Source organism: Pleurodeles waltl, chromosome 1_1 (assembly GCF_031143425.1).
Source record: "Pleurodeles waltl isolate 20211129_DDA chromosome 1_1, aPleWal1.hap1.20221129, whole genome shotgun sequence".
Classification (NCBI taxonomy): domain Eukaryota; kingdom Metazoa; phylum Chordata; class Amphibia; order Caudata; family Salamandridae; genus Pleurodeles; species Pleurodeles waltl.
In genome coordinates this window covers 348,734,129-349,310,844 of record NC_090436.1, presented here as the reverse complement: position 1 = coordinate 349,310,844, position 576,716 = coordinate 348,734,129, and positions in this window count along the sequence as shown.

The following is a 576,716-nucleotide window of genomic DNA, read 5'->3' as shown; positions in this document are numbered from 1 at the left end:
AATCTTCTACGATCAGCTGGACACTCAATACAACTCTCTGCAAAAGGAGCCTCTCTCCACCAATCTTTGACTACCTTGTTATCTCTAACGTGATCCAACAACTCTTGGAAGTGGATATAGTCTGTCCCAATGATACACTCCTCGATTAATTGGGGCATTATTCCTACGGGTAGGAAATCCTGATAGGGTCCCCACACGATTGGGAGCACCTTTATAGGATACTGGACCTTGTCTCCGTGTATACAACATATGGTTACCCATTCTTTCTCTTCTGCGTCGTCCTGCGTCAAGTCTTTTCTAATCACCGATTGGCTACAACCAGAATCAACCAGGGCATACACCCTTTTCCCGTTAACGGTTATCATTAGTTTAAATTTGAGAGCACCCTTTCCTGTACATAGTACCCTCCTCCTTGTCATTCCTATCTCCATTGGTTCCCCGGTATCCTGTTTTTGCGGACACATACGTGCGATGTGTCCCCATTCGCCACAATTATAACATTGGGGTCCCATTGTAGGTGGGCCTTCCGGAAATCTTCGTGGTACTAGGTGGTCGGGTGGACTTTTTACCAAGGTCTTTGGGTTCGGAAGGATCGGTTTAAGGATGTTTCGTGTCGGGGGGTTCCTAACATCGGTAGACCGGTGAAAAGCACAGGCGAGATCAATGGCCGTCTCAGTGTCCACTTTTGGGTGTTGCCTGATCCAGTGTTTTGTAGACGGTGGCAGACCGTCTAGGTATTGTTCTAGTATGATGGTCTTGAGAACCTCCTCCCAACTATTTCCTACATGGCCTAACCACTTCAATGCCAAATCTTTTACTCGAAAATAAAAGGTTCTAGGATCTTCATTGACTCCCCATTTGATTTTACGAAATTTAACTCGGTAATATTCTGCATCATGGCCCACCCTTTCCAGTATACTAGTTTTTATGTCTTGATAAGGGCTGTCACCACCCGGGTTGGCGGCTTGATACGCTGATTGTAGGATACCTGTGAGCAAGGGAGCAACGTACTGTCCCCACTTATCTTCCGGCCACAGGGCGGAGGAAGCCACTCTTTCAAAATTGGTAAAAAAGGACTCTGGATCCTCTCCCTCCTGATATTTCTGTAGTACCGAACTAGGTACGTTCGGATGTACCTTACTAGCGGCAATAGTCTCAGTTAGTTTTTTCATCGCACTTTCATGGACTAGCTGATTATTAGCCAGTATGGTCGCCTGACTCTTCAGAGCAGATTGTAGGGCCTCCCGATCCTCTTTAGCTTCCTGCTGTTGGGCTTCCCAGACCAGCTGTAAATGTCTTTGCCCCTCCGCTAGCTGCTTGACCATGGTCTCTAAGGACGGACTTTCGCTCATTGTGTATACTGTTTGGACTGCCAGGAAGAGAGGTTTAATCCCACTTCTGACACCACTGTAGCAGTCCCAACAGTGCAGACACTCAGTAGAGGCAGCTTGGGTTATTCAGGTAAGTATTTATTTGTTATTTCGAATAAATGATGTATAGGATTCTGTATAGTGGGTTAAAGATTATTTCTTCATTGGGTGAACTTCGTTTTCCTAACGTGTTTCTCTCCCTCTTCTCCTTTTAGGTGGCGCTTGAAATCTTCCTCATGGGATCCCGGGTTGCATACAGGGGAGAAAAGGATAAATACCGATGGTGAGTGGAATGAAGGCCGTTACATACGTCCTTTACTTAGCTGCAATACTGGGGAATGGGTTCGGGAAGGGGGTGTGCCAGTGAGGACGGTGGGCTGTGTCTCTGTTTCCTTATTTCCTAAACGTGCTTACTTTTGGTCGTGCTTGTTACGTGCCCCTTTTGGTGCCCTCTGACTCCCTCCCTGTCCTCCCCTCACCCTGCCTCCCTCCCTTCCCCAGCTCGTTTCCCTTTAAGGTGCCCCTCTGTTTGTCCACAAGGACCGTACCTTCCAGAGCCACGACCCTCCGGGGCCGTGGCTGGCTCTATGGTGGTCCCCTCGTTGGTCTCTGGTCCCGTTGTCGTCTGGTCTGGTCCCCTCGGGCTCCGGTACCACTCCGGTTCCCCTGGCGTCGTCTCCACAAGTTCCCGGACAGCGGGGCCGCCCTCCGTCCTCGGGGTTGTCTTCCGGATTGTGTGGCTGTCCTCTCCGACCGTTGCCGCCGCCTTTCTCCTCGCTCGTCGCTCCTCCGTCCTCCTTCGCCGCTCCTCCGTTCTCGATCGCCGCTCCTCCGTCCTCCTTCGCCGCTTCCCCCTCCTCCTGGGGAATCCCTGGTCTTTGACCTCCCGCTGGCCAATCCGCTGTGCCCTCGTCATCGGAGGTTGTCGAGGCAACCTCCGAATGCCGGCCTCGCCGTGAAAGCGTTCCCATGGCAACATGGGAACGCACCAACAACTCTTGTCCTGCTGGTGCCTTGCCTACGATCGGGCTGACCCGGTCACACTGTGGCTGATGGAAGAGGTCAAGTTTGGGAAAGAGATATTGATGGGCACACTAGAAGACCTAACAAGATGTTGTTCAAGGCACCAATTCTTCATTTCATGAACTGATGAGTCCATAGCTGACATTGCGGGTGCCAGGAGGGAGAAAAGCAAACACAGCCTTCTCCCTCATTCTCTAGGAATGTTGACAATCAGCAAAAGCTCATCTATTTCTCCTTCTAATCTTTCCAACATACAATGGAGTCCAAGATGGACTCCTTCATTGCAATCATGTGCACCTTCAACAGCAAAGTTGTTGCTGTATTAAACATTCAGCAGTTCCTTCCCAGGAATTATCATGCAACCTTCGGGCACTCACTAATCTTTTAGGTACCTTGCAACCTACCTCTTTCTCTTCTGATCACTCTGCATTGGACAGAAGTACTCCTACGTTTGGGCTTTATTCACATGAGCAGCATGCAGAATCATCAGAGGTTGAAGATGAAGTACTCAGTAGTTGGCAATACTAAATAAACATTGGTGAATTGCTCTTTACTAGTTCTATCTTTGGTCATGTTATTGTCATCATGATATCTTTGATCAATTCTTCTGCAGTTTATGTTGGTACTTTGGTGTTTATTTTGTCCATATACTGATGCCAGAAAGCATCTTTGTTATAGAATAGTAATTTGAAAACATTGTTTTCTTTTGTTTTGATACAATATATCTGTTAGCATTTCAACATATTTATTTCTGTATTGGTGTTCCTCTTCTGTAAAGCTAACTTGTCCTTTTGAGTCAACAAGTGACATTAATCCCTGAAATGTCATCAACCAAAATTGTTGTTTACACACACTTATTGTTTCTAAGTCCTTGTACCAAATTATATAACATGCTTAACACATTGCCAGGAGTGTTCATGGGGTAGTCCTTAACATACTTTTAAACCTACTTGATTTTTAGTAGTAACATTCATAATCATGAAGCACATTATTACTACTAAAAGCTAGTAGGCCAATGTGTTAGTTCATCTACCAAAAGTACAAAACTCATCTGATTAAGACATGTCAATGTTCAGTAACAGCATGAACATAACAACAACACTATTTTTCTTAACATACATACCTATATGTTCAAGGTTGTTCTATAACATGTTCATATGAAAATTAACAATGATTCTGAAAAAGTATGAAGCACATAACAATGCTTGTGCTACACCTTTAATAATTTGCCCATTAATAAACACAGGACTGGTATTTGTGAATAATCTATTCATCAAGCATATATTTATAATTTGTTTGGCTAGGCTTGTAAGTTAACTTATTATATTGTTCTGTGTTAGCCTTTGTGCAAGTCACTGCTGTTGCACCAAAAACATGTATCCTAGCCTAACATAGCATGTCGCTTTGCATGATTTCTTAACACATTTGTACCTGTCTGATTGAACACTTGAGACAGTTACAACTCCAAAACTTAAAAAACATGTATTCAAACATAAGTAGACATTTGTGTCCTTAAAGCAGGCTTTAGCATCTCAAGGCCTTGTTACGAGTTTGGTGGTCTTTAAAACTCCAGACTCGCGGTGACGGTTGGGCCGCCCCACTCCTGGGGATCAGACAGACAAATTATGATCCTGGCAGTGTGACCGCCAGGGGACCACAGCCACTGCCAGAACATGGTTCCTGACGGGTAGGCGGCTGGTGAAGTCATGCTCAGCCACGGCAGTGCTTGAAGCAGCACTGTTGTGCTGATCACAACTTCAATTTCTGCCAGTCTATTCATGGCGGGGACCCAGCCATGAAAAGGCTGGCGGAAAGCCAGTGCTGGGGGCACAGAGGGGCATGTTATGGGTAGTGTAGGCCCCCCCACCCAGCACCTACAGCAGACAGTGTGTATTCTGAGGGTGCTGGGAGCACCCTCTGTGCGACAGCATTAGCCTCAGCTCAATGAGGAGCAAAGGCCAATGTCACCATGTACAATGATCACAGGGCAGGTAAAAAGTTTTAGGTGTTTTGAGGTATTGTTGTTCCTTTGAGAGGATGGCATTTGACAAAACATGGTTGCTAGACATCATTGGAAGTATTTTCTCACAACTGGGACTATAAGATTGTATGTCCTCTCCTCAGGCTATGTCCAATGACCGTGTGAGTGGGAAGTGACCCTACCCTTGAGTAAATTGTCCACAGAGGAGAGTGTTACAATTTACATGTCCCACAATTAATGTGTATGTCAGTTCTTAAAAGTAAATAAATTATCAGACATTATTGGTTGTGTTTGCGAGAGCCTCTGTGTTATTTTTTGTAGCAACTCATACAGGAACTGCAGAGTTGGTGTGTATGTTGACACGGTAGAACTCTTATCACATTGATTAAGGAGTGTCCATGGTGGGAACACACACAATGGCTATTTGAGACAAAATTATGTTACTCACATTACACAAAACAACAGCTAAGTGCCTTTGTAAATGTGAGAAAACTAGTTTGCAAGCTGTATGGAACCTAGAAGAGACAAGAAGAATTAGCTTTGGTATCTTTGTCCCTTTGCTTATTAGAGTAAATGCAAGGCTCGTTGTTTTTACCTTCCTTTCTAGCTACTGTGCTTACCATAATTACAGTAACCATAACTATTCATATAATTATTACCTGTTATTATTAGAATTTACTTTGACTCTGGTGCTGTACTCTGCTTAATTGTAAGTTTAGGCACAGATGGGGTTCACAAGACCAATGCCCATTGATTGCCCTTAAATATAATAATCATAACACCTGCATAATGTTTTTATTAAAATAATGTGAGCTTTGACAATGGATGAAGGACTGCTGTGGCTCTTTCTCTGAGTTTTAGCACCTCCATTTTTTTTTATGTCAATAGTTAGTCAGACAATGCTACCTTCCCTCATGCTTCACTGTTTGGCTACATTCTGCTATCATTCACTGTAGAAGCTCTGTAATTAGAAGAACATAGAATTACTGTGAGTGTCTTATTTATACATAGGGCCTCATTACGAGTTTGGCGGTTGGACCCCTAGACTGTCATAGTGGCAGCTGTCAAAAGACCTCCATGTTGGCAGTCACACAGACAGCCATATTACGAGTTACACAGCCAGGACTGCCAAAACCCAGCTAAAGAACTGACCCTGCCAGGACTCTGGAGGGCGGGAAGTAGGCGGTCCGATCACCAGCACCCTCAGCCCGTAAACTAACCACCAAACCTATTACAAGTCAAAAATCACAATTGCAGTCCTGGTATGGCAGTCCTCCAGTTGCGGACCGAACCATGGCGGTCACCACAGAAATACAATACTCCACCTTGGATGCACTTAAAAACAATACAGCTGACACACATTCACAACCCAACACTCCTGCAAACTACACTGTAAAATACACCCCTTCACACACCACAACCCTTTGCATTTCCCACAGCAAGACCCAACAAGACAGCACAAAAAATAAACATTCCGAACCATAGATTAGACACCTCTCCAACTCTCACAACTACATATCCCACATCCTCAACACACACCCATCACATCCAGTTGCACCTCCCCACTCTGATTACTTCCCGTCACCTGTTTATTACCCAACGCTTAGGGCCTGATTCAGACCTTGGCGGACGGCGGAGGCCGTCCGCCAAGGTCCCGCCGACAAATGACCGCACCGCGGTCAAAAGACCGCGGCGGCCATTCAAACATTTCCGCTGGGCCGGCGGGCGCTCTCCACAAGAGCGCCTGCCGGCCCAGCGGAAATGCCCCTGCAATGAGGACGCCGGCTCAGAATTGAGCCGGCGTAGTTGCAGGGGTGCGACGGGAGCAGTTGCACCCGTCGCGTATTTCAGTGTCTGCAAAGCAGACACTGAAATACTTTGTGGGGCCCTCTTACGGGGGCCCCTGCAGTGCCCATGCCATTGGCATGTGCACTGCAGGGGCCCCCAGGGGCCCCGCGGCACCCCCTACCGCCATCCTGTTCATGGCGGGTTTCCCACCATGAACAGGATGGCGGTAGGGGGTGTCTGAATCCCCATGGCGGCGGAGCGCACTCCGCCGCCATGGAGGATTCAATGGGGCAGCGGTAAACCGGCGGGACACCGCCGGTTTACCCTTTCTGACCGCGGCTGAACCGCCGCGGTCAGAATGCCCTTGGGAGCACCGCCAGCCTGTTGGCGGTGCTCCCGTGGTCGGTGACCCTGGCGGTCACCGGCCGCCAGGGTCAGAATGACCCCCTTACTCTTTTTTTTTATCAACACCGTGTCACCCTCAAAAATCCCCATTTCACAGATAGCAAGTTAGGAGTCATGCTGGATGAAATCGCTAGAGTAGAGCCTCAATTATTTGAAGCCCAAGTCCAGCAAGCTACTATCACTAGAAAAGATGAAATGTGGCAAGAGATCAACAATAAAGTGAATACCATAGGCAGCTCTCAGCGCACAAGGGCCGACATCAGGAAGGGGTGGAACGACCTCACGAGCAAGGTCTGTTCCATGGTGTTGAGGCACCCACTCGCGGTCCTAAAGACTGGCGGCAGTCCCCCACGTACTCCCCTACAGCTCACATCATGGGGGGAGAAGGTCTTGGCCATCCTGCATCCTGAGGGCTTGACAGGAATACCTGGGAGAGTAAAGTCAGGTAAGTCACAACAATTAAAATGGCACAAAAATGCTATGTTGTGAATGCTCACTAATCACCTTTGCCCACCTTCACTATCAACCCTCTCAAAAGCCCATTCATCACCTGTCCAAAGACCACTGTCTGCCATCTCACATGGGAACTAGACTCACCTGGGGGAACCACATCTCTGTATACTGTATGTAGCCTAGGCACCACAATTCCCAGCAGGCACTGTTCTACCATTACCAAAACCAGAACATTGTACCACACTCACAGTTACCTTGTACTGCAATTCCCTCGTGAACGGGTCACACCTGAAAGGGGAACAACTGTACACTGTGTGGGAGTAGGTCAGGCACTGACAGGAATGCCAAGGCCAGGGGCCAATAGTAGTGTCACCTTCCCTGCCAACACAGTTTACCCTGATTCAAACACCCTTCTGCCTTTACTCACCTATTGAACTGTACACACCTTGCAGGAGGACAACTCTACAGTATGTGTGATACAGGGGAGAACTGTCTTGAACTCATAAGATGATCCCTTACTCTCACTCCAAGCAATAGTCAACTCTACACCTGTCAAAATTAATTTTCCTGGGAATACACACATGAGGTGCACACACCTGGGTGAGTCACATTGAACAATTACATATAGCACAGGGAGTCACAAAACCGCTAAGGGCAGGAGGCTATGTCTGCCCAATCTAATGACCCAGTCTACTCTGCATATGTTCAAATCACCTTGTTGGTATACTTGCTATGTAAGTTTACTCACCTCAGAGGACAGACAATGTGAACTGTGAGTTGTGATGTGAGTAATATCACTATAACTGCCAGCAGGGCGAGGCCATGCAACCCCAAACACTAGGCCAGTGGACATATGACATTGTGCAACTGTCATCAACCCACTAATGAACTTGACACACCTGGGAGGGATAAGGATACAGGTTATGGTACACCCTTTGACGTGGCAACACACCCAGATCCATCTTGAGATGCTATGCCAAGATAGCAATAGAGTAGACAGGAAGGACAGCTCAAACTGTTTGGAAAGAACATCTAAGACAAATATAAGGCCCAAGATGGTCATCTGTATGGCATTGGCAGTAGTTACATCCACGATGCACTGACCAGAGGATGACAACTATCACTTTTTATCCAAGGTTCTGCCAATGCCTGCATGACAGACAACTAGGTCACAAGATAACTCAAACAACATCATGCCTAGCTACTGTTCTTCCTGCACTGCTGGCAAGATGTGAGTCATTATCATCCCTCCAACAGCTAATAATTCCAAACAGTCTGAGGCTACGTCACTGAACTGGAATTGGTATGTGACTCCTATGTCAGGCCATTACAAATGAGAAGATGTGTAACTGTCACATAAGAGAAATCAGCAGATCCATTTTGAACATGGCCCTAGCCCAATTTCACTCTCAACTATTGGAGGTAGATGTCACAATACAACCGCTAACATTGTTTCATCAGCAGGTCGAGCTGCCACTGCAACTACTGACACCCCTGAGGAAATGGCCACTACCCTCAAAGACGAAGCCCTCAGTGAGGACACCAGTCCTGGACTGTTGGACATTGAGGACGGTCCTGGCAGATCTGGGCAAGCTGGTCAGATGACACCGGTCAGCCTCATCCTGACCACATCGACTCCTTCCAGCCTTATGGCCTCTACAATGCAGACAGCCAGTCACCCCCAAACCTGTGTCCCTAGGACAATCACCAACATCTTGCACCCCCCAGTCCAGGTTCCTGAGTCACAACCAGCCAACTCCTACAATGAAGGACCTGGACCCAGTGGAAGGGGGCAGGCTGTACCAAGGGTGCAGGCACATGGGGCAGGGAACATGGGAGGGATGGTGTGGCACAGCAGCAAGAGGCTGCTGGTGATGCCCCTGGCCAGGATCCCATCAGCCAAGTCTTGGGAGCCTACCAAGACTCCTAGGGCGTGATGTGCCAGGTACTAACCGAACTCAGGGAAATCAAGGAGCTACACAGGGATTTTCACTGGGAAATGCCTGAAAAGTGGGAGGCTCGCAATACCAATGTGGCCTTCCTAAAAGGGGTGCTGAGGGACATCAACATTACTCTGAGCAGGGATCAACAACAACATTCCACCTCTTCCTTTGGTGCATCTACACCAGGCCCTTCATCGGTGCCAGCCACTGGAAGGTAGGCTCTGACAGGGGAAGCACCTGCCTCAGACACTCCTGCCTCTATAGTTACTGAACCCCCACAAGCGGTGACATCCAGCCAAGCAACCAGGAGGTGCAGATGGCAAGATACCGACCACTGCCAGCAAGTGACCACTTCCTGATGTCACTCCTTCGTGTGACACAGATTCACTCTATTGACTGTTCCTTAACCACTTTCCATTTTCCATACTAGAAGGACACTGGACTTTGGACTTGAAATGTTGTGGCCTCTACTTTATTGATTACATCCACTATGATTCATCCCTTCACCTTGCCTCTTTTTGTTTTACTACAGTAACACTAGTGATTTCTGTAGTAATGTAAATAAACAAACCCATCACTAAACACTGCCTACCACCTCTCTTTTTTAACTGTCTGGAATGTTGAATGCTAATCACATGTGAAGCACTTAAATAATACATAACAAAGTAATGGATGGAGGGAGATGTCTCAGGTAGTGTCATGCTGAGGATGACTAGCAACACAATGTCACAAGTGTATGGTCACACCAAACGTTTTATTGTACTGTTTTGCACATAGCCTGTTAAAAGATTTCTGGATAGTCACAGGCAAGAACGTCTTAGCCATTTTGAGTCAGGCCACATTTCCCAAAAGTATCATCCCCAGACCACAAACAAAAGGTCTTTGTCAGACCTAGTCCCGTAGATTAGGCTAACAGAGTGTGGAATTGTGTCATCAGTTTAACCTTTATCACATACCAAAACCAGGTCTGCCAACTTAACATACACCATGGAACCGACAGAGGGCAGTATAACATGCCCTGAGCCCAGGTCCTTCCCATTACAATGAACAATCATCTGGTGGAATGTCACAAACCTGTATCAGTGGTGTGGCACAGGTACACTGGCCTGCAATGAGATAACACATTGTCAGCCACTAACAGATCATGCAGGATCAATGTCAAAACAATGTGATGGTAGAAGGCATGGATTACACAGGATGACATGTTACAAGACCACATGATCACACATGAGACCATTGGACCAACACTCCACAGATAACAAGTTTATTGTGTATCTCAGATTCCCGCCCACCCACTGCTCAGGCAGCTTGGGCATAGGACTCATACACCCAAAATCTGTGACCAACATTACCTAGATCAAGCCATGTCCACTTCACATGTCAGACCAGCAACAGCATCCTGCCAATGACACAACTCTGAAATGCCCACATAAGGATGGCATGGTGAAGGCAGCTTGAGGAAAGAGTGATATACAATGGGTTTAAGCAGGTAAAGGCATACATAATAGCCAAACTTAATTTTCAAGTCTGACTTAGCCAGCAAACCTTTGCTGCATAATGCATAGCATGAGATGCACTGTCTCTTGAAAACGGAAATGCCTTTCTCAACATATCCTGACCCCTACATTTCCCCATAAAGTAACGGTAATCACATAACATCACATACTTACACTCAAGTGAAGTAGTGATTGATGAGATCTGCCTGCAGTTCTCCCCCTTCATTGTCATCACTGTCATCCTCACTTGGCATTTCAGGAGGCCCACATGGTGGCACTGCTAGCTCTGCCTCATCTGGAATATATGGGATATTTTGCCTCAGGACAATGTTATGGAGAATGCAGCAGGCCACAATGATCTTACACACTTTTTGGGGTGAGTAGAGGAGGGGTCCATCTGTCTTGTCAATGCTACAAAATCTGGATTTCAGGAGCCATAAAGCCCACTCCACAACTTGCTGGGTCCTTCCATGAGCCTCGCTGAAGCGGACTTCTCCTGGTATAGTTGGGTTCCTCACTGGTGGCAACAACCATGGAGTGTTTAAGTATGCAGAGTCCTCTGAAAGAAATGCAAAAAAATTGCAATCTTTAAGTCCCAAACATCATCTCACTAGCAGCAGACATAGCATATAAACACACATGATATATGTGACTTACCAACCAGCCAGGCCCACTCTTGTTGCAGTCGTGTCATTAGCTGTGAAATAGCTCTGTTACACATGATAAAGGCATCATGGACTGAACCCGGATAATGGGCACAGATCTTGGAAATGTAGAGGTCCGCCAAACAAACAACTTGGACATTGATGGAATGGTAGTTGTTCATTGCCATGCGGTGGAACCAAGGCTACATGTGTACCATCAATGCTCCCACCACATGTAGGGTGTGTGCCAAACTATAGAAGTCAGATTTCACATGGGTAAAATCCTCTCATTGAGGAAACCGGATGTATCGGTCAAGGTGTTTCAACACTGCTGAGCATACATCCTTCAAGACCAGACTGAACATGGACTGGGACATCCCAGCAGATAGGGCCACTATATCTTTGAAGGACCTTGTGGCCAGGAAGTGCAACACTACCATGACTTGAGTGATGGGTGGTATGCTATTTGGATGACTGATGACTGGCATCGGATCTGGCTCCATCTGATGACAAAGATCCATGATTGTCTGCATATCCAGGTGATAGATCTGGATGATATGTCTGCCGTCCATAGCCTGAAGATCTGCCAGTAAAAGGTACACAGGTGGCTGTCTGATTCTTCTCCTTCCAGGGTAACTATGTGGGACAAAAGTAGAGTATAGCCATCATTCAATGTGTTCCTTGCAAGACACATAATACATGTCATTTACGAACAGTGAATTGGCATGTGAGTAGCAGAGCACAAGATACACAATATACCTCACTACTCACAATTACACATAAGTGACACATTTCCCCCTTGCTTTTCCACATATATGTACACATCATCTATCTGGACAGCAACAATGTGTGCATTTAACTTGCCATTCGGACTGTAATTCAATGCCCCAAATCCTAAGTTGCCCGTCGGGGAGGGGATAGGGGCCATGCCTCTCATTATGTTGTCATACGTGCTTGATGTTATCCCAATATGATTTCAAAATCGAATGACCTATGACAGGACAAGGCCAGCACTCATGAATCACCTGAACAACATATCTGGAATTGTGACTCATCAAAAATATCTTTTAATGGCATTGTATGCCTCTAAAATGGTGTGTGCCTGACCAACTCCACTGAACATTAGGAACCACCAGCGGAAGTCGTGGTGGTGGTAGGCAGATGCTACTGTGGCAGACACAGCCATAGCTGTGTCCGCCTGTGGTGACAGTGGTGTACATGGTGGACATGACCGCCATCTTCTGCTGAATCCCTCACTTGACTCCTGACATTGCTGCGAGCAAGACCTCCGCTACCTGAGCTGCTGTGGATCACCTCTGGGAGCAATCATGCCATGTTCACCAGGTGATAGGGCCCCTGTCTTCTCACCAGAGGACTTGCAGAAGGTCGTGGGGGAGATCCTACCCCTGTATGAATGGCCCTATGGTGCACCAGAGGAGCAGGTAAATGCCCCATGCGCACACCTTTCTCAGTACTTCAACATATCTTACCTTTAAATTGCCTAGAATTGGCCCAGTTTGTCAGATTGTGTAGTCAAAGTTCTGTAGGATCTGTTAGTGTACATCAATGGGAGAGTCAATGGGCATGTTTCTGTGTCAAGTGACAGGTAGTGTGTCCTGCCACAATGTGGTGAGTGCGTATTGAGTGTTTCCTGACCCAACTTGTGTTGGATGCACATGACTAGGAGAGGTGTCATAACAGTCATCCCCAGGCAACTCTTGATAGAAGATGTTATGAATGAATGGTCACATGTGATTGCGTGACAGCTGGAGGGGTGAATGCCTGGAGGGGTGAATGCATACATCCACCACATCCAGCAAACTTGCAGTCACCACCCCAACAGACATGGCATTCCCCCAGCACTACCACCCCCCTCATCCCAAGACACATATATTCCCTCACTCACCTACCCAACAGACACCCACCACACACAAGCATACCTTCCACAAGCACACACCCAAGACATCCATTACTATCCATCAGAAAACCACTCCCTCATCCTCCAAATCCCAACCCCCTTCTGATTCCCGTCCCCATGTGTCAAAGAAACTTTTCCTGCATGTTCCTCTCCAAGGCCATCCTTTCTACCTCCAAGGCCTTACCTGCCCCCTGCAAGCACCCATGTCCCTCCCCCTACCAAGAAGAAGCCCACCCCTTCCAGGAAGGTTTCCCCCTTACAAGCCCAAACCCCCAACTCCACCTCCCCCACAGATAAACCCTGAGGTGTCTGCCTGTCCCCTTGGTGCCCCTTCCTGTGGAGGTTACATGACAGTCAGGAATCAAGTAGGGGCTCAACATTGCGCTATTTGGTCCCTCATAATGGGCTGGCCTATGGCCTTGGACTTATGGACTGGTCATTTAATAACCCAACCAGTTGTTGGTTTGTTGGGTACACCTGTGTCCTGCAATTCATTTCCTATCTTTCTGTTGTTCCTGAGTGACTTTGGTTGTGTGCCTGCAGTTGTTTGTGTTTGTGCCTGCTTACTGCTCCATGTGTTGTTCTTTGCATTATGTGAGTTTGTGTGAACTTCTGTTGTCCCACAAGAGAAGGACTTCTGTTGTGTGATGGGTATGTGTGTGTAGAAGCAATGTTGGTGTCATGACATTGTGTTGTGTTTGTCATGGTAGGTATTTCCTTTTGTGTTGTGCCATATGGTGTTGGACATGTCCTCCTAAAATGGCTATTGTATACATGTGATGTGTATCATCTTGAGTTTCGTTATTGCAGACATGAAGTGAGTTCAGTTGTGCTGGGTTACTTTGCATTTGAGTGTGCATGTGTCCATTTTAGGGTTGTGTCCTTTTCTGCTGGCTTGTGTAGTAGTATGTCCCATGGAGTGGGAGTTATGTGTGCTTTGTTGACTTGCCCTTCCCCATTGTGTAGCTGGGCATGACAAATGCTTTTGGTATTGCTTGTCTCAGAGATACATGTGTGACCATTTCCTCTGTGCAGGTGGTTTCAGGGACCTTTTCAATGTGACATGTGTCCCATTGCACCCTTTTTCCATGCATGGTCCTCATGCTCCCATCCCAGCTTTCCAGGTTTGTTGGTGCTCTTTGTCTATTTTGTCCATTTGCCTCTCTATGTATTGTGAATGCCATTGTCCTTCAATTGTGGTGTGTGATGTGTGTGTCCACTGCAGGGTTGTTTCATGGTGATGTTGTTTGTGTTCCATGACACATCGATGGATATGTGTGTTATATGTGTGGACAGTCCCAGTGTGTTGTTCTTTGCATTATGTGAGTGTGTATGTTGTTTGTATATGTGCAGTAGTTGAGTTGCTGCTGTGTGCGAGAATGTTGTGTGGCCTCCAGTGTCACTGTGCCTGAGCTGTGTGTAATTGTGTAGTGTTCTCGTGCAGTGTGTGTGTGCTGGCCAAAGTGTACATATTGTGTTTGTGTCAGTGTCTGTGTTGATGTATGTCAGTGAGTGTGTTAGTGTAGCTGCTGTCCGTGACGTACCCTCCTATGATGTTCGTCCGTGACGTACCCTCCTATGATGTTCTTGCAGGCATAGTGTGCTGCTTTTAAAGGGTTAACATTGCAGGTAGGTGTGTGCACTTACGGCTTCTGTCATCCATGGTGGAGTAGATTTCATTGTCTTTCGGCGAGCAGGAGCAGTGGCATGACGTTTTCGAAAGGCTCCATGGTGGCTCCGGTCGTGTGTAGCTTTCTGCAGGTGAGTATGTCCCTTTATTTTGTCCTTTCCCACCTACGTGGTGGTTGGACTGCCACGGTCACATTCGTAGTGTGCAACCTTGTAATGGGTCTGGCGGGTACATGGGCTCCACCGGCCTGTTTGTGCTTTTGGGTGACCGTGGCGGTCTGTGCTGCCTGGCGGTGGACCGCTGGCGGTCTTCTGTTTATGTGTCCCCCAAACTCATAATACGGCGGTCCGCTCAATCAGGCCATAGGCAATCGGATTGCAAACATGCCGGTCCTCATACCATGAAACTCATAATCAGTCCCTTAATGTCAATCTCACATTTTGCAAATGAATCTTAAAGTACTCATAAACACAGACTATTGTTTTGTCATAAAGTTAATATGAAATTATACAATTTCACCTATCTATAACATGTTACCTTTCATAATGCTGTTAATATTTTACTTTTAATTTTATAATACAATCTGAAATTATGATTTAATTTTCACACACACATTTGAATACTGAAAACCTACAAATTACAAAATGTTGTTTACTTAGCATTACATCATCTTTTTTAATTTTAACTTTACAAAGCATATTAGAAAACGTTATATAGTTTCAATGTCAATATATTTGATAAGATAATAACAATTATTGTGCTTTAATTAGGAATTAATGCATTTCATTTTACACGTACATAACATTTTAAAGCAAAAATACATATATACTGTGTTTAATTCATTTTTGGAATGTAGTTTTTAATATTTGCATAATGTTTTGACTTATTTGCTTAAAGATGCATGACTTTTCCAAGTGCATTGTCATCTGTATACTTATTGCATGCCATTGTGCAGAAAAAAATCACACAGTACTACATAAATCATCATTATGCACCCTAGAAATTATGCAAAGGGAGTGAAGACTATGAAACACATTATTGCATTTTACTTTCATTTGTGTGCCAGTGAGTAGGTGAGTTGGTGGCGTTTGTTGTGAATTGTGTGGATTGGCATTGTTGTTTGCAATTCGTGAGATGTGTTTGTTTATGAAATTGTGTTGTAGGTGCATTTCTTCATTTTTTTTATTTTTTGTAAGATGGGTCTAACATGATTTAAGGTTTGATATGTATCTGTTAGTCTGTGAATGTATTGTCTTGTTAGTGTATTATTTGAGCTTTAAGTGTGTTTTTTGGGTAGTATGGGGTTTGTGTAGGGTTTAGGGATATAGTATTTGCAGGTATGTCTGGAAAGTATGAGGAAGGAAAATACTGTAGAGAGGGGGTACGAGCCCTTGTTTTGCTTGTCATATACTACTTACCTAACATGCTAGCATTTGGAGGCCGGAGTGTACATGGCCACCCTTATGCACTGGATCCACAGAATGGAGTGTACAGTATAGCAGATGCGGCATCACTGGTCTGATGCTGTCTCCAAAAAGGAAGCCCAGCTGCACCATTAATAGTTTTTATTGTTTGATTTAAAAAATTTAGAGAATAAAATAAGTTAGACTTTCCATCAAGGGTGTCCATTTTTACCCAACTCAAACCCTTAATGGACATGTTCACACCAAGCAAATCAGTATTTGGGTAGAATTGTCTCAAAAAAGAAAAACCTTGCAGCACAGAGACTGCCCTTGCATCACCTTGCCATAGGTAGCAATTACATGGGATGTGCATGCTTGTACCATGCATCCAACCATGTAATTTGACTGAAAAACATATGTAAAATGTAGAGGGCTGGCCTGGTTTGTAGTGGGTACCTAAGGTACTTACACCTTAAGCCAGGTCCAGGTATCCCTTATTAGTAAAATTTAGCCAGTGTTTTAGCAGCTTAGGCTGAACTAGGAGACATGCAAAGCTCCTGCAGTACCACTATAATTACACAGTACTTATACACAATAAAAGACAATACCCAGTGTTACCAAAAATAAAATTACTTTATTTTAGTGACACAAGGCCAAAAATATCTTAGAGGCAATACTCCTTCTGGAGGTAAGTATTATACACAATAAATACACTAGTAACCAAAATCAGGTACGTAAACAGTCATAGAATAGTGCAAACAGTAGAAAATGCAATGGGCCTAGGGGCAACACAAACCATATACTAAGAAAGTGGAATGTGAATTACAAATTCACCCCTAGGCAAGCATAGTGTGTAGAGGGGCACTGGGATTGTAAGAAACCACCAAAGGTAAGTAATGTACCCCACCCCACAGCCCAGGAAAGTAGGAGTAAAGTACTGCAAGTTTCCTCAGGACACACAACAAGTCATGATAAGAGATTTTGCAAGAACCAAGTGTTCTGCTTTCCTTCTTATCTCGTATCAGAGCTTACAGAACATATCAAGAATGCACTTCTGAGTTCAAAGAAGACCTTTATTGTTGTTAATTCTTCCCCACCCACAAGTTTGTGAGAGACGAATTAATAGATTTCAAGCACACGTCGCAGCAATGAAAACAAAATATATCACAGTACTTCTCAGTTGCAATGTACACAGCAGGTTATATTTATAAGATATTGATAAGATGTTGAATGCAAAGCAAAACAAATACTTCACCGTGTGAGAAACTATTTACAGCTTCATCTTTCTGGGGTCTGCAAGTTGATGATTCCGGTCAACTGCGAGAAAGAGATTATCTACCCACACGAGAGACTGGCAACTGGCGCCAAGTTCCAGTCCGAAGTCCAGCAGATTTGAATCTAATTCTCTGTAGCCCGAGTCATCCCTACAAAAGCGTGCCCCCTCCTCTCAGACTCGGGAAAACTACGCAAGCCTTTGGAGACTGGCCAGATCTCCTAGACTTCTCCTCTTCCCAAGCCTGAGCAGAAAGGAAAACACCAAATGTACTCTCTCTTATCAGGTCTAGTCTACTGTGCAAAGAAAACAGCTTGGTTCATCTTGTGGAAAAACACAGCTTGGAAAAATACAGCTTGGATTCTCAACTGCAATTTCTAACTCCACGTTAAAGGCAATAGGCAGCTAACCTAGATATCAAATATAGGGCCTGATTCTAACTTTGGAGGACGGTGTTAAACCGTCCCAAAAGTGGCGGATATACCACCTACCGTATTACGAGTTCCATAGGATATAATGGACTCCTAATACGGTAGGTGGTATATCCGCCACTTTTGGGACGGTTTAACACCGTCCTCCAAAGTTAGAATCAGGCCCATAATGTCTAATGTCATGTCAAAGCCAATGGGCAGCTGAGCTGAATACAAAATGTAATGTCTAATATCATGTCAAAGCCAATAGGCAGCTGAACTGAATACAAAATGCAATGTCTAATATCATGTCAAAGCCAATAGGCAGCTGAGCTGAATACAAAATGTAATATATAATATCATGTCAAAGCCAATAGGCACCTAAGCTGGACACAGAATGTAATATCTAATAGCATGTCAAAGCCAATAGGCAGCTAAACTGAATACATCATGTCAAAGCCAATAGGCAGAATACAGAATGTAATGGCTAATGCAATGTCAAAGCCAGTAGGCGGCTAGGCTGAACAAAACATATAGGGGGTGATTCTGACCTCGGCGGTAAAATGCCCTTACCGCCGGTCAGAAGACCGCCATAACACCGCCGCGGCCGCGGTCAACCGCCACGGTCATTCTGACCCATAACGGCCAAACCTCCAAAAATCCGTCCTCCACTGCAGCCCGCCACATCGGCGGGCAGCGATAAACTGGAGATGACCAAACCTCCACCGTCACGCCAACAGAAATACGCCCATGCCATTACGACCCACGAATCCACACGGCGGTCATTCAAACGCGGTATTCCATTGGCGGTACACACCGCCGCGGTCAGAATACACACACATCACCAAAACACAGCCACATTGGACAATTTGAAAAACACACACCTGATACACATACACACACCACTCCCACACAATCAACCAACTATAAAACACACACCCACATCACCCACAAACCCCTGCGACCCCAAATACTGAGAGAAGGAGAGAGAGACACAGCAGACAATCCAAGGCAAGACACACTGAGGCACACTACACCATCACACACACCACATAGTAGCACAAAGCACCACTCACCAACACACTCCTCATCACATACACCACCCCACACCTCACCCACACCACCCCATGGCACCCCAAAGGCATCCACGCTTTTCGGACCAAGAACTCCGGGTCATGGTGGAGGAAATCCTAAGAGTGGAACCCCAGCTCTTCGGCTCGCAGGTGCAGCACACCAGTATAGCCAGGAAGGCGGAGCTATGGCAGCGGATCGTGGACAGGGTCAACGCGGTGGGACAGCATCCCAGGAATAGGGAGGACATCCGCAAAAGATGGAACGACCTACGGGGGAAGGTCCGGTCGATGGTCTCGAGGCACAACATCGCGGTCCAGAAGACTGGCGGCGGACCCCCACCCACCCCTCCCGAATTTACATCGTGGGAACAAGAGGTCTTGACCATCCTGCATCCTCAGGGCCTCGCAGGAGTAGCCGGAGGAATGGACTCTGGTAAGTCCCATCTCAACTACTATATCCCCCACACCCCACCAGCATGCCAACCCACACCCCCACCCTCACCCCCAACCCCCCAGCACACATCCTTCCTGACAATGTCTCACCAGCACAACCCACCCATCCCAACACCAACTCCTGCATGCCAACACAAACCATGGGCACCCATCACCTAAGCATGACCACTGCACTAACCCCTCCCCCCCACTAAATACCCTCACAACACCTCCCTCCAGGGAATGCCTGCACTGGGGGACAAGGGCACCCACAACACGCATGCTATTGCACACACAGAAACAATAACCAAACTCTCTTACCCCATGCAGGACCCGAACGACAACACACCAGCCAGGAGGGTCCAGAAGTGTCCATCCCACCACCGGAACAGGCCCACACTGAGGATAGCAGCTCTGTCGACAGTGAACCTGATGACCAGCCCGGACCATCGGGGACCTCTGGGCAGTCGGTTCCCCTCACCCAGACACAGGCCACACCAGACCCGACCCCCTCTGCCGACACCAGCACAGCTCCCACCCAGCGGGCCCATGCCTCTGTCTCTAGGACAGCTCAATCAGCGGTGTGTCTGCCACTACAGGGCACCCAGGCTAACCCGACACCCCAACAACAACAGGGACCTGGGGGCAGTGGGAGCGGGCACACCGGCCAGGGGACAGAGGCCGGGGGAAACCGGGCAGCTCGGAGGGCTGCTGTGCGACAGGGGGGGGAGGAGAGGCCCAGGGAACCCACTCTCCAAGAGGCCCTCACCACCCTCATGGGGGCCTACCACCACTCCCAAGAAACGATGGCGACGGTACTGGCCAGGTTCACTGAGATCCAGGCACAGCAGGAGGAACGCTACATGGGCTTCAGGGAGGAGCTGAGAATCATCGGGACCGCAATGGGGACCATCGTCCTGGCCCTCCACAGGATAGAGGACGCGTTGCGGGACCATGGTGCACCACACAGGGCCCCTGTCACTAGGCCGGACCAGGAACAGCCTACCACCTCCGCCGGCGCTAGTGGACAGGAGGTCCCAACACCTCGACAGCCCCCCAGAACCCCACCTCCTGCTGAAGAACAACCACCCCGTAAGAGGAGCCTGAGACCAAAGAAAAAGACAGAGTAGGATGTCAAGACCCCCGCCAGCAGGACATACCCCCTCAAGTCTTCCCACTGTCCCACATTGCCACCCTGTCCAACCATGAACTGCCTATGCTCCATCCTTCCACAGGCAAAATAACAATGCACCTGTGAGACTGAGAACTGGACTCTGCCATGGATATTCCTCCACCCCCACCCATCACCCTTAGAATCACATGTACCGGTATCTAGCACTGTAAATAAATCACATTTTGCACACAAACCTGTTTTGAGTCATGCTGTATTATTAACAAAGGGATAACATATTACTGTTCAATTTCTGTTCTGTCAATTAGTCATGACAACATACCAATGTCAATACGCTGTATTTCATGGGCGAACCAAGCAGAAGTCAGGTACTGAGTCAGACAGCACTGAGAAGGGAAGGGAAAGGCATAAATTAATAAAAAACACCTGTGGGGAACTACAGAAAGTATAGATGCAGGAGGCTAGAAGCAATTGTGAAATGGCGTGGGTGATTCTTACCTGGGTGTTACTGGAAATACTGTTGTATCACTCTGTCCCTATTGTCTGTGTCGTCCTCAGAGTCTTCCTCCTCTTCACTCTCCACAGGCTCCACGGCTTCTACAACACCACCATCTGGACCATCCTCCTGCAGGAAAGGCACCTGGCGTCGCAAAGCCAGGTTGTGAAGCATACAGCACGCCACGATGATATGGCACACCTTCTTTGGTGAGTACATTAGGGATCCACCAGTCATATGCAGGCACCTAAACCTGGCCTTCAGGAGGCCAAAGGTTCGCTCAATCACCCTCCTTGTACGCCCATGGGCCTCATTGTAGCGTTCCTCTGCCCTTTTCCGGGGATTCCTTACTGGGGTCAGTAGCCACGGCAGGTTGGGGTAACCAGAGTCACCTATTAGCCACACATGTTGTCTCTGTAGCTGCTCCATCACATAGGGGATGCTGCTATTTCGCATCACATACGCGTCATGCACTGACCCTGGGAACTTGGCATTTACATGGGAGATGTACTGGTCAGCCAAACAGACCACCTGGACATTCATCGAATGATAATTCTTTCTGTTTCGGTACACCTGCTCATCGTCTTTTGGGGGTACCAAAACCACATGGGTCCCATCAATGGCACCAATGATGTTGGGGATATGTCCAAGGGCATAGAAATCACCCTTCACTGTGGGCAAGTCACCCTCCTCGGGGAAAATGATGTAGCTCCGCATGAGTTTCATCAGGGCAGACAACACTCTGCTCAAAATCTTAGAAAACATAGGCTGAGACATTCCAGATGACATGGCCACTGTGGTCTGGAATGACCCACTGGCCAAAAAATGGAGGACTGACAAAACCTGCACCAGAGGGGGAATCCCTGTGGGTTGGCGGATGGGGGACATCAGGGCTGGCTCCAGCTGGGCACACAGTTCATGGATAGTGGCACGGTCAAGTCGGTATCGAAGGATTATATGGCGTTCTTCCATTGTCGACAGGTCCACCAGCGGTCGGTACACGCGAGGATTCCTCCTTCTCATCCCAAGTCCCAGCGGACGGTGCCTAGTAAGGACAACATGGAGCACAGAGTCAGCCAAACCACAGGTACGTACAGACAGCTTGCACAGTTAAAGACTGGCAATGGGTTGAAAGGCGTGTATGTGTGGCAATGCAAGGCCTAGGCATGTGTGTCGCAGTCAAAATTAAGCCATGTGGGCCCTTGAAATGGCGGCTGCCTGACCTGTGAAGTGGGACAATGGGATGTGAGGTCACTGCGCTGGCGGGGCACACCGTGGCGGTAGGCGGTCGAAGACCGCGGCGCAAAGCCGCATTGGTTAACATTGAAGCCTATGGGTTTCAGGAGCCAATAACGAAGTGCGCCGGCGGTCGCGGTACGCACCGCCACGGTACGCACCGCCGCGGACGTGACCGCCATTTTCTATCTGCTTAATCACTCGAGACCTGATCATCCACAGGAGAGGACCTATACTGCAAGTGCTGCTGTGACCTCGGTCTGGAAGATACAATGGCTGCTGTGACTGGGGAAAGGGCCCCTGCCTTCACGTCTGAAGAATTGGACAAGCTCGTGGATGGGGTCCTCCCCCAGTATGCGCTACTCTACGGTCCTCCAGACCAACAAGTGAGTACCCCGGGTGCTAATGGAATGGGCTATGCCTGTGTGGATTGGGGTGGATGTAAGTTGGTGGGGTGGGGTGGAGGGCGAATGAGGAGTGCAACGCCCGACAGATGAGAGCATGTGCCATATGGCAAAGTGGGGGGGGGGGGCAATTACATCTAACATGCAGGCCATTGATGATTTCCTCCTTTCCACCCTGTACATGTCTAATAGGTCAGCGCCCATCAGAAGATCGAGATTTGGCGTGCCATCGCCAAGGAAGTCCGGACCTTGGGGGTCCACAACAGACGGGGCACCCACTGCCGCAAGAGGTGGGAGGACATCCGCCGCGGAACAAGGAAGACCGCAGAAACACTGCTGGGGATGGCCTCCCAACCTAGGAGGGGTGCCAGTCGCACCATGACCCCCCTGATGTCCCGGATCCTGGCGGTGGCCTACCCTGAATTGGATGGGCGCTTTAAGACATCACAGCAGACACAAGGGGGTGAGTATCAGCACATTCTCCTATCTTTCTGCGCAGTGGAGGCGTCTGGGTGGGGGAGGAGGGCTGTGGGTGACATTAGGCCAGGGCGCTTTCTGTAGTGTAGTCCTCTCCCTTAGGCATGGCCCTGTGCCCCCGGCCCCCACCTCTGTAGGGTGACAAGTACAGCCATTGAAGGTCCAGCATCTCCCATGTGCGCGTTTGACGTCTCTTGGCCTGTTGTCTTAGTCAGTAGTACTGAGTAGTGTACCCCGAATGCGCGGCTTAGTGCATTAGGCACCTGTGTCTGTCCTCTCCGCCAACGGTGTTGACATTGCATGCACTCAACCTGGTCTTCTTTTTTCTCCCCCCACCCTTTCTCTTCATCTTCTTGTGCATGTGTGCATTAGCATCATCAGGCGGAGGAGATATGGCATCGGAGCACGAGGGAGCTGCAGGACACAAGGCCCCGGTGGGCCCAGGAACAGACACCGAGGGCACCAGTGATCCGGAGGGCGAGGGGAGCACCATGACGGGGACCGCTGGTGAGAGCAGCGAAAGCGACACGTCCTCGGATGGGAGCTCCCTAGGGGTGGCGGCAACATCCGTGCCCCCCGCCTCTACAGGTACAGCCGCCACCCAGCGCACCAGCCCCGCCCTCCCAGCAGCCCCTCAGTCTTCGCTCCGTGCCGCTTCGCCCAGGAAGGCGCGCGTCTCCTTCGCCCCAGGCACCTCAGCCCCTGCCCCTGTTGCCCCTGCTGCCCTCAGTGCGGAGCTCATTGACCTGGTAAGGACGCTCATTGTTGGGCAGACGACCCTTCTGAATGCCATCCAGGGTGTGCAAAGGGAGGTGCAACAGAGCAATGCGTACCTGGAGGGCATTCATTCGGGTCAGGCTGCCCATCAACGAGCGTTCACTGCTCTGGCCTCAGCACTGACGGCAGCCATTGTCCCTGTTTCCAGCCTCCCTCTTCTGACTGCCTCCAGCCTGTCTCTGTCTCCTGTTCCTCAGCCTATCCCATCCACACCATCAGACCAGCCTGCACACACCTCAACACCCAAGAGCAGCTCATCCAAACACAAGCACCACAGATCCCGCAAACACTCACCCGAGCAACACCCAGATGCAGACATGCCAACAGCCACTGCCACCCCTGTGTCCCCCTCCTCCTCGTCTCCCTCCTCCCTCCCTGTGACGTCTACACTCACACCTACATGCACCCCAACATCAGCCAGTGCTTCCATCACCACCTCACCCTCCAGTACAGTCCACACTCGTGCAGTCACCACCCCCACTGCCATGTACACGTCCCCTGTGTCCTCTCCCACTGTGTCTGTCACCCCCTCTTCCAAGACACACAAACGCAGGCAGCCACCCACCCAACAGCCATCCACCTCACGACAGCCTACAGCACCAGCACCTTCACCCAATGACAGCACACCTGACTCTCCTACAACCACCTCCTCTACCTCCACTTCCATCTCCACTACTCCTACCCTTTACCTTGGCCCTAAAAAACTTTTCCTGGCTAACCTTAACCTCTTTCCCCCCGATGACCTCCCCCATCCATCTTCAAAGAGTCCCAAGAGCACCGCAGCCACCACCAGCCCAGCTTCGGGTGTCACTGTTGTGCCTGGGTTCTGGAGCCCACCCTTTGCCAGCAGTGACACATCGAGCTGCAGCAAGGACACGTCCAGCCCCCCCCCCGGCAAGAGGACCCGCAAAACCAAGGACCGCCGTGGGAGGACCGACAGGGCTGCCCCCAAGGAGCAATGTGCGGCCACTTCACCACCCACACCATCTGGGGGAGGCAAGGGCCCGAGAGCCCCATCAAAGGAGCGGAAGGGCAGCAGGAGCGCGGAGAAGGTGGACCCCACATGCCACATCCCAGCTGGGAAGGAGGACACTAAGGAGGCCAGGAGTCCGTCCCCGAACGGTCCAGATACGTCACGGTCCGAGGGCGACTGAACAGGGAGTCCAGGCCAGGTCTGGCTCCCTTGACCTGCTGGATGGGCACCGCTGAACAGGGCCCGCGGTGCAGACGAGCACCGCTGAACAGGGCCCCGCCGTGGAGATAGGCACCGCTGAACAGGGCCCGCGGTGCAGAAGAGCACCGCTGAACAGGGCCCCGCCGTGGAGATAGGCACCGCTGAACAGGGCCCGCGGTGCAGAAGAGCACCGCTGAACAGGGCCCCGCCGTGGAGATAGGCACCGCTGAACAGGGCCCGCGGTGCAGAAGAGCACCGCTGAACAGGGCCCCGCCGTGGAGATAGGCACCGCTGAACAGGGCCCCGCCGTCTCAAGCACTGCTCCGCTGGGCCCTGCCGTCTCAAGCACCGTTCCGCTGGGCCCTTCCTGTCAAGCACCGCTCCGCTGGGCCCTTCCTCTCAAGCACCGCTCCGCTGGGCCCCGCCGTCTCAAGCACCGCTGAACAGGGCCCCGCCGTCTCAAGCACCGCTCCGCTGGGCCCCGCCGTCTCAAGCACCGCTCCGCTGGGCCCTTCCTCTCAAGCACTGCTCCGCTGGGCCCTTCCTCTCAAGCACCGCTCCGCTGGGCCCCGCCGTCTCAAGCACCGCTGAACAGGGCCCCGCCGTCTCAAGCACCGCTCCGCTGGGCCCCGCCGTCTCAAGCACCGCTCCGCTGGGCCCTTCCTCTCAAGCACCGCTCCGCTGGGCCCTTCCTCTCAAGCACCGCTCCGCTGAGCCCTTCCTCTCAAGCACCGCTCCGCTGGGCCCCGCCGTCTCAAGCACCGCTGAACAGGGCCCCGCCGTCTCAAGCACCGCTCCGCTGGGCCCCGCCGTCTCAAGCACCGCTCCGCTGGGCCCTTCCTCTCAAGCACCGCTCCGCTGGGCCCTTCCTCTCAAGCACCGCTCCGCTGGGCCCTTCCTGTCAAGCACCGCTCCGCTGGGCCCCGCCGTCTCAAGCACCGCTGAACAGGGCCCCGCCGTCTCAAGCACCGCTCCGCTGGGCCCGCCGTCTCAAGCACCGCTCCGCTGGGCCCCGCCGTCTCAAGCACCGCTCTGCTGGGCCCTTCCTCTCAAGCACCGCTCCGCTGGGCCCCGCCGTCTCAAGCACCGCTCCGCTGGGCCCTTCCTCTCAAGCACCGCTCCGCTGGGCCCTTCCTCTCAAGCACCGCTCCGCTGGGCCCCGCCGTCTCAAGCACCGCTCCGCTGGGCCCCGCCGTCTCAAGCACCGCTGAACAGGGCCCCCCGTCTCAAGCACCGCTCCGCTGGGCCCTTCCTCTCAAGCACCGCTCCGCTGGGCCCTTCCTCTCAAGCACCGCTCCGCTGGGCCCCGCCGTCTCAAGCACCGCTGAACAGGGCCCCGCCGTCTCAAGCACCGCTCCGCTGGGCCCCGCCGTCTCAAGCACCGCTGAACAGGGCACCGCCGTCTCAAGCACCGTTGATGGTTCATTGTGCCCACCATGCCTCCTCCTTGACCAGTGGAGACTGTCATCCACATGATGGACTGTGGCTTTGCACTCCCCAGGATGGTCCAGTGGGCAATCCACCCACTGCAGAGACATTGAGAGACTGTGGCTTTGCACTCCCCAGGTTGGTCCAGTGGGCAATCCACCCACTGCAGAGACATTGAGAGACTGTGGCTTTGCACTCCCCAGGTTGGTCCAGTGGGCAGCCCACCCACTGTAGAGACATTGAGAGACTGTGGCTTTGCACTCCCCAGGATTGAACAGTGGGCAGCCCACCCACTGTAGAGACATTGAGAGACTGTGGCTTTGCACTCCCCAGGTTGGTCCAGTGGGCAGCCCACCCACTGTAGAGACATTGAGAGACTGTGGCTTTGCACTCCCCAGGATTGAACAGTGGGCATGGTGGCTCCTCGTGGATCTGGCGTCGTGGACTCATGTGGCTGTGGTGCCCCCCCCTTCCCTTCCCCCTGAGGTGCCTGTAGTTTTTACATCTGATGCCCCTGCAGTGTTCTCTCCAAAGGACTCAGGTCTCCTGTGTGGGCTTTGCCCTTGTTTCTCAAGACTTTGGCCCACGGACATGCTGAATTCGTAGGATGTGCAGGACTTGGTACTTCAGTTATACTCTGATGTGTATGTCATTTGTTTTGTTGTGAATATCTTTCATGGTTGTACGCTAATTTTCTGGAGCTTTTTGGTACATAAATATTTATTCCAAATATGATTATGTCCTAGCATTTTTCAGGGGTGTTTGGGTGGTGTCACTGTGACTTGGTGCTCTGCATTGGTGAGTACATGATTGGGGGGGGGGGGCGCATATGTGTGTGCCCGTAACCTTTCGTCCTCCCCCTCCCGTGTGTCGTAGGTGCAGTACTCACCGTTGTCGTCTGCGCCGGACTTCGTACTCGTGGTAGATGAGAAGGTAGACGAGAGCAGGTATGATGTTCAATTCGGGTTCCATGCTGTCCTCCGTCCTCGTGGAGTGCGTAGAGGTGAGCGTTTTCCCGTTCGTAGTCTGTTTCCGCCGTGTTTTTATCGGCGGTGCTCCCGCCCCGGAAAAGGTGGCGGATTGGTGAGTTATGATAGTGTGGGCGGTACATTGTCTGCCGCCTGCCTGTTGGCGGTGACCGCCGCGCTGTTTGTCTGTACCGCCGCGGCGGTCGGAGTGTTAAGTTGGCGGGCTGTGTTGGCGGTTCCCGCCAGGGTCAGAATTCCATTTTTTGGACCGCCAGACTGTTGGCGGGTTGGCCGCCACTTTAACACCGACCGCCAGGGTTAGAATCACCCCCATAATGTGCTACTGGTGAACATTGAGCAACTAATATGCGCAGTGGTGAAACACAAAGTCATTGGTCAAACATAATCAATAGCATCACATTCCACCCTATGACCAATGAATTTTTGTTTCACATATCTCTTGTTTCAAACAAAAAAAAAAACATCAGCACAAAAAAAAACATTATCAGCAAGTCAGATTTGAATGATAAAAGCAATCACTGTAAAGCAATGGAAGTGGATTATCATATTGATCTCATAACTTTTCACATCAGATACATCTACACAGAAAAGACTGAAACTTTTATACTCTGAATGAGATTATAGTGTCTCTAAAATTGCAATTTGATGTAGCATGAGTACTACTCATGTAAAGGTGCACGGTCCACCTGAAAGGTTTGCTGGAAGGTAAGTGAAAGTCAGAGTTCCATACGAAAAAAAAACACAGACAGTTAACTGTTAAGGTTGCTTAGTTCCAGTGGAAGAATGTAATCAAACAAGTTGAACTTGAACTGAAGGCGCCATTTGCGCAAAATGGATCCATGGTGCTTGTACTTTACTCAGTCAGGTTCAGGTTGGGGGTTCGGTCCCTTCCCCGACCCCACACGCACACACCCGAAGGGGGACCACACAGCACACTCAGGGACAGTGGCGAAACGTGGTAGGATCTGCAAAAGAAAAAAGTATGACTTTTCTTGCAAATAACATTTGTCATTTGAAGTGTACCCTTCCTCTTCCTTTCCCTGTTTTATAATCAGCAGGATGTTTTTAGGGCCCTTTGTTATGATTTCTGCAGGTTCTGGAGGGTCATCTGGGTCTTCAACCCGAACCTTAGCACTGAGGTTTTTATCTGCTGCGCCACAGCTTCCCTTTTCTTGCACTGTCAGAAGGGCTGGGGCAGACTCATTCTTTACCAAACCTCCATTCACTGCATTTTTGACAATTTGGGCCATTCTGTCTCCAATTTGTATGAATAAATCAGATTCTTTACTAGTTATCAGCATAATTTGGATTTCTTCTTGGTAATCTGCAGCAATCATTCCCCCTAAAACCTGATCAATTTGCCATATCTGTTGTGGTAACTTTCCTCTCTCTGTGACTGCTTGTGGCACAGATTGCTCTTGTGCGTGCTGCACAGTTTTTATCAAATTTAGGGGAATGTGCATCCCTCTCATCTCTGCCCACCTGTAAGTGGCTTTTTCTCCCAGCTGTTCACATTTCTGGTGCACCCACTTAGCCATCCCCACTAAGTCAGAATTCTGGGTGAACACTTCTCTCTCTGAATTTTTCTCATTAACATCTGCAAGGGAATTGAACCAGTTAGGTGCAAGCCATGTGGAAAACCAAACGGTTAAACCATTGGCAATGAACCAAGAATCAGCATAAAAATGACACATCTCACGCAGCTCTTGCTTTAAAATCTGACACACATTGTACAACGCTGTTCCTTCTCCTGTGCAAGAAAACAACATTTCAGTCAATGAATCATTAGTCAAACAAACATGCTTTTTATCCTCAGTGGACACGAATTCAAATGGTGCACTCAATTTCACTGGTGACTCTTTTACCTGTGGTACTCTAGCCCTGTCTTGCAGGTACCAGATCCAGTGTATGATCCTAGGTAGGGGCACTCTTTTCTTCCCCTGTTCCTGATTTACATGTACATCAGTGTTTCCCTCTTGCACTGCGCAGAAACCTAAAGTCTGAATTATTTCATTTGCCAAATCACAAGCGTGCAGCTGTATATAATTTTTCCTTGTGACCATATACCAAAGTGTTAGGATTTCACTCAGATGAGGGCTATTCTGTTTCCAAAAATCAAACAAGCTAATGAAACTCGGTATCTCTTGCTTAGTGCAAACAGTAAGAACTCTAAAATCTTTCGTTTCTTCATTTTGCAACTTTGCAACGGTAACTCGTAAATCACATTCTGAGCTCTGTCGTCCGTCCTTCTCCGTGTTATCAGTTAAGGAATGCACTTTGACTGCCAAAAAACCTGGCTCACACGGAGGCTCAGAGTAGTCTTAACCCCCTCATTACTGGAATGGGAAAAGACAGAGGTGGTCATTCTGACCCCGGCGGTAAAATGCACTTACCGCCGGTCAGAAGACCGCCATAACACCGCCGCGGCCGCGGAAACCCGCCACGGTCATTCTGACCCGCAGAAGGCAAACCTCCGAAAATCCGACAGCCACAACCGACCGCCAGACCAGCGGTCGGCGGAAAGGTGGAGGTGACAAAACCTCCACCGCCACGCCAACAGAAATACGCCCATGCCATTACGACCCACGAATCCACGCGGCGGTCATTCAAACGCGGTATTCCATTGGCGGGACACACCGCCGCGGTCAGAATACACACAAACGAACAAAACTCAGCCACATTGGACGATTTGAATCCCACACACCTGATACACATACACACACCACTCCCACACACACAATACAATATAAAACACCCACCCACATCACCCACAAACCCCTACGCAAAAAAATTCTGAAAGAAGGCCAGAGCGAGACACCAGCATCCACAAACTAACAGCCACCGCCACTCAACACCATCACCCACACACTATCCACACACAAAACAACACACACCACCACACTCAACACACTTAACTACACATACTCCACCCCACACATCATACACACCACCCCATGGCACCCCAAAGACAACCCCGCTTCACAGACGAAGAACTCAGGGTCATGGTGGAGGAAATCGTTCGGGTAGAGCCCCAGCTGTTCGGCACACAGATACAATACACCAGCATTGCCCGGAGGACGGAGCTATGGCAGAGGATTGTCGACAGGGTCAACGCTGTGGGACAGCACCCCAGAAATCGGGAAGACATCAGGAAGCGATGGAACGACCTACGGGGGAAGGTGCGTTCCATGGTATCCAGGCACAACATCGCCGTGCAGAAGACTGGCGGAGGACCCCCACCTCAACCCCCACAATTCACATCATGGGAGGAGGAAGTCTTGAACATCCTGCATCCTGACGGCCTCGCAGGAGTCGGCGGAGGAATGGATACTGGTAAGTTGAAGCTTCAATACTGCTTCCCCCCCACCTGCATGCCAAATCATACCCCAACCCTCACCCCCATCCTCGAACCCCACCCTCACCCCCACCCCCACCACCATCCTCACCCCCACCACCATCCTCACCCCCACCCCCAGCACACCTATTCCCCGCCAATGTCTCACCATCACAACCCACACATCCCAAAACCTAGGCCTGCATGCGTCCACTAAGCATGGACACCCATCACCAAAGCATGCCCAATGCATATACACATCCCCCCCACAAGCCACCCTCACCAAAGCCCCCACACACGAATGCCAGCACTTGGGGACACGAGAACCCATAGATACACCCATATGCCACACATTGAAACTATAACCATACCTCTATACCCCTGCAGGACCCGACCGTCAACACACCGCAGCGGAGGGGCCAGAATTCTCCACACCCCCCACCCAAGAGGCCGTCAGCGATGACAGCAGCTCTGTCGACCTGGACACCGATGACCAGCCCGGACCATCGGGGACCTCTGGACAGTCGGTTCCCCTCACACAGGCCCAGGCCACTACAGACCCAAACCCCTCTGGGAACACCAGCACAGCTCCCACCCAGCGGGCCCATGCCTCTGTCTCCAGGGCGCGTCAATCTGCGGTGTGTCTACCACTACAGGGCACCCAGGATAACCCACCACCCCAACAACAACAGGGACCTGGGGGCAGTGGTAGTGGGCACACCGGCCAGGGGGCAGAGGCCCAGGGAAACAGGGCAACTCGGAGGGCAGCTGTGCGACAGGGGGGGGACGGGCCCAGGGAACCCACTCTCCACGAGGTCCTCACCACCATCATGGGAGCATACAACCGCTCCCAGGAGACGATGGCGATGGTACTGGCCCGGTTCCAGGAGATCCAGGTACTGCAGGAGGAACACTATCGGGGGTACAGGGAGGACATCAGAGCCATCAACACCACCCTGGTTACCATGGTAGGGCTGCTGCAGGACCTCGTCAACACCAGGGCGGACACTCAACAACACCCAAGGGCCCCTGCCACTAGCCTGGACCAAGAACAGCCAACCACCTCCGCCGGCGCTAGTGGACAGGAGGCCCCCGCACAGCAGCAGCCCACCAGACCCCCACCTCCTGCAGGAGAAGAACCACCCCGCAAGAGGGCCCTGAGATCTCGCAAGAAGACAGAGTAGGATGTCAAGACCCCCGCCAGCAATGGATACCACCTGATGTCATCCCACTGTCCCACATTGTCACCCTGTCCATCCTTGAACTGCCCATGCTCCATCTCTCCACAGGCCTCTGGACAATGCACCTGTGTGACTGTTACTCTGGACTCTGCCATGGACATTCCTTCACCATAGCCCCCACCCACTTGAAACCACCCATCCCATTTTGAGCACTTAAATAAACACCGATTTTGCACAAAACTATCTGGAGTCTGGCTGTGATTTCAATATATTGTAATTGACATGACAGTGCAAATATGTCCTTGTACATGGTGAAGTCAACAAACAGCTGCCACAAAGCTGTAGTCCATGGGGAAACGAAGCACAGGACTCGTAGTGGGGATCCCAGATCTGAAATAGGGAGGGAAAAGCCAAAACTCAGTCATCATACACTGGGGCAAATAGACAGGCAGCAGAGATGCAGGAGAGTAGTTCACATTTACTAAATTATCTTTGAAATGTTACCTGTGTCCTATTGGAAGTACTGTTCAATGATTCTGTCCCTGTTGTCTGTTTCAGCCCCGTCGTCTTCCTCCTCGTCACTCTCCTCAGGTTCCACCGCTGCCACAACACCACCGTCTCGACCATCCTCCTGCAGGAAAGGCACCTGGCGGCGCAAAGCCAGGTTGTGAAGCATGCAGCAGGCCACGATGATGTGACACACCTTCTTAGGTGAGTACATTAGGGATCCACCTGTCATATGCAGGCACCTAAACCTGGCCTTTAGGAGGCCAAAGGTGCGTTCGATCACCCTCCCAGTACGCCCATGGGCCTCATTGTACCGTTCCTCTGCCCTGGTCCGGGGATTCCTTACTGGGGTCAGTAGCCACGACAGGTTGGGGTACCCAGAGTCCCCCACTAGCCATACACGGTGTCTCTGTAGCTGTTCCATCACGTAAGGGATGCTGCTATTCCTTAGGATGTAGGCGTCATGCACTGACCCTGGGAATTTGGCATTTACATGCGAGATGTACTGGTCAGCCAAACACACCACCTGGATGTTCATTGAATGGTAATTTTTTCTGTTCCTGTACACCTGCTCCCTGTCTCTTGGGGGAACCAAAGCCACATGGGTCCCATCAATGGCACCAATGACGTTGGGAATATGTCCAAGGGCGTAGAAATCACCCTTCACTGTAGCCAATTCGCCCACCTCAGGGAAAATGATGTAGCTCCTCACGGATTTCATCAGGGCAGACAACACTCTGGATAACACCTTCGAAAACATGGGCTGAGACATCCCAGAAGCAATTCCCACTGTTGTCTGAAATGACCCACTTGCCAAGAAATGGAGTACTGACATGACCTGCACCAGAGGGGGAATCCCTGTGGGTTGGCGGATGGGGGACATCAGGTCGGGCTCCAGCTGGGCACACAGTTCATGGATAGTGGCACGGTTAAGACGGTAGGTCAGGATAATGTGGCGTTCTTCCATTGTCGACAGGTCCACCAGCGGTCGGTACACGGGAGGATTCATCCGTCTCCTCGCCCAACCCAGCGGACGGTCCCTAGGAAGGACAACATGGAGCACACAGTCAAGCAACCCACAGGTACGTACTCACAGCTAGCACAGTAAACGATTCTCTATGCAGTGAATGGCGTGTCTGAGTGGCTATGCAAGGCCTAGGCCTGTGTGACGCAGTTGAAATTGAGCCATGTGGGCCCTGGAAATGGCTGCTGCCTGACCTGTGAAGTGTGACAATGGGATGTGAGGTCAATGCGCTGGCGTGGCACACTGCGGCGGGCGGCGGGCGAAGACCGCGGCGCGAAGCCGCATTGGTTAACATTGAAGCCTATGGGTTTCAGGAGCCAATGGCGAAGGGCGCCGGCGGTGGCGGGACGCACCGCCGCGGTACGCACTGCCGCGGACGTGACCGCCATTTTCTATCTACTTATCCACTTGCGACTTGAACTTTCACAGGAGAGGACCTATACTGCAAGTGTTGCTGTGACCTCGGTCTGGAAGGGACAATGGCTGCTGCGCCTGGGGAAAGGGCCCCTGCCTTCACTGGAGAGGAGTTGGAGAAACTTGTGGATGGGGTCCTCCCCCAGTATGCGCTACTCTACGGTCCTCCAGACCAACAAGTGAGTTTAATTCAATCTGGATTTGGGGCCACTGGCTGGCTTGGGGGCCTGGCGGGGGGCCTGGCGGGGATGGGGGGCATGTTGGGCCTGGCGGGGGGCATGGCGGGGGGCCTGGCGGGGATGGGGGGCATGTTGGGCCTGGCGGGGGGCATGGCGGGGGGCCTGGCGGGGATGGGGGGCATGTTGGGCCTGGCGGGGGGCATGGCGGGGGGCCTGGCGGGGATGGGGGGCATGTTGGGCCTGGCGGGGGGCCTGGCGGGGATGGGGGGCATGTTGGGCATGGCGGGGGGCCTGGCGGGGATGGGGGGCATGTTGGGCCTGGCGGGGGGCATGGCGGGGGGCCTGGCGGGGATGGGGGGCATGTTGGGCCTGGCGGGGGGGATGGCGGGGGGCATGGCGGGGATGGGGGGCATGTTGGGCCTGGCGGGGGGCATGGCGGGGGGCCTGGCGGGGATGGGGGGCATGTTGGGCCTGGCGGGGGGCATGGCGGGGGGCATGGCGGGGATGGGGGGCATGTTGGGCCTGGCGGGGGGCATGGCGGGGGGCCTGGCGGGGATGGGGGGCGTTGGGCCACTGGCAAGGAAAATGCTGACAAACTTGAACGTGGTATTTCTCCCTCCCTGTACGTGTCACATAGGTCCGCGCCCATGAGAAGATCGGGATTTGGCGTGCCATCGCCAAGGAAGTCCGGACCCTGGGGGTCCACCATCGACGGGGCACCCACTGCCGCAAGAGGTGGGAGGACATCCGCCGCGGGACCAAGAAGACCGCTGAGTCTCTGCTGGGGATGGCCTCCCAACGTAGGCGGGGTGCCTGCCGTCAACTGAGCCCCCTGATGTTCCGGATCCTGGCGGTGGCCTACCCTGATTTGGATGGGCGCGTGAGGGCAGCACAGCAGACACAAGGGGGTGAGTACAAGCATTATCTACTCTGTTGTCGCGCAGTGGAGGTGTCTGGGTGGGGGAGGAGGGCTGGGGGTCCCCCTAGGCCAGGGCGATATCTGTAGGCTGGGCACCCCCGTAAGCCCCTGTGTCCCCAGCCACCACCCTCAGTAGTTTGTCAGTACAGCCATCCCTGGGCCGTGTCATCCATGGGTGCAGTTGTCAACTCTAGGCGTGTAGGGCATGTTCCACGGAATGCGTAGCGGACCCCAAGTGCGCAACTTAGTGCAGGGGGCATCTGTGTCTGTCATGTCCGCTAACTGTACCGGAGATCCATGTACTCAATATCCCTTTATTTCTCTCTCCCCCCCCCTTTTTGTTTGTCTTTCTGTGCTTGTGTGCATCAGCATCATCAGGCGGAGGAGAAGTGGCATCGGGGCAGGAGGGAGCTGCATCTCACATGGCCCAGGAGGGCCATGCCACAGAGTCAGACTGGATCAGTGAGACGGAGGGCGAGGGGAGCTCCACGATGGGGACGACTGGACCCTGCAGCGACACGGACACGTCCTCGGAAGGGGGCTCCCTTGCGGGGGTGGCACCATCCGTGCCCCCCGCCATTACAGGTACAGCCGCCACCCAGCGCACCATCTCCGCCCTCCCAGCAGCCCCTCAGCGTTCGCCCCGTGCCCGCTCTGCCAGGAAGCCGGGCATCTCCTTCGCCCCAGGCACCTCAGGCCCTGCCCCTGTTACCCCCGCTGCCCTCAGTGAGGAGGTCATTGACCTCCTCCGAACGCTCATTGTTGGGCAGACTACCCTTTTGAATGCCATCCAGGGGGTGGAGAGGGAGGTTCATCGCAGCAATGCGTACCTGGAGGGCATTCATTCGGGTCAGGCTGCCCATCAGCGATCGTTCCAGGCTCTGGCCTCAGCACTGACGGCAGCCATTGTCCCTGTCTCCTGCCTCCCTCTACTAACTCCCTCCTCCCAGTCTCCTGTTCCTCTGCCTGTCCCACCCACACCATCAGACCAGCCTGCACACACCTCAACACCCAAGAGAAGCTCATCCAAACATAAGCACCACAGATCACGCAGACATTCACACACGCAACATTCCGATGCAGACATGCCAACAGTCACTACCACCTCTGTGACCCCCACCTCCTCGTCTCCCTCCTCCCTCCCTGTGACGTCTACACTCACACCTCCATTCACCTCACCATCAGCCAGTGTTTCCATCACCAGCACACCCTCCACTCCAGTCCGCACACGTGCAGTCACCACCCCCACTGCCATTTACACGTCCCCTGTGTCCTCTCCCACTGTGTCTGTCACCCCCTCTTCCACACCACACAAACGCAGCCACCCACCCACCCAACAGCCATCCACCTCACGACAGCCTATCCCTCCTGCACCTGCACCCAAAGACAGCAAACGTGACTCACCTACAACCACATCCTCTCCCTCCACTCCCATTCCCACTGTACCTACCACTCTCCATTGTCCCAAGAAACTCTTCCTCGCCACTACTAACTTCTTTCCTGACCCTGAGCCCCCCCCTCCTTCTCGTCGGGGTAAGAAGAGCACCTCAGCCACCACCAGCCCTGCAGCCCCCTTGACAAGGGTGCAGGGGTATTGGAGCCCGCCAGCCCGCATGTCTGGATCTTCGCCCAGCAGCAAGGGGACAGCCAGCCCACCCCCTGGGAAGAGGAGCAGAAGGCGGAAGGGGCGCCGCAGGAGCCCGCCTTCTACATCCCCCCCGGACACCACCCAGAGACAGTCACCAGCCACAGCTCCAAAGGGAGGAAAGGGCCACAGGCCCACGACTAAGGAGGGCAAGGGCAGCAAGTCGGAGAGGTCAGGCAGCAGGCCTGCTGCCCAGGAGGAGCCCACAACCCCCATAGCCGCTGCCCCGGGAGGAACCGGCACAGCTGCCCCGGGAGAGCCCACCACCCCCATAGCCGCTGCCCAGGGAGGACCCAGCCCAGCTGGCCAGGAGGGCCCCACCACCCACAGCCCAGGTGGGCATTGAAGGAGCACCATCCCCGCTGCCCAGGAGGGCACCACCAGGCAATGAGCAGTTGGCCATAGACCGGCCGCCGTCTCCAGAACCGCTGAACTGGGCCCGCCGTCTCAAGCACCGCTCCGCTGGGCCCCGCCGTCTCAAGAACCGCTGAACTGGGCCCTTCAAGGCAAGGAGCGCTGAACTGGGCCCCGCCGTCTCAAGAACCGCTGAACTGGGCCCCGCCGTCTCAAGCACCGCTCCGCTGGGCCCCGCCGTCTCAAGAACCGCTGAACTGGGCCCTTCAAGGCAAGGAGCGCTGAACTGGGCCCCGCCGTCTCCAGAACCGCTGAACTGGGCCCCGCCGTCTCAAGCACCGCTCCGCTGGGCCCCGCCGTCTCATGAACCGCTGAACTGGGCCCTTCAAGGCAAGGAGCGCTGAACTGGGCCCCGCCGTCTCAAGAACCGCTGAACTGGGCCCCGCCGTCTCAAGCACCGCTCCGCTGGGCCCCGCCGTCTCAAGAACCGCTGAACTGGGCCCTTCAAGGCAAGGAGCGCTGAACTGGGCCCGCCGTCTCCAGAACCGCTGAACTGGGCCCCGCCGTCTCAAGCACCGCTCCGCTGGGCCCCGCCGTCTCAAGAACCGCTGAACTGGGCCCTTCAAGGCAAGGAGCGCTGAACTGGGCCCCGCCGTCTCAAGAACCGCTGAACTGGGCCCTTCAAGGCAAGGAGCGCTGAACTGGGCCCCGCCGTCTCAAGAACCGCTGAACTGGGCCCCGCCGTCTCAAGCTCCGCTCCGCTGGGCCCCGCCGTCTCAAGAACCGCTGAACTGGGCCCTTCAAGGCAAGAACCGCTGGCCCTTTGGCAGACGTGGCAGGGCAGGATCTATCTCGGGCAGGGCTGCAGGATGTCCTCTGGCCAACTTGCCTCCTCCAGTGGCAGTGGGGTCTGTTATGGACTGTATGGACCGTGGCTTTGCACTCCCCAGGATGGCCCAGTGGGCAGGCCACCCACTGTATGGACTGTATGGACTGTGGCTTTGCTCTCCCCAGGATGGCCCAGTGGGCAGGCCACCCACTGTATGGACTGTTTGGACTGTGGCTTTGCTCTCCCCAGGATGGCCCAGTGGGCAGGCCACCCACTGTATGGACTGTATGGACAGTGGCTTTGCACTCCCCAGGATGGCCCAGTGGGCAGGCCACCCACTGTATGGACTGTATGGACTGTGGCTTTGCTCTCCCCAGGATGGCCCAGTGGGCAGGCCACCCACTGTATGGACTGTTTGGACTGTGGCTTTGCTCTCCCCAGGATGGCCCAGTGGGCAGGCCACCCACTGTATGGACTGTATGGACAGTGGCTTTGCACTCCCCAGGATGGCCCAGTGGGCAGGCCACCCACTGTATGGACTGTATGGACTGTGGCTTTGCACTCCCCAGAATGGCCCAGTGGGCAGGCCACCCACTGTATGGACTGTTTGGACTGTGGCTTTGCTCTCCCCAGGATGGCCCAGTGGGCAGGCCACCCACTGTATGGACTGTATGGACTGTGGCTTAGCACTCCCCAGGATGGCCCAGTGGTCATGGAGTCCCCTCGTGGATCTGGCGTCGTGTACTCAAGTGGCTGAGGTGCCCCCCCTTCCCTTCCCCCTGAGGTGCCTGTCCTATTTTCTTTCTGATGCCCCTGCAGTGTTCTCTCCGTGGAGTTCTTGTCGTGGGACTGGGCCTTGCCCCTTTGCACAGGACCCCTGTGATCCACGGACAGTGGTTGGACTACATTTAGTAGCTGTGTATATTTTGTACATAGTTTATTTATTTATTGGGATTACTGGTGTACATATTTCAATATATCTGCCTGTTTATGATCTCTTATTTTGGTCTTTGCATTATTTCGGAGGGGGGTGGTTTGTGGGTTGTGACAGTGATCTGTGGGAATGCATTGATGTGTGTGTTGTAGTGGGTGTGTGTGTGCCGGTAATCTTTTCCCTCCCCTGTGTCGTAGGTGCAGTACTCACCGATGTCTTCCGCGCCGCCGGGCGTGCTCCTGGTATATGAGCAGGTATAGGAGTGCGGGGATGACCTGCAACTCTGGTTCCATACTGCCGGAATCTCGCGTGGAGTGCGTAGAGGTGAGCGTTTTCCCGTTCGTAGTCTGTTTCCGCCGTGTTCTTATCGGCGGTGCTCCCGCCCCGGAAAAGGTGGCGGATTGGTGGGTCGTGATAGGGTGGGCGGTACATTGTCTGCCGCCTGGCTGTTGGCGGGGACCGCCGCGCTGTTTGTTTGTACCGCCGTGGCGGGCGGAGTGTTAATACGGCGGGCTGTGTTGGCGGTTCCCGCCAGGGTCAGAATTGCATATTTTAGACCGCCGGCCTGTTGGCGGCTTGGCCGCCGCTTTATCACCGACCGCCAGGGTCAGAATGAGGGCCAGATTCTTCTAAAACAACAGTTTTATAACTTTCAGCATTATCTTGCAATAATGTATTCTGGCTAATTTGCTCACGTAAATTCTTATTTTCATGTTCTAACTGCCTACATCTCTCCTGCATTTTTCTGTAAGCAGATAAAAGTATCCAAACCCTTCTGTCAAAAACAAAAGGAACATCACTGCTCTCAAAAGGCACATTTTCTAAATATGCTTTATCACAACAAGAAAACATATTTCTCACAGCACCATCAGGCAGTTTAACTACACATGCCTTTTCAAACATTGTCTGCCGTGCTTCTGTAATTCTCCAAACAACAAAAAACAATTACACTTTTAAATTGTGCACGTAGAAATCTATAATTCGACCCTACCCCACTTCTGGTACCAAAATGTTCTGCTTTCCTTCTTATCTCGTATCAGAGCTTACAGAACATATCAAGAATGCACTTCTGAGTTCAAAGGTGACCTTTATTGTTGTTAATTCTTTCCCACCCACAAGTTCGTGAGAGATGAATTAATAGATTTCAAGCACACGTCGCAGCAATGAAAACAAAATATATCACAGTACTTCTCAGTTGCAATGTACACAGCAGGTTATATTTATAAGATATTGATAAGATGTTGAATGCAAAGCAAAACAAATACTTCACCGTGTGAGAAACTATTTACAGCTTCATCTTTCTGGGGTCTGCAAGTTGATGACTCCGGTCAACTGCGAGAAAGAGATTATCTACCCACACGAGAGACTGGCAACTGGCGCCAAGTTCCAGTCCGAAGTCCAGCAGATTTGAATCTAATTCTCTGTAGCCCGAGTCATCCCTACAAAAGCGTGCCCCCTCCTTTCAGACTCGGGAAAACTACGCAAGCCTTTGGAGACTGGCCAGATCTCCTAGACTTCTCCTCTTCCCAAGCCTGAGCAGAAAGGAAAACACCAAATGTACTCTCTCTTATCAGGTCTAGTCTACTGTGCGAAGAAAACAGCTTGGTTCATCTTGTGGAAAAACACAGTTTGGAAAAATACAGCTTGGATTCTCAACTGCAATTTCTAACTCCACGTTAAAGGCAATAGGCAGCTAACCTAGATATCAAATATAGGGGGTCATTCTGACCCCGGCCGGCGGCGGTAGCCGGCGGCCTGGCTGGGACCGCCAGAAGACCGTACCGCGGTCAGAAGACCGCGGCGGTCATTCTGGGTTTCCCACTGGGCTGGCGGGCGACCGCCAAAAGGCCGCCCGCCAGCCCAGTGGGAAACACCCTTCCACGATGAAGCCGGCTCCGAATGGAGCCGGCGGAGTGGAAGGTGTGCGACGGGTGCAGTAGCACCTGTCGCGAATTTCAGTGTCTGCTGAGCAGACACTGAAATTCAAAGTGGGGCCCTCTTAAGGGGGCCCCTGCAGTGCCCATGCCATTGGCATGGGCACTGCAGGGGCCCCCAGGGGCCCCACGACACCCCTCACCGCCATCCTGTTCCTGGCGGTCGAAACCGCCAGGAACAGGATGGCGGTGAGGGGGTCGGAATCCCCATGGCGGCGCATGGAGGATTCCCATGGGCAGCGGAAAGTCGGCGGTATACCGCCGACTTTCCGTTTCTGGCCGCGGCTGTACTGCTGCGGTCAGAATGCCCAAAGGAGCACCGCCAGCCTGTTGGTGGTGCTCCCGCGGACCCCGGCCCTGGCGGTTTTTACCGCCAGGGTCGGAATGACCCCCATAATGTCTAATGTCATGTCAAAGCCAATGGGCAGCTGAGCTGAATACAAAATGCAATGTCTAATATCATGTCAAAGCCAATAGGCAGCTGAGCTGAATACAAAATGTAATATATAATATCATGTCAAAGCCAATAGGCACCTAAGCTGGACACAGAATGTAATACCTAATAGCATGTCAAAGCCAATAGGCAGCTAAACTGAATACATCATGTCAAAGCCAATAGGCAGAATACAGAATGTAATGGCTAATGCAATGTCAAAGCCAGTAGGCGGCTAGGCTGAACAAAACATATAGGGGGTCATTCCGACCCTGGCGGTAAAAACCGCCAGGGCCGGGGTCCGCGGGAGCACCGCCAACAGGCTGGCGGTGCTCCTTTGGGCATTCTGTATACCGCCGACTTTCCGCTGCCCATGGGAATCCAAGCTGCGCCGCCATGGGGATTCCGACCCCCTCACCGCCATCCTGTTCCTGGCGGTTTCGACCGCCAGGAACAGGATGGCGGTGAGGGGTGTCGTGGGGCCCCTGGGGGCCCCTGCAGTGCCCATGCCAATGGCATGGGCACTGCAGGGGCCCCTGTAAGAGGGCCCCACTTTGAATTTCAGTGTCTGCTCAGCAGACACTGAAATTCGCGACGGGTGCTACTGCACCCGTCGCACACCTTCCACTCCGCCGGCTCCATTCGGAGCCGGCTTCATCGTGGAAGGGTGTTTCCCACTGGGCTGGCGGGCGGCCTTTTGGCGGTCGCCCGCCAGCCCAGTGGGAAACCCAGAATGACCGCCGCGGTCTTCTGACCGTGGTACGGTCTTCTGACCGCGGTACGGTCTTCTGGCTGTCCCAGCCAGGCCGGCGGCTACCGCCGCCGGCCGGGATCAGAATGACCCCCATAATGTGCTACTGGTGAACATTGAGCAACTAATATGCGCAGTGGTGAAACACAAAGTCATTGGTCAAACATAATCAATAGCATCACACCAAGCAAAACTGCAATCAACAAACAGTGGATTCCTGGACCTGAAGACCTGTGAAGAGAGGAGACCAAGTCCAGGAGTCACAGGAAATTCCAGGAAGGACAGGAGCACCTGCCAACCTAGAAGATGGTGCAAAAGTGGATTCTCTGGTAAGAAGAAGAGCACCAAAGACGATGGCTGTTGGTTCCTGCATGGTTCAGTAGATGTCCCATGTCGAGTTGTTGGATGCAGGCTGTTTGCTTTGCTGGATTCAGCCAACAAGCCTTGGTTCACGCAATACACGGATTGCATCAATATGGAGCTGCCTGGACCCAGGAGGGACCTAGGGTCTCAACTCAGGCTGAGGAGACAGATGGGGCTCTCAGCACTGTGGAGAGTGCACAGAAGACCAGGCAGCACCCACGGGAGTCCCAGGACATGGGGACAAAGAAAATTCAAAGTGCGGTCATCACAGCACAACAACTCAGTGAGTTGTGCGTCACAGGATGGAGTGCTGGGGACCTGGGCTACACTGTGCATGAAGGATTCTTGGAAGAAGTGCACAGAAGCCCAAGTAGCTGGAGATGACACAGTGCACAGGGGTACTGTTGCAGCACGTGGAGGCAAGCTCTTATCTTCACCAAATTTGAACAGCTGGACCTTAGGACAGTCTGGGTCACGTCGGTCCACCACCTGTGTTCCACGGAGCACACTCGTCATCAGGACAGGAGTCTCAGAGTACCGGTCATCGTCGCAGAAGGGTGCTGGAGCAGGGAAGTGACTCCGTCACTCCACAGGAGATTCCTTCGGTTCTTCCGGTGCAGGATGAAGACAGGCAGTCCCCAGAGCATGTATACCTGGGAAACTATTGCAAATGCTAGCTGGATACTTTGTTGCAGTTACAGTGATTCCTGGAGCAGTCTGCATTTAATCCGATGGTCAGAAGCTGAAGCAGAGGATGCAAAGGATTCCTGGAGGAGTCTTGCAAGCTGAATTTGCGAAAACACCCAGAGGAGAGACCCTAAATAGCCCTGAGAGGGGGATTGGCTACCTAACTAGGTATGCACCTATCAGGAGGGGTCTCTGACGTCACCTGCTGGCACTGGCCACTCAGAGGTCTCCAGAGTGTCCCAACACCTTGGAATCCAAGATGGCTAATGCCAGGGACACACTGGAGGAGCTCTGAGCACCACCCCTGGGGTGGTGATGGACAGGGGAGTGGGCACTTCCCTTTCCTTTGTCCTGTTTCGTGCCAGATATGGGACTGGGGGGGTCCCTGAACCGGTGTAGACTGGCGTATGCATGGAGGGCACCATCTGTGCCATTCAAAGCATTTCCAGAGGCTCTGGGAGGCTACCCCTCCCAAACCTGTAACACCTATTTCCAAAGGGAGAGGGTGTAACACCCTCCTCCCAAAGGAAATGCATTGTTCTGCCTTCCTGGGATTGAGCTGCTCAGTCCCCAGGAGGGCAGAAACCTGTCTGTGAGGTGGCAGCAGCTGGGGCTGCAGTGAAAACCTCTGAGACCTGGTTTGGCAGTACTGGAGGTCCACGGTGGAGCCCATAGGATGCATGAGAGTAGACCCCCAATACCAGATTTGGAATGGGGGACAATTCCATGATCATAGACACCTCACATGGCCATATTCGAAGTTACCATAGTGAAGCTACATATATGTATTGACATATAGGTAGTGCACATGTGTAATCAATCAATCAATCAATCAATCAATTTATAAAGCGCGCTACTCACCCGTCTGGGTCTCAAGGCACTGGTGGGGGGCTATTAGTCGAATAGCCATGTCTTGAGGCGTTTTCTGAAGGTCAGGAGGTCTTGGGTCTGGCGTAGTTGGAGCGGTAGGGAATTCCAGGTCTTGGCGGCGAGGTAAGAGAGAAGGATCTTCCTCCGGTGGTGGTGCTGTGAATGCGAGGGATGGAGGCAAGGGCAAGGCTGGCGGAGCGGAGCTGGCAGACGGGGGTGTGCAAGGTGAGTCTGTCGTTAAGGTAGGCCGGACCTGTGTTGTGAAGGGCTTTGTGTGCATGGGTGAGTAGTTTGAAGGTAATCCTCTTTGATACGGGTAGCCAGTGTAGTTCTCTGAGGTGGGCAGAGATGTGGTTGCAGCGTGGAACGTCAAGGATGAGTCGGGCGGAGGCGTTTTGGATACGTTGCATTTTCTTTTGGAGTTTGGCCATGGTTCCTGCATAGAGTGCGTTGCTGAAGTCCAGTCGGCTGCTGACGAGGGCGTGGGTGACTGTTTTTCTGGTTTCGACGGGAATCTACTTGAATGTCTTGCAGAGCATGCAGAGGGTGTTGTAACAGGAAGAGGAGACTGTGTTGACCTGCTGAGTCATGCTGAGTGCTGAGTCAAGGATGATGCCCAGGTTTCGTACTTGGTTGGTAGGGGTGGGGGCGGCTCCGAGGGAGGTAGGCCACCAGGAGTCGTTCCAGGCGGAGGGATTGTTGCTGAGGATGAGGACCTCTGTTTTTTCTGTGTTTAGCTTGAGGCGGCTTGATTCCATCCAGTTGGCGATGGCGTGAAGTCCCTTGTGGAGGTTGTTTCTTCCTGTTGTGGGGTCTTTCGTGAGGGAGATGATCAGCTGGGTGTCGTCAGCGTAGGATACTATGTTGATGTGGTGGGATCGTGCGATGTTGGCGAGGGGAGCCATGTAAATGTTGAAAAGTGTTGGGCTGAGGGAGGATCCCTGTGGGACGCCACAGATGGTTTTGGAGGATTCAGACAGGTAGGGCGGAAGGCGGACTCTCTGGGTTCTGCCGGAGAGGAAAGAGGAGATCCAGTTGAGGGCCTTGCCGTGGATCCCGGTGTTGTGGAGGCGTGTTCGAAGGGCGTGGTGACAGACGGTGTCGAAAGCTGCGGAAAGGTCCAGGAGGATGAGCGCTGCGGTTTCGCCTTTGTCGAGCATGGTCCTGATGTCATCTGTGGCAGCAATGAGTGCGGTCTCCGTGCTGTGGTTCTTGCGAAATCGGGATTGGGCGGTATCGAGTGCTCTTCTGTCTTCCAGGTACAGGGATAGTTGGCTGTTCACGATTTTTTCAAAGACCTTCGCTGGGAAGCGAAGGAGGGAGATGGGCCGGTAGTTTTTAGGGTCATCTGGATCTTCTTTGGGTTTCTTTAACAAGGTGTTGACGTCGGCGTATTTCCATCTCTCCAGGAAGGTGGCTGTTTCGAAGGAGCTGTTGATGATGGCACAGAGGTGGGATTCGATGATGTTGTTGGCTTTGTTGAAGATCTGGTGCGGGCAGGGGTCTGAAGGGGAGCCGGAGTGGATGGAGGCCATGTTGTTGATGGTGTCCTCATTGTTGACGTGGGTCCAGGAGCACAGGGGGTTGGTGTTGTTTGATGCATTGGGTTCGTGGTTGTCTGTGGTTGGCTGATGGCTCTGGGGTTCGAAGCTGTTGTGAATGTCTTTGATCTTTCGACGGAAGTGAGTGGCGAGGGAGTTGAAGAGTTCCTGTGATGGCGAGGGTTTGTGGGAGCATGGTATCCCCGCACTCACGAAGTCCGGGGAATTGGCACTGGACAGGGTGGGGGCACCTTTGCTCTTGCAAGGGTGCCATCAAACTTAGTAACTTTGCACCTAGCCTTCAGTAAATGAAGGTTAGACATTTAAGTGACTTATACTTTACTTAAGTGCAGTTAAAATGGCTATGAAATAGTGTGTGCACTACTTCACACTGAGTGCCATCGCAGTCCTGAAGAAAGGGTTGTCTGAGCTCCTTATGGGTGGCAAAAGAAATGCTGCAGCCCATAAGGATCTCCTGGAACCACAATGCCCTGGGAACCTGGGTACCATATACTAGGGACTTATAAGGGGGGGTCCAGTGTGCCAATTGGAATTGGAGTCACTAAATTATAGTGAAAAATTTGGTAATTACAGAGAGCATAAGCAATGGAGTTCTGGTTAGCAGAACTTCAGTAACACAGTTAAGCATACTGACAACACACACATAGGCCACACACTATGAGCACTGGGGTCCTGGCTTGCAGAATCCCAGTGAGACAGGCAAAAGATACCGACAAATAGGGTTTTAACTATGAGCATCGAGGTCCTGGCTAGCAGGATCCCAGTGAGACAGTAAAAACACACTGACAAACACTCACTAACAGGCCAAAAGTGGGGGTAACCATGCTAGAAAGAGGCTACTTTCTCACATACAAATGCTATGAAATGTTGATTGATGCAAAATTGATGGACCTGCCCAAGTGTCCCATAATTGTTATATGTTTGGACTCCTTGTCACTTCATCTTTCCCTGTATGAAAGATTATGCTGCACACACACAAAGTGGAGAAAGCATAACTGTCCTACATTTTCTACATTATTTCACTGGTTTCTCTCACAAATTCATACAACCTATCAGCTTACCTCAGCAGTGCCCGCACTCTGACCGCAGTCTGCCTAATCCTTAGATCTCCTTCACTCCCTGCTTGCGCCGTAGAGAAGGTCTGGCTGGAGAAATGGGCTGCAGCCATCTTAAAACATTCTACTGAGCACTCAGGGCTAACTACCTTCATTTTACACTATCGCATTTATTTAACACTATCGCATTAGCATTTTAAAGTACAGTATTAGTATTGAAAACCTGGCTCGCATCCCCATTCTGGGAAGGATGCTTACAAGCACGACCCTCAATGCATATGCTTCCAAGGCGCACCTGCATTTTTTCATTTGGATTTTTAAGGTTTAAATATTAATGCTGTTTTTTTCCGATTTTAGACTGCCCCATGTTCACAGTACCGTATCCGGTCCTTGGGAAGGGTTCTTGCAAGCTCAGTTTTCGTTATTAAAGATTCTCTAACAGTATTTGTAAATTAAACCTCACACTTTAAACTATTATATTTGCACCAGAAATTCTTAAAGCCCGCCTAATGTGTATTTGTAGATCAAACCGTGCACTTTAAGCCACTATATTTTCACTTGAAATTCTTAGGGTCTGCTTTCAAGTATGTGAAGATTGCCCCTGCACTCCAAATTATCAGATCAGCATTTTACATTTTTAGAGTCCACCTGTCTGCATCTGCAGACCGTCACTTGCACCTTAAACTATCATCGTAGGGCTTAAAATTGTTAGAGCCTGCCTGAGGTCCAATATTGCTATAGGGTGACAGATAGATATGGCTGTGGATAGCATTGTTTGAGAATCTCTCAATATATTCTAATAATGATTATTTGGTATGAGATTTGCCGATTTATGTGTTTTTATGTGCTATATTACAAGATTTTGTATTATTCATGCAATAAAGAATATTTTAATTTTAATTCATTCAACAAAGAACAGCATTTTTCTTATTGTCTGAAATGTTTCAAAACATGTCCCTTTAAGTTTACATAATCATTTGTTAAGTAAAGGTCCCTAAACATGACAGATAAGGAAACTTGTGCAAAGCTTTTATGGAATGTGCCTGACCTGATCATGCCTAAATTAATTGTTTGGCAATCTTAGCTCTGGTTATGTGCTGCTGCACTAATGGGCGATGTGTGCTAATGTTTGCACACTTCCAACATAAGGCAAATTGATGTATGTTAAGGGCAAGACTATTTTGGTATGATTTGTTTTCTTGCGACACATTAGGCCTTTCTTCCTTTATCTTTTGTATTTAAATAATCTTCTATGCTGCACAGTTGCTAGCAAAAATGAAGGAATAGATAGACAGTCAGGTATGTTTGTTAGACTTGCCTCAGTCTTCCCTATCTGCTCTAAAACAGGGCTCATACGATTTGAAATTAGGTTTCCTAAAAATGACTCTTTTGCAGTACACACAACCAGCTGCACACAAAAAAACAATTTGTCTCAAAACACAGCAGAATAATGTAAGGACAACAGGAATGGACGAAAGTGATTGTAATAAAATCAACATCTAAAAAAGTAATAGATTTGTCAATGAAACAGATATGTGCACATGTACACAAAGGGACACTGCCCAGTCCAATGTTCAAAGGGCCCACACGGCCACAGGGCAGTCTAAGGCCAAACTCAAATCCTGACCTCATCCGGATAGTACTCTACAGGGGCATCAGTTTGCAAATGGGCAAGCACCTCTGGGGAAAGGGGGGCACCTCAGCCGGATGCAGGAACAAGCCCACTGGTTCTGGATGGGGCTCCATGCCCATTGCTCTCTCCTGGGGACTGCAAGGCCACAGTCTCTCGGGTGGGTGACTTTCCCACTGGTTCTGAAGGGGGCTCCTTGCCCATTGCTCTGTCCTGGGGAGTGCAAGGCTACAGTCTCTGTACTGAGTGACTGTCCTGGGGAGTGCAAGGCCACAGTCTCTAGAGTGGGTGACTTTCCCACTGGTTCTGGAGGGGGCTCCACGCCCATTGCTCTGTCCTGGGGAGTGCAAGGCCACAGTCTCTGGAGTGGGTGACTTTCCCACTGGTTCTGGAGGGGGCTCCATGCCCATTGCTCTGTCTTGGGGAGTGCAAGGCCACAGTCTGTGGGGTGGGTGACTTTCCTACTCATTCTGGAGGGGGCAACTCATACAGCAGCACCTGGAGGGTGTCCTACATGGTGTCCGCTGGCGGTGATGGCTGCTATATTGTGGTGGATGGAGGTGCCTTCTGGGCAGCCTCTGCAGTTGCTGATAGGTGCAGTGTTGTGGTGGATGGAATGGAGGAGCCTCCTGGGCAGCCTCTGCAGTTGCTGATGGCTGCAATTCATCAGCTGGAGGGGGGGCCCTGTGACAGCTGGTGGTGGTGGAGGTGTCACCCTGACAGCCTCCGCTGGAGTAGTGGGCTTTGTCTCCTCCATTACATGGGCTGTGGATCCCTTACCCTTCCTGGCAGGGGTGGATGGCCTCTTCCCTTTCATGGATCGAGGTGCAGGCTCCTTCCTCTTCTTGCCTGGTGGTGCAGGCTCCTTCCGCTTCTTGCCTGTAGGTGCAGCTTCCTTCTAGGATGGAGGTGTAGTATCCTTACCACCATGAGTAGGTGGTGCTACCACTGTCCCCGTGGACTGTTTGGCTGAGGTGCTGGGCTGGGTTTTTGGTACCCTGCTCATACGGGCAGGACGGGGGGAGAGGGAGGGAAGAGGTCAACTTGGGAAAGGAAAAGCTTTTCAGGGAGGGTGGGGCTGGAGGAGGGAGGAGTGATGGGAGTGGAGGTTGAGGGAGTGGTTGTAGGAGGTGAATGTCTGCTGGATTTGGGTGCAGGTGCATGGGCTGTATACTGATGGGAGGTGGATGGCTGTTGGGTGTGTGAGTGTTTCTGTTTTTTGTCCTTTAGGAGGGGGGACAGACAGGCTGTGAGAGGACAAAGGGGACGCATGCATGGCTGTTGTGGAGGTGTCTGCCGGAGCGGTGTGTTTTGCTTGGTGTGGTGATTCTGGTGGTGAATGTTGATGTAGTTCAGGTGTGAGTGTGGATGTGACTAGGAAGGAGGTGGAGGAGGAGGGGGAGTGTGGGAAAGTAGCCTCTTTCTAGCATGGTTACCCCCACTTTTGGCCTGTTTGTGAGCGTGTGTCAGGGTGTTTTTACTGTGCCACTGGGATCCTGCTAGCCAGGACCCCAGTGCTCATAAATAAAAACCTATAAGTCAGTTTTTTTGCCTGTCTCACTGGGATCCTGCTAGCCAGGACCCCAGTGCTCCTAGTTTGTGGCCTAATGTATGAGTTGTCAGTAGTGCTTGACTGTGTCACTGAAGCTCTGCTAACCAGAACTTCACTGCTTATGCTCTCTCTGTTTTTAAATTTGTCATTGTAAGCTAGTGACTTCATTTACCAATTTCAATTGGCACACTGGACCACCTTTATAAGTCCCTAGTATATGGTACCTAGGTACCCAGGTGTTAGAAATGGGGTCTCTGGTTGACAGTCAGGTTACCCCCTGTTCAAGCAAGGACCCTCACTCTAGTTAGGATAAAAGAGAATCACCCTCAGCTAACCCCTGCTTACCCCCTTGGTAGCTTGGCAGAGCAGTAGGCTTAACCTCAGAGTGCTGGGCGCAAAGTATTTGTACCAACACACACAGTAACTTAATGAAAACACTACAAAATGACACAACACCAGTTTAGAAAAATAGGAAATATTTATCTAGACAAAACAAGACCAAAACGACAAAAATCCAACATACACAAGTCAAGTTATGATTTTTTAAAGGTTTAAAATAAAAAGAGTCTTTAGGTAGTTGTAACACCACACTAGCGCTGCTAGCGTGAAAATGTACCTGGTTTGCGTCAAAAATAACCCCGCACGGGCGGTGGGCATCGAAAGTAACCCTGCACGGCTGTGTGCGTCGAAAACAACTCGGCACGGCGGTGCGCGTTGAAAAAGCCAGCCACACGACGATCCGAAAGTCCCGCGGCGCAGGGTGCGATCTCTCAGCCTCCGTCAGCGATGCTGCGCGTCGTTTCTCCTGCTCCGGGCGTCGGTTTTTCGGTCGCGTTTCCTGCGGCGTCGTTTCTCAACTGCGGAACCGGCGTCGCGTCGTTTTCTCAGCCGCGATCGGATTCGCGTCGATCTTTTCTCCGCACGGCGCTCGGTGCGTGTATTTTTGTCCTTAGGCTGCCAGCCTCTCCTTTCAGGGTCCCAGGAACTGGAAGGGCACCACAGGGCAGAGTAGGGGTCTCTCCAGAGACTCCAGGTGCTGGCAGGAAGAAGTCTTTGCTATCCCTGAGACTTCAACAACAGGAGGCAAGCTCTACATCAAGCCCTTGGAGATTTCTTCTTCAAGATGGAAGGCACACAAAGTCCAGTCTTTGCCCTCTTACTCTGGCAGAAGCAGCACTGCAGGAAAGCTCCACAAAGCACAGTCACAGGCAGGGCAGCACGTTTTCCTCAGCTATCAGCTCTTCTCCAGGCAGAGGTTCCTCTTGGTTCCAGAAGTGTTTCTAAAGTTTGTAAGTTTGGGTGCCCTTCTTATACCCATTTTAGTCTTTGAAGTCACCTTTCTTCAAAGGGGACTCACACCTTCTTGTGAAATCCTGCCTTGCCCAGGCAAGGCCTCAGACACACACCAGGGGGCTGGAGACAGCATTGTCAGAGGCAGGCACAGTCCTTTCAGATGAGAGTGACCACTCCACCCCTCCCTCCTAGCAGAGATGGCTAATCAGGAAATGCAGATCACACCCCAGCTCCCTTTGTGTCACTGTCTGGTGTGAGGTGAAAAACAACCCAACTGTCAAACTGACCCAGACAGGGAATCCACAAACCAGGCAGAGTCACAGAATGGTTTAAGCAAGAAAATGCTCACTTTCTAAAAGTGGCATTTCCAAACGCACAATCTCAAAATCAACTTTACTAAAAGATGTATTTTTAAATTGTGAGTTCAGGGATCCCAAACTCCACATGTCCATCTACTCTCTAGGGGAATCTACACTTTAATCATATTTAAAGGTAGCCCCCATATTATCCTATGAGAGAGAGACAGACCTTGCAACAGTGAAAACGAAATTGGCAGTATTTCACTGTCAGGACATATAAACCACATTACTATATGTCCTACCTTATCCATACACTGCACCCTGCCCTTGGGGCTACCTAGGGCCTACCTTAGGGGTGCCTTACATGTAAGGAAAGGGAAGGTTTAGGCCTGGCAAGTGGGTACACTTGCCAAGTCGAATTTACAGTGTAAGAATACACACACAGACACTGCAGTGGCAGGTCTGAGACATGATTACAGAGCTACTTATGTGGGTGGCACAACCAGTGCTGCAGGCCCACTAGTAGCATTTGATTTACAGGCCCTGGCACCTCTAGTGCACCTTACTAGGGACTTACTAGTAAATCAAATATGCCAATCATGGATAAACCACTTACATACAATTTAGACAGGAGAGCATATGCACTTTAGCACTGGTTAGCAGTGGTAAAGTGCTCAGAGTTGAAAAGCCAACAGCAACATGTCAGAAAAAAATAGGAGGCAGGAGGCGAAAAAGACTGGGGATGACCCTGCATAAGCAAAAGTCCAACACGACCCCCTACCAGCCTAAAGCCAGGGGAGAACAATCAATACCTTGATGTACTTCCCTGATTGGGGCGATAGAACAGGGACCCAGGCCCACAACAGCAGGGGCATGTTCCAGTTCTACGCCTTCCTGACTCCAGTTGGATCCCTCTGTCCATACTCTCAGGGCCCACTAAGCTAACCCATGGGGAACCCTTCTCCACATCTACAGACACCATCTGTGCAACACCTAACTTTACTTTGCTCACAGATGTATTGCAATGGGCAGATAGTACCACCAGGGCCAACACAGTGGTGTTGCCCACTCCACCCCCGGGGTGTGACTCTCGTCCTCCCCCCCCCAGGGGCAACTCTGTCCACCAGGACAGCAAGCCACAGTGGCCCCAGACAACTGTCAGGGATGAGAGCCCGACCTCAGGCCTCTCTAACCACTGTGACTGTGGAGAGTGGGGGGTGGTAGCCCCAGGTGCCTGGCACCCTTTGACCACTCTCTCTTCCACCAGGTCAGGGATGACAACCTGACCCTGGTCCTCCCCTCTGGGGCTCTGTAACCTCCCGGCAGACGCGGCACCCCCAGAGTCCAAAACTGTCAGGGTGCTTGTAGAAGCAGTCCTGCACAATTCTTCCACCAGTGCAGGGATGTTAACCTGCAACTGATCCTCCAACCTGGGGTCTGTACCTTCAGGTTGGACCAGGGCCAGGGGTGAGGCTCCCCTCCCCCTGCCCTCTCCTCTGGGGTCCTGAACCACCCAACTAGGAGTGGCCCCCCCAGAAGACAACATGGTAGGGGCACTGTTAGCAGTAGCCCCTTCCTCCAGGTCAGGGGGGACACCCTTAACCTGGCCTCCCAATCCAGGGTCTGTACCCACAGACTGGATCACTGCCTGGCAAACCAGGACTTCCTGGGGCGCATACCTACCCCCTACCAGGTCAGAGTTTACCCTCTGAACCTGGTCATCCAACCCAGGGTCACCACCCTGCGGTTGAACCACGGCCTGGCACACCAGGACTTCCTTGGGAGCACACTTACCCCCCATCAGGTCAGAGTTTACCCCCTGAACCTGATCATTCAACCCAGAGTCACCACCCTGCGGTTGAACCATTGCCTGGCACACCAGGACTTCCAGGGGGGCACATTTACCCCCCTCAAGGGACACACTGTCCCGAAGGGCCACACAAGAGTCTGGCTGGCGCAGGTCTCCTGACCTCTGCCCATCTGACAGAGTCTGGATTCCCCCCAACCCAGAAATGGTCTTACCAAGGTCATTCATGGGGGGCTCTGCTCTCAGAGCTGACCCCTGACCCTCCAGGTTCTCCACTGGGGTCCGCAACACCCTCTCAACCCTCTGTCTGGACTTCTGCACCCCCTCACTAGGAGTGGTACTGCCAGACACCAGAACTGGTGGGACGCTGGCTACAGCCGCCCCCCCAAGTTCTCCTGACACTGTGGGGTCTCCCTCAACAGATGGCCCTATGGTACAGGCTAGGCTCCCCTCCTGGTGTTCCCGCAGGGAACCCTCCAGGACCTGGGACCGGATCTCGGGCACCTTGGGCCTCAACCCATCCCCATTCCCTCTCCTCTGAGACTGGACATGGGGTCCCTCACCCATCCCACTACACTGGGACCTACCTGAGACACTACAATCCTTCCCTACCTCACCTGGTTGGGAACTACCTAGACCACTCCTCTCAGGAGCACCCCCAAATGCCTCTTCAGACTCTCTGGTACTCACCCAGAAGTCTGCCTCCATTGTAAGCTCCCTGGGGTCAGAGAACTCACACTCCACCTGGTGTTGGCATAGCTCTGGAAAATAAGGACTAGACATATGCTCTCCAGCAATTACATCACTCAGCCCCTCACATGAATTAACCAAAGTACCCTTCACCCAACCATCCAGTGACTCTGCTTTGAAAAAGCACCCCACATCACCCTCCTGAGACTGGTGAGACAGTACCTGACTGTCCCTGACACTCAACCCACACTCTTCTGGGATGTCTTCACACTCCATAACCAGGACTTCTACCTGGGGGGAACCCCTCTCCCTGTCACTCTCACCTAGAGTCAGTAGAGTGTCCCTCCCACCAGTAGGAATATGACTCCCCATGCCAGTTCCCCAATCCACCTCAGGGACCCTGTGCATCACTGGAGCTACCTCATACCCCTGAACCTCCTGGCGTGTGTTAACTCCCTCCTTCAAGTAGGGCACCACCTCTCTGGGCATGTGCACTTCTGCAGCATCACTGGATATACAATTGTTGCTGCCACCATTCCAGCTGGACTCAGCCCTCATGACTTCCAGCTCTTTCAATTTAAGCTCGTAAGCATAAATCATTTTTTTAATCTCTAAGTTCCTCCTCCTTTCTTCCAACTCCCAATCGAGCTTTTTCAGCTCCCATTGGTACTCCCTCTCTGCCTGTCTGTCCTGTAACTCTTCAGGAGTCAGACCCTTGGGTGACACCCTGCCACCCCTCCTGGGGACCCTCCCCCCAGGCGTAACAGGTTCCTCCACTACACCACTGTGTATCCTCTGCACTTCCCCACCCATATTCTCCTCCTCTGTGTGCCCTCCAGCCTTCTTGATTGTCACCCAAGCCCTCTGTGCCTGTTGCAGCTCCCCCTCCCTGGTGGAGCTCTCAGTGGGACAGTCAAGATCTTTAAGGAACTGTTTCAATTGAGCAACTGAGTACTCCTTCAGTTTCTCCATTTCAAACACAGCTCCAGCTGTTGCATCTCCAGATTGAGACATGATGGTCACAAGTGCAAAGTTCCAAAAGGCAGAAAAAAATAATTTCCCAATGAAGTAAAAAGAATCAGTCAAGGGATCAGCAAAATCATGGAAGTAGAATAAAAAGAGTCCTTAAGAGAAAAATCAAAAGATCACCAAACAAGTAGTATGTGATCACGTAGTGGTCTGAGATCAAAACAGTAGTGTACACTTAATTACTGTATGTCAAGTACAAATACAAGTCCAATCCCGACCGCTGGTCACCAATGTTAGAAATGGGGTCTCTGGTTGACAGTCAGGTTACCCCCTGTTCAAGCAAGGACCCTCACTCTAGTTAGGATAAAAGAGAATCACCCTCAGCTAACCCCTGCTTACCCCCTTGGTAGCTTGGCAGAGCAGTAGGCTTAACCTCAGAGTGCTGGGCGCAAAGTATTTGTACCAACACACACAGTAACTTAATGAAAACACTACAAAATGACACAACACCAGTTTAGAAAAATAGGAAATATTTATCTAGACAAAACAAGACCAAAACGACAAAAATCCAACATACACAAGTCAAGTTATGATTTTTTAAAGGTTTAAAATAAAAAGAGTCTTTAGGTAGTTGTAACACCACACTAGCGCTGCTAGCGTGAAAATGTACCTGGTTTGCGTCAAAAATAACCCCGCACGGGCGGTGGGCATCGAAAGTAACCCTGCACGGCTGTGTGCGTCGAAAACAACTCGGCACGGCGGTGCGCGTTGAAAAAGCCAGCCACACGACGATCCGAAAGTCCCGCGGCGCAGGGTGCGATCTCTCAGCCTCCGTCAGCGATGCTGCGCGTCGTTTCTCCTGCTCCGGGCGTCGGTTTTTCGGTCGCGTTTCCTGCGGCGTCGTTTCTCAACTGCGGAACCGGCGTCGCGTCGTTTTCTCAGCCGCGATCGGATTCGCGTCGATCTTTTCTCCGCACGGCGCTCGGTGCGTGTATTTTTGTCCTTAGGCTGCCAGCCTCTCCTTTCAGGGTCCCAGGAACTGGAAGGGCACCACAGGGCAGAGTAGGGGTCTCTCCAGAGACTCCAGGTGCTGGCAGGAAGAAGTCTTTGCTATCCCTGAGACTTCAACAACAGGAGGCAAGCTCTACATCAAGCCCTTGGAGATTTCTTCTTCAAGATGGAAGGCACACAAAGTCCAGTCTTTGCCCTCTTACTCTGGCAGAAGCAGCACTGCAGGAAAGCTCCACAAAGCACAGTCACAGGCAGGGCAGCACGTTTTCCTCAGCTATCAGCTCTTCTCCAGGCAGAGGTTCCTCTTGGTTCCAGAAGTGTTTCTAAAGTTTGTAAGTTTGGGTGCCCTTCTTATACCCATTTTAGTCTTTGAAGTCACCTTTCTTCAAAGGGGACTCACACCTTCTTGTGAAATCCTGCCTTGCCCAGGCAAGGCCTCAGACACACACCAGGGGGCTGGAGACAGCATTGTCAGAGGCAGGCACAGTCCTTTCAGATGAGAGTGACCACTCCACCCCTCCCTCCTAGCAGAGATGGCTAATCAGGAAATGCAGATCACACCCCAGCTCCCTTTGTGTCACTGTCTGGTGTGAGGTGAAAAACAACCCAACTGTCAAACTGACCCAGACAGGGAATCCACAAACCAGGCAGAGTCACAGAATGGTTTAAGCAAGAAAATGCTCACTTTCTAAAAGTGGCATTTCCAAACGCACAATCTCAAAATCAACTTTACTAAAAGATGTATTTTTAAATTGTGAGTTCAGGGATCCCAAACTCCACATGTCCATCTACTCTCTAGGGGAATCTACACTTTAATCATATTTAAAGGTAGCCCCCATATTATCCTATGAGAGAGAGACAGACCTTGCAACAGTGAAAACGAAATTGGCAGTATTTCACTGTCAGGACATATAAACCACATTACTATATGTCCTACCTTATCCATACACTGCACCCTGCCCTTGGGGCTACCTAGGGCCTACCTTAGGGGTGCCTTACATGTAAGGAAAGGGAAGGTTTAGGCCTGGCAAGTGGGTACACTTGCCAAGTCGAATTTACAGTGTAAGAATACACACACAGACACTGCAGTGGCAGGTCTGAGACATGATTACAGAGCTACTTATGTGGGTGGCACAACCAGTGCTGCAGGCCCACTAGTAGCATTTGATTTACAGGCCCTGGCACCTCTAGTGCACCTTACTAGGGACTTACTAGTAAATCAAATATGCCAATCATGGATAAACCACTTACATACAATTTAGACAGGAGAGCATATGCACTTTAGCACTGGTTAGCAGTGGTAAAGTGCTCAGAGTTGAAAAGCCAACAGCAACATGTCAGAAAAAAATAGGAGGCAGGAGGCGAAAAAGACTGGGGATGACCCTGCATAAGCAAAAGTCCAACACCAGGGCATTGGAGTTCCAGGAGATCCATGTTGGCTGCAGCATTTCTTTTGCCACCCATAGGGTACTCAGACAAATCCTGGCACAGGCCTGCCATTGCAGCCTGCGTGAAATAACGCACATGTTATTTCACAGCCATTTTCACTGCACTTAACTTATAAGTCACCTATATGTCTAACCTTCACTTGCAGAAGGTTAGGTGCAAGTGTGAGGGCACCCTTGCACTAGCAAAGGTGCCAGCACATACTTCAGGGCCATTTTCCCGGATGTTGTGAGTACAGGGACGCCATTACTAGCATGCACTACATATAGGTCAATACCTATATGTAGCTTCACAATGGTAACTCTGAATATGGCCAAGTAACATGTCTAAGATCATGGAATTGTCCCCCCATTCCACATCTGGTATTGGGGAGATATTCCATGCATCCTGGGGGCTCCACCATGGACCCCCAGTACTGCCAAACCAGCTCTCTGAGGCTTGCGCTGCAGCTACAGCTGCTGCCACCTCACAGACAGGTTTCTGCATCCTACAGGGAGACAGTGGAAGCAGTGGATGTTGTTGTGTCTGCAACTGTATGGTGTTTGCGTGAGTGCTTGTGGTAAGAAGTGTGGTGCTTGTGTTTACCTGTGACACTCTTGGGTGTTGTCTTGTGTACATGTTCGTCTGTATGTGTGCCTGGGATGGGTTGGGGTTGAGGAGATTGGAACTGGGAAGTGGAAGTTGGAGGGGGGATGGTAGAAACAGGGACAATGGCTGTCATCAGAGAGGAGGCCAGAGCCTGAATCGATCTCTGTTGGGCCGCCAATCCACTGTGAATGCCCTCCAGGAATGCACTACATTGCTGCTACTGGGGTGCCAGCCCGTGGATTCACAATGGTTGATTGCCCTACAGAGATGGATCTCAGGAGGTCAACAGCCTCCTCAATCAGGGTAGCATGGTTTATTGGGGCAGGGCCTGAGGTACCTGGGGCGAAGGAGATGCCCACCCTCCTGGGTGAGCTGGCACGGGCAACTCGCTGAGGGGCTACTGGGAGGGCAGTGCTGGTACTGGGGGTGACGGCTGTACCTGCAGCTGGGGTGGTCACAGAGGTGTCCGCCAGCACCAGGGAGCTCCCATTGGAGGAGGTATCTGAGTCTGTGTTGTCTCCTCCAGTCTCCGCCGTTGTGCTCTCCTCGCCATCCCTCCCACTGGTTGACTCGGCATCAGTGGACTCTGCCTCCTGGGTCCTGTGGAATGCAGCTCTCTCTGTCACAGGTGCCCCTGCTCCTCCGCCAGATGATGCTAATGGACACAAGGACAGAATGACAAAACAAGAAAGGGGGGGAGATAGACAAAGGATACACTGGGTCTAGGATTGCACCCACACCACTATTGGCATACACAACACCATCACACACAGGGAACAGGCTTAAGCACTATGTATTGCACTACCAGTGATATGTCTAGTCACTAAGGCAAGATGTGGATCACACACCGCCAACTGCAGCACTCCTGGGACCTATGATGGCCTGGCTGAAATGGGCTGCTAACAAGCTAGGTTACCTGTATTTGTCATACACCAATTACCCTTCAGATGACCCACGCTGCAATGTCTGGCCTGGCCTTAGGGGCACACACTAACACATATCCACCACCCGGATACCACTGCACCAGCCAAAATATGTATTGATACGCACTGTACTCACCCCCTTGTGGCTTCTGTGATGCCCTCAAGTGCCCATTCAGCTCAGGGTAGGCCACCGCCAGTATGCGGGCCATTAGAGGTTCAGGGTCCGGCGGGCACCCCTTCCTTGTTGGAGGCCATCCCCAGCTGGACCTCCTCGGTCTTCCGTGCCCAGTGTCTCAGGTCCTCCCACTGTTTCCGACAGCGGGTGCTACGCCTGCCATAGTCCTCCAGGGTCTGCACATCCTGGGTGATGGCATGCCATATTCCTTTCTTTTAATGGGCACTGATCTGCAGGGGCAATAAAGACAGGAGAACAGTATTAAACAAACAGTCCAGCCTGTCACACAAATGGCCCACCATACCTGTTTCCATCCCCATTGGCACACACATAGCCCAGCGCACACCATGTACACGGTCACAAGAAATTTACCCCACCCCTCCCTGCCCCCCTTACACAATGCTTGCACACACATCTCCATTCATCCTTCCCACATGCATCGTGCCCAAAGTGTTCTCACCTGTTAGTCTGGAGGCCCATACATCTGTTCATACTGGGGTAGGACCCCATCCACCAGTTGATGCAACTCCTCTAAAGTCAAGGCTGGGGCCATTTCCCCAGTCACACGGGCCATGGTAGGTTGTAGACACAGATTACAGCAGCACACGCAGTATAGATGTTCTCCTGTTGAAGGTCAGGAAACAAGTGAGGAATAAGATAGAAAATGGCGGTCACGTCCGCGGAGGTGTACACCATCACCTCCAGCATAGATCCCCATTGGCCACTGTATTCCATAGAGCCCCCATATTATCCAATGAGGAATTCCACGGTGGTGCAAGACCGCCTTCCGCCACGACGGCCAAAGACGGCGGAATTACCTCACTTCCACCTGTCCCTACATACAGAACAGGTCGTCACAATTTAAGGAGGGGGAAACAGGCATATTGACAATTACTGCATCACAGACTAGATTGGCACATACTTCGCCATTAACACTGTCCCAATAGATAAGTGCACATTGCGGACTGCAGCTGTGGTTTTGTTGTTCCACTTGTGACAGCCTACTCACTCTTGTGTCCCTTAGATACCTACCTCCGAGGATGAATAGGAGGTGGAGACACACCCCTGTGTATAGACCCCTGGTGGACTTAGCTACACTGGAGGACAGGCACATTATACACACCTATAGACTGGAGAGGGCCACAATCACAGAGCTGTGTGCCCAGTTGGAGTCTGACCTGCTCTCATCTATCCCTCATCCGACTTGGATCCCCCTCTTGTGCAAGTGCTCTCAGAGCTCCATTTCCTGGCAACAGGTTCTTTCCAAGTGACAGTGGGTTTGGCAGCACGAATGTCACAGCCAATTTTCTCAATCGTGCTGGCAAGAGTGTTGTCTGCCCTGATAAAACACATGGGCAGCTACATTGCTTTCCCCAGGTGGAAGATTTGGCCACAGTGAAGGCTGGATTCTATGCAATGGGACATATCACCAATAATATTGGGTGACGGGGCACATATTGCATTTGTCCCCCCCTCCAGAATGAGCAGTTGTACAGGAATCATAAGAGTTTCCACTCACTGAATGTGCAGATGGTGTGCCTAGCGGACTAGTACATCTCCCACGTCAATGCTATGTATCCTGGGTCGGTGCATGATGCCTTTGTCCTGAGGAATAGCAGCATCCCAAATGTGATGGCCCAACTACAGAGGCACAGGGTGTGGCTAATAGGTGAGCCTTGGTCCCCACCCACTGTATGTTAGTGTATGCGGTGTTGACCCCATAGGATTGTGTGTGGCTAAATGTTGTCCCTCAGTACCTGCAAGTGACTCTGGATACCCAAACCTATTGTGGCTGCTTACCACTGTGAGGAATGCCAGGACAAGGGCTAAAGATCGGTATAATGAGGCACATGGGTGAACCAGAAGGATCATCAAGAGGACCTTCGGCCTCCTGAAGGCCAGGTTCAGGTGCCTCCATCTGACAGGTGGATCGCTATGCTACTCACCCGAGAAGGTCTGCCAGATAGTGGCATGCTGCATGTTGCCCAAACTGTCCCTCAGACGCCATGTACCCTTTCTGCAGGAGGAGGAGACAGGAGATGCCCCTGTGGCAGCAGACCCTGATGACAATGAGGATGAAGAAGCTGAGGATGAGGACAACAGAACATCAGTTATCTGTCAGTACTTCCAATGACACACAGGTGAGACAGTGCAACTGCACATTTCTATGACTATTGGTGTATTGTGTGTGGCTGTGGCATGATGGCATTAACTTCCTTTTCCCTCTTCTTACTGTCACCTATGGTTTGTCATTTTACAAATGTTGGTGCTATAACAACTGTGTACTGATGTGCTAACTACAACCAGCTACAAATCATTATTTCAATGCTCTCACAATGTACAGTTCATTTGCAGTGGATGTAACTGTTTCCATAAATACACATTGTCAACACATGACATACAAGTAGTCAAGTTGGGTTAAAGGGTGTTTATTGTAGTGCTAAGAAATTTAGGGGAAGGTGCAATGGAATGGGGTGATGATGGAGGAAAGTCCAGGGTATTGTTCCAGTCTGTTTGTAGCACAGGTCCATTCTCCAAGGGACCATAGAAAGGGGAGCAACAGCAGTTCAAGGTGGGCAAGGTGACTGAGTGGGACACAAGGGGGACAATCAGGAGACTCTCATTTCCTGGTGGTTGTCTTGGCAAGTGTCTCTGGCTTCTGTCTGAGTCGCAGGGAATGTTTACGGGATGGTTCACCTTCTGCACGGGGAGGGGTGCTGGTGGCCTGTGGGTCCTATGGTGGGGCCTCCTGCCCACTAGCGGCAGGGGAAGTGGAGGGCTGGTCAATGGACTGGCTAGTGGTAGGGGCACGCTGGTGTGCTGTTGCCTCCCTCATGATGTTGGCCATGTCTGCCAGCACCCCTGCTATGGAGATCAAGGTGGTGTTAACGGCCTGCAAGTCCTCTCTGGTCCCCTGATACTGTTCCTCCTGTAGCCACCTGTTCTCCTGTACGTTGTCAAGGATCTGGCCCATCTTTTCCTGGGAATGTTGGTAGACTCCCAGGATCTCAGAGAGTGCCTGCTGGAGAATCGGTTCCCAGGTTTTGTCCTCCCCCTGGCGCACAGCAGTCCACCAAGTGTACCTTATGGCCTGTGCCTCTGTCCCCTGAACGGTGTGCCCACTGTCACTGACCCCAGTTCCCTGATTGTCTTGGGGCGAGGTGTGGACCGGGGTCCCTGTACAGGTTGGCACACTGCTGATTGATGTGTCCTGGGGACACAGAGGTGTGGGTAAGCTGGCTGGGTGCTGTGGTGTTCGATCCTGATGCGGGAGGCTCTGTGGTGGTCTGTGAGTGGGCTGGGGTGACCGACTGTCCAGTGGTCCCTGATGGGCCAGGTTGTTGGTCCAGATCTGAAGTCCAGAGTTACTCTCATCACTGGGGGCATCTTCTGTTGGGGAACTGGATAGTCGTGGCACCTCCTTTCCACTGAGATTGGCTGAAGCACCTGTGGGTATGTAAGAGATGTATTATGGTTCATGCCTGTGACATATTGTACATCCATATCCTCCCCTCTATAGTTGCTTTTACCCTGCCACCTTTGATTGTGTAAGATGATGTATTGTGGGATTGTTAGTTCCCCTATGCTGTGCATGCTTTGGTGATGGGTGTCCAGGCAGAGCTGGGAGGGCTGGACAGCATTGGTATGGCATGCAGGGCTTGGTATTAGGCTTAGTCTTCTGTGTTGGTGCAGTGTGTGGGATAGAGTGATGTGATGGGAGTGAGTGTGAGGGTCTGAGATGGCATGCAGGTATGGGGGATGATAAGTGGTAATTATTGACTTACCAGTATCCAGTCGACCGGCTACTCCAGCGAGTTCCTTAGGATGCAGTATTGCCAAGACTTGCTCCTCCCATGCTGTGAGCTGTGGGAAGGAGGTGGGGGTCCACCGCCAGTCCTCTGTATGGCGAGCTGGTGCCTTGCTGCTATGGAACGTACCTTCCCCCATAGGTCGTTCAACCTCTTCCTGATGTCGTCCCTTGTTCTTGGGTGTTGTCCCACGGCGTCCACCCTGTCCACGATTTTCCCCCATAGCTCCATCTTCCTTACAATGGACATTTGCTGTACCTGTGCTCCAAACAGTTGTTACACTACCCTGACAATTTCCTCCACCATGACCCTTGACTCCTCCTCAGTGAAACGGGGGTGCCTTTGTGGGGACACGGGTGTTGTGTGGTGTGTGTTGGTGAGAGTGTGTTGAGCAATGTGGTGTGGTGTGTAATGTGGGGTGCATGAGGGATGTATGGGTGTAAGTGGCGTGTGTCTAGTTGTCTAAGTGGTCTTGGTGTCAGTCTGGTGGCAATGATTTGTAATCGTAAAGGGTTGTGGCTAATGTGGGTGTGTGTTTTATAGTTGTGTGGGTGTGGTGTGTGTATGAGTGTCAGGTGTGTGTTTTTCAAATTGGCTAATGTAGTGTTGTTTTGTATGTTGATGTCCATTCTGAGGGTGGTGGTATGTACCACCAACGGTTTACCGCCGTTGAATGTCCGCCGTGGTGATTCACGGGTCATAATGTGGTGGGCGTTGTTCTGTTGGCGTAACGGTATGGGTGTTGGGACCACCACTTCTGCACTGACCATTGGGCTGGCGGATTTGTGTATGTGGCTGTATTCTGTCGGATTGGTGTGTGTGTGTCATAATATGGCGAATGGCTATTCGTCACCGCAGCGCTATGTTGGCGGTCGTCAGTGTGGCTGTAAGCGGCATTTACCGCCAATGTCATAATGAGGGCCTCAGTGTTATAAAAATAAAGGTATTTTATTTCAGTGACACAAATGCCAAAAATACCTTAGAGATTATACTCTCTTAGGAGGTAAGTAATATACACAGTATATATACTAGATTGCAGAAATAGCTGTAAAAAAGTGCAAATATTGAAAATCACATTACTTAGAAATGGGTCTGGGGGAGGACAAACCATATACTAAAATGGTGGAATGTAAAAGTCGGATTCCCACCTAGGCAAGTGTAGTGTGTAGAGGGGTGTGGGGAGTGTTAAATATCACTAAAGATAAGTAGTAGCACCCACCCCAGAGCCCAGGAAAGCAGGAGTAAATCACAGAAGAACACATGATAGAAGATTATGCAAGAACCAGAAGAGACTGCAAGACACCAATGATGTATTCCTGGACCTGAAGACCTGTGGAAGAAGGGGTCAAAGTCCAAGAAGTACAGAAGAGTCCAGGGAGAACAGGAGCCCCTGCTAACCAGGATGAAGGTTAAAACGAAGAACCACCGGTGAATAACAACAGTCAGTACTGCACCCAAGAAGATGGATGTGGGTTCCTGGTTGGCACAGATTATGTCCCACGCCAGAGGAATGATTACAGTCTGGTTTGCGTTGCTGGATTCCTCCAACAAGCCTTGGCACACGCAAAGCTCACGGTTAGGGGAAAAGGGCGCTGCCCCGGACCACGAGGGACCTGTTGGTCTCTACCCAGGAGGGAGAGACAGAGGGTGCTCTCAGCAACTCAGAGACCCCTCAGAAATCTAGGCATCACGTACAGGAGTCCCACAGCATGGGGACAAAGAAGGTGCAAAAGGAGGCCTCACAAAGGGATCCCACGCCGCCAGAGAACCACTCAGGAAGCTCTGCCTCGCAGGAGGGAGTGCTGGGGGCCGGAGCTGCACGGTGCATGAAAAACTTTGTGGAAGGATGCAAACAAGCCTTGGCAACTGCAAAACATGTGGTGCATGGGAGACTGTCTTGTGTGGGGAGGCAAGCACTTACCTCCACCAAAGTTGGACAGTAGGACGTCAGGACCATGGGAAACATTTCAGTCCACCAACCGTGATGCTGAATCCATGCACTTCATTAGGAGAGGGGACCCAAGCCACAGGTTGTCGCTGCAGAGGGGTGCCTGCTGAAGCAGGGAAGTGACTCTTTCACTTCAAGGGAGATCCCTTCATTCTTCTGGTGCAGGCTGAAGACAGGCTGTCCTTGGAGGATGCACGACCTGGAAACAGTTGCAGTTGCTGGCAGGAGCTGAAGATACAATGTTGCAAAAGTCATTTTTGCTTCTTTGTTGCAGATTGTAGGAGGGTCCACATGCAGTTCCATTTGTAAGAAGGTGAAATAAAGGATGCAGAGGATTCCTGATGGAGTCTTGCAATCCGAATCTGAAGAACCACCCAAGGGAGAGACCCTAAATAGACCTGAAAGGGGGATTAGTCAGCTACACAGGTAAGCACCTATCAGGGGAGGGTTCTGACATCACCTGCTGACATTGGCCACTCAGATGCTCCCAAGGTGCCTTACCACCGTTGATTCCAAGATGGCAAAACCCAGGGACACTCTGGAAGAGCTCTAGGCAGCACCAAGGGGTGGTGATGGACAGGGGAGTAGTCACTCCCCCCTCCCTTGTCCAGTTTCACACCAGAGTAGGGACTCGGGGCCCATGAACTTGTGTAGACTGGATTATGCAAGGAGGTCAACCATCTGTGCCCTTCAAAGCATTTCCCGAGGCTCTGGGAGGCTACCCCTCCAATAACTCTAACACCTATTTCCAAAGGGAGAAGGGAAGGTGTAACATCCCTCTCCCAAAGAAAATACTTTGTTCTGCCTTCCTGGGCTTGAGCTGCTCAAGCAACAGACAGTCAATACTTATATGTAGCGTCACAATGGTAACTCCGAACATGGCCATGTAACATGTCTAGGATCATGGAAGTGTTACCCCAAAACCATTCTGGTATTGGGGAGACAATTCCATGCATCCCCGAGTCTCCAGCATAGAGCCCAGGTACTGCCAAACTAACTTTCTGGGGTCTCCACTGCAGCTACTGCTGCTACCAACCCCTCAGAAAGGTTTCTGCCCCCCTGGGGCCTGGGCAGCCTGGTCCCAGGAAGGCAGAACAAAGGATTTCCTCTGAGAGAGGGTGTTACACCCTCTCCCTTTGGAAATAGGTGTGAAGGGCCTGGGAGGAGTAGCCTCTCCTGGCCTCTGGAAATGCTTTGAAGGGCACAGATAGTGCCCTCTCTGCATAAGCCAGTCTACACCGGTTCAGGGATCCCCCCAGCCCTGCTCTGGCGCGAAACTGGACAAAGTAAAAGGGAGTGACCACTCCCCTGACCAGCACCTCCCAGGGGAGGTGCCCAGAGCTCCTCCAGTGTGTCGCAGACCTCTGCCATCTTGGATGCAGAGGTGTGAGGGCACAATGGACAGCTCTGAGTTGCCAGTGCCAGCAGGTGACGTCAGAGACCCCTCCTGATAGGTGCTTACCTTTCTCTGTAGCCAATCCTCCTCTGTGGGCTCTTTAGGGTGTCTCATGTGGGTATCTCACCAGATAACGAATGCAAGAGCTCACCAGAGTTCCTCTGCACTTCCCGCTTTAACTTCTGCCAAGGATCGACCTCTGACTGCTCCAGGACACCTGCATAACCGCAGAAAGGTAGCAAGAAGACTACCAGCAACATTGTGGCATCTCATCCTGCCGGCTTTCTCAACTGTTTCCTGGTGGTGCATGCTCTGAGGGCTATCTGCCTTCACCCTGCACTGGAAGCCAAGAATAATTCTCCCGTGGGTCGACGGAATCTTCCCCCTGCCAACGCAGACACCAAACATCTGCATCACCGGTCCTCTGGGTCCCCTCTCATCCTGATGAGCGTGGTTCATGGAACACAGGAGCTGGGTCCATGTGTCTTTAACAGTCCAGTGGCCCTTCTGTCCAAATTTAGTGGAGGTAAGTCCTTGCCTCCCCACGCCAGACAGTAATCCTGTTTACTGCGTGAACTGCAGCTGCTCGGGCTTCTGTGCTCTTTTACAAGACTTCCTTCGTGCACAGCCTAGCCCAGGTCCCCAGCACTCCGTCCTGCATTGCTCAACTCGCTGAGTTGGACTCCAACATCATGGGACCCTCTTTTGTGACTCTGAGTCGACCGCTGTCCTCAGATCTTCTAAGTGCCTGTTCAGGTACTTCTGCGGGTGCTGCCTGCTTTTGCATGGCTCTGTGTGTTGCTGAGCGCCTCCTCTGTCTCCTCCTCCAAGGAGCAACCTCCTGGTCCTTTCTGGGCCCTAGCAGCACCCAAAACCCTCAACCGTGACTCTTGCAGCTAGCAAGGCTTGTTTGCAGTCTTTCTGCCTTGAAATAACTCTGCATCCTCGAACACGCCATGGGACATCTTCTGACCAAATGAGAAGTTCCGGGTACCTTCCGTTGTGGCAGAGGCTTCAGCTTCTTCCACCCAGAGGCAGCCCTTTTGCACCTTCATCCGGGGTTCAGTGGGCTCCCCCCCCCCCGGACACTTGCGTGACTCTTGGACTTGGTCCCCTTCCTTTACAGGTCCTCAGGTCCAGGAATCCATCTTCAGTGTTTTGCAGTCAGTTGTTGTCCTTGCAGAATCCCCTATCTCGACTTTACTGTCTTTCTGAGTAGTAGGGTAACTTTACTCCTACTTTTCAGGGTCTTGGGGTGGGGTATCTTGGGCACCCTTAGTGTTTTCTTACACTCCCAGCGACCCTCTACACACTACACTAGGCCTGGGGTCCATTCGTGGTTCGCATTCCACTTTTGGAGTATATGGTTTGTGTTGCCCCTAGGCCTATTTTTCCCTATTGCATTCTATTGTGTTCTACATTGTTTGCACTACTTTTCTAACTGTTACTTACCTGATTTTGGTTTGTGTGCATATATTTTGTGCATATTACTTACCTCCTAAGGGAGTATATCCTCTGAGATATTTTTGGCACATTGTCACTAAAATAAAGTACCTTTATTTTTAGTAACTATGAGTATTGTCTTTCTTCTGATATAGTACCTCTATGATATAAGTGGTATTGCATGAGCTTTGCATGACTCCTAGTTCAGCCTTGGCTGCTCTGCTATAACTACCTCTACCAGTGTAAGCTGCTAGAACACTACTACACTCTACTGATAAGGGATAACTGGACCTGGCATAAGGTGTAAGTGCCATTGGTACCCACTACAAGCCAGGCCAGCCTCCTACACTAGCCACAGGCAAACAGAGAAGAGGTCAGGGGAGGAAGTGATGTAATCACAAATCCTGAGGTGCAGAAGCTGGCTGCTCTGGACCCTGCAGAGAATGAAGACAAAATAATTTTAATATATCTACTGTCATAACCTCCTCTGGAAAGTTGAGAATGTTGTGCACCCTGTGTAGGAATCCAAGGTGTTACAAAATGTGACAAAGGCCCTCAATACAACCCTGGCAGTTGGTGTTAAAGCGGCGGTAAGACCGCCAATAGGCCAGCGGTAACAAAAATGGAATTATAACCGCGGCGGAAACCGCCAACATAGACAGCCACTTTAACACTCGGACCGCCACAGCGGTACAAACAAACAGCATGGCGGTCACCGCCAACAGACAGGTGGAAGACAATGTACCGCCCACACCATTATGTGAGGCCAATCCGCCACCTTTTCCGGGGTGGATTCAACGTGAACAAAAACACGGCGGAAACTGGTCTTGGAAGGGAAACTCTCACCTTTACACACCCCACGAGGAACCAGGACGCCATGGAGCCGGAACTCCAAATTCTACCTGCGATTGTCTTCCTGCTCCTCTACCAGGAGCACGACCGACGGCGGCGACGACCAAGGTGAGTACTGCACCTACGACACAGGGGAGGGGAGGGAAAAGAGAGTGACACACACATGCAACACGCAACACCCCCACCCTCACACACAACAACACACACACCAATACATGCTGAAACATTACACTTACACCCCCCAAACTCTCCTGGAAGAACGCAAGGACAAAAGGAAATGAGGTGAACGATTGTAATCAGGAAAAAGCCATTAGTCAAAAATATATATACACTATTAACGAATATGCATACCAAGAATTCAAGTCCATGTACTGAGGCCCACACTCAATACCCGTTCCAAACGGAGAGAACACTGCAGAGGCATCAGACTGAAATAAAACAGGCACCTCAGGGGGAAGGGAAGAGGGGGCACCTCAGCCAGATGAGTGCACAACGCCAGCTCCACGAGGGGGCTCAATGCCCACTGCTTTATCCTGGTGAGTGCAAAGCCACAGTCTCTCAAGTTTCTCCAGTGGGTGGTTTACACACTGCTTTATCCTGGGGAGTGCAAAGCCACAGACTCTCAAGTCTCTCCAGTGGGTGGTTTGCCCACTGCTTTATCCTGGGGAGTGCAACGCCACAGTCTCTCAAGTCTCTCAAGTGGGTGGTTTGCCCACTGCTGTATCCTGGGGAGTGCAAAGCCACAGTCTCTCAAGTGGATAACACTGGTTCTGGAGGGGGCTTTGTGCCCAGAGTGCTTCATCCTGCCAAGGACAGAGGTAGTGGATGTCATTCTCCACTGGTTCTGGAGGGGGCTTTCTGCCCAGAATGCTTCACCCTGCCAAGAACAGAGGTTGTGGATGTCATTCTCCACTGGTTCTGGAGGGGGCTTTGTGCCCAGAGTGCTTCATTCTGCCAAGGACAGAGGTTGTGGATGTCATTCTCCACTGGTTCTGGAGGGGGCTTTGTGCCCAGAGTGCTTCATCCTGCCAAGGACAGAGGTAGTGGATGCCTTTCTCAACTGGTTCTGGAGGGGGCATTGTGCCCAGAGTGCTTCATCCTGCCAATGACAGAGGTAGTGGATGCCTTTCTCCACTGGTTCTGGAGGGGGCTTTGTGCCCAGAGTGCTTCATCCTGCCAAGGACAGAGGTAGTGGATGTCATTCTTCACTGGTTCTGGAGAGGGCTTTGTGCCCAGAGTACTTCATCCTGCCAAGGACTGAGGTAGAGGATCTGACACTCCACTGACGGTGGGGCAACATGGAAGCTGTCCAGGACCTTGTAACTGACCACCAGCGTCATATGACTGACCACTGGCGATGGCAGCCATGTCTGCGGTGGTGCCACTGGCACAGGATGTGGTGTGGCCGCTGGCCGTGGCCTCAGTGGCGGCAGTGCTTGCAGCGCTCATTGGGCAGCGGTGCTGGTGGGGGGCTCACTGAGTGGGCTGCTGGCGGCAGTGTCCTGGGTGGCGGTGCTTGTGGGGGGCTTACTGATTATGCTGCTGGCATGGTGGGGGGCTCACTGAGCATGCTGCTGGCGGCGGTGTCCTGAGTGGCAGTGCCTGTGGCGGCGGTGCACGTGGCGGTGCCCGTGGCGGTCTTGTCTGCCGTGCAGGTTGGCAGCGACTTCCCTTTCTTTCTCTGGCCCTTCCCCACCTTGGATGGTGGCGCAGCTGTCTTGCCACTCCCAACTGTTGTCCTGGCTGAGCCCTTGGTGGCAGGTGTTTTGGCCTTCTTCCTCCGGGCTGTGGGCAACTTCTTTTGTTTTGAAGGTGGGGGAATGTCCTTGGCCTGGCTCCTTGGGACACTGGCTGCCCTGCTGCTTGGTGCACTTCAGAAGCTGGTTACTGCTGGCACCACTGTTACCAGTGATGTGTTGGCTGAGGTGCTGGGTTGGGACCTGGAAAGGTGGGCCCTAGGGGAGGGAAGGGGTGAGGGAGGAGAAGGGAAGAGGTCAAGGTTTGACAGGAAAGGTTTTTTAGACACACTGGGACGGGTAGATGGAGGGGGTTTGGGAGTGGAGGAAGAGGTAGTCGTTGTAGGAGGTGTTCGTTTGCTGACTTTGGGTGAAGGTGCATGGGCTGGAGGCTGTCGTGAGGTGGATGGCTGTTGGGTGGGTGTGTGACTGCGTTTGTGTAGTTTGGGAGGAGGGCTCACAGACACACTGGGAGAGGACACAGGGGATGTGTGAATGGTAGTGGGGGTGGTGAGTGCATGTGAGCGGTGTGTGGTGATGGGCGTGCTAGTGATGGACGTAGTGGCTGAAGATGTAGTACATGCAGGTGTGAGTGGAGATGTGACAGGGAGGGAGGAGGGAGACATGGAGGAGGGGGACACAGTGGAGGCAGTGGCTATTGCTATGTCTGCATGGGCATGATGCTTGTGTGAGTGCCTATGGTATGTGTGGTGCTTATGTTTGCCTGAGCTACCCTTGTGTATTGAGGTGTGTGCATGCTGGTCTGATGGTGTGCTTGGGATAGGCTGAGGTACTGGGGAGTGTGGCTGGGTGGAGGAAGCTGGAGGGGGAGGCTGGACACAGGGACAATGGTTGCCGTCAGTGCTGAGGCCAGAGTCTGAAAAGCTCGCTGTTGGGCTGCCTGACCAGAATGAATGCCCTCCAGGTATGCATTTGTCTGTTGCAACTGCCTTTCTACACCCTGGATGGCATTCACAATGGTAGACTGCCCAACAGTGAGGGATCTGAGGAGGTCAATGGCCTCCTCACTGAGGGCAGCATGGCTGACTGGGGCAGGGGCTGAGGTGCCTGGGGTGAAGGAGATGCCTACCCTCCTGGGTGAGCGGCCACAGGGCACACGCTGAGGGGCTGCTGGGAGGACGGTGCTGGTAGGGGGGGGTGCAGCTGAACCTTAAGATGCGGTGGGCACAGAGGGGCCCGCTACAGCAAGGGAGCTTCCATCAGAGGAGGAGTCGGTGTCGCTGGTCTCAGCTCCTGTCCCCGCCGTGGAGCTCCCCTCGCCCTCCTTCCCACTGGGGAATTCTGAGTCCGTAGTCTCGCCCTACAGGGCCATGTGGGATGCAGCTCCCTCCTGCTCCGGTGGCACTGCTCCTCCGTCTGATGATGCTAATGCACACAAGAACTGGGAGACCACAAAAAGGGGGGGAAAGAAAGTAGAAAGACATGTTCAGTGCATGCAATACCTCTACAGTTGGCGGACACTACAGACCCAGCAGCCCTCTGCACTACGCCATGCACTTAGAGTTCCCTAATTTATCAGAGGGACATGGGGTACAAGGCCTATGCCCGATTGCTGCACACATGGAAGTCACAGGAGCCTGACTAGGGATAGATGGCTCTTAACACTGGTGGGGTGGGGTGCCACATAGCCTGCCTCACGAAGGGACCTTGCCTACAAAACTCGCCCTGGCCTAGCCCACAGCCCACCTCCCCCACCCAGACACCTCCAATGCGCGCTGAATCAGATGGATGTGACTTTACTCACCCCCTTGTGGCTGCTGTGATGCCCTCAAGCGCCCATCCAACTCCGGATATGCCTCTGCCAGGATCAGGAACATCAGGGGGGTCATGGTGCGATGGGCACACCTCCCACGTTGGAAGGCCATCCCCAGCTGGGCCTCCGCCATCTTCTTGCTCCAGCGGCGAATGTCCTCCCATCTTTTACGGCAGTGGGTGCTCTGTCTGTGGTGGACCCCCAGGGCCTGGACATCCTTGGCGATGGCATGCCAAATATCCTTCTTCTGGTGGGTGCTGACCTACAAGAATAGTACAGGGGAAAAGGAAAAACTATAACCCTCTGGACCGTCACAGTCATTGGCCCATGTTCCCACCCTTGCCCTGACACACATCCACTCACCGTTGTTTCATGCACGCCTCATTCCCCTCCCTATCTCCCATCCACACCACTCCAAACAGGCATTGCCCATACAGCATGCTCACAGTGTACTCACCTGTTTGTCTGGAGGACCGTAGAGTAGCGTGTGCTGGGGGAGGACCCCATCCACTAGTTTGTCCAACTCCTCTGATATGAAGGCAGGGGCCCTTTCCCCAGACACTTGAGCCATTATCTCCTCCAGACTGAGGTCACAGCAGCACTTCAGTGTAGGTCCTCTAATGTCGAAGATCAGGTATCAAGTGAGTGAACAGAGGGAAAATGGCAGTCCCGTCCGCGGCGGTGCGTAGCTTCACCGCCGGCGTACATCATCATTGGCTCCTGGGACCCATAGGGTCCAATGTTAACCAATGCAGGATTGCACCGCGGTCTTCGACCACCTACCGCAACGGTGTACAATGCCAGTGCAGTTACCTTATAATCCTTTGTCCCACATTACAGGTCAGGCAGCTGTCATTTCAGGGGGCCACATGGCATGAATTTTAAATGCGTCACACATATCTAGGCCTTGCATACACACTAAGACAGGCACATAGCAGATTGACAAATGTGTGCAATAAAGTTGTTTATTTCGTTCTTCAGTGTTGGCTGACCCTCTGGCCGCTGTACTCATCCATACAGCACATCCGCTGGGGCAGGTGAGGAGATGGCGGCATCCTCCAGTGCACAGACCGCTGATTGACCTGTTGACAATGGAAGAGCGACATGTAATAGTCACCTACAGACTTGATCGTGCCACAATCCAGGAACTGTGTGCCCAGTTGGAGAAAGACCTGATGTCAGCTATCCGCCATCCCACAGGGATACCCCCTCTAGTGCAGGTCCTGTCAGTACTCCATTTCCTGGCAAGTGGGTCCTTTCAAACAACAGTGGCCATTGCATCAGGCATGTCCCAGCCAATGTTCTCTAACGTGCTGTCCAGAGTGTTGTCTGCCCTGCTGAAACACATGCGCAGCTACATTGTGTTCCCTCAGGTGGAGGATTTGCCTACAGTGAAAGGTCACTTCTATGCCCTGGGACATATCCCTAACATCATAGGTGCCATTGATGGGACACATGTGGCCTTGGTACTCCCCGGAGGAGTGAACAGGTGTACAGAAACCGGAAGAGTTACCATTCAATGAATGTGCAGATGGTGTGTTTGGCAGACCAGTACATCTCCCATGTGAACGCCAAGTTTCCTGCCTCAGTGCATTAAGCTTACATTCTAACGAATAGCATTATCCCTTATGTGATGGGGCAACTCCAGAGGCACCGTGTGTGGCTATTAGGTGAGGACATGGACCCTATACAGTGTGAATAGGTGTCTGGGGTTGTCCCTAAGGGTTAGTGTGTGTCTAACAGTTGTCCCTTGACATTTGCAGGTGACTATGGCTTCCCCAACCTGTCATGGCTACTGACCCCAGTGAGGAATCCCAGGACAAGGGCAGAGGAACGCTACAATAAGGCACATGGGCGAACTAGGAGGGTTATAGAGAGGTACTTCGGCCTCCTGAAGGCCAGGTTCAGGTGCCTCCATATGACAGGTGGTTCCCTATACTACTCACCAAAGAAGGTGTGCCAGATCATTGTGGCCTGCTGTATGCTGCACAACTTGGCTTTGCGACGACAGGTGCCTTTTCTGCAGTAGGATGGTCCTGAAGGAGGTGTTGTGGCAGCTGCAGAGCCTGTGGACAGAGGAGGCAGAAGAAGAGGACATAGACAACAAAAACACTGTGATCCATCAATACTTCCAGTGAGACACAGGTAAGAAGACCTCACTGCCTCCTACATCTGATAAAAAATTTCGACCTCTCATCTGTCTGTCACTTTCACCCAGTGTATGGACCCTGATTTGTCACTTTCCCTTTCGATTTCACAGATGTGGGTCCCACTGTGTGACCTCTGCTATGTTACCTCATGGACTAGAGCTGTGTGACATAGATATGTTGAAAATACAATGGACATTGCTATTTTCGTTAGTTATAGCAAATACACATTTGTGAAAGCACAGACTGACTCCAGATTTTTTTTTTCTTCAAGGGTGTTTATTTAAGTGCAAATTAGTGGAGGGGGTTGTAAAATGGTCAGGGGTGATGGTGGAGGAATGTCCATGGCAGAGTCCAGTCTATTTGTCTCACAGGTGCATTGTCCAAAGGGGCATAGGAAGTGGAGCTAGGGCAGTTTAAGGATGGCCAGGGTGACAAAGTGGGACAGAAGGATGACAATCAGGGTGGTCTCATTTCTTGGCAGGGGTCTTGGCATTGTTCTCTGTCTTTGTCCTGAATCTCAGGGACCGCTTGCGGGGTGGTTCTCCATCTGCAGGGGGTGGGGTGCTGGTGACGTGGTCCTGTGGCGGTGTCTCCTGTCCACTAGCGCTGGCGGAGGTGGTGGGCAGTTCATCGTCCAGGCTAGTGTCAGGGGCCCCTTGTTGTGCCACAGTGTCCCTCCTGGTGTTCACGACGTCCTTCAGAACCCCTACAATGGTGCCCAGGGTGGTATTGATGGATTTGAGTTCCTCCCTGAACCCCAAATACTGTTCCTCCTGCAGCCGCTGGGTCTCCTGAAACTTGGCCAGTACCGTTGCCATTGTCTCCTGGGAATGATGGTAGGCTCCCATGATGTTGGAGAGGGCCTCGTGGAGAGTGGGTTCCCTGATCCTGTCCTCCCTCTGTCACCCAGCAGCCCTCCCAGTTCCCCGGTTTTCCTGGGCCTCTGTCTCCTGAACCGTGTGCCCACTACCACTGCCCCCAGGTCCCTGCTGTTCTTGGGGTGGTGGGTTAGCCTGGGTTCCCTGTAGTGGTGGACACACTGCTGCTTGACGTGTCCTAGGGACAGAGAGATGGGCCCGCTGGGTGGGTGCTGTGCTGGTGTTTCCTGAGGGGGGAGGCTCTGCGGTGGCCTGTGACTGTGTCAGGGGAACTGACTGTCCCGAGGTCCCAGATGGGCCGGGCGGGTCATTGTTGCAAAGTCATCTTTTTGCCCTGTTCATCCCCATTTTTTTTGTTGCTGACTGGTGCTGATGATAACTGACTCTGACTGTGCCCTGGACTCTGTTAGCCAGACCCAGGCCAGTGCTATGTTAAAACACACACTTGTAGTAGAGTACACTAGGTATTAGTGTACCCTTTCGTTTGTCCTGACAGACCCTGTAAGTCCCTAGTATATAATGGGCAAGGGTGTACAATCTGCCTATAAGCCCCTATATACTAGGGAATGGAGATTAGAGGCCCAGCAGAAATTTCTGCACTTGCATGTGGGCACTGCTGAAGGTTTTCTGTCATTTTAAAATGCAGCCTGACTCTGCAGACTGCATTTACATGGAAATGGTGTCCCAATTCGACTTTGGTGCTTTGGGCACTTTAGATGTGATGATCTACCTTATTTTCACATATTAGGTACCCCCAGGATCTCCTCTAGGTATCCCAGGGGCGGGGATCATGTAACCATAAGCAAGGGGCTTATAAAATACGTTTTGTAAACCCAGGTAAGGGAAAACTGACCATTTCATTTTCCCCCACTATAGATACTTGCCTTCATAAGCTATCATTGCTCTATGGTATTTTCATGGTAAAAATAGTAAGGAAAAGCGCAGAAAAGTAGTTCAAGGACTTAAAAGATTTGTTTTGATAAATCCAGCAATTGGACATTGGTGAATTTATCACAACTTGTACAGAAAATAAGTTATAAGGCTTTTCTTTCTGTAAGCCAGAATCCAGCCTTCTGACTGTCCCTTTGCAGAGCTGCTTAATTAAGTGATAAGTGGCTGTCCAGGGGAGAGCATATCTGGTGAAGGGCGGCTCAGGGGCTACACAGGAATGCATGAGCAGGGGGAGGGGTAATAAAACATACAAACTCAAAGGAGAGCAAGACAGGAGAGAATGCCAGATCACCTAACCCCCACCTTCTGGACCCCTCAGTCAGATACTAGGCTTAAGGAAGGAATTTGCAGATGTTAGAAGGAGGAGAGCTATGGAAATGAGCCACACTAGAGGATGGTTTAGTCAGCTCTTAGTTTCAGACATCATGGATTTTGGCTTTCTGGGGCAGGAATATGCCACACTTTGCAGGAAGTGGTCATGCATCTGGGCGTCAGGCTGCATTCTATTGGTTGGGCGCCCCCCTTCCTGCTGCCCAGGAGCTGGGAATAAATATCTGAGAGGTGCATAGCCTCTCAGATCTGCTGCCTGAAACTACAAGAGAAAGAAAGACTGCCCTGCTGGAATCTGGATCTGCACCCTTGGCCTGCAGTGAACTGCGCCTGCTGCACAATCTGGTTCTACAGCCCTGGGGACAGTGCCTTGCTTCAAGAAGGACTCAGGAGTGGACTCCCTGCAGCTACAGGTTAACAGAGTTTCACCTGCATCATCCCCAGCAAAAGTCCCCAGCCTGGAGTGCATCCAGTGGACTTTTAAGGATTTGGCTAGGTGCATTGCGGGAATTGTGGTCCACCTTTCCAAGGACCATCTAGGAGATTCCGGATCCTTGGATTTGTGTTTTGGACCCTCTGTACCTGCAAGGAGGACTTCAGGAAACGCCTCCTGAAGATTGGAGAAGTTTGGAGAATTTTAGTAAAATTGGCGCTTTGTGTTTCTAAGCACTAGGAAGTGTTTATTCTTTTAAAAAATCATATCACTGGTTCCAAGGACCCACCCGGAGATTCCAGACTCTTGGGTGTGTGTTTTGGACCCTTTGTACCAGCAAGGAAGACTTCAGGAAACACCTCCTGAAGTTTGGAGAATTTTGGTAAAGTTGGCACTTTGTGTTTCTAAGCACTAGAAAGTGTTTATTCTTTTAAAATTCATATCTCTGGTTCCCTACATTGGATTTTTGTAGTTTTGATGTCTATTTACTCATAAAAATATAACCTATTTTTATGAATTGGTGTGGGATTTTTATTGTGTGTTGTGTCTCACTTATTTACTCTATTGGTGTTTTTGAATGCTTTACACTCTTGTCTCCTAAGTTAGGCCTGCCTGCTCGGTTATAGCTACCAAGGGTTGAGCAAGGGGCTAATTTACTGGGACCTTTACTGAACCTGTATTTGGTTAGTGGCCTTAGTGCCAGTGGTAGGTTCATAGTTACCACTGCCAGTAACCCACTTTCCAACATTTTGGTGTTCAGCGGTGTGGATGAGGACTTGTGTTCAATTTACACCATACAGTGTTTAAGTTGAGATCAGTAAAAATCTGCTAAATTGCCTTAGAACAAAACTTTTGATTTTTGAATTTTTGAAATTTGGACTAAGCTGATTTTTAATCCATTGTTTTGATTTTTCTAAATTTGTTCTAAGTCTGACTGATAGTTGTTGTGACCCAAAACTAGGGATACCATGGAGCTGGACCTGGCTAAACTGAATGTGGCTGAGCTTAGAGTTTTGTGTAAGGCGAGGGGGCTACCTGCTACTACCAAGATTAGGAAGGCAGCATTGGTTAGTTCCCTGAAGGCCTGGGCCAGGTCAGCCCCAGAGAGGGAAAGGGAGGGGGAGGTGGCTCCCTTCAACCGCATCACAGAGGAGGATGAGGAGGATAGAGCTTCCATTGCTTCCAATTCTAGGTCTGTCACTTCAGATGGTGGGAGGAGGGCAGGGGCCCCTACTCAGGAACCACCACTGTCACTTGCAGAGAGACAGCTTGAGGCCCAATTAGCTTTAATAGCTTTGGAGCAGAAGAAACTAGAGTTAGCTAAGGAGCAGTGGGAGGAGAAAAAAGCAAAGAGAAATGGTGGCAGCGACAATGAAAAAGATGTTGAGGTGCCCAGGGGTGGGGGGTTTGATTCCAAGCTTCCCAAGGGAATAGTACCCAGATACATAGAGGGGGACGACATTGACAAATGGCTAACTGCATTTGAAAGGGCCCTTGAGAGGTGGGGGGCCCACCCCAAGCAGTGGGGTTCACTCTTGTGGGAACTGATTACAGTAGCTGGGAGGGATAGGCTCTTGCCCTGCAGGGAGAGGAGGCTAAATCCTACACCCACATGAGGAGATGCTTAGTTGAGAAATTTGGTTTGACCCCAGAACAGTACAGGGTGAAGTTCAGAGACACCCAGAGAGTGAGTACACAGTCTTGGGTGGATTTTTTGGACACCTCAGAGAGGGCACTAGAGGGCTGGATTGTTGGTAATCAAGTGAGCACATATGACGGATTGTATAGTTTGTTTTTGAAGGAACACATTTTGACTCATTGTGTACAGGAGAGGTTACGCCAGTATCTAGTAGACTCTAAGCTGTCTAGTCCTAGGGAACTAGTCAAGGCAGCTGATGAGTGGGCCAGAACCAGGGTTTCCAATCAGCACCAGGGGGGCGACCAGAAGAAAGGAGGACAGGTCACTTCCCAGGGGAAAGCCCAGGGGAAAGAAGCTCAAAAACAGAAGGAGTCCTCCACAGACCCACAAAAACCTGAGAAAGGAGTGGGGGCCCCGAGCCAATCCAACTTCAAGGGAAGGGGGTATCAGGGAATGAAGGGTAGGTTCTTTGATCCCTCAAAGGTGGGAAAGTGCTATGACTGTGGTCAGCCAGGGCACAAGAGAGGAGATGCTGTCTGCACAAAGAAGCCCTCCACTGTTGGGCAGTCCCCAGGGATTGCTAGTATAAGTGTGGGGGTAGAGAGTGCCCCAGAGAGGGGTAGGGAAGCGGCAGAAGCAACTTTAGTATCCTTTGGTGGGGTGGATCTTGCAACCCTAGCCACATTACCTCCAAGCATGGACAAGTACAGGCAGAGGCTTAACATCAATGGGACGGAGGTTGAGGCTCTGAGAGACACAGGAGCCAGTGTGACTATGGTGAGAGATACACTGGTGTCTCAAGAGCAAATGCTACCTGGTGAGTTTCACCAGGTGACCTATGCAGACAGCAGGACCAAACTCCATCCAATGGCTAAGGTGGATTTAGAGTGGGGAGGTGTGACAGGCCCTAAGAAAGTAGCTGTGTCACCTGCCCTGCCAGTACAGTGTTTACTGGGAAATGATCTCGAAGCATCTGAGTGGTCAGAAGTGGAGAGAGGGCTCCATATGAGATTATTGGAGCTCCCTGAGTGGGTGTGTGCTGTGACCCGGTCACAGACTGCTCAGAAGGAAAATGCTGGACACTTGGACCCTGGAACAAAGGGCCAAGCCTCCATGGACAAGGGTGCTGGGTCTGGGGAGTCAGCCCAGGGAACTCCAGAAGTACAGGAGGAATCTGACCCTGATGGGAAGGATCTAACCTCTGACAATGGGACTCCATCCCTACCAGATCTGTCAGACTTGGCAGAACTGACAGGAGCCGGTGGACCCTCCAGAGAGGAGTTTTGCCAGGGGCAGAGAGACTGTACCACCCTTGAGGGCTTGAGGCAGATTGCCTCAAAGCAAGAGAAAGGGGATGACAGTGGATTTCACAGGATCTATTGGGAAGATGGTCTGCTCTATACTGAGGCCAGAAACCTCAGGGAGGGGGCCACCAGGAGGTTGGTGGTGCCTCAGAAATACAGAGAGTTCATCCTGACTTTGAGTCATGATATCCCCTTGGCAGGACATTTGGGGCAGAGTAAGACTTGGAACCGGTTGGTGAACCATTTCTATTGGCCTCATATGTCTCAGAAGGTAAAGGAGTTTTGTAGCTCCTGTGTCACCTGTCAGGCCAGTGGCAAGACAGGGGGCAAGCCCAAGGCTCCCTTGATACCACTGCCAGTGGTCGGGACCCCGTTTGAAAGGGTGGGGGTGGACATTGTCGGTCCCCTAGAACCACCTACTGCATCAGGGAATAAATATATTTTGTTGGTAGTGGATCATGCCACAAGATATCCTGAGGCGATACCTCTCAGAACAATAGCTGCCTCTGTGGTGGCTAGGGCCCTGCTTGGTGTGTTCACCAGAGTAGGTTTCCCAAAAGAGGTTGTTTCAGATAGGGGCACAAACTTCCTGTCCAGCTATCTGAAGGTGATGTGGGATGAATGTGGTGTTACCTACAAGTTCACCACCCCATATCATCCCCAGACCAATGGTCTGGTAGAGAGGTTTAATAAGACCCTGAAAGGCATGATCAATGGGTTGTCTCACAAACTTAGGAGGAGATGGGATGTTCTCCTTCCATGCCTACTGTTTGCCTACAGGGAGTTCCCACAAAAGGGGGTTGGTTTCAGTCCCTTTGAGTTGTTATTTGGGCATCCTGTGAGGAGGCCATTGTGCCTGCTGAGAGAGTCTTTGGAGAAGCCTCTCAAGGAAGCAAAGGACAATGTGCTTGACTATGTGCTAGGCCTGCGCTCACGCATGGCAGAGTACATGTATAAGGCAAGCAGGAAACTGGAGGCTAGCCAGGAGCTCATGAAGCACTGGTATGATCAGAAGGCTGCAATGCCTGAGTATACTCCAGGACAATTGGTATGGGTGTTGGAGCCTGTAGCTCCAAGGGCCCTTCATGACAAGTGGACTGGGCCCTATCCAATCATTGAAAGGAAGGGTGAGGTTACCTATCTGGTAGACCTTAACACCCCCAGAAACCCTCATAGGGTCCTGCATGTCAATAGATTGAAACCCTACCATGACAGGGCAGACATGACCATGTTATTGGTCACAGATGAGGGAGAAGAGGAGGAAACCGAGCCAGTGCCGGACCTCCTCTCCAGTGCTATGCAAGATGGGTCAGTGGAGGGAGTGGTACTCTCTCCCAAACTGACAGACCAACAGCACAGAGACTGCAAGCAGGTGCTGGGGCAGTTTGCTGGTCTGTTCTCTTTGACACCAGGTATCACTGATTGGTGTGTGCACCACATTGACACTGGTGACAGCCCACCTGTCAAAAATAAACTGTACAGGTTGTCTGACCATGTCAGAGACAGCATTAAGGCTGAGGTAGCAAAGATGCTGGATTTGGGTGTAATTGAGCCCTCTGACAGTCCATGGGCCAGTCCAGTGGTGCTGGTGCCCAAACCTAATCCCCAGGGGGGAAAGAAGGATTTAAGGTTCTGCGTGGACTACAGAGGACTGAATGCAGTCACAAAGACTGATGCTCACCCTATACCTAGAGCTGATGAGCTCATTGATAGGTTAGGGGCTGCTAGGTATCTGAGTACATTTGATTTGACCTCAGGATACTGGCAGATTGCCCTCACTGAAGGAGCAAAGGAGAGGTCAGCATTCTCCACACCCGAGGGCCATTACCAGTTCAAAGTAATGCCTTTTGGCTCAAAGAATGCCCCTGCCACCTTCCAAAGATTGGTGAACAGGGTCCTGTCTGGGTTGGAGCAGTTCAGTGCAGCATATCTGGATGATATAGCTGTGTATAGTTCCACTTGGGAGGATCACGTAAGCCACTTGAGGGAAGTGCTTCAGGCCATGCAGCAAGCAGGTCTGACTATTAAGGCCAGCAAGTGCCAGATAGGGCAGAGTTCTGTGGTGTACATGGGTCACCTTGTAGGTGGAGGCCATGTACAACCTCTCCAGGCCAAGATCCAAACCATTTTGGATTGGACAGCTCCTACAACCCAGACACAGGTCAGGGCCTTCCTTGGTCTGACTGGGTACTATAGAAGATTTGTTCAGAACTATGGGACCATTGTGGCTCCTCTGACTGAACTTACCTCTAAGAAGAGGCCAAAGAAAGTGATTTGGACTCCAGAGTGTCAGAAGACTTTTGACACTCTGAAGGCTGCCATGTGTTCAGCGCCAGTGTTGCTGGCCCCTGACTACACAAAGGAGTTTGTGGTGCAGACTGATGCTTCAGAGCGAGGAATTGGGGCAGTGTTGGCACAGGTAAATGATGAGGACCTTGATCAGCCAGTTGCCTTCATAAGCAGGCGACTTCTCCCCAGAGAACAAAAATGGAGTGCCATTGAGAGGGAGGCATTTGCTGTGGTCTGGTCCCTGAAAAAGCTGAGACCATATCTGTTTGGTACTCACTTTCGTGTTCAGACTGACCACAGACCTCTCAGGTGGCTCATGTAGATGAGAGGGGAGAATCCCAAGCTTTTGAGATGGTCCATTTCCCTACAGGGGATGGACTTCACAGTGGAACACAGACCTGGGGTTGCACATGCCAATGCAGATGAACTTTCCAGATTTTTCCACTTAGCTGATGAGGACTACCTGGGTGCAGGTTAGTGACCCATCACCTTTCGTTTGGCAGGGGGCCATGTTGCAAAGTCATCTTTTTGCCCTGTTCATCCCCATTTTTTTTGTTGCTGACTGGTGCTGGTGATAACTGACTCTGACTGTGCCCTGGACTCTGTTAGCCAGACCCAGGCCAGTGCTATGTTAAAACACACACTTGTAGTAGAGTACACTAGGTATTAGTGTACCCTTTCGTTTGTCCTGACAGACCCTGTAAGTCCCTAGTATATAATGGGCAAGGGTGTACAATCTGCCTATAAGCCCCTATATACTAGGGCATGGAGATTAGAGGCCCAGCAGAATTTCTGCACTTGCATGTGGGCACTGCTGAAGGTTTTCTGTCATTTTAAAATGCAGCCTGACTCTGCAGATTGCATTTACATGGAAATTGTGTCCCAATTCGACTTTGGTGCTTTGGGCACTTTAGATGTGATGATCTACCTTATTTTCACATATTAGGTACCCCCAGGATCTCCCCTAGGTATCCCATGGGTGGGGATCATGTAACCATAAGCAAGGGTCTTATAAAAGAAGTTTTATAAACTCAGGTAAGGGAAAACTGACCATTTCATTTTCCCCCACTATAGATACTTGCCTTCATAAGCTATCATTGCTCTATGGTATTTTCATGGTAAAAATAGTAAGGAAAAGCGCAGAAAAGTAGTTCAAGGACTTAAAAGATTTGTTTTGATAAATCCAGCAATTGGACATTGGTGAATTTATCACCATTTGTACAGTAAATAAGTTATAAGGCTTTTCTTTCTGTAAGCCAGAATCCAGCCTTCTGACTGTCCCTTTGATTGGTCAGTGCTAACAGGATCAGCAGAGCTGCTTGATTAAGTGATAAGTGACTGTCCAGGGGAGAGCATATCTGGTGAAGGGCGGCTCAGGGGCTACACAGGAATGCATGAGCAGGGGGAGGGGTAATAAAACATACAAACTCAAAGGAGAGCAAGACAGGAGAGAATGCCAGATCACCTAACCCCCACCTTCTGGACCCCTCAGTCAGATACTAGGCTTAAGGAAGGAATTTGCAGATGTTAGAAGGAGGAGAGCTATGGAAATGAGCCACACTAGAGGATGGTTTAGTCAGCTCTTAGTTTCAGACATCATGGATTTTGGAAAAATGGTGCTTTCTGGGGCAGGAATATGCCACACTTTGCAGGAAGTGGTCATGCATCTGGGCATCAGGCTGCATTCTATTGGTTGAGCGCCCCCCTTCCTGCTGCCCAGGAGCTGGGAATAAATATCTGAGGGGTGCATAGCCTCTCAGATCTGCTGCCTGAAACTACAAGAGAAAGAAAGACTGCCCTGCTGGAATCTGGATCTGCACCCTTGGCCTGCAGTGAACTGCGCCTGCTGCACAATCTGGTACTACAGCCCTGGGGACAGTGCCTTGCTTCAAGAAGGACTCAGGAGTGGACTCCCTGCAGCTACAGGTTAACAGAGATTCACCTGCATCATCCCCAGAATTTTAGTAAAATTGGCGCTTTGTGTTTCTAAGCACTAGGAAGTGTTTATTCTTTTAAAAATTCATATCACTGGTTCCAAGGACCTACCCGGAGTTTCCAGACTCTTGGGTGTGTGTTTTGGACCTTTTGTACCTGCAAGGAAGACTTCAGGAAACACCTCCTGAAGTGTGGAGAATTTTGGTAAAGTTGGCACTTTGTGTTTCTAAGCGCTAGAAAGTGTTTATTCTTTTAAAATTCATATCTCTGGTTCCCTACATTGGAGTTTTGTCGTTTTGATGTCTATTTACTCATAAAAATATAACCTATTTTTATAAATTGGTGTGGGATTTTTATTGTGTGTTGTGTCTCACTTATTTACTGTATTGGTGTTTTTGAATGCTTTACACTCTTGTCTCCTAAGTTAGACCTGCCTGCTCGGTTATAGCTACCAAGGGTTGAGCAAGGGGCTCATTTACTGGGACCTTTACTGAACCTGTATTTGGTTAGTGGCCTTAGTGCCAGTGGTAGGTTCATAGTTACCACTGCCAGTAACCCACTTTCCAACAGTCATGTAGATCCAGTTGGACAGAGCTGCTGTCATCACTGTGGGCCTCTTCTGTGGGTGGAGTGGACATGTCTAGAACCTCCTGTCCGGTGACGTTGGGTGGGGGTCCTGCAGGGGTGTAAAGGCATGATTATTGCATCTGTGTGTGCCATTGTGTGCAATGGGTGGGTGACCCTGTACCCCAGTGCTTACATTCTTGTATAGGACCTTGTGTGATCATTGTTTAGGGGTCTGTGTGGGTATGTGTAGTGGACATGCATTGGTGATGGGTGCCCATGCTTTGTTGTTGCATGCATGGCTTGGTGTTGGGATGTATGGTTTGTGATAGTGAGAAATATGTGAGGAGTTGGAGTGATGGGGGTGAGGGCGAGGTTGGGGGTATGTGATAGCATGCAGGTAGGGTGCGGGATGAAGTAGTTAAAGATTTAACTTACCAGAGTCCATTCCTCCAGCTACTCATGCGAGGCCCTCAGGATGCAGTATAGCCAAGACCTGCTCCTCCCATGTTGTTAGTTGTGGGGGAGGAGGTGGGGGTCCGCCGCTAGTCCGCTGAACTGCAGTGTGGTGTCTTGAGACCACGGAACACACCTTCCCCAGTAGGTCGTTCCACCTCTTACTGATGTCATCCCGTGTTCTTGGGTGCTGTCCCACTGCATTGACCCTGTCCACGATTCTGCGCCATCGCTCCATCTTCCTAGCTATGGTGGTGTGCTGCACCTGTGATCCGAATAGCTGTGGCTCTACCCGGATGATTTCCTTCACTATGACCCTGAGCTACTCCTCAGAAAACCTGGGGTGTCTTTGCGGTGCCATGGGGTGGTGTGGGTGATGTGTGAGGTGGTTGTGTTGTGATGTGTGGGGTGATGTTTAGGGGTGTGTGGTGTTTTGTGTGTGGATGTGTATGTGTGATGGTGTTGTGTGCCTCTGTATGCTGGCGTTTTCTTTGCTTTGCTGTCTCTCTGGCCTGCTTTCAGATTTCTGGGTATTAAGGGATTGTGGGTAATGTGGGTGTGTGTTTTTTATTGTATTGGGTGTGTGGGAGTGGTGTTGGGATGTATGGTTTGTGATAGTGAGACATATGTGAGGAGTTGGAGTGATGGGGGTGAGGGCGAGGTTGGGGGTATGTGATAGCATGCAGGTAGGGTGCGGGATGAAGTAGTTAAAGATTTAACTTACCAGAGTCCATTCTTCCAGCTACTCCTGCGAGGCCCTCAGGATGCAGTATAGCCAAGACCTGCTCCTCCCATGTTGTTAGTTGAGGGGGAGGAGGTGGGGGTCCGCCGCTAGTCCGCTGAACTGCAATGTGGTGTCTTGAGACCACGGAACAGACCTTCCCCAGTAGGTCGTTCCACCTCTTCCTGATGTCATCCCGTGTTCTTGGGTGCTGTCCCACTGCGTTGACCCTGTCCACGATTCTGCGCCAGAGCTCCATCTTCTTAGCTATGGTGGTGTGCTGCACCTGTGATCCGAATAGATGTGGCTCTACCCGGATGATTTCCTCCACCATGACCCTGAGCTACTCCTCAGAAAACCTGGGGTGTCTTTGCGGTGCCATGGGGTGGTGAGGGTGATGTGTGAGGTGGTGTGTGTTGTGATGTGTGGGGTGATGTTTAGGGGTGTGTGGTGTTTTGTGTGTGGATGTGGATGTGTGATGGTGTTGTGTGCCTCTGTATGCTGGTGTTTTCTTTGCTTTGCTGTCTCTCTGGCCTGCTTTCAAATTTCTGGGTATTAAGGGATTGTGGGTAATGTGGGTGTGTGTTTTTTATTGTATTGGGTGTGTGGGAGTGGTGTGTGTATGTGTATCAGGTGTATGTATTTTGATTTGTCCAATGTGGTAGTGTTTTGTAAATGTGTGTGTATTTTGAGTGTAGATGGCGGAGGCCCAGCTGGGGATGGCCTTCCAACGTGGGTCGTGATAGTGTGGGCGTATTCCTGGATGGCCTTCCAACGTGGGTCGTGATAGTGTGGGCGCATTCCTGTTGGCGTGACGGTGGAGGTTTTGGTATCGCCAGTTTATCACTGACCTTTGGTGTGGCGGACTTGTGTGGGTGTCTAGATTTTGGCGTTTCTGAGCTGTGGGTCGTAATAGCTGTGGCGGAATTACGCAGCGGTGTGTTGGTGGTCTTCTGCACAGCAGTAAGCGGCATTTAGCGCCAATGTTGTAATGAGGGCCACAGTGTCATTATTATGAGGTTGAATGAAGTTTTGGCCTTGATCACTTAGAGGTTTTTCTCTGGTGCTAGTTCCTGAAGCCTGTGGGTAGTGGGGTGGTGGTGGGTCCAATTTTCATAAATGTAATATCTGGTGTTTGTGAATTTTAGAGTGCCATGGGAGACATTTGTTAATCATTTTCTGTGAAACAGGAGTTCAGAGGCACTGGGGTCCAGGTCGGAGGAATGTTGATGTTTAATAATGATCAGGTGTCATTAGTAGAATGGACTGCATCTGCATGTTATAATTAGTTGTCACACTGCATTTTGGTCAGGAAAGCCGAGGCCCACTGACTAAAGGAAAAAGCCAAGATATTTGGATCCAACACAGAAGGGTCTCCATGTTAACATTTTTATGAGAAGGTATCCAGCAGTTACATCAGCTTTGAGTGGAGGTTGTGAGGCTCAAGGTTCAAGACGGCCCGGACCTACTAAATAAAGGAGGAAGTCTAGACATTTGAAGTTTTCGTGGGAAGGTATTGAGCAGTGGTGTCAGCTCAGGTGGAGTGGAGGCCCTCAGAGGACCTCTTGACAAAAAAACTTGACAGCGCAAAATTGGATTTCCCCAGAATGCAGTGCAGAAGGATTGGGAAAGGGATGGAATAATTTGATGTGACTTCCAAAGATTGGCCAGAGGACCTGACATCTAGAACTTTCCACCCAGACTCATAAACCCCTGCAGAAAGGAGAGACAGAGAAGAAGATCCTGGACCTGGGCCAGAATCATTGACAGCAGGAAGGAGAAGCTATCCAATGCTCCTGATGGATTAAGCATTGTGACTGCACCTTTACCCCAGGATTAGATAGGTCTCTCCAGGGCCATTGGCTCTGGCCCCTTATGATTCATAAGGTCCAATTGGGGATATACCATTGCGACATGTTTTCGCCTGTCTCACTGGGATCCTGCTGGTAAGGACCCCAGTGCTCATAAGCTTATGGCCTACTGTGTATGACTGTGCAGTGCCTAACTGTGTCACTGAGGCTCTGCTAATCAGAACCTCAGTGCTTATGCTCGCTCTGCTTCAAATTTGTCATTGTAGGCCAGGGACTTCATTGACCAATTTCAATTGGCACACTGGACCCCACCTTATAAGTCCCGAGTATATGGTACCTAGGTACCTTGGTTCAGGGACCCCTTCTCCCCTGCTCTGGCGCGAAACTGGACAAAGGAAAGGGGAGTGACCACTCCCCTGTCCATCATCACCACAGGGGTGGTGTCCAGAGCTCCTCCAGTGTGTCCCAGACTTCAGCCATCTTGCTTTGCAAGGTGTGGGGGCACTCTGGAGGCCTCTGAGTGGCCAGTGTCAGCAGGTGACGTTAGAGACCCCTCCTGATAGGTCGATACCTGATAATGTAGCCAATCCCTCTCTCAGGGCTATTTAGGGTCTCTCCTGTGGGTTCTCTTCAGATTCTGCTTGCAAGTTTCCTTCAGGAATCCTCTGCAACAACTTCGGACTCTTCTGACCTCGGATCAACCAAAGCCTGCTCCACGAAACGCCGTAACTGCAACAAAGTGTCTACAAGAGATACTTTTCTTCAGCAACCTCAGCTCCAAACCAGCAACTGCAACAGTTTCCACAGTGTGCACGCTCTGGGGACTCCCTCTCTTCATCCTGCACCAGAAGGACCGAAGAAATCTCTTGTGGAATGATGGAGTCACTCCCCTGCTCCAAGCAGGCACCTTCCAAGACGACAACCGGTACCCTGGGAATCCTCTCACAGCAAAAAAGCATGCTCCTAAGGACACAGAGGGTGGACATCATCAACTTAGACTGCCCTGAGGCCCTGCTGATGCAATTTGGAGGAGGTAAGACCTTGCCTTCCCCGAGAGCGACGGTACCCCTGTGTACTGCGTCTTCTTCGCCTCCTGAGGCTTCTGTGCACGCTTTGCAAAATTCCTTTGTGCACAGCCTGGCCAGGTCCCCAGCACTCCATCCTGCCACACTCAACTCTCTGAGTTGTTCTCCGGCGGTGTGTGACCTTCTTTTGTTATGCTGTATCAACCACTTTTTGCACCTCCTCTGAACCCAGATCCTGCACCTCCTGGGGGTGCTGGCTGGCATCCTGAGGGCTTTCTGACGTGCTGAGAGCCCCCCTTCCGCCTCATACAGAGTTGAGGCCCCCAGATCCCTCTTGGGTCCACCCAGCGCCATTTTGACTCAAATGGCACTTTTGTCGTAGCCAAGGCTTGTTGGCGACTTCCAACACGACATCTCATCAGCAACAATCTTCACACTGTGGGACATCTCTGCATCATACAGGAACCCACTGACATCTTCCTAGGGTGCATTCCTGCAGTCTTCGACTAACTGGGACTCTTCTTTTGCACCCTCTTCTAGGTTGGCAGGGGCTCCTGTCCTTCTTGGAACTTCTTTCGACTTTTGGACTTGGTCCCCTTTCTTTGCAGGTCTTCGGGTCCGGGAATCCATCAGTTGTTCTTTGCAGACTTGGTTGGTTGCTGCACAATCTCAATCACGAGGTGTAGTGTGTCCTAAGGAAACTTGCAGTACTTTACTCCTGCTTTTCTGGGCTCTGGGGTGGGGTAATTTACTTACCTCTACTGTATTCTTACTCCCCTAGCGATTCTGCACGCACTACACTTGTCTAGGGGGGAATTCATGATTCGCATTCCACTTTCTTAGTATATGGTTTGTGTGGCCCCTAGACCTATTTTCTTCCTTTGCATTCTATAGCAATTCCTATTGTTTGCATTGTTCTATGACTATTTACTTGTCTAATTTTGGTATCTAGTGTATATATTGTGTGTAATACTTACCTCCAGTAGGAGTATTGTTTCTAAGATGTTTTTGGTACTGTGTCACCCAATACCTAATACCTTTATTTTTGTCAACACTGAGGCCCTCCTTACAACCCTGGCGGTCGGTGATAAAACGGCGGTAATAATGCCAACAGGCCGGCGGTAAGAAAAATTATGACCACAGCGGAAACCGCCAACACATACAGCCACTTTAACACTCTGATTGCCACGGTGGTAGCAACAAACACTGCGGCTGTAACCGCCATCAGCCAGGTGGAAGACAATGTACCGCCCACTGTATTGTGACACACCAATCCGCCACCTTTTCAGGGGCGGTACCAACACCATCAAAAGCATGGTGGAAACAGTACACAGAAGGGAAACGACTCACCTCTTGACACTCAAGGAAGAACCACAACACCATGGAGCCCGAACTGTACATATTTCCAATGCTGGTCTACCTCCTCCTACACCAGGAACATGAACGGTGGCGAAGACGACCACGGTGAGTACCACACCTAGCACACAAGGGAGGTGGGAGGAAAAAGAGAGTGACTCATAAACGCAACATCCCCTACCCCCAACACCATACACACCAACATCACATATACACCCCGTAACCCTCAGGAATAATGCAAGGACAAAAGAAATTGATTAAAGTGAGTGTAATATTACACATTTAGATAAATACATCCTTAAAACACTAAAGAAGTATGTACAATATATACAAATGGAGAGACAATGTCCACTCCAAAATGTCCGTGGCCCTCAGGGCCATAACACATAGGCCAAGGCCACACTTGACTCCTGCCTCAATACGGAGAGAACACTGCAGGGGCATCAGGTCAAAAACACACAGGCACCTCAGGGGGACAGGGAATGGGGGGGCACCTCAGCCGGAAGATGGTACAATGCCACTGCTCCTGGAGGGGGCTACATGCCCTCTGCTTGGTCCTGGGGAGTGCAAAGCCACAGTCTCTCAAGTGGGTGGTTTGCCCACTGCTTGGTCCTGGGGAGTGCAAAGCTACATTGTCTCTAGTGAGTGGTGTACCCACTGCTTGGTCCTGAGGAGTGCAAAGCCAGTCTCTCAAGTGGGTGGTTTGCCCACTGCTTGGTCCTGGGGAGTGCAAAGCCACAGTCTCTCATGTGGATGGCTTCTCTACTGGTTCTGGAGGGGGCCTTGTGTCCAATGTGCTTCATCCTGGCAAGGAGGGGGTAAGTGGATGCATTCTTCCATTGGTTCTGGAGGTGGCCTTGTGCCCAGTGTGCTTCATACTGGCAAGGAGGGAGTGAGTGGATGCCTTCTTCCACTGGTTCTGGGGGGGGCCTTGTGCCCAGTGTGCTTCATCCTGGCAAGGAGGGAGCCAGTGGATGCCTTCTTCCACTGGTTCTGGAGGGGGCCTTGTGCCCTGTGATGCTGATCCTGGATGGTGCAAGGTCACAGTCTCTCACCTGGGTGTCACACCTACAGGTGTTGCAGGGGCCAGGATGCACTACAGCTCATGTAGTCACGACTACACACTGCTCACCGGCAGAGACGGCTGCTCAGTGGGTGGCAGTTGCGGGGCTGGCTGCAGTGTTGTCAGTGGTGGGGGGAGGCTCCAGCCCTTCCCCTGAAACCTCGGACATCTGCCCACTGGGGCTGCTGCTGCTGCCAGTGGTGCTGCTGGCGGTGCAGGTGGTGGTGCTGATAGCGGTGCAGGTGGCGGTGCTGTCAGTGGTGGGGGAGGCTCCAGCCCTTCCCCTGCAGCACCGGATGGCTGCCCACTGGGGCTGGTGCTGCTGGCAGTGGTGCTGCTGGCGGTGCAGGTGGCTGTGCTGGTGGCGGTGCAGGTGGTTGTGCTGTGAGTGGGGGGGGAGGCTCTAGCCCTTCCCCTCGCCCTCCGTCCCACTGGTGCCCTCACCGTCGGTGGATTCGGCCTCCAGGCCCATGTGGGATGCAGCTCCCTCCATCGCCGGTGCCTCTGCTCCTCCGCCAGATGATGCTAATGCACACAAGGACAGGGTGACAAAACAAAAAGGGGGGAGAGGCAGAGGATACACTTGGTCAATGTCAGCAACAACACTACCGTTGGAGTACACAACTCACAGGAACAGCCCTATGCACTGGGCCATGCACTACCAGTTACAATGCTAGTAACCAGGCCATGGGGTACAATGCCTAACGCCATTGGCTGCACACCTGAAACCCTGCCCAGCAGTAGATGCCCACTAGCATTATTGGGGTTGGAGTGCATCTGAGCTTACCCATCATGGAACCTACCCTGCCATGTTTGCCCTGGCCTAGGGGTACCCACAGACCCACATCCCCCACCCAGGTAACACCTTAACGGGCGCAAATTCATGATTCTAAATCTGTACTCACCCCCTCGTAGCTGCTGTGATGTCTTCAAGCGCCCATCCAACTCTGGATAGGCCACCGCCAGGATGCGGAACATCAGGGGGGTCAGGGTACGACAGGCACCCCTTCCTCGTTGGGAGGCCAGCCCCAGCTGATCCTCCCACCGCTTGCGACAGTGGGTGCTCAGGGTCCGCACCTCCTTGGTGACGCCAAATACCCCTTTTCTGATGGGCGTTGACCTTCAGAAAAATATACATCATAAAAGGTATTATTCATACCATCCGGACTGTTATACTCATGGCCCACCATATCCCTCCCATCCCCTTACACACAGATATTGCCAACCGAACATGCAACACTCTGCCCAGGACCCCTCAGCCCTCCCCACACGAGGCTTACACACACAGCACTCCATACATTCATGCCCCACGCATCGTGCTCACAGTGTACTCCCCTGTTTGTCCGGAGGACCATAAAGTAAAGGGTACTGGGGTAGGACCCCATCCACTAGTCTCTCCAACTCATCGGAAGTGAAGGCAGGGGCCCTTCCCCCAGACAATCGAGCCATGGTCGCTTCCAGACACAGGTCACAGCAGCACTTGCAGTGTAGGTCCTCTTCTGTTGAAGGTCAGGTAGCAATTGAGTGAACAGATAGAAAATGGCGGTCACGTGCGTACCGTCACCGCCGGCGTACATCACCATTGGCTCCTCGAACCCTTAGGCCCCAATGATAACCAATAATGTGTTGCACGGCAGTCGTAATCTGAGTATATGTTTGAATATGACCATCTGCTCACCGTTTTTCCCCCTAAAGTTCAAGCGCTGAAGATGAATAAGAGATGGAGTCATACCGCCGTGTACAGACCCCTGGTGGACCTGTGAACAATGGAGGATAGACATATTATCCTAACCTACAGACTTGATAGGGCCACAATCCAAGAACTGTGTGCCCAATTGAAGCCAGATCTGATTTTAGCTATTCGCTTCCCCACAGATATCCCCCCTCTACTGCAGGTCCTGTCAGTGCTCCATTTCTTGGCAAGTGCTTCCTTCAAGCGACAGTGGCCATGGCATCAGGGATGTCACAGCCTATCTTCTCAAACGTGCTGACCAGAGTGTTTTCTGCCCTGATGAAACACATGCACAGCTCCATCGTATTCCCCCAGGTGGAGGATTTGGCCACAGTGAAGGCTGACTTCTATGCAATGGGACATATCCCCAACATCATTGGTGCTATTGATGGTACATATATTGCCTTTGTCCCACCCAGGAGAAATGAACAGGTGTTCAGAAATCAAAAGAGCTTTTGCTCTTTGAATGTGCAGATAGTGTGCCTGGCAGACCAGTACATCTCCCATGTCAATGGAAAGTATCCTGGCCTGTGCATGATGGCTTTATCTTGATGAATAGCAATATCCCATATGTGATGTCTCAGCTCCAGAGGCACAGGGTGTGGCTAATAGGTGAGCCCATGGTCCCCACACAGTGTCGGTTGGTACATGGGTGTGGGGTTGGCCCTAAGGGTTAGTGTCTGGCTAACAGGTATCCCTCGATATTTACAGGTGACTCTGGTTACCCCAACCTCTCATGGCTACTGACCCCAGTGAGGAATGCCATGAAAAGGGCAGAGGAACATTACAATGAGGCACATGGGCAAACAAGGAGGATCATTGAGTGCACCTTTAGCCTCCTGAAGGCCAGATTCCGGTGCCTCTATCTGACAGGTGGATCCCTGTGCTACTCACACAAGAAGGTGTGCCAGATCATCGTTGCATGTTACATGTTGCATGTTGCACAACCTGGCCTTGAGACGCCAGGGCCCATATTTATAATTTTTGACGCAAAACTGCGCCATCGCAGTTTTGCGTCAAAAAAATTTGCGCCGTCTAACGCCATTTGGATGCGCCATTCGGGCGTCAAATTTATACTTTGACGTACGGCGGCGCAACCAACAGGTGGGAGTCATTATTTCGTGACGCAAACAGCGTCGGTCTGTCGTAAGGCAAACCCACGTAAAAGTGACGCAAATCACTGTGGGTCGATTTACGACAGCGCTATCGTGAATACGCCGTTTTTTTTCACGCTATTGCGTGACATTTTTGCGCGAAAACTGCACTTACAGGAGAGGAGACCCAAAATGGATCCCAGATGCCCCAACAGACCCCAGGAGGATGAGAGCAGACCAGGACCCAGCCAGGAGGAAGCACACAGGAACCAGGACATGTTAAAGAAAAAAAGAAAGTGTCGCTTCAGTGCAGAGGAGCAGGAAATCCTGGTGAAAGAGGTGACGGAACACCAGCACCAACTTTTCATATCCTCAAAATTGCCACTCAGTAGGAGAGAGGCCATCTGGAAAGAAATTGTGGACAAGATAAACAGTGTGGCTGAAGAACGCCGGACAGTCACCGAGTGTAAGAAACGCTGGCATGACTGTAAACGTAGGACCAAAGAGAAAATGGCCAGGAACAGGAAGGCAGCAATGCAGACTGGAGGGGGGAGTCCAGCACAACAGGAGGCTCTGGACCACATGGAGGAGATGGTCGCAGCCGTCATCCCAGAGGAGATCGTCACAGGGATACAAGGACTGGACAGCGCAGACTACCACGACACTACGCACATGCAGGGTAAGTCGCATGGGGAATTACAATGCAATAATGGGGACTGTAAGCAGGGGGGGGATACCTACTACACAATGCATGTAACTTAGCACATATATGAAGTGGCATGGGGAAAGAGGCACGGCAGGGGGGAATGCCCAGTACTGACCATAGCCGGGGCACGACAAAATACTGCCACCACTACAGTCCCATGGGGACATCCTGTAATTACAACAAGAGAGCCAAGGGAAACCAGTGACAGGTGGGAAGGACACTACCCTGAATCCACATCCAGGCACTTGTTTTGCACAAACTATTCCCCATCAACTAGGTCCCTACCTGTAATGCAGTAGCAAATACAACAACTGCAACTTAACTGCCACCACAGTTGACAATAACACCTCTCATCTCTGGGCAGCTATAGTACCAAATGGCAGGAACCCCACCCTGGAACATACATTCCTAAATTAGGGGGTGAGGATGACATCTGCAACTACTCCTAGAAATAAGACAAAGCTACCAGTACACTTAAATGCCGAATGTCCATAACTGACACATACCTAAGCCTAAGTAAACAGCAATAGGAGCCACACAGCACTAACGACACACACATGCTGCATACGTCAGGGTCCCTCACGTGCCTGCCTAACAATGCTACATCACAAATGTCATACTGCTCAGACAACAACATTGACGAGGGGACACAGGCAACTGGTCAATGAAACACATCTGCACAGTCTAACCAAAAAATAGGACATTCATACGATAAACAGGCCAATCCAGTAAGACACACATGAGACCCCATCAGATACAAACATCAACAATGTTTACATCCATACCACATCCTAACATTGACATACATAGGTCATGCCACCTAACATGTACAGATCATGCAATGTGAAGAAAAAGTGTATGGTGCAGGGCCTGTGAGGCAAGTGTGCTGGCAGGGCAGTCACAACACCCACAGTCAGTCAAAGTGTAGCGTGGCAAGTGAAACGTATACTTTGCGCAATAGCCTCAGGCTGGAGGCCTTTGTGCATCTTACCCTGAATGTACTTATACTCATTTGCTCACATCTAAGTGCCTCAGAGCACTTTGCACTAAATGAATCTCATTGCCCTTCCTATCAGTTAATGTAGCAAATAGTCAGTCATAAGGTGTTGGCAATTAGTCAAATCACCCTGTTTTGCCTACTTCTGCACTGGAGTTTGCCAGAACATATTCACTCTGTGGCCCAGTCAAGGATACCGTCTGGTTCGTTGATGATAGATGTGGTAGGGGTTAAGGTTTGCCATTCCTGCGTAGGGAAACTTTGTCATCACAATGACATATGTCTTTTAAATTCACTTCCTCGTCCCAAGACACGCATGGGGGAGTTTACAAACAGAAAATCACATCTAGATGCTGCCTGCCTTGCTGCTGATGCACAACCAGATCCCAGCCCATTCCTCTGATATGAGGGATGATGTCTCCCCTGTGATTCAGACAGCCAAGCTCCAAACTTAACATGCAGTGCTATATATAGAACAAGCAGAGGAAGAGTAGAAACTGTTAGGCACCATGATAGCTGTGTACCAATGTATTACTCTCCTGCGGACTATTTCAGTTCTAACTGTGTGTATTGTTTTGGTTATTGGGGCTCACACCGAAATTCCTACAAGTCAGTTGTACAATGAAACTTCATATCCAACAAATACTGTCTGTGTCATTTGTGTATGGGAACATACCGGAAAAGATAGAAATGTGTAGGACCTGAGTGACCACCACTTCCCTGAGAAGTCCCAAAGATGTCATGGGCTTGGACTTCTAAACATTCCTCTGTTGTGGGAGACCAGAGGCACTGCTAGTCTGTCTGAGCTAAATACAATATCTGGGTGACAGAGTTATTTACAAGTGGGTCAAACTTAGTCCCCCACACCATTAGCTATCCTGCTGCCTAGAAAGCCAAGAATCACATGTAGGATAATGAGAGCCCACCCAAACAAATGTCCCTCCATAACAATAGTGAAACACCGAGGGAGGAGTAGGACAAAAAAATGCATATTCCAAAATAATTACAAATCAACACCTAGAGATGTCCTGGCAGGCATGTCTGATAGCTCCATATCATATATGTGACACACAGGTGGGCCATAGGCCTACAACAATGCCCTATGACAGACAGCAGATACCAAGACAAAATCAGAGTACAAAGTAAAGGCATCCAAAGGCTTGTATCTTAGTGCTAAATGATCTCAACACAGACACACTAATTGTACCCTGTTTCTTTGCAGAGGAACACGGATCTCCTGTCGATATGCCTGTCCATGAGTTCCCTGATGACATGGATGACGAGAACATCAACCTCACACAAGAGACCATTGACATGGTCCTCGAAAGCCTCCAAACCCCCCCTTCAGTAACAAAGAGGAGCCAAGATGAAGCAGCCACCACAGTAGAACCACCCGCCACCCCAATTGTAAGACCTGCCAGCTCCAACACAGCTGAGGACTCTGACGACACTGGCACCAGCTTCGAAAGAACAGTCGTTGGGCTCCAGCGGGAGCTGGCCAAGGAGGTGCGGGTGGGGATGCAAACTATGGCAGCCAGCCTTGAGGGGGTGCGTTCGTGCATGCTGTCAACTGCTGATCAGGCAGCTGCAATGCAAGCCAGAACATCGCTGTTGGAGGAACTTTTAGTAACACAGAAGGCAATCTGCACAGCTGTCATCCAGTTGACCAAACAACTCCAACAGCAAGCCAGTCAGCGTGTGCACGAATGCAACATCGAACCCCTCAGGGCAGACCTGGCTGCCTACCATCGGGATGTGGCTGCCATTCTGAAAAACCAGCACGCTCTCCTTGCTGCAGTACTGCCCTTCATAACTGGACAGGGATCAGCCCCCGGGATGTCTGCCTCCATGTCTTCTGACACTGAGGTGTGTGTTGCCCCTTCAAAACCAACAACAACAAGGACACACCAGGCAACACACACATCAGAAGAAGAAGACATGGAACAGATAACATTCACACGCAAGAGTACCCGGAAGCCCTAGTCCCTGCACCATGCCCCACTCTGACCAAGGTCCTACGTTTTGACACATGCCAGCCTCACTCCAACTACCCTCAATGACTGTTCGGCAATCTACTGTTTAACTTGTCCACATTGGCTGTAAATGTTTCTCTCCTACCATTTGGCAATTCCTGTTCCTCTGCACCGTCTGTGACATCACCCCAGCATGTCAGGAGCATCATCCACAGCCTGTAAATAGGATCACCATTTAAGAATGCACCAGAACGGACTCACCTAACATTGCTAATGGACTTTTTGCACTACTCCACCTAAAAATAAATATCACTTGCACACCAATTGTGTCTCTGTGTCATTTCACACTTCAACTGTGCAGTACATAACTCCAAAGTGGCTGTGTGGCAACCATGTTGATTCTCTAGACTACTGTCCTGATTTCATGTCTACTGAAACATCTGTGCAGTGGCCAGGATTGCATCATAGCTTTACTAGACTGAGGAAAATAACTGATGTAGGGACTAAGCACACACAATCATGCTGTGTTGGACAGAATGAGGCCCCATCCATAGCTATTCTAGACAACTAATGGTGGATGAGAAATGTAGGCACCTTGCAATACTAACACAATACATTATGCTGTAAAATGAAAGGAATGATAACCAAATTACACTGCATCAATCACCCTTACAGCGTATACTACCATGAAGGAAAGTCATGCTCAAGCAGTACACACATGATGTAGGTCAGCAATGACAGAAACAAGACAAGAGTGTGAACAAATACTCATCTACAAAGCTCTCCATGAACTTCACAATGCTGTCCGACCTATCTATTTACCTACAAAATCAACTCTGGAAGCACTCTTTGTGAAGTAGGATACATACCAACCCCAAATCTTGATGATCTATGCACACTACCAATGGTGGCTCTCCCACACGGTGGATACTTACCAAGTTAGCACACGGGTAGCTGGCATATTAAACCTCAATAGCCTGGGGATAGCGAGCATAGGACACAAATGTCATACTAAAACTTTCTGCTACACTGATGTCAAGGCCATGAAAAGGTAGCACCTAACGCATCTGGTAAAGGGTTAACAAATTTTTTATTTCCAATAAGTAAGAAAAGAGGCAACTAAGGGAAAGATAAACCTACACTAATCTAACCTGACTACTACTAACCCACAACTGTCCCTAACTAACCTAAGCTAAACCTACTCTACACATGTAACAAAACGATCTAAACATCAACCCCCCACCCACCATTATGAGACAAGACACATGCAGGACAACACTTACTAACCTACACACATACTATACTATCCTAAACAAACATATATTTTGTTGTATTTTTTTTTTTTTTTTTTTTAATCAAACAGGAATCCCAACATTGCCCCCCACCCACCCACCCACACAAAAATATTAGATAGAAAGTATAAGGACCCCCCACCCTCTTACCTAACACTAACTAAGCTAATTACCTATACTTATCCTACAACTAACCCCCCAAACCCAACTAACAGTATGAAAAGAGGAAAGAGGGGAGAGGGGAGGGGTAAAAGTTCAGGAGGGCAAAATAACTAAGGATTTGCCATCTGAAGTGTGCGCCGGATGGAGCGCACCTTCTTTTTAACCTCCGCCATGTCCTCCGTCAGGTTGTCAACCTTTTGAATTAACCTGTCCAGTTTCCTAGACAATGCCTGGAAGGCTGCAGGGTCAATTGGAGGGTCACTGCTGGTCTGCGTGCCGGTGGAGGTGGAGATTGTTGCTGGAGTGGAGTGGCCACGGGACAGCCCTGCTCCCAACACACGGCTGGGTCCAGGTCTTGAGGAAGATGGCTGGTCCGTCGCTGGGTCCCCTTGGGCAGACCTGGTGGTTGTAGGCGGCAGCGTTGGTGGAGCCTGTGGTGTGGCATACCACGCCCCGGAGGCCCGTTCCGAATTGTATCTGCGGGCCATCCTCCGATACCCACACTGCACCTGCAGGATGTGCCTGTACCTCATTGCACGGCGCTCAAACTGGTTGCGAGCTGCGGCACTCAGGTTTGCAGCTGTGAAGGGAAAAGGCAAATATTGAGCATAGAATTTACAGTGGGTTGAATACCACAATGGGTAATTTGACCATTACTAGCAATGTATTGGTTGCAGCAATTGTTACAACATATGTCACGGGAAGGCTCAGAGGAAGTACATGTGAATCATGCATACTGAAGGGCATATCACATATAGCATATCCATGTCTCTACATGATGGATGACATCACCCTAAACTACTCCTACAATTCATACCTAAGCCATTATACATTATGGCACCAGCTCGTCCGCATACTGACTTCACTACATATGTCATTCTATGTGATAAGAATCACACTCCTCACTCAATGGCATTTCGAAATAGTTGTGTGCTAAGATTGAACCCCTGGCCATGAATCATATGTCGACACTATGGGCCAGATGTAGGAATTGATGGGAAATCAACTAGCAAATTGCAAAGCTGAACGGTGTCTCTGACACCGTCTGCGAGTCACTATGGGGTCCCGAAATCCCACCTCATGAACATCAATGATGTGGGTTCCAACTTGCACCACCTTAGCAACTATGGGCACTCACGGGGATGGAGGCCTGCTGGGAACAGCAGAACTCCATAGACGTGACTGCTTTTAAATGAAGCAAGTTATTTTTCACCAAGTGTAGGCCCTTTATCTGAAAGGAAAATGAGCTGCGATTTGTTTAAATTCACAACAATTGATTGTTCGTAATTTACACAATAATTATTGCTCCCCTAGACCACTGGCTGTTTTGTGCAGGAGTATTTTGGTCCACTCACAAAGGTGAAGGTTCACAATGACCCCTTCCAGTCAGCAAGTTGGTTGGCAGCCACTTCAAGTGGATGATAACAGCTACTCACTTTGCAACCACGTACTCGTTAGCAAATGGGATTGCCTAACACTGTGATTTGCAAGTAGGGCTGGTAAACTCCTTTATTTTTTTACTTTAGAAAAGCATTTTGCAAATATGTACATGACCACCAAAAACATTTCGGATTAGGAAACAGACGTTTGCAACTCACTAACATCAAATTATGCTATTTGCAATGTGGAGACATTTTGCTACATCTGGACCTAGGTACAAACTCAAGTCACAAAAGGTGTTAAGTACGTGTAACATACTGGTTGCTACAGTCCTAGGTACCCTGTTTCACAGTAACATCCCAGTCTCTGTGGGTGGTGTGGGAAGAACAAACAACAATCCCATGATCAATGCACAACCAGGAGTGTACAGAAAGTGCAACAAGCATGTGCCTTCACACACAACACCTATGAAGGGCTAGCAACACGTTGGAGTCAGCCCAACCTTGTCACATCCCAGGTCCACACATGTCAAAATGATATGACTTAGCCAAACATAACATACTATTAGTGAGGCATGTTTTACAACACACACAGAGGAGGTAGAACACCCATTCACATGATTCAACAGAACACCTAGGCCATTGCACTCAAGTCACACACACTTCGAGGTCACCTTGTGGAAGTACATGCCCCCGGAAGATCCGACCTACAGTGTACACAGTCCATCCTCAACTAGGAAGAAGCACTTGTCATCGAAGCCATGTGCCTAAGCTATCTGGGAGACTGTCAGTCTGATATGCTGATTCAGTTAATGGCAAGTTCCTGACCAAGTCTAACATTGACCAGTGTGTTCAAAATGAGTCATGCTATTCCCAATAGTCGCACTAATTGAATGACCTACTGCCCCTCAATCTGAGAGATGACTAGGGATTGCTTTACCGAAACATTATTCCAATTTGATATCACACCAAAACAACAAAGCCAATGAACGGCCAGCACATCATATCATGAATTGTCCTGAACACACAGTAATCCATCATGCTTCATTTCCAAACAATGTAAATAGCACTTAGGCAACACTCACTGTAGGTATCGGGGTCGTCAAAATGGGCTACCTCACCAACGGTGTACGGGGCTGGTCCACCTGTAAAGCATGAAAGGAAGATTATACTCAGACTGGGTGAACAGACAAATAATTTCTGTTACAATGACAGTGTGTGAATATTACATGGTAATGATACACTTTCACACATGCTCATCCTGCCTGGCTGACTTTGTATTCTAGATTATCATTGGATGAGTCTCCTGCTCCAGTGACACACCCTACTACACTCATGCAGTGGCCAGGACAGTCATGTGTCGTCCAAGTTACTCCTCCATTAGTAGGCCCGAACAATCATGTGATCCATACATCTCAGCATGTGCATCCCAGAGAGAAACATTTCACAACTGGTTCCATGAGGACTGCATGACCACTCACAATCAAACAGGCTATGGGGACAGGTTCAACACACAGCAACCAGACACACATGTGACATATGTGTGGACAACATGACTAACTTCATGTGACGTGAAGGCAACACACAGGTGTTGCATCATCATGTGTTTGCAATTTTCGGTCTACCTATGGCGTCTACATATGTAGGTATGTTGTTTCTACATGACGTACTCACTGGCCATTATGACCAGTAGAGTACAAATTGAGCAGTTCACGTGTTGCTTTTCAGACACAAATGCAACACTACATTCCATGCAGCTACAGCCATCTGGTATGTGTTGCAAAGATAAGGCATTGGCCTGGTAGCATAGGTCTTCATACACACCCGGCAACAAATACACATTTGGACACATATGTATACCTTTGTAGCGCAGCATTTGCATCATTTTGTGACGCAGAGAGGGGGCTACTTAGCAAAATACAAATAGATGTTGCATTTTACTGCTGTTATTGGGTGTACATGTGTAGCAAAAATGGGGATTTATGTGTATGCCCATGGGCCTAGGTTTCCCTAGTATAACACGCAGTCAGGTACTTATTTTGCAGCTTGGCTACCAATCATCACATGTTCACGCACACATTCCTATTATTCCCATGTAATTGATTATTACTCACCAACATAGCCACCAATCCGGAGTCCCAGGTGGTCCAGCAGGTCCTGTTCCCTGCTGATCAGATCTGCCCAGCGGTGCTTGAGTTGATGGACATTCCTCATACTCCCGTAGACCCGGACCAGGTGATGGCGCACCTTCTCCCAACGTATTTTCCTCGCCTCCGTGTGATACCCCTGTATCACACGGCCCCCAGCCTCCAGCATCAGTGGGAGGAAATGGCTTACGAGCCATATGAAGCCCCCCAATTCGTCCTCACCCATCCTGGACAGGCGAGGCCTACCTGACATGATGCGAGGTGTAAAAAAGTACCAAAGAAAAATGAAAGAAAAAGTGGGAAATGGGGAAAAGTAGAGGTGTGAAAGAAAAAGAAGAAGGAGAAAAATAGCCCAACTAACACCCCAAACTATGCTACCCACAACAGACTCCCACAGACAATACAAACTATCACAGGTATAGACAAAACAACACTAAACAGACTGAGACAATGTTTGACAACAATAAAAGATTGACACAAAGACAAAATACAAGGCACACAGGACACTAAAGCAGTAAAACACAGGACCACACCTTTCACACAACCACACAGTCTAGATAACTCTGAGACTGCAAAGTGAAAGTGAAAGTCAACTCCCAGTACAGATTTGGTAAACAGGATATCCTATTACATCACTTCCTGCATAAAATGGCCGCCGTTTTTATTTTCGCGTAATGCGTCATATTTTCACGCATACACAGATGTGCGTCATATTTTTTTGACGCATTACAGTGCACATGATGCGGAGTGTAAAAATATGCTATGAATATTAATATTTCAAATTGTACATGAGATGACCAACATATTGTGCATGTAGCGTCAATTACACCACGCATACATCATGGGCGTCGTTTTTTTTACACGTACAGTGGTGCACATGATGCGGAGTCAAAAAATATGATATGAATATTAATAATTGATAATGTACATGAGATGACCAACATATTGTGCATATAGCGTCATTTTGACCACGCATACATCATGTGCGTGGTTTTTATTACACGTACAGTGGTGCACATGATGCGGAGTAAAAAAAAATGCTATTAATATTAATAATTAATACTGTACATGAAATGAGCAATATATTGTGCATATAGCGTCATTTGGACCACGCATACATCATGTGCGTGGTTTTTATTACACGTACAGTGGTGCACATGATGCGGAGTCAAAAAATATGATATGAATATTAATAATTGATAATGTACATGAGATGACCAACATATTGTGCATATAGCGTCATTTTGACCACGCATACATCATGTGCGTGGTTTTTATTACACGTACAGTGGTGCACATGATGCGGAGTCAAAAAAAATGCTATTAATATTAATAATTAATACTGTACATGAAATGAGCAATATATTGTGCATATAGCGTCATTTTGACCACGCATACATCATGTGCGTGGTTTTTATTACACGTACAGTGGTGCACATGATGCCGAGTCAAAAAAAATGCTATTAATATTAATAATTAATACTGTACATGAAATGAGCAATATATTGTGCATATAGCGTCATTTTGACCATGCATACATCATGTGCGTGGTTTTTATTACACGTACAGTAGTGCACATGATGCAGAGTCAAAAATATTGTGGATGTAAATAATAATTTGAAGGTGAAATATCAAGACACTTTTGGATACATTTGTATCTGACTCTGCATTGTGTGCACTCATGTACATGAACAAATTATGACGGCCATGCTGTATGCGTAGAATATGGAGCAAATTGATCCAAATGTCTTCATGTGTTTAGCTTTGGAAAGGTGATTTGTCATGGTAAAACGGTGCGATGTGAGACACATTTGTGTTTGTATCTGACAAATGTCCGTACTTTTATGTATAGACGGCCTTCACACTGTGATGTTTGGGATACGTTAACTAATGTATTGACCATATTTGACAACATATTTGGTGTAATTGCTGATGGCTATTTTGAAATGAGGTTTTTGATACCATTATGTATCCGTCTCCAAAATGTCCCCACATTTATGATGGGGATGCTTTTATCTGTAGTCCTAACAGGGAGTGGGAGAGTCACTTTCAGTTTTTAGGGGGCTGACCATGTCCCATTATGATTTTGTGTTTCATATTTGGGTAGGACTTGTGACATTGAGGCCACATATGTGCCTTATGCATGTGTTTAGTTCACAAGTACATGATTCCTGTATGTTTTGGGGGTGGTAGAGGTGGAGTTAGTCCCCCAGCACCCTAGGATTTGACCATCCAGAATAGCTACTGTATCCATGGAGTATTTTTATCATATCCTGGCAAACCTGCAGCAGCGGGCAAATGTAAGGCCATATGGTATGAATGACTGTTGACCATTCATTCATCTCATTAGCCCATTTGACGTTTGCAGTATTGATGATTTGGAGCTAAGTTGCATACCATTTTCATATGACTAAGGGGGTCATTCTGACCGCGGCGGGCGGCGGTTGCCGCCCGCCAAGCGGTTCCCGCCGAAAAACCGCGGCGGTCATTCTGGCTTTCCCACTGGGCTGGCGGGCAACCGCCAAAAGTCCGCCCGCCAGCCCAGCGGGAAACACCCTTCCCACGAGGACGCCGGCTCAGAATGGAGCCGGCGGAGTGGGAAGGTGCGACGGGTGCAGTTGCACCCGTGGCGAATTTCTATGTCTGCAAAGCAGACACTGAAATTCTTTGTGGGTCCCTCTTACGGGGGCCCCTGCAGTGCCCATGCCATTGCCATGGGCACTGCAGGGGCCCCCAGGGGCCCCGCGGCACCCCCTACCGCCATCCTGTTCCTGGCGGAAGACCCGCCAGGAACAGGATGGCGGTAGGGGGTGTCAGAATCCCCATGGCGGCGGAGCGCGCTCCGCCGCCATGGCGGATTCTCAAGGGCAGCGGGAAGTCCGTTTCTGCCCGCGGCTGAACCGCCGCGGTCAGAATGCCCATCGGTGCACCGCCAGCCTGTTGGCGGTGCTACCGCCGACCTCCGCCAGGGCGGTAATTACCGCCAGGGTCCGAATGACCCCTTAAGTTTGCAAGACTCTCAGCGTTCACGATGTGATAATGCGAAGATTATTTTGCTTGTCTGTGTCCCTTTCTGCATAAACTGGTTTAGTGTCATGTTACAATCTTCCTGCTAGGTTCAAACTGGGACACAACTGTGATGGTCTACTTTCAAATATTAGGTTGGTTGTATGACATATGTGTACATGTGTGTGGGAATGTGGATCCAGTATGACCTGTCTGTGTGTATGTTGTCACTGTAACTTCAAGGTCTCCTCCTGAGTTAGTGGCAGCTGATGTTGTTGCAATTGTGTATTGCTCACATCATACACTTGAGAGAAGCCATTGATGACATGTTCACGTACACATGGATGGTCCCACCCTGTCTCTGAACCCGTGTGATGTGACTTTCAAATGATCTCTAATTTTGGGCTGGATGAGAGACTGATCCGGCATGTCTAATTGTCACATTTGTACTCTTGTTGGGCTCTGTGTATGGTAATGTAACATGTCACATCCTACCCTCTGTGCATACAGTTGTGATGTTTATTTTTGGTGTGATGATTTTTAATGGCATTCTTGATCAATGAGACGACATTCATCTTCAGCTATTTCAAACTAAAGGTGGTCAGAAATGAATAGGCCAAAGCATGATGTGGTGTTTGTGATCTGTGTTTTTTTACAAGTGTGGAATACAAGTGATTATAATGACTTAAGTAAAAAAATTGTTCACAAGCTGTTGGCGCCTACGCACTCCTGCTGCGATGTTAGGTTGTTCCCCCTCCTGTTGCAGGCCAGCATCCTCCTCATCATCATCCTCAGGCATGTCTGGGTCCGGTTCAAGGAGGGGAATGTTCCTTTGTACACAAATATTGTGTAATATGGCACAAGTGAGTATAATTTTGCATACCATCTCTGGGGAGTATAGTAGGCTTCCGCCAGTGATGTCAAGGCAGCGGAACCTTGACTTTAGGATCCCAAAGGTCCTCTCCACAATGCTGCGTGTCCTCTTGTGGGCGTCATTGTATGCCCGCTCAGCAGCAGTATTTGGGTTCCCATATGGTGTCATTATCCAAGGCTGGATGCCATACCCCTGATCAGCTGAAAGAGAAACACAGAATGGTATCAATTAGATGTAGGAGGCACTGTTGTACGTATCTTTGATGGCAGTAGTTGTGTTGTGTTGTCTGTGACTATTTTGTGTACTAATGTGACAACCTATGGTTGTTGGTGGAAAATTTGGCATTGTTTTTTTTCCTTGGCTGAGCAAGTGTTTGTTGTCTAACTGTTTGTCAGCAGGATGTATTGGTTTCTCAAGTACAGTGTGCCCTCCCTTGCATTGTGACTTGTGACACAGGTGTCCGTGTGTCCTCACTGGGGGTGTGATGATAGTTCCATGCAGAGTTGAAACATGAAAGGGTATTAGAAACGTCCATATGAACATAGCCAGGCCATCCCATCCCTTAAAAGTTATGCATTGTATTAGTGTACAGGTTATTGTGAGACTTCCAATTTGCAAGGTGACATTTAGGCAACCACAGTCATGAATGTCTTCACACTAAGCTGTGGAGTAAATTCAAATGTGTGAGAGGTTCAATGGTGACTTGTGACACATGGCTAGTGATGTGAGTACCTCAGTGTGTTCCTGTCTAGGTGTTGCTATTGTGGTGTATGTGTTGTTTATCCTAGAGGGTTTCTGTGCAGTGAGTATATAAGTAGATTTTTGTCCTTACCAACAAGTAGTCCATTGCCATACCGTACATCCTGGAAGTGTTGGTTGATGGTGCAGTGACGGAAGATGAATGCATCATGTACACTCCCAGGATATTTAGCCACGATGTTGCTGATCAGTCCTTGGTGATCGACTATGGCCTGCACGTTGATGGAATGTGTGTGCTTCCTGTTGCGGTAGAGGTGTTCACTCGCAGCAGGTGGCACAAGGCGTACGTGTGTGCAGTCGATTGCACCAAGGACGTGCGGAAAGCCACTGATGGCGTAGAACCCCTGTTTTGTTTCCTGCTGCTTCTGCAGTGTGTTAGGGAAGCAGATGTGGTGGGGTGTCAGTCCAATGATGGCATCCAGTACTTTAGGCAGGAATGCGGAGAAAGATGGTTGTGAGATTCCACCAACCAGGGCACCAGTTGTCTGAAAGGAGCCACTTGCCAGCATGTGAAGTACGGCAAGCAGCTTTGTTTCTGTTGGGATAGTGCGTGGAGTCACTAAAGTGGGGGCCAATTGCTGTTCAATATTTGTCAGCAGCTGCTGAATGGCCTGCCAGTTCAACCGGTACCTCTGGATGATGTCTCGTTCCCTGAGGCCATGCAGGGTTGTTCTTGGGCGGAATATCCTCTCCTGCCTTCTGCGCTGTCTTTGGGGTCCCTGCTGTTGTTGTTGTGGCTGCTGTTGTTGCTGCAGGGCTCTGCGTCTACGTGCACGTTGAAGAAAAAGCACCTCCATGTCTCCCTGTTGCTGCTCTGCTGCTCTGTTGTTTGTTCTGTGTGTTCTGATTAAGTACAGGTGTGCTTGCCCCATTTTAACGCCTGCCCTGACCCAGGCGTTAAAATGTCACGCTATTCATGCTTTGCGCCATTTTTTTGCGCCGCCTGCCGCGCGGGAGTGATTTTTGCCCTGGAGCATAAATACCACGCACCGCTATGTGCGTCTGTTTTTAGACGGGAACGCCTTCCTTGCATCTCATTAACGCAAGGAAGGCGTTCACGCAAAAAAATGACGCTATTTGGCAATACTTTGGCGCTAGACGCGTCTAACGCCAAAGTATAAATATGGCGTTAGTTTTGCGCCGAATTTGCGTCGAAAAAAACGACGCAAATTCGGCGCAAACGGAGTATAAATACGGGCCCAGGTGCCTTTTCTGCAGGAGGATGAGGCTGGAGATGGTCATGTGGCAGCAGTGGAGCCTGTGGACCATGACAAAGAAGGGGCAGAGGACGAGGATGTGGACAACAGAACTACTATAATTCCACAGTACTTCCAGTGACACAAAGGTAAGACACTGTAACTTCACCTTCCCTTGCAGTTTTGTGTTGGACATCGTACATGGCAGCCTGATTTTCCAAAATCTATGGCCACTTACTGTACCCTTTGACATCTCTATTTTCAGATATCTGTGCCCCACTCTGGCTCCTGGTGTGTTTACTGCTGCCCACTACAGGTCATACCTATGTATATATAACTGTACATTTGAATTGCAATATTTACAGCTTGTTAAACTAATACATGTTCAATCAAGTGGCAGTCTCCATATTTGTATTAGTTCCAAGGGTGTTTATTTCTGTGATAATAAGTGTAGGGGTATTGCAATCGGCCGGGTTGATGATGGAGGAATGCCCAGGATAGAGTCCAGTCTATTTGTATCACAGATGCAGTGTCCAAGGAGGCATAGGGAGTGGGGCAATGGCAGTTGAAGGTGGACAGGGTGACATAGTGGGACACAAGGGTGACATTCAGGGGAGTCTTGTTTCCTGGTGGGGTCTTGGCAATCTTCTCTGGCTTCTGCCGGGATCGCAGGTACCTTTTGCGTGGTGGTTCTCCTTGTGCAGGGGGAAGGGTGCTGGTGGCCTGTTGTTCCTGTTGGTGGGTCCTCCTGCCCACTAGCATCGGCGGAGGTGGAGGACTGTTCATCAGTGTGGATAGTATCAGGGGCCCGGTGGTGTGCCACTGCGTCCCTCATGGTATTGGCCATGTCTGCCAGCACCCCTGCAATGGTGACCAGGGTAGTGTGGATGTCCTCAGGTCCTCCCTGATCCCCAGGTGCTGTCCGTCCTGAAGCCTCTGTGTCTCCTGCAACTTGGCCAGTATCTGGCCCATGATCTCCTGGGAATGGCGGTATGCTCCCAGGATGTTGATGAGTACCTCGTGGAGAGTCGGTTCCCTTGGCCTGTTCTCCCCCTGTAGCACAGCAGTCCTCCCAGCTTCCCTGTTGTCCTGTTCCTCTGTCCCATGTACCGTGTGCTTACTGCCACTGACCTCAGGTCCCTGATCATCCTGTGTTTGTGGGGTTGCCTGGGGTCCCTGTAGTGGTGGACACACCGCTGATTGACTTGTCCTGGGGACAAAGGTATGGGCCCACTGGGTGGGTGCTGTGGTGGTGTTTCCTGAGGGGGGAGGCTCTGTGGTGGTTTGGAACTGTGGCTGGGTCACCGACTGTCCAGCGGTCCCTGATGGGCCAGGTTGGTCATACTGATACAGGTGTGTAGAGCTGCTGTCATCACTGTGGGCCTCTTCTGGTGGGGGGGAACTGGATGTTGCTGGCACCTCCTCTCCTATGACATTGTGTGGGAGTCCTGTGGGGATGTAAATGCAGTGTTATTGTTTCTGCGTGTGACATCTTGTGCATGGGTATGTTTCCCTCTATGGTTGTTTTTACCAATGCAGCTTTGGCTTGTGTGAGTTGTGATTTGGTTGGCTAAGTGATTGTCACTAGTGTGCATGCTGTGGTAATGGGGGTCCATGCAGGTCTGTGATGGGGGTCCATGCATTGGTGTTGCATGCAGGGGTTGGTATTGGGATGGGTGGGTTGTGATGGTGGGGTATATGTGAGGTGGTGGAGTGATGGGGGTGAGGGTAGGGGTAGGAGTTTGTGATGGCATGCAAGTAGGGGGAGAAAGCAGTAAAGATTTGACTTTCCAGAGACCAGTCCTCCTGCTACTCCTGCCAGGCCCTCAAGATGCATGATCGCCAAGACTTGCTCCTCCCATGTTGTTAGTTGTGGGGGAGGAGGTGGTGGTCCACCGCAAGTCCTCTGTACAGCTATCTGGTGTCTTGCAACCACGGAACGCACCTTCCCCTGTAGGTCGTTCCACCTCTTCCTGATGTCATCCCTTGTTCTGGGGTGCTGTCCCACGGTGTTGACCCTGTCCACAACTCTCCGCCATAGCTCCATCTTCCTAGCAATGAACGTCTGATGCACTTGTGATCCAAGTAGCTGTGGCTCTACCCGGATGATTTCCTCCACCATGAACCTTAGCTCCTCCTCTCAGAACCTGGGGTGTCTTTGTGTTGCTATGGGTGTATTGTGTGTGGTGTTTGTGAGGGTGTGTGGGGTGATGTGTTGGGGTGTGTACTGTGAGGTGCGTGGATGGTGTATGGGTGATGGTGTTCTGTGGCTCTGATTCAGTGAGTGCTCCTGGTGTGTCTCTCTCTCAGTTGTCAATTTTATTTAGTTGTAAAGGGTTGTGGATAGTGTGGGTGTGTGTTTTATAGTGTTGTGGGTATGTGGGTGTGGTGTGTGTATGTGTGTCAGGTGTGTGTAGTTTGAATTATCCAATGTGGTATTGTTTTGTATGTGTGTGTGTGTGTATTTTGAGTGAGCACGGAGGTATGTACCGCCAATGTTTTACCGAGGTTGAATGTCCGCCGCAGTGTTTCGTGGGTCATAAGGCTGTGGGCGTATGTCTGTTGGCATAACGGTGTGGGTTTTGCTACCGCCATTTTATCACTGACCTTTGGGCTGGCAGATTTGTATGTGTGTCTGTATAGTGGCGGATTTCTATGTGTGAGTCTTAATACGCGTAGTGGTATACCGCCACTGTTGCGGTATGTTGGCGGCAGTCAGCATGGCGGTAAGCGGCACTTACAGCCAATGTCATAATGAGGGCCTAAGTATTGTCTTTACTTGTGTATAAGTATTGTTTAACTGTAAGTGGTACTGTATGCGCTTTGCATGTCTCCTAGTTCAGCCTAAGCTGCTCTGCTGTAGCTACCTCTATCAGCCTAAGCTGCTAGAACACTACTACATTAACTATCAAGAAATAACTGGACCTGGTGTAAGGTGTAAGTACCCAAGGTACCTACTACAAACCAAGCCAGCCTCCTACACCTGCACGGCGCTCTGTGCATGGATTTCTCACTCTTGGGCTGCCAGATTCTCTTCTCAGGGTCTCAGGAACTGGATGGGCACCACAGGGCAGAGTAGGAGTCTCTCCAGAGACTCCAGGTGCTTGCAAAGAGAAGTCTTTGCTGTCCCTGAGACTTCAAACAACAGGAGACAAGCTCTAAATCAAGCTATTGGAGATCTTCACAAGAAGGAAGGCAACACAAAGCCCAGTCTTTGACCTCTAGCACTGGCAGAGAAACAACTGCAGAATAGCTCCACAAAGAACAGTCACAGGAAGGGCAGCTCTGCTTTCTCAGCTCTTCAGCTCTTCTCCAGGCAGAGGCTCCTCTTGGTTTCCAGAAGTGTTCTGAAGTCTGAGATTTTGGGTGCACATCTTATACCCAATTTCTCCTTTGAAGTAAGCCTACTTCAAAATAAAGTATCTTTTGAATGTGAAACCCTGCCTTGCCCAGGCCAGGCCCTAGACACTCACCAGGGGGTTGGAGACTGCATTGTGTGAGGGCAGGCACAGCCCTTTCAGGTGTGAGTGACCACTCCTCCCTTCCCTCCTAGCACAGGTGGCTCATCGGGATGTGCAGGGTACACCCCAGCTCCCTTTGTTTCACTGTCTAGTGTGAGGTGCAACTAGCCGAACTGTCAAACTGACCCAGACAGGGACTCCACAAACAGGCAGAGTCACATAAATGGTATAAGCAAGAAAATGCTCATTTTCTAAAAGTGGCATTTTCAAACACACAATCTTAAAATCAACTTTACTAAAAGATGTATTTTTAAATTGTGAGCTCACAGACCCCAAACTCCACATGTCCGTCCGCTCCCAAAGGGAATCTACACTTTAATCAGATTTAAAGGTAGCCCCATGTTAACCTATGAGAGGGGCAGGCCTTGCAACAGTGAAAAACTAATTTAGGAATATTTCACTGTCAGGACATATAAAACACATTGCTATATGTCCTACCTTAACCATACACTGCACCCTGCCCTTGGGGCTAACTGGGGCCTACCTTAGGGGTCACCTTACATGTAAGAAAATGGAAGGTTTAGGCCTGGCAAGTGGGTACACTGGCCAAGTTGAATTCACAGTTAAAACTGCACACAGAGACACTGCAATGGCAGGTCTGAGACATGATCACAGAGCTACTTATGTGGGTGGTACAACCAGTGCTGCAGGCCCACTAGTAGCATTAGATTTACAGGCCCTGGCACCTCTAGTGCACTTTACTAGGGACTTACTAGTAAATCAAATATGCCAATCATGGATAAGCCAATTACATACACATTTTGTGAAGGAGAGCTTGCACTTTAGCACTGGTTAGCAGTAGTAAAGTGCCCAGAGTAACAAAAACAGTAAAATCAGAGTCCAGCGCACATCAACAACCTGGGAAACAGAGGCAAAAAGTTAAGGGAGACCACGCCAAGGATGAAAAGTCTAACAGTTGGCTGCAGCTACCTTGACAATGTTGGTTGAACTCCTAACAAGCAGGTAGGGTTATACCACCACAGAGATAATGAAGTAAGGAGCTTAGCCCACATTACTAACACCGAAGAGGAAATGCAAACTACTAATGCAGAAATTAGGGCATCAAAGTCAGCTGGAGAAACTGAGGAGGACTCAAGAGTGGGCAGTATTTGTGTTGGTGAGCCACGGTGGAGAAGAGCAAGGAATTGACACATAGGGGGTCATTCCGACCCTGGCGGTCACCGCGGAAGCACCGCCAACAGGCTGGGGGTGCTTCCTGGGCCATTCTGACCGCGGCGGTAAAGCCGCGGTCAGAAAAGGGCAACCGGCGGTTTCCCGCCGGTTTACCCCTGGCCCAGGGAATCCGCCATTGGGATTCCGACCCCCTTCCCGCCATCCTGTTCCTGGCGGTTTTACCGCCAGGAACAGGATGGCGGGAACGGGTGTCGTGGGGTCCCTGGGGGCCCCTGCACTGCCCATGCCACTGGCATGGGCAGTGCAGGGGCCCCCTAACAGGGCCCCATAATGATTTTCAGTGTCTGCTTTGCAGACACTGAAAATCGCGACAGGTGCCACTGCACCCGTCGCACCCCTACAACTCCGCCTGCTCCATTCGGAGCCGGCTTCATTGTTGAGGGGGGTTTCCCGCTGGGCCGGCGGGCAGCCTTCTGGCGGTCGCCCTCCGGCCCAGCGGGAAAGCCAGAATGGCCGACGCGGTCTTTTGACCGCGGTGCGGTCATTCGGCGGTTCCCTCCAGGCGGGCGGCTCCCGCCTCCCGCCGGGGTCAGAATGACCCCCATAGTGTTTCACAGAAATACCAACTAATCAATGCTAAAGGCACAAATAGAAAAGCAGAGAATTAGACTGTTTTCATTAAATTAAAGCAAAAACATGTTTTTAATTTAAATATTTTCCAAAATGTGTGAATAAACAGAAAAATGTTTACTAATCCCTGCAAATATGTTTGTGGTGAATACCTTAAAAGTGGTTATTAGTGACATTTTCTTTGCACCCATGTCCCTCTCCAGCTCTTACATCATCAGGCCCTGTAGATGGTATTCGAGGGGCGAGTCTCTATGTTATCTTCATCAGAAACCTCACTTGCAGGGTCCTTTGGAAGTCTCTCATGGAAGACTATACTACGCAACATAGCACCGATGGCTATAATTATGTCTCTCATTGCAAAATCATACTCTAGATCACCCCTTCTTTTGTGCCATATTGGAATCTGCCTGTTAGTAAACCAAATGCCCTCTCAATAATGCTCCTTGTTTGTTTATGGGCAGCATTTTACCTTATTTGTCCAGATGTTCAGGGCTGGAGTGTGGATTATTGCTGACATTTGTTGAATGAATAGAAATACTTCTAAAGCACAGCAACTACAAGAGTGTCCCGGAGATAAGGCAAGAAGCCACATTGCATAAAAGAATTCCTAAAAACTTCCATAAGGCACTTTGAGATATCCCCCTGCAACTGCAACATAGCATTTGCGGTACCAGATGCTAAAAGGCTTAAGCTACGCAAAACTGAATGTGGTAAGGAATAGCACCACTGCTTGGTGTAGGCCTGCATAGAACAGACCTACAGAATGCAAAGAATTACCTTTTTCTAAACTTGTACCTAGTATAAACCACCTCAGCTGTTGTGTGTAATAAAGCTGTGGCTGAAAATTCTCTCTCTCCTCCTCATCCTCTGTTGAGCTCCAGGAAACCACATCCTTCTCAGTACAGCATAAGGTGCAGACACTGTAAAAGAGTGCCATGCATTTTTGGCCTCCTTTTATAATTTGCACCTGGTTACCACCTACACCTTATTGATGGTATTTTGCATGTGTAAAGTGCAGTGTTTCCTATATGGGAATGCTTCGTACCTCAAAATAGCATTTTCCTATTTTGTAACAGCAATGACCTATTCTGTATTTTATATCACAAAAATAAAAAATTGCAAACTATTCGGTGCAGTGTGCAGTTTAAAATAAATATACCATTAGCATTGATTGTAGATCAACAACACCTTTTTTTCTTTGACATAAGGCCCTTGAATCCATTTGCATGGACAGCAGGACCAAATCTTCTACTCTTTAGAAGTGGGCTTCTATCTGGATATGAGAAGTGAATCACTAGTGTTTGCTATTCTGGATGATATTAGAATGGCGGTGAATGGTGGCATATTCCGTGAACAACCCCTCCTTGTTTACACAGTTATATATTCATGGCTCCAGATTCCATATTCATGAGTCTGAAGATGATGCCTTTCTAAATAACTTTGTATGAGCCAATTCCCAATAATCATCTGTGGCTCGTGGCGCCAAGATGGTGTTCACACTTTACAAATGCTCCTGATGCTTCCATCATTCGCCTCACTGAAATTCGCCAGATCACTGTAGCTTCGGAATCCGGAGTTCACCAAGGCTCCCGGGACTTTCGTGGCACCGGTGGGACTGCTAGGCGGAGGCCGGTGTGGGAGAAAGACGGAGCCGCTGTAGCTGCAGCACTCTTGCAAGATGGCGGCCTTGACCTGAGCTCCACTGCTGGGCAGAGCTTGCCGCAAGAGATTGGAACGAGGGCGGGACCAGAGACCAAAGGACCCCATCTGCTGGGGAAGATCGAGAGAAACCCGGTGAGTCTCTCTCCCTTCCCCGTTCCTGGTAGTCTCAATGTGAGTGCTCTCACCATTGCAACAGAGGGTGGGAGAGGTGGGCAGAGGTAGCTTTGGGCCCGGCACTGAGTAGCAGATACCGGCCAGACCTGGAGCAGACAACCATGGGGCAGATGGGGCCGGAGTGAGAGAGGAGCCTCCTGTCTGCTGCCCAGGACTGACCGGGAGCCCAATGGAGTGAGACAGTCCACCCTGGGGCCCCTTCTTCTTTTTTGGGGCTACCCTCAGTGGGAGATCCCGGCCCAGTGGAGTGGTATGGGACAAAGAGATGAGGAGGATGGCAGTCTGGAGCCCCAGTCAAACAGGGCCTACTGATGAAAATGAGGTGCAAGGGGGATCCAGGTGTGGAAAGGTAACATTCATCACAGGGGTTTAAGGGAGTCAAATGGATTGCAGCCTGGGGCCCTCCCTCCTCGATGATATCCATTCTTGAGGGTGTTGGAACTGTGAGGCACTCTGGGCTCGGCATGCGGAAGACTGAGGGCCTGAATAGGTCCTGACCGCAGGGGGCGATTTGGAGAAACGGGCCTAGTCCGGCACTCCTAGAGGGAGGGCTAGAGGGTATAAGGCCCCCCCTTCACTCCCTAGACATTGTGGTATGAAGGATATAATGCGTGGGGCGTAAGCTGTGTTACGCTGAATGAAAGTCTTGATCATGGACAGCAGTGGGACAGGAGAGGATAGAACAATGAACAACAACTCCTGGCTCCTCATTATGAGTCGGGATTGACTGCTGAATTACAGTTTGGCACAACACTGTCGCAGCAGAGGGGTGCCCGATCTGTTCTCTGGAAGTGTCTCTGGGACCTGAAGGAGTGGAGGCGGTAACAGACCTACTGAATGGAGTGCCTTGAGACGGAGGACAACGCTAAGAGACCCAACCCTTTGGAAACCCATGGTCCGTGTGGAGGGCCCGGGCTATACCCAACATGGGCAAGGATAAAGCTGCCTGCTCCTCCACAGCCCAAACTAGTATAGGCCAGTAAGCCGTGGGCTCCACCAGCAGACGACTTAGCCACAATACTTCAGACGATCCACTCAGCACAAGAGGAGGTTGAGAATAAAATAGGGGAAGTCAGAGTGAGTGTCACACTATGACGCCAGTACCGCCGCAATGTGACAAGGATCACTGAGGCTGAAACACAAATTTCTGACATGGAGGATAAGGTGGAAACCCTTAAAACTCAAGAAGCAACCCTTCTGGCCCAAACCTCGGAACTGCATCGCTGGACAGAGGATGCTGAGAATCGATATAGACTTAATAACACACGGATCATCGGCATCCCTGAGAGCACGGACTCTCAACCGATGGCAGACTTCCTTGAATGTTGGTTTAAATCCAGGTTGCCAGAAACCAACATCTCGCCCAGGTTCGTCATTGAGCGGGCCCACCATACACTGGCAGCCAGTCCTCTTCCCTGTGCTTTGCCTAGACCGGTACTAGCCCGTTTTCTCAACTTAAAGGATAGAGATCCGGTTCTACAGTAGGCCCGGTCTTGACCTGAATTGTGTTGCAGCAATGCCAAGGTCCTTTTGTTCACAGACTTTACAAAAGAAGTTCAGAAATGGTGCAGGTCATACCTAGAAGTCAATCAAAAGCTCAGGGTGATTGGGCTGTGGTACTGCCTCCTTTATCAGGCTAACCTCGGAGTGATCTACAATAAAAAAACATATTTCTTCGGAACCCCAGCTGCGGCATGGACATGGATCACAGAGGAACGACCACTGATAAATACTGGATGCAGCTCCCCTGCTAAACAGTCACTGAATGTCCAGGGCCATGCTGAGGAACAGCCCAGAATCCAATAAACACGACAGAGCTCCAGGAGGCGTAGGTCATCCAATGAACTAGATCAGCATCTCTGAGACATGAACATCAAGAGGATCTGATGCAAGTGATGACAAATGGGGGGACCATGGCAGAAGAGACACAAACTTCAAGACTGGGGGACTGTCCAGAGGGCTCTTCCTGATGGGCAATTTCAAGTAGTGAAACTAACCTGTCCTGCAGCTCTTTTCTCTAATGTTCCAAGGGACATGACCTCAGGACCATGAATACTGTATTATTTTTGCGGTGATCGGAACTTAACTGTTATCATGCACTATGGAAGGGTCATCCATGATCTACTGGTTTGATTAGTTGATATTTTAAGTTTGTAGAAATATTGATTATATATGCGTGACAGATGCTTTGAAGAGAAGTATGGGGACGGGCAGGAGTTGGGGGGGGAATGATAAGATGTTTGATAAAGGTTTATTCCGGTTTGTTGAATTTTTGTTTATTTCATCTCATTGGTAATCCATACAGATATGAACACACACCCTCAGCAGGCAGATTCTGCTCCAGGGGTATGCATACCACTAGATGATTCCACAGTATTGGCACTTAATGACAGGTTGGGGTCAGGAATCAAACTACCCTGAATTGCCTCCTAGTTTCCCACATTGAACATGGTAAGGCACTTTGTAGTTCTGTCCTGGAATGTTAACGGTCTCCTGGACAAGATAAAACGTACAGCAGTCCTGAGGTCTGCCCAGACACATGGATCAGAGATCCTTATGTTACAGGAGACACATCAGATGGGAGAGTATTGCCCTTTTCTGGCCTGACAAGGATATGATTGAGTCTATCACAATGGATTCACTCGAAGTTCCAGGGGAGGGGCGCTACCACCGCTCTTTTCTTATGATGGTAGGTAAGGTAGCTAGCGACGGATGTGGGTGATATGTATGTCTAACAGGCACACTAGAGGATTGCACAATCAACCTGTTAAGTGTACATGCTCCTACAGCTACCTTACAGGCTTGTCTGGGAGACCTCACAAAGGTGTTATTAGATTTACCTCAAGGGATGACACTGATACAGGGCAACTTTAACGCAGTCTCAGACCCAAATGTAGACACATAAGGTTCATCCCTCTGATTCCACACATATAGCAGCTCAACACATGGCAGCCTGGCTTGTATCACTGGAGCTGAGTGATTCTTGAAGAGCATGGAATCTGTGGGCCCAACAATTTAGGCATACCTCGGCAGCGCACCACATGCACCCTAGAGCAGATCTCATCCTAGCGCCAGCTGGTGATTGCAGTGCCATCAGCCGCATTCAAATTCTCCCAAGGGGAGTCTCCAATCATACCCCCGTCCTGGTGCAAATTGGGACGGCTGGAGGGGAATCGCAGCCCCTCTGGCATCTCAACGCCTGGTACCTACAGAACAAAGACTGCATTAGATATCTGCTGTTAACATCAGGACAGTGTGCGCTCTACGGGCGACAAAAATGCAAAAACCCAGTCTTTATGCAAGAGCATAATGCATGCATTGTGTTTATATGCAGTATGTTAACCTTTTACATTGCAGAGTTTAACCTAGAAAAAACTATTACTAAACTAACGATGTTTGCAATAACTGTTCATTTGCAAGGTATTGCTGCAGGCTTACTGAATGTGTTAGGGTGTGGTCCCTTTCTAGGACTTTCTAGAAGCTTTCCCTGCAGCATGAATGGTTGTGGTTGTGGGCTGGGCTTGACTCTATATAAGGGAGCCAGCCCAGCTCCACTTGCTCACTATTCAGAGGTCCCGGTGTAGAGCAGCAGCAGCTTCCTCAGCTCCTGTTCCGGAGCCCTACCTTGATATTCCAGGCCTGCCCTCATTATATTGGTGATCCTTGAGCAGGGCGGTAAGGCGGAGGTCGTGCTGGGTCCCCGACCCCTGTTCTCAAAGCATTCGAGTTTTGGGCCTAGTTGTGAAACTCTCTGTGTGCGTGAGTGTGATTTCATGGCATTTGCATATGCTTGTCTGAATCGGCAGAGTGCGCAATTAATTTCTGACATGTAACCCTTGGCATTCAGATTGGCAACAGTGTGTGCGATCATTTCATGGCATTTGCATCTTCTTGTCTGAATCGGCAGAGTGCGCAATTCATTTCTGACATGTAACCTTTGGCATTCAGATTGGCAACAGTGTGCACGATCATTTCATGGCATTTGTATATTCTTGTCCGAATCGGCAGAGTGCGCAATTCATTTCTGACATGTAGCCCTTGGCATTCAGATCGGCAACCGTGTGAACGATCATTTCATGCCCTTTGCATATTCTTGTTAGAATCGGCAACAGTGTGCGCGATTCAACCCTGGCATAAAACTCTTGGCTTTTGGATCGGCAGTGTGCGTGATCATTTCCTGACATTTGCTTCATGCATTTTGAATCGGCAACAGTGTGCGTGATTCAATCCCTGGCCTAAAACTCTTGGCTTTTGGATCGGCAGTGTGCGCAATCATTTCCTAACATTTGCATTGTGTATTTCAAATCGGGAACAATGTGCGCAATTCAGTCCCTGGCATAAAACTCTTGGCTCTTGGATCAGCAGTGTGCGCGATAATTTCCTGACATGTGCATCGTGTATATCGAATCGGCCCCAGTGTGCGCGATTCAACTCTGGCATAAAACGCTTGGCTTTTAGATCAGCATTGTGCGCGATCATTTCATGACATTGAAAACTTTGGTGTGCCATGTTTGTTGAGGTGCGCACATTTATCCTGAGCTTTTGGATTTCTTTGAAATGCTTAATTCAAAGTGCGACATTCTTTGTGCATATTAAGTTCCTAGTACAGTTCCTTTTGTTTCTAGGGAATGTTCAGATAGCCCTTTGTCCTCATGTAAAAATGCAATGTTTATTCTGAAACATTATTGAAGAAGGTTCTTGTATTCTAGACAGTATGTGATATTTCCTGAAAAGCTCATGTGAAACATTGTATTAACCCATTCTTGATTTTTCCAGGTACCTAGATTTCTTGAGGTCTAGTTATAGTCATTTCTTAGGTTATCCATGATTACAGTATAAGAAGTCTTAGAACCATAGTCTATTGAAAGTCAATGTGATTATATCTTGACATTGTGTTGTTTAACCTCTTGCTCCCTACAGGTCTCCTTCCCAGCTGTTCCCTACCTAATCCCCTTTTCCCCCACTTGGACTCTCTCAGGCTCTGTGGTATTTCTATTGGAGCTTTGGCGCTGTTTAGTGGTGGACATGTTAGGAACAAGTGCAGGCCCCGAGGATCTGGTCTCCCTGACATCTGCAGACTGAGCTGCAGGCCTACTTTGACATTAATGAGGGAACTGTCCCTACTTCTGGGACCTTATCGGTGGGTAGTAAAACAATGATCAGGGGCCTAGCCAAAGGATTTGTGCATGCCCAAGAGCAAAAGCGCTGATCACAGCTTACCCATCTAGAGGCTCAAACCCTTTGACTCAAAGCTATCCTGGCAACACAACCTGAAGAGACAGACTTGCGTAAGCTTGCATTACTTAGGGAGGAGATCTGGAACCAGTCAATAGAGGTGGCCAAACACCTGTGGCACGCTTCCATCTCCAGGATATACGGTTGGGGGGATAAAAGTGGGAAGCAGCTATATTGCCTGGTGTCCCAACACCAGCAATCGAGAATTATTCCTGAAATTGAGGATTCAACAGGGGTCACAGTGTGCACACTCCCGAAGGTGGCAGGGGCGTTATATAGGAATAGGAATAGGAATATTATCACTCACTCTACACCATGCCTCCAGTAGTAGGACCTGATTGCTCAGTCCAATTCCTCACAGAGGTCCCACTTCCCATACTGCCTGTCTCTGAAAGAGACATTCTAGATGAACCCATCTCATTAAGACAGTTAAATTCACGATTTCTGATCTCGCTACAGGGAAAATGCAGGGGGCCTGATTGCCTACCGGCTGAATATTATGCAAAGTTAAGGGAAACCCTAGCACCCAGACTTTTAGACCTTTATGTAGAGATAGACCACAAAGGCATATTTCCCCCAACATTGCACATGGAGACCATAGTGGTGATCCACAAGATCCAGTACCCACCCCTGGCATGTGCAGAATATCACCCTATCTCGCTCATAAATGGAGATATCAAAATCTTTGCTACAATATTCATAACCTGTCTTAAACAAATATTGCCCACCCTTCTACATCCTGATCAATGTGGGTTCCCGCAGAACCGGGGCACGTACCCCTGTATCCGTAGGCTCCACATGGGTTTGGCTCACCTTCATCGACTGCCTGGTGATCTAGCATTAGTTTTTGTGGATTTTGAAAAAGCGTTTGATACGGTGGACTGGGGCTATTTGCACTTGGTGTTGCAGCGAACCGGTATGGGCCCAAGAATCCATAGGTGGATGCAGGCATTGTGTGTGAACTCTGAAATCCAGGTACTGGTCAATAGCATGCTGTCCCAAGCTTTTTCCACTTGCTTGGGGACATGCCAGGGGTGTCCCCTCTCGCCCCTTTTGTTTGCGCTGGCCATTGAACCGGTGGAGCTAGTAAGGAGCAATCCTTTATTTAATGGATGGAGGAGGGACAACGTTCAGGAGGGCCACATAGCACTCTATGTGGACGTTGTCCTTCTTTATCTGGCCAAACCGGCAGACTGCAGCCCACATAGCCTTCATCTACTGCAATGCTTCGAAGAGGCCTCTGGATTCTGAATGAACACCCAGAAGTCAATATCAGTGCCTTTGTTCTTATCTCAAGCCTACTTTGACTTGCAGGACACAATACCCATTAGTAGATTAAGCATCAAATATTTAGGTATTGATGGCGCTTCTGCCTGACCTGGCCTGGCCCCTACATTTGATACTGCTAACATGATGAAGGTGCACTCCCTTCCCCTAAATATACCAGGTTGCATTGCACTTTTTAAAATGATGGTCCTTCTGAGGTTTTTATTTATGTTTCAGAACTTATCATATCCACTAACGCGCCCCTGGTTCGCGCTTTGGATAAGACCATCACAGGCTTCCTCTGGCAGAGTAATAGACATCGCATAGCATTGCAACATTGCCAGAGAGGTCCATATGATGGGGGCTTGGGCATGACAAATCTCTATCTATATTATTTGGCGACCCAGTTGCTGCCCATACATGACTAGCTCGCAGGAAGTGGTCGGACCTAGAGAATAAATTAGAATTGAACATATTGACCTTCTCTCACATACTTGACATACTTTATAGTTAGCCGATTCTCCTGGACTTGGCCCCAGGGACAAAAATTGTGTTTTTGGCCTGGCAAGCGGCATTATGACAACTCTCAATGGGTGGCTACCCTGACCCAACAGACTCCCCTGTCAGAAAAACAGCGGCCCCTCAAGGCTTTACAAACTGGGTGATGTCTGGCAGGGCACACATATGGTCTACTTTCAAGAGCTGCAGGCCAATTACCACCTGGCACATTTGCAATTTTATAAATGGCTCCAGCTTTTCAATGATCTCCAAGCGCATACTTCAGACACTACTCCAGTACTGGAATATAGCCCTCTCTAGGCTAAAATATTAATGGGGGCCTTGGGGAAAGGGGGAGAAACCCAAATATGCAAAATGTTGATTAACAATGCACCAGGAGACCTAAGCCATGTTAGAGCAAAGTAGAAAAGATGGCTGGGACCTTCGGAGGATGAAAATTGGTGAGATACAATGATGGCTCAAAAGACAATCACTTTGTCTTCCCGCCTAAGAATCATACAGTTGTACTACCTATATGGGGTATACTTCTCCCCCACCAGACTACACAGAGCTAGGATTCTCCCTGACCTCACTTGTCCTAAATGTAAAACAGTCCCTGCTGACTTTTCCAACATGATGTGGATATACTCATCTATCGAGCGCTACTGGGATGCAATATTACAGGAACTTACAGAGGTTTAGGGATGGGACGTCCCATTTGCTCGATTGGTAGTGATTTTGGGTGTCAAGGAAGGTGTAGAGGGCACGAGAATGGAGCGTACCTTTCTGGGGAATGGCCTTATGGTGGCCAAGAGAGACATTGCAACGGACTGGAAATTGGCTAGGACCCATCCCCTCTCTCAGTGGAGGATGGGGGTAGACTGGTGCGTGCAACAGGAGAAACCAGTCTACAAATCAAGGGACTGGCCTCAGAAGCATGTGAAAGGGTAGTGGAACTGGCTGAGCAATGTATTGTAAATCTCGGAGGAGTGAGCCCCAACCGCCGACATTGTCATATGGAGTTCATTGTACAGTCAAAGTTATGACAACTCATGACATATTTACATTCATATATGGAGAAGCTGATGATGAGATCTTGTCACAAATCAGCTCCTTCCTCTTCACCATTATCATCTTCATTTGGTATTTCTGGATTCTCACCCAGTGGCACTGCAGGCTCCCCCACCTCTGGGATATGTGGGATGCTACTTCGCAGGGAGATGTTATGGAGCATGCAGCACATCATGGTGATTTGCCACAACTTACCGGGTGAGCAGAGGAGGGATCACCAAGTCTTATTCCTAGTCTTGTCCAGACAGAGTAATCTGACCTTCAGGAGCCCAAAAGGCTGCTCAACTGACCGTCGTGTTCGTCCATGGGCCTCATTGAAGCGGCCTTTCCCTGGCGTAGGTGGATTCCTCAGTGCTGTTGTTAGACTTGGCATCCTTGGCATTGTCTCCCCTAACTTTTTGCCTCTGTTTCCCAGGTTGTTAATGTATGCCAGACTCTGTTTTTGCTGTTTTTGTTACTCCGTGCACTTTACCACTGCTATCCAGTGCTAAAGTGTGGGTGCTCTTGTGTAAAATATATGTGTAATTGACTTTCCATGATTGACATATTTGATTTACTAGTAAGTCCGTAGTACAGTGCACTAGAGGTGCCCAGAGCCTGTAAATCAAATGCTACTAGTGGGCCTGCAGCACTGGCTGTGCCATCCACATTAGTAGCCCTGTAAACATGTCTCAGACCTGCACTGTGTGTGCAGTTTTAAACTGCCAATTCAACTTGGTGAGTGTACCCACTTTCCAGGCCTAAACCTTCACTATTTATACATGTGAGGCACCCCTAATGTAGGTCCTAGGTAACCCCCTGGGCAGGGTGCAGTGCATTTTGAAGGTGAAACATGTACTGTGTTTTATATGTCCTACCAGTGAAATTCTGCCAAATTTGTTTTTCACTGTTGCAAGGTATATCTCTCTCATAGGTTAACATGGGGGCTGCCTTTAAATATTATTAAAGTGGAGATTCCCTTTGGGAGCAGATAGAAATATGGAGCTTAGGGTCTCTGAGATTAAAAATACATCTTTTAGTGAAGTTGGTTTTTAGACTGTGTGTTTGAAAATGCCACTTTTAGAAAGTAGGCATTTTCTTGCTTAAACCATTCTGTAACTTTGCCTGTTAGTGGATTCCCTGTATGGGTCAGTTTGACAGTTGGACTATTTGCACCTCTCTCTAGACAGTGACACAAAGGGAGCTGGGGTGTAGTCTGCATATCCTGATAAGCCATCTATGCTGGGAGGGAGGGGCAGAGTGGTCACTTACACCTGAAAGGGCTGTGCCTGCCCTCACACAATGCAGTCTCCAACCCCCTTGTGTGTGGCTGGGGCCTGGTCTGGGAAAGGCAGGATCTTGAAAACAACAAAACAACAGAGACTTCTCTTTGAAGTAGGCCTACTTCAAAGGCAGAAAGGAGTATAAGAAGAGGCTCCCAATCCCCTGAAAATCAGATCACTTCGGGAATCAAGAGGAACCTCTGCCAAGGAGAAGAGCTGAAGAGCTGAGGAGAAGTGATGCCCCTTCCTGTGACTGTGCTTTGTTGGGCTGTCCTGCAGCTGCTGCTTCTGCCTGTGAAAGGGGACAAAGACTGGACTTTGTTGTGCATTCTTGCTTGAGAGCATCTGCAGGGGCTTGAACTCAGCTTGCCTCCTGTTGTTGAGGTCTCAGGGCCATCAAAGACTTCCCCTTCCAGCACCTGGACTCTCTGCTGAGACTCCAGCCCTGCCAAGTGGTGCCCTATCCAGTCCCTGGGCCATTGAGAGGTGAAGCTGGCAGCTAAGAACTGTAAATCCACGCAAAGACCACTGTGCGGAGAAACTTTATAAACGACATGCCGCTGGCCTCATGGCTAAAATTGACACTCCACCTGCATTGCGGCTGGATAGACATAACATGGCTGGAGAAACAACACGCAACACCCACAGCGGCTGCTGTTAATGATGCAAGCCCCTATGCAGCATGGTTTCTTAAGACAGTGCAACTGGATTTCAATGCAACATTGCTGGGCGCAGAAAATCAACGCAAAGCCTGACTGGGCCCGGGGTGCCCATCCGGATCGACGCATCACTCTCTTGCGGGAGAGAAGAAATGACACACGCCGACCTGACTGAAGGAGGAATTACACACGTTCTCGTTTTCCGGTGAGAAATCGACACATCGCTGACCTTTTTCGACGCACACTCACCTGTGCGGCTTTATTTTGACGCTACCCACGTACTTTTGTGAAAATAACAGTGTTCTCACTGTTTTCTAAGGATTAAGGCTCTCATTATGACATTGGCGGCATGGAGGCGGACATCCATCTGCCAGATTATGACACATACTTTCAAAACCGACATAGAACAGCCACAACCACAAATCCGCCAGACCCACTGAATGTGATAAACTGTCAGTATTGCCACCCATACCGTTACGTTACCAATCCAAAGCCCTCCAAATAAAGACACACAAATAACCAGAGCGGACATTCAACGGTGGTGAACCATTGGTGGAGCACACCGCTGCAGCAGAAAAGGCCACCCAAATACAAAAGAAGACAACATTGGCCAGAACAAAAAACCCACACCTGACACAAATACACACACCGCACACATCCACCAACAAACTATAAAACACCCCCCCACATCACCCAAAATCCTTTGCAAACATGAGAAGACAGCTACACTTTGCTACGCCAATCCTAAAGAGAACTGCACACACATATCAAAACATCCTATTCATCCGTCACGCACCAAACACCACACACCCCACCACTTCAAACATCACCCTTTGCACAACACACACCACACAACACCCATGTCCCCACAAAGGCATCCCTGTTTCACCAATGAGGAGTTGCGGGTCATGGTTGAGGAAATAGTCAGGGTGGAACCACAGCTGTTTGTAGCACAGTTCCAGCAGATTTCCATTGTCAGGGATGGAGCTATGGGGGAGGATCGTGGACAGTGTGAACGCCGTGGGACTACATCCATGCACAAGGGACGACATAAGGAAGCAGTGAATTGATCTATTGGGGAAGGTGTGTTCTGTTGCAGCAAGTCACCAGCTCCCCATCAGGAGGATTGGCAATGGAACCCCACCTTCTCCACCACAACTGACAACATGGGAGGAGCAAGTCTTAGCAATCCTGCATCCTGAGGGACTCAATGGTGTCGCCGGAGGACTGGACACTGGTGAGACAACATTTAATACCTGTCACCCCCCATACCTGCATGCCACCACAACCCATCACCCACAATTACCAAAATAAAATGCCAAGCCCTGCATGCCATACTCACTGCATGCACATCCCTTCCAGCCCTGCAAGTACACCCACCACCAATGCATGCACAGCATGGAGAAATAACAATCCCACAATCCATCATCATACACTACCAAAGATGGCAGGGCAACATCACTAACATTGGGGAAGCTAGTGATGCAGAATATGTTACAGACATGTAGCATAATACACCACCTACATCCCCACAGGTGCCTCAGCCAATGTCAGCGGCGAGGAGGTGCAACAGCTATCCAGTCCCCCACCAGAAGATGCCCCCATTGATGACAGCAACTCAGGAGCTCTGGATCTGCATTAACTCCCTGGCCCATCAGGGACCGCTGGTAAGTCAGCTACCCCATCCCACACCCAGTCCACTACCGAGCCTACCCCCTCAGAATTCAACAACACAACAGCCACTCAACGTCCCCAGACCTCTGTCCCCAGAACACGTCAACCAGTAGTGTGCCCACCTCTACAGGGACCCGAGTCCTCACCTCACATGCAAGACAAAGACAGTCCTGGGGTCAGTGGGAATGGGCACACCGTTCAGGGGACACAGGCACAGGGGGCCAGGGACCGTCGGAGGACAGGCCCAGGGAACCGACTTCCCAGGAGGCACTCACTAAAGTCCTGGGGGCATACCAACAATCCCAGGATAAGATGGGTCAGGTGTTAAACATCATGCAGGAGAACCAGCGACTGCAGGGGGATACCACCAGGAGATCAATCAAGAATTGCAGGCCTTGGATACTACCATAGTCTCCATTGGAGGGGTGCTGGGTGACATGGCCAACATCATGAGTACACAGCTCACCAGCGGGACCCTTCCACGAGCCAGTGTACTGACCAGCCCTCCACATCTGCTGTAACTAGTAGACAGGAGGACCTTGCCATAGGACCCATAGGCCACCAGCACCCCTCCCCCTGCAGAAGGGGAACCACCCCGCAAACATTCCCTGTGACCCAGACAGACACCAGAGACAGTTGCCAAGACCACCACCAGGAAATGAGCCCCTCGTGAATGTCCCTCTACTCTTATACTGTGCCACAATGTCAACATTGAACTGCCATTGCCCCCCTTCCTATGGTCCCTTGGACACTGGACCTGTGCAACAAACAGACTGGCCCACTACACTGGACTTTTTCCAACCATCATCCCACTCTATTGCACTTTGCATTGTATACCAGAATATTTAATAAAAAGCCTTGGACACAATTTGAGTAATAGTGCTTTAGCTAAAGTATATGTACAATATATTGAACTGTTTTGAACTGCATGGTCCTGTACAAATGTCCAGTAATATGTTGATCCATCTGTGTCTCAGCAGTTCGTACACATCACAGCATTACAGTGTTGTAACCACACCAACATCTGCAATATGGGAAGCAATAGGTGACAGTCAGATGGGATGCAAAGGCATTGACTAGCATAATGCTACAGCCACAAAACACAACACTTACTTGGAGAAAGGTTTAGTTCAACAGTCTTACCTGAGTGTTATTGGAAGTACTGCTGTATCATATGTGTCCTGTTGTCCACATCCTCCTCACTGTCCACTGCTGCCACAGGTGCATTGTCACCCCTTCCTCCTGCAGATAGGGCACATGGTGTCTGAGGGCCAAGTTGTGCAACATGCAGCACACAACAACAATCCTGCAGACCTTCTCAAGGGAGTAGCATAGGGATCCACCTGTCAGATGGAAGCACCTTAACCTGGCCTTCAGGAGACCAAAGGTCCTTTCAACAATCCTCCTGGTACGCCCCTGAGCATCATTGTAACTATTCTCAGCCCCTGTTCTCGGATTCCTAACAGGGGTCAGGAGCCAGGACAGGTTTGGGTAGCCTGAATCACCTGCAAGAAGTGAGGGACACACATTAGCCTTGAACAATGGCAAGGGGTATGACTCCTGAAGGCATACACTGACATACATGGGGTGGGGACTCAGGCTCACCTATAAGCCACACTCTGTGCTTCTGTAGTTGTGCCATCAGCTGTGGGATGCTGCTATTCCTCAGGACAAAGGCATCATGCATTGACCCAGGATAATAGGCAGTGAAGTAGGAGATGTACTCCTGGTCAGCAAGGCACACCATCTGGACATTGAGTGAGTGGAAATTCTTCATATTCCTGTACATTTGTTCATTGGACCGGGGTGGGGGACTAAGGCAATATAGGTCCAGTCAATGGCCCCAATAACATGTGGTATACGTCCCATTGCATAGAATCCAGCCTTCACAGCGGGCAATTCATCTTCCTGGGGGAATGCGATGTAGCTGCACATGTGTTTGAGCAAGGCTGACAAAACCCTTGCAAGCACAATGGAGAACATTGGGTGAAACATTCCTGCAGAAAAAGCCCACTGTCACCTGGAAAGAGCCAGTTGCTAGGAAATGGAGTACTAATAGTACCTGCTCAATAGGGGTTTTTACTGTGGTGCAACGGATAGCAGGTAACAGATCAGGCTCAATTGTGCACACAGCTCTGTGATTGTGGCCCTGTGCAGACGATAGGTGAGTATGATGTACCTGTCCTGCAGTGTAGCCAAGTCCTCAAGGGGTCTGTACACGGGTGCTTGCCTCCTATTCCTCTGCAATGGTTGGTACCTAAGGGACCCAAAAGTAAGAAGGAAGTGACAACAGGAATTATGGACAGAACATGTTTGTATGTTGGACACTGGAATTGTCTATGTGTGTACATTCAACAATAATGACGCTCTATTAAATCAGTACATGTGTACTAGCAGGAGAAAATGGCAACTGCCTGTCCTGGCGTCATGGTGTGAGGCGGTCTACAATTCCTCTTTGGCTAGCATGGGCCTCTATGGAGTATAGGAACCAATGATGATCAACGCCGGCAGTGATGGTGTTCACCGCCGTGACCGCCATTTCCCTTCTACCACTTCACTTGAGTCCTGACTTTCCACAGGACCACATCACCACTGAGTGTGCTGCTGTGATCTGTGTCTGGAACCTGCCATGGCTCATGCAACAGGGTAAAGGGCCCCAGCCTTTATTTCGGAGGAGTTGGAGAGGCTCGTGGATGGGGACCTGCCCCTGTATGGGCAGTTGTATGGGCCTCCAGACCAACAGGTGAGTACACCATGGGTACGTTGCATCCAACATGGCTGCATAGAGATGTGTGTGTGCTGGCAGTGTGTCATTTGGGTGTGTGTGGCTGGTGGCAGTGTCTGTGTAGTGGTACAGGTCATGTGTGTGGCTGATGAAGGGCAAATATAGTATGTGAGCCACTTCTTTGACAGGCTGGATTGTATGGTTAATGGTGTCCTTCTGTCTGTGTTTCCTCTGCAGGTCAGCACCCATCAGCATAAGGGTTTGTGGCATGCCATCACCAAGGATGTGTGCTAACCCTGGGAGTCCATAGCCAGCGGAGCACCCACTGCAGGAAATGGTGGAAGAAACAGAGACACTGGGCCAGGAAGACTGCGGAGGCCCAGCTGGGGACGGCCTCCCAATGAGGGAGGGGTGCCAGTCGGAACCTGACCCTCCTGATGGCCCGCATACTCATGGTGGGCCACCCAGAACTGGATGGGTGCTTGAGGGCATCACAGCAGCCACAAAGGGGTGAATACAAATACAATGTGCGTGACAACCATCTATGTTGCCTGGAATGGGATTTTTGTGTAGGGTGCTAGTCAGTGGATGCCCCAATACGGCAGCTTAGACATTGCAGCGTGGTCCAGCTTAGGTATTTTGGATGTAATGCATATTTTAGATGGCTAGGTAGCAGGCTTTCCATGTCAGAAAGGGCTTAGTTGGTTTAAATTGATGTATAAATGGCAGTGTCTGACTCCCTCCTGCTGTGGTACCTAGCCAATGATATGCCAGTGTGGTCCATACTGCCCATTCTTAGGCCCTGTGTGTGAGGGTGATGTGTATGCCATCTGTGCTGTTGTTGCCGTGATTGACCCTGTGCTCCCTTTCTCCCCCCTCTCCTTTTGCCAACCTGTCCATGTGTGCATTAGCATCATCTGGCGAAGGAGCAGGGGCACTGCCGAGTGAGGGAGCTGCAGCCCATGGGACCCAGGAGGCAGAGTCCACCGACGTCGAGGGGACCAGTGGGATAGAGGGTGAGGGGAGCACCACAGGGGGACCGGAGCTGATTTAAGTGACTCTGATACTTCCTCTGATGGGAGCTCCCTGATGGTGGTGGAACCCTCTGGGACTACCCCAGCTACAGGTTCAACCGCCACCCAGTACCAGGACCACCCTCCCAGTAGCCCCCACCGAGTTGCCCGTGCCCGTTTACCCAGGAGGGTGGGCATATCTTTCGCCCCAGGCTCCTCAGGCCCTGCCCCAGTCAGCCCTGCTGCCCTCAGTGAGGAGGCTATTGACCTCCTGAGATCCATCTCTGTAGGGTAGTCAACCCTAGTGAATGCCATCCAGGGGCTGATATCCCAGATGCAACAATGCAATGCCTTCCTGTAGGGCATTAACAGTGGCTTGGCGGCCCTACAGAGATCGTTTCAGGCTCTGGTCTTCTTCCTAATGGCCACCAGTGTCCCTGTTACTTCCGTCCCCTCTCCAACTACCACTTCTCAGGCCCAGTATCCCATCCCATGCACACATTCTGTGAAGCATTCACAAAAAACAACAGACAAGACTTGCACACACAAACACAGGCAGCACACTTCAGTCCACAAGCACTCACACAGCCAACACACAGATGCACACACAACATCATCCACTGCCTCCACTGTCTCCCCTCCTCCTCATTCACAGTCACATCCGCACTCATACCTGCATTCACAGCATCAACAGTCCCTGAACCTGCCGGCTTTGCCCACAATCACCACAACAGCAGACCTTTAAACATGCACCCTACACACCACATGCGCAGTCACCACCCCCACCATCACCACCTCATGCAGCATACTCATCTCACTTGCGGACACAACCACAACATCCGTCTACACATTCTGTTTGACCTCCCCCACCCTGTCTGCCCCCCTCCAAAGACACACAAACGCTCACACTCAGACCCCCAACAGCCATCCACCTCACACATGCACACTGTCCATGCACCTGCACCCACGTCCAGCACCCTACCTCCTCCTACAACCACTCTCTCTACCTCCACTCCCATCCATCCTCCCACAACCTGCCCCATTGGCCCTAAGAAGCTTTTCATTTCCTGCCTTGACCTCTTCCCTCCCCCTCCCCCCGGCCTGCCCATGAGAGAGGGCCCACCCCCCCCAGCCCAGTACCTCTAGCTCCCAGTCTGACCCTGTTCCACCCCCAAAGACTACAGCTGCCACTATGGGGCACATTAGTGGGACTCCGGCCGCCGCCCCAAACCCACCCTTCCACTCCCAAAACAGAAGGATCAAGTGCCAACCCCTCCCAAACCCAAAAACAAGGAGACAGCTCACAAGAAGCCCCCTCCCAAACCAAAACCCAAGGACCCCCCTCCTGTAGGAGGCTGGCCTGGTTGTAGTGGGTACCTTGGGTACTTACACCTTACAACAGGTCCAGTTATCCCTTGTTAGTGAAATGTAGTAGTGTTCTATCAGCTTAGGCTGATAGAGGTAGCTATAGCAGAGCAGCTTAGGCTGAACTAGGAGACATGGAAAGCTCATGCAATACCACTTATAGTTACACAGTTCTTATACACGATTAAAGACAATACTCTGTGTAACCAAAAATAAAGGTATTTATTTGGGTGACACAGTACAAAAAATATCTTAGAGACAATAATCCTTCTGGAGGTAAGTATTAATAAATGCAATATGCACACTAGACACCAAAATGAGACAAGTAAATAGTCATAGAACAATGCAAACAGTAGGAAATCCTATAGAATGCAATGGGAGAAAATAGGTCTAGGGGCAACACAAACCATATACTAAAAAAGTGGAATGTGAATCACGAATTCCCCCCTAGACAAGTGTAGTGTGTGCAGAATCGCTGGGAGAGTAAGAATACAGTAAAGGTCAGTATATTACCCCACCCCAGAGCCGAGAAAAGCAGGAGTAAAGTACTGCAAGTTTCCTTAGGATACACTACACCTCGTTTTGGGGATTTTGCAGCAGCCAACCAAGTCTGCAAAGAGAAACTGCTGGATTATTGGACCTGAAGATCTGCAAAGAAAGGAGACCAAGTTCAGAAGTTGAAAGAAGTTTCAGGAAGGACAGGAGCCCCTGCCAACCCAGGAGAGGGTGCAAAAGAAGAGTCACTGGTTAGTTGAACACTGCAGAAATGCACCCTAGGAGGATGCCAGCGGTTTCTTGCATGATGCACATGATGTCACACGGCATGAAGATTGTTGCAGATAAGATTTCGTTTTGGAAGGCACCAACAAGCCTTGGCTAAGGCAAAAGTGCTTTTTTCATCAAAATGGCACTGGATGGATCCAGGAGGGACCTGGGGGCCTCAACTCTGTGTGAGAAGGGAGAGGGGACTCTCAGCACTTTAGAGAGTCCTCAGGATGCCAGCCAGCATCCCCAGAAGTCACAGAATCTGGGTTCAAATGAGGTGCGAAATGCCATTGATGCAGCACAACAAAAGAAGGTCCCACGCCGCCGGAGAACAACTCAGTGAGTTGAGCGTCACAGGGTGGAGTGCTGGGGACCTGGGCCAGGCTGTGCATGAAGGAATTTTGCAAAGAGTGCACAGAAGCCTCAGGAGGTGAAGAAGACACAAAACATAGGAGTACCATCGTTCTTGAGGAAGGCAAGGTCTTACCTCCTCCAAATTGTGTCAGAAGGACCTCAGGACAGTCTACATGAGGTGTGTGCCGGCGTGTCAGTATGTGTGCTTTGGATGGGTGAAGAGAGTGTGGTGCTGGAAGGGGTAGAGGTGGTTGGAGGGGGGAAGGAATGACCAGGGACACTGGCTGCCGTCAAAGAGGAGGCCAGAGCCTGAAAAGATCTCTGTAGGCCAGGCCCGGCACCGTGAATGCCATCCAGATAGGCATTGGTTTGCTGCACCTCTGAAGCTACCCCCTGGATGGCATTGACGATGGTTGTCTGCCCAGCAGAGATGGTTCTCAGGAGGTCAATAGCCTCCTCCATTAGGGCAACAGGGCTGACTGGGGCAGGGGAGGAGGTGCCTGGGGCGAAGGAGATGCCCACCCCTCTGATTTAGTCCATTTATCACTTCCCAGAACTTTCTGTTATTTTTCTGTTTGTTGGACATGAGAAGCTTGGTCCACAAATCCTCATCACATCTTTGTTTTGCCATCCAGCAATTTTTATTGTATTTAGCTCTTGATTCAGAAAGCCTTATGTTAATCGATTTCCTTTCCCCGTGTATGTCCTTTAGGACTTTTTTTGATTCTCTAGAGACTTGATTTTTCTGATTACACAGTGTTTTGTTACATCATGGCTTTTATGCTCTGCTATACTTAACTTTGTTGTTCGTCTCTATAGCCGAAATTGGGAGATGTTTTTTGATGGTAAATTTATTTATTAAGGAATCACACAAGTGCAATCAAACAGCAACCCGTTCTCCTGGAAGGTGATCTTCTTGTTCCTGCATTCTTAGTGTTTCTTTGAGTTATTCCGATGTACCTGCACTGCGGTATACTTCTTCCATTACTTTGCCAAGGCCCGGCCCCTTCCATTTCAATTTTTTTGTACCATAAGTCACTGCCCTACCTGCCCATCAAATAATGAAGCACTAGACCGCCGTCAGTTCCGGGGCAGGAACCACCGCCACGCAAAGCCAGGTGGAAACAAACCAAATACAAGGAAACACTCAACGGAGGCTCACACAACACACCGAAGCAGACATGGAGAGAGAGTTGCAGATCATGCCAGTCCTGCTCCTTTCCATTTACCTCCATGACAAGACCGCTGACGAAGATGACAACGGTAAGTACTGCAACCTACTAATAAACGGAAGAAAGGGCACAATAACATACCCATCCACTCCACCCACCCTGTGACGCTCCCACAACCCTTCACAGCAGCACAAGCCATACACCGCACAGAAAGAGGTACTTACCTGACACAAGGCAAATTCAACCTGCCTAAAGTACATACATGTGCCCAACACCCCCAAACAATGAAACGAGAGACTACAGATCCAGAGTGTGCCTCAAACAACACAGACCACACATTAACCTTTATTCTGCTCACTGAGCCGGTGGAGGGGGCTTAGGTTTTGTCACAGCAGCTGGTGGAGCGGATTTGGCCTGGGATGCGGCAGATGTTCCTGGGCCAGCATGGGATCTCTTCCTCACAGGGGAGGTAGCACAGGAATGGGAAGGGCGGACAGGGCCTGGCTGTGACGTGGGAGGAGTGGACAGGGCAAGGAGGTGAGCACGTTTAGGGACGAGACGGGGTGGGCCAGTGGGTTAAAATAGGTCAACATGGGATAGGAAAAGTTTCTTTGGTGCAATTGGGGTGGACCTGGAGGAAGGCGTGGGAGTGGAGGTAGATCGAGTGGTCATGACAGGTGTAGGTGTGCGTGATGTGGGTGCAGGTGACTAGACAGTATGCTGAGGTATTGTGGATATGTGATGGGTGGGTGTTTTGGTGTGTTTGAGTGTTTTGGGAGGAGGGGGGTGGACACAATGGGACAAGACAGGCTGCCAGTGTAAATGGATGTTTTCTGGGTGTCTGCAAGTCAGATGAGTGTGCTGCATGTGTCAACTAAAGTCGTAGTGGTGAGCGCAGGTGTGGTGTCTGGGGTGCATGAATGGATGTGTGCTATTGTGGTGACTGCAGGAACAGGGTCCTCTACATTGAATGAGGGTGCAGTGCCTGTGGCTGTGCATGTACAGGGGATAGACAGGGAGGCAGAAGAGGAGTACACACTGGGGGAAGTGGATGTTGGTGTGTGTGCATGTGTATGTTGGCTGTGTGTATGCTTGTGGTGGGAGGTGTTGTACTTATGTTTTGAAGTGTGCTTCTTGTATGTTGAGGTGTGTCCCTGCATGTCAGAATGTGTACTTTGGACCGGTGAAGGGAGTGGGGTGCTGGAAGGGGTTAGAGGTGGTTGGAGGAGGGACGGAATAACGAGGGACACTGGCTGCCGTCAAAGAGGAGGCCAGAGCCTAAAAAGATCTCTGTAGGCCAGACACAGCACTGTGAATGCCATCCAGATAGGCATTGGTCTGCTGCACCTCTGATGCTACCCCCTGGATGGCATTGACGATGGTTGTCTGCCCTACAGAGATGTTTCTCAGGAGGTCATTAGCCTCCTCTGTGAGGGCAGCAGGGCTGACTGGGGCAGGGAGGGAGGTGCCTGGGGTGAAGGAGATGCCCACCCTTCTGGGTGAGCGGGCACGGGCAACTCGGTGGGGAGCAACTGGGAGGGCGGTGATGGTATGGGGGATGGCGGAAGATGACACAGTACGGGTGGGCCCAATAGGGTCCGCCACCACCTGGGAACTCCCATCGGAGGAGGTATCGGAGTCACTACCTCCAGTGATAGTTGCCCCCCGTGGTACTCGCCTCGCACTCCAACCCACTGGTCCCCTTGGCATCGGACGACTCTGCCTCCGAGGATCCATGGGCCGCTGCCTCCCCACTCACCGGTACCTCAGCTCCCTCACCAGATGATGCTGATGTACACAGACAACACAAGAGAACAGGAATGGGGAGACAAAACAGGAGAGAAACTTGTAAATAGCTGAATGGCGGTACATTAGTGATTCACACATACACCCACCCAGCAAATATTCTACCAGGCAGCACCTACAGCTATACACATGGCTATGCCCCTGACTAGTGGCCAGAACCCTGTTCTTCAGTCATTCCCCAATGAACTAAAGGACCTGACATACTGCAGACCTGATCCAAACACCCCTACTCCCCACGGGGACCATTATGTAGATGGACATCAGTCAGAGTCCCTGCCACTAGACAGCATAAATACGAACGCACACACACACATCCATCAAGGAGCCAAAATATGGTATATGTACTCACCCCCTTGTGACTGCTGTGCAGCCTTCAAGCGCCCATCTAGGTCCGGGTATGCCACCGCCAGGATGTGTTGCATAAGGGGGGGTCAGTGCCTAACCAGCACCCTTTCCTCGTTGGGAGGACTTCCCCAGCTGGGCCTCACAGATCTTCCTCGCCCAGCACCGCAGGTCCTCCTGCCTCTTCCTGCAGTGGGTGCTCCGCTGGTTGTAGACCCCCAGGGTCCACACCTCCTTGGCGATGGCATGCCAAAGTCCCCTCTTCTGGTGGGCGCTTACCTATAAGGGATACACAGAAAGGTAACACTGAGGTCAGACAATGGCCAATCATATACAGCTTGCTATACGTCCACTATGGGACGGACATTTAAAACAGCCTAACAGCACACACACAGCATGTCAGGAACCCTGGACCACACAGTGTCACAAGTACACACATGTATGCAGCCAACAACCACCATTACACACATACATGCACCCCAATTCTCCTACTCACCTGTACCTCTGGCCGAACGTAGAGCTTGGCGTACAGGGGCAGGACCCCGTCCATGACCTTCTCCAATTCCTCGTTGGTGAAGGCTGGGGCCCTTTCCCCTGTAACATGTGCCATTTCCATGACAAGACGCAGGACACAGCAGTACACTCAGGGGGTCATTACGACCCCGGCGGGCGCCGGGCGCCGCCCACCGGGCGGAGACCGCCAGAAGACCGCACCGCGGTCAAATGACCGCGGCGGTCATTCTGACTTTCCCGCTGGGCCGGCGGGTGACCGCCAAAAGGCCGCCCGCCGGCCCAGCGGGAAAGACCCAGCAACGATGAAGCCGTCTCCGAATGGAGCCGGCGGAGTTGCTGGGGTGCGACGGGTGCAGTGGCACCCGTCGCGATTTTCAGTGTCTGCCAAGCAGACACTGAAAATCTTGCTGGGGCCCTGTTAGGGGGCCCCTGCACTGCCCATGCCAGTGGCATGGGCAGTGCAGGGGCCCCCAGGGGCCCCACGACACCCGTTCCCGCCAGCCTCTTCCTGGCGGTGTAATCCGCCAGGAACAGGCTGGCGGGAAGGGGGTCGGAATCCCCATGGCGGCGCTGCTTGCAGCGCCGCCATGGAGGATTCCTTTGGCCAGGGGAAAACCGGCGGGAAACCGCCGGTTTCCCTTTTCTGACCGCAGCTTTACCGCCGCGGTCAGAATTGGCCAGGATGCACCGCCAGCCTGTTGGCGGTGCTTCCGTGGTCGTTGGCCCTGGCGGTCAATGACCGCCAGGGTCAGAATGACCCCCTTAGTGTAGTACCTGCATGCACGCAATCAGGGAGTCAAGTGAAGTTGGGGTGACGAGTTCGCATACGCACTGCGGCGGTGTGCACCGTCACTGCCGGCAGCGATCATGATACGCTAACAATGCCCATTGACAACCATGTTAACCAATGCATTTGCACACGGCAGTAAACAACGCCTTACGGTATTACGTCGACCGCTAGCGGTATGAGGTCACTTCCACCACAACACTTCTGGATTACAGGGGCAGACATTTTGGCCTTAACAACGCAGTTGTAAAACCCTCATCAGCACAATGCAGGCCCTATTGTCCCCAAAACACCCATAGGCATGAAATAATATACATTACCTAACTGGACCAGTCCTGATATTACACTAAGCATTTGTGTCGTCGACAATCATGCCAGCATTGCTGAATGAGAAACAATGTCTGCAGATGTATGTGTGTTCCTCACACGTGTTTTCAACTCCTCCTAGGTACAGACCCTTGTGGCGAGGGAGGTCCCCATCGGTGCACAGACCACTTGTTGTTTTGCGTATCATGGTGGAGTGTCACATCATTATCAATTACAGACTCACTCGTGCTACTATTGATTAACTTTGTACATTACTGGATCCAGCACTGAGACCGGCTAATCGTAATCAGCATGCCATCCCTACTGAAGTGCAGGTGCTCTCTGCCCTCCGTTTCCTGGTTACGGGCTCATTTCAAGTGACAGTGGGCATGGGTGCAGGTTTTTCACAGCTAATGTTTAGCATTATACTGTCCAGATTCCTGAATGCATTTGCACAACACCTGCAGTCCTATGTGAGGTTTCCCCAAAGTGCTGACCTCCCTGCCATCAAGTCGGCCTTTTATGCCTTTGCCAACATACCCCATGTGATAGGTGCCATCGATGGCACCCACATAGCTATCATCCCCCCAAGAGTCAGTGAACAGATGTACAGAAACAGGAAGAACTTTCATTCCATGAACATTCAGTCGGTGTGTACTGCAGACCAGTACATCTCACATGTGAATGACGTGTTCCCTGGATCAGTCCATGATTCCTTTGTGCTGAGGAACAGTAGTGTGCCACACAAGATGGAACAACTACAAGAGGACAGAGGATGGATCATAGGTAGGTGTTACTGACACTTATTGCCATATAGCAGACAGCCAGGCTGTCTGCCTCTGAGGATTGTCAATGACAGTCCTGTTTTGCACTATTTTCTAGCTGATTCTGGCTATCCCAACTTGTGTTAGCTCCTGACACCAGTGAGGAATCCTGGAACAGATGCAGAGAGAGATCACAATGAGGCCCATGGATGTACTAGGAGGGCAATAGAGCACACACTAGGTCTCCTGAACACTAGAATGCGTTGCCTACATATCTCTGGCGGTTCCCTGGCCTATGGGCCTGAAAAGGTGTGTAGAATAGTGGTGGCCTGCTGCATGCTACACAACGTGGCTGTGAGAAATTCTATCCCCCTCTTGGAGGAGGAGGGTGCTGTATATCCAGACCAGCTTCCTCAGAGAGGGGATGAGAGTGATGGTGATGATGTAGAGGGGGAAGATGTAAATTCCAGGACCAAACTGATACAACTCTACTTCCAGTAACTCTGTGGGACAATTGGATGAGATTGCTGTCTGTGCAGCATACTGTCAGTGTGCCTTGTCATCTAGGGGGGTGTTGGGTCAATACTCATTGCAACTGTGAACAGGCGTGCATAGGACAGGTTACATTATAGTATAATATTTCAACACATCTGTTAGCACAACAACATGTAATGTGTGTGGTGCATTTCCTGCACTCAGATAATAATAATGGTGGTGCATGCATTACAGGTGTGATGGATATGGGGTAATTGTAGATGACTTACCTGAGTTCATTCCTCCAGTGAGTCCAGTGAGTCCCTCAGGGTGCAGGATGGCCAGTACCTTTTCTTCCCAGTCATTGTTATCAGGTGGTGTTGGTGGAGGTCCTACCCCAGTCTTCTGGACTGCAATGTGGTACCTGGATGCCATGGACCAGGTCGTTCCATCTCTTGTGGATGTCGTCCCTGATGCGTGGATGGTGTCCCACTGCATTGACATTATTGACTATTGTCTGCCATAGCTCCATCTTCCTGGCGATGGGTGTGTGCTGAAGCTGTGCCCCGAATAATTGTGTCTCCACCTTCAGGATCCCGTCCGCCATGGTCCTTAGCTCCCTTTCTGTGAAGCGTGGGTGTCTGGGGGTGCCATGGTGAGTGTTGTGAATGGTGTCTTGAGTGGATCTAGGTGAGGGTGCTCTTGTGTGGTTGGGTGTATGTATTGTGTAATGTGGCGTTCGATGTCTGCTTCTGGAGTTCTCTGTATTAGTTGGCCTAATCTTGTTGCAAAGGATTGTGGGGTGTGTCTGTGAGTGTTTTATAGTGTTGTGGATGTGTGTCAGGTGTGTGGGTTTCAAACTTGCCAATGTATCCATTTTTTGCTATTGGGTCCACTTGCCGCCTGTGGCGGTCTGTACCGCCAATGGTCGTTTGGATTACACTGATTGCCCCGGTGATTTGTGCTTCATTATTTGGAGGGCGGGTGTTTGTGTGCTCGGTGGTGGCGGGGTGGGAGGTCCAGCATTTCCACCGACAAGGTCCTGGCCGTGACTGGTGGCAGGGAGATTTTTGTCAGTTTCTGATTTTTTCATCATTATATGGCGGGTTACTGTTCACCGCCAATGGCAGTCTTCTATTCGCCGTCGCCACGGCAGTCAACGGTGTTCACCGCTGTGCTCATAATGAGGGCCTTAGTATTCGCATATGTTCCGTTGAGGGGTTTTGTGCTGCAATTTCTTAAATCAAGGTTAAAATCGCCAGACACAATGAGGGTCGCGTCCTTATTTTGCTTCTGCAATATTTTTTAAATATTGATCAATGTTTCCATATTCTCACTATTTTGAGTTTTATTAGGGTGAATCTATAGGTTGATCAGTAGTAAGATTCTATTATTGTCTGATAATGCCCGGTGTTCCAACTTTATTGGTAGCAGCCAATCGATTCCCAGGTCAAACTGTTTAATCACCAAATTGATTTTCGTAGGCAATACGTTGTGGTGTCCGTGTCTTTGAGGTTGTTTTGCAGAAACATCCGTCCCAGTATATCCAGAAATTTGTGTTGGCTCCATTCACTATGTTTCCTGCAACATGATGATTTCAAACTGATGTAGGAAACTAATAGCCGCCTTGTCGGTAACCAGAATTTTTAGACCATGAGTGTTCCAGGAGCATATATGGATGTTTTTGATGGTTTTTCATCAGGACCAATTATGATTATTGCTGTTTAAATTTTGCCTTCCAACCTGTTTGACTGTCGAGGGTGGGCCAATGAAGACCTGTTGGTACCTGTTGTGGTGAAGTAAGCTTTGGTGCTTTACTATTGTTAAGTGCTCCTGACTACTTGGGGAGGTTTCTACTCCCACAGCCTATTTTAATATTGAACCACCCTTCTTTTGTTGCGGTAACAGAAGATTGGGGTATCGGGTGGTTCTAATTTTTGCAAGACGATGCCCCATGCGTTAAACATGTCATGATGTACTTAGATTTGGTCAATTATAGCAGATGTGGACCAGGATGTCAGCGTTGCCTCTTTGTCTTTGTTATTTGGGTGTGGAATTAACTCAACAGTCATCAGCCCTGTTGTTGAGATATGAGCCAGGGGCTGAATCGCTTTTATTAGCTTCAGTATGGTGCCTCTATTTAGAATGTCAAATGCCCCCTTCGAGTCATAGCAAGGGATTAGAAGTAATTTGTTGTCCTCTGAAGCCATCTTGTCGTGCGATGTCTGATGTCTTGGAATTCTTTTTTGTGCTGTGCTGTTTGTGCAATCGTCTGACAAGGATAGTAGCCGGGATCTGAGATCTGTTTGTTGTTCCTACAGATTTGGTTGTTATGATCATGTTGTATTCAGCACTTGAACATTGAAGGCTATGTTCCCAGAGTTTGGCGGTTTCCAACCTTTCACTAACCTGCTGAGTTCCCTGTTCTAAGCACTGGCAGTTAATTGTTCTTTTTCCCTGTGGTTCCCTTGAGCGCATCTCACCATGCAAGAGGCTACCACCATGCTCATTGCTGGAAAGAGGGGATATAGAAGACTGCTGCTGTTATGTTAATTGATTACCTGGAGCACTTAGTTCACACGTGGGGTTGTCCTCGCTAGCCGGCTGTTCTTCCCTCATCTGACTAGATTTGGCCCTGCTAGCTGTCTTGTCACTATTACCTATTCTCCCTGATTCCTTACTCTGCAAGCCGTTAAATTTAGCGAATGATTTTGATATATTATGTTGCTGGGCCCCCTTAGATTGTTTCCGTGATTTCCTTTGACGTTTCTTTTCCTTTTTCGTGAGTGAGGTTTCCTCCACTATTTGTTGGGAACTAATTCCTTCGATCCGCCAGTGGAGGAGCCTGTTTCTTGTATGCTAGGGCGTGATCTACTGTACTGCCATTTGTTAAATTTTGTTTTGACCAATGACTTTGTGTTTCACCACTGCGCATATTAGTTGCTCAGTAGCACATGGTATGTTTTGTTCAGTTTAGCCGCCTATGGGCTTTGACATTGCATTAGTCATTACATTCTGTATTCTGCCTATTGGCTTTGACATGGCATTAGCCATTACTTTCTGTATTCAGTTGAGCCGCCTATGGGCTTTGACATTGCATTAGTCATTACATTCTGTATTCTGCCTATTGGCTTTGACATGCTGTATCCAGTCTAGCCGCCTATTGGCTTTGACATTGCATTCCTATTGGCTTTGACATGATGTATTCAGTTTAGCTGCCTGTTGACTTTGACATGCTATTAGATATTCTGCCTATTGGCTTTGACATGATATCATATATTACATTTTGTATTCAGCTCCGCTGCCTATGGGCTTTGACATGATATTATACATTGCATTTTGTATTCAGCTCAGCTGCCTATGGGCTTTGACATGACACTAGACATTGCATTTGATATTTAGGTTAGCTGCCTATTGCCTTTAACATGACATTGCATTTGATATTTAGGTTAGCTGCCCATTGCCTTTAACGTGGAGTTAGACATTGCAGTTGAGAATCCAAGCTGTATTTTTCCAAGCTGTGTTTTTGCACCAGAGAACCAAGATGTTTTTCTCACAGTAGACTAGACATGATAAGAGAGAGTACATGGGTGTTGTTCTCTCTGCTTGAGCTTGGGAACAGGAGTAGTCTTGGAGACCTGGCCAGTCTCCAAAAGGCTTGCTCAGTTTCCCAGGTCTGAGAGGAGGGGGCACACCTTTGTAACGAATGTAACAGGCTGCAGAGGGTCAGATTCGAATCTGCCGGACCTCGTGCTGGAGCTTGGCGCCAGCTGCCAGCAATCCCGTGTGGGTAGATGAATCTCTCTTTCTCGCGGCTGACAGGGATCATCAGCTTGCAGACCTTAGAAAGATGAAGCTGTAGATAATTCCCACACGGTGAAGTATTTGTTTTGCTTTGCATTCAATATCTTATAAATATAACCTGCTGTGTATATTGCAAACTGATATATTTTGTTTGATTAACGCGGACTTGAAAGCTACTAATTCGTCATACATAAAATATTGTGGTTGGGGAAGAATTAACAACAATAAAAGTCTTCTTTGACCTCAGAAGTGCATTTCTGTTGTGTTATGTTAGTGCTTTAGAAACTAGATAAGAGGAAAGCACTACAATTGGTACCAGGAGTGGGGTGTGGGTCATTAAGAGGTGATTAAGAAGGGGTTTGACGAGTTAGTAGATTTCTAAGTGCACACTTTAAAAGTGTAATTGTTTTTTTGTTGTTTGGAGAATTACAGAAATTGTTCTGTTTGGAGAATCACCGTAGCACGGCAGACCATGTCTGAGAATACATGTGTTGATGAACTGCCTGATGGTGCTAAGAAAAACTGTGAATTGTTTTCTGTTTGGGGAATTACAGAAGAAAATGCATGTGTAGCTAAAAGGCCTGATAATGTTTTGAGAAATAATTCCTGTTGTATATATGTAGAAAACGTGTCTTTTGGAAGTAATGATGACAGAAAGGTCTGGATACCTTTATCTGCTTACAGAGAAATGCAGGAGAAATGTAGGAAGTTGGAACATGAAAATAGGAATTTACGTGAGCAAATTAGCCCGACTGAAAGTTATAAAAAGGCTGTTTTTGAAGAATCTTTCTTGTCCCATTCCAGTAATGAGGGGGTTAAGACAGCTCCGAGCTGCACTGAGTTTCCGTGTGAGCCAGGGTTTTTGGCAGACAAAATGCATTCCTTAACTGATAACACGGACGAGAGAGACCAGAATGTGATTTACGAGTTACCGTTGCAAAATGCACAAGTAAAACGAAGGATTTTAGAGCAAGACACCCCGAGTTTCATTAGCTTGTTTGATTTTTGGAAAAAGAATAGCCCTCATTTGAGTGAAATCCTAACACTTTTGTATATGGTCACTGTGAAAAATTATATGCAGTTGCGCGCTTGTGATTTGGCAAATGAAATAATGCAGACTTTAGGTTTTTGCGCAGTGCAAGAAGGAAATACTTATGTACACGTAAATCATGAACAAGGGAAGAAAATAGTGCTCCTAGCTAGAATCATACAATGGATCTGGTACTTGCAAGACAGGGCTAGAGTACCACAGATAAAAGAGTTACCAATGAAATTGTGTGCACCATTTGAATTCGTGTCCAATGAAGATAAAAAGCATGTTTGTTTGACTAATGATTCATTGACTGAAATGTTGTTTTCTGGCACCGTAGAAGGAACAGCGTTGTATAATGTGTGTCAGATTTTAAAGCAAGAGCTACGTGAGATGTGTCATTTTTACGCTGATTTTTGGTTTATTGCTAATGTTTTAGCACCTAACTGGTTCAATTACCTTGCAGATGTTAATGAGAAAAATTCAGAGAGAGAAGTGTACACCCAGAATTCTGCCTTAGTGGGGATGGCTAAGTGGGTGCCCCAGAAATGTGAACAGCTGAGAGAAAAAGCCACTTACAGGTGGGCAGAGATGAGAGAGATGCACATTCCCCTAGATTTGATAAAAACTGTGCAGCACGCACAAAAGCAATCTGTCATGCAAGCAGTCACAGAGCAGTTGGGGAGAGGAAAGTTACCAGGACAGAAATGGCAAATTGATCAGGTTTTAGGGAGAGTGATTGCTGCAAATTACCAAGGAAAAATCGAAATTATGCTGATACCTAGAAAAGAATCTGATTCATTCATACAAATTGGAGACAGAATGGCCCAACTTGGCAAAAATGCAGTGAATGGAGGTTTGGTAAAGAATGAGTCTGCCCCAGCCCTTCTGACAGTGCAAGAAAAGGGAAGCTGTGGCGCAGCAGATAAAAACCTCAGTGCTGATGTGTGGGCTGAAGCCCCAAGTGACCCTCCAGAACCTGCAGAAAATATAACAAAGGGCCTCAAAAACGTCCTGCTGATTATAAAACAGGGAAAGAAAGAGGAAGGGTGCAGTTTAAATGAAAAATGTTATTTGCAAGAAAAGTCATACTTGTTTCTTTTGCAGATCCTACCACGTTTCGCCACTGTCCCTGAGTGTGCTGTGTGGTCCCCCTTCCGGTGTGTGCGTGTGGGGTCGGGGAAGGGACCGAATCCCCAACCTGAACCTGGCTGAGTAAAGTGCCAGCACCATGGATCCATTTTGCGCAAACTGCGCCTTCAGTTCAAGTTCAACTTGTTTGATTGCATTCTTCCACCGGAACTAAGCTGTGTTTTTTTTTTTTTTCCCTCTCGTATGGAACTCTGACTTTTGCTTATCTTCCAGCAAACCTTTCAGGTGGACCGTGCCTCTTTACATGAGCAGAACTCATGCCACATCAAATTGCTAACACTGTTGAATTAGAGACTCATTCAGAGTATAAAAATTGCCCAGTCTTTTTTATGTAGATGTATCTGATGTGAAAGGTTATGAAATCAATGTGTTAATTCACTTCTATTGCATTACAGGGATTGCTTTGATCATAATGTTTTTTTTGTTTGTGCTGATGTTTTTTTTTTGTTTTTTGTTTTTGTTTGAAACAGGAGATATGTGAAACAAAAATTCATTGGTCAAAGGGCGGAATGTACTGCCATTTGTTAAATTTTGTTTTGACCAATGACTTTGTGTTTCACCACTGCGCATATTAGTTGCTCAGTAGCACATGGTATGTTTTGTTCAGTTTAGCCGCCTATGGGCTTTGACATTGCATTAGTCATTACATTCTGTATTCTGCCTATTGGCTTTGACATGGCATTAGCCATTACTTTCTGTATTCAGTTGAGCCGCCTATGGGCTTTGACATTGCATGAGTCATTACATTCTGTATTCTGCCTATTGGCTTTGACATGCTGTATCCAGTCTAGCCGCCTATTGGCTTTGACATTGCATTCCTATTGGCTTTGACATGATGTATTCAGTTTAGCTGCCTGTTGACTTTGACATGCTATTAGATATTCTGCCTATTGGCTTTGACATGATATCATATATTACATTTTGTATTCAGCTCCGCTGCCTATGGGCTTTGACATGATATTATACATTGCATTTTGTATTCAGCTCAGCTGCCTATGGGCTTTGACATGACACTAGACATTGCATTTGATATTTAGGTTAGCTGCCTATTGCCTTTAACATGACATTGCATTTGATATTTAGGTTAGCTGCCCATTGCCTTTAACGTGGAGTTAGACATTGCAGTTGAGAATCCAAGCTGTATTTTTCCAAGCTGTGTTTTTGCACCAGAGAACCAAGATGTTTTTCTCACAGTAGACTAGACATGATAAGAGAGAGTACATGGGTGTTGTTCTCTCTGCTTGAGCTTGGGAACAGGAGTAGTCTTGGAGACCTGGCCAGTCTCCAAAAGGCTTGCTCAGTTTCCCAGGTCTGAGAGGAGGGGGCACACCTATGTAACGAATGTAACAGGCTGCAGAGGGTCAGATTCGAATCTGCCGGACCTCGTGCTGGAGCTTGGCGCCAGCTGCCTGCAATCCCGTGTGGGTAGATGAATCTCTCTTTCTCGCGGCTGACAGGGGTCATCAGCTTGCAGACCTTAGAAAGATGAAGCTGTAGATAATTCCCACACGGTGAAGTATTTGTTTTGCTTTGCATTCAATATCTTATAAATATAACCTGCTGTGTATATTGCAAACTGATATATTTTGTTTGATTAACGCGGACTTGAAAGCTACTAATTCGTCATACATAAAATATTGTGGTTGGGGAAGAATTAACAACAATAAAAGTCTTCTTTGACCTCAGAAGTGCATTTCTGTTGTGTTATGTTAGTGCTTTAGAAACTAGATAAGAGGAAAGCACTACATCTACGCACTAAGTTACTCTGAGACCTTTCCTGTCCAGATAAGTAATTTTCCGTGAAATTATTGCATTCATGTGGGGGATCCTCCATGATTTGTGTGTTTTCCTTATTCGTTGGGTTTTTGAGGGCCTTCTCGCCACTACTACTAAAATGATCTTGAGTTCTAAGGGTCTGGACTTTTACCTCTTTCAAAATGTTGTTTAAGATTTTCTGGGTTCTTTGTGAGTTGTTGCTTGTGGTGGCGCACTGACATGTCACCTGCTGGGTATATGAGTGGGTTTGAGCCCTCTTTATCAGATCATTCAAATTTTGAAGCTTGTTATCGATGCTCATGATGTGGACGGCCAGGATATTGAGTAAGCCTACCTGAGTGTCTTGCTTGTCTGCTTGAAATTGGATAGCTGCTGACATCGCGTCCCATTGTTGATAGCAAGGCCTTCCACGAGTCTCCAGATGTTGATTGTTTTACATTTGATTTAGCCCCCTTTATATGGTCCAATGGGGCATCAGTTTCCTCTTGTCGCTCCGTTGCAGTGACAACTGAAGTTGCATGCGTGTCAGGTGTTGTGGTTATTATTTTGCAAAATGAGCGGTCTTTCCTTGGTGAGCTTGTGCTGCAGATGGATCTCAATTTTGCTTTATTATTTACGATCTGATTGCCTTGGGGGATGTCTGAGTTAGTATCAGAAAGATCTATCAGCGGAAGTTCTTCTATTATAATATAGTCAGTGTCATTCTCTTCTTGCGGGGGTTATTGGAAAAATGAGGTGCATCTCAGACTCTCCCCCCAGTTTTTCCAGTTACTGAGATTTAAGGTGGAAAAGTGTCATTTTGATAGCATCTGTGAATTTCTGCATTGAACGTTATGACATTTTTATTAGGCTGAGGGTTAATGTGCTTGTTGTTCCCGGCTCAGTGCAAGATCTTTCCACTTCTTGGCCAGTCTTTGCTTCCACCACGTCTGTTGTTTCTGTGTCGTTGGCAAAAGCTATACCTTATGAAGCGTTGGTGGAGTTTGACTCCCTCTTAGTAAGCAAGAAATATGTGATTTTTTATCCTGCCTTTCTGCCCTGGCTTGGAGATTTATAAAGCAATTTCTTTTTTTGTGCTGGGTTTGGGTATATTTTCCTTTCTGTGGATTCACTTTTTGACTTGTGCCAACCCTCTCCTGAGGAGCCTTGCCTTTGCCTCTTTGCTGCTTTTTTCCTTCCACCTGCTAATGTCATCCTTGCTGCCACCCCTGGGTTGACAGGCTATGTCTGAATATTACGGCTGATAGTCAAATCTTGTGTGTGTGCAAGCCATGTCGGTCTATTTGCTGGCTGCTTCTGCGCTGAGAGGGCAGCCTGTAACCAAGTGCTTTGAGGAATTCGCGCTCACTGGCTTGCCACCATTTTACCAGTTTACTACACAGTCTCTGAGTTTCTTTGCTCTATATTCTTTGCCCCAGGGTTTCTGAGCTGAGCGGTCTGAAGGCGCCTGGAAATACCTTGCACACCTCTGCACCTCTGTGTGCCTGGGCCCCACTTGTGACTTATGGCTTCAACATCTGGGGTGCTCTCAGGGCTCTCTCCCTCTCTCTCTGGCCCGGTGCCTTTTCCCAGCACCTATGTGCAATTACAATAGAGCAACAGAGCAGGGGGACTGAGGTGAGGCGAATAGCCAAGGGCTGAGGGCCGAGTGCTCAATGGAAAGTTCACAGCGGGTGGGGAAGAACACAAACGGGGAGAGCAGAGACTATGCTCCCCCTCACTTCCCACCTAGCTCCTTATTAGCTTACCGGCGCTTCACCAGCTCCCCCCTCTCTTTTCCTGCCACTGCCGCTGCGTGTCACCTGGCGCCGGGCCTCCTGTCGTGGCTATCGAGGATCGCGGAAATGGTGGCCAGCGTCCTCACGTTCTTGTGTCTTGCCGTGCGCCACCCGGCACAGGCGTGTGTTGCGTCTGCGTGCGTCTTCGTCCATCGGCCAATCTCCTGACACTAGATTGAGAGAAAGAGTCAAGAGACTGCAGCGAGAGCTACACCACCACCAGTCTGGGACAACTGAAATGAAGTAGTGTTCTAGCAGCTTAGGCTGTTAGACGTAGCTGTAGCAGAGCAGCTTCGGGCGAACTAGGAGACATGCAAAGCTCCTGCAATACCACTATAGTTACACAGTACTTCTACACAATAAAAGACAATACTCAGTGTTACCAAAAATAAAGATACTTTATTTTAGTGACACAAGGACAAAAATATCTTAGAGGAAATACTCCATCTGGAGGTAAGTATTATACACAATATATGGACTAGAGGCCAAAATTAGGTAAGTAAATAGTCACAGAATAGTGCAAACAGTAGAAAATACCATAGAATGCAATAGGACGAAATAGGCACGGGGCAACACAAACCATATACTAAGAAAGTGGAATGCGGATCACAAATTCCCCCCTAGACAAGTGTAGTGTGTAAATAATCACTGGGAGTGTAAGAAAACCACAAAGGTGAGTAAAATACCCCACCCCAGAGCCCAGGATAGTAGGAGTAAAGTACTGCAAGTTTCCTTGGGACACACTACAAGTTGTGATTAGAGTTATTGCAAGAACCAAGAAAGACTGCAAGCAACAAATGGTGGATTCCAGGACCTGAAGACCTGTAAAGAGAGGAGACCAAGTCCAGAAGTCGCAGAAGATTCTAGGAAGGACAGAAGCCCCTGCCAACCTAGAAGGTGGAGCAAAAGAGGAATTTCCTGTTGGAAGAAGTCTGCAGAAGAGCACCAAAGAAGATGGCTGCGGGTTCCTGCATGATGCAAAGGATGTCCCACGTGGAGATGTTGGATGCAGGCGAGTAGCAGCGCTGGATTCATCCAACAAGCCTTGGTTCAAGCAATGCCACGGTTTGCATCAAAAGGGTGCTGCCTGAACCTAGGAGGGACCTGGGGGCCTCAATTCAGACTGAGGAGGCAGAGGGGGCTCCCAACACTGGAAGGAATCCACAGGTGACCAGGCAGCACCCCCGGAGGTCCCAGAACACTGCAACAAAGAAGATGCACATAGCGGTTGCTGTAGCACTACAAAAGAAGGTCCCACGCTGCCGGAGAACAACTCAGCGAGTTGAGAGTTGCAGGATAGAGTGCTGGGGACCTGGGCCTGGCTGTGCATGAAGGATTCTTGCAAATAGTGCATAGAGGCCTCAGGAGGTGAAGATGACTTGGTGCACATGGGTACTGTCACAAACCGGGAAGGCAAGCTCTTACCGCCTCCAAATTTGGACAGCAGGACCTTAGGACAGTTTGTGTCGAAGGGATCCACCACCTGTGTTCCAAGGAGCACGCTTGTCATCAGGAGAGGAGTCCAAGAGAACCAGTCGTCATCTTAGAAGGTGCCTGGTGGAGCAGGGAAGTGACTCCATCACTCCACGGGAGTTTTCTTCAGTCCTTCTGGTGCAGGGAGTCCCCAGAGCGTGCACACCGTGGAAAATGTTGCAGTTGCTGGCAGGAGCTGAAGTTTCAGAGCCAAAGTAGCCCTTCTGGATACTCTGTTGCAGTTACAGCAGTTCCTGGAGCAGTCTGCAGTTGATCCGAGGTCAGAGGATGAAGCAGTGGGTGCAGAGGATTCCTGATGGAAACTTGCAAGCAGAATCTGAAGAGGAAACCACTGGAGAGACCCTAAACAGTCCTGAGAGGGGGATTGGCTACCTAACCAGGTAGGCACCTATCAGGAGGGGTCTCTGACATCACCAGCTGGCAGTGGCCACTCAGAGAGCTCCAGAGTGTCCCCACACCTTGGAGAACAAGATGGCTGAAGTCTGGGACACACTGGAGGAGCTCTGGGCACCACCCCTGGGGTGGTGATGGACAGGGGAGTGTTCAGTCCCCTTTCCTTTGTCCAGTTTTGCTCCAGAGCAGGGACTAGGGGTCCCTGAACTGGTGTAGACTGGCTTATGCAAGGAGGGCACCATCTGTGCCCTTCAAAGCATTTCCAGAGGCTCTGGGAGGCTACCCCTCCTAAGCCTGCAACACCTGTTTCCAAAGGGGGAGAGTGTAACACCCTCCTCCCAAAGGATATGCTTTGTTCTGCCTTCCTGGGACTGAGCTACTCAGACCCCAGGAGGGCAAAACCCTGTCTGTGAGGTGGCAGCAGCTGTAGTTGCAGAGCAAGCCTCAGAGAGCTGGTTTGGCAGTACTGGGGGTCCATGTGGAGCTACCAGGTTGCATGGAATTGGCTCCCCAATACCATAATAGGAATGTGGGGACAATTCCATGATCTTAGACACCTTACATGGCCATATTCAGAGTTACCATTGTAAAGCTACATATATACATTAAGACATGATGTAGTTGTGTGGTAGTGTAGTGTAAGGAAAGATCTAACCTAGCTACCCTCTAGTCTCTTGGAAAGGAAAGCAGGAGGCTAGAATCCTGTAACTAGGTGTATGTGTATAGCTCTATGTATAGAGTATTCTTTCCTGTGGAAAGCACTGGTGACAGAGTAATAAGGCAATTGAAAGTGCTTATCCCACCGCTGCCACCAATTTAGGAGGCTGGCCTGGTTTGTAGTGGGTACCTAAGGTACTTACACCTTATATCAGGTCCAGTTATCATTTATTAGTTAAATGTAGTCAGTGTCTAGAAGCCAGGCTCTATAGGGGTAGTATGGATCAGCAGCCAACGCCTAACTAGGAGACATGCACAGCTCATGCAATACCACCGTTGTCACACAGTACTCACACACATGAAAGAAAATACTCTGTGTTACAAAAATAAAGGTACTTTATTTTGGTGACACAAATGACCAAAAATACCATAGAGACTATACTCTATATATACACTAGTATGCAGAAATAGCTGTAAAACAGTTAGAAAATAGTGCAAATAGTGAAAATCACAATTGTTAGAAAAGGGACTAGGGGGAACACAAACCATATACTAAGAAAGTGGAATGCGAAAGTCTGTTTTCCACCTAGGCAATTGTAGTGTGTAGAGGGGCACTGGGAGTGTTAGAAAACACCAACGGTAAGTAATAGAACCCACCACAGAGCTCAGGAAAGCAGGAGTAAATCACAGTAGCTTTCTTGAACACACTAGATCATGAGAAAGGAGATTATTCAAGAACCAGAAGAGACTGCAAGACACCAACGATGTATTCCTGGACCCGAAGACCTGTGAAAGAAGGGGACCAAGTCCAAGAAACACTGAAGAGTCCAAGGAGAACAGGAGACCCTGCTAACGCAGATGAAGGTACAAAAGAAGAACCCCTGGTGAAGAACAACAGTCAGTACAGCACCCAAGAAGACAGATGTGGGTTCCTGGTTGGTGCAGAAGATGCCTGATGCCGGATGGATGATTACAGTCTGGTTTGCGTCGTTGGATTCCGCCAACAAGCCCTAGCATATTCAAAGCTCGCAGTTAGTGGAAAATGATGCTGTCTGGGACCAGGAGGGACTTGGTGGACTCTACCCAGTTGGGGGACCCAGAGGGGGCTCTCAGCAACTCAGAGTGCTCCCAGAAGACCAGGCAGCACGCACAGGTGTCCCACAGCATGGGGACAAAGAAGGTGCAAAAGGAGGCAAATGCTGCACTACACAGTGGGATCCCACGCTGCGGGAGAACCACATAGGAGGCTGTGCATCACAGGAAGGAGTGCTGGGGGCTGGAGCTGTAAGATGCATGAAGAACTTCATGGAAGGATGCCAACAAGCCTTGGCAACTGGAAAACACGAGGTGCATGGGGGTACTGAATTGCGTGGGAGGCAAGCTCTTACCTCCACCAAAGTTGGACAGTTGGATGTCAGGACCTTTGGGACCACTTCAGACCACTACCAGTGATGCTTGATCCATGCACTTCATCAGGAGAGGGGCCCCAAGTCACTGGTCGTTGCTGCAGAGGGGTGCCTGCTGAAGCAGTGGAGTGACTCCTTCAATTCAAGAGAGATTCCTTTGTTCTTCTGGTGCAGGTTGAAGACTGGCTGTCCTCTGAGGATGCATGACTGGGAAACAGTTGCAGTTGCTGGCAGGAGCTTAAGATACAATCTAGCAGAAGTTGTCTTTGCTTCTTTGTTGCAGTTGTAGAGTTCCTGGAGGGTCCAGATGCACTTTCTTCAGTAAGAAGGTGAAGTAAAGGATGCAGAGGATTCCTGCTGGAGTCTTTAAATCCGCATCTGAAGAACCACCCAAGAGAGAGACCCTAAATAGCCCTGAAAGGGGGATTGATCAGCTACACAGATAAGCACCTATCAGGAGAGGGCTCTGACGTCACCTGCTGGCGCTGGTTACTCAGATGCTCACAGAGTTCCCTGCCACCTTGGAATCCAAGATGGCAAAACCCAGGGATCCTCTGGAGGAGATCTGAGCACCACCCCTGGGGTGGTGATGGACAGGGGAGTGGTCACTCCTCTTTCCTTTGAACAATTTTGCGCCAGAGCAGGAACTGGGGGTCCCTGAACTGGTGTAGATTGGATTATGCAAGAAGGGCACTATCTGTGCCCTACAAAGCATTTCCAGAGGCTCTGGGGGGCTACCCCTCCCATGCCGTTAACACCTATTTCCAAAGAGTGGGTGTAACACCCCTCTCCCAAAGAAAATTCTTTATTCTGCTTTCCTGGGATCGAGCTGCTTGAGCAACACGAGGGCAGAAACCTGTTTGTGAGGTGGCAGCAGCTGGGGCTGCCTGGAAAACCTCTGAAGGCTGTAATGGCAATACTGGGGATCCTCTAAGGAGCCCCCAGAGTGCATGGAATCATACAACCAATGCTTGCAAAAGCGTTGGGGTTTGATTCCAACATGTTTGATACCAAATATGGCCATATTCAGAGTTACCATTGTGAAGCTGGACATAGGTCCCCGCACTCACGAAGTCTGGGAAAATGGTCCTGGAGGTCGTGGGTTCACCTCTGCTTGTGCAAGGGTGCCCTCACACACACAGGTACTCTGCACCCTGCCTTCAGGGATGGAAGGCTTGCAATGGAGGTGACTTATAAGTGACCTGGTGCAGTGTAAATGTCAGTGAAAGGGTGCATGAACCATTTCACACAGGCTGCAATTGCAGTCCTGTAGAAGCCTTTGCATGGGCTCCCTATGGGCGGCAAAAGAACTGCTGCAGCTCATAGAGATCCCCTGGAACCCCAATGCCCTGTGTACCTAGGTACCGTATACTAGGGACTCATACAAGGGGTACCAGTATCCCAATTTTCGATGAGATACTGGGTTACCATTATGCAGTGACAAAATTTAGAGGCGAGAGAGCATAATCACTGGGGTCCTGGTTAGCAGGATCCCAGTGATCACAGTCAAACACACTGACATCAGGCATAATTTGGGGGTAACATGCCAAAAAGAGGGTATTTTCCTATATGTTACTGTTGGCATCAGTATCTGTGTCCACATGTTAGCATGCGTACCTTGCACTTTTGTAGTAACATATCCACTACTGTTTCATTCATGATCTACCTGTCTTCATGGGATGATAAATGATTCCATCACATATGTGTGCATGCTACATATGCCAAGAGCAAAAGCTCTTGTTAAATTACTTCATATGATGGGTATACAATTCATGTGGTAACCAAATACAGGAGTGTGTCAACATTGTTTGTTGGAGCACACATACCCTAACCCATTACTCCATGTCATTTATCATGGACAATTGCAGAAGCAATGAAGGACATGGCTGGTAGACCTCCAGAACTTACATGCTCACAATATGCATTTCCATTCCATTGAAGTTTAATCATTTGGCCACGTCCTCTGCACATGTCAATTATTAAAGGTTCATTACCTGACTGCTGACATGTGTGAGTGACGTGCAGAATTGTTGGAATCATGTGTGAGTGTGTACACTCACTAAACCAATGTAATCTGTGCTTGCCTAACATAAGGATCCAGTGACCTGCTTCCCATTGAGAAATGGTTAGCGGGCATCTTCAAATTTTGGAAATTCCCTAAACTACAACAGCATTCAATGGACTATTGCCTTTTAGTAATGCCATATTAGAAGGGTGTTCTCACCAGTACCAATCAAAACAGGTGAATTTCCTAGTTTTAGAAAATGGGTCGTTAATTGTGTCGTCTGCACAAGTTATGGGTCCACATCTGTCCTCCACAGGAAATCAAATACCCTATTGCAGTGATTGACTCTTACAGGGTAGGAAAGCAGAGCAGTCAATGGCTTACTCAAGGGAGGTGGTGTGGGCTAGTAATCATCATTCGCAAGTACACAGCAATAACACTCAATCACTCAATGACCATGTGCTTTTTCTTTTGAAAAGGGAAAATGTCAGGAGATTATCCATTAAATCAAACTTCCAAAGGAGCAAATGCCTTTTACCCAAATCCCTCCAACAGATGCATGCTCAGACTTTACTGATTATCTGAGCCCTGCATCCGCTAGGGGTAAAGGGGAATGTGAATAGAAAAAGATAGACCGCCTCCAGATCCAGGTCCAGCCTGTGTTTCCCACTTGAAGATAGGATATTCAGTGTGTGCTTCTGTAACCTGCAACTTTCTTCTTATTGGAATTTCTTTAAAGGAAGGATCTGCAGGCAGGTGATAGCATAGATAGTTACATTCCTACTGCACCTTCAACTGTTCAGCCATTCACACTCACCCAATTCTATTGTTCTCCTAACCTGGATCTTTTGAGAGACTAGCCTCTCTCTAAGAGAACAATGTTAACTTAATATCTTCTTTTCTCCAGGAGTCAAAGGTATCCAAGGTTCTCTGGAGAACAGTTCCAAGGTTCACAAATATACAGTCTACTAATGTCTTTTACATGAAATGAAAACTCATTCTCAAGGTTCAGTTTTCTCATTCACAGCCTCTAGGAATTAGTCTGAGCACTGAGGTTTGTCTCCAAGACTGGCAAGTCTGCAAGGTGAAGAGTTTTTAAATAAATATTTACACATTTATATATTGGCAAGTCTGGAAATCACACAAAAGGATTCCTTACTGCAGTTGCTTGAAGTTCTGTTAAGCCAAAACAAATTGGAAGAAGGAAAAAATTCAGCTTCTCCAGAAGGGAAAAAGTAGCTGGTGTGTACATCGTAACAAGTAAAATAATTAGTTACTCAAAACTGGAAGAATTCTATATGAAATGAAGTGCCTCAGGAACACTCATCATTCTCCTTAGGATGACAGTTGAAGTGTACAGCTCCCAGAGAGAAACAGCTAGAGGGTATCTTTAGCACAAGACTAAGGTAGAAACACTAGAGCGTTGACTTCACAAAGATTTGTGGCCACCATCTTGAGTGGCAGTTAAACCTGAAGAAGCTAGTTCTAAGAACAGCTTCCGCAAGAGCCACCAGGAGTGAGGATGCCGCTGCAACCAATGTGGGTACAAGGAAAAGGGGAATAGTTTTTGCTGAGGGAAGAACATAACAACACTGGCAATAGTTTTCCCGACAGTACCCCCTCCAAAGAACTCCTTCCCACAGAAGATTTGTTATGGAAAGTGTTGTGAAATTGCTTTATCAACCTTGGAGCATGCACATTTTAGAAGGCTTGACAGGACCTCTCTTCTGGGCCAAAACCCTTTCAATCAATTAGGTAATATTATGTTCCTTTTTTAAACTTTGAGTCTAATATTCTATTCACTTCATATTCTAAATGTGAATCTACTTGGATAGGATCTAGAGGGGTGGTTGTCCTAACATTGGGAGGGCTTCTTTTAAGTATTGAGACATGGACTACTGGATGAACCTTAATCTGAGGAGGCAAGGCAAGTTTGTCTGTTACTGGATTTACAATTTTCTTTATTTTAAAGGGTCCTACATATCTAGGCTGTAATTTTTTGTTCCCTCTTAAATGTAAATGTCGAGCGGATAGCCAGACCTTCTCACCCTCGCAATAACCAGGATTGCCACTCCTCTTTTTGTCAGCATGCTTCTTGTAAGAGACCTTCGCCTTGGTCAAATGTTCTCTAGCGGATTGGTAGGTCTTTTGAATTTTCTCACTGAACTCATTCGCAACTGGGACCGAGCCTCCCGACCTTTCTAAGATAATGTTTGGGTGCCTACCAGAGTTCAAATAGAAAAGAGAATAACCAGTGGAGGCATAAATAGCACTGATGTACGCAAATTCTGCTGTCCAATCATTATCTTGGTCCAGAGGATATAAGCATAGGTACTGTTCTATCTCCTGTTTAACTCCTTCTGTCTGTCCATCTGTTTCTGGATGATAACTAGTAGAATACGGCGAGTCTATTCCAAGTTGTTTCATAAAGGCCCTCCAGAATTGGGAAACAAGTTGGAGAGCTCGATCTGAGATTACAACCACCGGTATGCCATGCGCTCTCACTATATGTTGTGAAAATAACTGTGCTAACTGAGAGACTCTAGGTACCTTCTTCAGAGGGATGAAATGACTCATTTTAGAAAAGGTGTTCACAAAAACTAGTATTGTGTCAAAACCTTGACTTGAAGGTAAATCTACAACCAAATCCATAGTTATGGTGTGCCAGGGATATGGTGCAATGGGAAGAGACTGAAGCTCACCTTCAGGAGCTAGTCCTGTTGTCTTTCATTGAATGCATTTATCACAGGTTTGAACGTCATGTCTTATTTGAGGGGTCATGGCAGTCACCAGAAATACCTCTTAATTAATTTGGTAGTCTTCAAAATTCCTTCATGGCCAGCTAAAGGCTCATCATGACACTTTTGACACGAGTTGGCAAATATAAAGCATTTTCAACAAAAGGGAGATTTTCTAGAACCTTTCTTCATTCCTTTTTGTTGGACCAATCTGAAATTTCTTGGTTACACATGGATTCACAAACCTCCTTTTTTATTTCGGAAAATTGTAAAGTACAAACAAACTTGTCTGCTGGAATAATTGGAATCTTTTCAGCTTCTCTGGCTCCAGGTGTATTATTCACTCTTAATAACACATCTGCCTTACCATTGGCAGAACCAGGTGGGTAGGTAATGGTAAAATTAAAATCTTCAAAAAACAAGGATCATCTCAATTGCCTTGGAGTTAATGTCTTAGCAGTCTTTAAAAACTGAAGATTTTTATGATCGGTGAACACAGTGACTAATAAATTCATGAAAGGCATCCTTTCATGAAAGGCATCCTTCACTGCCAATAGCTCTTTGTACGCAATTGGATAATTTCTTTTAGGAGGAGTTAATTTCCTGGATCAAAATGCCACTGGGTGATGTTGACCAGTTTCCTTGTGCCTCTGAGACAATACACCACCAAATGCTTGGTCAATGGCGTCAGTGTCCACAAAAAATGGCTCCTCATGGTTAGGATGAGAAGGATCAGGGCTGTCGTAAAGGCTCTTTTGAGGAACTCAAAAAATTCTTCAGGATCAGTTGATCAATGGAAGGGTGCTCCTTTTCTCAAAAGTTTTGTAATTGGGACCACCTTTTTAGAAAACTCTTTTATAAACCGGATGGTAAAAATTGGCAAAGCCAATAAAAATTTGCACCTCCTTCACCGTTTTAGGAGAAGGCCAATCCAGGATTGTTTTAATTTCAGCAGGATCCATGGAAACCCCATTTTCCCAGAAGACGAATCCCGAGAATTCTACATGCTTCACATGAAAGGCACACTTTTCCAACTTCACATACAGGTTATTTTCCAACCATATCTTTAGAACTGCTCTCACATGATCTACATGGTCTCGCAAATTCTGGGAGAAGATTAAAATATCATCAATGTAGACAAATTGATGTAAAAACTCTCTCAGAACATCGTTCACAAAGTGATGGAAAGCGGCTGGTGCGTTGAAAGCCTATAAGGCATCATTTGGTACTCGTATAGACCAAACCGGGTGCGGAAGGCCATTTCCCATTTGTCTCCCTTAGCAACTCAAATTAAATGGTACACTCCACGAAGATCTAGTTTGGTGTCGATTTTTGTGCCTTTTACCTAATCTAGCAGTATTCAAATCAAGGGCAGGGGATATTGATTCTTCACCGAAACTTGATTTAACGCTCTATAATAAATACAAGTTCCTAACTCGTAATTTTTCTTCTTTGGGAAGAAAAAAAAGAGGGAAGAAACTGGAGACTGCAAGGGGCGAATAAAACCGTTTTCCAAATATTCTTTTAGGAACTTGTTCTCCTTTTCAGTAAGGGCATAGATTCTACTGCAAGGTAGATTTGCACCTGGCTCAGGTTTGATACTGCAATCATAAGATCTGTGGGGAGGTAGCTTCTCTGCCTCTGCTTGGTCAAACACTGCAGACAATCCTTTATATTCTTGGGGAATAACAACCTTTTCCAGGGCACAAACCAAAATGGATTTAGTAGCTGAAACTTGAGTGGGAGATGGTGCACTACTTATCTCTTGCTGACCATAACAACGTTTCCGACAGTAGCTTGAATTTAATTGGACAGTCCTCTTTTCCCAATTAATTTCAGGGTTGTGCTCTGTAAGACACGGTAAGCCCAAGATCAGCTGAAATCGAGGAGCATCTATGAGATTAAAGATATATTTTCTTGGTGTCCTAGATGATCTTTCAGAACTATAGGTTCAGTTTCATCTGTAATAGGGCCTGAAGACAGGTTCATCCCCCGCACGAATAGGCTTTTCAATTCTTTTTTTGACAAAATGTACTCCCATTTTTGTGGCAAACTGGATGTCAGAAATGTCCCATAGTTCCTGATTCAATTATCACTGAAACCTCCTGCAGCATCTTTTCTCTGAAGATGAGGTCAAAGGAGATGATTAGATGAGGGGAAGCCGTCTGTAAGGTGTTTGCCACTTATTGGGCTAATTGGGATTATGGGGCTTGTTGGTGTTGTGAGCCAACCAGGGTTACTCTCTTCGTAGAATGATTTTTCTCTTTTCCTGAATTATCTTGTTTAGGCTTCTTTGGGCATTCTCTGACAAAATGCCCAGACAACCCACAATAGCGACATAGGCTCTCATTATGACATTGGCTGTGAAGCCTGCTTACCGCCACGGTGATGGCCGCCAACATTCCGCTGCGGTGACGAATATCTGTTTGCCATATTATGACAAACACACACCAATCCGACAGAATACAACCACATACACACATCCGCCAGCCCAAAGGTCAGTGCTAAAGTGGTGGTCCCAGCACCCATACCATTACGCCAACAGAACAATGCCCATCACATTATGACCCACAAATCACCAAAGCGGGCATTCAATGGCGGTAAACCATTGGCGGTACATACCGCTTTGCTCAGAATGGACACCCACGTACAAAACAACACTACTTTGGCCAATACTAAAAACACACACCTGACACTCATACACACACCACACACACCCACAGCACTAGAAAACAAACAAACACATTACCCACATCCCTTTACAAACAACAATTACTGCCAGGATATTGACACGAACAGCACAGAGACAACTAGACACTCACACCACATGCACTCATACATCCCTCACGCACCCCACATCACATACTCCACCACATTACTCAACACACTCTCACCAACATACACCACACAAAACTCATGTCCCAAGAAAGGCACCCCCTTGTTTCACTAATGAGAAGTTAAGGGTCAGGGTTGAGGAAATTGTCAGGGTAGAGCCACAGCTGTTTGGAGCACAGGTACAGCAGATATCCATTGCCAGGAAGATAGAGCTATGGCAGAGAATCGTGACAGGGTGAACGCCGTGGGACAGCATCCAAGAACAAGGGACGACATCAGGAAGAGGTGGAATGGCCTATGGGTGGAGGTACGTTCTGTGGCAGCAAGGCACCAGCTCGCCATACAGAGGACTGGCGGTGGACACCCACCTCCTCTCCCACAGCTCAAAGAATGGGAGGAGCAAGTCTTGGCACCACTGCATCCTGAGGGACTCGCTGGAGTAGCCGGAGGACTGGACACTGGTAAGTCAATATTTACCGCTTATCCCCCCCATACCTGCATGCCATCTCACACCCTCACTCCCATTACTCCACTCTATCCCACACACTGCACCACCGTTTATGACTAACCCTAATGCCAAGCCCTGCATGCCATACCAACGCATGGACAGCACTCACTGCCCTGCATGGACACCCATCACCAAAGCATGCACAGAATAGGGAAACTAACAATCTCACAATACATCACCATACACAAACTAAGGGGGCAGGGCAACAGCAACGATAGAGGGGAAGCCAGGGATGTACAATATGTCATAGACATGAAGCATAATACATCAATTACATCCCCACAGGTGCCCCAGCCAATGTCAGCGGAGAGGAGGTTCCACGATTATCCAGTCCCCCAACAGAAGATGCCCCCAGTGATGACAGTAACTCTGGACTTCTGGATCTGGACCAACAACTTGGCCCATTAGGGACCACTGAACAGTCTGTTACCCAAACCCACAGAGCCTCCCCCATCAGTATTCAACACCAGAGCACCTACCCAGCGTACCCACACCTCTGTCCTCAAGACACGTCAATAAGCAGTGTGCCCAACTGTACAGGGACCCTAGTCCACACCTCATACCCAAGACAATCAGAGACCTGTGGTAAGTGGCAGTGGGCACACCGTGCAGGGGACAGAGGCACAGGCCAACAGGGACACTGGGAGGACCGCTGTGCACTATGGGGAGGACAGACCTGGGAATCATCTCTGCAGGAGGCACTCACCAAGATTATGGGAGCCTACCAACATTCCCAGGTCACAATGGGCCAGATCCTTGACAACGTGCAGGAGAACAGGCGGTTGCAGGAGGAACAGCATCAGGGGATCAGGGAGGACTTGCAGGCCATTAACACCACCTTGATCTACATAGCAGGGGTGCTGGCAGCCATGGCCAGCATCATGAAGGAAGCAACCGCACACCAGCGGCCCCTACCACTAGCCAGTCCATTGACCAGCCTTCTATTTACACTGCAGCTAGTGGGCAGGAGGCCCCACCACAGGACCCCCAGGCCACCAGCACCCCTTCCTCTGCAGAAGGTGAACTACCCCGCAAAAGTTCCCTGCGACCCAGACAGAAGCCAGAGACACTTGCCAAGACCACTGCCAGGAAATTAGACTCTCCTGATTGTCCCCCTTGTGTCCGACACTGTCACCTTGTCCACTTTGAACTGCCTTTGCTCCCCTTTCTATGGCCCCTTGGATACTGCACCTGTGCTACAAACAGACTGGAACAATACCCTGGACTTTCTTCCATCATCACCCCATTCCAATGCACTTTTTCCTCAATTTCATAGTACTAAAATAAACACCCTTGAACACAACTTGACTACTAGTATTTTATTTGTTGAAAATGTGCATTTATGGAAATGATCTGAACACTGTAAGAGCATAGAAATAATGACCTGTAGCTGTCTGTACTCATCACATCAGTACACAGTTGTGATCTCACCAACATCTGTAAAATGACAAGCAATAGGTGACAGTAAGTTGAGATGCTATGGAAGTTAATGCCATCATGCTACAGCCACACAGATAACATCAATGATCAGAGAAATGGTTAGTTGCACTGTCTCACCTGTGTGTCATTGGAAGTATTGATCTATAACTGATGTTCTGTTGTCCTCATCCTCATCTTCTGCCTCCTCATCCTCATTGTCCTCAGGGTCCACTGCTGCCACAGGGGCATCTCCAGTCTCCTCCTCCTGCAGAAAAGGTGCATTCCGTCTGAGGGACCGGTTGTGCAACATGCAGCATGCCACTACTATCTGGCCGACTTCCCACGGTGAGTAGCACTTTTCAGATGGAGCCACCTGAACCTGGCCTTCAGGAGCCCAAAAGTCCTCTTCATTATCCTTCTGGTTTGCCCATGTGCCTCATTATAACGATCCTCAGCCCCTGTCCTGGCATTCCTCACAAGTGGTCAGCAGCCACAATAAGTTTGGATAGCCAGAGCCACCTGCAAGTATTGAGAGACAACATTTAGCCTCACACAATGATTTGATGACACCTGAAGGCATACACTAACAGTGCGTTGGGACCATGGCTCACCTATTAGCCATACCCTGTGCCTCTGCAGTTGGACCATCACATTTGGGATGCTGCTATTCCTCAGAACAAAGGAGTAATGCAGCGACCCAGGATACTTAGCATTGACGTGGGAGATGTACTGGTCCGCCAGGCACACCAGCCCTGATTTTTACTTTTTTTGTGCCGCATTACTGTCATTTTTTTACGCAAAAGCGCCACAAATTTACAAAATACAATTGTATTTTGTATGTTTGCGCCGCTTTTGTGTCCATAAATGACGGTAATGCGGCACAAAAAAATTATAAATCAGGGCCACCATTTGCACAGTCAGTGAGTGGAAACTCTTCTGATTCCAGAACACCTGTTCATTCTGGCAGGGGGAACTAATGAAATCTGTGTCCCATTAATGGCCCCAACAATACTGGGGATATGACCCATTGCATAGAATCCAGCCTTCACATTGGCCATATCTTCCACCTGGGAAAAAGCTATGTACCTGCACATGTCTTTCACCAGGGCAGACAAAACTCTTGCCAGCACTACTGAGAACATTGGCTATGGCTATGACATTCCTGCTGCCAAGCCCACTGTCACTTGGAAAGAACCAATTGGCAGGAAATGGAGCAGTGGTAGCACTCGCATAAGAGGGGGGATCCCAGTCGGATGACAGATAGCAGATATCAAGTCAGGCTCCAATTGGGCACACACCTCTGTGATTGTGGCCCTGTCCAGTCTGTAGGTGAGTATAATGTGCCTGTCCTCCAGTGTAGCCAAGTACACAAGGGGTCTGTACACGGGGATATGTCTCCTCCTATTTATCCGTGGTTGGTATCTAAAGGACACAAGAGTGAGTAGGCTGTCACAATTTGAACAAAGGAACCCCAATCTCAGTGTACATAGTGCATTTATGTGATGGGACAGAGGGAATGGCGAGGTATGTGCTAATCTAGGCTGTGAAGCAGTTAAGGTTGATATGACCGTTGTCTGCCACCATGAAATGGTGACTGCCTGTCCTGTATGTAGGGACAGGTGGAAGTGAGATAAGTCCGCCGACGTTGGGAGTCATGGCGGAAGGCAGTCTTGCACCGCTGTGCAATTCCTCATTGGATAATATAGGGCTCTATGGAGTACATTGGCCAATGGAGATCTGCGCAGGCAGTGACCGTGTACACTGCCGCGGACGTGACTGCCATTTTCAATCTGATTCCTCACTTGTTTCCTGACCTTCAACAGGAGAACACCTACACTGCATGTGCTGCTGTGACCTGTGTCTGGAACCCACCATGGCCCGTGTGACTGGGGAAAGGGCCCCTGCCTTCACTTCGGAGGAGTTGGAGCTTTTGGTGGATGGGGTCCTACCCCAGTTTGACTGCTGTATGGGCCTTCAGATCAACAAGTGAATGCACCTTGGGCACGATGCATGTGGGAAGGATGCATGGAGATGTGTGTGCAAGCATTGTGTCATCGAGGGGGAATGTCTTGTGGTGGTGTACACGGTGTGCGCCGGCCAATGTGTGTGCCAATGGTGATGGAAACAGGATTGGTGGGCCACATGTGTGACAGGCTGGATTGTATGTGTAATGGTGTCCTCCTGTCTGTATTCACTCTGCAGGTAAGTGCCCATCAAAAAAAGGGATTATGGCGTGCCATCACCAAGGACACGCGGACCTGGGGTTCTAATGCAGGCGGAGCACCCACTGTCAGAAACGGGGGAGGACCTGGGACGCTGAGCATGGAAGACCACAGAGGCACAGCTGGGGATGGCCTCCCAACAATGAAGGGGTGTCTGTCGGATCCTGACCCCCCCCAATGGCCTACATACTGGTGGTGGCCTATCCAGAGCTGGATGGGCACTTGAGGGCATCACAGCAGCCACAAGGGGGTTAGTACAGTGGGTATTACCACGATAATTGGCCGGTGGCATGGGATCTGGGTGGTGGATGTGACTTAGTGGGTGTCCCTAAGGCCAGGCCAGACATTGCAGCGTGATCCAGCTCAAGGGTAATGGGTGTATGGCGAATGCAGGTAACCTAGCTTGTTAGCATTCCATGTCAGTCAAGGCTTTGTGGGTACCAGGAGGGGTGCAGTTGGCGGTGTATGGCCCTCATCTTGCCATAGCATCTAGCCAAATCAATGGCAATGCAATGCATAGTGCTCAAGCCTGACCCCTGTGTGTGACGGTGCTGTGTATGCCAACTGTGGTGTTGGTGCAGTAATTGACCCAGCGTTTCCTTTCTCTCTCCCCCCCTTTTTTCGTCTGTCATCCTGTCCATGTGTGCATTAGCATAATCTGGTGGAGGAGGAGCGGCACGAGTGACAGAGGGAGCTGTATCCCACAGGACCCAGGAGGCAGAGTCCACCAACGACTAGGGAACCAGTGGGAAGGAGGGTGAGGGTAGCACCACAGCGGAGACAGGAAGTGACAACACAGACTCAGATACCTCCTCCAATGGAAGCTCCCTGGTGGTCCTCCAATGGAAGCTCCCTGGTGGTGGCGGACACCTCTATGACCACCCCAGCTGCAGGTAAAGCTGCCACCCCTGTACCAGCACCACCCTCACAGTAGCCCCTCAGTGTGTTGCCCGTGCCCACTCACCCAAGAGGGTGGGCATCTACTTCGCCCCAGGCACCTCAGGTGCTGCCCCAGTCAGCCCTGCTGCCCTGAGTGAGGAGGCTATTGACTTTCTGAGATCCATCTCTGTAGGGCAGTCAACCATAGAGAATGCCATCCAGGGACTTGCATCCCAGATGCCGCAATGCAATGCATTCCTGGAGGGCATTCACTGTGGATTGGAGGCCAAACACAGATCGATTCAGGCTCTGGCCTCCTATCTGATGGCAGCCATTGTCCCTGTTCCTACCGTCCCCCCTCCAAATACAACTTCCCAGTCCCAGTCTCCTCAACCCCAACTCATCCCATGCACACATACAGATGAGCATGCACACAAGACACCACACAAGAGTGGCACAGTCAAACACAGGCACCACACTTCATCCCACAAGCACTCCCGCAAACACCAGACAGTTGCAGACACAACCACATCCACTGCCTTCACTGACTCCCCCTCCTCCTCCTCCACCTACCTTACAGTCTCGTCCACACTCAAACCTGCATGCACTGCATCAACATTCACCACCAGCATCACCACACCAAGTAGCACAAACACCTCACTAGCAGACACCTCCACAACATCCATGCACGCATCCCCTGTGTCCTCTCCCACCCTGCCTGCCCCCCCCTAAAGGACACAAATGCAAGCACTCCCAACAGCCATCCACCTCACATCAGCACACTGCCCATGCACCTGCACCCAAGTCCAGCAGACATACACTTCCAAAAAACACTCCGTCAACCTCCACTCCCATCCCTCCTCCCTCATCCCACCCCACAGTCCCTATGAAGCTTTTCCTTGCCCAACTTGACCTCTTCCCTCCCCCCATCCTGCCCATAAGAGCAGGGTTCCAATGACCCAGCCCAGCACCGCAACCAAACAGTCCACGCGGACAGTGGTGGCATCACCTAGTCGTGGTGGTAAGTCAGTGAAGGTCTCCACTCCACCAGCCAGGAAGGTTAAGGATCCCACACCTCCTGCCATGAAGTGGAAGGAGCCTGCACCTCCTGTCATGAAGGGGAAGAAGCTCTCAACTCCTGCCCGGAAGTCTAAGGACCCCGCACATCCTGCCATGAAAGGGAAGAAGCCCTCAATCCCTGCCAGGAAGGGTAAGGATACAGCGCCTCCTGCCATGAAGAGGAAGAAGCCATTGACTCCAGCGGAGGCTGTCAGGGTGACACTCCCAACAGTGGTCACGGGCCCCCCACCGCCAGCTGAGGAAGTGCATCTCTCACCTCCAGCAGAGGCTGTCCAAGAGGCACCTCCACCTGTCAACACTGTACATCCCTCACCTCCAGCAGAGGCTGCCCAGGAGGCACCTCCACCGGCCAACACAGTTCATCCCTCTCCTCAGAAGAGGCTGTCAGGGTGACACCACCACCACCAGTGGTCACGGGGCCCTCACTGCCAGCTGAGGAAGTGCATCCCTCACCTCCAGCAGTGGCTGCCCAGGAGGCACCTCCACCTGCCTACACAGTGCAGCCCTCACCTCAAGCAGAGGTTGGCCAGGAGGCACCTTCACCTGCTGACACTGTGTGCAGCCCTCACCTACAGATGACACAGTGCAGCAGAAGCCATGAAGGCCACCCTCCAGGGACTGCTGTACAAGGGCCCCCCTCCAAGAACAGTGGGCATGTTCCACACCAGAGAGATTGTGAGCTTGCACTCCCCAGGACAGAGATATGGGCATGGAGCCACCTCTAGAACCAGTGGGAAAGTCCCCCACTCCAGAGACTGTTGCCTTGCACTCCCCAGCAGAGATAAATGGGCATGGAGCCCTCTCCAGAACCAGTGGGCTTGTTCCCTCATTTGGCTGAGGTGCCCCTACCCCCATCCCCCAGGGTTCCTGCCCACTTGCAAACTGATGCCCCTACAGAGTTCTATCCTCATGAAGTCAGGATTCGAGTTGGGCCTTGGACTGTGCACTGTGGCCATGTAGGCCCTTAGTACATTGGACTGGGCACTGGCCCTTTGTATACATTTGTACATATCTGTTTTTTGTACAATTGGTTCATTTGGTAGCTGTTTACATCAATACATTCTCATTACTGCATTCTTGTTGTTCTTGCATTATTCTTCCGTGTATTGTGTGCCATTATTTTTCATCTGCAGCTGCTTGTGTGTATGGTGTGTGTGTGAATGGTGTGTGTTGTGCGAGTGTGTGTCACTCTCGTTTTCCTCCCTCCCTCCCTTGTTTGATAGGCGGCTGTACTCACTGTCGTCGTCTTCGTCGGTCTTGGTGTTCCAGGTGGAGCATGACGTAGATGAGCATCGAGAAGACTTGCAGTTCCGGTTCCATGGCGGTGCTGTTCTTCCCTGTGTCTCCTATGGTGAGTCTTTGCTCTTCTGTGATGTGTTTCCGCCAAGCTTTTGATGGCGCTGGTACCTCCCCAGACATCCTGGCGGATTGCAGGGTCAAAATATAGTGAGCAGTACTTTGTCTTCCACCTGGCTGCTGTTGGCTACCGCCGTTGTCAGTGTTGTTAACGCCCTGGCGGTTGGTGTGGTACATTGGCTGTCTATGAGAGTTTTCTCCTCCATGGTCATTGTCAACACCAGGACAGTGCGCGCTCTACGGGCATCTAGAATGCAAAAACCCAACACTCGCAAGATAATGTAATTTATGCATTGTGATGATATGTTATTGTTTAACCTTTTGCATTGCAGAATTCCATCCAAAAGATTAATTTTGAAGGTGCTTATAAATACTGTACATTTGCAATGTATTGCTGCAGACATTCAGAGTGTGTTAGGGTGTGGTCCCTTTCCAGGGCCTTCTAGAGACTTTCCCTGCAACATGCCTGGGCGTGGTTCTAGGCTGGGTCAAGACTCTATAAAAGAGAGTCAGCCCAACTTCCAGTGCTCACTATTCAGAGGTCCCGGTGCAGAGCAGCAGCTTCTTCCTGAGCTCCTGTCCCGGCTGCCTATTTGGATTTTCCAGTCTTCTGCACTCATCTCTCATTGGTGATCATTGTTTCCAGGCGGTAAGATGGTGTTTGGACATTTCCCAACACCGTAATTGAGAATTTTCATATTCTTGATTTTAATTCTTAAATGAATAACAGATTACTTCTGCGCTGCCATTTTTTGACATTTGTATGGTGGTTTGCAAATAGGGAGGACGCGCAATTTATTCCATAAAGATTTGACTTCGTTATTACATGGTTGTTCATTGCGCGCTGATATTTCTTGACAGTTACATGATGTTTTACGAGTTGGCAAGACGTGCAACTCGTTTCATGAGCATTTAACTTTGTTGTTCATTGCGCGCTACCTTTTCTTGACATTTACATGGTGGCATTCGAATCTGCGAAACGCCCGATTCACTTCTCGTGTGTAATTCATGCTGTTCATTGTGCGCTACCATTTTCTGGCATTTACATGGTGGCATTCGAATCGGCAACACGCGCGATTCTTTCCTTGAGTGTTTTTTCATGTTATTCATTGTGCGCTACCATTTCTTGGCATTTGCATGGTGGCATTTGAATCGACAAGACGCGCAATTCTTTCCCTGAGTGCTTTTCATGTTGTTCATTGTGCGCTACCATTTCTTGATATTTGTATGGTGGCATTTGAATCGGCAAGACGCGCAATTCTTTCCTCGTGTGTAAATAATGTAAATTACTGTGCGCTACTATTCTAAGACATTTTCTTGGTAGCATTTCAAGTTGACACGTTGCGTGATTTATTCCTTGAATCTACGTTGTGTGATTTCATGGTGCACAATCCTTTATGGTGTTTAATACTCATAAAAATCTGCAATGTGCGCAATTCACTTCCCAATGTTTTTTCTGAGATGAACACAACAATACCAGAATTCTAGATGTAATGATGTGTGTTCCTGATATGTATTCTTAAAAGGAGATTCATATGGTTGTTTAGAAATTGCTCAGAGTGTTTTCTGATTCTCATGCTAAAGAAAGTACTCGAATCTGAAAGTCCTATTTAACTTTTCCTGTTTCCTCCTCAGGTAGTCGGTCATCTAAAGCCTAGTCAGTTTTAGGACTATTCTAGGGTTGTTCATGTTTTTTGGAAAAGACGAAGCTTAGAGTTGTAGCATGGTACTGAATTCACGAGATGTAATTTTGATGTTGTGTTTTAACCTTTTGCTTCCTACAGGTCTCCTTCCCAGCTGTTCCCGTCCTAATCCCCTTTTCCCCACTTGGACTCTCTTAGACTCTGTGATCATTCTAATCAGAGTATTGGAGCTGTCTTGTGGTGGAAGTGTTGGGAACGTGCACAGACCCCGAGGATCTGGTGACTCTGACAGTCATAATGTAATTACCGTCAGCCTGTTGGCGGTATTACCGCCACTTTATCAATCACCGCCAGGGTCTTTATGAGGGCCATAGATTCTTAGATCTTCGCTTGTCCTTTTACTCTTTAGACATGGAACCGCTAACACTACCGATTTGCATTGGCTCTTCCGAGGTGTGTGTCTCAAAGGTCTTGATACTTTCGAATCTACTCCTGTTGAAGCGCAGTGTGATAGGATGAAATTCTCTTTTTCGTTCAGCTTTTCTTTCAAACAGTCGCTGATCAATCTGTAAGACTAGATCAATTAATTTTGACACATCAGTAGGTCGATCTGGGCTAGCGCATCTTTTAGTTCTTCTCGTAAACCTCTGTAAAAAACTGCAGCCCTTTTGCTCTTGGGCCAACCAGTCTCCACAATTAATTTGTTGAATTGGGCCAGATAAGAGATCAATTCCCTATTTCCTTGTTTTAAGTCTAGTAATTCATTATCTGCGGCTTGAGAAATTGTTCTGTGGTCTAAAATTCGAAGGAATTTTGTTTTAAAAACTTCAAAATCATATAATATAGGGTCATTTCGTGACACCAGCGGCATGGACCATGAAACCGCATCTCCACTCAAATAAGACAAAATGAACGCTGTTTTTGACTGATCCTCTGTAAAAATAACGGGTCGACAAAGGACGTGTAAGGAGCACTGGGTTAAAAATATCTGTGCCTTGTAAGGATCTCCACTAATAGTTCCGGTGGGGCCAGGGGAATGGTACGGGATATGGAATGAATGACTTGTGTGGATATTCCTGAGAGGAATACAGAGGACTGGCGGTGGACACCCACCTCCTCTCCCACAGCTCAAAGAATGGGAGGAGCAAGTCTTGGCACCACTGCATCCTGAGGGACTCGCTGGAGTAGCCGGAGGACTGGACACTGGTAAGTCAATATTTACCGCTTATCCCCCCCATACCTGCATGCCATCTCACACCCTTACTCCCATTACTCCACTCTATCCCACACACTGCACCACCGTTTCTGACTATCCCTAATGCCAAGCCCTGCATGCCATACCAACGCATGCACAGCACTCACTGCCCTGCATGGACACCCATCACCAAAGCATGCACAGAATAGGGAAACTAACAATCTCACAATACATCACCATACACAAACTAAGGGGGCAGGGCAACAGCAACGATAGAGGGGAAGCCAGGGATGTACAATATGTCATAGACATGAAGCATAATACATCAATTACATCCCCACAGGTGCCCCAGCCAATGTCAGCGGAGAGGAGGTTCCACGACTATCCAGTCCCCCAACAGAAGATGCCCCCAGTGATGACAGTAACTCTGGACTTCTGGATCTGGACCAACAACTTGGCCCATTAGGGACCACTGAACAGTCTGTTACCCAAACCCACAGAGCCTCCCCCATCAGTATTCAACACCAGAGCACCTACCCAGCGTACCCACACCTCTGTCCCCAAGACACGTCAATAAGCAGTGTGCCCAACTGTACAGGGACCCTAGTCCACAACTCATACCCAAGACAATCAGAGACCTGTGGTCAGTGGCAGTGGGCACACCGTGCAGGGGACAGAGGCACAGGCCAACAGGGACACTGGGAGGACCGCTGTGCACTATGGGGAGGACAGACCTGGGAATCATCTCTGCAGGAGGCACTCACCAAGATTATGGGAGCCTACCAACATTCCCAGGTCACAATGGGCCAGATCCTTGACAACGTGCAGGAGAACAGGCGGTTGCAGGAGGAACAGCATCAGGGGATCAGGGAGGACTTGCAGGCCATTAACACCACCTTGATCTCCATAGCAGGGGTGCTGGCAGCCATGGCCAGCATCATGAAGGAAGCAACCGCACACCAGCGGCCCCTACCACTAGCCAGTCCATTGACCAGCCTTCTATTTACACTGCAGCTAGTGGGCAGGAGGCCCCACCACAGGACCCCCAGGCCACCAGCACCCCTTCCTCTGCAGAAGTTGAACTACCCCGCAAAAGTTCCCTGCGACCCAGACAGAAGCCAGAGACACTTGCCAAGACCACTGCCAGGAAATTAGACTCTCCTGATTGTCCCCCTTGTGTCCGACACTGTCACCTTGTCCACTTTGAACTGCCTTTGCTCCCCTTTCTATGGCCCCTTGGATACTGCACCTGTGCTACAAACAGACTGGAACAATACCCTGGACTTTCTTCCATCATCACCCCATTCCAATGCACTTTTTCCTCAATTTCATAGTACTAAAATAAACACCCTTGAACACAACTTGACTACTAGTATTTTATTTGTTGAAAATGTGCATTTATGGAAATGATCTGAACACTGTAAGAGCATAGAAATAATGACCTGTAGCTGTCTGTACTCATCACATCAGTACACAGTTGTGATCTCACCAACATCTGTAAAATGACAAGCAATAGGTGACAGTAAGTTGAGATGCTATGGAAGTTAATGCCATCATGCTACAGCCACACAGATAACATCAATGATCAGAGAAATGGTTAGTTGCACTGTCTCACCTGTGTGTCATTGGAAGTATTGATCTATAACTGATGTTCTGTTGTCCTCATCCTCATCTTCTGCCTCCTCATCCTCATTGTCCTCAGGGTCCACTGCTGCCACAGGGGCATCTCCAGTCTCCTCCTCCTGCAGAAAAGGTGCATTCCGTCTGAGGGACCGATTGTGCAACATGCAGCATGCCACTACTATCTGGCCGACTTCCCAGGGTGAGTAGCACTTTTCAGATGGAGCCACCTGAACCTGGCCTTCAGGAGCCCAAAAGTCCTCTTCATTATCCTTCTGGTTTGCCCATGTGCCTCATTATAACGATCCTCAGCCCCTGTCCTGGCATTCCTCACAAGTGGTCAGCAGCCACAATAGGTTTGGATAGCCAGAGCCACCTGCAAGTATTGAGAGACAACATTTAGCCTCACACAATGATTTGATGACACCTGAAGGCATACACTAACAGTGCGTGGGGACCATGGCTCACCTATTAGCCATACCCTGTGCCTCTGCACTTGGACCATCACATTTGGGATGCTGCTATTCCTCAGAACAAAGGAGTAATGCAGCGACCCAGGATACTTAGCATTGACGTGGGAGATGTACTGGTCCGCCAGGCACACCAGCCCTGATTTTTACTTTTTTTTGTGCCGCATTACTGTCATTTTTTGACGCAAAAGCGCCACAAATTTACAAAATACAATTGTATTTTGTATGTTTGCGCCGCTTTTGTGTCCATAAATGACGGTAATGCGGCACAAAAAAATTATAAATCAGGGCCACCATTTGCACAGTCAGTGAGTGGAAACTCTTCTGATTCCAGAACACCTGTTCATTCTGGCAGGGGGAACTAATGAAATCTGTGTCCCATTAATGGCCCCAACAATACTGGGGATATGAGCCATTGCATAGAATCCAGCCTTCACATTGGCCATATCTCCCACCTGGGAAAAAGCTATGTACCTGCACATGTCTTTCACCAGGGCAGACAAATCTCTTGCCAGCACTACTGAGAACATTGGCTATGGCTATGACATTCCTGCTGCCAAGCCCACTGTCACTTGGAAAGAACCAATTGGCAGGAAATGGAGCAGTGGTAGCACTCGCATAAGAGGGGGGATCCCAGTCGGATGACAGATAGCAGATATCAAGTCAGGTTCCAATTGGGCACACACCTCTGTGATTGTGGCCCTGTCCAGTCTGTAGGTGAGTATAATGTGCCTGTCCTCCAGTGTAGCCAAGTACACAAGGGGTCTGTACACGGGGATATGTCTCCTCCTATTTATCCGTGGTTGGTATCTAAAGGACACAAGAGTGAGTAGGCTGTCACAATTTGAACAATGGAACCCCAATCTCAGTGTACATAGTGCATTTATGTGATGGGACAGAGGGAATGGCGAGGTATGTGCTAATCTAGGCTGTGAAGCAGTTAAGGTTGATATGACCGTTGTCTGCCACCATGAAATGGTGACCGCCTGTCCTGTATGTAGGGACAGGTGGAAGTGAGATAACTCCGCCGACATTGGGAGTCATGGCGGAAGGCAGTCTTGCACCGCCGTGCAATTCCTCATTGGATAATATAGGGCTCTATGGAGTACATTGGCCAATGGGGATCTGCGCCGGCAGTGACCGTGTACACTGCCGCGGACGTGACTGCCATTTTCAATCTGATTCCTCACTTGTTTCCTGACCTTCAACAGGAGAACACCTACACTGCATGTGCTGCTGTGACCTGTGTCTGGAACCCACCATGGCCCGTGTGACTGGGGAAAGGGCCCCTGCCTTCACTTCGGAGGAGTTGGAGCTTTTGGTGGATGGGGTCCTACCCCAGTTTGGACTGCTGTATGGGCCTTCAGATCAACAAGTGAATGTACCTTGGGCACGATGCATGTGGGAAGGATGCATGGAGATGTGTGTGCAAGCATTGTGTCATCGAGGGGGAATGTCTTGTGGTGGTGTACACGGTGTGCGCCGGCCAATGTGTGTGCCAATGGTGATGGAAACAGGATTGGTGGGCCACATGTGTGACAGGCTGGATTGTATGTGTAATGGTGTCCTTCTGTCTGTATTCACTCTGCAGGTAAGTGCCCATCAAAAAAAGGGATTATGGCGTGCCATCACCAAGGACACGCGGACCTGGGGTTCTAATGCAGGCGGAGCACCCACTGTCAGAAACGGGGGAGGACCTGGGACGCTGAGCATGGAAGACCACAGAGGCACAGCTGGGGATGGCCTCCCAACAATGAAGGGGTGTCTGTCGGATCCTGACCCCCCCCAATGGCCTACATACTGGTGGTGGCCTATCCAGAGCTGGATGGGCACTTGAGGGCATCACAGCAGCCACAACGGGGTTAGTACAGTGGGTATTACCACGATAATTGGCCGGTGGCATGGGATCTGGGTGGTGGATGTGACTTAGTGGGTGTCCCTAAGGCCAGGCCAGACATTGCAGCGTGATCCAGCTCAAGGGTAATGGGTGTATGGCGAATGCAGGTAACCTAGCTTGTTAGCATTCCATGTCAGTCAAGGCTTTGTGGGTACCAGGAGGGGTGCAGTTGGCGGTGTATGGCCCTCATCTTGCCATAGCATCTAGCCAAATCAATGGCAATGCAATGCATAGTGCTCAAGCCTGACCCCTGTGTGTGACGGTGCTGTGTATGCCAACTGTGGTGTTGGTGCAGTAATTGACCCAGCGTTTCCTTTCTCTCTCTCCCCCCCTTTTTTCGTCTGTCATCCTGTCCATGTGTGCATTAGCATAATCTGGTGGAGGAGGAGCGGCACGAGTGACAGAGGGAGCTGTATCCCACAGGACCCAGGAGGCAGAGTCCACCAACGACTAGGGAACCAGTGGGAAGGAGGGTGAGGGTAGCACCACAGCGGAGACAGGAAGTGACAACACAGACTCAGATACCTCCTCCAATGGAAGCTCCCTGATGGTCCTCCAATGGAAGCTCCCTGGTGGTGGCGGACACCTCTATGACCACCCCAGCTGCAGGTAAAGCTGCCACCCCTGTACCAGCACCACCCTCACAGTAGCCCCTCAGTGTGTTGCCCGTGCCCACTCACCCAAGAGGGTGGGCATCTACTTCACCCCAGGCACCTCAGGTGCTGCCCCAGTCAGCCCTGCTGCCCTGAGTGAGGAGGCTATTGACTTTCTGAGATCCATCTCTGTAGGGCAGTCAACCATAGAGAATGCCATCCAGGGGCTTGCATCCCAGATGCCGCAATGCAATGCATTCCTGGAGGGCACTCACTGTGGATTGGAGGCCAAACACAGATCGATTCAGGCTCTGGCCTCCTATCTGATGGCAGCCATTGTCCCTGTTCCTACCGTCCCCCCTCCAAATACAACTTCCCAGTCCCAGTCTCCTCAACCCCAACTCATCCCATGCACACATACAGATGAGCATGCACACAAGATACCACACAAGAGTGGCACAGTCAAACACAGGCACCACACTTCATCCCACAAGCACTCCCACAAACACCAGACAGTTGCAGACACAACCACATCCACTGCCTTCACTGACTCCCCCTCCTCCTCCTCCACCTACCTTACAGTCTCGTCCACACTCAAACCTGCATGCAGTGCATCAACATTCACCACCAGCATCACCACACCAAGTAGCACAAACACCTCACTAGCAGACACCTCCACAACATCCATGCACGCATCCCCTGTGTCCTCTCCCACCCTGCCTGCCCCCCTCTAAAGGACACAAATGCAAGCACTCCCAACAGCCATCCACCTCACATCAGCACACTGCCCATGCACCTGCACCCAAGTCCAGCAGACATACACTTCCAAAAACCACTCCGTCAACCTCCACTCCCATCCCTCCTCCCTCATCCCACCCCACAGTCCCTATGAAGCTTTTCCTTGCCCAACTTGACCTCTTCCCTCCCCCATCCTGCCCTTAAGACCAGGGTTCCAATGACCCAGCCCAGCACCGCAACCAAACAGTCCACGCGGATAGTGGTGGCATCACCTAGTCGTGGTGGTAAGTCAGTGAAGGTCTCCACTCCACCAGCCAGGAAGGTTAAGGATCCCACACCTCCTGCCATGAAGGGGAAGGAGCCTGCACCTCCTGTCATGAAGGGGAAGAAGCTCTCAACTCCTGCCCGGAAGTCTAAGGACCCCGCACATCCTGCCATGAAAGGGAAGAAGCCCTCAATCCCTGCCAGGAAGGGTAAGGATACAGCGCCTCCTGCCATGAAGAGGAAGAAGCCATTGACTCCAGCGGAGGCTGTCAGGGTGACACTCCCAACAGTGGTCACGGGGCCCCCACCGCCAGCTGAGGAAGTGCATCTCTCACCTCCAGCAGAGGCTGTCCAAGAGGCACCTCCACCTGTCAACACTGTACATCCCTCACCTCCAGCAGAGGCTGCCCAGGAGGCACCTCCACCGGCCAACACAGTTCATCCCTCTCCTCAGAAGAGGCTGTCAGGGTGACACCACCACCACCAGTGGTCACGGGGCCCTCACTGCCAGCTGAGGAAGTGCATCCCTCACCTCCAGCAGTGGCTGCCCAGTAGGCACCTCCACCTGCCTACACAGTGCAGCCCTCACCTCGAGCAGAGGTTGGCCAGGAGGCACCTTCACCTGCTGACACTGTGTGCAGCCCTCACCTACAGATGACACAGTGCAGCAGAAGCCATGAAGGCCACCCTCCAGGGACTGCTGTACAAGGGCCCCCCTCCAAGAACAGTGGGCATGTTCCACACCAGAGAGATTGTGAGCTTGCACTCCCCAGGACAGAGATATGGGCATGGAGCCACCTCTAGAACCAGTGGGAAAGTCCCCCACTCCAGAGACTGTTGCCTTGCACTCCCCAGCAGAGATAAATGGGCATGGAGCCCTCTCCAGAACCAGTGGGCTTGTTCCCTCATTTGGCTGAGGTGCCCCTACCCTCATCCCCCAGGGTTCCTGCCCACTTGCAAACTGATGCCCCTACAGAGTTCTATCCTGATGAAGTCAGGATTCGAGTTGGGCCTTGGACTGTGCACTGTGGCCATGTAGGCCCTTAGTACATTGGACTGGGCACTGGCCCTTTGTATACATTTGTACATATCTGTTTTTTGTACAATTGGTTCATTTGGTAGCTGTTTACATCAATACATTCTCATTACTGCATTCTTGTTGTCCTTGCATTATTCTTCTGTGTATTGTGTGCCATTGTTTTTCGTCTGCAGCTGCTTGTGTGTATGGTGTGTGTGTGAATGGTGTGTGTTGTGCGAGTGTGTGTCACTCTCGTTTTCCTCCCTCCCTCCCTTGTTTGATAGGCGGCTGTACTCACTGTCGTCGTCTTCGTCGGTGTTGGTGTTCCAGGTGGAGCATGACGTAGATGAGCATCGAGAAGACTTGCACTTCCGGTTCCATGGCGGTGCTGTTCTTCCCTGTGTCTCCTATGGTGAGTCTTTGCTCTTCTGTGATGTGTTTCCGCCAAGCTTTTGATGGCGCTGGTACCTCCCCAGACATCCTGGCGGATTGCAGGGTCAAAATATAGTGAGCAGTACTTTGTCTTCCGCCTGGCTGCTGTTGGCTACCGCCGTTGTCAGTGTTGTTAACGCCCTGGCGGTTGGTGTGGTACATTGGCTGTCTATGAGAGTTTTCTCCTCCATGGTCATTGTCAACACCAGGACAGTGCGCGCTCTACGGGCATCTAGAATGCAAAAACCCAACACTCGCAAGATAATGTAATTTATGCATTGTGATGATATGTTATTGTTTAACCTTTTGCATTGCAGAATTCCATCCAAAAGATTAATTTTTAAGGTGCTTATAAATACTGTACATTTGCAATGTATTGCTGCAGACATTCAGAGTGTGTTAGGGTGTGGTCCCTTTCCAGGGCCTTCTAGAGACTTTCCCTGCAACATGCCTGGGCGTGGTTCTAGGCTGGGTCAAGACTCTATAAAAGAGAGTCAGCCCAACTTCCAGTGCTCACTATTCAGAGGTCCCGGTGCAGAGCAGCAGCTTCTTCCTGAGCTCCTGTCCCGGCTGCCTATTTGGATTTTCCAGTCTTCTGCACTCATCTCTCATTGGTGATCATTGTTTCCAGGCGGTAAGATGGTGTTTGGACATTTCCCAACACCGTAATTGAGAATTTTCATATTCTTGATTTTAATTCTTAAATGAATAACAGATTACTTGTGCGCTGCCATTTTTTGACATTTGTATCGTGGTTTGCAAATAGGGAGGACGCGCAATTTATTCCATAAAGATTTGACTTCGTTATTACATGGTTGTTCATTGCGCGCTGATATTTCTTGACAGTTACATGATGTTTTACGAGTTGGCAAGACGTGCAACTCGTTTCATGAGCATTTAACTTTGTTGTTCATTGCGCGCTACCTTTTCTTGACATTTACATGGTGGCATTCGAATCTGCGAAACGCCCGATTCACTTCTCGTGTGTAATTCATGCTGTTCATTGTGCGCTACCCTTTTCTGGCATTTACATGGTGGCATTCGAATCGGCAACACGCGCGATTCTTTCCTTGAGTGTTTTTTCATGTTATTCATTGTGCGCTACCATTTCTTGGCATTTGCATGGTGGCATTTGAATCGACAAGACGCGCGATTCTTTCCCTGAGTGCTTTTCATGTTGTTCATTGTGCGCTACCATTTCTTGATATTTGTATGGTGGCATTTGAATCGGCAAGACGTGCAATTCTTTCCTCGTGTGTAAATAATGTAAATTACTGTGCGCTACTATTCTAAGACATTTTCTTGGTAGCATTTCAAGTTGACACGTTGCGTGATTTATTCCTTGAATCTACGTTGTGTGATTTCATGGTGCACAATCCTTTATGGTGTTTAATACTCATAAAAATCTGCAATGTGCGCAATTCACTTCCCAATGTTTTTTCTGAGATGAACACAACAATACCAGAATTCTAGATGTAATGCTGTGTGTTCCTGATATGTATTCTTAAAAGGAGATTCATATGGTTGTTTAGAAATTGCTCAGAGTGTTTTCTGATTCTCATGCTAAAGAAAGTACTTGAATCTGAAAGTCCTATTTAACTTTTCCTGTTTCCTCCTCAGGTAGTCGGTCATCTAAAGCCTAGTCAGTTTTAGGACTATTCTAGGGTTGTTCATGTTTTTTGGAAAAGACGAAGCTTAGAGTTGTAGCATGGTACTGAATTCACGAGATGTAATTTTGATGTTGTGTTTTAACCTTTTGCTTCCTACAGGTCTCCTTCCCAGCTGTTCCCGTCCTAATCCCCTTTTCCCCACTTGGACTCTCTTAGACTCTGTGATCATTCTAATCAGAGTATTGGAGCTGTCTTGTGGTGGAAGTGTTGGGAACGTGCACAGACCCCGAGGATCTGGTGACTCTGACAGTCATAATGTAATTACCGTCAGCCTGTTGGCGGTATTACCGCCACTTTATCAATCACCGCCAGGGTCTTTATGAGGGCCATAGATTCTTAGATCTTCGCTTGTCCTTTTACTCTTTAGACATGGAACCGCTAACACTACCGATTTGCATTGACTCTTCCGAGGTGTGTGTCTCAAAGGTCTTGATACTTTCGAATCTACTCCTGTTGAAGCGCAGTGTGATAGGATGAAATTCTCTTTTTCGTTCAGCTTTTCTTTCAAACAGTCGCTGATCAATCTGTAAGACTAGATCAATTAATTTTGACACATCAGTAGGTCGATCTGGGCTAGCGCATCTTTTAGTTCTTCTCGTAAACCTCTGTAAAAAACTGCAGCCCTTTTGCTCTTGGGCCAACCAGTCTCCACAATTAATTTGTTGAATTGGGCCAGATAAGAGATCAATTCCCTATTTCCTTGTTTTAAGTCTAGTAATTCATTATCTGTGGCTTGAGAAATTGTTCTGTGGTCTAAAATTCGAAGGAATTTTGTTTTAAAAACTTCAAAATCATATAATATAGGGTCATTTCGTGACACCAGCGGCATGGACCATGAAACCGCATCTCCACTCAAATAAGACAAAATGAACGCTGTTTTTGACTGATCCTCTGTAAAAATAACGGGTCGACAAAGGACGTGTAAGGAGCACTGGGTTAAAAATATCTGTGCCTTGTAAGGATCTCCACTAATAGTTCCGGTGGGGCCAGGGGAATGGTACGGGATATGGAATGAATGACTTGTGTGGATATTCCTGAGAGGAATACAGAGGACTGGCGTTGGACACCCACCTCCTCTCCCACAGCTCAAAGAATGGGAGGAGCAAGTCTTGGCACCACTGCATCCTGAGGGACTCGCTGGAGTAGCCGGAGGACTGGACACTGGTAAGTCAATATTTACCGCTTATCCCCCCCATACCTGCATGCCATCTCACACCCTCACTCCCATTACTCCACTCTATCCCACACACTGCACCACCGTTTATGACTAACCCTAATGCCAAGCCCTGCATGCCATACCAACGCATGGACAGCACTCACTGCCCTGCATGGACACCCATCACCAAAGCATGCACAGAATAGGGAAACTAACAATCTCACAATACATCACCATACACAAACTAAGGGGGCAGGGCAACAGCAACGATAGAGGGGAAGCCAGGGATGTACAATATGTCATAGACATGAAGCATAATACATCAATTACATCCCCACAGGTGCCCCAGCCAATGTCAGCGGAGAGGAGGTTCCACGACTATCCAGTCCCCCAACAGAAGATGCCCCCAGTGATGACAGTAACTCTGGACTTCTGGATCTTGACCAACAACTTGGCCCATTAGGGACCACTGAACAGTCTGTTACCCAAACCCACAGAGCCTCCCCCATCAGTATTCAACACCAGAGCACCTACCCAGCGTACCCACACCTCTGTCCCCAAGACACGTCAATAAGCAGTGTGCCCAACTGTACAGGGACCCTAGTCCACACCTCATACCCAAGACAATCAGAGACCTGTGGTCAGTGGCAGTGGGCACACCGTGCAGGGGACAGAGGCACAGGCCAACAGGGACACTGGGAGGACCGCTGTGCACTATGGGGAGGACAGACCTGGGAATCATCTCTGCAGGAGGCACTCACCAAGATTATGGGAGCCTACCAACATTCCCAGGTCACAATGGGCCAGATCCTTGACAACGTGCAGGAGAACAGGCGGTTGCAGGAGGAACAGCATCAGGGGATCAGGGAGGACTTGCAGGCCATTAACACCACCTTGATCTCCATAGCAGGGGTGCTGGCAGCCATGGCCAGCATCATGAAGGAAGCAACCGCACACCAGCGGCCCCTACCACTAGCCAGTCCATTGACCAGCCTTCTATTTACACTGCAGCTAGTGGGCAGGAGGCCCCACCACAGGACCCCCAGGCCACCAGCACCCCTTCCTCTGCAGAAGGTGAACTACCCCGCAAAAGTTCCCTGCGACCCAGACAGAAGCCAGAGACACTTGCCAAGACCACTGCCAGGAAATTAGACTCTCCTGATTGTCCCCCTTGTGTCCGACACTGTCACCTTGTCCACTTTGAACTGCCTTTGCTCCCCTTTCTATGGCCCCTTGGATACTGCACCTGTGCTACAAACAGACTGGAACAATACCCTGGACTTTCTTCCATCATCACCCAATTCCAATGCACTTTTTCCTCAATTTCATAGTACTAAAATAAACACCCTTGAACACAACTTGACTACTAGTATTTTATTTGTTGAAAATGTGCATTTATGGAAATGATCTGAACACTGTAAGAGCATAGAAATAATGACCTGTAGCTGTCTGTACTCATCACATCAGTACACAGTTGTGATCTCACCAACATCTGTAAAATGACAAGCAATAGGTGACAGTAAGTTGAGATGCTATGGAAGTTAATGCCATCATGCTACAGCCACACAGATAACATCAATGATCAGAGAAATGGTTAGTTGCACTGTCTCACCTGTGTGTCATTGGAAGTATTGATGTATAACTGATGTTCTGTTGTCCTCATCCTCATCTTCTGCCTCCTCATCCTCATTGTCCTCAGGGTCCACTGCTGCCACAGGGGCATCTCCAGTCTCCTCCTCCTGCAGAAAAGGTGCATTCCGTCTGAGGGACCGGTTGTGCAACATGCAGCATGCCACTACTATCTGGCCGACTTCCCAGGGTGAGTAGCACTTTTCAGATGGAGCCACCTGAACCTGGCCTTCAGGAGCCCAAAAGTCCTCTTCATTATCCTTCTGGTTTGCCCATGTGCCTCATTATAACGATCCTCAGCCCCTGTCCTGGCATTCCTCACAAGTGGTCAGCAGCCACAATAGGTTTGGATAGCCAGAGCCACCTGCAAGTATTGAGAGACAACATTTAGCCTCACACAATGATTTGATGACACCTGAAGGCATACACTAACAGTGCGTGGGGACCATGGCTCACCTATTAGCCATACCCTGTGCCTCTGCACTTGGACCATCACATTTGGGATGCTGCTATTCCTCAGAACAAAGGAGTAATGCAGCGACCCAGGATACTTAGCATTGACGTGGGAGATGTACTGGTCCGCCAGGCACACCAGCCCTGATTTTTACTTTTTTTTGTGCCGCATTACTGTCATTTTTTTACACAAAAGCGCCACAAATTTACAAAATACAATTGTATTTTGTATGTTTGCGCCGCTTTTGTGTCCATAAATGACGGTAATGCGGCACAAAAAAAATATAAATCAGGGCCACCATTTGCACAGTCAGTGAGTGGAAACTCTTCTGATTCCAGAACACCTGTTCATTCTGGCAGGGGGAACTAATGAAATCTGTGTCCCATTAATGGCCCCAACAATACTGGGGATATGACCCATTGCATAGAATCCAGCCTTCACATTGGCCATATCTTCCACCTGGGAAAAAGCTATGTACCTGCACATGTCTTTCACCAGGGCAGACAAAACTCTTGCCAGCACTACTGAGAACATTGGCTATGGCTATGACATTCCTGCTGCCAAGCCCACTGTCACTTGGAAAGAACCAATTGGCAGGAAATGGAGCAGTGGTAGCACTCGCATAAGAGGGGGGATCCCAGTCGGATGACAGATAGCAGATATCAAGTCAGGTTCCAATTGAGCACACACCTCTGTGATTGTGGCCCTGTCCAGTCTGTAGGTGAGTATAATGTGCCTGTCCTCCAGTGTAGCCAAGTACACAAGGGGTCTGTACACGGGGATATGTCTCCTCCTATTTATCCGTGGTTGGTATCTAAAGGACACAAGAGTGAGTAGGCTGTCACAATTTGAACAATGGAACCCCAATCTCAGTGTACATAGTGCATTTATGTGATGGGACAGAGGGAATGGCGAGGTATGTGCTAATCTAGGCTGTGAAGCAGTTAAGGTTGATATGACCGTTGTCTGCCACCATGAAATGGTGACCGCCTGTCCTGTATGTAGGGACAGGTGGAAGTGAGATAACTCCGCCGACATTGGGAGTCATGGCGGAAGGCAGTCTTGCACCGCCGTGCAATTCCTCATTGGATAATATAGGGCTCTATGGAGTACATTGGCCAATGGGGATCTGCGCCGGCAGTGACCGTGTACACTGCCGCGGACGTGACTGCCATTTTCAATCTGATTCCTCACTTGTTTCCTGACCTTCAACAGGAGAACACCTACACTGCATGTGCTGCTGTGACCTGTGTCTGGAACCCACCATGGCCCGTGTGACTGGGGAAAGGGCCCCTGCCTTCACTTCGGAGGAGTTGGAGCTTTTGGTGGATGGGGTCCTACCCCAGTTTGGACTGCTGTATGGGCCTTCAGATCAACAAGTGAATGTACCTTGGGCACGATGCATGTGGGAAGGATGCATGGAGATGTGTGTGCAAGCATTGTGTCATCGAGGGGGAATGTCTTGTGGTGGTGTACACGGTGTGCGCCGGCCAATGTGTGTGCCAATGGTGATGGAAACAGGATTGGTGGGCCACATGTGTGACAGGCTGGATTGTATGTGTAATGGTGTCCTCCTGTCTGTATTCACTCTGCAGGTAAGTGCCCATCAAAAAAAGGGATTATGGCGTGCCATCACCAAGGACACGCGGACCTGGGGTTCTAATGCAGGCGGAGCACCCACTGTCAGAAACGGGGGAGGACCTGGGACGCTGAGCATGGAAGACCACAGAGGCACAGCTGGGGATGGCCTCCCAACAATGAAGGGGTGTCTGTCGGATCCTGACCCCCCCCCAATGGCCTACATACTGGTGGTGGCCTATCCAGAGCTGGATGGGCACTTGAGGGCATCACAGCAGCCACAAGGGGGTTAGTACAGTGGGTATTACCACGATAATTGGCCGGTGGCATGGGATCTGGGTGGTGGATGTGACTTAGTGGGTGTCCCTAAGGCCAGGCCAGACATTGCAGCGTGATCCAGCTCAAGGGTAATGGGTGTATGGCGAATGCAGGTAACCTAGCTTGTTAGCATTCCATGTCAGTCAAGGCTTTGTGGGTACCAGGAGGGGTGCAGTTGGCGGTGTATGGCCCTCATCTTGCCATAGCATCTAGCCAAATCAATGGCAATGCAATGCATAGTGCTCAAGCCTGACCCCTGTGTGTGACGGTGCTGTGTATGCCAACTGTGGTGTTGGTGCAGTAATTGACCCAGAGTTTCCTTTCTCTCTCTCCCCCCCTTTTTTCGTCTGTCATCCTGTCCATGTGTGCATTAGCATAATCTGGTGGAGGAGGAGTGGCACGAGTGACAGAGGGAGCTGTATCCCACAGGACCCAGGAGGCAGAGTCCACCAACGACTAGGGAACCAGTGGGAAGGAGGGTGAGGGTAGCACCACAGCGGAGACAGGAAGTGACAACACAGACTCAGATACCTCCTCCAATGGAAGCTCCCTGGTGGTCCTCCAATGGAAGCTCCCTGGTGGTGGCGGACACCTCTATGACCACCCCAGCTGCAGGTAAAGCTGCCACCCCAGTACCAGCACCACCCTCACAGTAGCCCCTCAGTGTGTTGCCCGTGCCCACTCACCCAAGAGGGTGGGCATCTACTTCGCCCCAGGCACCTCAGGTGCTGCCCCAGTCAGCTCTGCTGCCCTGAGTGAGGAGGCTATTGACTTTCTGAGATCCATCTCTGTAGGGCAGTCAACCATAGAGAATGCCATCGAGGGGCTTGCATCCCAGATGCCGCAATGCAATGCATTCCTGGAGGGCATTCACTGTGGATTGGAGGCCAAACACAGATCGATTCAGGCTCTGGCCTCCTATCTGATGGCAGCCATTGTCCCTGTTCCTACCGTCCCCCCTCCAAATACAACTTCCCAGTCCCAGTCTCCTCAACCCCAACTCATCCCATGCACACATACAGATGAGCATGCACACAAGACACCACACAAGAGTGGCACAGTCAAACACAGGCACCACACTTCATCCCACAAGCACTCCCGCAAACACCAGACAGTTGCAGACACAACCACATCCACTGCCTTCACTGACTCCCCCTCCTCCTCCTCCACCTACCTTACAGTCTCGTCCACACTCAAACCTGCATGCACTGCATCAACATTCACCACCAGCATCACCACACCAAGTAGCACAAACACCTCACTAGCAGACACCTCCACAACATCCATGCACGCATCCCCTGTGTCCTCTCCCACCCTGCCTGCCCCCCCCTAAAGGACACAAATGCAAGCACTCCCAACAGCCATCCACCTCACATCAGCACACTGCCCATGCACCTGCACCCAAGTCCAGCAGACATACACTTCCAAAAACCACTCCGTCAACCTCCACTCCCATCCCTCCTCCCTCATCCCACCCCACAGTCCCTATGAAGCTTTTCCTTGCCCAACTTGACCTCTTCCCTCCCCCCATCCTGCCCATAAGAGCAGGGTTCCAATGACCCAGCCCAGCACCGCAACCAAACAGTCCACGCGGACAGTGGTGGCATCACCTAGTCGTGGTGGTAAGTCAGTGAAGGTCTCCACTCCACCAGCCAGGAAGGTTAAGGATCCCACACCTCCTGCCATGAAGGGGAAGGAGCCTGCACCTCCTGTCATGAAGGGGAAGAAGCTCTCAACTCCTGCCCGGAAGTCTAAGGACCCCGCACATCCTGCCATGAAAGGGAAGAAGCCCTCAATCCCTGCCAGGAAGGGTAAGGATACAGCGCCTCCTGCCATGAAGAGGAAGAAGCCATTGACTCCAGCGGAGGCTGTCAGGGTGACACTCCCAACAGTGGTCACGGGGCCCCCACCGCCAGCTGAGGAAGTGCATCTCTCACCTCCAGCAGAGGCTGTCCAAGAGGCACCTCCACCTGTCAACACAGTACATCCCTCACCTCCAGCAGAGGCTGCCCAGGAGGCACCTCCACCGGCCAACACAGTTCATCCCTCTCCTCAGAAGAGGCTGTCAGGGTGACACCACCACCACCAGTGGTCACGGGGCCCTCACTGCCAGCTGAGGAAGTGCATCCCTCACCTCCAGCAGTGGCTGCCCAGGAGGCACCTCCACCTGCCTACACAGTGCAGCCCTCACCTCGAGCAGAGGTTGGCCAGGAGGCACCTTCACCTGCTGACACTGTGTGCAGCCCTCACCTACAGATGACACAGTGCAGCAGAAGCCATGAAGGCCACCCTCCAGGGACTGCTGTACAAGGGCCCCCCTCCAAGAACAGTGGGCATGTTCCACACCAGAGAGATTGTGAGCTTGCACTCCCCAGGACAGAGATATGGGCATGGAGCCACCTCTAGAACCAGTGGGAAAGTCCCCCACTCCAGAGACTGTTGCCTTGCACTCCCCAGCAGAGATAAATGGGCATGGAGCCCTCTCCAGAACCAGTGGGCTTGTTCCCTCATTTGGCTGAGGTGCCCCTACCCCCATCCCCCAGGGTTCCTGCCCACTTGCAAACTGATGCCCCTACAGAGTTCTATCCTGATGAAGTCAGGATTCGAGTTGGGCCTTGGACTGTGCACTGTGGCCATGTAGGCCCTTAGTACATTGGACTGGGCACTGGCCCTTTGTATACATTTGTACATATCTGTTTTTTGTACAATTGGTTCATTTGGTAGCTGTTCACATCAATACATTCTCATTACTGCATTCTTGTTGTCCTTGCATTATTCTTCCGTGTATTGTGTGCCATTGTTTTTCGTCTGCAGCTGCTTGTGTGTATGGTGTGTGTGTGAATGGTGTGTGTTGTGCGAGTGTGTGTCACTCTCGTTTTCCTCCCTCCCTCCCTTGTTTGATAGGCGGCTGTACTCACTGTCGTCGTCTTCGTCGGTGTTGGTGTTCCAGGTGGAGCATGACGTAGATGAGCATCAAGAAGACTTGCAGTTCCGGTTCCATGGCGGTGCTGTTCTTCCCTGTGTCTCCTATGGTGAGTCTTTGCTCTTCTGTGATGTGTTTCCGCCAAGCTTTTGATGGCGCTGGTACCTCCCCAGACATCCTGGCGGGTTGCAGGGTCAAAATATAGTGAGCAGTACTTTGTCTTCCGCCTGGCTGCTGTTGGCTACCGCCGTTGTCAGTGTTGTTAACGCCCTGGCGGTTGGTGTGGTACATTGGCTGTCTATGAGAGTTTTCTCCTCCATGGTCATTGTCAACACCAGGACAGGGCGCGCTCTACGGGCATCTAGAATGCAAAAACCCAACACTCGCAAGATAATGTAATTTATGCATTGTGATGATATGTTATTGTTTAACCTTTTGCATTGCAGAATTCCATCCAAAAGATTAATTTTTAAGGTGCTTATAAATACTGTACATTTGCAATGTATTGCTGCAGACATTCAGAGTGTGTTAGGGTGTGGTCCCTTTCCAGGGCCTTCTAGAGACTTTCCCTGCAACATGCCTGGGCGTGGTTCTAGGCTGGGTCAAGACTCTATAAAAGAGAGTCAGCCCAACTTCCAGTGCTCACTATTCAGAGGTCCCGGTGCAGAGCAGCAGCTTCTTCCTGAGCTCCTGTCCCGGCTGCCTATTTGGATTTTCCAGTCTTCTGGACTCATCTCTCATTGGTGATCATTGTTTCCAGGCGGTAAGATGGTGTTTGGACATTTCCCAACACCGTAATTGAGAATTTCCATATTCTTGATTTTAATTCTTAAATGAATAACAGATTACTTCTGCGCTGCCATTTTTTGACATTTGTATGGTGGTTTGCAAATAGGGAGGACGCGCAATTTATTCCATAAAGATTTGACTTCGTTATTACATGGTTGTTCATTGCGCGCTGATATTTCTTGACAGTTACATGATGTTTTACGAGTTGGCAAGACGTGCAACTCGTTTCATGAGCATTTAACTTTGTTGTTCATTGCGCGCTACCTTTTCTTGACATTTACATGGTGGCATTCGAATCTGCGAAACGCCCGATTCACTTCTCGTGTGTAATTCATGCTGTTCATTGTGCGCTACCATTTTCTGGCATTTACATGGTGGCATTCGAATCGGCAACACGCGCGATTCTTTCCTTGAGTGTTTTTTCATGTTATTCATTGTGCGCTACCATTTCTTGGCATTTGCATGGTGGCATTTGAATCGACAAGACGCGCGATTCTTTCCCTGAGTGCTTTTCATGTTGTTCATTGTGCGCTACCATTTCTTGATATTTGTATGGTGGCATTTGAATCGGCAAGACGCGCAATTCTTTCCTCGTGTGTAAATAATGTAAATTACTGTGCGCTACTATGCTAAGACATTTTCTTGGTAGCATTTCAAGTTGACACGTTGCGTGATTTATTCCTTGAATCTACGTTGTGTGATTTCATGGTGCACAATCCTTTATGGTGTTTAATACTCATAAAAATCTGCAATGTGCGCAATTAACTTCCCAATGTTTTTTCTGAGATGAACACAACAATACCAGAATTCTAGATGTAATGCTGTGTGTTCCTGATATGTATTCTTAAAAGGAGATTCATATGGTTGTTTAGAAATTGCTCAGAGTGTTTTCTGATTCTCATGCTAAAGAAAGTACTCGAATCTGAAAGTCCTATTTAACTTTTCCTGTTTCCTCCTCAGGTAGTCGGTCATCTAAAGCCTAGTCAGTTTTAGGACTATTCTAGGGTTGTTCATGTTTTTTGGAAAAGACGAAGCTTAGAGTTGTAGCATGGTACTGAATTCACGAGTTGTAATTTTGATGTTGTGTTTTAACCTTTTGCTTCCTACAGGTCTCCTTCCCAGCTGTTCCCGTCCTAATCCCCTTTTCCCCACTTGGACTCTCTTAGACTCTGTGATAATTCTAATCAGAGTATTGGAGCTGTCTTGTGGTGGAAGTGTTGGGAACGTGCACAGACCCCGAGGATCTGGTGACTCTGACAGTCATAATGTAATTACCGTCAGCCTGTTGGCGGTATTACCGCCACTTTATCAATCACCGCCAGGGTCTTTATGAGGGCCATAGATTCTTAGATCTTCGCTTGTCCTTTTACTCTTTAGACATGGAACCGCTAACACTACCGATTTGCATTGGCTCTTCCGAGGTGTGTGTCTCACAGGTCTTGATACTTTCGAATCTACTCCTGTTGAAGCGCAGTGTGATAGGATGAAATTCTATTTTTCGTTCAGCTTTTCTTTCAAACAGTCGCTGATCAATCTGTAAGACTAGATCAATTAATTTTGACACATCAGTAGGTCGATCTGGGCTAGCGTATCTTTTAGTTCTTCTCGTAAACCTCTGTAAAAAACTGCAGCCCTTTTGCTCTTGGGCCAACCAGTCTCCACAATTAATTTGTTGAATTGGGCCAGATAAGAGATCAATTCCCTATTTCCTTGTTTTAAGTCTAGTAATTCAATATCAGTGGCTTGAGAAATTGTTCTGTGGTCTAAAATTCGAAGGAATTTTGTTTTAAAAACTTCAAAATCATATAATATAGGGTCATTTCGTGACACCAGCTGTTTTTGACTGATCCTCTGTAAAAATAACGGGTCGACAAAGGACGTGTAAGGAGCACTGGGTTAAAAATATCTGTGCCTTGTAAGAATCTCCACTAATAGTTCAGGTGGGGCCAGGGGAATGGTACGGGATATGGAATGAATGACTTGTGTGGATATTCCTGAGGTAGAGATAGAGAAGGTTTTTACCTGAAAGCCCACCAGTCCCAGCAGTATTCCCAAAAGTGAAGTTATTTAAGCCCTCATTATGAACATGTCGGGAAAGACCGCACCGCCGGCGGTGGCGGTAACTACCACCAACAGGCTGGCGGTCTGGACCGCCAAATAATGAAGCACATAAAAAACAGGCAGCCTGAAAAACACTCACCGCCAGCAGGGGGGTTCTGACATCGACAGAAGAAGCCACCCACAGGCCGACGGAAAGGCCTCACCCGCCCAACAAATAATGAAGCACAAGGCCGCCGTCAGTTCCGGGGTGGGAACCACCGCCACGCACAGCCTGGCAAAAACGAACAATATAAAAGGAAACACTCACCGGAGGCACACACAACACGCCGAAGCAGACATGGAGAGAGATTTGGAAATCATGCCAGCGCTGCTCCTTGCCATATACCTCCACGACCGTGACCGCTGACGAAGACGACAACGGGAAGTACTGCAACCTACTAAACAAGGGAAGAAATGGCACAGTTACATACCCACCCACTCCACCCACCCCGCAAAACAACCCCAACCCCTCACAACAGCACAAGCCATACACACCTGAGCAAGAGGTACTTACCCAGCACAAGGCCAGGAAAACCTGCCCAAAGTACAATCATGTGCACAACCCCCCCAAAATGAAATTATGAACAATGTGTCCAGAGTGTGCCAACACCAACACTGGGCACACAAACTTTATTACAAATGTAGTATCTGAATGTCCAAATAAGGCCATTGGCCAGTCCAACACAAAGGCTGAAGGGGCCAAATGGCCCAAACTTGACTCCCACATGTGCACATGGTACTCCACCATAAAGGGGCATCAATGGGGCAACCAGGCAGCTCAGGGAACAGGGGCAGGCAGGCGGTGGCGGGGGTGGAGACTTACCACTGGGGGGGGGCTGGGGCTTACGTTTGGGAGGTGGAGGGGGTTTTGGTTTAGCCTTGGAAGGTGGGGGAGTGGGCTTGGACCTTGGGGTGGCATTTGGACCAGGGCCTGCACGTGGCTTCTTGCTCACTGGGGAAGGGGCACGGGAATGGGAAGGGTGGACAGGGGCAGACTTGGACGTGGAAGGAGTGGACAGGGCAAGGAGGTGGGCACGTTTAGGGATGAGGCGGGGTGGGCCAGTTGGTTCAAACAGTTCAACACGGGACAGGAAAAGTTTCTTAGGGGCAGTTAGGGTAGACATGGAGGAAGGTGTGGGAGTGGAGGTAGAGGGAGTGCTCGTAATGGGTGTAGGTGTGCATGATGTGTATGCATGTGCCTGTACAGTATGCTGAGGTGTGGTGGATGTGTGTTGTGTGTTGGGTGGGTGTCTGGGAACGTTTCAGTGTCTTGGGAGGAGGGGGCTGGACACAGTGAGACAAGACAGGCTGCCAGTGTAAATGGATGTTGTCTGGGTGTCTGCAAGTCTGGTGAGTGTGCTGCAAGTGTCACTCAAAGTTGTTGTGGTGAGTGCAGGTGTGGTATCTGGGGTGCATGAATGGATGTCTGATGTTGTGGTGACTGCAAGAATGGGGCCATCAACAGTGACTGAGGGTGCAGTGCTTGTGGGTGTGCATGTAGAGGTGCCAGACGGGGAGTCGAGAGAGGTGGACACACTGGGGGAAGTGGATGTTGTTGTGTGGGCCTTTGTATGTTGGCTGTGTGTATGCCTGTGGTGGGAAGTGTGGTGCTTGTGTTTCTCTGTATGTTTTTTGTGTGTTGAGGTGTGTGCATGGCTGTCTGAACATATGTTTGGGATGGGTAAAGGGAGTGGGGTGCTGGAAGGGGTAGAGGTGCTGGGAGGGAGGATGGAAAGGCCAGGAACACTGGCTGCCGTCAAAGAGTAGACCAGAGCCTGAAAAGATCTCTGTAGGCCAGACATGGCACAGTGAATGCCTTCCAAGTCTGCATTGCACTGCTGCATCTGGGATGCTAGCCCCTGGATGCCATGTTGTCTGCCCTACAGAGATGGTCTTCAGAAGGTCAATAGCCTCCTCAGTGAGGGCAGCAGGGCTGACTGGGGCAGGTTATGAGGTGTCTGGGGCGAAGGGGACGCCCACCCTTTTGGGTGAGCGGGCACGGGCAACTGGGTGGGGAGCAACTGGGAGGGATGTAATGGTATGGGGGGTGGCAGAAGATGACACAGAATGGGTGGGCCCATTAGGGTCTGTCACCACCAGGAAACTCCCATCAAAGGAGGTATCAGAGTCACTACCTCCAGTGGTAGTAGCCTCCCCGTGGTACTCCACTCGCCCTCCAACTCACTGGTCCCCTTGGGGTCGGTAGACTCTGCCTCCTTGGAACCGTGGGCTGCTGCATCCCCACTCGCCAGTGCCACTGCTCCCTCGCCAGATGATGCTGATGTAAACAGACAACACAAGAGTACAGAGGTGGGGAGACAAAACCGGAGAGATATATGTTAACAACTGTAGAAAAGTACCATCTTGCCTGGCATGTTACCCCCATTTTTACTTGTGTGTAAGTTTGTTTTTGCCTGTCTCACTGGGCTCCTGCTAGCCAGGACCCCAGTGTTCATAGTTGTGGCCTGAATGTGTGTTCCCTGTGTAGTGCCTAACTGTGTCACTGAGGCTCTGCTAATCAGAACCTCAGTGCTTATGCTCTCTCTGCCTTTAAAATTGTCACTGCAGGCTAGTGACCATTTTTACCACTTCTGATCGGCACACTGGAACACCCTTATAATTCCCTAGTATATGGTACCTAGGAACCCAGTGTATTGGGGTTCCAGGAGATCCCTATGGGCTACAGCATTTCTTTTGCCACCCATAGGGAGCTCAGACAAATCTTACACAGGACTGCCACTGCAGCCTGAGTGAAATAACATCCACGTTATTTCACAGCCATTTTACACTGCACTTAAGTAACTTATAAGTCACCTATATGTCTAACCCTTACTTGGTGAAGGTTAGGTGCAAAGTTACTAAGTGTAAGTGCACCCTGGCACTAGCCAAGGTGCCCCCAAATAGTTCAGGGCAATTTCCCCGGACTTTGTGAGTGCGGGGACACCATTACACGTGTGCACTTTATATAGGTCAATACCTAGATGTAGCTTCACAATGGTAACTCCGAATATGGCCATGTAACATGTCTAACATCATTGAATTGTCCCCCATGCCAAATCTCACATTGGGGTGCCAATCTCATGCATCCCCTGGGCTCCAGAATGGACCCCGGGTACTGCCAAACCAGCTCTCTGGGGTTTTCACTGCAGCTACCGCTGCTGCCAACCCACAGACAGGCTTCTGTCCTCCTTGGGTCTGGGCAGCCCAGTCCCAGGTAGGCAGAACAAAGAATTTCTTCTGAGAGAGGGTGTTACACCCTCTCCCTTTGGAAATAGGTGTTAAGGGCTGGGGAGGAGTAGCCTCCCCCAGCCTCTGGAAATGCTTTGAAGGGCACAGATGGTGCCCTCCTGGCATAAGCCAGTCTACACCAGTTCAGGGATCCCCCAGCCCCTGCTCTGGCGCAAAACTGGACAAAGGAAAGGGGAGTGACCACTCCCCTGTCCATCACCCCCACAGGGGTGGTGCCCAGACCTCCTCCAGTGTGTCCCAGACCTCTGCCATCTTGAATCCAGAGGTGTGAGGGCACAGTGGAGGCCTCTGAGTGGCCAGTGCCAGCTGGTGATGTCGGAGACCCCTCCTGATAGGTGCTTACCTGACTAGGTGGCCAATCCTCCTCTGAGGGCTATTTAGGGTCTCTCCTGTGGGCTTCTCTTCAGATAACAAATGCAAGAGCTCACCAGAGTTCCTCTGCATCTTCCTCTTCGACTTCTGTCAAGGATCGACCGCTGACTGCTCCAGGACGCCAGCAAAACTGCGACAAAGTAGCAAGACGACTACCAGCGACATTGTAAAGCCTAATCCTGCGGGCTTTCTCAACTGATTCCTGGTGGTGCATGCTCCGGGGGCTGTCTGCCCTCACCCTGCACTGGAAGCCAAGAAGAAATCTCCTGTGGGTCGACAGAATCTTCCCCCTGCTAAAGCAGGCACCAAACTTCTGCTTCACCTGTCCTGTAGGTCCCCTCTCATAATGACAAGCATGGTCCCTGGAACACAGGTCCTGGATTCAAGTGACCCCGACAGTCCAGTGGTCCATCTGTCCAAATTTGGCAGAGGTAAGTCCTTGCCTCCCCACGCCATGCAATAATCCTGTGTACTGCTTGAACTGCAGCTGCTAGGGCTTCTGTGCACTTTTGCAAGGAATCCTTTGTGCACAGCACAGCCCAGGTCCCCAGCACTCTGCCCTGCATTGTTCAACTCGCTGAGTTGACCACCGGCTTCATGGGACCCTCCTTTGTAGTGTTGAGTCGAACACCGTGCTCAATTTTCTTGAACCCATGTTCAAGTACTTCTGCGGGTGCTGCCTGCTTCTGCATGGGCTTTCTGTGTTGCTGAGCGCCCCCTCTGTCTCCTCATCCAAGTGGCAACCTCTTGTTCCTTCCTGGGCCAGGGCAGCACCCTCTTTTTTCAACTGCGTCCTTTGCAACTAATGAGGCTTGTTTGCGGTCTTTCTGCATAGAAACAACTCTGCATCCTCCAGCACACCGTGGGAGATCTTCTGTGCAAAGGAAAAGTCCCTGGCATCTTCAGTTGTTGCAGAATCTTCAACTTCTTCCACCAGGAGGCAGCCATTTTGCACCTTCATCTGGGGTTTAGTGGGCTCCTGCCCCCCCGGACACTTTTATGACTCTTGGACTTGGTCCCCTTCCTTTGCAGGTCCTCAGGTCCAGGAATCCATCTTCAGTGCTATGCAGTCAGTTGTGGTCTTTGCAGAATCTCCCATCATGACTTTAGTGTGTTTCTGGGGAAGTAGGGCAACTTTACTCCTACCTTTCAGTGTCTTGGGGTGGGGTATATTGGACACCCTTTTCTTACACTCCCAGCGACCCTCTACACACTACACTAAGCCTGGGATCCCTAAGTAATTCTCATTCCACTTTCTTAGTATATGGTTTGTGTTGCCCCAGGCCTATTGCATCCTATTGCATTCTACAGTGTTTGCACTACTTTTCTAACTGTTTACTTACCTGATTTTGGTTTGTGTGTATATTTTGTGTATTTTACTTACCTCCTAAGGGAGTATATTCTCTGCGATATTTTTGGCACATTGTCACTAAAATAAAGTACCTTTATTTTTAGTAACTCTGAGTATTGTGATTCTTGTGATATAGGGCCAAATGTATGAACAAAAGCCTCTGCGAATCGCAAATAGCGATTTTTAAGCAATCGCTATTTCTGAGTCGTAATATGCTATGTAACATATTAGTGATTCGGAATTAGCGATTTCTTAAAAATCGCTATTTGCGGTTTGTGAGGCCCAAATACCGAATCGCAAAAAGTTTGCGATTCGGTAATTGAAAATCACAAATTGCGAGAGCGCACACCTGGCAGAGCCTGATGACATCACAAGCAGGAAGTGAGTCATCCCAGGCAATTTGCAGGTGCCACACCCAAAGGAGCAGTGAGAGAGACAGAGCCCAGCCACAAGGAGCAAGTCTGTGAACAAGGCAGGACTGCACATCACCATGGACACCTCTGCACATGGAAAGGAGAAGGGAGAGAGGAAAAGAAAACTCAAGTTCAGTGAGCAGGAACTGGAGGTCCTCACTGAGGAGGTGGTGAGAAGCCATGACCGGCTGTTCGGGAAGAGCTCACTCCAGGTCCCTGAGAGTGAGAAGTGCAAACTCTGGGCTGACATACAAACAAAAATCTGCGCTGTGGGGGTTGCGCAGCGCTCAGTGGAGGAGATCAAAAAGAGGTGGTACGACCTGCGTTCCCGTGCCAAGGAGAGGGTGGCAAGAAGACTGCAGGAGGCAAGGAGCACAGGAGGCGGAGCATCCACTGAGACACCCTCCACCCCGATGGAAGACCTGGTTAAGTCGACACTCCTCCCAGAAGCTGTCAGTGGGGTCACTGACATAGACACATCTGGCACACAAAGCACCTGTAAAGGCAAGTGCAATATCAAAATGTAACCCCAAATGTGTATGTACAAATGCCCCTTAGGAATTAGCAAGTAGTGCAAAGCATTGTGATAAGTAGTCCATTCCACATATTAGAAGCAGCACAACAATGCCTTATGGGAGTGTTAGTCCACAACCCAGAGCTGAAAGTAGCACATAGAATGTAATTAAGCAGAGCGACACCCAGAAGAACACAACACCCACTACATAGTGATATGATGTAACTGTACATTTATTACCATTGTGTAACCTTTGGTGATACATACATAAATGACATGCTGCACCTTGTCGTTGCAGATGTTCCAGGCCCAGCAGCATCAGCATGTGCCGTTCTGGGGATGCTGAAACCCACCCTCCATCAGACTCCAACACCAGTGAGTCACTGAATATTGCACCTATCAGACGCAAGGCAAGGGCTGTACTGCTCACCGAATTGAGCCAGGACTCAGACGACATGCGGGATGACGGCCACACTCCTTCACCAGATGGCAGATCCACTGTAATGCAGAAGTCACTTTCCCAGCGTATCTCAACACCCCGCAGGAGGCCTCAGTATGCAGGCACACAGCACATGGAAGCAGGAGAGGGCCCATCAGCCTTCGGGGCTGGAATCCGCTATGCTGAAACTGCAGCGCTTGCAAAACAGAAAGATAACGGCAAAGCATAGCCAGATGCAGGCACACAATGCCAACATGGGGGGGCTGCATCGGCAGTTGGAGTGCCTTAATTCTAACATTTCTAAACTGCATGAGGGACAGATCACAGCTTCCGAGAACACCAGGAAGCTGACAATTGCAGTGAGGGAACTCTGCATAGAGCTAAGGCACAACAGAGTCAGCCACCGCAGGCAGGAGAGGCGATTTATGGGCATGTTTGGTGGATTCTGTCGATCGGTCAATCGCCTTGCAACATCAACGGCCCTCATATCGCAGCGTGCTGTGGCTGCACAGGTGGAGGCAGCGCAAAGCAGTAGGGATGTAACACAGGGACTGGTCCAGATAACTAATGTGCTGGATACTATGCTGGGTAACCGCTCTGCTACACCCAGTGAACTTGGACTAGGGGAGACTGAGGACTCATCTAGCCTCAGCAGCGTAGCAGTGCCCACCACTGATCCTAGGCGTCGCAGTGCAAAGCACAGCACTGCCACTGAGGCAGATACCAGAGGTGCCGGTGAGGCAACTGCGCACTTGAGTGGCTTGCATGGCCATAGAAAGTGACTGTAATGGCCACAGGGGACTGTCTGCTTCTTTTATTACACAGTAAACTATGAATAAATAGTGAGACACTGTTAACTGCTTATTTTATGACACATGTTTTTTTTTTTGCTAGTGTCACTTATGTTACCTGACATTAAGGTAATAAAGGTTCTAACTACCAGTTCACATGTCAGTGAAGTTGTGTTGTTATTACTTACATCTGAAATGGTTGTGCGTGATGTCTGCACGCCTTTGCCTGCCCTCTGCTGCACTGGTCCTGTCTGCTGGCTGTAGGGGGGGTAAGGGATCATCATCCTCACCTGAGTCTGAATCAGATATTTCCATAGGTATGCCCCTGGTGGTAGCTATATTGTGTGGGATTGCACATGTGGCCACTATTCTACAGGTCATGCCCGGGCTGTACTGTAGTGCCCCTCCACTTTTGTGGATGCACCGGAAGTGACTCTTCAACAGCCCAAAGGTGCGCTCCACCGCATTGCGGGTTGCCCTGTGTGCTGAATTGTATCTCCGTTCTGCTGGTGTTGTAGGATTGAGGTTGGGCGTCATCATGTAGGTGCGCACTCCGTAGGCACTGTCTCCTGGAACGAACAGAGGGTATAATGAGTAAGTGAGCCATCTGACGTCAAAACGTCATCAATGCACCAGTGTACAGAGGGACAATACCTAGTAGATACCCTTCACCAAACTCCCCAGCTAGCAGTCTTGTGTGAATGCCGTTGTGACGAAAGATGTATGAATCATGTGTGCTCCCTGGGTACCTGGCCACAAGATCAGTTATGATGTAGGTGGCATTGCATATCACCTGATCACCTGTATATTCATTGAATGTTGGTATTTACGGTTGCGGTACACATAGTCTGTGGCTGATGGTGGACATATTGCAACATGTGTCCCATCTATGGCACCTAGGACGTGGGGGAACTGTGCTATCTGGTAGAAATAAATTTTTGTCTGCTGTATTTCCTGTGAGGTGTGGGGGAATCTGATATACTGGTGTATCCTACTCAGCATGGCATTGATAAATGCATTGAACAAGCTAGAGAGGGCACTCTGTGACACTCCTCCAGCTGCTGCTATGACCCCTTGATAGCTCCCTGAGGCAAGTAGGTGGAGGGAGCATAATACCTGCACATGGGTGGATATGCTATTAGTCCTATGTGTTGTGCGCTGCAGTATGGGTTGTAGCTCAGCTATCAGGTCAAGTATCATGGCTGAGTTCAACCTGTACTTCTCAACCATCTCCTCCTCAGTCTGGTCAAAAAGGGTTATGCGCACTCTGAAAATGCGCTCCTGTCTCCTCCTCCCTCTCCTCAAACCTGCCAAGATCCTCATTTTCCTCGCCATGACGTAGAGTGCAGCCATTGTGGAAAAGAGTCTGAGGCATTCTGGGCCTCTTTATATAGGTTGCACCTGGTTATCACCTGGTTTCACCTAGTGGTAATTTGCATGTGCAAAAGGCCATTCTGCGTAAATTTGCAATCTGCTAATTTTTGATGCATCGAATTGCGACATGGTTTTACGTGTCACATTTTGCGTCTCGCAATTTCCGACTTGAAATCTCGCAAATTGCGAGATGCAAAATGCAACACTCAAAACCATGTTTCAACGCAAAAAATCAAAATTTTAGCGATTCCTTATTTTTGGTCTGCGAATGCCTTTCATGCATCGCAGACCACGTTTTTGCATTTGCAAACGGACATTTTTTGCGATTCGCACCGTTTGCGAATGCAAAATGGTTTTATACATCTGCCCCATAGTGCTATATGATATAAGTGGTATAGTAGGAGCTTTGCATGTCTCCTAGTTCAGCCTAACCTGCTCTGCTATAGCTACCTCTATCAGCCTAAGCTGCTAGACCACTACTAATCTACTAATAAGGGATAACTGGACCTGGCACAAGGTGTAAGTACCATCAGGTACCCACTATAAGCCAGGCCAGCCTCCTGCAACAGCTGAATGGATGTACATATTTGGTTCACTCATTCTCCCACCCAGCTAATACATCAACACGCAGCACCTACAGCTATAGTCATGCCCAAGCCCCTGACTAATGGCCACAACCCTAGCATACAACCATCTCCCACATTACACGAGGACCTGAGGAACTGCAGACCTGCCCCTAATCATCTCAGTGCCAATGGGGCCCGTATTGCTGTAAGACACCAGTCAGAGTACCTGCCACTAGACAGCATACATACTGCAGCACCCTCAGACATCCATCAAGGAGGCAAGAAATGGTTTAGGTACTCACCTCCTTATGTCTGCTGTGCAGCCTTCAATCGCCCATCCAAGTCTGGATGCGCCACCGCCAGAATGCAGGGTATTAGGCGGGTCAGGGCCCAATGGGCTCCCCTTCCTCATTGGGAGGACTTCCCTTGCTGCGCCTCGCAGGTCTTCCCGGCCCAGCACCACAGGTCCTCCCAACGCTTCCTGCAAGTGGGTGCTCTGCCGGTTATAGACCCCCAGGGTCCGTACCTCCCTGGCGATGGCTTGCCAGAGTCCCCTCTTCTGATGGGCGCCGACCTGTATGGGACACACAGAAAAGTAACACAGAGGTCAGACAATGCCCATTTGATACCGCTGGCTATACGTCCCCTATGGGATGGACACTTCACAACATCATTTCGCCACCTCACTTACAGAACTTGCCAAACATTCAACGCCTGTGCAGTTACAAATCATGCACTCATGCACTCATGCATCCACCACCATCACACACATCCATGGACGTCATCGACCTACTCACCTGGAACTCTGGTCACTCATATATCTTGGCATACAGGGGTAGAACCCCGTCTACCATCATCTCCAGCTCCTCCATGGTGAAGGCCGGGCCCTTTCCCCTGTGACTCGTGACATTTAAGTAACCAGAGTCAGGACACAGTAGCACACTCAGTGGAGTACTTCCATGCACGTAATCCGGGAGTCAAGTGAATCTGGGGTGAAGAAATGGTGTACGCTGCGTGGCAGCATGCACCATCACTGCCAACTGCAATCATAATAGGCCCATGTTGCCCCTTTACAACTATGTTAACCAATTAATGGGTGCACGGCAGTGAACACTGCCTTACGTCATGACAACAACCGCCAGCGGAATGAAGCCACTTCCACTGCTACATATCTGGATGGCAGGGGTCTGCCATTTTGCCAGTACTACTCAGATATTTAATGGTCATGGGCCCCATGCAGACCCTATGGGCCCCAGCCCTCAGTTGCAGGCCCACATGACTTATTTCTGCCCACAACAGTCCGGATGTATCAGTTCAAACACGTCACTCCAGTTGTACATCCTACAATGCTTGTGTGTAACCTGTATGTTGTACAGCAGTGTTTTCTACACAACAGGTTGTGCAAATGTATGTGTGTCCCTCACATGTGTTCTCCACTCCTCCTAGGTACAGACCCATGTGGTGAGGGAGGGCCACATCTGTGTACAGACCTCATGTTGATTTGGAGACCCGGGTGGAACATCACATCATTGTCAACTACAGACTCAATCATGCTACCATCCATGAGCTATGTGCATTACTGGATCCTGTACTGAGACCGGCAAATCGGAATCAACATGCTATCTCTACTGAAGTGCAAGTGATCTCTGTACTTCATTTCCTGGCCACGGGCTCATTTCAGGTGACAGTGGGCATGGGTGCAGGGTTCTCACAGCCAATGTTTAGCCTCATCCTGTCCAAATTCCTGGATGCATTTGTACTACACTTGCAGACATGTGTGAAGTTTCTCCAAAGGCCTGAACTCCCTGCCATCAAGTCAGACTTTTATGGCTTTGCTAACATTCCCCATGTGATAGGTGCCATTGATGGCACCCACATAGCTCTCATCCCCCCAAGACTAAATGAACAGGTGTATAGAAACAGGAAGAACTTCCACTCAATGACCATAGAATTGATGTTTATTACAGACCAGTATACTTCACATGTGAATGCCATGTTTCCTGGATCAGTCCATGACTCATTTGTCCTTAGGAACGGCAGTGTACCACACATGATGGGACAACTACAAGGGGAGAGAGGATGGCACATTGGTGAGTGTGTATGACATTGTTTCTGAACAAAGCTGATAGCCAGGATGTCGGCAAGTGATGGCAGTCTGTTACAGTCCGTTTTCACCCATTTTTACAAGGGATTCTGGCTACCCCAACATACATTGGCTCCTGACACCGGTGAGAAATCCTAGGACAGATGCAGAGAGGAATTACAATGAGGTCCATGGACGTACTAGGAGGGTGATAGAGTACACTATATGTCTCCTGAAGGCTATATTCCGTTGCCTCCATCTCTCTGGGGGATCTCTGTGCTATGGCTCTGAGAAGGTGTGTAGAATAGTGGTGGCCTGTTGCATGCTGCACAACGTGGCTGTGAGAAAATGTATCCCCCTACTGGAGGAGGAGGGTGCTGTATATCCAGACCTGCTTCCTCTGAGAGGTGATGAGAGTGATGGTGAGGATGAAGAGGGGGAATATGTCCACTCCAGGAACCAATTGATCCAACCATACTTCCAGTGACTATGAGGTACTGTTCACTGATGATGTTGTCTGCACTATAATGCCTGTCTGACTTATTCACTATGCAGATGTGGGGTCTGTAGTCAGTGTCACTGTTACATGAATTTAAGGTACCATGGCCCTCATTACGACCCTGGCAGACGGGGGAGAAGTGGCGTAAAACCGCCAACAGGCCGGTGGAAAAAAAACTGGAATTATGACCATGGCGGTTACCGCCATGGTCATCCGCCACTTCTCCACTCCGACCGCCAGTGTGGTGACGACCGATGGGCTGGAGACTTTGGTCTCCAACCCGGTGGGTGTCACCAGACCGCCGGCGGTATCAGGACCCTGCATACCGCCATGGATTTCGGGTGGTTTGGAACCGCCACGAAACCATGGCGGTAGGCACTATCAGTGCAAGGGAATTCCTTCCCTGGCACTGTTAGGGGTCTCCCCCGCCCTTCTCCCCCACCCCGGAGTCCTCCCCCCATACCCCTCCACCCCCCTTCCACCCTCCAAAGGTGGCAGGACCCTCCTCCCCACCCCCAACGTGCACATACACACACCCCCTCCCCACCCCCAACATGCACATACACACATTGAAACTCACAAATCTTCAGTTGCCTCAGAGCCATTGATCAGTGGATGACCTGGAGCCATCTCAAACTAAATACCTCCAAAACAGAAATACTCATATGTGGTGCCTGGAAAAATTATGACCCTCTGTGTGTCTGGCCTGACGATCTCGGACCACCTCCTCAATTATCCAAGGAAGTTAAAAACCTAGGAATCACCATGGATTCCAAGCTAACTATAAATGCCCAAGTAGACAAATTAGCACGCACAAGCTTCATCACCTTAAAGACTTTACGACGCATCTTCCCCCACCTCGGATTTCCACACAAGGTGCAAGCTACTATCTCACTTGTACTATCCAAACTGGATTATGCCAATAGCCTCTACCATGGATCATCTCTATCTGTTATGAAAAAACTACAACGTATCCAGAATTCCGCAGCCAGGCTACTACTACATATAAAGCCGCAAGCCCACATCTCCCCTGCCTTGAGAGCACTACACTGGTTACCCGTTGCCAGAAGATGCACTTTCAAGCTGCTTTGTATCACCCACAAAGCTATACATGGAACAGGACCGCTTTTTATCAGAAAGAAAATTACCAAATACATCCAACAAAGAACCCTCCGCTCAAGACTGGCACCCCGCCTTAGAACACCACCATACAAGAAAAAGACTGTAGGTGGTACATCCTTCTCCATCCAAGCAGCCAAACTATGGAATTCATTACCCCCAACTATAAGAGCCACAGATAACTTTCTTGTCTTCAGAAAACTACTCAAGAGTTGTCTCTTTCCTTCATAACCACCTTTTTCAAACAACTATGAACTGCATATGCCTATGTGGATAAATATTTTTTTCAGATTATATGTATATTTCTATTTATTTATAGTTTCTTTGGAAAATATGTATTGCTACTGTCATAACAATAAAATACACACACACTCTTTAAACCTGTCTGACTAAGTATTTTTTTACCCATGATTCTAATTATGTATTGTATGTGCATATGTGTGTGTATTCATGTCTGTGTGTGTGTATATATATATATATATGTGTATGTATGTGTATATGTTGTTTCTGTGCTTGGCATGTTCGTGGATCATTGCATGGCTCCTGGTTTTTGGGTTGTTATACTAGATATCTATGAACTCCTGCTCTCATCTTATCACACTTATCTACTCATCACTCTTATGTCATGTCTCTATCAAACTATCCTCCATTCTCACTCTGACTCATCCCAAATCCCTTCTACCACTTTCATCTCCTAAATATCTCTGCCTAAGCTCTTCCCTCCACCTCCACATCTAACTCACCAAACCTCACTCTACCTCTGTGACCTCCCACACAACCCTACTAAACTCTCCTGCATTCATCTCACCCTGCTACTCTGCTCTCCCTAACCCTTCCACATACTCTTCCACCTCCGCCCCCCTTTATTCATCCCAAGCCTTTGGGTTGAGTAAATGAAGGATATACTCCCAATTAACACTTCTGGATTTCTTTCCTCCTCCACCCCTCCATTACTCCAGTCAATCTAACTAACAATCTCTCATATCCGCGGCTCAAATTAACTCATAATAATACTAAAACTGTACTCATTATTAAACAATACTAATCCATCACTAATTCTTGTTTGGGTTCCAGAGTAGCGTGCTACTCATCGAAAAATGCTTCGACGCCTCGTCAGGGGTAGTAAGCGCTATATAAATACGATTACAATACAATTACAATACAATACAATACATACCTACATGCACACATTCACTACAACAACACATACCCGCACACATACAAACAGACATGCACACAGACCGACCCGCACACATTTCCCATACACACAACACCCCCCTTCATGCATACACGCACTCAGACAGCTCCTCTTCATACTCACACGCACACCCCCATGCACGCATACAACACACAACACCCCCCACCCCCCCTAACGGACGATCAACTTACCTTGTCCGTTGATTCTCCGGGAGCAGATGGAACACCACCACACCGAATCATGGGACGTGTTTCAAGGGGGCGATGTTCTGATGACGGGGCGGTAGAGGTGGAGCAGCCCGAAAAAGGACGGAGGGCTGCCAGCAGTTGTAGGAGGCTGGACTGGCTTGTAGTGAGTACCAAGGGGTACTTGCACCTTGCACCAGGCCCAGTTATCCCTTATTAGTGTATAGGGTGTCTAGCAGCTTAGGCTGATAGATAATGGTAGCTTAGCAGAGCAGCTTAGGCTGAACTAGGAGACGTGTGAAGCTACCACAGTACCACTTAGTGTCATATTGTAGGAGGCTGGACACATATGCACAATATCATAAGAAAACACAATACACAGTTATACTAAAAATAAAGGTACTTTATTTTTATGACAATATGCCAAAGTATCTTAGAGTGTACCCTCAGTGAGAGGATAGGAAATATACACAAGATATATATACACAATAGCAAAAATATGCAGTATAGTCTTAGAAAACAGTGCAAACAATGTATAGTTACAATAGGATGCAATGGGGAAACATAGGGATAGGGGCAACACAAACCATATACTCCAGAAGTGGAATGCGAACCACGAATGGACCCCAAACTTATGTGACCTTGTAGAGGGTCGCTGGGACTATTAGAAAATAGTGAGAGTTAGCAAAATAACCCTACCCCAAGACCCTGAAAAGTGAGTGCAAAGTGCACTAAAGTTCCCCTAAGGACAAAATAGTCGTGTTAGAGGGAAAATGCAAGGAAAACACAAATCAGCAATGCAACAACGATGGATTCCTGACTGAGGGTACCTGTGGAACAAGGGGACCAAGTCCAAAAGTCACAAGCAACTCGGAGATGGGCAGATGCCCAAGAAATGCCAGCGGTTGGTGCAAAGAAGCTCTTACTAGGCTGAAGAACTGTGAATACTGCAGGAACGACAAGGGCTAGAGACTTCCCCTTTGGAGGATGGATCCCGCACGCCTTGGAGAGTCGTGCAGAAGTGTTTCCCCGCCGGATGGACGCCAACAAGCCTTGCTACACGCAAATCGTCCGTTTGGCGTTTTTGGACGCTGCTGGGGTCCAGGAGGGACCAGGAGGTCGCAAATTGGACCTGCAGAGAGAGGGGACGTCGAGCAAGACAAAGAGCCCTCATTGAAGCAGGTAGCACCCGGAGAAGTGCCAGAAACAGGCACTACGAGGATGCGTGAAACGGTGCTCGCCGAAGTTGCACAAAGGAGTCCCACGTCGCCGGAGACCAACTTAGAAAGTCGTGCAATGCAGGTTAGAGTGCCGTGGACCCAGGCTTGGATGTGCATGAAGGATTTCCGCCGGAAGTGCACAGGGGCCGGAGTAGCTTGCAAAGTCGCGGTTCCCAGCAATGCAGCCCAGCGAGGTGAGGCAAGGACTTACCTCCACCAAACTTGGGCTGAAGAGTCACTGGACTGTGGGGGTCACTTGGACAGTGTCGCTGGATTCGAGGGACCTCACTCGTCGTGCTGAGAGGAGACCCAAGGGACCGGTAATGCAGCTTTTTGGTGCCTGCGGTTGCAGGGGGAAGATTCCGTCGACCCACGGGAGATTTCTTCGGAGCTTCTGGTGCAGAGAGGAGGCAGACTCCCCCCACAGCATGCACAAGCAGGAAAACAGTCGAGAAGGCGGCAGGATCAGCGTTACAGAGTTGCAGTAGTCGTCTTTGCTACTATGTTGCAGGTTTGCAGGCTTCCAGCGCGGTCAGCGGTCGATTCCTTATCAGAAGGTGAAGAGAGAGATGCAGAGGAACTCGGCTGAGCTCATGCATTCGTTATCTAAAGTTTCCCCAGAGACAGAGACCCTAAATAGCCAGAAAAGAGGGTTTGGCTACTTAGGAGAGAGGATAGGCTACTAACACCTGAAGGAGCCTATCAGCAGGAGTCTCTGACGTCACCTGGTGGCACTGGCCACTCAGAGCAGTCCAGTGTGCCAGCAGCACCTCTGTTTCCAAGATGGCAGAGGTCTGGAGCACACTGGAGGAGCTCTGGACACCTCCCAGGGGAGGTGCAGGTCAGGGGAGTGGTCACTCCCCTTTCCTTTGTCCAGTTTCGCGCCAGAGCAGGGGCTAAGGGGTCCCTGAACCGGTGTAGACTGGCTTATGCAGAATTGGGCACATCTGTGCCCAACAAAGCATTTCCAGAGGCTGGGGGAGGCTACTCCTCCCCTGCCTTCACACCTTTTTCCAAAGGGAGAGGGTGTCACACCCTCTCTCAGAGGAAGTTCTTTGTTCTGCCCTCCTGGGCCAGGCCTGGCTGGACCCCAGGAGGGCAGCTGCCTGTCTGAGGGGTTGGCAGCAGCAGCAGCTGCAGTGAAACCTCAGGAAGGGCAGTCTGGCAGTACCAGGGTCTGTGCTACAGACCACTGGGATCATGGAATTGTACCAACAATGCCAGGATGGCATAGAGGGGGCAATTCCATGATCATAGACATGTTACATGGCCATATTCGGAGTTACCATGGTGAAGCTACATATAGGTAGTGACCTATATGTAGTGCACGCGTGTAATGGTGTCCCCGCACTCACAAAGTTCAGTGAATTGGCTCTGAACAATGTGGGGGCACCTTAGCTAGTGCCAGGGTGCCCTCACACTAAGTAACTTTGCACCTAACCTTTACCAGGTAAAGGTTAGACATATAGGTGACTTATAAGTTACTTAAGTGCAGTGTAAAATGGCTGTGAAATAACGTGGACGTTATTTCACTCAGGCTGCAGTGGCAGGCCTGTGTAAGAATTGTCAGAGCTCCCTATGGGTGGCAAAAGAAATGCTGCAGCCCATAGGGATCTCCTGGAGCTCCAATACCCTGGGTACCTCAGTACCATATACTAGGGAATTATAAGGGTGTTCCAGTAAGCCAATGTAAATTGGTAAAAATGGTCACTAGCCTGTCAGTGACAATTTGAAAGTAATGAGAGAGCATAACCACTGAGGTTCTGGTTAGCAGAGCCTCAGTGAGACAGTTAGGCACCACACAGGGAACATATACATGCACACCTATGAGCACTGGGGCCCTGTGTGACAGGGTCCCAGTGACACATACATATAGGCCACAAACCTATGAGCACTGGGGTCCTGACCAGCAGGATCCCAGTGACACATAACAACCATACTGAAAACATAGTGTTTTCACTATGAGCACTGAGGCCTGGCTATCAGGATCCCAGTGAGACAGTGAAAACAGTGACAAACACCCTGACATACACTCACAAACAGGCCAAAAGTGGGGGTAACAAGGCTAGAAAGAGGCTACCTTCTCACAGCAGTCATAATACACTGCGCGGAAAACAGCCTGCACTGGCGGTCTTCAGCACGGCGGTACCTCAGCAGTCTTTAAAAAAGACAGCCGAGGTCGAAATGAGGGCCCATGTGCCATGTTAACTAACATGGTGTACCTTTCTGTTTACTCCACACAATGCTGTGCGTGGGGTGCCATTCCTGCAATAAAGGTCTGTTATTGGTATTTACTGACAAATACATTCACGCTTGCAATTGAATCAACATAATGACAGGGGACATAGGAATTGATGTACATGTGTTTTATGTGGTGTCAGGAATGCATTGGTGTGCATTACACTGATAGGGAGTGGGCTAATGGTGGATGTCCATACTGGTACATGGGCACAGCGATTGGTGCAAGTGGGTTAAGGTCAATCTGTACCTTGCAAGTTGTTGAGTTGCTATTGGCTGGTGAGGATGGTAGCTCAGTGGCTCTCTTGGGAGACGGTTCATGTCAAAGTCACTCCTTTGAGGGTGCCTTGGTCTTGGCAGGTGTTCCTGTGCGATATCTGAGACTGAGGGACCGTTTGACTGTCTGGTGCTGGGCTGCATGGGTAGGGGTGGTGGTCTCAGTGCCAGTGACACCAATCCAGTTGCTGCTGCTGAGGTTGATGGATGGTCTGTGTCCTGGGCAGTGGTAGGGGCTTCCTGGTTTGTGGGGGTCTCAGGCTGGGTTGGGTGGTGGTTTTGCAGCACCCCTCAATAGTGGCCATGGGGGCATTGAGTTGTTTCCACTGCTCCATTGTCTCCTGATGTTGGGTTATCTGCAGCCTTTGACTCTGCTCCAGGGTAGATAGGATCTGGCCCATCCTGTCTTGTGTATTGTGGTGTGCTCCCAGGACCTCTGAGATCACCTCCTGGGCTGCAGCATCCATCATTTGGCCTCCCCCCTGGGCCACTGATACCCTACCACTGTGCCTAGCCCCCTGTGCCTGTATCCCCTGCACAGGTCTGGCAGTACCACTTGTACTGGGGCCATCGTCATCCTGCTTGTTGGTAGGTGGAGACTTGGCCTCTGTACTTGTGTTACACCAGTCTGTGTCCTGGATACACTGGTGTGGGGTTGTTTGGCATGTGCTGATGTTGGTGGCTGGGTGGTAGAAGTGTCAATGGTGTCCTGGGTTGGGCTGCTGGAGGGTGACAGTCCAGGACTGTGCTAGGGGCCAGGGTATTCCTCACTGTCCACACTTCCCTCTCCAGTGTCCTGAGTGGTGCCTCTATCTAGATGTGGGGCACTGCCACTCCTTTGCTTTTCCGTCAGGGTGGCATGGGTGGTGGTGCCTGTGGGGAGAAAGGACATGTATGTTACATTTACTAATTCGGTTGAGGATGCACTTGCCCTTTTTTGTGAAGTTTGTTCCCCTGTTGGGAAATGAGGGACCTTTTGTGGGGTTGCCATTGCATTTTGCATGGGATGTGGTGGTGCATTGTGGGTGGTATAGTGCCAATGTGATACCTTGCAGGGGTGGGTGACTGTGCAGATGGGGAGGGATGTGGGCCTGTTGGTCGGTTTGTGGGCATGCAAGGTGCCTGGATGTAGTGACTGAGGCCAGGGTGGGGTGTGGTCCTGGTGGTAGTTGGAGGGCTGAGGTGGTACATGCATTACAGGTGTGGTAGATATGGGGTAATTGTGAATGATGTACCAGAGTCCATTCCTCCAGTGAGGCACTCAGGGTGCAGGATGGCCAGTACCTTTTTCTCCAAGTCAGTGTATTCGGGGGTGTAGGTGGGGGTCCTCCCAAGGTATCCTGGACCGCAATGTTGTGCCTGGATGCCATGGACCTCACCTTCCCACGTAGGTAGTTCCATTTCTTGCAGATGTCATCCCTGGTGCGTGGATGGATTCCCATTGCTTTGACCTTGTTCACTATGGTCTGCCATAACTCCATCTTCCTGGCGATGGGTGTGTGCTGGACCTGTGCCCCGAAGACTTGTAGCTCGACCTTGAGTATCTCATCCACCATTGTTCTTAGCTCCCTCTCTGTGAAGCGTGGGTGCTTAGGGGGTGCCATGGTGTGTGTTGTGGTGGTGTGCTGTGTGGATATTGGTGAGGGTGCTAATGTGTGGTTGGGTGTGTGAATTGTGTGATGTTGTGTTCAGTGTCTGCGTGTTGTGTTGTCAGTCTGAGTTTTCCTATTGGCGATACAAAGGATTGTGGGGTGTGCTTGTGAGTGTTTTATAGTGTTTTGGATGTGTGTCAGGTGCGTGGGTTTCAAACTTGCCAATGTGTGCATTTCTTGTTGTTGTGTCCCATTGCTGGCCGTGGCAGTCTGTACCTCCAATGGTCGGTCGACATCCACTAACCTCCGTGGTGATTTGTGCATCATTATTTGGAGGGCAGGGATTTGTCTGCTTGGAGGTGGCAGGGTGGGATGTGCAGCCTTTCCGCTGACAAAGCCCTGGCGGTGGCTGGTGGTAGCAGAAAGTTTGGCAGTTTATGTTTCAGCGACAACCAACCCACCTTCACCACCGACCCCAACGACGCAGCCCTCAGCCTCACTCATTGGATCACCAACTGCGCGGACAACCTCGCACCCCTCAGACGCCTCCCAAGACAGACCAGCACCAGGAAACCTCAATGGTTCACAGACACCCTCAAGGAATCCAAAAAAACCTGCCGTACCCTCGAGAAAGCCTGGCGCAAGAACCACACCGCAGAAAACATGTCTGCCCTCAAAAACGCCACCCGCGAACACCATCAGCTGATCCGCGCCACCAAAAGAACTTCCTTCACAGACAGACTGGACAAGAACACTCACAACAGCAAAGAACTCTTCAACATCGTCAAAGAGCTCTCCAATCCTAACGCCAACTCCAACTCCATCACGCCATCACAAGACCTCTGCAACTCCCTCGCTACCTTCTTCCATCGTAACAGCACCGACCTACACGACAGCTTCGGACACCAGACCCAGCCAACCACCACAGAACCTACAACCCCAGCCATCACCCTCAACGCCTGGACTCACATCAGCGCGGAGAAGACCAAAGCTACCATGAACTCCATCTACTCCGGTGCCCCCTCGGACCCCTGCCCACACTTCATCTTCAACAAAGCCGACGACATCATCGCCCCGCATCTCCAGTCCATCATCAACAGCTTGTTTGCTTCAGCCACCTTCCCTGAGAGCTGGAAACACGCGGAAGTCAACGCCCTACTGAAGAAACCTACGGCGGACCCCAGCGACCTGAAGAACTTCCGCCCCATCTTGCTCCTCCCTTTCCCTGCCAAAGTCATCGAGAAGACCGCCAACAAGCAACTAACCAACTTCCTTGAAGACAACAACCTACTCGACCCCTCTCAGTCCAGATTCCGAGCCAATCCCAGCACCGAAACAGCCCTCATCTCAGTCACAGACGACATCAGAACTCTGATGGACAACGGAGAAACAGTCGCCCTCATCCTTCTCGACCTCTGGGCTACCTTCAACACCGTTTGCCAGCGAACCCTAACATCCCGCCTGCGCTCCACCGGTATCCAAGGACTGGCCCTGGACTGGATCACTTCTTTCCTCTCCAACCGCTCCCAAAGAGTCTACCTCCCTCCATTCCGCTCAGACCCCACCGAGATCATCTGCGGCGTCCCACAAGGCTCCTCGCTCAGCACGACTCTCTTCAATGTCTACATGAGCCCCCTCGCCGACATCGTACGCAAACACAACATCATCATCACCTCCTACACCGACGACACTCAGCTGATACTTTCCCTCACCAAGGACCCCACTGGCACCAAGACCAACTTGCAAGATGGAATGAAAGACGTCGCCGAATGGATGAAACTCAGCCGTCTGAAACTGAACTGAAAAAACGGAAGTCCTCTTCCTCGGAAACACCCCGTCCGCCCGGGACGACTCTTGGTGGCCCACGGCCCTAGGCACCGCGCTAACCCCCTCAGATCATGCACGCAACCTCGGTTTCATCCTGGACCCGCTTCTCACCATGACCAAACAAGTCAACGCTGTATCATCTTCCTGCTTCCTCACTCTCCGCATGTTCCGAAAGATCTTCCGCTGGATCCCCGCCGACACCAGAAAAACTTTGACCCACGCCCTCGTCACAAGCCGCCTGGACTACGGAAACACCCTATACGCAGGAACCACCGGTAAACTCCAGAAACGTCTGCAGCGAATACAAAACGCCTCCGCCCGCCTCGTCCTCGACATACCCCGCAACAGCCACATCTCCGCCCACCTGAGACACCTGCACTGGCTTCCCGTCAACAAAAGGATCACCTTCCGGCTCCTCACCCACGCACACAAAGCCCTCCACAACAAGGGACCCGAATACCTCAACCGTCACCTCAGTTTCTACACGCCCATCTGTCAACTTCGCTCCGCCAACCTCGCACTCGCCGCTGTCCCTCGCATCCGCCGCACCACAGCAGGTGGGAAATCCTTCTCCTACCTGGCAGCCAAGACATGGAACTCCCTCCCCGCCAACCTCAGGACCACCCAGGACCACCCTGCATTCCAGAGGCAGCTCAAAACCTGGCTCTTCGAGCAGCAGTAACCCCCTCCCCTAGCGCCTTGAGACCCTCACGGGTGAGTAGCGCGCTTTATAAATGTTTTTGATTTGATTTGATTTGATTTTTGGCATCTCTATATGGCGGGTTTCTGTTCACCGCCAATGGCGGTCTTCTGTTCACCGTCGCTACGGCGGCCGACGGTGTTTACCGTCATGTTCATAATGACCCCCTTAATTTGTACATGAGCTGTTTTATCCCTCTCTGAAGTTTTTGTTTTCATCTAGGGCAAGGGTTAACTTTCTTTGCATTTCGTCCATATGTGCTGCCAAGGCATTAAAATCTAAACCTTCAGCCATTCTGCTCGGGTGGAGATAAGTATTTTTTAGGCACTTCAATCTGTCAGGAGATTTCGCAACATATGTTAGAGGCATGTTTGACTGGTTTGTGTTGTCAGGGTTGCTGGTATCAGTAAACGCACACAAAATAACCACGGCCTCTAAAGGGAGTCACATCTATAATAATTTCATATTTATAATGGCATCACATTGATAATTGAATTCCACCTTATAACTACATTCCTATGTAATTATACACTTCATGCCTAGAGGGTTTCTCTGGACAGTGGGATGCTGTTTCTGGACTGTCTCACTCCCCCACCTTCTTGGCACCAATAGGGCCCTGGCATAGGGTCTGGGGACGCTCTCGCCTCACGGCGAGCACAATGACGCTCTCTGACTTTGCTTGCTCCTGGGACCCAAGGATGGTGTCCAGGGCCCCTCTTACCTTCAAAGGAAGTGCAACAGCGCTCCCCAAATTTGCTTGCTCATGGGGTCCGGAGCCCCTCTTGTCCTCCTCACGATGGAGAGCAATGGCGCTCCCTCATCAACCCATGTCTGCTGGGGACAAGGGGCAGCGCTCCCCAGCTCAGTTCTTCTTTGCAGCAGCCGGCAGGGCCTGGCACACTTGAGGGACAGGATCCCAACCCGGCAGCAGAGCTCCACATGCTTCACTGCCCAGGTGTCATAGGTCACCAAACTTCAGAAGCAGATATCTCGGGCCCCGTGGGCCAATTTGTTCGGCTCATTTTGCTCCAGGTGGAGAGCCCTAGCCACTTGGAGCACTTTCATTGGGCCTCCTGGCCTGAAAGGATTGTGAATTTGGCAGGGAGCTGGCTTCATAGGCTCCTTGAGCCAGATTTTTACTTTGCATTTCTCCTGGGGCCCTCTCCTCCCGGCGCAGAGCTCAGTGTTCCCCTCACTGGTCCTAGGGCAATCCAAGACAAAGTCCTTGGTCCTGGGGACAGTCAGGGGGCTTTTTAATTGGGGTCTAAGAGTGACCAGCAGGGCAGTGCCTCTGGCACATCTTGAGGTGCCAAGTGAGGCTAAACCTCTGGCCTCTACCTCTCCGCCCCTGTCCATTCCTCCATTCACAGTCTTCTGGGGTAGCTCAAAATGGTGTCACCCAGGAGTCGGTGGCCACGTCTTCTGGGGGGCTCAGCTCCCCCCTCACTTACATCTCAGCCAGGGCCTTCCCCCAGAAATCTTCAAAGGAGCCCCCCTCAGGCTTGGCTCCAGAGATCTGTACAGGATGACAGCTGGTTGATTGATACAGAGCCACTCCACCCAAGTCCTTCCTCCTTCTGAGCTGACTTAGCACTGTTAATTGCTTCCTTTTAAAGGGTGAGGTCTTTGTTCCTACCACTGGTGAGAAAAGTAATTAACCCAGCCCAGCAAGGTCACAAAAGGCCTGGGCTATGGCCCGGAGCTGAGTCAGAGAAACGTGTCATTCCCGGATGACCCATAAAAAGTACAGATATGCTTTTGTACTCCACAGTAATATTCCTTTCATACAGGTTACACTATACATTGGTGTGACTCTGAAGTCTGTAGCCTCTAGGGAATTGGAGTTGCACCTTAGACAGCCCTTCCCATAAGAACATAATAGAGAGCTACTCCACTCAAGACAGTAAAGCACAATGACTCTCCCTTTCCTATGTACACCCACATTATAAGGCCTATTCCAGGTCACTACCCACTGTGTACAGTCCTATCTGCGCCAGGCTACCTGTGGGCAGCCATTGGCCTGCACATGACAGGTGTCCACGTGTAACCAGCCAGGTGCCTCTTATCCTTGCTGTGCCACAGCAGCCTTGTCTTAAAAGGCAGGCACTAGCGGTCACCATGCTGTAGTGCTTTCCTCTTATTTAGTTTCTAAAGCACTAACATAACACAACAGAAATGCACTTCTGAGGTCAAAGAAGACTTTTATTGTTGTTAATTCTTCCCCAACCACAATATTTATGAATGACGAATTAGTAGCTTTCAAGTCCGCGTTAATCAAACAAAATATATCAGTTTGCAATATACACAGCAGGTTATATTTATAAGATATTGAATGCAAAGCAAAACAAATACTTCACCGTGTGGGAACTATCTACAGCTTCATCTTTCTAAGGTCTGCAAGCTGATGACCCCTGTCAGCCGCGAGAAAGAGAGATTCATCTACCCACACGGGATTGCTGGCAGCTGGCGCCAAGCTCCAGCACGAGGTCCGGCAGATTTGAATCTGACTCTCTGCAGCCTGTTACATTCGTTACAAAGGTGTGCCCCCTCCTCTCAGACCTGGGAAACTGAGCAAGCCTTTTGGAGACTGGCCAGGTCTCCAAGACTACTCCTGTTCCCAAGCTCAAGCAGAGAGAACAACACCCATGTACTCTCTCTTATCATGTCTAGTCTACTGTGAGAACAAAACATCTTGGTTCTCTGGTGCAAAAACACAGCTTGGAAAAATACAGCTTGGATTCTCAACTGCAATGTCTAACTCCACGTTAAAGGCAATGGGCAGCTAACCTAAATATCAAATGCAATGTCTAGTGTCATGTCAAAGCCAATAGGCAGCTGAGCTGAATACAAAATGCAATGTATAATATCATGTCAAAGCCCATAGGCAGCTGAGCTGAATATAAAATGCAATGTATAATATCATGTCAAAGCCAATAGGCAGCTGAGCTGAATACAAAATGCAATGTATAATATCATGTCAAAGCCAATAGGCAGCTGAGCTGAATACAAAATGCAATATATAATATCATGTCAAAGCCAATAGACAGCTGAGCTGAATACAAAATGCAATGTCTAATATCATGTCAAAGCCAATAGGCAGCGGAGCTGAATACAAAATGTAATATATGATATCATGTCAAAGCCAATAGGCAGCGGAGCTGAATACATCATGTAATATATGATATCATGTCAAAGCCAATAGGCAGAATATCTAATAGCATGTCAAAGTCAATAGGCAGCTAAACTGAATACATCATGTCAAAGCCAATAGGAATGCAATGTCAAAGCCAATAGGCGGCTAGACTGGATACAGCATGTCAAAGCCAATAGGAATGTAATGGCTAATGCAATGTCAAAGCCCATAGGCGGCTAAACTGAATACAGAAAGTAATGGCTAATGCCATGTCAAAGCCAATAGGCAGAATACAGAATGTAATGAGTAATGCAATGTCAAAGCCCATAGGCGGCTAAACTGAACAAAACATACCATGTGCTACTGGTGAACATTGAGCAACTAATATGCGCAGTGGTGAAACACAAAGTCATTGGTCAAAACAAACTTTATCAAATGGCAGTACATTCCGCCCTTTGACCAATGAATTTTTGTTTCACATATCTCTTGTTTCAAACAGAAACAAAAAACAAAAAAAAACATCAGCACAAAAAAAACATTATATCAAAGCAATCCCTGTAAAGCAATAGAAGTGGATTAACACATTGATTTCATAACCTTTCACATCAGATACATCTACATAGAAAAGACTGAGCAATTTTTTTTTCTCTGAATGAGTCTCTAATTCAACAGTGTTAGCAATTTGATGTGGCATGAGTTCTGCTCATGTAAAGGTGCACGGTCCACCTGAAAGGTTTGCTGGAAGATAAGCAAAAGTCAGAGTTCCATACGAGAGGGAAAAAAAAAAACACAGCTTAGTTCCAGTGGAAGAATGCAATCAAACAAGTTGAACTTGAACTGAAGGCGCAGTTTGCGCAAAATGGATCCATGGTGCTGGCACTTTACTCAGCCAGGTTCAGGTTGGGGATTCGGTCCCTTCCCCGACCCCACACGCACACACCGGAAGGGGGACCACACAGCACACTCAGGGACAGTGGCGAAACGTGGTAGGATCTGCAAAAGAAACAAGTATGACTTTTCTTGCAAATAACATTTTTCATTTAAACTGCACCCTTCCTCTTTCTTTCCCTGTTTTATAATCAGCAGGATGTTTTTGAGGCCCTTTGTTATATTTTCTGCAGGTTCTGGAGGATCACTTGGGGCTTCAGCCCACACATCAGCACTGAGGTTTTTATCTGCTGTGCCACAGCTTCCCTTTTCTTGCACTGTCAGAAGGGCTGGGGCAGACTCCTTCTTTAACAAACCTCCATTCACTGCACTTTTGCCAATTTGGGCCATTCTGTCTCCAATTTGTATGAATGAATCAGATTCTTTTCTAGGTATCAGCATAATTTCGATTTTTCTTTGGTAATTTGCAGCAATCACTTTCCCTAAAACCTGATCAATTTGCCATTTCTGTCCTGGTAACTTTCCTCTCCCCAACTGCTCTGTGACTGCTTGCATGACAGATTGCTTTTGTGCGTGCTGCACAGTTTTTATCGAAACTAGGGGAATGTGCATCTCTCTCATCTCTGCCCACCTGTAAGTGGCTTTTTCTCTCAGCTGTTCACATTTCTGGGGCACCCACTTAGCCATCCCCACTAAGGCAGAATTCTGGGTGTACACTTCTCTCTCTGAATTTTTCTCATTAACATCTGCAAGGTAATTGAACCAGTTAGGTGCTAAAACATTAGCAATGAACCAAAAATCAGCGTAAAAATGACAGATCTCACGTAGCTCTTGCTTTAAAATCTGACACACATTATACAACGCTGTTCCTTCTCCTGTGCCAGAAAACAACATTTCAGTCAATGAATCATTAGTAAAACAAACATGCTTTTTATCTTCAGTAGACACGAATTCAAATGGTGCACACAATTTCATCGGTAATTCTTTTATCTGTGGTACTCTAGCCCTGTCTTGCAAGTACCAGATCCATTGTATGATTCTAGCTAGGGGCACTATTTTCTTTCCTTGTTCATGATTTAAATGTACATAAGTATTTCCTTCTTGCACTGCGCAGAAACCTAAAGTCTGCATTATTTCATTTGCCAAATCACAAGCGCGCAACTGCATATAATTTTTCACAGTGACCATATACAAAAGTGTTAGGATTTCACTCAAATGAGGGCTTTTCTGTTTCCAAAAATCAAACAAGCTAATGAAAGTCGGCTCTTGCTCTAAAATCTTTCGTTTTACTTGTGCATTTTGCAACGGTAACTCGTAAATCACATTCTGGTCTCTCTCGTCCGTGTTATCAGTTAAGGAATGCATTTTGGCTGCCAAAAACCCTGGCTCACACGAAAACTCAGTGCAGCTCGGAGCTGTCTTAACCCCCTCATTACTGGAATGGGACAAGAAAGATTCTTCAAAAACAGCCTTTTTATAACTTTCAGTCGGGCTAATTTGCTCACGTAAATTCCTATTTTCATGTTCCAACTTCCTACATTTCTCCTGCATTTCTCTGTAAGCAGATAAAGGTATCCAGACCTTTCTGTCATCATTACTTCCACAACACACGTTTTCTACATTTGTACAACAGGAATTATTTCTCAAAGCATTATCAGGCCTTTTAGCTACACATGCATTTTCTTCTGTAATTCCCCAAACAGAAAACAATTCACAGTTTTTCGTAGCACCATCAGGCAGTTTATCAACACATGAATTCTCAGACATGGTCTGCCGTGCTACTGTGATTCCCCAAACAGAAAACAATTTCTGTAATTCTCCAAACAACAGAAACAATTACACTTTTAAAGCGTGCACTTAGAAATCTACCAACTCGTCAATACCCTCTTAATCACCTCTTAATGACCGGCCCCACTTCTGGTACCAATTGTAGTGCTTTCCTCTTATTTTGTTTCTAAAGCACTAACATAACACAACAGAAATGCACTTCTGAGGTCAAAGAAGACTTTTATTGTTGTTAATTCTTCCCCAACCACAATATTTATGAATGACGAATTCGAATCTGCCGGACCTCGTGCTGGAGCTTGGCGCAGGCTGCCAGCAATCCCGTGTGGGTAGATGAATCTCTCTTTCTCGCGGCTGACAGGGGTCATCAGCTTGCAGACCTTAGAAAGATGAAGCTGTAGATAGTTCCCACACGGTGAAGTATTTGTTTTGCTTTGCATTCAATATCTTATAAATATAACCTGCTGTGTATATTGCAAACTGATATATTTTGTTTGATTAACGCGGACTTGAAAGCTACTAATTCGTCATTCATAAATATTGTGGTTGGGGAAGAATTACAACAATGAAAGTCTTCTTTGACCTCAGAAGTGCATTTCTAGTGTGTTATGTTAGTGCTTAGAAACCAGATAAGAGGAAAGCACTACACATGCGTAGTCCATTTTACCATGAGTTTACTGTAGGTGAATTCCAGGTTATGGGGCTCCCCCACTGCAAAAGGTAAAAAACAAAAAACAGGTGACCGAAAAGCAAAAAAATCCAGGTAGATTAGATGATCACAACCACCTCCTCACACCCAGGCCTAGCTGATTCATTGTGCTGTTGATTTTTGTTGACAAATCTCTCAGACATTTTGACCAGATTGTCTCCTGTGTACTTTTCTGTTCAAGATATGTTATCTAGCAAAGTAACATTAGTAAAACTTCCATGATACTATTTTGACAATGCACATATTATGAAATTACCATTGGTGACTTTTTATAGTGTGACATGGGTGTTTCCATGTCACCTTCTTTGGGCTGCTGTACTCCTTACTGCAACATGGCTGGATTATTTGCCCATCATTTCATCCTGATGTGGTATTGTGTATCTGAACCTTTGCTGATTGCAAGACCTTGTGTGGAATCTGTGACAATGTCCTGAATGTCCTTGGCATCTCCATTATATTTGATGCCAACAGGTTAGTGAGAGGTGCTACAAGATCCAAACCATTCAAGGTGACAAGGTCTCCCACTTGATCCATGGGTATTGTGATTGGACAACTTCACTCATGCAAATTAATTTGTCTGTGATTCTGATTTTTCTGTGCGTAAATGTTTACATTTTATGTAGCTTGCATGCATGTGGTGTTGCTAATGTTGGAGGCACTTTGGAGGACATTGTGGCTGTGGGCTACTGAACATATGGTATTTTTTTGTAATCAAAGCTACTGTTCAAGTGTTCTGCCACATGGACTTACCCTATCTGTTTTTGTCATGTCAACATCATCACAGGGAAGCGGAGGAGACTGGCCCACATCGGTGGTGAATCAGCTGGCCATGGTACCTCTGGACGCTAGACATCTGACATGGAGTGACTCAGTGGCCCAGACGGTGAGGGGAATTCCACAGAGAAGACAAGATCAATATCATCTTCTTCAGAGTTGACCTCCTGTAGACACTCCCGAGTGGTGGTGGAACACTCAGGACTTGCACCTGCTTCATTTTTGTCCACCACCCCAGTTCCATCTCCACCCTCCCTGTTGCTCCCCACCCAGCTGGCCGGGCCTGCTCCTCCAAGATGGTAGCCGTCTCCTTCGCAACAGGCACCTTAAGCCTTACCCCTGTTACCCCTGCTGCCCTGAATGAGGAGGCTATTGACCTCATGAGGAGCATTTCTGAATGCCATCCACGTGCAGGGCCCCTAGCTCCAACAGATAGTTGCATACCTGGAAGGCATTCACAGGTTATGTCTGCCCCACAGAGATCTTTTCAGGCTCTGGCCTCCTCCCTCATGGCAACCTTCCACCCCCTCAATCCTTCCCCCACCACCTTTCTCTTCCCCATCTAATTTCACTATTCCCATTCCTGTCTACAGCACACTCACACATACACACAAACACACTTGAACAGCCACATGCAGCACACATAAACACAGACAAGACAGACAAGCATGCAAGCACTCAACAGTCACTCACCCCACTCAGCCACCACATCCACCATACCCTCAGACACCACCCCATCACCCACCGACACAAGCACCACATCCACCATACCCCCAGACACCAACCGAATACCCACAGCCAAAACATCCCCATACCACAAGACATCATACCCACACACACAGACACATCCACCACTCCCATCATACCCATCACATCCACATCATAGGCCCCAAAGAGACGCAAATGCCCACATTCACACACCGAACAGACACCAACTAAACATAAACATACTTTAGACACTGTAGGAGGCTGGCCTGGCTTAAAGTGGGTACCTGATGGTACTTACACCTTGTGCCAGGTCCAGTTATCCCTTATTAGTAGATTAGTAGTGTTCTAGCAGCTTAGGCTGATAGGGGTAGCTGTAGCAGAGCAGCTTAGGCTGAACTAGGAGACATGCAAAGCTCATACTTCACCACTTATATCATATAGCACTATATCACAAGAATCACAATACTCAGAGTTACTAAAAATAAAGGTACTTTATTTTAGTGACAATGTGCCAAAAATATCTCAGAGGATATACTCCCTTAGGAGGTAAGTAAAATACACAAAATAAACACACACACCAAAATCAGGTAAGTAAACAGTTAGAAAAGTAGTGCTAACACTGTAGAATACAATAGGATGCAATAGGCCTAGGGGCAACACAAACCATATACTAAGAAAGTGGAATGAGAACTACTTAGGGACCTCAGGCCTAGTGTAGTGTGTAGAGGGTCACTGGGAGTGGAAGAAAACACTAAGAGTGTCCAAGATACCCCACCCCAAGACCCTGAAAAGTAGCAGTAAAATGACCGTACTTCCCCAGAAACACACTAAAGTTGTGATAGGAGATTCTGCAAAGACCACAACTGACTGCAAAGCACTGAAGATGTATTCCTGGACCTGAGGACCTGTAGAGGAAGGGGACCAAGTCCAAGAGTCACAAAAGTGTCCGGGGGGGAAGGAACCCACTAAACTGCAGATGAAGGTGCAAAATGGCTGCCTCCGGGTGGAAGAAGCTGAAGATTCTGCAACAACGGAAGATGCCAGGAACTTCTCCTTTGCACAGAAGATGTCCCATGGCATGTTGGAGGACGCAAAGTTGTTTCTACGCAGAAAGACCACAAACTAGCTGCAAAGGTTGCAGTTAAAGAAAAAGGGTGCTGCCCGAGCCCAGGAAGGACCAGGAGGTCGCCACTTGGAAGAGGGGGCCCTCAGCAATACAGGGAGCCCATGCAGAAGAAGGCAGCACCCACAGAATTACTTGAACACAGGTTCAAGAAAACTAAGCATGTCAGTCATCTCAACACTACAAAGGAGGGTCCCACAAAGCTGGTGGTCAACGCAGCGAGTTGAGCATTGCAGGACGGAGTGCTGGGGGATCTGGGCTGTGCTGTGCACGAAGGATTCCTTGCAAAAGTGCACAGAAGCCCTAGCAGCTGCAGTTCACGCAGTACACAGGATTATTGCATGGCGTGGGGAGGCAAGGACTTACCTCCACCAAATTCGGACAGATGGACCACTGGACTGTCGGGGTCACTTGGACCCAGCCCCTGTGTTCCAGGACCATGCTCGTCACGATGAGAGGGGACCCAGAGGACCGGTGAAGCAGAAGTTTGGTGTCTGCGTTCGCAGGGGGAAGATTCCGTTGACCCATGGGAGATTTCTTCTTGGCTTTCAGTGCAGGGTGAAGGCAGACAGCCCCCAGAGCATGCACCACCAGGAAACAGTCGAGAAAGCCGGCAGGATTAGGCGCTACAATGTGACTAGTAGTCTTCTTGCTACTTTGTTGCAGTTTTGCAGGCGTCCTGGAGCAGTCAGCGGTCGATCCTTGGCAAAAGTCGAAGAGGGAGATTCAGAGAAACTCTGGTGAATTCTTGCACATCGTTATCTGAAGAGAAGCCCACAGGAGAGACCCAAACTAGCTCTCAGAGGAGTATTGGCCACCTAGTCAGGTAATCACCTATCTGTAGGGGTCTCTGACATCACCTGCTGGCACTGGCCACTCAGAGGCCTCCATTGTGCCCTCACACCTCTGGATTCAAGATGGCACAGGTCTGGGACACACTGGAGGAGGTCTGGGCACCACCCCTGTGGTGGTGATGGACAGGGGAGTGGTCACTCCCCTTTCTGTTGTCCAGTTTCATGCCAGAGAAGGAACTGGGGGATCCCTGAACCAGTGTGGACTGCCTTATGCAAGGAGGGCACCATCTGTGCCCTTCAAAGCATTTCCAGAGGCTGACGGAGGCTACTCATCCCCAGCCCTTAACTCCTACTTCCAAAGGGAGAGGGTGTAACACCCTCTCTCAGAGGCAATTCTTTGTTCTACCTGCCTGAGACTGGGCTGCCCAGACCCCAGGAGGGCAGAAGCCTGTCTGTGGGTTGGCAGCAGCGGTAGCTGCAGTGAAAACCCCAGAGAGCTAGTTTGGCAGTACCCAGGGTCCATGCTGGAGCCCCGGGGATGCATGGGATTGGCACCCCAATACCAGATTTGGCATGGGGGGGACAATTCCATGATCTTAGACATGTTACATGGCCATATTCGGAGTTACCATTGTGAAGCTACATATAGGTATTGACCTATATGTAGTGCATGCGTGTAATGGTGTCCCCGCACTCACAAAGTCCTGGGAAATTGCCCTGAAGTATTTGGGGGCACCTTGGCTAGTGCCAGGGTGCCCTCACACTTAGTAACTTTGCACCTAACCTTCACCAAGTAAGGGTTAGAAATAGAGGTGGCTTATAAGTTACTTAAGTGCAGTGTAACATGGCTGTGAAATAACGTTATTTCACTCAGGCTGCAGTGGCAGTCCTGTGTAAGAATTGTCTGAGCTCCCTATGGGTGGCAAAAGAAATGCTGCAGCCATAGGGATCTCCTGGAACCCCAATACCCTGGGTACCTAGTTACCATATACTAGGGAATTATAAGGGCGTTCCAGTGTGCCAATCAGAATTGATAAAAATGGTCACTAGCCTGCAGTGACAATTGTAAAGGCAGAGCGAGCATAAGCACTGAGTTTCTGATTAGCAGAGCCTCAGTGACACAGTTAGGCACTACACAGGGGACACACATTCATGCCACAACTATGAGCACTGGTGTCCTGTCTAGCAGGATCCCAGTGAGACAGGCAAAAACAAACTGACACACAAGTAAAAATGGAGGTAACATGCCAGGCAAGATGGTACTTTCCTACAGACACACACACCCCATCACCAATAACACCCAAATCCACATTTGACACATGCACTTTCTCAACCTCCCAACCCCTAATCCCTCTGTACACTGTCCCCATTGTCTCAAAGAAAGTCTTATGTTTACCCTTGCCTTTACCCCTTTGGAACCCATACCCCTCCCAAAGCAAAAAGAACCCTGACCACTGCCCAACCCATCCCTTCCACGTCCAAGTCCTCCCCTGTAAAACCTGCCCCCCCAGGCACCAACATACCCCTCCCAAACCCAAGAAGAAACCAACCCCTCTTAAAGTGAAGCCCACCCCAAGACCAATCCCTCCCATCATAAACCCGACACCACCCCACCCAAGCATAATTATTGAAGTGCCTGAAATGCCCATTAAATTCCCCTTCCTGTGAAGGTTTCTGTGACAGTGATCTGTGATCCACTTTGCGAGGCACAGCAGAGCGCTCAACACAACTTTATCCAAGGACTGACTATTGCCCTATTCTCCATTTTTGGAGGCTTCTAAATAAAATTCAGTTGTTTGTTTTGCTATACTTTGGTCCTGCCTTTACTTTTCCACCTTTTTGATGTTCACAATGAATATGTGAGGTATGAATACAGTTTCATTTCTTTCACCTTGATTGATTATCAATTTACTGAAGTGGGTAATATCTGACTTTGGAACCAGTTCTAGAGTCGCCCAAGACAAGGGGAAATGTTCTGTGGATGGATATATGGGATGTGATCCAATTGGGTTGGCATTGCATTGTGTGTTGTTTCATATGGTAATTATGTCTCATTGGCTTGGCCACTGTCAACATCTATTGGGTTACATTTCTCCCCCTGATGTAGATTGCCATTTGCTTAATGTGTGCAAGCTAGAGGTTTGTTTGGCCATACATGGAGGGTGTTCAGTTGTGCTACCTTCCTATGTAGTTGAATGGATGTGTGTCCATTCTAATGTGTGTACCTTACAACTTCTTTATCAAAATGTGTGACCCATGGTGTTACTGGTGTATTTGCTTTCTAGACTTGCTTCTACACATTTTCTAAAATGGCATTTCACTTGGTTATGCTATTGGTTGTCCTTATATTCATCAGGCCACTGTTCCTGTGCAAATGGTGTTTTTGAGGCATGTGCAAAGTGAAATGTGTCCCAGGGCAGCAGCTTCTTGGGTTCCCCCTGATGCAGCTATACCTCTTCTTCAGGGATTGTTTGCATTGTGTGCTTTGGATGTCTGTCACACAAATTAATCTGCATCCCATTTACCTTTTTTCTCTTGCAATGTGGGTGATATGTGTGAGTCCATTACAAGGATCCTGCAGGGAAGGTGTGTTTGTGGGTCAGTGGCACATCCACACAGATGTATGTGTTCTGTCATGACAGGCCAAGGCATGTGTACAAGGTGATGGTGTCACTTCAATTTGCAGGTGTGATTTTGATGTGAATTTGCTTTTGTGTGACACAATGGTATGAACACGTCACTACCCTTGAAATTGGGATGTGCACACATATCAAGTTTTGTAGTGTGTGGTGGTGCAGTCTTAGTGACATAGCCAAAGGGGGAGTCATGGGCTGTGTTGGGACATACGTTGTGTACAACTCTGAACCAAGGCACACAAAATGTATTTGGGGCACGGAGCACAGCACACATACCAGGTCAATGGCGGCCTGTTGAGTTGCTGTGGATTTGGAGGAAATGAGTAAATCTTTGACTTACCTTCAGTAACCTACACAATGATGTTGATTTTGTGCTCTATCGAGCAGAATGAGCATCAGCAGGACATGCAGGATCGGCTCCATGGCAGCACCAGACGTGTGAGGGTGCCTACAGGTGAGTTTCGGCCTTATATCCCTCTGTTTCCACCAGCTCAAAGGTGGCGGTTGGACTGCCACGTCACATTAGTGGGAAGCAACATCGTGATTGGGACGGTGGTTGAACTAGTAGTCCACGCTCAGATAGATGCATTAGCTGATCCCGCTGGCAGTGTGAGTGGGACCGCGGTGGTCTTTCAGCTATGTAACCGCATGTATTCTAATATGGTGGTCGGACCGCCAACAAGGCGGCGGTCAGACAGCTGTCACGGTCATGGCAGTTCCCGGATCGCCAAACTTGTAATCAGGCCCTAAATCACTAATTATAGAAAAACAGGACTTACGCAATTTGGTCAACAACTATTTACCCTAGCAGCTCACCAACAAACTGCAAGACTTGCAAATTAGTGAACAGGCTTGATTTGGAAACCACTTCATAAACTGTAAAATAAAGTCAACATGCTGTAAAGTTATATTCACCATGTACAAAGTGTTTTTGAATAAACGTCTAACCACATGCAGACATTTATCTCAAGGAAACTTTGGTTATATATGGCAAAGGTCATCTGCATTTAAAAATCCAAAAAATGACAACAAAGATGCTAGTTCTTACAGCAGTGGGACAAAACATCTGGTGCACTCTTCCTTCAGCCAATCTGAAGATTAGATAGTTTGGGTGCAGCCAGAATAACTAAACTTTAGGAGACTTCTGTAGTTTTTCAAACAATGTAATAAAGCACCAGCTTCACCTTTTTAGCTTCCGGGATCTTGGATAAGAAATGTATTTTAAATGTTTTTCTGTGTCATTTGCACTGTGTTCGTCCTGCTGTGCCTAGCATACGCGCTAACAGCAACACTGTTAACTTTTTTGCGTAATACACAGATTATTATGCAAGAGCCTGTGTCTGTTTTTCTTTGAGTAACAGAATCACTGATTTATTTGGACACGATCTGAATGTTTGAAGAGTATTATTTTACTGGTAAAAATGCCGAAAACATATACCTTCATGTTAAATTGAGAACTAGTCCTAGATCATCCACACTTTTTGTTATAAAGAAGCAGTTCAAACAAACATTTGACTGAGAACTGAAACTTAGAAATACAGCAACGAGTAATGATACAGAAACAGATATTAAGGCCCATATTTATACTTTTTTAGCGCCACATTTGCGCCGCTTTTTAACGCAAAAGCGGCTCAAACTTTCAAAATCCAATTGTATTTTGTAAGGTTGCGCCGCTTTTGCGTTAAAAAGCGGCGCGAATGCGGCGCTAAAAAAGTATAAATATGGGCCTTAATTATTTTCAAATAATCGAGACTATGTTAATTTAGCACACGACTAATATCTCATGATCGAATACTAATGACGTCCCATCATAAAAAGGTGCTACCATTGACTGTACCGTACCTGTCTATTATTCTTTCATAATCTTACTTGTAGCATATATTAGGCCCATCTTCTTTCGTCAAAGGCGAGTTTGCCGAGCTTTGGATGTTTCAGTATACCAAGTCTTACAGTGACTATCCTTTTGAAGCACTTACTTTTTCAAGTACTGCCATATTACTCAAAACATAAAAACAAAATGAGGAGAAGTAGTATATCTCTGGACACTAGTACAGATGCTTAATGTTGTCATCTGCTATGAAAATACAATTAAGATAAGGTTAATGGAACATTATAGAGTGACAAGATAATTGTGTCTCTCCACGGAATACACTTTTAGGGTGAGTGGAGATATTTATTTTTAATGCAAGAGCCATTATAATGCCTGAAAGCAACATTTCAAAGCCCTTATTTCAACCATGGCAAAGGATGATGAAATACAGAATGGTATTTTGAAAAACAAACTGTTTGCGGTCATAAATTTATCACTTTGAGGGAGTTTGCTTATTGTCTCTATTCATCAAAGGCACATGCATTCTACTTCTTCTTCCACCCTCTGTCATTAGCTTTACCAAAAACAATTTTGGACCCTGATTTTCGAGGTGTACTTCGCACATGTGAAAATTCTAAAAGTAATTGTATGCATGCACAAAAAGCAATGCACATATAGAAGTCGGAACATGCAGCTCTAACCAATGCAATTTATGAGCGCTTCGGCAGGGGCAGATTCCACTGCTTTTGAACTCTTCCCTCATTCACTGAGGCATGCGCTAAAGTCTGTGCATGGTGCATGTAACCTACTGTTAGAAATGGGGTCTCTGGTTGGCAGTCAGTTTGCACTCTGTTCAACACACACAGTAATACAGTAAAAACACTACAAAATGGATACCACACCAGTTTAGAAAAATAGGCAATATTTATCTAAATCAAACAAGAGCAAATGACAAAAATCCAATATACACAAGTAAAGTTATGAATTTTCAAAATAATAGATCCTCACTTCATAGAAAACAATCGAAACGTTGTTGTTACACAAAGTTCCTGGTTTGCGTTAGCAATGTGTCGATTCCTTACTCGCAAGTGAGGCCATGTGTCATTTTGTCTCTGGTCAGGTAGGCAATACGTTGTTTTTCTCTCCCACAAGGGAGCGATGCATCGATATCCGGACAGGGCACCTTGGATCCTTGCAGGTGCATGATGCCTTTGATGCCCAGCGATGATGTGTGAGAAATATGGCCACATGTTGATGAAAAAACATTCTGCATGGGGTTTGCGTCATTTTCAGCTGCCACAAGCGGACGTTTGCGTCGTTCCTCTTGTCATGATGCAGGTGATGCATCGATTTCCCAGCCGCGATGCTGGTGGTGCGTCGGTTTCAGCCATGAGGTGGGTGGTGTGTTGAAATTTGCCACACACTGCTTCCTGTGCATGTACCTCAGTCCTTGTTCTACCAGCTTTTCCTTTCAAGGGCCCAGGGACTGGGCACGGCAGGAGTCTCAGCAGAGAGTCCAGGTGCTGGCAGGGGAAGTCTTTGATGGCCCTGAGACTTCAAAACAGGAAGCAAGCTCAATCCAAGCCACATGAGAATCTTCACAAGCAGGAATATACAACAAAGTCCAGTCTTTGTCCTCTTTCAGGCAGAAGCAGCAACTGCAGACAAACCCAGCAAAGCACAGTCACAGGCAAAGGAGCAGTACTCCTCCTCCCACTCTTTGGCTCCTCTCCTTGACAGAGGCTCCCCTTGATTCCAGAAGTGATCTGAACATATGGGGTTTTGGGTCCAATACTCATACCACTTTCTACCTTTGAAGAAGGCCCCAGACACACACGAGGAGGTTGGAGACTGCATTGTGTGAAGGCAGGCACAGCCCATTCAGGTGTAAGTGATGCCTCCTCCCTCCATTCTAGCCCAGATGGTTAATCAGGATATGCAGGCTACACCACAGCTCCCTTTGTGTCACTGTCTAGAGGGTATTCACAAACAGTCCAACTGTCAGTCTGACCCAGATAGGGAATACCCAAGCAGGCAGAGTCACAGAATGGTTTAAGCAAGAAAATGCTTTCTTTCTAAAAGTGGCGTTTTGAAACTTACAATTTAGAAAACAACTTTACCAAAATATGTATTTTTAAATTATGAGTTCAGAGACCCCAAACTCCAGAGCTATATCTGCTCTCAAAGAAAAACTAGACTTTAAGGATATTTAAAGGAAGCCCCCATGTTAACCTTTGAGAGAGATAGGCCTTGCAACAGTGAAAACTGAATTTGGCAGCATTTCGAAAACTGTTAGAACATGTGAAACACATCAGTACATGTCCCACCTTTAACATACACTGCACCCCGCCCATGTGGCTACATTGGGCCTACTTTAGGGGTGCTTACATGTATAAAAATGGAAGATTTAGGCCTGGCAAGTTGGTACACTTGCCAGGTCAAATTGGCAGGCTAAAACTGCACATACAGGGACTGCAGTGGCAGGTCTTAGACATGTTTACAGGGCTACTCATATGGATGGCACAACCAGTGCTGCAGGCCCAGTAGTAGTATTTGATTTACAGGCTCTGGGCACCTCTAGTGCACTTTACTAGGAACTTACCAGTAAATCAAGTGTGTCAATCATGGAAAATCCAATTACACAATCATTTTACACAGGGAGCACTTGCGCTTTAGCACTGGTCAGCAGTGGTAAAGTGCCCAGAGTACCAAAAACAGAAAAACTAGAGGCCACCACACAGTCAAAACATGGGAAGCAGAGACAAAAAAGACACAGGGGACCACGTCAAGGATGCCAGGATGCCAGCTGAAAGTGTGGAGAAATACCCAACCCTATGGGAGTTCTCATCACTAAGGCGGAAGAATCTGGAGAGACCATCAGAACTGGCGTGCTCTGTTCCTGGGTGATGTCCCACCATAAAGTCCATTCCCTGTAGGGAGATACACCACTTCAACAGTTTTGGGTTCTCTCCCCTCATCTGCATTAATCATCTGAGGGGCCTGTGGTCTGTCTGAACCTGGAAGTGAGTCCCAAACAAGTAGGGTCCTAGCTTCCTCAGTGCCCAGATCACAAAAAAAGCTTCATGCTCGATTACACTCCACCTACGTTCCAGAGGAAATAACCTCCAATTAATGAAGGCTAGTCTAGGGCCTCTTCATTTAGCTGTGACAACACTGCTCCCACACCATGCTACGAAGCATCAGTCTGCACAACAAATTCTTGAGAGAAGGAAGGTGCATTCAGCACCAGTGCCATGCACATGGCTGCCTTCAGGGAATCAAAAGCTGTCTGGTAAGTCTCATTCCAGATCTCTTTCTTTGGTTGTTTTTGGAAGTTAACTTGGTTAAGAGAGCATTAATGGTCTGTCGCATGGTTGGACTCACAGCTACTTTCAAGGAACCTGAGACCTCCCCAATTCAAGGAAACCTGTGCCACACTGTACAGGCACTCTGAGTTGTCCACTGCAATTACTTGGTGAAGTACACAGGGATTGATCTGCTCTTCAGACACCAGGTGACTCCACACTGGCTCCTGTGTCTCTCAGATCCTCTACCATCTGTCCATTGATGGTCACGCACTGCCTTTACTTCTTAGTCTTTTCAGACACCACAGTTCTCAGGACCATCTCACTGTCTCCTAGTGAAACATGGGTCATCTCAGCTGGCTCCCAACCACCTGGAACCAACTCCTCCCCAAGGGCTTCACTGGCCAAACCCGCTGACTGAGCTCCAGTGGGTGCCTTTGTCCCCTTGGGACATTTCGCATCCCCCCTTATGTGACCCACCTGATCACACACAAAGCACTTGCAGGGATCCCTCTCTGCAAGTTTCCCTGTAGCTATCCATGGTTTCTTTTCTACTGGGGCCTAGGAATCCTTACCCTGGGAACTAGGTTGGGGCTCTGGAAAACAAAGACTGGACAAATGTTCCCAAACAATCAAATTGTACAGCCCCTCATAAGTTGTCACTTTGCTGCCCTTCACCCAAACATCCAGTGACCTGCAAAAAGAATCAACAAATTTCAAACAAGTTTGGGATTCCTTGTTTTTGTAGGACCTAAACTTATCCCTCTACTGCTTAGGGGTGAGACCATATCTTGTGAGAATGGCACCCTTCATGATAGAGTAGGTGAGTGCCTGATGAGCCTCTAAAGACTTCAGAGTGTCCCTCCCTTCTACCTCAAAGTGCTTCCAGAGATCCACCCCCCAATGTGCTTCAGGGACCATGTTCACGTGGAGAGCTGACTCATAGCCGTTAAACCACAGATATATGTCATCCTCCCTCTTATAATCCTTTACCAAGTCCTTTGAAATGTGTACCCTCCTTTCAGGCTGCACTGAGGTACTGTTGCCACCATCTCTGCTAGACTGGGTCCTCTGATCCAGCTCCCTTAAACTGAGCTCAAGAGCCAATAGCATCTGTTTCTCCTCTATGGCCAACCTTCTCTCTTCTATTTCCATTTTAAGCTTCTCTAATTGCAACTGGTGCAACCTCTCTGTCTATCTGTCTGTCTTGAAACTCCTTAGGAGGCAGACACTTGGATGACACATTGCTACCTACCCTGGAGACCCTCCCCGCAGGCAGACCAGGTACATCCACTACCATATCTGGATTACTCTGCACCTCCTCACCCTCCTCCTTTTTGTGCCTCCTAGCCTCCATGGCTTCTACCCAGGCCCTCAATGATTTTTACTTTACAACTCCTCCTTCCTGGCAGAGCTCTTGATTCGGCAGGCAAGATCCTTAAAAAATTGCTTAAGTTGAGCCACTGTGTAGTCCTCCAGTTTCTCCAACTCAAAAACAGCTTTTGTAGACATATCTGGTGCATCCCCAGATTGAGACATGTTGGTGGGGTTCACTCAAAAGTGCAAAGTTCCAAAAAGGACAGAGAGTTCCCAAGAGACATTGAAAAAAAAAAATCAGAAATCACCAAATATGTGGAAGAAGGAGAAAGACCACAAAGAGAAAGAGCAAAAAACACCAAGACAAGTAGTATGGGGTCACGTAATGGTCTGCACTGAAAACAGTAGTGTACACTTAATCACTGTATGTCAAGTACAAATACAAGTTCAATCCCCACCACTGATCATCAGTGTTAGAAATGGGGTCTTTGGTTGGAAGTCAGGTTACCCCCTGTCCAAGCAAGGACCCTCACTCTAGTCAGGGCAAAGAAGAAACACACCTGTTAATCCCCACTCACCCCCCATGGAAGCTTGACACGAGCAAGAAGGCTTAATACAGAAGCAATGTATAATGTATTTGTACCAACACAGATAGTAATACTGTGAAAATGCACTACAAAATGGACACCACACCAATTTAGTAAAATAGGCAACATTTATCTAATGTAAACGAGACCAAAATGACAAAAATCCAACATACACAAGTCAAGATATGAATTTTGCTCCATAGTAAACAATGGAAACACTACTGTTACACAAAGTAATTGGTTTGCGTTGAAAATAAAACCTCACCGGCGAGTCTGTATTGAAAAAGTCAGCAATGCATCTATTTCTCACTCGCATGTGAGACCGTGCGTCATTTTCTTTTCCTGTCGGGTAGGCACTGCGTTGTTTTTCTCTCCCGCAAGAGAGCAATGTGTCGATTTCCAGACAGGCACCTCGGATCCGCACAGGCCAACGATGATGCATGTGAAATTCTGCTGCACGGTGATGGAAAACCCCGCTACGTGGAGTTTGTGTTGTTATTAGCAACCGCAAGAAGGTGTTGCATCGTTTCTCCAGCCGCGATACGTCGATCTCTGAGCTGCAATGCAGTTGGAGTGAAGATTTTTGCCGCAAAGCGGATGGCATGTCATTTTTCAGTTGCGTTGCAGGTGGTGCATCGCAAATTTTCCCCGCATGACGTTCTGTGCTTGGATTTCAGTCCTTGTTCTGCCAACCTCACCTCTCAAGTGCCCATGGACTGGAAAGGACACCACTTGGCAGGAGTCTCAGCAGAGAGTCCAGGTGCTGGCAGAGGAAGTCTTTGATGGCCCTGAGACTTCAAAACAGAAGACAAGCTCAGTTCAAGCCCTTGGAGATTCTTCTCAAGCAGGAATGCACAAGAAAGTATAGTCTCTGTCCCCTTTCACAAGCAGAAGCAGCAACTGCAGGATAGCCCAATAAAGCACAGGCAGGGGCAGCACTTTCCCTCAGCGCTTCAGCTCTTCTCCTTGTCAGAGGCTCCTCTTAATACCAGAAGTGATCTGAAAATGTGAGATTTTGGTTCCACTACTTCTACCCCTTTCTGCCTGTGAAGTTGGCAAACTTCAATGGAAAGTCTCTGTTGTTCACAAGAACCTGACTTGCCTAGGCCTGGCTCCAAACTCACACCAGGAGGTTGGGGACTGCATTGTGTGAGGGCAGGCATAACCCATCCAGGTATAAGTGACCACTCCTCCCTCCTCTCTAGCTACGATGGCCCATCAGTATATGCAGGCTACTCCTCAGCTTCCTTTGTCTCACTCTCCAGAGGGGATTCACAAACAGTCACAGAATGGTTTAAGCAGGTAAATTCCCACTTTCTAAAAGTGGCATTTTCAAATTGACAATTTAAAAACCAACTTTACCAAAAGATGTATTTTTTATAATTGTGAGTTCAAAGACACCAAACTCCTGATTTCTATCTGCTCCCAAAGAGAATCTGCACTTAAAAGTTATTTAAAGGCAGCCCCCATGCTAACCTATGCGAGAGATAGGCCTTGCAACAGTGAAAACCACATTTGACAGTATTTCACAGTTAGGACATGTAAAACACACTAACACACCAGTAAATATCCCACCTTTTCATACACAGCACCCTGCCCATGGGGCTACCTACAGCCTACCTTAAGGGTGCCTTACATGTATAATAAGGGAAGGTTTCAGCCTGTCAAGTGGGTACACTTGCCAGGTGTGAGAAAGTAGCCTCTTTCTAGCATGGCTATCCCCATTTTTGGCCTGCTTGTCAGTGTTTGTCAGTGTGTTTTTACTGTCTCACTGGGATCCTGCTAGCCAGGCCCTCAGTGCTCATAGTTTGTGGCCTACATGTCAGTATGTTTTACTGTTTTGTCAGTAAGCTTGACTGTATCACTGGAGTCCTGCTAACCAGAACTCCAGTGCTTATGCTCTCTCTGATTCCAAATGTGTACTTACCTACTGGTAACCCATTATTCCACTGCAAACTGGCATACTGGACCCCCTTATAAGTCCCTAATATATGGTTCCTAGGTACCCAGGGCATTGGCGTTCCAGGAGATCCTTATGGGCTGCAGCATTTCTTTTGCCACCCATAAGGAGCTCATACAAACACTTCTTTAGGACTACCATTGCAGCCTGAGTGAACTAGTGTAAGCACTATTTCACAGCCATTTTCGCTGCACCAGGTCACTTATAAGTCACCTATATATCTAACCTTCAGACTCTGAAGGCTAGGTGCATAGCACCTGTGTGTGAGGGTACCTCTGTACTAGCAGAGGTGCCCCACATTATCCAGGCCCATTTTACCGGACTTTGTGAGTGCGAGGATGCCATTATAAGTGTGCACTATATAGGGTAATACATATATGTAGCTTCACAGTGGTAACTCTGAATATGGCCATGTGCGGTGTCTAGGAACTGGAAATTGTACCCCCAGTCTGATTCTGGTATTGGGGGAAATTCCATGCTCCCTGGGGGCTCCATCATGGACCCCTAGTACTGCTATGCCAGTCTTCAAAGATGTTCACTGCAGCCACAGCTGCTGCCACCTCACAGACAGGCTTTTGCCTTCCTGGGGCTTGGGCAGCCCAACCCAGGAAGGCAGAACAATGCATTTCCTTTGGGACTGGGGTGTTACACCCTCTCCCTTTGGAAATACGTGTTACAGGCATAGGAGGGGTTTCCTCCCAGAGCCTCTGGAAGTGCTTTGAAGGGCACAGATGGTGCCCTCCTTGCATAATCCGGTCTACACCTGTTCAAGAAGCCTCTGCTCTGGCACGAAACTGGACAAAGGAAAGTGGAGTGACCACTCCCCTGTCCATCACCACCCCAGGGGTGGTGCACAGAGCTCCTCCAGAGTGTCCCTGGGGTTTGCCATCTTGGGTTCCAAGGTGTAAGATACTCTGGGAGAATCAGATTGGCCAGTGCCAGCAGGTGACATCAGAGACGTCTCCTGATAGGTCCATACCTGGTTAGGTGAACAATCCCCGTCTGAGGGCTATTTAGGGTCTCTCCTGTGGGTATTTCCTCAGATTCAGATTGTAAGACTTCAGCAGGGATCCTCTGCATCCTTTACTTCATCTTCTACCGTCGGATGAACAGCAAAACTGCTCCAGGAACCCTACAACTGCAACAAGGTATCCATTAAGGCTCCTGCAACTCTGTAACTTGAGGTCCTGCCAGCAACTGCAACAGTTTCCAGGTTGTGCGCACTCTGAGGACTGCCTGTCTCCATCCTGCACCAGAAGAACCAAATAAATCTCCTGTGGATTGACGGAGTCACTTCACTGCTTCAGCAGGCACCTCTCTGCAGCGACGACCGGTAATCTCGGTCCCCTCTCCCAACAACGAGTGTGGATCCTGGAACACAGGTGGTGGACTAAAGTGACCCTGACTGTGTAAAGGAGCAGCTGTCCAAATTTGATGGAGGTAAGAGCTTGCCTCCCAGTGCCAGACAGTACCCCTGTGCTCTAAGTGTTTTTTAGCTCCTAGGGCTTGTGTGCACTTTTCCAAGACATACTTCATGCACAGCGTAGCCCAGGTCCCCAGCACTCTGTCCTGAGATGCTCAGCTCTGAGAGTTGTTCCCCGGAGGCATGGGATCCCTTTGTGTAGTGCTGCAATCACTGCCATTTGCAACTCCTTTGTCCCCATGCTGTGGGACTTCTGTGCATGCTGTCTGGTCTTCTGAGGACTTTTTGAGTTGCTCACAAACCCCTCTGTCCTTTTTTCCTGAGTAGATTTGATCTGGTCCTTTCTGGGCCCAGGCAGCACCATTTTTGACAAAACGCAACTTTTGGGTTTACCAAGGCTTGGTGGCATAATCCTGCAACACAAACCAGGCTGCATTCATCCATTTGGAATGGGACATCTTTTTCACCAACCAGGAACCCGTATCTGTCTTCTCTGGTGCAATACTGACTTTGTCTTCTCACCAGTGGTTCCTCTTTTGCAACTTCATCCGGGTTATCAGGAGCTCCTTTACTCCCTGGACTCTTCAGTGCTTCTTGGACTTGGTCCCTTTCTTCCACAGGTTCTTCAGGTCTAGGAATCCATCACTGGTGTCTTGCAGTCTCTTCTGGTTTTTGCATTATTTTCTGTCACGACTCCTAGTGTGTTTTAGGAAACTTGCTGTGTTTTACTCCTGCTTTCATGGGCTCTGGGGTAGGGTTTTTTACTTACCTTTGGTGTTTTCTTACACTCCCAGCGCCACACTACACTTGCCTAGGTGGGAAAATGACTTTCACATTCCACTATTTTAGTATAAGGTTTGTGTTGCCCCTAGGCCTATTGCAACCTATTGTGTTTTTCACTGTGTGCACTATGTTCTGACTGTTTACTTACCTGGTTTGGTTAGTAGTATATCTATTGTGTATAATATAATACTTACCTTCAGAGGGAGTATAGCCTCTAAGATATTTTTGGCCTTGTGCCACTAAAATATAGTACCTTTGTTTTTGATAACACTGAGTATTGTTTCTTGTGTATAAGCATTGTGTGACTATAGTGGTATTGCAAGAGCTTTGCATGTCTCCTAGTTCAGCCCTGGCTGCTCTGCTACAGCTACCCCTAGACAGCCTAAGCTGCTAGACACTGCCTACATTTCGCTAAGGTGGATTACTGGACCTGGTATAAGGTGTATGTACCTCTGGTACCCACTACAAACCAGGCCAGCTTCTCATACCGGGTCGAATTTGCAGTTTAAAACTGCAGACAGAGACACTGCAGTGGCAGGTATGAGCTATGTTTACTGCGCTACTCAGGTGGGTGGCACAATCAGTGCTGCAGGCCCACTAGTAGCATTCAATCAATCAATCAATCAATATTTGGAAAGTGCGGCTACTTCCCATGAGCGTTCAAGGGGCTGGGGGGAGTGGAGGGGCCTCATCTGAAAAGCCACGTCTTGAGGTTCTTCCTGAAGATGGTGAGCGACGGGCTTGGTCTCATGTGCAGGGGTAGGTTGTTCCAGCTGCAGTGTAGGGAAAAGGTCGTCCTCTGGCAGTGGTTTTGCAGATGCGAGGGACGGTGGCCAGGGCCATTTGGGTGGAGATGAGGGATCTAATGGGGTGTGGAAGGAGACACAGTGATTCAGGTAGGCAGGTCCTGCGTTGTGTATGACCATGTACGTGTGGGTGAGGAGATTGAAGATGATTCGCTTCTTGACCAGTAGCAAGTTCAGGATTCTCAGGTGTTGGGAGATGTGTTCTCTGTGACGGAGGTCCACTGAGTCTGGCAGTGGCGTTCTGGACGAGTTGCAGTTTTTTGATGTTCCTAGTTGAGGTGCCGGTGTAGAGGGCGTTGCTGTAGTCAGGCTTACTAGTGACTAAGGCGTGGGTGACTGTCCTGAGACAGCCTGCTGGGATCCATCTGAAGATCGTCCAAAGTTTGCAGAGTGTGTGGCAGGAGGATGCAACTCGAGTTTACCTGGCGAGTCATGGATAGGGAGGAGTTGAGGATAATTACTCAGTTGTGGGTGTGCTCAGTCGGTTCATGGGGGGTGCTGAGGGATATGGGCCAGGAGTCGCCCCAAGCTGAGGTGGCATTTCCAAAGATGATGAGCTCCGTCTTGCCGGAGTTGAGCTTGAGGCAGCTTTCTCTCATCCAGGTGGCGACGGCTTCCATTCCTGAGTGAAAGTTCCTTTTGGCCGTGTCCGAGTCTTCGGTGAGGGAAATGATAAGTTGTGTGTCATCGGCATATGATACGATGTTCATACCGTGGCTTCTGATGATAGCAGCAAGAGGGGCCATGTATACGTTGAACAGTGTGGGACTCAGTGAGGATCCTTGGGGGACTCCGCAGTTGTCAGCGAGGAAGGAGTGGATCAAATTCCAGGGCTCTTACGCGGATTCCTATGTCGTGGAGTCTGGTGCTCAGAGTGCTGTGGGAGACTGTGTTGAATGCTGCTGAGAGGTCGAGGAGTATGAGTGCTGTGGTGTGGTTGCGGTCTAGGAGTAATCGGAGGTCATCAGTGGTTGCCAGGAGTGCTGTTTCAGCACTGTGATTGCTGTGGAAATGGGTCTGGGAGCTGTCCAGGGAGTAGTTGGCCTCGATGAAATTCCGTAGTTGTGCTTTGATTGCTTTCTCCAGTACTTTGGCAGGGTAGGGTAGCAGTGAGATGGGCTGGAAATTCTTTAGTTCTGATGAGTCGGCTGAAGGTTTCTTCAGGAGAAGGCATATATTTCAGCATTGTTAGACCTGACAGCCTTACAACTTGCCTTTTTGCCCGCCTTCCTCCACTTTTTGACACTGTTTTTGCTGGTTTTAGGACTCTGTGCCCTTTACCACTGCTAACCAGTGCTAAAGTGCATATGCTCTCTCCCTTAAAACATGGTGACATTGGCTCATACCCAATTGGCTTATTTAATTTACCTATCAGTCCCTAGTAAAGTGCACTACATGTACCCAGGGCCTGTAGATTAAATGCTACTAGTGGGCCTGCAGCACTGATCGTGCCACCTACATAAGTAGCCCCCTATCCATGTCTCAGGCCTGCCGTTAGGAGGCCTGTGTGTTCAGTTCCACTGCCAATTGGACTTGGCATTTAAAAGTACTTGCCAAGCCTTAAACTCCCCTTTCTGTACATATAAGTCGCCCTTAAGGTAGGCCCAAGGTAACCCATAGGGCAGAGTACTATGTAGGGAAAAAGCAGGACATGTACCTGTGTACTTTATATGTCCTGGTAGTGTAAAACCCCTAAATTCATTTTACACTGCTGCGAGGCCTACACCTTTCATAGGCTAACATTAGGACCACCCTCATATACTGTTTGAGTTGTAGATTCTGTTCTGAAAGAAGTAACCAGGTCATATTTAGTATGGCCAGATTGGTAATACCAAATCCTGTTGACTGGTGAAGTTGGAAATAGTATTACTATTTTAGAAATGCCACTTTTAGAAAATGAGCATTTCTCTGTACTTAAATCCTTCTGGGCCTTACAATCCATGTCTGGCTAGGTTAGCTGACAGCTCCCTTGTTCTTTTCACTCAGACAACTCCAAACACAGGATGCTTAGTCACACCTGCACACATCTGCATACTGAATGGGTCATCCTGGGCTGGGAGGGTGGAGGGCCTGACACTTACATGTCAAGGGACAGTGGCCTGCCCTCACACAATGGACTGCCAAACCCCCTACCGGGACTCTGGCAGACAGGATTGAACTGAAAGGGGACCTTGTGCACTTCTAAGCCACTCTTTGAAGTCTCCCCCACTTCAAAGGCAGATTTGGGTATTTAATCAGTGCCCCTGACCCTACCAACTCAGACACTTCTTGACAAGATACCTACTGGGAAAGGAACTCTGAACCAGAACCTGCAACCTGCCAGTAGAAGCTGCCTGGCTGCCCAAAGGACTCACCTGACTGCTTTGCTGAAAAGAACTGCTGACTTGCTGTTGCCCTGCTGCCTTGCTACCCTCTGGCTCTTCAGAGAAGTGTAGTCCAAGGGCTTGGATTGAGCTTGCCTCCTGTTTTCCGAAGTCCCAGGGCCAAAAAAACTTCATCCCTGTGAAGAACTCCTTATGCTGCAAAGATCGACACACAGCCTGCCGGAATCGACGCACAGCCTGCCCCGAGGTGAGAAAATCACCGCAACGCTGAACCAGAACGATGCAGCCCGGCTCCCTGAGTGGAGATCGACGCAGCGGCAGCATTGCGACCGGCACTTCGCCACACAGCTCCCTGGATCGACGCATAGCCAGAACGACACAGCCTGAATTCCTGCGAGAAGAATCGACGCAGAACCTGCAGTGCAACAGAAATGTCCCCACATCGCCCACCGGATTGATGCCGCTCCTGTGACTTCACCCTGCATTCCCAGGATTTCTCTGCCTCATCCCTGGGGCGTCCAAGTACCCCGCAACCTGAAGAGGATCCAAGTTTGTTCGCTGGAAATTGACGCAAATCCCTTGTTGCGTGAAAAAGCATTGATGCATCGTCTGTGTGCGCCCGGAGAAACCGACGCACGCCTGCCCCTTTCACACGCATCTCCTCCTCTGCGGTCCCGTCCCGTGTGGATAATTTAGACACAAACCAGGTACTTTGTGCTTTCAAGAGACACTTATTGTTTTTTTAACAAAAAAAGATTCTATTTATCATTACCAAAGTGATATTTCAACTTGTCAAGTCTTGATTGTTTTGACCTTATTTTAACCAGATAAATATTTTATAAATTTCTGAACCTGTGTGGTGTATTTTTGTGGTGTTTATACTGTGTTACTGCATGATTTATTGCACAATTACTTTACACATTGCCTTCTAAGTTAAGCCTGACTGCTTAGTGCCAAGCTACCAGATGGTGGACACAGGATTATTTGGATTGTGTGTGACTTACCCTGACTAGAGAGAGGGTCCTTGCTTGGACACGGGGTAACCTGACTGCCAATCAAAGACCCGATTTCTAACATTGTTGATCAGGATAGACTTGTATTTGTGCAGTGACATACACTAGCTACGTATACACTACCTACCCACAGTTGAAGGTCAACTTTATTTTTTATCTTTTTCTGCAATTTCGTTTTCTGCCTCACATTTGTAACTTAATCCTCATTCAACATGTCTCTGGCTGGGTCTCAAGCAGGAGCTGAAGAGTTTGACCTAGCCAAGCTGGAGACATACACTGTTAACCGGCTGAAGGGGTTCTGCAAAGGGACGAGAGTACCTACCCAGTCTGCCTCCAGAAAGGAGGAATACCAAGAGGTGCTGAGGGCCTGAGCAGAAGCCCATTCAGAGGAGAATGTTGAGGAGGAGGAGCAAGAATCCCCTCAGAGGATTCTTTGCCAGCAGTGGGGGATGTTACCCCCAGAATTGTGCCCCCTGCTAAACCAGGCAGCAGTGTCTCTAGCCATGGCCTGACCACAGAGGAAAGGAGGGTAGAGAGATAATTTTAACTGCAAATGGCAAAGTTAAAAACTGAAGCTCAACAGGAGGAGGGCAGAGAGAGAAGCAGGCTGAAGCTAAGGCTGAAAGGGCTTTGGCTGAAGAAAAACTTTTGTTGGCTCATGAACTGAGCCTCAAAGAGCTGGATATCAAGGCGAGGCAGTCGGAGCCCAGCAGTGATGGTGGCAGCATACATGCAGGACCTGCTGGAGAAAGCAAGGTTCATATACCCAAGAATGCGATGCCAAGTTATGTGGTGGGAGATTACATTGATAAATGGTTGCCTGCTTATGAAGTTACACTAAGGACTCATAGGGTTTCTGAAGAGCAATCGGGGCAGCCTTGTGGTGGAATATACCAGTAGTGGGGAGGGACACACTCCTTGCATTGGACCCAAGGGATCAAAACACATAGGCACCCCTGAAAACTGCTTTACACCAAACTCTCCGTAAAGAAGTGCGTAGACTTTTTTGATTTCTCCAGTAAGGCACTGAATGGATGGGTGGGGGCAGTAAAGAAGATGACTGTTTGGGGTTTATAATTTGATCCTAAAATAGTATATGTTCAGTGTTTGCTTTAAAGAGTTACGCCACCACTTGGTTGACAGTAAGATGACTGATCCTAGAAAGCTTGCAGAGGAGGCAGACCTCTGGGTTAGCACCAGAGTGCCCAATAATGTACCTGGGGGCACACCCACAAATGTGGTCAGGGTTCCAACCATAAGAAAGGGGGGGGGGGGAACTTAAAAATAAGGAGTTCTCAAAAGGCCCCCAAAACATTTCCTGGGGGGGGGGGGTGTTAACCAGTCCCCACCTGAATCTGTCAAGAAGCCAGAGTACTTTGACAAGAAGAAAGGGAAGTTTATTCCCAAATGCTTAGAGAGCTTCAGGCATGGACACTCTAATGCCGACTTCCAGTGTCCCAAGAGGGCACAGCCCCCCACTGGAGGGCAGACACCTGGGTTGGCTAATGTAGCGCTCGGGGGGGAGATAGTCTGAATTAGCTTTGGGGAGCAGATAGAGGTGTCCTTAGTATCCTTGGGAGATGAAGAAATAGTGTGAAAAGCCCACATGCTTGCCAATACTCCCAAGTATAGGCAGTGGGTCACCATTAATGGGCAAAGGGTGGAGGCTCTGCGTGACACAGGAGCCAGTATGACTACTGTCAGGGGTCAGCGGTGTAAACAGAGCAGGTCATCCCTAATACATTCTGTAGGAGGCTGGCCTGGTTTGTAGTGGGTACCTTGGGTACTTAGACCTTATACCAGATCCAGTTATCCCTTATTAGTGAAGTATTAGTGTTCTAGCAGCTTAGACTGATAGAGGTAGCTATAGGAAAGCAGCTTAGGCTGAACTAGGAGACATGCAATGCTCATGCAATACCACTTATAGTTACACAGTACTTATACACAAGTAAAGACAATACTTAGGCCCTCATTACAGCACTGGCGGTCGGTGTTAAAGCGGCGGTAACATCGCCAACAGGCCAGCGGTAAAAGAAAATAGGATTGCGACCACAGCAGAAACCACCAACATAGACAGCCACTTTAACACTCCAACCGCCATGGCGGTAGCAACAAACACTGCAGCAGTCACCGCCAACAGACAGGTGGAAAACAATGTACCGCCCACTGTAGGAGGCTGGCCTGGCTTATAATGGGTACCTGATGGTACTTACACCTTGTGCCAGGTCCAGTTATCAGTTATCCCTTATTAGTAGATTGGTAGTGTTCTAGCAGCTTAGGCTAATAGAGGTAGCTATAGCAGAGCAGCTTAGGCTGAATTAGGAGACATGCAAAGCTCCTACAATACCACTTATATCATACAGCACTATGGCCCTCATTCCAACCCTGGCGGTCATGGACCGCCAGGGTGGAGGGACACGGAAGCACCGCCAACAGGCTGGCGGTGCTTCCAGGGCCATTCTGACCGCGCCCCTGCAACTCCGCCGGCTCCATTCGGCTTCATTGTTGCAGGGTCTTTCCCGCTGGCCCAGCGGGAAAGTCGAACTGACCCCCGCGGTCTTTCAACGGGGTTACTTTGGCGGGCGGCGTCTGCCGCCCGCCAAAGTCAGAATGACCCCCTATGTCATAAGAATCACAATACTCGGAGTTACTAAAAATAAAGGTACTTTATTTTAGTGACAATTTGCCAAAATATCTCAGAGGATATACTCCCTTAGAAGGTAAGTAAAATAAAACCAAATATTCACACAAACCAAAATCAGGTAAGTAAACAGTTATAAAAGTAGTGCAAACACTGTAAAATACAATAGGATGCAATAGGCCTAGGAGCAACACAGACCACATACTAAGAAGGTGGAATGCAAACCACTTATGGACCCCAGGCCTAGTGTAGTGTGTATAGGGTCATTAGGAGTGTAAGAAAACACTAAGGGTGTCCAAGATACCCCACCCCAAGACCCAGAAAAGTAGGAGTAAAGAGACCCTACTTCTCCAGAAATACACTGAAGTTGTGATAGGAGATTCTGCAAAGACCACAACAGACTGCAAAGCACTGAAGACGGATTCCTGGACCTGAAGACCTGCAAAGGAAGGGGACCAAGTCCAAGAGTCACAAAAGTGTCCAGGGGGCAGGAGGCCACTAAACCCCAAATGGAGGTGCAAAATGGCTGCATCCGGGTGGAAGAAGCGGAAGATTCTACAACGGAAGATGCCAGGAACTTCTCCTTTGCACAGAAGATGTCCCACGGAGGATGTAGAGTTGTTTCTTTGGAGAAAGACTGCAAACAAGCCTTGCTAGCTGCAAAGGTCATGTTTAAAGAAAATGGTTGCTGCCTGGACCCAGGAAGGACCAGGAGGTCGCCACTTGGAAGAGGAGACCGAGGGAGCCCTCTGCAACACAGAGCATCCATGCACATGAAGGCAGCACCCACAGAAGTACTTGAACATGGGTTCAAGAAAAATGGGCACAGAGGTCATCTCAACACTATAAAAGAGGGTCCCACAAAGCCGGTGGTTAACTCAGTGAGTTGAGCAATGCAGGACGGCGTGTTGGGGACCTGGGCTATGCTGTGCACAAAGGATTCCTTGCAAAAGTGTAGAAAAGCCCTAGCAGCTGCAGTTCACACAGTACACAGGATTACTGTCTGGAGAGGGGAGGCAAGGACTTACCTCCTCCAAATTTGAACAGCTGGACCATTGGACTGTAGGGGTCACTTGGAACCACCACCTGTGTTCCAGGGACCATGCTCGTCACAATGAGAAGGGACCCAGAGGACCGGTGAAGCTGAAGTTTGGTGCCTGCGTTAGCAGGGAGAAGATTCCGTCGACCCACGGGAGATTTTTTCTTGTCTTCCAGTGCAAGGTGAAGGCAGACAGCCCCCAGACAATGCACCACCAGGAAACAGTCGAGAAAGCCGGCAGGATTAGGCGCTTCAATGTCGCTGGTAGTCTTCTTGCTACTTTTGTTGCAGTTTTTCAGGCGTCCTGGAGCAGTCAGCGGTCGATCCTTGGCAGAAGTCGAAGAGAGATGTAGAGGAACTCTGGTGAATTCTTGCAAATCGTTATCTAAGGAAAAGCCCACAGGAGAGACCCTAAATAGCCCTCAGAGAAGGATTGGCCACCTAGTCAGGTAAGCACCTATCAGGAGGGGTCTCTGACATCACCTGCTGGTACTGGCCACTCAGAGGCCTCCATTGTGCCTGCACACCTCTGGACTCAAGATGGCAGAGGTCTGGGACATACTGGAGGATCTCTGGGCACTACCACTGGGGTGGTGATGAACAGGGGAGTGGTCACTCCCCTTTCCTTTGTCCAGTTTCACGTCAGAGCAGGGGGTGGGGGGGTTCCCTGAACTGGTGTAGACTGACTTATGCAAGGAGGGCACCATCTGTGCCGTTCAAAACATTGCCAGAGGCTGGGGGAGGCTACCCCTCCCCAGCCCTTAGCACCTATTTCCAAAGGGAGAGGGTGTAATACCCTCTCTCAGAGGAAATTCTTTTTTCTGCTTTCCTGGGACTGGGCTGCCCAGACCCCAGGAGGGCAGAATCCTGTTTGTGGGTTGACAGCAGCAGTAGCTGCAGTGAAAACCCCAGAGAGCTGGTTTGGCAGTACCCGGGGTCCATGGTGGAGCCCCGGGGATGCATGGGATTGGCACCTCCACCCACAGCACCATACACACTAACACATCCAACAACATTACAGATAAACCCCGTCACCCCCTAGAAGAACGCAAGGACAAAAGGAAATTAGTTTAACCAGTGATATTTTGGAACATTCATATATAGCAATCGAATTCTAAAAAATCAGTACATACAAATATTTACATTATGTACAGAAGGCCGTACACTGTCCCTTGTAAATGGCTGTGTACGAGTGGGACCAAAAGTCATGGGCAAAGCCCACACATGACACCTGCCTCAAAACAGAGAGAGCACTGCAGGGGCATCAGGTCGAAAAAACACAGGGAGCTCAGGGGGAAGGGATGGAGGGCACCTCAGCCTGTGGATAGTACTATGCCACTGCTTCTCGAGGGGGCAACATGCCCACTACTTGGTCCTGGGAGTGCAAAGCCACAGTCTCTCAGTGGGTGATTTGCCCACTGCTTGGTCCTGGGGAGTACAAAGCGACAGCCTCTCAAGTGGGTGGTTTGCCCACTGCTTGGTCCTGGGGAGTGCAAGGCCAGAGTCTCTCTTGTGGGTGGTTTGCCCACTGCTTGGTCCTGGGGAGTGCAAAGCCACAATCTCTCAAGTGGGTGGTTTGCCCACTGCTTGGTCCTGGGGAGTGCAAAGCCACCGTCTCTCAAGTGGATAGCTTCTCTACTGGTTCTGGAAGGGGCTTTGTGCCCAATTTTCTTCATCCTGCCAAGGTGGGGCTGAGTAGATGCCTTCTTCCATTGGTTCTGGAGGGGGCTTTGTGCCCCTTGTGCTTCAACCTGCCAAAGATTGGGGGAGTGGATGCATCTCTCCACTGGTTCTGGAGGGGGCTTTGTGCCCAGTCTGCTTCATCCTGCCAAGGAGGGGCTGAGTGGAAGCCTTCTTCCACTGGTTCTGGAGGGGGCTTTGTGCCCAGTGTGCTTCATCCTGCCAAGGATTGCAGGAGCAGATGCATCTCACCACTGGTTCTGGAGGGGGCTTTGTACCCAGTCTGCTTCATCCTGCCAAGGATTGGGGGAGTGGATTCATCTCTCCACTGGTTATGGAGGGGGCTTTGTGGCCAGTCTACTTCATCCAGCCAAAGATTGTGGAAGTGAATGCATCTCTCCACTGGTTCTGAAGGGGGCTTTGTGCCCAGTGATGCTGCATCTGGGGTGTGGTAGTTCCCATTCCCCCACCTGGGTGTCTGAGCCACGAGATGTGCAGGGAACAGGTAGCATGATACTCCATGGAGGCAGAGCCACACTCCATCCTGCGGCGACTTAGGCTGCAAACTGCTGGTAGTGCTAGTGCTGGTGGTGGTGCCTAATGTGTTGTGTGCACTGTCCAGGACGTCACCTGCACCCTCGGATGGCTGCCCACTGGGGATGCTGCTGATGTCCGATGTAGTGGCACCAGCTGGGCACGTGGCGGTGAAGATGGTGGTGCAGGCGACGGTGGCTGTGGCGGTGTCTGCGGCAGAGATGCTGCCGGTCCTCCCGTGGTGCAGGTGTCTGTAGTAGTGGAGGGAGACACCAGACTATCTCTGGCAGCCTCGGACGGCTGATCACTGTGGAGCATGCTGGTGACCGTCGGTGCGGCATCGGCGGTGCAGGGTGTGATGGAGATGGCGGGCCAGGTGGCAGTGCAGGTGGCAGTGCATGTGGCGGTGCAGGTGGTGGTCGTTTCGGCCGTGCTGACTGTGGTACAAGTTGGTGGCCTGCCTGTGGAAATGGTGGTCACCAGCCCCTCACCAGGAGGCTTCGTGCCCTGAGGTGACTTGCAGTTGCTTTTGTGTCCCTTCCCCACCTTGGTAGTCGCTGCTGGGACCTTGGCACTGTCCTATTTGGGTTTGGATGAGGCCTTGCTGGGTGGTTGGTGTGACTTTTCCCTGCTGCATGCCCGCCCATTCTTGACCTTGGCAGGTGGTGGAATCGGGTGGTCCTTACCATCTGTAGGTGGCACACTGGCAGCCCTGACAGGTGCCCCCTTCGATCCTCCCGGACTTGCAGGGACCACAGCGGATGCCGATTTCATGGCTGAGGTGCTGGCCTGGGATGTCGAAGTCCTGTCCCTAGGCGAAGGATGGAGGGGGAGGTGTAGGGGAGAGGTCAACGTTAGCTAGGAAAAGTTTTTATGACACACTGGGATGGGAAGATGGAGGGAGTGTGGGAGTGGAGGAAGAGGTAGTGGTTGTAGGAGGTATACTTCTGCTGAGTTTGGGTGACGGTGCATGGGCTGGAGGCTGTTGTGAGGTGGATGGCTGTTGAGTGGGTGTGTGCCTGCGTTTGTGTACTTTGGGAGGAGGGCTTACAGACGCACTGGGAGAGGACACAGGGGACGTGTGAATGGTTGTGGGGGTGGTGATTGCTCGTGAGGGGTGTGCTGTGATGGGAGTGCTGGTGATGGAGGCAATGGCTGATGATGTAGTGCATGCATGTGAGTGGGAACGATACTGGGAGGGAGGTGGAGGAAGAGGAGGAGGGGGACACAGTAGTGGAAGTGGATGTTGGTATGTGTGCATGGGTCTGGTGCTTGTGTGAGTGCCTGTGTGATGATGTGTGGTGCTCATGTTTTCCTGAGCGTTTGTGTGTTGTGTGTGTATGCTGGTCTGAAGGTGTGCTTGGGATAGGCTGAGGCAGAGGGGATTGGTGCTGGGTAGTGGAAGGTGGAGGGGGGAGGCTGGACACAGGGACAATGGCTGCCATCAGTGCTGAGGCCAGAGCCTGAAATGCTCTCTGTTGGGCCGCCTCACCAGAATGAATGCCCTCCAGGTATGCATTTGTTTGATGCAAATGCCTCTCGACACCCTGGATGGCATTCAGAATGGTTGACAGTGAGTGATCCCAGGAGGTCAATAGCCTCCTCACTGAGGGCAGCAGGGCTGACTGGGGCAGGGCCTGAGGTGCCTGGGGCAAAGGAGATGCCCACCCTCCTGGGTGAGCGGGCACGGTAAACACGCTGAGGGGCTGCTGGAAGGGCGGTGCTGGTAGGAGGGGTGGCGGCTGTACCTGTTGTTGCGGTGGGCACAGAGGTGTCCGCCACCGCCAGGGAGCTTCAATCAGAAGAGGAGTCGCTGTCACTGGTCTCCCCTCCTGTCCCCGTCGTGGAGCTACCCTCGCTCTCCATCCCACTGGTGGCTTCACCCTCCATGGATTCACCCTCATGGGTCATGTGGGATGCAGGTCCCTCCGTCGCCGGTGCCTCTGCTCCTCCACCAAATGATGCTAATGCACACAAGGACAGGGTGACAAAACAAGAAGGGGGGGATAGACAGAGGACACACCTGGTCAATGCCAGCAACACTACTACTGTTAGTGTACACACTAGGCGTATGCACTAGGCCATGCCCAACCACTCACTAAGGTAGTCACCAGCCCATGGGATACAATGCCTAACGCCAGCACCTGCACACCTGACACCCACAGGACACTGCACAGTAGTAGTTGGCCACTTGTCCCATTGGGGTAGGGGTGCTACAGAGCCTGCAAACAAGGGACCTACCCTGGCATGATCGCCCTGGCCTAGGGGCACCCACAGCCCACCTCCCCCAGCCATCTAGTTCATAAAGCGCGCAAAGTCAGCTTTCTGAAACTGTACTCACCTCCTTGTGGCTGCTCTGATGCATTCAAGCGCCCATCCAACTCCGGATAGGCTGCCGTCAGGATGCGGAAGATCAGGGGGGTCATGGTGTGAAGGTCACCCCCTCCACGTTGGGAGGCCAGCCCCAGCTGGGCCTCCGCCGTCTTCTTGGTCCAGCGGCGCAGGTCCTCCCATCTCTTGCGGCAGTGGGTGATCCGCCTGTGATAGACCCCCAGGGTCTGCACCTCCTTGGCGATGGCACGCCAAATATCCTTCTTCTGGTGGGTGCTTACCTAGAGGGTAGAGACAGTGGAAAATGTAATTACTTACCCATCCGGACCGTCATACTCATTGCCCACCAGTTCCCACCCATGCCCTGATGCACATACACTGACCACCTCTCATGCAGCAGTCAGGCCAGGACGCCTTAGCACCCCCCAACATGTGGCTTACATCCACACCACTCCAAACAGGCATTGCCCACGCATCATGCTCACAGTGTACTCACCTGTTTGTCTGGAGGACCGTAAAGTAGCGTGTACTGGGGGAGGACTCCATCCACCAGTTTCTCCAACTCCTCTGCAGTGAAGGCAGGGGCCCTTTCCCCAGATACATGAGCCATTGTTGCTTCCAGACTCAGGTCACAGCAGCACTTGCAGTGTAGGTCCTCTCCTGTTGAAGGTCAGGTATCAAGTGAGAAAATGGGTAGAAAATGGTGGTGACGTCCGCGGCATGCGTACCATCACTGCCGGCGTACATCGCCATTGGCTCCTGGATCCCATAGGGCCCAATGATAACCAATGCGGAGTTGCGCAGCGGTCTTCGACCACCTACTGTGACGCTGCACAACGCCAGTGCAGTTATGTCATTTCCCCTTGTGCCTCCTCACAAGTCAGGCAGTCGCCATTTCAGGGGGGCACATGGCATGGCACCTAACTGTGTCACAGCACATATTAGCACATATACTGACTCTCGATTTCACACACTGCTTCTGTGACATTAATTCAGACACACTTGTGTTATCTATGTGGTAAATTACCTTCTGCTCACCGTTCTCCACCATAGGCTACAACCGCTGAGGCAGATGATGAGATGGCGGCATCCTCCGGTGTTCAGACCCCTGGTGGACCTGTCGACAATGGAGGACAGGCACATTATAATCACACACAGACTTGATCGTGCCACAATCCAAGAACTGTGTGCCCAATTGGAGCCAGACCTGATGTCAGCTATCCGCCAGCCCACAGGTATCCCCCCTCTAATGCAGGTCCTGTCAGTGCTCCATTTCCTGGCAAGTGACTCCTTCCAAACTACAGTGGCCATGACATCAGGGATGTCCCAGCCAATGTTCTCAAACGTGTTGAGCAGGGTGTTGTCTGCCCTGCTGAAACATATGTGCAGCTACATCGTGTTCACCCAGGTGGAGGATTTGGTCACAGTGAAAGCTGACTTCTATGCCCTGGTACATATCCCCAACATCATTGGTGCCATTGATGGTACATATGGGGCATTTGTCCCCCCCCGCAGAAATGAACAGGTCTACAAGAATAGAAAAAGCTATCATTGGATGAATCAGTACATCTTCCATGCGAATGCCAAATATCCTGGCTCTGTGCATGACACCTATATCTTGCGAAATAGCACCATCCCTTATGTGATGGGCCAACTCTAGAGGCACCGGGTGTGGCTAATAGGTGAGCCCAAGGTCCCCACACAGTATGAGTAGGTGTCTGGGTATGGGGTTGTCCCTAAGGGTTAGTGTGTGTCTCATAATTGTCCCTCGATATTTGCAGGTGACTCTGGTTACCCCAACCTGTTATGGCTACTGACCCCAGTGAGAAATCCCAAGACAAGGGCAGAGAAACGTTACAATGAGGCACATGGGCGAATTAGGAGGATTATTGAGATGACATTTGGCCTCCTGAAGGCCAGATTCCAGTGCCTCCATCTAACAGGTGGCTCCCCGTACTACTCACCCAAGAAGGTGTGCCAGGTCATCGTGGCATGCTGTATGTTGCACAACCTGGCATTGAGACGCCAGGTGCCTTTTCTGCTGGAGGATGAGCCTGGTGATGGTCTTGTGGCAGCGGTGGAGCCTGTGGACAGTGACGAAGAGGAGGCAGAGGAAGAAGATGTTGACAATAGAACAAACATTATCCTGCAGTACTTCCAGTGACACCCAGGTAAAAGACTGTAACTCCTCTTCACATTTAAGTATACTTTAGGTCATTGTACATGCACCCTCCTGCAGCCGCTGGGTCTCCTGAAACTCTTCCAGTACCATGCCCATGGTCTCCTGGGAATGGTGGGCCTGTCCTCCCCCGCCGCACAGCAGTCCTCCCAGCTTCCCTGTTGTCCTGTGCCTCTGTCCCCTGAACCGTGTGCCCGCTGCCACTGACCCCAGGTCCCTGATCGTCCTGGGTTAGTGGGGTTGCCTGTGGTCCCTGTAGTGGAGGACATACTGCTGATTGACGTGTCCTGGGAACAGAGGAATGGGCTCACTGGGTGGGGCTGTGGTGTTGTTTCCTGAGGGGGGAGGCTCTGTGGAATGGTGGCAGGGTAACCGACTGTCCAGAGGTCCCAGATGGGCCAGGTTGGTCATCATGATCCAGGCGTGTAGAGCTGCTGTCATCACTGTGGGCCTCTTCTGCGGGGGAGGGGGACTGGATGTAGCTGGCACCTCCTGTCCGGTGACGTTGGGTAGGGGTCCTGTTGGGATGCAAATGCATTGTTATCGTATCTGTGTGTGCCATCTTGTGCAATGGGTGTGTTTACCTTATAGAATTGTGCTTTCCCTGTCACCTTGACCTTGTGTCATTGCTGATTGTGTAGGCTGGGTGAGTCTCTCTACTGGGCATGCTGTGGTGATGGGTGTCCATGCAGGGCTGTGATGGGTGGCCATCCATTGTTGTTGCATGCAGGGCTTGGTATTGGGATGTGTGGGTTGTGATGGTGTGGTGGATGTGAGGTGATGGAGTGATGGGAGTGAGGGTACGGGTGGGGGTATGTGATAGCATGCAGGTAGGGTGGGGGGGATTAAGTCGTTAAGATTTGCCTTATCAGAGTCCAGCCCTCCTGCTACTCCTGCGAGGCCCTCAGGATGCATGATCGCCAAGACTTGCTCCTCCCATGTTAGTTGTAGGGAGGAGGTGGGGGTCCACCGCCAGTCCTCTGTGCTGCTATCTGGTGTCTTGATACCACGGAACGCACCTTCCCCCGTAGGTCGTTCCACCTCTTCCTGATGTCATCCCTGGTTCTTGGATGCTGTCCCATGGCTTTGATCCTGTCGACAACTCTCCACCATAGCTCCATTTTCCTTGCAATGGATGTCTGCTGCACCTGTGATCCGAATAGCTGTGGCTATACCCGGATGATTTCCTCTACCATGACCCTTAGCTCCTCCTCAGAAAACCTGGAGTGTCTTTGAGGTGCCATGATGTGGTGTGAGTGATATGCGTGAGGTGATGTGTGGGGTGATGTGTTGGGATGTATGATGTGATGTGCGTGGATGGTGTATGAGTAATAGTGTTCTGTGCCTCTGAGTGAGTGTGTGCTCTTTGATTGTCTCTCTGTGTTTGGTCTCTTTTTTTTGTTTGTAAAGGGTTGTGGGTAATGTGGGTGTGTGTTTTATAGTGGTATGAGTGTGTGGGTATGGTGTGTGTATGTGTGTCAGGTGTGTGTATTTTGAATTGTCCAGTGTGGCGTAGTTTTGTATGTATGTGTGTATTTTGAGCGTGGCGGTGTGTACCGCCAATGGTTTACCACGGTTGAAAGACCGCCGCGTTGGTTCGTGGGTCGTGATACTGTAGGCGTATTCCTGTTGGTGTAATGGTGTGGGTTTTGCTTTTGCCAGTTTATCACTGACCTTTGGTCTGGCGGACTTGTGTGGGTGTCTGTATTGTGGCGGGATTCTCTGTGTGTGTCATAATACCCGTGGCGGATTACCGCCACGTCACAGTATGTTGGCGGCCGTCAGCACGGCGGTAGGCGGCATTTACCGCCAGGGTTGGAATGAGGGCCTTAGTGTTACCAAAAATAAAGGTATTTATTTGGGTGACACAGTACCAAAAATATCTTAGAGCCAATACTCCTTCTGGAGGTAAGTATTATACACAATATATACACTAGACACCAAAATTAGACAATTAAATAGCCATAAAACAATGCAAACAGTAGGAAATGCTATAGAATGCAATTTGAGAAAATAGGTCTAGGGAAAACACAAACCATATACTAAGAAAGTGGAAGGCGAATCAAGAATTCCCCCCTAGACAAGTGTAGGGTGTGCAGAATCACTGGGAGAGTAAGAATGCAGTGAAGGTAAGTAAACTACCCCACCCAGGAGCCCAGAAAAGCAAGTACTGCAAGTTTCCTTAGGACACACTACACCTCGTTTTTGGGATTTTGCAGCAGCCAACCAAGTCTGCAAAGAACAACTGCTAGATTATTGGACCTGAAGACCTGCAAAGGAAGGGGACCAAGTCCAGAAGTCGAAAGAAGTTCCAGGAAGGACAAGAGCCCCCGCCAACCCAGAAGAGGGTGCAAAAGAAGAGTTCCTGGTTAATCAAAGACTGCAGAAATGCACCCTAGGAAGATGCCAGGGGTTTCCTGCATGATGTAAAAGATGTCCCACGGTGTGAAGATTGTTGCAGATGAGATTTCGTATTGGAAGTATCCAAACAAGCCTTGGCTACGACAAAAAGTGGGTTTTTCATCAAAATGGCACTGGATGGACCCAGGAGGAACCTGGGGGCCTCAACTCTATGTGAGAAGGAAGAGGGGGCTCCCAGCACTTTAGAGAGCCCTCAGGATCCCAGCAGCACCCCCAGCAGTCACAGGATCCAGATGCAAAGGAGGTGCAAAACACAGTTGATGCAGCCCAACAAAAGAAGTTCCCACGCCGCTGGAAAACAACTCAGTGAGTTGAGCATCGCAGGATGGAGTGCTGCGGACCTGAGCCAGGCTGTGCACAAAGAAATTTTGCAAAGAGTGCACAGAAGCCTCAGGAGGCAAAGAAGACACAGTACACAGGGGTACCGTCGCTCTCGGGGAAGGCAAGGTCTTACCTCCTCCAAATTGCATCAGCAGGACCTCAGGACAGTCTATGTTGATGATGTCTACCTTCTGTGTCCTTAGGAGCATGCTTGTTGCGATGAGAGGAGTCCCAGGGTACTGGTCGTCGTCTTGGAAGGTGCCTGCTTGGAGCAGCGGAGTGACTCTGTCACTCCACAGGAGATTTCTTCGGTCCTTCTGGTGCAGGATGAAGACAGGGAGTCCCCAGAGCGTGCACACCGTGGAAACTGTTGCAGTTGCTGACTTGGAGCTGAGGTTGCTAAAGAAAAGTGTCTCTTGTAGACACTTTGTTGCAGTTACAGCATTTCTTGGAGCAGGCTGCGGTTGATCCATGGTCAGAAGAGTCTAAACTTGCAAGCAGAATCTTAAGAGAACCCACAGGAGATACCCTAAATAGCCCTGAGAGTAGGATTGGCTACCTTATCAGCTAAGGACCTATCAGGAGGGGTATCTGACGTCACCTGCTGGCACTGGCCACTCAGAGGCATCCAGAGTGCCCCCACTCCTTGAAAAGCAAGATGGCTGAAGTCTGGGACACACTGGAGGAGCTCTGGAGTGGTCACACCCCTTTCCTTTGTCCAGTTTTGCGCCAGAGCAGGGGAGAAGGGGTCCCTGAACTGGTGTAGACTGGTCTATGAAAGGAGGGCACCATCTGTGCTCTTCAAAGCATTTCAGAGGTTGGGGGAGGCTACCCCTCCCTAGCCTGTAACACCTATTTCCAAAGGGAGAGGGTATAACACCCTGCTCTCAGAGGAAATGCTTTGTTCTGCCTTCCTGGGACTGGGCTGCCCAGACCCTAGAGGGCAGAACTCTTGTTTGTAAGGTGGCAGCAGCTGTAGCTGCAGTGCAAGCCTCAGAGAGCTGGTCTGGAAGTACTGGGGGTCCATGGTGGAGCCCCCAGGATGCATGGAATTGGCTCCCCAATACCAGATTTAGAATGGGGGACGATTCCATGGTCTTAGACATGTTACATGGGCATATTCGGAGTTATAATTGTGAAGCTACATGTAGGTATTGACCTATATGTAGTGCACGTGTTTAATGGTGTCCCTGCACTCACAAAGTCCGGGAAAATGGCCCTGAACTATGTGGGAACACCTTTGCTAGTGCAAGGTTGCCCTCACACTTAGTAACTTTGCACCTAACCTTCAACAAGTGAAGGTTAGACATATAGGTGACTTATAAGTTACTTAAGTGCAGTGAAAATGGCTGTGAAATAACGTGTGCGTTATTTCACGCAGGCTGCAATGGCAGTCCTGTGTAAGGGGTTGTTTCTGCTCACTATGGGTGGCAAAAGAAATGCTGCAGCCCATATGGATCTCCTGGAACCCCAATGCCCTGGGTACCTAGGTACCATATACTAGGGACTTTTAAGGGGGGTCCAGTATGCCAACTGAAATTGGTAAATGAAGTCACTGGCCTACAGTGACAAATGTAAAAGCATAGCGAGCATAAGCACTGAATTTCTGGTTAGAAAAGGCTCAGTTAACCAGTTAGGCACTACACAGGCATACACATTAGGCCATAAATTATGAGCACTGGGGTCCTGACCAGCAGGATCCCAGTGAGACAGGTAAAACCATACTGATATACAGGTAAAATCATGGGTAACATGCCTAGGAAGATGGTACTTTCCTACACATGCCATCAGGTCATAGTTGCTGACAATCGCGAGAGCCACCTACCAGTAGCTCCTGTTCCCTTTGAGTGTGGGTGGGGTCTCTGGTACTTTAAAAGCAGCTGTGAGTCCTGCCATGCCTGTAGATTGTTTGTTAGGCAATGACTGTGAGTACACTACATGGAAGGAGGTAGAGCTCAGATCCCACCTAGAGATGTTAGGTTTGCCTGAATGAGTCTGCATGACCACACAGTCCATGGTTGCTCAGGCAGGGAGTAAAGCGCGTCTGGAGCCTTTAACAATGGCCCAGACAGCTGCACTGAGGAAGGGCAAGAGGCACGGGAAACCGGCCCCAGATATTCCTGCAGTGGTTGATGGGGTCCCAGAAGAGGAGGCCCCTGAGTCAACTGGGAAGGACATTATCGCCATGGGTAACCTGCCTGAGTTTGCTGTCTGGCAAGTGGAGGAAGGACCAATCAGAGAAGAATTCTGCAAAGTGCAGAATGAGTGTCCCACACTTGAGGGTCTGAGGCAAGAGGCCTCAGCCCAAGCAGCTGGTGAAGCCTCTGGGAATCACCACATATTTTGGGAGAGTGATCTCCTCTATAATGACCCTAAGGTACCGGCTGCTAGGGCAGCATGTGTGCTGGTGGTTCCCAAGTGCTACTGGGCCCTCCTACTGGGCCTCGCTCACGACATCCCCCTGACAGGACATTTGGGGCAGGACAAGACCTTTGCCAGGCAATTTCTGTACGTCCTGCCCAACCAACCAGGCTTGTGGGAAGACAGGGAAAAGGCTCAAGGCCCCTGATCACACTCCCCATCACTGGCACCCCCTTTGAAAGGGTGGGCATCAATGTCATTGGTCACTTGGACCCCAAAACTGCCCTCAGCAACAGGTTTATCCTGGTTTTGGTGGACCATGCCACCCGCTATCCATAGGCAATCCAGAGTTGTTGGAGCTGTGCTCTTCCCTGTTGTCCCTCACACTTGGGCTCACACACTTGTGTGTCCAAGATATTGACACAGGAAACAGTCCACCTCTAAAGAATAAAATTTACAGGGTGTCCGATAAAGTGGAGTCCAGCATAAAGGATGAAGTGGTCAAGATGCTGCCTCTTGGGGGACAGAGAAATGCAGCAGCCCCTGGTCCAGCCCAGTGATGTTGGTTCCCAAGGCTGCTGCTCCCAGTGCCTAGCCGGAACTTAGGTTCTGGGTGGACTACTGGGGTCTCAACTCTGTCACAAAGACAGATACTCACCCCATCCCCTGCGCTGATGAGCTTGTAGACAGGCTAGGTGCTGGCAAGTTCCTTAGTACCTTTGACCTCATGTCAGGGTCCTGGAGATCGCCTTGACGAAAGGAGCTGCCATCCAATGACACCATTTCTAACAGGCGTGTTTCCAGTCCTCGGGGAAGGTGCCTGTACTGATGGAGCAGTTGATTGTGTTACGGAGCTCAGTGGCGATGGATGTTCTGGCTCTGATGTATATGTGGTGCGGGCAGGGGTCCGAGGGTGCTCCGGAGTCGGTGCTGTTCATGATGTTGACTGTTTCCTCTGTGGTGAGCTTGGACCAGCTGTGGATGGTCTGGGTGGGTTCTGGCGGGGTACGTCAGTCACAGGTTCCGGTTCCAGGATTTTCCTGGAGGAAGCTGTTGTAGATGTCCTGGATCTTGTGGTGGAAAAAGGAGGTGAGTTTGTTGCAGAGGTCCTGTGATGGGGGGATGCTGGTGGCTTCGGTGGAGGGATCTGTTAACTCGTTGATGAATGAGAAGAATTCCTTACAATTGTGTGAGGAGGAGTTGATGCACTCCTAGAGTGCGTCCTTCCTTGTATGCTTGATTTTTTGTCGGTGGGCAGTGGTTGCGGCTCTGAATGAGGTGAGGTCTTTGCTGGATTGGATGTTCCTCCATCTGCAGATAAGCTTTGACTCTTGGAGTTCGGTGGTGAAACAGCTGGCTTTCTTAGATATGCATTTGGACGATGTCAGCCGGTTGGGGCTAGGGTGTTTGATGCATTCGATGATCCATGCGTTGAGATTGTGCGCTGCTGTGTTGGCGTCATCAGATGGGGAAGGGAGGGATTTGGTCAGCGATGAGCTGAGTTGCTATTTGGTGATTTAGTTCCATTTCCTGTGGAGGGTCCTGGAGGTTCGGGTGCAGCTGCTGGGTGCAGCAATTGTGAAGTGTATGCAGCGGTGGTCGGTCCAGTCTGGGGTGGAGATGGTCTTGATGGTAATCCGGTTGCTTGAGGTGAAGATGGGGTCCAGTGTGTGTCCTGCAATGTGTGTGGGTGTGGAGACCAGCTGTCTGAGGCATGATGGTGATGAGGTTGTTGAGTAGAGCGGTGGTGTTTGGGTCAGTGCGAGCCTCAATGTGGAAATTCAGGTCACCGAGGAGGAGGTAGTCGACTGATGCCAGGGCCTGGGGGGTGGCGATGTCTATGACATCGTCTATGGAAGATGGGCGGGGGCCAGGGGGCCTGTACACCAGGGTGCTGCAGATGGAGGAGTTGTGGTTGGAGTGGACCAGGTAGTGAAGGTGTTCCATAGTGGTGCAGTGTTCTTCTGGGACCGCCTTGACATGTAGTGAGGACTTGTGTATGATGGCGAATCCTCCACCCAGGCGGGAGGGCCGTTCTCTCCTTCGGATGCTGTAACCGTCAGGAATGGCTATGGCAATGTCTGGACCTGAGGTGGGGGTGGTCCAGGTCTCGGTATGCAAGGCGATGCCCGGTTGGGTGGTGTCGATCAGGTCCCAGAGTTTAGTGGCATGTTTGTGGGGGGAACGGATGTTAAGGAGCAGGCAGTTGATGGGGTTGTGCAGGTTGTTGATATCTTTGTGTGCTGGGAGTACCTTCAGTTTGTTGAAGCTGGTGGTGAAGTTGCAGTTCCTGCAGGTGAAAGGTCCGTGGGTGTCCTTGGGGGAGATGGTGCAACAGTTGTTGAGACATCCGGTGTTGAGGTGGAGGAGGGTCTTGGAGTCATAACAGAGGCAGTCCAAGGGATGGTTTAATGGAAATCCAGGGTTCCTGGTGCTGGCCGCGGTCCAGGCGCAGACGGCTTGCCCTTGGAGTGCCTTCGGCACGGCCATGCTGCTGCCACCATTAAGAAGGGGAGAGGACGGGGGGAGCAATCAGCTGGGAGGCAGGTGGGTAGGAAAGGAGCTTTGCGGGGGAGAAAGGGAGGAGACGAAAGAAGGGAGAAAGAAAAACAGGACAGAGAAAAACGAGGGATGATAGAAAAAAAGGCAGAAAAAGCAAGAGTGAAAGAGTGACAGAGAGAAAGACAAAGAAAATTAAATACTTACTTGAGATGTCCACTAGACCACCAGGGATGAGGTGCAGGGACAAGCCTACGGGTAGAGGAGGGCCTCAAACTGAGAGTCAGGAGACTCTCAGTTCGTCCCAGCAAAGGCAGAGGCAGCAGCAGCCAGAGGAGCTGGGGAGGGCAGCAGATGCTGAATAGGTCAGTGCAGTTTGATTTACAGGCCCTGGGCACCTCTAGTGCACTTGACTAGATGCTTACTAGTAAATCAAATATGCCAGTCATGGATAAAACAATCACACAGGCCTTTTACACAGGGAGCACTTGCACTTTAGCACTGGTCAGCAGTGGTAAAGTGCCCAGAGTACCAAAAGCAGCAAAAACAGAGTCCAGCACACAGTGAAAACCTGGGAAGCAGAGGCAAAATAGACAGGGGAGACTACGCCAAGGATGCCAGGTCTAACAATAAAATACAAATATACAATACAATAGTTATTCAAATTTAAAAATGTTCTTAGAAATAATTAATCCAATGTATTGGATCCAATTCCTTCCATGATTTAGAGAGGAATGTCCTCTGCCTTTGCCAATCTATTTCTGGCTATCTGTAACAGATTTCTGTCTGAAGCTTTGGTGCCAGATGAATGAAACATGATGCTGAAGGGTCCCTTCCTGTTGGGAAACTGGCAATTTCGACCCATCTGTTCTGGGCACTCTCCGTCCTATATCCATATTGCCATTTCCAGTGAAAATCATGCAGAAATCTAAAAAAACAGACCAGCTTTATTGAGTGTCATAGTTGTTAGACTCTGTACAATCGAGATCCACCCTGCCCATGCCCTGAAATCCTCTTAGTCTCTTTCTTGAGTGACGTAAGAATGTTGTCAGACAAGGGTCACTTAGTGGCTCCTGTGCCATTCGATTAATATGCCACCGGAAAACAGACCACAGGAGGTTCATCTTTCTCCATATGAGTCAAATTTGAAGGCCACGGGTCAGGGTGATCCTCAAGGACACACCCTTACCTAGGCCTTCTACAACCTATATATTTTCACTCTAACACAGCTGATTATATCTCACTGGGTGAACGTCATGAATTACAGAGATGACAAGCAATTTATTATACTGTGCCTCATCCCCTTGATTTTTTTTTATCAATGCATGAATGATATCACCTCTTCGCTAGCCCATAACGTGAATGGGGACATGGCGGAGATTTTGTTCTGCTCTCACAATAGCCCCGTATGGCCTCTGCCTTCTGAATTCTAGAAGACATGTTGGGAATCCGCGCATTTCCACTGAGCATTAATTCGTATCTTTTATATGGATGAAAAACTATCCTTGGCTAGCCATATAAATAAGTTAACAACATTCTGTTTTTGACTGCTGCTTGTTTTCCATAAAATCTTAGCCCTCCTCCCCACTCCTGCGCCCCTGTAGTAGTGCAGTTGACCTTGCTAAGCAGTCTTGATTATGGTATTTCCTTATTTCTGGTCTCTGCACCTTACATTCTGATTTGGCCTAAGAATATTCAAATAACTGCTGCCAGACAGCTGTCATGTCATTCACCTTCATCGGGCACTCTGCTCTGCATTGGTAGCTTCTGCCCATGAGGGTTATGGTAAAATCCCTTTGACAGGGTCCATTGTACCTTCAGCAGAAGTTTTAGCGCTTTACCTCGTGGTCTGTTACTTTCTTCTGATGCTAAGTTTGTGGTTATCCCCCAGGTCAGACGAGAACAGCTGGGAGATCGAGCTTTTTCAGTGATGGCAGCTCGGCGTTCTGCTTTGCCGTGGTTTCTGTTTTGGTTGTTATTTATCTAGCACCAGTACACCTTTAGTAGGTAACAGTTGTGCTTTCGAAATGTAATAACATAATATAACATTGCCCACCTAACCCTATTATCTAATATATTCATCTGTTATACTTACCTATGCTTATCTTGTAATGTAATGGTTGTTTTGTGCAGCAAATGCAATATTATTAAGAAAGTTAATTATTATTTGGGGTGGGTGACAGCTCACAGCAATAAAAAATAACACAACTTGTCAGGCTGAACCTTCAAAGTCACTAAATTAACCTGAGCTCAACACCCTGATACCTATGGTACAGAACAACTAGCCTTAACCTAGGGCAACATGTGAAGTATTTATGCAGCACTAAACAGTAAGAAAGTCAAAACATGAATTAGAAAAAAAATAATAATAATGTTAGAAATGGAGTCTCTCTCGGGAGGGGAGTGGAGGGTTGGGCTAGGGTGCCTGGCCGCAAGATGGCTGACACTCCATGAGGCTCTGCCAATCGGAGGACATTAATTGCCATTTATCCTACCTGTGGAGTGCCATTGGTGCATTGGGGGGGCATGGGCACATTGGCTTTCTGAGCCCCTGGGCTCGGTTTGCTGGGTAGTTCTGACCTGCTGCACAGACTTCACGGCCTGGTTGGGGCACGGCGCGCAGCTGTGGCTAGGTCATGATGCAGGCCCGCCAGTGTGGCTGGGGGCATCTGGCTGCTCGTGTGCTTTCTGGGCTGAGAGGCTGAGAGCCTGGAGGCGTGTGACAGCTTTGTGGCTGGTTTCCCTCATGGCCGGGGGACACCGGAGAAGTAGCCCAGATTCCAGGTGGGCTGCTGCTGAGTGACGGGGACAGGGAGCATCCTGCGTGTGAAGCTGCACCATGCGGACAGCTCCAGTGACGGTTGCACAGCATCTGGGTGGCCGTGTAAATTCTGAGAGACTGCTGTAAGATCCCTTAGACCTATGCCTGAGTGGACCCACATGTAAATGATAGGGAGTGAGTTGCTTCCTTTGTTGCTGCTGTCTGCGCCTGGAGAGGTGAGATACCTGCCCTCACTCGTGGGGTCAGCCCCCCTCTTTACCACACAGCGCCACCTGGGGCTGCCCACATTGAAGCCTAACATCTACTGCTACCTGCCCAGAGCCTTGACCTCCTCCTGCTCCCATCTCAGAGTTAAAGGGGAGTGGCGGGGTTTGTTAGTCCTGCTTTGCAGACACCTTGGGAAGTTGTCATTATCGGACCTGCATAGATGAAATTGTGTGGGCATATCTGGCAGAGGATCTTCAGGGGTCACCTGGTCTGCTTGTGCCCCCCAGTGGTGTTCCCCTTGGGGTGTGGTGGGACCTTCCCCCATGGTGGAGTGTGCTGCAGCCCTACTGTACTTTGTCATTCTGTCTACTGCTGGCCAATAGCTGCTCTATACTTTCTGGATGATGGGGAAGTCTGATACCAAGCAGTCGAAAATCACCTTCGACCAGCGCCAGCAAGCACGCGTGACAGAACCACCAATTGGGAACTGCCATTCAGGCCCAGGAGATGATGCTGGGACCCCTTGTAAGATGGACATCCAGGAAATGCTTATGAACGTGAAACGCAGCCTCACTGCTATTGATTCAAACATCAACTCACTGACTGACATATTTGATTGGCTTAAAGAGAAGGTCGATGGCCATAGTGAGCACACAACTTAACTTGAAGGCAGCACATCAACAATGGAAGATGACGGAGCATGGTCAAGCGAAAAACTGCTGCAAATGGAAATAGTGCTGGATGTCATCCATCAAAAGAATGAAGATCTTGAAGCATTCTCAAGGTGGAATAACCTGAGACTCATTGGTGTGTTAGAATCCACTGCGACGGGTTGTATGGAAGACTTTATGGAATCCATGCATCAGGAACTTTTCAGAGAGACACTCTCCATTCTGTTTGCGGTGGAGAAGGAGCAAAGCTAATTTGGCCCACAGCCCCCGCCCGGTGCCCCAGCTTGTCCCATTTTCGCTCATTTGCTCGATTATAGGGAAAGACACAGTGCTATGGCTATTGAGAGATCAACAAGCCCTCACTTTTCAAAAAGCTTCTGTTTCCTTCTGCCCAGATTTCACCATGGCAGTGCAGGTGGCTTGGAGAGACTTCATGCCAGTGAAACGCTCTCTCTTAAAGACTGATGCTACGTATTCCGTGTTGTAACCTACACATTTTCCGTGCAGGGAAAACTACAGATCCTAAGGCCGCAGCTGCGTTTGTTAAAAGCATCTTGCTAAAGAGAGCCAGAGAACCACCAGACCCCACTCAATCAGGGACATCTTAGCGAGGATGATTAAATCCATGTGCTCCATGCATGTCGCCCATGTTCCGGCTGGCTGAGGCCTGCCTACATCATTTTGAACATTGCTATGCTGTTAGTCCCTGTGACCTACTGGGTTATATTGTGTTCTTGTGCACTTGTCTGGTGCGCCGGTGGGTGCAGACAGCCACTCCATAACATTCCTCCTGTCACCCAATTTCCCCATAGCTGAGAGTGTGCCGGGACTCTAGTTCGGCCCTGTGGGATGATTCCTTGGTGGATTATTCCTTCTAGCACTTGATGCCTTGTTTTTCTGGGATTGGGAAAATTCAGGCCGATTGGGGCGCTAAAGTGGATGGTGGTTGAGAAGCACGATGGGTTCTTGTTAATGATTGTTCTCCTCCCCCTTTCACTTCTCTTCTCCTCCCATTCCTTCCTCCCTCATTCCGCACACTATAGCTGTAATGGAAAAGCTGCATTTTCCTCTGCTGCAATACTTCACTTCCATGAGATAAGCATGCACAGATGTGGCTATGGTGCAGGTGATGTTTGTAACATGGAATGTCCGCAGTCTAAATTGCAGGCGCAAAGCTCATCTTGTCCTGGTGCAGTTGCCGCAACACAGGGCAGACATTTGCTTCTTGCAAGAACTACATCTGAAACAACATACCTTAGTATACTTGTGAACGGGGTGGACTGGGGAACTTTATATAGCTTATCACCCAAACTATGCATGCGGAGTAGCAATATTTCTGTGGAAAGGCCTCCCGGGGATCACACTCATTGCTCTTTGTGATAAACAAGGGCGATGCATGATGGTGTCAGGCATGCTGCAGGGTCACCTACTTAGACTTAACTCTATTAATGGGCCAAATGTAGATGATCCTGGGTTTTTTGCTGAGTTATGGTGGATAGTGAGCACTTTCGGCTCTGGAGCAATACTATGGGGTGGCAATTTTAATATCATCCTTGACCCCCTGAGGGCCCGATCTATCACTTCCAGACAGCCACATCCGAATGCAGTTGCCCCGATCCGGTGCCTTATGGAGGACAATAATCTTATGGACCATAGGGATAAAAGGGAGGGCACATGCATTAAGCCAGCCTAACTTGCCTGGTTGTGTATTGCCTTTGGGCTTGCCTCCGAAGATGTAGCTGTGTGGACTACAGATGTCCTTTGTATGCTGCATTGTTAGAAATTAGGTCTCTAGTTGGCAGAGTTATACACCCTTGTCCAAGTAGGGACTACAATCCTAATAAGAGTAAGTCACAATCCAATCCAAATTATCCTATGCCCATCCCCTGGTACCTTGGCACTGAGCAGTCGGGTTTAACTTAGAAGGCAATTTGTAAAGTATCTGTGTAATAAATCATACAGTAACACAGAGAAAACACAACAGAAATACACCACACAGGATCAGAAAATTAGATAATATTTATCTGAATAAAATAATGTCGAAACGACAGAGCTCCAATAAGCGTAAGTTGAAATATCACTTTTAAAAGGTTTAAAAGAGTGTCAGTCTTCAGAAATAAACAGTTGTATCTTTGTTACACACAGTACCTGGGATGCGTCCAAAATAACAAAGTACGGAGACCGCAGAGGAGGAAATCCATGGGATAATAAGTTGTTGCATCAAATTTTACAGACAATGCATTGTGTCTTTCCACGCTGCAAGGGGGTTACGTTGTTTTTTTGGCATGCTGTCTTGATTCCTCACTACAATGCAGGGATATTTTGATGCCGTGGGACGATGCGTTGAAAATCCTTGACATGCTGGAAGAAGGCACAGACACTGCAACGATCCAGTATATGATACCTTGAATTTTCCTTCGCAAGGTAGGTGCTGCTTCAAATTCCCAGCAAGGAAGTCGGGCTGCATCGTTCCGGTCGGCTGTGTGGCAATTTCTCATCAGCAATGCGGGCTTTGCGTTGATTTTTGACGCACAAGGAATTTCTTAAAGAGGTGAAGTATTTGTTGGCCCTGAGACTTCAGAAACAGAAGGCAAGCTCAATCCAAGCCCTTGGAGAGCAATTTTGGGGAAGGCAGAGACCTTCCAGCAAAGTCAGAGCCAAACAGGGCAGCAGGGCAACATCAGGACAGCAGTCCTTCTCAGCAAAGCAGTCCAAATGAGTCCTTTGGGCAACCAGGCAGCTCCCCTGACGGTGCAGGTGTAGTTCCAGAAGAGTCTGAGCTGGTGGGGTCAGAGGCCCAGTTTCTATACTCAAAAATGCCTTTGAAGTGGGAGAGACTACAAAGAGTGGTTTTGAAGTGCACAGGTTCCCTTTCAGCCCAGTCCTGGCTGCCAGGGTCCCTGGGGGTCGTTATCAGTCCTTTGTGTGAAGCCAGTCACTGGCCTTTGAAATGTAAGTGTCAGGCCCTTCACCCTTCCAGCCCAGACATATTCAGTATGTAGATGAATGCAGATGTGACTGAGTGTCCTGTGTTTGTGGCTGTCTGGGTGAAATGCACAAGGGAGCTGTCAACCAGCACAGACCAGATGTAGATTGGAGACAGGCTGTATGGCACAGATAGTTTTAAGTGCAGAGAAATGCTCACTTTCTAAAAGTGGCATTTCTAAAATAGTAATATAAAATCCAACTCCACCAATAAGCAGGATTTTCTATCACCATTCTGGCCATACTAGATATGACCTGGTTACCCCTTTCAGATCAGATTCTACCACTCAAAAAGTATGAGGGCAGTCCTAATGCTAGTCTATGAAAGGAGTGGGCCTCACAGTAGTGGAAAATGAATGTAGGAGTTTTTCACTACCAGGACATATAAAACACATATGTACATCTTGGCTTTTACTTACATAGCAACTTGCCCTAGGGGTTACCTAGGGCCTTCCTTAGGGGTAACATATATGTAGAAAATGGGTAGCTTAAGGCTTGGCAAGTACTTTTAAATGCCAAGTCGAAGTGGTAGTGAAATTGCACAATCAGGCCTTGCAATGGCAGGCCTGAGACACAGTTAGGAGGCTACTTATGTGGGTGGCACAATCAGTGCTGCAGGCCCACTAGCAGCATTTAATTTACAGGCCCTGAACACATGTAGTGCACTTTACTAGGGACTTATAAGTAAATCAAATATGCCAATTGGGGATGAACCAATATTACCATGTTTAAGGGAGAGGGCATATGCACTTTAACACTGGTTAGCAGTCCTAAAACCAGCAAAAACAGTGTCAGAAAAGTGGAGGGAGGCAGGCAAAAAGTTGGGGGATGACCACCATAAGGCTGTCAGATACGATACACATACATTATCTGACCATGCCCAGTGCTCATACTGTTTTCCCCTCCGGCTCTTAAATTGTGAGCCTCCCATTGGGGGTGCTACAACATCAGGTATTTTGCGAGGAGGTGAGAGTAACAATTGTTGAGTACATCATGCTCCATGCAGGTACTCCCAACTCCAGCTACACTCTGTGGGAAGCGTTTAAATCCTTCTTAATGAAGTGTGCACAGCTAAGCAGGTAGGTGCATTGCACGTGCTGCGGGGTGACCTACAGAGCCTTGAGACAGAGATCCGCGCTTTGGACCTCCAATTTTTGGCCGACAACAATGACTCTAAGCTAGCCCCTATCTGATGTAAACTTAACAAATTTGAGGAGCCTAGGGTGAGGGAAAAAAAAAACTTTTTGGACAGGGAGTTCAGAGCCCATTATTACGGGGAAGGAGATTGTTTGGTGAAGACGCTCAAGAACATGCTGCATAAACCCTGGGCCAATGATTATATTGTGGAACTAAGAAACTCTGGGAATTAGGTAGTTGTTGGGATAGAGGAGATACAGAAAGAGATGACTACTTTCTATTCATCACTATACCAATCTACTCAGGTAGGCACCCACTGATCCTTGCTCCTTTCTTCGAATTGCTCCAATTGTTGTGGCTGGTTAAAGCTCACCCTAGATTCATGGATGAGCCATTCACTACCAAAGAAATTACCCAGGTGGTGGGTGCAGGCTCACTGTGGCATTCTATAAGGAATTCACCCTGCCCCTGGCACTGCACATCCTTGCCATGTATGAGGCATCGCTAGCAGGGGCTCCTTCCTCATAGTTACTATCTTAAAAACTGAAAAAGATCCACAAAAGTGTGAGTCCTATAGACTATTTTCCATGGTCAATACGATGTATATGACAAAATCCTGGTCAAGCTGATCACTTCCCGGTTGCTCCCACAACTGTCAAGCATTACCAGACGTGACCAGTCTGGCTTTGTCTTGGGGTGCTTCACGTCCCATAATCTCCGGACCTTTTTTACCACATTGCACAAGATAGAGCCTAGCCTTAGTGCTGCTACAATTTTCCTGGATGCAATTAGGTATTTTGACTCCCCTGAATGGCCCTTGTCTTTGCACTTCTGTCCCATCTTGGCTTCAGCGCTGAGTTTGTCAGCCTTGTGCGTCTTCTTTAGTCACAACCCGTTGCTTGCATCTGAATTAGTGGTTCCCTTTCCAGTCACTCGTGGCAGGTGACAGGGATGCCCCCTGTCACCTATTCTGGTTGCCATCGCGGCCTGGTCTTTATGTTCCGCGTCATGCTGGTCTCTATGTATGCAGACAATGTCACCCTGTATCAAACACCCCCAAGACAATCACAATCTCTTTATTATGGAGTTCACCAGATTTGGTGGCCTGTCGGGCATTTCTATTAACCTTCAAAGTTGATAATTTTTCCTTTTATGGCAGCTATGGGTGTGACAGTCTCGGAGTTCCCCCGACGGTAGGCCACTGAACTGATTAAGTATCTTTGGGCCTGGCTGAGCCATGATTTAGACCAGTGATACTCAAAGTACGGCCCGGGCCGCATGCGGCACTCCTGACATTTACATACGGCCCCCATGTTTATTCGACTACGCACTGGCACTAAAATTGTAAAATAAACTGACAAGTATTTATTTGGCGTCTAATTGAAGTTAACGAAAAGGAGTAGCTAGGGTGTTCTGGAACTCTTAACTTTAGAAACACCATTACAAATGACATCTTGCAGCAAAAATATAAAAATATTATCTGTGTGAAATTCAAACAATCCATTTCATTAACCTGCAGAACCATTTCACCTTAGTACACAACATTATATCACTGCATTGATAAGTTTTTTTCAAAGTTATAGTTTCAAACATGAATTTAGAAACTTTCGTCCCCTTACATCCCCCACACACTGACAACAATGTGAACTGTGAACTAAAAAGCAAGTCAGTTGTTATGTGAACTCTTTGGGAGGGCTGGGTTTCTATAAACCATGAACAACATTATAGTTTAGTAAATCAGACACAGAAGGTTTTATACAGCATACATCCTGAAGACATATTTCAAGGTTCTTATGTGTGATGATGAAGAAAAACTAAAAAAGGAGGTAAAGTGAAATAAAACATTTGTCTAGGATCACACAATTTGGTTAAGTGGAGAAGTCGGAATTTATATCCAAGTTTATATCAAGTCTCTGGTTTCAAATTGGGCAATTCAGACGCTAGATGTATATGCTTCACTTGCCCTACACACACTTTACCACTACCCCTCCCCGCCCTACCCCCAGCACTCCAACCCCCACTACGCTGGCAGTATGCGGCCCTCGGTCACATCAAAGACCAAACAGTGCGGCCCCTGGGAAAATATTTGTGAGTACCCATGATTTAGACACATTGTGGCACCATAATTATGGTCGTTTAGTGGAGTGGCTGGAGGAATGTGTGGTTGCATGGCAAAAAACGCAGATTATGGTGAGTAGACTGGCTTTGGCTAAAATGGCAGTTTTGCCAAAATTCCTATATCTATTCATTAATCTTCCCCTTTCGTTGCTGCTGCCTTTCCGGCCACCTCCGCTCTCTTGATTGTGCTTGCATGGGCCAGTAAACAGTTAGAATTGCTTGGGAGACATTAACAATTCCATTTGAACAGGGTGGGTTAGTGGCGCCAGAGATGGATCTGTACTATTATTGTGCACAGGCTAATTTTGCACATTACTGGCTATACCCTATACAATATCTTTCACACACCGCGCCTGAGCAGGACCACGCTGCCCCATGCCTCTCCGTATGGCCCTCTACTAAACACCGAGACGCCCAAGAGCCACACTTGATACTGTGGGATTCACGGTTTGGAAATGGACTGAAATGAAAAAGCGAGCCCAACTGAATGGCCCCTTATATTGCCCCTCTGGTCCGGTAATTAGCCATCCCACGCTGCCTGTCATACACGATGCTGCGGTGGGGAGAAGACTGCACATGCTGAACCTTATAACCATGGGTGACATATACCAATGGGTTCCTTCATTATGCTAAAGCAGGCCTTACAGGATTTGGATGCTACAATGCTAGACACATTCACATACTATCAGCTGAGGGAAGCAATTCGAGAGCTGCAGAGCTCATTCCCCAATGCATCCCCACTTTCCAAACTCTTTAGGCCTTTCTTTCAAACCAGGCCCCGCGGAGACTCATCACCAAATTATATGTGAAATGTAGAGAACAGCACCGGTGTGCATGCCAAATGCTCAGCAAGCATGGTCTGCAGCTTTTGAAGCTCCCATTTCAGCCAAGCAGTGGTGCTTCTGATGTGCCCAAACTAAAACGATTTCATCCAGCTACTGCTTGCATTTAATCCATTTTAAATACTTACATATGCTGTATCGTACCCCAGAGCACCTTTACAAAACATGTCTTCTGGAGGATGCACAATGCATTCAATGTCCAGCGGATTGCACAGATTTGTTCCACCTAGCATGGGACTGCCCGAAGGTGGGAGAATTTTCTCTTACTGTTTTCGACACAATAGACAAGATTACTGCTCTCTGGCTTGATTGATCTCCCCGAGTTGCGTTGCTGAGCTATGTCAATGAGGTACCCCCAAGCCGGTGCAAAGTGACTGCACTCCTGTTGCTGCTTGCAAAGTGCTGTGTGGCACTGGGGTGTGGCGCACATTTCCAGAAAAAAAATTGGCTTAGCATTGCAGCACATTGTCAATAAAACCTAACTGCCTACTGGAAGTTGATGCCTGCGGAATCATGCCTCAGGGATATCTGGCATCCCTGGAGATGTACCTTCGTGCTGAAGTTGGAGATGATGCAATGGCTGATGCATCCGCTGTGTGAGTGTTTGTGAGTGTTTGTATGAGGTTATCCTTGTTCAACTGGCATGGACTTTGCGTAGATGTAGCCCTGGCTATTGTATGTAGTGAACTGTTGTGGTATCCTAAAGGATGGATCCGAAGTCCCTCCCTTTTCTTTCTCCTTCTCCCCCTCTCTGTGTTGAGCATAACGTTCTTGTTCGGGGGTGACCCCGATATGATGTTAGCATTAGTTATGCGATATACTGCTGTACAGGAATATTGTTGCCATTTCAACTAGAGAGACTTGTATACTGCGCTCTCATTTTCAGTTGTAAGTGTGAAATACCAATAAATAAAAACTATGCAAAGAAAATAGAAAAAAAAGAAAAAGGAAATGGAGTCTCTAGTTGGCAGTGGTTTGCACCCTGTCCAAATAGTCACAGTAAGGGAGACACATAGTTAATATAACCCCTGCTAACCCATATGGTAGCTTGGCATGAGCAGTCTGGCTTACCTCAGAGGCAATGTGTAGAGTATTTGTACACACACACACACACACATACACACGCACACAGTAACACAGTGACAATATCACAAAAGTACTCCACACTAGTTTGTAAAAATAGCCAATATGTATCTGATTAAGACAAGACCAAAATGACAAGCCAATATACGCAAGCAAAGCTATTGCTTTTTAAATGTTTAAATGAGTCCTAGTCCATAGGAATTAATGGTTGTAAATTTTTAGCACAAAGTACCTGGGATGAGTCAAACACAAAGATGATGCGGACCACAGGGGAGGTGAGGTGCCAAAAAAGCAAAGCACTGCGTTGGATTCTTACTGGCTGGGAAGGTGATGAGTTGATTCATTCCTTGCAGGAAAGGTGATGGGCCGCTTCACTACTGGCACGGGAGCTGATGCCTCAATTCTTCCCTTGTAGCAAAGGCGATTGATTTCCAGACATGCAGCCTTGGTTCCTTACAAAGGTGCAGGGTCGATGAGAAAATTGACGCCCAGGGATGATGCATGGAAAATCACGACACACTGGGTTGATGGACCCATGGTGAAATAGGTGCTCTGTCGATTTTGCAGCCGCGAGACAGGTGTTACATTGGTTCTTCAGCCGAGGGACAGGTGCATGAACTTTCTCATTCAAGTCACCAGCTCACACTTCCAAGGGTTCAGAGACTGGAGTTGGTACCACTTGGCAAGTAAGGACTCTCAGCAGTAGAGCCCAGGCACTGGGAGATGAAGTCTTTGATGGTCCTGACACTTCTTAACAGGAAGCAAGCTCAACTCAAGCCCCTGAAGAACCTTGGGAAACAGGATGTAGAAAGCAAAGTCTAGTCCTTTACTCCCAGGACTGAAGCAGCAAGCAGCAGGCCAGCACAACAAGGCAACAGGCAGAGTGGTAATCCCTCCTACAGCATCCAGCTCTTCTTCCTGGTAGAATGTCCTCAGTCCAGGCCCTTTGTGGGGTCAGACGTCCAGAACTTATACCAATTTCTCTCTTTGAAGTAGGCAAACTACAAAGAGAAGTCTTTATAGTTCACAAAACCCTGCTGCTCCCTGCCCTGGCCCCAGACACTTTCCAGGAGGTTGGAGACTGCTTTGTGTAAGGACAGGCACAGCCCTGTTCAGATGCATTTGTCAGCTCCTCGCACCACTCTAGCTCACGAAGACCCACGAGGAAGTGCACGGCACAACTCAGCTCCCTTTGTGTGACCGTCTAGAGTGAATTCACAAACAGTCCATAGCTCAGATGTGTATTCCACAGACATGCAGAGGCATAGAATGATTAAGCAAGAAAATGCCCACTTTCTAAAAGTGGCATTTTCATACTTAGATTTCAAAAACCAACTTCATCTAAAGATGTATTTTTATATTGTGAGTTTAGAAACCCCAAACTCCATATTTCCCTCTGCTCCCAATGGGAAATTACACTTAAAAATATTTCAAGGCAATCCCCATGTTATTCTGTGGGAGAGATAATCCTTGCAATAGTAAAAACCGACATACACAGACAAGAACACAAAAGGGAAGACGGTTTATAGGAATAGGCACTCACAGTAAATCACCAAGTTCATATATATTCAATCAATCATAGGCACGGTGCTCCTTGTAGGAGGATCCTCCGCACTCCTCCTATGTTTCTCTAAGAAAAACACAGCATAATCAACAAATGTCAAGGCACTCGTGAATTAAGTAAAGGATCAGTAGAACATGTGCATGTGCTGTAATGTCCTCTTCCAAACAATCATGTACAAAGTAGACCGTAGAAGGTTAGCATGGATCCAATTTATTCTTGAACTGTGATATTCATACACTGGTAAAGCAAATAACAGCCAACACGTGTTTCGTCCTGAGAGAAAATAATCTCAATGACTTCCTCAGGGATGTAAAATATACAATTATGACTGGAATTACACATAAACACTCTGTGTAACGTATTAGGAAATATATACAACAGAATGGCACGTCATCAGTAGAGGTCCAACACCAGTTCCCACGTGACTTTGTGAAAAAACGGCAATTTAAAAGCCACCTAAGTTTCTAAATGTGACAATTCGTGAATAATTACTAGACATGAAGCCACCTATATAAGTACTAATTAAATGTATGATACACAATTGAAACTTAAAACAACATTTCCTTCAGGACAATATATATCATAAAGTCATGACACCTGCGTGAAAACCAAAAGGCTGGAGTGGTCAACAGAGGGCCCCGCAATCACATCCCAAAAGAAAAATAATCAAAGGTCCCCCAGACAGTGAGAATGAAAAACTCCTATATAGTAAAGAGATCACACTTAAGAATGGAGGTTCATACCTCAATACAATGTTTAGGAAAGAAAATGAGCGATAATCATTGTTTATAATGGATCTTTTCTATGTCTATGACTATTAGTCATTTGGGCATTAGGTTCTCACAACTTATCATGGTGGCCCTTTTCATGTGCTATAAGTAATTGGGCTCAATTGAATACTTTCTTATCAATGCATAATAGGTGTTGACATATGGGGTGTTACTTTTTAGATCTCCTTATTCCTTTGTTTCACTCTGGGTCCATGTGGGGCTTTCACTATTCAATAGCTTTTTTCTCATCATTTTACTATTTTTCAAATTTAAGTCCTCAGTATTACTAGTCTCTCAGAATGGTGCTCAGTAACTGTCGATTTATTGCCAATTTCAGAGTTTCCTGGTTAATGGATTCCACGATGAATCGATTTACTCACTCAAGATGGCACCCACGAGGAGGGTTTTTAGTCCCTTTTCACTTTCATTTACTGTTAGTTAGATAGCTTTAAAAGAAGGACTCCTCTCAGTGCCGGCACACGCTGATATGCCGACCGTGGAGTGCCATTTCACTCTCTGGACATGTTATTTTGTGTCTTTGTGGAATCCTTAAGGTAAGTTAGGGGGTTTTCTCCTTGTAATGATAGCGGTTCCTTGTGACCGCGGTAATGTGGGCTTCTTAAGATTTTTTCCTTAATGTCCTTGTTTATTTGATTACAGTTACGGAGGTGTTTATACACACACCCCTTACGTGCTCTCACAGACTGATGAAGACATTGGGGTTTACTGGGTAGGTGTCCGCTTCGTTAACTTACATTTTTGTAAACTTGAATCGCCAATTTTGGATTAGATTTTCAATTAATCTTGCTACTATGCACATTTATCCTTTGTTTTTTTTTGCCGATAATTGATATTTGGGATCTCAGGAGAGCTACTATAGCTTATATCGAATCTCTCATTTTCTTTCCTAAACATTGTATTGAGGTATGAACTTCCATTCTTAGGTGTGATCTCTTTACTATATAGGAGTTTTTCCTTCTCACTGTCTGGGGGACCTTTGATTGTTTTTCTTTTGGGTTGTGATTGCGGGGCCCTCTGTTGACCACTGTAGCCTTTTGGTTTTCACGCAGGTGTCATGATTTTTTGATATATATTGTCCTGAAGGAAATGTTGTTTTAAGTTTCAATTGTGTATCAGACATTTAATTAGTACTTATATAGGTGACTTCATGTCTGGTAATTATTCACGAATTGTCACATTTAGAAACTTAGGTGGCCTTTAAATTGCCGTTTGTTCACAAAGTCACGTGGGAACTGGTGTTGGACCTCTACTGATGACATGCCATTCTGTTGTATATATTTCCTAATACTTTACACAGAGTGTTTATGTGTAATTCCGGTCATAATTGTATCTTTTACAGCCCTGAGGAAGTCATTGAGATTATTTTCTCTCAGGACGAAACACGTGTTGGCTGTTATTTGCTTTACCAGTGTATGAATATCACGGTTCAAGAATAAATTGGATCCATGCTAACCTTCTACGGTCTACTTTGTAACTGATTGTTTGGAAGAGGACATTGCAGCACATGCACATGGACTACTGATCCTTTACTTAATTTACGAGTGCCTTGACATTTGTTAATAGTTAAAAACGATTTTAGCCATATTTCACTATCAGGACATGTAAAACATACTCATAAATATCCTAATTTTTAAATACACTGCACCCTGCCTATAGGGCTGCCTCTGGCCTACCTTGGGGGTGACTTACATGTAGTAGAAAGTGAAGGTTTGAGCCAGGCCAGTGGGTGCACTTACCAGATCAAAATGGCACTCTCGGACACTACAATGGACAAAAGAGAATGTCCTACATAGAAACTTGGACACCTATTAATAAGAGAAACCTATGACCTATCCATTACTTCTACCATCTACCCTATGTAGTTACTCAGGAAAAACTGCTCAACAGCTCTTTGCTACAGCAACCTCTTATAATGTTTTTGGTAGCCTTTTCTGTATTCTTCCTCACTTCAGCTGTGGGCCTTCATCCTCCATCCACAGGGATGCAGACAACACGCACCCATTGTGGGGGGAATCTGTATCTACACTCATGTCAAGAGTAATTGTCAGCTCCTCCCTCTTATCCTATCCAGGATGGCCCATCATGATGTGGATGGGCCTTCAGTCACAACTAAATGCTGTGTGTTGCTACATGGAGGTAATGCACAAAAGTCCAACTGTTATCCCCCTAGTTGTGTATTCAAAGACAGACAGAAGACATCAGATGGTTAAAGTAAGAACATGCCAACTTTCTAAACATGGCATTTTCAGAATTGCAATTTAAAATCTGACTTCACCATAAGTTAAATTGTGATTCCAGAGATATCAAACGTGATGGTCCAACTTCTTCCCAATTGGAAGTTGCACTTGTAAAATGTAATAAGGCAATCACACTGTTATCTTATGGGAGAGATGGACTTTGTAGTAGTGAAAAACAAATGTAAGAGTTTGCTACTACTAGGACATGCATAACTTAAAAGGAGATGCCCTACTTTTTAAATACCCTGCATCCTGCCCTTGGGCTGTCTAGGACCTACCTTAGGGTGACATATGTATTAAAAAGGAAGGTATGGGCCTGGTACGAGGGTTAACTTGCTGCATCAACATTACAGTTTAAAACATCATCCACAGGCTCAGCAATGGCAGGCCTGGGACATGTTGAAGGGCTACACAAGTGGGTGGCACAATCAATGTTGCAGGCCCACTAGTAACATTTAAGCTACAGGCCCTGGGCAGAGGTAGTGCAATTTACTAGGGACTTATAAGTAAATTAAATATGCCAAATGCAGATAAGCCAATGTTATCATGTATTAAGCTGTGGGCCTTTTAGCACTGGTTAGCATTAATAAAGTGCCCAGAGTCATGAACCCAGCAAAAGCGAGTTCAGCAAAACAGGAGGCCCTGATGCAAAACACGTCAGGGAAAATGAAGCCTAGGATGCCAGGTCTAACATAACCTATCTGTCTGCATTCCCTGTTTTCTGCTGCATTCCAGATTTTAAACACTAAGAAAGCACAATCCACCTTAACTAGAAGCTTAAAGCTAGCCCAAAGCCTTCTGTGAGAAGCCCAAAAAAGCCCAGTCCTCAAAAATCATCAAAAGGAGCATCATGAACACTAAAACAACAATGTATTTGTGTTAGTATGTAACATGCTTTAACACCATACTGAGTACTGTGAGAGGAGGACTTTTTTTGCATGGTTAGCCCCCACTGTATGCCTGATGTTGATGTGTTCTAGAAGTTGGTAGTGCCAAGGGCCCCTGCTAATAAGGTTTCCTGTGCCAGAGCTCCTTCCCTAAATCTGTTGTGATGCTTGGCACAATCGGATATACTCTTACATATCACTATAAGACCCTAGTAAATGGGTAGCCCAGCACCCAGGGCATGGGATAATATGACTAGGTCCCTGAGGGCAGCAGCATGATTGTGCCACTATCCAGGGCCCTGCATCCAGATGCACCCAGCACTGCCAGTGCAGGCAGAGTGTGTTGGGGCAAACCTAAAAAGGCAAACTTGACATGGCACCCTTCCTGTGTGCCCTGTCCACCCTACACTGCATATGATATGGGTAAGTCAACCCTCTGGTAGACCTTAAAGCCCTAAGACAGGGTGCACCATACTATGTGTGAGGGCATAATTGCATGGGCAATATGCCCCCACTGTGTCCTTATCAAACCTGGGACATAGTGAGTGAACAGAGCAGCCATTTCAAGTACATGTACTGGACACTGGTTGAACACAAGTTCCCCAGTTACATGATGGCCCCTCTGAACCCTGGGTTGTTTGGCATAAAAAAACTCAGAAAATTAAATCCAAACTGGTACCAATGTTGGATTTTAACCTAAATGTACCCAGGGGCACCTTAGAGGTGCCCCCTGCAAGAGCTAACCTAACTGGCATAGTTGCTGACTGCTTCCATCCAGCCTACCCCTCCAGATGGCCAATATACAAACTGGGAAAGAGCCATGGTTCTCTGGTTTGTAAAGCAATGTCCTTCCTGTGTTGAGGAGCTAACACCCCCTCCCTCAGGAATGTGCAACACCCTGGCTGTGAGCTTCAAAGGGCTACTGCCCCTGAAACACAAGCCCCCAGGCCTGGTGCTAGCAGCAGATGACTTCACCCTTGCAAACCCCAACTTTTGGTGGGAGCAAAGATGGGATACCAGACAAAGGGTAGGAGGAGTGGCCTTACTGAGCATGCACCACCCGAAGCGGCTTGCAGGCAAAGTGGACCCTCCATTTCATTTTCCTCCATGTTGTATGGCAGGAAAATATCTAATAGGGTTTAGGGAAGTGACTCTTCCCACAGGAAGTGGTCACTGTGGTGGGTGTAGCCAACAAGGGTTAGTGTCCCATTGGACACTACCATGTTCCCCCTAAAATGCCCATTAAATTCAATATTTAGTGGGCTCCCCTAGACCAAAGATTTATATTCATCTTGAAAAAAGAAAACAGCACCAAAGAACTCGTGAAGACGAGAACAGAGGACCTGCTGCATCAGAAGAGTCTCCAAGACCCCTGCTTGCTGCACCAGTGTCCAGACAATTGCTGATGCAGAGGAGCTGACCACTGGACCGACCTCAAAAGACCTCGAGGACCTCCAGGCTTTGCAAATAGCCCAAGATCTCCCTCCTTACTGGGGGCACCACTCAAGAAACCAAAGGAACCTGCAAGGAACCTGCAAACCGGTGCTGGACACTTCACTGACCGGACAATATCTCCACAACCAGAAATTGCAGCCAGAACCGATGACACAACTCAACAGGCCAGATGAGACATGCAAGTGTGCCACGTTTGGTGGCACAGCACCCTCCTGTGGCCGAGTTGCGGCAATAACCCAGCTACTGACCAGTGCATGTTGGACATCTTCAAAAGCAGCTCCCCCAGAGTTGCACCTAGACCAGGAAGAAGCCCCAGTTGAGGGACTTCAGTGACACCCTGGATCTCCCGCCAGAGCACCCGCGACGTCCTGCATGACCTCAAGAAGAAGACTTACCTCCAGCTCCAAAGGGTCCCTTTCCGCACAGCATCCTAGACCTCCAAAAGGCCCTGCACCTGGCTGCCCTGAGCCTTGCATCACGGGATCTGCTGTGTGCCCCAGGTCCCCAACCCCATTTGACCTCATCAGCCCAAGGGGACCCCCAGGCAACAACTTTAAATCTGCAAACCAGCCCCTTTTCCAAGTGGCCCCTTCAGATGGCCCTGTGCCTGTGCCAAGATGTTTTCCAACGCTGCTCCCACCGGAACCTGGAGCCACCCAAGGCTCTCCAACTGGCACAGTGTGCCAACCGACTGCTATGACCACCCTGCAAAAGAAGAGACTAGTAACCCAAATGTAAAATTTTTAATGCATTTTTAAAAGTGACTGCCTGTTGCAAAATTACGCACCGAAAGACTAACTTTGTTAAAACTTTGAAAAGTCATACCTTAAAAAGTACTTAACATATCTTAAGGATCTTGGTCTTAAAATGTATATTAAAGTTTGAAGTATTTTTATGAGTTCTGGTCTTGAGTTATTTATTGAGTGTGTGTGGTGCATGATTGGATTTGTGAGCACAGCAAATACTTCGCACATACCCTGGATTAGCCTAACTGCTTGACGAGCTACTTTAAAAAATGGAGCATTAGGTGGTCTAATTTTTACCTCTGGAAACCAATGTGTGGTTGCCTGGAACTCCTGCATAGTGTTTCTAGATTTTCACACTAGAAAGAAGGCCAGCCTCTGACAAGTACTCTTTGCTGATAGCCAAATACTCCCTGACTGAAGCTCAAATTATTTGTGTCATATCCTGAAGCTTCTGTTTAGTTTCTACATGCCTGCTTTCTACATTTATATTAAAATAATAGAAATGTTTTTATTCAAAATTGATTTTATGTTTTTTATCTGTAAACAGTTTAGCTTAATTCATGCAATTACCTTTTTTACAAACTATTGTACATTTGTGTATACACTTGCTTTCAAATGCTTTGCATTCCCACTACAAGATGGCTAAATAAAGACCTCCTTCACAATATTTATCCGACCGCTGGTCAAATTGTGCATCATCTCTATGATCTAGTCTATGGCTAGCTAAACAGTAGAGGCAAGATACTATTTTGCCAGCCACTAAGTAAATATTAAAGATTTTGTACTACTTTGCCACCAGCCGGGTAAATAGACAGTTCCATTAAAAAATGAAGGAGTTAACGAGCCTGGATGGATAAAATGTTTTAGTGCAAAAGTTGCTCAAGAAAAAGAAGAAATATGAGAATCTGCTGCAGGAAAGTAACCTCTTTCTTGGTATGGTTACCCCCTTTTTCTGCCTGATATAAGTGTGTTTGACTGTGTTCACCAGAATCCTACTAACCAGGACCCCAGTGATTATGCTCTCTCCCAAGACTCTGTATTTCATCCCAGAATTGGCACTCTGTTGCCCTACTGTAAGTCCCTTGTATATTGTACCTAGATACCCAGGGCACTGGGGTTCCAGGGGATCTCGATGGGCTGCAGCATTTATTTTGCCACCCATAGGGAGCCCAAGCTAAGGGTTATGCAGGACTGCCATTGCAGCCTGCATGAAAAGGTGTGAGCACCCCTTCACTGCTACTTTTCACTGCACCAGGACACCTATAAGTCACCCCTATGTCAGGCCTTCTATCCCAGAGGGCAGGCTGAAAGTACCCGTGTGTGAGGGCACCCCTGCACTAGCAGAGGTGCCCCCATGAACTCAGGCCCATTTTCCCAGACTTCAGGAGTGTGGGGACGCCGTTTTACGTGTGTACTGAACATAGGTCAATACCTATGTCCAGCTACATAATGGTAACTCTGCACATAGGCATGTTTGGTATCAAACATGTTGGAATCATACCCAAATCGCTTTGAAAGCATTGGTTGTATGATTCCATGCATTCTGGGGGCTCCTTAAGGACCCCCAGTATTGCCATTACAACCTTCTGAGCTTTTCCAGGAAGCCCAAGCTGCTGCCACCTCACAGACAGGTTTCTGCCCTCATGTTGTTTGAGCAGCTCAAGCCCAGGAAGGCAGTATAAAGGATTTCCTTTGAGAGAGTGGTGTTACACCCACTCCTTTTGGAAATAGGTGTTATAGGCTTGGAAGGGGGAGCATTTGGTGCCCTCCTTGCATAAACCATTCTACACCAGTTCACGGACCCTCAGTCCCTGCTCTGGTGTGAAACTGGACAAAGCAAAGGGGAGTGACCACTCCCCTGTCCATCACCACCCCAGGGGTGGTGCTCAGAGCTCCTCCAGAGGGCCCCTGGGTTTTGCCGCCATCTTGGATTCAAGGTTGGAAGGGAACTCTGTGAGCATCTGAGTGGCTACTGCAGGCACGTGATGTCAGAGCCCCCTCCTGATAGGTGGTCACCCCAGCTAGGTGACCAATGCCCCTTTCAGGGCTATTTAGGGTCTCTCTCTTGGGTGGTTCCTCAGCTTCATTTTGCAAGACTCCAGCAGGATTCCTCTGCAACTTCCACCTCGACGTCTGACTGAAGAAACTGCATCTCGACGCTCCAGGACCTGACAAGCTGCAACAAAGAAGCAAGACGGTGCCGGTCACATTGTATCCATGGCTCCTTCCTGCAACTACAACATTTCCCCGGTCATGCATCCTCTGAGGACAGTCCATCTTCAACCTGCACAAGAAAGAAGAAAGAATCTCCCTTGGAGTGAAGGAGTCACTCCCCTTTATCTGAGGGCACCACCTGCAATGATGACTGGCTGCATGGATCCTCTTTCCTTCTGAGCTGAGTGAATCCTGCAACATGGGTGGTGGACTGAAGTGATTCTGACTGTCCTCTCTTCCAGCTGTCCAACTTGGGTGGAGGTAAGCCCTTGCCTGCCCACGCAGGACAGTACCCCCATGCACTGCGTCATTTGTAGCTGCCAAAACTTGTTGGCATCTTTTCCAAGGGATCTTCAGGGATCCTGAAGCTCCAGCCCCCAACACTCCATCCTGCAACGCACAGCTCCCTGAGTGGTTCTCAGGTGGCGTAAGACCCCTTTTCATATCACCATCCTGTGAAACTCCTGTGGGTGCTGCCTGTGCTTCTGTGGGCTGTCTGTGTTGCTGAGGGCCCCCTCTGGCTCCCTCTCCTGGGTAGAGTCCACCTGATCCTTCCTGGTCCCTGGCAGCTCCACTTTCTGCCAACTGCAAGCTTTGTGTGTGCCAACGCATGTTGGTAGAATCCAAAGACCAAACCTGACTGCAATCCTCCTTCCAGCGTGGGACATCACCTGCATCTCCAAGAACTCGACTCCGTCTTCTTGGTGCAGTGCTGGGTCTGCTTCATCACCGTTGATTCATCTCTTGCACCTTCAGTCTGGTGGGTAGGGGCTCCTGCTCTTCCTGGAGCCTGCTGTGCGTGTAGGACTTGGTCCCCTTCTTCCACAGCTCCTCTTGTTCAGGAATCCACTGTTGGTGTCTTGCAGTCTCTACTGGGCTTTGCATTATTCGTCTTTTCTTCCAAGTGGGTGTTCTGTGGAATTTACCGTGATTTACTCCGGCTTTCCGGGTCGCTGGTGAGTGTTGTGGTTCTTAGCTTTGGCCTTTCCTTGTATTCCCAGCTCACCTCTACACACACAACTTACCTAGGTGGGGGACTGACTCTCGCATTAAATTTTTTTAGCATATGGTTTGTGCTCCCCCTAGGGCCAGTATTCTCTATTTTGATTGTCACTATATTGCATTGTTTACTAACTGTTTTTCTGCCTATTTCTGCATAGTAGTATGTATACCTTATGTATTACTTATCTTCTAAGGGAATATAGCCTCTATGGTATTTTTGATATTTGTGTCACCAGAATAAAGTACGTTTATTTTTGTAACACTGAGGCCCTCATTACGACCCTGGTGGACGGGGGACAAAGTGCCGGTAAAACCGCCAACAGGCCGGCGGAAAAAATTGAATTATGACCATGGCGGTTACCGCCATGGTCATCTGCCACTTTTCCACTCTGACCGCCAGGGTGGTGACGACCGCTGGACTGGAGACTTCGGTCTCCAGCCCGGTGGCCATCACCAGACTGCCGGCTGTATCAGGACCCTGCATACCGTCATGGATTTCGGGTGGTTTGGAACCGCCACTAAATCCATGGCGGTAGGCACTATCAGTGCCAGGGAATTCCTTCCCTGGCACTGATAGGGGTCTCCCCCACCCCGAGACCTCCCACCACACCCCCCACCCCCTGTCACCCCCCAAAGGTGGCAGGACCCCCCTCCCTACCCCCACCCCGAGCATGCACATACACACACCCCTTCTCCACCCCCACCCTAACATGCAAAACACACACCCCCTCCCCACCCCCAACATGCACATACACACACCCCTACCCGCACATATACATACAGACATGCACACAGACCGACCTGCACACATTTCCCATACACACAATACACACAGCATGCATACACGCACTCACACACCTCCTCTACATACTCACACGCACAACCCCATGCATGCACACAACACTCAACACCCCCCGCCCCCCTCCTCTAACCGACAATCAACTTACCTTGCCCGTTGATCCTCCGGGAGGGGGCGGGATCCATGGGGACTGCTCCGCCGCCAGCTCCCCGTCACCAGAACACCGAATCATGGGACGTGATTCGGTGGGCGGTGCTCTGATGACGGGGCGGTGGAGGTGGAGCAGCCTCCACTTCCCCGCCGACTGCCAGTATGGCGGCTGGCGGCTCTCCATCCGAAAAAGGACAGAGGGCTGCCAACAGTCATAATAAGCTGCATGGAAAACCGCCTGCACTGGCGGTCTTCAGCACGACGGTACCTCGGCGGTCTTTAAAAAAGACCGCAGAGGTCGAAATGAGGGCCTGAGTGTTTTCATGTGTGTAAGTACTGTGTGTGACAACAGTAGTATTGCATGACCTTTGCATGTCTTCTAGATAAGCCTTGGCTGCTCATCCACAGCTACCTCTAGAGAGCCTGGCTTCTAGACACTGACTACACTACACTAATAAGGGATACCTGGACCTGGTAAAAGGTGTAAGTACCTTGAGTGCCCAACACATACCAGGCTGGCCTCCTACATCTGCCCATCATACAACAACATAGTCTGAGGTCAGATTGAAGGCTTATCCATAAGAACAGGCAGTGACTTAGAATTGCTGACTTAAAAAGACTTAAAAAACAATTTAAGTGAGGAATAATGGGACTAAATAAACATCAGATTAAGCCCCAGTGAAATTTCCTCTCGGAAAGTGTAAATTCCCATATTTTCCCATATTTGGAGTTACAGAATACAGAATGGTAATATTCTGCCATTGCACCATGCAAATGAGATTTAGGGGGTATTTACACAGAAATAATGCAGTGGAGCACTGTGCCAAAATTGGCAGTGCCGTGCTGAGTCACTTCTGAAAAGCAGGGGTGTGCTGAAATTAAAAACACGGCGCACCCCTCTGATTCCTCTAGCTCTGGTGCTAAAATTAGCTGCCAACGCAGGCATCCTTGCACCATAGTGCAAGGATGTTTGCGCTGAAGGGAATGGTTGTTTATGCACATAATCTACAATGGCGATTTGGCACTTTTATGTGCACTGTAGAATGCAGCACACATAGAAGTAGCAAATCGTCATTATTAAATGATTGTGTATGTGCAGGAAGGAACACCTTCCTGCACATAGATGAACATTAATGGAATTTTCCTCTTTCTATGTGTCCTACAGATTGCAGAACACATAGAAAAAGCAAAAGCGAGGAGAAATAGAAGTATTTCTCCTTGTTGCGCCATCCTAATGCCACCCCTGTGGTGTCATTAGTTTTTTTGCGCCGCACAGATTTATGAATTCTTGTAAATCTGGGGCAGCGTTAAAAGCAATGGTTGTTGCGGTTAAACCCCCACAGCAATACCCATTCCCCGGCCCTCTACCACAGAAAACTGTGTTGGTGGGGCCCATATTTACAAGGCAGCGTTAAACCACAAAAAATGGCTTAGCATTGCCTTGTAAATATGGTGCAGGGCACATCTCTACTGGCATGTCACAAAAAGTGACTCTCCACGGCACTAGCGGCATGTTAATATGCCCCTTAGTTTGGCTAAAAAATCCTGTAATGGGAGTATGGGATGAACTCTAGTGGGCATATGGAACACAGGCAGATTTTTCTTTTAAACCGGAAACCGAAAATCAACTCGAAATTTATTTCTAATTGACTTTTTACTCAATTGAATCATTTGGCATGTTCCTCTTAGTGTAAAATCCATACATTTTCATGATTTATTACAGGGAAATTCCATAGAACGAAAAGCTAGTGTACATACAGCTGCAACCTTTTCTTCCTATCCTGACACTTGTTGATTCTTTAGACATTTTAGATTTGGATTCTAGAGGGTGATAATCATTTATCATTTGTCTGCAATCTCTATTGCATCATCAACATTTTTTCATTTCTAAAGATTTTTTTTCATTTTAATTTGTTCGCTGCTCAATGGCTTAGGGTACAGTCTTGGAGATGTAAGGCGGCAGTACGTGCCGATTTGAGGATAGCAGTGTAAGAGCAATGAATGTGTTGGGGTGAAGTAGACTTGGATATATATTTACTTCTTGTTTCTTGCCTATATTTGTGTTTATATATTGTTGTATTACTGTTTGGGTTCCAGGCTTTTGTAGGCCATTGATATTTTCTCAGTTATTTTAATGGATTGTTCACATTGTCACTTCTATTGCACTATAGGCATTTTAGGGATCTTTGGATGATCTAAAATGTATGGAAACTGCAGTGTATTTTTTGCCTATAGTTGACTGGGAATCCGGGTCTTCCGGTGTCCTGACCCATGTAGCCATTCATTTTCCTTTGTTCTCATACACCTTCTTCCCTATGTGCTTGTCTAACTTTTGTGTGTATGTGTGAGATGGTTGATCAATGTGCTCTTTCTGCAACTTTTAAAATGCTCTAGCTTCAGTAGTTGTCTAGGTGATTTGTGTTTGAGGAATCTTAAAGTATAATTTAATTTACTTGTATAAGTTTCAAAGTTACTGTGCTTTTATTATTTTTTATCTGAATTGCTCTTTTGCCTTCTCTTGCTGCTTTTTTGTGTTGTAGTATAGGCCTGTGGATGAGCCCAAAGACATTGTGAGTATATATTTCTGCAGTCCTTTCCTTGCAATGATGCATGTGATTGTTGGTAGAGGGGCAAGGAAGACATACGCTGCTTCTCTTTGTCTCCCATGCCGACTTCCTCCTTGCCATGAGCTTATGTACCCTTTTGGAGAACCAGTGTGTGTTATACAGATGTTTATTTTGTCTTTGTTCTCCATCCTGCCTGCTTTACTAAAACTGTTATTATTGCATTTAGAAACAGAACTACTGCCTTCAATAGACAAAACATAATGTAGTAAAATCACTTTCCTTCTTTTCTAGTAAGTTCTGGCCTGGGCTGTAATTCCTGCACCCAACTTCCCCAGCAAAAGTTTGAAAAATAAATAAAGAAATCACGAAATACTGCCTTGCCTTTTAACGCATACATAATTTATCACCAGCTCCTCAACAAAAATATTTTAAAAAATGACAATACACAAATAAGTATATCTTGCCCCCGACAACAGGTGTTCTTCTTTCTGATACATTTCAGGTAAAAATGCAGCCATCATTTGTAACTATTTAAGGTCATAAATGTTATTTTGCAGTTACACTTGATGTGACAAACTCACTAAAAACTCTCTAAAAAGTGTTAAAAGCCCTCTTGAAAGCCCATCAGCCACTCAATGTTCCATTTTATCTTGTTAGTTCCATTTTCATCTAGACTTCTGGATCCAGAAATTTTGCCCACTCTTCAAGGTCTGGTAGAATGGCATAACGGTCCACTATAATAATGGTGCATTAGTAAAATAATTTGGTGCATTAGTAAAACCATCTACTTATCACAATTTAAAGTACCATATTGCAGTGCTGAAACATGCATATCAAGATACAACCAATTTGCTTTTTTTTTAGCAATTGTAATTTCAAGTATGTTATTTATTGAATCGTGGGTCTTTACAGTTTGCTACATATTCGCAAAATGAGCATGAGGGGTGTTAAAAAAGAATCCAATATTGGTCCGAATTACAGTACCAACTTGACAATGCACTTTTTGTCTCAGGAAGACCTTTAGTAGACAGTTTCACTGTGTCACGTTCCATGAACTCAGATGCTTGTACCTCTATGCGTGATTGGTCTCATTGCACAAGATTGATGGCATTGATCAGTTTCAATTATATACGTGAGTGTTTATCAAACTTCTCACACCTGTATTTCGTAGAGCCGCATCATGTGAGGACTTTTTCTAAAAACTTTCTTCTTGACACCTGTGCATACTCCAAACAGTATGGATTGCTTTACACGTGTAAAACCCCTAGACCAGAAGATTATATGATGGATGTATATTATGTTCAACTGACCGATGTGAGAGGTGTATATTAAATGTTGCAGTTGCAAAATGTGTTTTTAAAAAAGAAACCCTATTTCAGTGACATCTCCAGATACATCAGTGATAAATTGGATAGTCTGCCAATCACATGCTTATTCATCAGAAGAACGAAATGGGAAAATGTATTTTTTAATTTTTTTCCTTTTATTTTTACATTCATGGGGTTTTCACTGAAAGTACTGTATAATGTGTCAATTATTGTCAGAACGTTTGCTCACAAAGGCCCTGACTATAAGCATCACACAGGGGTTTGTAATAACTATCATGCTCGATAAACTTGATATCATGGGAATCTGGATTTATAATTATCTCCATCTACAAGTTTAGCCCTATAAAATGGGGCATACCATCCAGTGCTTTCTGCCCCAACAATTCACAATTACTGTTTTATACTAAGCATTTATTATCTGTAAATGTTGGCAGGTTTTCCAGATTTGGAAGAGGGAGTAATTACTGTGGAACGTGTAATTGTTATTCCTGCAAACAGGAGTTTGTACAAGGATTGGAAAAGTATGGGCCACTTCTAATGAAGCCCTAAAAATGTATTGCTTTCATGTGCCTGCAAACCTATTTTGTGAAACTGCTACATAAAATACAAGGTAAAATGTATTTTGAGTTCCATTGATAATTGCCCTGGTTAGGTATCAGTAAATCGAAACAAAAAGGCCTTTTTGATGACTATGGGCCTGATTTATTTATTGGCGGAGGGGTTACTCCGTCACAACGGTGACGGATATCATGGCCACCGAAATCTGAATCCTATAGAATATGATGGGATATAGATTTCGGCGGATGGGATAACTGTCACCGTTTTGACGGAGTAACCCGACTGCCAATATCTAAATCAGGCCCTATGTCTGATCCTAGAGACAAAAACAACCTTTCCATCCAATCGGATTCCCCAAACCCTCAAAAATGTCATTAATTGTTTTGAATTTGATTTTCTCTACAATCACATAGATTTTTTTCTCTCTTATTTTAGCTTTGTCAATCCTCTACACTCACCTCCACATTTCCTTTACTTTACTTCTTACTCGTCCAAACTTTGTTACTCGGCCATTCTTGTTTCTTAAATATTTTCATTTTTTTTAGGTTGACCATCATAGTTCAGAACACTATCTTCGTTCCAAGAGTCATTTGCCGTGAGCCCTTTCAATGTGTAATAACCAATATTGAGGATATTTTCTGCACAATGTAGTAAGTGTATGTAAATCAACATTTCTCTGAATTAAAATTGCCTCTACAAATATGCTTACATCTCCCTCTAAGTTGCTTCCAAACATTATGAAGTTAGCTAGAATTACTGACAAAAGCATGCAATGGGTTAAAATGATTGATTGGGACGCGGACGAGAGTGATTGTCAGTGGGTGAGATTAATTCAAGCATTCCAACCATCACATTTTTGTTTTTGCATTTGATGCTTAAGTACGTAGGGAATGCCTAGACGTGGGTCCCGGGCTCACTGTGCCATTGGAACCAATCTATAATTGGCTGAAGAGCCCTAACTAGGGCGAAACTGGTCCTAGGTTGCTTGTGTTCTGGTTTAGGAAGGACATGCCCTGGCAGATTGGACTGTACTATTACTATGAGGAGCAGTGGCAAGACTGATTTCGGTCCAAATAGGCATAGAGGGGGAAAAACAATGGATTGCTTTGCGGCCCGAGTGATTTCCAATGGCTCAGATTTATTCAAACATTCCGTCCATTACTTTGTTGGTTTTGCATTTGATGCCCTAAGTGTGGTGGGTATGCCCAGACATGGGTCCTGAGCTAACTCTGCCACTGGAGCCAAGGTATACCTGGCTGAAGAGCCCTAACTAGGGTGAGACTGGTCCTACGGTGTTTGTGTTTCGTTTTAAGGAGGACCTTGCTAGGCTGTTCAGGCTGGACTACTCCCAAGAGGAGCAGGCTCAAGACTAATTTGCATATGGCTGGGTCCAAGCTGAGGTGGCATGTTGGGTGAAAAAGAATGGATTGGAATGCGGTCCAAGTGATTTGCCATTGGCTGAGATTCATTCAAGCATTCCATCAATCACCTTGTTGTTTTTGCATTTGATGCCTTAGGACACTGGGTATGCCCAGTCATGGATCTCGGGCTCATTGTGCCATTGGAACCAATCTATACATGGGTGAAGAGCCCTAACTGGGTGTTACCAATCCTAGGTTTTTTTGCATTTTGGTTGAGGAAGGACCATGCCTGGCAATTCGGTTTGGACTGTTCTGATGAGGAGAAGGGTCAAGACTGATCTGTTTATGGCTGAGTCAAAACTGAAGTGCATGGTGGGTGAAATACAATGGATTGTAGTGCGGCACCAAGTGATGCCAGAGGCTGAGAATAATTCAAGCATTCCATCTATCACCTTGTTGTCTTTGAATCATGCAATGACAGCATTAAACATAAAGGACATCATACCGAATTTGGCAGTCCTACAACCGCCATGGCGGTGGTGGTGGTCCGACCGCCATCGGGATGATAGTCGGACAGCAGTATTACAAGTCATGTGAGCTTACGGACCAAAGACCGCCGTGGTTCCGCCAGCACCACCAAGCAGTACAGACTGCCAAGGTCACAAGGCTGCACAAACAGGCCAGCAGAGACTGTGCTTCCACCAGACACATTACGAGGTTGCACACTGCCAATGTGACCATGAGCGAGTCAACCACCACATCTCAGAAGGCAGAAACGGACAGCATAAAGGGAGACACTCACCTACAGGCAGCTTTACATTTCTGGAGCCACCATGGGACCCATCCCACATGTGCTGCCGCTGCTACTGGTCATCGAAGGATACCTATATCACCTCCGTCGTGGACACCACCGACGGTAGGTACACACACCTACTTGTGACATTCATCTTGATAACAGATCATAGTGCCCTCACCTACATCATAGGGGGGGCTACGGGCATCAAGTACACTTAGCATCGTGTCCCGCGTCGGAACCAGATACCATGACTGACACATGTACACTCACAATACATCCCCTTTAGGCAGCTCACTCACATTGCACCACACAAGGCACAAAAACACATGACCACCCATCTCACGCACAGGAGCAGCGAAGGCTACACACATTCTCTCACACATCATCAGCAACACAAACACATTACACATACAAATATAACTCAGACACTCAAATTTCACACAGGCCAGGGACGGTCATCACATACAACACACGTGTATTAATGTGGCATCAAAAACAAACAACACCACCATAAAACAGCCCTGCAAGGGACACAGACATCACAGCACAATGGATGGACAATGGCATGCACAATACACAGAGAGACAAATAGACAAAGGGCAAATCCACACAATACCTACACAATTGGGATGGAGGTACCAGGAACACCCAAGGAAGGAGTCTGCACTGGGACACATATCACTTTGCACACACACCCAAAACAACATGTGCACAGCAAAGGGCCTTACATGTGTGTCAGGGACAGACAGTACTAGACCCAATTGACATGTCCATCTGCACAATGTGGAAGTGCAACTCAACAACGCAGATAGAACTTCAACTGCAAGAGACAATACTCTATAGGAACTAGCTGCAAGGAACACACATAGAGAAATGGCTACAAGCCATGGCAACTACAAACAAAGCCAGCACAACTGAACACACTCCATGTCTGCACTAACAAAACTCAAGCTGACACACCTCAGATCAACAGATAAGCCATATCTGGGGGACAAGTCCAACACTATATATGCTCACAACACAAGATTAAATACTCACCATAACAAACACCACACAATGCCATGACACCACCATTTCATTTACACACACATACCCATACACTCAACATATACCCTTCTGTTGGGGGACAGCAGAAATGCCCACAAAGTCACATACTGCAAACAACAGCAAATGGAGCAGCAAGCAGGCTCAAACACACACAACTGTAGCCACACAACTCAAGTCACTCAGGAACAACATTAAGTTAGAAAAGGAATTGCTGGACAAATGTATCCCCCAAAAATAAAAACGGTTTGTGTTTATTAAGCATAAACAGCAAAAGTCCAAAGGCCATTGCCTATTCCTAGTCCATATATATAGTGCAACGGTAGCACAGTGTTGTGCCAAACCTGACTACCAACTACCATGGAACCTCCACAGGAAGAGGCCTCAATGGGGCAAGCAGGCACCTCAGGGATTATCCGGGGATGGGGGTGGGTCAGGTTTGGAGGAGGGGTTGGGCTTTGGAGGGGTGTTCTTCTTCTTGGGAGGGGTGGGCTTTTTTGTGGGGGGGTGGGCTTCTTTTTGGTGGGGGGAGAGGCATGGGTGCTTGCAGTGGGGCAACGGAGGCCTTGGAGGTGGAAGGGATGGGCTGGGAGCTGGGTGGGGGCCTCTTGGGTTTGGCATGGGGGTAGAGGAAACAGGGGAAAGGCCAAGGTCAAAGGAATACATTTTTTAGTGCCATGGGGATGGGCAGCAGGAGGGGAGTCAGGATTTGAAGGTTGAAGGAGTGGTTGTAGGCTGTGTAGGTGTTGATGTCGTGAGTGTATGCTTATGGGAGGTATGCTTGTGTGTGGCCGGTATTTGTTGGGTGGATGAGTCAAGACAATTATGTGTGTTGGGTTTAGAGGGGTTGGAGGTGATGGGGAGGCCATGGTGGGTGGGCTGGATGTCTGTTGGGTGGTGACTGCAGGTATGGTAGATGTGGTGGATGTATGTTTGTCTGTAGTTGTGATGCCTGCAGGTGTGGGGCTTGTGGTTGATGTTTGGGGTCTGCTCGGGTGGTGTCTTTGGGTAGGATGGGTGTGGTCGCTGTGTCAGTGACTGTTGTGGTGGTGTCTGTAGGTATGCTTGATGTCGTGTGTGAGATGCTGGGGTTAGTGGGGGTATCCTGGGAAGTTGTGAATGTTGCTGTATCTATAGGTGGATGTTGTTTGTGCACGTGCCGGTGTGTTTTGTGGTGCTTGTGTTTGTGTGTGCTCCTTTAGTCTGTTGAGGTGGATGTCTGCGGAACTGTTTGTGTGCTTTGGATAGGTAGGGGAAGTGGGATTTAGACTGGGAAGAGTGAGGTGGAGGAGGGATGGAAGGTGGGTGGAGACTGGCTACTATCAGTGTAGAGGGCAGAGCCTGAAAAGATCTCGGTAGGCCAGACATTGCACCATGAATGCCTTCCAGGAACACATTTGTTTGTTGCAGTTGGATAACCAATCCCTGGATGGTATTCACAATGGCTGACTGATCCACAGAGATACTTCTCAGAAGGTCAATAGCCTCCTTACTGAGGTCAGCACGGCTAACAGAGGCTAGGGTGGAGGTGCATGTGGCAAAGGAGATGCCAACCCTCTTGGTTGAGCAGGCACGGCCAACCAGGTGGGGAGCAACAGGGACGGCAGTGATAGAACAGGGAGTGGCAGACAAGGATGGTGCGGGGTTTGCCCCAATGTGTCTGCCACCACTAGGGAGTGGCCACTGGAGGAAGAATCCAATGATGAAGATGATGATGTTGAACTGGTCTTCCCCGTGGCACTCTCCTGACCCTCAAGGCCAATGGATCCCTCTGTGTCAGTTGTCTCTTGACCTGAGGTCCAGTGGCCAGATGCTTCCCCACTTTACTCAGCTCCATCTCCTCTGCTTGCTGCAAAGACAAATAAATAGGGTTATCACATGCCCATGAACACATTTGAACAACAGCTCTGTTTAGCAAACATTACCATGATGTGAAGTAGGCCCCAGCAAATAACTACACCTAAGTGGCCCAACCATGTACCATACCATAGGCATGTATGCCACCTGAAATGTCAACAGATTACCACAGGATTATCAGAATCTGTGAAAACTACAATTGCATGCCTGAACTTGTGCACTCACTGTAAACAGTGAACTAGGAGGAGACCTCTTCATCCACAAGGTTTTCCCCATGAAGCAGACTTTAGTTACCTGTTGTCACATAATAGGCCAATGCCAAATGTATTCCCAAATTTCTAACACAACGACAGGCACATATATGATTGTCATATAATTATGGACCTAACAGAAATAAATGATGCTCCCAATATATGCCATGGTGATGAAAAAAGTACAATAGCCTGGAGAAGGTAGCAGGAAATACTCATGTCACACTGGAAGCAGCTCAACTATGCACACTTCACCAAGTGACATCTGTCACAGTAGAGTCAAGGAGGTATAATTGATGTTGCACACATAGGCTACACATGAGGCATGGAAATGAACACTGAAGACATCATGGGCAAGATGTCAGCAAGAGATGTCCACTAAAAAAACACAACACTACGAATGAGCAAGCCACAGGGTGAGCACCACTATTGTACCCTTACAATGCCATGCTCTGAGTGCTTCAGTAGAAGCCAGTAGTCCTTTGTATGTTGGAGGGACACAGAAGTTGCAAGGACTTGTAGAAGGTCCTCAAATGGTTGCCCATTGGGAAGCTTAATCACTATCCCCATTTTGCTCATGCCAACCCAGATGTCTTTCTGTGGATGAATGCCAGTATGCAAACACATGTGACTGAAACATAGTTGCAAGTCACTCCATAAAGCATGCCAACAGTCACAGCACAAACATTAACCATGACACCTATGCAGTACACTCGTCAACGTGATGCCACATCAGGGTATAGATATTCACATTGTGGCTCTAAATTCTAGGCCGACCTGTCTCTTATTGCTACTGTAGTTGTACATGCCAAATGGTATGCTAAGATGCTTGAGGATATGTGTAAGCCAATAGACAATGTCTGTGACACAACATTATATGTATCCCCATTGTAAATGGTGTATTCCACATATAGGTTGTCATGCACAAATATATGTGCGGGAATAAAGACATCATCCCATCATTGTAGTATGACCATGCATGAAACTGCAGTTCACATATGTATGCTGAAGTGAAAGGGACACATGCTGACATGTAGGCACATTAACATTATTGGTAACAATGATGGCTCATAAATCATGTCAATGGACAGTCCACACTTACTAATGAAAGTAGTGATCCATAGCTGAATACAAACTAAAACCTTCAACCTTTGACCTGGAACACTGAGGTGTAGTGGTCTGTTGCATAGCAAATACACACACTACAACAGCAAACTGTACATGGTTGATAACAGTACACAGCCAAATGCGGTCCTGTCAAAGATAGTAGTTTGAGATTCCCACCCAGTGCAGTCCTAGGTCCCTGGTACAACAGGCCAATGCACATCAGTATAAAACACATGGTATGTCAACAAAAATAATTTCTCATCTACAGTGTGACACATGGCCCATGGCGGGTGGAGCTGTCAGACCCTCAATCATTCACTTGGCAATGCGATAGGCAGGAATATGCTGTGTACTCACCCCCTTGTGGCTGCGGTGCTGCCCTCAAATGCCCATCAAGCTACTGCCAGGATATGGGCCATTAGGGGGCTTTCATTGTCTGATGGGCACCCCGACCACGTTGGGAGGACATCCCCAGCTGGGCTTCTGCGATCTGCTGGGCCCACTGTCTCAGGTCCTCCCACCTTTTCCTGCAGTGGGCACTTCACCTGCTGTGGTCCGCACCTTCCCGGGTGATGGCTCTCCAAATCCCTTTCTTCTGGTGTTGACCTGTATGGATGAAAAAGACATATCAAGAGATCATGTACACCTGTCCCATCACAAATGGTAGAGTCAGATGCATGTCAAAAACATCAAGCTTGCTCTTTCGCATTCTGTCAATACTCCCTATGTGTGGAATATACAAGCCAGTAGGTACAGGGCCATGACTACAGAGATGCATTTGCCAATCTGAAGGACATCCCACCACCCTTCTCTGGCCCTATAATGACTAGGCAGGCTTATGGATATCTTTAGGGACATGTTCAAGCAACCTGGGTGAGATGTGAGCAACCATGAGGCACTTCACACCTTGGAACCTTCTGAGAAGTACACCCCTAAGACATAAATGAACCTACACATACACACTCTGTGAGACTGAATTTTTGCATACGCTCCCTACAGGCCAGTGGCAGAGTACAAAGTCATACAACCCATATGGGTAACAATGAAGGGACTGGCATGGTGGGTACAGAAAGTGTCTAGCCGGTCCCTGTGTGGAGCTTTATAATGACAATTGCAGACTCATGCAACTTCAGGGGATGGGGTTGTGTGCTATGTACCTGTACCACAGAACACTCTTTTGTACATATGTGTCGCTCCTACTGAGATGGCTTCCTACAAACAAAGGCATGCATTGTCCAGTTTCCACTATGTGACCAGGAAACTGTCACATTTCATGGCCTCCCAGGAATCAACACACTCTCTGCACTGTGGAATTTTCAGTCATGCAATGAGCCTGCACATGATATTTATGATCTGTGAAAAGGTGACAAGAGGGCTGTGGGAGTAAAGGATCTGTCAGGAGTCAGAGAGAGACACATTGACAATGACGGTAAGGGCACACGAGTCACAGAGCAGTAACCTACCCCTGTACACATTACAAATCTCATCAAAGGAAGAAGGCATTCTAGGTACTACATCAAAACATAGCCTCATATTGGTCACAAGACAAGATCTGCGGGGGTACCAGAAGTGTACACTGTGCCACAGTTGTATTGCCACATTGATTACACCCCAACCTATACTGTAACACATACTGGGAGATACATGTGACAGGCCCTGGTCTCTGCAGGCTGAGCAGACTGAACCTACATGACAATACATTCCCATCATTTCCATGCTTAGCAGCACTTCCTGTAGGTCACAGCACTTTTGCATGTGGTGCATGTGGCAGCCTGAAGGGCAGAGACAGTGATGTCATACCTTCCAAAAACAGGCTAGCAAGGGCAGATGTTTGAAGTAACCCTCTGGCAATAAACACATAGCTTACATTCCTCACAATTGACACATACAATGTGCATACACAGCTCATGCTGACATGCACATACATATTGCCTCACATGTTCAACAATCTTGATGAAATAGATGTCAGTGCATGGCTGTGATGTAACCTTACCTAATCATGTGCACCTAACCCAAGTTGGTTCAGGGAACACAGTACAGAGAACCTACACAATGTGACTGGACTTAACATATGACACTGGACACTTGCACATTGACTCTCCCATTGATGCCACACAGACGGAAACACACAGACAGAAACAACAGGCATATAAGAATACATTCTGGCACACATGGGCACATTCTAGCCTGTGAGGAGGGAAACAATGGTTAAGTACAGAGAGGCTTGTGCACATGACGCACGTACCTGCTGCTCTGGTGCACCATAGAGCTGTTTATAAAGGGGTATAAAGGGGTAGGACCTCCGGAACCAACTTTGTGTGAAGGCTGGAGCCCTATCACCTGCTGGATGTGACATGATTGCTCCCATGGTTGTGACCTGGGCTGTGATTGCTCCCAGAGGTGTTACACAGCAGCTCGGTAGTGGAGGTCTTGCTGTCAGCAGTGTCGGAGTCAAATGAGGGATTTTCAAGAACATGCTGTCATGTCTGCCACCATCACCGCTGGTGGACACAGCCATTGACCCAAGACCACCATTGGCAACAATGTTAGCCTATGGCTGTGTCCCATGTGGTTTATAGCGCCTACCACCATGACGACTTCCGCCGGCAGTCACAGGCGGTTGCTAAAATCCAATGGAGTAGGTCAAGCGACTGCCATTTTAGAGGTCAATAAATTGAAAAACGGAGTCGTAAACTGCGTCACACCTCATATAACTGTGTTTTTGACACTAAAACCAGCTCATGTTGCATGGTTATATTGTTCAAAAAAACCTGACACCAATTTAGTATGTTGCTGGGCACATATGGAAATTCACATTTGAGCACAGTCAATCCCCGTCAAAGGTCTTACTTGCACTCGGGACATCCTGTCACATTCTGAGTGGCATCTGTGATGCACAATGTTGCTTTCATTCCTGATACATGATGTGTACATATATGTGATAAGCCAAGGGGTTAACATTTGATCCTTGTGTTTTGAGCAGTTGTGATGTATATTGTTTGTCATGTCCAGCCATTAAAATTGTCATGTCACATGTAATCTTTGACATGCATCCTGTATGTTTCTGTGGTCACAATGACTAATGTCCGGACACATTTCTTGTCATGTATAGGTACCAAGAAAGTAGGAGGATGCATCACATCACACAACACAAGATGGTTGCCACCTGTCTACCGTCCACTGCCAGACCTTCAGGCCATGGAAGAATGCCACATCATCCAGCTTTACTGTCTGAATCGGCAAACAATAGTGGATTTATGTCTTCAGTTGGAGCCAGATCTGATGTCAGCTGTTAGTTATCCAACCATCACACCACCCTTTGTACAAGTCATGTCAGTGTTGCACTGACATACAGTGGCCCAAGTTGGTGGAATGTCCCAACCTATGTTCAGTCTGGTGTTGAAGGATGTCCTCTCAGCAAATGTTGAAACACATGGACAGCTACATCCAGTTTCCCCAACATGAGGATTTAGCCCACATGAAGGCTGACTTTTATGGTTTTGCATGCATCCCACATGTTGTGGGGGCAATTGATGACACACATCTTGGCTTGGTCCCATCGCATGCCAATGAACAAGTATACCACAACAGAATGGACTTCCATTCCATCAATGTCCAAGTTGTCTGTTTGGCAGATCTCTACATCTCACAGGTCTGTGCCCATTATCCGGGTTCAGTCCATGAACCTTTCATTATGCAGAACAGTACAATACTTTCGGCTGATGTCATTACTGTTCCCAGAGAGGGCCTTGCTGGTTGGTACAATCAAGTACATTGTGCACTTCAGACTGTCCGCCAAACACTGGCCAGGCTGCTGTGGAACAGGTCTAATACACCGCAATTCTGTTACCTTCATTACATGGAATAGTCAATGACCACTTCACATGTCAGCACAGCATCATATGCCTGCCAACGTCACAACTCTGAAATGCCCAGATGAGGATGTCAGGGTGAAGGTACCTGTACAAAGACAAAAAAAGATGTAGAAAATTGATAACATGCCTACAACACAAATCACATAGCAGGCATCTGGAAATGAGGTTACATTGTAATGAAATTGACACAGACAAAGCAGCTACATCAAAATGGGGATATATCAAGGGCCTGTGGTTCTAAAAATTCTGGACCCATGTAATTTACTTTGCCACAGCAGTCCGATTTTAGTATCAAAAGACCGATAATGACTAGTACACTAAGCATGAGCATTTTCGCTCAATTCCAGCAGCGTTTTCACCTCGAAATCACCATTTTCGTCCTGCACTCGTGGCTCCCATTTTATACACGGCAGCCATTTTTAAAAGTTGCCCTCACATAGGCTTATAATACAGTCAGATTTGATTCCAAGGACACGTACACCTTGATTGACTTTTCTCTGACCTGGGCAAGCTGGAACCATTGCCTCAGGCCAACCCTGTTTGGTCAGTCCCTCTCCCAGTGGCCGAATCAGATAGCATCAAGGCACACCATGCCATAAAACCCTTATTATCGCTCACACACCCTGCCTAATCTTGCTCACACCTGCACCTGCTCTTTTCTTCTTCTTACTTTACGAGGGGGAGGTGCCCGTTTTTATTGGGGGTCCACACTTATCTGATGTGAAATTCTAGGCCTTGCCGGGTAATTTATTATGGGTTGGATGACATGAAATATGAGGTTTCATCATGACACTGTTTTTTCCTTTGTAGTGAAAACATGTGAATGACCAACCAAAATGTCAAGAATGTTTGCCTGAAGCTTAAAAAACTGTATATAAGGAAACCTGATTTTGCATTGACAGACAGTCTCCTGAGAACATACAAACCGTGCTGTTGTACTTCTAGGACGCTTGTTACTTGGTTGCAGCCAATAAATTCGATCTTTGACTTCACCTGGAAGACTCTGAGTTTCTGTGGTCTGAATCAGGAAAGTACCCGAGGTCTTTGGGTGTACCCTGGCACTGCTGGGTTACCGGATCAGTACCGGTTCTGAAAAACCCAGTACCTCAGGCCAACTTTTCAAACACACCATGGATGAATGTTGGATACTATTGACCTGGCCCTTGTGACAGGTTCATCCCCTGACTTTTTGCCTAATTCCTCCTATTTTTTCTGACCTCTCGCTGTTGGCTATAGGACTCTGAGCACTTTATCACTGCTGACCAGTGCTAAAGTGCAGGTGCTCTCCCATCTAAAGTTGGTATGATTGGCTTATACCTAATTGGCATATTTAATTTACCTGTAAGCCCCTTGTATAGTGGTATCTCTATACCCAGGGCCTGTAAATTAAATGCTACTAGTGGGCCGCCAGCGCTGCTTGCACCACCCACTTAAGTAGCCTTTCACACCTGTCTCAGGCCTGCTAGGGCAGGGCCTGTGTGCGCAGTTTTCTGCCACAGGGACATGGCATCTAAATGTTCTTGCCAGGCCCAGAACTTCCCTTTTATTACATGTAAGTCACCCCTGAGGTAGGCACTAGCTAGCCCTATGGAAAGGGTGCCATGTATGTAGAAGGCAGGACATGTGCCTGGTTCGTGGCCTGTCCTGGTAGAGACAAACAGCCTAACTTGGTGTCTCACTGCTGTGATTTCTGCCTTCTTATAGGATTGCATTAGAAATGCCCTGCCTTGTGTGTAAGGGGTATTGTCTGATTTATGAGGGGTAGCGTAGGCAAGAACTTAGTGCTTTGGAAAGCGCTGTACCTGTTATGAACTTCGCGCTCTTGAAGGGAAAGCGCTGCTTCTGTTGAGTTGATAGCACTTGAAAAGTGCTTTCTCAGGCTGTGGGGGCATCACCGCTGTGACCCGGGTTGTGTCTGGTGCAGCGCTGGAATCGCGCTGCCCTTTGTGGCCCTGGGGCACAAGGAAACAGAGGAAAAAGAAAAAGAGAGCAAGTGTGCTCCTATCGGTGCCCCCAGGGCGAGGTTTGCTCCGTGGAGTGCCCCTGGGGCACCAGAAGGGGCTTACTTGGACCCAAGCACCGCTGCGAGCCGGGAGGAAAGACCTGGACACTCGTGCACCAGAACTGGTGCGGGCGAGTGCCTTCCGGCAGCCCTAGTAGGAAGGAAGACCGCAACAGAGTTCTCCCTTTGGATCCCTTGGCCGCTCTGGGAGCAGGACACGGGAGGCGAGGGAGAATCCCTCTCCCGTGCACCCTGCATTAGGAGCGTGATCACTCCTGAACTCTACAAATATTTCCCTGATTTTTGCCCCCCCTCGTGAGGGCCGGTGGCGGCCTGGGGAGGCCCCCAGTGATCGCGGGCCCAATGAGGGTCCGGTCTTTAAAGTGGAAGGGGTGCATGGGGCCCCCCTCCTTCACAGAATTACTTGCTGACCATGGCCCCCCCCTCGTGAGGGAGGTTGGAGGCCGGGGGGTCCCCAGAAATCATGGGCCCCTGGAGGGGTCCTTCAGGAGTATAGAGGGGGTGCGTACTGCCCCCCCTCCACCCCAGAGTTTTTAAGGAGGCTCCCACGTTGCGCAGAGGAGCGATGGGCCCCTTCTTCGTTCTTTGGGCACTGGAGGTGCCTTCATCTTACACAGGTACTTCCTAAGGAACAGTATATAGAACATACGTTCTTTCTAGAGGCTTTTATTGATTTATATGTTGCCTACCTGTTTATGATGCCTTCATATGTGTATGCAAATGTTCCTTTTATGGGTGTAACATACTAATATGTTTTAATGACTTGCCATACGTTTTCTAATGTTCCTAATATGGGTGTTTATGATATCCTTACGACAAGTGCATTGGTGTAGTAACGTGTTTCCTGACTACTGCTTGTGTTGGAGAATACTGAGCAACCTGTGTGTTATATGTGGCTACTGCTAGTCTGCAGAGTAACGTTCTGACAGCTGCTAAGGTAGCAGGATACTACTGATATGTGATGTTTGGGCTAATAATTGCGTTGTGTACAATACAGTATATTTTCATATAACTTGGTGTTGTGTTTCCTTTGTGATGGGGATTGTGTGTCACGTGTGTTGTGTGTGTTGTGCAAACACTTTACACATTGCCTCCAGGTTAGGCCTGACTGCTTGTGCCAAGCTACCAAGGGGGTGAGCAGGGGGTATCTTGGATGTGTAACTCCCTTGCCCTGACTAGAGTGGATGGGTTCTGCCTGGCTTAGGTGCATACCCTAGCTAACCGGAAACCCCATTTCTAACAGATACCATTAACTAAAACCAAAATCACTCTACTCCACACATTCTGACAACTATAGTTCTTCGTACAGTCACAGCCATTACATCAAATGACATACTTACACAAAAAAAAGTAGTTATTGATGAGATCTTCCTGCAAGTCAACTCCTTCCTCTTCACCACTGCCATCCTCACTTGGCTTTTCAGAAGGCTTACCCGGTGACACTGCAAGCTCCCCCTCCTCTGGGATGTATGGGATATTCCTCCGCAGGGCAATGTTGTGGAGCATGCAGAAGGCCACAGTGATCTGACACACTTTTCTGGGTGAGTAGAGTAGGGCTCTATCAGTGTGGTCAAGATACCCAAATCTGGCATTAAGGAGCCCAAAATCCTGCTCCACTACCCGCCTTGTTCTTCCTTGGGCTTCATTGAAGCAGGCTTCCCCTGGTGTAGTTGGGATCCTTAGTGGCATCATCAACAAAGGACTGTTTGGATATGCGGAGTCTCCTGTCAAGGAATGGGACATATATGTAACTGTGAGTCCCTCATATCAGATTTGTAGCACCAGACATTGCACACACACAAACAGGATGTGTCCAGCTACTGTTTCCAGGACCATCGTTGTCCAAGGTGTAGTGATGTGATTCAGGTTCCTGGACTTGAGGGCACAAGATGGTTGCCACAGGTTGTTGTGTGAATGGCTGCCTGTGAGGTTGATGCAGGTATTGATGTGGGCAGAGTGTGAGTCTCTGTTTGTGTTTGACCAGGTAGTCCATATGGGCCAGAACCATCCTCCGTGTCCAGATCTGCAGGATTGCTCTCGTCACTGAGGGCTTCATCCATGGGGGTAGTGGCAGTCTGTTCAGTGGCCTCTCTGTGCCCAGATGTCATTTTGACCTGTTGATGTGAAAGGTACAATGTTACTGCTTGTATTGTGACATGTGCTCCAGAGGTTTAAAGTGACATTTAGCAAAGACCTTGTAGTTAGCTGTGTTGCGGGTTATCCTATTGTGACCCATGGTATTGGCTGCATTGGCCTGACATTTGTGAAACATGTAAATTGCAAAGACTTCAAGCAGCTGCTGAATTTGGGAGTTCATTGTCACTTGGGAGGATAGGCAGAGAATGCCATCTTGCACCAGTGTAGGCAAAACAGTGGCTGGGCAGGATGTGGATTTGAGATGTTTAGGCCTGGCTGATTGTTATACAGGAAGACCCAGGGGTCTGTTGTATTAGTGATTGGACACATCATGTGGGCAGTGCATTGTGAATGTGTCTGTTGCCAATACCATTCTGGTGATGCCTCTTGAGACCTTGTTGATCATTTATGTTGCACATTGGGTAAGGTGTCTTTCCTGTCCTCAATAGTTGAATCTTTGCTTCGCTGTTCAAGATGAAGCTAGGTGGCCAGCCACATTTCTGAGGTGATCATGACTTGTATCTTGGTCCCTCCTAGGTGAATACATGTCACAAGAGAGTGATAAGGCAAGTGTTTTTGGGCAAGTGACCACTGTTCATCTCTTTGGAGTCACTTGAACAGTGTCTCCAGTGAGTTGCAATTAGGTCACTCCCTCTATGTCCTAACACTAGCCAAATATTATCCTCCCAGGTGAGTAAACCTCCTTTGGAAGTTCACTTACAGATGCATTGGGGGAAGTGGACACTGGCTGGTGATTGGTATTAGCAATATAGGACCCTTGAGTTTGTCATTCAGGTCATTCCCTCTAGTTTCCAGCAGTAGAGAAATGTTATTCCCCCATGTGACTGGACTTCATTTGGGAAGACATCCAGTGGTGTTTTGGAGACAAGAACACCATGCAGATGTTTGTATTTACAAATACAGTTTCTGCTGGTACTTGCAGTTATATCACTCACTCTAGTACACACACTTGACCAATGTTGTCCCCCTACTGATTACACTTCAATTGAGATTTGAGTGAAATATGTATTTGGACAAGTGCACACTGTTCTGTTTTTTTAAATTATACACACAGGCCCTCCTGGCCTAAACAGTTCTGTCAGTCCCTGTAATACACACGTGACCAATGTTATCTTCCCAGGTGAGTACATTTCATTTGGGACTGATCAAACTCAGGGGCATATTTATACTCTGTTTGCGCCGAATGTGCGTCAAAAATTTTGCGCACATTCGGCGCAAACACTGCCCCATATTTACATTGTGCCGCCTGACCCTGCAGCCGTCAAAATTCCACCATGTGCGTAATTTTTGGGAAGCGGGAAACTGCCTTGCGTTAATGATATGCAAGGTAGGCGTTCCCTTCCAAAAAATGACTTTAAGGCCTGTGCGCCTTATTTATACCCCAGCGTCATTTTGACGCACAGGAGGGGGTGGGCCTTAAAAAATGGCGCACAACCCCCGTTTTTTAACGCCTGGGTCAGGGTAGGCGTTAAGGGATCTGTGGGCTCAGTAGGAGTCCAGAGGTGCCCTCCCCACAGGGACACCCCCTGCAACCCTCGCCCACCCCTGGAGGACACCCATGGATGGGGGGACTCATCCCAGGGAACTAAAGGTAAGTTCAGGTACATATTTGTTAATGTTTTTTTTAAGTGGCATAGGGGGGCCTGATTTGGGCCCCCCTACACGCCACTATGTCCAAGGGAGCATGACTCCTGTCTTTGCTAAGACAGGAGTCATGTCAATAGGGATTGTGCGTCAAAAAAAATGGCGCAAGTCCGGTTTGAGGCCTGATTTTAGCCTCAGACCTGACTTGCACCATTTTCTGACCCACAACCCCCATTTTCTCAAACGCCAGCGCTGCCTGGTGTGAGTCAATTTTTTTTACTCAGATCAGTCTGCAGCGCCGGCTAACATCATTCCATAAATAAGGCGCCCACATGGCGCGTTGGAATGGCTTTAGCCAGCGGTGACATTTTTGACGCACATCTGCGTTGGCGCAGTTGTGTGTGAAAACGTATAAATATTCCCCTCAGTTATTTGGACATTTGTACACTAGGCTGGTGTTGGGAATTATATACACAGGCTCTCCTGGCCTTAGCAGTCATGGCAATTCCTGTACATACATATGTTTTCCTCCTGGTGAAGTTTGCACTTCAATGGTGAGTTTACAAACGGAAGTATTTTGGGAGGAGAACACAGTGCTAGTGTGAGGAGTCATTGTGACAGTGCCTGCTGGCTTGCCTCATTTCTCAGCGCCATCTGGGCATCACATTTATAGTAAGAAATGGTTAGAGTCAAAAACTTTGAAGTAAACCTTTGCACCCTGTCTTAAGGAAAAATGACGTTAATGCTACAAAACTGACTCTAACCCGTTTTACGGCATGTAAAGTGTTGCAAATGCATATGCATCCTTTTTAGCCCTGTATTTGCGTCAACTTCAGACGCTAAAGCAGGAAAATGTGCAAAACAAAGAGAAGAAGGAAGCACCAGGCCAGGAGAGACCCCAGGGTGACCCCATACACTGAGGAACCAGCCAGGAAGACACACAGAGGACCCAGGAGAAGGAAAACAAAAAGCGCAAGTGTCGGTTTAGTGAGGAAGAGCATGAGATCCTTGTGAGAGAGGTGACAGAGCACCAACACCAGCTATTTGTCACCCCCAAATTGCCAATTGGCAAGAGAAAGGCAATGTGGCTGCAGATAGTGGACAAAATTAATAGTGTGGCAGAGGTGACGTGAACTGTAAGTGAAGAACTACAGAGAAAATGGGCAGAAATAAACCGCCATGCAAAGGCTGGCAGAAAAGCGGAAACATACCTGGAAGGCAGCGCTGAACGTAATGCTGAGCTAGTGTCACAAGACAGGTGGCATTGCCAGTCTGTAAGCTGCCGGCAACCTGCCAGTGCCTTGCCATAGTGCAGGTTTGGCTGCATGGAGGTGGAGACAATAGTAATGTAGGAGGAGCATCTTCCAGCACAACCAGAAAATGAAATGCCAATCTGCTAGGTCCATGTGTGCTGTGGAATGTCGCATACATACACATACATGAACATGAGGAGCAATCAAAGTAAACTACAATATTTCACCTTGGTAATGCTATCCCTGGGGTGGTGTAAGGTTCTGGTACCCCCCTGGTGCATGAAAACATGTAAAACTGGGACAGGGGTAAATTGCAATGTGTGTTGGTGTGACTTGACCACGCAACAGCCATTGCAAGGCCCTACCATGCAAATTGATGCAAGGGAAGGGGCCACAAAAACAAGATGGTGTCAAGCCACCAAAAAGGGAATACATCACACCTTGTAAACATGACGCAGCCAATTACACCACCTGAGCTTCCATTTACGTGACACACGGGTGGGGCAAAGGGCTGATAAATTGCACCCATAATGTACACGAACAATGTTTGGGCTGTAAGTTGTCACTGAGCCTCCAATAGCAATTCAATGACTTGAGATGTCAACTGCTATAACATAGAAAGATTGATTTTACAACATCTTGTTGCAGAGGATGATGGCTCTCCTGCTGATCTGCCTTACCTGGAGTTCTCAGATGACCTGGATGACCAGATGACTACCATCAGCCAACAGGCTCTCCAGGATGTCCTGCTATCCCTTTAGACACTACCTCCAGTTGCAAGGAGGACAACCAATTTTGTAGCCATTCCAGATGACCCACGCAACATGCAAAATTTACTACCTGCCAATACAGACACAGCTCAGGAATCCGAGGACCCAGAGACAAGCCTCTAGAGGACAGTGGTAGGAGTCCAGCGGGAGCTGGCCAAGCAGGTGCCGGTGGGATGGATACCGTGGCAGCCAGCCCAGAGGGAATGCGCACTTGCCTCGTGACAGCTAAAGAACACAGCTGCCAACCGATGCACACACTCCCCAGTGCGTGGAGTCAAGCATGTTCTGGTGGACATAGCTGCTGCTATGAGGTATGGGCCACAACAACTGCCCTCCCAAACTGGCAGGAGCAAGATAGAGAAAAAACAGAACTCCATTCAGCATGAAGTGACCTCCCTAAGGGAAGCCACGGCTGTCTACAACCGGGATGTTGCAGCCATTCTGAAGAATCAGCAGTTCCTCCTTGCTGCAGTGATGCTTTATGTCATACCGGCTGAGAATTGGGAATCCACATCTTTAACCACTAAAGTGTGTGTCGCCCCCTCTACCTCTCCACCACCACCACCAATGGCACGGAAGCCACCACACACATCAGAGGATGAAAATGTGGAACAGATCACTTTTACTAGAAGTAACTGGTAGCACCATTCTATGCCACCTGGGCAGTGTTCTCCTTAGTTCTGAGCTAAAGATGATGCCAGTGATGTCACAGTAGGACATGTGCACTCTTCACCCACCCACAGTTAACCTGTCTGCTATGGACTGTCACTCACTTATCAGTTGGCAATTTTTGTTCCTCCACACTTATCGACATTAACCTGAAGCATGCCTGATGACGTCCCTTAACCCTGGATTCTGATTGTGTCAAAAAACTGATATTCACATCTGGGGTTTCACACCTGGACATTGTTGATATTTCACTTAGACACTTTCACCTGTAAATAAACATCTTGTACACATTTTCCATGCCAACGTGTTCTGTGATCCATCTACTCAGCTAAATGATAGTATTGTGTGAATCCATGTCAATGATTTCAGAAGTGCAATAATTGATTGTTGAACTGTGGGGGCACAAAGCTACAAACAAGGATCTGAGCATGACAATGGTGTATGATGTAGATTCTCATAAACAGATGGATACATATAGAATTTGTTCAAGATATATGGCAGGTCAGGCAGAAAACCAAGTAAAAGGCAATGAAGCCGCTGGGATTACCAGAATAACTCATTGGTGTGGTACAGAGGTAGCTAACCTCATCAGTGATGGGCGCTGGTGTATGTTGCAGGATAGAGTACCATTTGGGGCTGATGTCAGATCTGTCACAATTCACAACATTGCCCAAACAGGACCCCGACAATGATAGCTGAATACCAGACTTATCTGCCCAAGAGAAACCATATATAAACATAATGAATGGTGCCTACGCTACATGACAGAAGCATGGTCTAGTGGATGTGATGTTACAGCAAATGTGACAGCTCCATTGTCAATAGGTGACACACATGTTAAATGAGGGATTTGAAGGCAGGATGGATTCCCTAGGCCAACCCCCAATTTGCCCTCTACACCCATGGCTAGACTCTGAATCACATGCAAATTACACAAATTGTATGGGAGTATGTAAAAGTATGTATTTTAAATACAAGAACCCTAAAAACAACTAAAACCTCCCCTATCCTAAATGAACCTATACTAACTGTACTTATCCAACAACTAATGCTATCTACCCTATGCTAAACTTAACTTACACATTGAACACCACACTCTAAACATTGACCCTCACACCCCTTAAGAAACAAGACACAAGCAAGACAATTACTAATACTACACATTTTATAACTACTCCTAAAAAATATTTATTTTTGTACTTCTTTAGGTTTTTTATTTTTTAAAACACATATATACCCCCATCTGACCCCCCACCCAACCACCCACAAATAAACACATTAGAAGAAAAACATCACCCCCCCCCAACTACACTTATCCTAACTAATCTATAAACCTACACTAACCTAACATTAACTCTCTAACACCCACAATAAAATATATGGCAACTTCATAAGGGAGGAGAATGATCTGGGAGGTAGTCAAGTGACAAGTAAAGTTCAAATTTGGCCTGCTTAATATTCTTCTTGATGTATTTCAAAATGTTTCTGATGGCCGCTACTTCCCGCTCCAACTTGTCCAAACCTGTTAGTATAAGGGACACATCTGCTGTAGATCCTGCAGCAACTGTGACGAACTGGCAACAGGTGGTGTGACTAGTTGTGTCTGTGTGGCGAGCCGATGTGGTTGGGGTGGGGCCAGCTGTGCACCCCTACACCGCTGAGGAGCTTGTACCTTGGTGACGCTTTGGTGGGAAAACCCGCCTTTTCCCAGTAGCCTTCTCTTTCCGGAAGCGGCAAGCCGTGCAGCGGTATCCTGACTCCACTTCCAGAATGTGGTGGTAACGTACTGCCCTCTCGTGGAAGTCACACCTCTCCTCATTTGTCATGTTAGCAGCTGTAATATGAAGACAAGCAACCATCAGTGTCAGCATTGGGTGGAGTCTGTACAGATTACTAGTGTACACTGCTACATCCAATTACACATTCCATCCAACACACATTACAGAAAAGACAACATTCCACCTCATCTGTGTCTATTACCAACCATACATCACCAGTATCTTGGACATGTCAGTGGGAGGAGGGGAAACCGTTGATAACCAAAAGGGTCAGAGCTGATTAGGAACACATGCAAGCCTGATCAACATAACTGTCACCTACACTGTGAGTATCGCTTCTTTCTAAAAGTGTGGTATTTCTCTTTCCCTGAGCCTAAGGGGGGATGGCCATGCTATCTTAACAGTCCTGATCATCTACCAGGGCCTGGCCACTCATTCATGGAGTTAAGGAGTGGACTATTTGATAGGGGGGCTGCCAACTAGAAAGCTAGTATCCAAACGTCCAGGTGTAGATGCCCTTGAATATGTGGTCTGCCATGTCCAATCCTTTTACACACTATTCGTTCCCAGCACATGTTGGGTCTTGACCTGCATGCAAGATATTGACATTCTACAAAAGTGGAACACACATGAAGTGAAAAAGGCAGAGGACCATGCTGGTGATAAAAATTGGCAGCCCAGTCCTCCGCCTTTATGACAACACAGGGATGTGCCAATTTAAATCCAAAATGGCGCACCCCTGTGTTGTCATCTATGCCTGGGCACATATTGCTTGCATATTTCAATCCAAAGACCCTTGCCCCATGGTGCAAAGATGGCTGTGTTGAGGGGCAGATTGCTTTTGTGCAGACCTTCCAGGACAATAAAGTTACCTACAATGAGTTTCTACAAATGTATATGTGTGCTGCCTAATACATCACCCATTGAAAGATCCAAAATGGAGGATATATATGAGTATTTATCCTTTTTGCGCATTGCTAACCCTTGGAGGGTGTGCCAAATTTGATAATGCCTCTGCTGTAAGCAAATCTGTAAATCTGGGACTGCGTCTAAATGCAATGGGTGTTGCTGTGGGTATGCCAACACGCAGGGAAAGAGCAAATCGCATTTGGAGATTGTATTTGTGCAGGAAGGTGTCCCTCCTGCACAACAACTATCCCCCTTGTCAATGCAGCCATCCGTGCACCATGGTGCAAGTGTGGCTGTGTTGGGGCCTGGTTGCAAATTTAGCAACAATGCAGGAGACAACACAGGGGTGCACTGAATCAGGTTAAATATGGCACATCCCAGCATTGTGGAAATGACAGAGTGTGGAATCACAGCATCACACTCTGTTATTTTCAGTTACATATGGGCTTAAATGTGGCTTGACACCATCTTGTATACATGGTGCTGGCCATAGTGCACCATGAGCCCCCCAAAACATGACTCTCTGGTGGTGCCTGGGGCTTTTGTAAATGGCCATTATATCCCCATCAAGCCTACTATGATATCTGATCATTGGGCAGGCTAAAACATCTGGCATTCCATTCCACTCACATGACTGACTAACACCAAACCCTGGATTACCTCACAGGACACACTTTTTGATACTTACTGGATGCATCGGGATCTTCAAACCGCACCACTTCACCAATTGTGTAGGGGACTGGTCCACCTGTAAGACATGAATGATAAACCAGCTTAGTGTAAATACAAAGTCACTGCAAGTGGACAACACAGTTCAGTGTAAACAAGTTAAGCAGAGTGAGCTAGTCATCCTAGTGGAAGATCAGAGCAACAGACAAACTACTACGATCACTCAATAACACACACTCAGATGAGGTAGAGCCACACATCTAAACACTATCAGTGTGTCAGAGAATCCTGTGGTGCTATGCCTTGCAGCATTTATATGTGGCATTGTCATACAGCTGTCTGTGAGCACGACACGTCTGTTACCAAATGGGACTGTTTGATTATGTATTTTCTATCTGAGGGCCATGCTATGGTTGTTGCAGTGGCAGGACCATTGTCACACCCATAGCATTTCTGCCTGCAACATATGTAGTAAATATCTATATCATAATCATAGCTCACAGACACACTACTACCCTGGGATTGTGTGGTTAGTTCAAGGTGTTGAGGATTGACATTCTATATCCTTCATTGAACATAGTTAAACGTGTGTGCCATCAAAAGGAAGACAAACTTAAGAAATTGCTATGGCTGTGGACTCATGTGCAGTTGGTTTCCCTACATGCACATTGACTGAATTGAAACAAGTATGTATTGCTAATTGTGGGTGGCCTGCCCTTGTTGCCATTGTATACCATTGTTAATCCAGTGATGGGTAAGTACATGGGCATAGAAATAGCACTCAACGCAGACACACTTGCTCTATGGTCAGAGGATGCATCAGGTTTTGCAGATTAGTGAGTGATGTGGCAGAGATGTAGCTAATGCAGTGCAGCCCCATACTGTCAGTTAGGAACTGTGGGCCAGTGGAATAGACTCTGCACATGGGTGGGGATTGGGGCGGTAGAGGCCGTCTGTGATAGATAATAAACTGGAACATGGATCTGCCAGTAGTGTGTTCCCAATTCATGTTCAAGCTCCCTTACATGGCCTTGCCTAATGACATGAAGGGGCCTATAGAACTACAGTAATGCAGCACCTAGGGCCTGATTAATGAAAAGTGAGTGCTGCCTTTGCGTCATTTTCAGATGCAAAAGCAATGTAAACTTCCTGACAACACCATGTGTGGGCCGCCTTTACAAAACGGCGCACCATGGTGTTAGGGGGAGTTGTAGCGCAAATACCTGACACTACTTTGGCGCTTTGCAAGACTTACATCTCAAGTACTGACGCTAGTCCTGCAAGGCACCCAAAGGCGCTTTGTAATTGAAGTGCGGCTCTTTTGAATGTCTGCAATGATCATGCGTTAAAAGATTTCTGGACTAATGTGGCAAAGTTATTTCATTGAATCAATTGTGCCATAATCATTGCCCGCTTAGGGCGGGAAGACCCTCCCTTGCAAACATAATGCCTGGAGCGGGGCTCATGTGTGTGAAATGTTGAAAAGGTTGCGCTATGCATGCATTGCGCTACTTTGTTGACACAATCCTGGGAAAAATGTTAGGGTGGCGGTGCCTTAGCGTTTCATACAATGGTAAACCCAAGTTTACACTGGATTAATCTTGACAGATTCAGGCACAATGCCGGTGCAAAGGTGGCGCTATGGGCTCTAAAATATATGCCTTTGTGATGGCTGTGCAAGACTCATCAAACATCTGACCTGCATTGGTTTAATTGTTGGACAAGTGAACTCCAGGCCTGAACTGGCACATAGACTCTTCATACTGGTTCCATACAACCTGTTCACAAGCATTGCATGCAGCACTCCAAGTTATCTGCTACTGGCATTCAAAAGCAATTAAACAGTCAATTGTATGCCAATGGGAGACTTACCAACAGTTCTGCCAATCTTAATCCCCAAGTGATCCAGCAGATCCTGTTCTTTTCCCACCAGTTCTGCCCAGCAATGCTTGATCTGGTGGTCATTCCATTCTGTGTTGTATATGCACCTCAGGTGGTGAAGCACCCTGCCCCACTGCAGCCACCTGGCCTCCGTCCAGTAACCAAGGATCACTTGGCTACCCATTTGCAGCATCATTGGCAGATAGTGGGCCACAAGCCATATAAACCCCCCAGCTCATCCGCAGACATCCTACTTATCCTCCCTTTGCCAGACATGGGTATTGGTGAATGGAGTTCACCAAATATACAATGAGTAAAATTAAAGGAAACTTAAACCTACTAACTAAACCCAACACCCACAACTACTTAACTAACCCAGATAGACACCCCACAATACAATGACAAAAATGTACAATCACTAGACAAAATATAACTTATTTGACAAAATCCACACAAAAAACACAGGGCACAGCACAATGGACACTACAAAATTGACAACACACTCCAACAATTGACCTCCAGCTCCAAAACACAACCACACACAGTCACAAAGGAACAGACTGTAAAGAGAAAGTGAAATTACAACCACTGTACCATGCTTGTTGACAGGATTTCCTGTTACATCACTTCCTGGGCGTGTGCGTCACGTTTTCAGTTATGCGTCATTTTATTTGAAGCATTGGGCTTATGCTTCATTTTATAGATGCATGACGACCGTGCGTCGTTTTCATTGATGCATGATGGTAATGTGGCGATTCCATCTGGTCCAGGCATCAAAAAGCCTGTGGAAGTCTGATTGTGTTTCGGGGCTAGGCATCATTTTGGTGATAGGACTCGGATTGTTCATGTGTATGCGTGAAAAATAATGACACATGATGGTTATGCGTCAATTTCTCACAAGGGTGCATCAAGAGTAGTGTGAACATTGAATTCCCACTAAGGGCCCATGTGGAATTTTATTCACGATGGACGATGTTTTTGATGCATCAGCGTCATATTTTTTGCCTCATTTCTTGTTTGCGTGTTTTTTTGCATTGTCCTTGAGTGCACCCTGATTCACCAAACATATGACATGGGCTGTGCTGCAATGTGGTTTGTGGGGTATTGCTACATGTGGAAGTCCATGCAGCAATGTGGTAAGGGTGAGATTGGTCGGTTCCACCAATTAGTGTGTTTCGGAGTCGACTGCATGCAATCACTCTCACTTCGTGCATATATAGTGTGTCCAAATATCTTTTGCCACATGTGTGCTCTATGTGAACACATGTGTAGGTACCTGAATGTGTGGGTGTACTATCTAGTTATCTCTGTGACAACAGTGTTTAAACAGACTCATAACTGATGATATGAGATGGCCTGACTCCAACACATGTTCAGGTATGCGTCACCCATTACAATTTGGACTTAGAGTATGCAGTGTACTTGGACTGCTTTGCCATCACATTTCCCCTGACAAGTTATGTGGCATTGTGTTTTGACTCTGTGGCTTGCAGTTGGATGTTCCGTCTTGTTGCTCAGATACAGGTGTGGCATGTGGCTGCCCATGCATCTAGGTTCCTGGTGATGTCATGTACACCTGTACACCTGTGTTAGTGAAATATGTTATATGTCATGTGTGTAAGTGGGATCTAGCCTCCTCCTACTACTGGCAACTTATACCATTGGTGGTGTTAGTGAGATGTAATGAGTGCCAAGCACACGTATCATAACTTATGGCACAGCACTTGTGTAGTCTCCAGGTAACATGGCATATTCTATTTGGAACTATCAGTGGGTATCTCAGAGCTGTCCATCCACACCCCCCATGGAACATGGTTATGCAATTCTACCAGCATCTCACAACCTAGCTAACTCTTACCATGACTAAGGGTTAGAAATCATCTCAGTGCTGTATTTATCTCTTGGAGCAACCTACCTACATGGCTAAGTGTACTCCGACTCAATGTCATGTTGGATATCTGGTCGTATTAGACATTGCAACACACAGTACACACCCACTCCAGATTGTGCTGTTGGAGTCCAAAACATGTATGGGATACATTTTTACAGTTAGTACCATGCAATTGTTCTGCATTATAAGTGAGATTGAGTGTTGTGTTTTGGAATGTGATGTGATGCTGTCATACTGAACATACTATTTAAACGCTGCAAACACAGGTCAGGCATTGTTGATGATGGGCTAAATGGTGCCACCTAGGAGATACAACCACACATCTGTCTCTGTGTTTCGATATATATTTTCTGGAGACTTGTGTGAAGACAGCATGTTTGTCTTTGGTACGTAGTGAGTGTGACACACTCTGCCTACATTCCAGCCAAAGTATGCTTTGATCACACATTGTAGAATTAACTCATTGTTCTTGCCAATAGTTGTATTTGTATAAGGAACCTGCTGCCCCAGCTGCATAATTTCTCATCCAAACCAATGTACATTCCACAGACGTATGTGTGCAATAAGTGAGCTCAAGTTTACTCTGTGTCAAGGTTGTGGCCCATAGCAGTGGCAGGACATTATCCCATAGATAGACTGTGTAGGCTCTACTCCTTCCATTAGTTACCATACCTGGACAAATCATGATGACCATAGTTACCTATGATATCCCCCCCTTATCACACATGTTCCACATAGCCATTGCAACTATCACAATGAGTTGTGACAGGATTCAGTTCCAACATTAACTTAAGTTCAATTTCCTGACATCCCCTACCTTATGTGTGGGCCCATTGCATACATCCTATTAGGCCATGATGTAGTTGGGTGTGATGGGCTTTTAGATTGCAAGCTGGCCTCGGGATTGTACAAAATATGTAGTGGTCCATGAATTGTGTCCTTCAGTTGTCACATACTGGTAATGAGTGATATGTGTGATGGAGGCAGCATGATCTCTTACATCACATATGATGTTGCTACAATACTTGTCCCTTTGGTGTTTGTTACATGCTCCCTGAGATTAGAGTCACATTCCTATGGTATATGTAGTAGAGAATGAATAGACCAAGGCAGAACTGGTGAGAAAATGCGCAGTGTTTATTTACAATATTTACATGATGATTTCTGTGTTTTTTATGTATAAACGTTGTCAACAATATGCTGTCTCTGGCATACCCCAGCAGCTGTGTTGTGCTGTTCCCCTTCTAAATCATCAGCATCATCCTCCTCCTCCTCCTCCTCAGGCGGGACAGCAACCTGGTCGTACAATGGCACGTTCATTTGCAAACAAATGTTGTGCAGGATGGTACATGTGAGGATTATTTTACACACAATGGGTGGGGCATAAAGGAGGCTGCCTCCTCTCAGGTCCAGGCACCTAAATCAGGATTTGAGGATGCCAAATGTCCTTTCAACCACATTGCGTGTCTGACTGTGTCACTCATTGTAGGCATGCTCTGCTGCTGTGTTAGCGTGAGCAAATGGGGTCATCACTCACAGCTGTATGCCGTAACCCTGATCTGCTGTGAAGGTAAGAGAGGAAGATTGCGTTTAAAGCTTGAAACAGGTTTTGTATATTACATGGCAGTTGTTAGTTGCAGTTGGATTGGTAAATCAGACATGTTTGTGGTATAGTGTGAGTTCCTGGCCTTGTGCTAAGATTTACTTGCACCATGTTGTTGGCCATGACAATCTTGGGTATTGGCTCAAGGACCTGGGACATATTATTTGGAATTCTAATTGATGCTCAGTATGTATATACCATGTGTTGTGTAGTGCATCTTTTTAGCAGTGGGCTCGTTCTAGAGGGGACATGACACATCCTTGCACCAAAATGGTGTCAGAAGTAGAGACAACATAGTAGCCCTACAAAGCCTGATTATCCCATTATTAGCCATTTTGCCAGGTGGCAGTACAGATGCAGTGCAACACTTAGGCCCACTTAGGCCCATATTAAAGGGTAAATGACAGAGCGCAATGCAGCTCCCAAATTGGCAGCACCGTGCTGCATCATTTTCACTATGCGGGAATGCACCATGTGTAATATGTTACAAGGAAAACCTTTGTTGTCCCCTGCGCCAGCGCTAAATATGCAGGCGTGACCAATGCTGCCAACCTCACACCAGGGTGCTTAGATGGCTGCCCTGTGTGGGAGATTTAGGCCCTCATTATAAACACAGCGGGATTTCCTGCTGTGTTCATGCTGGCGGTCTAAACACATACCGCCAGTCTGTTGAGGACCCGCCGGCCCAATAAAGTACATTCCGCAGGGCAGGCAGGTGCCCCAATGCTGGGCCAGGACATTGCCGACAACTCCACATGGAGCTGTCGTCAATGCTGCAGTGCGGCGGGTGCAGCAGCACCTGTCGCGACATGCGGGATGGGGCTGTGCCAGGGGGCCCTTGCGCTGCCCATGCCAAGGGCCACCATTCTGCCAGCCTTTTCCTGGCAGGGGATACTGCCAGGGAAAAGCAGGTGGACACAGGTTCTTCATCTGGTGGGCAGCGCTGCTTGCAGCGCAGCCCTGTCGGATAAGGAACTCCGCCATCGTCAGGCTGCCTGGCGGCAGTAGCCAGGCAGTGGCAGAGTTTCGCCTGTGGCAGGCTCATGGTGGACATTATATGGCAGTCCAGACCGCCATGCCAGTGGGGATATTTACCGCCACAGCCAGCATGGCGGTCTGGACAGCCATGTTCATAATGACCCCCTTAATCTGGGCAGGAAGGGACACCTTCCTCAACATAAACTATCTTCATGGGCAACATGCTCTTTCTATGTGTGCAGCTGTATGCAGCACATTCATATGAGGACAAATTAAAGTATATTTCCTTATTGCAACCTGCAAACACCACCCCCAGGGTGGTGTTTGATGCTGGGACTGCCTCAGGTTTTAGGAAACGCCAACGTCTGAGGCAGCGTTATCATGCTATGTGTCTTGCTGTCGCACACCTACAGCAAAACACATTGTATACCCCTTCCATACAAAGTGCTGCATGGGAAGGGGCCCTATTTACAAGGTGGCATCAAGTCACAAAAGAGTGGGGTGATCCCACATTGTACATATGGTGCAGAACATGATGATGGCACTAGGGGCTTTTATTTATGACCCTTAGTGAACTTGAGTGGCAGATGATGGTTGTGCCACTACAGTAGAGGTGGCACCATTTCTCCTGTATCTGGCATATGGTATGTATTGGCCAGTAATTTCATATTCCTATGTGTGTGACCCAATACATCAGACAGATGTATGGGCACACTACAGGTAAGTCAGGTGTGTGAAGATAAGATGTAGCTGGTATTGGCACCAGTTGTCTGGCATTTGATGTATGTTCTGCCAGAGACTTGCACAGGATGATTTAAGTGGGGCTGTGCCTATGCGTGACTTTCTTTACATGACCATGGTGTCTGCCATTGACATTGCTGAGCTATTCTTTGCTTGGTGTAATGTGTGTGTGAAGTGTATTTAAGAGCTAACCTGTGGGCACTTGTAGTGGTTTGTGGACATCTTCCGTTATCAAAAGGGACATATCTCTTCCTGTCTTTCACATGGTGTGCCTGTCAAGGTGTGGGTGTGTAAAATACATGTGGGTGTATGTGATGTGCACTGATTGTGTTGTACTACAGCATGATGCATATGTGTTATTACCTGCACACCTGTGTTACCCTGGCCATGTGTTTTTGGTGTGGCGTATGTCTTGTGTGTCCTACAGGGTTGGTGTATTGTGTGTGTATATTGCTAGGTTTATTGACTTACCCACGAGTAGGCCATTGACACATTGGCCATCCTGGAAGCGTTCGTTGATCATGCAGTGCCTGAATATGTAGACATCATGGACGCTTCCAGGATACTTGGCAACAATGTTTGTAAATAGCTCACTGTGGTCCACTATGTCCTGCACATTTATGGAATACGTATGTTTACGGTTCCTGTAGAAGTGTTCTATTGCTTCAGGTGGGACAAATCGGACATGAGTGCAGTCCATTGCACCCAGCACATGCAGAAACCCAGCAATTTGGTGAAAGCCTTGTTTGGTATCCTGCTGCATTTGCTGGGTATTGGGGAAACAGATATGGCAAGGTGTCAGTGTGATGATTGCATCTAATACCTTCTGCAGGAGGACCGAGAAAGATGGCTGTGACACACCAGCAACCAGTGCACCCATTGTCTGGAACAAGCTAGAGGCTAGCATGTGCAGGACAGCTAGCAGCTTTGTGACGGGTGGTATGTTATTTGGTGTCTGCAGCCTGGCTGTGATATCTGGCTCAATGTGGTGCATCAGGCGTAGCATAGACTGCCAGTTGAGATGGTAAGTCCTGTTGAGGTTGTGTTCCCTGAGGCCAAGGAGGGTTGCCCTGTTCCAGGAATATCCTCTCCTGCCTTCTGCGTTGCCTTTGTGGGTGCTGTGGTGGTGCTTGTGGTTGCTGCGGTAGTGGTGGAAGGAGCTGCTGTGGTTTCTTTCCTCTGCGACGTGTCCCAAGCTGGAGCAGTAAAACTTCCATCTTGTCCTGTGGGTTGCCAATGTTGCTTCTGTGAGTTTTCTTTCAGTAGTGTTGTGTGGGCTTCATTTTAATGCCTGGTCTTACCCAGGCGTTAAAATTTAACGCTAATCGCGGTTTACGTCATTTTTTTTGCTCCGCTTCTTAGTTGTGTGTCGTTTTTGCATTGGGAGTTCAATGTGGCACTAGGGGTTTGCGTCATTTTTTAGACGGGAACACCTACCTTGCACATCATTGTCACAAATAGACACAAGGGCCCATATTTATACTTTTTTGGCGCCGCGTTTGCATAGTTTTTTGATGCAAAATCGGCGCTAACTTACAAAATACAATAAGTTAGCGCTGATTTTGCATAAAAAAACAACGCAAATGCGGTGCTAAAAAAGTATAAATATGGGCAAAGGTGTTTTGGCGCATACAAAAAATTACCAAACTCCAATATTTTGGCGCTAGATGGGTCTAGTGCCAAAATATAAATATGGAGCACAGTTTGCACAGAATTTGTGCCAAATAAAATTTAGCAAAAATAGTGCAAATAGAGTATAAATATTCCCCTAGGTGTTTGTAGAATTAAAGTAGAATGTTTAATGATGTTGAACAGCGCATGTGTTATTTTTTTTGTGCCTAGGCATTTGAGAGCAAAGTTATAGTGAATGAGATCTGCCTCTTTGAAATCTTTTTCATGTATAGAAACCACAAACTCTTGACCTTTTCTGTATGTGTTTAACTAATGGCACCTGCAGGACATTAACCATTACAATGTTGCTGTTATTTATTATATCTCTCATCAGTTCTTGTTGAATGCCCATTATTAAATCTGATTTTCATGACTGATATACAAAATCAAAGTTTAAACAGCACTTCTCTAAATACTATGTATTCTGCCAAACAACATTACTTATGTGCTGATCAGCATTGTTTGAAAAGAGTTATTGAGTACATTTACTCTCCACTTATTTGCATAATACAATGCAGTATGCTCAGACATGTTTTAAGGCATGAGTAAAGTGGGAAACTGACCAGGGTCCCACCTTCCAAAGTGGTCTCTGGTAAAGACAGTTGATATGACTACCTTAGTAACCCTGCTCATAAAAAATAGTTTGCTTTTCTAATCTGACAAGTGAGAAAGCTTGACAGAAACATGTAGGGAAATTTACTCTTATAGATCACACAACGCAGTGCAGCAACCAAGGTTGCTGTGCTGTGTTGGATAAAAGGCTGGCAAAATAGAGCTACATCCACTGAGATAAGGAACTGCTGCTCTCTTCCCACGCTCTGACATACAATGGGTCTGCCTTGTGCCTTCTGTGTGAATCTAGCATAGGTTTTGTTCTGGTGGCTCCCACAGAGCACTATGCTTAGACTAACTTTAAAAATGTTCAAATTTTGTGACTGTGCTGTACTGTGTAGCACACATGCAAATAGACTGAAATCTTTGAGCCCACCTAAAGAAGACATTTCGGGCCTGATGTAGGAAAAGTAGTGCTGCACCCAGTGCAGATGCACTTCTCTTGCGCCCCTTAGCGCCCCCCTTAACGCCACCATGTGTGCACCATATCTAAGATACGGTGCACCATGGCAGTACTTAGGGAACTAGAGTCAACATATTTGATGCCAGTTCGAACTTTGCAGGATTAGCGTCAAAAATGTTGACGCTAATTCTGCAAAGCCAATTGAGGCCCATTGTAAACAAGGGTGTTCCTCCTTTTAAGGCCTGCTCTGAGCAGGCATTAAAAGTGCTGAAAAACATTACGCAAAGAAACTTCTTAGATTTATTTGTAACATTTTTTGGGCCCCCCCTTGAGCAGGCATAATGTAGCGCAAAGGGTTACAAAGTGGCACAATGCATGCATTGCGCCACTTTGTAACTTCGGGGTGGCAATTTTGGCTTAGTTGGGCCACATTAGTATAAAAAAATGACGCTAATGTGACACAAGGCGGGGCTAGGTGCTCTTAAATCTGTCCCCTATTTTATTTAAAACCTTATCTACAAATGTTAGAAGATAGGGATTTGCGGCAACACAATGGGAGGTTGTGTAGAAAAGCCCATGGGACAGCACTTGATGCAAATTAATGCAAAGCAAGGCTTAGATCACTTTAAGTTACTTTTAGGCAACTTTCTGGCAGGTGTACAACAAACTTTGCAGAGAAACGTAAATCACAAATCAAAACTTTGTGTCAGTTTAAATTACAACATACACAAATTGAATATGATGGCATTGCACCAGCTCAAAATGTTGATAAATATGTCCCTTTGGGTGCATGTTGGCCTGTCCAGCCTTAACGTTCCCCCCACTCCATGGCCGTTGATGGCAATTAAACTGGAAGTAATCTGTGTGTCATTTTTCACTCCTTATTTCACCTCACCTTCTACTTTACCCCTCCCTCCTAAGTGTTCTCTTTTTCTCTCCAGTTCTATCTGCCTACATCCTCTCTTTCAATCTCACCTCCCTCTAAACAATTTTTTTTATCTCTCATCTCTTTCTCCATACACCTTATGCTCCTTCACCTCTCATGATTGCCTACATCTCCATCTTTGTTCCCACCTCTATATCCAGCACTCTGAATCCCCTCACTCTATTTCAACTCTCTCTATATCTCATCCCTCTCTATGTACCTCACTACCCTTTATTCAATCTCTCTGTATCACTCCTCCTACTTAATTTCCCACACAACCTCATCTCTGTCTTTACCTCATCCCCCTCACTCTCATTCCATGTCTATACTATATGGTCCCTACCAGCCATTTATCTGCCACATCACTCCCTCTCACCTCTCTATCACATTGTTCCCCCTACCTCGGATATTCCTCATTACGTTGCCCTTATGCACCCCACAGCTGTCTCTCAGATTACTAAACCTCTCTATTTACCTCACCATTTATTTACTACCTCACCTCTCCATCTTCCCTTACTGTCATTCCACCTCTGCTCCCTTGTCTTCACCTCTTTATATATCTTATTACTTTCTTACAACTCATATTCCTCTACCTTTATCATCAATGCCTCTCTCACGCACCAAAACATATCTCTCTCATGACCCGATTATCATTTCAACTCACTCTTTCCACCTCAACTATCTTTCTCTATATAGAACTCTCTACTTCACTATATCTTCCTCTTTTCCTAGCTCATATCTCTGAATATCTCTGCATCTCCATTTTTTCACATATGTTTCTCAACTTTGCTTTTGCTCAGCACCACATTTCTCTTTCAAACTTCACCTGTCTTTTGTCCCCTTTCTCTCTTCCCCATTACTCTATTTTCTGTCTATCTGGTCAGTGCACTGCTCTGCCTCCCATGGCTCCACCTGGTAAGTAGAGCCCCTCATCCCTTGCTCCTCTGAACTCCTGACCCCTGTCAGGAGTTCGAGGCCCTTTTCCACCCACAGGCTTCTTCCTGCGCCTCATCCCTGGTGACTAGTGGGGCAGCTCTGCTTTCCTACTAGGCTGCCTTCTGCCTCTCTTCTCCTATTTTCTGCTTTGCCATCCGTTCTGCTTTCACTTCTGTGTCTGTCCCCGTTGTGCTCCTTTTGCCCTCTGCCTCTCCTCCTATTTTCTGCTTTGCCCTCCGTTCTGCTTTCACTTCTGTGTCTATCCCTTGTTGTGCTCCTTTTGCCCTCTGCCTCTCTCCTCCTATTTTCTGCTTTGCTCTCCGGTCAGCTTTCAGTTCTGTGTCTGCCCCTTTTTGTGCTCCTTTTGATTCACATTCACTCTTCCCCATTTTTTTCTCACTCCACTCTCTCTCTCTCACTTTGTTCTCCCCTCTCTCTCTCTACCCTGCAGCTGCTGCCCCTGCGGCCCGCCCCTTCCTCTCTCTCTCACGCTGCAGTCCTGCTGCTGCTGCCCCCACGGCCCGTCCACTTTTTCGTGACGTTTTTTGCCCCCGCTCCCGCCTCCCAGCATTCCTCTCCTCCCCCCCACCTCGCTACTTAATGGCACCAGCTGCGTAGTACGTCGAGCTATACCACTGATCTGGTCAGTGCACTGCTCTGCCTCCCTTGGCTCCACCTGGTAAGTAGAGCCCCTTATCTCTTGCTCCTCTGAACTCCTGACCCATGTCAGGAGTTTGAGGCCCTTCTCCACCTGCAGGCTTCTGCCAGAGCCTCATCCTTGGTGTCTAGTGGGAGAGCTCTGCTTTCCTGATAGCTGCCCTCTGCCTCACTCATCAATTTTCTGCTTTGCCCTCCGTTCTGCTTTCACTTGTGTGTCTGTCCCTTGTTGTGCTCCTTTTGCCCTCTGCCTCTCTCCTCCTATTTTCTGCTTTGCCCTCCGTTCTGCTTTCACTTCTGTGTCTCTCCCTTGTTGTGCTCCTTTTGCCCTCTGCCGTCTACACCCGTCCATGCCTGGAATGTGCCAAGTGCAGAACCCCTCACTACCGCAAGGCATGTCTTCACTACGACGCCGCCACCCTCTGCGCCCTCAACACCGGCTACTCTCCCACCTGCCTTCAAGTCTACCCACAGACCACCCGCGAACCATTCTCCTGCCAGAACTGAACCTTCACCAGCCTCCACGCCAATGACTCACCCTCCAAGCCAGGACGCAACCATCTCAGATGTATCCTCCTCAACACCCACTCCATCCACAAGTACGCAGTAGAGCTAAGGAATCTACTCGACTCCGTCTCCCCAGCCGTCACCTTCCTGACCAAGACCTGGATGAACTCCTCCTAAGCACATGACATCGCCATAGCCATCCCGGACTGCTACAACGTCACCCGCAGGGACCGCTCCAACAAACCAGGAGAAGGCATCACCATCATCCAAAAGAACACCCTGAGGATCGCAACCTGCACCGAAGACACCCTCAGCAGCGCCGAACACCTGCACTTCCAGATCCACACCGACCCAAACACCACCCTCCGAGGGACCCTTATCTACAGAGCCCCCGACAGAAGTTCAGCAACTCCATCACTGACGTCATCAGCAGGCACGCTCTTGCATCCACTGACTACATACGCCTCAGGGAATTAAACTTCCACCTCAAGAACACCAACGACAACAGCACCGCCACCCTGCTTGACAACTTCTCCAACCTCTGCCTCAAACAGCTCGTCACGACAACAACCCACTCCACAGGACACACACGCAACCCTATTTTTTCCTCCAGCAATCATGTCTCCTTCAGCCACACCACCGAACTCCACTGGACAGATCACCGCTGTATCCATTTCTCCTTCAAGAAACCCACAACACACCACCACCCACAACAGATCCCCCACCGCAATTGGAACAAGGTCACTGAAGACCAACTCATCGCGACCCTCTCCTGGAACCCACCCATCCACACCACCGACACTGATGCAGCTGCCCATCACTCCAGGCAACTGATCGACACCTATGCTAATACTCTCGCCTCGATCAAGAATCCCTCCAACAGACGCACAGATAGAAGGGCCTTCTGGTTTACTGCCGACCTCCTCGAATCTAAGCAAACCTGCCGTAGGCTTGAAAGAAGGTGGCACCAAGATCAGACTCTGGACAACCACACAGCCTTCAAAAACGGCATCCGCATACACCGCCAACTCATCCAAACTGCCAAGAGAACCGCCAAAGACTGAATCAACAACAACGCACACAGCCACAAGGAGATATTCAACATCGTGAAGGAACTCTCCAACCTCAGCTCCAACGCCAATGGCATCCCGCCATCTCAAGACCTCTGCGACTTCTTAGCCTCCTACCACCACTAGATTACAGACATCCACGACAGCTTCAGCACCCAGACCCCCCCCCCGGCAACCACCAACACCACAGATTCACCTCCAATCAACCTCCTGCTCTCTTGGACCCCCGTCAATGACAACAACACCGTTGAAATCATGAACACCATCCACTCTGGCTTACCATCTGACCCCTGCCCTCACCACATCCTCAACAAAGCCAGCTCCGTCATCGCACCCCAACTACAGAAGATCATTAACAGCTCCTTTAAGTCCACCACCTTCCCGGAGAGCTGGGAGCATGCTGAGATCAACGCCCTTCTCAAAAAACCCAAGGTGGACCCACAGGACCTCAAGAACTTCCGGCCTATCTCCCTGCTCCCCTTTCCGGCAAAAGTAATTGAGAAGGCAGTCTACAGACAACTAACCTGCTTCCTTGAGGGGAACTGCACCCTGGACTCTTCCCAATCCAGATTCTGTAGCAACCACAGTACCGAAACTGCCTTCATTGCCGCCACCGATGACATCAAAACCATACTGGACAATGGCGAAACCACGGCTGTCATCCTCCTGGACCTCTGGGCTGCGTTCGACACCATCTGCCACCACACCCTACGCTCACACCTCAGCAATGCAGGAATCCATGACAGAGCCCTGGGTTGGGTCACCTCCTTTCTCACCGGCAGAACCTAGAGAGTCCGCCTCCCCCATTCATCTCTGAGGCCACCAAAATCATCTGCGGCGTACCCCAGGGTTCATCCCTCAGTCCGACCCTCTTCAACATCTACATGGCCCCGCTCGCTAACACCACCCGATTCCACAACCTGAACATCATCTCATACGCTGACGAAACCCAGCTGATCCTCTCCCTCACCAAGGACTCTGCCAAGACCAACCTCCACGAAGGAATGAAGGCCGTCGCTGAATGGATGAAAAACAGCTGCCTCATACTCAATTCCAACAAGACGGAAGTCCTCATCTTTGACTCCACCCCCCCACATGCAATGACTCCTGGTGGCCTGCCTCTCTCGGAGCTGCTCCTATTCCCACCGACCACGCACGCAACCTAAGATTCATCTTGGATTCCTCATTATCCATGACCCAGCAAGTCAACGCCATCTCCTCCTCCTGCTTCAACACCCTCTGCATGCTCCGAAAGATCTATAAATGGATCCCCACCGAAACCAGAAGAACACTCACCCAAGCCCTCGCATGCAGGAAACTGGACTACGGCAATGCCCTCTACGCAGGAACCAAGGCCAAACTCCAGAAGAGGCTGCAACGCATCCAGAACACCTCTGCACGCCTCATCCTGGAAATCCCCCACCACTGCCACATCACAGGCCATCTGAGAGACCTGCACTGGCTATCAGTCAATAAGAGAATCACCTTCAAACTCCTCACCCACGCTCACAAAGCACTGCACAACACCGGACCAGAATACCTCAACAGACGGCTCTCCTTCTACACCCCGACCCGGCATCTCCGCTCCGCCGACCTCTCCCTCACAACCGTCACTTGCGTCCGTAGAACTACAACCGGATGTAGATCATTCTGGCACATCGCCGCCAAGACATGGAACACTCTTCACACCCACCTGCATCAGACCAAAGACCTCCTTACCTTCAGGAAATGTCTCAAGTCCTGGCTGTTCGAGCAGTAGCAGCACCTCCCCCCACCTCAGCATCTTGAGACTCTCATTGGTGAGTAGTGCGCCTTACGAATTCCTGATTGATTGATTTAGCTGACCCGTTTTTCAATACATTTTGCTTTCTCTCTGTATTGGATCTCTTTATTTTTCCTCAAGTCTGTCTCTCTCTCTCTGATTACCTCTACCTATCACTACCTTCACCTCTTACTAGTTTACCTCTTTTTCCACTATTTCTCTCACACTACTTCACTCTCTTGAAGTCCTGTACTCATCTGCCTCTCTCTACATGTCCTTCTCTATATCTCTAGCTTTCTTTACCTCACTAGAATACTATAACTATTTCTCTACCTCATTGCTCTTCCTACATCTTTCTACTTCTCTATGGGGCATATTTACAAGAAAGTCGAATATTGGTCCTGATGCGCCATTTTTCTTGCGTCACCCTACCCTACCGAACTACACCATGGTTGCACCATATTTGGAATTCGGTGCACCATGGTGGTCATTAGGACAATAGCATCAACGTTTTTGACGCTATCGTGACCCTGGCGCAGGCATAATGAGGGACAAGAGTTTACAAAGTGGAGCAATGCAAGCATTGCGCTAATTTGTAAATACAGCATGGGGGAAAGGCCTCCTTAATGCCGCCCTAGCATACAAAAATTTACACTAGGGTGGCTCAAGGTGGCGCTAAGGGCTTTTAGATATGCCCCTTTATCTTTCCTTCTGGCTACCTTCGTTTTTCTACATACTTTACTTTTCATTCGACCTCATACATCTCTATATATGAACTCTATCTCTACCACTTTCTCCCTCTACTTCATGTCTCTTGCATAATTTTCTCTTCATGTATCTGTCCTTCTGCAGTATCTTGCCCTGTCAGTAGGCTTATAGGTTACTTTCTTGTTAGATAAGTGCACACATGTGAACAGGAGACTGGAACAAGGCAGGGCAATAGAAGAGGAATTAGGAGAAAAATATAAGATTTTAGACAATGGAATGAAGAAAATCCTCAGGTCAGAGCAGCTCTTTTATAACTCCAGTTATAAAGAGGAATGTATTTGTGAAAACAAATATTTGGCAACTAAAGCCACAACTTCAAATTCTATGTGCATGTTTTATTTTAATACTATGCGCTAGTCCAGTAAATATTTACCACTCTTGGCACGTTGTTCCTATAGTGGATGTTAAAAGCTGGTTAGACAATGAACCCCACATGGAGTGATGTTGCTGCAAGTCAAAATATATGCATCTAAGCTAAAAACAATGCATTATCAATGCTTGCTCAAGCTTTCTTTCGGTGCGATTTGACTATCAGACGCCAAGCAGCTTGAGCTTTTGGCTATTTTTTCGCGCCTGTTTCTGAAGGTTTAGCATTTAATTCAATATTAATTAGATTCACGAGGGCTTCAATGAGCTGAAAAGGAGTAATACATTGAAAGGTGTTGCAAACAGTGGGGTTGTGAAATATATCTTACCTAGGGCACCATAAATCCTTAAGTTGTCTCTAAGTATGATGGTCCTCTCCTAATTTTTAGTTCATTATAAACCAGTGAGTGCTGAAGAAGTGCATTCTAGTAATAAAGTTTCTTCACTTACTGTATTTATTCATATTTCCCCGGAAGATTCCTGGTATTTTGCCTCAGTGGAAATGGTGCAGATGATATATACGTATAAATTATGGATTTCATAAAGTTGACTGGATATTTTATATTCTATTTACTGCATTTTACTTAAATTTCAGTCATGCATTTCACTGTCTGCTCTCCGGATTTGTTGCGCTAGTGTTTGGCCTGATGCTTCCATTCCCCTTCAAGGTTCTGCTGTATCTCGGCCTAATCTGACCCATCCATTGGATGTTTTTCCCACATACAGTGTTGCAGGCATTTTCTCACACATACACTATTTACTCACTGCCTAACCCCCCTTACTTCTTTTACCGCCTTCACTTCCACTTTTGCCTCTACCCTCTTTTTCATTATTTTACTGATTCCCTTTCTTTCTCTCTCCCTCGCCCCACTCCCCCTCGCTCGTACTTCTCTTTATACTGTTGAGTTCTTCATTCTGGTTCTCTCGTGCCATCTCTCAAGTGCTTTCTCATTCTCCTGCTCTTTTTCTTTCACTCTTTCTCTAACTGCCTGCCTCTCTAGCTCTCTCTCATTCACCTTCCCTTTCAGTGTCTCATTCGCACTGTTTCTCTCTTGTCCTCCTTCTTTCCTTGTCTCACTTATTGTTCATTATTTTATCTGGAGCTCGTGTTCTCTCACACTTTCTGTCGCTCGGCCTCATTGTTGTGTCTCTTTCTTACTTGCTCCCTTTTCTTAATTTCTCGTAATCCCTTATACTCTCTACCTCTGACTGTCTTCACCTCTTCTTCTCTCACTTCCTACCTCGTGGATTATCTATTCTACGCTCTATACCTGCTATTCCTCCAGGTCCGAGCATGGCACCACAATATTAAATTGGGATGTAGTCAAATACGCCTGTACACTTTAAACAATGACCTTGCCACTAAAGTGCATTAAAAGTCCAACTTTTAGAGGTATCACTTTAAAAGATATAGAGGCAGATGTACTAACTTTAGGAATACTGATCTCCTAATTGCGATTCTGTTGAATCACAATTAGGAAATCAGTATTCCTAATGTATGAAACTTTTTTGAGTTTCATTACCGATTTCTAGTGGGTCGTGAACAGACCTATCTCATGCCTATTAATTAGCTAGGGTGTGATTTGGGAGCCAATAGGAATGCCAGCCGGTACAGGGATGGTGACCTGCTGGTGTCAACAGAATACCATGTCTGTGATAGCTTTTTAATAAAGGAATCATTTTTTTAATGCTGACCATATTGGTTTAAAAGAAAAAAATAAAAGAAAAATTAAAAGTTCAATTTTTTTTTTAAAGAGTATTTTAATTTTTTAAGAGTAGGCCATGGTACTACTCTTAAATTTTTTTTTTTTACTTTCTCAAAGGGGAAGGAGCTCCAAGGGGACCCTTTCCCATTTGCGAACAGTTTACCACCGATTTTGAGTTGGTGGTAATGTGCGAAAGTTTTGAAACCATAATTCAGTTGCAAAACATTCATACATCCCATTCTGATTCCGTATTTGGAAGGGACTTCCTAAACACGCCCCTTCCAAATACCGAATCTATATGTATTTACAAATCCAAACTGCGATTCAGCAAGATATCGAATTGCAATTTGGGATTAATACATACCAAAAAGCATCAGAAAAATGCTTGATACGTCTGACCCTAAATGTATGTTGTTTGTGATTCACTTTGTATACTATTCGTTATTTCTTGGCATTCTCTGACACCTCTTTCAGTGTTGAGTACCCCCTAGCGGCTGAAAAAATAGCCAACAGACAAGTAGCGAGTTACTGGTCGATCTCCTTTTTTCAGACTACAAGGTTTTGGTTTAGTAAAATGTGATCAAGGGTCATTTAACTGTGGCTTCTCTCCTATATATATCCTGTCAGTAACCTTCCTGCTTGGTATTTCACTTCTTCCATTTTAATTTATCATCCTTTATAGCCTTTTCTCGAATCAATGAACCAATCATCTTTCCTTCACCAAATTTTACTACCCATGAAAACTTAACTCCATCACATACAGTCCACTTATACATCCGCTAGCTAAATCTGCAACTTCATCATCATTACTAACACATGTTGGTCCTCTAGTCGAATTCTGTTCACTTCCTTGTATGTCTTTGACGTGTGGTCTCCTCGTCCGTTTCGACATAAGGTTAACGAAGATATCGCTATACCTCTCACTTCATTTTGCTCTACTCCTAATTCTTTTATTTATATATTTGCTTAGGTATCATTAATAAAAGGTCGGCATACCTTCAGATAAACTTCACTCCGATTTATAGAGCTTAATCTTCTCCTTGCATTTCTTTCACCATTTTAATTTCAGGGGCCCATTAACTCACCATTAACCTTTTTTGTGAACGCCCTTCCAGCCTTTAAAGAACTGGCTGTCTCTATCCAATAAAACACTGGATGATCTATCAAGTGAAAAAAATATTATTTACTTCCCCTCAACAGAAATGACAACAAACGTATTATACAGATCAGGGTCGGCTTTAGCGATGATGGCGTCCGGTGCGAGAATCATTTTTGGTGCCCCCCCCCTATGCCCTTCTCCTCGGATTACCTCACTACAGTCGGGCAAAAGTGCTTCTCATCTCTACATAACGCTTCTCTCACATATATTTCATTTGTTTTATAGCGCTGGTAAATGCTAGCTTCACTAACTAGATTGTATATTTACCAAAAGGAGCCCTTTTTTTTAGCAAATTTAGGAATAGATAATGAGCGTCTGAGGAAAAAACATAAAGGGCCGTATTTATACTTTTTGACGCTAAACTGCGCTAACGCAGTTTAGCGTCAAAAAATTTTGCGCCGGCTAACGTCATTCTGAAGCGCCATGCGGGCGCCGTATTTATTGAATGGCGTTAGCCGGCGCAAGCAGACCGGCGCTGCCTGGTGTGCGTGGAAAAAAACCACGTACACCAGGCAGCGCCGGCGTTGGGAAAAATGGCGTTAGGGCGTCTTAAAATGGCGCAAGTCAGGTTGACGCTAAAAAATCGTCTTAACCCGATTTGCGCCATTTTTAACGACGCCCAGACGCCATTTACATGACTCCTGTCTTAGTAAAGACAGGAGTCATGCCCCCTTGCCCAATGGCCATGCCCAGGGGACTTATGTCCCCTGGGCATGGTCATTGGGCATAGTGGCATGTAGGGGGGCACAAATAAGGCCCCCCTATGCCACCCAAAAAAAAAACAAAAAAATTTTTATACTTACCTGAACTTACCTGAATGTCCCTGGGATGGGTCCCTCCATCCTTGGGTGTCCTCCTGGGGTGGGCAAGGGTGGCAGGGGGGGTCCCTGGTGGCAGGGGAGGGCACCTGTGGGCTCATTTTGAGCCCACAGGCCCCTTAACGCCTACCCTGACCCAGGCGTTAAAAAGTGGCGCAAATGCGGGGTTTTTTGACCCGACCACTCCCGGGCGTGATTTTTGTCCGGGAGTATAAATACGACGCATTTGCGTCACCGTAATTTTTTTAAACGGGAACGCCTTCCTTGCATCTCATTAACGCAAGGAAGGCGTTTACGCAAAAAAATGACGCTATTTGCCCATACTTTGGCGCTAGACGCGTCTAACGCCAAAGTATAAATATGGCGTTAGTTTTGCGCCGAATTTGCGTCGAAAAAAACGATGCTAATTCGGCGCAAACGGAGTATAAATATGCCCCAAAATGCTGAGCTATTTTATGCACTTTGCATGCCGCTCTTTGGCACAGTTCGTAACAGTCACTGTTCTATATTAGGGCTTTGTCCTTCAACTGCCGCAACAAAATTGGTCTCTGTGACAAAAGCATTCATTCACTCAGCTTTTCACATAAAATACTGATCTGTGATCTGCACATTACAGGTTCTTTGCATCAGGCATATTAACCCTCCACATTACTTTATGCAAGTTAAAACTACCATTAGACAAAAGTCCAAGCCCTCTCTTTAGCAGGAACATTAGTCACAAAAGTTATCGTGACATTTTTATTGCTGCCTGAAAACTGAATGCACAAGGAACTCCAAGCAGATTTTTTAAAATTATAAGTAATTGTTAAACTCAGTGCACCCTGAGGTCAGTGTCCCCCTCCCAGGTGAGAGCACATTGTGGCCACACAATTGCACTGCCCTAACCTGACCCTGATACAAACTAGAGCTACCAAAGGAGAGCATTAGAAGCAAATTAAAAGTATACCCCTCTATAATTTTTATTGTAGCAATGTTGTAACACAAAAAACTGTCGCCTGCTCCCGCAGAATGTGATGAGGGCCCCGAGACTCCCGTATCTCAGTAATACCCATATGCTTTGGACTAAATGCCACCCGCCCCCCGAATTCAGCCAAACATTGATCAACACTGTACTCAGTTCCACTTTGCACTACTGGTGCAGCTAACTTCTAGGTGGTATTATTGAAGGTTCCAAGCTCCTTAATCAGGTATTTCATTCATATGCACATCAACTTCACATGATAATCTCTTGCATCCAGCTACTGGAACAGAGCCAGTTGTACTTCCAAACAAAGAGAGCTACAGTTACATTTCTGATCATGTTCCTGACATCCGCCACTATCTTCCCTCTCTGTGGTGCCAAAATAAACTCTTTCTACAGTTTCCACTGCCTACTCTGTCCACTGTGTCCTTAACTGCCTGTTCCAATTTGTATCATCCGCAACAGTAGCATTAACCATTGGAATTTCATGCCTCATGTTAGACCTGACTTCTTTAGTGAGGCCTTCCCCTAAACATTTTTGCCTTCACCCCTCTAGGTTTCTGAATTTGGTTTTGTTGGGAGTAGGACCCTGTGTACTTAACCACTGCTAACCAGTGCTAACGTGTTTGACTCTCCCTAAAAAAATTGTAAATGTGGCCTACACCTGATTGGCATATTTATTATATTTGTAAGTCCCTACTATAGTGGTACTACATGTACCCATAGTGAATGAAATCCTATTAGTGGGATTGCAGCATTCATTGTAAAGTAAAGTGGCACTTTAAACATTTCCCAGGTCTACCATTGCAGCCTGTAGTTTAGTTTTAAACTGCCAATTCTACCTGGCAAAGTAAACCTTTTCCAAGACCTATGCCTTCCTTTTTAATACGTATACATCACACCTTAGGTAGGCCCTAAAGGCCCACAGGACAAGGAGCATTGTATTAAAAAAGCAGAAAATGTGTTCTTAAGTTACACATGTCCCGGTAGTGAAAAACTCAAATTATTTTTTCACTCCTGTAAGGCCTATCTCTCCCATTGGATAACAATGGGATACCTTACTACATTTACTCAGTGCTAACGTTTTATTGGGAGCTGGTAATAATGTCTTGTTTAGACTCAAAGGAATTGCATTTTAAAATTCTCTTTAATGATAGAGTCAGATTTTAAGTCAAAATTCTGATAATGCCACTTTTAGAAAGTTGCCATATTCTTACCCTAAACATTTGGTGCCTACTCTCAGTGTCCTGGGTCACATGACTGTGACTGGCTCTGCTTTTGGGGATGGTGTATTCCAGCCAGACAATGCGGCAAAGGGGACTGAGTGTAGGCAGGATGGGCATTCCGGGATAGATGATTGAAGTGGAGCTGTTCCCTGCACCACTTACATTTCAAAGGGATTTGCCTCCAGCACACACAAAGGAACCTGACACTAGCCTTTTGTCACTCCAGACGTCATGGAGCCTTGACAGGAGAAGAACTTTCCAGACTCTAAAAACACTCTAAATGTAAAGGCTGGCACCATGCATAAATATTGGACCTCTAAAGCCCCCCTTTAATAAACTCCTGGCCATATGGACACTACAGAAGGACTGCCTTGTTCTCCAGTGGACTGAGCTACTTCTTGAAGCCTGTCTTGTTTCTCAGATAACTTCCCTGCTGCTTGAGGCCTACCTTGCTCTCTGAGACGGAAGACTGGACATGCTCCCTTCATCCCAGGCTAACCTGACTGACCTGTGGTTCTGAGATACAGCAACACAACGAGCTCCAGAGGCCTCTCTGCAACTGCCCAGCTGAACTGCTGCAATTGGACCTGCCTTGACCTGAAACTGGACCTGTTGAGCCTCTAATAGAGTAAGTCCCTGGTCCCCAAGAGGTGCTTCCCCAGGCTCTTGAGTCTTGAATGGTATCAGAGTACACACCTCTGCAAGAAAAGAATAAATCCTGTAGGTTTTGACTTTTAACAACTGCAAATGGGCCTGTTCATACTGAGAGCTTGCCGCACCTACAAAGACTGCCAACTCTGGGAAAACGGACTCTTCGCGCTACAGCGTCCGGCAGTGACAACTGTCAATCTGTGATCTGCACTTTGATCTACAGCAACTACAACCCATTTTGACTGCCAGGCAGGAATGTCTGCGGGCAGGGAAAGAAATGAAACCTCTGCTTCCAGTGGGTAAGTGTCAATTCTCCTGTCAAGTCAGAGCAAACAGCTATGTACCAGGAATGCAAACCCTGGGGCATAGCAGGAGCCAGTCCTTGGGGTTTGGCAGGCCCCAGGGCCATTATTAGCTCCACAAGGGGGGTCATGTGATTCCCCTCCAATTTTTAACTTAGCCCCGGGGAGGCAACGGTCCCTGGGACTGCTGGGGGGGGCGGGGGCACATGGCCCACTGCATCCATTTCAGATTTATCCCAGAAGGTGACGTCCCCTGGGGCTGTGATAGAGGCCTTACTGTTCCCTCACTATAAATTATTGTTTTGCCCCAGGGAGGTGGTGGTCCACAAGGCGCGGGGAGGCCACACTGCTCCCCCTTATTTTTGCATGACAACCCCAGGGAGGTAGTGGTCCCTGAGGGTCAATGAACCTTTGCCGGGGGGCCCCATGTGCCCCCCTCCTATTTTAAAAAAATGCCTCTTGGACATGTCCCATCCAGGGGCTCTATTCAAAACAAGCATGGGAACCTGTGCCTATTTTTTATGTTAATTGTTTCTGAATTCGCGGATCCGCCGTGATTTCTGGCGATAATTTTAGAAAAAAATGCCTTTTTGCTCTACCCCAACACCAGAGCTAAGGAGTCGAGTCTCAAGATGGCTGGCAACACTTCTTGGCCGAAGTGTTGGCAGCCAATAAGATCCCAGTATGAGATCATCCAGACTTCACCTTCCTGACCGAGACCTGGATGAACCCCTCCTCAGCACCTGACATCGCTATAGCCATCCTGGGTGGCTAAAAGATCACCCGCAGGGACCGCTCCAACAAACCAGAAGGAGGCATCGCCATCATCCACCCTTAGGATCATGACATGCACCAAAGACACCTCAACACCGCTGAAGACCTGCACTTCCAGATCCACACCGACCCAAACACCACCCTCCGAGGGACCCTCGTCTATAGTCCCCCTGGCCCCTGACAGCAGATTAGGGACGCCATCACTGACGTCATCAGCATGCACGCTCTCGCTTCGACTGACTACATACTCCTCGGGGACTTAAACTTTTACCTCGGGAACACCAATGACAACAACACTGCTACCATGCTCGACAACCTCTCCAACCTCGGCCTAAAAAACAGCTCGCCATGACTGTAGTGCTTTCCTCTTATCTAGTTTCTAAGCACTAACATAACACAACAGAAATGCACTTCTGAGGTCAAAGAAGACTTTTATTGTTGTTAATTCTTCCCCAACCACAATATTTATGAATGACGAATTAGTAGCTTTCAAGTCCGCGTTAATCAAACAAAATATATCAGTTTGCAATATACACAGCAGGTTATATTTATAAGATATTGAATGCAAAGCAAAACAAATACTTCACCGTGTGGGAACTATTCACAGCTTCATCTTTCTAAGGTCTGCAAGCTGATGACCCCTGTCAGCCACGAGAAAGAGAGATTCATCTACCCACACGGGATTGCTGGCAGCTGGCGCCAAGCTCCAGCACGAGGTCCGGCAGATTCGAATCTGACCCTCTGCAGCCTGTTACATTCGTTACAAAGGTGTGCCCCCTCCTCTCAGACCTGGGAAACTGAGCAAGCCTTTTGGAGACTGGCCAGGTCTCCAAGACTACTCCTGTTCCCAAGCTCAAGCGAAGAAAACAACACCCATGTACTCTCTCTTATCATGTCTAGTCTACTGTGAGAAAAACATCTTGGTTCTCTGGTGCAAAAACACAGCTTGGAAAAATACAGCTTGGATTCTCAACTGCAATGTCTAACTCCACGTTAAAGGCAATGGGCAGCTAACCTAGATATCAAATGCAATGTCATGTTAAAGGCAATAGGCAGCTAACCTAAATATCAAATGCAATGTCTAGTGTCATGTCAAAGCCAATAAGCATCTAAGCTGAATACAAAATGCAATGTATAATATCATGTCAAAGCCCATAGGCAGCTGAGCTGAATATAAAATGCAATGTATAATATCATGTCAAAGCCAATAGGCAGCTGAGCTGAATACAAAATGCAATATATAATATCATGTCAAAGCCCATAGGCAGAATATCTAATAGCATGTCAAAGTCAATAGGCAGCTAAATTGAATACATCATGTCAAAGCCAATAGGAATGCAATGTCAAAGCCAATAGGCGGCTAGACTGGATACAGCATGTCAAAGCCAATAGGCAGAATACAGAATGTAATCGCTAATGCAATGTCAAAGCCAATAGGCAGAATACAGAATGTAATGACTAATGCAATGTCAAAGCCCATAGGCGGCTAAACTGAATACAGAAAGTAATGGCTAATGCCATGTCAAAGCCAATAGGCGGCTCAACTGAACAAAACATACCATGTGCTACTGGTGAACATTGAGCAACTAATATGCGCAGTGGTGAAACACAAAGTCATTGGTCAAAACAAACTTTATCAAATGGCAGTACATTCCGCCCTTTGACCAATGAATTTTTGTTTCACATATCTCTTGTTTCAAACAAAAACAAAAAACATCGGCACAAAAAAAAAACATTATCAGTAAGTCAGATTTGAATGATCAAAGCAATCCCTGTAAAGCAATAGAAGTGAATTAACACATTGATCTCATAACCTTTCACATCAGATACATCTACATAGAATAGACTGGGCAATTTTTATACTCTGAATGAGTCTCTAATTCAACAGTGTTAGCAATTTGATGTGGCATGAGTTCTGCTCATGTAAAGGTGCACGGTCCGCCTGAAAGGTTTGCTGGAAGGTAAGCAAAAGTCAGAGTTCCATACGAGAAGGAAAAAAAAAAAAAATATCACAGCTTAGTTCCAGTGGAAGAATGCAATCAAACAAGTTGAACTTGAACTGAAGGCGCAGTTTGTGCAAAATGGATCCATGGTGCTGGCACTTTACTCAGCCAGGTTCAGGTTGGGGGTTCGGTCCCTTCCCCGACCCCACACGCACACACCGGAAGGGGGACCACACAGCACACTCAGGGACACTGTCGAAACGTGGTAGGATCTGCAAAAGAAACAAGTATGACTTTTCTTGCAAATAACATTTTTCATTTAAACTGCACCCTTTCTCTTTCTTTCCCTGTTTTATAATCAGCAGGACGTTTTTGGGGCCCTTTGTTATATTTTCTGCAGGTTCTGGAGGATCACTTGGGGCTTCAGCCCACACATCAGCACTGAGGTTTTTATCTGCTGCACCACAGCTTCCCTTTTCTTGCACTGTCAGAAGGGCTGGGGCAGACTCCTTCTTTACCAAACCTCCATTCACTGCATTTTTGTCAATTTCGGCCATTCTGTCTCCAATTTGTATGAATGAATCAGATTCTTTTCTAGGTATCAGCATAATTTCGATTTTTCCTTGGTAATCTGCAGCAATCACTCTCCCTAAAACCTGATCACTTTCCCATTCCTGTCCTGGTAACTTTCCTCTCCCCAACTGCTCTGTGACTGCTTGCATGACAGATTGCTTTTGTGCGTGCTGCACAGTTTTTTATCAAATCTAGGGGAATGTGCATCCCTCTCATCTCTGCCCACCTGTAAGTGGCTTTTTCTCTCAGCTGTTCACATTTCTGAGGCACCCACTTAGCCATCCCCACTAAGGCAGAATTCTGGGTGTACACTTCTCTCTCTGAATTTTTCTCATTAACATCTGCAAGGTAATTGAACCAGTTAGGTGCTAAAACATTAGCAATGAACCAAAAATCAGCGTAAAAATGACACATCTCACGTAGCTCTTGCTTTAAAATCTGACACACATTATACAACTCCATTCCTTCTCCTGTGCCAGAAAACAACATTTCAGTCAATGAATCATTAGTAAAACAAACATGCTTTTTATCTTCAGTGGACACGAATTCAAATGGTGCATTCAACTTCATTGGTAACTCTTTTACCTGTGGTACTCTAGCCCTGTCTTGCAAGTACCAGATCCATTGTATGATTCTAGCCAGGGGCACTATTTTCTTTCCTTGTTCTTGAGTTACATGTACATAAGTATTTCCTTCTTGCACTGCGCAGAAACCTAAAGTCTGCATTATTTCATTTGCCAAATCACAAGCGCGCAACTGCATATAATTTTTCACAGTGACCATATACAAAAGTGTTAGGATTTCTCTCAAATGAGGGCTATTCTTTTTCCAAAAATCAAACAAGCTAATGAAACTCGGGGTGTCTTGCTCTAAAATCCTTCGTTTTACTTGTGCATTTTGCAACGGTAACTCGTAAATCACATTCTGGTCTCTCTCGTCCGTGTTATCAGTTAAGGAATGCATTTTGGCTGCCAAAAACCCTGGCTCACACGAAAACTCAAAGCAGCTCGGAGCTGTCTTAACCCCCTCATTACTGGAATGGGACAAGAAAGATTCTTCAAAAACAGCCTTTTTATAACTTTCAGTCGGGCTAATTTGCTCACGTAAATTCCTATTTTCATGTTCCAACTGCCTACATTTCTCCTGCATTTCTCTGTAAGCAGATAAAGGTATCCAGACCTTTCTGTCATCATTACTTCCAAAACACACGTTTTCTACACATGCATTTTCTTCTGTAATTCCCCAAACAGAAAACAATTCACAGTTTTTCTTAGCACCATCAGGCAGTTTAACAACACATGGCATGGTCTGCCGTGCTACTGTGATTCTCCAAACAACAAACAATTCACAGTTTTTCGTAGCACCATCAGGCAGTTTAACAACACATGACATGGTCTGCCGTGCTACTGTGATTCTCCAAACAACAAAAAAACAATTTCTGTAATTCTCCAAACAACAAAAACAATTACACTTTTAAAGTGTGCACTTAGAAATCTACCAACTCGTCAACACCCTCTTAATCACCTCTTAATGACCGGCCCCACTTCTGGTACCAATTGTAGTGCTTTCCTCTTATCTAGTTTCTAAGCACTAACATAACACAACAGAAATGCACTTCTGAGGTCAAAGAAGACTTTTATTGTTGTTAATTCTTCCCCAACCACAATATTTATGAATGACGAATTAGTAGCTTTCAAGTCCGCGTTAATCAAACAAAATATATCAGTTTGCAATATACACAGCAGGTTATATTTATAAGATATTGAATGCAAAGCAAAACAAATACTTCACCGTGTGGGAACTATTCACAGCTTCATCTTTCTAAGGTCTGCAAGCTGATGACCCCTGTCAGCCGCGAGAAAGAGAGATTCATCTACCCACACGGGATTGCTGGCAGCTGGCACCAAGCTCCAGCACGAGGTCCGGCAGATTCGAATCTGACCCTCTGCAGCCTGTTACATTCGTTACAAAGGTGTGCCCCCTCCTCTCAGACCTGGGAAACTGAGCAAGCCTTTTGGAGACTGGCCAGGTCTCCAAGACTACTCCTGTTCCCAAGCTCAAGCGAAGAAAACAACACCCATGTACTCTCTCTTATCATGTCTAGTCTACTGTGAGAAAAACATCTTGGTTCTCTGGTGCAAAAACACAGCTTGGAAAAATACAGCTTGGATTCTCAACTGCAATGTCTAACTCCACGTTAAAGGCAATGGGCAGCTAACCTAGATATCAAATGCAATGTCATGTTAAAGGCAATAGGCAGCTAACCTAAATATCAAATGCAATGTCTAGTGTCATGTCAAAGCCAATAAGCATCTAAGCTGAATACAAAATGCAATGTATAATATCATGTCAAAGCCCATAGGCAGCTGAGCTGAATATAAAATGCAATGTATAATATCATGTCAAAGCCAATAGGCAGCTGAGCTGAATACAAAATGCAATATATAATATCATGTCAAAGCCCATAGGCAGAATATCTAATAGCATGTCAAAGTCAATAGGCAGCTAAATTGAATACATCATGTCAAAGCCAATAGGAATGCAATGTCAAAGCCAATAGGCGGCTAGACTGGATACAGCATGTCAAAGCCAATAGGCAGAATACAGAATGTAATCGCTAATGCAATGTCAAAGCCAATAGGCAGAATACAGAATGTAATGACTAATGCAATGTCAAAGCCCATAGGCGGCTAAACTGAATACAGAAAGTAATGGCTAATGCCATGTCAAAGCCAATAGGCGGCTCAACTGAACAAAACATACCATGTGCTACTGGTGAACATTGAGCAACTAATATGCGCAGTGGTGAAACACAAAGTCATTGGTCAAAACAAACTTTATCAAATGGCAGTACACATGACACCAACACCCTCTGCAGGACACACACTCGACCCCATTTTTTCCGCCAGCAATCACGTCTACAGCCACACCACCGAACTCCACTGGACAGATCACCGCTGCTTCCACTTCTCCTTCAAGAAACCCACAACAAACCACCACCCACAACGGATCCCCCACAGCAATTGGAAGAAGCTCACCGAAGACCAACTCATCGCCACCCTCTCCCGGAACCCACCCATCGACACCACTGACACTGACGAAGCTGCCCCCAACTTCAGGCAATGGATCGACACCTGTGCCAACACTCTTGCCCCAATCAAGAATCCCTCCAACAGACCTATCTCCTCGAATCTAAGCAAACCTGCCGTAGACTTGAAAGAAAGTGGCACCAAGATCAGACTCTGGACAACCGCACAGCCTTCAATAATGCCATCCACATACACCACCAACTCATCTGAACTGCCAAGAGAACCGCCTTCAAAGACTGAATCAACAACAACGCACACAGCCACAAGGAGCTCTTCAACATCGTGAAGAAACTCTACAACCCCAGCTCCAACGCTTACGACATCCCGCCATCTCAAGACCTCTGCGACTCCCTAGTTCCACTACAAGATTGCAGACGTCCACGACAGATTCACCCCGACCCACATTCTGCTCTCATTCTGCTCACAATGGTGTCGTTGTCCGTCAATGACAACGACACCATTGAAATCATGAACACCATCCACTCTGGCTCACCATCTGTCCCCTGCCCTTACCACATCCTCAACAAAGCAAGCTCCGTCATCGCACCCCAACTACGGAAGATCATTAACAGCTCCTTCGAGTCCACCACCTTCCTGGAATGCTGGAAATATGCCAAGATCAATGCCCTCCTAAAAAAAAACAAGGCGGACCCAAAGGATCTCAAGAACTTCAGGCCTATCTCCCTACTACCCTTCCCAGTAAAATTCATCGAGAAGGCTGCCAACAGACAACTAACCCACTTCCTTGAGGAGACCTGCACCCTGGACTCTTCCCAATCCAAATTCCGCAGCATCACACTACCCAAACTGCCCTCATCGCTGCCACCAATGACATCAGAACCATACTGGACAATGGCAAAACCACAGCCCTCATCCTCCTGGACCTCTACGCTGCGTTCAACATTGTCTGCCACCACACTGTATGCTAATGCCTCAGCAATGCAGGAATCTGCGACAGAGCCCTGAACTGGGTCACCTCTTTTCTCACCGGCAGAACCCAGAGAGTCCGCCTCCCCCCATTCAGCTCGGAAGCCACCAAAATCATCTGCGGCATACCCCAGGGTCGTCCCTCAGCCCGAAACCCTTCAACATCTACATGGTCCCACTCACTAACACCGCCCGATCCCACAACCTCAACATCATCTCATACGCCAACGACACTCAGCTGATCCTCTCCCTCACCAAGGACTCCACCAAGACCAACCTCCACGAAGAAATTAAGGCCATAGCCAAATGGATGAAAAACAGCTGCCTCAAACTCAATTCCGACAAGACGGAAGTCCTCATCATCTGCTCCACCCCCTCTGCATGGGATGACTCCTGGTTGCCTGACACTCTTGGAGCCACTCCGACTCCCACCGAACACGCACGCAACCTAGGATTCCTCATTATCCATGACCCAGCAAGTCAACGTGTTCTACTCCTCCTGCTTCAACACCCTCCATATGCTCCGAAAGATCTACAAATGGATCCCCGGTGAAACCAGAAGAACAGTCACCCTAGCCCTCGTAACCAGCAAACTGGACTACGGAAATGCCCTCTATGCAGGAACCATGGCCAAACTTCAGAAGAGGCTGCAACGCATCCAGAGTGCCTTGCATTCCTCATCCTGGTCATCCCCCGCCACTGCCACATCACAGGCCATCTGAGAGACCTGCACTGGCTTCCAGTCAACAAGAGAATCACCTTAAAACTCCTCACCCACGCTCGCAAAGCACTGCACAATAATGGACCAGAATACCTCAACAGACGGCTCTCCTTCTACACCCCGACCCGGCATCTCTACTCCGCTGACCTCGCCCTTTCAACCATCCCACGCGTCCATAGAACTACAACCGGTGGCAGGTCATTCTCGCACCTCGCCACCAACATGTGCAACACTCTTCCCACCCACCTGCGTCAGACTAAATACTTCCTTACCTTCAGGAAACTTCTCAAGTCCTGGCTGTTCGAGCAGTAGCAGCACCTCTCCCCCTACCCCCCATTGATTGATTGATTGAAGTTGAAACTGTGGACATGCATGTCTCCACACCTGTCAGGGTGTACAAAGTAACGAACAGTTAGAAGGAGACATTAAACGCACAATTGGCGCAATCATTTGGGACCGCGTTGTTAACATTTATGATATTTTACTGGTCGAAAAGGATTGTCCACCTGAATTTGCCCGTACTTGCCAATATGGGGAAGAGGTTATCAAACCTTCTTTCTCACCTCTTGTTCCCGATGAGCTTGCAGATTCCTACGCCATTGATTGGGCATTGGAGCAGGCACCCGCGTTATACCACAACCACGTAGAGTGGGATAAAGATTCCTCCTATCATGTTATTTCAATTAAAAATCAACCCCAATACCCAATAAAACATGATGCTAAAGCACATGTGAGGGACTAGAGTACCAAGACGTAATCGAACCCTGTGTATCACCAATGAATAATCTTCTATTCCCTGTTGTTAAACTGGACCATTCATACAGAATAGTCTTAGACTACAGACACTTAAACAGTCATACACGCACATTTGCTATACAAAACTCTCATAGTACGGCACTGATGAATAACATAGTGCACAAAAAATATAAAACAACATTGGATATTTTCTGTCAGGGAAACTATTGCCAGCGTTGTTAAGTTCTTCCCCCAGCAAAAACGATTAACCTTTTCCTTGTACCCATGTTGGTTGCAGCGGCCTCCTCACTCCCGGTGGCTCCTGCGGAGGCTGTTCCTAGAACTAGCTTCTTCAGGTTTATCTGCCACTCCAGATTGTGGCCGCAAATCCTTGTGAGGTCAGCACTCTAATGTTTCTACCTTACTCGTGTGCTGAAGCTTCCCGCCAGCTGTTTCTCTCTGGGAGCCTTGCACTTCAACGGTGATCCTGAGGAGAATGAGCAGTGTTTCTGAGGCGCTTCATTTCATAGAGAATTCTTCCAGTTTTGAGTAATTTATTCTTTTTCTTGTTACGGTGTGCACACCAGCTACTTTTTCCCTTTTGAAGAAGATACTTTTTCCCTTTTGAAGATGCTGAATTTGTTCCTTCTTCTAACAACTGGCTATCGGCTTTCTGAGTAGAATTTGTTTTGGCTTAACAGAACTTCAAGCAGCTGAAGTAAGGAATCCTTTTGTATGATTTCCAGACTTGACACTATATATATGGTCATATATATATTCAAGAACTCTTTGCTTTGTAGACTTGTCAATTTTAGAGACAAACATCAGTGCTCAGACTAATTCCTTAAGACTGTGATTGAGAAAACTGAAACTTGAGAAGGAGTTTTTCGTTTCCTGTTAAAGAAATTAGTAGTTTGAATATTTGTGAGCTTTTGAACTGTTCTCCAGAGAACCTTAGAAACCTCTGACTCCTGGAGTAAAGAAGATATCAAGTTAACATTGTTCTCTTAGAGAGAGGCTAGTCTCTCAAAAGATCCAGGTTAGGAGAACGATAGAATTGGGTGAATGTGAATGGCTGAACAGTTGAATGCACAGTAGGAATGTACTTATCTATGCTCTCATCACCCGAATGCAGGTCCTTCCTTTAAAGAAATCCCAATAAGAAGAAAGGTGCAGGTATTCAGAGACATACAATGAATACCCTATCTTCAAGTGGGAAACACATGCTGGAACTGGATTTGGGGGCGGTCTCTCTTTTTCTATTCGTATTCCCCTTTCCCCCTAGAGAATCCAGGGTTCAGATAATGAGTTAAAGTCTGAGCACACATCTGTTGGAGGGAGTTGGGTAAAAGGCATCTGTTCCTGTGAAAGTTTGATTTAATGGATAATCTTCGGAGAGACTGAAGTGCCTAAAAATACTTATTTCCACCCGAGCAAAATGGCTGAAGGTTTAGATTTTAATGCCTTGGCAGCACTTATGGACAAAATGCAAAAACAGTTAACCCTTACCCTAGATGAAAACAAAATCTTGAGAGAGGAAATAAAAAGATCCCATGTTGAGACACAACAGTTCATTGACAAATTGAATAACTTTACATCCGGGAATACCGCAGGGACTAGTGGGGTTTCAGGTAAAACCTTCCCTACCTCTACCTCAGAAATATCCACGAAAGTCACTCATTCCATCCCCCCTATCATTCCCCCGGCCCAACCTGAACGTTTTAGTGGAGATCCTTACAAGGCACAGATATTTTTAACCCAGTGCTCCTTACACTTCCTTTGTCGTCCCGTTATTTTTACAGAGGATCAGTCAAAAACAATGTTCATTTTGTCTTATTTGAGTGGAGATGCGACTTCATGGTCCATGCCTTTGGTGTCATGAAATGAACCGATATTATATGATTTTGAAGTCTTTAAAATCAAATTCCTTTGAATCTTTGACCGCAGAACAGTTTTTCATGCCACCGATATTGAATTACTAGACTTAAAACAAGGTAATGTAGTGAATCCTAGTTTCTCATAATGGGACACAGGAGTTAGCTTAGCCTTTGGCTTGCAGACTCGTGCCCCTATCACCCAGTGACTTTTACCCTACTTAGCTTGCTCTGTTTTAGCACATTTATTCAATTAAATCTTTTAAGATGGCTGCCTTGTTTTAGTTAGGCCCATGTTTTAGTTCGTGTTATCAGTGTCACCGCGCTAAGGCATTAATATCAAGTGACAAAAAGATAAACAAACTGTAGGTGTTCACTTTAGGTACTTTCCCTCTTCATGCTTTCGAGGGAATTGTTTAAATTAATTACCGTCACAAGCACGCCTTGTTATCTATTGTTTGGGAACAAACCTACATCAGGGTTCCAAGTAAATCTGTATAAATACTCCTCACTTAAACAGATAGTTAGAGGGATTCTGACCAGATGCCATCGCTGCTGTCGATGCTGCACATCGCCTTGATGCTGACTCAGTCTTCGTGTCCCTACTGAGTCTGAGCTAGAGACCTCATTCCAAGGTAACAAGGGTGCTGTCGGTGCTGGGGGGGCTCTTCTCGTGGATGTGCCATTGGCAGATTAGGTTTAACATGCCTAGCTCTCTTTTAGTTTAGAGGTTAGGCTCACTATGCTAGGGTACTAGGACACATTACACACTTCGTGTCATTTCATGATATTGCAAGATGGGAGGGGTCTTTGTATTAATGACTCTTGTCTTTACTAATCTCTTTCTTGCACTGTTCATTATCTTAATCATTGCAGCCCATGCAACTTATCACAGATTGCAGTTTAGCTAAAATAAAACCTGTTGAAAATTTACTGCATCTTTTTCATTGCCTGTGTGTGATTGGGACATGTTGTTAATGTGAGAAAGGGGCTATCTCCGTTTAACCACAACACTCCCTGAGATGTCACACTTTTGAGTTCATGCGTAAAGGCTGTCACAAATCACCTTTTATTGTTTGGGTTTCTGGTGAGGTGCTGCTTGTGAACCGGTAAGGCTGGGACAACAGTTGCGACTTGTTGTAGGAAAGGCTTAGTTGCCTACAAGCAAAAGTACTGCCATCCTTTAACCAGCAGTCTTGCCCAAAGCAAGAGTTCAAACTACGACATGGCGCCACCAACGATGGTGTTTAGGCACTAATTTATGGATACCCCAACTATCACTGTCTTACAGACAACAGGTACCCTAAGTACCATTATACGGAGACGTCCGTGGTCTTTGGGAAAATCCTCCTCAGCTGAAAAGGTAACACCTAATTAAGCTGTAGGTTGTTCGAGCTCGAACCCATAAAACGACTTTACTCCCCATTTTGGTGTTCCGTTTTTCTAAGTAAGTATGGCTAATGCCATTGACATTCCTGAAAATGCTAGACAAGCACTAACACAACATTTATTAATGCATGGCCTTACAGATGAGGGCGGGGATGTTACTCTTCTAATAGAAGCTAATGAAGCATACTTAACAGAAACATTTTACTGTTGGGTCACCTTTCCTGAGGTCGACCAAAGAACACATACGTTCCACACATATGAAACTGCGAACGTACCTCAACGGTACTGAGCATACCAGTATCAAGAAATATCGCTCACATACCATGAGCATCAGAACTGGTTCGAAGGCGCCCTACCACATGTACTACAAAGATCCATTAAGTAATGACGGACCAACATGGCCTATGTTTGCCACCTACACACCTCACCCAGGCATAGAGAATATGCAAATAGCAGATCTGCGAGATTTATATAATGAATTGGTGACTTTATATAGATGATTAGTTCAGTTCGTAATGCGAACATTGAACACAACACCAGCGCGTCCAGCACCGACAGCACCTGGTGGTTATCAATTGGGTACTGGGATTAATCAACAAACAGTGCATACTATTGTGGGTAAAGTGCCCACGGAAAGGGAAAAAATACCGTTCTGGATTGCCCAGAAAACAAATCAGCTGGAAGCTGTGTTTCCCCATACGGGACCACAGGAAAAACATAGGGCCTCATTACAACCCTGGCGGTAAATGGCGCTTACCGCCAACATACCGCTGCAGCAGTGGAATTCCGCTACAGCTATTACGACCCACAGCTCGGAATCTGCCATAATCCAGACACCCACAGACGTCCGCCACACCAAAGGTCAGTGATAAACTGGCGATAACAAAACCTCCACTGTCACGCCAACAGGAATGCGCCCACACTATCAAGACCCACGAATCCACGTGGCGGTCTTTCAACCGCGATATTCCTCTGGCGGTAAAATACACACACATTTACAAAACACAACCACATTGGACAATTCAAAATCCACACACCTGACACACATACACACACCACACCCACACACCCAATCCAATATAAACCACACACCCACATCACCCACAAACCCTTACTACCAGATTTCTGAAACCACGCTAGAGAGAGACACTACCATAAACAACACCAGCATCCACAGACACACAACACCATCACTTACACAACATCCACGCACCTCAAGCAACACACACCGACACATCCCCTCACACATCATAACACACACCACCTCACAAATCACCCACACCACATCATGGCACCTCAACGACACCCCAGGTTCTCTGAGGAGGAGCTCAGGGTCATGGTGGAGAAAATCGTCCGGGTAGAGCCACAGCTATTCGGATCACAGGTGCAGCACACCTCCATTGCAAGGAAGATGGAGCTATGGCGCAGAATTGTCGACAGGGTCAACGCAGTGGGACAGCATCCAAGAACTAGGGATGACATCAGGAAGAGGTGGAACGATCTACAGGGGAAGGTGTGTTCCGTGGTCTCCAGACACCAGATAGTTGTACAGAGGACTGGCGGTGGACCCCCACCTCCTCCCCCACAACTAACAACATGGGAGGAGCAGGTCTTGGCAATACTGCATCCTGAGGGCCTTGCAGGAATAGCAGCAGGACTGGACTCGGGTAAGTCAAATCTTTACTACCTCATCCCCACCTACATGCATGTCATCACACACTCCCACCCTCACCCTCACCCCATCACTCCAACACCTCACATATGCCCACTATGACAACCCACCCATCCCAATACCAAGCCCTGCATGAAACACCAAAGCATGGACACCCATCACCATAGCATGTCCACTACAGATACTCACACAGACCCCAAACCTAATATCACACAAGGACCAAGACAAGAATGTAAGCACTGGAGTACAGGGTCACTCACCCATTGCACACAATGGCACACACATATGCAATAATCATGCCTTTACACCCCTGCAGGACCCCAACCCAATGTCACCGGACAGGAGGTACTTGGTAATTCCAGTCCCCCCACAGAAGAGACCCACAGTGATGACAGCAGCTCTGCACAACTGGATCAAGATGACCAGCCCGGCCCATAAGGGACCTCAGGATAGTTGGTTCCCCTGACACTGTCACAAGCCACCACAGAGCCTCCCCTCTCAGGAAACACCAGCACAGCACCCACCCAGCGGGCCCATCCCTCTTTCCCCAGGACACGCCAATCAGCAGTGTGTCCACCACTACAGGGAACCCAGGCGAACCCACCAACCCAAGAAAATCAGGGACCTGGGGGCAGTGGCATTGGGCACACGGTTCAGGGGACAGAGACTCAGGAAACCAGGGAAGCTGGGAGGACTGTTGTGCGACAGGGGGAGGACAGGCCGAGGGAGCCCACTCTCCATGAGGCCCTCTCCAACATTATGGGAGCTTACCATCATTCCCAGGTGAGGATGGCAACGGTACTGACCAAGTTTCAGGAGACCCAGCGGCTGCAGGAGGAACACTATCTGGGGATCAGGGAGGACCTGAAGTCCATAAACAACACCCTGGTCACCATTTCAGGGGTGCTGCAAGACCTTGTCAACACCAGGAGGGACACTGTGGCACAACAAGGGGCCCCTGACACTAGCCTGGACGATGAACAGCCCTCCACCTCCGCCGGCGCTAGTGGACAGGAGGCACCGCCACAGGAATACGACAACAGCATCCCACCCCCTGCAGATGGAGAACCACCCCGCAAATGGTCCCTGAGATCCAGGAATAAGACAGAGAACATTGCCAAGACTCCCACCAGGAAATGAGACCCCCCTGAATGTCACCCTTCTGTCTCACTTTGTCACCCTGTCCATCCTTCAACTGCCATTGCTCCACTTCCTATGCCGCTTTGGACAATGCACCAGTGAAACAAAGAGGCTGGACTCTGCCATGGACATTCCTCCACCATCCCCCCCTGCCCATTTTACAACCCCCTCCACTTATTTGCAGAGAAATAAATACACTTCAATTACAAAACAATCTGGAGTCAGTCTGTGCTTTCACAAACTTGTAATTGCAATAATCATGGAATACAGCAATTTCAATTTACTTGTGCACATACCGATGTAACACAGCTGTAGGCCAGGAGGAAATATAGCAGAGGGCACAAAGTGGGACCCACATCTATGAAATGGAAAGGCAAACTGACAAGTCAGGGTCCATACACTGAGTGAAAATGACAGACTTATGCTAGCTCCAATCAAAGTATGAGATATGGGAGGCAGTGACATCTTCTTACCTGTGTCATACTGGAAGTATTGAATGATTATGTTGTTCCTGTTGTCGATATCCTCTTCTTCTGCCTCCTCTTCTTCACTGTCCACAGGCTCCACTGCTGCCACAAGACCACCATCTGGCCCATCCTCCTGCAGAAAAGGCACCTGGCGTTGCAAAGCCAGGTTGTGCAGCAGACAGCAGGGCACGATGATCTGGCACACCTTCTTTGGTGAGTAGCAGAGAGAACCACCTGTCATATGGAGGCACCGGAATCTGGCCTTCAGGAGGCAAAAGGTGTGTTCAATCAACCTCCTAGTTCTCCCATGTTCCTCATTGTAGCGTTCCTCTGCCCTTGTCCTGGGATTTCTCACTGGGGTCAGTAGCCATGACAGGTTGGGGTAACCAGAGTCACCTGCAAATATTGAGGGACAACTGTTAGACACACACGAAACCGTAGGGACAACCCCATACCCAGACACCTATTCACACTGTATAGGGTCCTTGTCCTCACCTATTAGCCACACACGGTGCCTCTGGAATTGCCCCATCACATAAGGAATGCTGCTTTCCTCAAAATGTGAGCGTCATGCACTGAGCCAGGAAATTTGGCATTCACATGGGAGATGTACTGGTCTGCCAAACACACCATCTGCACATTCATAGAATGGTAGCTCTACCGGTTTCTGTACTCCTGTTCACTCCTGCGGGGGGTGCCAAGGCCACAAGTGTCCCATCAGTGGCACCAATGATGTTGGGGATATGTCCCAGGGCATAGAAGTCACCTTTCACTGTGGGAAAATCCTCCACCTGAGGGAACACGATGTAGCTGCGCATGTGTTTCAGCAGGGCAGACAACACTCTGAACAACACATTAGAGAACATTGGCTGGGACATCCCTGATGCAATGGCCACTGTTATTTGAAAGGAACCACTTGCCAGGAAATGGAGTACTGACAGGACCTGCACTATAAGGGGGATTCCTGTGGGATGGCGGATAGCTGACATCAGGTCTGGCTCCAACTGGGCACACAGTTCATGGATTGTTGCACGATCAAGTCTGTAGGTGACTATTATGTGTCTCTCGTCCATTGTCGACAGGTCCACCAGCGGTCTGTACACTGGGGGATGCCGCCATCTCATCACCTGTCCCAGCAGACGTGCACTATGGACGAGAACAGCGAGCAGAGATTCAGCCAACACTGAGGTATAACAAAATGTCATTTGCACACATTTATTAATCCGCAATGTGCCTGTAACACTGTGTATTCAAGACCTACATTGGTGTGATGCAATTAATATTAATGCCATGTGGCCCCCTGAAATGGTGGCTGCCTGTCCTGTAAGGTGGGACAAGGGGATATGAAGTAACTGCGCTGGCGTTGTACACCGTTACAGTGGGCGGTCGAAGTTCGCGGCGCAATCCAGCACTGGTTAACATGGGACCCTATGGGTCCGAGGAGCCAATGACGATGTACGCCGGCGGTGACGTGACGGTACACACCACCGCGGACGTGACCGCCATTTTCTGTCTGTTCACTCACTTGATACCTGACCTTTAACAGGAGAGGACCTACACTGCAAGCGCTGCTGTGACCTGTGTCTGGAAGCGACAATGGCTCATGTGTCTGGGGAAAGGGCCCCTGCCTTCACTTCGGATGAGTTGGAGAAACTAGTCGATGGGGTCCTCCCCAGTACACACAACTGTACGGTCCTCCAGACAAACAGGTGAGTACACTGTGAACATGCTGCATGGGCAATGCCTGTTTGGAGTGGTGTGGATGGAAGATAAATGGGGGGGCTGAGGCCTGCATGTGTGGACGGTGAATGTATGTGCATCAGGGCAAGGGTGGGAATGTGGGTCAATGAGTATGACAGTCTGGACGGGTAATGATTTTCCTTTACCCCTGTACTATTCCTCTAGGTCAGCACCCACTAGAAGAAGGCTATTTGGCGTGCCATCGCCAAGGACGTCCGGACCCTGGGGGTCCACCACAGATGGAGCACCCACTGCCGTAAAGGATGGGAGGACCTGCGCCGCTGGAGCAAGAAGACGGCGGAGGCCCAGCTGGGGATGGCCTCCCAACGTGGGAGGGGTGCCTGTCGCACCATGACCCCCCTAATGTTCCGGATCCTGGCGGCGGCGTATCCGGAGTTGGATGGGTGCTTGAGGGCATCACATCAGACACAAGGGGGTGAGTACACTCTCATTCAGCTGACTCTGCGTGCATTACAAGGTGTCTGGGTGGGGGAGTTGGGCAGGCGTTCCCCTAGGCCAGGGCGATCTTGGTAGGCAAGGTCCCTTGTGAGGCAGGCTCTGTGGCACCCCAACCCCACTAGTGGTTAGTGCCATCTCTTCCAGGTGTGCAGCAATCGGGCTTAGGCCTTGTACCCCATGGGCATGTGATTAATCTAGGAACTATAAGTGCATAGCTTAGTGCAGAGGGCTGCTGTGTCTGTTGTGTCTGCCAATGGTAGTGGTGTTGCATGCACTGAACATGTCTTTCTCCTGTCTTCCCCCACCCCTTTTTGTGGTCTCCCTGTTCTTGTGTGCAATAGCATAATCAGGCGGAGGAGCATTGGCATCGGAGCAGGAGGGAGCTGCATCCCACTTGGCCCTGGAGGGCGAAACAACGGAGTCAGAAGCCACCAGTGGGACGGAGGGCGAGGGGAGCTCCACGGCGGGGACAGGAGCAGAGACCAGCGACTCCTCCTCTGATGGGAGCTCCATTGCGGTGGCGGCACCTCTGTGCCCACCGCATCAACAGGTACAGCTGCCACCCCCCCTACCAGCACCGCCCTCCCAGCAGCCCCTCAGCGTGTGTCCCGTTCCCGCTCACCAGGGAGGGTGGGCATCTCTTTCGCCCCAGGCACCTCAGGCCCTGCCCCAGTCAGCCCTGCTGCCCTCAGTGAGGAGGCTATTGACCTCCTGAGATCCCTCACTGTTGGACAGTCTACCATTCTGAATGTCATCCAGGGTGTTGAGAGGCATTTGCAATAAACAAATGCATACCTGGAGGGCATTCATTCTGGCTAGGCAGCCCAACAGAGAGCATTTCAGGCTCTGGCCTCAGCACTGATGGCAGCCATTGTCCCTGTGCCCAGCCTCCCCCCTCCAACTTCCTCCACCCAGACCCAATCCCCTGTACCTCAGCCTATCCCAAGCACACCATCAGACCAGCATGCACACACATCAACACACAAGAGTGGCTCAGGCAAACATAAGCACCACACATCTCACAGGCACTCACACAAGCATCATAAATATGCACACATACCAACATCCACTGCCTCCACTGTGTCCCTCTCCTCCATGTCTCCCTCCTCCTTCCCATTCTCGTCTCCACTCACACCTGCATGCACTACATCCTCAGCCACTACTTCCATCACCAGCACGCCCATCACCACACACCACTCACATGCACTCACCATCCCCACTACCATTCACACATCCCCAGTGTCATCTACCAGTGTGTCTGTGAGCTCTCCTCACAAAGTACACAAACGCAGGCACACACCCACCCAACAGACATCCACCTCACAAAAGCCTCCAGCCCATGCACCTTCACCCAAATTCAGCAGACGTACAACTCCCACAACCACTTCCTCTATCTCCACTCCCAAACCCCTCCATCTACCCATCCCAGTGTGTCTAAAAAACTTTCCCTGGCTAACATTGACCTCTTCCCTACACCTCCCACCCCCGTCCTTCTCCTAGGGCCAGGCTTTCCAGGTCCCAGCCCAGCACCTCAGCCACCACATTCCCAGGCACAGTGGTGCCAGCAACTGCAGGGTCATGGAGTGCGCCAACCATCAGGGCTGCCAGTGTGCTACGGAGCGAGGGAAGGACATTCTGCCACCTGCCAATGTGAAAAAGGTGCCCACATCCCAGAGGGAGAAGCCGAAAACACCTGCCACCAAGGGGTCAGGGAAAATGAAAGGGGATAGTGGCAAGACAGCTGCGCCAGCATCAAAGGTGGGGAAGGTCCAAAAACTGAAGGGCAGGTCAGGAGAGGGCATGGTGGCACCGACTGAGGGACCAGTGTCACACCTTCTGTCCACTTTTACGCCAACCTGTACGGCGGAGAACACCGCCACCTGCACTGCAACAGACCCCGCCACTAGCACGGCCGCCACAGACCCCGCAGCCAGCACCGCCGCCACAGACCCTGCTGCCAGCACCGCCGCCACAGACCCCGCCGCCAGCACCGCCGCCACAAACCCCACAGCCAGCACCGCCGCCACAGACCCCGCAGCCAGCACAGCTGCCACAGACCCTGCCGCAAGCACCACTGCGACTGACACCGCCACAAGCACTGCCAGCAGCGCCACGACGTCCTCAGACAGTGGCACCACCGCTGACATGGCTACCATCCCCAGTGGTCAGTCGTCCCAGGCTGGTGGTGAATTCCAGGACCCTGGGCAGCTTCCATGAAGCATCACTGTCATCACAGTTGCCACCTGCATATGGAATGCGAAGCCGCAGCAGTGTGGGGTATGTCTCTGCCTCCATGGCGTATCATGCTACCTGTACCTCGGCAATCTCGTGGCACACACACCCAGGCGAGTGTATTGTTCCGGCCACACTGCACATGGAGCACTCTGGGCACCAAGCCCCCTCTAGAACCAGTGGAGAGATGCATCCACTACCTCAGACCTTGGCAGGATGAAGCACTCTGGGCACCATGCCCCCTCCAGAACCAGTGGAGTATCACATCCACTACCTCAGTCCTTGGCAGGATGAAGCACCCTGAGCACCATGACCCCTCCAGAACCAGTGGAGAGATACATCCACTACCTCAGTCCTTGGAAGGATGAAGCACTCTGGGCACCATGCCCCCTCCAGTACCAGTGGAGTCTCACATCCACTACCTCAGTCCTTGGCAGGATGAAGCACTCTGGGCACCATAACCCTCCAGAACCAGTGGAGACTGTTATCCACTAGAGAGACTGTGGCTTTGCACTCCCCAGGATAAAGCAGTGGGTAAACCACCCACTGGGAAGACTTGAGAGACTGTGGCTTTGCACTCCCCAGGATAAAGCAGTGGGAAAACCACCCACTGAAAAGACTTGAGAGACTGTGGCTTTGCACTCCCCAGGATTAAGCAGCGGGCAAACCACCCACTGGAAAGACTTGAGAGACTGTGGCTTTGCACTTCCCAGGATAAAGCAGTGGGCAAACCACCCACTTGAGAGACTTGAGAGACTGTGGCTTTGCAATCCCCAGGATAAAGCAATGGGCAAACCACCCACTGGAGAGACTTGAGAGACTGTGGCTTTGCACTCCCCAGGACCAAACTGTGGGCATGGAGCCCCCTCGTGGAGCAGTGGCGTCGTGCGTTCATCAGGCTGAGGTGCCCCCCCTCCCCATGAGGTGCCTGTGTATTTTCTATGTGATGCCCCTCCAGTGTTCTCTCCATTTGGAGTCAGGTATCTAGTGTGGGCCTCGCCCATGCATTTTGGGCCCAGTGGTCCATGGACAATGATTGGTGCACTATCCGGACTTGTGTATTTGGTGTACATAATTGTATATACTGGATTTTGCATTTTGATAATGATATTTCACATGATTACATTTGTTCAAATCATTTCCTTTTATCCTTGCGTTCTTCCAGGGGGTTTGGGGGTGTATATGTAATGTTACAGCATGTGTTTGTGTGTATGGTGTTGTGAGTGAGGGTGGGGGTGTTGTGTGTTGCGTGTGTGTGTCACTCTCTTTTCCCTACCCCTCACCTGTGTTTTAGGTGCAGTACTCACCGTGGTCGTCGCCGCCTTCGTTGGAGCTCCTGATAGAGGAGCAGGAAGGCAGTATCTGCAATTCGAGCTCCATGGCGTCCAGGTTCCTTGTGGGGTGTGGAGAGGTGAGTGTTTTCTCTTCTGTGAACTGTTTTCCGCTGTGCTTTTATTCGCGTTGGTTCTACCCCGGAATAGGTGGCGGATAGGCCTGTTGTGATAGGGTGGGCAGTACATTGTCTCCCGCCTGTCTGTTGGCGGTGTCCGCCGCTCTGTTTGTTTGTACCGCCATGGCAGTCGGAGTGTTAAAGTGGCTGTCTATGTTGGCGGTTTCTGCCATGGTCGTAATCCCATTTTTTTTCCGCCAGCCTGTTGCCGGTATTACCGCCGCTTTAACACCGACCGCCAGGGTTGTAAGGAGGGCCATAGACTGCTCACTATGTGCTTGCCTTTTTGGATGGTTCCCTCGGTGGATGACTGTGCCACATGGGGTACAGTCTTCGCTGCCATATATACTATCACACATGGTACCCCGACACTTGCCAATTTACTGAAAGTGTTAAAACAAGTACAAAATGAGCATGGGGCTCCACCAGCCATGGATTTGGGGATGAAATTAATGAGTAACTTTGACACCGTATCCTCAATAATACTCAGTAACATTAAAGGGGAAGCGGTAGCACTGGCAATTCGCCAGCGTCTCTGGGAAACTCCACACCAGGAACAAGAGAGACAGCTACCGAAAATAATTTCCGATACCTATACTAGTATACGATGAGATAGTTTGGGAGCCAAACAAAAGAAATTGGAGTTACAAGGTACCACCCATAAGGAGGGTACAAAGCAGGCACAAGAGGGCTCTAAGAAGTGCTGGGACAAACAAAAAGATTTCAAAGAAAGAAGAAATAAGAGAGCTGATTCTCCACACCCGCAGAACTCCGAAAGGAGATATAATCTCCGAAATAGGGAGAACATCAAAACTCCAGACAGATATACTGATTCACGTCCCTCTCGTTCCTTTCAGGACGCACCGGATAGACGTAGCGAGAGAGGGGGCCGTCAAGATAGACGTCCTGAGTACGTGAAAGAAAAGAAAGACTCGCTGCAGTCTACCATTAAAAAAGAAGAAAAGACTCCTCAGCAAAAGCCACAGTTTAAAAAGAAGAAAGTGGCAGCATTGACAGCTAAAAATACCAGTATACTTGAGAACACTGTTGAGGAACAAGACGTGGTCAGTGACTCTGTTAGACAGCGCAGCGGAGGTCACAATACGTCGTTAGAGTCTGAAAGATCATCTGGATGCGACTGCAACTGGCGATTTTATCGCGGTTAAAACAGTGGATGGCCGCGTTCTCCCTCCAATAGGGTTTATGATTTAAAAATTCAGATAGAGGGAGACGTGGAGTGCACTATTAGTGTGATATTTTGGGATGAGCTTGCTAGTGATATCCTATTAGCCGAAAGAGACTGGCCACCTGAATATGTCCGAAAGTTCCCACATGGGGAAGATGTCATTTTGCCTTCTTTCTACGATCTTGTTCGGGAAGCAGACAAAGAAGCCTATGCTTCTGAATGGACTTTAGCGCAGGCACCTGCATTATATCACAATCATGTAGGTTGGGACAAGGAGTCTCCTTGTCAGGTTATTCCCGTTAGGTCTACACCCCAACTGCAGCCACAATATCCTGTTAAAGATGAAGCAAAAGCTCCGGTGAGAGAGATCCTCACCCAACTTGAGTACCAGGGAGTGATAGAGCCCTGTACATCTGCAATGAATAATCCATTATTCCCCGTTGCAAAGCCGGACCATTCATATAGAATAATCATTGATTATAGACACTTAAATAGTCATACACGCACATATGCCATACAAAATTCACACAGCATGGTACTAATAAACTATATAGTGCATAAAAAATATAAAACAACATTAGACATATCTAATGGATTCTTCTGCCAGAATTTAGCACCTGAAATTTGAGACCTGAGTGTATTCTCATTTGGCTCTTAGAAATGCTTTTGTCGTTTACCTCAAGGCAATAAAAATAGCCCAGGGCTATTTTCAGCCCGTGTTACATCAATATTACATGGTATTGATTCTGAGGCGTTCTCCTACGTGGATGAAATATATCTCACAGACGACGTCCTTGACATTCATCTTGCAAGGGTCGATCAGATGATTTGGGGATTTGTAGACCTCGGTTACAAATTCAATTTTAAGAAAAGCTAAATTGCCTTTCTCAGTGTATTATTACTGGGATATGAGCCATCAAACGAGGGAAAGAGCCTGGCCCGCTCTTTCTAGGAAAATGCGCTCAACAGCACCCTCCTTATACACGGATTATGCTCAACGGATCAAGCCACTTTATGACTTGGTTCAGACCAATTTTTCTAGCAGACACTGGACGGTTGAACACACACGCATCCTTAGGGAAAAGCAACAGGACATGCTAGCAGCTAAACACTTGCACACACGTGACAATAAAACTAATTTGGTCATCAGAATAATAGCTGGTGCCATTGGATTTACTTATGTCACCTTCAATAAGGGTGACACGGTACCCATAGCGTATAAATCACATTTATACTCAATGCTGAACAGCGTTTTGCACGTACAGAGAAGATTCTGACGGCAGTTCAGATGGCCGTCATAAAAGAGAGGCTACTTGCCCAGGGGAAACGTATTATTGTTGTCTCCCCGGTGCCGGCCTTAGAGACTGTCATCAAAGCAAGCGTTCCTAACGCTAAAGCATTACATCCACGTTGGATTCAATGGGCAACGTGTCTGACCACCACTGATGTTGATTATATATTCGATCCAAAACTACAGACACAAGAATTTCTCCAGTACGAACAAGAGTACCCCACTCCTCTAAATATCTTGCCACTAGACAACTACCATACTGTCATAAACAGTGATGGTTCAGCACAACCGGCTGTAGGTACTAAACATCAATAATCGGCAGCTTGTGCAGCCGTGAGCGGAGTGATAGAAGATGGAGTCTTCCACCCTCACAATACCTACACGCAGACCTTAGGGTACTGCACAGCCCAGTTGGCTGAGCTTAAAGCTCATATACTAGCGCTCGAACATACTGAGCCAGGATGCCGGACTTTAATAGTCTGTGACTCTTATTACTGCGTCCAGTCATACAATGACTATCTCAATCATTGGACATTGAACGGGTTTAGAGATTCTAAGGGGAACACCATTAAACACAAAATATTGTGGGGAGGGTGGCTGAACTTAAGGATAAGCTGCTGTGTGTCAATGTAGTACATACATTGGGACACCAACATGTAGGAGTACACATTACTGACAATACATTGGCAGATGAAGCGGCCAAAACAGTAGTAGCTACGGCTTCTGTGGCTGCAGTGACTCGTTCTCAGACGAGATTGGATAATGAAATATTGACTGCCGTAAAAGCTTTGGATGCAGGCAAGCCCCTTCCGAAAGGATACCCTACAAACTATACTTACCATTTCAGTCCGCAGAATGTTGCTTATACAACAATTCCTGAGGTTGGAGATCGAGTGATCCCCAATGAAGACCAGTGATTAGACCTAATTAAAGCAGCGCATGAGGGCGTCGCTTCTGCACATGCTGGTATACAGGCCACGATAACACTTCTACAGAAACGCTTCTGGTGGCCTGGTCTATGCAGACGAACAAAGCAGTATGTCCTTTGCTGTGACATTTGCCAGCAGATCAAGGGTTCTAATATCGAATGCCCATCGCAGACATCCCTCTTAGTGTCCAACAGGCCACTACAGTGTGCATACCTGGACCATTGTGGTCCCTTACGGCCTGATGGTGCATACAAATACATTTTAATTGCTGTAGATTCTTGTTCTAGATTCCTGTGTGTATGGCCACAGCGGTAGGCTGACGCCCAGACTGTTATAAAAGACTTGCTGATCTTTATCGGTACATATGCAGTTGCAGCATTCCATTCGGACCAGGGCCCTGCATTTGCCGTCTAAGGATGATGGGTGTTGAACTCCATTACTCCTCACCATACCATACCCAGGGAAATTTGGTCATGGAGAGGCTGAATCGTGATCTAAAGCAGTCCTTAACAGCTCAAGTATTAGGTTCAGGCCGCAGTTGGTTACATCACCTATATGGGGTCCAGAAAGCACTGAATAATCTGCCAAGGCTGACCTTGGGGGGACGCACTCCATATGAGGTTCTCTTTGGGATACCTATGTATGTCCCAGATCTTGATGCCCCTGGAAAGGAGGCAGCAGAAACACCATTTGACATAAATGAATGTCTCACTGTCTTACAGGAGCTTCAGCAATTTCATCTGCAAGTGCTGCCACCTTAGGAATAAGGGATTTAGTGAAAACTTCGACTGGCTGGATTCCTAAAGTTGGGGATCTGGTTCGTGAGAAGATCGCTGTGAAGAAGGTATTCAGTCCATCATACAGAGCACCTGTACCGGTCTTGGGAATTCAAGGCACCAGGACTGTCATCTTACCACCGCTGTTTGGTTCTAGAACGAACAGATTCATCTCTTTGATGACATCAAACTACACCATGTGGCAGATCCTTCACAGTAGACCAAGAGGTCCCTTGGGTGGTTCCCGATCCCCTATCACTACCCAACAGGACATACATCTACATAGTAGGATCAACATCACCACGACAAATTATGCAACAATGTCGAATGCTGTTCCAGACACTTCCTTGACCATGGGGAGGGTGGAAAACGAACTCTTGCTAGTTCCTGTCACTACTTCAGTGACCACCCCAGTTCAAGATCTAGCAGTTTTTTACACAAGCACAACACAGACTAATGACACTGTCTACCAAGAGCCCCAACGTGAAGTGGACCAAAGTACAGATGGTGCACCGGCTCCCGTGTTTGCAGAGACTGCCTCTGGCTATTTCATTGACATTGATGATTTTTCTCCAGACTCATCCACTACTGTGATTGATAATGTTTCAAAAAGAAGTCAGCTTTATCAATGGCTTAAAAAGACCTATTTGAAATACCCATGGAACTATTTATGGTTCTGTTTGACATGTTTTGTATTATTTTTATGGATTGGCTTTGTGACTGTTTTCTTTTTGTTCATAAATGGTCACAATATTCATGATCGCTCCTCTGTGGAGCCTGTTGATGAAGTTTTAACTCCATATCATTCTTCACATAAGGTCCATAGAGACTTGTAAATGTTACAGCAATACCGATTTCTGATGGGATTGTGTGGGACAAAGTTCCATTCTAATTAACGGGCCTACAGAAATTATTCAACTACCATACGTGTTCAAAATTTCAATGACTGATGTAATTACACCTGATGTTGTGTCTGATGATTGGGATGTCCAAACAGTTGATTCCATGCTAAATGAAATGAGGGACTATTCCGGTTTTGAAAGTGATGATGTATATGAACATACAATGAACTATGGGGAAATGTTCTGCTATAACAATTTTGGACATTACTACCTACACCGTGCCACTAGATACAGGCCAGTATTAAACTACACACAGTGGGTACACTGTTCTACACCATCGGTGGGGAGCCCAAAGCACTATAGTGATAAATTTACATACTTTTCTGGGCATGACACAAAAAGAGGAGAGTCGTATTATTTTAAAATACCTCCGGCACAAATTAGGAAGATTTTGCTAACTGATACAAAATGATTTATTCAGATCCCTTTGTTTCCCGGCAGTTGAAGGTTACGAATACTGGAAGAGCACTATTGATTTGAAAAGTGTATGGGAAACACAAGATTGGCAGATACAGTGTACGGAGGCTTTATTTCGAGCATGCCTGATCCCTGTGCAAATGATTTTCTCAAATGACACTATTCAGCAGACATCCTGTCTGGGGTTAGCAAACATTAAAGGCTTAAACACGCCCAGTATCCCCACTCCGGCAAGGTTTAAAGATTGGCAATATTTCCTTGGTATCACAAGGACAAGCTAGATGCAATGGTCAAGGCTGGTACCTACAATTCTTCACATTCCAGTCCCGGCGGGTGGTTAATATGGCCCACTGACACTAATGAGTGTCAAGCACGTTTTTTAATTCTTCAGGTTTTTTTTCAATTAACAGGCCAGACCCTCACTTTGTATCGGGTCAACATACAGGTATAGTTACGACATACAGTGTGGGTAAGCTGTGCCAGCAATGGGTACAGACCAACAAGTTAGCCGCAGTTAAGCAACACCTGAACACCCTTTCCGAAGATATAGACTTGCAGGATTTTCTGCTGGGTCCTAGAAAAAAACGCTTAAGAAGGTTCTTATATGCTATGTACAATGAAATTTGGAAGCTTTCCCAGATTGACGCTGCTGCGCGTTTAAGGCAATTGGATAAAGAAAATTTAGAAAAGGCATTAGCTGTTGTCGACAAAGGCATGAATACATTGTCCAACAGGATTTATTCATTATCAAATATAGTGTTGTCTGCTATTGATGTCACTCAGACAGACTTGTCTTGGTTATATAATGGGCAAACACAGCTGCGTTCCATCATGCATTTGGGTTGGACTTTACAGACACTGAAAAATGTCCTTGTTCCATGGAAGTATATTAACGGGAGTGAATTCTTCACTGCTTTAAATTTTTCCAAGGAACAACAGACAATGGCTAAAAGGGAGGCTAGTTTCACCATGCTTCGCGTAGAAACTTTAGATAAGTTGCCCTTCACGGTAGCACAGAGTCCTTCAACTATCTGGCTCTTACATGGCATAATTAATTTACTGATTTTGACCTTTCATTTCTCAAGCTGCCTGAAACATCTTGCAGTACGAAGGTACGAGCAGCTAGGAGATAGCTATATTAAGGAAGAGTGGGAGTTGCCCTTTGACTACAAATGTCTGAACGGCGAAACAGAGGTCTTTCTTAGCGGAAGCGAATGTGAGACTGCTGTTAGTCATTCCATGATATGTAAGCAGGTGTCCCTTCATGGTCTTTGCAATGTGTGGGTCGTGAATTTGGCCTGTTTGCTGAAGGGTACTCCCGTCCCTTTGATTCACCCGGTATTTCATGTACTTTCCAATGTAAGTTATGTGGTACTGAACAATCAAAGCTGTTGCGGCATGCGACCAGGAATTGCCTACGCAATCTCAGTCTCGAAGGTCGTTACGTGTTGTGGACGTGTTTTGTTTCCCCCCGCACGAGAGATGAAAGTGTCTGACATGTGGCCCCACATAGATACCATTAATGTGAACAATGACAAGCTGAGCAGGCTAAAGGCGCTATTGTTTCAAAAACAGGTCACTTTGACATCCGCAAAGGAGACGTATGCTCTCTAGATTGTGAGATCATCAGCCAAGATACAATCCCTATGAAATACCAACTCCCCCAAGCACTTTGGAGAACTGGTATCGAGCACAACTGGGATTGTTTATTTCTTTAAGGCAGACTGGTCTGGTTTCGTGCCCGTCTTCCAGGCTGTCTTCGGAGTCATCCCGTCAGCCATCCATTCACTCTTCAAGTGTGTTTGGTGGCTTTCCAATTATTTTGGCTTTGATTGGCGGACTACTACTGCTATTTCTTCTGATTCGCAGTGGTTGTTTCTTTCCAGCTACGCAGAGCAATGGAGCCGCTCCCACCAACTCCACTGTGCCATGAACGCATGGTTCGGATCTTCGGTGCACCCTTGCTGGTGGAACATGACTGGTCATTGTCATTTCGGCCCCTTCTCTGGTGCGTACAACCAGTCTTCCGCTGCATATGGTGCCTCTTTCAACATCTGCCTATGGTCTGTCTTGCTGTTGCACCGACATCTCCTGTGGACCACGAACTGCTGATGTCCCCGATGAGGGTTCATACACGGTCATGCCCCTTGAGACTGAGGTTGCTCCGCGAGGCTACCTATGAGCCTTCCGTTTTGAGATCTACCATGGACGAGGACACTGCAACGGAAAATACTGCTCACTACTGCTCTGTGGATCCGTTTTTCCGCCCAGCACTCGATTTGACATCAGAAAATGTTGACTCATTTTTTAGGTCCTTGGTTGGTGACTTCGATGACACTTTTCAAGATCATGCGTACAGCAAATAATATGATGAATTGAGTTGCCATTCCCGATTCAAAATTATGCATTTAAATTAACTTGCTTTGGCACGCTGTGCTTGTCATGGTTGACATTAACATCTCTGTATGTGTTTTAGCAGATTTGTTTTTAATATCTTTTTAATACATTTTAAAGATTTTTTCGCTTTTTTTTAATGCTTTTAGCTTTTAGTTCAGAGCAATTTTAGCGTTTGGGTTCCTGTACCTTCGTCATACCTGTTACGGCAATGGGGAGGGTGTAGTGAATCCTAATTTGTTTTTAATGGGACAACAGGAGTTAGCTTAGCCTCTGGCATGCAGACTCGTGCCCCTGTCACCTAGTGACTTTTAACCTACTTAACTTGCTCTGTCTTAGCCCATTTAATTATTTAATTCTTCTAAGATGGCTGCCTTGTTTATAGTTAGGCCACTTGTTATGAGTTACATTATCAGTGTCACTGCGCTAAGGCGTCAAGATCAAGCAACAAAGACAAACAAACAGTAGGTGTTCACATTTAGGGATTTTCCCTCTCTATTCTTTCGAGGGATTGTTTATATTAATTGCCGTACCAAGCATGTCTGTTATCTATTGTTTGGGAACACACCTACGTCAGGGGTCCTTGTAGATCTGTATAAAAACATTGCACTTTTAGACAGATAATCAGAGGGATTCCGACCAGAGGGCATCGCCACCATCGCTGATATTGATGCTGCACGTCGTCTTGACACTGACCCAGTCTTCGTGTCCCTGCGGAGTCTGAGATAGAGACCTCATTCCTCTCATGAACATGGCATTGGCAGATTAGGTTTAAGAAACCCAGCTCTCCTTTAGGTAGGAGGTTAGGCCTTGAACATTAGGGTATTAGGGCATAGTACATCTTGTGTGTCTTTTCTTTGCATTGCAAGATGGTAGGGGTCTTTGTAATAATGATTCTCATCTTCCCAATTCTGTTTCTTGCATTATTCATTATCCTGATCATTGCAGCCCATGCAACTTATCGCAAATTGCAGTTATGTTGAATAAAAACTATTGAAACTTTACTGCATCTTTGTCATTGCCTGTGTTTGTATGAGACATGATATATCTGTGAGAAAGGGGTAATCTCCTTTTAACCACGACGCTCCCTGAGATGTCTTATTCTCGAGTCCATGCGTAAAGGCTGCCACAAATCACCTTTTACTATTGTGTTTCTGGTGAGGTGCTGCTAGTGAGCCGGTAAGGTTGGGACAACAGTTGCGACTTGTTGTAGGAAAGGCTTAGTCGCCTACAAGCAAAAGTACTTTCATCCTTTAACCAGCAGTCTTGCCCAGAGCAAGAGTCCAAACTACGACAGTGGCTCCTCTCGGATTCCAGAACTTTCTTTCACCGAAATAAGAGGAAAAAGTGTTTTTTGGCCAAATTTTGAGGTTTGCAAAAGATTCTGGGTAACAGAACTTGGTCAGAGCCCCACAAGTCACCCCATCTTGGATTCCCCTAGGTATCTAGTTTTCAAAAACGTGCACCTTTGCAAGGTTTCCCCAGGTGCTGGCTGAGGTAGAGGCCAAAATCCACAGTGAGGTAGTTTGTAAAAAACAGCTCTATTTTCTTTGTGAAAATGTGATGTGTCCACGTTGCGTTTTGGGGCATTTCCTTTCACGGGCGCTAGGCCTACCCTCACAAGTGAGGTACCATTTTTATCGGGAGACTTTAGGGAACGCTGGGTGGAAGGAAATTTGTGGCTCCTCTCATATTCCGGAACTTTCTGTCACCAAAATGAAAGGAGAAAGTGTTTTTTGGGCTAGATTGTGAGGTTTGCAAAGGATTCTGGGTAACAGAACCTGGTCAGAGCCCAACTGGGCACACAGTTCATGGATTGTTGCACGATCAAGTCTGTAGGTGACTATTATGTGTCTCTCTTCCATTGTCGACAGGTCCACCAGCGGTCTGTACACTGGGGGATGCCGCCAGCTCATCACCTGCCCCAGCAGACGTGCCCTATGGACAAGAACAGCGAGCAGAGATTCAGCCAACACTGAGGTATAACAAAATGTAATTTGCACACATTTATTAATCCGCAATGTGCCTGTAACACTGTGTATTCAAGACCTACATTGGTGTGATGCAATTAATATTAATGCCATGTGGCCCCCTGAAATGGTGGCTGCCTGACCTGTAAGGTGGGACAAGGGGATGTGAAGTAACTGCGCTGGCATTGTACACCGTTACAGTGGGCGGTCGAAGTCCGCGGCGCAATCCAGCACTGGTTAACATGGGACCCTATGGGTCCGAGGAGCCAATGACGATGTACGCCGGCGGTGACGTGACGGTACGCACCGCCGCGGACGTGACCGCCATTTTCTGTCTGTTCACTCACTTGATACCTGACCTTTAACAGGAGAGGACCTACACTGCAAGCGCTGCTGTGACCTGTCTCTGGAAGCGACAATGGCTCATGTGTCTGGGGAAAGGGCCCCTGCCTTCACTTCGGAAGGAGTTGGAGAAACTAGTCGATGGGGTCCTCCCCCAGTACACAGAACTGTACAGTCCTCCAGACAAACAGGTGAGTACACTGTGAACATGCTGCATGGGCAATGCCTGTTTGGAGTGGTGTGGATGGAAGATAAATGGGGGGGCTGAGGCCTGCATGTGTGAACGGTGAGTGTATGTGCATCAGGGCAAGGGTGGGAATGTGGGTCAATGAGTATGACGGTCCGGACAGGTAATGATTTTCCTTTACCCCTGTACTATTCCTCTAGGTCAGCGCCCACTAGAAGAAGACTATTTGGCGTGCCATCGCCAAGGACGTCCGGACCCTGGGGGTCCACCACAGATGGAGCACCCACTGCCGTAAAGGATGGGAGGACCTGCACCGCTGGAGCAAGAAGACGGCTGAGGCCCAGCTGGGGATGGCCTCCCAACGTGGGAGGGGTGCCTGTCGCACCATGACCCCCCTAATGTTCCGGATCCTGGCGGCGGCGTATCCGGAGTTGGATGGGTGCTTGAGGGCATCACATCAGACACAAGGGGGTGAGTACACTCTCATTCAGCTGACTCTGCGTGCATTACAAGGTGTCTGGTTGGGGGAGTTGGGCAGGCATTCCCCTAGGCCAGGGCGATCTAGGTAGGCAAGGTCCCTTGTGAGGCAGGCTCTGTGGCACCCCAAACCCACTAGTGGTTAGTGCCATCTCTTCCAGGTGTGCAGCAATCAGGCTTAGGCCTTGTACCCCATGGGCATGTGATTAATCTAGGAACTATAAGTGCATAGCTTAGTTCAGAGGGCTGCTGTGTCTGTTGTGTCTGCCAATGGTAGTGGTGTTGCATGCACTGAACATGTCTTTCTCCTGTTTTCCCCCACCCCTTTTTGTGGTCTCCCTGTTCTTGTGTGCAATAGCATAATCAGACGGAGGAGCATTGGCATCGGAGCAGGAGGGCGCTGCATCCCACTTGGCCCTGGAGTGCGAAACAACGGAGTCAGAAGCCACCAGTGGGACGGAGGGCGAGGGGAGCTCCACGGCGGGGACAGGAGCAGAGACCAGCGACAGCGACTCCTCCTCTGATGGGAGCTCCATTGCGGTGGCGGCACCTCTGTGCCCACCGCATCAACAGGTACAGCTGCCACCCCCCCTACCAGCACCGCCCTCCCAGCAGCCCCTCAGCGTGTGTCCCGTGCCCGCTCACCAGGGAGGGTGGGCATCTCTTTCGCCCCAGGCACCTCAGGCCCTGCCCCAGTCAGCCCTGCTGCCCTCAGTGAGGAGGCTATTGACCTCCTGAGATCCCTCACTGTTGGACAGTCTACCATTCTGAATGTCATCCAGGGTGTTGAGAGGCATTTGCAATAAACAAATGCATACCTGGAGGGCATTCATTCTGGCGAGGCAGCCCAACAGAGAGCATTTCAGGCTCTGGCCTCAGCACTGATGGCAGCCATTGTCCCTGTGTCCAGCCTCCCCCCTCCAACTTCCTCCACCCAGACCCAATCCCCTGTACCTCAGCCTATCCCAAGCACACCATCAGACCAGCATGCACACACATCAACACACAAGAGTGGCTCAGGCAAACATAAGCACCACACATCTCATAGGCACTCACACAAGCATCATAAACATGCACACATACCAACATCCACTGCCTCCACTGTGTCCCTCTCCTCCATGTCTCCCTCCTCCCTCCCAGTCTCTTCTCCACTCACACCTGCATGCACTACATCCTCAGCCACTACCTCCATCACCAGCACGCCTATCACCACACACCACTCACATGCACTCACCATCCCCACTACCATTCACACATCCCCAGTGTCCTCTACCAGTGTGTCTGTGAGCCCTCCTCCCAAAGTACACAAACGCAGGCACACACCCACCCAACAGCCATCCACCTCACAAAAGCCTCCAGCCCATTCACCTTCACCCAAATTCAGCAGACGTACAACTCCCACAACCACTTCCTCTATCTCCACTCCCAAACCCCCTCCATCTACCCATCCCACTGCGTCTAAAAAACTTTCCCTGGCTAACATTGACCTCTTCCCTACACCTCCCACCCCCGTCCTTCTCCTAGGGCCAGGCTTTCCAGGTCCCAGCCCAGCACCTCAGCCACCACATCCCCAGGCACAGTGGTGCCAGCAACTGCAGAGTCATGGAGTGTGCCAACCATCAGGGCTGCCAGTGTGCCACGGAGCGAGGGAAGGACATTCCGCCACCTGCCAATGTGAAAAAGGTGCCCACATCCCAGAGGGAGAAGCCGAAAACACCTGCCACCAAGGGGTCAGGGAAAATGAAAGGGGATAGTGGCAAGACAGCTGCACCACCATCAAAGGTGGGGAAGGTAAAAAAACTGAAGGGCAGGTCAGGAGAGGGCATGGTGGCACCGACTGAGGGACCAGTGTCACACCTTCTGTCCACTTTTACGCCAACCTGTACGGCGGAGAACACCGCCACCTGCACTGCAACAGACCCCACCACTAGCACCGCCGCCACAGACCCCGCAGCCAGCACCGCCGCCACAGACCCTCCTGCCAGCACCGCCGCCACTTACCCCGCCGCCAGCACCGCTGCCACAGACCCCACAGCCAGCACCGCCGCCACAGACCCCGCAGCCAGCACAGCTGCCACAGACCCTGCCGCAAGCACCACTTCGACTGACACCGCCACAAGCACTGCCAGCAGCACCGCGACGTCCTCAGACAGTGGCACCACCGCTGACATGGCAACCATCCCCAGTGGTCAGTCGTCCCAGGCTGGTGGTGAATTCCAGGACCCTGGGCAGCTTCCATGAAGCATCACTGTCATCACAGTTGCCACCTGCATATGGAATGCGAAGCCGCAGCAGTGTGGGGTAAATCTCTGCCTCCATGGCGTATCATGCTACCTGTACCTCGGCAATCTCGTGGCACACACACCCAGGTGAGTGTATTGTTCCGGCCACACTGCACATGTAGCACTCTGGGCACCAAGCCCCCTCCAGAACCAGTGGAGAGATGCATCCACTACCTCAGACCTTGGCAGGATGAAGCACTCTGGGCACCATGCCCCCTCCAGAACCAGTGGAGTATCACATCCACTACCTCAGTCCTTGGCAGGATGAAGCACTCTGAGCACCATGACCCCTCCAGAACCAGTGGAGAGATACATCCACTACCTCAGTCCTTGGAAGGATGAAGCACTCTGGGCACCATGCCCCCTCCAGTACCAGTGGAGTATCACATCCACTACCTCAGTCCTTGGCAGGATGAAGCACTCTGGGCACCATACCCCTCCAGAACCAGTGGAGACTGTTATCCACTATAGAGACTGTGGCTTTGCACTCCCCAGGATAAAGTAGTGGGCAAAACACCCACTGGAAAGACTTGAGAGACTGTGGCTTTGCACTCCCCAGGATAAAGCAGTGGGCAAACCACCCACTGAAAAGACTTGAGAGACTGTGGCTTTGCACTCCCCAGGATAAAGCAGTGGGCAAACCACCCACTGGAAAGACTTGAGAGACTGTGGCTTTGCACTTCCCAGGATAAAGCAGTGGGCAAACCACCCACTTGAGAGACTTGAGAGACTGTGGCTTTGCAATCCCCAGGATAAAGCAATGGGCAAACCACCCACTGGAGAGACTTGAGAGACTGTGGCTTTGCACTCCCCAGGACCAAACTGTGGGCATGGAGCCCCCTCGTGGAGCAGTGGCGTTGTGCGTTCATCAGGTTGAGGTGCCCCCCCCTCCCCATGAGGTGCCTGTATATTTTCTATGTGATGCCCCTCCAGTGTTTTCTCCGTTTGGAGTCAGGTATCTAGTGTGGGCCTCACCCATGCATTTTGGGCCCAGTGGTCCATGGACAATGATTGGTGCACTATCCGGACTTGTGTATTTGGTGTACATAATTGTATATACTGGATTTTGCATTTTGATTATATTTGTTCAAATCATTTCCTTTTGTCCTTGCGTTCTTCCAGGGGTTTGGGGGGTGTATATGTAATGTTACAGCATGTGTTTGTGTGTATGGTGTTGTGGGTGAGGGTGGGGGTGGGGGTGTTGTGTGTTGCGTGTGTGTGTCACTCTCTTTTCCCTCCCCCTCACCTGTGTTTTAGGTGCAGTACTCACCGTGGTCGTCGCCGCCTTCGTTGGAGCTCCTGATAGAGGAGCAGGAAGGCAGTATCTGCAATTCGAGCTCCATGGCGTCCAGGTTCCTTGTGGGGTGTGGAGAGGTGAGTGTTTTCTCTTCTGTGAACTGTTTTCCGCTGTGCTTTTATTCGCGTTGGTTCCACCCCGGAAAAGGTGGCGGATAGGCCTGTTGTGATAGGGTGGGCAGTACATTGTCTCCCGCCTGTCTGTTGGTGGTGTCCGCCGCTCTGTTTGTTTGTACCGCCGTGGCAGTCGGAGTGTTAAAGTGGCTGTCTATGTTGGCGGTTTCTGCCATTGTCGTAATCCCATTTTTTTCTGCCAGCCTGTTGGCAGTATTACCGCCGCTTTAACACCGACCGCCAGGGTTGTAAGGAGGGCCATAGACTGCTCACTATGTGCTTGCCTTTTGGGATGGTTCCCTCAGTGGATGACTGTGCCACATGGGGTACAGTCTTCGCTGCCATATATACTATCACACATGGTACCCCGACACTTGCCAATTTACTGAAAGTGTTAAAACAAGTACAAAATGAGCATGGGGCTCCACCAGCCGTGGATTTGGGGATGAAATTAATGAGTAACTTTGACACCGTATCCTCAATAATACTCAGTAACATTAAAGGGGAAGCGGTAGCACTGGCAATTCGCCAGCGTCTCTGGGAAACTCCACACCAGGAACAAGAGAGACAGCTACCGAAAATAATTTCCGATACCTATACTAGTATAGGATGAGATAGTTTGGGAGCCAAACAAAAGAAATTGGAGTTACAAGGTACCACCCATAAGGAGGGTACAAAGTAGGGACAAGAGGGCTCTAAGAAGTGCTGGGACAAACAAAAAGATTTCAAAGAAAGAAGAAATAAGAGAGCTGATTCTCCACACCCGCAGAACTCCGAAAGGAGATATAATCTCAGAAATAGGGAGAACATCAAAACTCCAGACAGATATACTGATTCACGTCCCTCTCGTTCCTTTCAGGACGCACCGGATAGACATAGCGAGAGAGGGGGCCGTCAAGATAGACGTCCTGAGTACGTGAAAGAAAAGATAGACTCGCTGCAGTCTACCATTAAAAAAGAAGAAAAGACTCCTCAGCAAAAGCCACAGTTTAAAAAGAAGAAAGTGGCAGGATTGACAGCTAAAAATGCCAGTATACTTGTGAACACTGTTGAGGAACAAGACGTGGTCAGTGACTCTGTTAGACAGTGCAGCAGAGGTCACAATATGTCGCTAGAGTCTGAAAGATCATCGGGATGCGACTGCAACTGGCGATTTTATCGCGGTTGAAACAGCGGATAGCCGCGTTCTCCGTCCAATAGGGTTTATGATTTAAAAATTCAGATAGAGGGAGACGTGGAGTGCACTATTAGTGTGATATTTTGGGATGAACTTACTAGTGATATCCTATTAGCCGAAAGAGACTGGCCACCTGAATATGTCCGAAAGTTCCCACATGGGGAAGATGTCATTTTGCCTTCTTTCTACGATCTTGTTCTGGAAGCAGACAAAGAAGCCTATGCTTCTGAATGGACTTTAGCGCAGGCACATGCGTTATATCACAATCATGTAGGTTGGGACAAGGAGTCTCCTTGTCATGTTATTCCCGTTAGGTCTACACCCCAACTGCAGCCACAATATCCTGTTAAACATGAAGCAAAAGCTCCGGTGAGAGAGATCCTCACCCAACTTGAGAACCAGGGAGTGATAGAGCCCTGTACATCTGCAATGAATAATCCATTATTCCCCGTTGCAAAGCCGGACCATTCATATAGAATAGTCATTGATTATAGACACTTAAATAGTCATACACGCACATATGCCATACAAAATTCACACAGCATGGCACTAATAAACAATATAGTGCATAAAAAATATAAAACAACATTAGACATATCTAATGGATTCTTCTGCCAGAATTTAGCACATGAAATTTGGGACCTGAGTGCATTCTCATTTGGCTCTCTGAAACGCTTTTGTCGTTTACCTCAAGGCTATAAAAATAGCCCAGGGCTATTTTCAGCCCGTGTAACATCAATATTACATGGTATTGATTCTGAGGCGTTATCCTACGTGGATGACATATATCTCACAGACGACGTCCTTGACATTCATCTTGCAAGGGTCGATCAGATGATTTGGGGATTTGTAGCCCTCGGTTACAAATTCAATTTTAAGAAAAGCTAAATTGCCTTTCTCAGTGTATTATTACTGGGATATGAGCCATCAAACGAGGGAAAGAGCCTGGCCCGCTCTTTCTAGGAAAATGCGCTCAACAGCACCCTCCTAACACACTTAAGAAACCAGGGGCCAGATGTAGGAAACGATTTGCGACTCGCAAACGGCAAAATTTGCCGTTTGCGAGTCGCAAATGTGAGTTTCCTATGCAGAAATGCATTTTGCGAGTCGGGACCGACTCGCAAAATGCATTTCCGACTCGCAAATAGGAAGGGGTGTTCCCTTCCTATTTGCGACTCGCAGTGGGATGCAATTCCATTTGCGACCTACCATCCACTTGAAGTGGATGGTAACCCACTCGCAAATTGGAAGGGGTCCCCATGGGACCCCTTCCACTTTGTGAATGGACCCAAAAATATTTTTTCAGGGCAGGGAGTGGTCCAAGGGACCACTCCCTGCCCTGAAAAAATACCGAAACTAAAGGTTTCGTTTTTTTTTTTAAGTGCAGCTCGTTTTCCTTTAAGGAAAACGGGCTACACTTAAAAAAAAAAAAACTGCTTTATTTAAAGCAGTCATGAACACGGAGGTCTGCTGACTACAGCAGGCCTCCATGTTTGCGAGTGCCTTGACTCGCTATGGGGCCGCAATTTGCGACCCACCTCATGAATATTCATGAGGTGGGTCATTGCGACCCCATAGCGAGTCGCAGTCGGTGTCTGAGACACCGTACTGCATAACATTTTGCGAGTTGCAAATAGCGAGTCGCTATGACTCGCTATTTGCAAGTCGCAAAATGTTTCTTTTCTACATCTGGCCCTAGGTTTCTTTAACTTTGGCAGAACATACATTCCGGATTATGCACAACGGATCAAGCCACTTTATGACTTGGTTCAGCCCAATTTTTCTAGCAGACACTGGACGGTTGAACACACACGCATCCTTAGGGAAATGTAACAGGACATGCTAGCAGCTAAACACTTGCACACATGTGACAATAAAACTAATTTGGTCATCAGAATAATAGCTGGTGCCATTGGATTTACTTATGTCACCTTCAATGAGGGTGACACGGTACCCATAGCGTATAAATCACATTTATACTCAATGCTGAACAGCGTTTTGCACGTACAGAGAAGATTCTGACGGCAGTTCAGATGGCCGTCATAAAAGAGAGGCCACTTGCCCAGGGGAAACGTATTATTGTTGTCTCCCCGGTGCCGGCCTTAGAGACTGTCATCAAAGCAAGCGTTCCTAACGCTAAAGCATTACATCCACGTTGGATTCAATGGGCAACGTGTCTGACCACCACTGATGTTGATTATATATTCGATCCAAAACTACAGACACAAGAATTTCTCCAGTACGAATAAGAGTACCCCACTCCTCTAAATATCTTGCCACTAGACAACTACCATACTGTCATAAACACTGATGGTTCAGCACAACCGGCTGTAGGTACTAAACATCAATAATCGGCAGCTTGTGCAGCCGTGAGCGGAGTGATAGAAGATGGATTCTTCCACCCTCACAATACCTACACGCAGACCTTAGGGTACTGCACAGCCCAGTTGGCTGAGCTTAAAGCTCATATACTAGCGCTCGAACATAATGAGCCAGGATGCCGGACTTTAATAGTCTGTGACTCTTATTACTGCGTCCAGTCATACAATGACTATCTCAATCATTGGACATTGAACGGGTTTAGAGATTCTAAGGGGAACACCATTAAACACAAAATATTGTGGGGAGGGTGGCTGAACTTAAGGATAAGCTGCTGTGTGTCAATGTAGTACATACATTGGGACACCAACATGTAGGAGTACACATTACTGACAATACATTGGCTGATGAAGCGGCCAAAGCAGTAGTAGCTACGGCTTCTGTGGCTGCAGTGACTCGTTCTCAGACGAGATTGGATAATGAAATATTGACTGCCGTAAAAGCTTTGGATGCAGGCAAGCCCCTTCCGAAAGGATACCCTACAAACTATACTTACCATATCAGTCCGCAGAATGTTGCTTACACAACAATTCCTGAGGTTGGAGATCGAGTGATCCCCAATGAAGACCAGCGGTTAGACCTAATTAAAGCAGCGCATGAGGGCGTCGCTTCTGCACATGCTGGTATACAGGCCACGATAACACTTCTACAGAAACGCTTCTGGTGGCCTGGTCTATGCAGACGAACAAAGCAGTATGTCCTTTGCTGTGACATTTGCCAGCAGATCAAGGGTTCTAATATCAAACGCCCATCGCAGACATCCCTCTTAGTGTCCATCAGGCCACTACAATGTGTATACCTGGACCATTGTGGTCCCTTACGGCCTGATGGTGCATACAAATACATTTTAGTCGCTGTAGATTCTTGTTCTAGATTCCTGTGTGTATGGCCACAGCGGTCGGCTGACACCCAGACTGTTATAAAAGACTTACTGATCTTTATCGGTACATATGCAGTTGCAGCATTCCATTCGGGCCAGGGCCCTGCATTTGCCTCTAAGGCATTCAGGGACACCATGGGGACGATGGGTGTTGAACTCCATTAATCCTCACCATACCATCCCCAGGGAAATTCGGTCATGGAGAGGCTGAATTGTGATCTAAAGCAGTCCTTAACAGCTCGAGTATTAGGTTCAGGCCCCAGTTGGTTACATCACCTATATGGGGTCCAGAGAGCCCTGAATAATCTGCCAAGACTTTCCTTGGGGGGACGCACTCCATATGAGGTTCTCTTTGGGATACCTATGTATGTCCCAGATCTTGATGCCCCTGGTATGGAGGCAGCAGAAACACCATTTGACATAAATGAATGTCTCACTGTCTTACAGGAGCTTCAGCAATTTCATCTGCAAGTGCTGCCACCTTAGGAATAAGGGATTTAGTGAAAACTTCGACTGGCTGGATTCCTTAAGTTGGGGATCTGGTTCGTGAGAAGATCGCTGTGAAGAAGGTATTCAGTCCATCATACAGAGCACCTGTACCGGTCTTGGGAATTCAAGGCACCAGGACTGTCATCTTACCACCGCTGTTTGGTTCTAGAACGAACAGATTCATCTCTTTGATGACATCAAACTACACCATGTGGCAGATCCTTCACAGTAGCCCAAGAGGTCCCTTGGGTGGTTCCCGATCCCCTCTCACTACCCAACAGGACATACATCTACATAGTAGGATCAACATCACCACTACAAATTATGCAACAATGTCGAATGCTGTTCCAGACACTTCCTTGACCATGGGGAGGGCGGAAAACGAACTCTTGCTAGTTCCTGTCACTATTTCAGTGACCACCCCAGTTCAAGATCTAGCTGTTTTTTACACAAGCACAACACAGACTAATGACACTGTCTACCAAGAGCCCCAACGTGAAGTGGACCAAAGTACAGATGGTGCACCGGCTCCTGTGTTTGCAGAGACTGCCTCTGGCTATTTCATTGACATTGATGATTTTTCTCCAGACTCATCCACTACTGTGATTGATAACGTTTCAAAAAGAAGTCAGCTTTATCAATGGCTTAAAAAGACCTATTTGAAATACCCATGGAACTATTTATGGTTCTGTTTGACATTTTTTGCATTATTTTTATGGATTGGCTTTGTGACTGTTTTCTTTTTGTTCATAAATGGTCACAATATTCATGATCGCTCCTCTGTGGAGCCTGTTGATGAAGTTTTAACTCCATATAATTCTTCACATAAGGTCCATAGAGACTTGTCCCCTGTAAATGTTACAGCAATACTGATTTCTGATGGGATTGTGTGGGACAAAGTTCCATTCTAATTAACGGGCCTACAGAAATTATTCAACTACCATACGTGTTCAAAATTTCAATGACTGATGTAATTACACCTGATGTTGTGTCTGATGATTGGGATGTCCAAACAGTTGATTCCGTGCTAAATGAAATGAAGGACTATTCCGGTTTTGAAAGTGATGATGTATATGAACATACAATGAACTATGGGGAAATGTTCTGCTATAACAATTTTGGACATTACTACCTACACCGTGCCACTAGATACAGGCCAGTATTAAACTACACACAGTGGGTACACTGTTCTACACCACCGGTGGGGAGCCCAAAGTACTATAGTGATAAATTTACATACTTTTCTGGGCATGACACAAAAAGAGCAGAGTCGTATTATTTTAAAATACCTCCGGCACAAATTAGGAAGATTTTGCTAACTGATACAAAAATGATTTATTCAGATCCCTTTGTTTCCCGGCAGTTGAAGGTTACGAATACTGGAAGAGCACTATTGATTTGAAAAGTGTATGGGAAACACAAGATTGGCAGATACAGTGTACGGAGGCTTTATTTCGATCATGCCTGATCCCTGTGCAAATGATTTTCTCAAATGACACTATTCAGCAGACATCCTGTCTGGGGTTAGCAAACATTAAAGACTTAAACACGCCCAGTATCCCCACTCCGGCAAGGTTTAAAGATTGGCAATATTTCCTTGGTATCACAAGGACAAGCTAGATGCAATGGTCAAGGCTGGTACCTACAATTCTTCACTTTCCAGTCCCGGCGGGTGTTAATATGGCCCACTGACACTAATGAGTGTCAAGCAAGTTTTTTAACTCTTCAGGTTTTTTTTCAATTAACAGGCCAGACCCTCGCTTTGTATCGGGTCAACATACAGGTATAGTTACGACATACAGTGTGGGTAAGCTGTGCCAGCAATGGGTACAGACCAACACGTTAGCCGCAGTTAAGCAACACCTGAACACCCTTTCCGAAGATATAGACTTGCAGGATTTTCTGCTGGGTCCTAGAAAAAAACGCTTAAGAAGGTTCTTATATGCTATGTACAATGAAATTTGGAAGCTTTCCCAGATTGACGCTGCTGCGCGTTTAAGGCAATTGGATAAAGAAAATTTAGAAAAGGCATTAGCTGTTGTCGACAAAGGCATGAATACATTGTCCAACAGGATTTATTCATTATCAAATATAGTGTTGTCTGCTATTGATGTCACTCAGACAGACTTGTCTTGGTTATATAATGGGCAAACACAGCTGCGTTCCATCATGGAGTTGGGTTGGACTTTACAGACACTGAAAAATGGCCTTGTTCCATGGAAGTATATTAACGGGAGTGAATTCTTCACTGCTTTACATTTTTTCAAGGAACAACAGACAATGGCTAAAAGGGAGGCTAGTTTCACCATGCTTCGCGTAGAAACTTTAGATAAGTTGCCCTTCACGGTAGCACAGAGTCCTTCAACTATCTGGCTCTTACATGGCATAAAATTAATTTACCGATTTTGACCTTTCATTTCTCAAGCTGCCTGAAACATCTTGCAGTACGAAGGTACGAGCAGCTAGGAGATAGCTATATTAAGGAAGAGTGGGAGTTGCCCTTTGACTACAAAATGTCTGAACGGCGAAACAGAGGTCTTTCTTAGCGGAAGCGAATGTGAGACTGCTGTTAGTCATTCCATGATATGTAAGCAGGTGTCCCTTCATGGTCTTTGCAATGTGTGGGTCGTGAATTTGGCCTGTTTGCTGAAGGGTACTCCCGTCCCTTTGATTCACCCGGTATTTCATGTACTTTCCAATGTAAGTTATGTGGTACTGAACAATCAAAGCTGTTGCGGCATGCGACCAGGAATTGCCTACGCAATCTCGGTCTCGAAGGTCGTTACGTGTTGTGGACGTGTTTTGTTTCCCCCCACACGAGAGATAAAAGTATCTGACATGTGGCCCCACATAGATACCATTAATGTGAACAATGACAAGCTAGGCTAAAGGCGCTATTGTTTCAAAAACAGGTCACTTTGACATCCGCAAAGGAGACGTATGCTCTCTAGATTGTGAGATCATCAGCCAAGATACAATCCCTATGAAATACCAACTCCCCCAAGCACTTTGAAGAACTGGTATCGAGCACCACTGGGATTGTTTATTTCTTTAAGGCAGACCGGTCTAGTTTCGTGCCCATCTTCCAGGCTGTCTTCGGAGTCATCCCGTCAGCCATCCATTCACTCTTTTCAAGTGTGTTTCGTGGCTTTCCAATTATTTTGGCTTTGATTGGCGGACTACTACTGCTATTTCTTCTGATTCGCAGTGGTTGTTTCTTTCCAGCTACGCAGAGCAATGGAGCCGCTCCCACCAACTCCACTGTGCCATGAACGCATGGTTCGGATCTTCGGTGCAGCCTTGCTGGTGGAACATGACTGGTCATTGTCATTTCGGCCCCTTCTCTGGTGCGTACAACCAGTCTTCCGCTGCATATGGTGCCTCTTTCAACATCTGCCTATGGTCTGTCTTGCTGTTGCACCAACATTTCCTGTGGACCACGAACTGCTGATGTCCCTGATGAGGGTTCATACACGGTCATGCCCCTTGAGACTGAGGTTGCTCCGCGAGGCTACCTATGAGCCTTCCGTTTTGAGATCTACCATGGACGAGGACACTGCAACGGAAAATACTGCTCACTACTGCTCTGTGGATCCGTTTGTCCGCCCAGCACTCGATTTGACATCAGAAAATGTTGACTCATTTTTTAGGTCCTTGGTTGGTGACTTCGATGACACTCTTCAAGATCATGCGTACAGCAAATAATATGATGAATTGAGTTGCCATTCCCGATTCAAAATTATGTATTGAAATTAACTTGCTTTGGCACGCTGTGCTTGTCATGGTTGACATTAACATCTCTGTATGTGTTTTAGCAGATTTGTTTTTAATATCTTTTTAATACATTTTAAAGATTTTTTCGCTTTTTTAAAATGCTTTTAGCTTTTAGTTCAGAGCAATTTTAGCGTTTGGGTTCCTGTACCTTCGTCATACCTGTTACGGCAATGGGGAGGGTGTAGTGAATCCTAGTTTGTTTTTAATGCGACAACAGGAGTTAGCTTAGCCTCTGGCATGCAGACTCGTGCCCCTGTCACCTAGTGACTTTTAACCTACTTAACTTGCTCTGTCTTAGCCCATTTAATTATTTAATTCTTCTAAGATGGCTGCCTTATTTATAGTTAGGCCACTTGTTATGAGTTACATTATCAGTGTCACTGCGCTAAGGCGTCAAGATCAAGCAACAAAGACAAACAAACAGTAGGTGTTCACATTTAGGGATTTTCCCCCTCTATACTTTCGAGGGATTGTTTATATTAATTGCCATCCCAAGCATGTCTGTTATCTATTGTTTGGGAACACACCTACGTCAGGGGTCCTTGTAGATCTGTATAAAAACATTGCACTTTTAGAGAGATAATCAGAGGGATTCCGACCAGAGGGCATCGCCACCATCGCTGATATTGATGCTGCACGTCGTCTTGACACTGACCCAGTCTTCGTGTCCCTGCGGAGTCTCAGATAGAGACCTCATTCCAAGGTAACAAGGGTTGGGGGCTCCTCTCATGAACATGGCATAGGCAGATTAGGTTTAAGAAACCCAGCTCTCCTTTAGGTACGAGGTTAGGCCTTGAACATTAGGGTATTAGGGCATAGTACATCTCGTGTGTCTTTTCTTTGCATTGCAAGATGGTAGGGGTCTTTGTAATAATGACTCTCATCTTCCCAATTCTGTTTCTTGCATTATTCATTATCCTGATCATTGCAGCCCATGCAACTTATCGCAAATTGCAGTTATGTTGAATAAAAACTATTGAAACTTTACTGCATCTTTGTCATTGCCTGTGTTTGTATGAGACATGATATATCTGTGAGAAAGGGGTAATCTCCTTTTAACCACGACACTCCCTGAGATGTCTTATTCTCGAGTCCATGCGTAAAGGCTGCCACAAATCACCTTTTACTATTGTGTTTCTGGTGAGGTGCTGCTAGTGAGCCGGTAAGGTTGGGACAACAGTTGCGACTTGTTGTAGGAAAGGCTTAGTCGCCTACAAGCAAAAGTACTGTCATCCTTTAACCAGCAGTCTTGCCCAGAGCAAGAGTCCAAACTACGACAGTGGCTCCTCTCGGATTCCAGAACTTTCTTTCACCGAAATAAGAGGAAAAAGTGTTTTTTTGGCCAAATTTTGAGGTTTGCAAAAGATTCTGGGTAACAGAACCTGGTCAGAGCCCCACAAGTCACCCCATCCTGGATTCCCCTAGGCATCTACTTTTCAAAAATGTGCAGATTTGCTAGGTTTCCACAGGTGCCGGCTGAGCTAGAGGCCAAAATCCACAGCTAGGCACTTTGTAAAAAACAGCTCTGTTTTCTTTGTGAAAATGTAATGTTTCCACGTTATGTTTTGGTGCATTTCCTTTTGCGGGCGCTATGCCTACCCACACAAGTGAGGTACCATTTTTATTGGGAGACTTGGGGCAACGCTGGGGGGAAGGAAATTTATGGAACCTCTTGGATTCCATAACTTTCTGTTACAGAAATGAGATGAAAAAGTGTTTTTTGGGCCAAATCTTGAGGTTTGCAAAGGATTCTGGGTAACAGAACTGGGTCAGAGCCCCACACGTCACCCCATCTTGGATTCCCCTAGGTGTCTAGTTTTTAAAAATGTGCAGGTTTTCTAGGTTTCCCCAGGTGCCGGCTGAGCTAGAGGCCAAAATCCACAGCTAGACACTTTGTAAAAAACAGCTCTGTTTTCTTTGTGAAACTGTGAAGTGTCCACGTTGTATTTTGGGGCATTTCCTTTTGCAGGCGCTAGGCCTACCCACAAAAAGTGAGGTACCATTTTTATTGGGAGACTTGAGGCAACGCTGGGGGGAAGGAAATTTGTGGAACCTCTTGGATTCCATAACTTTCTGTCACAGAAATGAGATGAAAAAGTGTTTGTTTGGCCAAATTGTGAGGTTTGCAAAGGATTCTGGGTAACGGAACCTGGTCAGAACCCAACAAGTCACCCCATCTTGGATTCCCCTAGGTGTCTACTTTTCAAGAATGTGTAGGTTTTCTAGGTTTCCCCAGGTGCCGGCTGAGCTAGAAGCCAAAATCCACAGCTAGGCACTTTGTAAAAAACAGCTCTGTTTTCTTTGTGAAAATGTGATGTGTCCACGTTGAGTTTTGGGGCATTTCCTTTTGCGGGAGCGAGGCCTACCCACACAAGTGAGGTACTATTTTTTTCAGGAGACTAGGGGGAGCGCTAGGTGGAAGGAAATGTATGGCTCCTCTCAGATTCCAGAACTTTCTGTCACCGAAATGAGAGGAAAAAGTGTTTTTTTGGCCTCACTTTGAGGTTTGCTAAGGATTCTGGGTCTCAGAACCTGGTCAGAGCCCCACAAGTCACCACATCTTGGATTCCCATAGGTGTCTTGTTTTACAAAATGCACAGTTTTGGTATGTTTCCCTAGGTGCCGGCTGAGCTAGAGGCCAAAATCTACAGCTAGGCACTTTGCAAAGAAAATATCAGATTTCAATGTAAAAATGTGATGTGTCCATTTTGTGTTTCCTGTCGCGAGCAGTAGGCCTAGCCACGCAAGTGAGGCTTGAGGGAACACAGAATAGCAAAACAAGTGTTATTGCCCCTTGTCTTTCTCTACATTTTTTCCTTCCAAATGTAAGACAGTGTGTAAAAAGGACATCTATTTGAGAAATGCCCTGTAATTCACATGGTAGTATGGGCACCCAGGAATTCAGAGATGCAAATAACCACTGCTTCTCAACATCTTGTCTTGTGCCCATTTTGAAAATACAAAGGTTTTCTTGATACCTATTTTTAACTTTTTATATTTCAGCAAATTAATTGCTGCATACCTGGTACCAAATGAAAACCCATTGCAAGGTGCAGCTCAATTATTGGCTCTGGGTACCTAGGGTTCTTGATGAACCAACAAGCCCTATATATCCCCACAACCAGAAGAGTCCAGCAGATGCCCTGAACGCATGGTTTAGATCTTTGATGCTTCCTCGCTGGTGGAATCGGAGCGTGATTGGTCATTGTCATTCTGACCACTCGCTGCGAATGGTGCCTCTTTGAACACTTGCCTACAGTATGTCTTTCTGTTACGCCAAGAACTGCTGATGTCCACGGTGAGGGTTCATACACGGTCGCGCCCCTTGAGACTAAGGCTGATTCATGAGGCCACTTATGAACCTTCTTTGCGGAATGAGTTGGCTCTTTGCACTATGGAGGATGGCACTACTGCAGTTGGACCTGCACAAGAGACTACTACGCACTAATGCTCCATGGATCCATCTGGCCATCCTGTGATCGATCTAACATGTGACGATGTGGCCTCTTTCCTGAGGTCCTTTCCATTTGATGACTTCTGAGATGCTCTTCAAGATCATGACTATTGTTAAACAATTTTTACACTGAATACAAAGTATACATTTATTGCCCTTACTTTGGCCTGCTGTGCTTGTCATGGTTGACATTATATCTCTTGGTATGTTTTTAGCTATTGATTTTATCAAGTTTTAAATGTGATTTTTGTTAGCTAGTTTTTATGCTTTTAGCTTTCAATCCAGAGCATTTTAGCATTTGGATTAATTCACCTTCAGTGGCATCAAGACATGACGTCATACTTGTTACGGCAATGGTGAGGGTGTAGTGAAACCTAGTTTGTTTTAATGGGACACAGGAGTTAGCTTAGCCTTTGGCTTGCAGACTCCTGCCCCCGTCACCCAGTGACTTTTACCTAACTTAGCTTGCTCTGTTCTATTACATTTATTTAGTACATTTTTTAAAGATTTCTGCATTGTTTTGAGTTAGGCCCATGTTTTAGTTTGCGTTATCAGTGTCACCGCGCTAAGGTATCAATATCAAGCAACAAAGATAAACGAACTGTAGGTGTTCACTTGAGGTACTTTCCATCTTAATGCTTTTGAGGGAATTGTTTATATTAATTATCGCCCCAAGCATGCCTTGTTATCTATTGTTTGGGAACAAACCTACGTCAGGGGTCCAAGTAGATCTGTATAGATATGCCTCACTTAAACAGATAGTCAGAGGGATTCCGACCAGATGCCCTTCCTGCCATCGATGCTGCACGTCGCCTTGAAGCTGACCCAGTATTCGTTTCCCTACGTAGTTTGAGCTAGAGACCTCCTTCCAAGGTAACAAGGGTTGGGGGCTCGTCTCATGGACAGGGCATTGGCAGATTAGGTTTAACATACCTAGCTCTCTTTTAGGTTAGAAGTTCGGCTCATTATGCTAGGGTATTAGGACATATTACACACTTCATGTCATTTCATGATACTGCAAGATGGTGGTGGTCTTTGTATTAATGACTCTTGTCTTTACCATTCTGTTTCTTGCACTGTTCATTATCTTAATTATTGCAGCCCATGCAACGTATTGCAGATTGCAGTTTTGCTAAAATATAACCTCTTACAAATTTACTGCATATTCTTCCTTGCCTGTATGTGATTGAGACATGTTGTTAATGTGAGTTACCTGGGCCCAATTGAACAAATTAATTGTGGAGACTGGTTGGCCCGAGAGCAAAAGGCCTGTGTTTTTTTACGGAGGTTTACGAGAAGAACTAAAAAATGCGCTAGCCCAAATTCTAGATTGACCTACTGATGTGTAAAAATTAATTAATCTAGTTTTACAGGTTGATCAGCATCTGGTTGAAAGAAAAGCTGAATGCAAGAGAGAATTGTATCCTATCCCACCACGTTTTGATAGGAGTGAAGTGGAAAGTATCAAGACCTCCGAGACATACTGTTCGGAAGAGCCAATGCAAATCGGCAGTGTTAGAGGTCCACTGTCTAAAGAGGAAAAGGACAAGCGAAGATCTAAGAACCTATGCCTCTATTGTGGGTTGTCTGGGCATTTGTAAGAGAATGTGCAAAGAAGCCTAAACAAGATAATTCAGGAAAAGAGAAAACTCATTCTAACAAGAGAGTATCCTTGGTTGAATTACAACACCAACCAGCCACTGTAGGAAAGTACTATCTTTCTTGGCATTTTACCCCCATTTTTACCTGTATGTCAGTATGTTTTTGCCTGTCTCACTGGAATCCTGCTGGTCAGGACCCCAGTGCTCATAGTTTATGGCCTAACGTGTGTGTCTGTATAGTGCTTGACTGTGTCACTTAGGCTCTGCTAATCAGAACCTCAGTGCTTATGCTCTCTCTGCTTTTAATGTTGTCATTATAGGCTAGTGACTTAATTTACCAATTTCAATTGGCACACTGGACCCCCCCTTATAATTCCCTAGTATATGGAACCTAGATACCAGGAGATCCTTATGGGCTGCAGCATTTCTTTTGCCACTCATAAGGAGCTCAGACAAACCCTTTCACAGGACTGCCACTGCAGCCTGCGTGAAATAACGCTCACGTTATTTCTCAGCCATTTTCACTGCACTTAAGTAACTTATAAGTCACCTATATGTCTAACCTTCACTTGCTGAAGGTTAAGTACAAAGTTACTAAGTGGGAGGGCACCCTTGCAATAGCAAAGGTGCCCCCACATGGTTCAGGGCCATTTCCCAGGATTTTGTGAGTACGGGGACGCCATTACACACGTGCACTACATTTAAGTCAATACCTATATGTAGCTTCACAATGGTAACAACAAATATGGCCCTGTAAGGTGTCTAAGATCATGGAATTGTCCCCGCATTCCAAATCTGGTATTGAGGAGCCAATTCCATGAATTCAAGGGGCTCCACTATGGACAGCCAGTACTACCAAACCAGCTCTCTGAGGCTTGCACTGCAGCTACAGATCCTGCTGCCACCTCACAGACAGGGTTCTGCCCTCCTGAGGTCTGAGCAGCTCAGTCCTAGGAAGGCATAACAAAGCATTTCCTTTGAGAGCAGGGTGTTACACCCTCTCCCTTTGGAAATAGGTATTACAGGCTGGGGAGGGGCAGCCTCCCCAGTCTCTGGAAATTCTTTGAAGGGCACAGATGGTGCCCTCCTTGCATAAGCCAGTCTATACCGGTTCAGGGACCCCTTGTCCCCTGCTCTGGCGCAAAACCGGACAAAGGAAAGGGGAGTGACCACTCCCCTGTTCATCACCACCCTAGGGGTGGTGCCCAGAGCTCCTCCAGTGTGTCCCAGACTTCAGCCATCCTGCTTTGCAAGGTGTCGGGGCACTCTGGAGGGCTCTGAGTTGCCAGTGCCAGCAGGTGACGTCAGAGACCCCTCCTGATAGGTCCTTACCTAATAAGGTACCAAACCCCCTCTCAGGACTATTTATGGTCTCTTCTGTGGGTTCTCTTCAGATTCTACTTGCAAGTTTCAAGCAGGAATCCTCTGCAACTTCTACTTCATCCTCTGACCTCGGATCAACCACAGCCTGCTCCAGGAACCGCTGTAACAGAAACAAAGTATCCACAAGGGATACTTTTCTTCTGCAACTTCAGCTCCAGCCAGCAACTGCAACAGTTTCCATGGTGTGCACGCTCTGAGGACTCCCTGCCTTCACCCTGCACCAGGAGGACCGAAGAAATCTCCCATAGGGTGACGGAGTCACTCCCCTGCTCACACACACACTTTTTAAGTCGACAACTGGCTCTCTTGGACTCCTCTCACAGTGACGAGCGTGCTCCTTGGAACAGAGAGGGTGGACCCCATTGACACAGACTGTCCTGAGGTCCTGCTGTCACAATTTGGAGGAGGTAAGACCTTGCCTTCGCCCAGAACAACAGTATCCCTGTGCACCGTGTCTTCTTCACCTCCTGAGGCCTCTGTGCACTATTTGCAAGATTCCTTTGTGCACAGCCTGGCCGAGGCCCCCAGCACTCTATCCTGCGACGCTCAACTCCTGAGAGCCCCCTCTTCCTCCTCACACAGAGTTGAGGCCCCCAGGTCCCTCCTGGGTCCAGATAGCAACTAGTTGACGCAAAACGCAACTTTGCTGGAACCAAGGCTTGTTGGAGGAATCCAGCGCCAAAACTCACCTGCATCCAACTACACGATGTGGGACATCCTTTGCATCATGCAGGAACCCACTGGCATCTTCCTAGGGTGCATTTCTGCAATCTTCATCCAACTGGGGACTCTTCTTTTGTACCCTCTTCTGGGTTGGCAGGAGCTCCTGTCCTTCCTGGAACTTCTTTCGACTTCTGGACTTGGTCTCCTTCTTTTGCAGGTCTTCAGGTCCAGGAATACACTGTTTGTTATTTGCAGACTTGGTTGGTTCTTGCAATAATTCCAATCACAAGGTTTAGTGTGTCCTAAGGATACTTGCAGTACTTTACTCCTGCTTTTCTGGGCTCTGGAGTGGGTGATTTACTTACATTTACTATATTCTCACTCTCCCAGCCATTCTGCACACACTACACTTTACTAGGGGGAATTCGTGATTCGCATTCCACTTTCGTAGTATATGGTTTGTGTTGCCCCTAGACCTATTTTCTCCCATTGCATTCTATAGCATTTCCTATTGTTTGCACTATCCTATGTCTAATTACTTGCCTTATTTTGGTGTCTAGTGTATATATTGGCCCGTATTTATACTTCGTTTGCGCCGAATTTGCGTAGTTTTTTTCGACGCAAATTCGGCGCAAAACCAACGCCATATTTATACTTTGGCGTTAGACGCGTCTAGCGCCAAAGTATGGGCAAATAGCGTCATTTTTTGGCGTGAACGCCTTCCTTGCGTTAATGAGAAGCAAGGAAGGCGTTCCCGTATAAAAACAGACGCACATAGCGGTGCGTGGTATTTATGGTCCAGGGCAAAAATCACTCCCGCGCGGCAGGCGGCGCAAAAAAATGGCGCAAAGCATGAATAGCGTGAAATTTTAACGCCTGGGTCAGGGCAGGCGTTAAAATGGGGCAAACACACCTGTACTTAATCAGAACACACAGAACAAACAACAGAGCAGCAGAGCAGCAACAGGGAGACATGGAGGTGCTTTTTCTTCAACGTGCACGTAGACGCAGAGCCCTGCAGCAACAACAGCAGCCACAACAACAACAGCAGGGACCCCAAAGACAGCGCAGAAGGCAGGAGAGGATATTCCGCCCAAGAACAACCCTGCATGGCCTCAGGGAACGAGACATCATCCAGAGGTACCGGTTGAACTGGCAGGCCATTCAGCAGCTGCTGACAAATATTGAACAGCAATTGGCCCCCACTTTAGTGACTCCACGCACTATCCCAACAGAAACAAAGCTGCTTGCCGTACTTCACCTGCTGGCAAGTGGCTCCTTTCAGACAACTGGTGCCCTGGTTGGTGGAATCTCACAACCATCTTTCTCCGCATTCCTGCCTAAAGTACTGGATGCCATCATTGGACTGACACCCCGCCACATCTGCTTCCCTAACACACTGCAGAAGCAGCAGGAAACAAAACAGGGGTTCTACGCCATCAGTGGCTTTCCGCACGTCCTTGGTGCAATTGACTGCACACACGTACGCCTTGTGCCACCTGCTGCGAGTGAACACCTCTACCGCAACAGGAAGCACACACATTCCATCAACGTGCAGGCCATAGTCGATCACCAAGGACTGATCAGCAACATCGTGGCTAAATATCCTGGGAGTGTACATGATGCATTCATCTTCCGTCACTGCACCATCAACCAACACTTCCAGGATGGACGGTATGGCAATGGACTACTTGTTGGTAAGGACAAAAATCTACTTATATACTCACTGCACAGAAACCCTCTAGGATAAACAACACATACACCACAATAGCAACACCTAGACAGGAACACACTGAGGTACTCACATCACTAGCCATGTGTCACAAGTCACCATTGAACCTCTCACACATTTGAATTTACTCCACAGCTTAGTGTGAAGACATTCATGACTGTGGTTGCCTAAATGTCACCTTGCAAATTGGAAGTCTCACAATAACCTGTACACTAATACAATGCATAACTTTTAAGGGATGGGATGGCCTGGCTATGTTCATATGGACGTTTCTAATACCCTTTCATGTTTCAACTCTGCATGGAACTATCATCACACCCCCAGTGAGGACACACGGACACCTGTGTCACAAGTCACAATGCAAGGGAGGGCACACTGTACTTGAGAAACCAATACATCCTGCTGACAAACAGTTAGACAACAAACACTTGCTCAGCCAAGGAAAAAAAACAATGCCAAAGTTTCCACCAACAACCATAGGTTGTCACATTAGTACACAAAATAGTCACAGACAACACAACACAACTACTGCCATCAAAGATACGTACAACAGTGCCTCCTACATCTAATTGATACCATTCTGTGTTTCTCTTTCAGCTGATCAGGGGTATGGCATCCAGCCTTGGATAATGACACTATATGGGAACCCAAATACTGCTGCTGAGCGGGCATACAATGACGCCCACAAGAGGACACGCAGCATTGTGGAGAGGACCTTTGGGATCCTAAAGTCAAGGTTCCGCTGCCTTGGCATCACTGGCGGAAGCCTACTATACTCCCCAGAGATGGTATGCAAAATTATACTCACTTGTGCCATATTACACAATATTTGTGTACAAAGGAACATTCCCCTCCTTGAACCGGACCCAGACATGCCTGAGGATGATGATGAGGAGGATGCTGGCCTGCAACAGGAGGGGGAACAACCTAACACCGCAGCAGGAGTGCGTAGGCGCCAACAGCTTGTGAACAATTTTTTTACTTAAGTCATTATAATCACTTGTATTCCACACTTGTAAATAAACACAGATCACAAACACCACATCATGCTTTGGCCTATTAATTTCTGACCACCTTTAGTTTGAAATAGCTGAAGATGAATGTCGTCTCATTGATCAAGAATGCCATTAAAAATCATCACACCAAAAATAAACATCACAACTGTATGCACAGAGGGTAGGATGTGACATGTTACATTACCATACACAGAGCCCAACAAGAGTACAAATGTGACAATTAGACATGCCGGATCCAAACAACTGAAACAGTCTCTCATCCAGCCCAAAATTGGAGATCATTTGAAAGTCACATCACACGGGTTCAGAGACAGGGTGGGACCATCCATGTGTACGTGAACATGTCATCAATGGCTTCTCTCAAGTGTATGATGTGAGCAATACACAATTGCAACAACATCAGCTGCCACTAACTCAGGAAGAGACCTTGAAGTTACAGTGACAACATACACACAGACAGGTCATACTGGATCCACATTCCCACACACATGTACACATATGTCATACAACCAACCTAATATTTGAAAGTAGACCATCACAGTTGTGTCCCAGTTTGAACCTAGCAGGAAGATTGTAACATGACACTAAACCAGTTTATGCAGAAAGGGACACAGACAAGCAAAACAATCTTCGCATTATCACATCGTGAACGCTGAGAGTCTTGCAAACTTAGGGGGTCATTCTGACCCTGGCGGTAATTACCGCCCTGGCGGAGGTCGGCAGTAGCACCGCCAACAGGCTGGCGGTGCACCGATGGGCATTCTGACCGCGGCGGTTCAGCCGCGGCCAGAAACGGACTTCCCGCTGCCCTTGAGAATCCGCCATGGCGGCGGAGCGCGCTCCGCCGCCATGGGGATTCTGACACCCCCTACCGCCATCCTGTTCCTGGCGGGTCTTCCGCCAGGAACAGGATGGCAGTAGGGGGTGCCGCGGGGCCCCTGGGGGCCCCTGCAGTGCCCATGCCAATGGCATGGGCACTGCAGGGGCCCCCGTAAGAGGGACCCACAAAGAATTTCAGTGTCTGCTTTGCAGACACAGAAATTCGCGACGGGTGCAACTGCACCCGTCGCACCTTCCCACTCCGCCGGCTCCATTCTGAGCCAGCGTCCTCGTGGGAAGGGTGTTTCCCGCTGGGCTGGCGGGCGGACTTTTGGCGGTTGCCCGCCAGCCCAGTGGGAAAGCCAGAATGACCGCCGCGGTCTTTCGGAGGGAACCGCTTGGCGGGCGGCAACCGCCGCCCGCCGCGGTCAGAATGACCCCCTTAGTCATATGAAAATGGTATGCAACTTAGCTCCAAATCATCAATACTGCAAACGTCAAATGGGCTAATGAGATGAATGAATGGTCAACAGTCATTCATACCATATGGCCTTACATTCGCCCGCTGCTGCAGGTTTGCCAGGATATGATAAAAATACTCCATGGATACAGTAGCTATTCTGGATGGTCAAATCCTAGGGTTCTGGGGGACTAACTCCACCTCTACCACCCCCAAAACATACAGGAATCATGTACTTGTGAACTAAACACATGCATAAGGCACATATGTGGCCTCCATGTCACAAGTCCTACACAAATATGAAACACAAAATCATAATGGGACATGGTCAGCCCCCTAAAAACTGAAAGTGACTCTCCCACTCCCTGTTAGGACTACAGATAAAAGCATCCCCATCATAAAGGTGGGGACATTTTGGAGATGGAATACATAATGGTATCAAAAACCTCATTTCAAAATAGCCATCAGCAATTACACCAAATATGTTGTCAAATATGGTCAATACATTAGTTAACGTATCCCAAACATCACAGTGTGAAGGCCGTCTATACATAAAAGTACGGACATTTGTCAGATACAAACACAAATGTGTCTCACATCGCACCGTTTTACCATGACAAATCACCTTTCCAAAGCTAAACACATGAAGACATTTGGATCAATTTGCTCCATATTCTACGCATGCAGCATGGCGGTCATAATTTGTTCATGTACATGAGTGCACACAATGCAGAGTCAGATACAAATGTATCCAAAAGTGTCTTGATATTTCACCTTCAAATTATTATTTACATCCACAATATTTTTGACTCTGCATCATGTGCACTACTGTACGTGTAATAAAAACCACGCACATGATGTATGCGTGGTCAAAATGACGCTATATGCACAATATATTGCTCATTTTATGTACAGTATTAATTATTAATATTCATACCATTTTTTTTGACTCCGCATCATGTGCACCACTGTACGTGTAATAAAAACCACGCACATGATGTATGCGTGGTCAAAATGACGCTATATGCACAATATATTGCTCATTTCATGTACAGTATTAATTATTAATATGCATAGCATTTTTTTTGACTCCGCATCATGTGCACCACTGTACGTGTAATAAAAACCACGCACATGATGTATGCGTGGTCAAAATGACGCTATATGCACAATATATTGCTCATTTCATGTACAGTATTAATTATTAATATTCATACCATTTTTTTTGACTCCACATCATGTGCACCACTGTACGTGTAATAAAAACCACGCACATGATGTATGCGTGGTCAAAATGACGCTATATGCACAATATATTGCTCATTTCATGTACAGTATTAATTATTAATATTCATAGCATTTTTTTTGACTCCGCATCATGTGCACCACTGTACGTGTAATAAAAACCACGCACATGATGTATGCGTGGTCAAAATGACGCTATATGCACAATATATTGCTCATTTCATGTACAGTATTAATTATTAATATTCATAGCATTTTTTTTGACTCCGCATCATGTGCACCACTGTACGTGTAATAAAAACCACGCACATGATGTATGCGTGGTCAAAATGACGCTATATGCACAATATATTGCTCATTTCATGTACAGTATTAATTATTAATATTCATATCATATTTTTTGACTCCGCATCATGTGCACCACTGTACGTGTAAAAAAAACGACGCCCATGATGTATGCGTGGTGAAATTGACGCTACATGCACAATATGTTGGTCATCTCATGTACAATTTGAAATATTAATATTCATAGCATATTTTTACACTCCGCATCATGTGCACTGTAATGCGTCAAAAAAATATGACGCACATCTGTGTATGCGTGAAAATATGACGCATTACGCGAAAATAAAAACGGCGGCCATTTTATGCAGGAAGTGATGTAATAGGATATCCTGTTTACCAAATCTGTACTGGGAGTTGACTTTCACTTTCACTTTGCAGTCTCAGAGTTATCTAGACTGTGTGGTTGTGTGAAAGGTGTTGTCCTGTGTTTTACTGCTTTAGTGTCCTGTGTGCCTTGTATTTTGTCTTTGTGTCAATCTTTTATTCTTGTCAAACATTGTCTCAGTCTGTTTAGTGTTGTTTTGTCTATACCTGTGATAGTTTGTATTGTCTGTGGGAGTCTGTTGTGGGGAGCATAGTTTGGGGTGTTAGTTGGGCTATTTTTCTCCTTCTTCTTTTTCTTTCACACCTCTACCTTTCCCCATTTCCCACTTTTTCTTTCATTTTTCTTTGGTACTTTTTTACACCTCGCATCATGTCAGGTAGGCCTCGCCTGTCCAGGATGGGTGAGGACGAATTGGGGGGCTTCATATGGCTCGTAAGCCATTTCCTCCCACTGATGCTGGAGGCTGGGGGCCGTGTGATACAGGGGTATCACACGGAGGCGAGGAAAATCCGTTGGGAGAAGGTGCGCCATCACCTGGTCCGGGTCTACGGGAATCTGAGGAATGTCCATCAACTCAAGCACCGCTGGGCAGATCTGATCAGCAGGGAACAGGACCTGCTGGACCACCTGGGACTCCGGATTGGTGGCTATGTTGGTGAGTAATAATCAATTACATGGGAATAATAGGAATGTGTGCGTGAACATGTGATGATTGGTAGCCAATCTGCAAAATAAGTAGCTGACTGCGTGTTATACTAGGGAAACCTAGGCCCATGGGCATACACATAAATCCCCATTTTTGCTACACATGTACACCCAATAACAGCAGTAAAATGCAACATCTATTTGTATTTTGCTAAGTAGCCCCCTCTCTGCGTCACAAAATGATGCAAATGCTGCGCTACAAAGGTATACATATGTGTCCAAATGTGTATTTGTTGCCGGGTGTGTATGAAGACCTATGCTACCAGGCCGATGCCTTATCTTTGCAACACATACCAGATGGCTGTAGCTGCATGGAATGTAGTGTTGCATTTGTGTCTGAAAAGCAACACGTGAACTGCTCTATTTGTACTCTACTGGTCCTAATGGCCAGTGAGTACGTCATATAGAAACAACATACCTACATATGTAGACGCCATAGCTAGACCGAAAATTGCAAACACATGATGATGCAACACCTGTGTGTTGCCTTCACGTCACATGAAGTTAGTCATGTTGTCCACACATATGTCACATGTGTGTCTGGTTGCTGTGTGTTGAACCTGTCCACATAGCCTGTTTGATTGTGAGTGGTCATGCAGTCCTCATGGAACCAGTTGTGAAATGTTTCTCTCTGGGATGCACATGCTGAGATGTATGGATCACATGATTGTTCGGGCCTACTAATGGAGGAGTAACTTGGACGACACATGACTGTCCTGGCCACTGCATGAGTGTAGTAGGGTGTGTCACTGGAGCAGGAGACTCATCCAATGATAATCTAGAATACAAAGTCAGCCAGGCAGGATGAGCATGTGTGAAAGTGTATCATTACCATGTAATATTCACACACTGTCATTGTAACAGAAATTATTTGTCTGTTCACCCAGTCTGAGTATAATCTTCCTTTCATGCTTTACAGGTGGACCAGCCCCGTACACCGTTGGTGAGGTAGCCCATTTTGACGACCCCGATACCTACAGTGAGTGTTGCCTAAGTGCTATTTACATTGTTTGGAAATGAAGCATGATGGATTACTGTGTGTTCAGGACAATTCATGATATGATGTGCTGGCCGTTCATTGGCTTTGTTGTTTTGGTGTGATATCAAATTGGAATAATGTTTCGGTAAAGCAATCCCTAGTCATCTCTCAGATTGAGGGGCAGTAGGTCATTCAATTAGTGCGACTATTGGGAATAGCATGACTCATTTTGAACACACTGGTCAATGTTAGACTTGGTCAGGAAATTGCCATTAACTGAGTCAGCATATCAGACTGACAGTCTCCCAGATAGCTTAGGCACATGGCTTCGATGACAAGTGCTTCTTCCTAGTTGAGGATGGACTGTGTACACTGTAGGTCGGATCTTCCGGGGGCATGTACTTCCACAAGGTGACCTCGAAGTGTGTGTGACTTGAGTGCAATGGCCTAGGTGTTCTGTTGAATCATGTGAATGGGTGTTCTACCTCCTCTGTGTGTGTTGTAAAACATGCCTCACTAATAGTATGTTATGTTTGGCTAAGTCATATCATTTTGACATGTGTGGACCTGGGATGTGACAAGGTTGGGCTGACTCCAACGTGTTGCTAGCCCTTCATAGGTGTTGTGTGTGAAGGCACATGCTTGTTGAACTTTCTGTACACTCCTGGTTGTGCATTGATCATGGGATTGTTGTTTGTTCTTCCCACACCACCCACAAAGACTGGGATGTTACTGTGAAACAGGGTACCTAGGACTGTAGCAAACAGTATGTTACACGTACTTAACACCTTTTGTGACTTGAGTTTGTACCTAGGTCCAGATGTAGCAAAATGTCTCCACATTGCAAATAGCATAATTTGATGTTAGTGAGTTGCAAACGTCTGTTTCCTAATCCGAAATGTTTTTGGTGGTCATGTACATATTCGCAAAATGCTTTTCTAAAGTAAAAAAATAAAGGAGTTTACCAGCCCTACTTGCAAATCACAGAGTTAGGCAATCCCATTTGCTAACGAGTACGTGGTTGCAAAGTGAGTAGCTGTTATCATCCACTTGAAGTGGCTGCTAACCAACTTGCTGACTGGAAGGGGTCCTCATTGTGAACCTTCACCTTTGTGAGTGGACCAAAATACTCCTGCACAAAACAGCCAGTGGTCTAGGGGAGCAATAATTATTGTGTAAATTACGAACAATCAATTGTTGTGAATTTAAACAAATCGCAGCTCATTTTCCTTTCAGATAAAGGGCCTACACTTGGTGAAAAATAACTTGCTTCATTTAAAAGCAGTCACGTCTATGGAGTTCTGCTGTTCCCAGCAGGCCTCCATCCCCGTGAGTGCCCATAGTTGCTAAGGTGGTGCAAGTTGGAACCCACATCATTGATGTTCATGAGGTGGGATTTAGGGACCCCATAGTGACTCGCAGACGGTGTCAGAGACACCGTTCAGCTTTGCAATTTGCTAGTTGATTTCCCATCAATTCCTACATCGGGCCCATAGTGTCGACATATGATTCATGGCCAGGGGTTCAATCTTAGCACACAACTATTTCGAAATGCCATTGAGTGAGGAGTGTGATTCTTATCACATAGAATGACATATGTAGTGAAGTCAGTATGCGGACGAGCTGGTGCCATAATGTATAATGGCTTAGGTATGAATTGTAGGAGTAGTTTAGGGTGATGTCATCCATCATGTAGAGACATGGATATGCTATATGTGATATGCCCTTCAGTATGCATGATTCACATGTACTTCCTCTGAGCCTTCCCGTGAAATATGTTGTAACAATTGCTGCAACCAATACATTGCTAGTAATGGACAAATTTCCCATTGTGGTATTCAACCCACTGTAAATTCTATGCTCAATATTTGCCTTTTCCCTTCACAGCTGCAAACCTGAGTGCCGCAGCTCGCAACCAGTTTGAGCGCCGTGCAATGAGGTACAGGCACATCCTGCAGGTGCAGTGTGGGTATCGGAGGATGGCCCGCAGATACAATTCGGAACGGGCCTCCGGGGCGTGGTATGCCACACCACAGGCTCCACCAACGGTGCCACCTACAACCACCAGGTCTGCCCAAGGGGACCCAGCGACGGACCAGCCATCTTCCTCAAGACCTGGACCCAGCCGTGTGTTGGGAGCAGGGCTGTCCCGTGGCCACTCCACTCCAGCGACAATCTCCACCTCCACCGGCACGCAGACCAGCAGTGACCCTCCAATTGACCCTGCAGCCTTCCAGGCATTGTCTAGGAAACTGGACAGGTTAATTCAAAAGGTTGACAACCTGACGGAGGACATGGCGGAGGTTAAAAAGAAGGTGCGCTCCATCCGGCGCACACTTCAGAGGGCAAATCTTTAGTTATTTTGCCCTCCTGAACTTTTACCCCTCCCCTCTCCCCTCTTTCCTGTTTTCATACTGTTAGTTGGGTTTGGGGGGTTAGTTGTAGGATAAGTATAGGTAATTAGCTTAGTTAGTGTTAGGTAAGAGGGTGGGGGGTCCTTATACTTTCTATCTAATATTTTTGTGTGGGTGGGTGGGTGGGGGGCAATGTTGGGATTCCTGTTTGATAACAACAACAAAAAAAAAAAAATATATATATATATGTTTGTAGCCAATCTGCAAAATAAGTAGCTGACTGCGTGTTATACTAAGGAAACCTAGGCCCATGGGCATACACATAAATCCCCATTTTTGCTACACATGTACACCCAATAACAGCAGTAAAATGCAACATCTATTTGTATTTTGCTAAGTAGCCCCCTCTCTGCGTCACAAAATGATGCAAATGCTGCGCTACAAAGGTATACATATGTGTCCAAATGTGTATTTGTTGCCGGGTGTGTATGAAGACCTATGCTACCAGGCCGATGCCTTATCTTTGCAACACATACTAGATGGCTGTAGCTGCATGGAATGTAGTGTTGCATTTGTGTCTGAAAAGCAACACGTGAACTGCTCTATTTGTACTCTACTGGTCATAATGGCCAGTGAGTACGTCATGTAGAAACAACATACCTACATATGTAGACGCCATAGCTAGACCGAAAATTGCAAACACATGATGATGCAACACCTGTGTGTTGCCTTCACGTCACATGAAGTTAGTCATGTTGTCCACACTTATGTCACATGTGTGTCTGGTTGCTGTGTGTTGAACCTGTCCACATAGCCTGTTTGATTGTGAGTGGTCATGCAGTCCTCTTGGAACCAGTTGTGAAATGTTTCTCTCTGGGATGCACATGCTGAGATGTATGGATCACATGATTGTTCGGGCCTACTAATGGAGGAGTAACTTGGACGACACATGACTGTCCTGGCCACTGCATGAGTGTAGTAGGGTGTGTCACTGGAGCAGGAGACTCATCCAATGATAATCTAGAATACAAAGTCAGCCAGGCAGGATGAGCATGTGTGAAAGTGTATCATTACCATGTAATATTCACACACTGTCATTGTAACAGAAATTATTTGTCTGTTCACCCAGTCTGAGTATAATCTTCCTTTCATGCTTTACAGGTGGACCAGCCCCGTACACCGTTGGTGAGGTAGCCCATTTTGACGACCCCGATACCTACAGTGAGTGTTGCCTAAGTGCTATTTACATTGTTTGGAAATGAAGCATGATGGATTACTGTGTGTTCAGGACAATTCATGATATGATGTGCTGGCCGTTCATTGGCTTTGTTGTTTTGGTGTGATATCAAATTGGAATAATGTTTCGGTAAAGCAATCCCTAGTCATCTCTCAGATTGAGGGGCAGTAGGTCATTCAATTAGTGTGACTATTGGGAATAGCATGACTCATTTTGAACACACTGGTCAATGTTAGACTTGGTCAGGAACTTGCCATTAACTGAGTCAGCATATCAGACTGACAGTCTCCCAGATAGCTTAGGCACATGGCTTCGATGACAAGTGCTTCTTCCTAGTTGAGGATGGACTGTGTACACTGTAGGTCGTATCTTCCGGGGGCATGTACTTCCACAAGGTGACCTCGAAGTGTGTGTGACTTGAGTGCAATGGCCTAGGTGTTCTGTTGAATCATGTGAATGGGTGTTTTATCTCCTCTGTGTGTGTTGTAAAACATGCCTCACTAATAGTATGTTATGTTTGGCTAAGTCATATCATTTTGACATGTGTGGACCTGGGATGTGACAAGGTTGGGCTGACTCCAACGTGTTGCTAGCCCTTCATAGGTGTTGTGTGTGAAGGCACATGCTTGTTGAACTTTCTGTACACTCCTGGTTGTGCATTGATCATGGGATTGTTGTTTGTTCTTCCCACACCACCCACAAAGACTGGGATGTTACTGTGAAACAGGGTACCTAGGACTGTAGCAAACAGTATGTTACACGTACTTAACACCTTTTGTGACTTGAGTTTGTACCTAGGTCCAGATGTAGCAAAATGTCTCCACATTGCAAATAGCATAATTTGATGTTAGTGAGTTGCAAACGTCTGTTTCCTAATCCGAAATGTTTTTGGTGGTCATGTACATATTCGCAAAATGCTTTTCTAAAGTAAAAAAATAAAGGAGTTTACCAGCCCTACTTGCAAATCACAGAGTTAGGCAATCCCATTTGCTAACGAGTACGTGGTTGCAAAGTGAGTAGCTGTTATCATCCACTTGAAGTGGCTGCTAACCAACTTACTGACTGGAAGGGGTCCTCATTGTGAACCTTCACCTTTGTGAGTGGACCAAAATACTCCTGCACAAAACAGCCAGTGGTCTAGGGGAGCAATAATTATTGTGTAAATTACGAACAATCAATTGTTGTGAATTTAAACAAATCGCAGCTCATTTTCCTTTCAGATAAAGGGCCTACACTTGGTGAAAAATAACTTGCTTCATTTAAAAGCAGTCACGTCTATGGAGTTCTGCTGTTCCCAGCAGGCCTCCATCCCCGTGAGTGCCCATAGTTGCTAAGGTGGTGCAAGTTGGAACCCACATCATTGATGTTCATGAGGTGGGATTTAGGGACCCCATAGTGACTCGCAGACGGTGTCAGAGACACCGTTCAGCTTTGCAATTTGCTAGTTGATTTCCCATCAATTCCTACATCGGGCCCATAGTGTCGACATATGATTCATGGCCAGGGGTTCAATCTTAGCACACAACTATTTCGAAATGCCATTGAGTGAGGAGTGTGATTCTTATCACATAGAATGACATATGTAGTGAAGTCAGTATGCGGACGAGCTGGTGCCATAATGTATAATGGCTTAGGTATGAATTGTAGGAGTAGTTTAGGGTGATGTCATCCATCATGTAGAGACATGGATATGCTATATGTGATATGCCCTTCAGTATGCATGATTCACATGTACTTCCTCTGAGCCTTCCCGTGAAATATGTTGTAACAATTGCTGCAACCAATACATTGCTAGTAATGGACAAATTTCCCATTGTGGTATTCAACCCACTGTAAATTCTATGCTCAATATTTGCCTTTTCCCTTCACAGCTGCAAACCTGAGTGCCGCAGCTCGCAACCAGTTTGAGCGCCGTGCAATGAGGTACAGGCACATCCTGCAGGTGCAGTGTGGGTATCGGAGGATGGCCCGCAGATACAATTCGGAACGGGCCTCCGGGGCGTGGTATGCCACACCACAGGCTCCACCAACGGTGCCACCTACAACCACCAGGTCTGCCCAAGGGGACCCAGCGACGGACCAGCCATCTTCCTCAAGACCTGGACCCAGCCGTGTGTTGGGAGCAGGGCTGTCCCGTGGCCACTCCACTCCAGCGACAATCTCTACCTCCACCGGCACGCAGACCAGCAGTGACCCTCCAATTGACCCTGCAGCCTTCCAGGCATTGTCTAGGAAACTGGACAGGTTAATTCAAAAGGTTGACAACCTGACGGAGGACATGGCGGAGGTTAAAAAGAAGGTGCGCTCCATCCGGCGCACACTTCAGAGGGCAAATCTTTAGTTATTTTGCCCTCCTGAACTTTTACCCCTCCCCTCTCCCCTCTTTCCTCTTTTCATACTGTTAGTTGGGTTTGGGGGGTTAGTTGTAGGATAAGTATAGGTAATTAGCTTAGTTAGTGTTAGGTAAGAGGGTGGGGGGTCCTTATACTTTCTATCTAATATTTTTGTGTGGGTGGGTGGGTGGGGGGCAATGTTGGGATTCCTGTTTGATAACAAAAACAAAAAAAACAAAAAAAATATATATGTTTGTAGCCAATCTGCAAAATAAGTAGCTGACTGCGTGTTATACTAAGGAAACCTAGGCCCATGGGCATACACATAAATCCCCATTTTTGCTACACATGTACACCCAATAACAGCAGTAAAATGCAACATCTATTTGTATTTTGCTAAGTAGCCCCCTCTCTGCGTCACAAAATGATGCAAATGCTGCGCTACAAAGGTATACATATGTGTCCAAATGTGTATTTGTTGCCGGGTGTGTATGAAGACCTATGCTACCAGGCCGATGCCTTATCTTTGCAACACATACCAGATGGCTGTAGCTGCATGGAATGTAGTGTTGCATTTGTGTCTGAAAAGCAACACGTGAACTGCTCTATTTGTACTCTACTGGTCATAATGGCCAGTGAGTACGTCATGTAGAAACAACATACCTACATATGTAGACGCCATAGCTAGACCGAAAATTGCAAACACATGATGATGCAACACCTGTGTGTTGCCTTCACGTCACATGAAGTTAGTCATGTTGTCCACACGTATGTCACATGTGTGTCTGGTTGCTGTGTGTTGAACCTGTCCACATAGCCTGTTTGATTGTGAGTGGTCATGCAGTCCTCATGGAACCAGTTGTGAAATGTTTCTCTCTGGGATGCACATGCTGAGATGTATGGATCACATGATTGTTCGGGCCTACTAATGGAGGAGTAACTTGGACGACACATGACTGTCCTGGCCACTGCATGAGTGTAGTAGGGTGTGTCACTGGAGCAGGAGACTCATCCAATGATAATCTAGAATACAAAGTCAGCCAGGCAGGATGAGCATGTGTGAAAGTGTATCATTACCATGTAATATTCACACACTGTCATTGTAACAGAAATTATTTGTCTGTTCACCCAGTCTGAGTATAATCTTCCTTTCATGCTTTACAGGTGGACCAGCCCCGTACACCGTTGGTGAGGTAGCCCATTTTGACGACCCCGATACCTACAGTGAGTGTTGCCTAAGTGCTATTTACATTGTTTGGAAATGAAGCATGATGGATTACTGTGTGTTCAGGACAATTCATGATATGATGTGCTGGCCGTTCATTGGCTTTGTTGTTTTGGTGTGATATCAAATTGGAATAATGTTTCGGTAAAGCAATCCCTAGTCATCTCTCAGATTGAGGGGCAGTAGGTCATTCAATTAGTGTGACTATTGGGAATAGCATGACTCATTTTGAACACACTGGTCAATGTTAGACTTGGTCAGGAACTTGCCATTAACTGAGTCAGCATATCAGACTGACAGTCTCCCAGATAGCTTAGGCACATGGCTTCGATGACAAGTGCTTCTTCCTAGTTGAGGATGGACTGTGTACACTGTAGGTCGTATCTTCCGGGGGCATGTACTTCCACAAGGTGACCTCGAAGTGTGTGTGACTTGAGTGCAATGGCCTAGGTGTTCTGTTGAATCATGTGAATGGGTGTTTTATCTCCTCTGTGTGTGTTGTAAAACATGCCTCACTAATAGTATGTTATGTTTGGCTAAGTCATATCATTTTGACATGTGTGGACCTGGGATGTGACAAGGTTGGGCTGACTCCAACGTGTTGCTAGCCCTTCATAGGTGTTGTGTGTGAAGGCACATGCTTGTTGAACTTTCTGTACACTCCTGGTTGTGCATTGATCATGGGATTGTTGTTTGTTCTTCCCACACCACCCACAAAGACTGGGATGTTACTGTGAAACAGGGTACCTAGGACTGTAGCAAACAGTATGTTACACGTACTTAACACCTTTTGTGACTTGAGTTTGTACCTAGGTCCAGATGTAGCAAAATGTCTCCACATTGCAAATAGCATAATTTGATGTTAGTGAGTTGCAAACGTCTGTTTCCTAATCCGAAATGTTTTTGGTGGTCATGTACATATTCGCAAAATGCTTTTCTAAAGTAAAAAAATAAAGGAGTTTACCAGCCCTACTTGCAAATCACAGAGTTAGGCAATCCCATTTGCTAACGAGTACGTGGTTGCAAAGTGAGTAGCTGTTATCATCCACTTGAAGTGGCTGCTAACCAACTTACTGACTGGAAGGGGTCCTCATTGTGAACCTTCACCTTTGTGAGTGGACCAAAATACTCCTGCACAAAACAGCCAGTGGTCTAGGGGAGCAATAATTATTGTGTAAATTACGAACAATCAATTGTTGTGAATTTAAACAAATCGCAGCTCATTTTCCTTTCAGATAAAGGGCCTACACTTGGTGAAAAATAACTTGCTTCATTTAAAAGCAGTCACGTCTATGGAGTTCTGCTGTTCCCAGCAGGCCTCCATCCCCGTGAGTGCCCATAGTTGCTAAGGTGGTGCAAGTTGGAACCCACATCATTGATGTTCATGAGGTGGGATTTAGGGACCCCATAGTGACTCGCAGACGGTGTCAGAGACACCGTTCAGCTTTGCAATTTGCTAGTTGATTTCCCATCAATTCCTACATCGGGCCCATAGTGTCGACATATGATTCATGGCCAGGGGTTCAATCTTAGCACACAACTATTTCGAAATGCCATTGAGTGAGGAGTGTGATTCTTATCACATAGAATGACATATGTAGTGAAGTCAGTATGCGGACGAGCTGGTGCCATAATGTATAATGGCTTAGGTATGAATTGTAGGAGTAGTTTAGGGTGATGTCATCCATCATGTAGAGACATGGATATGCTATATGTGATATGCCCTTCAGTATGCATGATTCACATGTACTTCCTCTGAGCCTTCCCGTGAAATATGTTGTAACAATTGCTGCAACCAATACATTGCTAGTAATGGACAAATTTCCCATTGTGGTATTCAACCCACTGTAAATTCTATGCTCAATATTTGCCTTTTCCCTTCACAGCTGCAAACCTGAGTGCCGCAGCTCGCAACCAGTTTGAGCGCCGTGCAATGAGGTACAGGCACATCCTGCAGGTGCAGTGTGGGTATCGGAGGATGGCCCGCAGATACAATTCGGAACGGGCCTCCGGGGCGTGGTATGCCACACCACAGGCTCCACCAACGGTGCCACCTACAACCACCAGGTCTGCCCAAGGGGACCCAGCGACGGACCAGCCATCTTCCTCAAGACCTGGACCCAGCCGTGTGTTGGGAGCAGGGCTGTCCCGTGGCCACTCCACTCCAGCGACAATCTCCACCTCCACCGGCACGCAGACCAGCAGTGACCCTCCAATTGACCCTGCAGCCTTCCAGGCATTGTCTAGGAAACTGGACAGGTTAATTCAAAAGGTTGACAACCTGACGGAGGACATGGCGGAGGTTAAAAAGAAGGTGCGCTCCATCCGGCGCACACTTCAGAGGGCAAATCTTTAGTTATTTTGCCCTCCTGAACTTTTACCCCTCCCCTCTCCCCTCTTTCCTCTTTTCATACTGTTAGTTGGGTTTGGGGGGTTAGTTGTAGGATAAGTATAGGTAATTAGCTTAGTTAGTGTTAGGTAAGAGGGTGGGGGGTCCTTATACTTTCTATCTAATATTTTTGTGTGGGTGGGTGGGTGGGGGGCAATGTTGGGATTCCTGTTTGATAACAAAAAAAAAAAAAAAAAAAAATATATATATGTTTGTAGCCAATCTGCAAAATAAGTAGCTGACTGCGTGTTATACTAAGGAAACCTAGGCCCATGGGCATACACATAAATCCCCATTTTTGCTACACATGTACACCCAATAACAGCAGTAAAATGCAACATCTATTTGTATTTTGCTAAGTAGCCCCCTCTCTGCGTCACAAAATGATGCAAATGCTGCGCTACAAAGGTATACATATGTGTCCAAATGTGTATTTGTTGCCGGGTGTGTATGAAGACCTATGCTACCAGGCCGATGCCTTATCTTTGCAACACATACCAGATGGCTGTAGCTGCATGGAATGTAGTGTTGCATTTGTGTCTGAAAAGCAACACGTGAACTGCTCTATTTGTACTCTACTGGTCATAATGGCCAGTGAGTACGTCATGTAGAAACAACATACCTACATATGTAGACGCCATAGCTAGACCGAAAATTGCAAACACATGATGATGCAACACCTGTGTGTTGCCTTCACGTCACATGAAGTTAGTCATGTTGTCCACACGTATGTCACATGTGTGTCTGGTTGCTGTGTGTTGAACCTGTCCACATAGCCTGTTTGATTGTGAGTGGTCATGCAGTCCTCATGGAACCAGTTGTGAAATGTTTCTCTCTGGGATGCACATGCTGAGATGTATGGATCACATGATTGTTCGGGCCTACTAATGGAGGAGTAACTTGGACGACACATGACTGTCCTGGCCACTGCATGAGTGTAGTAGGGTGTGTCACTGGAGCAGGAGACTCATCCAATGATAATCTAGAATACAAAGTCAGCCAGGCAGGATGAGCATGTGTGAAAGTGTATCATTACCATGTAATATTCACACACTGTCATTGTAACAGAAATTATTTGTCTGTTCACCCAGTCTGAGTATAATCTTCCTTTCATGCTTTACAGGTGGACCAGCCCCGTACACCGTTGGTGAGGTAGCCCATTTTGACGACCCCGATACCTACAGTGAGTGTTGCCTAAGTGCTATTTACATTGTTTGGAAATGAAGCATGATGGATTACTGTGTGTTCAGGACAATTCATGATATGATGTGCTGGCCGTTCATTGGCTTTGTTGTTTTGGTGTGATATCAAATTGGAATAATGTTTCGGTAAAGCAATCCCTAGTCATCTCTCAGATTGAGGGGCAGTAGGTCATTCAATTAGTGTGACTATTGGGAATAGCATGACTCATTTTGAACACACTGGTCAATGTTAGACTTGGTCAGGAACTTGCCATTAACTGAGTCAGCATATCAGACTGACAGTCTCCCAGATAGCTTAGGCACATGGCTTCGATGACAAGTGCTTCTTCCTAGTTGAGGATGGACTGTGTACACTGTAGGTCGTATCTTCCGGGGGCATGTACTTCCACAAGGTGACCTCGAAGTGTGTGTGACTTGAGTGCAATGGCCTAGGTGTTCTGTTGAATCATGTGAATGGGTGTTCTATCTCCTCTGTGTGTGTTGTAAAACATGCCTCACTAATAGTATGTTATGTTTGGCTAAGTCATATCATTTTGACATGTGTGGACCTGGGATGTGACAAGGTTGGGCTGACTCCAACGTGTTGCTAGCCCTTCATAGGTGTTGTGTGTGAAGGCACATGCTTGTTGAACTTTCTGTACACTCCTGGTTGTGCATTGATCATGGGATTGTTGTTTGTTCTTCCCACACCACCCACAAAGACTGGGATGTTACTGTGAAACAGGGTACCTAGGACTGTAGCAAACAGTATGTTACACGTACTTAACACCTTTTGTGACTTGAGTTTGTACCTAGGTCCAGATGTAGCAAAATGTCTCCACATTGCAAATAGCATAATTTGATGTTAGTGAGTTGCAAACGTCTGTTTCCTAATCCGAAATGTTTTTGGTGGTCATGTACATATTCGCAAAATGCTTTTCTAAAGTAAAAAAATAAAGGAGTTTACCAGCCCTACTTGCAAATCACAGAGTTAGGCAATCCCATTTGCTAACGAGTACGTGGTTGCAAAGTGAGTAGCTGTTAACATCCACTTGAAGTGGCTGCTAACCAACTTGCTGACTGGAAGGGGTCCTCATTGTGAACCTTCACCTTTGTGAGTGGACCAAAATACTCCTGCACAAAACAGCCAGTGGTCTAGGGGAGCAATAATTATTGTGTAAATTACGAACAATCAATTGTTGTGAATTTAAACAAATCGCAGCTCATTTTCCTTTCAGATAAAGGGCCTACACTTGGTGAAAAATAACTTGCTTCATTTAAAAGCAGTCACGTCTATGGAGTTCTGCTGTTCCCAGCAGGCCTCCATCCCCGTGAGTGCCCATAGTTGCTAAGGTGGTGCAAGTTGGAACCCACATCATTGATGTTCATGAGGTGGGATTTAGGGACCCCATAGTGACTCGCAGACGGTGTCAGAGACACCGTTCAGCTTTGCAATTTGCTAGTTGATTTCCCATCAATTCCTACATCTGGCCCATAGTGTCGACATATGATTCATGGCCAGGGGTTCAATCTTAGCACACAACTATTTCGAAATGCCATTGAGTGAGGAGTGTGATTCTTATCACATAGAATGACATATGTAGTGAAGTCAGTATGCGGACGAGCTGGTGCCATAATGTATAATGGCTTAGGTATGAATTGTAGGAGTAGTTTAGGGTGATGTCATCCATCATGTAGAGACATGGATATGCTATATGTGATATGCCCTTCAGTATGCATGATTCACATGTACTTCCTCTGAGCCTTCCCGTGAAATATGTTGTAACAATTGCTGCAACCAATACATTGCTAGTAATGGACAAATTACCCATTGTGGTATTCAACCCACTGTAAATTCTATGCTCAATATTTGCCTTTTCCCTTCACAGCTGCAAACCTGAGTGCCGCAGCTCGCAACCAGTTTGAGCGCCGTGCAATGAGGTACAGGCACATCCTGCAGGTGCAGTGTGGGTATCGGAGGATGGCCCGCAGATACAATTCGGAACGGGCCTCCGGGGCGTGGAATGCCACACCACAGGCTCCACCAACGGTGCCACCTACAACCACCAGGTCTGCCCAAGGGGACCCAGCGACGGACCAGCCATCTTCCTCAAGACCTGGACCCAGCCGTGTGTTGGGAGCAGGGCTGTCCCGTGGCCACTCCACTCCAGCGACAATCTCCACCTCCACCGGCACGCAGACCAGCAGTGACCCTCCAATTGACCCTGCAGCCTTCCAGGCATTGTCTAGGAAACTGGACAGGTTAATTCAAAAGGTTGACAACCTGACGGAGGACATGGCGGAGGTTAAAAAGAAGGTGCGCTCCATCCGGCGCACACTTCAGAGGGCAAATCTTTAGTTATTTTGCCCTCCTGAACTTTTACCCCTCCCCTCTCCCCTCTTTCCTGTTTTCATACTGTTAGTTGGGTTTGGGGGGTTAGTTGTAGGATAAGTATAGGTAATTAGCTTAGTTAGTGTTAGGTAAGAGGGTGGGGGGTCCTTATACTTTCTATCTAATATTTTTGTGTGGGTGGGTGGGTGGGGGGCAATGTTGGGATTCCTGTTTGATAAAAAAAAAAAATATATATATGTTTGTTTAGGATAGTATAGTATGTGTGTAGGTTAGTAAGTGTTGTCCTGCATGTGTCTTGTCTCATAATGGTGGGTGGGGGGTTGATGTTTAGATCGTTTCGTTACATGTGTAGAGTAAGTTTAGCTTAGGTTAGTTAGGGACAGTTGTGGGTTAGTAGTAGTCAGGTTAGATTAGTGTAGGTTTATCTTTCCCTTAGTTGCCTCTTTTCTTACTTATTGGAAATAAAACATTTGTTAACCCTTTACCAGATGCGTTAGGTGCTACCTTTTCATGGCCTTGACATCAGTGTAGCAGAAAGTTTTAGTATGACATTTGTGTCCTATGCTCGCTATCTATGCTTGCTATCCCCAGGCTATTGAGGTTTAACATGCCAGCTACCCGTGTGGTAACTTGGTAAGTATCCACCGTGTGGGAGAGCCACCATTGGTAGTGTGCATAGATCATCAAGATTTGGGGTTGGTATGTATCCTACTTCACAAAGAGTGCTTCCAGAGTTGATTTTGTAGGTAAATAGATAGGTCGGATAGCATTGTGAAGTTCAGGGAGAGCTTTGTAGATGAGTATTTGTTCACACTCTTGTCTTGTTGCTGTCATTGCTGACCTACATCATGTGTGTACTGCTTGAGCATGACTTTCCTTCATGGTAGTATACGCTGTAAGGGTGATTGATGCAGTGTAATTTGGTTATCATTCCTTTCATTTTACAGCATAATGTATTGTGTTAGTATCGCAAGGTGCCTACATTTCTCATCCACCATTAGTTGTCTAGAATAGCTATGGATGGGGCCTCATTCTGTCCAACACAGCATGATTGTGTGTGCTTAGTCCCTACATCAGTTATTTTCCTCAGTCTAGTAAAGCTATGATGCAATCCTGGCCACTGCACAGATGTTTCAGTATACATGAAATCAGGACAGTAGTCTAGAGAATCAACATGGTTGCCACACAGCCACTTTGGAGTTATGTACTGCACAGTTGAAGTGTGAAATGACACAGAGACACAATAGGTGTGCAAGTGATATTTATTTTTAGGTGGAGTAGTGCAAAAAGTCCATTAACAATGTTAGGTGAGTCCGTTCTGGTGCATTCTTAAATGGTGATCCTATTTACAGGGTGTGGATGATGCTCCTGACATGCTGGGGTGATGTCACAGACGGTGCAGAGGAACAGGAATTGCCAAATGGTAGGAGAGAAACATTTACAGCCAATGTGGACAAGTTAAACAGTAGATTGCCGAACAGTCATTGAGGGTAGTTGGAGTGAGGCTGGCATGTGTCAAAACGTAGGACCTTGGTCAGAGTGGGGCATGGTGCAGGGACTAGGGCTTCCGGGTACTCCTGCGTGTGAATGTTATCTGTTCCATGTCTTCTTCTTCTGATGTGTGTGTTGCCTGGTGTGTCCTTGTTGTTGTTGGTTTTGAAGGGGCAACACACACCTCAGTGTCAGAAGACATGGAGGCAGACATCCCGGGGGCTGATCCCTGTCCAGTTATGAAGGGCAGTACTGCAGCAAGGAGAGCGTGCTGGTTTTTCAGAATGGCAGCCACATCCCGATGGTAGGCAGCCAGGTCTGCCCTGAGGGGTTCGATGTTGCATTCGTGCACACGCTGACTGGCTTGCTGTTGGAGTTGTTTGGTCAACTGGATGACAGCTGTGCAGATTGCCTTCTGTGTTACTAAAAGTTCCTCCAACAGCGATGTTCTGGCTTGCATTGCAGCTGCCTGATCAGCAGTTGACAGCATGCACGAACGCACCCCCTCAAGGCTGGCTGCCATAGTTTGCATCCCCACCCGCACCTCCTTGGCCAGCTCCCGCTGGACCCCAACGACTGTTCTTTCGAAGCTGGTGCCAGTGTCGTCAGAGTCCTCAGCTGTGTTGGAGCTGGCAGGTCTTACAATTGGGGTGGCGGGTGGTTCTACTGTGGTGGCTGCTTCATCTTGGCTCCTCCTTGTTACTGAAGCGGGGGTTTGGAGGCTTTCGAGGACCATGTCAATGGTCTCTTGTGTGAGGTTGATGTTCTCGTCATCCATGTCATCAGGGAACTCATGGACAGGCATATCGGCAGGAGATCCGTGTTCCTCTGCAAAGAAACAGGGTACAATTAGTGTGTCTGTGTTGAGATCATTTAGCACTAAGATACAAGCCTTTGGATGCCTTTACTTTGTACTCTGATTTTGTCTTGGTATCTGCTGTCTGTCATAGGGCATTGTTGTAGGCCTATGGCCCACCTGTGTGTCACATATATGATATGGAGCTATCAGACATGCCTGCCAGGTCATCTCTAGGTGTTGATTTGTAATTATTTTGGAATATGCATTTTTTTGTCCTACTCCTCCCTCGGTGTTTCACTATTGTTATGGAGGGACATTTGTTTGGGTGGGCTCTCATTATCCTACATGTGATTCTTGGCTTTCTAGGCAGCAGGATAGCTAATGGTGTGGGGGACTAAGTTTGACCCACTTGTAAATAACTCTGTCACCCAGATATTGTATTTAGCTCAGACAGACTAGCAGTGCCTCTGGTCTCCCACAACAGAGGAATGTTTAGAAGTCCAAGCCCATGACATCTTTGGGACTTCTCAGGGAAGTGGTGGTCACTCAGGTCCTACACATTTCTATCTTTTCCGGTATGTTCCCATACACAAATGACACAGACAGTATTTGTTTGATATGAAGTTTCATTGTACAACTGACTTGTAGGAATTTAGGTGTGAGCCCCAATAACCAAAACAATACACACAGTTAGAACTGAAATAGTCCGCAGGAGAGTAATACATTGGTACACAGCTATCATGGTGCCTAACAGTTTCTACTCTCCCTCTGCTTGTTCTATATATAGCACTGCATGTTAAGTTTGGAGCTTGGCTGTCTGAATCACAGGGGAGACATCATCCCTCATATCAGAGGAATGGGCTGGGATCTGGTTGTGCATCAGCAGCAAGGCAGGCAGCATCTAGATGTGATTTTCTGTTTGTAAACTCCCCCATGCGTGTCTTGGGACGAGGAAGTGAATTTAAAAGACATATGTCATTGTGATGACAAAGTTTCCCTACGCAGGAATGGCAAACCTTAACCCCTACCACATCTATCATCAACGAACCAGATGGTATCCTTGACTGGGCCACAGAGTGAATATGTTCTGGCAAACTCCAGTGCAGAAGTAGGCAAAACAGGGTGATTTGACTAATTGCCAACACCTTAGGACTGACTATTTGCTACATTAACTGATAGGAAGGGCAATGAGATTCATTTAGTGCAAAGTGCTCTGAGGCACTTAGATGTGAGCAAATGAGTATAAGTACATTCAGGGTAAGATGCACAAAGGCCTCCAGCCTGAGGCTATTGCGCAAAGTATACGTTTCACTTGCCACGCTACACATTGACTGACTGTGGGTGTTGTGACTGCCCTGCCAGCACACTTGCCTCACAGGCCCTGCACCATACACTTTTTATTCACATTGCATGATCTGTACATGTTAGGTGGCATGACCTATGTATGTCAATGTTAGGATGTGGTATGGATGTAAACATTGTTGATGTTTGTATCTGATGGGGTCTCATGTGTGTCTTACTGGATTGGCCTGTTTATCGTATGAATGTCCTATTTTTTGGTTAGACTGTGCAGATGTGTTTCATTGACCAGTTGCCTGTGTCCCCTTGTCAATGTTGTTGTCTGAGCAGTATGACATTTGTGATGTAGCATTGTTAGGCAGGCACGTGAGGGACCCTGACGTATGCAGCATGTGTGTGTCGTTAGTGCTGTGTGGCTCCTATTGCTGTTTACTTAGGCTTATGTATGTGTCAGTTATGGACATTCGGCATTTAAGTGTACTGGTAGCTTTCTCTTATTTCTAGGAGTAGTTGCAGATGTCATCCTCACCCCCTAATTTAGGAATGTATGTTCCAGGGTGGGGTTCCTGCCATTTGGTACTATAGCTGCCCAGAGATGAGAGGTGTTATTGTCAACTGTGGTGGCTGTTAAGTTGCAGTTGTTGTATTTGCTACTGCATTACAGGTAGGGACCTAGTTGATGGGGAATAGTTTGTGCAAAACAAGTGCCTGGATGTGGATTCAGGGTAGTGTCCTTCCCACCTGTCACTGGTTTCCCTTGGCTCTCTTGTTGTAATTACAGGATGTCCCCATGGGACTGTAGTGGTGGCAGTATTTTGTCGTGCCCCGGCTATGGTCAGTACTGGGCATTCCCCCCTGCCGTGCCCCTTTCCCCATGCCACTTCATATATGTGCTAAGTTACATGCATTGTGTAGTAGGTATCCCCCCCCTGCTTACAGTCCCCATTATTGCATTGTAATTCCCCATGCGACTTACCCTGCATGTGCGTAGTGTCGTGGTAGTCTGCGCTGTCCAGTCCTTGTATCCCTGTGACGATCTCCTCTAGGATGACGGCTGCGACCATCTCCTCCATGTGGTCCAGAGCCTCCTGTTGTGCTGGACTCCCCCCTCCAGTCTGCATTGCTGCCTTCCTGTTCCTGGCCATTTTCTCTTTGGTCCTACGTTTACAGTCATGCCAGCGTTTCTTACACTCGGTGACTGTCCGGCGTTCTTCAGCCACACTGTTTATCTTGTCCACAATTTCTTTCCAGATGGCCTCTCTCCTACTGAGTGGCAATTTTGAGGATATGAAAAGTTGGTGCTGGTGTTCCGTCACCTCTTTCACCAGGATTTCCTGCTCCTCTGCACTGAAGCGACACTTTCTTTTTTTCTTTAACCTGTCCTGGTTCCTGTGTGCTTCCTCCTGGCTGGGTCCTGGTCTGCTCTCATCCTCCTGGGGTCTGTTGGGGCATCTGGGATCCATTTTGGGTCTCCTCTCCTGTAAGTGCAGTTTTCGCGCAAAAATGTCACGCAATAGCGTGAAAAACAACGGCGTATTCACGATTGCGCTGTCGTAAATCGACCCACAGTGATTTGCGTCACTTTTACGTGGGTTTGCCTTACGACAGACCGACGCTGTTTGCGTCACGAAATAATGACTCCCACCTGTTGGTTGCGCCGCCGTACGTCAAAGTATAAATTTGACGCCCGAATGGCGCATCCAAATGGCGTTAGACGGCGCAAATTTTTTTGACGCAAAACTGCGATAGCGCAGTTTTGCGTCAAAAAGTATAAATATGGGCCATTGTGTATAATACTTACCTCCAGAAGGAATATTGCCTCTAAGATATTTTTGGTACTGTGTCACCCAAATAAACTACCATTACTTTTGGTAACACTGAGTATTGTCTTGTGTATAAGTACTGCAGAACTATAAGTGGTATTGCATGAGCTTTGCATGTCTCCTAGTTCAGCCTAAGCTGCTCTGCTATAGCTATCTCTATCAGCGTAAGCTGCTAGAACACCACTACTTCACTAATAAGGGATAACTGGGCTTGGTATAAGGTGTATGTACCCAGGGTACCTACTACAAACCAGGCCAGCCTCCTACAGCCCCTGAATCCCAATTAGTGGCAAACACCTTGCAGTCTGCTTCCCCTCATCTTACCATCTCTTTTGACTTCATCTTTAGAGAAAAGGAGCTGCAGGAGTTATGATTGACTCAGGAGCTACGGGAAATCTCTGCGATATCCAGTATGGCACAAAAATGGGGATATATTTTGTAAAAAAATACATAGCAGAGCCTGTTCATGCGGTGGATGGAATATCACAGATGCAACTGAACCTATTGTTCTGAAAGGTCATCTAGGACACCAAGAAAATATATCTTACAATCTCATAGATGCTCCTCAATTTCAGCTGATCTTGGGCTTACCGTGGCTTACGGAACACACCCTTGAAATTCATTGGGAAAAGAGGACTGTTCAATTAACTAAATTCAAGTTCCTGTCGGAAGCATTGTTATGGTCCTTAAGAGATAAGTAGTGCACCATTTCCCGCTCAAGTTTTAGCTACTAAATCCAATGTGGTTTGTGCTCTGGAAAGGGCTGTCATTCCCCCAGAACATACAGAAATGTCTGCAGTGTTTGACCAAGCAGAGGCAGAGAAGCTACCTCCCAACAGATCATATGATTGTAGGATCGAACTTGCGCAATACCTTGCCGTAGAATGTGCGCCCTTACTGAAAAGGAGAACAAGTTCCTAAAAGAATAGTTGGACAAATATTTGGCAAACGGCTTTATTCATCCCTCTCAATCCCCAGTCTTTTCCCCCCTTTTGTTCCTCCCAAAGAAGAAGAATGAAGAGTTAAGAGTTTATATCGATTATAGAGCATTAAATCAAGTTACGGTGAAGAATCAATATCCCCTGCCCTTGATTTCAGTACTGCTAGAACAGGGAAAAGACATAAAAATCTACACCAAACTAGATCGTTGTGGAGCATAGCATTTATTTGAGTTGCTAAGGGAAACAGGAAAACAGCCTTCCACACCCGATTTGATCTGTACGAGTACCAAGTGATGCCATATGGGCTATGTATCGCGCCAGCTGCTTTCCAGAACTTTGTGAACGATGTTCTGAGAGAGTTTTTAGATCAATTTATAGTAGTATACATTGATTATATTTTAATCTTCTCCCAGAATTAACGAGACCATGTAGATCGTGTGAGAGCAGTTCTAAAGAAATTGTTGGAAAATAGCCTATATGTGAAGTTGGAAAAGTGTGTCTTTCACGCAAAGGAAATAGAATTCTTGGGATTTGTCTGATTGGAAGATTAAGTTTCCATGGATCCTGCTAAAAATCAAAAATTCCTAAAACGGTGAAGGAGGTGCAAAGTTTTATTGGCTTTGCCAATTTCTATCTCCGATTTATAAAATAATATTCTAAAAAGGTTGGTCAACTGATGCTAAAGAATCTTTCAAGTTCCTCAAAAAAGCCTTCACAACAGCCCAATCCTTCTCCATCCTAACCTTGAGGAGACATTTTTTGTGGAAGCTGACGTCTCCGACCAAGCGATTGGTCGTGTACTGTTTTAGAGGCACAAGGAAACAGGCCAACTTCACCCAGTGGCATTTCGATCCAGGAAATTAACTCCTCCTGAAAGAAATTATCCAATTGTTGATAAAGAGCTATTGGCAGTGAAGGATGCCTTTCAGGAACGGCAGCATTATTTATTAGGGACCCGTCATGTAGTCACTGTGTTCGCCAATCATAACAATCTTCAGTTTTTAAAGTCTTCTAAGACATTAACTCCAAGACAATTGAGATGGTGCTTGTACTTTGCAGATTTTAATTTTACCATTACCTATCGGCCTGGTTCTGCCAATGGGAAGACAAATGCATTATCAAGAACGAATAATGTACCTGGAGCCAGAGAAGCTGAAAAGATTCCAATTATTCCAGCAAACAAGTTTGCTTGTACCTTACAATTTACCAAAATAAAAAGGAAGGTTCGAGAATCCATGTCTGACCAAGAAATGTCACATTGGGCCAACAAAAATGAAGGAAAAAGGGTTTTAGAAAATCTTCCTTTTGTTGAAAATGCTTTACATTTGCCAACTCGTGAATTGCAAGAACTAGTGCTTCAAGCGTGTCATGATAATCCTTTAGCTGGCCATAAAGGAATTTTGAAGACTACCAAATTAATTAAGAGGTGTTTCTGGTGGTCTGCCATGATCCCTCAAATAAGACAATACGTTCAAACCTGTGATAAATTCATTCAGTGAAAGACAACACGATTAGCTCCTGAAGGTGAGCTTCACCCTCTTCCCATTGCACCACATCCCTGGGACACCAGTACTATGGATTTGATTGTAGATTTACCTTCAAGTCAAGCTTTTGACATAATCCTAGTTTTTGTGGACACCTTTTCCAAAAGGAGTCATTTAATCCCTCTGAAGAAGGTTCCTAGAGCCTCTCAGTTAGCACAGTTATTTTCACAGCACATAGTGAGAGCTCATGGCATTCCGGTGGTTGTAATCTGAGATTGAGGTATCCAATTTGTTTCCCAAGTCTGGAGGGCTTTTATGAAACAACTTGGAATAGACTCATTTTGTTTTACCAGTTATCATCCGAAAACGGATGGACAGACAGAAAGAGTTAACCAGAAGATAGAGCAGTACCTACGCTTATGTCTCCTGCACCAAGATAATGATTGGCCAGATTTCATTTGGACAGTAGAATTTGCGTGCAACAATGCTATTCGTGCCTCCACTGGTTATTCTCCTTTCTGTTTGAACTCTGGTAGGCAACCAAACATTATCTTAGGAAGGTCGGGAGGCTCAGTCCCAGCTGCAAATGAATCCAGTAAGAAAATTCAAAAGACCTACCAATCCGCTAGAGAACACTTGACCAAGGTGAAGGTCTCTTACAAGAAACATGCTGATAAAAAGAGGAGACGCAACCCTGGTTATTGCGAGGGTGAGAAGGTCTGGCTATCCACTTGACATTTACATTTAAGAGGGAACAAAGAATTCCAGCCTAGATATGTAGGATTCTTTAAAATAAAGAAAATTGTAATCCCAGTAAGAGTCAAACTTGCCTTGCCCCCTCATATTAAGGTTCATCCAGTATCCCATGTCTCGCTGCTTAAAAGAAGCCCTCCCAATGTTAGGATGACCACCCCTCCAGATCCTATCCAAGTAGATTCACATTTAGAACATGAAGTGAATAGAATTTTAAACGCAAAGTTTAAAAAAGGAACATTATATTACCTCATTGATTGGAAAGGTTTTGGCCCAGAAGAAAGATCCTGGGAAGCCTTCCAAAATGTGCATGCTCCAGGGTTGATAAAGCAATTTCACAACACTTTACCAACAAACCTTCCGTGGGAGGGAGTTCTTTGGAGGGGGTACTGTCAGGAAAACTGTTGCCAGTGTTGTTAACTTCTTCCCTTGGCAAAAATGATTCCCCTTTTCCTTATACCCACGTTGGTTGCAGCGGCATCCTCACTCCCAGTGGCTCTTGCGGAGGCTGTTCTTAGAACTAGCTTCTCTAGGTTTAACTGCCACTCAAGATGGTGGGTGCAAATCCTTGTGAGGTCAGCGCTCTAGTGTTTCTACCTTAGTCTCATGCTGAGGCTTCCCTCTAGTTATTTCTCTCTGGGAGCCCTGCACTTCAACTGTCATCCTGAGGAGAATGAGCAGTGTTCCTGAGGCGCTTCATTTCATAGCTAATTCATCCAGTTTTGAGTAATTCGTTTTTTTGTTGTTTTTTTAAAAACTTTTATTTATGCTTTTGAATATTTTCATATACAAATATGCAATTGCAGCCATGTACAGTATATATTGACAGATATTACAAAATTATGAGATACGGACATTGGCCTCAATGATCCGGTCCGGAGTCTTCCACATACGTGTGATACCAAGGGACCCGGCCCACACTCACACCACTCCCAGCACTCTTGCCTCCCGTCACACAGGGTCACCCGCCTCCGGCTCCCAGTTTCCCTGCCAATCAAATAATGCTAATATATATACCAATGTTTTTCAGGCCTATTTGTTGGGGGGAGCAGTTCACTATAGTTGTCTGTTTGTGTATTACAGTACACCATGGCCCTCATTACAACATTGATGGGTGGCGGTTGCCGCCCGCCAAGTTGTAACCGTCGTGCGGCCGCCAATGCGGCGCACTCCCGGCGTGCCCATTCCGACATCCCCACTGGGCCAGCGGGTGGAAACAGAGTTTCCGCCCGCCGGCCCAGCGGGGATGTGGGCCGCAACATGAGAGCCGGCTCCAAATGGTGGTGTTGCGGCTGTGCGACGGGTGCAGCTGCACCTGTCGCACTTTTCATTGTCTGCTGTGCAGACAGTGAAAAGCAGTGTGGGGCTGTGCCATGTGGCCCCTGCACTGCCCATGCCAAAGGCAGGGGCCCCACGACTCCCATTCCCGCCAGCCTTTCCGCCTTTCCGCCAGCCTTTCCATGGCGGTTCCTACCGCCATGGAAAGGCTGGCAGGAAGGGGACTCGTAATCCTCTGGGCAGCGCTGCCCTGGCGGATTACAACCGCTGGTCCCGGCAGTGCGACCGCAGCGCATCTGCTGCGTTCGTAATCCCCGAGTTTGTACCGCCAGCCTGTTGGCGGTACAACCTCCAAAACAGCACTGGCGGTCCTTGACCGCCAGGGTTGTAATGAGGCCCCATGTCTCTATGCCAGTCTTCCACTGTTGGGACCGGACCACGGTCCCATCGCATAGCGATACGTCTCTTGGCCAGCAGTACCCAACCGCCAACAAATTTCTCAATGTCTTCGGTAGATGCCTAGCCCAGCCCAGGCGCACTATTATCGGTTCAAAATCTAGTCGTTGTCCAACTGTTCATTTTGCCGAACACTGCTCTCCAGAAGCACTGCACCCCATCGCAGGCCGAGGACATGTGTAAGAAGCCAGCCCGTTCCTCACCGCACCTAGGACAACTCGCGTTAGCTCATAGCCCATATCTATGGAGTCTGAGGGGGGTGTAGTATACTCTGTTTAAGTACTTAAAGTATATTAGACAATGCCTTCCATTCAGGGAAATCGGAAACGTTATGGAGCAGCAGTAGCACCATTGATCATCTGTTCCCTATACCTCTAGCTCTCTTTGCTACTTCAGTCACACCGCTGCCAGCTCATGAGCGCGCGTCTTCTGTATTTGTGTATATAAACAGGAGACCAATCACCAAGGTTGGTCGTTCAATACCACCACAGAGAGAGCCTGTACATCTGGGGGCTCCCGCATATCACCACCTAATAGTGCAGCCATAGCATGTCTCACCCTGTGGTACTGATACCAAAGCAGCGCAGTAGGCTCGGCAGCTTTACTCTCTATTGAGTTCCATTTCTTCATGATGCCCTTTGCGAATAGTTCCCCGCTAGTACTGATACCCAGAGTGTTCATATCCTGTGTCAATTTTCGATCCTGCCATAGTTCAAACTAAGCGCACCACTCCACATGGCCCATGTGGAGAGTACAGCAGGGCCAATCCCTGTCTATGCAGGAGTTTGTGCCAGGCACGTAAAACCGAATTCAAAGACGCAAACTCTCTATAGCGTCTATTCGGGGTGTGGAATATTTTGCTCTGTAGCGGGACCGGGGAGGCCAGTTCTTGCTCTATTTTTAAAAATGGGATGTCCCTAGCGCCATGGAACCAGGCATGGGCCTCCGCAACATGTGCAACCATACCATAGGTCTCCAGGTCCGGAGCCCCGAGTCCCCCTAGCTCGTATGGAAGAGTCACAGTGCGCCATTTCACTTGCGGCTCTTTAACTGCCCAGGCCAGTCTAATGAGCAATACTCTCAGTGCATTAAAAAAGGCTTTCAGCAGCAACATCGGAATGTTCTGGAAAAGGAACAAAAATTGAGGAAGCACCACCATTTTCATGAGTACTATGTGGCTGACAATAGAAGTCTGCTCCATCTCTCCAGATCCCCTGCTAGCTCCTGTAGTGCATCATCAAAATTATCGCCCTCTACTATCATAGGGTCTGTGTGGATTTTAATGCCCAAATATCTTGCTGACTCTACCTCCCATTTGAGTGAGAATCCCACATCTACCTGCGCCGTCTCCGATGTCAAGAGGAACATAATAGATTTGCTCCAGTTGACCTTGCATCCAGAGAATGCACTGTATCTCATAATCTCTTGGAGGATCAGAGAAACATTACGCTGTGGATCTTTAATATATAATAGTGTGTCATCTGCGTATGTCGAAAGCACAAGAGTATAATTCTGAAAGCGTAGGCTGCGGTGCCCATGGTACTCCCTTAGGGCATGTGCCAGGGGCTCTGCTACCAGCGCATACAACTGGGGGGAAATCGGACACCCCTGTCTAGTGCCTCTAGTGATCCGAAAAGCCTCTGTCACCACTCCATTGATGGCTCCCCATATAATGTGGACACCAGGTGTAAAAAGATGTCCCCTACACCAAACCGCTGTAAGATGGCCCTCATTCAGTACTAATCCACTGAATCGAACGCCTTCTGAGCGTCTAAAAGAAACCGCTACTGCTTTTAACTTTGGGTTGATATTCTGTATTGAACCAAACAGCGTACGGAGATTCATAATCAGGCTACGGTCCGAAACGAATCCCGCCTGTTCCTGCTGAATCAACCGCGGCAGTACCCTGGGCAAGCGATCCGCCCAAAGTTTTGCATAGATGTTAACATCTACATTGAGAAGCGACAGCTGACGATAGGATGAGCATTGCTCTGGGGGTTTCCCTGGCTTAAGCAATGTGTTCATCATCTCTTCCCACATCGATGGGGGCATAAGCCCCCCTTCCACCATTTCTCATAGACTTCTTTTAATTGCGGGAGCAACAAGTTTTTGTAGGCTTTGTAGAAACGCACAGTTAGCCCATCGGGTCCCGGGGCCTTACCATCTGCTGTTCCCCCCAGTGCTCCATCCATCTCACCGAGTCAAAGGAGCCATAAGGGTTTCCCTATCTGCATCTGTTAGCCACGGCATAGTAATGTGTGTAAGATAGTCCGACAACGCCTCGTGATCTGGAGTGACCCTGGAGGCATACAAAGATTGATAATATTCACGAAATCTAGCCACTATAAGTTCCGGGTCCCTAAGCTCACTGACATTGTCTGCCTGCAACTGGGGGGAAATCGGACACCCCTGTCTAGTGCCTCTAGTGATCCGAAAAACCTCTGTCACCACTCCATTGATGGCTCCCCATATAATGTGGACATCAGGTGTAAAAAGATGTCCCCTACACCAAACCGCTGTTAGATGGCCCTCATTCAGTACTAATCCACTGAATCGAACGCCGTCTGAGCGTCTAAAAGAAACCGCTACTGCTTTTCACTTTGGGTTGATATTCTGTACTGAACCAAACAGCGTACGGAGATTCATTATCAGGCTATAGTCCGGAATGAATCCCGCCTGTTCCTGCTGAATCAACCGCGGCAGTACCCTGGCCAAGCGATCCGCCAAAATTTTAGCATAGATGTTAACATCTACATTGAGAAGCGACAGCTGACGATAGGATGAGCATTGCTCTGGGGGTTTCCCTGGCTTAAGCAATGTGATCATCATCTCTTCCCACATTGATGGGGGCATAAGCCCCCCTTCCACCATTTCTCATAGACTTCTTTTAATTGCGGGAGCAACAAGTTTTTGTAGGCTTTGTAGAAACGCACAGTTAGCCCATCGGGTCCCGGGGCCTTACCATCTGCTGTTCCCCCCCAGTGCTCCATCCATCTCACCGAGTCAAAGGAGCCATAAGGGTTTCCCTATCTGCATCTGTTAGCCACGGCATAGTAATGTGTGTAAGATAGTCCGACAACGCCTCGTGATCTGGAGTGACCCTGGAGGCATACAAAGATTGATAATATTCACGAAATCTAGCCACTATAAGTTCCGGGTCCCTAAGCTCACTGACATTGTCTACCTGCACAGCTATAATTACACTTTTTTCTTGATTGGAAGTATCAAATTTGCCATTACCAAATCAGGTCTCTCACCCTCCCCGTACACTCGGGTGGTAGCGTATTTCCCCAGATGCTGAATTTCCTCAGGGGCCGTATCCTGAAACTCCAGTAACTTAGCGTGTATGTGCCCTAGTGTCTGGTTGACTGCAGTATTCTGATGGTCCTGCTCTATCTGTGCCAGCTCTCGCTCCAACAGTCGCAAGAGTCCCCCTAATCGATTAAAAAAAAACAGCATGTTTGGCTATGATGAGCCCCCGGATATAGACCTTAAATGTCTCCCACACTATGCCTACACTAGCCATGGAACCTTTATTAATCTGAAAAAAGCCTTTCATCACTGTGGGCAGTTCGCCTCGGTAGACAGAGTCTAGCAAACAGTATGGGGGAACCTCCACGAGAACGGTGGAATCGATGTTGCATCCAAGGTTATCATCAATGGAACCAGAGAATGGTCAGAATAAGTCCTGGCCCAGGGAGCCTCAGGGTGCAAGCTGCTCAACAGACTCCTGGTGACCAGCCACAGGTCTATGCATGTGTACAAGTTGTGTGCAGCTGAGTAATGCTTGTATCCACCTCTCTCTGGGTGTCTACGTTGCCAAATGTCCACCAACCCCAGCTCAGAAGCCAATTCCATAACCGCTCTAGCAGCGGCTGCTTGTCTGCGGTTCCCTCCTCCTGATCTATCTTGTGCAGGGTCCATTGTACAGTTAAAATCCCCACACCAGAGTTGTGGAAGACCCCCAGGAGCTCACTTTAACAGCCAGATCGTGATAGAATTGGGAATCATCGTAATTTGGACCATGTATGCCCAGCTGAAAAAAGGGTGCAGTACTCCCTCCACATTGCGCTGCAACATACCGCCCCCCTGGGTCAACTGCCAGCCCATGAAGGCTGATGCCGGAGAACTTCGAGGCCCAAATCAATACACCACATGCATGCAAAGTGAAACCTGCCGCCAGGAACTGCCCCTGCAACCTCCTAGAGGTGAGCACAGGGCTGCCTGGTGCTAAGTGTGTCTCTTGTAAGATGGCAATATCTACTTTGTGTCTGTGCAGGTGTAAGGAAATGGCTCCCTGTTGCAGTTACCCCCCACCAAGTGTGCTGGGACCCTGCTAACCAGGCCCCAGCACCAGTGTTCTTTCACCTAAAATGTACCATTGTTTCCACAATTGGCATTCCCCTGGCACACAGATAAGTCTCTTGTAAATGATACCAGTGGTACCAAAGGCCCTGTGACCATGGAAGGTCTCTAAGGGCTGCAGCATATGTTGTGCCACCCTAAGGGACCCCTCACCTAACACATGTACACTGCCATTGCAGGTTGTGTGTGTCAGTGGGGAGAAAAAGGCAAAGTCGACATGGCATCCCCCTCAGGGTGCCATTCACACACAATACTGCCTGTGGCATAGGTAAGTCACCCCTCTAGCAGGCCTTACAGCCCCAAGACAGGGTGCACTATACCACAGGTGAGGGCATAGCTGCATGAGCAATATGGCCCTACAGTATCTAAGTCCATTCTTAGGCATTGTAAGTACAGTGTGGCCATATGGTCTGGGAGTTTGTCAAAAACAAACTCCACAGCTCCATAATGGCTACAATGAATATTGGGAAGTTTAGTATCAAACTTCTCAGAATAATAAACCCACACTGATGCCAGTGTTGGATTTATTAAAAAATGCACACAGAGGGCATCTTAGAGATGTCCCCTGTAAATTTGCCCAATCCTTCAGTGCAAGACTGACTTGTCTGTGCCAGCCTGCTGCTGAGAGACGAGTTTCTGACCCCCTGGGGTGAGAGCCTTTGTGCTCTCTGAGGACAGAAACAAAAGCCTGGTCTGGGTGGAGGTGCTTAACACCTCCCCCCTGCAGGAACTGTAACACCTAGCAGTGAACCTCAAAGGCTCAGCCTTCGTGTTACAATGCCCCAGGGCACTCCAGCTAGTGGAGATGCCCGCCCCCTGGACACAGCCCCAACTTTTGGCGGCAAGTCCAGGGGAGATAATGAGAAAAACAAGGAGGAGTCACCCACCTGTCAGGACTACCCCTAAGGTGCCCTGAGCTGAGGTGAACCCTGCCTTTAGAAATCTTCCATCTTGGTTTTGGAGGATTTCCCCAATAGGAATAGGGATGTGCCCCCTCCCCTCAGGGAGGAGCCACAAAGAGGGTGTAGCCACCCTCAAGGACAGTATCCACTGGCTACTGCCCCCCAGACCTAAACACACCCCTAAATTCAGTATTTAGGGGCACCCCAGATCCCAAGAAATCAGATTCCTGCAACCTTAATGAAGAAGAAGGACTGCTGACTTGAAGCCCTGCTGAGAAGACGGAGACGACAACTGCCTTGGCCCCAGCCCTACCGGCCTGTCTCCCAACTTCGAAGATAACTGCAACAGCGACGCATCCAACAGGGACCAGCGACCTCTGAAGCCTTAGAGGACTGCCCTGCACCGAAGGACCAAGAAACTCCAGTGAACAGCGGCCCTGTTCAAAAACCTGCAACTTCTTTGTAACAAAGAAGCAACTTCCAAAGACTTCACGTTTCCCGTCAGAAGCATGAGACTTCACCCTCTGCACCCGACGCCCCTGGCTAGACCTGCAGAAAATCAACACCTCAGAGAGGACTCCCCGGCGACTGCGAGCCCGTGAGTAACCAGAGACGACCCCCCTTAGCCCCCACAGTGACGCCTGCAGAGAGAATCCAGAGGCTCCCTTTGACCGCGACTGCCTGTAACAAGGGACCCGATGCCTGGAACCAACACTGCACCCTCAGCCCCCAGGACCTGAAGTAACCGAACTCCAGTGCAAGAGCAACCCCCAGGCGACCCTCTGCTTAGCCCAGGTGGTGGTGTCGAAGTAAGCATCAGCAAGGCCTACTAGTGCAAGGGGTTCGCCCTTCTCTGCACAAAGTCCTCAGACCATATAGGAAGAAGTTGGCACAGAAACTGAATTAAAAGACAAAGGGGATTCTTACAACATTGGCGGTAAAAGTCGCTTACCGCCGTGCAGAAGACCGCCAACACACCGCCGTGGCCGTGGAAATCCACCACAGCTATTATGACACACATCCCGAAATCTGCCAAAATTCAGACACCCACACAAGTCTGCCACACCAAAGGTCAGTGATAAACTGGCGTAAACAAATCCTCCACCGTCACGGCAACAGAAATAAGCCCATGCTATCACGACCCATGAATCCACGCGGCGGTCTTTCAACCGCGGTATTCCATTGGCGGTACACACCGCTGCGTTCAAAATACACACACATCTCCAAAACACCACCACATTGGACAATTCGAAATACACACACCTGATACACATACACACACCACTCCCACACAATCAATACTATATAAAACACACACCCACATCACCCACAAACCCCTACGACCAAATATTTAGACAAAGGCCAGAGAGACAGCACAGCATAGACAACCCCACCATACAAAGGCCCACAACACCATCACCCACACTACTTCCACGCACAAAACACCACACACCACTACATATCACCACACTTATCACCACATACACTACCCCACACATCACCTACACCACCCTATGGCACGGCAAACACACCCCAGGTTCTCGGAGGAGGAGCTCAGGGTCATGGTGGAGGAAATCGTACGGGTAGAGCCACAGCTATTTGGATCACAGGTGCAGCACACCTCCATAGCTAGGAAGATGGAGCTATGGCGAAGAATAGTCAACAGGGTCAACGCAGTGGGACAGCACCCAAGAAATCGGGACGACATGAGGAAGAGGTGGAACGACCTACGGGGGAAGGTGTGTTCCGTGGTCTCCAGACAAAAAATCGCGGCACAGCGGACTGGCAGGGGATCCCCACCTCTTCCCCCACAACTAACAACATGGGAGGAGCAGGTCTTGACTATTATGCATCCTGGGGGCCTCGGAGGAGTCGGTGGAGGAATGGACTCTGGTAAGTCAAATCTTAACTATCATATCCCCCACCCTACCTGCATGCTATCACAGACCCCCACCCTCACCCCCTCCCCTATTACTCCAACTCCTCACATATGTATTACTAACACAAACCACCCATCCCAACACCAAGCCCTGCATGACACAACAAAGCATGGACACCCATCACTAAAGCATGCCCACTGCACATACCCATAACAACCCCCTCAACCATCTTCACACAAGCCCCCACACAGGAATGCCAGCACTGGGGTACACGATCACCCACCCATTGCACACCATGACACACACAGATGCAATAATCATGCTTTTACACCCCTGCAGGACCACTATCCAACGTCACCAGACAGGAGGGTCCAGACATCTCTACCCCCCCACAGAAGAGGCCCACAGTGACACAGCATCTCTGTCCAGCTGGATCCAGATGACCAGCCCGGACCATCGTGGGCCTCGGGACAGTCAGTCAGTCAGTCAAACTTTATTCGGCAATTGCCATAAAAGTACAAACCAAGACACATTTCCCAATCTATAAATAGTAAAATAAAACTTAAAAACCATTACTGGAAGCACCAGATGAACATCCAAACTGAAACCCCTTGACATACATAGATAAATATACTAGACATGATTAAAAATCACAAAGTCAGAAAAGTACAAATGTTGGCGTTAAAAGGATATACTATACGTACATAAAATATTTAAAAAGGAATAGGCCTTTTCCTAATGCGTAAAGAAGCTGTGACAAAGTCTAATACATGGTGACAAATTTGGATATTAGGCAACCTCTGAAGGTATAGCAGGGCTTCCTTATAATGAATAGGTCTAAAAAGACGTAACGTGGGTAAAATAAAGGCCCCTCTAGGTGCAGCATATAAAGGGCAAAAAAGAAAAAAATGCAAAGTGCTCTGGGTAGATTTGGAGTCACAGGGACAAAGCGGTAAATCCTTTTTCCAGAAACATGGTTCAGGGAAAGCTACCTTAAAATGAATTAGATTAAGTCTAAAAAGTGTTAAAAAGGAAATTATTTTAAAACTTGAAAACCAAGACAAATAGGGTTCAAGGCATGGAACAGTCACAATCCGAGAATAAGAATCAAAAGATTTCAATTTCAGGGAACTATAAAATCTCAGCTCTGATATGTGCTTGGAATAGGTAGACTTCAAAACAGACCTAGAGTTTGTGGTTAATAGATGGGGATCATCGAACATATATCTAAGCCCTAGGTTCTCAAAGGAGTTTTGCAGAAACATAAGCCAGGGAATCCTATTTGAGTATTCCAATTGAAGACAATCAGTGATACAGTCTTGGACCAAACTTGCCATAGGATTTGACCAACATTTGATCCACAGCAGTAGGGGAGCCATAAAGACCCTGTCCTCCAAAAAGCACTGACCCAGTTCTTCATGGCAGATTATGTTTGCCTCGGGACAGTCAGTTCCCCACACCCAGTCACAGGCCACCACAGACATTCCACCCTCTGGTAACACCAGCACAGCACCCACCCAGTGGGCCCATACCTCTGTAACCAGGACACGTCAATCAGCTGTGTGTCCACCACTACAGGGAACCCAGGATAACCCACCACCCCAACAACAACAGGGACCTGGGGGCAGTGGCAGTGGGCACACGGTCGAGGGAACGGAGGCCCAGGAACACAGGGGAACTGGGAGGGCTGCTGTGTGACAGGGGGCGGACAGGCCTAGGGAACCCACTCTCCAAGAGGCCCTCTCCTCCATCATGGGAGCATACCACCACTCCCAGGAGACGATGGCAACGGTCCTGGCCAAGTTTCAGGAGACCCAGCGCCTGCAGGAGGAACAGTATTTGGGGTTCAGGGAGGAACTCAGAACCATCAGCACTGCCCTGGGCACCATCGTAGGGGTGCTGAAGGAGATACTTAACACCAGGAGGGACACTGTGGCACTCCAAGGGGCCCCTGACACTAGCATGGACGAAGAACTGCCCACCACCTCCACCGGCGCTAGTGGACAGGAGGCACCGCCACAGGACCACCACACCAGCACCCCACCCCCTGCAGACGGAGAACCACCCCACAAGCGGTCCCTGAGATCCAGGAACAGGACAGAGCATCCTGCCAAGACCCCTGCCAAGAAATGAGACCACCCCGATTGTCATCCCACTGTCCCACTTTGTAACCCTGTCCATATTGGAACTGACCCAGCTCCACTTCCTATGCCCATAAGGGCAGTGCACCTGTGAGACTAATTGACTGGACTCTGCCATGGACATTCCTCCACCATCACCCCTCACCATTTTACCACCCCTCCAATATTTAGCACTTCAATAAACACCCTTGAAGCACAAAACAATCTGGAGTCAGTCTGTGATTTTGAAAATGTGTATTAGCACTGACAGTGACAAACTCCGTTCTCAAATGTAATGTCAACATACCTATGTCACACATCTCAAGTCCATGAGGAATGTAAGCAGATGACACACGTTGGTAACCACACCTGTGAAACCGTAATGGAAATGTACAACTCAGTTACCATATACTGATTGAAATCGACAGACAGGATAGAGGTAGAAGTGTGAAAGTACTTGTAGTAGGCAGGAATGTGTTCTCACCTGTGTGTCACTGGAAATATTGCTGGATAACTGAGTCCCTGTTGTCATTGTTTTCTTCCTCTGCTTCCTCCTCATCACTGTCCACAGGCTCCACAGCTGCCACAACACCGTCATCTGGACCATCCTCCTGCAGAAAAGGCACCTGTCGTCGCAAAGCCAGATTGTGAAGCATACAGCAGGCCATGATGATCTGGCACACCTTCCTTGGTGAGTAGAATAGGGAACCACTTGTCATATGGAGGCACCTGAACCTGGCCTTCAGGAGGCCGAAAGTGCGTTCGATCACCCTCCTAGTCTGCCCATGGGCCTCATTGTAGCGTTCATCTGCCCTGGTCCTGGGATTCCTTACTGGGGTCAGTAGTCATGACAGGTTGGGGTAACCAGAGTCCCCTAATAGCCACACACGGTGCCTCTGGAGTTGACCCATCACATAAGGGATGCTGCTATTCCACAGGATGTAGGCATCATGCACAGAGCCAGGGAACATAGCATTTACCTGGGAGATGTACTGGTCGGCCAAACATACCATCTGTACATTTATCGAATGATAACTCTTCCGGTTCCTGTACACGTGTTCACTCCTGTGGGGGGGGGACCAGAGCTACATGGGTCCCATCAATGGCACCTCTGATGTTGGGGATATGTCCAAGGGCATAGAAGTCACCTTTAACTGTAGCCAAATCCTCCACCTGAGGGAAAAAGATGTAGCTCCGCATGTGTTTCTGCAGGGCAGACAACACTCTGGACAACACGTTGGAAAACATAGGCTGGGACATCCCTGATGCCATGGCCACTGTTGTTTGAAAAGACCCACTTGCTAGGAAATGGAACACTGACAGCACCTGCACTTGAGGGGGGATCCCTGTGGGATGGCGGATTGCTGACATCAGGTCTGGCTCTAACTGGGTACACAGTTCCTGGATTGTGGCACGGTCAAACCTGTAGGTGATGATCAAATGTCACTCCTCCATTGTCAACAGGTCCACCAGCGGTCGGTAAACCGGAGGATTCCGCCATCTCCTCACATGTCCCAGCGGACGGTGCCTAGGAAGGACAACAGCAACCACAGAGTCAAACAACTCAGAGGTATGTACCCACAGTCTACATAGAACACCATTCACACACAGAATCTGGCCTGTATTTGTGTTGTGCGACAAGGCCTAGGTTTGTGTGACTCAGTTGTGAATAAGGCCATGTGGCCCCCTGAAATGGCTGCTGCCTGACCTCTAAAGTGGGACAATGGGATGTGAGGTAACTGCGCTGGCGTTGTACACCGTCGCAGTAGGCGGTCGGAGACCGCGGCGCAATGCTGCATTGGTTAACATTGGACCCTATGGGTCCTAGGAGCCAATGACGATGTACGCCGGTGGTGATGGTACGCACCGACGTGGACTTGATCGCTGTGAACGTGACCGCCATTTTCTAGCTGTTCAATCACTCGATACCTGATCTTCAACAGGAGAGGAGCTACACTGCAAGTGCTGCTGTGACCTTGGTCTGGAAGAGACAATGGCTCGTGCGTCTGGGGAAAGGGCCCCTGCCTTCACTGCAGAGGAGTTGGAGAAGCTCGTGGACGGGGTCCTCCCCCAGTACACGCTACTCTATGGTCCTCCAGACCAACAGGTAAGTACACAGGGAGCACGTTGTATGGGATATGCCTGTGTGGAGAGGGCTGGTTGTAAGAAGGAAGGGGGCACAGTTCTGCGTGCATGAAGGACTGTGAATGCATGTGCCACATGGCAAGGCTAGGGATGTGGGCCACTCACTTCGACGGTGCAGTTGGTAATGACTTCTCTTCTTCCCCTGTACATTTCATGTAGGTCAGCGCCCACCAGAAGAAGGATATTTGGCGTGCCATTGCCAAGGACGTCTGGACCCTGGGGGTCCATCACAGACGGAGCACCCACTGCCAGAAAAGATGGGAGGACATTCGCCGCTGGAGCAAGAAGACGGCGGAGGCTAAGCTGGGGATGGCCTCCTAACGTGGGAGGGGTGCCCATCGAACCATGACCCCCCTGATGTTCTGGATCCTGGCGGTGGCCTACCCTGAGTTGGATGGGTGCTTGAGGGCATCACAGCAGACACAAGAGGGTGAGTACAACAACACTCGGCGGACTTTGCATGCAGTGAAGGTATCTGGGTGGGGGAGGAGGGCTGTGGGTTTCCCTAGGCCAGGGCGAGTACCGTAGGCTAGGCCCCTCCGTAATGCAGGCCATGTGGCACCCCACCCCACCTCTGTAGAGTGCCAAGTACAGATATACATGCCCCTGTGTCATCTATGTGTGCAGATGTCGACTATAGCCATGTAGGATATTTCCCAGGAATTGCATCTGTAGAGCCCAACAGCGCGGTGTAGTGCAGGGGGCTTCTGTGTCTGTATTGTCCGCCAACGGTAGCGGTAAGCCATGCACTCAACCTGTCTTTCTTCTGCCCCCCACCCCCTTTTTGTGGTCTCCCTGTTCTTGTGTGCATCAGCATCATCAGGCGGAGTACAGTGGCACCAGAGCACGAGGGAACTGCATCCCACATGGCCATGGAGGGCCACACCACGGACTCAGAATACACCAGTGGGACGGAGGGCAAGGGGAGCTTCACGACGGTCACAGGATAAGCAACCAGCGACACAGACTCGTCCTCCGATGGGAGCTCCCTTGTGGTGGCGGCAAAATCTGTGCCCCCCACGTCTACAGGTACAGCCGCCACCCCCCTACCAGCACCGCCCTCCCAGCAGCCCCTCAGCCTTCGCCCCGTGCCCGCTCACCCAGGAGGGTGGGCATCACCTTCGCCCCTGTCACCTCTGCTGCCCTCAGTGAGGAGGCCATTGACCTCCTCAGGTCACTCACTGTTGGGCAGTCTACCATTTTGAATACCATCCAGGGTGTAGAAAGGGAATTGCAACACACAAATGCATTCCTGGAGGGCATTCATTCTGGTCAGGCTGCCCTTCATCGAACCCTGCAAACTCTGGCCTCAACACTGATGGCAGCCATTGTCCCTGTCTCTAGCCTCCCCCATCCAACTTCCTCCACCCAGACCTGTCCCAGACCCCAGCCTATCCCAAGCACACCATCAGACCAGCATGCACACACGTCAACACACAAGGGAAGCTCAGGCAAACATAAGCACCACACATCCCACAGGCACTCACGCAAGCATCACACACATGCAGACACAGCAACATCCACTGCCTCCACTGTGTCTCCCTCCTCGTCATCTCCCTCCTCCCTCCCAGTGTCGTCTACACTCTCACCTGCATGCACTACCACTACAGCCACTACGTCCCGCACCAGCACACCCACCACCACACCACGCTCACGTGCACTCACCACCCCCACTACCATTTACACGTCCCCTGTGTCCTCTCCCAGTGTGTCTGTGATGCCCCCTCCCAAGATACACAAACGCAGGCACACACCCACCCAACAGCCATCCACCTCACGACAGCCTCCAGCGCATGCACCTTCATCCAAAGTCACCAAACGTACACCTCCTACAACCACTACCTCTTCCTCCACTCCCAAACCCCCTCCACCTACCCGTCCCAGTGTTCCTAAGAAACTTTTCCTGACCAAGCTTGACCTCTTTCCCACCCCCCATCCAAATCATAGGTCCCGTACTAGCACCTCAGCCAAAAAATCTCCGGGACCGGTGGTGCCTGTTGTTACAGGTATGTGGAGTGCACCGGCCACCAGGACAGCCAGTGTGACACGGAGTCACAGCACAGCCAGTCCCCCCCCTGTGAAGCACCAGAAGTGGGACAGTGCCCGGCGGGAGAGGGTGAAGACTCCAGCCAGCAAAGCCGCTCACAAGGGTCCCGGGGGGAGTGTCGACTCAGCTGTGACTCCTCCCAAGGTGGGGAAGGGGCAGAAGAAATCACCAAAGTCTGAGAGGAGCAGCACGGCGGAGAAGACCGCCATCATCCCCGCTGCCCAGGAGGCCACCGCCAGCCCAATCGTCACTGGCCAGGAGGCCACCGACAGAGTCTCTGCCCAGGAGGGCAGCCCGATCGTCACTGGCCAGGAGGCCACCGCCAGAGTCTGTGCCCAGGAGGGCAGCCCGATCGTCACTGGCCAGGAGGCCACCGCCAGAGTCAGTGCCCAGGAGGCCACCGCCAGCCACAGCCCAGCTGCCCAGGAGGGCCCCGGCAGCCACAGCCCAGCTGCCCAATGAAGGACCGCCAGCCCCAGCCCAGCTGGGCAATGGAGGACCGCCATGGCAAGCTCCGCTGAACAGGGCAAGCACCGCTGAACAGGGCAAAGACCGCCATGGCAAGCACCACTGAACAGGGCAAGCATCGCTGAACAGGGCAAAGACCGCCATGGCAAGCACCGCTGAACAGGGCAAACACCGCTGAACAGGGCAAATACCGCCATGGCAAGCACCGCTACCCCATGGGTGGCAGGGGCAGTGACGCAACTGGGACCGTCACGGGGTGAGTGATGCACTCTGGGCACCAGTCCCCCTCCAGAACCAGTGGAGACATGCATCCACTCCATCTGTCCTTCACAGGATGAAGCACTCTGGGCACCAGTCCCCTTCCAGAACCAGTGGAGACATGCATCCACTCCATATGTCCTTCACAGGATGAAGCACTCTGGGCACCAGTCCCCCTCCAGAACCAGTGGAGACATGCATCCACTCCATCTGTCCTTCACAGGATGAAGCACTCTGGGCACCAGTCCCCCTCCAGAACCAGTGGAGACATGCATCCACTTGAGAGACTGTGGCTTTGCACTCCCCAGGATGGTACAGTGGGCAAACCAGCCACTGTAGAGACTTGAGAGACTGTGGCTTTGCACTCTCCAGGATGGTACAGTGTGCAACCCACGCACTATAGAGACTTGAGAGACTGTGGCTTTGCACTCCCCAGGATGGTACAGTGGGCAACCCACCCACTGGAGAGACTTGAGAGACTGTGTCTTTGCACTCCCCAGGATGGTACAGTGGGCAAACCACCCACTGTAGAGACTTGAGAGACTGTGGCTTTGCACTCCCCAGGATACATCAAGGGGCATGGAGCCCCCTCGTGGATCTGGCGTGATGTACTCATCCGGCTGAGGTGCCCCCTCCTTCCCTTCCCCCTGAGGTGCCTGTTGTATTTCTATCTGATGCCCCGGCAGTGTTCTCTCCGTTTTGATCAGGTATCTGATGTGGGCCTCACCCATGCATTTTGGGCCCAGTGGTCACGGACAGTGAATGGTGCATTACCTGCACTACTAATCGTGATGTATATTTTGTTGAATGTGTATATATATATCTGTATATATTTGGTTACTGTATTTTGATATATTACAATGGTTGAACTCATTTCCTTTTGTCTTTACATTCTTCCGGGGGGGTTTGGGGTAGTTACTGTAATGTTTGGATATGCAGGTGAGTCCATGCATCCAGTTCTAGGGCATAATCAGCGCCCATCCCCGGGTCCGCAAAGTGCAATTACAGCGCAGGGGGGCCCAGAGCCAGCTCCAACCAGCAGGCAGTCCAGTTTCAGGGCCTATAGTTGCGCTCCGTCCCCGCTCCGTCCAGTGCCACCTGCTCAGTTCAAATGGAACATTTCCCGTCCCATCCCCAGGGTGCGCACTCCACAATAGCCAACGCTCCAGGCCCCGCCATGCGTTGCTGTTCCCTCCAGGGCCGCTCCAGCCTCTAGTCGCCTTCCTGGATGCCTCTCCTCACAGTCAGGCCTCACCAATCTCTTTGGGCCGCTCCACTCCCCTCCAGCTGTATGGTCGCGTACGACCTCCAGTGTGCTCTCCCCACGACGTCCAGCGCACCGGGCTTCGCCGCTCACACAGCCCACACCCGGGCCGCTCCAGACCCCAGTCTCCTCCCCGGTAGCTTCACCTCATTGATGGGCCCCATGTAGACCTCTAGGCAGTGCAGTAGACAGGCCACGCCGCTAGGCCCCACCCCTCGGCCTCCTCATCTTCCCGAGCCCTGGGGCTTCGGCACTCTCCGCCTCTCTCTCCCGGTCTCGTCAAGGCAGGAGCCCACCCCACACTTCCAGGGTGTTGTTGTCGGCAGCGGGTGTGTTTTTCCGGGTCCAAAATGCATTTGTTATCAAAGAATTATGCTCAGATTGCGAGGTGGCCGGTGGAGCTCTGCCACAGCACGGCCATCTTGCGACCGGGCAAGCTCCGCCCCTCTCCAGTTTTGAGTAAATAATTATTTTTCTTGTTACGGTGTGCACACCAGCTACTTTTTCCCTTTTTATGAAGTGACTTTTTCCCTTTTGAAGAAGCTGAATTTGTTCCTACAACTGGCTATCTAAGCCTTCTAAGGAGAATTTGTTTTGGCTTAACAGAACTTCAAGCAACACTTGTCAATATATATATGTACATATATATTCAAGAAATCTTTGCTTTGCAGACTTGTCAGTCTTAGAGACAAACCTCAGACTAATTCCTTGAGACTGTGATAGAGAAAACTGAACCTGGAGAAGGAGTTTTTGTTTCCTGTAAAAGTCACTAGCAGTTTTTATATTTGTGAACTTTTGAACTGTTCTCCAGAGAACCTTAGAAACCTCTGACTCCTGGAGAAAAGAAGATATTAATTTAACATTGTTCTCTTAGAGAGAGGCTAGTCTCTCAAAAGAGCCAGGTTAGGAGAACATTAGAATTGGGTGAATGTGAATGGCTGAACAGTTGAATGCACAGTAGGAATGCATTTATTTATGCTCTTATCACCCGACTGCAGGTCTTTCCTTTAAAGAAATCCTGTTAGAAATGGGGTTTTTGGTTGGCAGTCAGGTTACCGTCTGTCCAAACAAGGACCCTCACTCTAGTCAGGGTAAGTCACACACAATCCAAATTATCCTGTGCTCACCGTCTGGTAGCTTGGCACTGAGCAGTCAGGCTTAACTTAGAAGGCAATGTGTAAAGTATTTGTGCAATAAATCATACAACAACACCATATAGCACCACAAAAATACACCACACAGTGTTTAGAAAAATATATAATATTTATCTGATAAGATGCGGGTCAAAGCGATCAAAATGCAATAAGTAGATGTTGAGATATCACTTTAAAAGTGATGTTAAGCCCCTCATTACAACCCTGGCGGTTGGTGTTAAAGCGGCGGTAATACTGCCAACAGGCCGGCGGTAAAAAAAATGGGATCATGACCACGGCAGAAACTGCCAACACCGACATCCACTTTAACACTCCGACCGCCACGGTGGTAGCAACAAACACTGCGTCAGTAAACGTCAACAGCCAGGAGGAAGACAATGTACCGCCCACCCCATCACAACCCGCCTATCCGCCAGGTTTTCCGGGGCGGTACCAACACCATCAAAAGCACAGCGGAAACAGGACTTGGAAGGGAAAACCACTCACCTTACGACACTCAACGAAGAACCAGGACGCCATGGAGCCCGAGCTGCATGTCCTGCCGATGCTGGTCTACCTCCTCATCTGCCAGCAATACGAAAGGCGACGTCAATGACTACGGTGAGTACTGCACCTAGTACACAGAGGAGGGAGGAGGAAAAAGAGAGTGACACACACAACACGCAACACCCCCACCCCCACCCTCACCCACAACACCATACACACAAACACATGCATCAACATTACAGTTACACCCCGAAACCCCCTGGAAGAACGCAAGGACAAAAGGAATTAAGTTAAATCAGTGATATTTTTGAAATAGGCAGATATACGTAAGAAATAGTAAAACAGTATTTACAAAAATATACAATATGTACATAAGACAGTACATTGTCCATTCAAAATGTCCATGGGGCACTGGGCAAAAAATCATGGGCCAAGCCCACACTTGACTCCTGCCTCAATACGGAGAGAACACTGCAGGGGCATCGGGTTGAAAACACACAAGCACCTCAGGGAGATAGGGAAGGGGGGGACACATCAGCCGGAAGATGGAATAACGCCACTGCTCCTCGAGTGGGCTCCATGCCCACTGCTTGGTCCTGGGGAGTGCAAAGCTATAGTCTCACAAGTCTCTCCATTGGGTGGTTTGCCCACTGCTTGGTCCTGGGGAGTGCAAAGCCACAGTCTCAAAAGTCTCTCCATTGGGTGGTTTGCCTACTGCTTGGTCCTGGGGAGTGCAAAGCCACAGTCTCACAAGTCTCTCAAGTGGGTGGTTTTCCCACTGCTTGGTCCTGGGGAGTGCAAAGCCACAGTCTCTCAAGTGGATGGCTTCTTCCACTGGTTCTGGAGGGGGCCTTGTGCCCAGTGTGCTTCATCCTGTCAAGGATAGGGTGAGTGGGTGCCTTTCTCCACTGGGTCTGGAGGGGGCCTTGTGCCCAGTGTGCTTCATCCTGCCAAGGATAGGGTGAGTGGATGCCTTTCTCGACTGGTTCTGGAGGAGGCCTTGTGCCCAGTGTGCTTCATCGTGCCAAGGATAGGGTGAGTGGATGCATATCTCCACTGGTTCTGGAGGGGGCCTTGTGCCCAGTGTGCTTCATCCTGCCAAGGATAGGGTGAGTTGATGCCTTTCTCCACTGGTTCTGGAGGGGGCCTTGTGCCCAGTGTTGGGGGGGGGTGCCAGGTCACAGTCCCTCACTTGGGTATCTGAGGCACAAGATTTGCAGGGAACAGGTTAGATGATAGTCCATGGAGGCAGGGCTAGACTCCATCCTGTGGCGGCTAAGGGTGCAAACTGGTGGTAGTGCTGGTGCAGGTGGGGGTGCTGCCAGTGGTGGTGGGAGGCTCCAGCCGTTCTCCTGCAGCCTCAGACGGCTGCACACTGGGGCTGCTGCTGCTGGTAGTAGTGCTACTGTCAGGGGTGCAGGTGGTGGTGCTTGTGGCAGGGCCTGCGACGGTGTTAGCGGTGGTGCAGGTGGCGGTGCTGACTGTAGTGCATGTGCCGGTGCTGCCAGTAGTGGAGGGAGGCTCCAGCCCTTGTCCTGCAGCCTTGGACGGCTGTCCACTGGGGCTGCTGCTGCTGACAGTAATAGTGCTAGCGGCGGTGCAGGTGGGGGTGCTTGCGACTGTGCTAGCGGCAGGGCTGACGGCGGTGCTGGCTGCAGTGCAGGTGGCGGGGCTGGCAGTTGTGCTGGTAGCCAACAGGCCTTCATCTGCATCCTCAGACGCCTGAAGTGCCTTGCCTGGTGTTTTCTGCCCCTTCCTCACCTTGGAAGATGGTGGTGTGATCTTGGGTCTGGCAGCTGGACTCTTTGAGGTGGCCTTGCTAGGTGGTTCGTGCTCCTTGCCCTTGCTGCATGCTGTCCCCCTCTTCACCTTGGCAGGTGGCTGAATGGTTTTGTCCTTTGTAGGCATTGGTGGCACACTGGCTGGGCTGACGGGTGCCCCCTTTGAGCCTCTGTGAGCTGTAGGAACCGCAGCGGTCACCGGATTTGTTGCTGAGGTGCTGGCCTGGGTTCTGGACACCCTGGCCCGAGGGAAAGGACGGGGGGAGGGGCAGGGAAGAGGTCAATGTTTGCCAGGAAAAGCTTCTTGGAGACACTGGGGTGGGAAGAGGGAGAGGGTTTGGGAGTGGAGGAAGAGGGAGTGGTTGTAGGATGTGTTTGTGTGCTGAGTTTGGATGCAGGTGCATGGGCTGGATGCTGTTGGGAGGTGGATGGCTGTTCGGTGGGTGGGTGCTTGCGTTTGTGTACTTTGGGAGGAGGGGTCACAGACACACTGGGCGAGGACACAGGGGACGTGTGCATGGATGTGGGAGTGGTGACTGCCCGTGAGGGGTGTGTTGTGATGGGCTTGCTGGTGATGGAGGTAGTGGATGAGGATGTACTGCATGCAGGTGTGAGTGGAGACGCTACTGGGAGGGAGCTGGATGATGAGGAGGAGGGGGAAACAGTGGAGGCAGTGGATGTTGGTGTATCTGCATGGGGATGGTGCTTGTGTGAGTGCCTGTGAGATGAAGTGTGGTGCTGGTGTTTGTCTGAGCCACTTCTGTGTGTTGATTTGGGTGAATGCTGGTCTGAAGGTGTGCTTGGGATAGGCTGGGGTTGTGGGGATTGGGTCTGGGTAGAGGAAGTTGGAGGGAGGAGGCTAGAGACAGGGATAAGGGCTGCCATCAGTGCTGAGGCCAGAGCCTGAAATGCTCTCTGTTGGGCCACCACACCAGAGTGAATGCCCTCCAGGTATGCATTTGTTTGTTGCAAATGCCTCTCGACACCCTGGATAGCATTCAGTATGGTTGACTGCCCAACAGTGTCAATAGCCTCCTCACTGAAAGCAGCAGGGCTGACTGGGGCAGGGCCTGAGGTGCCTGGGGCAAAGGAGATTCCCACCCTCCAGGGTGAGCAGGCACGGGAAACTCACTGAGGGGCTGCTGGGAGGGCAGTGCTGGTAGGGGGGTGGCAGCTGTACCTGTTGTTGGGGTGGGCACAGAGGTGTCCGCCACTGTCAGGGAGCTTCCATCAGAGGAGGAGTCACTGTCTGTGGTCTCCCCTCCGGTCCCCGTTGTGGTGCTCTCCTCACCCTCCGTCCCACTGGTGCCCTCACCCTTGGTGGATTCGGCCTCCAGGCCCATGTGGGATGCAGCTCCCTCCGTCACCGGTGCCTCTGCTCCTCCGCCAGATGATGCTAATGCACACAAGGACAGGATGACAAAACAAAAAGGGGAGGAGGGACACTTGGTCAATACCAGCAACACCACTACCGTTGGTGTACACAACACACAGGGAGCAGCCCTATGCACTAGGCCATGCACTACCAGTTACTAAGATAGTCACCAGTCCATGGGGTACAATACATACCGCCATTAGCTGCACAGCTGAAACCCACAGGACCCTGCCCAGTAGTAGATGCCCACTAACACTATTGTTATAGGAGTGCTTCAGAGCCTGCCCAACAAGGGACCTACCCTGCCATCTTCGCCCTGGCCTAGGGGCACCCATATCTCCCAATCCCCACCCAGGTAACTCTTCACACGCGCAAAGTCAGGATTCAGAATCTGTACTCACCGCCTTGTGGCTGCTGTGATGCCTTCAAGCGCCCATCCACCTCCGGATAGGCCACCACCAGGATGCGGAATATCAGGGGTGTCAGTGTACAATGGGCACCCCTTCCTCGTTGGGAGGCCAGCCCCTGCTGGCCCTCCGCCGTCTTCTTTGCCCAGCGGCACAGGTCCTCCCACCTTTTGCGACTTTGAGTGCTCTGCCTGTCAAAGAACCCCAGGGTCCACACCTCCTTGGCGATGGCACGCCAAATACCCTTTTTCTGGTGGGGGCTGACCTGCAAGGAAAAGACAGCAGAAAAGGGAATTAGTCAACTGTTCAGACCGTCACACTCATGGCCCTCCAGATCCCTCCCATCCCCTGATGCACATACATTGACCACCATACATGCAGCACTGTGGGCAGGATGCCTCTGCACCCCCTACATGTGGCTTACACACACAGCAATACATACATTCATGGCCCACGCATCATGCTTACAGTGTACTCACCTGTTTGTCTGGAGGACCGTAGAGTAACGTGTACTGGGGTAGGACCACATCCACCAGTTTCTCCAACTCCTCCGCAGTGAAGGCAGCGGCCCTTTCCCCAGATACATGGGCCATTGTCGCTTCCAGACACAGGTCACAGCAGCACTTGCAGTGTAGGTCCCCTCCAGTTGAAGGTCAGGTAGCAAGTGAGTGAAGAGATAGAAAATGATGTTTACGTCCGCGGCGGTGCGTACCGTCACCGCCGGCGTACATCGCCATTGGCTCCTGGAACCCATAGGGCCGAATGATAACCAATGCGAAGTTGCGCTGTGGTTTACCGCGATGGCGCACTACACCAGCAGAGTTGCCTCATTTCTACTTGTCCTTCCTCACAGGTCAGGCAGCTGCCATTTCCGGGGGGCACCAGGCATGGCACCTGACTGCATCACAGCAGTCACTGGCACAGCAACTGATTCTCGGATTCACATACTGGTTCTGTAAAGCAAAAAATGCATCATTAGTGCAATAGATGTGTGAATATGACCCTCTGCTCACCGTTTTCTTCAATAGGCTTCAACCGCTGAGGCTAAATATGAGATGGCAGCATCCTCCGGTGTACAGACCTTGGTGGACCTTGAGATAGTGGAGGACAGACACATTATCATAACCTACAGATTTGATCGGGCCACAATCCAAGAACTGTGTTCCCAATTGGAGCCAGACCTGATATCAGCAATCCGCCAGCCTACAGGTATCCCCCCTCTAGTGCAGGTCCTGTCAGTGCTCCATTTCTTGGCAAGTGGTTCCTTCCAAACAAGAGTGGCCATGGCATCAGGGATGTCTCAGCCAATGTTCTCCAACGTTTTGACCAGAGTTATGTCTGCCCTGCTAAAAGACATGCGCAGCTACATCGTATTCCACCAGGTGGAGGATTTGCCCACAGTGAAAGCTGACTTTTATGCCCTGGGACATATCCCCAACATCATTGGTGCCATTGATGGTACACAGGTGGCATTTGTTCCTCCCCTGGAGAAATGAACAAGTTTTCAGGGATAGAAAAAGCTAGCACTCTCTGAATGTGCAGATGGTGTGTTTGGCGGACCAGTATATCTCCCATGTGAATGCCAAATATCCTAGCTCTGTGCATGACGCCTTTATCTTGAAGAATAGCAGCATCCCAAATGTGATGGGCCAACTCCAGAGGCACGGGGTGTGGCTAATAGGTGAGCCCAAGGTCCTCACACCGTATAAGTAGGTGTCTGGGTATGGGGTTGTCCCTAAGGGTTAGTGTGTGTCTAACAGTTGTCCCTTGATATTTGCAGGTGACTCTGGTTACCCCAACCTCTCATGGCTACTGACCCCAGTGAGGAATGCCAGGACAAGGGCAGAGGAATGTTAAAATGAGGCACATGGGCGTACAAGGTGGATTATTGAAAGGACCTTCGGCCTCCTGAAGGCCAGGTTCTGGTGCCTCCATCTGACTGGTGGATGTGAGAAAGTAGCCTCTTTCTAGCCTTGTTACCCCCACTTTTGGCCTGTTTGTGAGTGTATGTCAGGGTGTTTTCACTGTCTCACTGGAATCCTGCTAGCCAGGGCCCAGTGTTCATAGTGAAAACCCTATGTTGTCAGTATGTGTGTTATGTGTCACTGGGACCCTGCTAGCCAGGACCCCAGTGCTCATAAGTTTGTGGCCTATATGTATGTGTTCCCTGTGTGATACCTAACTGTCTCACTGAGGCTCTGCTAACCAGAACCTCAGTGGTTATGCTCTCTCTTTACAAATTGTCACTAACAGGCTAGTGACCAATTTCACCAATTCACATTTGGCATACTGGAACACCCTTATAATTCCCTAGTATATGGTACTGAGGTACCCAGGGTATTGGGGCTCCAGGAGATCCCTATGGGCTGCAGCATTTCTTTTGCCACCCATAGGGAGCTCTGACAATTCTTACACAGGCCTGCCACTGCAGCCTGAGTGAAATAACTTCCACGTTATTTCACAGCCTTTTGCCACTGCACTTAAGTAACTTATAAGTCACCTATATGTCTAACCTTTACCTGGTAAAGGTTGAGTGCTAAGTTACTTAGTGTGTGGGCACCCTGGCACTAGCCAAGGTGCCCCCACATCGTTCAGGGCAAATTCCCCGGACTTTGTGAGTGCGGGGACACCATTACACGCGTGCACTGGACATAGGTCACTACCTATGTACAGCGTCACAATGGTAACTCCGAACATGGCCATGTAACATGTCTAAAATCATGCAATTCCATGATCCCCTGAGTCTCTAGCACAGACTCGGGTACTGCCAAACTACCTTTCCCAGGGTTTCACTGCAGCTGCTGCTGCTGCCAACCCCTCAGACAGGTTTCTGCCCTCCTGGGGTCCAGCCAGGCCTGGCCCAGGAAGGCAGAACAAAGAACTTCCTCAGAGAGAGGGTGTTACACCCTCTCCCTTTGGAAAAAGGTGTCAGGGCTGGGGAGGAGTAGCCTCCCACAGCCTCTGGAAATGCTTTGATGGGCACAGATGGTGCCCATCTCTGCATAAGCCAGTCTACACCGGTTCAGGGATCCCCCAGCCCTGCTCTGGCGTGAAACTGGACAAAGGAAAGGGGAGTGACCACTCCCCTGACCTACACCTCCCAGTGGAGGTGCCCAGAGCTCCTCCAGTGTGCTCCAAACCTCTGCCATCTTGGAAACAGAGGTGCTGCTGGCACACTGGACTGCTCTGAGTGGCCAGGGCCAGCAGGTGACGTCAGAGACTCCTCCTGATAGGCTCTTACCTGTGTTGCTAGCCTATCCTCCTTCCTAGGTAGCCAAACCTCCTTTTCTGGCTATTTAGGGTCTCTGCTTTGGGGAATTCTTTAGATAACGAATGCAAGAGCTCATCAGAGTTCCTCTGCATCTCTCTCTTCACCTTCTGCCAAAGGATCGACCGCTGACTGCTCAGGACGCCTGCAAAACCACAACAAAGTAGCAAAGACGACTACTGCAACCTTGTATCGCTGATCCTGCCGCCTTCTCTACTGTTTTCCTGGTAGTGCATGCTGTGGGGGTAGTCTGCCTCCTCTCTGCACTAGGAGCTCTGAAGAAATCTCCCGTGGGATGATGGAATCCTCCACCTGCAACCGCAGGCACCAAAAGAACTGCATCACCAGTCCTCTGGGTCCCCTCTCAGCACGACGAGCGTGGTCCCTGGAACTCAGCAACTCTGTCCAAGTGACTCACACAGTCCAGTGACTCTTCAGTCCAAGTTTGGTGGAGGTAAGTCCTTGCCTCCCCACGCTAGACTGCATTGCTGGGTACTGCGTGAGTTGCAGCTGCTCCGGCTCCTGTACACTCTTCCAGGATTTCCTTTGTGCACAGCCAAGCCTGGGTCCCCGACACTCTAACCTGCAGTGCAAAACCTCCTGAGTTGTCCTCCGGCGTCATGGGATCTCCTTTTGTGACTTCGGGTGAGCTCCAGTTCACTCCTCTTTGTAGTGCCTGTTCTGGCACTTCTGCAGGTGCTGCCTGCTTCTGTGAGGGCTCCCTGTCTTGCTGGGCGACCCTCTGTCTCCTCACGCAAGTGGCGACATCCTGGTCCCTCCTGGGCCACAGCAGCATCCAAAAACCCTAACCGTGACCCTTGCAGCTAGCAAGGCTTGTTTGCAGTCTTTCTGCGTGAGAACACCTCTGCAAGCTTCTTCACGACGTGGGACATCTATCCTCCAAAGGGGAAGTTCCTAGTACTCTTCGTTCTTGCAGAATCCACAGCTTCTACCATCCAGTGGCAGCTTCTTTGCACCCTCAGCTGGCGTTTCCTGGGCATCTGCCCAATCTCGACTTTGTCGTGACTCTTGGACTTGGTCCCCTTGTTCCACAGGTACTCTCATCCGGAAATCCACTTTGGTTGCATTGCTGGGGTTGGTCTTCCTTGCAGAATTCCCCTATCACGACTTCTGTGCTCTCTGGGGAATATAGGTGCACTTTACACCTACTTTTCAGGGACTTGGGGTGAGCTATTTTTCTAACCCTCACTGTTTTCTTACAGTCCCAGCGACCCTCTACGAGCTCCCATAGGTTTGGGGTCCATACGTTATTCGCATTCCACTTTTGGAGTATATGGTTTGTGTTGCCCCTATACCTATGTGCTCCTATTGCAATCTATTGTAACTATACACTGCTTGCATTACTTCCTTTTGCTATTACTGCATATTTTTGGTATTGTGTACATATATCTTGTGTATATTTGGCATCCTCATACTGAGGGTACTCACTGAGATACTTTTGGCATAATGTCATAAAAATAAAGTACCTGTATGTTTAGTATATCTGTGTATTGTGTTTTCTTATGATATTGTGCATATGACACCAGTGGTATAGTAGGAGCTTTGCATGTCTCCTAGTTCAGCCTAAGCTGCTCTGCTATAGCTACCTTCTATCAGCCTAAGGTGCTAGAAATACCTCTTCTACACTAATAAGGGATAACTGGACCTGGTACAGAGTGTAAGTACCCCTTGGTACCCACTACAAGCCAGGCCAGCCTCCTACAGTGGATCCCTGTATTACTCACCCAAGAAGGTGTGTCAGATCATCGTTGCATGTTGCACAACCTGGCCTTGAGATGCCAGGTTCCTTTTCTGCAAGAGGATGTGCCTGGAGATGGTCTTGTGGCAGTGGTGGAGCCTGTGGACAGTGAGGAAGAGGAGGCAGAGGAAGAAGATGTTGACAACAGAAGTAATATAATACAGCAATACTTCCAGTGACACACAGGTAAGACACTGTAACTTCACTTTACTTTTCAGTTTTGTGTTGAACATTGTACATGGCAGCCTGATTTCCCTATGTCTATTGCCACTTACTGTACCCTTTGGCATCTCTATTTTCAGATCTCTGTCGCCCACTCTGGCTTCTGGTATGTGTACTGCTGCCCACTAAAGGTCATTCCAATGTAAATTTCACTGTACATATAACTTGCATTGCTTTGATAATGTTGTACTTATACATATGTGAATCATTTGACCGACTCCAGATTTGTCTTTGTTCCAAGGGTGTTTATTTAAGTGCTCATAAGTAGAGAGGGATGTGCAATGGGATGGGGTGGTGGTGGAGAAATGTCTAGTTAGAGTCCAGTATCTTGGTATCACAGGTGCATTGTCCAAGGGGGCATAGGAAGGGGAGTAATGGAAGTTCAAGGTGGACAGGGTGACAGAGTGGGACAGAAGGGTGACAATCAGGGGAGTCTTATTTCCTGGCGGGGTCTTGGCAATGTTCTCTGGCTTCTGCCTGGATTGCAGGGACTGTTTGCGGGGTGGGTCTCCTTCTGCAGGGGGTGGGGTGCTGGTGGCCTGTTGTTCCTGTGGCGGGGCCTCCTGTCCACTAGTGTCAGTGGAGGTGGAGGGCTGTTCTTAGGTATGGCTATTGTCAGGGGCCCGGTGGTGTGCCACTGCCTTCCTCATGGTGTTGGCCATGTCAGCCAGCACCCCTGCAATAGTGACCAGGATGGTGCAGATGTGTTTGATGTCCTCCCTGATCCCCAGGTACTGTCCCTCCTGCAGCCGCTGGGTCTCCTGCAACTTGGCCAGTATCTGGCCCATGGTCTCCTGGGAATGGTGGTATTCTCCCAGGATGTTAGTGAGTGCCTCCCGGAGAATGGGTTCCCTGGGCCTGTCCCCCCCTTGTCGTGCAGCAGTCCTCCCAGCTTCCCTTTTGTCTTGTGCCTCTGTCCCCTGAACCGTGTGCCCAGTGCCACTGACCCCATGTCCCTGATCATCCTGGGTTTGCTGGGTTGCCTGGGGTCCCTGTAGTGGTGGACACACTGTTGATTGACGTGTCCTGGGGACAGTGGCATGGGCCCGCTGGGTGGGTGCTGTGGTGATGTTTCCTGAGGGGGGATGCTCTGTGGTGGTTTAGGACTGTGGCAGGGTAACCGACTGTCCAGAGGTCCCTGATTGGCCAGGTTGGTCATCGTGATCCAGGCGTACAGAGCTGCTGTCGTCACTGTGGGCCTCTTCTGCGGGGGGATACTGGATGTAGCCGGCACCTCCTCTCCGGTGATGTTGAGTTGAGGTCCTATGGGGAAGCAAATGCAGTGTTAGTGTACACGCGTGTGCCATCTTGTGCATGGGTGTGTTTCCTTGTATGATTGTGATTTCCTTGCCAGCTTTGCCTTGTGTGCGTGGTGATTTTTTGGGCTGGGTGATTCTCTCTATTGGGCATGCTGTAGCTATGGGTGTCCATGCAGGTGTGTGATGGGGGTCAATGCATTGGTGTTCCATGCAGGGCTTGGTATTGGGGTGGGTGGGTTGTGATATTGGGGTATTTGTGAGTTGGTGGAGTGATGGGGTGAGGGTAAGGGTAGGAGTTTGTGATGGCATGCAGGTAGGGTGGGGGGATAAAGTAGTAGATATTTAACTTACCAGAGTTCAGTCCTCCCGTTACTCCTGCGAGGTCCTCAGGATGCAAAATTGCCAAGACTTGCTCCTCTTATGTTGTTAGTTGTGGTGGAGGATGTGGGGGTCCACCGTCAGTCCTCTGTACAGCTACCTGGTGTCTTGCAACCACGGAATGTACCTTTTCCCGTAGGTCGTTCCACCTGTTCATGATGTCATCCCTAGTTCTTGGGTGCTGTCCCATGGCATTGACCTTGTCCATGACTCTCCCCCATAGCTCCATCTTCCTTGCAATTGACGTCTGCTGCACCTGTGATCCGAATAGCTGTGGCTCTGCCTGGATGATTTCCTCCACCATGACCGTTAGCTCCTTGTCTGAAAACCTGGGGTGTCTTTGGGATGCCATGGATGTGGTGTGAGTGGTATGTGTGAGGATGTGTCGGGTGATGTGTAAGGTGATGTGTTGTGAAGTGCGTGGATGGTGTATGGGTGATGATGTATTGTGCCTCTGATTGAGTGGGTTCCCCTGGCTTGTCTCTCTCTGCTTGCTATCTTTTTTTTTTGCTGTAAGGGGTTTTGGGTAATGTGGGTGTGTGTTTTATTTTGGTGTGGGTGTGGTGTGTGTACGTGTGTCAGGTGTGTGTAGTTTGAATTGTCCAATGTGATAGTGTTTTGTAAGTGTGTGTGTATTTCAAGCACGGCGGTGTGTACCGCCAATGGTTTACCACAGTTGAAAGACCGCTGCAGTGATTTGTGGGTCGTGATACTGTGGGCGTATTCCTGTTGGCATAATGGTGTGGGTTTTGCTATCTCCGATTTATCACTGACCTTTGGGGTAGTGGACTTGTGTGGGTGTCTGTACATTGGAGGATTTCTCTGTGTGGGTCATAATGCCCGTAGCGGAATACTGCTGCGGTCACGGTATGTTGGCGGCCGTCAGCACGGCGGTCGGAGGCATTTACCGCCAGGGTTGTAATGAGGGCCAAAGTGTCTTAAGTCTCTTAAAAACAATAAAGGTCTCTTGCAAGCACAAAGTACCTGGTTCGCGTGCAAAATCTCCACAAGGAACCACAGAGGAGATGATGCGTGGAAAACGGGGAGGTGTGCGTCGGTTTCGCCCCTTCACACACAGACTTGTGTCGTTATTTTCCACTCGGGGTAAAGCTTTGCTTTGTTTTCCGGCACACAGAATTAGTTCCTCTTTGGGTTGCGGGGGTTTCTGGCACCCTGGGGACTGTGCGTGGAATCCTGGGCTTGCAGAGTGATGTCACAAGCGCTGTGTCGATCTAGTGGGCTTTGCGGGGAAATTTCTCCCACATGGCAGGCGCTGCGTCGTTTTCTCTCTGGAAGTCGGGCTGCGTCATTCCGGGTCGGCTGTCCGTCAATCCGGTGGGCTGTGCGGCAAAGTTCCGGTCGCAAAGCAGGCGCTGCGTCGATCTTCTCCTTGCAAAGTCGCACTCCGTCATTCTAGTTTGGCGGGTGGTGTATTTCTCACCTTGAGGCAGGCTGTGCGTCATTTTTAGCAGGCTGTGCATCTAATTTTCACAGCACAAGGAGTACAGTTGCATGAGTGAAGTCTTTTTGGTCCTGAAACTTCAGGGAACAGAAGGCAAGCTCTATCCAAGCCCTTGGAGAACACTTCTCAGCACAGCCAGGGAGCAGCAAGGCAGCAGGGCAACAGCAAGGCAGCAGTCCTTGTCAGAAAATCAGTCCCAGTGAGTCCTTTGGGCAGCCAGGCAGTTCCTCTTGGAAGGTCTGGTTCAGTTATTCTTCACAAGCAGGTTTCTTGTCCAGAAGTGTCTGTGAGGTAGAGTGTCTACCCCAAGAAGTGTCTAAAGTCTGTTGTTTTGGGTCCTCTTCTTAGTCCCATGTTGGCCTTTGAAGTAGGCTTACTTCAAAGTAAAGTCTCACTTGTTTGTGAAATCCTACCTTGCCCAGGCAAGGCCTCAGACACACATCAGGGGGTTGGAGTCTGCATTGTGTGAGGACAGGCACAGCCCTTTAAGGTGCGAGTGACCACTCCTCCCCTCCCTTCTAGCACAGATGGCTCATCAGAATATGCAAACTACATCCCAGCCCCCTTTGTGTCACTGTCTGGAGAGGGGTGCAAACAGCCCAACTGTCAAACTAACCCAGACAGGGAATCCTCAAACAGGCAGAGTCACAAAAATGGTTCAAGCAAGAAAATGCCCACTTTCTAAATGTGGCATTTTCAAACACACAATCTCAAAACCAACTTTACTAAAAGATGTATTTTTAAATTGGGAGTTCAGAGGTCCACAGCTCCACATGTCTATCTACTCCCAAAGGGAAGCTATGCTTTAATAATGTTTAAAGGCAGCCTTCAGGTTAACCTATGAGAGAGATAGGCCTTGCAACAGTGAAAAATCGAATTTGGCAGTATTCCACTGTCAGGACATATAAAACACAAGAGTATATGTCCTTCCTTAACCATACACTGCACCCTGCGGCTACCTAGGGCCTACCTTAGGGGTCTCTTACATGTAGGAAAAGGGAAGTGTTAGGCCTGGCAAGTGGGTACACTTGCCAAGTCTAATTTACAGTTTAAAACTGCACAGACAGACACTGCAGTGGCAGGTGTGAGACATGATTACAGTGCTACTTATGTGGGTGGCATAATCAGTGCTGTGGGCCCACTAGTAGCATTTGATTTATAGGCCCTGGGCACATCTAGTGCATTTTCCTAGAGACTTACCCTTAAATCAAATATGCCAATCATGGATAAACCAATTAACAGTACAATTTACACAGAGAGAATATGCACTTTAGCACTAGTTAGCAGTGGTAAAGTGCTCAGAGTTCAAAAGCCAACACAAACAGGTCTGGAAAAATAGGAGGAAGGAGGCAAAAAGTTTGGGGATGACCCTGCAAAAAGGGCTAGGTCCAACTAATCCCAATAAGAGGTAAGGTGCAGGTTTTCAGAGACACACACTGAATATCCTATCTTCAAGTGGGAAACACAGGCTGGAACCGGATCTGGAGGAAGGTTCTCTCTTTTTCTATTCCCATTCCCCTTTTCCACTAGCGGATGCAGGGTTCAGATAACCAGTTAAAGTCTGAGCACATATCTGTTGGAGAGAGTTAGGTAAAAGGCATCTGCTCCTGTGGAAGTTTGATTTAATGGGTAGTCTTCTGACATTTCCAATGGCTTCTTCTGCCACAATATAGCACCTGAGAGTAGAGACTTAACAAGTTTCAGCGCCCTAGGCTCCCAGAAAAATTCTGTCATTTTACATCAGGGGTACAAGAACAGTCCAGGACTGTTCGCGGCTCGTGTAACTTCAATATTCCACGACATTATCCCTGAAGCATTGTCCTATGTATATGATATCTACCTTACAGACAATGAATTACTGCAACATCTAAGACGGGTAGCCGCATTGTTATAGGATTTGCTGAATTTAGCTTTAAATTTAACGTAAAAAAACAAAAATAGCCTTCCTTAGTGTTCTGTTTCTGGGATACGAATTATCAAGTAAAGGAAAGAGCCTAGAGCCACAATTCTTAGAAAAATGCACACAGTTACAACCTCCAAATACCATTGACGAAATCCAGACACCATTGGGTTTTCTAAATGTTGGCAGAACATACATGCATCAAACCCTTTTATGACTTGATATGTCCGGACTTTTCCAGTAAATTCTGGACAGTTGAACACACATGCATCCTCAAAGCATTGCAACAAGACATGCTTGCAGCACAACACCTACACACAAGGGACAATAAAAAACATCTGGTGATCAAAGTAGTTTCTGGTGCCATTGGTTTTACCTATGTAACATTCAATGAGGATGAGACAGTCTCAATTGCAAACAAATCACATTTGTACTCAACAGCAGAACAACGTTTTGCTCCCACTGAGAAAATTCTCACTGCTGTTCAGTTGGATGTCATTAAAGAAAGAACACTAGCTCAGGGGAAACACATTTTTGCCGTATCTCCAATCCTAGCCCTTGAGGATGTTACCAAAGCCAGTCTTCCAAATGCTAAAGCATTACATCCATGTTGGATCCGATGGGAAACTTCTCTGACAGCCACTGATGGTGACTATATTTTTTACCCAAAGTTACAAACTCAAGAATTTTTGCAATATGAACTAGAATACTCAGGCCCATATTTATACTTTTTGACGCTAAACTGCGCTAACGCAGTTTAGCGTCAAAAAGTTTTGCGCCGGCTAACGCCATTCTGAAGCGCCATGCGGGCGCCGTATTTATTGAATGGCGTTAGCCGGCGCAAGCAGACCGGCGCTGCCTGGTGTGCGCGAGAAAAACCACGTACACCAGGCAGCGCCGGCGTAGGGGGAAAATGGCGCATGGGCGTCTTAAAATGGGGCAAGTCAGGTTACGTCGAAAAAATCGTCGTAACCCGACTTGCGCCATTTTTTTTCGACGCCCATCCCCCATCAACATGACTCCTATCATTGTAAAGATAGGAGTCATGCCCCCTTGCCCAATGGCCATGCCCAGGGGACTTCTGTCCCCTGGGCATGGTCATTGGGCATAGTGGCATGTAGGGGGGCACAAATCAGGCCCCCCTATGCCAAAAAAAATTATTAAAAAAAAATAAAAAAATACTTACCTGAATGTCCCTGGGGTGGGTCCCTCCATCCTTGGGTGTCCTCCTGGGGTGGGCAAGGGTGGCAGGGGGGGTCCCTGGGGGTAGGGGAGGGCACTCTGGGCTCATTTTGAGCCCACTTGTCCCTTAACGCCATGCCTGACCCAGGCGTTAAAAAGCGGCGCAAATGCGCCGTTTTTAGCCACGCCCACTCCCGGGCGTCTCTTTTGCCCGGGAGTATAAATACCACGTAAAGGCCTGGGAGTCATTTTTTAGACGGGAACGCCTCCCTTGCATATCATTAACGCAAGGAAGGGGTTCACGCTAAAAAATGACGCACATTCTGGGAACTTTGGCGCTATTCGCCTCTAACGCCATAGTATAAATATGGCGTTAGTTGGCGTTAGTTTAGCGTCGAATTTGCGTCGAAAAAAACGACGCAAATTCGGCGCAAACGGAGTATAAATACGGCCCTCAGTTCTAGCAAATACATTGCCTATTGATCAATATCAAAGAGTCATGTACACCGATGGTTCAGCACAACCTGCCATAGGCACAAAACATCAATACTCTGCTTCTTGCGCAGTCGTAGTGGCTATATGGTGGGTAGTAAATTCTATCCACTGCATACCTTTATGCAAACCCTAGGGGATTGCACTGCACAACTAGCACAGTTAAAGGCTCTGGTGATGACACTGGAACATTAGGATCCTGACCAGCTAATGCGGATTGTCTGTGATTCATACTATTGTGTCCAGTCCTTCAATGAATATCTGCATTATTGATGCCAGAATGGGGTAAGCGATTCTAAAGGTAACACCATCAAACACAGACTTCTGTGGGGGAAAATAGCGGATCTGAAAGAAACGCTACCAAATGTCCATGTTGTACATACATTAGGACACCAGCGCGTTGGAATACACGCTGCTGGAAATACATTGGCTGATGAAGCAGCCAAATCAGCAGTAGCTATGGCTTCTGTTGCTGCAGTAACTCGTTCTAGAACGAAACTGGATGATGACATATGGGCTGCCATGACAGCCACGGCTGAAGGTACGCCTTTGCCAAAAGCATTTCCTACAAAATATTCTTACCGGATGGCGGACTTGTTTTCTGCCACAGCTATAATACCAGGTGTGGATTATCGCGAGATTCCCAACAAAGATCGAAGACCAGAGTTGATTAAAGCAGCGAATGAGGGAGTTGCCTCTGCCCATGCTGGTGTGGCGGCTACAATATCATGGTTGCAAGCTCATTATTGGTGGCCAGGTATATACAAACAGACCAAGCAGTATGTCCTTTGTTGTAATATATGCCAACAAATTAAGGGATCCATCGTCAAACACCCATCGCAGGCACCCCTCCTAATTTCTGTTAACTCCAGTTCCAGATTTATATGGGTGTGGCCACAATGCTCAGCTGACGCTCGGACTGTTATTAAAGATTTTGCAAGTCTTTATCACCACATATGCAGTTGCGGCTTTCCACTCGGACCAGGGCCCTGCTTTCACCACAAGGGCATTCAGAGACATCATGGCTTCATTAGGGGCCCAGCTTCATTACTCATCTCTATTTCATCCCGAGGGAAATACTGTAGTGGAGCGACAAAACCGAGATTTAAAGCAATCCTTAACAGCCAGAGTATTAGGTACAGGTCATAGTTGGCTTAATCACCTGTATGGAGTCCAGAAATCTGCCTAGAGGGTCTCTGGGGGGGTCGTACTTCATTTGAGTGCCTGTTTGGAACTCAAATGTATGTTCCAGATCTTAATGTCCTGGCGTGGAGGTGGCAGAAACACCCTTTGACATAAATTAACATGTCACTGTCTTGCAGGAAATACAACAGTTACGTGACGCCAACACTTCTGCCAGTGCTGCCTTCTTAGGAATTAAGGATGTACTAATAACATCTACCAGCTGGATTCCAAAGGTTGGGGATCTAGTAAGTGAAAAAGTTGCTGTGAAAAAGGAGTTCGGTCCTTCCTATCTTGCACCGGTTCCAGTCCTAGGAATACACAGTACCAGAACTCTTATATTACCACTGCTGCCTGGTTTTAAAGAAAACCACTTTGTCTCCATCGACAACGTCAAGTTACACTGTGTGGCCGATCCTGCACAGCAGACCAACAGGAACAAGCAGCAGTACCCAAATCCCTCTCACTACTGGTCAAGCTGTCCATCTACAAGTTTTGAGCAGCAACGCTGACACCTCTACAAGCTTAAGGAGGTAGGTTATCTGTCATTAGTTCCACTAGCATCTTTTACAACAAGCAACACAGAAAATGTGGACTGATCACTCTCAAGTTCTGCACAGACGGATGGCATCATCTATTACGAACCACTGTGGGAAACCACTGATGGTTCTCCTCTTGAAAATATGGCTCCAGTTTTTGCACTAACTTCTTCTGGATACTTTGCTGACATTAATGACACTTTCTCGGACTCATCGGCCTCTTCCACATCTGAACTGTCAAAAACACGTAAGCTTATACTTTGGCCCAAAACAAATTACTTTGTTCTCCTATGGAACTATTTGTGGCTTTCCTTGACTATATTAGCTTTCCATCTTTGGATTGGCTTTGTTATTGTTTTTCTTTCTACTAATGCGTGGTCATTACCTTCCTGAACGATCAACAGTTGAACTGATGGATGAGGTCCTAAAACCCAATTTTTCTTCTCACAAGGTCCGCAGAGACTTGTCTTTCGTGAACATTTCTGCTATACCAATTACTGATGGAATTTTTTGGGATAAAGTCACATTTGATATATACGGCCCGACGAAGGTCATTCAAACACCATTTGTGTTTAAACTTTCTATGAATGATATAATAATACCCAGAGTTGTTTCTGATGACTGGGATGTGAAAATGGTTGATTCTATGATGACTGAGTTGCAGTATTTTATGTATTTGAAATTGAGGATGTTTATCAATCCAGAGAAAATTATGATGACATGTTCTGCTATAATTATTATGGGCACCATTCATTCACAGAGCGAGTACCCCGAAAACTGCCTTTAATTACACATAATGGGAACATTGTCCAACTCCTCCACAAGGGAGTTCTAAAATATATTCTGCAAAATTTGCATATTTTTCTGGGCACAATGTTAAAAATTCTGAGTCCTATTATTTCAAATTGATATTGATGGAAAATGTACATATATTATTGACAGATACAAAATTCATTTATTCAGATTTCTTTGTTTCCTAGTTGGCTATAGAAGGCTATGATTATTGGTTCAAGTCAATTGACTTAAAAAGTGTGTGGGGAACACAAAATTGGCAAATAAGGGCAAAGGAAGCTTTATTTAGCGCATGCCTGATACCGTTTCAAATTATATTTGTAAATGAAACTGTACAGCAGACAAGTTGTTCAGGCTTATAAAAAAATTAAGGATTTGAATGCTCCAAGTATTCTTGCTCCTGCAAAATTTTACAAATGGCAAAAAGTTTATCAATGCTACAGAAGATTAGCTTGATGAATGGGTCCAAAACGGCATGTTTAATGCTTCACTTTCACATCCTGGTTAGTGGTTATTGTGGCCAATAGATACAAATGGATGTCATAAACGTTTTGTGAACTCCACTGGTTTTTTAGAATAATTAGGCCTGACCCTTGCTATGTGTCATCTGAACACACGTGTATAGTGACAACATGCAGTGTAGGGAAACTATACCAGCAATGGTTGAAGAGTTCCTCACTAGATGCTGTTAAAGAACACCTCAGTCTCATGTCTAATGATACTGACTTACAGGATTTCCTGTTAGGCCCCAGGAAACAACGCAGAAAGCACTTCTTATATACAGTCTATAATGAAATTTGGAAGCTTTCTCAACAAGAAGCTTACGGCAAATGGATCAGGAAAACTTACAGAAGGAATTAGCTGTTGTAGATAATGGGATTATTACCCTGCCCAACCGAATATACACCTTAAACAACATTGTTTCCTCTGCAACGGACATAGTACAGAGCGACATGTACTCTTTACACCATGGACAGAGTCAACTAAGTCCATTATGCAGTTAGGTTGGACACTACAAACACTGAAGGCAGGTCACGTTCCCTGGCAACATGTTAGTGTGAGGGACATATTTGTTACGTTTAATTTAACGTGACAACAACAACTAATGGCTAAAAAAGAAGCAACTTATGTCATGTTAAATATTGAGAAATTAGAAAAGTTGTCTTCTACTGTGGCTAAAATACCATCTGCTTAGTGGTTAATAGATGGGGTCCTCAATCTGCGTATTTCAACACTTCAATTCACATCCTGCTTAAAACACATTCCAGTGGGCAGATATGAAAGGTTAGGAGATAGTTACTTAACAAGGTGTGGGAGCTACCCTTCTCGTACAACTATCTCAGTGGCATGAAAGAGGTCTTTCCTAGCGGTAGTGAATGCAAGACTTCTGTCAGCCATTCAATGGTTTGTAAACAGCTGTCCTTGCACGGGGCGTACAATGCTTCGACAGGGAACTTGGCTTGTTATCTGAAGAGAGTCCCAGTCCCTTTGATTAGACCTGCATTCCAGGTGCTCTCGAAATGGCAGCTATGTCCTCCTCAATAGTGAGAACTGTTGTGAGATGCAAGCCGGAATAGTTTATGTTGTTTTGGTCTCCAAGACTGTTACATGCTGCAGGAACATACTTTTTCCTCCTACACAACAGAGGGAAGTAGCTGAGATTTGGCCCCATATCATTACTTCAAATGCAAATTTTGACAAGTTGAGCAGACTCAAGGCTTTATTGTTTCAAAAACATGTGGCGCTCACATCTGCACGCAAGACCTATGTGCCTCAGTTTGCGAGGTCATCAGCAGAGATACAGTCCCTTTTAAGTGCTAACTTTCTGAGATACTTTGGTGAGCTTGTGGGACAAATATTTATATGGTAGCATTATTCTTGTGTTTTACTCTCCTTGTCACACTTTTAATCTTATTGTGCTTCATCATCCTAGGTATTGCAATACATGCCTTATGATCTAAGATGCAGTTACTTCAATAAAACCCTATTGAATTATACTCTGCCTCTGATTGTCCTTGCATATGGGAGACTAATGTAACTGAGAGAAATGGATGAGGTCTGAGTGACCACGATTCCCCTGAGGAGTCATTTATGTCATGCACCCTGTTGCCCTAGTTATCTCTACTCTTGGGTGGAGTTGAGGCACTGTTAGTTAGCCGGAACCAACCCGGATTAGGCCGAAAGGTGTCACATAGTACAGGATCAGACTCAGCCCCCCGCAGTAAAGGTGATTCTGCCACCCAAATCCAGTAGTCTCATTAAGATAATGAGAACCTATGGGAGAACATATACACTTTCATATGTAGTGTCAAACCCAGAGACACACTTGACACTCATTCTCACACCCAGACAGCTATTCTCTCACTAAAGCTTTTGATTATTGATGAGCTGAGCATGGTCTCAAACTTAATGTTTGCCATTGTGCATTTGAGAATGCAACTGTGTAAGAAAACAGGGCTGATTGCAGAGGCCTACTAACTTTTTACCCCCATTTTTCACTTTTTGCTGGTGTTTTTCCTGACTCTGATCATGCCCTGGGTACTGCTAACCAGTCCCAAGTCCTGTGCTCAGTATAAAATAAGTATGCAAATTAGGCTAATTATAATTGACTATGTCGACCTACCTATAAGACACTAGTGTATGATAGGGCATGTAGGTTTAAGGACCCCAGCATGGGTAGTGCTGCCAAAGGTGCACTGCTAAGATGACCAGGGTCATTATAAGGGCAGGCTTGCCTTGCTGGCTGCTTTTAAATTAAAGTTAAATGCAAATTCGACTTTGGAATTGAAAGTACTTCCAAAGTCTTAAACTACCTTATTTGTACATAAATGTCACCCCTAAGGTGTGCTCTATGTGCCGCTATGGTTGGGTACCATGTATCTATAAGCAGTGACTTTATAAAAATAGTTTTATAAGCCCTGGTGAGGTAAATAGCCAAATTATTTCCCCCTCACTGTGGTATATTGCCTCCGGAGTCCAAAATGGGGAGACTTTATTTTAATTAACAAAGTCCCCTTAAGTGTCAGATACATTGAGTAAATTAATTGTTATAATAAATCCCACAACTTACAATTTTGGGATTTAATATAACTAGTACAAGTAAAGAGTTTGAAACTCTACCTGAAAAGTTGCCAACTTCAGCTCTGTAGTGCCCTTCTCTGATTGGCCAGTCTCTGGCAGTCTGGCCAGGTTGCCTTGATGAGGTGTGAAGTGGCCTGGGCGGAATACAATGAAATGTGCCTGTGGGAGGAGAACAACCTCAGCAGATGGGAAAGCAGGAAGGGTTGCCAAACTGGTCTTCAAAGGAAGGGAAGGACATTTAGAGTAGCCCAGCACCTCTTCTTGCAGGACCTAAACTTATCCTTGTACTGCTCAGGGGTAAGACCATACCTTGTAAGCAAGGCATCCTTCATGCTAGAGCAGGTGAGATACTGAGCATCCCCTAAAGCTGTCAGTGTATCCCTCCCCTCTACCTCAAAGTGCTTTCAGAGACCCACCCTCCAATGAGCTTCAGGGACCAGATTCATGTGGAGAGCAGACACATACCCCTTGAACCACAAGTATGTGTCATACTCCCTCTCGTAATCGTTCACAAGGTCTTTAGGAATGTGCACCCTCCTTTCAGGCTGCACTGTAGGGTTGCTGCCACCATCTCTACTGGAATGGCTTCTATGATCCATCTCTCTCAAGCTAAGCTCATGAGCCATCGCTAACTTCCTCTCCTCAAGGGCTAGCCTCTCTGCTCCAATTGGTACTCCCTTTCTGCCTGTCTGTCCTGTAACTTCTCAGGTGTCAGACCATTAGATGAGTCACTGTTACCTGCCCTGGAGACCTTCTCCCTGGACACAACAGGCCCACCCACAATACCATTGTGTACAGAACACTCTTACTCCTCCTCCTCATCCCCCTCATCCTCTGTGTGCCCTTCATTGCTTTTGGCTGTGACCCAGGCCCTCAGCACCTTTTGCAGCTCCTCCTTCCTGGATGAGCTCTTAATGGGACAGTCAAAGCTTTTACAGAACTGCTTCAACTGAGCCTTGGTATGACTCTCCAACTTCTCAAGGTCAAAGTTAGCTCCAACTGATGCATCTCCAGCTTGGGACATGATGAAGATTCAAAACCAAGTGCAAAGTTTGAAAGGCAGAAAAACAAGTTCCCAAATGAAGTTCCAAAGAAAGTCAATCAAAGAATTGGCAAAAAAGTGGAAGTAGAAAAAAAACAGTCCCAAAGAGAAAAAATCAAAAGATCACCAAACAAGTAGTATGTGTTACGCAATGGTCTGCACTCAAAATAGTAGTGTACACTGAATCACTGTATGTCAAATACAAATGAAAGTCCAAATCCCACCGCTGCCACCAATGGGGTCTTTGGTTGACAGTCAGGTTACCCCCTGTTCTAGCAAGGACACTCACTCTGGTCAGGGTAAGAATCACCCTCAGCTAACCCCTGCTTACCCCCTTGGTAGCTTGGCAGCAGTAGGCTTAACATCAGAGTGCTAGGTGTAAAGTATTTGTACCAAAACACACACAGTAACTTAATGAAAACACTACAAAATGACACAGGTTTAGAAAAACAGGAAATATTTATCTAAACAAAATGACAAAAATCCACAATACACGTCAAGTTATTAATTAAAAATCAAAAAGAGTCTTTAAGTAATTTTAAACACACGCTAGTGCTCCAAGCGTAAAAATGTACCTGGTGAGCGTCAAAAAATAACCCAGCACGGGCGGGTGTGTGTCAAAAAGGGCCTGCGATGCGTCAATATCACTAAGGAGTGAGACCTGGCATCGATTCCCCCTTCTGTTGAGTCTGCTTGCATCGGTTCTTCTTTCCGCAGGAGTGCGATGCGTCATTTCGGTCCGTACATGGGTCTAGGCAGGCCTTGCGTTGTTTTTGCATGCACAACGACAATGGTTTGCGTCAGAAATCCAGCCGCACAATGATCTGAAAACCACGCAGCGCGGGTTGCGATCTCCTAGCCTCCATCAGTGATACTTTCTAAAAGTGGCATTTTCAAACACACAATCTTAAAATCAACTTTACTAAAAGATGTATTTAATCAGATTTAAAAGTAGCCCTCATGTTAACCTATGAGAGGGACAGGACTTGCAACAGTGGGGCTACCTAGGGCCTACATTAGGGGTGTCTTACATGTAAGAAAAGGGAAGGTTTAGGCCTGGCAAGTGGGTACACTTGCCAAGTCGAATTTACATTTAAAACTGCACACACATGCACTGCAGTGGCAGGCCTGGGACATGATTACAGAGCTACGTCTGTGGGTAGCACAACCAGTGCTGCAGGCCCACTAGTAGCATTTGATTTACAGGCCCTGGAAACTCTAGGGCACTTTACTAGGGACTTACTATTAAACCACATATGCCAATCATGGATAAGCCAAATACATACACATTTTGTAAAGGAGCACTTGCACTTTAGCACTGGTTAGCAGTGGTAAAGTACCCAGAGTAACAAAAGCAGCAAAATCAGAGTCCAGCACACATCAACAACCTGGGGAACAGAGGCAAAAAGTTAAGGGAAACCACGCCAAGGATGAAAAGTCCCTGAGACTGATTTTTGCCACACCTCCCAGGAAGTGGTCATCACTGGGGGGAAGGACGCTGCATCTAATGGGAGAGCCAAACCCCCCTTGTTTTTCACCCAGGAGCAAGGATAAATATGGCAAAGCTGCACCCACACCTCAGTTCCTCACCAGATCCTTACAAGGAAGAACAACAGAAGAAGAAGGACTGTCCTGCTGAACCCCTGACCTGTACCTGGACACTGCACTCTGAAGAACTGCACTAGCTGCACACTTGGGCTTCACCACAAGAAGGACTTTGCCTGGATTCATCTGGTTCAAGGAGGGACTCCCTGCTTGCTACAGGTAAAAACATTCCAACCAGAGTCCCCTGCACCAACTCCTGAAGAAGGTGACCAGCTGAACACTTTCCAGTGGCCAATTTGGAGTTTGCGCCAGGTGCATTCTGGGAGTTGTAGTCCACACCCTCAAGGAGCAACTCAGTGCTTCTGGAACCTTGGGGTGAGCTGTGGACACCAAAAGAACCTTAAAAGACCTTCTGGAAGGAGATCCAGAAGTTTGGAGAAGCTTGGAGAACTGTTAGAAAAAAACTCCATAAAGTCACCGACCTGCTGCGGCAACTCTAGCCGGTTTTCTTCAACCGTGACCCAGCCTGACTTGCAGGTTCGTCCCGCTGAAGAAAATCTCTGAAAAAGTGACTGAGTCAAAACATAGAAAGTTTAGGCAGTGTATCCAAAGAGGGCTCCAGGGACGTCAGATCAAGATTCAGGTTCAGCCCGGTCGAATGATTTTCATCTCGAAAAAGTCTGAACGTAGAAATCTGTTCTGAGGGCTCCTGCGACACGTATCCGAGGAAGGGCTCCAGGAGGTCAGATAGGACTGGCGACTTAATCCCGCTGAAGAAGATCTTCAAGAAAACAAAAAAAAGAAATACATTGGTGTTGGATTTTTATTGTGTTTTGTGTTTTACTTATTTACTGTTTTATGATTTTTAAATGCTTTACACAGTTGTCTCCTAAGTTAAGCCTTGTCACTCATTGCCAAACTACGAAAGGTAAGCTGGGTTTAAGTTATTGAGACCTAACTGGACCTAAGTGGAGATTAGTGGTCTATTGCTAAGTGTAGGTATTTACCTGCCCTTACCAGTAATCCACTTTCCAACAAACCAATATTAAAGACTGACTGTGATGTGTTCTTTAAAGTAAAGCATGGTATTGTTTTTGTTGATTTACTACAACTTACCCTTGTGAAAGGACAACCTATATTTAAGACTCTATAATATGAAAAAAATCATAGTTATTTAGGAAGCATTGGAAATGTAAACATTTGGTTACATTTCCAATACATGGATCTGATAAGAAACATGAGTCAAGCATCTGATAAGCAATATGGAAGTATGAAAGCATGTTGAAGGATATTAGAGTTGGAAAACTGTCAAAAGAAGGAAAACTTTGGCTGGAAACAGAATTATGATGAACATATTTCCTTCGAAAGAATGATACATACAGTTATATATGTAGGGACACATTTATACATACACTGATACACCAAAATACACACTTATGCAAACACTAACACACACAAGCAGACACTAATGCATTCAGTGGCACACACGGGCACACATTGATGCATTCACTAACATACCCAGGTACGCACTGACACACTCAGGTACACACTCATCTATATCTGTACAAACCCATGCAGATATTCATACATACACTCAGACAGCCATGTTCAAATAAATGCACACACTCACACAAGTATGGAGAGACTGTGGCATTCACTGACATACACTGGCATAGATGCAAACAAACACAGATGTAGGCACATACACATAGGCACTCATTACAACCCTGGCGGTTGGTGATAAAGCAGCGGTAACACCGGCAACAGGCCAGTGGTAAAAAATTAGAATCATGACCAAGGCGGAAACCGCCAACACATACAGCCACTTTAACACTCCGACCGCCACGGCAGTAGCAACAAACGTCATGGCGGTAACCACCAACAGCCAGGCGGAAGACAATGTACTGCCCACACTATTATGACACACCAATCCACCACCTTTTCCGGGGTGGTACCAATGCCATCAAAAGCACGGTGGAAACAGATCTCAGAAGTCAAAGGACTCACCTCTCGAAACCACAAGCCCGAGCTGCACTTTTTTCCAATGCTGGTGTACCTTCTCATACACCAGGAACACGAACGCTGGCGAAGACGACCATGGTGAGTACTGCACCTAGCACTCAAGGGAGGGAGAGAGGAAAAAGAGTGTGACACACGCATGCAACACGAAACACCCCCACCCCCAACACCATACACACAAACAGATGCAACAACATTACATATATACCCTGTAACCCTCAGGAATAACACAAATGAATTGATTAAAATGAGTGTAATAGAACAAATCTAGATAAATATGTCCTTAAACAATAAACAGTATGTACAATATATACAAAAGGAGGGATAATGCCCACTTCAAAATGTCCGTGGCCCACCGGGCCATAACACATAGGCCAAGGCCACACTTGACTCCTTCCTCAATACGGAGAGACCACTGCAGGGGCATCAGGTTTAACAAACACAGGCACCTCAGGGGGACGGGGAATGGGGGACACCTCAGCCAGAAAATGGTACAATGCCACTGGCCTGGAGGGGGCTACATGCCCACTGCTTGGTCCTGGGGAGTGCAAAGCCACAGTCTCTCTAGTGGGTGGTTTGCCCACTGTTTGGTCTTGGGGAGTGCAAACCAACAGTCTCTCTAGTGGGTGGTTTGCCCACTGCTTGGTCCTGGGGAGTACAAAGTCACAGTCTCTCAAGTGGGTGGTTTGCCTTCTGCTTGGTCCTGGGGAGTGCAAAGCCACAGTCTCTCTAGTGGGTGGTTTTCCCACTGTATGGTCCTGGGGAGTGAAATGCCACAGTCTCTCAAGTGGGTGGCTTCTCCACTGGTTCTGGAGGGGGCTTTGTGCCCAATGTGCTTCATCCTGGCAAGGAGGGGGTGAGTGGATGCCTTCTTCCACTGGTTCTGGAGGGGGCTTTGTGCCCAGTGTGCTTTATCCTGCCAAGGAGGGGGTGAGTGGATGCCTTCTTCCACTGGTTCTGGTGGGGTATTTGTGCCCAGTGTGCTTCTTCCTGCCAAGGAGGTAGTGAGTGGATGCCTTCTTCCACTGGTTCTGGTGGGGTATTTGTGCCCAGTGTGCTTCTTCCTGCCAAGGAGGGGGTGAGTGGATGCTTTCTTCCACTAGTTCTGGAGAGGGCTTTGTGCCCAGTGTGCTCCATCCTGCCAAGGAGGGGGTGAGTGGATGCCTTGTTCCAATGGATCTGGTGGGGGCTTTGTGCCCAGTGTTTTTCATCCTGGATAGGGCAAGGTCACAGTCTCTCACCTGGGTGTCACACTGACAGGTGTTGCAGGGGCCAGGATGCACTGCAGCCCATGTAGTCACTACTGGTAGATGCTCTGCAGGTGGCGGTACTGTCAGTGGGGGTGGTAGGCTCCAGCCCTTCACCTGCAGCCTCGGACGGCTGCCCATTGGGGCTTCTGCTGGCAATGGTGCTGCTGGCGGCGTGGGAGGTAGGGGTGCTGGCCGTGGTGCAGGTAGCGATGCTGGCTGCGGTGCAGGTAGCAGTGCTGGCCACGGTGGTGGTAGGCTCCAGCCCTTCACCTGCAGCCTCGGACAGCTGAAGTGCCATGGCTGGTGTTGTGTGCCCCTTCCTGACCTCGGCAGATGGTGGTACCTCCGTGCTTCTGCCAGCCGGTGTTTGTTTCTTGCCCTTGGTGGCTGGTGGTGCCTCCTTCCCCTTGCTGGCTGGTGGTGCCTCCTTCCCCTTGCTGGCTGGTGTCCCCTTCTTGCCCTTGCTAGGTGGCAGACGCTTCTTGGCCTTGGCAGGTGGTGCTGGCACACTGGCTGTACTGATGGGTGCCTCCTTGGAGCCTCTCACATGAGCAGTAGCTGCAGAAACCACAGTGGCTGTGGACTGGGTGGCTGAGGTGCTGGTCTGGGTTCTGGCCATCCCGGCCAAAGTGAAGGATGGGGGAGGAGTAGGAAATAGGTCAATGGTGGCAAGGAGGTGTCCGCCTGCTGTGTTTGGGTGCATGTGCATGGGCTGCATGCTGTTGTGAGGTAGATGGCTGTTGGGTGTCTGTGTGCTTGCATGTGTGTACTTTGGGAGGAGGGGTCAAAGACACAGTGGAAGAGGACACAGTCGACGTGTGCATGGATGTGGGGGTGGTGACTGCCAGTGAGGGGCATATAGTGATAGGCATGCTAGTGATGGAGGTAGTAGATGAGGAAGTAGTGCATGCAGATGTGAGTGGAGACGCTACTGGGAGGGAGGTGGACAACGATGAGAAGGGGGACACATTGGAAGCAGTGGATGTTGGTGTGTCTGTATGTGGATGGGGCTTGTATGATTGCCTGTGAGATGAAGTGTGGTGCTTGTATTTGCCTAAGACACTTCTGTGTATTGATTTGGGGGAATGCTGGTCTGAAGGTGTGCTTGGGATAGACTGAGGTTGAGGGGATTGGGACTGGGTAGAGAAAGGTGGAGGGGGAGTCTGGAGACAGGGACAATGGCTGCCATCCGTGAGTTGGCCAGAGCCTGGAATGCTCTCAGTTGGGCCGCCACGCCAGAGTGAATGCCCTCCAGGTATGCATTTTTATGTTGCAAATGCCCTGCTAGACCCCGGATGGCATTCAGTATGGTTGACTGGCCAACAGTGAGGGATCTCAGGAGGTCAATAGCCTCCTCACTGAAAGCAGCAGGGCTGACTGGGGCAGGGCCTGAGGTGCCTGGGGTGAAGGAGATGCCTACCCTCCTGGGTGAGCGGGCACAGGAAACACGCTTAGGGTCTGCTGGGAGGGCAGTGCTGGTACGTGGGGTGGCAGATCTACCTGTAGTTGGGGTGGGCACAGAGGTGTCTGCCACCGCCAGGGAGCTTCCATCGGAGGAGTAGTCGCTGTCAGTACTGTCCCCTCCTGTCTCGGTCGTGGTGCTCTCCTCGCCCTCCATCCCACTGGTGCCCTCACCGTCGGTGGATTCGGCATCAGGCCTATGTGGGATGCAGCTCCCTCTGCCGCCGGTGTCTCTGCTCCTCTGCCAGATGATGCTAATGCACACAAGGACAGGGTGACAAAACTAAAAGTGGGGGAGAGACAGAGGATACACTTGGTCAATGCCAGCAACAACACTACCGTTGGTGTACACAACTCATAGGGAACAGCCCTATGCACTAGGCCATGCACTACCAGTTACAATGCTAGTCACCAGCCCATGGGGTAAAATGCCTAACGCATTAGCTGAACACCTGAAACCCTCAGGATCCTGCCCAGTAGTAGATGCCCACCAACATTATTGTGGTTGGAGTGCAACTGAGCTTGCCCATCATGGAACCTACCCTTCTATGTTCGCCCTGGCCTAGGGGTACCTACAGACCCACATCCCCCACCCAGGTAACACCTTAACATGCGCAAAGTCAAGAATCGGATTCTGTACTCACCCTCTTGTGGCTGCTGTGATGCCTTCAAGCGCCCATCCAGCTCCAGATAGGCCATCGCCAGGATGCGGAACATCAGGAGGAAGGGGTACGACGGGCAGCCCTTCCTCATTGGGAGGCCAGCCCCAGCTGGGCCTCCACCGTCTTCCTGCCCAGCGGCGTAGGCCCTCCCACCCTTTGCGGCAGTGGGTGCTCCGTCAGTCAAAGACCCCCAGGGTCCGCACCTCCTTGGCGCTGACCTGCAGGAAAACTACATCAGAAAAGGGATTAGTCATACCGTCCGGACTGTCATACTCATGACCCACCATATCCCTCCCATCCCCTTACGCACAGACATTGACCACCATACATGCAGCACTCTTCCCACGACCCCTCAGCCCCCCGCATGAGGCTTTCACACACAGCACTCCATACATTCATTCCCCACGCATCATGCTCCCAGTGTACTCACCTGTTGGTCTGGAGGACCATAAAGTAAACAGTACTGACGTAGGACCCCATCCACCAGTCTCTCCAACTCCTATGAAGTGAAGTCAGGGGCCCTTTCCCCAGACACTCGAGCCATTGTCGCTTCCAGTCACAGGTCAGAGCAGCACTTGTAGTGTAGGTCCTCTCCTGTTGAAGATCAGGTAGCAAGTGAGTGAACAGATAGAAAATGGCAGTCATGTCCGCAGCAGTGCGTACTGTCACTGCCAGCGTACATCGCCATTGGCTCCTGGAACCCGTAGGCCCCAATGATAACCAATGCGTTCTCGCACGGTGTTCAGCGACCGCCGACCGCAACGGCACACATCGCCAGCGGACTTACCTCATTTCCACTTGCCCCTCCTCACAGGTCAGGCAGCCGCCATTTCAGGGGGGCACAGGCCATGGCACCTAACTGGGTCACAGCAGACATAGGCACATTAACTGACTTACAAGGTCACATACTGTTTCTGTAAAACAAAAATTGCATATTAATCTGAGTACGTGTTTGAATATGACACTCTAGGAGATGGAGACATCCCCCGTGTACAGACCCCTGGTGGACCTGGCGACAATGGAGGACATGCACATTATCCTAACCTACAGACTTGATAGGGCCACAATCCAAGAGCTGTGTGCCCAATTGGAGCTAGACCTGATTTCAGCTACCCGCCACCCCATAGGTATCCCCCCTCTACTGCAGGTCCTGTCAGTGCTCCATTTCTTGGCAAGTGGTTCCTTCCAATCGACTGTGGCCATGGCATCAGGGATGTCACAGCCTATGTTCTCAAATGTGCTGACCAGAGTGTTGTCTACCCTGATGAAACACATGCGCAGCTACATCGTATTCCCCCAGGTGGAGGATTTGGCCACACTGAAGGCTGACTTCTATGCAATGGGACATATCCCCAACATTATTGGGGCTATTGATGGTACACATATTGCCTTTGTCCCCCTCCCCCCCGGAGAAATGAAGAGGTGTTCAGAAATCGAAAGAGCTGTCACTCTCTGAATGTGCAGATAGTGTGTTTGGAGGACCAGTACATCTCCCATGTCAATGCAAAGTATCCTGGCTCTGTGCATGATGCCTTTATCTTGAGGAATAGCAGCATTCCATATGTGATGGATCAATTCGAGAGGCACCGGGTGTGGCTAATAGGTGAGCCCATGATCCCCATTCAGTTGATGTAGGTATATGGGTGTGGGGTTGTCCCTAAGGGTGAGTGTGTGGATAACAGGTATCCCTCGATATTTGCAGGTGACTCTGGTTATCCCAACCTCTCATGGCTACTGACCCCAGTGAGGAATGCCAGGACAAGGGCAGAGGAACGTTACAGTGAGGCACATGGGCGTACAAGGAGTATCATTGAGCGTACCTTTGGCCTCCTGAAGGCCAGATTCCGGTGCCTCCATCTGACAGGTGGACCCCTGTACTACTCACCCAAGAATGTGTGCCAGATCATCGTTGCATGTTGCACAACCTGGCCTTGAGACGCCAGGTGCCTTTTTTGCAGGAGGATGAGCCTGGGGATGGTCATGTGTCAGCAGAAGAGCCTGTGGTCAGTGACGAAGAGGAGGCAGAGGAAGAGGAGGTAGACAACAGAACTACAATAATCCAACGGTACTTCCAATGACACACAGATAAGACTCTATGGGGGTCATTACGACAGTGGCGGGCGGTGAAACGGTAACCGCCGTGCGCCCGCCAATGCGGCCGCACTCCCGCGGCCCCCATTACGACATTCCCGCTGGGCCGGCGGGCGCAAACCAAGTTTGCGCCCGCCGGCCCAGCGGGGATGAGGCCGCAACATAGGAGCCGGCGGTGTTGCGGCCGTGCGACGGGTGCAGTTGCACCCGTCGCGCTTTTCACTGTCTGCTATGCAGACTGTGAAAAGCTGGCCGGGGCCCTGTTAGGGGGCCCCTGCACTGCCCATGCCAGTGGCATGGGCAGTGCAGGGGCCCCCAGGGGTCCCAGGACACCCCTTACTGCCAGCCTCTTCCTGGCGGTGCAAACCGCCAGAAACAGGCTGGCGGTAGGGGTGTCATAATCCCCAGGGCAGCGCTGCCCTGGCGGATTATCACCGCCGGGGCTAAAACGGCAGCAAAACCGCCGGCCCCCGCGGTGCGACCGCGGCGCTACCGCCGCGGTTGTAATAAGGGCCTCCGTACCGCCAGCCTGTTGGCTGTACGGACGCTACATTACCCCTGGCGGTCTCCGACCGCCAGGGTCGTAATGACCCCCTATAACTTCACGTTCCATTCCAGTTTTGTGTTGAACATTGTACATGGCAGCCTGATTCCCTATTTTTATGGCCTCTTACTGTACCCTTTGGCATCTCTATTTTCAGATGTCTGTGCCCACTCTGGCTCCTGGTGTGTTTACTGCTGCCCACTACAGGTCATATCTATGTAAATATAACTGTACATTTCAATTGCAATGTTTACAGCTTGTTTACGTAATATATATTTCAATCAATTGACAGTCTCCATACTTGTATTTGTTCTAAGGGTGTTTATTTCTAGGATAATATGTTTAGGGGGTATTGCAATGGGCTAGGTTGATGGTGGAGAAATGTCTAAGATAGAGGCCAGTCTATTGGTATCACAGATTCATTGTCCAAGGGGGCATAGGAAGTGGAGCAATGTCAGTTCAAGGTGGACTAGGTGACAGAGTGGGACACAAGGGTGACAATCAGGTGAGTCCTATTTCCTGGTGGGGGTCTTGGCAGTGTTCTCTGACTTCTGCCTGGATTGCAGGTACCTTTTGAATGGTGGTTCACCTTCTGCAGGGGGTGGAGTGCTGGTGGCCTGTTGTTCTGGTGGTGGGGCCTCCTGTCCACTAGCGTTGGCGGAGCTGGAGGGCTGTTCTTCGGTGTGGCTAGTGTCAGGGGCTTGTTGGTGTGCCACTGCCTCCCTCATGGTGTTGGCCATGTCTGCCAGCATTCCTGCAATGGTGATGAGGGTGGTGGGGACGTCTCTCAGGTCCTCCCTTATCCCCAGGTACTGTCCCTCCTGCAGCCGCTGGGTCTCCTGCAACTTGGCCAGTATCTGGCCCATGGTCTCCTTGGAATGGTGGTATGCTCCCTGGATGTTGGTGAATGCCTCCTGAAGAGTCGGTTCCCTGGGCCTGTCCTCCCCCTGTCGCATAGCAGTCCTCCCAGCTTCCGTGTTGTCCTGTGCCTCTGTCTCCTGAACCGTGTGTCCACTGCCACTGACCCAAGGTCTCTGATTGTCCTGTGTTTGTGGGGTTGCCTGGGGTCCCTGTAGTGGTAGACACACTGCTGATTGACGTGTCCTGGGGACAGAGGGATGTGCCTGCAGGGTGGGTGCTGTGCTGGTGTTTCCTGAGGGGGTGGCTCTGTGGTGGGATGGGACTGTGCCTGGGTCACCAACTGTCCAGAGGTCCCTGATGGGCCAGGTTGGTCATCCTGATCCAGGCGTGCAGAGCTGCCGTCATCCATTGTGGGCCTCTTCTGGGGAGGGACTAGATGTTGCTGGCACCTCCTCTCCGGTGACGTTGTGTGGGGGTCCTATGGGGATGTAAATGCAGTGTTATAGTTTCTGCATGTGACATCTTGTGCATGGGTATGTTTCCCTCAGTGGTTGTTATTACCAAGGCAGCTTTGGCTTGTGTGAGTTGTGATTTGGTTGACTAAGTGATTGTCACTAGTGTGCATGCTGTGGTGATGGGTGCCCATGCAGGTCTGTGATGGGGGTCCATGCATTGGTGTTGCATGCAGGGCTTGGTATTGGGATGGGTGGGTTGTTATGGTGGGGTATATGTGAGGTGGTGTAGTGATGGAGTGAAGGTAGGGGTAGGAGTTTGTGATGGCATGAAGGAAGGGGGGATAAAGTAGTAAAGATTTGACTTGCCAGAGTCCAGTCCCCCTGCTACTCCTGCCAGGCCCTCAGGTTGCATGATTGCCAAGACTTGCTCCTCCCATGTTGTTAGTTGTGGGGGAGGAGGTGGGGGTCCACTGCCAGTCCTCTGTACAGCTATCTGGTGTCTTGCTACCACGGAACGCACCTTCCCCGTAGGTCGTTCCACCTCTTCCTGATGTCATCCTTTGTTCTTGGGTGCTATCCCACGGTGATGACCCTGTCCACGACTCTCCGCCATAGCTCCATCTTCCTAGCAATGGATGCCTGCTGTACCTGTGATCTGAATAGCTGTGGCTCTACCCGGATGATTTCCTCCACCTTGACCCTTAGCTCCTCCTCAGAGAATCTGGGGTTTTGTTGTGGTGCCATGGGTGTAGTGTGAGTGGTGTGTGTGAGGGTGTATGGGGTGATGTGTTGGGGTGTGTGCTGTGAGGTGCGTGGATGGTGTATGAGTGATGGTGTTTTGTGGCTCAGATTTAGTAGGTGCCCAGGCTTGTCTCTCTCTCAGTTGTCAAATTATTTGGGTCGTAAACGGTTGTGGGTAGTGTGTGTGTTTTATAGTGTTGTGGGTGTGGTGTGTGTATGTGTGTCAGGTGTGTGTAGTTTGAATTGTCCAATATGGTGTTGTTTTGTTAGGTTGTGTGTAGTTTGAGGGCGGCGCTCTGTACCGCCAATGGTTTACCGTGGTTGAGTGTCCACCACGGTGATTCGTGGGTCATGATGCTGTGGGAGTATTTCTGTTGGTGCAGTGGTGTGGGTTTTGCTACCACCAGTTTAATACTGACCTTTGGGCTGGCGGACATATGTGTGTGTCTGTATAGTGGCAAATTTCTATGTGTGGGTCATAATACCCGTAGCGGCATAACCGCTGCGGTCGCGGTATGTAGGCGGCAGCATGGCACTTACCGCCAATGTCATAATGAGGGCCATAGAGTATAACATACATGCACACATATCTATGAATAGAAAGCAAAACTGAGACTCAGCTGCTCTTTCAGAGAATGGAGTGGTTCTAACAAGAACCTTTTTTTCACATTTTATGAACTCTTTTTTATTTAATTTTGTTGTTGTTTTTTTTCCAAATAAACAAGCTCTAAAACAAAAGTGTGAAAAATAAAACTAAGAATCACCGTGCTTCATCTTGAAAACACTGCAATCCTAATTGCACAAAAAAAAGAAAAGCTAGAAACAGTGGTTGTCAATAGCATGAAATAATTCAGGCACAGATCAAACCTTTGCAGCCAGCAAAGCTTGGCATTTAGAAAAGTATGTTATTGTTCTTGCCAGGTGTGGAGAAACGTGTGGGACAGTAGTTGTTTCTCAGCACTGGTTGAAGCCAATCTAGTTTCTCTCTCTCACAGGATTCTATTGTAGTATCTTTCATGGACTGTCTTGATGTTCTTTCACATGGAACTTGTTCCATGTGAATACTTCATGGCAGTCCCACATAAAAGTTGTTTCCCACAGATGGCACAGGTGACATACTTTTCTGTCAGAGCAGTATTAGTAAAATATCTCCACAGCTCACTTTCTTTCTTTGGAGGAGATAAAGATTCCTCCTCCTCCATGCTGGGAATTTCTTCCTTTACTGTTGCTGCAGGGGATGAAGACATTCTTCTTCAAGAAAGTTTAGGTTGCAAAACACCCAAATCAGGAGCTCCTTAATACAGGACTGATCTCTCCTAAATGTTTAAAGCAGAATGAATACTGTAGGGTGTGACTAGAACTATTATAGGCTGTGGTCCATAAATATCCAAGGAAAACATAGTATTTTTCTTTCATCTTTGAGTGGATTCGCGGCTCCCTCCATGAATTAAGGGATCCAATACCACCTAAAATCATGTAGTTAAATATAAAATGGCTGTACAACAAATCATATCTACTTAGGTATTGGAGGACTCCAATTTAAACAAGAAATATCTCTATATAATAAAACTAAACTGATAAAAAATTGCGAGATCCGCGGTTCCACTCCGATCACATGATCACTAAAAAACTATGATTAAGGCCCCCTACCTTTTCCGCACCACGGATCTGGATCCGCAGAGCCAGAAAACTTTTTTTTTAAATGGTAATATTAATAATAATAATAATAATAATAATATTAATAGCCAATGAAACAAAATGGGGAAATGTAAAACCAGACAGCAGTATTAAAGTTAGTGAAAAAACATTTAAAACCATAAAAAGTCACTCAAAACCAAAGCCTACAGGTATGTTTTAGTTATGAAATACAATTAAAAAAAACATAAAAATTCAACAAAAAAACAAAGTTTACAGGGATATTACAGTTATGAGAAAAAACTTTAAAAAACATAGACATTCACTGAAAAAAATCAAAGTTTACAGTGATGTTATAGTTAGGAAATACATTTTAATAAACATAGAAATTCACAAAAAAGTAAAGGTTACAGGGACGTTATAGCTAGGCTCACATTTCACACATACAAAACCAGTGAAATTCAGCCGTTATAGTGATCTCTGCTATCTATTACTTACACCCCCGTAATGCACTGCTTATGACCTCACATATTACCTCACTCATGACATGGTCAGTGACATCACAAATGACATCTCAAATGACATCACTGATGGCAGCATCCACAGAACCACTCACTTACCCACTCATAAACAAACTCATGCATCCACATACAGCTACTCACATACTCATTCACAGACCCTTAAAACTACTGACACATATCCACTCAATTACTTGCACAGCTACATACACAGCTACCCACCAATCCATATAATATTGTGTCAACTATCCAGACACTCATGCAGCTTCTCATACATCTACTCACAGACCCATACATCCATTTTCACATCCAGTTATGCACCCAAGCAACCATTAACTTACCCATTAACAGACCAACACTCCTACTCACACACCCACTCCTGCACACATACAACCACTCACACAGTCATACAGTATCTTAGACAACCACTCACTCACCTATATAGTCACACTACCATTCACTTACCCATACAACCACTCACACACTCACTCACCTCTACAGACACTTACATACCCGTTCACTCATCTATGCAGTCACTAACACTTTCACTCACTCAAACACCAACTGACACATCCACTCACCTTCCTATACAGTCACTGACACAGCCACTCACTTATACATACAGCTACTCACACAGCCACAGACTCACCTAGACACTCACTGACTCACCAGCTTACTCGCCTGAGAGCTAAAAAGCATTTTATTTTTTTAAATGTTGCCACAGAATCACGACAGGGTTGCGAATCCACAGCAAAACTTTTAAAAAAACAATGTGCAGGCTGGCACCCTTTGTCTTTTTTAAGCCCCCAGGTGGGCCATGTCCCAGGGGCATTGTTAATATGTAACGGGGGCAACCACCTCCCAGGGGCAAAATAGAGATTATCATCTCCCTGGGGCTTCAAGTTTATGGGAGCCTGGGGGACCCCCACCTCCCTGGGCATTCATAATATTCTGTCAAACAGGTCCCACTGTCAGAAAGCAATTTTCAACTCTGTTCCCTGCATGCAGATATGAGTTCAGAAATGGAGAAGGAGCTACTTAAAGCAGCTCCTTGGTTGCTGGAGGAATGGGACTGTGCAGGAGGCCTTGAGGCTCCCCTGCGATCCCAAATAGCTCATGAAGGACATGTAATAAACTAAACAAAGGGCTAAAAAATATATATACAGTATTTTTTTTAACGAATAGCTCACAGACCTTCACACTGAGCATAGGGCGTTTGAGTCCAGTTGTATCTCTGGTCATTTTCCTCCTTTATTTTATTTTTGAAGTGCAAATGTCTAAGGATCATACTGAAAGGTGATCTTACTCTTTTTAAATGACAAATACATTTTTCTTTTCAAATTGTGTAGAAATAGCTTGTTCTAAGTATTTCATGCATCAAAGACTAAAAGACTCTCAATCTCTCTCCCTCTCACTCTCTTTCTCTCTCTTTTCAATCTCTGTCCCGCACACACACTCAGACACTTATGCACCCTCTCACACACCGACTCAGATGCTCACGCACCCACTCACAGACCAACTCATACCCCTGTGTACCCACTCACAGCCCCAGTCAGACCCTCACACACCTACTCACAGACCCACACAGACAGTTATGCACTGATGTATACACTCCCACACTCAGACAGACACTCTCACAGCCACTCTCAACCCCAGGTACGGCCTCTCACACCTATTCTCACACCCAGAGAGGCCATGGCCAACTCCTGCCATACACAGCCAGAGGGCTGTGGACAGCATGGGACTGGGTGGTTAGGGGGGTTGGCCGCAGGGTCTGGCTGCAGACCAGGTTTTGCAGGCAACTTCCGCTGTGCACAGGTGAAGGCCAAGTATGATGCAAGGTTGGGTGCTTACAAAGGGTTGGCCTCAGGCCCTGTGGTCAATCGCCGCTGTGCCCGGCGGTGGTTGTATTAACATATAGTAATGAAAATTACTATACGTTAAACAGACATATAAATTCACTGAAAACAAAAACAAGATTACAGGGACGTTATAGTTAGGAAATAGAAATTAAAAAAACAAAACATAGAAATCCACTTAAATAACCAAAGGTTACAGGGATGTTATAGTTAGGCTCACATTTGACACGTGACAAACCATATATATTCACCGCTTATAGTTAGAGTTACCTCAAGTAACTATAACTCGTACCCGAAGGTAACTATAACTTGAGCACTCGCCATGCACTGCTAATTACCCCACAAATTACTGCACTCATGACATCTCTGATAACATCATTGATGATATCAATGTAATATTTGCAGTAATATTTTTGTTGACGAAACTGCACATGGTGGGGGCGCGAGTTATAGTTACCTTAGGGCACGAGTTAAAGTTACTTGAGGTAACTCTAACTATATCTGGTCAATATCTATGGTTTTGCACATTTAAAAAATAAAAAATTTACTCTGTAACCTTTTTATTTAAGTGATTATATATATGTATTTATGTATGTGTGTGTTTGTGTGTATATATATATATATATATTTAGATATATATATGTGTGTGTGTGTGTGTGTGTATATATATATCAGATTAGTCTTTCAGTCCCCTTTTGGACTGCAAAAAGAAGTCGCACCCAACATGTCTGCATCTTATACTTGATTCTTGATATTTTTTCAATGTTTATGAAACCGGTGTATTTATGTTGATGGGTGATTGAACACAATTCTTCTATTGGGCCATGACGAAAACACTTCGATGTTGAAATGCGTAGCCAAATAAAGAATCAAGATTAAGACGCAGACACGTTGGGTGCGACTTCTTTTTGCAGTCCAAAATGGAGCCAAAAGACTAATCTGATATAGAAACGGGGGCCACAACCGTTTGGTCCGCACCAGCCTCGTTTGGTGGATGTAGCCGGTTTTAATGTGGAACTGCTGTCATTGAAGTAAAAATCCCGGCTCCCGCCGCCGTTGATTTATTCATATTGAATCAGCATTTGGAATTGGAAAGGACTGTGCTTTGTTTTAACCCCTTCGCTGCCAGGCCTTTTCCCCCTCCTGTGCCGAGCCTTTTTTTGGCTATTTGGAGCAGTTCGCGCTTAGGCCCTCATAACTTTTTGTGCACATAAGCTACCCATGCCAAATTTGCGTCCTTTTTTTCCAACATCCTAGGGATTCTAGAGGTACCCAGACTTTGTGGGTTCCCCAGAAGGAGGCCAAGAAATTAGCCAAAAAACAGTGAAAATTTCATTTTTTTTAAAAAAATTGGAAAAATGGGCTGCAGAAGAAGGCTTGTGGTTTTTTCCCTGAAAAGGGCATCAACAAAGGGTTTGCGGTGATAAAATCACCAGCTTCCCAGCTTTCAGGAACAGGCAGACTTGAATCAGAAAACCCAATTTTTCAACCCAATTTTGGCATTTTACTGGGACATACCCCATTTTTACGATTTTTTGTGCTTTCAGCCTCCTTCCAGTCAGTGACAGAAATGGGCATTAAACCAACGCTGGATCCCATAAACCGCAACATTTCTGAAAAGTAGACAAAATTCTGAATTCAGCAAGGGGTAATTTGTGTAGATCGTACAAGGGTTTCCTACAGAAAATAGCAACTGAAAAAGAAAAATATTGAAATTGAGGTGAAAAAAACATCAATTTTTCTCTAAGTTTTACTCTGTAACTTTTTCCTGCAATGTCAGATTTTCGAAAGCAATATACCGTTACGTCTGCTGGACTCTTCTGGTTGCGGGGATATATAGGGCTTGTAGGTTCATCAAGAACTCTAGGTACCCAGAGCCAATAAATGACCTGCACCCTGCAGTGGGTTTTCATTCTATGCCGGGTATACAGCAATTCATTTGCTGAAATATAAAGAGTAAAAAATAGCTATCAAGAAAACCTTTGTATTTCCAAAATGGGCACAAGATAAGGTGTTGAGAAGCAGTGGTTATTTGCACATCTCTGAATTCCGGGGTGCCCATACTAGCATGTGAATTACAGGGCATTTCTCAAATAGACGTCTTTTTTACACACTGTCTTTCATTTGGAAGGGAAAAATGTAGAGAAAGACAAGGGGCAATAACACTTGTTTTGCTATTCTATGTTCCCCCAAGTCTCCCGATAAAAATGATACCTCACTTGTGTGGGTAGGCCTAGCGCCCGCGACAGGAAACGCCCCAAAGCGCAACGTGGACACATCACAGAAAACAGACCTGTTTTTAGCAAAGTGCCTACCTGTAGATTTTGGCCTCTAGCTCAGCCGCCACCTAGGGAAACCTACCAAACCTGTGCATTTCTGAAAACTAGAGACCTAGGGGAATCCAAGATGGGGTGATTTGTGTGGCTCGGACCAGGTTCTGTTACCCAGAATCCTTTGCAAACCTCAAAATTTGGCTAAAAAAACACATGTTCCTCACATTTCTGTGGCAGAAAGTTCTGGAATCTGAGAGGAGCCACAAATTTCCTTCCACTCAGCGTTCCCCCACGTCTCCCGATAAAAATGATACCTCACTTGTGTGGGTAGGCCTAGCGCCCGCGACAGGAAACACCCCAAAGCGCAATGTGGACACATCACAGAAAAAAGACCTGTTTTTAGCAAAGTGCCTACCTGTAGATTTTGGCCTCTAGCTCAGCCGCCACCTAGGGAAACCTACCAAACCTGTGCATTTCTGAAAACTAGAGACCTAGGGGAATCCAAGATGGGGTGATTTGTGTGGCTCGGACCAGGTTCTGTTACCCAGAATCCTTTGCAAAGCTCAAAAATTGGCTAAAAAAACACATGTTCCTCACATTTCTGTGGCAGAAAGTGCTGGAATCTGAGAGGAGCCACAAATGTCCTTCCACCCAGCGTTCCCCCACATCTCCCGATAAAAATGATACCTCACTTGTGTGGGTAGGCCTAGCGCCCGCGACAGGAAACGCCCCAAAGCGCAACGTGGACACATCACAGAAAACAGACCTGTTTTTAGCAAAGTGCCTACCTGTAGATTTTGGCCTCTAGCTCAGCCGCCACCTAGGGAAACCTACCAAACCTGTGCATTTCTGAAAACTAGAGACCTAGGGGAATCCAAGGAGGGGTGACTGGCGGGGCTCGGACCAGGTTCTGTTACCCAGAATCCTTTGCAAAGCTCAAAAATTGGCTAAAAAAACACATGTTCCTCACATTTCTGTGGCAGAAAGTTCTGGAATCTGGGAGGAGCCACAAATTTCCTTCCAACCAGCATTCCCCCAAGTCTCCCGATGAAAATGATACCTCACTTGCGTGGGTAGGCCTAGCGCCCGCGACAGGAAACGCCCCAAAGCGCAACGTGGACACCACCAAAATTTTGGAAGAAAACAGAGGTGTTTTTTGCAAAGTGACTACCTGTAGATTTTGGCCTCTAGCTCAGCCGGCACCTAGGGAAACCTACCAAACCTGTACATTTCTGAAAACTAGAGACCTAGGGGAATCCAAGGAGGGGTGACTGGCGGGGCTCGGACCAGGTTCTGTTACCCAGAATCCTTTGAAAAGCTCAAAAATTGGCTAAAAAAACACATGTTCCTCACATTTCTGTGGCAGAAAGTTCTGGAATCCGAGAGGAGCCACAAATTTCCTTCCACCCAGCGTTCCCCCACGTCTCCCGATAAAAATGATACCTCACTTGTGTGGGTAGGCCTAGCGCCCGCGACAGGAAACGCCCCAAAGCGCAACGTGGACACATCACAGAAAACAGACCTGTTTTTAGCAAAGTGCCTACCTGTAGATTTTGGCCTCTAGCTCAGCCGCCACCTAGGGAAACCTACCAAACCTGTGCCTTTCTGAAAACTAGAGACCTAGGGGAATCCAAGGAGGGGTGACTGGCGGGGCTCGGACCAGGTTCTGTTACCCAGAATCCTTTGCAAAGCTCAAAAATTGGCTAAAAAAACACATGTTCCTCACATTTCTGTGGCAGAAAGTTCTGGAATCCGAGAGGAGCCACAAATTTCCTTCCACCCAGCGTTCCCCCACGTCTCCCGATAAAAATGATACCTCACTTGTGTGGGTAGGCCTAGCGCCCGCGACAGGAAACGCCCCAAAGCGCAACGTGGACACATCACAGAAAACAGACCTGTTTTTAGCAAAGTGCCTACCTGTAGATTTTGGCCTCTAGCTCAGCCGCCACCTAGGGAAACCTACCAAACCTGTGCATTTCTGAAAACTAGAGACCTAGGGGAATCCAAGGAGGGGTGACTGGCGGGGCTCGGACCAGGTTCTGTTACCCAGAATCCTTTGCAAACTCAAAAATTGGCTAAAAAAACACATGTTCCTCACATTTCTGTGGCAGAAAGTTCTGGAATCTGGGAGGAGCCACAAATTTCCTTCCACCCAGCGTTCCCCCAAGTCTCCCGATAAAAATGATACCTCACTTGTGTGGGTAGGCCTAGCGCCCGCGACAGGAAACGCCCCAAAGCGCAACGTGGACACCACCAAAATTTTGGAAGAAAACAGAGGTGTTTTTTGCGAAGTGACTACCTGTAGATTTTGGCCTCTAGCTCAGCCGGCACCTAGGGAAACCTACCAAACCTGTACATTTCTGAAAACTAGAGACCTAGGGGAATCCAAGGAGGGGTGACTGGCGGGGTTCGGACCAGGTTCTGTTACCCAGAATCCTTTGCAAAGCTCAAAAATTGGCTAAAAAAACACATGTTCCTCAAATTTCTGTGGCAGAAAGTTCTGGAATCCGAGAGGAGCCACAAATTATCTTCCACCCAGCGTTCCCCCACGTCTCCCGATAAAAATGATACCTCACTTGTGTGGGTAGGCCTAGCGCCCGCGACAGGAAACGCCCCAAAGCGCAACATGGACACATCACAGAAAAAAGACCTGTTTTTAGCAAAGTGCCTACCTGTAGATTTTGGCCTCTAGCTCAGCCGCCACCTAGGGAAACCTACCAAACCTGTGCATTTCTGAAAACTAGAGACCTAGGGGAATCCAAGGAGGGGTGACTGGCGGGGCTCGGACCAGGTTCTGTTACCCAGAATCCTTTGCAAAGCTCAAAAATTGGCTAAAAAAACACATGTTCCTCACATTTCTGTGGCAGAAAGTTCTGGAATCTGGGAGGAGCCACAAATTTCCTTCCACCCAGCGTTCCCCCAAGTCTCCCGATAAAAATGATACCTCACTTGCGTGGGTAGGCCTAGCGCCCGCGACAGGAAACGCCCCAAAGCGCAACGTGGACACCACCAAAATTTTGGAAGAAAACAGAGGTGTTTTTTGCGAAGTGACTACCTGTAGATTTTGGCCTCTAGCTCAGCCGGCACCTAGGGAAACCTACCAAACCTGTACATTTCTGAAAACTAGAGACCTAGGGGAATCCAAGGAGGGGTGACTGGCGGGGCTCGGACCAGGTTCTGTTACCCAGAATCCTTTGCAAAGCTAAAAAATTGGCTAAAAAAACACATGTTCCTCACATTTCTGTGGCAGAAAGTTCTGGAATCCGAGAGGAGCCACAAATTTCCTTCCACCCAGCGTTCCCCCACGTCTCCCGATAAAAATGATACCTCACTTGTGTGGGTAGGCCTAGCGCCCGCGACAGGAAACGCCCCAAAGCGCAACATGGACACATCACAGAAAAAAGACCTGTTTTTAGCAAAGTGCCTACCTGTAGATTTTGGCCTCTAGCTCAGCCGCCACCTAGGGAAACCTACCAAACCTGTGCATTTCTGAAAACTAGAGACCTAGGGGAATCCAAGGAGGGGTGACTGGGGGGGCTCGGACCAGGTTCTGTTACCCAGAATCCTTTGCAAAGCTCAAAAATTGGCTAGAAAAACACATGTTCCTCACATTTCTGTGGCAGAAAGTTCTGGAATCTGGGAGGAGCCACAAATTTCCTTCCACCCAGCGTTCCCCCAAGTCTCCCGATAAAAATGATACCTCACTTGCGTGGGTAGGCCTAGCGCCCGCGACAGGAAACGCCCCAAAGCGCAACGTGGACACCACCAAAATTTTGGAAGAAAACAGAGGTGTTTTTTGCGAAGTGACTACCTGTAGATTTTGGCCTCTAGCTCAGCCGGCACCTAGGGAAACCTACCAAACCTGTACATTTCTGAAAACTAGAGACCTCGGGGAATCCAAGGAGGGGTGACTGGAGGGGCTCGGACCAGGTTCTGTTACCCAGAATCCTTTGCAAAGCTCCAAAATTGGCTAAAAAAACACATGTTCCTCACATTTCTGTGGCAGAAAGTTCTGGAATCTGGGAGGAGCCACAAATTTCCTTCCACCCAGCGTTCCCCCAAGTCTCCCGATAAAAATGATACCTCACTTGCGTGGGTAGGCCTAGCGCCCGCGACAGGAAACGCCCCAAAGGGCAACGTGGACACCACCAAAATTTTGGAAGAAAACAGAGGTGTTTTTTGAGAAGTGACTACCTGTAGATTTTGGCCTCTAGCTCAGCCGGCACCTAGGGAAACCTACCAAACCTGTACATTTCTGAAAACTAGAGACCTAGGGGAATCCAAGGAGGGGTGACTGGCGGGGCTCGGACCAGGTTCTGTTACCCAGAATCCTTTGCAAAGCTCAAAAATTGGCTAAAAAAACACATGTTCCACACATTTCTGTGGCAGAAAGTTCTGGAATCTGAGAGGAGCCACAAATTTCCTTCCACCCAGCGTTCCCCCACGTCTCCCGATAAAAATGATACCTCACTTGTGTGGGTAGGCCTAGCGCCCGCGACAGGAAACGCCCCAAAGCGCAACGTGGACACATCACAGAAAACAGACCTGTTTTTAGCAAAGTGCCTACCTGTAGATTTTGGCCTGTAGCTCAGCCGCCACCTAGGGAAACCTACCAAACCTGTGCATTTCTGAAAACTAGAGACCTAGGGGAATCCAAGATGGGGTGATTTGTGTGGCTCGGACCAGGTTCTGTTACCCAGAATCCTTTGCAAACCTCAAAATTTGGCTAAAAAAACACATGTTCCTCACATTTCTGTGACAGAAAGTTCTGGAATCTGAGTGGAGCCACAAATTTCCTTCCACCCAGCGTTCCCCCAAGTCTCCCGATAAAAATGATACCTCAGTTGTGTGGGTGGGCCAGGTGCCTCCAACAGAATAAGGCCCAAAACTTGTAGAGATACAGGGGATAGTACTGCGAGTTTATAAGGACATATTCTTTTATACATCTTTAGACTGACTCTGCTTTGGGGACCCACATACGTGAGGTGTCATTTTATTTGGGAGACTGAGGGGAACACTGGGGAGTAGGAATTTTGTGCTGGAGTGGTGATCGTACGAAGAAAAGTCAGGAAAATATGCTTTTTTTAAGCACATTTTGAGGTTTACAGAGGAGTCTGGGTAAGAAAATGTTGGGGGATCCACGCAAGCCACTCCTCCCTAGACTCCTTGGGGTGTCTAGTTTTAAAAAATGTCTGGGTTTGGTAGGTTTCCCTAAATGAAGGCCGCACACAGGACCAAAAACATAGGTGCCCTCTCCCCCCCCAAACACAGGTAGTTTTGTAATATATCGTTTTGATGTGCCCACATACGTCCGTGATGTGCCAAACACTAAAATTTTGAAAAGAAACACACTTAGGTTATGTGAAAAAGACCCCTCACCCACCAACCAAGTTGGTGTCATGCTTCATCATCGGGGTCCCACCTGAGGCACCTAGCGTGTCATAGGTGTGCTGCGACGCCTGATTACAGCGGAGCAGGTTTGGTCATTTTTACCACACATACTGGTTGGATTTGGCACGAGGGTGAGTGATGGTTCAGTGGATCAAATTTTACTAACAAGAGCTTTCACAAAAATGAAAAGCACTGTTAGTAACTGAAAGGCAAAAAACTGAACCAATGACTCACAGCTCGTGAGCTGTAAAGCCGCGACAAGGCACCAACCGCTTTACAGTCCATTCACACAACTTTCATACATGACACACACAAGGCCATTCACACCGCCAGCCACGGGCCCAGCACATTACAACACTCACATCGACAGACAGCGCCACTCAAAGGCCCATCACTTACATACGCCCACATGCCTGATACAACAATCACACCAGCTGATGGGAGTGTGTGGACTGGTGTTTGGCTGGCAGTGTGTTGCAGTAGCCAACATCAAGTCAATATGTACAGTCTCAGCCAAGCCCCACTCCACACACAATGGCATCATATTTTTTTTTTTTTTTTAAACAGAGGAACCCCTAACTAAGTAGAAAGAATTACAAAACAACAAACACAAAAGCTCTAACTAACAACATGACAGAAATGCTAACCATGAAACTAAACAAATGAAAATACAAAACAGACATGAGTTTACACTCATGGTTGTTCCCAGAAATTCTTCTGGGTGTGGTAATTCTTAAAACAAGCACCGACACACAGCCCAGGCTTTGAAGGACAATCTGGGCAGTACATTCGAGACTCCCTCCGGATACCTCTTCGAAAACACACTCTACATTTCTTAGCTGGAAAGTCTTTTTTGGGTGTGGGAGGAATGTGCTCAGCAAAGTGGCGATCTTTCAATCTAGCCACATCCTCCACCACTGCTTCTCTAGGAACTCTGGCCTGTTCCACCACAATAAGGCTCTCTATCACTGACTCCTGAAATTTCACAAATGTCATCTTTGAGTCTGGAGACCTATCCCTAAACACAATAAAAGCATTGAAGGTTGCTAAGTGGAAGAGGTGAAGTGCTAACTTCTTATACCAAACATAAGACTTACGAATAGCAGTATAAGGTTCCAACCTCTGGTCAACTCTATCTACACCTCCCATGTGCTTATTATAATCTAAAATGCACACAGGTTTGCGCACTTCAGCAACCTGGCCCCAAACAGTCACAGGGGAAGTACTCTCATCATGGATGGTACTTAGCATGTAGACATCCCTCTTGTCTGAAAATTTCAAAGCTAGCAGCTCCTCGTTCCGCAAGGCACAGCACTGTCCCCTCTCAAGTTTTTTACAGACAAGCTCCCTTGGATAGCCTTTCCGGTTAGAACGGATTGTGCCACAAGCAACTGTGTCCACTCTAAACAATTCCTTGAACAACTGCACACCAGTGTAGAAGTTATCTACATACAAATGGTGACCTTTGTTGAACAGTCGTCTACCAAGATCCCACACTATTTTCTCAGTAACTCCAAAAGTGGGAGGACAACCAGGGGAGTCAATATTGGAATCCCTACCAGTGTACACACGGAAACTATACACATATCCTGTCCTACTTTCAGACAGCATACACAATTTAATTCCATATCGTGCCCTTTTGCTAGGAATGTACTGCCTAAAAACCAAACGACCCTTGAAGAGGACCAAAGACTCGTCCACACTTATCTCTTTGCCTGGAACATAGACCTCCGAAAACCGATCTACAAAATGATCAAGGACAGGCCTAATCTTAAAAAGACGGTCAGAATCTGGGTGATCTCGTGGCAAGGCTAATGCATTGTCAACAAAATGCAGCATCCTAAGAAGAAGCAAATACCGATTACGACTCATGGTAGCTGGAAATATAGCTGTTGCCATCAAGGGACTAGTAGACCAATAAGAAGCCAGTGACGGCTTCCTTATCAACCCCATCAAAAAAGTCAAACCCAAAAACTTTTTTAGCTCCTCCAAATTTGTGGGAATCCACTGGGCAGCTCTAGAGTGTGGCCTAAGTCTAGCAGCGTTGTCCCTCAAATGCTGCTCCGCATACAAATTAGTCTGCTCAACAATCTCTTCCAAAAACACATCATCCATGAATAACTCAAAGAAATTGATAGGCATAAAGTTGTCTGTATTGGCGTTACACCCCGGGAGACCAGTAAAGGCAGGCAACTCTGGCTGCTCCATGTTTGGGGCAACCCAGACATCAGGTCTTCTAACAGGAAACCTTTCAGCCCCAGGTTGCTGCACTATTGGCACATCAATGTCCTCCTCTAAAACAGAACCTTCATCTGCACTGAGTGTGGCTTCATCATCAGAAGATTCCCCTCCAACAGAAACATCACTGCCAGAATCTCTGACTTCCTCCTCTGCCTCAGATGCAGAGTCCGTCTCATAGTCATGATCAGACTGTGACTCAAAAAGCATACCAACCACCTGCTGAGCGGTCATCCTGCGGCTAGCCATGATCTCTCCTGCTAAAATTAACTGGACAAATTCACCACCAACAACCAGCACTGTGTAAGACAAGTAACAAAGTGTAGCTTTGTTAGTAAGAGTTACAAACTCAAAAACTATACCGCTCACTTGCCTGAAAAAGCTTGATTCACCAGCAACTACACAGCAATCACCAATGATATCCCACTAAAAAGAAAGAAAGAAAGGCAAATTAGAAATAAGACAAAACAAATATCATTGTGCACAAACCTAAGGACAATTTCACACACAATCCTGCATTTAGTACACCCCCTACAAACATGTCATTCATGCATGGCAACAATACTCCTTTGGAGTAAATTGTTTTTACTTACCTAAAACATGCAACTGTGCAAACTGCAGGTCAACCACCGCCAAAACCGCAAGGAGCCACAGCAAATAAAGCAAAAGCTTTGAACTAGAACAAAAAGGAGGAAAACATTTTTTATCACAAATGCAAAGACTTCTTCAGTTGACAAACACCCCACCATCAAACATTTTAGAAATTGGTGCCTAAGTGGATTCTGCCATAGGGGCAGATGGGCCTACTAAAAAAATAGGCCTGTCTTCCCCAAGGAAGCCAAAAAATACCTTTAGTACTGTGTCCCCATGGAGAGCGACCCTTGCCAAAGGGGACAGCCCTCAAACAAAAAAAACACACACAACACTATCCCTGGTGCCTAAGTGGCTTCTGCCCCCTTGGGGGCAGGTGGGCCTAAGAAAATAGGCCATCTGCCCCCAGGGGGTGTAGAAATGGCCAACAGGTCAATGCCCCCCTTGGGGGGGCGCCCCGTGACCAAGGGGACGCCCCCCCCACAAAAATAAACAAATAAAAAAAAATTCCCTGGCGTTTTAGTGGTTTCTGCCCCCCTTGGGGGCAGATCAGCCTAAAAATAATAGGCTGATCTGTCTCCAAGGGGTGCAGAAATGGCCTGGGTACATGTGCCCCCAAAGTGGGGGGCGACCCTTGCCCAAGCCCCCCCCCATCCACTAACACACACACACACACACACACACACTATCCCTGGTGTCTACGTGGCTTCTGCCCCCCTTGGGGGCAGGTGGTTCTAGAAAAATAGGCCCATCTGCCCCCAGGGGGGGCAGAAATGGCCAACAGGTCAATGCCCCCCTTGGGGGGGCGCCCGTGCACAAGGGGACGCCCCCACACAAAAATAAACACATAAAAAAAAATCCCTGGCGTTCTAGTGGTTTCTGCCCCCCAAGGGGGCAGATCAGCCTAAAAATAATAGGCTGATCTGTCTCCAAGGGGTGCAGAAATGACCTGGGTACATGTGCCCCCAAAGTGGGGGGCGACCCTTGCCCAAGCCCCCCCCCCATCCACTAACACACACACACACACACACTATCCCTGGTGTCTACGTGGCTTCTGCCCCCCTTGGGGGCAGGTGGGTCTAGAAAAATAGGCCCATCTGCCCCCAGGGGGGCAGAAATGGCCAACAGGTCAATGCCCCCCTTGGGGGGGCGCCCCGTGCCCAAGGGGACGCCCCCCCCACAAAAATAAACACATAAAAAAACATCCCTGGCGTTCTAGTGGTTTCTGCCTCCCTTGGGGGCAGATCAGCCTAAAAATAATAGGCTGATCTGTCTCCAAGGGGTGCAGAAATGGCCTGGGTACATGTGCCCCCAAAGTGGGGGGCGACCCTTGCCCAAGCCCCCCCCCCCATCCACTAACACACACACACACACACACACACACTATCCCTGGTGTCTACGTGGCTTCTGCCCCCCTTGGGGGCAGGTGGGTCTAGAAAAATAGGCCCATCTGCCCCCAGGGGGGGCAGAAATGGCCAACAGGTCAATGCCCCCCTTGGGGGGGCGCCCCGTGCCCAAGGGGACGCCCCCCCACAAAAATAAACACATAAAAAAACATCCCTGGCGTTCTAGTGGTTTCTGCCCCCCTTGGGGGCAGATCAGCCTAAAAATAATAGGCTGATCTGTCTCCAAGGGGTGCAGAAATGGCCTGGGTACATGTGCCCCCAAAGTGGGGGGCGACCCTTGCCCAAGCCCCCCCCCCATCCACTAACACACACACACACACACACTATCCCTGGTGTCTACGTGGCTTCTGCCCCCCTTGGGGGCAGGTGGGTCTAGAAAAATAGGCCCATCTGCCCCCAGGGGGGGCAGAAATGGCCAACAGGTCAATGCCCCCCTTGGGGGGGCGCCCCGTGCCCAAGGGGACGCCCCCCCACAAAAATAAACACATAAAAAAACATCCCTGGCGTTCTAGTGGTTTCTGCCCCCCTTGGGGGCAGATCAGCCTAAAAATAATAGGCTGATCTGTCTCCAAGGGGTGCAGAAATGGCCTGGGTACATGTGCCCCCAAAGTGGGGGGCGACCCTTGCCCAAGCCCCCCCCCCATCCACTAACACACACACACACACACACTATCCCTGGTGTCTACGTGGCTTCTGCCCCCCTTGGGGGCAGGTGGGTCTAGAAAAATAGGCCCATCTGCCCCCAGGGGGGGCAGAAATGGCCAACAGGTCAATGCACCCCTTGGGGGGGCGCCCCATGCCCAAGGGGACGCCCCCCCACAAAAATAAACACATAAAAAAACATCCCTGGCGTTCTAGTGGTTTCTGCCCCCCTTGGGGGCAGATCAGCCTAAAAATAATAGGCTGATCTGCCCTCAAGGGGGGCAGAAATGGCCCTAAAAGACATGCCCCCCAAAGGGGAGCGACCCTTGCCCAAGGGGGCGCCCCCCCATCCACTACACACACAATCCCTGGTGCCTAAGTGGCTTCTGCCCCCCTTGGGGGCAGATGGACCTAAAAAAAATAGGCCGATTTGCCCCCAAGGGGGGTAGAAAAGGCCAACAGTTCTCTGCCCCCTTGGGGGGGGCGCCCCTTGCCCAAGGGGGCACCCCCCCACATAAATACACATAAAAATAAAAAACCCTGGTGATCTAGTGTTTTCTGCCCCCCTTGGGGGCAGATCTGGCTAAAAAGTAGCCAATCTGCCCTCAAGGGGGGCAGAAATGGCCCTAAAGGACATGCCCCCCACAGGGGAGCGACCCTTGCCCAAGGGGGCGCCCCCCCATTCACTACACACACAATCCCTGGTGCCTAAGTGGCTTCTGCCCCGGGGCAGATGGACTTAAAAAAAATAGGCCGATCTGCCCCCAAGGGGGGCAGAAAAGGCCAACAGTTCTCTGCCCCCTTGGGGGGGGCGCCCCTTGCCCAAGGGGGCACCCCCCCAACATAAATGCACAGAAAATAAAAATCCCTGGTGATCCAGTGGTTTCTGCCCCCCTTGGGGGCAGATCCGCCTAAAAAGTAGGCCAATCTGCCCCCAAGGGGGGCAGAAATGGCCGTAACAAATTGCCCCCACAAGGGGAGCGACCCTTGCCCAAGGGGCCGCTCCCCGCAAACAAGAAACCGTAAAGAACAACAAAAAAAAAAAATCCCTGGTGTCTAGTGGGCATTCCTGCTGCCCGATCGCAATGCGATCGGGCAGCAGGAATGCACAAAGAGACACCGGGGGAAAGGAAAAGCCTTTCCTTTCCCCCGGTGCCTCTTTAGCCCAAACCCCCCACCCACCGGGAAGAGGAACTCACCTCTTCTCCGTTCGCCGCACAGGAAGCAAATGGCTTCCTGTGCGGCGAAATCCCCATAATGAAGTCAGCGCGCGATCGTGCGCTGACGTCATTATGGGGGGGTGGGGGGTCGGGGGTGGAAGGGGAAGGGCTTCCCCTTCCATCCCTGACTTTGGGGGGGTGGGGGGAAGCACACAGAGGGAGCGAGAGCGCTCCCTCTGGGCTGTGTGCCGAGGACGTAGTGGTTACGTCCTCGGCACAGCAGCACTGTGCCGCGGGACGTAACCACTACGTCCGCGGCACAGAAGGGGTTAATAGTTCTTGTGCATTCCATTTGATTCGTGAGAACTTACCAAGTGACTACTCTCCTCTTGAGAACAAGAGAGTCTGGAGTGTTGTGACGGCTCCCTTCTAAACGGGTTTTTGAGTTGACGCTGGCAGACATATCCGAGTGGTTCTGGGAGTTATCGTGCTGGATGCTGTGATGTGGTGTGGGGCTGACGGAATTACACATCCTGTTTACACCGTGAGCTTCGGACCACCGGTTTCACAAAGTTTTCACTGCCGACTGGATCCGTTTTACTTTATGAGCTGTTCTGTGGAAGTTCAGCACTTGCAAGATTTCCCAGGTTCCTTGTCAATGAGTGGACCCGAATAAAACTAGAACTCAAGGTTCAGAAGTGTGGTGAGGTAATGCAGACAGCTTCCGCGTCTTTGCATATTGTATCTATATCTTTTATATGAAATATTGGAACTTTGTAGGACGTTACAAAGCACACCCAAAAAGAAATATTTCGTTATTTGATAATATATAAAACGGCAGAGGTGTCACCGGACTTATTTTAAGTTGTAGGGTGAAAAATGTCTTTTGCTTCCTTTTTTTAAAACCGTTTATTTTCTTATGGAAGCGCTTTGAGGAGACTTGTTTCAGGGCAGGTGGATAAAATGAGTGGAACCCACCAAAAACATTTGGGAGCTGCCAAAGGTCTTTTCAGTGAAACAGATCAACCATCCCTGGGCAATTTGGGAACCTTGACCCAAGGTGATGAAACTGTGGTTAGGACAATTAAGCAACAATTGACTCTCCATAAGAAACTATCCAAGAAGGAAATCAACAGATGTTGGGAAGTGATGTCATTGGAGAATTATATTGAAGTAGGAAGGGTCCCACGTGGTCTCAGAATTCTTATCACTCCTACGTATCAGAACCCTAACCTGAAACTTTTGGAAGAATGGTCCAAATTGATGGCAGATACGTGTAAGTCATTGATGAAAATATGGCGAAATATGCTTCCTTAGAATTAGATCAGGTCATAGAAGAGATAGCTAAAATCAAGGAGATTTTGGATAAGCATCCCGAACAAGAGGTAATTAATAATTGTTTTTGAGTCAAATGGAGAAAAGATTGGGGAAATAAAACAAAGGAAGAGAGGAAAGTTCTTAAGGGACAGACAGGAATATGCCCAGGGAAGAATTTTAACTTTTGGGCGAATATTTGATGAGGCTATTAAGCAATATAAACAGGTGGGTTTATTGAGGAAACAAGAATTGTTAACATCGGAATCAAGTTCTGAGAATTATTCATCAGATTATGAAGATACCCAGATAACATCTTGCAAGGATCCTCTTCCTTTTACATCGTTGGATAAATGTTGTTTTTTAGAGAGAAATCAGACTGTATGGGGCAGACCGCCAAAAGGACGAGAAGTAAACAACTTAGGAGAAAAAGGGTACGAAGAAAAGGGTACGATGAGGCAATTGGAACAGCCAAAGATTCAATACCTCGAGGGAGATTTACAAGACAAGCGAAGAGAAAATGAAGGGTGATGGGTTCCCTTACAGTGATTAACCTTTCTGAACATCATTTAACTGCAGCAGAACAATCTTTATTGGAACTTGGTTTATCCTTTTGTCCCACAGCCGTCTTGGATTTTTGTAGAACTAGAATTGATTTATTCCTCTTTGTACGTAAATTAAAACTGAGAAAGTTATTCTTATAACAAGAAAACAAGAGAAGACATGATGATTCTGTTACTACCTCAGATGTACCTGACTCTACACCTACTGAGTTGTGTTTAAGTGATATAGAGGGGTTATTAACTCTGGCTGAATTGGAGGAAGTTGAAATTACTGGTATGAGTGAGCGAGAATTTCTAGATTCGTTGGATTTAGAACTGAACAGACCAGAAATTTCTCCATTTAGACTAAAATCTATTTTCAATCCATCTACCACCCATGACTCAATTGATACTTTTCATGAGGTCATTATTTGTGATCTTTTTGAGATTTGATGGAAGGCCAAAAACAGTGATCATGTGTCCAATCTTAATAACGAACCGAAAAATGGATTAAAAACCATCATAGGGGCTCAGAATATTGGCATCTAACCTTCAGATAAGGTAGAAATGTTGTTCTATGTGATGTTAAGAAATATTGCAATGAAGTAGCAAGACAATTGGATAATACAGTAAATTATGAAAAAACATCCATTCAAAGTTATAATAGGTCAATATGTCAATATCATACTAAATTATTTAACTGGAGAGATAGGGGGTTACTTACTACAGAGGAATATCAGTTTCTTCTGGTTAAAAAACCTACTGGACCCTGTTTCTATATGTTACCAAAGATGCATAAAGAAAGTGAAAATCCACCAGGTAGACCTATTATCTCTGCAAATAACAGTCTTTTAGAGTGTACTTCCATGTATTTGGATTATTTCCTTCTACCATATGTGTTAGCCTTACCCTCCTATTGTCGGGATAGTATGGATTTTATCTCTAATATTGATGGGATTCCTTGATAACCACGTTCTTTACTAGTCACCTTGGAGTAGAGTCCCTTTATACTTGTATTGAGAATGGTCTGGGGATCCAGGCTTGAAAATATTTTTTTCGTGATAGACCACTCAGTAAATATGATAATTTCATGATGTTATTGGAAATGTTGGAATTTTGTTTGAATAACAATTTCTTCATTTTTAAGGATATATGGTATCGCCAGTTGGTCCGGACTGCAATGCGAAGCTGATTTGCTCCAAGTTATGCTGGGATCTTTATGGGTTGGTGGGAGGCCACACAGATGTGGGTGGAGGAAAATGAGAAATGGACCAGATATATTTCAATCTGGATAAGATACATGGATGACCTTTTCATGATTTGGGATGGTACGCAACAAGAATTGGATACATTTTTGGAACATATTTTCCAGAATACTTTGAATTTAAAATTTACCAGAAAGGTACATCCCACGAGAATGGAGTTTCTAGATGTGCTACTACAAGTAGAGGAGACGAGACTACAGACAAAGTTATACCGGAAGAGCAGAAAGGGAAACAGTATTTTGCCTACAAACAGTCATCATCTTACCAATTTGAAGTGGAGTATCCCTTATCACAAATTGCTTAGGGCTAGAAGGAATTGTAGCACCCTTAAGGCCTATAAAGAGGAGGAAGGCAGAATGATTAACAGGTTTAGAGCAGGAGGCTATCCGACTAAGGTTCTGAGTGTAGCCAGTGATAAAGTGGTGAAAACTACCAGGGAAACTCTTTTGACAAAAAGAAGTAGGAAAAAGGATGGCATACCAGAGATGAGAGTAATAACAACTTTCAATCGAGAAAGTATAGCTATTAAGAAAATGATGATGAAACATTGGCATATAGTCAAACATGATCCTGTGATTGGGGAGACCCTTGCCTCTTGTCCTCAATTCATGTACCGTGATATTTTAGTTTACAGCCATTTGGTGGGACAGAGTAAAAAGACTGGATGGCTTAGTGAGCAAAAAGGTTTTTTCACATGTAGAAAGTGCAACGCATGTAAGAATAGTAAAAATGTGAAAACGTTATAGGACGGCCCTGGAGGAGACTAGGAGGATAAATAAATCTATCTCTTTTGGTTCAAACCATTGTATCTATGTCTTACAATGTCCGTGTGGATTACAATATGTTGGTAGCACTATTGGCCCTGTGGAAAAGAGAATTTTGGAGCACTATAGAGCGATTAAAAAGTATGATATTTCATACCCTGTTCCCAGGTATTGGGAAAAAGCACATAATCAGGGTGCTGATCGTTTGGCATTCTTTGGTATTGACAGAATTAAAAAGACTATACGTGGAGGAAATAGAGAAAGGCTTTTGAGAGTGAGGAAATCAGAATACATTACCTTACTTCGGAGTAAGTCGCCGGGGGCCTGAATGAGGATGAGGAGCTTCATGTACATGTTGGTTTGATGTGACAGAATTAACAGAAATGTTACTGGTTTCAGATTACAGTAGTTGCTCTTCTATTAGACTGGATATTAGAACCGGAAAATTGTGTGTTTTCCTTACTTTTTTAAAATTATTTTTTACATGTATTTCTTACATTGGGTGAGGTGGATATTTCAATTATGATGGCTCATTATACACACATATTTTGTAATATATTATAAATATTAGTTATATTATGGTTTGCAAAAATTATACAAATTATGAATGATTTTATTTATATGGATGAATGACCACTTGGTCGTGAGATATTCAGGATTTACAGTATTACATAAAATATTGATGGTATTTTTTGCAGAGCATGATATTAATTTGATTGTGACAATATTAAAAAGAAAACTGTGATGGTAGATTTGATTATCATAATGTGCAATGGTAAATAGTCACATTATAGTGGCATCATTAATTATTATTTAAATTTCCATACCTCTGATAAAATGTGTTCATTGAAATGTATCTGATGAATTTGGGAAGAAAAAGTAACAATGTAAACATTTTTGTTTTCTTTTTTTCAATGTTTATAAAACAGGTGTATTTATGTTGATGGGTGATTGAACACAATTCTTCTATTGGGCCATGACGAAGACACTTCGGTGTTGAAACGCATAGCCAAATAAAGAATCAAGATTAAGATGCAGATACGTTGGGTGCAACTTCTTTTTGCAGTCCAAAAGGGGGACTGAAAGACTATTCTGATATAGAAACGGGGGCCACAACTGTTTGGTCAGCACCAGACTCGTTTGGTGGATGTAGCCGGTTTTAATGTGGAACTGCTGTCATTGTTAAATATATATATGACCTGGCCCTTTTTGCAGGGTCCTCCCCAAACTCTTTGCCTTCCTCCTCCTCTTTTTCCTGACATCTTGTTGTTGGTTCTAGGACTCTGAGCATTTTATTACTGCTGATCAGTGCTTAATTGCAGATGCTCTCCCTTCTAAAGTTGGTATGATTGGCTTACACCGAATTGGCACATTTAATTAACCTGTAAGTTCCTTGTTCAGTGGTATTTCTGTAACCAGGGCCTGTAAATTAAATGCTACTAGTGGGCCTGCAGCGCTGCTTGTGCCACCCACAGAAGTAGACTTTCAAACCTATCTCAGACCCACTAGCGCAGGGCCTGCCTGCAGTTTACTGCCACAGGGACCTGGCATCTAAATTTACTTGCCAGGCCTGGAGCTCCCCTTTTACTACATGTAAGTCACCCGTAAGGTAGGTCCAAGCTAGCCCTATGGGCAGAGTGCTATGTATGTAGAAGGCAGGGCATGTGCCTGGTTGTGTGCCCTGTCCTGGTATTGACAAACAGCCTATTTGGTTTCCCAATGCTGTGAGTGCTGCCTTGCTCAAAGGATTGTATTGGAAATGCCCTGCCTTATGTCTAGGGGGTACTGTCTGATCTATGAGGTGTAGCGTAGGCATGTTTGGTATGGTTGTAATGGTAGTGAGAAATGCTGCTTACTGGTGTAGGTGGATTTTTTATTACCATTATAGAAATGCCACGTTGAGTAAGTGAGCATTTATTTGTGCTTATGACTCTGGTGTTTTGCAGCTTGACTCCAATTCACGTCTGGGGCAGAGTGGCAGCTGGGCTTTGTACATACCTTTCAGACAGCCAGTACGCAGGGAGGGTGGAGGTGCCACAGAGGTGCATCTGCATATTAAATGGTCTTCCTTGGCTGAGAGAAGGAGAGGAGGGGCACACCTGCATTTGTGAAGGCTGTGCCCTGGCCTCACACAAAGGGCTCATTTACTCCCCACATATATGTGGAGCCTGTGCTGGAGGAGGGACTCCTAAAACCAGTTGGAACTGATTGGAACCCCCTTTTTGTGAAGGCTTGTGCAAAACTGAGTATAAGTACAGGGGGTTTCCCCATGTGAAGGGACATTCTTGAACAACTGTACTGGACACAGAATGCTGCTGGAGGGACTCAACAGGAACCACTGTGGACAGCTGCTGTTGTGCTGACCTGTGACATGTTGAGTCACTAGGAGGAGCTGTCTGACTGCAAATCTTTGCGCTGACCTGCTTGTTGGGCCCTAATGCCCTGTGCTTCCACTTGTTGTCTCCAGGGGCTGCGTGCTGAGGCCCCTACCTCCCTACAACTTTATTGCTCAAAGGGCGGAGAAAGTGCTCTGTTTGAAGGATCCTGTGCAGGAGCATAGTGTGTGAGGAGCGCTCTGCTTTGTTTGTTTAAAACGCATTAGGAGTTCTTTTCTTCTTCTCCCCGAGGGAGTAATTACCACTGCGACCCGGGCGGGACTAGCATCTCTGAACGCACTTCTTCACTTGCCCCCAAGGCACAGGTAAATGAAGGATATATCGATTATGCTCTGCCTGCTGCCGCCAGGGTGAGAAGAGCAGAGAGAAGTACACGCGGGGCACAGGCAGGCACCTACTTTGGGTGGTTCACCACCACTGCCTGTGTTTTGAAGAAGCGGGTCTCTCTCTGTGTGGGAGACCCACTGCCGAGGGCTACGTGAGGCAAGAGGAGCTGAGGTGACCACAAAGCGCCCCTGGAGGAACACTTGATCATCCCTGACGGCCGCTTGTCACCTGACGAAACGGCATCCAGGAGCAGAGGATCACCGCCGAGTGGGCAGGTGACGTGGCCTCCCAGATCCGAGCGGGTTTGCAGGCCAGATCTCTGCGTTGAGAAGAAGGCCTGTTGCCTCCCTAGAAGCAAGAAGCCGTGCACGCCTCCCCAAGCCTCATCAGGAGGCTTTTGTTGCTGAAGGCAACCCCCATGTGAGGTGTGGGGTTGCCTCCCACGTAGGTGCGGGCTTTCTTTGTTGTTCCTCCCGACCATGTCTTGGGGATCGTGGACCTTGATTATTGGGAGCATTACTTTGCGTGACAGAGGGAGGCCTCAATGGGGCCCCTCCCACCAGTGGCCATTCTGTGCTCTACAGCACTCGGAGCTAGAGAAGCTCCAGGATTGGGACACAGATGTCCCAGTTTTCACACTAGGGCATGGCAGCCCTGGTTAGTAGGCTGACCTATTCTCCCTTGGAACAATGGCTTTCTCATGTGCACGATGGTGCAATATGTTGATGATCTGTACATACTGATATGTTTTTATGTCTTGCCATGTGTTCTCTGATGTTCCTTTTATGGGCATTTATGATGGTATGTTTACTAGGGCATATGCATTTTTGGTTTATTGTGACCTTATTGATTTATGATGACATGTTTTACCATGATACTTATGTTGCAGGATAACCAGTAACCTATGTGTTTTATGTGACTAGTGCTGGCTTTTTCAGAGACCTAGTAACTGTAATGTTCTGACAATTGCTTGTGTAGCAGGGTATTACTAACATGTTGTGTTTGGTCTAATGATGTTGTGTACAATACAGATTATTTTGATATAACTTGGTATTGTGTTTCCTTTGAGGGCGGGATAGTGTGTCACTGTGTTGTGTGTGCTGTGTAATTGCTTTACACTTTGCCTCTGGCCTGACTGCTCATGCCAAGCTACCAAGGGGGTGAGCAAGGGTTATTTTGGGTGTGTAACTCACTCTCCCTGACTAGAGTGGGTAGGTTCTGCCTGGCTCAGGTGCATACCCTAGCCAACCAGAAGCCCCATTTCTTACATATGCTGCCTATGCTAGTTAGGAGCATTTTTTTTACATGGACAGAGCATTTTTTATTATGCCAATAACTTTAACGCCATTTGAGATATCTTTAAATTTTTTTCAAAACAAATACTTTCTCGGTTCAGCTGCTGTCTTCAAGTGTTGGGCATGATCCTTCAAGCGTGAGCTGAGAAAAAGGGGGGTGCCAATACACTTTTTCCCCATTGTACATCAATGGCAATTTTCAAATTTTTGAACACGACTATAACCGCTGAATGGAATTACACGAAATTTGGCAGAAATCTAGCTCCTGGTCCAGAAAAAAGTGCTTTTTGTGATTTAGGCGGTCATTCCAACATCGGCGGTAAAAGCCTCTTACCGCGGTCAGAAGACCGCCACCATGACCCACAACAGGCAAACCGCCAAAATACAGACATCCACAAAAGTCCGCCACACCAAAGGTCAGCGAGAAACTGGCGATGACCAAACCTCCACCGTCACGCCAACATAAATACGCCCACACTATCACGACACACGAGTCCACGCGGCGGTCTTTCAACCGCGGTATTCCATTGGCGGTACTCACCACCGCGCTCAAAATACACACACTCTTACTAAATACAGCCACATTGGACAATTTGAAATACACACACCTGAGACACATACACACACCACACCCACACACCCAATTAAATATAAAACACACACCCACATCACCCACAAACCTCCACTCCTAGAGAATCGGTACCACGCACTGAGAAATAGATATCCGAGCACCCAGACGCGCATATTACATTCACCCAGCAATATTACCACGCACTTCACACAACACACCAATACACATCACCACACTTAGCACCACACAATCCACCCCACACATCCCCCACACCACCCCATGGCACCGCAAAGACACCCCAGGTTTTCTGAGGATGAACTCAGGGTCATGGTGGAGGAAATCGCACGGTTAGAGCCACAGCTCTTCGGAACACAGGTGCAGCACACCTCCATTGCCAGGAAGATGGAGCTATGGAGCAGAATAGTCGACAGGGTCAACGCTGTGGGACAGCACCCAAGAAATAGGGACGACATCAGGAAGCGGTGGAACGACCTACGGGGGAAGGTGCGTTCAATGGTATCCAGGCACAACATCGCGGTTTAGCGGACTGGCGGCGGTCCACCACCTCCTCCCCCAGAATTTACAACATGGGAGGAGCAGGTCTTGGCGATCCTGCATCCTGAGGGCCTCGGCGGAGTATCTGGAGGAATGGACTCTGGTAAGTCTCATCCTCACTACTTCATCCCCCCCACCCCACCAGCATGCCAACTTATACCCCCACCCACACCCTCCCCCATCACACCTACTCCTTGCAAATGTCTCACCATCACAACCCACCCATACCAACCGCAAGCCCTGCATGCGACCACAAAGCATGACCACCCATCACCAAAGCATGCCCACTGCACATCCCCATCCCCCCCAAACCACTGTCACAAAAGCCCCCACACAGGAATGCAAGCACTGGGGTACACGGGCACCCACCCATTGCACGCTATGGCACACACAGATGCAATAACCATCCCTTTATACCCCTGCAGGACCCGAACGCCACGTCACCGCGCAGGAGGATCCACAAATGTCCACTCCACCCCCAGAAGAGGCCCACAGTGATGACAGCACCTCTGTCGACCTGGATCTAGATGACCAGCCCGGCCCATCGGGGACCTCAGGACAGTCGGTTCCCCTCAGACAGCCACAGGCCACAGCAGACCTTTCCCCCTCTGGGAACACCAGCACAGCCCCCCCCCAGCGGGCCCATACCTCTGTCCCCAGGACACGTCAATCAGCGGTGTGTCCACCACTACAGGGCATCCAGGTTAACCCACCACCCCAACAACAACAGGGACCTGGGGGCAGTAGTAGTGGGCACACGGTCCAGGGGACAGAGGCCCAGGGAAACAGGGGAACTGGGAGGGCTGCTGTGCGACGGGGGGGGACAGGCCCAGGGAACCCACTCTCCACTAGGCCCTCTCCTCCATCATGGGAGCCTACCATCATTCCCAGGAGACGATGGCGACGGTACTGGCCAGGTTTCAGGAGATCCAGCTCCTGCAGGAGGAACAGTATGTGGGGTTCTGGGAGGAACTACGAACCATCAGTTCCACCCTGGGCACCATTGTAGGGGCTCTGAATCTGATAGTCACCACATTGCGGGACACTGTGGCACCACAAAGGGCCCCTGACACTAGCATGGACCAAGAACTGGCTACCACCTCTGCTGGCGCTAGTGGACAGGAGGCCCCGCCACAGGACCAACAGGCCACCAGCACCCCACCCCCTGCAGAAGGAGAACCACCCCGCAACCGGGCCCTGAGATCCAGGAAGAAGTCAGAGTAAGATGCCAAGACCCCCGCCAGGAAAGGATACCTCCCTGATTGCCATCCCACTGTCCCACATTGTCACCCTGTCCATCCTTAAACTGCCCCTGCTCCACTTTCCACAGGCATTTGGACAATGCACCTGTGATACAAATAGTCTGGACTCTGCCATGGACAATCCTCCACCATCACCCCTCACCGATTTGCAACCACCCACCAATATAGAGCACTGTAATAAACACAGTTATTGCACAAAACAATCAGGAGTCTGGCTGTGATTTTGAACAAATGTATTAGACATTAACGTGCCAAAATGCTTATTTACATTGTGATGCCAACATACCAATGTCACACAGCTGTAGTTCATGGGGAAACAAAGCAGATGTCACGCAGTGGGGCCCACATCTCTGAAATCGGAAGGGAAAGTCACAACTCAGTTACCATACACTGGGGGAAAAGGACAGACAGTAGAGAGGTAGTAGTGTTTAAGTATATGTAATATGCCGGTGTGTATTCTGACCTGTGTGTCATTGGAAATACTGCTGTATTACTGTGTCGTCTTCTCCGGCTTCCTCGTCTTCACTCTCCACAGGCTCCACAGCTGCTACAACACCACCATCTGGACCATCCTCCTCCAGAAAAGGCACCTGTCGTCGCAAAGCCAGGTTGTGAAGCATACAGCAGGCCACGATGATCTGACACACCTTCTTTGGTGAGTAGAATAGGGATCCACCTGTCATATGGAGGCACCTGAACCTGGCCTTCAGGAGCTCGAAGGTCCGCTCGATCACCCTCCTAGTTCTCCCATGGGCCTCATTGTAGCGTTCCTCTGCCCTTGTCCTGGGATTCCTCACTCGGGTCAGTAGCCATGACAGGTTGGGGTAACCAGAGTCACCAATTAGCCACACACGTTGCCTCTGGAGTTGACCCATCACGTAAGGGATGCTGCTATTCCGCATGATGTACGCGTCATGCACTGAGCCAGGGAACTTGGCATTAACATGGGAGATGTACTGGTCTGCCAAACATACTATCTGCACATTCATCGAATAATAACTCTTCCTGTTTCTGTACACCTGTTCACTCCTGTGGGGGGGAACCAAAGCGACATGGGTCCCATCAATGGCACCTATGATGCTGGGGATATGTCCAAGGGCTTAGAAATCACCCTTCACTATAGCCAAATCCCCCACCTCAGGGAAAACGATGTAGCTGCGCATGTGTTTCAGCAGGGCAGACAACACTCTGGACAACACCTTGGAAAACATAGGCTGGGACATCCCTGATGCTATGGCCACTGTTGTTTGAAATGACCCACTTGCAAGGAAATGGAGCACTGACAGCACCTGCACTAGAGGGGGATCCCTGTGGGTTGGCGGATTGGTGACATCAGGTCTGGCTCCAGCTGGGCACACAGTTCATGAATAGTGGCACGGTCAAGCCTGTATGTCAGTATGACATGTCTTTCCTCCATTGTTGACAGGTCCACCAGCGGTCTGTACACAGGAAGATTCCGCCATCTCCTTGCATGTCCCAGCGGACGGTGCCTATGAAGGACAACAGCGAGCACAGAGGCAATCAACCCACAGGTACGTAACCACAGCTTTCACATAACACGATTCTCACTCCAATGAATGCTTTGTATGAGTGTTGATGCAAGGCCTAGGTATGTGTGACGCCGTAAAAAGTAAGCCATGTGGGCCCCTGAAATGGCGGCTGCCTGACCTGTGAAGTGCGACAATGGGATGTGAGGTAAATGCGCTGGCGTGGCACACCATGGCGGTAGGCGGTCGAAGACCGCGGCGCAAAGCAGCATTGGTTAACATTGAACCCTATGGGTCTCATGAGCCAATGACGATGTGCGCCGGCGGTCGCGGTACGCACCGCCGCGGTACGCACGGCCGCGGGCGTGACCGCCATTTTCTATCTGCTTAATCACTCGATAACTGATCTTCGACAGGAGAGGACCTACACTGCAAGTGCTGCTGTGACCTCGGTCTGGAAGAGACAATGGCTCATGTGACTGGGGAAAGGGCCCCTGCCTTCACAGCTCAGGAGTTGGAGAAACTTGTGGATGGGGTCCTCCCCCAGTACGCGCTACTCTACGGTCCTCCAGACCAACAGGTTAGTACTGAGGGAGCATGCTTTATGGGCAATGCCTGTGTTGAGTGGGGTGGATGAAAGATGGTGGGGAGGGGAGCGATTGAGGCATGCATCAAACAACAGTGAGAGCATGTGCCACATGGCAAGGGTAGGGATGGGGGGCCACTCACATTGAATATGCAGAAGGTGATGACTATTTTTCTCCCCCTGTACATTTCACATAGGTCAGCGCCCACCAGAAGATCGATATTTGGCGTGCCATCGCCAAGGACGTCCGGACCCTGGGGGTCCACCGCAGACGGGGCACCCACTGCCAGAAGAGATGGGAGGACATCCGCCGCTGGAGCAGGAAGACAGCGGAGGCTCAGCTGGGGATGACCTCCCAACGTGGGAGGGGTGCCAGTCGGACTTTGACCCCCCTGATGTCCCGGATCCTGGCGGTGGCCTACCCCAATTTGGATGGGCGCGTGAGGACATCACAGCAGACACAAGGGAGTGAGTACACTCTCATTCTGTTGATTTTGCGCGCAGTGGAGGTGTCTGGGTGGGGGAGGAGGGCTGTGGATATCCCTAGGCCAGGGCGATTTCTGTAGGCTAGGCCCCTCCGTAAGGCATGGCCCTGTGCCACCGCACCCCACCTCTGTAAGGTGCCTAGTACAGCTATTCATGGCCCTGTGTCATCTATGTGTGCAGATGTCGTCCATAGGCTTGTAGGCCATGTCCCACAGATTGAATAGTCGACCCCAAGTGCGCGGCGTAGTGCAAGGGGCTTCTGTGTCTGTCCTGTCCGCCAACGGTGTCGCCAATGCATGCACTCAACATGTCTTTATTTTCTCCCCCCCCTTTTTTTGTGGTCTTCCTGTTCATGTGTGCATTAGCATCATCAGGCGGAGGAGAAGTGGCATCGGAGCACGAGGGAGCTGCATCCCACATGGCCATGGAGGGCCATGCAAGGGACTCCGAATTCACCAGTGGGACAGAGGGCGACGGGAGCTTCACAGCGGGGACTCGGGCAGACATCAGTGACACCGACTCGTCCTCTGAAGGGAGCTCCCTTGTGGTGGCAGCAACATCTGTGCCCCCCCGCAACAACAGGTACAGCCGCCACCCACCGCACCAGCGCCACCCTCCCAGCAGCCCCTCAGCGTTTGGCCCGTGCCCGCTCACCCAGGAAGGTGGGCATCTCCTTCGCCCCAGGCACCTCAGGCCCTGTCCCAGTCACCCCTGCTGCCCTCAGTGAGGAGGTCATTGACCTCCTGAGGACGCTCACTGTTGGGCAGTCTACCATTTTGAATGCCATCCAGGGTGTAGAAAGGTAGGTGCACCAGAGTAATGCATACCTGGAGGGCATTCATTCTGGTCAGGCTGACCTTCAGCGATCGTTCCAGACTCTGGCCTCAGCACTGATGGCAGCCATTGTCCCTGTCTCTAGCCTCCCCCCTCCAACTTCCTCCACCCATACCCTATCACCTGTACCTCTGCCTATCCCAGACACACCATCAGACCAGCCTGCACACACCTCAACACCCAAGGGAAGCTCAGGCAAACATAAGCACCACACATCACACAGGCATTCACCGAAGCAACATCCACATACAGACATACCAACACCCACTGCCTCCACTGTGTCCCCCTCCTCCTCTTCTCCCTCCTCCCTCCCTGTCACGTCTCCACTCACACCTGCATGCACAACATCTTCAGCCACTACGTCCCTCAGCAGCACACACACCAAAACACCCCGCACATGTGCAGTCATCACCCCCACTGCCATTTACACGTCTCCCAGTGTGTCTGTGACCCCCTCTTCCAAGATACACAAATGCAGGCAGCCACCCACCCAACAGCCATCCACCTCACGACAACCTCCAGCCCAAGCACCTGCACCCAAAGACACCAAACTTACACCTCCTACAACCACAACCTCTTCCTCCACTCCCATACCCACTACACCTACCCGTCCCACTGCTCCTAAAAAGTTTTTCCTGTCCAAACTCAACCTCTTTCCCCCAACTCCCCCACCCCGTCCATGTCATAGGACTACAGTCAGCACCTCAGCCACAACAAAACCGGCCCCTGTCATCACAGTCTGCCATGGGCTGTGGAGTGCCCCACCCTCCAGGGCAGCCAGTTCGGTACGAAGCCAAGGCACGGGCAGCCCACCCCCGGAGAAACATCCAAAGATAGGCAGTGGCCGACGCGAGAGGGGGAAAACACCAGGGACTAAAACCCCTACCATGGCTCCGACAAGAAGTGTGGAGACAGCTGGCACACCGCCCAAGGTGGGGAAGGGCCACAGACGATCAGGGAAGGCTGGGAAGGGCAGCACGCCCGACAACACCGCCATCAGCCCAGCTGGCCAGGAGGGCCCCGCCAGACCCATCCCAGGTGGGCAGGAGGCCACCAACAGGCCCGGCACAGCTGCCCAGCCGTAAGACAGATGGGCTTGAGGGCCCCGCCAGCCACTGGACAGGTGGCAAATGACCTCCCCGCCATGGCCGGATCCGCTGCACTGGGCCCTTCATCTCAAGCACAGCTGAACTGGGCACCGCCGTCTCAAGCACCGCTGAACTGGGCACCGCCGTCTCAAGCACCGCTGCACTGGGCCCTTCATCTCAAGCACCGCTGCACTGGGCACCGCCGTCTCAAGCACCGCTGCACTGGGCCCTTCATCTCAAGCACCGCTGAACTGGGCACCGCCGTCTCAAGCACCGCTGCACTGGGCACCGCCGTCTCAAGCACCGCTGAACTGGACACTGCCGTCTCAAGCACCGCTGAACTGGGCACCGCCGTCTCAAGCACCGCTGAACTGGGCACCGCCGTCTCAAGCACCGCTGCACTGGGCCCTTCATCTCAAGCACCGCTGCACTGGGCCCTTCATCTCAAGCACCGCTGCACTGGGCACCGCCGTCTCAAGCACCGCTGCACTGGGCCCTTCATCTCAAGCACCGCTGAACTGGGCACCGCCATCTCAAGCACTGCTGAACTGGGCACCGCCGTCTCAAGCACCGCTGCACTGGGCCCTTCATCTCAAGCACCGCTACACTGGGCACCGCCGTCTCAAGCACCGCTGAACTGGGCACCACCGTCTCAAGCACCGCTGCACTGGCCCCTTCATCTCAAGTACAGCTGGCCCATGAGCGGCAGGGGCTGGCCCGCATCTGTGTCAGGCAGGGCTGCACGAAGCACTCTGGGCACCAGGCCCCCTCCAGAACCAGTGGTGACTGATATCCACTTGTGAGACTGTGGCTTTGCATTCCCCAGGATGTAACAGTGGGCAGCCCACCCACTGTCTGGACTTGTGAGACTGTGGCTTTGCACTCCCCAGGATTGAACAGTGGGCATGGAGGCCCCTCGTGGATCTGGCGTCGTGCACTCATCTGGCTGAGGTGCCCCCCCTTCCCTTCCCCCTGAGGTGCCTGTAGTTTTGCTATCTGATGCCCCTGCAGTGTTCTCTCCGTTGGAGTCAGGTATCCTGTGTGGGCTTTGCCCATGTGATTTGGGCCCAGTGGTCCACGAACAATGCCTGCTACATTGCTTGGACTTGTACATTTATGTATATAAGAGTTTTTGATGTGTATATATATATGTTTGCCAGTAATAGAATATATTCAAATGGTTAGAATCATTTCCTTTTGTCTTTGCATTCTTCCGGGGGGTTTGGGGGGTGTCACTCTGATGTGTTGCTATGCATTGATGTGTGTGTTGTAGTGGGTGAGGGTGAGGGTGGGTGTGTCGTGTATGTGTGTACCCGTGATGATTTCCCCTCCCCCCTCCCCTGTGTCGTAGGTGCAGTACTCACCGTTGTCTTCTGCGCCGGCGTTCGAGCTCCTGGTAGAGGAGCAGGTACACTATCGCTGGGAGTATGTGGAGTTCGGGTTCCATGCTGTCCTGATTCCTCGTGGGCTGTATGGAGGTGAGCGTTTTCCCTTCTAAATGGCTGTTTCCGCCGTGTTTTAATTGGCGGGGCTACCGCCCCGGAAAAGGTCGCGGATTGGTAGGTTGTGATACAGTGGGCGGTACATTGTCTCCCGCCTGTCTGTTGGCGGTGACCACCGCGCTGTTTGTTTGTACCGCCGTGGCGGGCGGTGTGTTGATATGGCGGTCACTGTTGGCGGTTTCCGCCAGGGTCGGAATTCCATTTTTTTTCCCGCCAGCCTGTTTGCGGTTTGGCCGCCGCTTTAACACCGACCGCCAGGGTTGGAATGACCACCTTAGTGTAAATCCATTCAGTAGTTTTGGAGTAATCTGAGTTTAAAAATGATAGATATCTTGGCATGCAGATATTCTGCAGATCCAGCTGTTCCCATGCTGATATCTGCTTGGCTGCTAACACTTCAACAAGGAAGTGTTGGCAGCCAGAAGTGTTGACAGCCATGAATTTGAACCCCACAAAAAAAGATAAAAAAAAGAAAAGGAGCCAGGGTAGGGTCACCCTGAGCCCCTTGCGTTGGCCTCAGATTCTCCAACGGACCCCGACAGGGCTAAAAAGCATTTTGTTTTAAAAAAATCTCAGAAAAATCCATATGTGGATCAGTGGATTTTTCTGCAATTTGTTTTAAAAAAGGTTGGACCCCTGCTTTTTCTTTTATTTTTGCCCCTGGGTAACACAGGTCCCAGGGGCATTGAGGGCTTTAAAGAGGAGGGGGCGAACAGGACCCCCTCCCACCTCTCCAGGGTGATCATAGAAAAACATGCAGGGGGGTCTGGTGTCCCCGCACTCTGGGGGCCACCACCTCCCCAGAGTGAAACAATAATTTGATATGGGGAGGCCTGTATGGCCTCCGCCAAAGCCCCGGGGACCGCCTTCTTCCTAGGACTAATGTGATATGAATGCAGGGGAACTGCATGGCCCCCTGCAGCCTAAGACACCACTACCTCCCCATGGTAAATTCACTAAAGAAGGGGGGCCGCGCTGCCCCTGACAGCCTCAAGGACTGTAACCTCCCTGGGGTTGAAAAAATAAAATAATGAAGGGGTCCATAATGGGCCCCCGGTCCCGGGGACCACCACGATCCTTGGGCTCTTTAGAGCTGGAGGGGTGCTGCTAGATCCCCTGTCATGTAGCTAGTAGTGGCCCTAGGGACTGCCACTGACCAGGGCCAGCTCCTGCTATGTCCAAGTGGTCCACCAAGGGGTTGAGATGTATAGGAAGGAAAGTGATCAAATAAGAAGAACTTTGAAAAAACATTAGAACATCCTCAAAAAAAGACAGCGCCATAGCCCCATTAATAGAAGACAGACCATCAATGACATTTCACAGACCTCCATCATTGTAAGACAAATTAGTTAGAAGCCATTTTTCACCAAAATTGCCAAGGTATTGGCTTATTGAACAACAGAAAGCATTAATTAGATGCCAACAATGACAAGATTGGACCAACAACAAAAACATATTTGAATGGAGATCAAGTGGAGACACCTATCAAAATTACAATCATGTGTGACATGAGATTTGTAGTATATGTGATCATATGTCACTGTGGATTTAAATATGTAGGCAACACTAAATGCATGCTCAGAAAAACAATATTAGAATACATAAGAGCTATCAAACATGGATCTAACATATGCAGTAACTAAACATCTTCAAGAAAGAGAAGGGAATCGGAAAAGAAAACTTCGTCAATAGAAATCAAGATACATTATACAGTTAAGAAACAAAATCCTTTATGGATTAAACAACGCTAAAGAAATGTTTGTGCATCTTTGACAGTAGATCATTATGGTGAACAAAAAATATGGAGTTAAGTTAAGACATTTTGTAGAAAAATGAGCTGCTTGTGAATTATATTTTGAAAAACATCCTTATTTTTAATCAATATTTTAGGTATATATTATGAATTATTTGGTTTTTGGTTCACCTATAGAATTATTAACATAATCGAACATTATAGGTTGAATGTACTTTACTTAGTCAATTTGGATTTACAATTGGAAATTCATTGAAGTTTGTGACATATAGATATGGTACAAACCCAGGCTTGGTAAGGTAGAACAGGTGTTTATGAGGAAATATTAAGAATTATGGTTGATTCAAATGTATATTTTGATTGTTATTGTGGAAAACATAAATTGTAAAATCTTGGGATTTACAAATCGATTTTATGAGTAGGTTTAAGGGTAGGAACCCCAATTCACACACAATAATAATTTCTATATTAATGACAGGATGAATCTATCATAAAATACGTTTCTCAATGATATATTTTGACAACTAATCAGATTTGTAAATAGTGGACATTTATTATTTAATGTTTAGAAACAGGAATTACTTTTTCCATGTGTTCTATTCTTTCTTTTCTTCCATAAGTAGGTTAATATTGTCATAAACTACATGTCCCAGAGTACCTCATATTAGATCAGTGGGACATAAAGGTATACATAATGATATGAAAGAAGGAATACACACATAAACACTAAAAATCTAAAAATCCAAACATTTCAGGGACATTGTAGTTAGGTTCAGATTTCACATGCACAAAACCATAGAAATTCAGTTGTAATAATTAGAGTTATTTTTCAAGTAAATGTTACAGTGATATTATCAATGATGTTGAAGAATATGTCATGATTGATGTATTATCTCGGGTAATTAGCAGTGCATAGAGACGGCACAAGTTATAGTTACCTTAGGGCATGAGTTATAGTTACTTGAAATAACTCTAACTATAACAGCTGAACTTCTATGGTTTTGTGCTTGTAAAATCTGAGCCTAACTATAAAGTCCGTATAACATTGGTTTTTTAAGTGACCTTCAAAGGTTTTTTTAATTCTATTTCGAAACTATAATGTCCCTCTAATCTTTGTTTTTTAAGTGCATGTCTAGTTTTTTTTTAAACATTAAATAATATGCCCACTTCAATACACAGTGTGGGGGGTGTTGGCCATAAGGTGTGCCTCTCTAATTCCCTTATTTACTGCAGTATCCTCAATAGAAAATCCTTTCAGTTTTCTACTTTGATTCAATCAATATGGCCTTCAGATGTGGCACATTTTTGGCATAAATTCAGAATGTTAGCACTCTAGTGGCTCATCAGGAGAGTGTAGGCTGCTGATCACCAGGGAGTTAACTGACAGTCTGCTGCTGGTCTGCATGTCAGATTGTTATAATGAGATAGATGAGAAAGATAGTTGAGAACTCACTTAAACCATGTGCTAATGTTTCCTTCTACAGCACAAACCATAATTTCCATGACAAAATGAACCTCCTCATTTTGTTTCTTTCCAAATTAAATATTCACCAGTTTGATTCAAACAAGATGGCTTCAGGTGTGTCACCCTTTTGCCATAAGTAAGACAGTTAGGGGCACATTTATACCCCATTTGCTCCGAATTTGCATAATTGTTTTGACGCAAATTTGGCGCAAAACAAACTCCAAATTTATATTTTGATGTTAGACAGGTCTAACGTAAAAATATTGGCGTTTTGTAGATGTGTGAACCTACCTTGCGTCAATGAGATGCAAGGTAGGTATTCCCATCTAAAAATGGTGCTAACCCCATAGCCCCATATTTATCCCCTGTGATAAAATGACGCATAGGTGGGAGGAGAAGCTAAATGATGGTGCAAGTCTTGCTTTGCACCATTATTTAACGCCTAGGTCAGACCAGGCGTTAAGAGACCTGTGGACCCATTTCCATGGTTAAACACCATGGAAAGGGTCCACAGGTGCCCTCCTCAAGCCCCAGGAACACACCCACCCACACCAGAGGGACACCAGAGGATGTGGGACCCAAACCCAGGTAAGTAGGGTAAGTATAAATAACCATTTTTTTGTAAATAAAGTGCCCAACTTCGAGCCCCTTGAAAGGCACAGAGTGCAATGCCCATGCCCAGGGGACACTGGTCCCCTGAGTTGGCCATTGGAGTGGTGGGCATGACTCCTGTCTTTTCTAAGTCAGAAGTCATCGGGTATGGATGATTTTGTGTCAGAAAATGACCCTAAGCTGGTTACAGATTTTTTTTTTTACTCTAACCATCCTAACGTCATTTTTTGGTGCAAAGCCCCCTTTTCCCATACCACCAGCCCCACCCGGCTAACGTCAATTTATTTTTTATGCTAGGCCACCCTTTGCACCAGCTTGCACCATACCATAAATATGGCACCCTGCTGGTGCTCAGGAATGGCGCAAGGCGGTGTTAAACCTTTTGGTGCGAAACTGCGTTAGTACAATTTTGCACCAAAAAGTATAAATATGCCCCTCAATGCTCTCATCATTCTTTAGAGCACTCTGGGAGGCTGCATTAGAACAGAAGGGAATCAACTGAGAGGTTGGAAGTCCAACAGGAACATATTTTAGAGCTCACTTAAGAAGTATCCTATTTTTTCTTTTACAGCACTAATCATAATTTCTATGACAAAATGAATCTCCTCATTTTGGTCCTTTGTAAATTAACTGTTTTTGGTTTTCCCAGTTTCATTCAAACATGATGGCTTCAGTAAAACTGTTAGTGCGCTAGTTGTTCTTTAGAACAGTGGCAGGCCGCAGTAGAACACAAGCAAAATCAACTGACGGGCTACACCTGTTGGAAGTACATGATTTACTGTATATATCTGACTTCATTCTCATATGGCTGAGAAAGGTATTTTTAATTTACAGAAAATATGTTCTAATTTTAGCTTATGGTCCACCTTTCATAACCTATTTGGGAAAATCATGAGAAAAAAGTTTTCTCTCAAATATGATAGGTGAAATCCTGGCTGGGTAAAATCACTTTATAACACACCACAATTCCTAAAATTAGTATGGTCCCATCAATGAATGATTTATCATCAGCCAGTTATTATCAAGATAAAGTGCAAGCTTGTCACCCCGGGGCTCTCCAGCCACTGTGGTAGAGTTGCGAGTCTTGACTTGCAGCCTGTAGTGGTCAAAGAGTCAGTTTTTCAGCTGTTTCCTGAAAACAGTAAAAGAAGCAGCGATGTGAAGGTGTAACTAAAATTTGTTATCACCTTTTATACATTCTTTTTGTGGCCCTCAAAACCTGCCATTCACTACAATGCATTTTCAATGGGGTGCTATCATGTATATTAGTCCCAAGATGGCTGCCAGCACTTCCTAGAAGTGTTGACAGCTAATCAGATCTCACCATGAAATCTGTGCTAAGGCTCCGCCCAGATACACATATTACAAAAGGGTGCTTTCTGGACCAAGAGCTACCTTTCTGCCAAATTTACTGTCATTCTGTCCAGTGGTTCAGGCTATAGTCGAGTTCAAAGTCCCTATAGAAATTAACATGAGGAAATCATGTTTTGCCCCCCCTTTTTGCCCCAGCTTGACCGATCACCCTGAAACTTTGCAGACAGCAACTGAAGTGAGCGTAAAATTTGTATGGAAAATTTCATGAAGATTCATCAACTGGCATCAAAGATATACACAAGTCAAAACTTTCTTTTTCTATAACAACTAGGTCCTAACTATAACTGCCACTAGGTAATAGGCAAGAAAAAAATGCTTTTTATATAAAAACTAGGCTGTAATGTCAACTACCAATTGTGTCGACTGCCACTAGGTAATATATATATATATATATATATATATGCAGGGGACAGGGATGAAATGCTTCAGCAAGCACGGAGCTGTTGTCAAAGCAGCTCCGTGCTTGCTGAAGCATTGGCACTACGAGGGAAGCCTTAAGGCTTCCATGGCAGTGCCAGGTAGCCCGTTTTCTCTTTCTATTTCTCTTTCAATCAAATTATCCCACTCACACACCCACTTAGACACTTACACACCCACTCATAAACACACTCAGACACTCACGCACCCACTCACAGAGCCACTCAGACACTCACGCACCCACTCACAAACCCACTGATACCCTCATTCAGCCACTCACAGACCTGCGTACAGACTGATATACCCACTAAAGCATTGATGTACGCACTCTCACACCCAGACCGACAAAGCTGACAGCAACTCTCACACCCAGATACACCCTTTCACACCTATTCTCACACCTAGAGAATCTGTAGCTAACTCCTGCTGTGCACGGTGAAATGGCTGTGCACAGGACGGGTTTGGGTAGTTGAGGGTGTTGGCCACAGGGTCTGGCTGCAGGCCAGGTCTTGCATGTAAGCTCCCCTGTACATTGGTGACGGACGTGCACAGTTGGGTGCTTATAGGGGGTTGGCCCTGTGGCCAATTGCCTCTGCGCACGCCCGTGGATGGCAGTGGTTGAATTAACATATAGGTGGTCATTACAACCCTGGCGAACGGTGTTAAGGTGGCGGTAAGACCGCCAACAGGCCGGCGGTAAAAAAATTGCCATTACGACCGTGGCGGAAACCACCAACAAACACAGCCACTTTAACACTCTGACCGCCACGGCGGTACAAACAAACAGCGCGGAGGTCATCGCCAACAGACAGGCGGGAGACACTGTACCGCCCACACTATTATGACAGGCCACTCCACCACCTTTTCCGTGGCGGATTCACTGCGGATAAAAACACGGCGGAAACAGGAATTTCGAAGGGAAAACGCACACCCCACGAGGAACGAGGACACAATGGAGCCGGAACTCCAAATTCTAGCTGCAATAGTCTTCCTGCTCCTCTACCAGGAGCACGAATGCCGGCGACGAAGACCACAGTGAGTACTGCACCTACGACATAGGGGAGGGGGGAGGCAAAAAACAGAGACACACACATGCAACACCCCCACCCACACCCTCACCCACTACAACACACACACTAATACAGCATGATACGTTACAGTTCCACCCCCGGAAATATGCAAAGACAAAAGGAAATGAGTGTAACCATTGTAATATATTAAAATCCAGTACTCAAACATATATATATATATATACACTATAAACAAATATATACACCAATAATACAAGTCCAGGTACTGCACCATTTATAGTCTGTGGACCACTGGGCCCAAAATGCATGGGCGAGGCCCACACTCGATACACAATCAAAACAGAGAGAACACTGCAGGGGCATCAGATAGAAATACAACAGGCACCTCAGGGGGAAGGGAAGAGGGGGCACCTCAGCCGGATGAGTGCACGATGCCAGATCCACGAGGGGGCTCAATGTCCACTGTTCAATCCTGGGGAGTGCAAAGCCACAGTCTCACAAGTCTCTACAGTGGGTGGGTTGCCCACTGGTCCATACAGGGGAGTGCAAAGCCACAGTCTCTCAAGTCTCTACAGTGGGTGGGTTGCCCACTGCCATATCCTGGGGAGTGCAAAGCCACAGTCTCACAAGTCTCTGCAGTGGGTGGGTTGCCCACTGCTGCATCCTGGAGAGTGCAAAGTCACAGTCTCTCAAGTGGATAACAGTCTCCACTGGTTCTGGAGTGGGACTGGTGCCCAGAGTGCTTCATCCTGTGAAGGACAGAGGTAGTGGATGCATGTCTCCTCTGGTTCTGGAGGGGGACTGGTGCCCAGAGTGCTTCATCCTGTGAAGGACAGAGGTAGTGGATGCATGTCTCCACTGGTTCTGGAGGGGGACTGGTGCCCAGAGTGCATCACTCACCCCGTGACGACCCATTTGCGTCAGTGCCCCTGCCGCTCATGGGCTAGCGGTGCTTGATTTGGCGGTGCCCTGTTCAGCGGTGCTTGATTTGGCGGTGCCCTGTTCAGCGGTGCTTGAGTTGGCGGTGCCCTGTTCAGCGGTGCTTGAGTTGGCGGTGCCCTGTTCAGCGGTGCTTGTGCTGGCGGTCCTTCATGGCCCAGCGGTGCTTGTGCTGGCGGTCCTTCATGGCCCAGCGGGGCTTGTGCTGGCGGTCCTTCATGGCCCAGCGGGGCTTGTGCTGGCGGTCCTTCATGGCCCAGCGGGGCTAGTGCTGGTGGTGGCCTCCTGGGCAGCTGGGCTTGTGCTGGCGGTCCTTCATGGCCCAGCGGGGCTTGTGCTGGTGGTGGCCTCCTGAGCAGCTGGGCTGGGGCTGGCGGGGCCCTCCTAGGCAGCTGGGCTGGGGCTGGTGGGGCCCTCCTGGGCAGCTGGGCTGGGGCTGGAGGGGCCCTCCTGGGCAGCTGGGCTGGGGCTGGCGGGCCCTCCTGAGCAGCGGGGATGATGGCGGTCTTCTCCGCCGTGCAGCTCTTCCCAGACTTGCCGGGTTTCTTGTGGCCCTTCCCCACCTTGGGAGGTGTGACAGCTGAGTCCACACTCCCACCGGGACCCCTGGGAGCGGCTTTGGTGGCTGGAGTCTTCCCCCTCTCCCGCCGGGCACTGGCCAACTTCTGATGCTTCACAGGGGGGGGACTGGCTGTGCTGTGGCTCCGTGCAACACTGGCTGTCCTGGTGGCCGGTGCACTCCACATACCTGTGACAACAGGCACCACTTCCCGTAGATGTTGTGGCTGAGGTGCTACTTCGGGACCTATGAGATGGACGGGGTGGGGGAGGTGTGGGAAAAAGTTCAAGGCTGGACAGGAAAATTCTTTTGGAGACACTGGGACAGGTAGCTGGAGGGGGTTTGGGAGTGGAGGAAGAGGTGGTGGTTGTAGGAGGTGTACGTTTGGTGACTTTGGGTGCAGGTGCATGCGCTGGAGGCTGTCGTGAGGTGGATGGCTGTTGGGTGGGTGTGTGCCTGCGTTTGTGTATCTTGGGAGGGGGCGTCACAGACACACTGGGAGAGGACACAGGGGACGTGTGAATGGTAGTGGGGTGGTGACTGCACATGAGCGGGGTGTGCTGGTGGGTGTGCTGGTGAGGGACGTAGTGGCTGTAGAGGTAGTGCATGCAGGTGTGAGTGTAGACGAGACTGGGAGGGAGGAGGGAGACGAAGAGGAGGGGGACACAGTGGAGGCAGTGGATGTTGGTGTGTCTGCATGTGTGTGTTGCTTGCGTGAGTGCCTGTGGGATGTGTGGTGCTTATGTTTGCCTGAGCTTCCCTTGTGTGGTGAGGTGTGTCCAGGCTGGTCTGATGGTGTGCTTGGGATAGGCAGAGGTACAGGGGATTGGGTCTGGGTGGAGGAAGTTGGAGGGGGGAGGCTAGAGACGGGGACAATGGCTGCCATCAGTGCTCAGGCAAGAGTTTGAAAAGCTTGGTGAAGGGCCGCCTGACCAGAATGAATGCCCTCCAGGAATGCATTTGTTTGTTGCAACTGCCTTTCTACACCCTGGATGGCATTCAAAATGGTAGACTGACCAACAGTGAGGGACCTGAGGAGGTCAATGGCCTCCTCACTGAGGGCAGCAGGGGTGACTGGGGCAGGGCCTGAGGTGCCTGGGGCGAAGGTGATGCCCACCCTCCTGGGTGAGCGGGCACGGGGCAAAGGCTGAGGGGCTGCTGGGAGGGCGGTGCTGGTAGGGGGGGTGGCGGCTGTACCTGTAGATGCGGGGGTCACAGATGTTGCCGCCACCACAAGGGAGCTCCCATCAGAGGATGAGTCCGTGACGCTGGTGTCAGCTCCTGTCCCCGCCGTGGAGCTCCCCTCACCCTCCGTCCCGCTGGTGGATTCAGACTCCATAGTGTCGTCCTTCATGGCCATGTGGGATGCAGCTCCCTCGTGCTCCGATGCCACTGCTCCTCCGCCTGATGATGCTAATGCACACAAGAACAGGAAGACCAAAAAAAGGGGGGGAGACAGAAGAAAGACATGTTGAGTGCATGGATTACCGCTACCGTTGGCGGACAAGACAGATACAGAGGCCCCCTGCACTACGCCGCGCTCTTGGGCTCCACAGTGCAATTCCTGGGAAATGGCCTACAAGGCTATGGACGACATCTGCACACATAGATAACACAGGGGCATGAATAGCTGTACTTGGCACTCTACAGAGGTGGGGTGGGGGCCACAGGGCCGTGCCTTACGGAGGGGCCTAGCCTACGGAACTCGCCCTGGCCTAGGGAGACCCACAGCCCTCCTCTCCCACCCAGACAACTCCACTGCGCGCAAAGTCAGCTGAATGAGAGTGTACTCACTCCCTTGTGTCTGCTGTGATGCCCTCAAGCGCCCATCCAACTCGGGTAGGCCACCGCCAGGATCCTGAACATCAGGGGGGTCATGGTTCGACGGGCACCCCTCCCACGTTGGGAGGCCATCCCCAGCTGAGCCTCCGCCGTCTTCTTGCTCCAGCGGCGAATGTCCTCCCATCTTTTCCGGCAGTGGGTGCTCCGTCTGTGGTAGACCCCCAGGGTCCGGACGTCCTTGGCGAGGGCACGCCAAATATCTTTCTTCTGGTGGGCGCTGACCTACATGAAATGTACAGGGGAAGAAGGGAAGTCATTACCAACTGCACCGTCAAAGTGAGTGGCCCCCATCTCTACCCTTGCATGTGGCACATGCACTCACCGTCTTACATGCACGCAGCACTCTGCCCCCTTCCTTCTTACATCCAGCCCTCTCCACACAGGCATAGCCCATACAACATGCTCCCTGTGTACTTACTTGTTTGTCTGGAGGACAGTAGAGTAGCGTGTACTCGGGGAGGACCCCATCAATGAGCTTCTCCAACTCCTCCAATGTGAAGGCAGGGGCCCTTTCCCCAGATGCACGAGCCATTGTCTCTTCCAGACTGAGGTCACAGCAGCACTTGCAGTGTAGGTCCTCTCCTGTCGAAGATCAGGTATCGAGTGATTGAAGTGACAGAAAATGGCGGTCACGTCCGCGACGGTGCGTACCATCACCGCCGGCATACATCGTCATTGGCTCCTGGGACCCACAGGGTCCAATGTTAACCAATGCAGCAATGCGCCGCGGTCTCCGACCGCCTACCGCGATGGTGTACAACGCCAGCGCAGTTACCTCACATCCCATTGTTCCACTTTAGAGGTCAGGCAGCCGCCATTTCAGGGGCCCACATGGCCTCATTTTCAACTGCGTCACACATACCTAGGCCTAGCCTCAACACACATACAGGCCACCTTTTGTGTATGATTGGTGTTCTGGGTAAACTGTGGCTACGTACCTCTGAGTTGGTTGACTCTGTGCTCGCTGTTGTCTTCCATAGGCACCGTCCGCTGGGATTTGTGAGGAGATGGCGGCATCCTCCGGTGTACCGACCGTTGGTGGACCTGTCGACAATGGAGGAGCGACATTTGATAATCACCTACAGGTTTGACCGTGCCACAATCCAGGAACTGTGTACCCAGTTGGAGCCAGACCTGATGTCAGCAATCCGCCTTCCCACAGGAATCCCCCCTCAAGTGCAGGTGCTGTCAGTGCTCCATTTCCTTGCAAGTGGGTCACTTCAAACAACAGTGGCCATAGCATCAGGGATGTCCCAGCCTATGTTTTCCAACGTGTTGTCCAGAGTGTTGTCTGCCCTTCTGAAACAAATGCGGAGCTACATTGTTTTCCCTCAGGTGGAGGATTTGCCTAGAGTGAAAGGTGATTTATATGCCCTGGGACATATCCCCAACAACATAGGTGCCATTGATGGGACACATGTGGCTTTTGTCCCCCCCACAGGAGTGAACAGGTGTACAGAAACCGGAAGATTCATCATTCCATGAATGTACAGATGGTATGTTTCGCCGACCAGTACATCTCCCATGTGAATGCCATGTTCCCTGGCTCAGTGCATGATGCCTACATCCTGCGGAATAGCAGCATCCCTTCTGTGATGGGTCAACTCCAGAGGCACCGTGTGTGGCTATTAGGTGAGACCCTGGAAGCAAGACAGTGGGAATGGTTGTCTGGGTTTATCCCTACAGGTTAGTGTGTGTCTAACAGTTGTCCCTCGCCATTTGCAGGTGACTCTGGGTACCCCAACCTGTCATGGCTACTGACCCCATTGAGGAATCCCAGGACCAGGGCAGAGGAAAGCTACAATGAGGCCCATGGGTGAACTAGGAGGGTGATCGAGCGGACCTTCAGCCTCCTGAAGGCCAGGTTCAGGTGCCTCCACATGACAGGTGGATCCCTATTCTACTCACCAAAGAAGGTGTGCCAGATCATTGTGGCCTGCTGTATGCTTCACAACTTGGCTTTGCGACGACAGGTGCCTTTTCTGCAGGAGGATGGTCCAGATGGCGGTGTTGTGGCAGCTGTGGAGCCTGTGGACAGTGATGAGGATGAAGCAGAGGAAGAAGACATGCAGAACAGGGACTCAGTGATCCAGCAACCTTTCCAGTGAAACACAGGTGAGAATACAATCCTGCCTACTACATGTACTTTTATACTACTACCTCTATCCTGTCTGTCGTTTTCACCCAGTGTATGGTCACTGAGTTGTCACTTTCCCTTACGGTTTCACAGATGTGGGTCCCACTGTGAGTCATCTGCTTACATTCCTCATGAACTAGAGCTGTGTGACATAGGTATGTTGACATTACTATTTCAAACACATTTTGTCACTGTAATTGCTAATACACTATTTCAAAATCACAGACAGACTCCAGATCATTTTGTGATTTAGGTGTGTTTATTTCAATGCAAAATATTGAAGGGGGAAGTTAATTGGTGAGGGGTGATGGCGGAGGAGTGTCCATGGCAGAGTCCAGTCTATTAGTCTCACAGGTGCATTGCCCATATGGGCATAGGAAGTGGAGCTGGGGCAGTTTAATTATGGACAGGGTGACAAAGTGGGACGTTAGGATGACAATCAGGGTGGTCTCATTTCTTGGCGGGGGTCTTGGCATCGTTCTCTGTCTTGTTCCTGGATCTCAGGGACCATTTGCGGGGTGGTTCTCCCTCTGCAGGGGGTGGGGTGCTGGTGTGGTGGTCCTGTGGTGGGACGTCCTGTCCACTAGCGCCAGCGGAGGTGGTGGGCAGTTCATCGTCCATGCTAGTGTCAGGGGCCCCTTGTTATGCCACAGTGTTCCTCCTGGTGTTGAGTACCTCCTTCAGCACCCCTATGATGGTGCCCAGGGTGGAGCTGATGGTTCTGAGTTCCTCCCTGAAGCCCAAATACTGTTCCTCCTGCATGCGCTGGGTGTCCTGGAACTTGGCCAGTACTGTTGCCATCGTCTCCTGGGAGTGGTAGTATGCTCCCATGATGGAGGAGAGGGCCTCATGGAGAGTGGGTTCCCTTGGCCTGTCCGCCCCCTGTCGCACGGCAGCCCTCCAAGTTCCCCGGTGTTCCTGGGCCTCTGTCCCCTGGACCGTGTGCCCACTGCCACTGCCCCCGGGTCCCTGTTGTTGTTGGGGTGGAGGGTTATCCTGGGTTCCCTGTAGTGGTGGACACACAGCTGATTGACGTGTCCTGGGGACGGAGGTATGGGCCCACTGGGTGGGTGCTGTGCTGGTGTTTCCAGAGGGGGGAAGGTCTGTGGTGGCCTGTGCCTGTGTGAGGGGAACCGACTGTCCAGAGGTCCCCGATGGTCCGGGCTGTTCATCTAGATCCAGTTGGACAGAGCTGCTGTCATCACTGTGGGCCTCTTCTGTGGGTGGAGTGGACATGTCTGGACCCTCCTGTCTGGTGACGGTGGGTAGGGGTCCTGCAGGGGTGGAAAGGCATGATTATTGCATCTGTGTGTGCCATGGTGTGCAATGGGTGGGTGACTGTGCACCCCAGTGCTGGCATTCCTGTGTGGGAGCTTGTGTGATGATGGTTTAGGGGGGTGTATGGCTATGTGCAGTGTGCATGCTTTAGTGATGGGTGTCCATGCTTTCTTGTTGCATGCAGGGCTTGGTGTTGGGATGGGTGGTTTGTGATATTGGGACATTTGTGAGGAGTTGGTGTGATGGGGGTGAGGGAGGAGGTATGTGATAGCATGCAGGTAGGGTGGGAGATATATTAGTAAAGGTTTGACTTACCAGAGTCCATTCCTTCACCTACTCCTGCGAGGCCCTCAGGATGCAGAATCACCAAGACCTGCTCCTCCCTTGTTGTTAGTTGTGGGTGAGGAGGTGGGGGTCCGCCGCCAGTCCGCTGAACCGCCAGTTGGTGTCTTGAGACCACGGAACGCACCTTCCCCCGTAGGTCGTTCCACCTTTTCCTGATGTCCTCCCAATTTCTTGGGTGCTGTCCCACTGCACTGACCCTGTCCACTATTCTTCGCCATAGCTCCATCTTCCTTACAATTGTGGTGTGCTGCACCTGTGATCCGAATAGCTGTGGCTCTACCCGGACGATTTCCACCACCATGACCCTGCGCTCCTCCTCCGAGAACCTGGGGTGTCTTTGCCGTGCCATGGGGTGGTGTAGGTGATGTGTGGGGTGGAGTGTGTGGTGATAAGTGTGGTGATATGTAGTGGTGTGTTGTGTGAGGTGCGTGGAAGTTGTGTGGGTGATGGTGTTATGTGCCTGTGGCTGCTGTTGTACTTGCTGGTGGTGTCTCTCTCTGGCCTTCTTTCTGTATTTTTGGTTGTAGGGGTTTGTGGGTGATGTGGGTGTGTGTTTTATATTGTAATGGGTGTGTGGGAGTGGTGTGTGTATGTGTCTCAGGTGTGTGTATTTTGAATCGTCCAATGTGGCTGTGTTTTGTAGGAGTGTGTGTATTTTGAGAGCAGCGGTGTGTACCGCCAATGGAATAATGCGGTTGAAAGACCGCCACATGGATTCGTGTGTCATGATAGTGTGGGCGTATTTCTGTTGGCCTGAGGGTGGAGGTTTTGTTTTCGCCAGTTTATCACTGACCTTTGGTGTGGCGGACTTGTGTGGGTGTCTGAATTTTGGCGGATTCCGAGATGTGGGTCGTAATAGCTGTGGTGGAATTACGCGGCCGCGGCGGTGTGTTGGCGGTCTTCTGCACGGCGGTAAGCAGCTTTTACCGCCAATGTTGTAATGAGGGCCAATAGTAATTAAAATTACTATATGTTAAAAAAACATAGAAATTCACTGAGAAAAAAAAGATATGTTATAGTTACAAAATAGTATTATAAAAAAACAGAAATTCACTTAAAAACCAAACGTTACACGGAAGTTATAGTTAGGCTCACATTTTAAACATATAAAACCATCGAAATTCACCAGTTATAGTTAGAGTTACCTGAAGTATATAACTCATGCCCTAAGTTAACTATAACTTGTGCCCTTGCCATGCACTGCAAGTTACCCCACAAATTTAGGAAATCATGCCATCTTTCATAGCATCATTGATAATATTAATGTAATATTTGATGTAAAATATTTGACAAAAAAGTGTGCATTGTGGGGGTATAGGTTCCCATAAAAAATACATATAATAACTCTAAGCCCTTGGGGATGGGGTCTCCTGGGCTAAAATCGGCCAGGGGAGGGAGGCCATGCAGATCTGCAGCCAACTCCTGCTGTGCATGCCAAAGGCTATGCACAGCATAGGGTTGGACGGTTAGGGGATTGGCTGCCCGGTCTGCCTGCAGGTCAGGCCCTGCAGCCAACCCCACAGCCAAAGGCTGTGCACCCCGGTGGTTGGATTAAAATGAAAATTACTTTACATTAAGAAAACCATAGCAATTCACTGAAAAAAACAAAAGTTACAAGGAAGTTATAATTTGGAAATAGCATTTTAAAAAACATAGAAATTCACTCAAAACACCAAAGATTACAGGGACGTTATATTAGGTTGACATTTTAAAAGTACAAAACCATAGAAATGAACCTTTTATAGTCAGAGTTATCTCAAGTAACCATAACTTTTGCCCTAAGGTAAGTATAACTTACTCCCTTGCCATGAACTGGTAATTACCCCACAAATTACGGCACTCATTACATCTTTGGTAACATCATTGATATCAATATAATATCTGCAGTAAAATTTGTGATGAAAAAAACTGTGCTTGGCGATAGAGATAACTATAACAGGTGAATTTCTTTGGTTTTGCATTCTTAAAATGTGAGCCTAACTATAACTTCCCTATAACCTTTGTTTTTTTACATGTATATATATATATATATATATATATATATATATATAAATATATATGTATGGCAAAAAGAAAAAGTTGCTATGTCTATCATCAGCAACGCAGCCGACAGAGATGGGGTTGTGACCCCATCAAATCAAACAAAGCACATCAACACGGCCAGGCGGACCATCACAACTCGCCTCGGGCGTAAAGAATGAGTCTCTGTCACAGGGATGTTGCTGAAGTGAGGATTTATTGTCGTAGTAAACCCAACGCGTTTCGGAAACAAAGCTTCCTTGTTCACGGCCTTGTTCCTTGTTTCATTGTTCATGACCTTAAAACTTTGGCAACTTGAAAGTAGATATATCATTCATCTATGTACTAGAATACCTCATGGACTAAATATGGACGAGGAATTGTTTGTTGATTTATGAGCCATAGTTGTTGACAAAATGGTAATTTGAGCGTTAATCATATCATGTATGTGCTAAGTACTAAAGAAATGAGGTCACATAATTTGATCAATATTGAAATATAACTTATTGGGTCATCAAGTTAGCCCCTTTCTTTAAGATTGAATGAATATGCCATACAACAATGCCCTCGACCAATAATATTATAAACATATACATTGATATCAACATAGTGGATTGATTGAAACAAGGTGTTAAAAAAAAAGATTCTGCAGGACTTAAGAAAGTACACATTGTATGATGGAGTCCATTCATAGTTTTATTTTAACAGAAATTATGTGTTTATCAAAATTTGGTTGACTACAATATCCTGAATGCATCATAATGGGCAGTATGGATATTTGTTATAAAAGGTGAAAGTAGGGAAGGACTCATTTACTGTGAACAAAACTTCCAGTGAGTTGAAACACGTTGGTGATTGTTGTGCTGCTCTAAATATATATATATATATATATATATATATATATATATATATATATATATATATATATATATTTGCCATAAAATGATCCCGGTATTTGCCCAGCTTCTTCCACCTCTCGGGGTCGGTGCAGGTGACGGCCACCGGCAGTCATTATTTATTAACAAAGAAAGACCACTCCTCACAGGCATTAAGAAGATTGTACTCTAAAGTTTCAAATGCAGATATATATATATATGCAAACTACTGGCGGTTGCCAGTAGGTAGTTACAGTTAGAACCTAGTTTCCATCAGAATTTTTTTTTTTTTACTTGGCTATATCTTTGGCACAGTTTGATGAATGTTCATGAAATTTTCCACAAAAAGGTGAGCCCTAGGGTATTGTTGTGCATGAAACGTTTCAGAGTGATTAGTCAATTGTGGCTGAGAAAAAGGGGGAGTCCATGTTTTCCATGTTAATTCCCTTAGAGATTTTAGACACAACTACAGCCTGAATCGCTTGATGGAAATACACCAAATTTGGCAGAAAGTAGCTTTTGGTACAGAAAGCATGTCTTATTTTATTTGGTGTAAATCTGTTCAAAGGTTTTTGAGATTTAAAGAAAATGCAAATTTGTATGTCTAGAAGTCTGAATAACTTGTGAATAGTCCAGATCTCTCACGGAGATGTGATTGCCTGCCAACACTTCAAACAGAAAGTGTTGGCAGCCATTTTGGGACTCAGCTTCCAAATTAGGAGAGGATTCTCAACCTAGAGTTAACATGCTGCCCAACCTCAGCCCCTGAATTTACAGATTTGAATATGAGAACTGAACTGTATAAATACACCAGGAAATCAAAATTACATAAATATAATCAAATTACGTAATACATCAATCCCTAATAATATTGTTAAATCAAAGCCTTCCTTGTTCAAGATTGTGGATGTGTCGAATCTGTTGGAAATTCGTGAGCTTCAGCAGGACATTCCACACAACCGCAGTGAAAGAACAATGTCATCTGGATGGCCTGATCACGACTCAGATGTGCGTTTCACAACACAAACTATGAATGATTCACAAAGTGTAGTGAGTATGGAAAACAAGTTGGCACTACAAATGGGAATATTTCAAATCAGTGCCTCAAAAGGAAATTGGATACACTACTGATGAACCAGTGGGAGATGAGTGCAAACCGAAAATCTAGGCCCTGGTTTATGCTTTTGAGTGCCAAACTGCACTTATGCAGTTTTGCACCAAAACGTTTAGCACCGGCTTGCACCATTTCTGCGCACCAGCCGGGCACCATATTTATGGAGTGGTGCAAGCTAGTGCAAAGGGTAGGCTAGTGTAAAATAAATGACGTTAGTCGGGTGGGGCTGGCGGTATGGAAAAAGGGAGTTTTGCACCAAAAAAAGACGTTAGGCAGGTTAGAGTAAAACACACTGACTCTAACCTGTCTAGAGTCATTTTCTGATGCAAAACCATCCATACCACATGAATCCTGTCATAGAAAAGACAGGAGTCATGCCTGCCAGCTCAGGGGACCAGGGTCCCCTGGGCATAGCCTTTGCACCTCGTTTCAGGGCTCCCAATGGCACTTAAAAAATAAAATACTTAACTGTACTTACCTATACTTACCTGAAATGGGGTCCCCCATCCTTCGCTGTCCCTCTGGGGCCTGGGGAGGGGACCTGTGGGCTTATTCCATGGTGTTCAACTATGGAAATAGGCCCACAGATCCCCTAGCGCCCACCCTGAGCCAGGTGCTAAAAAATGGTGCAAAGCAAGCTTTGCACCATTTCTTGACCCCTCCTCCACCTCGTGCATGATTTTTGCATGGGAGGATAAATTAGGCACTAGGGCCTTAGAGTCATTTTTTGCACTGGAACGTTTACCTTGCATCTCATTGATGCATGGTAGCTTTCTGCAGAAAAAAAAGACGGTAACTCCAATATTTTGGCACTAGACATGTCTAGCGCCAAAATATAAATATGAAGTTAAGTTTGTGCCCATTTGCTTAAAAAAAAAAAAAAATTACGCAAATCTGGTGCAAACAGAGTATAAATATGCCCCCATGTTTTCCCCACAATTGCCTCTGGGTAACAGAATCGACCTATTTCATGAGCTGCTGGCACAGGAATTTAACAATTTAAAGAGGGAAATGGTGTAATAACAGCCAGAAGAGTAATTCACACCAAGAGATTGAAAAGATACTTCGGATTGGAGAAACAACACATTATGATCAACATAAAGCCCTCGGAGAAAGAGGGAAATAGTGTATTAATGGATATAGATGCATATTTAGCCGAAGCAACATGACAACTAAGCAATACCACTCATTATATTTGTCTCCCATGAGTAAGATTGAGGAGGAATATAACTCAACATTGAGAATATGGTACAAAAGCAGCAAGGGGATGATCTTTTTATTTTGAGGAGGGTGATTTGGAATTGCACAGGTTTATACAGAAGTTGAACTCCAATTAATTTAATTCCAATTTACCAGCATGTACAGATGGGTGACACCTTAACATGTAGCTTTTTTTTACCCCTAGTAGGAAAGAAAAAATTGGTTAGCAGCCAACAGTATGGGTTTTATTTAATGCAATACCTGCAAAGCTTGCCAATATGGATCACATTGAAAGATGTACCAAATACTTGAGGGTTGAAGTTTTAGAATATATGACAGATTCACCTGTGGTATGGATCATGCGGTATATGTATTGCAATGTGGATGTAATAAGCTGTATGTGGGTAGCATCAATAATACATTGAAAATTAGGATTTTACAGCATATGCAGGCTGTCAAAAATAAGCAAAAAAAGCTATCCAATGGCCAGCCATTTTGAACAATGCCATGATCAATCCTTAGCACGCTTTAAGTATTATGGAGTTAAGCATGTTAAGTCCCACCCCCAGGGAGGGGATTAAAAGAAGGAACTTAGGAGGGAAGAATCACAATTGGTCATAATGTTGGAAACAGAAGTCCCTTGGGGACACAATATAGATGCGGAACTGCATCTTTGTCCATAACACTTGGGTGAATAATTAACATTGTTCAATAGCATGGAGTGATTCAATGTGTCCTACATTCTCCATACCTAATGTTGTTTTCTATCCTTCTCACGCCCCTAGAGGATCTAAGCCCAGAGACTAGTACATTGTTGGTGAATCAATGTCAGTGTTTCCTTCATATAGCATTGCATTCTTCATCTATGGCTATCCCAGATTGGGTAGGCCCTTTATAACTGATCATTGGGACCAATATGCTATATATTTCGATAATTAAGATGAATCATTTTATTTATTATTGATTGCATTATGGACTACAATAATGGGTTGTTGCATTAGTTGCAGAGGTTAATGAAGAGAATATTGTATATCTGTCTTCAAACAGCACATGCCACTTTAGAATAAGTTTAATGGAAGTAATGCACCATCCCTTTTCAGGTAGCACATGCCACTTTAGGACTTGTGAAGCTTCACAATAGTCCACATGTCCAGGATCAGAGAATGATTGAATATTATGAGGTTATGCAAGTTATGGCAATAACATATAATGGATACATATTCCAAATGCCAAACATTTTAACATATTGATCTGATTAAATGTATAAGCATCTTAAGCAGATGAGTATATTGAAACAATTGGCACTCTAGCATGTGACACTTCAGTATGTTAGATTGATTACATGTACTATCACTTCATATAAAGATGATTCCACCTGTACATGATTACAGAATTATATAATTATCGAATATTGTGAGGTAGTACAAGCTATGCCAATATCATTTAATCAATAAACATGCCCAATGCATCTAGGTTTCACCAACATGTTGACCTGATCAAATGTATTAGCACTTTATACAGATGACTTCATGGAAAGGACTGGAACTCTAGCATGCAACGCTTTAGTATGTTACAATAAATAAGTGCACTAGTCCTTTATATAAACATGTTTTTATTAAGTAACTGGAATTTTAGCATGTGGCACTTTGACATGACTTGATATGTACTATATTACATCAAGCATACTAAGTATGTTTTACTAATTAAATACATCAGCACTTTAGTCAACTAAAACGACTGGAACCTTCGCACGTGTCACTTTATGTTTTCTGAGTTGACCACATGCATTACCATACTATATAGAGATGACTCGAGCAATCGGGGATTCAGCACGGGTCACTTTAACATAATGCAATATGTATCTAGTTATATTGAGCATTTTGTGCATGCTAAATTGATTAAAATCATTTTACAGATGGATGATTTCATTGAGCAATTGGATTTGAGTATGTATTATTTCAATACAGCATAATATGTATTCAGTCACTTTGAATATACGGAATATAGTCAATTAATTATTGTATTTTACATAGATGAGCTCATTGAAATATTGTCATGGTTTAAATATGTTAAATTGATTAATGCATTGGTACGTTGAATGTGACAGTATTGGAATGCACATGAAACATGACCTGAAATATATTGGCTATGTGGACAAAATGGAGGACGAAATTAGACAACAAGATGTGAAACTGACCGCTCTAGTGTTTGAGGGCTAATAAAACTGTGAAAAGACTACGGGCTTGATTAGGAGTTTTTCGGTCCGTGGACTTCCATGGTGGTGGCGGCTGTCAGACTGCTGTTGGGTAGGCAGTTGGACCACCGTATTATGTTGCATGCAGTTGAATAGATGAAAGACGGCCACGGTTCAGGGTCACCGCAAGGCAGAGTAGACTGCCGAGGCTGCCAGATATGCCAAAAAGGCTGTCGTAGCCATTGATTCTGCCGGACAGATTGTGATGTTGCCTTCTGCTGACGTGACTGTGGCGGTCTAACCACCATATTCCAGCTGGTGGAAACATAGGCCTATAAGGCAGGAACTCACCTGTAAGCAGTGTCACACATCCGGTGCTGCCATGGAGCCAATCCTTTATGTCCTGCCGCTGCTGATTGATGGAACCCAATATCAACGCCGCTGTGGATGCAATGAATGGAAAGAACATAAATCTACCCATGTCCCTAAACACCACAACAAATCAGTGTTCCGCCATCGACCAGATATGGGTGCTGTTTCACATGGACCAACTATAATCTTGTGTCTCCAGGGTAAGAGATGTACACAACATATGACCCAATCACAGCCCCATGATACCCCCTTTCGTCAGGTCACTGACACTGCACCACCTCACTTTACAGAACCATGCATGTCTGCACATCCCAGCTTCAGGGACAGTGATGAGTACATAACATTGTGTCGCACAATAGCAACTCCACGTCAACATCATACCTATTAAATTAAATGACACCCTCACATTTCTCACATGCCATGGTATGTTGTGATATTGAAGACACATATGTGTGGATATGTAATTTAACCCAAACACCCCTTTCCATGCAACATCCCTGTAATGGACCCTCACATCTCATCCACATTGTAAGACAATGAAAGGTAAATGGGATGCATAATATTTTGAGAGACAAATATACAAAGCTCACAATATAAACAATACTTGCAGAATAGCGAGTGTGGCATCAGGGGGACCCCAGGAAGGATGCTTCCCTGGAACACATTTCACTTTGCACATGTCCGTAAAAACGTATTTGCCCAGGAACTGGGCCTTCATGTATCTCATGGACAACCAATAGCATAACCAAGTGACATGCCAATATATGCCAAATGTGTAAGTGCAAGTCAAGAAAGCAAATCCAGCCGCAACAGCATGGGTCACACACAGAGATTAAGTAGGTGGAAGGTACACACATAAAAATGGACACATGCTCAGTCAAATGTATGGAAGGTGGCACAATTGAACTCCCTCCACAAACAAAACTCTAGTTTGCACACGTAATACAAATTTCCAATCTATATCAGGGGGACAAATCTAACCCAATACATGTTGCCATTGGCCAAGCCAAGATGAAATACTAGCCATATCAAACAATACACAATGCAATGGCACCCCAAATGGATTACCACTTGTGTATCCATCCACTGAACATCACCCCTTGTCCTGGGTGACACCAGCACTGCTCCTAAAGCCAGATATTGCCTAGCACAGCAATCAGGGTGAATCAAACACAACTGTAGGAATACATCACAAATTACTCAGGAACAGCAAAAAGTAGAAATGTAATGGCAGGACAAATGTATACCCAAAGAAACTGCTTGGATTTAATAAAACAACTTCAGATATGCGTCAAGACTAATGGCCAGTCCACAAATAGAAGTCCATGTGAACTGATGTGCACAACTCGACTCACTGCCCACTGGCATAGGAACCTCCACAGGAAAGGGCATCAAGTTGCATGGCGGGTACCTCAATGATCCACCTTGGGTGCTGTGGGGTCAGATTTAGGAGGGGTGGGGTGGGCTTAACTTTGGGAGTGGAGGGTTTCTTCTGGGGGGTGGTAGCTATGTGGTTGGTTTCATGGTGAACGGGAGTAGGCCTGGGCGCAGTTCGATGTGACTAAAAACACTGCTGTGCTACATGGAGTTCCGCAAAGCAGTGGAGTGTGTTACATTGTGCCATTCACGCTGATCTTTAGTACCGGTGTTTGCCCCACGCTGTAAAATCTGCACGAATGGCATGTCGCGCAGTGCAAGAGGGCGCCGCTTCTTTTCTGCCGCTCAAGTAGATTTTCTACTCGAGCGGCAGCTTCCTCAATGTGAATAGAAGGTTTCTCCATGCAAGCAGTAGTGACCATCCTGGACCACCCACGTTGAGAAATCTCACTGGGAGGTGGCCTGGAGGACAATTTTCATCACTTTCACTCACAAACCTAACAATGCTGAGCATGATTAAGCAAAAAACTCCTCTCCACTGAATTTTTTGGAACTCCGTGCTGTAAGTGGAACACGGAGTGGGAAAAATGCTGCAAACTCAGTGAGCAGAGCAGGGTTCACTTCCCAAGGCGGGAACAGGTGTGTCAGGGGAGGACGTAGAAGGGATGAGTTAGGATGTGGGCAGGGTCCCTTTGGTTTTGGGAGTGGGGTTTCACAGGGATAATGGCAAGGTCAAACAGGAAACTTTCTTTGTGAAAATGGGTAGGGCATGCAAAAGGAATTAGGGTTTGAGGAAGTGCTAGTCTTGGATGGGGTGTTGTTGCTACTGGTGTGTGTGTGTGTGTATGAGGTATGCTTGGGTTTGGGTGATGTATGTTGCATGTGTGAGTGTGGGCTGTGAGGTGGAGATGATAGGTTAGGTGGGAGTAGCACTGTGTATGTGAGTGTTAGGGTGGTGTCTGGGGTTATTGGTTGTGTGGTACTTATGTCTGGGGGTGTTAGAGGGTACCTGGGGGTACGGTCTGTGTGGTGTGTGGATCTGTGGGTGTTAGGGTGGTATGTGAGGATATGGTGTGTATGTCTGTGGATGTTGAGGTGGTGTCTGGGGTATGGTGTATGTGGCACGTGTGTCTGTGAGTGGTGTGATGGTGTCTGTTGGTATGGTGTGTGTGGTTTGTGAGTATACAGGGGTGGTTTATGGAAGTATGGTGGATGTGGTGTGTCTGTGGTTGTTGGGGTGGTGTCTGTGGGTATGGTGGGTGTGGCATGTGACTCGTTGGGGGTGGAGTCTGTGGGAATTATGGGTGTGGTAGTCTGTGTGATTGACTATTGAGAGCTTATAGTACACAAACAAAATTTATGGTTTAATAACATTTGCAGGAGGGCCAAGTGTGGCATTTTGGAAGTGGTTAGACAACAGGATAGATCAGGAATAATCTTGGCAAGGCAAGACTATGTTGCTGCAATCAAGTCCAGCAAGGCACAGTGGGCGGAGGACATATGACAAGAACTGCTGATAGCAGCCAAGAGTTCTAAAGTAAAGAGGTTTTGGTCTCTGGTTTCCTAAAATGGACGCAACTCAAGCTCTAGGCCTAACAGCTACATACCTGCAAAAAACTGGATTTTATATTTTACTAAACTTTACAGCCAGGAGTTTGTTTCCTTAGCGGATATAAAGAGTCTAGACATGGACAAGATTGAGGGGCAGGTGCTATTAATCCGATCACTGGAAAAGAAACAGAGGCAGCCTTTATGGCCCAAAAACCAGGGAAGGCTCCTGGACTACATCCGATACCGTCTGACCTGTACAAGTCTGATTTGAAACTATAGGGCCCTTGTATTAATGAAGTCTCAAACCCTATCTTAGAGAGTAACATCTTCCCTTGCTCCTGGAAGGGTACCATGATTGTCCCAATCCATTAGATAGGGGTTAAATCGGCTCTGGTTAAATATAGACCAATTAGCCTTTCAGATAATCTCCAGAAAATATTTTCCCATCATGTCTTGGGTAGGATCAGAGCCTGGATGGAAGAGAATGGGGTTCTAAGTCATCTGCAGGCTTTAGGCAGAAGACGGCCACAGTGGACCAGGTCTTCAGCTTTCTCACAATCAAGTGGAAAGTGGTGGACCTGGCTTTTTGTTTGTTGCCTTTGTAGACCTTACATCTGCTTTTGATTTGGTCCCCCGGTTCAAGCTGTTGGAGATCTTGAGCAAAATTGGAGTTCCTGGCCTTCTGCTAAACTTGATTACGGAACTGTACTCAAAGAGGTTTGCTAGAGTAAGGTGGGGGAAGGATGGAGAACTATCTGATGAGTTCCCCATACAGAAAGGTGTTAGGCAGGGTTGTGTAATGGCTCCTACTCTCTTCTTACTTTTTATAAATGCTTGTATCCTGTATCTATTTGACAGCTCCTAAATTGGGTGGGATCAAGACACCATGGCCCTCATTCTGACCTTGGCGGTCGGCGGAGAGGCGGCGGTCGGACCGCGAACAGACCGGCGGTCAGAAAAATGGCATTCTGACCGCGGCGGTCACCGCCGCGATCGACCGCCACTTCCCCACTCCGACCGCCACGGCATCATGACCCTGCCTACCGCCGCGGTTTCTGGCGGTCGGGAACCGCCATGCGAACCATGGCGGTAAGCACTATCGGGGCCAGGGAATTCCTTCCCTGGCACTGATAGGGGTCTCCCCCACCCCCCACTACCCACCCGAGTCCTCCCCCCACACCCTCCACCCCCCTGCCACCCCCCAGAGGTGGTACGAACCCCCTCCCCACCCCCACCCCGACATGCACATACATGCACCCCGACATGCACACACCCCCAACATGCACATATACACACCCCCTACACACACATACACAACGGGGACACATACCCGCACACATACATGCAGACATGCGCACCTGCCGAACAGCACACATTACCCATAGACACAGCACCCCCCCCGCCCGCATACACGCACTCACACACCCCCTCTACACACTCACACGCACACCCCCATGCACGCCCACATCACACAACACCCCCCCTCCCCCTCCCCTCACGGACGGTCAACTTACCTTGTGCGTTGGTCCTCCGGGAGGCGACGGGAGCCATGGGGAGGTGACCGCCAACAGAACACCGCCAACAGAAGACCGCCACACAGATATGTGGGTCGTAATTCTGTGGGCGGTGTTCTGCTGGCGTGGCGGCGGAGGTTGACCAGTCTCCACTTTTCCGCCGACCGCCAGTGTGGCTGCTGGCGGTTTCCCGGCAGAACGCTCCCAGCGGTCGGAATGCGCACAGCGGCATACCGCCGCGGTCGGCGGTCTTCACCGCGGCGGTAACTCGGCGGTCTCGCGAAAAGACCGCCAAGGTCAGAATGAGGGCCCATGTCTGTTGTTTGCTGATGATACCCTGCTCTTATACCAAACTGCCTCTGGATTATCCAGTCTTCTAGAGAAATTTTCAGAGCTTTGCAGGGAATATGTTCTCCAAATAAATTGGACCAAAACTAAATTAACGGAATTTGGAGATCCAAAATTCAGACTAAAGAAAAGCATAGTGCTGGATGGCAAGGCCCTTGAACGTGTAATTGATTTCGACTACTTGGGAGTCAGATTAGAAAATTCCCATAAATGGTCAGCACATTTGACAAAATGTACTATGTACATTAAACAAAAGACAGGGGGCATTTTGAGATTTTCTGCTAGAATGCCTCTTTTCCATCACACCAGTAGTAGAAATTTACAAAACACAAGCCATAGCGGGGGCCTTGTATGGTTCTGAGCTATGGGGCCATGGTAAACTCTAGGATATAGAAAGAGCAGAGATATCATTAATTAAGGCTCTTTTAAAGGTTCCCTTGAGTTCTCCTACCTTGCCCATCCTAATGGACTTGAACCTGCACTCTATTGCAGATATTGCTGCTTTGAGGGTGCTGCAATACCAGATTCGGATCTGGTCCACAGCAGTCCTACATCCATATAGGGCATGGCCAGGAGTGCTCCTGAGAGACCCCCAGGTTAGAAAAATTCCATGGTGCAACTATGTAAAAAGCATTTTCTTCAAACTTGGGTTGGGTTCCTACTGGTCGGAACCTATGCCTCTTCCAATAAATGCTTTGCAGAACTTGAAGGACGCATACTGGGTGGGTGTGCAAACATCAACATTAGCGGCTGTCCCGTCGGGTAGTGTGACGGACAGTTTTTTTATCATTTAAGTGTCATTATGAGTTTGAGCACTTTTTTGATATTACTTTACATCTTGGGGCACGTGCACTTTACACTAGATTTAGAATAGGATCTTTACCAATATGTGATCTTACTTCAAGGTGGAAGCAATCTGCTAGTCCAATAGAACTTTGCCCAATGGGTGTAACACTAGGGAATCAATCAGCCATGTCCTATTTCATTGCCCCACATATAAAAAGCAAAGGGCCCATTAGATAAAACCTCTCAGCAAAACTCTGGGCATCAGGGATCGTCACCTGGCCCTTAGGATTTGCAGAACTAGTACCCACCGACCTGTGGTGTGCACAGTGGCAAAGTTCTTAGCAGCAATATGGCACACCAGAGTAAAATTTTTCTACGTCAATACACTTGTCCTACCAAAATGACACAGACCGTGTTTTTCTAATCAAATTTTATATTGTTTTTTGTTTCCACGCGTGTATTGTATTAGGTGCAATATTTTTATTTAGGGTAGGAGAATGTAATTTTTTTAGAAATGTTAACCTACCTGGTAAAACACTTCTCTTCTGTCTGTATGACTTAGAGTACGATCTTTAATCAACTTTTATGGTATAGGTCCACAAACTTCCAAGAATAATCAAGACATATGTATATGCTGACAGAGCACCTAGTGTGTGAATTGTATGCCCTGGGCTCTGGTTATGAGGAATCTATTATCACGGCGATTTTACTGTATTGTATTTGTTGTACGACAAATTATGGTTTTATTTGTGTATATGCAGTGTTTTTATTGGATTTGTTGCCGATAAAAAGCTTGAAATGAATGAAAACAAATGAGTGCTTGTGTGCCGGTGTGTCATGTGGTGCCTGTGCTTATGTGTGTTGAGGTGGGTGCGTGCAGATGTGTGTGTGTGTGTGTGTGTGTGTGTGTGCGTGTGCTTGGGACAGGAAGGGGAAGAGAGAAATTTTATAGAGGAAGAGGGGAGGATTGTTGGGAGTGGAAGGCTTTTGTCAGTGAGGAGGCCAGAGTCTGAAGCGATATTTGTAGGTCAGATATGGCATTATGAATGCCTTCCATGCACCTGGATAGCATTCAGAATGGCAGTCTGACCCACAGACATACTCCTCAGGAGGTCAATAGCCTCCTCACTCAGGGCAGCAGGGGTAACAGGGGCAGAGGGTGAGGTGCCTGGTGCAAAGGGACACCCACCCTCTGGGATGAGAGGTAACAGGCCAACTGATTGGGGAGCAACAGTGAGGGTTGAGATGGAACTATGGGTGGTGACAAGGATGGAACAGGTACAGGTCCTGATGGGTTTGCCACCAATAGGGAGTGGTCACTGGAGGAAGTATCTGAAGATGATGTTAACCCGACGGCTGCTGTGGCACTCTCCTCAACCTCCAGGATACTGGGTCTCTCCATGTCTGATGTCTCTTGACTGTCTCCTCTGCTTGCCTGTGCGGATGCTGAAATTACAAAGTCAAATAGGGCCACTACATGTGCCTAAACACAATTGAACAACTGCTTTCATTACCAAACATTAACATAATGTACAGTAGCCCCCAGTCACAACACCATATGCATGCATGCTACATGAATGCGAACAGTTGCCCACAGGAAAAGTAGAATCACAGACAACTCCAATTGCATGGCTGAAGTGGTACAATCACTATACCCATGGACCAAGTTGAAAACCTTATCACCTTGAATGGTTTGGCTTATTTAGCATCCCTCAGTAGCCTGTTGTTACAAAAGTAGTATGGCGATACCAAGTTCAATCTCACAGATCCCACACAAGATCATGCATCCATCTAATCTTCTATATACCCAATACCACACCCTGATGAAAAGATGACCAAATAATCCAGTCATATTGCAGCAAGAAGTATAGTAGCCGGAAGAAGGTGACAAGGAAACACGTATGTCACACTGTTAAAATCCCCAAAGGTAACTTCACAATAAGTAAATTGTCTAAATAGATTCATGATAGTTGTACCAATGTTGCACTGATAGATAACACATCTTGCACAGAAAAAAGCACACTGGAGACAATTTGGCCAAAATGACTGGGAGATATGTCTAAAAATATCAACACCACAATTAATCTGCTAGGCCCAGGGAAATCACCTGTCTTGATTGTCAGTGCTGAGAATACCCTACTCAGGTTGCATTAGTAAAAGGCAATAGTCTTGTGAATGTAGTAGAGGCTCAGGGATTCTTCAGTACCTGAAGAAGGCCCTTAACATGTTGCTCAATGGAAAGGCACATCTTGGTAGCTTTTTGTAGTGCAAACACAGATTCCCTTGGATGTATGGCTGTACACAGCCACATATGATTCCCACATTCCAGCAAGTCTCTCCCTGATGCATGTCAACAGTTAGGTAATGAATCATCACCATTTAACATGTGCTTTGCACTTCACCAAATGATTCTACATCAGGGGCATAGAAATGCAGATTTTGAGTACAACCTTTTGTCCACGGTATCATTTCCTTCATTGCTTCTGCAATTGTACAGTGCCAAATTACATGGAGTGATGGGTGAGGGTATGTGTGAGGCACCAAACAATGATGACCCACTCCTGTCTGTGGTACCATATGAACTGTAGGCCCATCATGTATGTCTAATTCCTCATACATGTTGGCATGCACACATATGTGAGGGACTCAGACATCATCCCATGAAGACACATAGACCATGCATGACACAGCAGTAAAAATTATATGGCAAATGTGAAAAGTACACAGGTTAACATGTTGGCACAAGGAATGGTGACAACAGTGATGTTACCAAAATCACATCAATGGACATTCAGTACTTACCAACGGAAAGTATTGCACTGTGTCTGCACCCATAAGGCAATGTATATTCTGTCACATGTATGATGGCCACCTTTACATGAGAGACTTTAGTGAGATACCAACACTCGTGACACATTGAAGACAAGTGGCCTATGGGGGACAGATGCCAATGTACTGACTTAAGCAGACACATGGCTGAGTACAGTGGTCCATTACCTCATGTTTTATGTTCCTGGGGTTGACACACTGAAGACAATTAGACTGTTTGTTACAAATGGCCCTCACAACAACATATTATATGACCTGATTGATCACTGTAGTCAGCCATGTGTTGGCCCTGGTTAGTAAATTGGTTTTGGACTATACACTGATGTGTCCTAGGTCATTGGGACTATAGGCAAGGCACATCAGCATGCACCAACTCCCATACCTACACAAGCAATTACTCATCTTATGTGTCACACATGATCCATCTGCAATCTACAGGGGGAAATGGCAGTCTCTAACACATCAGCTTGGCAATGTAACAGGGAGAAATATGCCCAGGATTCACCCCCTTGTAGCTGCTGTGCTCCCCTCAAATGCCCATCAAGCACGGGTAGGCCACTGACAGAATGTGGGCCATTAGGAGGGTCAGGCTCCAACGTCTGCCTTTTCCACATTGGGAGGACAGCCCCAGCTGGACCTCTGCAATCTTCCGGGCCCAGAATCTAAGATCCTCCCACCTCTTGAAACAGTGAGACAGTGGCCGCTCCGCCTGCTATGGACCCCCAGGGTCTGCACCTTCCAGGTGATTGCTCTCTAAATCCCTTTCTTCTGATGGACCTTGACATCTATGGATACAATAGACAAATAAAAAGGTTACAATTCCAGTTTTTGGCCAACTGGTTGTGTCACACACATTTCAGAAACATTGAATTCAAAAATGTTATAATTGTCAACACACCATTGTAAAGCAAACATGCTGATGAATACAGAGAGATGAATACACACCTTTGGAGTCATCTGCAGACTAATCCACTACCCTGCTCATGCCCTACACTGACGAAGCAAGCCTGCTGACATCAGGTAGCCCAGGCTCAACAACATGCACTGTAATGTGAGCCACAATGAAACACAACACACCATTGTAACTTTCGGAAGGGTCAACCACTTGGGCCTGATGGAACAGACACATTTACATCCAGCCACAGTGACTCACTGCATACAGTCCCTACAGGCAACTACCATAGTACAGACTACACCCTAAGAATTAAGGCCTAGATTTATACTTTTTCATGCAAAACTGCGCTAAGGCAATTTGGCATCAAAAAGTATAGCACCAGCTTGCACCATTCCACAGCACTAGCCGGACACCATACTTAAGGAATGGCGCAATCCGGTGCAAAGGGTGGGCTAGCGCCATGGAAAATTACATTAGCTGGGCTATGGGAGCAGTATGGGGGAAGGGGATTTATCGTTAGGCTGGCTGGAGTAAATAAAATGACTCTAACCAGCCTAGAGTCATTCCTTGATGCAAAACCTACCATACCACATGACTCCTGTCTTTATAAAAGACAGGAGTCATGCTCACCACACCAATAGCCAGCACAGGGGACAAGGATCCCCTGGGCATGGCCATAGCACACTGTGCCACATAGGGGGGCCCCTATGGCACTTCAAAAAATATATACTTACCTCTACATACTTATACTTACCTGGGATGGGGTCCCCTATACTCCACTGTCCCTCTGGTGGGGTGCACATTGTTGCCTGCGATATTGATGCAACAGGGCTGGGAGGTGTTACGGGCACAGTAAGACTCACTGTTGCCATCTGACCAGGTTGTCCAGATGAGCCAGGACCATCCTCCACGTCCACCAGTCCAGGAGTGTCGTCATCTCTGAGGGCTTCATCTGGGGGTGGAGTGTGTGTGTTTGGTCTGTGGGCGAGGTCTGCACAGGGGCTATGACAGCTCATCCTGTTGAGTAAGAGTGTGCATTTTTATTTTCTGCCGTGTGACATCTACCTCAAAAGGTTTTGTGTTACAGTAAATAGAGACATGAGACATGCCTAAGCAGTAGGTTAGCCTAATGTGCCATGTTACCATGATATATGAGTATTTGACTTGATGCGTGAAGCTTCCATAAACTATTAGACTCAAGCTGCTCATTAAGTGTGCTGGTCAGTTGCACTTTAGATGACGGAATTAAAATGGCAATGGCAGTAGTGAAGCCAACACAGTAGAGAGGCAACATATGCATTTGACCAATCAGAGGCCTAGTTGAGTATGATACAGGCAGACACATAATTTTGTTGTATCTGGATCAGCAGTCATCTTGTGTGCAGTGATGTGTCAATGGCCCTCATTCTGACCCTGGCGGTCGGTGATAAAGCGGCGGCCAAGCCGCCAACAGGCCGGCGGTCTAAAATATGCAATTCTGACCCTGGCGGGAACCGCCAACACAGCCCGCCAACTTAACACTCCGACCGCCACAGCGGTACAAACAAACAGCGCGGCGGTTCCCACCAACAGCCAGGCGGCAGACAATGTACCGCCCACCCTATTACGACCCACCAATCTGCCACCTTTTCCGGGGCGGGAGCACCGCCGATAAGAACACGGCGGAAACAGACTACGAACGGGAAAACGCTCACCTCTACGCACTCCACGCGAGATTCCGGCAGTATGGAGCCAGAGTTGCAGGTCATCCCCGCACTCCTATTCCTGCTCATATACCAGGAGCACGCCCGGCGGCGCGGAAGACCTCGGTGAGTACTGCACCTACGACACAGGGGAGGGAAAAGATTACCGGCACACACCCACCCACCCACACCCACTACAACACACACATCAATGCATTCCCACAGATCACTGTCACAACCCACAAACCACCCCCCTCCGAAATAATGCAAAGACCAAAAGAAGAGATCATAAACGGCCAGATATATTGAAATATGGACACCAGTAATCCCAATAAATAAATAAACTATGTACAAAATATATACAGCTACTAAATGTAGTCCAACCACTGTCCGTGGATCACAGGGGTCCTGTGCAAAGGGGCAAGGCCCAGTCCCACGACAAGAACTCCACAGAGAGAACACTGCAGGGGCATCAGAAAGAAAATAGGACAGGCACCTCAGGGGGAAGGGAAGGGGGGGCACCTCAGCCACTTGAGTACACGACGCCAGATCCACGAGGGGACTCCATGACCACTGGCCCATCCTGGGGAGAGCAAAGCCACAGTCCAAACAGTCCATACAGTGGGTGGCCTGCCCACTGGCCCATCCTGGGGAGAGCAAAGCCACAGTCCAAACAGTCCATACAGTGGGTGGCCTGCCCACTGGGCCATCCTGGGGAGAGCAAAGCCACAGTCCAAACAGTCCATACAGTGGGTGGGCTGCCCACTGGCCCATCCTGGGGAGAGCAAAGCCACAGTCCAAACAGTCCATACAGTGGGTGGCCTGCCCACTGGGCCATCCTGGGGAGAGCAAAGCCACAGTCCAAACAGTCCATACAGTGGGTGGCCTGCCCACTGGCCCATCCTGGGGAGAGCAAAGCCACAGTCCAAACAGTCCATACAGTGGGTGGCCTGCCCACTGGCCCATCCTGGGGAGAGCAAAGCCACAGTCCAAACAGTCCATAACAGACCCCACTGCCACTGGAGGAGGCAAGTTGGCCAGAGGACATCCTGCAGCCCTGCCCGAGATAGATCCTGCCCTGCCACGTCTGCCAAAGGGCCAGCGCTCCTTGCCTTGAAGGGCCCAGTTCAGCGGTGCTTGAGACGGCGGGGCCCAGTTCAGCGGTTCTTGAGACAGCGGGGCCCAGTTCAGCGGTTCTTGAGACAGCGGGGCCCAGTTCAGCGGTTCTTGAGACGGCGGGGCCCAGTTCAGCGCTCCTTGCCTTGAAGGGCCCAGTTCAGCGGTTCTTGAGACAGCGGGGCCCAGTTCAGCGGTTCTTGAGACAGCGGGGCCCAGTTCAGCGGTTCTTGAGACAGCGGGGCCCAGTTCAGCGGTTCTTGAGACGGCGGGGCCCAGTTCAGCGGTGCTTGAGACAGCGGGACCCAGTTCAGCGGTTCTTGAGACAGCGGGGCCCAGTTCAGCGGTTCTTGAGACGGCGGGGCCCAGTTCAGCGCTCCTTGCCTTGAAGGGCCCAGTTCAGCGGTTCTTGAGACAGCGGGGCCCAGTTCAGCGGTTCTTGAGACAGCGGGGCCCAGTTCAGCGGTTCTTGAGACGGCGGGGCCCAGCGGAGCGGTGCTTGAGACAGCGGGGCCCAGTTCAGCGGTTCTTGAGACAGCGGGGCCCAGTTCAGCGGTTCTTGAGACGGCGGGGCCCAGTTCAGCGGTGCTTGAGACAGCGGGGCCCAGTTCAGCGGTTCTTGAGACAGCGGGGCCCAGTTCAGCGGTTCTTGAGACGGCGGGGCCCAGTTCAGCGCTCCTTGCCTTGAAGGGCCCAGTTCAGCGGTTCTTGAGACAGCGGGGCCCAGTTCAGCGGTTCTTGAGACAGCGGGGCCCAGTTCAGCGGTTCTTGAGACAGCGGGGCCCAGTTCAGCGGTTCTTGAGACGGCGGGGCCCAGTTCAGCGCTCCTTGCCTTGAAGGGCTCAGTTCAGCGGTTCTTGAGACAGCGGGGCCCAGTTCAGCGGTTCTTGAGACAGCGGGGCCCAGTTCAGCGGTTCTTGAGACAGCGGGGCCCAGTTCAGCGGTTCTTGAGACGGCGGGGCCCAGTTCAGCGCTCCTTGCCTTGAAGGGCCCAGTTCAGCGGTTCTTGAGACAGCGGGGCCCAGTTCAGCGGTTCTTGAGACAGCGGAGCCCAGTTCAGCGGTTCTTGAGACAGCGGGGCCCAGTTCAGGGGTTCTTGAGACGGCGGACGGTCTATGGCCAACTGCTAATTGCCTGGTGGTGCCCTCCTGGGCAGCGGGGATGGTGCTCCTTCACTGCCCACCTGGGCTGTGGGTGGTGGGGCCCTCCTGGCCAGCTGGGCTGGGTCCTCCCTGGGCAGCGGCTATGGGGGTGGTGGGCTCTCCCGGGGCAGCTGTGCCGGTTCCTCCCGGGGCAGCGGCTATGGGGGTTGTGGGCTCCTCCTGGGCAGCAGGCCTGCTGCCTGACCTCTCCGACTTGCTGCCCTTGCCCTCCTTAGTCGTGGGCCTGTGGCCCTTGCCTCCCTTTGGAGCTGTGGCTGGTGACTGTCTCTGGGTGGTGTCCGGGGGGGATGTAGAAGGCGGGCTCCTGCGGCGCCCCTTCCGCCTTCTGCTCCTCTTCCCAGGGGGTGGGCTGGCTGTCCCCTTGCTGCTGGGCGAAGATCCAGACATGCGGGCTGGCGGGCTCCAATACCCCTGCACCCTTGTCAAGGGGGCTGCAGGGCTGGTGGTGGCTGAGGTGCTCTTCTTACCCCGACGAGAAGGAGGGGGGGGCTCAGGGTCAGGAAAGAAGTTAGTAGTGGTGAGGAAGAGCTTCTTGGGACAATGGAGAGTGGTAGGTACAGTGGGAATGGGAGTGGAGGGAGAGGATGTGGTTGTAGGTGAGTCACGTTTGCTGTCTTTGGGTGCAGGTGCAGGAGGAATAGGCTGTCGTGAGGTGGATGGCTGTTGGGTGGGTGGGTGGCTGCGTTTGTGTGGTGTGGAAGAGGGGGTGACAGACACAGTGGGAGAGGACACAGGGGACGTGTAAATGGCAGTGGGGGTGATGACTGCACGTGTGCGAACTGGAGTGGAGGGTGTGCTGGTGATGGAAACACTGGCTGATGGTGAGGTGAATGGAGGTGTGAGTGTAGACGTCACAGGGAGGGAGGAGGGAGACGAGGAGGTGGGGGTCACAGAGGTGGTAGTGACTGTTGGCATGTCTGCATCGGAATGTTGCGTGTGTGAATGTCTGCGTGATCTGTGGTGCTTATGTTTGGATGAGCTTCTCTTGGGTGTTGAGGTGTGTGCAGGCTGGTCTGATGGTGTGGGTGGGACAGGCAGAGGAACAGGAGACTGGGAGGAGGGAGTTAGTAGAGGCAGGCAGGAGACAGGGACAATGGCTGCCGTCAGTGCTGAGGCCAGAGCCTGGAACGATCGCTGATGGGCAGCCTGACCCGAATGAATGCCCTCCAGGTACGCATTGCTGCGATGAACCTCCCTCTCCACCCCCTGGATGGCATTCAAAAGGGTAGTCTGCCCAACAATGAGCGTTCGGAGGAGGTCAATGACCTCCTCACTGAGGGCAGCGGGGGTAACAGGGGCAGGGCCTGAGGTGCCTGGGGCGAAGGAGATGCTCGGCTTCCTGGCAGAGCGGGCACGGGGCGAACGCTGAGGGGCTGCTGGGAGGGCGGTGATGGTGCGCTGGGTGGCGGCTGTACCTGTAATGGCGGGGGGCACGGATGGTGCCACCCCCGCAAGGGAGCCCCCTTCCGAGGACGTGTCCGTGTCGCTGCAGGGTCCAGTCGTCCCCGTCGTGGAGCTCCCCTCGCCCTCCGTCTCACTGGTCCAGTCTGACTCTGTGGCATGGCCCTCCTGGGCCATGTGAGATGCAGCTCCCTCCTGCCCCGATGCCACTTCTCCTCCGCCTGATGATGCTGATGCACACAAGCACAGAAAGACAAACAAAAAGGGGGGGGGAGAGAGAAATAAAGGGATATTGATTACATGGATCTCCGGTACAGTTAGCGGACATGACAGACACAGATGCCCCCTGCACTAAGTTGCGCACTTGGGGTCCGCTACGCATTCCGTGGAACATGCCCTACACGCCTAGAGTTGACAACTGCACCCATGGATGACACGGCCCAGGGATGGCTGTACTGACAAACTACTGAGGGTGGTGGCTGGGGACACAGGGGCTTACGGGGGTGCCCAGCCTACAGATATCGCCCTGGCCTAGGGGGACCCCCAGCCCTCCTCCCCCAACCAGACACCTCCACTGCGCGACAACAGAGTAGATAATGCTTGTACTCACCCCCTTGTGTCTGCTGTGCTGCCCTCACGCGCCCATCCAAATCAGGGTAGGCCACCGCCAGGATCCGGAACATCAGGGGGCTCAGTTGACGGCAGGCACCCCGCCTACGTTGGGAGGCCATCCCCATCAGAGACTCGGCGGTCTTCTTGGTCCCGCGGCGGATGTCCTCCCACCTCTTGCGGCAGTGGGTGCCCCGTCGATGGTGGACCCCCAGGGTCCGGACTTCCTTGGCGATGGCACGCCAAATCCCGATCTTCTCATGGGCGCGGACCTATGTGACACGTACAGGGAGGGAGAAATACCACGTTCAAGTTTGTCAGCATTTTCCTTGCCAGTGGCCCAACATGCCCCCCATCCCCGCCAGGCCCCCCGCCAGGCCCAACATGCCCCCCATCCCCGCCAGGCCCCCCGCCATACCCCTGCCAGGCCCAACATGCCCCCCATCCCCGCCAGGCCCCCCGCCATGCCCCCCGCCAGGCCCAACATGCCCCCCATCCCCGCCAGGCCCAACATGCCCCCCATCCCCGCCAGGCCCCCCGCCAGGCCCAACATGCCCCCCATCCCCGCCAGGCCCCCCGCCATGCCCCCCGCCCGGCCCAACATGCCCCCCATCCCCGCCAGGCCCAACATGCCCCCCATCCCCGCCAGGCCCCCCGCCAGGCCCCCCGCCAGGCCCAAAATGCCCCCCATCCCCGCCAGGCCCCCCGCCATGCCCCCCGCCAGGCCCAACATGCCCCCCATCCCCGCCAGGCCCCCCGCCAGGCCCCCAAGCCAACGGCCCCAAATCCAGATAGAATTAAACTCACTTGTTGGTCTGGAGGACCGTAGAGTAGCGCATACTGGGGGAGGACCCCATCCACAAGTTTCTCCAACTCCTCTCCAGTGAAGGCAGGGGCCCTTTCCCCAGGTGCAGCAGCCATTGTCCCTTCCAGACCGAGGTCACAGCAACACTTGCAGTATAGGTCCTCTCCTGTGAAAGTTCAAGTCGCAAGTGGATTAGTAGATAGAAAATGGCGGTCACGTCCGCGGCGGTGGGTACCGCGGCGGTGCGTCCCGCCACCGCCGGCGCCCTTCGCCATTGGCTCCTGAAACCCATATGCTTCAATGTTAACCAATGCGGCTTGGCGCCGCGGTCTTGGCCCGCCGCCCGCCGCGGTGTGCCACGCCAGCGCATTGACCTCACATCCCATTGTCACACTTCACAGGTCAGGCAGCCGCCATTTCCAGGGCCCACATGGCTCAATTTCAACTGCGTCACACAGGCCTAGGCCTTGCATAGCCACTCAGACACGCCATTCACTGCATAGAGAATAGTTTACTGTGCTAGCTGTGAGTACATACCTGTGGGTTGCTTGACTGTGTGCTCCATGTTGTCCTTCCTAGGCACCGTCCGCTGGGTTGGGCGAGGAGACGGATGAATCCTCCCGTGTACCGACCGCTGGTGGACCTGTCGACAATGGAAGAACGCCACATTATCCTGACCTACCGTCTTAACCGTGCCACTATCCATGAACTGTGTGCCCAGCTGGAGCCCGACCTGATGTCCCCCATCCGCCAACCCACAGGGATTCCCCCTCTGGTGCAGGTCATGTCAGTACTCCATTTCTTGGCAAGTGGGTCATTTCAGACAACCGTGGGAATTGCTTCTGGGATGTCTCAGCCCATGTTTTCGAAGGTGTTATCCAGAGTGTTGTCTGCCCTGATGAAATCCGTGAGGAGCTACATCATTTTCCCTGAGGTGGGCGAATTGGCTACAGTGAAGGGTGATTTCTACGCCCTTGGACATATTCCCAACGTAATTGGTGCCATTGATGGGACCCATGTGGCTTTGGTTCCCCCAAGAGACAGGGAGCAGGTGTACAGGAACAGAAAAAATTACCATTCAATGAACATCCAGGTGGTGTGTTTGGCTGACCAGTACATCTCGCATGTAAATGCCAAATTCCCAGGGTCAGTGCATGACGCCTACATCCTCAGGAATAGCAGCATCCCTTACGTGATGGAACAGCTACAGAGACACCGTGTATGGCTAGTGGGGGACTCTGGGTACCCCAACCTGTCGTGGCTACTGACCCCAGTAAGGAATCCCCGGACCAGGGCAGAGGAACGGTACAATGAGGCCCATGGGCGTACTAGGAGGGTGATCGAACACACCTTTGGCCTCCTAAAGGCCAGGTTTCGGTGCCTGCATATGACAGGTGGATCCCTAATGTACTCACCTAAGAAGGTGTGTCACATCATCGTGGCCTGCTGCATGCTTCACAACCTGGCTTTGCGTCGCCAGGTGCCTTTCCTGCAGGAGGATGGTCGAGACGGTGGTGTTGTGGCAGCGGTGGAACCTGAGGAGAGTGACGAGGAGGAAGACGACGGGGCTGAAACAGACAACAGGGACAGAATCATTGCACAGTACTTCCAATAGGACACAGGTAACATTTCAAAGATAATTTAGTAAATGTTAACTACTCTCCTGCATCTCTGCTGCCTGTCTATTTGCCCCAGTGTATGATGACTGAGTTTTGGCTTTTCCCTCCCTATTTCAGGTCTGGGGTCCCCACTACGAGTCCTGTGCTTCGTTTCCCCATGGACTACAGCTTTGTGGCAGCTGTTTGTTGACTTCACCATGTACAAGGACATATTTGCACTGTCATGTCAATTACAATCTATTGAAATCACAGCCAGACTCCAGATTTTTTGGTGCAAAATAGGTGTTTATTTAAGTGCTCAAAATGGGATGGGTGGTTTCAAGTGGGTGGGGGCTATGGTGAAGGAATGTCCATGGCAGAGTCCAGAGTAACAGTCACACAGGTGCATTGTTCAGAGGCCTGTGGAGAGATGGAGCATGGGCAGTTCAAGGATGGACAGGGTGACAATGTGGGACAGTGGGATGACATCAGGTGGTATCCATTGCTGGCGGGGGTCTTGACATCCTACTCTGTCTTCTTGCGAGATCTCAGGGCCCTCTTGCGGGGTGGTTCTTCTCCTGCAGGAGGTGGGGGTCTGGTGGGCTGCTGCTGTGCGGGGGCCTCCTGTCCACTAGCGCCGGCGGAGGTGGTTGCCTGTTCTTGGTCCAGGCTAGTGGCAGGGGCCCTTGGGTGTTGTTCAGTGTCCACCCTGTTGTTGACGAGGTCCTGCAGCAGCCCTACCATGGTAACCAGGGTGGTGTTGATGGCTCTGATGTCCTCCCTGTACCCCCGATAGTGTTCCTCCTGCAGCACCTGGATCTCCTGGAACCGGGCCAGTACCGTCGCCATCGTCTCCTGGGAGCGGTTGTATGCTCCCATGATGGTGGTGAGGACCTCGTGGAGAGTGGGTTCCCTGGGCCTCTCCTCCCCCCCCTGTCGCACAGCTGCCCTCCGAGTTCCCCTGTTTCCCTGGGCCTCTGCCCCCTGGCCGGTGTGCCCACTACCACTGCCCCCAGGTCCCTGTTGTTGTTGGGGTGGTGGGTTATCCTGGGTGCCCTGTAGTGGTAGACACACCGCAGATTGACGCGCCCTGGAGACAGAGGCATGGGCCCGCTGGGTGGGAGCTGTGCTGGTGTTCCCAGAGGGGTTTGGGTCTGTAGTGGCCTGGGCCTGTGTGAGGGGAACCGACTGTCCAGAGGTCCCCGATGGTCCGGGCTGGTCATCGGTGTCCAGGTCGACAGAGCTGCTGTCATCGCTGACGGCCTCTTGGGTGGGGGGTGTGGATAATTCTGGCCCCTCCGCCGCGGTGTGTTGACGGTCGGGTCCTGCAGGGAACGCACCTTCCCCCGTAGGTCGTTCCATCGCTTCCTGATGTCTTCCCGATTTCTGGGGTGCTGTCCCACTGCGTTCACCCTGTCGACAATCCTCTGCCATAGCTCCGTCCTCCGGGCAATGCTGGTGTATTGTATCTGTGTGCCGAACAGCTGGGGCTCTACCCGAACGATTTCCTCCACCATGACCCTGAGTTCTTCGTCTGTGAAGCGGGGTTGTCTTTGGGGTGCCATGGGGTGGTGTGTATGATGTGTGGGGTGGAGTATGTGTATTTAAGTGAGTTGAGTGTGGTGGTGTGTGTTGTTTTGTGTGTGGATAGTGTGTGGGTGATGGTGTTGAGTGGCTGTGGCTGTTATTTTTTGGATGCTGGTGTCTCGCTCTTGCCTTCTTGACGAATTTTTTAGCGTAGGGGTTTGTGGGTGATGTGGGTGGGTGTTTTATATTGTATTGTGTGTGTGGGAGTGGTGTGTGTATGTGTATCAGGTGTGTGGGATTCAAATCGTCCAATGTGGCTGAGTTTTGTTCGTTTGTGTGTATTCTGACCGCGGCGGTGTGTCCCGCCAATGGAATACCGCGTTTGAATGACCGCCGCGTGGATTCGTGGGTCGTAATGGCATGGGCGTATTTCTGTTGGCGTGACGGTGGAGGTTTTGTCACCTCCACCTTTCCGCCGACCGCTGGTCTGGCGGGCTGTTGTGGCGGTCGGATTTTCGGAGGTTTGCCTTCTGCGGGTCAGAATGACCGTGGCGGGTTTCCGCGACCGCGGCGGGATTATGGAGGATTTCTGACCGGCGGTAGGCGCCTTTTACCGCCGAGGTCAGAATGAGCACCAATGTGTTTACTTCTGTGATCAATCCGCTGATGCAGCTTATGACCTTAGGAATACTTGGTGTACACACTTGGTAAGGTGTGATTCCTGTCCTCAATGGTTTAATCCCTGGATACCAGGTCAAAATGGTGCTAGGTAGACAGACACATCTCTGAATTGAGCATGATTGGTATTGCCCACTCCCAGGTGAGTAAACATAATTTGAGACTTCACTATATTTAGGCAAGCAAACTCTGGACTGGTAGTTGAAGCTACAAGAACAGGGGCTGTTGAGTTTTGCAGTCAGGTCATTCCCTCTACTTCCCAACACTTAACAAATGCTATACTCCCAGGTGAGTTAACATCATTTGAGAGTTCTCTAACAGATGTATTTGTGTAAGTGGACACTGGGCATGTGGTTGGAGTTACAGAAACAGGGCCTATTGGATTTTGCAGTAAGATCACTCCCTCTGCTTTTCTTCACTTGCCAAATGGTATACTCCCAGATGAGTAAACATCATTTGTGAGTTCGCTAACACATATATTTGGTCAAGTGAACTCTGGGCAGGTGGTTGGAGTTACAGAAATAGGGCCTATTGAGTTTTGCAGTCAGACCACTCGCTCTACTACCCAAGACTTGACAGATGTTGGGTATGACATATCTGTTGCCAGACTGCATGAGTCCTGGGATGAATTTATGCTATTTAAACACTTACAGGCCCGATTCCAGCTTATGGCATGTGATGTGCATTGGTAGCTGTGATGTTAGGTCCAACAATACACATTGACAGTCTTACATCTCAAATACTCTGGGTATTGAATGTTGTTAGAGTCAATGAACAACGCAGTGGCAAAAGCTGAGCTATGAGCATGCATGACTTTGAAGTTTTGTGGCAGTTTTTGTATAGTAACTTACCAGACTCTGCTCTCCCAGGTATTCCTGTCAAGCTCTCAGGATTCAGGATGGCCAAGACCTTCTCCTCCTATAGAAAGAGTTGTAATGGGGTACTGGGAGGGCCACCACTAGTCTTGTTGGCCTCCATCTGTTGCCTGGAGGCCAGGGAACGCACCTTGCCCCTCAGGTCATTCCACCTCTTCCCAATGTCTTCTTTTTTGCACAGGGTGGTGTCTGCAGCATTCACTCTGTCAACAATCCTTTGCCACAGTTCTAATGTCTACTGAGAGAAGTGTGCTGGACTGCGGCTCCAAACAATTCTGGCTCTACTCTTAAGATTTCATCCACCATGACTCTCTAATCATCCTCTGAAAACGGGGATTTTTGAGACGTGACATGGTGGGAAATTAAAGTGCGAGACAGTGAGTCACTTACAAAGGGAAAGTGATGTGGGGCGTAAATAGAGAAACGTGTGTAAAAGGGGTTTCAGGGATGGTTAAAAAAAGGCGTGCCTTATCTCTCTTGTCAGATATCAATTCTCGGTTGCAATGAAAATGCAAAGGATGATGGTCTGTGAAGGGCTGTATTTTATAGTGTGCTTTGCAGGTGTCAGCAGTGTTGTTTCTTAATTCATCCCATGGGCATTTGTCTGTTACTTTTCTGAACGTGTGCCACAGTGATTGCCTGCCGTTGGCTAACAACTGCATGGGGACCACCACATTGTCTGTGTGTTTGTAATATGCTCAGTGGTTGGCTACGGTGCTGATGATGCCGGAGTATAGACAGCCCAGATAGCAGACCACCACGCACTTTGGTGGGCAGCGGTTCTCCCTGTATTATTCATAATATGGCGGTTCAGGGACCTTCTACACAGCAGTCTTTTTGGGACAACCAACACGGCAGTCTGGCGGTGAAACTGCCAAACTTGTAATTGGGCCCTATGTTATATTATGGTCTCCATCATGACAATAGAGGCGAACAAGTCGAAGATTTTATGCCGAAACGCATAGGGCCATATTTATACTTTTTGACGCAAAACTGCGCTAACGCAGTTTTGCGTCAAAAAAATTAGAGCCGGCTAACGCCATTCTGAAGCGCCATGCAGGCGCTGTATTTATTCAATGACGTTAGCCGGCGTTAGCCGGCGGCGCTGCCTGGTGTGCGTGAAAAAAAATGATGTACACCAGGCAGCGCCGGCGTAGGGGAATATGGAGCTTGGGCGCCAAAAATTGGGGCAAGTCAGGCTGAGGCAAATTTTTCGCCTCAACCCGATTTGCGCCATTTTTTTCGACTCCCAAACCCCATTGAAATGACTCCTGTCTTAGCAAAGACAGGAGTCATGCCCCCTTGCCCAATGGCCATGCCCAGGGGACTTCTGTCCCCTGGGCATGGTCATTGGGCATAGTGGCATGTAGGGGGGCACAAATCAGGCCCCCCTATGCCACAAAAAAAAAAAAAAAAAAATACTTACCTGAACTTACCTTAAGTTCCCTGGGATGGGTCCCTCCATCCTTGGGTGTCCTCCTGGGGTGGGCAAGGGTGGCAGGGGGTGTCCCTGGGGGCATGGGAGTGCACCTCTGGGCTCCTTCCAAGCCCACAGGTCCCTTAACGCCTGCCTTGTCCAGGCGCTAAAAAACGGCGCAAAAGCGGCTGGACGTCATTTTTTTTGACCCGCCCACTCCCGGGCGTGAATTTTGCCCGGGAGTGTAAATACGGCGCACATGCCTCGGAGTCACTTTTTTAGACGGGAACGCCTACCTTGCATATCATTAACGCAAAGTAGGTGTCCACGCAAAAAAATGACGCAAACTCCATGGACTTTGGCGCTAGACGCGTCTAACGACAAAGTATAAATATGGAGTTAGTTTTGCGTCGGAATTGCGTAAAAAAAAACGACGCAATTCCGGCGCAAACAGAGTACAAATATGCCCCATAGGGTGTTAAGGTGTTAAGGTAATTGAGTCTGTGGCCATTAGCTACTGGCAGTCACCAGCAGGGAGTTATATTTAGGACCATGTTTCCATAAAAAAAGTATCTTTTGACTTGCCTATTCTTTGCCACTGTTAAATAAATCTGCAGAAAATTTTCCCACAAAAGTGGGCACGGTGATTCTTGTTGCGCAAGGCAAGGTTCAGGGTGATCTGTCAAGCGGGGGCCGCGAGAAAGAGGGCTAAAAAATCATTGCGTTTTCCATGTTAATTCCCATAGGACCTATCAGCACATATACAGCCCGAACCACTGGACAGAGTGACACCAAATTTGGGAGAAAGCTAGCTGCTGCTTGTGCTTTTTGTTATTTGTTGTAAATCGGTTCAATAGTTAGGAGATATTTAAGGGCAAATACATTTGTATATCTCTGCCTGCGATTATTCACAAAATTCACAAATGTTGACGAAAAAGTGTGCGAATAGAAGCATTGCAATTGACTGACCACAACCTGAGCAGGGGTTTGAATAACATATAGTAATTAAAATTACTTTACTTTAAAAAACCATAGAAATTCACTGAGAAAACAAAGGTTACAGGGACATTATGATTACATTCTGAATTTACTCTACAAAACCATTGAAATTCAGGAGTTATGGTTAGAGTTCTTTCAAGTAACTATAACTTGAACCCTAAGATAAATATAACTTGCGCCTTCATCATGCACATCTAATTACTCCACATATTATGTTATTAATGAAATCTTGTATGGCATCTTTGATATTACTGCAATGTTTGCAATAACATTATTGATAGGCAAACTGTGCACGGCAAGGGCGCAAGTTATAGTTCATCCTGTTTCTTTCTCCTGAATTTCTTCCTGAACCTTTGCCTGTTTTCTTTTCCCTTTTTGCCTCTGCGCTTGGGTGATTGAATGAATTATTGAATGAATTGATGAATGAATGAAACATTTCCAAAGCACCCAACTATTCTATAGATTCCCATTGCTAGACTTCTAAGGGCATACAAGACCCTTTAATGTAATGCAAAAAGGTGGGCTTTCCTAAATGTTGAATGCTGAGAAATGGGCTGAGGTGGCAGCGGGAGATGATTCCATTCTTTACTAGTGAGAACATGCCTTAATCAGTGGAATCTCAGCACTGTGACAAACACCGCAGAGGCAGATTGAGACTTCTAGAAGGGTTGATAATGTTCAGTTCTATCAATCCATTACCACACACTAACAAAAGGCTTGATGAGTGAGATTGAGACTCTTGAAAACAATCACTTAATTGACAGTAAGTAAGAACCCATAGGTGATGGGAAACTGACTCCCTTTTGGGAATACCCAAGAGAAGGTGGGCAGCAGGATTCTGTATCAACTGGAGAGTCCCAATTCATCTCTCTGGTAGGCCTAGGTATAGGATTTTAACATAGTCAAATCTTGACGTTATCAGAACATGGACAACTGTCCTATGAACCACCTAAGGAGGTGGGTCATGAAGATTTCTGATTGCATGGACCAAAGCAAACCAGCTTCCTGTCACAGACAGAATCTGAAGCTAAAGAAAGTGCTTGTCATCAAGCTTTTCTCCAAGGTTCTTGGTCACTAAGGTAGGTGCAGTGAGTGGGGGAAGGCCCTTAAGTGTTTTCTTACTTGCCCAAACAGGAGAATCTCCATTTTTCTGCATTACACAGAAGATGGCTGTCATGCAGCCAGTGAGGAACATCCATCAGGCCGGAATTAAAGAACATAACCATGCCTGTGATAAAAGGAACAAACAGCAGGAACAACTGAGTATTATGGGCATGTAGGATGGTCACCAACCCATAAGATTCAATATGTTTAGCTAAGTGGGCCATATAGATATTAAGTCATGTAAGGCTAAAGGAAGAGTCCTGGGCACCGCAAAAGTTAGCAGCTTGATGTATGAGGTGTTGTGAGGAAGTCAGATCTCTTGCTTTCTCCCTTCCAAGAAAGATTTTAGCCAAAGCCATGCATTCCTTCTGACACTCAACTTCGTCATGTGTTGTCACAAGATGGAATGTGACATGGTATCAAAGCACACCAAAGGACCCTTCTCCTGCCGCACCTGCAACTTCACCTGCAACAGAACAACACAGACTGCAACAATCAACACCAACCACCTGCACTGCATCCTCCTCAACACACGCTCCGCACGAAAGCACGCCATCGAGCTCTGGGACCTGCTCGACACCACCGCCCCAGACGTAGCCTTCCTGACCGAAACCTGGTGGAACGACTCCTCGGCCCCAGACATCGCCATCGCCATCCCTGACGGCTACAAGGTCACCAAAAGAGATCGCACAAACGGAATCGGTGGAGGGATAGCCATCGTCCACAAATCCACCCTCAAGATCCACACCCACACGGAAGACACCCTCAAGACAGCCGAACACCTCCATTTCCAGATCCACACGGACCCCAACACTACCCTCAGAGGAACCCTCCTATACCGACCTCCAGGACCAAGAGCCCCCTTCAGTGACACCATCTCCGACCTCGCAAGCACCCACGCCCTCGCCTCTACGGACTACATCCTCCTGGGAGACCTCAACTTCCACCTGGAGAACAACAACGACGCCAACACTGCATCTCTGACCACCAACCTCTCCAACCTCGGACTCAGACAACTGGTCAACTCACCCACCCACATCGCCGGTCACACCCTTGACCCTCTCTTCACTGCAAGCAACCACATCTCGTTCAGCCACACCTCCGAACTCCACTGGACCGACCACCACTGCGTCCATTTCACCTTCAAGAAAAACACCGAACACCACCACACCCCACTACCGCCTCACTGCCGCTGGGGAAAAGTCAGCGAAGACCAACTAGCCAGCACCCTCGACAAAAACCCACCACCCAACCCCACCGACCCGGACTCCGCCGCCATCAACCTCCAACAATGGATCCTCAACTGCGCCAACATCCTAGCACCACTCAAGAGACCCACCGTCAACCAAGAAAAGAAAAAACCAGCCTGGTTCACAGACGAACTGACCACCTCCAAACGCACCTGCCAGAAACTCAAGAAAAAATAGATCCTCGAGCGCACACCCGACAACATTGCTACCCTCAAGGAAGCCAACCGCGAACACCACCAACTGATCCGACTCGCCAAACGCTCCCACTTCACAGAACGCCTTAACAACAACGCACACGACTGCAAGGAACTCTTCTGCATCGTGAAGGAGCTCTCCAACCCCAACGCCAACGTCAACGACCTCCCACCATCCCAGAAACTCTGCGACGATCTCTCCACCTTCTTCTACCAGAAAATCGCAGCCATCCACGACAGCTTCAACACCGCACCTCTGCCTGACCCCACCCCCAACAACGCCTCCCATGCTGACCGCCTCACCATCTGGACCCACGTAGACAACGCCGAAACACTAAAGACCATGAACTCCATCCACTCAGGATCTCCCTCTGACCCCTGCCTATATCACGTCTTCAACAAAGCCGACGTCACCATCGCCCCCAAACTCCGCAAGATCATCAACCTTTCCTTCAACACCGCTACCTTCCCGGACAGGTGGAAGCACGCAGAAATCCAACCCCTCCTCAAGAAACCTAAGGCTGACCTCAACGATCTCAAAAACTTCAGACCGATCTCCCTCCTCCCTTTCCCAGTGAAAGTCATCGAGAAGATCGTCAACGCACAGCTCTCCCACTACCTCGAAGACAACTCCATCCTAGACCCCTCCCAATCCGGTTTCAGACGCAACCACAGCACAGAGACTGCACTCCTCGCCGCCACAGATGACATCAGACAACAAATGGACAACGGCGAAACTTCAGCCCTCATCCTCCTAGACCTCTCCGCTGCCTTCGATATGGTCTGCCACCGCACCCTACTAAATCGCCTCCACAAAGCCGGTATCCAAGACAAAGCCCTCAACTGGATCTCCTCTTTTCTCTACGGCAGAACCTAGAGAGTCCGACTCTCACCCTTCCGCTCCAAAGCCACCAACCTCATCTGCGGCGTCCCCCAAGGCTCCTCGCTAAGCCCAACGCTGTTCAACGTCTACATGGCCCCCCTCGCACAACTGGCCCGTCAGCACGACCTCAGCATCCTCTCCTACGCCGACGACACCCAGCTCGTCCTCTCCCTGACCAAAGATCCTCACACCACCAAAGCCAACCTCCACGAGGGACTGAAATCCATCGCCGAGTGGATGAGCAACAGCCGCCTGAAACTAAACTCCGACAAGACGGAAGTCCTCATCCTCGCCCGCTCCCCCTCGGCCTGGAACGACTCTTGGTGGCCCACCACCCTGGGCCCCCCACCCACCCCAGCCAGCCACGCACGAAACCTCGGCTTCATCCTCGACTCCGCTCTCACCATGTCCAAACAGGTCAACGCAGTCTCCTCCTCCTGTTTCAACACCCTCTGCATGCTCCGCAGAATCTTCAAGTGGATTCCAACAGGAACCAGAAAGACGGTGACCCAAGCCCTCGTCAGTAGCAGACTCGACTACGGCAACGCACTCTACACAGGCATCCCAACTAAAGACATCCAACGACTCCAACGCATCCAGAACGCATCCGCCCGTCTGATCCTCAACATACCCGCCGATGTCACATCTCCCATCACCTGAAGGACCTCCACTGGCTCCCTGTGGACAAGAGGATCACCTTTAAACTCCTCACCCACGCACACAAGGCACTACACGACACCAGACCCACCTACCTGAACACCAGACTCAACTTCTACGTCCCCTCACGCCAACTACGCTCTCCCAACCTTGCCCTCGCCATCGTCCCCCGAATCCAGCGCAAGACCTCTGGCGGCAGATCCTTCTCCTACCTCGCCGCCAAGACCTGGAACTCACTCCCGACCTCACTACGCCAGACCTAGGACCTCCTCACCTTCAGGAGGCTCCTCAAGACTTGGCTCTTCGAACGATAGCAGCTACCCCCCCTCCCCCCAGCGCCTCGAAACCCTAACAGGTACATAGCGCGCTTTATAAATCTAATGATTGATTGATTGATGCCGCTGACATGTCCAACAACATCAGAAAGAAACAGCAGTCTTCTACTCTGAGCCTTGAAATTTTATGTATCCTGTTTCAAGACAACCACTCCAGCCTCCATTCGTTCAACTGATCTCCAGCTCCTCACGTGATGTCTTCAGGGGTCAAGTCATCTTAGCCATTCATAGCCTTAATGGATTCTTTTTGGTGGTTTTCGCCCATTGCACTTTTTTGCTGCTTGCAGCATCTTCTCTATGGCACTATATGAAAGGCACTTTTCTGTGTCTGTGACATTGTGGCTAAGGGAAGAGGTCATACTTATGTTTAGCAGACCCAGTCTGTGACTAGGCTGTTGAGCCTGAGAAGTAGCATGAGAAACCAAGCTAGGCTTCAAGACCATGACAGTTTGTGGCACTCATCCGCCAGTTTCGAGATGGATCAACCTTTAGTACAAGGAGTTCTGCAGCAGACGCAGAAATTACAACAAATGGATGATGAAAAACAGGCCTTTATCAGGCCTCTGTTTCCTGATTTCCCAGTGGTTTCTCTTCCCATTCAACGTTTTTCCAGCAACTCAAACAAACTGAAAGAGTTCCTTGACTGTTTGACTGTTTTCTTAGCTTTCCATCAAGCCCAGTTTTCACTTGATCAGGCTATAATTGGGACATGTAATGAGTGCCTTGTCTGAACCGGCTCTACCTTGGGCGATCACTCTAGTAGCTACTGAAGATCCCAGCCTTTCAAATGATGCCACCTTTTTAACTTCCTTGAAGCGAATGTTCAAAGAGTCTGGGCTTGAATTTTCAGTTGAAGGAGCACTTAGTGACATTAATCAAAGTGGGCAAGATATCTTAATCTATATTTCTCGGTTTTGGCAGTTAGAGGATGAGAGGAGAGGACTTTGATAACTATCTTGTGGAGGCCTGAGAGAAGAGATTAAAAATTAGTTAATTCCCTCTCCCTGACCGGTGACTTTGTCTGAACTTATGGATCAAGCTCTACTAATCAAGCATTGTCTGTGAGAATGCAGATCTGAGAGAAGGAAGTTTTGATTTTCTGCAGCAGCAAGTGGTTTCCAACAAACATCTGTTAATATAGAAATGTCTTCTGAAGAACAGTCTGCATATGCACATGAAGGATCTAAATATTTACTTCTATTGTGGTTCTTCTGAAAATCGCATTCAAACATGTCCAATTCATCCTGAAAGAACGTAGGGGAAACATCAGATTTTGACCTTTATGAGAGGAGAGAGATTGAAGTACAGCAGTTTCCTTACATATGAGCTTCTGAGGATTCCTATTTCTCATTTTTATGTCTGTCAGGCCAGGTTCATTTGCTATTTGAATGAGGAATAGACAAATGAAAAGGGTATGTAACGAATCACAAAAGAATCACCTCAATATGTACATATGGTAGATGCAGCACTACTGAACTACTCAAAGGAATTATGATATCTTTAATATTAACTTTTGATTCTCTTTTGATATTACTGCTTCATCTAGGCATATGTAATGCTAGGAGTCCCATGGCTGGTTCACTATAATCATTACATTAACTGGGAAACTAAAACCAGTTTTGTGTCATCTCCATTTTGTCATAGACATTGTTATCCTTCTTCTGGACATTGGTGCATTAAGGAATTTGAACCACCTGACAGTCACTCTGATTCTAGAATAATAAATGATCTCCAATGAATTCCTTTCCATTTCCATCATTATGCTGATCGCTTCAAGAAACTGAAGGAATTAAGTTTTTATCCCTATAGGGAATTTGAGTGTGATATTTCTTTTGAAGCAACTGCTGTTCCATTTGAAAAAAATAATTCCCTCTCAGAGTGAGAAAAAGAAGTCCTTACACAATATATGCCAAATCTGTGCAACAGCTTTGTTACATCATCTTCATCTCCTGTTGAACCTTTGATGTTTTTGAACCACAATTACTATCAAGGATCAATGTCCCCTTTCTTTGATTAAGGATGTTTTGGAGTCTGTGGGAGGGTCTAGGATCTTCATGAAATTAGATCTTTGAGGACCATTTCATCTTTATATAAGAGAACGGGGTATATGGAAACCAGATTCCTTGACTCCTTTAGGACATTTTGAATATTGAGTGATGCCTTTTGTATTCAGTAATACCCCAGCCATTTTTCAGCATTTTGTGGATCAATCTTTCTTGATATGCTGAATCCAATTGTAGTCATCTATATAAATAATATTCTAGTTTATCCAAAGGGTCCAAAAATACATTAACAAACCAGTAAAGTTCTAAGCGAGCTTCAATAAAATCAACTCTTTTGTAAGCCAGAAAAATATACATTTGATCTATCTGAGGTGGTATACTCCGATATTGAATGAAATAATCAAGGTATGTTGTGGATCCTCAAAAATATGTTGGCAATTCTGGAGTTGCCACTGCCTTCTATCATTAAGGAGACTCAGGCCCTCATTCTGACCCTGGCGGTCTTTGACCGCCAGGGCGGAGGACCGCGGGAGCACCGCCGACAGGCCGGCGGTGCTCCAATGGGGATTCCGACCGCGGGGTAAAGCCGCGGTCGGACCGGCACCACTGGCGGGCTCCCGCCAGTGTACCGCGGCCCCATAGAATCCTCCACGGCGGCGCAGCTTGCTGCACCGCCGCGGGGATTCCGACCCCCCCTACCGCCATCCAGATCCCGGCGGTCCGACCGCCGGGATCCGTATGGCGGTAGGGGGGGTCGCGGGGCGTAAGAGGGCCCCTACATGTATTTCACTGTCTGCTGCGCAGACAGTGAAATACGCGACGGGTGCAACTGCACCCGTCGCACAGCTTCCACTCCGCCGGCTCGATTCCGAGCCGGCTTCATCGTGGAAGCCTCTTTCCCGCTGGGCTGGCGGGCGGTCTGAAGGCGACCGCCCGCCAGCCCAGCGGGAAAGTCAGAATTACCGCGGCGGTCTTTCGACCGCGGAACGGTAATCTGACGGCGGGACTTTGGCGGGCGGCCTCCGCCGCCCGCCAAGGTCAGAATGAGGGCCTCAGTGCTTTCTCTGATTCAGAAATTTCAACAAACAGTTTACTGGTGACTTCATCCACCTAACCATTAATAGCACCTGATTATTGAAAAATGAGATGCTCAGTCGAGTTTTCTGGTGGGATTCCTTAGTTGATGAAGCCTTCAAGGGTCTAAAACAAGCTTCCACTCAAGAATCAATTTTGCAACATCCTAACTCTGCCAAAAAAGATTATTTTTTTGACAGATGCCTCAGAGGGAGCTATGGCTGTAGTTGTCTTGCAGATCAGTAGTTTCCTACTCCCAACCTTGCCTTTTTTGTATCATTGTTCAAGATGGAGACTGCAGCTTTCATCCATCCAGCTTATCCTCAGCTGACTGCTTGGTCTTTTCTGCAGTCAAGTAATTTAAGCCTTCTGGAGCCTTCGGGGATATTTTTTGGAGGTATTTGCCCTTTGGGCTTTTTCCCTTCTACGGAATTCTTCTGAAAGGCACTATCTGCTAAGCACTTTTCTGTGTCATTGGCATCCTGGTTACTGGAAGAGGTTGCCCTGATCTCTGGCAGACCTAGAGACATTTTTATAATGCCCTAGCGCCAACTTGCACCACTTTAACATCATTATTTGTGACGTTAATGTGGCCCAACAAGGCGAAAATCCCCTTGCTGTATTTACAGTGTGGCGCAATACATGCATTGCACCACTCTGTAACCCTTTGCGCTATATTATGCCTGCCCCAGGCATAATGTATGCAAAGGGGCCATTTTCCCATTAGGGGAGACAGAAAATCGGCATAAGGAAATCTATGAGATTTCCTTGCACCACTTTTTACAGCACTTTTAAAGCCTGCTCAGGAGTAGGCGTTAAAAGGGTGCTTCCATGATTTAGAATCCGGCCCTATGTACTCTGCAGGAGTAGCGCCAATATTTTGGTGCTAACCCTGCAGAGTACATCAATAGCATCATGTGAAATGACTCTATTGCTCCCTACCCTGCGCCATGGCGCATTGTAATTTAAATATAGCACACACATGGTGATGGGAGCGGGGTGCTAAGTGGCGCAGAGAAAGTGGCACTGCACTTGGTGCAGCACCACTTTCTATAAATCTCCCCCTAAGTCTGCGAAGGCTAGGCTGTGGAGGATGAGAAGTAGCACAAGAAACAAAGCAGGCATCAAGACTATTATTATTACTTAATCAGGATTTATAAAGCCCAGCTAATCATCCAATAGGGTATCCAGGTGCTTGCAGGTCTCTGAAGCCTATTCGAACAGCCAGGTCTTGAAGGCCATTCGGAATTCCAGAAGTGAGGTGATAGCCCAGAGGTGTGTGGGGAGTCTGTTCCAGGTTTTTGCTGTGATGTGAGAGAAGAAGCATCCTCCACTTCTGCTTTGGTAAATGCTGGGGGTATGGGCAAGTGAAAGGGAGGCAGAGCATAGCCTACTTGACGGTGACACCATGTGAGTCCAGTGGTACCAAAAATTAAGAAAATAGGGCCATCTGATTGGTAAAAAAGATTTTTCTCCTGACAGCGTTTTTGGCTTGCCGCACCTCAGAAAAAAATTGCTGCTGTCATTATAAAACTTGTGGATGTCTTGAATTTGTAAAAAGAAATAAGGTATAGGAGATAGGGTAGTAATACCTGACTGCCTGTCTCTTCTGGGGTTGGCGGCTAAGAGGACCCCCAGGGGAGCAAAATGTAAAAATAAAATTTGGATCACAGGTATTTCTCTTCTTCCATGGGTCCCAGTCTGACCCTCCCACAAGATACCACAATAGTCCCACAACAGCTGCTGTTAAAACTTCACCCCAGGGGGTCATAGTACTGTCAAATGTTTCAGTGGAGCTTGCATGGTACTACATTACAATAGGGCTGATGCTTGAGTGGCCAACTATTACATGCACCTTGCACATATTATAGTGCTCATGACATGTTATATGGCATCACTGATGACATCTTAAATGATACAATTTATGACATCACTGATGACATCATCCAATTATTCTTACAGCATGTCTTAAGGATTGTGGACTTGAAGTAATTTAACATGAGAACCTGTGACTAATTTTCATCTTAATCTAAATACTTCACATGACCCGCAATTTTAGATAAAGAGGCTGGCAAGGATGTGTTTGCAGCTGAAGATACACCCATTGCCAGGTCTTATGACCAACATTTCATAGGTCGTTAAAATAATTTACATACTTTGCTGGAATGGGCAAAATGGCATACAAGCTTCAAGCCTTGATTACAATGTCAGTGTGAGCTAAACTACCTATATGTGCAACACTGCTACATTTTTGATTCTTCAACAATCTGAAATGCCAAAAATCATTAACCAACTTGTGAAAAATAAACATTCGCACTGTGCAAATATCCTTGCCACATTAGATTTGGCCATACCACTGTATCACATCTTTTAAAATAGATGCATGCTGAGACGTCCACTGGTGGGTAACCTACTGTGAGGAGAAGCTTTGGCCTTTCTCTCACATTATTTAGAATAGGCTTTGGCTTTAACCCACAACCTACCTTGAAACGTACCCCTGCAACCCACATTAGGTGTGCCCATCATTTACCTTGCTTAACACGGAGTACTAGTTACTTCCAAAATGTTAGTGATAGGTAAAATGTGCACCACACAACCTTCATCGTGAGCAACTACACTTGTCTCCAGGATCCATGTAAAGCACCCACAGTGTTCACACAGTAAATGCATTCCTAACACATCTATGGTGTTATCAGTGATGTAATCAGTGATGTCATAATTTTAAATGTTATGAGTGATATCATCAATTATGTCATTTAACATGTTGTGAGTGATGTAATAATTGAGATCATAAGCAGAGCAGCATGGGAAGGTTGCAAGTGAGAGTTAGCTCAGTGAAGTATTACTAGTGACCTTCTATGTTTACTTTTGTTTTTTAAACATTAGTTTAGTAAAAATGTCATTTCAACACCTAACTTTAACATCCTTTAAACCTTAGGATTTTTCAGTAAATTTCCAGTTTTTTTAACATAAGCTAATATCTTAATACTGTATCTAAGTATAGCATCACTTCAACCTTTGATTTTTTAAAAATATAATAGTTATTTATAGTTAGGTCTGCTTTTCCTTAGGAAAAACACTTCTTCTGTTGCTAATAAATTTGACACAGTTTGACGAATCTCCAGGAGACCTTCCACAAAGATGATATTTTTGGACTTGCTTGTGCATGGCAAGTTTTGGGACGATCCGTCAAGCAAGGGTTGATAAAAAAGGGGAGTCTGAAGACACAAAATCCACATGCATATTACATGGACTTCTTTAGGTAGGGCTACAACAAGAACTGCTAAACAGTATTACACTAAATTCAGCAGTAAGCTAGATCTTGGTCCACGGGTTGTGCTTCTTATGATTTAGTGTAAACCCATTCAGTAGTTTTTGGGGAATTAAGGTTAAAAAATAGTTGGATATTTTGGCATTCAGGCTCGTGAGAGTCCTGCAAGCCTCCCGCAGGAGCGCAAATTAAAAAATGGAGCCCTGAGATTGGCCGAGAGGCTAATTTTTCCTCTGAGCCTTCAACCTTTTGTGGGAGTGAGAGGCTCCCGTGAGTCTTTCAAGAGCGAGTGCTCTGAATAGCTGGCTGTTGGAATTTCAGAAATTAAATGGCAGGCATTACTCCTTAGTGTGAAAAATTGCAGGTATGGTGGAAATGAGGTAAAAAGAAATATGTAAGGGAACAACAGAAAAGCATCCTGCCTCCCTAGATTTAGAGAGGAGGTCTCTAATGGACAACTACTGTTATAAAAATAAATGCACTTTGCTTTTTTCCACATTTTTACAATCTTATGGGACTCTTTCGGGGAACATGAATAGTAAAAAGGAGTAGGTGAGTTTTCAATACAGCCTACCAGTTGGAATGTATATTGTGACACTTGTTATTGAGAGGAAGTGCAACAGATAAGTACTGTGATAAGAAGAAGGTTAATTCTTTTTAAAAACAAGTAACGATCTTGTAGACTCTTGCAAGATTATGAAAAATAGTAAGGAGGAGGTGCATACACTCTAGTATGTAGACTTGTTACAGTATGAAGGAATCTTACTTGAGACAGTGTTTACTAGAGTCTAATTTTATTCCCATTGGCTTGGAAAGAGTTGTAAGGAGAATTAAGGCTCTTCCCACATGCACATCTATCATCAAAGAGAGGGGTGTTAGTGGAGAAGGTAGTCTCTCCACATACCCTACTATGTTAAATTGTCATCTGAGAGAGAGGTATGAAAGGAAAAGCCAATCACTATCTACACCCTACCTTTCACATTTGTGATCTGAGAGAGAGGTCTGAAAGGAAAGACCAGTCCCTCCTCCCTCACTTCTATGCACACCCGTCATTTGAGAGATAGAACTCAAATGAGAGGCAGTCCATCAACACACCCTACTATGCACACCTTTTATCTGAGAGAGAAGTCTGTCCCTTTGCATACACCCTAATATGCACATCTTTCATCTGAGAGCGTGGTCTTGAAGGAGAGGACAGTCCATCCACACAGCCTACTTCAGACACCCATCATTTAAAAGAAAGGTCTGACAGGAGAGGTCTGTCACTCCTCACACCCTACTACACAAACCCGTCATCTGAAAGAGAGGTTTGAAAGGAGAGGTCTGCCACTCCCCACACCCTACTCTGCACACCCGTCATCTGAAAGAGAGCTCTGTAAGGGCAGACCATTTCCCGACACCCTACTTTGTAAACCTGTTATCTGAGAGAGAGGTCTGATAGGAGAGTCTACTCCATCCGCACAGCCTACTATCATTATACAGTCATTCTACCATATATACACTCACAAAAAAATTAGTTTTCTTTATAAAAATACTAAAAATTCACAAAAAAAAAACAAAGGTTAATATAACATTATAGTTAGCTGTAATAAAAAGATCTGTTTTCTTAAAAAAGGTTAATGTAGCATTATACTGAGATGAATTTCTCAGTGACATCATCAATGTTGTGAACTAAAAAAACAAAGAATATCACCAGTTATGGGTAGCAGCACTAACTATAACTTGCACCCCACCATGCGCTGCTTATGACCTCACATATGACAGCATTCATGACATGTTCTAAAACATAATTTATGACAACACTCATGACATCTCAATTTTAGAGGGAAACAACTCTTGCAATAATTACAAGGTTTCTACAATGTGATTTTACCATAATGCACGTCATTTCATGTCATGTTAATTTGTAAGCCCACTAACACCTGTTTCCTGGCACAGTCCAGGTGTGTAAGGCTAACCTTGCATTTCTTTTCGTTAAATAGCTTTTGTTAAAATGCGCATTCATTAATAAATACCAGGGCATAAACCATATGCAGAGGCTCTAAGTTTTTAACGTGTTATTTATTTGGATTGTTGAGGGAGGTGAAACATCACGACTCACTCAAAGTTTTGCTTCTAATGAATCATGAGTCGTGGCCCTTCCCTTCATATAGAACACTGATGGCGTGGGTGCCTGCGTAGTTATAGTTAGGCCAGTCCTATCGTAGATAAAACATTGCTGCCTCTACATTTCACACTGCACGTTTATTTCATGTGCTTCTGGAAGGCCGTTAGTTTAGCCAGCAGCCCATCTGCTGTATCATAAGCAGGCTTTAACTAATTCTGCCTTTATTTGCTACTAGATCACAGGCAGATTCTGCATCATTTCCGACATCTCTATAGCCTTGACTACATTCATTTTTCATTGAAAAATACTAATTAAAGTAACCATTCATTAATCCGTCTGCTCTAAAGCAGTTGGTGGTAAATCAAGCAATAAAAGAACATTCCGATATCATGTTTTTCTTTTTCTCTTACTTCACCTCACCTCGTCTACCTTACCACTCTCTTTATTTCTATCTCCTGTCTCTATATCACTGCGTAATTTCCACTTCCCTACCTGAACAATATCTAACTCACCTCTCTCTACCCAACTTCTCTGTACCTCTTTCATGGCCTCACCTTTCTCTCTACCTCCCTTTGGGGCCACCATAGCCTCATTTTTGTTTACACTAAGGTGACTCTAGGGTGACTTTTTCCCCGCCCCGTATTTACAAAGTGGTGCAATGCCTGCATTGTGCCACTTTGCAACCCCCTGCACTACATAATGCCTGCGTCAGACATAGGGCCTGATTCTAACTATGGAGGACGGTGTTAAACCGTCCCAAAAGTGGCGGATATACCACCTACCGTATTACGAGTTCCATAGGATATAATGGACTCGTAATACGGTAGGTGGTATATCCGCCACTTTTGGGACGGTTTAACACCGTCCTCCAAAGTTAGAATCAGGCCCATAATGTGTACAAGGAGGTGTTCTGATGCAGGGAGGCCAGAAAAATGTCTCAGTGAAATTTAAAACATTTCACTGCACCATTTTTCCCAAAATCTTTGACACCTGCTCAGAGCAGGTGTTAAATTGATGCACCCATTTTAATCAATGTGCCTCCATATGCTTTACTGCACTAGCCTCAAAATTGTTGACGCTGGTGCAGCAGAGTACCACAATAATGTCAAAAATGTTGACGCTGTTGTCCTAACGGCTATGGTGCACAGTAATGTAAATATGGTGGGGCAGGTGCGACCCAAGAAAAGTGGCGCATCTGGACCAATTTGCCACTTTCTTGTAAATATGTCCCTTTGTGCCAACTTCTACATCCCTATTTCTTTACCCCCATCTTTGTGTCACTCTCGAACACACCCTTCTCTCATCTACTCAGTATCTCTCCTCTATTTACTTCAGTTTTCTCTCAACATTATCTCTCTACTTATTCCCCTCTCTATAGCTCACAGCACTCTCCTTACCTCGCCATTTTCTTCCTCCTCTCTCTCGCTGTCATTTCTCATTCTACCTAACTACTCTCTCAGTAGCCCAGTCTAATTTCTCAGATTACTTCAACATGCATTCACTATCTCACCTCTCCACATGCCCTGTTGTAATGTGTACCTCAATTTTCTCTTCCACATTTAACCTCATTATTCCTTTTTCTCTGCCTTTCTTCTCTATCATTACCTCACCTCTCATCCATGCAATTCCTTCTCTCTTTTGACTCAGATTCTCTATCTCACCTCTCTTGTTATACATCTGCCTCTACATCTCTCTTTTCCAGCTCTCTCTATATGTTGGTCTCCCTCAAAATTTGTATCTACCTTACTTTTCTTTCTGACCGTAACCTCTGTCTCTCCACTTCACTTTACTTTGTCTATACACATCATCCAGTTACTCTTAATACGTCTACATTTTTCTATGTAAAACTGCTTTGTTTATATGACTTGTCCTTCCATAGCTCATGTCTTGGATTTCCCCAATCTCTAACTGAATGTTCTCACTCTGCATGACAACTCTTTATTCTTTTCCTGTTATCTCAATTATCAACATGTCTCTAATTTGCCTCTACTATCATACCCAGGCCACTGGAATTATGTGATTTTGCATAATTATCGATTTGTCGCATAATCCATCATCTTTTGGATAATCTGCAGATTTTAACAAAAAATAATCTTTGGGTAAAAAAAAAAAAATGCTTAAAATACTGAAATGCATGTTTCCGCTCAGTGAAAAACCTATTTTTAAGGTTGACCGGTACGTTTTTTTGCTTATTCTTGCATTTGTGTTTCAAACTGGTGCTATTGAGGCAGGACTTTTGCCCATTTAGTAATATCATGCATTAAAATTATAAAATAATGAAGTAATATCACAAAATATGTTGCATTATTCTGCATAAGCTGCCTTTTCTTACAGTGTAATTTAGTCAAACTTGCAGCATAATTTAGTCCTTCCCTGCCCCATAAGTGCAGGGGCTATTACATCTCATAATAACTCACCCCTCAGTGTCCTTCACTCCTTTCCCCCTCCATATTTCCTTCTTCCCACCTGTTAGATCTGACATCCTTGGCGTTGTCTCACCCTGTCTTGTTTGGCTCTGCTTCCCATGTTTTGTCAGTGTGCTGGACTCTGTTTCTGCTGTTTTTGGTACACTGAGCACTTTACCATTGCTGACCTGTGCTAAAGTGCAAGTGCTCCTGTGTAAAATTGTATTGGTGATTGGCTTGTTCATGATTGGCATATGTGATTTACTAGTAGGTCCCTAGTAAAGTGCACTGGATGTGCCCTGGGCCTGTAAATCAAATGCCACTAATGGACCTGTAGCACAGGTTGTGCCACCCACATTAGTAGCCCTGTAAACATGGCTCAGACCTGCCACTGCAGTGTCAGTGTGTGCAGTTTTAAACTTCTAATTCGACTTTGCAAGTGTACCCACTTCCCAGATCTAATCCTTCCCTTTTTCTACATGTAAGGCACGCCCAAGGTAGGCCCTAGGTAGCCCCATGGGCTAGGTGCAGTGCATGTTAAAGGTGGGACATGTACTGATGTGTTTTACATGTCTTAACAGTGAAATACTGCTAAATCCAGTTTTCACTGTTGCAAGGTCTATCTCTCTTATAGGTCAACATGGGGGCTGCCTTTAAATAACTTTAAAGTTAAGATTCCCTTTGGGAGCAGATAGAAATGTGGAGTTTCGTGTCTCTGAACTCACAATTAAAAAATACACCTTTTAGTGAAGTTGGTTTTTAGATTGTTAGTTTGAAAATGACACTTTTAGAAAGTGGGCATTTTCTTGCTTTAACCATTCTGTGACTGCCTGTTTGTGGATTCCCCATCTGGGTCAGTTTGACAGTTGGGCTTTTTTGTGAATACCTCTTAGGCAGTGTGACAAAGGGAGCTCGTGTGGAGCCTGCATATCCTGATCGGTCATCTGAACTAGAGAGAAGGGAGGAGTGGTCACTTACACATGTATGGGCTGTGCCTGCCCTCTCACAATGCAGTCTCCAACCCCCTGGTGTGTGTCTGGGGCCTGGCCAAAGCAGGATCTTGTGAACAACAGAGACTTTCCTTTGAAATTTTGCTACTTCAAAGGCAGATAGGGGTATGAGTATTGGACCCAGAACCCCAGTCTTTTAGATCACTTCTGGAACCAAGAGGAACCTCTGCCAAGGTGAAGAGCTAAAGAGCTGAGGAGAAGTGCTGTCAATGCCTGTGACTGTGCTTTGTTGCACCATCCTGCAGTTGCTGCTTCTGCCTGTGAAAGGGGACAAAGACAGGTCTTTGTTGTGCATTCCTGCTTGAAGAAGAACCTCCAAGGGCTTGAACTGAGCTTGCCTCTTGTTTTGAAGTCTCTGGGCCATCAACGACTTCCTCTGCCAGCATGCTGAGACTTCTGCCCTGCCAAGTGGTGCCCTATCCAGTCCCTGGGCCCTTGAAAGGGCAGAACAAAAGCTGAACAAGAGCTGAAAATCCACACCCAGAGTGCCATGCGTCGAAATTTTCAATGCACTATCTGCAATGTGGCTGAAATACGACACACCGCCAGCTTTGGGTTTGAAATCATCGCTCCACCTTCATCGAGGCTGGAGAAATGACGAGCAACACCCTCTTGTGGCTGCTGATAATGACGCAAACCCCACGCAGCATGTTTTTCTAACACCATACGACCAGATTTTCTACACATTTTCACTGGTCCGCAAAGTCATCCTGACCCTGCGTGGTTCTGAGGTGCCCCATCTGGAAATCAACGCATCGATTCCTTGCGAGAGTGAAAAACGATACATTGCCGGCCCGACTGTAAAAGAAATGACACACGACCTCACTTGCATGTAAGGAATCAACGCATTGCTGACTTTTCTGATGCACGCTCACCTGTGCGACTTTATTTTTGATGCAAACCAGGTACTTTCTGCAAAATCAATGTTTCCATTGTTTTCTATGGAGTAAGATTCATAGGCTCTTATTACAACCCTGGCGGTGGGTGATAAAGTGGCAGTAATACCGCCAATACGCTGGCGGTAAGTTCCGCCAAATTATGACCATGGTGGTGATAACTCCCATAGACAGCCAATGTACACACCATCCGCCAGGGTGGAAACAATATCCACCACAGCGGTAACCACCAACAGCCAGACGGAAGATGAAGTACTGCTCACAATATTTTGATCCAGCAATCCACCACCTTTCCCGGGCAGTACCAATGCCAACAAAAGCCTGGCGGGAACAGAGCTCAGAAGTGAAAGACTCACCATTGGAGACACAGGGAAGATCCACATTGCCATCGAACTGCATGTTGTCCCGATGATCTTCTACGTTATGCTCTACCTGGAACACCAATGCCGACGAAGGCGACGACGGTGAGTACAGCTGCCTAGTACACAAGGGAAGGAAGGAGGAAAACGAGAGTGACACACAAACACACACCACACACACCTGGCACACACACACCATGCACACAACCAGCTGCACAAGAAAAACAATTTCCCCCGAAAAACTGCAGAATAATGCTAGGACAACAGGAATTAACTAAAGTGATTGCAATCAGATCAAATTCAAAATTAATAATTTGCTTTTTCAATGAAACAGATACGTACACATGTACACAAAGGGATACTGCCCAGTCCAGTGTTCAAAGGGCACACATGGCCACAGTGCACAGTCTATGGCCTAACTCAAATCCTGACATCAGGATAGTACACTGCAGGGGCATGAGTTTGCAAACAGGCAGGCACCTCAGGGGGTGGAACCTCAGCTGAATGCAGGAACAAGCCCACTGGTTCTGGAGGGGGCAAGATGACCATTGCTTTTTCCTGGAGAGTGCACTGCTACAGTCTCTGGAGTGGGTGTCTTTCCCACAGGTTCTGGAGGGGGCAACATGCCCATTGCTTTGTCCTGGCGAGTGCAAGGCCACAGTCTCTGGAGTGGGTGTCTTTCCCATTAGTTCTAGAGGGGGCAACATGCCCTTTGATTTGTCCTGAGGAGTGCAAGGCCACAGTCCCTGTAGTTGGTGTCTTTCCCACTGGTTCTGGAGGGGGCAACATGCCCATTGCTTTGTCCTGGGGAGTGCAAGGCCACAGTCTCTGGAGTGGGTGTCTTTCCCACTGGTTCTGGAGGGGGCAACATGCCCATTGCTTTGCCCTGGTGAGTGAAAAACCACAGTCTCTCGAGTGGGTGTTTTACCCACTGGTTCTTGAGGGGGCAGCCCGCACAGTAGCCCTGGAGGGTGGACTACATGGCGTCCACCGGCGGTAATGGCTACACTGTGGTGGTAGTTGGAGGAGGCTCCTGGGCAGTCCCTGTACTCACTGATGGCTGCATGGTGGTGGTTGTTGGGGAAGGCTCCTGGGCAGTCCCTGCACTCACTGATGGATGCATGATGGTGGTTGTTGGAGGAGGCTCCTGGGCAGTCCCTTCACTCACAGATGGCTGCATGGTGGTGGTTGTTGGAGGATGCTCCTGGGCAGTCCCTGCGCTCACTGATGGCTGCACATCCACAGCTGGCGGTGGGCGCCCCGTGACAGCAGGTGGTTGTGGTGGCGTTAGCCTGACAGCTTCCACTGGCGTAGGGTGCCTTGTCTCCTCCTGTTCATGGGTAGGGGATCCCTAACCCTTCCTGGCAGGGGTGGATGGGCTCTTCCCCTCTCTTCCTGGTGGTTCAGGCTCCTTCCCCGTCTTCACAGCTGGTTCAGACTCCTTCCCCTTCTTCACAGCTGGTGCAGGCTCCTTCCCCTTCCTTGCAGCTGGTACAGGCCCCTTCCTCACAGCTGGTGCAGGACTCTTCCCTTTCATCCCTGGTGGTGCTGGCTCCTTACCCTTCAGTGTTGTAGGTCTAGTATGCTTACCACCATGAGCAGGGGGTGCTACCACAGTCCTCGTGGACTGTTTGGCTGAGGTGCTGGGCTGTGTCCTTGGTACCCTGCCCATAGGCACGATGGCAAGGGGTAGGGAAGAGGTCAATTTGGGAAAGGAAAAGCTTTTTAGGGACGTTAGGGCGGGAGGAGGGAGGAGTAATGGGAGTGGAGGATGAGGGAGTGGTTGTTGGAGGTGTATGTCTGCTGCATTTGGGTACAGGTGCATGGGCTGTATGCTGATGTGAGGTGGATAGCTGTTGGGTGTCTGAGTGCTTGCATTTGTGTTCTTTAGGAGGGGGTGGACAAACACAGTGGGAGAGGACACAGGGGTGCGTGCATGGATGTTGTAGAGGTGTCTGCCAGTGTGGTGTGTGTTCTGCTTGGTGTGGTGAGGCTGATAGTGGATGTAGATGTAGTGCATGCAGGTGTGAGTGTGGACCTAACTGGGAGAGAGGTGGTGGAGGAAGAGGAGTGGGATATGGTGGAGGCTGTGGATGTTGTCGTGTCTGTAACGGTATGGTGTTTGTGTGAATGCCTGTGGGATGAAGTGTGGTACTTGTGTTTGCCTGTGCCAATCTTGTGTGTTGCCTTGTGTGCATGCTCGTCTGTATGTGTGCCTGGGATGGGTCGGGGTTGAGGGGAGTGGGACTGGGAAATGGAAGTTGGAGGGGGCGGTAGAAACAGGTACAATGGCTGCCATCAGAGAGGAGGCCAGAGCCTGAATCGATCTCTGCTGGGCTGCCAAACCACCATGAATGCCCTCCAGGAATGCATTACATTGCTTCATCTGGGATGCCAGCCCCTGGATGGCATTCACAATGGTTGACTGCCCTACAGAGATGGATCTCAGGAGGTCAATAGCCCTCCTCACTCAGGGCAGCAGAGCTCACTGGGGCAGGCCCTGAGGTACCTGGGGCGAAGAAGATGCCACCCTCCTGGGTGAGCGGGCATGGGCAACTCGCTAAGGGGCTACTGGGAGGGCAGTGCTGGTACGGGGGTGTCCGCCACCACCAGGGAGGTCCAATTGGAGGAGGTGTCAGAGTCTGTGTTGTCCCCTCCAGTATCCGCCGTGGTGCTCCCCACGCCCTCTGTCCCACTTGTTCCCTAGTCTTCTGTGGGCTCTGCCTCCAGGGTCCTGTGGGATGCAGCTCCCGCTGTCGCCGGTGGTTTTGCTCCTCCGCCAGATGATGCTAATGCACATAAGGATAGGATAACAAAAAAAGAAAGTGGGAGAGAGAGAGACAAAGAATACACTAGGTCAATGACTGCACCAACACCACCGTTGGTGTACACAGCACCCTCACAAACAGGGAACAGGCTTACGCACTATGCATTGCACTACCAGTGAAATGGCTAGTCCCCAAGGCATGAGGAGGAGCACACACTGCCAACTGCAGCACACCTGCGACCCACACAGCCCTGCCTAGAAGTGAATACTAAGAAGCTAGGTTACCTGTATTTGCCATGCAATCATTACCCTTCAAAGGACCTACCCTGCTATGTCTGGCCTGGCCTTAGGGGCACCCACTAACACACAACCACCACCCAGATACAACCCCACCAGCCATAAGTTGTAATGATACCCATTGTACTCACCCCTTTGTGGCTGCTTTGAATCCCTCAAGTGCCCATCCAGCTCAGGGTACGCCACTGCCAGTATGTGGGCCATCAGGGGGGTCAGGGTCCGACAGGCACCCCTTCCTCGTTGGGAGGTGTTAGACCTGACAGCCTTAGGGTGGTCACTCCTAACATTTTGCCTGCTTCCCTCCACTTTTTGGACACTGTTTTTGCTGGTTTTTAGACTCTGCGCACTTTACCCTTGCTAACCAGTGCTAAAGTGCATATGCTCTCTCCCTTTAAGCATGGTAACATTGGATCATACCCAATTGGACTATTTATTTACTTATAAGTCCCTAGTAGTGTGCATGGTATGTGCTCAGGGCCTGTAGAATAAATGCTACTAGTGGGCCTGCAGCACTGGTTGTGCCACCCACTTAAGTAGCCCCTTAACCTTGTCTCAGGCCTGCCATTGCAAGGTCTGTGTGTGCAGTTTTACTGCCAATTTAACTTGGCATTTAAAAGTACTTGCCAAGCCTAAACTTCCCTTTTCTACTTATAAGACACCCCTAAGGTATGCCCTTGGTAACACATAGGGCAGGGTGCTATGATGGCAAAAGGCAGGACATGTACCTATGTAGTTTACATGTCCTGGTAGTGTAAAACTCACAAATTAGTTTTTTTCACTGCTGTGAGGCCTGCTCTCTTCATAGACTAACATTGAGGTTCTCCTCATACATTGTTTGAATGGTAGCTGCTGATCTGAAAGGAGTAGGAAGGTCATATTTAGAATGGCTAGAATTGTGATATAAAATCCTGCTGACTGGTGAAGTTGGATTTAATATTACTATTTTAGAAATGCCACTTTTAGAAAGTGAGCATTTCTCTGCACTTAAATCTTTCTGTGCCTTACAATCCACGTTTGGCTGGGTTTAGTTGACAGCTCCTTGTGCATTCACTCAGACACACCCCAAACACAGGATACTCAGCCTCACTTGCATACATCTGCATTTTGAATGGGTCTTCCTGGGCTGGGAGGGTGGAGGGCCTGCTCTCTCAGAAAGGACTGCCACAGGCCCTACTGGGATCCTGGTAGACAGGATTGTACTGAAAGGGGACCTGGTGCACTTCTATGCCACTCTTTGAAGTCTCCCCCACTTTCAAAGGCACATTTGGGTACATAAACAGGGCATCTGCCCCTTCCAACTCAGACACTTCCTGGAGAAGATAACTGGAACCAGAACCTGCATCCTGCCAAGAAGAACTGCCTGGCTGCCCAAAGGACTCACCTGACTGCTTTCTGTGAAGGACTGCTGCCTTGCTGTTGGCCTGCTGCCTTGCTGCTCTCTGGCAGTGGTGAAGAAGTGCTCTCCAAGGGCTTGGATAGAGCTTTCCTCCTATTCCCTGAAGTCTCAGGACCAAAAAGACTTCACTCTTGCAACTGGACTCCTTGTGCAGCGAGAATTCGACACACAGCTTGCTAAAACCGACACACAGCCTGCCCAACGGTAAGAAATTCACTGCACGTCGAACCGGAAATACGCAACGTGACTTCGCAAGGAGAAGATCGACGTGGTGCCTCCGTTGCAACCGGAACTTCGATGCACAGCCCATCGGATCGACGCACAGCCGAACTGGGACGACGCAGCCCGACTTCTAGAGGGGAAATCGATGCAGCGCTTGCAGTGCGGAAGAAACTTCCACGCAACGCCCAGCAGAACAACGCAGCGCTTGTGATTTCGCTCCACAAGCCCAGGATTCCTTGCTTGGACAGGGGGTAACCTCACTGCCAACCAAAGACTGCATTTCTAACAGGAGGCCATCCCCAGCTGGGCCTCCGCAGTCTTCCATGCCCAGCGTCTCAGGTCCTCCCACCGTTTCCGACAGTGGGTGATCCACCTTCCATAGACCCCCCAGGGTTCGCACGTCCTTGGCAATAGCACGCCATAATTCCTTCTTTTGATGGGTGCTGACCTGCAGAGGAAATACATACAGGAGAACTCTGTAAAACAAACAGTCCAGCCTGTCAAACACATTGCCCACCATACCCTATCCCATCAGCATTGGCATACACATAGGCAGCTCACAACATGTACACCGCCAACAGACAATCCAAGCCACCCTCCACCTGCCCTTGAACGATGCCTTCACATACAACTCCATACATTCATGCCACATGCATCGTGCCCACAGTGTACTCACCTGTTGGTCTTGAGGCCCATACAGCAGTCCGTACTGGGATAGGACCCCATCCACCAGTCGCTCCAACTCCTCCGAAGTGAAGGCTGGGGCCCTTTCCCCGGTCACACAGGCCATGGTAGGTTCCAGACACAGGTCACAGCAGCACATGCAGTGTAGGTCTTCTCCTGTGAGGACTGAGATAGAAAATGGAGGCCATATCCGCACAGTGTACACAGTCACCACCGGTGTACATCCCCATTGGCCACTGTACCCCATAGGGCCCAATGCTATCCAATGAGGCATTGCAGGGCTATTCAAGACCACCTACCGCCACAGCACACGACGTCAGTGGAATTACCTCACTTCCACCTGTCCCTCCACACAGGACAGGCGGTTGCCATTTCAGGTGGGGGGTGAACAGCCTATCAATAATTGCTGCATCACAGGTTAAATAGGCACATACTTTTAAATTAGACTGTCCCAAAACATGACTGCACAATGTGGACTGCTGTTGTGGTATAGTTGTTCAAATTGTGACAGCCTACTCACTCTTGTGTCCCTTAGATACCTTCCGCTCAGATTAATAGGAAGTGGAGACATACCCGTGTGGACAGACCCTTGGTGGACTTAGCTATACTGGAGGACATGCACATTATACTCACCTATAGACTGGACAGGGCCACAATCACAGAGCCTTGTGCCCAGCTGGAGCCTGGCCTGATATCAGCTATCTATTATCCCACTGGGATCCCCCTCTTGTGCAGGTTCTATCAGTGCTCCTTTTCCTGGCAACAGGTTCTTTCCAAGTGACAGTGGGCTTGGCAGCAGGAATGTCACAGCCAATGTTCTCAATCTTGCTGGCAAGACTATTGTCCGCCCTGGTAAAACACATGTGTAGCTACATTGCTTTCCCCCAGGTGGAAGATTTGCCCACTGTGAAGGCAAGATTCAATGCAATGGGACATATCCCCAATATTATTGGGGCAACTGACGGTACACATATTGTGTTTGTCTACCTACCAGCCCCGGTAGAATTAACAGTGTACAGGAATCGTAAGAGTTTCCACTCCATGAATGTGCAGATGGTGTGCCTGGCGGACCAGTACATCTTCCACGTCAATGCTAAATATCTAGAGTCGGTGCATGATGCCTTTGTCCTGAGCAATAGCAGCATCCCAAATGTGATGGCCCAACTATAGAGGCACAGGGTGTGGCTTATAGGTGAGCCTTGGTCCCCACCCAGTGTATGTTGGAGTATTCCTCTTCTGCTAGCCAAATAGGATAGTGTGTGGCTAAATATTGCTACTTCCAGGTGACGCTGGCTACCCAAACCTATTGTGGCTGCTGACCCCTGTGAGGAATGCCAGGACAAGGGCTGAAGAAAGTTATAATGAGGCACATAGGCGAACCAGAAGGATACTTGAGAGGACCTTCGCCTCCTGAAGGCCAGGTTCAGGTGCCTCCATCTGACAGGTGGATCCCTGTGCTACTCACCCGAGAAGGTCTGTCAGATAGTAGTGGCATGCTCCATGTTGCACAACCTGGCCCTCAGACGCTATGTACCTTTGCTGCAGGAGGAGGAGAGTGGAGATGCCCCTGTGGCAGCAGTGGACCCTGATGACAGTGAGGATGAGGAGGCAGAGGATGAAGATGCGGACAACAGAACATTAGTGATCTGTCAGTACTTCCAATGGCACACAGATGAGACAGTGCAACTTCAAATTTCTATTGTTGTATCCTGAGTGGCATTGGCATGCTGGCATTACCCACTTGTTTCCTCTACTTACTGTCACCTATGGATTATCATTTTACAGATGTTGGTGATATGATAACAATGTTGTGATGTGATCACTACAGCCGCCAGCAACAGGTCATTCTATCATCTCACTATGTACAGTTCATTTGCAATGGATGTTGCTGTTTCAATCAATACAAATTTGCAATACATGAAATATTCGTATTCGAGTTTTATCCAAGGGTGTTTATTGTAGTGCTAATAAATTGAGGGGAAAGTGCAAGGAAATGGGTTGATCATGGAGGAAAGTCCTGGGTATTGTTCCAGTCTGTTTGTAGCACAGCTGCAGTGTCCGAGGGGACATAGGAAGGGGAGCAATGGCAGTTCAAGGTGGACAAAGTGACAGAGTGGGACACAAGAGGACAATCATGAGAGTCTCATTTACTGGCGGTAGTCTTGGCAAGTGTCTCTGCCTTCTGTCTGGGTCACTGGGAACGTTAGCTGGGTGGTTCACCTTCTGCAGGGTAGATATGCTGGTGCCCTGTGGGTCATGTGGCGGGTCCTCCTGGCCACTAGCGGCAGCAGAAGTGGAGGGCTGTTTAGTTGACTGGCTAGTGGTAGGGGTAGGGTCCTGCTGGTGTGCTGTTGCCTCCCTCATGATGTTGGCCATGTCTGCCAGCACCCCTGCTATGGAGATCAGGGTGGTGTTAATGGGCTGCAAGTACTCCCTGTTCCCCTGGTACTGTCCCTCCTGTAGCCACATGTTCTCCTGCATGTGGTCAAGGATCTGGCCCATCGTGTCCTGGGAATGTTGGTACCCTCCCAGGATCTCCAGAGTACCTCCTGGAGAGTCGGTTCCCTGTTCCTGTCCTCCCTCTGGTGCACAGCAGTCCTCCCAGTTTCCCTGTTGGCCTGTGCCCCTGTCTCGTGAACGGTGTGCCCACTGCCACTGACCCCCGGTCCCTGATTGTCTTGGGGACGAGGTGCGGACTGGGGGTCCCTGTACAGGTGGGCACACTGCTGATTGACGTGTCCTGGGGAAAGAGGTGTGGGTATGCTGGGTGGGTGCTGTGGTGTTGGTCCTGATGGGGGAGGCTCTGTGGTGGTCTGTGAGTGGGCTTGGGTGACCAGCTGTCCAGTGGTCCCTGATGGACCAGGTAGGTCCTCCAGATCCAGAAGTCCAGAGTTACTGTCATCACTGGGGGCCTTTTCTGTTGGGGGACTGGAGAGCAGTGGCACCTCCTATCCACTGACATTGGCTAGGGGACCTATGGGGATGTAAATGATGTAATATGCTTCAAGTGTATGACATTTGTACTTCCCTAGCTTCCCCTCTATGGTTGGTGTTGCCCTGCCAGCTTTTGCTTGTGTATGGTGATGTGTTGTGGTTATGTTAGTTTCCCTATGCTGTACATGCTTTAGTGATGGGTGTTCATGCAGGGCTGGGAGGGCTGTCCATGCATTGGTATTGCATGCAGGGCTTGGCATTGGGGTTAGTCAAATGTGTAGGTGCAGTTTGTGGGATGGTCTGGAGTGAGGGGAGTGAGGGTGAGTGGGTATGATGCAATGGAGGTATGGGGAGTGATGAGTGTTAAATGTTGACTTACAAGTGTCCAGTCCTCCGGCTACTCCAGCGAGTCCCTCAGGATGCAGTATTGCCAGTACCTGGTCCTCCCATGGTGTGAGCTGTGGGGGAGGATGTGGGGGTCCACCAGCAGTCCTCTGGATGGCAAGCTGGTGTCTTGCTGCCATGGAATGTACCTTTCCCCGTAAGTTGTTCCACCTCTTCCTGATGTCGTCCCTTGTTCTTGGGTGCTGTCCCACGGAGTTGACCCTGTCTACAATTGTCCGCAATAGCTCCATCTTCCTTGCTATAGATATTTGCTGTACCTGTGCTCCAAACAGCTGTGTCTCTACCCTGACAATTTTCTCCACCATGATCCTTAACTCCTCCTCAGTGAAACAGGGGTGCCTTTGTGGTGCCATGGGTGTTGTGTGATGTGTGTTGGTGAGGGTGTGTTGGGTAATGTGGTAGGGTGTGAGATGTGGAGTACGTGAGGGGTGTATGGGTGTAAGTGGTTTGTGTGTCTAGTTGTCGCTGTGCTCTTCTTCTCAGTCTCCTGGCAGTTTTGTTGTTTGAAAGGGTTGTGGTTATTGTGGGTGTGTGTTTTATAGTGATGTGGGTGAGAGGGTGTGGTATTTATGGGTGTCAGGTGTGTGTTTTTAGTATTGGCCAATGTAGTGCTGTTTTGTATGTGGGTGTCCATTCGGAGCGCAGCAGTATGTACTGCCAATGGTTTACACCCACTGAATGTCCGCCATGGTGATTCGTGGGTCAAAATGTGGTGGGTGTTGTTTTGTTGGCGTAACAGTATGGGTTTTGGGACTGCCATTTTATCACTGACCTTTGGTCTGGCGGATTTGTGTGTGTGCCAGTATTCTGTGGGATAGGTGTGTGTGTCATAATATGGTGAACGGATATCTGCCACTGCGGCGATAAGTTGGCGGTTGTCAGCATGGCATTAAGCAGGATTTACCACCAGTATCATAATGAGGGCCATAATCTTTTAAAAATTCATATCTTGACTTGTGTATGTTGGATTTTTGTTGTTTTGTTCTCGTTTGATTTAGATAAATATTACCTATTTTTCTAAACTGGTCTGGTGTCCATTTTCCAGTTTTTTCACTTTAAAACTGTGTGTGTGTTGGTACAAATACTGTACACATTGCTTCTGAGTTAAGCCTGTCTGCTCATGCTACCAAGGGGGTGAGTGGGGGTTAACCAGGGGCGTTTCTCCTTTGCCCTGACTAGAGTGAGGGTCCTTTCTTGGACAGTGGGTATCCTGACTGCAAACCAAAGACCCCATTTATAACACTACTGAAGGCAATCTATCTATCTATCTATCTATCTATCTATCTATCTATCTATCTATCTATCTCACTCAAAAAGATTAATTATCACTTTACCTCTCTTTATCTATCAGTTCTTTTTACCTTTGTATTTTTCTTTCTGGTTAGTCCCATTTCTCTCTATACCTCATGTATTTCTTTAACTCATCTTTAGCTCTCCTCTCTCTGTACTTCACCTCTCTCCTTTTAAAGTTCTCTTCACGTCATCCCTACATGCCTTCTCCCTCTGGTTCACCTCTCTTGCTACACAGTTCTTTTTCCCTCTCCCACTTTCTCCTATCTATCCATTTCTTTTATTCAGCTTATGTTGTGGTCCCTGTCTATCCAGAACAATGTCAACAAAGAAAGTGGAGAGTTGGGCCAAGGCAGTGGCAGAGATTTATGGAGGAAATTATCGAATTTCATCCAATGGAGTAGAAAAATGCCAGAGCAATAGTTGCAGAAACAGACCCAATTGTGACTAGGAATTTATTTGATGTTATGAATATCCAACCATTCCAGCTATAATTTCAGGTGAAATAGGATATGTTTTCTTTTATTATTATGGCAGAGTTCACTAAACATCTACAAAGTCACCCTTACTATGACTGATTGGAATAGTAGTGTGCTTAGACACTGGATTACTTGTAAAATACTGCTATTGTAAGACAAAAAAATCTAGAACCAAGCGTAAAAAATAAATGGCTTTATAAACAATTGCTCAAGCTTTATTTTGATACCATTTGGCTGTAGGAGGTCGGGCAGCATCATCTTATATTTTATGTGAGAGGCCATTTCTGAAAGTTTAAAATGTAATTATTAAATATTGAGAATACAAAGTGATGACTTAGCTGTGAATAGTTATTAATTTTAAAGTTCTTGTGAACAGAAGGTCTCAAGGGCCTAACACTCCTTAAGAAGGCAGTGCTTATTTTTGGACACAATCTGATAAAAGGATACTGAGCTATATGTACTTCAAGCATTCATATGTATGCCCAGTGAGTTTAAACGTTTTTGCAGTGTTTTTTTTATTATTCCAAGCAGAGGTAACTATATTTGAATACATCCATGTAGTTCCATACAGTTGCCACTTATCTTACAAAACTACTATGCCCAAATCCATTTATTCACCTGTCCTAGACACCAGAGAGAAAGAGGGGCACCAAGAATGCAAAATTTGTCTTCCATTTGATGTACTAGGAAAGGAAAAAATAGCATCTATTGCACAGGAAAAGAACTGGTCTGGATGGCTGTTGCTGGATATCCTTAAACAGCTGTGAGTGTAATGATCATGCGTACAATGAAGGTAGGTTGAAACATTTTTGGATAGTAAGCTGCAGGCAACCTGTCACCACGGTAACGCTTTTGTCAGTCCCCTCTCCCTTTTATTCCATCACATTCCAGAATCTGTTGCATCCAGTTACCTGGACACAGGTAACCAGGATACCACATCTGCTTTCTCTACATAATTAACAATACTACATTATAACACAAAGACGGTCATTATGAACATGGTGGTCCGGACCGCCACGGGCATGGTGGTCTGGACCACCATATTATGTACATGGCAAGACCCCCACAGAGTTACTTATCCGACAGGACAGTGCTGCAAGATAATGTACCTGTTTCCTCCCAGCCTTTCCCTGGCAGCCAGGGAAAGGCTGGTGTACTTGGCATGGGCAGTGCAGGGGCCCCTGTGCACAGCCCCGTTGCGCATGTCACTGCCCGATTTACGGGCAGTGAAATGCGCGACGGGTTCTGCTTCACCCACTGCACTGCTATATTGCCGCTGGCGTCAATGTACAGGCTCTGCATCCCGTTGGGCCGGCTGGCGGAAACACTGTTTCCACCCGCCGGACCAGCGGAATGTTGTTTATGTGGCCGGTGGGCTCTTGAACATGCTGGCAGTCTTTTTTAGACCGCCAGCACCAAACTCTGTGGGATTTCCCACTGAGTTCGTAATGACCCCCAAAGTGTACTCTAAATACCTTAGCAGTAATAAATTAACTTTGTGGTAGAACATTGTTATATGGGCTGAAAAGAAGAAATGAGATACACAACCGCTATCCAAGATGAGACTAGAAGATGTTATAAGATACAATAACATGTACATGTAGCACACCTGCTGACCTGCACATCAAGAAATAATGCTCCACACAGTATAATATATCAAACCCTGATCATGCATCCTGCATCATCAGAGAATAACCCCATACTTCCTTGTTTTCCATAATACAATTACATTATCAAATTATCAAATTTCCTAGGCAGTACTACATCGCAACCTACACAAATTGCAGTTGCACCACTATTGTGGACCAAGGATTCAGTCCTGGAACCGTGTATTTCACTTCTACTACTTCCACTTTCACCTCTCAATGTGCATGCTGTCACTTTTTCATTTGTATTTGTTGCTTCCTCCCACATCCAATCCATGGTTGGTGAAGTTCTGAGCAAATTGCCAGTCAAGAATCCTGTTGAACCTGGCCATCCTGCTAAAATGCCATACCTGTTTGTCACTCAACTGGGCTAACTTTGAATAGACCTCCTCAACTTGCAGAAGTTCTGAAAAAGTGCTGTTTCCTTTCTTAGTCTTATTGGCCAGTTTCACTCTCACCCAATCACCAGGTACCAAATATACATCTTTTACACCATGTTTCTTATTGTAATATGTTTTGTCTATATTCAGCATTTTTCTCAACCTGGATTTCACTACTGCAAGGGGCAATTTACTGCATATTTATGTATTTCTAAAAGCTAAATTATTCTTTGTAAATGGTTCCCTTGCTCTCAGAATCCTGGACGGACTACATCGAATCCCTGTAGGTGTTGTTCTGAATACCCAAATTATACTACACGATTCCTTCACCCAGTCTTTACCTGCATTTATAGATGCTTGAACACTCCCCATTACTACTCTATTGAAACATTCCACAATGCCATTCCCTGCTGGATGGTAGACTGGGGTTTTCTTTCCAAGGATAATATTTCTGCTTAAGAAGTATTCATATTTTCCCATGATAAACTGTGGCCCATTATCGCTCAGTATAGATTTCAGAATGCCTTCCCTTAAACACAATTTTTCCACAAAGGCTATTATGTTTTTTGTGTCAATTGTTTTGCCTACTTCGATTTTAGACCATTTGTAGTAATGATCAATAACAACGTCATGTTTGGACTCTACCTGCTATCCTCAGGTTCTCCCAGAGATGTTCCAGACACCTCCTGTCTCTTAGTGATGGGCTCAGCATGTATTGAGCTTTATCAGAATTAACACTAAGTTGTCAATTCTTTACAAATCTTTCTGTGTCTCCATCTGTGCCTGGCCACCAGCACATGGGTTTCACTCTTTTCTTTAGTTGGACTATACCCAAATGTCATACATGGTTTAAGCCTAACATTCTAGCCCACTCTGTCTACCCTAAAAACATAATCAGCCTCATTAACAGACAGTCCATCCTTGATCTCCCACAAAGCTCTGAGTCCTCCTGTAAATCTTATTTGCCCACCCATTGGTTATGACATTTTTCACTCTGCTTAACATTAAATCCTTACCATATTCTGCTTCTCATTCTTTCTTCATTATTGCATCTTTAATGCCCTTAATCTCAGCTACACTGAAATCCTCCCATTCATCATCTGTCCCCTCCTTGAAAGGCAAAGGAGAACAGCTTAAGTAATCAACTATCGAATTCCTTTTCCTTGGCAGACACTTTACACCATACATGAAAGCTAACAATCTTGAGGCCATCCTTGCTTTCCATGGCGTAGCACTGATAATACCACCAGACATCAGAACTTTCACATAAGGTTTGTGGTCTGTATGTAGGGTGAAACATGATACCCATATTCTCTGAATTTTTCCTTAGCCCAGACTGCAGCTAACCTCTCTTTTTTGTTAACTGAATCTTTTTTCTCTGATGAAGATAATGAACGAGAGCCAAATGTTACTGCCTACTCTTCGTCACTTGTGTTAAAACTGCTCCTAACCCCTTCCCACTTGCATCCGTAGTTGTTATGTTGCTTGCTCCTACATCAAAATCCTGCAAAGGAAGAGCTGTGCTTAACTTCCACTTTATCTTTTCAAAATCTTCCTGCAATTCATCATTCCAAACAAATTCCTGCCTCAATTTCTACAACTGCCTAAGGCTATGTGTCTTCATCGCAAAGTTCTGCACAAATTTTGAGTAAAGTTCTCAAGCTCTAGAAAGGACCTAACTTCCTCTTTGGAAGCTGAAGCTGGGGCATTACTGACTGCCTCAATTATTTCTCTTTTGAGTGATATACCATCACCACCAAACACATGGCCTTAATATGTTTCTCTGCTAACTTTTTCAGAATTGACTTTAATCTCAAATCTTTTTCCGATTTGTCTCGGCCCATCACCAGGATGATGTCTTGGAAATACATCACCCCTTTAATACCTTTGAAGATTTTGTGCGTTAAACGCTGGAATATGGCAGCTGCTGACACAAGGCCGAAAGGCATGTGTATAAATCTATAACATCCAAAAGGGGTGATAAACGCCATAAGGTCCCTGCTTCTGGGATGCAGCTGCACCTGGTGATAGGCCAATGTCAAATCTATGACCGAAAACCATTTCATCCCTTTAGACTATGAAAGAAGCTCATCTTTTCTAGGTAAAGGAAATTTATCAATTATAATATTTTTTGCAAATCCCAGGGTCAATGGACAAACATAAACAACCATCTGACTTCCGTGCCACTACTAAGGAAGCTAACCACTTTGCACTTTTCACAGGTTCTATTATGCCTTTGCTCTCTAAAGCATCCAATTCCACCATTACACCATCCCTCATACCAATAGGAATGTTTCTTGCCTTAGGACATGTGGTTACAATCTTATGGACAAATCCACATATTTTCCCTACATTACCCCAAAAATTGGGAAATTGCTCTTTGATCTCATTCTCCATGGACTTTGTATGTTCACTAAGCAGTATTACTTGGTCTCTCCTGTCGGGATCGGGATCAATGCTCCCTGATCAATCCACCCGACTACAGATGGTCCCTTTTCTGCTACATACAATTTCCACCGGGCAGCCTTGATCTTAAATTCAAAGTTTGTTTCCACTAATCCAAACATGGGAATTTCCTCCCCAGTAAATGTGACCGGATGTAGTTCTGTTGGTTTCAGTCAGTTACCTAGCACCCTCACAAACGTGTCTTCCCACACTGTACATTGAATTATAGTATAAGGTGAACTACAGTCAAATAGAATTTCTAATTGTATCCCCCCAATGATGATGTGACATAAGAGATGTTCCTTCAATTTGGTCCTCACATCCAGAGCAGCTTCTC